At 43.1% G+C, this 555624-nt stretch overlaps 9 protein-coding genes and 1 pseudogene across 11 annotated transcripts; 5 read left to right on the top strand and 5 right to left on the bottom strand.

Annotated features, from left to right (window-relative positions):
* The first annotated feature begins 84415 nt into the window (after window positions 1-84415).
* Window positions 84416-250920, top strand: SYN3 (synapsin III). Of its 2 annotated transcripts, XM_062491287.1 has the most exons (14): window positions 84416-84732; window positions 96617-96674; window positions 106385-106476; window positions 106534-106536; window positions 118053-118209; window positions 124231-124320; window positions 216796-216858; window positions 226299-226441; window positions 231733-231807; window positions 235148-235250; window positions 241518-241652; window positions 246609-246693; window positions 248171-248465; window positions 249930-250920. In XM_062491287.1, exons 1-14 carry the CDS (start codon window positions 84416-84418, stop codon window positions 250060-250062), a joined length of 1749 nt encoding a protein of 582 aa, XP_062347271.1. In that variant the 3' UTR covers window positions 250063-250920. The 2 variants fall into 2 exon arrangements, with proteins under 2 accessions (XP_062347271.1, XP_062347272.1); XM_062491288.1 differs by lacking the exon at window positions 106534-106536.
* On the bottom strand, window positions 127181-164624 carry TIMP3 (TIMP metallopeptidase inhibitor 3). The gene is made up of 6 exons (XM_062492127.1): window positions 164606-164624; window positions 163947-164247; window positions 139024-139106; window positions 132972-133083; window positions 132167-132288; window positions 127181-131520 (listed from the first exon to the last, which is right to left on the bottom strand). Exons 2-6 carry the CDS (start codon window positions 164068-164070, stop codon window positions 131323-131325), a joined length of 639 nt encoding a protein of 212 aa, XP_062348111.1. The 5' UTR covers window positions 164071-164247; window positions 164606-164624; the 3' UTR covers window positions 127181-131322.
* Window positions 250921-254590: 3670 nt separating the features above from the next.
* FBXO7 (F-box protein 7) lies at window positions 254591-264754 on the bottom strand. Its single transcript, XM_062492126.1, has 9 exons — window positions 264510-264754; window positions 262952-263252; window positions 261786-262013; window positions 260305-260446; window positions 259736-259819; window positions 258572-258664; window positions 257449-257625; window positions 256767-256804; window positions 254591-256410 (listed from the first exon to the last, which is right to left on the bottom strand). Exons 1-9 carry the CDS (start codon window positions 264629-264631, stop codon window positions 256006-256008), a joined length of 1590 nt encoding a protein of 529 aa, XP_062348110.1. The 5' UTR covers window positions 264632-264754; the 3' UTR covers window positions 254591-256005.
* An 8426-nt stretch (window positions 264755-273180) lies between these two features.
* Window positions 273181-288215, top strand: LOC134043790 (BPI fold-containing family C protein-like; annotated as a pseudogene).
* A 3040-nt stretch (window positions 288216-291255) lies between these two features.
* Window positions 291256-305332, top strand: BPIFC (BPI fold containing family C). Its single transcript, XM_062491286.1, has 15 exons — window positions 291256-291370; window positions 291693-291804; window positions 291935-292063; window positions 292849-293004; window positions 293778-293841; window positions 294698-294758; window positions 295669-295760; window positions 297589-297762; window positions 298462-298515; window positions 299802-299972; window positions 300499-300566; window positions 301850-301892; window positions 302731-302794; window positions 303572-303648; window positions 305275-305332. Exons 1-15 carry the CDS (start codon window positions 291256-291258, stop codon window positions 305314-305316), a joined length of 1422 nt encoding a protein of 473 aa, XP_062347270.1. The 3' UTR covers window positions 305317-305332.
* Window positions 305333-306787: 1455 nt separating this feature from the next.
* On the top strand, window positions 306788-317349 carry RTCB (RNA 2',3'-cyclic phosphate and 5'-OH ligase). The gene is made up of 12 exons (XM_062491285.1): window positions 306788-306882; window positions 306997-307075; window positions 307865-307932; window positions 309084-309183; window positions 310265-310421; window positions 311002-311158; window positions 312236-312395; window positions 312721-312896; window positions 313678-313866; window positions 314349-314459; window positions 315160-315279; window positions 316296-317349. The coding sequence occupies exons 1-12, from the start codon at window positions 306790-306792 to the stop codon at window positions 316401-316403; spliced, it is 1518 nt and encodes a 505-aa protein (XP_062347269.1). The 5' UTR covers window positions 306788-306789; the 3' UTR covers window positions 316404-317349.
* Window positions 317350-330984: 13635 nt separating this feature from the next.
* ASCL4 (achaete-scute family bHLH transcription factor 4) lies at window positions 330985-331826 on the bottom strand. The gene has a single exon (XM_062491284.1). It carries the CDS (start codon window positions 331824-331826, stop codon window positions 331260-331262), a length of 567 nt encoding a protein of 188 aa, XP_062347268.1. The 3' UTR covers window positions 330985-331259.
* A 6307-nt stretch (window positions 331827-338133) lies between these two features.
* PRDM4 (PR/SET domain 4) lies at window positions 338134-354461 on the top strand. The gene is made up of 11 exons (XM_062491283.1): window positions 338134-338144; window positions 339677-339810; window positions 340466-340651; window positions 342658-343452; window positions 346555-346704; window positions 347907-348025; window positions 348767-348852; window positions 350370-350497; window positions 351052-351366; window positions 352551-352719; window positions 353763-354461. Exons 1-11 carry the CDS (start codon window positions 338134-338136, stop codon window positions 354070-354072), a joined length of 2403 nt encoding a protein of 800 aa, XP_062347267.1. The 3' UTR covers window positions 354073-354461.
* Window positions 354462-356591: 2130 nt separating this feature from the next.
* PWP1 (PWP1 homolog, endonuclein) lies at window positions 356592-373036 on the bottom strand. Of its 2 annotated transcripts, XM_062491281.1 has the most exons (15): window positions 372971-373036; window positions 372835-372893; window positions 370524-370681; window positions 370002-370087; window positions 368408-368504; window positions 366757-366867; window positions 365891-366021; window positions 365246-365319; window positions 363068-363164; window positions 362058-362119; window positions 360232-360343; window positions 358865-358955; window positions 358338-358459; window positions 357788-357893; window positions 356592-357120 (listed from the first exon to the last, which is right to left on the bottom strand). In XM_062491281.1, the coding sequence occupies exons 1-15, from the start codon at window positions 373034-373036 to the stop codon at window positions 357005-357007; spliced, it is 1488 nt and encodes a 495-aa protein (XP_062347265.1). In that variant the 3' UTR covers window positions 356592-357004. The 2 variants fall into 2 exon arrangements, with proteins under 2 accessions (XP_062347265.1, XP_062347266.1); XM_062491282.1 differs by lacking the exons at window positions 372835-372893; window positions 372971-373036 and adding an exon at window positions 372446-372469.
* An 18637-nt stretch (window positions 373037-391673) lies between these two features.
* Window positions 391674-554690, bottom strand: ABTB3 (ankyrin repeat and BTB domain containing 3). Its single transcript, XM_062491280.1, has 17 exons — window positions 553733-554690; window positions 461223-461372; window positions 447739-447943; window positions 436788-436940; window positions 424719-424884; window positions 421258-421347; window positions 418023-418124; window positions 416841-416934; window positions 416594-416729; window positions 414732-414952; window positions 413153-413331; window positions 401072-401177; window positions 400210-400312; window positions 398360-398441; window positions 397363-397431; window positions 394287-394400; window positions 391674-391883 (listed from the first exon to the last, which is right to left on the bottom strand). Exons 1-17 carry the CDS (start codon window positions 554688-554690, stop codon window positions 391674-391676), a joined length of 3138 nt encoding a protein of 1045 aa, XP_062347264.1.
* Between the last annotated feature and the right edge of the window lie 934 nt (window positions 554691-555624).

The following is a 555624-nucleotide window of genomic DNA, read 5'->3' as shown; positions in this document are numbered from 1 at the left end:
TTGGGGTCCGGGAGGTGTCTGTGAGTGGGGCCGGCCGGGCGCCCTCCAAGCCACCAAAGGTGGGGACTGAGCAGGGGCTGGGACTGCACTCCGCTCTCTTGACTGCAGAGCACAGACAGACCTTCAGAATATAGGATTTCATGTTGCTATTTAATAATTTGACATGCTTTTTATCTGTAAAGGAAGATCTTCGGGTCGCTGTCCTGTGAATTTCAAATCTGCACTACTCTAAAAGGGAACTTTCACCTGTGAACTTTCACAGGGGCCCTGTTAACATGGATGACCTTGTAAATGCAGGATGAGCCAAAGGTCTGAATTAGCCTTGAAAACACAGGGGACATTTACACAGTACTGCATTCCTGAGAAGGTGTGTTACTGGTTCAGTTGCATACATGATATTGGTTGGTTTTATTTTCTCAAACTAATTGTTTTATCAGGAAAATCCCCTATATCCCATCTTGCCTATGCCTCAGTCCTAAATGCTGCTCCTTTCCTTGCCAGGGAAGTATCTCCCTTGTGTTTCTTTGCCATCTTCAGTTTTGGTGGTCCAGTAAAGAAGTTCAGTAGCTCTGCCAGAAAGTGAAAGAAACTTGTCAGTTTAAGGTTTGTTTTCATCAGAGCAACTTGTTCACATGTGTCTCATGAGATAAAGGGCCCAGTTCTAACCATTTATCTTTCTTAGGCAAGAATTGGATTTTACCTGTAAGGCACATTGTACCAGGGGAATACTGATTTGTAGGTTCATTTCAGTGCTGCCCATCCGTGAAGGCACTGGGCCTCAGGCTTTAAGTGGACTTCTTTGCTGAACAGTGAATATAAACTAGTAAAAAGGCAACTAGTAGCCTTGGTGCTCTCCTGCTGCCTGCTGCAAGGTCTCAGAACTACTTCGTTAAAGGAGTTTATAATTAAAAGGAGCAGAACTGTTAGGAATAAACTCCCCATTGGACGGGGAGAAAAGAATGTGTTAGGAATCTGAGTGAGTGTTTGCTTGAACGTGGACTGGCCAAGTTCACAACATCGGTACACAGGAGTTTGCTGGAGGGCGAACAGGAACCTAACAAGCAAAATGCAGAAAACAAGACACTGGACTTTTTGCCATTTTCTTTATCTTCAGTATTAATGTTGTGTTTACATGGGAGGAAGAGATGAGGTGCACTACCCCTTGCAGGGCTATTTGTAATTTCTGTTGCAATGTTAATAGAGAAAGCAGAAACAACTCAGTGAGAAATGTGTCTGTCTCCCTACCCCAAGCCCCAAACAACCACATGTACCAATACCACTGCCTAAGCTGGGAAATGGATCCACGTTGCGTTCTGCTCACGTTTTAACATTTTGTTTTTCAGCCACTGGACCTTCTACTTTTCTCCCCACTTCATCCCTCTAGAGCTTGGTTTTATTTCTAACCTGACATTTTGTGAGAGATTTCTGTTATGGTGGAAACCACGCAGTTAAACCAGACATTTAAAATACAAATATCAGTTCATCATTCTGTGTATATATAAGAAAAGCCAAAAAAGGCAATATCTTTGACAAGAAATAAAAAGGGGCAGGAGGCTGTGTGTAGTTTTCACTTTGTCCCCTGGGAGTGTTGGCTGCATAAGAATATATATCACTGCATAATTTTCCAAAGAGCTTTTTTTTTCTGTTCTTAATGGTTTTATGTAAAGATTTACATAAAAAGCTGGAGAGAGCTGGGAAGAAGTGAAATTGGTGCTCAGTTCTGGCTAAGATACATTCTTTTAAAAACATCAGTCTGAACTCCCCAAGTCCTGTATTACCATGAAAGGCACAGGTCACTGTGCTGATTGAGAATGAGAAGAACCCTGCAGCACAGAGACTGCTGGTTAGCCAGTGTGCAGAAAGATCCCAAAAGCAGACCTATGAGAGGCTAACACTCATACCTACATTAAATCTCCAGTCAGAGCTTGTGTGGTCACCATTATGTTCCACACGTATTAAAAATCTTCATTTCTGGATGTACATTTCTCCTTGGCTTAACAACGTTGCCCAAGGATGGACTGAATTGCCCTAGAGCAGCATAACCTGTACATTATTTAGCTGTAGCATTATCAGCACTCTTCTCATTTTTCTCTTCTGAATGGTGAAAGATGGAGAAGCAAGGAAGTAATGATTTGCTGCTTGCCTGACTGCACAGTGAGTCTTGGGACCTGCTGGGTAAGCTTAGGTGTGCTGGCTGGTGAAACCAGCTCAGAGATTGGTAGTAGGTACAAAGAGTCCCTTTTTTTGTTTTTTTTTCTTTATAGACATTGTACTGACTTGTATCTGACCTGTCATGTTTGTCTCTGTACTTCATAATTTGACAGATGTAGGTCTTAGGGGGGGTTTAGCATATTTCAAACAATTTACCTGATGGCAAATTAGGATTACATATCTGTCTGTAACTGCCAGGGCTCCTCCAGCACCACAAAAAAATCTACCACCGACAACGAAAAGAATTCTCAACTCAGTTATGACACTGGCTGTCTTCCAGTCCTCTGCTGTAGTAAGTATTTGCTAGGAGCTTTGTTACTTGATTCTCAGTTTTCTCCTGAAATCTTCCAGAAATAGCAGATAAACCTGGTGACTTAATGCCTTTGATTTATTGATTTGTTCCACCAACTTCTCTCTTGAGTCTTCAATCTATGACCTCTCCTTATCTTTGATATTTGGAAAGTGTGAGTCTCATTTAGATACCACTCCAGCACCCTCTCAGTGAAGACTGATGCAAATAAATCATTTAGATTCTTGGCAATGTCCTTATTGTCTTTAATTGTTACTTCTACTTGTTTGGGGTGGCCTGCCCGTTATCCCCACTTTCTGCTTTTGGTGTACTGAGCAAATGTTCATTTTCAATTTTAACTTCCATCTGTTTGCTCTTCAGATTCCCTCTTAGCTTCCTCAAACTCCACCTCAAGTATTACATACCTTCCTTTCAGCTTTACACAGTTGTATTTCCATTCTCTGAAGGTTTCCTGTTTGGCTTGAATAACTACTAAAGTTTCCCATTTAGTCGTATCAACATTTCCTTGTCTTTGTATTCCATTCATCCAGGGGGTACCATACTCCATGGCTGTCTATCAGCCCTTTCTATTTTCCTCTAATACATCCTCTAATCTGAGGATTTCAATTTTTCTAGTCCTTTTATTTAGAGCCATTGACTCTTTAAAAAGAAAAAGAGGTTTTTGTTTTTAAATTTGCCTTGAATGTCACCCTGCTAGGTTTTGAGGGTATTTTCCTCTTTAACCTTTCTAAATGCTCACCTTTTCCTAATTAGGGGATCAGAAATAAAGTACCAGAAATTGGACTCTTATCTTGACACATTTTGTTCTGTGTCTCCCTTTCCCCTCTCCACTACAAAACATTGACATTTAGGAGTCATTGCAAACTTTTCAAGTCCCAAAGCTGGAACTGTGTATTTTCCAGCACCTTTTGACATCCCACCACTTTCAGAAATAATTATTATTCCAAATAATAACCTACTGCCTGGCACCTAGTCCTCCCATGCTTCTCCCTGTGATGTAGCAGGCTGTACAAGTCCAAGTTTTGGGTGAAACACTTGATACCTTATCATACCTCTGATATGTTTCCATGATTTTTCTCTGTTGTCACAGTAGCTATATCTATATATAGAGGTACACACACCACACACACATCCCTTCAAAAGTTTGGCTGTAGTTTTCATCCTATCATTTTCTAGCTGAGGATCATCTACCACTTGCCTATCTGGCAGACATCGAAAATGTCTCTGTTTGTCCGAGATAATTCTTAGTAGCTGTTTTTTCCCCAAGTCGTAGTTGTAGTAATTCCTTCCAACCTTGCTAGTTTCCTATCTAAACAATCTGGTCCCATTTTATAATTTACTATTATTTTTCTATTTCTAATCATTGTCTTGGATGCCATGGCATAAAGGAATTAGCAGCTGTATCTGCTAATACATATTACGTATGTATATATATAACTGTATATATGCAGTTCCATTGCCTTAGTTAGACTGAATATGACACATGCTCCCATTATTCCTAAACTACTGATTTTTTACCTGGTTGGCTTCATGTGGTTTGTTGGTAAATCAGAAGATGCATTTTCCTTTTACTGCAACAAGCAGAGGCACTTCATTTAGTGTTACTTGCAGTAGCTGTTGCAGCAGAGTAAGCCCTGTGTTAGAGGGAAAAGCACAAAAACCTCCTCAGAATCAGAGCTGCTCTTTCTCTCCACGGGGGTAAATAAGGCCCTAGCACAGCTGAGCAGTTTTATAAACACCCTGCACAAAGCACATTGCACATTATTTTCTGGTAGGTATAATCATACATTGTCCAATTAAATATGAAAAATACATTTTTAATGTTCTCATTTTTATGTGCAGTTCTTCCCAGAAGATAATGCATTTCCTTCTCTGTCTTGCCAGTTCCCCCATTACTCCAGCCTGCCTAATAGCCCCATCTGTTTTCAGCTGAGAAAGATTAATGGCCAGAAGCACTGGGAGTCCTGGCAAATCAGCAGAGATATTACTCTTAGGCATTGCTCAGGACATTCCTTCCTGCTCTGGCAGATACTGTGTGGGTGTTCCTCAGGTGTCAGGGCAGCAGCAGCAGAACACAGCAAGCTCAGCAAGTGGGGGTGAGTGTCATTATTTATGAACTTCAACCAGGTCTAACACATTCAGTGGTGGGAGTGCTAGAAAGAGAATGTATCGTCGTTAGCTCTAAACATATTTCAATATTAGGGGAAAAAAAAAAGAAGCTAAGTTTCTGCAACTCCACTAGGTGAGACTGGAATAAATAAGTCACTAGCAGACAATGCCAGCCAATAATTGGGTATTTCCACTGCAGTATTGAAAATGCAGAAGCACTGATAGCTCAATTAAGTCATTTTTACAGTAGTGATTAATAATGTATATTTAGATGGTGTGTCTACCTCCAAAGGCTTAGGTGTATTGGGATTATTTGAGGATTGCTACTTTGTTTCACCATATAAAATTGCTTGGAAAAGCTGCAGGCTGTGCACAGCAAATTATGGCTCATGAAATGCTTACAAACCTGGGTTTAGAAAAATCTTCCTTTTATAAGAGTTTGGTTTTATGAGTAGTTATACATTCCCAAAACAGAACACAAAGTCCTTGAGAATTACAAAAAGGAGCTGTGTATGTCAGTTGGCTGGAACATTTTCCTCCTACCCCTGTGTGGGATTTGGGGTTTGTTTACAGAGTAGAATTACGATGTTGTGTTGAAAATAGTCTGGGAATTAGAAGCCAGATATTTATTTATGTGGTCGGTCATATGAACATATTTGTTCAGACATGTTAGTGGATATTCCAGTGGAAGTGTTAGCTCATTGAGGGTGTTAGGATGCAAACAATCCAAAGCCCAGACTAAGAATTTAGTATCTGTTCAATCATTCTGTGTAGTTTCTCCTCATATGGTAAGAGCAGCTTCCAGGATCCCAGCACATTATTTTTTCTGTAGGGTTAAAATGTCTTTAAGTGTCTGCAACACAAATTTGTGGAAGTCACTGCACAGGTAGCAGAGTCTGCATTTGAGAGCTCCATGGTCCATTGCCACAAGACACAATATTTCATTCCAAAAGAAACAGTTCTGACCTGAAGGTAATTCTCTGACCAGAGATTCAGACACCCTACCCTTACCAGATGTGTTCAACACATTAGGCCAGGTGATTAAAGCCAAGCTTACTCTATTTTTGAGTATTATGGAAACATAATTGTGAGTCAATAGAAGTGTAAATGTTTAGCATTAACCATGGTGTCATGAGGCTTGTGATAAGGCTGCAAATTCAATAACATGGAAGTTAGAGGATCTGAAATTTCAAGTTGCTGAGGGAGTTGGTGATTTGCTCATAAAACTTCTTTCTGTCCCCTCACACAGACAGTCTGTACACAACTCTTCTTTGCAGTTTTTTTGAGGGAGTTCTCTTTCTTTCTCTGCGCAGAGCACATGATATTTGGGTGAATGAAGCAGCTGGGTGTATGATACTTCTTTTTACTTTTTCTTTCATTGAGGTTTTCATAATACGATAGCAGTCTGAATTTTGAACAAAGACAGACCTTTTTGTTTTCCCAGAGGATAGGTATAAACTAATCCCCCATGCTCTCAGGCTTTCAGAGCAGAACACCTGCAGTTCTGTTCTACAGGCTTTTCTCATGTGGAGGGGATCCTATGAAGCTGATGGAAATCACACATTGAGAGGTCTTGTAGCACTCAACTCCCAGCCTACAAATGTTAACAGCTGAACTTGCAAGAGTGATGAATCCCAGCTCTGTCCAAGCACATCTGCTCCATCACTGGGACCACTCTGAAGGCTATCAGCAGTCTGTCAGGTAAGCAAAGAAAAATGGAGTAAATAATTGCAGGTATGATGGGTTTGTTATAAGTAGCCAGATTTCCAGAGGAATGTGTAAGACCATAAGCATTTTGAAGTCCCTCAGAAGATCTGTTTCATAGGATGTGTGGTCTGGACTAATCCTGTTCTGGATTTGTGTCATTTCTTACCAAACACTGGCCAATGTGGCCCACCTGCAGTAAATTCTATGGACTGTAAAATTCTTGAAAGCACCAAGATTAAACCATTCTCAGCTCAAAGATACTCAATTTGTTTCAATTCTTTGGATTTCCACACTGATCCTTTGGTGCTCTTAAGAAAAAAAGGAAAAAAAAAAAAAAAGAGATAATAGCAGCTTGATAACTGTAGGAGTCTTGACTGTCCAGCCTTTCTTAAATTGCCAGGACAGAGGTCAATGGTTGGGGCAAAGATGGATTTCATGAGGTTCATAGAATTTCTTCTTTTGATCTGCCTGTGGAACTCTTGTTCCAGCAGTGCTCTCCAGTGGTGCTGTAAGGGAAGGATTGCAGATTGATCAGTGAACTCTTCATCCAGACAGACCTAACCACCAGCAGCAGGAAAGAAGGGGTACCACGGCTTGTGACTGTTTTTAGATGGCAGAAGTGGGTTCAGTATGAAATCTGTTATTCTGATGATAGACTTTGCTGAACATTTCTGCATTTTAGATGTACACTTGCTGTGAGTGACAGAGGCCCCTTGGGGTGAGGAAGAAATGGGGCTCTGAAGTTTGCTGGTCCAGAATGAGAACAAGACGTGTGTGTATTTTCCCTTTGACACCTTTCTCAGTGTTTACTAATTGTATTAGCATCAATTAATCCTGCTGACCTGAGACTCAGTATTCAGACCAGGCAGTAAGCTTCTGCTGTGTTGATAAGAGAATAGACAGATAAGCAAAATTATGCTTTCTGTCTATAACATCAATTAATATTTCCATATGGGCTGAAATGGCTCACAGAGAGTTTACATCTTGTATTTTTCACTGTTAAGGCTTATTCAAAGAACAGCAAAGGCAATTTAAAAAAAAAAAAAAAGCTGTTGAATACTGTAAGGATCCACAGGGATTAAAATTCACAGAGAGTCATCAATATAAAATATCCACCAAGTTAACCTACCAGCTTCTGTGATAAATGCAGAGAGTACAGGCACTATCATAATCTTTCTGTTTACACTTCATAGAGCAAAACAAAGGCATGCACTAAAAACAGCTCTCTGAATCAGATCACCCCAGACACAAATCTTTTCTAGATTTTATTGCTTTCATTTCCATTCTCACAAGTGAATTAAGAGTTTGCAAAGTATTTTTTTTATTCCTTTTGTTCAATTTAGATATTTATATTCGCAGCGGAACATGAGCCAGCAGTGCCCTGGCAGCCAGCAGAGCCAACGCTGTCCTGGGGTGCATCAGGCACAGCATCACAGCTGGGCAAGGGAGGGATTGTCCTGCTCTGCTCTGCACTGGGGCAGCCTCACCTCCAGTGCTGGGGGCAGCTTTGGGTGCCAATATAAGAAGGATCTAAAGCTCTCAGAGATGCCAAAGGAGGGGAGCAAGGATGGTGCAGGGTCTGGAGGAGAAGCTGTATGAGGAATGGCTGAGGACACTTGGTCTGCTCAGGCTGGGGGAGACTGAGGGGAGAACTCACTGCAGTTACAACTTCCTCATGAGGGGAAGAGAAGGGGCAGGCACTGATCTCTTCTCTGTGGTGACAGTGACAGAACCCAGGGAATGGCCTGAAGTTGTGTCAGGGAAGGTTTGGGCTGGATATCAGGAAGAGGTTCTTCACCCAAAGGGTGTCTGGGCTCTGTAACAGCTCCCCAGGGCAGTGGTCACAGCACCAGGCTGACAGAGTTCAAGAAGCATTTGGACAATGCTCTCAGGCATGTGGTGTGACTCTTGGGCATGGTGCTGTGCAGGGCCAGGAGTTAGACCCAGTGATCCTTGTGGGTTCTTTCCGTCCTGGGGCATTCTGTGATTCTGTTCTATTTATTTTAATATGTTGCAGCTTTCTTCTGCATCTGTCAGACTTGAAAACATTACAGCATTGTGGAGAACAGAACTGAGGAGTCGTTGAGTTGCCCTCCATGTTAGTGCAGGGAAAGCCTTTCCTGTAGCCTGGGGGATTTTTTTGTTAGTTTGTGCTATCACAGGTTTTATTTCTACCTTAGCAGTGTCTCTTCCAGTAAGTATGAAAGTCTACTGGATAATACCAGACCATTGTATGAATTCATTACTGGAGCAATGTTTCTCACATGGCACCTGAGCCTCCACACAAATGTATTCTGCAGGGTTTTTTTCCATTTTAATCTTCAAGCTACACCTGATAAAAAATTCATCATTTTGAAGCTGTAAAAACAGGTTCACTATGTTTTGGTTTATTTTTAACATGCTCATTTTGTTCAAAATTTCTGTCTGCCATATCCATGGACCTTCCAGGAAAATACTGTTTTGAGAGAGTAAATGTAAATAGTCCTGTGGGGCTGGAATCAGCAGCACTTAAGAGGGTTAGTAATATACTCAAGCCAGAAATTTTAGCACAGGTTTCTAACATTTATAAATTTCCCCTTATTTCTGTAGGGTTCAATTTCAGGATCCTACTTCAGCTAGCCCATTGTTGTGTTTTCCACTTTTTCTCCATGTTCCCATCTGCTGCAGCCCTGAATCCATGTTTATATGCACCTTTGGCTGGTGTTGACAGGCACTGTTAAGACAATAGAGACAACTTCCACAGTGCTGAGATCTGGTTATAACTATTATATAGAGAAAAGACACTTCTCCATTGCTGGTTCCCTTAAACTATCAAAACCATGTTGAGTATTTATTAAAAGAGAAAAAAAAATCATTGGGCTGGGAGAGGAGAGGAGAGGAGAGGAGAGGAGAGGAGAGGAGAGGAGAGGAGAGGAGAGGAGAGGAGAGGAGAGGAGAGGAGAGGAGAGGAGAGGAGAGGAGAGGAGAGGAGAGGAGAGGAGAGGAGAGGAGAGGAGAGGGAGACTTAGGTCTTTAATGTCATTAATGCAAAAATATGACTTAATCCACTTCTTCTCCCTAGGATATCCAAAGCCTGATAAAAGGTAACCCCAAAGTGATCTGAATACCAAGTGAATCTCACAGTGCCAGAATCCTTAGTTCTTAGGTTCCCATTCAGCTGGAACCATTCATTCCTGATTCAGCCCATGCAACTTGGCAGCTGTCTGAGACCCCTGTGTGGGAGTTGGTCATAGGGTCATGGAGTCATTTAGGTTGGAAGAGACATCTACAGTCAAGTCCAACCATAAACCTTACGCTGCCAAGTCCACCACTAAGCCATGTCCCTTTTACGTACCTCCAGGGATGGTGACACTTCTTTGGGCAACCTTTTTTTGGTAACTGACATCCCTTTCAGTCCCCTTAGTTTCCTTTGGGAGTCAATGGAGTGAGCAGGGCTTCAGAAGAGGGCACTTCAGTTCACTTCAGCACCACGTCACCCCTTGCTCTGTGAGTAGCAGAAAAGGTTACAGTGCTGGTGGTGAGCATCACTTTTAGAGCTGCCACCTACTCATTTAAGATTGCAGGTGTCAAAATCCCCTGGAAACTAAGCAAAGTGCTACAAGGCCTTCTACTCAGTATTAGCTAAGAAACTTGAGAACAACAATCCATATGACAGAAAAGGTGTGGGTGGATCAGCCACAAGAGGGGCGTGATTTGTGGACTCCAGAGGCTGTGCTGCATGTGCTAACAGCCAGGAAAGCACTCATTTCCAGCCCAAAACCATGGGCTTCATAATGGTGGTTAAAATATTACCCCCAGCATTGGTGGTTGGGGTTGTGCCAGGTTTGTTGCAGCATATCAGCCACCTTATTTCCAGCAGTGCAGGTAAGAAACTGTAAGAAAGGGTTAAAAAACACCAACAATAGCTTTTCATGTGTGTTTCTTCTTAAGACTCAAACCTCATTGTTTTTCTCTTATGACCAAGGTGATTCTACGTTCTCCAGGGGAAAATTGGAATGCCATGACCTTTAGGGTGAGCTATGCATGAAACAAGGCTTGTTATTTTCTTGCAAGGCTTGTGGTACTGAAGTTCTCACTCTCCAACTCAGCACCTTGAATTTCCCAATATACTACTTATATTACAGAAGGACTGTCTGTCCTGCTTCAACTCTTCTGTTTCTCTCCCCATCTTGGGGAAAGATTTTAAAGTAATGTTTCAGGAAAGAGAAAAGAAAAATGTGTCTTCTTTCCTTCTGCTACCCCATCTCCCAACCACCTCCCCCTCCAGACTGAGGCAATTTGCATTTAACACAAGCCACTTAATTTACACATATACTTCAGTCAGTGTGTAAGTTTTCTAGGTGACAGTTTTATTGGGGAAAATGATATTTAGATTGTGTGGGCAAAGTAAATGGCATGTAAATATTTAATAAACAAACAAACAAAAAAAGGTTAATTTTCAATTCTGCAATAAAATTGTGAAATAGTCTTCTCAATTCTTTTCCAGCATCTGACTTGACATGTGCTGATTTTTAGAGCATACTGTTGTTTCTTCAGATGGGAACAGAAAGAGAGAGGTCATGAGCTGTTTTGCTTTCAACTTGAAGCTTTTTGTTACTTTTTAATTTTTGCATTGTCATTCCCTTTAAGTTGGTTTATTCCTCCAACCCTGCTTCATTCAGACACATTAGTACAAGGCTGTTCCCACTGAAGACAGGTGAGTCGTCATCTGCTCAGAGTTAATCACCTTTATCTGCTTTACTTGCCCTTGACCTTCTTCCTGCTGTTGTCTCTCTGTAACCAAAGGCAAACTTTGGCAGATGAGGGCAGTTTATTGAGTTCCTGTGTAAGTATGACAACAAGCAGATGGATGAGAGCTCACCACCACCATGGCAGCAAATCCATCCAACAGGTTAGTATTGCAAAGGCTTTATGTGCTGTGTGGCAGCATAGGTTTTACATTGTACAGGAGTCCTTCTCTTGGTAATAGGAAAAAAAAAAAAAACTAACCAAAAAACAGAAGCCTTCACTTTTGTATTACTTAACCCTTGCTGATGGGTTTTACAGGTGCTCAGAGCTGCAACTGCCCCTCCCCTGATGTAACTCACAGCTGGTGTATCCTCAGGCACTAATAAGCAGAACCATGGGGCTACAGCTCTCTCCCTGCTTCCTTTCTACTTGGTGGCCTACAGCCTCACTGCAGAGCTTCATTATCAAGAGAAGAGATGGGGGCAAGAATGGGAAGAAAGGTTAGCTGCATAATTCTTTGTGGTTTGATTAGGTCTTCTTTTAAACCAGAATTCAAAGTAGATTCAATTATAAACGTGTGTTTGCTGGGGATGACAACATGGCATTTATGTTCATAAGGACATCATAAAAAATTGGATGTCCCCAGATGTAGGATATGGATTCTCTCTCAAAGATTGGATAGAATATGAAGAAAAATTACTGTAAGTGGGGAAGCTAGCTGAATTTTTGGGGTATTTTTGGACAATTGCACAATTAAATGGATTTTTTTTTTGTAGTACATTAATAGGCTGCGAGTCCAACAGGAGTTAGAAAAAGAGGGCTTTGGATTCATTATCAGAAACAAATACTTGGAAAACATGTATACATATAAGTGGGTGGGAAAAGAATTCACAGAAAAGGAAGATGAAGGACTAGAAATGTACAAGTAGTAGTTTTATAAGCTGAACTCTGCAATCATTGCAGAGAAAAAGAAAGCCTGCAGGTGTAACTCCCTTAAATTCCCTGACTTTGCAGCAAGGCAAAGCTGGTTTTCAGTGGGAAATTAATGACTGAGCAGGTGCAGGAAGTGACTGGCATTAACTGTGTAAATAGCAGCCACTTTTCAATAATCAGATTCCCAGAAGGGATCCTCTGCCTATGCCATTTCCATATTACCCACAACCCTTCCAATCCATCCACCTCTGACGAATCAGAAATAAAGCACAGTGCTTCCTTTAGGATTTAATAATATTCCAGGACAGGTGCAGTAGGATGTATTACAGCGTGTTCAGCCTGGGCTCAAAAGTTACATTTCATGAGAAGGGGGAAGTTGAATTCCAAAGATTGAAGTAGTGATGGGGCATTCTGTGCCAGCTCTCCTCCAGGCTCTCTTTCTCTCTGTGTGTTATTTCTGGTGGTCTTTGTGTAACTACATTCATCTTCAAGCTGTTTTAAAAGAGGAGTTAGCTGGTGACTGGGAGGGACAGACAGATGTGGGATGTGTGTGCTTGCTGCCTTAGGGTGTGTTATGCTGCTCAAGAGCCAGGTGTGAGGATGGAGATGTTGATGAGAATTCTGCCACACGTTTAGCCATTAAAGTGGCATGAAAAAGGATTATATATCTCCTTAATTTTCCCCTTGAGTTTTCATCTCAGGTTTCCACAGACCAAATCTGATTACAGTTCCTTCATTTTCCTGCCACAAAACAGCACAGTCTACTATTCCCCTCCTTTCTCCCCCTGCCCAAATTATGCTTCAAGAATAATGTGCATGGTGGTAGTATGAGTCACGTGCTCTACCTTGACCTGTGTGGTAAGGTACCCAGTGCCTGTGTGGAAAATGAAAATCAGAACCTCATTCACATGTCAAAATGTGGATTTCATAACCCAGATGCTGGAATGTCCTGAAAACTTGAGCCTCAGTAATTTTGTGTTGGAGCATTAATAAAAGCATAGCTTATTCACAGCAAAGCCAAAAAGGAGGTGTCAGTTGTACAAACCCAAATACTGCCTGTGGTGGTAAACCACAGGTATCAGCAGGTCACTGAATAGCCTTTGTATACCAGGAGAGAAATAGCATTTTGCTGACATCCTTCCCCCCTGCCCCCCCAGTCTAGTTCCAGAGATGGAAATTTCAGGTGGTAAATGGCTACAACACCTCAGAGTTCTTGTTCCAGGCTTTTGCTGACACAGCACCTTCAGTTACACTGGTTTCTGATTTTGAAGGTTAATTTTGCAATTATAACTGCTGTACACATTTTGCTAAACAAAAGCCACGGTTTTGAAGTGGCCACCAGAGAGAAGATTGAACAACTCTGATGGGTTCAATTCATCCCCTGCTTCGGGGCATAACAACATCTCTTAGAAGCAACTGTTCCTCTTTCCTGAACTGCATAGGCAAGTGCAAGAATCCATATACAGCTGCTTTTCCTTTATCATGACCTTGGATTTTTCTTGCACTGGAGGACTCCCATGTATTTCTTGCTGAGTAGAGCTCTTTCATGTTGTTTTCAGGGAGCAGCCCACCTGCTAAGACCCTGTTAGTCTCATCACTGCTCCTAGAGAGACCCAAGTCCTTGTCCTTTCTTCACCTGGTTACTCTTTCTCGTTTCTGGGGGGCACATGTGCACACCCACACATCTGCTCATTGCCTTCTCAGCTTGGGCAATGTTTGCAACAAGTTGGAACCTTTACTTAGGTTTGTGGTGAACAAACTGGGAGATCTGTACTACTGTTACATCTTACTGGTGTGCTGGTTTGTAGTAATTCAGAGGAAGTTTGTCAAGTCAGGTTCATCTATCAGGAATTCCTGGACAAACCATAAGGGAAACTTAAAGGAACAAAGCAAAATCGAGACACTCACAGACAGACCACTGATTCAGACTGCAGGCTCACCATAGGTGTGTGTCTGTCAGTCCTCAAAGGATCAGCTAAAGGAAACATAGATGAGATACTCCCCTAACACAAATCAGTCAGCTCAGTTCCAAAATAACAGTCATAGTAGTGTATAAGCATCACATTCAGAGGGCTGCTACAGTCCTCCATCAAACAGCAGAGACAGCTTTCAAGGACCAGAAATGTCACTTTGTAGTGACAGCATTTATTTATTAATCTATTAAAAAAAAAAATCTTTGCCTGTTTTCAAGCCTTAAGTAATATTCTTTCTTGGAGCTCATTTCTTGTTTTAGTGATGCTGCCTTCAGCCTTTCTTCACTTCTCTTTGTATTTTCTCATTATGCAGTGGCTCTTCAGGTGGTGAGGCTGTGTGATCTCATATGGGAAAGCTAAAAGCCTGCAAACCACAGGACATTTCAATCTGGGGTCAACTGCCATGGCAAATTCCTCCTTGCTCTGTGTGTTACTGCACTCACAGAGGTGGTTTTTGCCCAATGTCCCTCGGAGGTGTTGCTGGCTGACAGAGTGTGGGAAACCTTGGGTTATTTCAGTGAGGTTCCAAGGTTTCCTTGGGATTACTAGAAAGGGAGAGATCAGGGACACAAACCTGTGTCACTGTGTTCCCATACAGAGAACCCATTAACACAGCAGCCTCATGCTTTTCTCTCCAGCACAGATGGGGATTTGGTACCATACATTGAAGCAGTTCACGGATCAGAACTTCCTTCTGTGTCTGGGAATTGCCTTGCTGTACAAATGTCTGCTGTAAGGGGTTAATTGTATTACTTAATTAGTGACTTGCTTTTATTTTTTTTTCTCTATTTAGAGTTAGAATTAAAACATGAAGGAGATTTTTTTTTTAATTTGGATTTTTGTTGTTTATTAAATTATAGTACAGAGTTTTGTAATACTTCTAGCTATTAGCTAAAAGCAAGCAAAATGGAGGTGAATTTAGCTAGTTACAAGGTTTTTTAAATCTAAACAGTCTAATAAAGAGTTAACACTTTTATTATTTATACTTTTGATCTAATAACGAAACACTTGTGACTTACAGTGCAGCACTAATTATTTAACCAAAAACTACTACTTGAAAGCATGAAGAAGGAAGAAGACAGAAAAAGACAATGCCCAAGAACTTTTATCTTGTCCTGTATCTATTACTGTATTCTAAAAACCCTAAATTTAAAACCCTTCACTATGTGAAATTACACATATTTATTTTAAATATACACTTGTGATTCTAACTCTACTACACAAGGCCTTAGAAAAGGCTTCCAAAATTAAGTCAAAAGTAGTGTTTTCCTGGGGGTCAGTGTCAGAAAACACAGCAAGTTCAAAATTCCAAGGCTTTTGGATTCCAACATCCTGCTTATGTGTGGTGTGGCTTAATTTCATTCTATTACCCCTGCAGTGAGAGTAAGTTTTTAGAAGCCGTTCACATTTCTGTTCATTGCAGCTGAGCATGAGGCATAGGACCTTAACTTCAAACATCCTTTAAAATAACAAGATGCTTAATTTTCAGCTGGAGCCTTTAAAAGTCCTTCTGCTGCAGTGCTTCAGCTACTCCTCTCAGCTACAACACAACACATCAGAGACCCAGCAGTTTATCTGCCCTTTCCCAGCACACTGAGGAGCAGTCACAGCCCTGACCCTGAGCTGGATGACTGCTTTCTTCACATCTCTGGCTGTCAGGAAAGGCAGGAGCTGGAGGCCCCTTTCAACTCAGTGTCTCGAGTTTTGTGGTTATTTATCACACCTGAGTCTTTGTGAAATGCCTGTTTCATGAGAAACAGATTTAAATTGGATGGTTCATTGATTTGATTAAGAAAAGTGATTAGTATGACAGTGAAACTGTATTAGTCAAAGATTTTTTTAACCCAGTTGTTCTGTGGAAAAAAAATTGCATGGGAGTCTACTGCAGATTCCAGCAGTGGAAGTTTGTGTAGTGCAGTTTGCTTTACAAGCTGATGCAAAGCTGAAGGCACAGGAACTGGAGCATTTGGTTATTGACAGGGAAAATACTTCAGCCTGTGTCACATCTCTGCTTGACTTTGACTAGAAGAGAGAGGTGCAGGGCTGTGTATGTTCATGTGTTGTGACAAGTTGAGAAATGCATGACTGGGTCTCTCCTTTTGGGGAAGAGATGCCGTGCCAAATTCTCCAAGAAGCAGTGGTCTGCTGACTGCCAAGATGGAGGTATTGTGGAGGGGGACTTTGTAGGTCCATTCATTCCTGTACCTATCCAAACTGCAGAGTTCAGGAGACAGGATCAAGACAAGAAGGAAATGCTGAAACTCTATGCTAAAGGCTGTAATATTTGGTGTCCTCTGGACATTCATCCTTTGTATAGAGTCTTTGATGTAGGAGAGAGGGTTTAGCCCATTTTAGAGCTGAGTTATCTGAAACAAGTTGAGGTTTTGGCTTGCAAATATCTCAGTAACTAGATAAAAAGTCTAACTAGCTGTTCCTCAGTTATACTAAAAATCCATATTTGACACAAGTGAAGTGTTCCTAGATGTTATCTCCTGGCTGTTCTGTATTCTAGAAAAAGCAGTCTTTGCCAAGGGGTTACTGAGTTTCTTCAGCCTGGTTGCTTTCTCTTCACACTCCAGAGAGGATTGGTGGGAAAGGTGAGGAAATGGGAGGAAGGAAATGGGTAAGGGGCTTGTCCAGCATCCTCACCAGACACCTAATGCAAAGTCCCTGTTCCTGTGGGCAAGCTGTGCTGAGAGGTTGGTGTCCTGAAGTGGTTAATGGATCATACTTCACCTGGAGGCCAGAGACACATGGAGTAGTACAGGGGTCTTTCCTCACACTGTCCTGTTTAAGGGCTTTATCAGTGACGTGGAGGAAGTGACAAGGTGCATATTCATCCTAATTTCAGCCCCCTTGTGTCCAGGAGGAGCTTATAAAGAAGGAGCCAAGCTCTTCCCAGTGGTGCATAGCCTCTCTCAAGGCTATGCAAGCTGTGAGGGTGGCGAGACACTGGAACAGGCTGCACAGAGGAGCTGTGGATGCTTCATCTCTGGGAGTGTTCAGGGACTGTGTGAATGGGACTGTGAGCAACCTGATCTAGTGGAAGGTGTCCCAAACCATGGCATGGGGGTTTGAACTAGATCTAAACACTTTTAAAGCTCCTTTCCAACCCAAACAAGTATTTGATTCATTTAAATTCGTCTGACCAGTAGAGAAATTCCTGCAACTCTCACCTATCACCATCCTGCTCTGCCCAAGCTCCTGCCTAAATTATTTCTCTGTTGGCACCTCAGTCCAAACTCCTCCTGGGAGTCAGCAAGCCCAGGCACTTCCCTGCTCTTTCAAGTGCTCTCCCTGCTCACCAACCCTCCTGCCTTTGTTTCTCTTAGCTGTGCTCTGTTCCCATCACTACCTAAAGCAGTCCATATTGCCATGACCTGAAGCTTCTGGTCATACACAGGAAATATTTTATTACGTAACACCCGAAAACCCTTGCAACAATACAAACCTTGACTGTTTTACTTTGGGGGACAACTGACAGGAGAGGCAGTAACCTGAAAGAATGGCCATGGAGTTCACACCCACCTCTGTTCTGTGCCGTGCTAGCTGGGACTGCAGTTCTGCTTGGCACCTTTCTGGAAGGCATTAAGGATGTCAAGCTGCACAGTCCAGTGCCAAGGGCTCAACCAGGCATACCTTAAAGTAGAGAAATCATGCAGCACAAAACTGCTTATCATTTACCTGCCTGGCAGCTGAAAGGCAGCGGATAACAGCTCAGACCATTGTGCAGAGCAAGTGATTCGGGAAAGCAAATTGTGAGGCTGATGAAAAATCAAAAGGTTTTGTATTGAATGGGCCAGACATGCACTTTCAGGTCCCCGTTTCCCCCTGCCACAGCACACAGAGCTGCTCAGGGCTGCATCAGTAAAAGAGCAAGCACAGTCACTGCTGGAGTGCCACAGGTCTGCAAAAGGGAAATATCTTACTTAATTCACAGTTTTCAGACAGTGTTGGGACACGGGCTGGAGGACAGGGCCACGCTGCTTGCTTTTGGAGCGGTGCATCCATGGGCTGGCATTGCCCTCTGCTGGCTGCCGCCCCGAGTGGGTGAGGATGGGCACAATGCGGGGAGACTTTGCCAGGTTTCTTGTCCTGCTTTTCAGCCTCTCCTTCCCTCTTCATGATGCAGACCCTAACAGCAGTTGTGCTTTCCTGCTCCTCTGGTGGCAGCTGTGCAGGGTGCAACTTCATCCCTTTGTGAATGAGACACCTTTCCCCACCTGCTTTTCTCCTGTGGGGGTAGTTGTGGCCTTGTCTTCCTCTTCTCTCTCTCAACACAGAAGTTATTGCCCCTCTATGTAAGGAACACCATTGGTACTGTGATAGAAACGGTGTGGAAATGCTAGGAAGTGTTTTTAACAAGTCATCTAGCACATTTTAACCACTGCAGTGTAAAATGCTGGATGATCAGGGCAGGAACCCTTTGGAGGGAGAGAATCAGGAAGCTGAAAGATTTTCCTGCTTTACTTACTTACAGTCTACTGGTTAATGACTTCTTCTGCTCTTGCCTAAGTTCTTGGGACACTATTCCCTGATGGGCACAGGCCCATTGCCTTTAGAGGCATCTCATTAAATAAGAACAAAGCTCACATCCCCAGTAACCCTAAGAAGAGTCTTTAATACTCTTTTCATATTGCAATTCAGGCATTGCATTTTGCTGTTTCTGCACTGCTTTCAGCTTAGCTTTCCTTCCACAATTGCCTGTGTGACAGATGCCTGGAGATGGGAGATTCCTCTCATGCTGAGCAGGAATGAGCAGTGTTATTTTGCACTTGAAAAGATGCTTGGCAACAACAAAAATATGGATGGTAAATCGTGTAGAACTTGAGAATCTGCTGCCCTGAAACTTTATTCTGAAGGGTCATCAGTAGAGTGATGCTAATCTAGTCTGAAAACAGCTATTCCTTGGGGAACAGAAAATAATGCTGTTGGGAAAACCATGAGTATGATGTGATGGTTTTGGTTTTATCAGAAACTTTATTTCCTGTTTTACATTTGGGGTTGGTTTTTGTTTTCAGCAGAGACAACTGTTTCATCTGGAGTCACACTTCAGTGCACACTTATGGTATGCATTGCTGCGTGCACTCGGAGAGCAAGAGGCACAAGGAGGAAAAACAAGTTATGGTTAATTATAGCCACTGTTCTGCCACTAGAGACTCTTGCAACCTATCAGTCACCTTCCTGAGTACCTCATAGCAGTTACAACTGGTTTAACAACTCAAACAAGGTGAAAGTCTGTATCAGGTAGCAAAACCTCTGAGGACTCATTGGAAACACTTGGAACAGGGTCAGCAATGTGTCAGACTGGCATTATGGTTGGAGATAAGGTTAACCAAGAGACATCCTTAGCTAAGGACCCAAGGACTGAACATCTGTTCCTCTGGAAGCCCAGCCTGGAGCACAGGGGTGGTGAAATGAATTTCAGAGCTTTTGTGCTTGTGCAGGACATTTCACAGAGCATAATACTTCCTTCACTTCCCCCTTACTCAGGCCCCAGGACAGAAGTCCTGAGGTTAAGGCCCTTGGGGGTTGTACCCACCATGGGGTGGCAGTCCCATACCTGTCACCTTCGGAAAGTTCTGTGCCAGGATAAGGAGGATGTTTCTGGAATGAGGTGACCAGGGGAGTTTGTGCTGCTGCTTCTTGTGGTGGAGCAAAGGGAGAAGGCGAAGTTTTGTCAGCCAAGTCCTATGAGAACCACTAGCCTGGAGCATTTTTTTGTGAGAATAGGGAAGTACTTAGAAATGAGGTTCAGGATGTGCTGACCTGGGCAGACTGCCCTGTCTCAGTTTCTTTTCTCTGAAAAAGAAAAGGGGATCAGGTTCAGTCCCTCTGCCTGTCAGTCTGTCCTGTGTACATGGTGGCACAGGGACAGCACACCTCTCCAGATTAGGGTGTCCCAAGCTCTTTATATCATTTACATCTTGGTTGGCTGGATTATCTGTAGACACCATAAAGCCACAGGTACTTTAAGAGGTGATTGCCATACGTTTTACACGGGTTATTGAGGGAATGCTCTAGGGGAATCTGAGCCGATCAGGATTTTCAACCAGCCAAATAAGCTAATTCCTATCTTCACAACCAGGCCAAATAAAACTGTATATAGCACAGCTGGGTTAGCTTGTACAGAAACTTTATTCGTGATTAAAAGACAAGAGTTCTGCAATGGGCTTGGCTGAAGGGCATATAAAACTGGGAAGGTAAATACGCTTTGTGCTGCTCTCTAGTGACTTGCATGCCTAGAGTAAGTAAGCTGAGGTAAGACAGGCTGTGAATCTAAATTGCAGTTGTTTTTCCTGGATAATTCTGCAGGTGGCCCAGTGTAATCAATGTTTTATTTCGGACCCAGTTTGATTTATCTGCCTGCACAAAAGTCAGTGCTCTTCTCAAAAAAGGAATGTTTCATTCTGTGCGAAAAACCTGATGTTTTTAACTGAGGTTTTGACTTTGTTTATCACAGGGGACTCTCTGTCCCTCTGTCCTGGGCATGCACACCATTTCAGGAAGACAGAAAAAGTTGTTTTAGGAAGGCATGTCCTTTTGCTCCAAATGCTACAGTGAAATGTCACCTCTGGAAACATTGTAATTCATGTTAGTGGGATATATGGGAATAGTTGTGAGAGTTTGATTTGCTTAAATCTGTCTTTGTGCCCATAATCTCATATCCTAGCACTGCCCTTTCAAAATGCCAAATGCAGCAGCTTGGATCATTAGCACACTTTGAATTCTCTTACTTGGGTCGTGCAAATGTGACTCCTGTCCTTTAGACAGACACTTTCATGCTGTAGGGAGAGCAGGGCAGGGAAGAGGGGACAATATTTAAAATACCATAGGACAATTCAGATCTCATGTACAGTGTTGTAACTATGATGAAACCTAATAGACCTATCCCAAGCTTAATTGACATGAAAAATTTGCTTGGGTGTGAGTTTTATCACTAATCCATTTCTCTCTTTGAAATTTCATTTCCCTGCAATATTTCTTATCAAGTTTGCTCACTGCACGCCCGATTTTGAGCTGTATTTCATCCCTAGGAGCCTGATTTTTCCTCTGGGTAATTCCATACAGAAATCTTATTGAGGAAGAAGAAGTGGCAGAGCTCTGGGCAGCCTCCCTGTAATCTGTACAGGCTGCCACAGAGCCATTCAGGCACAACTGCCAGGGCTGCAGGGAGATGCATCACTGAGGTCTGTGGTAATCACAAACCCTCCTGACCTCTATCTGTTGTTTGTTCCTCTCTCAGTTTGGATTTTCTCTCAGTTTCATAATGCAGTTTTTAACCAAAGTAATGCAAATCTGTTGCCTCAGTTCTTGCCAGTAAATTGGTTTTTAACAGATGCTATTGGGCTGTGGAAGTGGAAAGGCATTCATGGGGCTCTTGCAGAGATAACAGTAAGGTAACACAGTAAATATTGAACAAATGCAAGGAAAAGAGAGGAGAAGGGGGTTGTTTTTGAGGAAAAACTGGAAGTATGAGTGAGGAAAAATCAAAGAGAAAAAGGAGAAAGGATAACCAAAAGGGATGAAATTAGTAGATGCAGAAATATAGAGATCAAAAAGCAGCAGTATGGGATGCCACAAACAGGGCAAAAGAAGTGTTCCAATAGAAGGAAAAGCAACATCAGGATGAGGTAATAAAAACCAAACTCTTAACAAAGCTGAATACCAGAATGCTACCAGTCACTGTACATAACACTACTGAATGTTGTGTTGCTTTCCATCTGTGTAACATACACTCTCCAGGGTGGATACTTCTAGTGTAATTTTTTATCACCCACCCTCAAATATTTTATTCTTTGTCCATAGAAAACTTTGGGATTGTGGCTATTCAGGCTTTTGGCCAGCTCTGCTCACGTTCCCATGAGTGAGTCTGTCCCTTTTGTATGTACATGATGGCTCATATGTGTGTGTTGATAGAGGGAGAGCGTTTGCTCTGCTGCTGCCATGTACTGTCCTGAAATGACTTGTCATGTTTGCAAAGTACCTTGTAATGCACTGCTCGAGCCCAGAGAGCTGTGGTGAAGGCACTTAAATGCAGATGGCAGCCAGTGATGAGGAGTGTTCCCCAGGGCTGCTTTGGGGCCAGTCCTTCATACCTTCAGGACGATCCAGACAGGGGATCAAGTGTACCTACAGTCAGTTTGAAGAAGACAGTAGGCTGGGTGAGAGTGTTGACCTGCTGGAGGATGGGAAGGTGTTGCAGAGGGATCTGGACAGATTGGATTGATGGGACGAGGCCACTTGTATGATGTTCATCAAGGTGAAGTGCCAGATCCTGCACTTGGGTCACAACAACCCCAGGCAGTGCTACAAGCTGGGGGAAGAGTGGCTGGAAAGCTGCCCAGGTAGAAAAGGACCTAGGGGTGCTGGTCAGCAGCAGCTGAACATGAGCCAGGTGTGCTCAGGTGGCCAAGAAGGCCAGTGGCATCCTGGCCTGTGTCAGCTGTAGGGTGGCCAGCTGGACCAGGGTAGTGATTGCCCCTCTGTGCTGGGCACTGGTGAGGCCACACCCCCACCACTGCAAGGACATTGAGGTGCTGGAGGGTGTCCGGAGGAGGGCAGTGGAGATGGTGAAGGGTCTGAAGCATGAATCCTGGGAAAAGCAGCTGAGGGAACTGTGGCTGTATATTCTGAAAAAAGGAGACTCAGGAGGACCTGATCACTCTCTAGCCAGGTGGGGGCTGGCCTCTTCTCCCAGGCAAGTAGTGACAGGAAAAGGGGAAGCAGTCTCAAGTTGCACTGGGGAGGTTCAAGTTTAGGAAAATCAGGAAAATTCTGCAGTGAAAGAGTGGTTAAACATTGGAACAGGCTCTCCAGTGAAGTGGTAGGGTCACCATCCGTGGAATTGCTCAAAAAATGAATAGACATGGCACTTCACAGTATGGTTTAGTTGGCTTGGTGTTATTCAGTCAAAGGTTGAACTTCAAGATTTTGGAGGTTTTTTCCTGCACTTGACAATTCTATGACTGTACATGCAAATAGAGAAGTAAACCAAGATTTTAGCTGTAGCTTTAGTTTTGAAAATCTCCAGCTTTCAAATGCTTGAATTTGCAACCTTGGTGTTCTTCAACGTAGTCTTTTCTCTGTGATTGTAAACAATACTTTGCATTTCTCTGATGTGTTATGGCCAAGAATTTGATAGTGTTCTATAAACATTTTTTGTGATTAGTCATGACAGTGACCTTTTGAATTAAGTAACTATTCCCATTATTTCAGCTTTTGAAATGAATACATGTGGAGATCACACTGAGCATCAAACAGAACGTTGGTAGATCAGAACAGAGAGTCTCTTAACTTCTACATCCTGACCTGTGTTTTGACCTTCATCCACACTTCTTTTTCAGCTGAAAAAATGCTTTTTAAGATCACAGCATTGCTTTTGTGACTCTGCCTAAGGCCGTCTCTCACCCACAGTAAGTCTGAACAGGATGTTCATTAACCAGTAGCATCTCAAGTCAGCCTGGGGTTCACTGCAAAGGGCCAGATGAATAGTTTATGAATAATAAAATGGTTTTGAAATGTTCGGATAATTCAAGTGATGTCTTTTGTAAGAGCTATCTGAATTACTAATGACAGCATCATTAAATTCTTGTTATCTGAGTTTAAATTTGATCTCCTTGAAATAATTTCTTATGTGTCCATCAGTAAAGGTCTTCTGTGCATCATGTTGCCTTTTGATAGACCAGTCTCTGCCTGTTGGTAAGCTAATTACTTATGTTTTCATCCTTCCTGGTAAACAGATCTCCCCTTGTTCTTATCACAGTTCACGCCTCACTTGTTTCCTGGTAGACTGCTTTATTTCTGCTGTCAAGCTATAAAGGCCTCTTGCTATAAAGGCAAGAAATAATAAGCATTAAAAACAAGTGCAGACTGAAGCTTTATAGTCCTTTGGCTCTGTGCGGACAAAATACTTCATTAATTCAGAGCAAGCAAATCTTCATTCTGCCTGCACTCTCACACCTTTTCGCTCTGTTCCTCTCCTATGGCCTCACATCTCACTTTTACTGGTTCCAATTTCCACAGAGGTATCTATAGTTTTTCCATCTCTAAATGCCTTCTCAGAGCTTTTTCAGACCACTTTCCTTGGCTGTCTCCCAGCACAGATCTTTCTCCTCTCTAGACCCAGCCAGCTTGGTTGGGTGCCATCCCTGGAACACAGGGCACTCTTTGAACTTGGGGCACGCCTTAGAGGAGCCACTGGTGGCAGCAGCAGCAAAAGGAACAGGGTCCTTTTCCGTGTCCTGTGCTTTTGGCCAGCATGAATAACTGGGGTGTGTGTCACCTCAGCCCCCAACCAACACCAGCCCTGCACCACAGTTACAAACTGCTTTGCCCAAATTACTCCTCCCTCACCCCTCCTCAGAAACAGACCATTCTTGACATCACAATCTCTTCCTCTGCTTTGCATCCTCTGTCATGTGAACTGGACTGATGGATGGGCTGACGGTGCAAAGCAGCCTTTGCTGAAATAAGGGGTACATTGAGGTGTAAAACCTGGTGTGAGGATCATATTTCTACCTGTGAGCTTTGGAGCCTCTGTCTTTTCTCTGCTTGATGATTCATGGCAGTAGGAGGCAATAGGAGGTGTGGGAAGCCCCATTGCTTTCATTAGTGGGAGAATGCTTAGTGTGCAGTACATTTCTCATATTTCCAACTCATTCTGGAGCACATTGGCCAAGATTTAAGAGTTATAGGCCTGTAAGTCAAATACCTTCTGAAATGGGTGCTATTATTCTCCCATTTTTCACCTGAGCTTGTAAGTAGGCCCCCATATATCTTTGGGTCACTGTGCAGCACAGATTTCTTCCGTGTTCTGCTCCTTATGTCAATTAAATTCCAGCAGGGAGGCGATGTATAAATGTTATTCATCAAAATAATCACACCCAGAGCCTGGTGACAGTGCTTCAACAGAAGCTGTGTCACAGATAAAGCCTGCCAGGAGGTTTCATCAGAACCTACTCTGGCTGGACCCAGCCTTTCCTACAGGCAGCCCTACAGCTGCTTCATCACAGCAGAGATCAGCACCTGTCAGGTGAGACACATGGCCCACACCCTGCCACTGCACTAGATCAGTGTTGTAGGTCCCTTCCAAATTCTACTCTACTCTTGTTGTGAGGGTGGTTGGCCACTGGAACAGATTGCCCAGACAGGCTGTAGAGTCTCTACCCCTTGAGATCTTGAAAACCCCATCAAGCATGGCCCTGAGAAACTTTTCTGCTCTGGTCTGGGCAGGAAGGCTGAGCAAAACTGTCTGCAGAAGCACCTTCCAAACTCGGCATCTCTGCCATTCTGTGCCTCTGTGGGTCACACAGAGCTCTTGGGCTGGCATCTGACTGCAGATTTCTTCCATCAAGTGTGAAGCAAACTTAAAACTGCTTTGATTTTCTTAGAAACGGGAGGGAGCAGTGTTGACCTTCAATAGAGACTTCAGTTGCTTTTGGTAGTTCTGGGTTTTTAATGTTAGATGAAAGCTTCTGGCCCAGTGTAGGTACAGATCCACTGATTTTTAGTGAAGGCCCTGAGGGGTTTTTCTGTATTGTTATGGCTGGTGTGGAAATATCCATCTTTACTGTGTGTGCTTCTCTCAGCTTTGTCCCTGACACTAGGTCACATAAAGAGGGAAAATGCTCAGTCAGATGTTCTATGTGCTCACTGGATTTTTTAATCACATTGTGAGCTGAATACCAAGTTAGTTCCTGCTGTAATCTCTGCTACTACCCCAAAACAGCACCACAGGTTTTTTTCTAGGTGCAGTGACTTCTTCAGATGCCTTTTAGCATTTTCCTACTGTACCAACTCTGAGAGATGCTGGACAGGTAAAATGGTTCCATGACTCAGACACTTGAAAGATAAGTGCTTCCATTACCATAGGACTGTATCATCTTGTCTCATCTGATAGCCTTCAGCCAACAAGTAGTACCACTTGATCATCTGGTTAAATTCAAGCCTATACTTTCAAGCCTATGCTACCCAAAGTTGAGTTGTTAAAAGACAGAAGAAATGAGAGACAGGCAGCCTGATGCCTGCTATTTTGGTGGGGGTGTAGGGCTGGGTTTCCTCCCAGCCTGGCTACCACCTGCTTTCCCAAGCAGTGGCCTGTGAGGGTTGATGCCATTGTGCTGTCACTAACTTGGCAATATGATGTTGTATGGACTCCCCAAGGCAATTTCAGGCCAGAATCCAAACTGGGGAAAGGCAGGGACAAGTATATTCCAGGCAGATTCTCCCTTTGCCCTCATCTGCAGATGCTGTGGGTTGTGCCCAGGAGCAACCCTTGCCCACACACACCTTCTGGGGCTTCCTTACTGAAGGGTTAGAGAGCAGGACTGAGAACGTGTCCTGAAATGGGGGCTAATGTTTATTGACATCCAAGGAGAGCCATAGTCATCCCTTAGACATAAGACTCTGAACAGCACTTTTCTAGGGGATGGTATCCAAAAACGGATGTCTAAAGTCAAGATTCTCAGGGTGTGCTTAGGCATCAAAAAGGGTTCTTTTTTAGAAAACAAATGTAGAATACTCAGTTTGATGTCTTCCCAAGCCAGGCATCAGAATGAAAAATAAGTGTTGAAATAACACCATGATTTGTAAAGCTCTCTTGCAGGCTGAGGTGAAAAAATAAATTGAGGTTAACAAGAGAAGTCAGCAAAGGGGCGAGGCAGGAAATTAAACCTTACCATTCTCATCACTTATTTAGAGAAAAAAATTAATAGCATTTCAGTTTTGAAGCAAACATATTTCACAATGGTTCCTATCAACCATCAGCCACAGATATATTGCTTTGTCAGAAAGCTGGCAAGCATCAACACAAGAAGCCCAGATGGGAATGCAGAGATGGAAAAATAAGCAAAATGCATTGTGGCTTGGATCTTAAGTATGTATAAGGTACTCCCCCAGTATCTAATTACAGGCTGTGCAGGAAATAACAGCTATTGTTAAGTTTCTTGACATTCTCATCTGCATGTCTTCTGTTGCTTTCAGCATCAATAGTTTGTTTTAGCTACTGTTTTCCATGGTGGGTACATGCCTGTGAATATACTCCAGACAGAATCAGCCCAACTATTTCAACTCCTTTACAGAAGAGTAGGGAAGGCAGTCCTGAACCTGTACTTTGCTATCTTGAAGAAAACATCCATAGGATTGGTGGGGTGTTTTTCCAGTTTGGGGTTTGGGTTATTTTCAATCTGAATTTAAAGCTATTTATTATTTTTGACATCCACAATTACTGAAGCAGCCCTGCTTTTTACCACAGTTTAATACCAAAAGAAGGCTCCCAGTATAACCATGGTTCAGACACATGATCCTTGCTGGTGTGGAGATGAAAGCCATGTTAGCGCCTGTAACAAGCCAAAGATGGAGTCAAGCTCCTACTCCATAGCCTGTCCTCCTCCTGTCTGGAGTTTGGAGCCAGTCACTGTGCTCAGCTCTCACTCTGGCACCATCCAGAATCTCTGTGCTCGTCCCAGTCTGACTGTGCTCTCATCCTGCTGATCACAGTGGCTGACACTAAGGGCTCCTTGCAGGCTCTGGTAGGGAGGCCAGTCTGACTCGAGACAGGTCAAAGTGTGGCTGTAGTGGACCCTGATAGTTCAATCATTTTGGAAGGTTTCTTGACAAAAGCAAGATGAACTTGGGAGAGTGCCTCTAGTGCAGAATCTGCAGAGAACACTGAAAAGAAATTAAAAATGTGCATGAATTTTTACAGGTGAGGAAATTCTGTTTATATTCTTTCAATAAATGTGTCTACCGGATGAAAATGTCTTTGGAGAGACGGTATAAAAAGTAAAGGAGCTGCTTTCTTTATGTATGGAGAGTAAGGGCCAGAGTACAGTGCTGGTAGTTGACTGTGTAAAATGTCAGTGCCAGAAAAAGTGAAACCACTGAGAGGGGAAAAGTGACAGAGAACTTAGAGATGTAGATACACAAAAACCAGCTCAACTCTGCACTGAGACACAAAGGGAGGCAAATGCCTGCAAGAAAACTCTTCACCCTTTTCTTGGCTCAAGCATTACTGAAAGAAGCTGGGCATTATTGTCCCTGGATGATATGAGAACACCTTATGTCAACAAATACGTGTGAAAACTTTGTTTCCAGTGCTGTGCAGGGTCATGTAATTATAGAGCAGTATGTTTTCTTCAGCTCAAAAAGGTTTGCATGTGAAATACAGCTATAAAACGCAAATGCAACGGGGACTAAAAAGCCTGTTGTGTAGAGTGCTTTGGTTGCAAGGAAAAGGTAACTTGTTTGAGTGCCTATAGCTAAAGACAAATTGAAAATGCCAAGAATTAAGTGAGGTGCAGTTTCGTACCTTCTATCAGTATCTGCTTTTCTGGCTTCTTGAAGACAGATAGAATGAGGAATAGAAGTAGCTGTTTAATGGTAAAACTATAGGAGTCATACGGTCTTCATACTGAGTTCTGCATTAAATGGCCACATTATCAAATGGAGTTGCTCTTTTTGGCAAAACCACCTGGGTTTTGATGTCAGGATCTGGTATGAAAATCCCTCTTTATTTGCAAGCCCTCATCTTGACACTGGAGATCGTGGGTCCAGGAGCACCATTTGTGACTCTGGAGCCAGGCCAGGGTCCAGGAGTAACACCCCTGTGCTGTGCTCCCTCAATTGAACACCCATGAGTCTTTTTATTCAGCTTTTTATGAAGCTTAGTTTAGTCTAGAGCCTGTCTGCGACTCTGGTGAGTAATTGCTTGTCAAACCTCTTTCTGCAGGGCTTCCTGTCTATCCTGTGTTAGGTTTCCTTCCCTGTCTGGAAGGAGGTGGAGGGTGCACGCTTAGCAGATGACACAAATTGTTTCTGTAGGTCTCAGAACCTGCACATAAGTGAGAGACTGCGTTTTCCAGACACCACTAGATGGTGCCTCCGGATCGCTAATCCTGGGAAAACAGTGATGCTAATCCAGGAAAACCAACAGCTGCCAGGTTGAGGGAGGGGATTCTGTCCCTCTGTTCCTTTCTGGTGAGACCCCACCTGTGGTGCTGCACCCAGCTCTGGGGACCCCAACATCAGGAGGGCATGGTCCTGTAGGAGCTGGTCCAGAGGAGAGCAGTGAGGGTTGTCAGAGGGCTGGAGCACTTCTGTGAGTAAAGGCTGAGAGCTGGGATTGTTCAGGCTGCAGAAAAGGAGGATCCAGGGAGCTATTATAGCAGCATTTCAGTACTGACAGGGGTAAAAAAAGATGGAGACAAACGTTTTGGGAGGACCTGTTGCAACAGGAAAATAGACAATAATTTTAAACTAAACGAGGATAAATTTATAAAGGTTTTTTACAATGAAGGTGGTAAACACTGCAGTAGGTTGCTCAGAGAGGTGGATGGATGCCCCATCCCTGAAAATGTCCAAGGCTGGGTTGGATGGGGCTCTGAGCATTCAAGCTTGTTGAAGATGTCCCTGTTCATTGCAGGGCAGGGCTGCACTAGGTCACTTTTGAAGGTCCCTTCCAACCCCGTCTTCCGTGATTCCGTGGAGGTCAGTGGGGTGAATTGCCCAGCTGATGGCAGGAGCAAAGGGCTTGTCCCTGCCCAGGCTGCACGGGCAGCAGTGAGTGTGCACCTGGACAGGCAGAGCTGTCTCTTGGGAAGGCCAGTGGAAATTGCTTTGTTTTCTTCTTCTAAAAATGCTGAAGCATTAAACCTCTGTTATGTGAAGAAAGAAGAAAATATGCTTTAGACAGAACTTTTGATTCTGTGTACATTGTGGGTTTTTTTTCCTTTCAACATAGAAGGAAATTCAGTCACTCAAACTTTCAAGAAGACCATGCAATTTGGTGAAACACAGGTGCAGAGGTGATCCCTGGATACTGTGGCCTGTGATCTGAAAGACTTAAATTATTCCATTAATAAGCCAAGTGTAGGGAGAAGCGTATCCAAAAGGGCTGGGATACAGATATGTTTGTAATAACAATATTACCTAAAATAAATAAATAAATAAAATTAGGAGCATCATCTCCATCAGGAAAAAAAAGTTACTTCTGAGCAACTTAAGCATCACCCTACACACTTTTCAATTTTAAAATAATATTTTTATTTCCAGCACCCATAGTCTTCCGTCATAATATCAGTTTGGTCCTCAAAAAAATTCAAGGCCTAGAATCTTTCTTGGTTGAAATAAATAATAAAATTGAGGTCAGAGTAGCCCAGACTTGTGTCTTGGATGCCCATCAAGTCTGATCTCCTGGCTGTGGGGCCATAACAAATTTACTTTTCTGCAGTGACTGTCCCCTTCTCCTCTGTGGCAGCCCTGGCTGCTCGTGTTGTCTCCAGCAGTGGGGAAAGAAGGGATGTGGGACAGTGTGGAAGTGGAGGAGGGCTCAGGAGGGGAAGAGCTGCATTGCCCTCTGCTTTGCTGTTCATATCAGGTCTGTGCCTGCCTGAGGACTGCTGTGTTGTCAGAAATACCTCTTAAATGCTTAAGGACAGATTCTGGCTTGTGTAAATCCAGGATTACCTACATCAATGGATATGTTGGGAAATAGACTGTGGTCTGTCACCTGTCTGACAAATACATCTGCAAAACAGATATGTATTTGACCGTGTTCTCACTGCACCAGGGCTCAGCTCTACTCTTGATCAAAGGACTTCTTTTCCTTTGCCTCTTTCTCTGGTGCTTACTCTCCTGCTGTTGTAATCATGCTGCTAAAACAAGTGTGTGTTCTGCTGGGGGTTGAAAGTCTCTGTTCCAGACACGTCATGCTCTGCCTCTGCCACTGTGTTTCAGTGCTGTGGTTTGTGCCAAGGCTGGTGGGGAGGAGAAGCCAGGTCTAGAAGACCTTGAGGGAAGGGTGTGCTCTTTCCTGCAGTACACATGCAAAGACAGGATGTTGCTATGTTTAGCTTGGGTTCCTCTTGGCAATAAAACATTTTCCGTAAAATATCTTACACAAACTTCAGGTGGAATGTTGAAAACCTTTCCACAATACTGTGATTCCAATAAAAAACATAGTGAAAGATCAATCTACTGTGTAGCATGCTCGCAACATAGGATGTGAAAATGCATAAAGCTCTGAAAATTAATTGGTTTGGGTAGTGAGTGGCAATCCTGCAATTAAAAAGTCAGTAAAGTGATAACCTGTAAAACAGTAATGCTGTCACCTCTGATTAAGTCCTTGAATGCTTTTATTTCAACAGTCCATGTTTCCTACATTTCCAAAAGGATAATTGGTGGTGGAGGAAGTCTAGAAAGGTTCAGAAAATGTTTGAGATTAATTCAGGAAAATGTATGTAATGTAGTAAAATCCATGCTTAGTATGCTTATATGAAAAATGTGCTATTGAAATCTGCAAAGTGATGAGTCCACTGCTAGATGGCTCTCCAACCCAAGAGAAAGTTATGATGCACAGTGGTTGGCGCCTGAAGTGAGACAAATTCTGTCTAAAAATCAAGTTCCAGCACCCAGCAGTGAAGATAATTGGTTAATGGGGTGACTAATTGCAGGGAAGGCATGAGATCTGTGACTTAAATCTTGATTAAAATCCTGGCTCTCACTCTCAAAGTGCTTTGCATCCCAAAGACTGGGCTTGGGCTGGATGCAGAAATTTCCACAGACATTTTAGATCTGCTCTGCAGAGGGCAAACTTCAAACCTCTGAAATAAAGCAATTCTAGAAGAACAACTTCAGCATTGGGAAGAAGTGTGGTTGTGTAGGAATAAGGGATTGTGTGACATGGATGGGGCTGAGATGGGATAAATGAGCTTTGCACAGTGACACCAGTCACTAAAACGTGCACAGGGATGTTCCCTGGAGATGACTATTGCAGAGGAGGCAGTGCAAGGTTTCTGCTGTGTGCCTTGTTGGCTGTGCACTGGGATTCAATGGCTGCAGGAGAGCAGCTTAAAGTCTCCACTCTGGACTACAGGCCTGCACTATCTCTGGCTCTGTTCTTTCACAGAACATGAAGTACCAAAGAGAGCTGCTCTCATCTGTGGTCTGATGTGTCATTACAGGTTGGCACTATTCTCTCTCTATTGCAGTGGCAAGTAAGATTTTTGTGAGTTCACTGGTTTGGATACCTATTTATGGTAGGACACATATTTCTCAATGTGCCTTGAGGGCTGTGTTGATGCCCAGCCCCACGTGACTGTAGCCAGTGGTCTGTTTTCATCCACATTCCCTTCCTTTCTGAAGTTCAGCTCTCCTTGCTTGCCTCAGATACGTATCTGTGGTTATAAATAAATGGAATGGCATATCCCAGAGAGCCTGTATTTGGCTTGCAAAGAGTGGTGGGATTTACTGATCGGATTTTGTTATATTGCTGTTTTCATCAGACTAGAAACAGAGGCAGGGTTTTTCATGTGGAGTTATGGTGGTGTTTGGAAAAATCAGCTGGAATGAAAAGAAGCCATCTCAGTCTGTGCCACATAGAGGGATGTCATCTGATTTTCCCTGAAAACTGTCTTCTCAGCTCTGCTGACACAACTTTCAAGCATTTGCCTGCAGAGCAGAGCTCAGTCTGGCTTGCTCAGAGTCCTCTTGTGTTTCTCCAGCCTTTTCTCTGTTAACACTCTGTGGCTAAATCAGACAACTTTTGTGGGGAACTTTGAGGTCTAATGAGTGCATCCATGTAGGATGTGACTCTGAAGAACAAGTTCAGAGAGGAATGGAAGCAACGACTGTGACAGGTTCAGGTCCTACTTTGGGTGATGGAGTGATGAAGCCCTCAGGACTGCATGATGCTCCCCTCAACTAGAACCCTGTAATTGTTGCAGGACAGCTCTGCAGCCATGAGCAAGCAATGTGATGCTTCCAGACTTCTTTAAAATTCCCACTGACAAAATAACCTCTGAAGAATTTCCTTTGCAGGTGTACTATGGTGACTGCCCCCTCATGTAATTTTTGGAGACTAAGCAGTTTCTCCAGCTGTTGACAGCTAGAAGAGCTCAGCTGTTAGAATTCCTTGAGACATAGCAAAGACATGCAGCTGTCTGCTGAAGCTGGTCTGAAGGATAGCTGTGGTCTTTGGAGAAACTGAGAACCCCTGGCCCTTCAATTAAGCATAACTGACCACAAAAGACTTGTTTGGATGCTATAACCACTCTGTTAAATGGATTTTTCTCTGGTGTATCCTGCAGAATGAGACACAATGACCAGACACCTGAGGCGTGAACTTCATTGCTTCCTCCTAATGATCCTTGCCAATATTATCCTGGGCTGCATCAGAAGTTGAGGGAGGGGATTCTGCCCCTCTGCTTTACTCTGGTGACACCCCACAGTGAAGCATTCAACTTCAGAAGGACATGGACCTGCTCAAATGATCCCAAAGGTCATGAAGATGGTTGGGGGATGGAACACCTCTCCTATGAGGAAAGGCTGAGAGAATTGCAGTTGTTAGCCTGGAAAAGAGAGGGCTCCAGGGAGAACTTAGAGCACCTTCCAGTATCTAAAGGGAACTGCAAGAGAGCTGAAGAGGAGCTTTTTAGAAGGGCATGTAGTGGTAGGACAAGGGGGAATGGCTTTAAACTGAAAGAGGGTTGTTTTAGATTAGATATTAGGAAGAAATTATTTACTGTGAGAGTGCTGAGGCGCTGGAACAGGTTGTCCAGGGAAGCTGTAGATGCCACATCCCTGGAAGCGTTGGACTAGGTTTTAAGAAATCTGGTCTAGTGTAAGGTGTGCTCATGGCAGGGGGATTGGAACTAGACCAGCTTTAAGGTCCCTTCCAACCCAAACTATTCTGTGATGGTTTGAAATTTGCCTCAATAATGTTTCTAAGCCTCTCTAGCTTTCCAATGATGTAAGCCTTATCTGTTTGCTCCCAGGGGTATTCAGTGATTTTTTTTTTTTGTTATATTTAAATACCACACACACACACCCTCTCCACTGGGTTTATGAGCAAGCTCAGCTTCTGAACCATTTGTAGGCTTCATCCATCTGCAAAAACACCTCATTGCAGAGACTCTGCCCTCTCCATGGTATGAATAATGCAGAATTGCTCTGTTGAAGCTGGCTTCATTGTTAGTTTAAGCTGAACATGAATAATTGAACACATTTTCTTTTCAGGGACAAGAACAGCTGCCATCTAAGCTGTTTAACCCCATTTGCCTTCTCACATTTCTCCTTAAACTTGCTAAAGCCCCTCTTCTTAGCCATGCCGTATAGGAATGCATCAAATTCATCTGGGGCTTTTTACTTGCTTGAGGTTGTGTCACAAATGATCTGCTATGCTCGTTAAGCAGGCCTAAACAAGGGCTAGTTACAATTATTGTGTGTACACTGCTCGTCTCCAGCTTTAACCCTTTGGTTGCTGGCATCCCACAGGACTCTACTTGGACTTCTACAGCAGGGCAGCAGTAAGTGCCTTCAGAAAGCTAAACCTTCAGCAGTCAGCAATATCATTAAGAAGTGTCAACAGATTAAATATTTAAGCAGCTGATGTGGGAAAATATGGAATTAATAGCCTGTCAGTTAAGCCTTCAAAGTTATTACAGACTTCCCCATGGAGCATAGGCACCGTGGTCCCATTAGGTGACGGAAGGAAACCTCTGGTGTCTCTTCCTGTGTATTTTTTTTAAAATGGAACTTGTCCATCTGAAATCATGGGAGCTGGCGTGTCAAACTGAACTTGTCTGTTCTTTGAGAAATTCGGTGTTTGTAGTTATCTGTTCTTAACCAATATTGGCTGTGCAGGGAGAGTGTGATATTCTAATTAGATGGGGAAACCTGAAGGGAGATTTTTTTTCTGAAGCCTAATATGGGAGCATTAGGAAGTCAAAATGGACCTGTAAAATGTTCAACACAAGAGCATTTAGAGTAACTGTGTCATAAAACTTCAGCCTTTCAAAATACTTTGTAACTGCCCAATTATATTCCTTTTGATATAGTAATTTCTTCTACATACTTGCAAATGCTATATATTACAAGTGTCTATAACCCTGGGAGTGTAGTATGCATTATAATAAGGATATATTGAGACATTCCTATTTCTTAACTTTTTCCTCAGAAATCTTTTTCTTCTTGTTTAGTAAATCCCTCTTAACTCATGCTTATGAAGCATTTCTTTCTGTGCAAAATTTCCTCTTTATTTTCTTAAAAGGTCAGCACAATTTTTTTTTCTGCTTCACATTTCACTTCATCATAGAGGCTTTGTCCAGCAAGAAATGTACTATGGTATGAATAAGGAATTAAATTCATAAAACTATGATTTGCATAATAAGTTTTACCTAGTGTTAGTGAGGGAACTATTCTGCATGTTACAGACTAAATTATGCCCTATTTTTCACATACTTTAAGCAATGGAGTTTGATAAGAAAGAAGTTAATTACAGGTATTTAAGGTGTCTCTGAAATACATTTCCTGAAGGAAACCAGGGAAGGTGAGTGTGGGAGGGTCCTCATCCTTAGAGAAATATACTTCTAGAAATTAAATGTCTTGTATTTTAGGTATCATAGGTTGTGTGGATTCTGTGGAACTGCTGGCAGATATCATGGCAGGAGGCAGACTGCTGTGTGGCATTACAGGAAGCAGAAAGAGCTCTGTACAACGGGCTGTGCAGTGGGTGTTGAGGAAAAGTGGACGAAAGCTGTAATGTCTCTCAAACTGCCTGTTCCTTGTGTCTTATAGTGCTCTTCAACACTGCAGAGTCTCTTGGCAAATCTTCCTTTCTCTGCAGCTGTGAAGTTGGCTCTCACCTTCCAGCTTCCAGATTGGATATGTTCGAGTGCTGTCGTGGTTTTGACCCTGTGAAATTATTAGTACAGCATGAGATTTCTGCTTTAAAAAAAATAAAAAAAAAAAAAAGTGAATTGCTGAAGTAATGTGCTTTAGGATAAGAACGAGGAGATGAGAGCAGGGGACCTGGGATGATCTGGGACCAAGTACCTGTTACTGCACCAAAATATCTGGGGACTCATCCTTCTGCATGTGACCTGTGCCTTGCTGGTAGCTTGGCCATGGTGCATGGGGGTACTGCTGACATACCCTGAGTTACCAAGGCTGACTACAACAATGCAGGAAAGATCCTGTGTGTGATGTTTACTTTATACTGAACAGGGCTCTGGTGAGAAGACCCAAGCTCACAGTTCCTTTCCAGGAGGCTCCAAAGAGCTGTAGCTCCAATTAACAACATTTTTAAAGGGGTCTAGAAAAGGCTCCCTTTCCCATTGAAAGATTTTTCTTCTCTCCCAGTGAGGAAGCATCACAAAACCCTTGAAAACTGATCAAACCATTAATTGAACATAGTGGTTTAACAGTTTTTAAAAAACATGTCTGCCCAAAGCCTTTTCTGTGCAGATGCCTTAGCTTTATCCTGACTTCAATTTAAGCTAGTTTCAAGTAGCCCATTTACTGAAAGCAATGAACTAGCTGAGCAAAGGCACTTAGGAATTTAGTGAGAAAGATAAAACTTAAATATGAGGTCTTTAGACCTAACTTCTAAATAGTAAACAGCCCCAGTGAGACCAGGGCAATTTCCCTCTTCAGCAGTGTGCTGGTGAAGCAGAGACAAGTGTAATTCAGCTGGGTTTCTTGCACATCCAAAAGTGATTTGCAGCCCACACTGGCTGATCTGTCTCTCTAACACTTGCTGAAAGGTCCCTCTTATTTATTTTCTTTTATTTTTATTTTTTTAAGCAGTGGTAGACAATACAAAAATATGTTTTTGCTGATCTTCAGAAAGTGCTCAAGATGCTACTTGCTAGTCAGTAAATTGGTGAGAAGTGAATGAAACAGCAGAAGTCATCTCAAGTAATATAAAAAGATGGGCTCCTAAAGCACTAGAGAGACTAGAGTAATTGCCACAAGCCAGGATATGAGTAAAGTTCTTCCCATGGCTGTTTCATTGCTCTCTCTTTAAATGTGAGGCTATGTTTTTTTGATGGATACTGTCTGTTTCTACTCTTCAGCTTCCATTTGTGTTTAACAGGCTCAGTTCAGTTCAGCTGGGGGGAAGACACCTGAAGGCATTGCCATTACTGCAGGCTGGATAAGGCAGGGTGCTCTTCACAGCCCATCTCTTTTCCAATAGATGGGGGAAATATCAGAAAGCCTGGTCTGATAAAAGGGTAACAGCTGGGCTGTTCAGTGTGAGCAGTTTTTGAATTGTGGATGTAGTCTTTCAGACAATGAAGAAGTAAAAATGGCACATTCATTTTTCACAGCCTGCATGTGGCTCAGTGTTTGGTTGTCTGCCCTGGCTGTACAGCAAGATCTGGTGTGACCAGCACTAATACACAGTAGCTTAATTGCAAGAAGATGTCACAACTTGAAAGGATAAATCTCTGAATATTTTGAAGGTGTTTCAAGATCTCTCTAATCTTTTATTGGTTGAGACAATGTTTAACAGCAAGAAAACTTTAAACTTCTTATGACAAACCTTCTGTGTTGAGTTGTGCTCTAGCAGGGAGGCAGCAATATGCAGTGAGACATGTTGATGCTATGTTTGTAGACCAGGTGAAAAACATCTGTTTGCAGCTGAGTTGATTCCTTCAGAAGAAAGTCCTGCTGAGCCTGGTGCAGTGCCAGAATATCTCACTTCACAGTGTCCTCTCAGATACATAATGGGGGCTCCAAGAGTCAAAGCAGAAAGCAAACTGGACAGTTGCATGGGATATGACACAAACAGGCTTTCTGTCTCAGGAGCTGCCTTTTAAAGCTCTCTGTGATGTACTCTGGTATGCTTGGAAGGGGTCACAGAGTGAACAGCATGGCCTCCAGATCTGCTGCACTGAGAGCTGCACTGAACTGCTTGGTACCAGTCTGACAGACTGATCCGACTCTCCCAGGGCAGGCTCAGTCTCAGGAGTGAATGATGATGATGATAATCAGCACTTCACCCTCATGCTGCTTGCACCACCATTTGAAGTGTGGGCATTTGTCCAGGAAGAGTGTAATAAGAGCTCATCTTAAACTCCCAAGGCCAGCAATAATCCTTGCATCACTTAGTCTGAAATCCTTTTCCTTACAGGCTGTCCAGCTTCCCTAAGCTCAGACAACACACTGAATTGCAACCGGTGAAAACAGTTTTTATCTGCTACTTTCAGCTACTCAGCCTCATAAACAATGGGTTTTACACTTGGATTTGGAAACAGGATTATCAGTTTGTCTTATACCTTGCTTTCAGGAGCTGTTCATGAGGCTGATTGTCTTTTCTTTGTAAAGGAAAAGCGTCCAAAGATGAGCATCTTTTTAAAGGCTGTGCCTCCAACATTTCATTTTTTTCCTTCCACCATGCTCTGCGAAATTGATGGAATAATGTCTGCAGATGTATTTAAATATGGGCCCTACTGCAAAGTGCATGAACACTCTGGCAAGAGATGGGCTTTGCTAATGAAGCCTTTCATGCTGGCCCAAGTCCGAGTCAAAGAATTTTTCTTGTGCCCGATTTTTCTCAAAGTTGATAGAAGTCCTATAGAACCAGCAGAAGCAAGCCAGGCTGCTGAAACCAAAATTTGAACATTATCTCTTCCTGACTCATTAGGGGAGGGAGGCACAGAGATTATTTACCTGCACGTCTCCTCGTTCCAGCAAAATGTTGATGTTTTCATGACATTCGGCAGCTCATTCCTCATGGCAGCAGCAAGCTCTGACTCTCATGGTGCTAGAAAGGAGGCAGCTCTGTGATGTCTGCTCATTTAGTGCTAATTTAATGAGGTGCAGCTCAGCAGTGCAGTACAGGCTTTCAATCACAGTGAAAGGCGAGGAATCCCCTGAAGGCAAGCTGGAGGAGTTTGGCTCTGGCAGTGGCATACTTCCAGCAAGGAGATTAATTTTCTCTGATGGGTTCCATGAAGACAAATGAACCAAAATGAGAAAATATATACTGCCTGTTTGGCAACACATTTATCAATAGTTGTGATTTCCACTGCAAACCCAATGAGTGAAAGACTAGAATCTGTCTTCCACCCTGCTGCCCTTTTCCCGTCAGTGGTGCCAGTGTTTTGCCTGGATGGGGAGAGAGAAGAGTTATCAATTTCCTTCTTGTCACGGAAAATTAGGCACAGGTAGACCTTGATAGCAATACTTAAAACAGTTACTCTGAAGTATGGAGGTTGTCCATTTTAGCTGTTCTGTCTGGGTGCATGTGTTGAACACTAATCTCTCCCCCTCTCTCAACTTTTGTAGCATCCCTGGATGCAGGCATGCTCTTTTCTTCCCCTTCCCAGCAAGACCTAGTCCTCCACAGACTCTGTTCCTCCTGGCTAGCTTAACTCTGGTGTACATGACATAGGTAGCAGCTCTGTCTATTCTGCTAATCCTGGCATGTTTGCTGGGCTGTCCCACCAGTGGTCAGCAAAATATACTTTAATTGTAAATAGTGTCCAAAAGTGTGTGACATGTGATATTAATCCCTGTCATTACCAGTTTATATTTGTATTCCCATAGTGCTGAAGTACCACCCAGAATGGGAAACGTGCAGTCAATGTAACAGGGCAGCACAAGCTGGGCAGAAGAGCTGATGCACCTCTGGCCTCCAAGGGGGAAGCTTTAGGTGGCTGCAGAAACCAACAGCCCAAAGCCCATCCCAATTTTGCTGTATCAAACTCCTCAGGCACTCAGCTCTGTGTCCTGCTCTGTTATTGTGCTGAGAGGCTCTCACTGCCTGGACATGTGTACTCCAGGTGAACCTGCTGGAGTTTGATTTCTCCTCCAGGGACTCAGTGTGGGAACCAATGAAGAGGGAAAGGGAAGGACATTGTACCCTGCAAACAAGGAATCAGATTCTCAGAAGCGCAGAGTGACTTGGAAGCATGAGCACAAAAGGAGTCTAACTAAAGTTAGATGATGAAGTTCAGAATTTAGTCAATGTGTCTAATTTGAGAGCCATGAAAATCTTAGTGTCCAATACTTGAAGAGTGAGATGGTTAAGCAACTTTCAAAAATTTGAGAAATATATTTTCCTTTTTTTTTTAACCTGTTCTGTTTATCTGTCACATCTCTTTCAAGGAGCTTGACCTGAAGATTTATAAAAAAGCATGTAAAGCTCAGAGCAGAGAATTACCTGGCATTGAAATGCTCAGTATCTCCCTCTGAAAAGGGAGTTTCTAAACATGTTCTGGGGGAGCTTCAATCTAAGGAAAAGGTACAGCATATTATTTTGATTTATAAAAGCAGCAGTAGGAAAAAAATTTAGTCACAGTCTCAAAATCTTTTACTGCCCTCAGAAACTTTCTACTTTGCTTCATTACAGCAAATTCTGCACTCATATTTAATAGGCTGAGTATAGTTCACATCTAGCTGTTGTATCTTAAGTCAAACTCACCTGGATTTATCTAGCTGATGTGACTGAGTTAGAGTTTCAGGACCTCATGTGAAGATCTCTTTGGTTCAGTATCTTTTAGTCCTTGCTCTTGATTTTAAAGTTTTTATTAATATATCATTTCAGGTAGGACATACTTTAGGTAATGTTTTCTCACTTAACTATGGGAGTTGAGTATGGGAATCTCAGCCTGTTGCACAATTTTGCATCCCCTCTCTAGCAGGACAGAGTAATTAAATTCCTTCTAGTAATTGAATTAGGTCAGGATTTAGTCTTTTAATCAAAATGGTACCCTAACCATGCCCACAGAGTCCATCAGAATGTACTAATGTAGTGTTTCCTTCAGTTTCTTCATCATTAATAACAATATCAAACATACACAATCATGAAGCATTTCTGCCCTCTGTCATCTTTCAGAACAATAAAAAAAATTAGGAAATAGTGCATGAAAATACAGAAATTTTTCCAGCCTTCAGCCTTTGAGAATAATTATCTAGTCTGTGGAATTTATTTTTTTTACTTGAAATTGGAGTGCAGCCAATTTTCCTCAGGCTTTTTGCAATTTAAATTTTTGTGTGTGTGTGTACACCCCCATATAAGCTCTATTTTTCTGTGTTCTGGGCAGCCTTCTAATGATGCTTCTGCAAAGATAACATTAGTCTCTCTGCATATAGCTCTGAAATGGAGCACCAACACATTCTGCTGCGACAGCATCTTTGTTTCCCCTCTTGGGGAAGGCAAAAAATGCACTTGCCTGAACTCAAAACTCAATGTGTATTTTATTAGATCTCCTCCTGACACACAATTCCTTTGGGTTTTTTATGCAACTGTTGCTAATCTTCTGTAAAAGTCTTGCAAAAGAACATATGGATTTTTTTTCTTTTCAAACTCCCTCTGATTGTGGCATAACACTGTTGGGCAAGTGCTGCTCTAAGACTAGAAAAAAAAGAACAAACAAACAAAAAAAAAAAAATCCACAAAAACAGAGACAGAGAGAAAGAAAGGAATCCCTGAGCTGAGCCTTCTTGAAAGACATGCACATTAGCAGCATGAAGTGATTTCCAGGACAAAAATGCCTTCACTGCTGGTGGTCCCACCAGTACATGTAGCTCTTGTCAAGCACCACACAGTTTTTCTGGAAATGCCCTGACTGGTTGTGCTGATGAGACTCAAACCTGCACTCCAGTTAGTGGCTAAGCTCCCTGTATTTCTTGCCAAGTAAGTTATACTAAACTGCTGAACTGCCATGGGATTGAGAGTTTTGTCAGATCTCTCACCCCATTTGCTCAGTTGCACTATTTGACCTTATTGCTTTGCAGGTTAATAGAAAGGTACATAGTCTGAAAGCAATTCTTCAGAAAAGCTACGTCTTTTAGAAGTATTCTGGGCTGAAGTTCTCTACTTCAGTGGATGCCAGTTTATTGTGCCATGTTGTGGGGCATAATGAGGAGGCTAGACTGGTGCCTTCAGTTCAGCAGGCTCCTTTAGAGAATGTTTTTCTGTCCTAATAATTACCTTCATTAATCTATTCAAGAGCTTAAAACATTTGTGTGGTCTAATTTCAGACTGCACATCACTCATTCGATGCAATTTCTTAAGTATATGAATTGGTACTTGTGCTGGAAGGTTAATTGTTCCTCTCTAGTGAATAAGCTGAGGTTTAAAAATAAGGGCCAGACTGTCAAAACAAGTGGGGCTTATTTTTTTTTCCCCTTGAAGAATGCTAGCATAAAAAAAAAAGAGAGAGAGAGACATCTAGGAAATTCAGTGTACCCTTCAGCTATTTTCCTGGGAGTTCATTGGTTTTGAAGGCATTTTATGACTTAGATATCACTGAGTGTATCATAATAGCTGCTTTCCTTTTTTTTTTTTTTTTTATTTTTTTAAGCTCACTTTATCACCATGTGCTATCATGTAGCGGAAGTACTAATTATGACTACCTTAATTATTTTTCCTTTTTATATTGCTTATCTTTGAGTGGACTTAAAACTCTTGCAACTTTTTACAGCTGTGGTGATTAAGAAGTATTCTTCACTTCACTGCCTCTGCATTGTAGTTGTTGAGGTGTCTTACTATCCCTGGCAACTGTGTTCATATTTCATCCACTTTTTCTCTCCGTACTTATTCCCTAATATTCTTATTGCTAGTGTCACAACTGTAGGACTTCTTGCCGTTTTCCCACCCAAAAAACCCTCACAGGTTGCTGTCTTTTAGGAAGAAGCACCACCAGGTTCATGCTCATCTGTGGGAGGGCAGCTGTTTGTCCAGGACCTTTGACTGACTCACCTTTGTTCCCTTGCCCAAAGTGGGGAATATTCTTTTTGGGGTTCTACCTGAAATGAGGCCAAATCCTCACTTCCTTCCATCAAATTCGGGAGTCTCCTGCTCTACTATCCTTTAACATTATCCATGAGTGTTTAAGATACAGAAAAATGGGAATCAAAGGTCTTCATCCAAATTCAAGAATTGCAATTTTCTTTAGCATGCACTTATTTCAGAGCTAATGCAGGTGAATTTGAGGGTTCAGTGCCATAGGTAACTTCACCTAATAGTTTTATAGAGTTTGCTTATTGCTACGGTAAGAAAGATGAGGTAGAGAGTCCCTTTAAGATAAATGCATTTTTATGGTCTTCAACATGAATGAAGCCCTGCCATGTGAAATAATCAGCATGTAAGTTTCAAAGTTGGAGTTAAACATGGAGTAGAGGATTTCAAAGACAACTTCACTAAAAATTATATAAAGCTCCTTTAATGCCTTTTGCTTGACATTTCATCATAGCAATCCTCATGTCCATTGAAAACTTGAACAGGAAAAATTCTTATTCACCCTCAAATTGGTTTTTTAAAAATGGCTATTTAAAAGGAAATCTTTTTCTTTGGAGCTTCTGAACTTATCTGAAATCCAGACATGCCTTATGGGAGCAGCAAAAAGAGGTGTTTCATGGCAACATGCCTCTTGAGTGGATTGAGTGTCTTGGCCAAATTTCTTCAGTGAGGCACACTAAAGAGGTCCTTTCCCTTAAAAAGTGTTGAAATTGTTCCTTTAGACAGGGAATATATAGAGCCTAGATCCTGAATCAATGATCTTGGATGTCTTTATTGGCCATCCTGTCTATACTGTTGGTAGAACTCTTTGCAGTGGTTGATGAGAACTCTAAAGTGATGCCTGTGAGCTGCTTCTGGTCCAGGAAAAGAAAGTACAATATATGTCATGTTAAAACTGACATAATAAATTTTTTTTAGATTTTTCGCTTCTTATCTCAGCCTACAGAATTAGTTAGGCATTTAGCTTCAGTCAAAACGAATTTGCTGTTGAACATATCTGTGTGTTTTAATGACAATTTAAAAAGCATAGCCAAGCTATGCTTTTCATCTTCCCTGAATATTCTGGATAGAGGGGGCGGAGGCAATATCCTTTATTCTTCTAACCAAGCACTTTTGATTTTACAGTTGAGACTGCATCACATATCTTGTGCCAGCTTCATGCTGTGCTAATATAATAGCACACAATGCTAGGGAAGAACAATGCAATCCAGAAGAAAATCAGCTCCTTTCTCATTTCTGCAAAAGAACTTACAAAGCACAGTTTATTTCAAAATAAAATTAAAAGTCATTTGGCTTTGTTCCTTCAAGCAACAAATTAATTATGGGAGAAAGAGGTAATTGCACAACAGGATTACCCTTTGTTTCTGTAGACAGAAGAGCAGCAAATCAGGGTGACAGAAATGCTGTGAGGGAAATGGTAGGCGAGTCAACAGATGACCCGTTTTCCTACTGATGCATTTGCATTAGCGTAATCTCATAATTCTCTTTTTTTGGGTGGAATTCTACCACAAAGAGTGTTGGCCTGGGGTGTGTTCATGCTCCTCTCTGTAAGGGAGGTGAGGAATTGCCTCAGACACGTAACAGAGTAAGAGCTAACCTGCAGGAGCTGTCTCGCCCTCCTTTCTTGGTTACCAGAATTCCTCAAAGATGGGCGTGCAATTTACATTGTTTATTTAATGCCCTGTACTTCAAGGGAAGCTATCTTAGCCTAGTTTTAGGTGGTGCGTGGTTTTTTTAAGTGAAGAATGAAAAATAATAGCTGCTGCAATTTTATCCTTCCTAGTGTTGTAGACTGCCTTGCCAGTGGCAGGGCTTGAACCAAGGCTGTGGGAGCCCTGCAGTCTAGTTTTGTGAGAAGACCTTTAAGGTGTAGCAAGTGACCTATTCAGCCTAACATTTTTCTCACAGCAGGGAACTACACGAGTTTATATGGATTAGGGTTTTAAATTAACTGTAAAACACTCTGGTCGATGAGGTTTTGTTTCAAGTGGGAGCCAGGAGAGCCCACACATCCTACAGGTACAGTACAAATGGCACAGTACAGCTGTTGAGGAATACTTAATTCACCCTATGCCTGGTGCCCAGCTAACACTGAATATTTTCTTCTACTATATTATGGACTGCTTTTCTGTTGCAGTACTTTGGAATTGATATATCCAGATGGCTCAGAACAGTAGGGATCAGCCTCGTGGAGACTTTCTGAGGGTAGGGGCAGGAGAGTTATCTGTACACATGCCCAAACAACAAACAGCCAAGACATTGCTTCCTGAGGGATGTTTTTTCTCCATGGGAGAGGGATCCAGTGACCTATTAAGGGCAGTGCTGCCTTCATGAGGGAACAGGATGGTCAGGGAAGGGACAATTGCTGTTTAGGCAGGCTGCCTTCTCCTGTAGCTCCAACCTGCTCACCAAGCGTTGGAGTGTAGCAGAGCACTTCATCAACAGGGCTGAAATAAGCCTTCACGTCAGACATGGTGATGTGGCTTTGATTTAACATTTAGTAGCCCCTATCCAAACCTATAGACTTCTCTAAGTCCCCCTGCCCACTCTTTTATGAAAGACCTCCTTCACTGCTTCCCCACCTGCAAAGGGGAAAGGGGCAGAAAATTACTGTGCTTCTTTATCATGAGATTGCCCTTCAATCTCCAAACCAAAACGTGTTAAATATTTCAGGCTAATTGAAGTATCCATAGCATTTGTTGTTCAATGTATGTACATATATGCTTACCTCACATCAGTGCATATGTGAGACTGAATCTTGGCTGAACCTCAGCCAAGAAAATTCAGCTAATGGCTAGGCATATTTTATGATTGTTAAAGGTCTGTTAGAAAAATGGCCATGCTGTGGGAATGCCAGCTTGTTCTGTGCACGTCAGCTGCTCCTTCACCTTCCAGCTCTTTCCTGAGCTGTGGATTAGACATTTGGTGTGCAGCAACAGGGACTCTCCGAATAGCTGTCAGAACTGATGACTGCCTGGCAGCCTGCTGCAATTCCTCCTCTGGAAAAATTACCAACTGTTGCACTCTAATGACATGAAAAATACATCCTTTCAGTTTTAACAGTTATAAACTGGGGCTGTCCTTGTGTCAGGCACTTTCAGACTCAAGAACCAGTGACAGGACAGGGTTGATAGAGGTGGTAACCATCTTGCCATCTGTCATTTCTGATGTAAACCCTCTCAGTTTGGTGGCAGCTCTGTGTTATGTCAAGCTCCATGACCAAAGAGCAGAATTAGGCTGTATTTTTAATGTGTATCTGAAAGGTGATTTGAAAGCTCTTTTTTTTTTTTTTCTCACAAAAAGATCAAGTGGCACACAACATGTTCAGTAGAGCTGGTCCAGAAATAACTTCCATCCCTGGAAAGCTTAAATGTTTAAAAATTAGCCTCTCCCTTGGTCCACAGAGGCAGAAATGAACTGAGAGAAAACACTTTCTGAAAGTCTTCAAATTAGATATGCTGGATTCTTCTGATCAGAAATTGCATCTTTCATTCCGACAAAGGAAAATTAAAGGGTAGTCACTTCAAGTCTTCCTATACACAAGATTGAAAAATTGTCCTTTCAAACTCTTCTGAGAATTTTCTGTACTGTTAATGCAAGACTGTTGCTTCTATCGAGGCTTCAACCTAAATTTCAGTTGTTAAAAATTCCCAAGTTCCTAATGTTTTGACACATTGCATGTGAAAATTCAGAAACCATCTAGGATCAAGATTAAGACTGTTGCCAGGAAGAAGCAGAAAGCCTTTAAAGCTCCCTTCCAGCCCAAACTACTATATGATTCCATGGGGTTTTTTTGGTTATACGTGGGGTTTTTTAGGTTCACACTCTCTGAAGTGGATTGGGGGGAGCAAGAGGATTTTTTTAATGTGCTGTAATGATAATTATAGGGAGACAATTAGAGATTAACTGTGGATTAAATTCCAGGTTAACTGTTTCCACAATTTCATTTACAACCACATTGTTCCAGAATTTCTCCTCCTTTGGAACTAATAATATCAGACCAGGAAAAGTTGTTAGATAATTTCAGGGTTTACCATTCTTCTTTTTTCAAGGCTGAAATATGATTTTAGGATTTCATAGAAGCCCCAGATCTAGGATACCAGTAACACACTGGAGATTATCCAACATTCATTAAAATGCTACATTATTTGGGACAGAGAGTAAGGACCGAGATCTCTTCCTGGAATGAGATCAAAAACTGCCAAATCCTATGGTGTATGTCCAAGGAATTTGTGGAAGATGTCAGGAAAGGAAAACGCTACAAAGGTGAAAATCTGACCCTTGTATCCTGGAGAGCCTGAGCTGGTCAGTGTGCTGCAGCCCTCTGCCATGGGAGCAAACCTTGCCACTGTCTCCAGTCTCCACACCAGAAAAGTTGCAGACAAGAATGGCAATGGCAATTGTTCTAACTGCTGTCTGATCTTACCTGTTGGCTTTGCTACAATACTGTACGTTCATAATCCAGAGTAGTACAGACAGGCCACGTTAATACAGTTTTAAAATGTTATACAGAAAACTGTGTGTGAGGGGAGAAGGGTGTGATGAGCTGCCAGAGTCCTCTGGTTCTCTCCAGGAGAAAACAGTGGCTATTTACTCCTCCCTTTTAGCTAGAGGTGCATGGTGTTGATAGCTATCGCTTCCTTAGTCTTGGGCTCCTGTTCATTTATTTTATAATCGTTCCACTTTCATGCTCTCTTTTAATAGTTATTTCTAAAGCTTCTCTTACCTGAACAGCAGGAATTCACACTTCCATAGTAGCCATGTGATGTTCTCTGGGGACTGGGTGCAGGAAAAGCTGAGGAACATCCTGCACTGCCAGTGGCTCTTCACAAGGGAGCCATGCTCTGTGTTTAGCAGAAAATCAGAGGTTGTTGGTCACAGACAGCCACGTGCAGTCATTTGGCTTGTTCTTGCTTGTTCAAGTACTGTCATAGGTCTTGCCTTGTAGTCTTGATGCCCAAACAGTCAGACTCAAGTTACAAAAGCCTTTTGATGTCAAAGCAAGGCAACAGCCCAAGTTCTGCCAGCACTGCATTTCAGCTGTGTTGTTACCTGAAAATGGCTTGCAGGCCAGGAGATACTTAGAGGGGTCTGAACTAAATAAAGTGACCATTGAAGTGTTTGGATTAAAGGAAGTGAATTAGGCAGCCAGAGGATTGAGCTGCTCACCCAGCATGCTGGCACTAATAAAGGTACTGAGTACTGAGTGTTGCAGGCAGCAAAGTGCAGCTGCCATGCTGATGGCAGGAAGGGCAAGAGCAGCAGGGCTATGTTGCTGTTTGGAGCAAAGAGGAACCCTCAGGGGCTCTGCAGTCATCTGTGAGAGTGTCTATACACCAGCAAGGCTCTTTGCTTTCCCTGCTTTGTGTCTAGTTACTTGCACGCTGCAGGACAGGCTGGTGAGTGACAGTGCAGTGACAAGTCCTGCACAGGAGACCTTGTGTGTGCAGGATTAGGGGAGCAGGTCACTGATAGCACAGAGGTGGGAAGGGTGCAAACAACACAACACATACAAAAAACTCTTTGTTACTACTCTAAAGTGAAAATAAGCCAAAGTTAAGTGACAGTCAGTTTACTTGTTGCTAGAACATCCTAAAATGAGCTTACACTGGGACAAGTCCAAACAATTCCTGATACCCTGTACTGTCAGAACAGTGCAAAGTCTCCAGCCTTTAAGTCACAGTAGGAAAATCAAATTTATTGGGTGTTACAACAAATCTTGATGTCATGAGGAGGGGGAAAAATATCCCATGTAATGCAAGTACACTGCTCAGCATCAACATTGCTCTCTAACAGGACCGTCTCTGTAATCTAGTCAAACTGGCTTAGTGTTCCTTTTATATTAACTCAGACAGGCCTCATTATTTCTGCTTATAAAAATCTTTCAAGCTAGAACATAAAAGCATTTTCTGTGTTTGCACACCCCATTTGCAATTGCCTTATTACACCCACTCATCTTTTCGTTTTTTTCTTATACTGGCTGCAATGCAGTTTACATGGCTAGAGAATAAATGTCTTGCAAAAGCCTAGGTTTACGTCAAATTGCTTTTTGAACCACCACAGACCTTCAGTTTTTCCAAATCCCTCTTCTTGTGTGCTGGGAGCACTGCAAATCAAAGGACTAATCCGTTTTCACAAACAGTTCTTACCCTGAATGGCAAAATGACATTGCATGGCAGGAACTGCTAATGAAAGAGCTTTGTGCGACACGAAGAGAAGCAAGTGCTTGGTGTGTTCTGCTAGGCCCAGCCTGGACTGCATCCACACAACAAAGTCAGTCCAGAGACTTGAGGAATAGCAAGATTTGAAGTGCTGTCACCTTCATGCCTGGAAGCTTGGCTGGGGAAACCTTGGCATTTGACATCAGGAAAGAGGTTGGTTGGGTGAACGATGTGAGATGATTCATGAAAAACACAATATCTATTTCATCAACCAATAGTGAGACTTCTAAAGATCCCTGGTCATTGCTGTGAGCCGGGATAAACATTTGGTAGCCTTCAAGTTGTCAGTATTAAGGACACAGTGAGTCAGAGCTGCTGTGGCTGTGCTCAGGGCTGTGCTACCCAAGGACAGTGCACATCACCTAGGGAAGAGAAAATGTTTATTGTGAGAGGTGGGTGGGATGGCAGCACAGTTCCTCAGGAAGACAACTACAGTACTTCAGAAACTGCTTGGAAAAGGAGACTAAACAGAAGCTTGGGCTGCAAGAGCTAGTTTCAGCCATTAACAGGATCAAACATCTGTGTGGGTAACCTGTGTTTAGCCTGCCCTTTCTTCTGTTAGACTCTGCTTTGTTGTGTTTGTTTTTTCTGCCCATCTTAGTGCCTGGGAGAGGCAGGAACTAGAACAATTTCATGTGGTCATTTAAAATGCTTTTGTCATGCTGGGTAAAGGGTGGTGGTATTATTGCTGGCATAGGAAAGATGGTGTTCAGTAAAAATAAATTGAGATTTGGTTCTTTGCCCCTGTCAGTCTGACTTGTTCATGCCTGCTTACCAGCAGACAGACACGTGGAGCCTCAGAGTTGTCAAGAAATTCCCCCACTTGCACATCCTCAGCATATCAATAGAGCCTCAACATAAAGCAATTACAGCAAATTGGAAAAAAACCTCTGATAGTGAGTCAACAACAGCTGGGAGTGGAGGAGGAAATCCAAGTTATAAAAGTATAAGGAGGGGTGGCATGGGGTTGCCTGCTGGTTTTACAAACAGCAAATGCTGATATGACTGGAAAGCTTTGTTTTGGATACTAATGTGATTCAGCTTGAATGCTTGAATAACCCTTTGACAAGTGTTTCATAATGGTTTTCCAAGACCCTGCTCTGTAAACATAACTTGAAACTGCTTAGAGGAGTGTCCTGGTTGACTCTGAAAGCTGTTGATAGTCTTCCATGTCTTTATTGAAGTAAATAGCCAGGCTTGAGGCCAGGTTTTATGTTTACAACAGTCCTACACCAAAAAAAAAAAAAAATTCATTTACCCATGGCTAAATTCCCAATTCAACAAAACAGTTACACTCTGAGGTGTTTGGCCAAGTCTCAACCTAAACTGGGCTGGAAGGGCATGAGTTTAAAGCAATTAAGAAAGTCATCATGCAGCTTTGGGCTCTGGGGATTGGACTCCTCATTGACAGATTGATTGGTTGACCATTGTATGATATATAAAAACATGGCTGAGATGAGTCCATGCGTCCCTGTAGAATTGTGAAGGATTATTCAGTTTGCCTTGCTTATGGTTACTCTCTTTGAGTGCCCTCCCTTGATACTTTCTTCTGTGACAAGGAAATTCGTTGACGGGTTTCATGGCGAAAGCCACATCTCAATCACACATGGCAGGGACCAGTTGAAGAGAAGTTGATAGGTGCATTTGTGGATCCTGTCCAACTTGAGATATGCTACAGTTAGCACCACAATACTCTAAGTTTTGTAGTGCTGAAGAAGCCATCCTAGAAGGGAGCTATATGCGCTGTGTATTACACACGATGAAACCAGAGAATGTTCTAATTCTTCTTATTTGTCATCAAACTGCCAAAGCTTTTGTTTGTGAGACATATAATGCAAACACGTGCCTTAAGTTTCCTTTGTCTGTGTAACCTTGACAGTCTAGCATCATTGATGACAAATGGAAGCAAGAAGGCATTTGCTTTAGTAAGAGATTTAATTACTTTTTTTTTTTTTACGTCTCAAGGTAGTACCTTATAGTGCTTTGTCACATGAAGGTGTTTTTCCCCCTCCTTCCTCTTTAGTGGCTTATTTTCTGTGCTACTTCTCTTGATAAACTCATAAATTCGCTGAATGGAAGTTCATTGGCCCCTGTTACTCATTCTCCTGATATAAAATTGAGTTTTTGCTTTAGTGTGATAAACATCAGGCAGGTTGTCTCTCACAAGCTTTCTCCCACTTAAAACTCAGTAGTTACCTCAATTTAGAGCGTGAGAGAAGCTTTTGAAACTACAGATTAAAATCTGGACTTGGTTGACTTCTCCGTTCTTTCTGAAAAGTTGTTTCAATTGCATATAGTTTTCTGCGAGGTCATTTCAGTTCAGACTTTCTAAAAAAGAGCAAAAACTCTAGAAGTCTGGCAGTACTTGTGTAGCAGTCAAAGACAGCATTGTTGCTTCAGTTAAAAAAGCACAGACCCCAGTGGCCTTTACCAATGACTTCTCTGTCCTGTTCTTGGGGCACCCATGGAATACCACCATAAATCAAAAGGTGACTGCACTTTGTTATTGCTACAGACCCAACCAGGCAAAATTTTGTTTGAAAGACTTCATGTAAAGCACTGGTGTTCTTTATGCATGAGGTAACAATAGCTGCTTTGCTGTTAGGTCCTAGCAGTGGTTTGTCAGCTAGAGCTGATCAGACTGCAAGGGCTGGGAAAGTACATGTGTATTCTCACCAGCATTTTATTTTGGTCATGGTGGTAACTGCAACAGAAGTTTTATCAATGATAATTGCACCTGCATTCCCACGGCAATAATCTGGCATGCTGATGAAAAGGTCACTTGGGCCAGCACACCTGAGACAGCTGTGTAGGTACTTGTAGCACAGTTACATCCATTTTAATAAATTGTCCACGTCCAGGAGTTTCCCTGGGTACTGAGGCAAACAGGCATGGAGTGGCCTAATTCTGACAATAAATACTGCTGGGCTACAAACCAGCATGGCTTGGACAATCTGCCTGTTGGGAACACTCCCAGCAATGCCCTCATCACTGAGGCAGGCACAGGGATGGCTGGTGAGTATCCTAGCACAGTTTGCAGGCAAGCTGGATGTACAAATGTCCTCCCCTCGGGCCAGAAAGGTCCTGTCCATGCCCCACTTACCCCAGTACAACTGACCTGCTCTGATTATGGAACATCCACGCAGATGCTTCCACTGCAGACTTGAAAATGGGGGATCCCAAATTGTGACTGCTGAACTGCAGCTATGTCTTGAGATGAGAAAATCTGTGTTTATTTTGAGAAATGTTGCACTGTGAATTGTCTTCTCAGCTAAATTAAAATTTTAAAACGAGAGGAGGAAAAGGCGTGATGTGATGTCAGTGACATAAATACACACTGACAACTGAATGGTGCTTCCCAAAATATATCATGCTTGAAAGAGAAACAGAGAATAGGGGGATGCTAAGAACCAGGCTCTGGAATATCTTGCATTTTTCTGCAGTTGGTGTTGTTCCCTCTTTGTGTGACAAAGGCTCATGTCTGTATGAGGAGTGAGAGATTCACTCCCCCTGCCATCTGCTCTCCCACGTGAATATTTATAAGGAGGAAACAGGCCCAGCTTGGGGAGAGAGGGAAGCAGAGAGCACGCTAACATAGGGAGAAAAATATCCCATCACAACTAGCAGCAGGCTGGGAGCAGGGAGAAGGGGGAGATGAGTGTCCAGCCTTAGGCAAGTGCAGCCTGCAGTGGATGAGGCTGGTCACAAAACAACCTGCAGCACTTGGAGAAGGAGAGCTGTGAGGGAAGGGAGCAGCACTCCAATTCCAGGAAATGCTGTCCTCACACACGCTTGGGCGAGCACTGCCGAGGATGTTGGGGTTCCTTAGGCTGTCCCTGCAGCTCAGGATTTCTCTGTGTGGTCTTTGAGGTGTCCTGTACTGGCCAAGCAGGAGGAATGAAGACGTGGTCCCCTTCAGAGCAAGCCTGCTCTCAGTATGCCTTGTTTTTACCCTCTGAGATCTCAGTCTTGCATTTAGTTGATTCACTTCCTTTTGCAGTTAACAGTCTCATGTCATCCTTTATTTCTCAGAGCAAGAAATTTGTATTCCACGTGGTCTTGTGGGATATCCAGAACCAAGTTCCAAAGGCATTCTCCACAACGTGACTCTCTGTGTTGACTGTTCACACAGAGTGCAATGTTAGGAGCATTGCAGGACATCTGAGCTTCCACCTGTAGCTCTGCTTTGTGTTCTGTGGGTTCACATCTAAATGATGAATCTTCATCACCCGCATCTCAATGTAAAACCATATTTCTTTTGAGGAAACCTAGAACCACGTAAATGCAAGAAAGAGCACAGATATTCTTCTTGCTTCTAGTGAAAAGATTTGCAGACAATCTTACAGGAAACTAAAGAAGACAATCACTATTCCAGCACTGGATTCTGCAAAATTCTTTGTTGCTAGCTAATCCTGCAAGTATATAGTCAGCAATTTCATAGCCCAAACTCAGTATTATGGCTTGTTCCCAGTAAACCTTTAAATGAAAAGGTGAAAAGTAGCACTGAGTGAGTTCTTCCTGGTCATCAGCCAGGACAGGGCACAGCTACCAAGGCTTGTCAGTGCCCTGTATGTAGTACATCATATATGAGGTTGTCTTGGTTTGAAAGACAGGTGTCTGCTAAGAAAGGCAGGAGCCTCTCTTTGACATGGAGAATGTAAACCCCCTCCCTCCAAATTATTGTAATTTTGAAATTAAGGGGCTCTCAGACAATGATATAGGAAATGGGAATAACAGTTCTTTACTAGGAAAATTAAAATAGAAATACAGTATTACAAAGAGCAATCCAAAACACTGATAGAGTCAGAATACAACCTGATACCCTGTCAGTCAGTCAGGGTGTTGGTAGCTGTCCCATTAAATGGTGGCTGCAGTCCTCCTGCAGTGACAGATGTGGTCCAGTTGAAGTAGTGCTCCTGTAGAAGGGTGCAGTTTTCCTCTGAAGGTCCAGAGATGATGTGGAAAGGTCCAGTTTTCCCCTGGAATCCAGTGGAAAAAAAGGCTGCTTTGGCGTTCCAAATCTCAGTTTTAATCTAGGTAGGAAAGGCTTGGCTCCTCCCCCTGGCTGGAGCATCTCCCAGTGGGATGATGTAATTTTATCAGTCGTGCATAAATGTGAGACTCAGTGGTCCATTAGCAGAAGATATCTCCTGGAGGAAGGATGGGTTCTGGAAAAGATAAACATGACTGCCCCACCTGGTTTTAACAGCTGGCCCATTAGCAGAGAATATCTCTCATGGACTTAAAGGTCACTGCCCGCCTGGTTTCAACAGATGGTGCTAGAATACACACTTTTGGTTACATCCTGTATTGCAACCCAAGACAATGCAGTGTCCTCTGGTCTCAGAGCTGTGGCAACAGGCAGTGAATGCAAGATTGAGGATGCTGGGCTGTGGGCAAGACTGTTGTTCTCTCTTTTCTAAGTGGAGATCTTTGGATTTGCTGAATGCTGGGATGCTTGGATGTGCAGGATGCTGTTCCCTGCTGCTTTGCCTCTAGGAGGTATTCCAGTGCAAGAGAAGAACATCAACTCCACCTGTGCGTGCACGGCAAACAAATACTTGTGTTCACTTTCTATCCTGTAGAAGTCACATTTTCATCACTTCCCTCTGTCGTGTACCTTCTTTATTTAAGCACAAACACACACCTCCTGCCCATGCATGTGCAAACAGTGTTGCAACATACCATTTGAGAGCCTCATTTCAGGGGGAAGAGTTTCACAGGGTTTTTTGGCTTTTATTTTTTAGTTCTTTAATCCCACTCTTGATGGCAAAATTTCCTCCAAGTCTGCATCTGCAGGTGCACTTTTCACTTGTGACATACCTGTCTTGGAACCAGCTGTGCAGTTCTGTATATCCATCCACTCTTGCTAGCCATGGTTGATCTGTCTTTATTTTATTTCCTTTGTGTAAGGTTGGAATAGTTTTATACCAAAAGAAAAGAAGTTATTTTCTTTTCTTTTAAAAATTGTCTCAATATAATTCCTTTTTTCTGCAATAACTGACTCCAGCTGCTTTTCTTATATTTTTGTTTGGTAGTAATGGGGCCCATTTCAGCCATCACCAAAGCAGAATGTGCATATTTTATCTTCTCTCTCACCTTTACCTCACCCTTGTGGTTTCTGCTGATTATTTGAACTTTTATTTCATTCAGTAATTAATGTGCTGTAATAAATTAATTCTTGTCTTTCTTTCTTCCTTCGTTTATGCAGGAAATGCTTTGTAGTTCAAAGAGGTTATGTGTCTGCCAGATTTCACACAACTCATTAAAAAGGAGCTTTAAATACTGCAAACAAATCAACCCTCAACTCACACAACATGGAAGGAATATGGAAAAGTGTGGTGGTTCTACTTTCATATGAATCTCTCCCTTTTGCAGAGGTAAGATTGTATTTTTCCTAACTGATAGTCTCAAGATTTGATTTTTTTCTTTATTTTTTACATGGGATGTATGTATTAAATTCTGAGGGTTTTTTCTTAAGAGGGTAAGGGGCTGTTCTGCCCTCACTTCTATAAAATCTAAAAAAAAAAAAAAAAAAAGGAAGGTCAGAAGGTCATGTGGTTTTTTTTCTCCTTCCTTGAAGCAGAAGGTGTTTTGGTTTGGGTTTTCTCCTTCTTAACAACTGGCAGTGCATAATCTAGAACAGTATCTATCTGTTTAGTGACCACAGTGATCTTCCTTGCCTAGCAATGATTTGAAAGGCTGGAGGACTTAAAGATATGTCAGAAGTCCTTAAAATGTAGAGGCTTCATCCACCCACAGTGGTTCCTGTTGATCTTTTTAACTTTTGCTACAGTAAAGGATCCTTGGGTGTTTTCCTTCTCTCTTTAATAAGAGCAGACAGAAGACTTCTCTGAGGTTCTGTGTCTGTTGAATTTCACACATTGCTTTATTTGAGTAAACACACCCCATGGAAAAGAAGTCTCAGCACAAATAAATTGTTGCAGCTCTTTTCTGAAAATATAACTCTCTGTTTTACTGGTAGTGCTGAGCATGTAGTTGCACTGGGAGGATATTGCAAGGTGTTTCTGAACTTCTGCTCCAAGCCCAACGTTGACTTATAGAGCGGGCAGCCATTCCCCAGCAATATACACAAAGAAAGCACAGGTGCTACAGCTACAGCATTTGGGATTCTCAGTGCTGTCTTTCCTTCTCTGTGGGGCTCCTTGGAACCTACTGACTGGGGAAGAGAAAAGAAGCTTGTGTGGAAAGCAGCATTTGACTGAGATATCTAAAGGCACCTGGGAAAGAGTCCTGGGTCCCGAAGGTGTAGAAATCTTGAGTCTATCCAGATATATTCAATCCAAATGCACAAAGAACTGGAGACAAAAATGCATCTAAGATTTAAACCCCATGAAAATGGAAAGACATCCATTTTTTTGTCCTTGTGTCATATAGGCAGGAAGTCATCTAATCAGCAGAAGTAGAAACAATTAAGAAATAGGACAGACCCCATAGTAGAGATCTGTGCCAAGTCTGACTGAGCTGTAGATACGAAAATGTTCTCCTGTTCAGGAGACAGGATTACTGTGTGATTCTGCTTAAGTGTGTTTGCAGGACAGTACCAGTGAAAACCAGTGAAAATTTATGACTTATCCTTACCCCTCACTCACAAGCTTCACAGGCACCATGTATAACTATCTTTTTTATCTACTGAGTCTGTAGACAATATAAATTTGCACCACAGTTCCTAAAGCCAGAGCTGCTGCCTTATGAGAACATGGAAGTGTATTTGCACAGCCCAGAGCACTGTGCTGCAGACACAGCTGGGGCTGCAGCAGCACCAGAACCAGGAGCACCTGAATTGCACTAGTGTGCACTCCTGTCCAAGGGGACTGGCCCTGCTCCTCACACAGTACCTCAGCTGGAATGACATACAAACCAAACCTGAGCACCCTCACATGGTGCTGGGTGCTTCAAAGACATAGCATAAGAAATGTTAGGGGTGATGGACTTAGTCAATCCCAGACAAATTATCCTTAGTGAAGAACAGGTCATTTCCCAAATAACTGTGAAGTCACACTTTATATACTACCCCGCAGGAGACACCAGAGGTGCTGAGGTCAGTATCTGTGCTGTTCTGCTGTGTTGTTTGGTCCTAGCCATTCTGTCTGCTTATGTAGCACACACCCAGCTCTCTTAAACTCCTTCCAGCCTGCTTCCAATATCTCCTTCTTTAACATGCTCAGAGGAAGGCATTTAACCACCAGCATTAAGAAATGTGTTCATATTTTGACTCTCATTATCATTCAGCAAGCAATTCTAAATTATAACATGACTTTTCTGTTAACGATTTCTATGTTTAATTTGATTCCCATACCCCTGCTAAGTGAGCTGTATTTAAATGCAGTTATTTCTTGCACACTGCAGACTGCTATTTGAAATGCTCCCTTAGGATGTCTGCACTCGTGGAAGAATTTATTCCCTCACCTTTCTTCACTTCAAATGAGGAATCTGCATGGCTACACCAGATTCCTTCCACATCGCCTGCCTGCCACTCCTTGTTCACCATCCCCTCCCTTCACAATTCCCTCCCCTGCCCCCTTGCCCAGCCTGCCCATTGCAACACCCTGGGGTTTGGGACAATGTGAAATGTGTCCCAGCCCAGAGCCCAGCTGGGCCAGCATGGCCAGGCTGCTGCACCAGAGTACATGGTTGGGGTTTTGTATCGTGCAGAAAAATGTGTCCATGCAACCCTGCCTATCCCTTTCTTTTCAGGAAATCCTTTCAAACCTATTTTTTTTTAACTTATTCAAGACATTTCTCTCACCAGCCAGCAAAGGGATAGACCATTTTAAAAAAAAAGTAAGGTTTGCTTGCCAGTAGTCATAATCCCATCTCCACCCTTCTCAGAAAAATAGCAGGGACTTGGAGATTAAAAAGATGAGATGAATACCTAATTAGAACAGCTGGTTTGTTTCCTACTAAATTTGAAAGATTTTTAAAAGGAGGAAAAGGACAACTCAACAATAAAACTTATCCCTAAACCCTAGTTTCCTTTCCTTAGTCATTCTAAACTTCAAATTTCCACTCCAAAAAACTGCAAATGTACCATTCAGATTTTGTCATAGAATACTGCTTTGTATTTCAAACGTCAGCAGAAAAGACAGTGAGCCAAAATTTGAACTTTGGATATGACAGAAAAAAAGCAAAAAACAGTCAGGAAAAAAAATCAGCTATCTCTGTTGGACTGCTAGAGGACTGAAGGAGAAACCTGCTTCTTGTGGCTGATTCAAGGGGTAAACTTGAAGACTGTATAAAGTTGTTTAAGAAAGTTTCAAAGAACAACAGGACCCAGAAGAGGACATTTGCAGTTGTGAAAATATTTCATTGCTAGTAAAACCCAGCCTTGGTTGAGGTGCAGGTGGGGGATGAAGAGCACTTCTTCTTTCCACTGAGTGCAATATGTGAATCTGCTCAGGAATAGACCATGTAGATCAGTAGTCATTAATGTTTGTGTGCTATACAGAAATAGCCCTCAATAGGGTTGGGAGGGAAGAAGGGTTCTGGGGGAAACTCTGAAAATTCCCAAGGTGTTTGGGATATGTGGTTAAGTGGATATGTGAACTGTGACTGTGGAGTCTGTAGTGAATGCTATTAGGTTGAATGACCTCAGGGTACAGGGTTTATCAGTTTAAGCAGCACAGTAGAAAATAGAAAATGGAAAACTGTGCTTAGAAAAGATGGCTTTTCTGGCATGATATATGGAGGTGGGGTATAAACCAGATTTTGGGGTGTCTTAATAAATCTCAAAAATATGGCTGAAATACCAAAAAGCATTGAGAATTCAGTAAATTAAAATGAAAAGTGATACTGAAGTTGGTGAAATATAAAGTTTCTTCTCTTTCTTGCAGGATTCAGTCATACAGTATAAGACTTTACAAATTAAGCTAGTTTTGAAAGTAAAGTCATAGGTGTGTGTGTCTGACCTTCCAGGTATTTTTTTATCTGACTTTATTCCTCTGGTTAGTTCATGCCACCATTTTTTAAACTAAATTACATTTTGAAATATTAATGGTTCCAACCAACAGATCCCAAGGGGCAGTTATTCATATATTTGATATTTTTCCCTCAATTATAAGGAATCTAGATAGACCTGGGAGAATGAGACAGCCTCTCTCACACCAGGTTGGCCAAGGGACTTCTTGGAAACCAGTACAGGTCTTTACATTTCACTTTTGAGTTGCTGATCTCACTTAGTCCTCATCTTAAAGTCTCTGAGCTGTTATGAGTAAGCACATTTGTGGTCAAAAAATGTTGTGTTTCTCTTGCGTTAACCCTACGTGGCACACTGTTTAATAAGTGCTGTGAACATGTGGCTCTGGCCAGCCACAGCAATGATCTCAGCTGTACGGGGTATCTGTTATTGGGAAATCTCCTGCTGCACAGGCTGGCAACTTCTGTGCCTGAGTTCCTTAAACTGTTGTTCTGTGGAATTGATGGAGGGCAGCTGAGCCACAGGGAACTCTCAGAAGCAAGCTTTGAGTCTGTGAAGGCATTTGTTTTGGAAATTGAGGATATACACCACTTGCCCCACGGCCGATGTTCGTGCCAAGCATGGAGATGTTGCCTCCAAAGTTGAGGCCACTTTGCTCTGGAGCATTTTCTAGGAAAGAAAATCCAAACCCACGCAGTGTCCCATAAGGTAAGGTGTTTTCCTCCAGCGTGTTCTCTGATCCTTTTTTGTAGTTGCCTGGCAACCAGAGAAAGGAGGAGGAGGAGAAGGGATCATGGAGGCTTCTGAAGAAGCATATTTTCTGTAGCAACCCAGTCAGCAAACATTATTAGTAAAACATTATTATCTGTGGCAAATCAGCTCTTGGCTCTCGTGAGCTACTCCATTGCAATAGGTTATTGGCCCTCTTCAGATGGCTGTCTGCCAAAGTGAAGACCATGATTCTGCTTTAATTTTACATGAGTTTCCTCCGAGTATGAATCCTTTGGCAGAGCCAGAACTCTTCTTCTCCAGTGGGAATAAGTGAGGTAACAAAAGACCTTTGACCGTGGCCCAGAGCTTCCCTGTGTAAAGTACACTGTGTGACTGAGCAGTGCCTCTTGGCTAAAAGGTACTCAAAGAGGAGCTCACCTCACTTGTCCCTTCTGAATGTGATATTTAACCTCAGATCCTACACATGATGTTTTCCTTAATTGTTGAAAGGACTAGAAACTTGAAAAGGTGAAGTAGGTTTTTCTAATTCAATAAAGTAAAGAGACAGAAAAGCAGAAGTTTCCATCTCCAATTAAATACATCCAGTGTAGGATTTGTTGTTTGGATGAAAATAAGCTTAGATGCAGCAGGAATGTGGGAGAAAAAAAGTCAAACCTGAGCTCAGTGAACTACAAGCTTCTGAAATGAGTGTCATTTTCTGATGAGTGTCTTGGCCATTGGTCATTCATTCTAGAGTTTGGCCCAGTGTTGAAGAGTCTCTAGAGAGTAGAATAATATCTGTAGGAGGGGTGACAACAGTCTCTTCTCTGAATAGCTGACAAAATCTTGATGCAGTTACTTTCTGCCCTGGGCAGAGCCCAGAGGTGAGTCTCCTGTTGGCTTTGTTGAGGTTTGGGCCCTCTGTTTCCTGCATCCTAAATGGGTGCTATAACCTTTGGGATATTGCCTATGCTGACCTTGGAGTTAGGGAAAGTCTCTCTCTTTTCTGGTCTTTGGAAGGGGAAAACCCACACCATCAGTAAACAGGAACACTATTTTTGCCATGGAAAACAGCCTAGAAACAGTGTTTTGCAAAACATGGCACAGGACTTGGCGAAAATGTGATGGATTTTTAAAGTTGATTAAAGCTGTTAAATAGATTCGTACTCAAAAAGCCTCATGGGGAAAAAAGTAAATTTGTGCTTTCTTCTGTAAGAATAGCAGAGTGGGATAAAACATGGCTTTTTAAGGGCTCATTGCTATTTGTCTTTGAGATAGCAAGGAGTCACTGCCATGAATAAGCTAATTCTAGAAAAAATTTACTGAATCACGGAATCATAGGATCATTTGGGTTTGAAAAGGCCTCTAGGGTCAATTCCAACCATTAGCCTAACACTGGTGTCCACCACTGAACTGTCCCTAAGAACCACACAGACATGTATTTTAAATACCTCCAGAGCTGCGACTCAATCGCTTCCTCAGGCAGTGTGTTCCAATGCTTGGCAAGCCTTTCAGTGAGGATTTTTTTTCCCTAACAGCTAATCTAAACCTCCTGTAGTGCATGCAACTTGAGCTAGTTTCCTTTTGTCCTATTGCTTGTCACCTGTAAGAAGTGACCAGCCCCCACCTGGCTGCAACCTCCTTTCAGGTAGTTCTGGATAGTGATAAGGTCTCCCTTGAGCCTCCTTTTCTCCAGGGAAGGCAACCCCAGCTCCTTCAGCTGCTCCTTGCCTTTGCTTACTGAAGTAATGAATAACAGTAGAAAAATAGTTTGCTTTTCTTTCCCTAGATTAAGAGATGATACCTAGAAATTCCTGAAAAGTTTCTTTAAGTCACTATTGCTGAAGAATGAAAAGTTATTTTAATTAAGAACATATTTAGGATATCAAAATATGTTTTCAGTGGGATGGTAATATGCTTTTTACAGAGACCACCACCATACACATATGCAGTAGCACTGAAGCCCCAGAATAATGCCTCAGTCTGATTAGATAAAATAAATTCAACTTGTCCCAAAGGTATCCCACTTCAGGAAATAGCATCCCAGACACTTCTAAGGAGCCCATTCCTCTTCTGCTGTGCATTGGTCCATTCTTTCTAGCACCCTGTTCTTTGTTCTTTAGATTTATTTCTGCAGAACCCGTTCCTTGAATGCCTGTGCTCCTGCCATCCCATGAGCACATTTGCCAAACTGACACATGTTAAAGAGGCTGTCACAATATGAAAAAAAAAAAAAAGAAAAGCTCACTTCAACCTCTTACCTCCGCCAGGAATCATGGGTCCAAAACAAGCCTGCACTGTGTGCAGCCCTGCCTACTCCTGCTGCTACAATGGGGTTACCTAACAAATGTTTTGTGCAAGGCTTTGGCAAAATGGCAGGGAGGGAGCAGGAAAAGGAAGAGCCAGTCTCATTTGCAAGTAGATAATTAATTAAAGCCTTGTTTTCTGGTCAGTTATAATCAATCAGGTGTTGGACACTATTAGCAATTTTTGTGTGTGATACCCAGGCACTGGGAAGAAGACCCCATCAGAAGATCCACACTGACTCAAGGTGTTGAAATATTGGACAACATCCCAAGTAAGGCACACTGACAATCAATTTTGGGGCTCAAAAGATGAACTGGACATCAGGTATGGGAACACTTGTATCTTGAAAATGCACAGTTTTTATTAATGGGGTTATTTTTTTCATCATTTCTTGAACTATTGGATCTCTATAGTTTGTATGCTTTTGCTTGGCAATTATCCTGCTTGGAATGTAGCACTCACTACAATACAATCATTTATCTATCCTTAAATTTCTCAATTGCTTCTAATTTTCATGCTATACACAGTTCTTTATCTGGGGATGAAAAGGGAGGAAGAGAAACTTTTGCAATTTACTCAATTTGTCCACGTGCTTGACTTTCCCTCATTATGGATGTTCTCCCACTTACTGCTGCTACCCTCCAAAAAGGGCTTATGCCCAGTAGGGCACCATTTCAAAGGAGAACAGCAAAACTTCCACTGGCAATAAATTATCTGATCAAAAATAATTATGAGGAAGGAGAGAGCTTCTATGAAAACTGCAAAACTTTCTGGAATTTTTCCAAAGAAATGTACTTTGTTTTCAGCCAAGAATACCTCAGCTAATTGAGAACAAGAAGATTTCACTGAAACATTTCTATTAAAATAGTGATTTTCTTAGAAGGCTTGCAACAGAAAAAAATGTTTAGCTAAAAGAAAAGAAATATTAGACAGAGAGCCAGCTTTGATGGAAAATTCAACAGTCCTACCAAGGATTTAATTCCTTCAAAAGAACCGTTGTGTAGTAGCCTGTCTTCCATTTGTTTAATTTGACAGCTTCTTCTGACACCATTGATCCTGCTATTTTTTTCCTCTTATTTGCTTTAATTCATTTCTTGGGGCTGGCAAAAGACTTTGCTCAGCTTATTTCAACTTCCAGAGGTGGCAAGGACGCTTCTTTCTTCTTCCCCTCTCCCTCTGCCCTGTGGAAGTTGTCCCTTGCTTTTACTGCATCACAGACTCAGGGTCTGTCTCTCTCCTCAGTGAAGCCCCTGCCCCTTCCTCCACCTGCCTCACCTATGCTCCTGTAGCCGTGCTGCCACCTCTGTGATTGCTCTGTGGACCTCTCAGCAGAATGAAATTCCCATCAGTGCTGGGAGAGTTAGTTTGTTCCCTCCTCAGCCAAGCTTTGCTCCCAATTATTAAAGCCTTTGTCAGGGAGGCTTTGATGCTAGGAATTAACTTGAAAGGAATTTGATAACCAAAGGCCATATTCATGATGCAGAGATCTCCACTGAAGGGCTCTCCCCCACTCCCCAGCATCTCCTGAATTTTGAGCAGATTCTCCAGTTGTCATGGCAACAGCCTAATTTGCTCTCTTTTTGTGGTTTAAGTAAGCATCGTGTAAAGGCTCCTCAATAAATGATGCTAAAACATCCTGAGCTTTGGTAGTGACATTGGGCAACTTGCCACATGGCTTAGTTTAATTGCTCTGAAGCTACCACGAAGTGCATAATTCCGGGTTTCCTTTAGCACAAAACCTCTTAGAACTTTGGATGGCTGCAAGGGAAAGAGAAGGAAAAGAGCAGCTGCCATTCTTCAGAAATGAAGCCACTTCAGGAGCAAGAGGGCAGTTTTGTCCCTTTTTGTGACTGAGTCCATGAGAGTCCATGAGTCTTTCTCCAACAGAGAAAGACAGAAACTTCCCTGAGATCCTTACTTTTTCAGCCTTTAGATCACTTTGAAGTAGGTGAGAAGGGCAAAAGCATCCACTGTTCCTGTACTCTATTCTCTCAAGGAAGGCAGCATGGCTCGATTCTACTTTAGGACTGGGATGGAGGTAGATAGCCCAGCAATTCAGGAGGTGACAGTCCCCATGCATTGTCCCAGCTTCCTGCCAGCCTTTCAATGTGAAGGCAGTGCCTAGAGAAAGGCACAGCCGTTAGGAAAGCTTCTGATCTGTCGCCAGTGAGCTGCCTTTGTAGCTTTGCTGGTACTTGGGCTTGACTTCACCCTGGTGTCCCCATTGCCTCTGGAGGCAGAGCTGAGGTTACCCAACCCACCAGGCCTGGGAGAGGAGCCAAACCAAGAGCTGGTGTAGGAGTTGCTGGAAGGTGTTTGGGCTCTAGTGCAAATTTGAACTATCAAACTACAAACATCATTGTGGTAGTAGATATATAGACTCTGCAGAGTAAATATTAGCACATGGGAAGCAGAGTGCAAAGGGTATTCTTGGGCTCTAAGGGAGGAACGGCAGCTTCATCCTGCCTATTTATTTTTCAGTTATGTTGCAATGACACATCTGTTTCTTAATGTTGTTCACATGAGCATGTATTAGCAGTAGCTTTCAATATTGCTGTGAATGGTCATTAAAAATCCCTGTTGGCTGCCTGGTCTGTTCTGAGGTTACCAAAGGGTTCTCCTGCTGAGCTCCTCCATTTCCACTATTTTATGGGGGTTTTTTTATGTGGGGATTCAAACTCCCACAGCAGGCATGTGAAATCACAGTCCCTGGGCAATGCATCTCTGAACCTTCTCTTTCAGGAGCCATGTACTTGCATCCTCTGGGTGTCTGAACTGATGGGATGCACAGTTGCTTTAGAGAGGATACTGTGATACAAGGCAGGCTCTCCCTTTTCCCTGTGATCTACTTGTCTTGTCACTCCCTTCTCCAGAACAGTTTCATTCTTCTCTCACGTACTGCACTCAGGGAAGAGGCAAAGTGCTTGATGTGCTGCAGTATTGCTTTGCCTGGACAGAAATCTCTGCATCCACTGAGAGGGTAATAACCATTCACAAAGGAAATACTGTACTGTGGGCTGAGGATGGAAGTGCAACAATAAAATGGGAATGCCGTGGCTTGGGGGGAGGAGGACAAGAGGGATGGAATGGGAAATACAAGTGGGTAATCTAAGGTCTTTTCAGGAGTGACAGACAGGTTCTGGTTTCTTTACCCGCCTCTCTGATAAAAGCCTGACAGTGGGGGTGAAGTCTGTGACACCAGAGCCTGCACACCCTTGTTGTTTTACTAAATTATTCATTCCTGTTCCTGTGATAATATAGTTATAAGGAGGAGCCTAATTGAATTTACTGCCTGGCATTGGCCAATAGGGTGATAAGGATCCGACAGAATGGGATGACGGTGAATCCTGCTGGTGTGCTGTGAATGTGAAGCAGGACAGACTGGCAGTTTGTGTGCAGAAGGGAAAGAGAATCGGTCCAGGACCCCTGGATTAGCAGAATAAGGAAAGCAAAGAAAAGGAAAGGTAAGGTAAGAGAGAGGGTGAGAATGGGATTTGCCTGATTCATATACTGACCCTGTGCTGAAGGGCTGGATTTGTTCATAGGAAAGCACTCTGCAGGCAATGTTTTCCTGCAGGGTTTGGAGGGAACAGGATTGCGTGTGGAGGCACTTGCTCAGTGCATGTAGCCTGTGCCTTTGTCTTTATATGTGCTGCAGGGCTCTGTAAGGCTGCATGTTCACTGAGCTGTGTCTGCACAGAGATTCCTGTGGTTTGTGTGGCTCCAGCAGCAGCGCATGGAGCCTGAGCAGAATAAATGTAATGGGGGGAGCCTGAAGGGAGGAATTACCTCATGGGCAGAGTGGGGAAAACAGTAATGCCTTCTGGTTTGATTGAAAAGGAAAATGCCAAGGCTCTTAGTGAGCTGTTTGCAAACAGAACAGTGAGTGTGTGTGCATCTGTCTGTGTATGTACTGGATCTGCAGTGAGATGTCAAAATGGGAAAGAGGAGATCAGGCTGGAGCATTAGGTGTCGCAGGTGGAGATAAATTGCAGGCAATCTGTGTAATCAGATTCTCTAACATGGAGAATGCAAGTGAGTATGGAAGTGGATTAATCCTGTCTGCTGAGCTGGCTACACCTGGAAGGCAAGGGGGAGATATGGGCTGGGAATCGGGACAGGTAATGTGACTGGTTAGGGAAAGTGATGCTCAAACCATCCTGCCTGCTGTGCCTGCTGCTGAAGTGGTAGCTTATTGAGTTGCTTCCACAGATTTGTTATTTCGCTTTTAAGGATGCAAAGGTGAGCATCTCTGAGGATGAGGTTAAAGCCCACAAATTAACATTACCTGGAAGAACAGGACCACATCAAGCAGATCAGCCTCTGCCCTTCCTTTTGTTTCACTGCCTTTGCTCTGGTAACAAGTGATGGCTGAAGAGACAGGGCAGGTGGGGGGAGATGGATTACAAACGTGGCAAGTGGCATAAAGCCACGCAGACAGTGCATGTTGCTTGCAGTGATGATGCTATAATCACACTTCTTCAGTTTACATCTTTGCAAGCCTGTACGACAAGGCTGTCCCAAGTTTGGGGTAAGCTTATTACAGTCACTAACTGAAGAAGGGGTCACAGCTCACTGTAAGGCAGTAAAATTTGTAGCTGCTTCTCATAGGGGTTCACCATCTCGTTCTTTTCAAGCTGGGATCCAGAAAAAGGATGTTGCTCACCTGTGGATGTCTCGTCTCTGCTGGAAACTCATTCTTATGATAAATGTGGAGGGAGATACGCTTTTTCTGTTTGTTCAGAGAGCAACACCCAGAGGCTCCCTCCAAAAAGAGAAGTAAGGCAGAACACCCCATAGGAAGGAGATTAAAAAAAAAAAAAGGCTTATCTTGGATTAGCCAAACCCTTTTGGCCAAATAGGTTTCCTTCCTCCCTAACACCAAATTTCTTACATCAGCGGTCAGCTTTCCTCTACCCAAGCTTCTTTCTTTTCTGTGGTTTTGCCACGTGGCCTGAAGATGAAGAAAATGACTGATATCCCCATCAGACAGCACGTCCCTTCTCATGTCTACAGTCTGACCATGACATCTCCCAGAGTTGTGCTCCTCTGAGTGCTGGGCTGAGTCTGACCCCTCTGTCTCACAGCTTATGCATGCACCACAAGTGAGACCAAAGGGGTGCTCACTTGGTAAAAGCATGAAAAGGTTCCACCTTGCAGAGGATATTTGTATTTGGTGATGAGAAAAAAGGAAGCATTGCGGATTCCCATAGGACAGAGGCAGGGTCTTCTTATCTCACCTGGAGTAGCTGACTTAAAAATGAATCTAACACAGGGCATATCATATGGTCATAGTTGAGTTTGACTTCAGCTTCCAAAGCACTCGCAGCCACAGAGTGAGTGAAGAAATGAAAGAGACAAGCCTGGCCATCTGAGAATAAACTCCCCAGTATAATAAAATTCTTTCCCTTTGTCCCAGAAGCAGAGGAATAGTCAAATAACTTGCTTAATCACACACTGCAAAAGGCTGCACGGCTCCCAGGTGGAGGGCAGGAAGTTGTCCCTACTAAAGAGTGGGCAGATTCTCATTGCTCCTGAGAGTCCCTCTCTGCACATCAGAGGAAGTCCTCTGCTCTAGCCGGTTTTGGGAAGTGCGCCTTCCCCGGGAGATGCCTGCCGGGATTTGGCAGGAGAAGCATCCCTGCAGCCCGGTGCTGGCTGCAGCAGTGACTGCCGCCTGGGTGCCTACATTGTTCTCCTGTGCCCTCCGAGTCACCAGCCAGGCTCAGGAAAAAAATGCCGGAGCATTCCCGGGGAAGCTGACATCACCGCCAGTTCGCCGGTGCCAGACGCTGTGCTGGAAACCCGAGGTCGCTTTTTGCCATTAACTGCTCAGATGATTAATTCATGCAATGATATCATTTTCTTGGGTGGAGGTTAGGAGGTTAGGTACTCTAGTAATGAGAGGCGTGATGGGATGTGCTCCTCATGGATGTTAACGCTAAACTGGAACAAACTAGCCACTGCGTGCTCTGCATCATCCTTCCTCCCCCAGAAAGGGTACTGCTTTTTCTTGGGTTTTTTTAGGGGGGATGAGGGGGTGGTGCCAGGGGATGTGTGAGAAAATGTTCTTACGGGATTTGCAGTATTGCAAATTCTGCACCAGGGGACTGAACCATAATGCCCCTTAGCTTTCACAGTTACTCTGCAACAAAGATTTTTGCTTTAACTATTTTCATGTTAACTATTTATGTCCTTTACATTGCACTTCCCAACAAGAAAAAAACCAGTATCATCCTAATTAAAAAGGGAGGGGAAAAAAAAGAAGTGAATTTGTTTCTTGCACAGTGGCTGGTGTCTTCCATTGTGGTGTTCTCCCCTCAAAGGGTCCTCCTCAGTCTGTAGGGGTGTAGGAACAATTTTTAGTTGGTCTGGAAATTGCCCAGAAGTTTTGCAGTAAATACTCTAGGATATTTAATTCTTTTGGGATGTTTTTAGGCTAAAAATCACTTTCCTATCTCTTTAGTAGCTAAGCAAATAAGTCTAGAATTCCCAGGTGAGCATTACAAAGAGCTGTCCTGGCCCAGATATAATTAATAGCTGATAAAGTTGCAGCAACTTGATCTGATAATCTATTGGTAGGTGAAACTGCAAACTCGAAATGTCAGACAAACCACCCAGGGCATTTTCAGAGCTGTTGTAAGAGCATTTTGTGTCAAACAACATCACTGCTCTGCAGACATGTATTTCTCCCCCTTGCTCACTCCAGTGTTCTTCTCACTTCAGGCCTCTGTGATTTCTGCTGATTTGTGTCCCCAGAGGTGTGCAAATCCCTGGATTGTAAGTTTTCAAACAGACTTGGTAAGACTAAATGGAAAATTTCCAATTTCTAGACTGGCCACTTATTTATGGGCTAAAATTGTTTCCTTTCTGTTTAAGCAGGGGAAAGCCATGCCCTCTCTCCATTCTGGATAATTCTTCACTTTTCCCATCCTTCATGATTTGTTGTGGTATTCTCCTGCCTCATTTAGAGAATTGGAAATGTCAAGGAGCTTTTTTAAATGCTGACAAATAACACAGATTTGATTAGCAGCTGTAGCAGATCACTTACCAGTCCAGTACTGTAGACTCATATATATTTATAATACAGTTATCAAGGAAAATGAAGTGATTATGTGGAACTAACAATGTCTGTATTAATGGCTGTCAGGTTCCAGACATTCATCTCTTGTCTGTTTAATGAGGAATAATTCTACTTTTTCTGGGCAGATCAAATGCTAAAGCAAGGGTGCATTTTGGCTCTGCTGCCCTTAGCAAATTACACTGGCCACAAGAAAGGTGGCCCAGGGCATGGGCTTGTAATTTATGCCCTGCTTATAAAGGTGAGAAAAACTAATGAGACAACCTTGGAAAGGCAGGAGGAAGAATCTGTGGTGTGGCCTTTGGGTGGGAATGATCTTTTGTCCTGGTAGCAGCCCTCCACTGCAAAGGGCTGAATTCTGTATTGCCATCAGAGTGACAGGAAGGGGAAGAAAAGATTGTCTGCTTCCCAGGATGGTTTGTGATGGACTGGCATGGGGGAGGGGGGGCGAAAGTGAATTGGATGGAGTAGGAAACACCCTTTTTCTAGGTTTCCTGAAACTGGGAGTATCCCCTTCTTATGACTTCGAGAGAGTAACTACAGTCATTTTTAAAAGCACATTAAATTTTGCTCTGAGCTATCAGACTGGGATAGGAACAAGACAGGGAGCTGCTGTGTTGTTTCATGCTCCAGCCTGAAGAAGGCAAACAGCATTAAGTTCCTGTGTGTCTGAAAAATGAATCAGAGTCCGTGTTAAAAGGAGGAGAAAGGTAGGACAAAGAAGGACTGAAGAGCCATGTGAAAAGCTGGACAAAGTAACTGAGAGGGGTGTGCCTTTTTTTGGAAGAAGGAAATTTTGGTTTCTGCCAAGCTTTATGGGTTTTGGCTGATTTATTTCCCGCTCTCAGCATGAGCCAGAGCCAGCACTCCTTCGCTCTATACTTCAGCTGGGGAAAAAAAATAAAATGCATGGGCTTCCTTGTTTCTTCTCATACACAGGAGCAAACATACACATACCAACTCCTTTAAAAAGATGGCAAACAGTGTCTTCAGCCAGGTCTTCATGATTTGAAATGGCTGTTTGCTGATCTCCCTTGAGTTTAAGAAGGGTGCTACCTTGAGTCCTATGTTTTAATTCACAAATCAGTGTTACATTTAGTTGACAACGGCACAAGAAGGAAATAGTATTTTAACTTGCTGATTCTAGCCCTTTAAAACCACAAAGCCTTTTTTAAAAAAGATATTAATTGACCAGGTCTTAGTAGAAGCCACAGCTAAAGTGGCTAAAGCCACTCACATTACTTGGAGTGGAATAAGAAGTTTACTGGTTCCCATCCAAGTGAATGGAGAAAGTCCCACTCCTCTGCAACTCAGGACTTCCAATCCTGCTGGGAAAAAAAAAAAAAAAAACAAAACCAGCCAGAAATGCTTACATCTTATCTTTAATGTAGCCAATGCAAAATATTTTTAATCTGGAAGAACTGGTAGGCTTTCACCAGCACTAAATTAAGTTTGTAAGCAAACACAAGCATATTTACATAAAGCTATTAGAAAAGAAAAACCAATAGCAGCAGAACAGTCATCTCCAAGATGACTCAGACCCTTAAAATCTGTCGTTTAAAATATAGTAGCACTCCTTTTTTAGATGAAGTGTATTATTTTTAATATAGGGTATTCTGGCCCTAAGTGGTTGTCTTCTTTTGCAAAATACAATGAACATATCTGTTATGCCATCATCTTTCTCCCCCACTTTTAACTGCACTTTGCTGGGTTTAGAGTAGGGCTGAAGAGCCCTGTAGTGCATTGCAGCCCAGGAACATATCAAAGACATTCTTGGCTGCAGAAACACTTTTTCCTGACTCTGCAGAGCAAGCTTATAAACTCCAGAGGACGATGCTAGAAAATACAGATCCTTCTTGGAGAAGGAAAATCAGGAGTTTTCTCATTGAGTTTACCAGCACAGCACAGTAGTTTATAGCCACTGCTGCAGAGCAGTGAACAATAAAATGGAAATTTGCATAAAGAATGATCCCACGGTGCCAGAGGTGTTGGTGCCATGTGTTTCTGTCCCTGAGTCACCACACACACTTCTGATGCACTGTGCCCATCACTGGCAGCTGCCAGGGGCAGTGGATGCAGTGTGTGGGCAGGGAAACACTTGGCACATGGCTGTTTTCTGAAATGGGCTTGACAAAACCAAATGATGTGACAAACTAGGAAGCATTTATTCTTTTTTTAGCCCCAAGTTTTTGTATTGTTTTGTTTGTTTGTTTGTTTGTTTTTAATTTCCTGCTTAAAGATGAGATTCAGTGCCTGTATTTCCTTGAATGTTCACTAAAGCATTGATTGCACTTTGGCAAGATGGGTTGGATGAAACACTGCGCTCCCTCCAGCAGCTCAAGGCTGCTGTATTTAGCTTGATGTTTCTATCTAAAATAGGCCTGTGTGTATTTAGTTAATCTTTTGGGCAGGCTTTCTTACTTCAGCAGCCTTGTGAAGTTTCCTTTAGTAGGAGAGAGAGAGAAGTAGGCGAGGTAGGGGGTTGCTGCTTTATAATAAAACTGAAAGAGGCTGACAGGAATCCACATGAAGGTTACCTGGGTTTACTCTGGGCAACCTTAATAATTCAGCAGAGCTTTTCAGTCAGGGCTTCCCATGCTATTCCCCACAGGGGCAGTTTCACATATGAGAGTTTCTTGAGGCCATTCAAGGCACCAGCTACTGAGAAACACAAGGCATAGGAGAGGATGGTGCCTGTCAAGTGCTGGGAGCTGACAATTCCTATTAATGTGCAGGGAGGCTTTTCCAGGGAAGATTCTTTGATGTCTCTGACTCTTGGTCACAGTTCACATGCCTCTGGCTTAACATGTCTTGCTTCTTTCTTGAAGGAAAGTGCCACCTCTTTCTTTTGCTGAGCCCCACGGTCAGACTGTCCCCTCCTTAGGTGTGACCCTCAGAGCAGGACAGTGCCTTTGGTCACCCAGGGCAAACTCAGACCTTGCAAAGTCACAGCTGGCGTCTCCTGCAAAACCCATGCCAGCTGTGCAAGACCATCTGCCTTCCACCATCATCAGGAGGAGAGGGGTCACTTCTAACTTCCAAAGTTTTTTTCATTTCAGAGAGAACCCCTTAGAAGTTGATGAGAATTTGGCTTGAGCTAGAATGGAAGGAATTGATTTTCTGCTTTCTGAGATATTTTCCAGTTAAATAAGTAGCATTGCTACAGTTTTTCTCTATGCCCTGTTCTGCTAATAGAAGCAATTGCTGATTACCTCACACAATGCTGTAAGACCCATATATTTTCCAAGAACAGAGTAGGTGGTGAAGAATGATTACTCTTTAGTTGTTTGAATTCCTAAGGGCATGTTTTCATGCTTAGTGATAGGGCAACAAAGGCAATGGGCCGGTAAGGAAAACTCTGTTTTTTTAAGGAGAGCACAGCACATGCCTGTTTCATGGTGTGGTCAGGTGTAGCAGCTGATGGGGGAGGTGAAATAAGAGTAGAATCATAGAATGTCTTGAGTTGAAAGAGACCTTAAAGATCACCTAGTTCCAACCCCTCAACCACCACCACGGACAGGGACACCTTACACTAGGTCAAGTTGCTCAGGGCCCAATTCAATAATCTTCTGCCATAACTAGCAAACCAGCTGCCATCTCCTTCATCGCTTGGCAATATTTTTATTCAACTTTCAGGGCAACACAGACCCAAAAAATCAGCTTAGGTAGGACTGCTGCCAGGCACTGCCTAGCCCTGCACTGAGAGCAGCTGCTGCTCAAGATCTAGCTGCCCAGGAGAGAGCTTCTGGTTTACAGCATGAACATCTGAGCTCTCCTGGGATGCTTAAGCAAGTGTCTTTGCATTGGGGTGTCATATGGTCATGCAGTCCTTGCTGAAGCTGGGACAAAACACTGTTTTCTTCACTCAGGCTTTCAGGGAGCTGTTGTTTTGGTCTTGCTGCAGGGACTATGGCTTAGTTACAGGACTGGGCTTGACCAGCTGGTGAGTATTTACAAACTAGCTTTGGAGTTGTTTTTTCAATCAGAAAATATAAACTCATGATGGGAGGAGATAGGAGAAACTACACAAGCTGCAGTAGTGGGAGGACAAGCCCAATGATCCTAGTCTTCAAATTCATTTGATTTTTACAAGTGCTCTGCAGTGCTTTAGTGGTAATTGAAGAGCTCCAAAGCAATTATCCTCTTTCAGAAATGAGATACTAATGATGGAGAGCTGAAGTGAGACAAGAGTAAGTGATTAAGCTGATAATAGTGAAGGACTTCTATATATTTGTCATCGTGCTGTGTGTATTATTTTTGCTCTCAATATGGCCCTTTCTTGTCCTGGTTTTACATTTGTATTCCAATATTAAGTGATTTAACCAGGATCACTCATGCAACTCTTAGGAAACACGTAAAGGTGATTCAATATTTGATGAAGTTCAATGATAATACCAGATTTTATAATCCCATTGCTGGCACATGTTTAGTTACTGTTTTTGCACTGAAGTAGATAAAAAAGGGGACAGAACTCCTTGTGTCTAACCTGTCTTATTTGTAAAAGGTCATTCATACACTAATTTCTTACACATTGTCATCTTCTGTGCATCAGCAACAGTTTTTGCTGTAATTAGCTCTGAAACTGGACTCCAGTGACATTAGCAGTATGTCTGTATGATATGTTACTTCCATGTTAACAAGTAATATGTTTTCCAGTTAGATTTAATTTTAAACAGTTGCTGTACTTACATTGTATATTATTGAACACCTCTGCAATCTGTATGTATATCACTGCACAGATTAGTCTCTCTAAAATGTGACCCAATTTTTAACCTTTCCATGTTTTATTGATATAGTTACTGACTTGCTTAAAGTCCTTTAGAAAAAAAAGAGAAAGGAACAGGTCTTTTGATCCACAAAAACCCAAAGACTGGTTTTCTTTTGTACGCAGTCTTGAAGTAAAGAGCAATGTTTTGTGTGTTTTAGTGAACTGACTGCTGTACTGCAACATGCAGGAATATCAGCTCTGCCCTTCAGCTCAAACCTTTGGCAAACACTGGTTAGGCAAGTGTAAGCACAGGCAGATTTTGGCTTGTCATCTGAACAGGAGGAGGCCAGGGTGAGTGCCTCTGCAAAGCTGCAGGGAATAAACACACTTCCTCAGCCTGCTTTATTTAACACCTGGCCATCCATGCCAGCCACGGAAATCTTGAAGCTAGGAAGTTACGTGCTGGGGTTTGTATTTTGGTTTGGTTTGGATTGGATTGTAGCCAGTTCTGTGCCTTCATAGTGATGATAAGGAGAGGTATTTGTTAACAGGTATTAATGATCCTGAGAGCCCAGGCACTCTGTCTGGGCAAGAGCTGGAAATAAACCCAGCAGAGCAAGGCAGCTCTCCAGCTGTTACTCAGAGCTCTCTGCAGCTTGGTTTGGATTCTTCAGCTGATACTGCAGTCTACTCTTGGGCACATCTTTTTGTTTTGTAAATGCCTATCCAGAGTATAAGTAGCTTTTGTCTGTAAGCTCCAGTCATGTGGGACAGCATTACTTAGCTCTGAAAAATTCAGATTGCCCCAGAGATGAATAGGAATACTTTGCAGCACTGCTTCTATTGTTACCTATATCATTTTTCAGTTGTACACAAGTAGTGACTGCCTACCCATCCTGCTACTCAGGACACAGATGTGGAAAGGGAGGCTCCAGTGTGGCTCTCAGATAACTTTTGTGAGGTTTGCAGGATGTCCCTGTTTCTGTTCTGCCTGCTGCAATGCTCATCTCTCTGTGACCAGTAATTCACACCATGTTTTTGTGTGTACCCAGCAAGAGCTCATATCAAAGTGTGTGGCAGGAGTTCCTCTCACAGTGCCCAGCTGAGGCTGTCCAGCTGCACAGCTGCTGCATGCTCTTCTTCCCTTTCCCCTTCCTTCTCTCCTTTCCTTGAGACAGAACTTCTCAAAGCACAGGAGAACCTAAAATACCTGTGCAGATTCATCCATTGTGTTCCCAGTTGCAAAATGGTTCTAAGTGCTGCTTTCTTCCTCCAAGAAAGCTTTTTTGGTTTTTTTCCCCCATTCATGGTGGCCACATATTCTCCAACTCTTGAAAGGTTTGGTGGTTGGTTTCTTAAATAAGACTGGCCACTTCTGTAACTCTTAAAAGCTTTGTAATTCAGCTATTGATCAGCAGGGAAAGCAGAGCTCCTGAAGTTGCCCGTGTTTGGCTCAGAGGTGCAGCATGGAGGTGTATGAGCTGGGGCTTGCAAGATCTCTGCACACTGCAAAGCAAAGCTTGTCCTCTTAAATGGGGAACCAAGGCACTGACATGGCATGACCTTTACCCAAGGTGGTAGCAGAAGACTCTGTTAAAATCACATTGTGCTTTAGTTCCATCTTTGGGCACAGCCCACTAGCCTGATCTCTCAGAACTTTGTCTGGCTCCAGAATCTAATCCAGTTCCCACACTCATGCATTGTATGTTCTGATGCTTTTTGTCTAAACATAGTATTCCATGTTTGGAGTCAATTGTGGAGGGCTCCTATACCCTCCAGCATGAGTACACACTGGATAGGCAAGCAGGCAGGAACTGGGAGAGAAGACAGCCACATAAAAGAGAGTTAGTGAAATCAGGCAGTGATATAATTTATCACTAGCTTTTTAAAAGGTATTTTCTAATCTTAGCAGTGCACCTCCAGTGATGCAACTCTTCATCAACACAGTATCCCTACAGAGACAACATAAATTCATAAATGGCCTTCAAAAACTCTCCAGATTCTTTATTGCAAGGGAGATAAATGCCTTCCCCCTGACTGTCCTGCAGAGGCTCCTGCTGGTACCACAAATATGTTTGGCTTGCATCTCTCCAACCTGCAGCCATGCTAGAGCAGGGTCTTATGGACAGTGATGAGGTTGCAGCAGAGAAGCAGGCACTGGCAATGTCACAAAGACAGGGGTGCTCAGTCCAGCTCTGGGATAGGGGATTGTGCCTTTGCTGGGATGAGAAGTGTTTGGGTACATGGTGAGAGCAAAAGGGACATATTCCACAAACCTGCCCATCTTTTCCTGTGTCTCCGTGAGATCAATAGTAAAGATGTAAGAAAGTGAAGAACAACATCTCCCACAAATGCTCAGTGTGGTTTGGATTGGCTATCAGAGAGCTTGAGACACCCCCTGCAGTACTCCAGTCAAAGGTCTACCAATCCTCATTTCCTCTGGCTCTTCGGCAGGAATAGTCCAGCCGGTCAATCTCCCACCACTTCTACATCCCATGAAAGAATTGGCATCAAGCTCTCTTTCAGTTGCATTACAAATCTTGTCCAGAATGCAGTAAAACATTCTCTTTCTCTTCCATCGTCAAAATAAATCAGTAAGTGTGCTCCAGTTCTTGGCTTAGCTTTTGTGTTGCTACATGAGATGGGCACATATGGTTAGAAAGCAAATGAGCTGCACAAAGGGAAATGACAGGTTTTACTTCTCCAGGTATCTGCTGTTCACACCATTAGGTGAAGTAAATCTCAAGCATAAGATAAGAGGCTCCTTGCCATACGGGGAAAATCTGGGAAACTGGAATGTGGTGGTGCCTGGAATGATGCAAGGGGAAGAAATTAGGCAGATGCAAATGGCAGCAAGCTTAGATGGAATGTGTTAGTACTACAGATGATTTGGAGGACTTCAAGTGTTTGAAGGAAGACTTTTTAATCCCTAGAGTCATAGAAGATTTGGGAAAGAAATTGAGTTTTTGTGGCACCTTAAAATGAATTACAAGCACAGATGAAAGAATTATGGAGTTGTGTTTGAAGATTTTTTTATTTGGATATATGCAAGAGATTTTTGTCTTATAAACATATCAAAAGTAATACAATTTGTGCTCCAAACAGAAAATCCTTCTTATCATTATTAGTTAACTTACAGTTATCTACTTGATGCATATTGCAATCTCTTAGTTGTTTCTTCCTGTTTCACAGCCTGTAGCACTTTTCCCCCCACAGCATATCTAGTTCACTTTATGGTAATGAAATATTTTTTGAATAACCAGTCTATTGTGGCAAATAGAGTAAAAAGAAAATGGAACTAGAGTAGAAAGAAAATGGCACAGGAATGACAAAGTGTTTGTGATCACACTCAAGACCCATGATGAGCCCCATTAGCACTGGGCAAGCTGCTGCAGTTTCCTCTGAGACCCTGTGAGTTGTCAGTCCCTGAGGCACCTCTTATCTGGATAAGCTCTAATGCATATTGGCAGGCCCTACATATTAAATACACCCAGCTTCTTGATTTTATTCAGATCAACACTCTTCAAAGCAGCAGCCTCTCAGCTGAAGGAAATCCCTGCTCTGTTAATGGCATATCTGGTGCCACTCTCACTCTTATCACCATGAAATCAGGACTTGCACGGTTGCTGCAGGAAACTTGGAGCATGTCTCACAACACACAACATTGAACTGCATCAGATCCAAGATCAGAAAGGAAAAAGACAGAGCCTTCCAAGCCCTGCTTACTTCCTTCTTACAATTTCATCCCCTCAATATGCAGAGCATTTATCTCTACAAATTCTCTGGTTTGTATTGCTGTCTCCTGCTTTCCTTTACTGTCACCAAGAGGAGCCACTTTGGCTTGTGTGTAACTATCAGCCTTAATGGAAGCATTAGTGTCACTATTGCTTGGGGTAGGAATGACCACAGTACTCCTGGGAAATAACAAATGGAGCCAGGATGCAAACTCAACTGACTTTCAGATGGAGATGGCTCTGTGGCATTCAAGGATTAGACACACTGCCTGCTCCAGCTGAGCTGGGTCTGGCTTTGCTGATAAGCAATTATTGATGTTGAACAGAGACAGGCCACAAAAGGCCTCCATAAGCTCATTGACAAGAGGATATTACCACTGAGACAACACTGCAGCCATTAGGTGCCAACAGGATTTCCAAAGTGAGACTAAAATGAGGAAATAATATATTGTTTCCAAGAAGTAGCACATTGTAATTCGATCTTGGGGCATATTGAAGCCAAAGAGTATTATCATAATTTTCAAATTTATTTTTCACCAGAAACTTTTTCACTATTGTTCATAGCTTTAGTCATCTTCCTTTGCAATCTACTTGAAAGTGTGATGATCTTAGAGGCATTTTTTTTCACTTCAGATTGTTTTTCCCCATCTTCTTTTCCTCACTTGCTATTAATAATAGGCAAAAGAGGAAGCTGACTAACTCATTTGCTATGCAAATGAGGGTGTAGCTCTTGGGAAGTGGTTCCACTTGCATTTGGTTTGTTATGCACACCCCCACTATCTGCAGGAGATAAGGCAGCCCCCCTACCAAAACTCCTATGTAGAAAGCTCTGGCAGCTTTGCAAAAGGAAAATGCAGATAAGATTCGTGAAACCCAGACTTCCAGTTAAATAGCCACCCAAGCAAGCAGAGAGGATTTTTTTTTTTAAAGATCTACAGGAATGCAGCAATAAGACAATGGAATCGTTGCACGTTTACATGTTTTAGTGGCTTAGTGAAGCATGTTGAACTTTGTGACTGTGATTTGTGATTCGTCCTGCCAATCTGAGCAGAGAAATGGAAGAGACTGACTTCTTGTGAAAATCCACAGGAGGATGGGTGGAACTCGATGATTCTCGAGATCCCTTCCAGCCCAGGCTGTTCTCTGGTTCTGGTGAGCTGCTGTCTAACACACAGCAGCAGGTTTATTGTCCTGATAAGAGTTTCTGCTCCCCTGCCCTGGCATCCCCTCCAGCTGCAGGGCTCCTGACTTCTTGCAGCTGCCTCAAAAGACACCACATGGCTCTGCTGGTGTCAGTGGAATTGGTGCTGTAGTTTTGCATGCTCTGGAAAATTTAAACCAGTGTCCACATTAGAGCTGTGTTCTGTTGCTGGTGTTTAGCAAAGCTTTCTGCAAACTGAAAACCAGCATGGAAACTCTGTTTCCCTCTATTCTTTGGGCTGGCATGCAGTCTTTCCAATTCTTGTTTTTTGTATATGTTTCAAGTTACAAAATGTGGGGTATTTGCTGGGCTTTCCTTTCCTTTCCTTTCCTTTCCTTTCCTTTCCTTTCCTTTCCTTTCCTTTCCTTTCCTTTCCTTTCCTTTCCTTTCCTTTCCTTTCCTTTCCTTTCCTTTCCTTTCCTTTCCTTTCCTTTCCTTTCCTTTCCTTTCCTTTCCCTTTCCCTTTCCCTTTCCCTTTCCCTTTCCCTTTCCCTTTCCCTTTCCCTTCCCTTCCCCTAACCTATACTGTTGCAATTTCCTGATTTACAGAATTTCAGGTCTTGCTGAAAAATACCAAGAAATGTTAAAGCATTCCTCTTGAACCCAGGACTGTGGCAAATGAAATAAAAATCTGACAAAAATTCTAATTTCGGAACAATATTTTTTTTACTGTGTTTTCAGTTCTTCCCAAGAAATTCCAAGTTATGCCAAGCTTGGGAATGCTGAAAACATCCAGAGTGAAACACTGAAAGCTTGACAATAATAAATAATCTCTTGCTTTCTTCTTTTTGAAATGCACTAGAAATGTTGAAAATACAGTTTTAAAAAAATATACTGCATGTGCAAAGGCATCCAGCTGGATTTTCAGTTTTCTAACACGGCTGTCCCTCTACTGAAGTTGACTCCCACGTTATGTCAGTATGCCTGAAGGCAGAAAGGGATCCATGGGAATGTATTAAAACTTGAGTGTATGCTGAAGACGATCTGCAAAATGGATGTGAGGGGTGTAAATTCATGGTTGCTGCCAGGTGAGGAGCATCCCCTCACTTTGCCACCCACCGTGGGGCAGAAGGAAGTGTACGGTCCTTGCAGTGAGGTGGGTGATAATCCCTCAGCCTTGTTTTCCCATCCTGCTGCCCCCAGCATTGCTCTGCCAAGGGCAGCAATCAGACACAGGTTGGTGTGGTTGTGTCAGCTCATTACCTGGCAGCATGAAAGAACAAGCTCAGGGGAAATCTAAGCATGGGCAGCAGCTATCACCCAGCTGAGCTGGGTTCCCTCTGGACACTCCTGCACATCAGAAAATAACACAAGAGGTTTAAGTGAACATTTTATTCTTGTTTTCTAACACATGTCAACAGGTTTTCTGAGATAGTTTGCATCTCCATGGAGTATATCCTTGAGAGAGAGCAGGTAGGTGCTTGGCTGCTGTCAGTGTGCTGAGTGAGTAGATTACATATCCTCCCTTGCTCTTCCAAAAATATCAGCCAGGAAGTTTAACTGCATGTTAGTAAGGGGCTGACAGCGCCAGCCTCTTGGCTGTTGTTTTCAAGGTCAGCTCTAATTGACCTTCTTGCCTCATTTAGTTGCTCACATTGTTGCCTTTTGATCCTCTGATGGTGCTCACATTGTTGGGATTTCTGTATCTGTTTCTGTTATGTGTTCCTGCATTGTCTCTTGGTTAAATCTATTCCTACTTGCTTCCTCCCTTTCTGCTTGAGCCTTCTCCTCCTCGTCCTCCTCCTCTCCCCATCTCTCTTGCCTGCCCTCTTTCCTCAGGACTCGCTCATTCTCCTGTGCCTCAGTTATTATTTCCCCTCCCTGAAGCATAGTCCAGATCCCCAGCCTGCAGCTCTATGTCCCAGATGCTGTTTCCCCAGCTAGCTTTCAGGAGCAGCTGTTTCACTCAGCAGCAGATTCCTGCTTGGTGAGAAGCAGCTGCTTGTCTTGCAGCTTGAGGAACTGCGCAGGAGCTGTTGCTTTGTCTGGAAGCAGCCCATGGGCTGTATTTCCAGCTGTGCAGGGAACTCCCTTCATGCAGGCAAGTTTGTGCCTGGCACAGCATTAAGTAGGTGATGTGTCTCTGTGAGCCATAGGAAGACTGGTGTACACAGGGAATGTACCACTTGATGGTGTAGTGCCAGCAGCTCTCCTGCCTGTGGCTCTGGAGTGACAAAAAAACACTCAGCAGATCTGTCTTGCTTCTCATGGAGGTGTAGGCTGCTGCATTTGTTAAAATTGAAGCCCTGCTCACTTGCCAGGGTAAGATCTGTACATGCACTGGGTGGATGCTGTGCTGCATGAGAGCTACAGAGACAGATTTGGCCTGACAGACTGAGCCCTCAGGAAGCCCTCAGAGAGTTCCAAGCAGTTGGAAAATGAGGTCCTAACCTACTCAGCCCGTGCCTGGATGAAAACACCTACTTCTGAAAGTTAAATAACAGTAAGTGAGAGCAATGCAAAAGCATACTGTAAGGTTTTCCAGTAATCAAAGCAGTGTAAACTGCTGGCAGAAAAACTCCTGGCAGTTTGCACTGCTCCCATTGCAGAGATCTCCTCTGTGGTGGCATTAATGGCAATTGACAAATCAATACAGTGAAGCCACCAATAGCTTCATTAATTTTTTTAAATCTATTTTAATTGCATTAGCCAGATCATTAGAAAAATGTACGTAATGAGAGGAAGACAGTCTGTGCCATCACTCTGAGATTCCCAAAACTGAGGTTCCTGACAGGAACACCAGAGTGGAGCCAAGCTCTCTGCTGCTGCAGTGTCATCCTGTTTGATTTTAACCTCTGTGTGCTTTACCAGAGGGCAATTTCCTTGTGACATCAGGTTTCCTCTCCTTCCTCCCCAAGCCAACAGCATGCAGCCCAGTCTTAGCAGATAATGGAGGCTGTGCCAACTAGCAGAGGGAAAAGTCAGACTAAGAGAAACATCCCAAACTCTCCAGACAAGAGAATTTTGCCAGCTCCCAGCATCTCCCAGGCAGCATCTCCCCCTATGAAACCCCTGGTGGAAAAAAAAAAAAAAATTACAGGTCACTGCAAACATTCTTGTTTAAAGGGGTCCAGGAGGGTAGTGGTCATGGCCTTGATTTAAGTATGATAAATTGTTCAGTGCAAGCACTGGGCACAATTTGGAATTAGAAAACTGTGTGCCTTCTATGCATGTCGTGGAATACTCTGGCCCTACCCAGCCGTGGGACACCCTAGGTCACGAACTTCCATGCTGTTCTTCCCTCACTGCAGGGTCCAGCAGAGACATTTATTTACTTGCTAATGCTTTGCAAGTTGGCAGTATTCATTTGGAGAATGCAAATCTCTCAGGGGAGGAAGCAGCTGTGCAAACACCTGGCAGTAGGGAAGAAGCACCTTCACAAAAATGCAAGTCCTTATGGACCCTGTCCCACGGATACTGGCTTGTGACAAGACCTGGTCCAGCCTGTATGGCTGGGGGCAGGTTCCCTCCCGTGGCTGAGAGCTGCCACAGCAGGAACCAGCAGCTCTGTGGTGTTGTGCAAATCGTGCAAAGAGAAGGTATCTTGTGCTGCAGGCGCTTCTCCTAAGACCAGTTCCAAATTAATGCCCCACATCCTGCCAGTTAACACCAAGGCCCTAGAAAAGAGCATGCCTAATAGCTGTGCACAGTAATGGGGTACTCATTTGGACCCCTTCTGACAGTGGACAGATCTCTGGGATGCTCCTCTTTAACCAGGACTGCACTTACTCCTGAATGTATTGTCACTGAAGGGAGGGAATTTTTCTTATTTGTGTTATGCAAGGAGAAAACAGGTTCCTGAGGGGAGGACAGCACAGCACATTTTTACCCAGTGTTTGGTATATAAATCCCCCAAAGCCTCTGTGGGCTGTACCACCCAGGTCACCCTGAACAGGTAACAGTGGATGGCTCTGTGCCAGCACTCACCATTCCAGCAGTAGGACAAGTGTCGTGTGGGTGTGTACGTGAGGTGAGTAGCTAGCTCACAATTTAGGGGGCTCCCCATTACCTGCTTTTGGGAACAATTGCTGCAGAGCCAGCCAGTGCTACTAAAGTGCTCCCTGGTGTGTGTCCATGATGTTGTGCAGCCACCGGGTGCACCTGGACCAGGCGGGAAGTCAGCACAATACCCAAGATGCATTATCGACTGTGAATGTGGCAGGAAGTCATTAAAGATTTCCTGAGCCATTCCCTGGGAAAAGACCACCTCCAGCAAAGTCAGAGGACTTGCACTGCCAGGGCTTAGAAATCGAAAGAAAAATGTCAGCAGCTCCAGCAGGGAGCCCTCTGCTCCGGATGGACCCTATGCCTGAGGAGTTGGAGTGGTGATGGATGATGAGATTTGGGGACGTGCCACAGAGCTCTTTGTAGATTGCTTACTTCCAGATAGGCTCATCTGAGCCTCTAAGGGTTTGGGGGCTAGGAGAGGTATGGACATGGACAGGTCTGACTCCTTTGTTTGTAAAGCTTTGTAAATCCCTCTAGGTGAAAATGAGAGCTTGTTTTAAGAAAGCTGTTTGGTTGCTTCATGAGCTCTCATCCACAGCTCCAGGAGGGAGATTCACAATTAGTTCTCTTGGACAACTGGGAAAAGACAATTTTCTGCCATCAGGAAGCAATCAGAATTCGGACAAGAGGGTGAGCAGTACGGACACCATACCAGGTGAAGCCAGGCAGCTCCAGTATTTGTAGGGGGTCATTCAAAGAGACTTGAAGGGGGTTAGGCATAATTTGAACAATGACACCACAGATGCATGAGACTTATCTCCCTTGATGTATGGGATAACTCATATTTTTTTGCTGCAATATATGTCTTGAAAAACCTTTTTATTTTACCAGTAATAATTTTCTTTTGTTTTCCCCCTAAATCTCATCAACCAAGACTGAAAGGCTGTCTTAGCAGATAAAAATTCCTTTGGAAATTACTGTGGAAGTTTGTCTTCTGGGATGTGCCTAGAGGTGATTTTTTTTTTAAACTGAGATTATTTAATTGCTGAAATACTTAGTATTCTGAGTAAAAATGAAGTCATCATACTATGGTCAAGGGAGAAGAGTCAAATACTTACAGTTCACTATGTCTATTTTCTCACTTGAAGAGATGAACAGAATAAATTCTTATTAAAACAAGACAAACAACCAAACAAACCAAAAACACCAACAAGAGGGGAAAAGAATATGTGAAGATTAGACAGCCAAGTTTCTAGTTTTGAGTACCTGCAAAATTCCTACAAGTGAATTTCTAAAATCAGATAGCCTGCTAGTATCTACCAACAGACCACCAGTGAGCAGCTGGCTCAGAGTCTGAGTCCAGAGAGGAGGAGGGGCAGAAAAGAGTAATATCATCACTGAACTTGATAAAATGTGTGTGGGAATTTTTCTGCTATTTGTTGTTTGAATCCTATTTGAATTTTGGACATGTTTTCCTTTCAATCAGAACCTTGCTCACAAGCCTACCAAAGATGATACAACTTCATATCCATTTGGATTATTTGCTGGTTATTCTGTAATTTTTAGCACACGAGATACCAGAAATACGATGCCTCTCTTTTTAAAATTACCATTTATCAGAGTAATTGTTTTCTTTCCCCACAGTGGTAGAATTGTTAGCCCCTAAGCTAGTGCAGACTGGTCTGCACTGAGCAGAAAATGTTTGGGGATGAGAATGGTGACACATATTTTGTCCTGTTTGACTGTAGCAGTGTGGAATACTGCCTAGCAACCAGCAGTCCTTTTTCTCTTGTTGATTAAGGTATCTGTCTAAGAGACCAAAAGGGGGTTACTTATCTCAGTCTCACAGTATGCATCTCAATATACTCTTTGATTCTCTTCCCACAGGAGAGAAAGAAAATATAGCTGACAAAATTAAGCATATACCTCCAGCACAATTTCAAGGGATCGTGCCTGGACTTTGAGGAGGTACCCACACGGACACGGAGACATTGTCCAGGACTGCTAACAGCACTGTCCAGCCTTGCTCTTGCTGAGGAAGTTTCCCCACAACACTGCAGCAATGAATTTCCTCCGGCGGCGTCTCTCAGACAGCAGTTTCGTGGCAAACCTGCCCAATGGCTACATGATGGACTTGCAGCGCCCCGACAGCTCCACGAGCTCTCCGGTTTCTCCTGCCACGGAGAGAAAGCACCTCCAGCCACCCCAGGCCTCCCACTCTTCCTCGACCAGCAGCAGCATCTTCAGCTCCATCTCCAGCGCCATGAAGCAAACCACGCAAGCGGCCGCGGGACTCATGGACCACTCGGCCGGCCCCGCGCCCCCCGTGGCACAGAAACCCAAGATCCTCCTGGTGATCGATGATGCACACACGGACTGGTAAGTCACCCCTGATCCCCCACTGGATTCAGCTCCACGTTCTCAGGGATCTGGGAATCACGGCTAATAATCAACTGGATAATGTGCAGGGTGTGCACCGATGCTTTCACATCTGGGTCACCAGCTCTGGCTTCAGGTTGGCGTCTGTCAGACAACTTGTGTGAATGGCAGAGTGGGATTTTTCATAACTTTCTTGGTATTCATTGACCAACTTCTTCATAGCCTTAATACATGAACACACATAGGGCCTTCTTGGCTCATCAGGCATACCCGAGCTGTCATATCTACAAGTAATCCTAAGAGTGTCACAGCTGAAGGTGTGTTAATGATGTGGCTCAGGACCTTAATCCGCTGTGCTGACTCTAAAAATTAAAAGTGACTCAATCTCTCCAGCTCTCCATCTCTCTTGAGCTTTCCTCTGAATGCAAACTTATACATAAGTTATGAGAAGACAACCACACCTGCCAAGGGCCCTTTGCCTGCTAAGCATAGCAACAACTGCTGGCAAAAGGATCTCAGGCTCAGCGAAGCCTCAGATTTGTCTTGTGCATGCAGGTCTCTTTACAAACAGAACTTTTAGAAGCTTGTTTTCTATGTTATTGGGTGGCACAGTACACTTTCCAAAGTGTTCCCAATTGAAGTCTTCTGAAATGTTAGAGAAATTACTTACTGCCATTTGTATGGTCCTTTTCAAAGTCAGCTGGTTTAGAAAGCTTTAGGCAACCTGTTTGAGAGTCTTATCTGAGGGAAAAAAATCTAGAGAATGTGTTGAGAAGATGCTCTTATTTCATCTGCCAGCTTGTTGCAAGACAAAAGAAGGAAAGAGTAGCCCAGCTAAGGGGGCAGTATTTAAGACTTCAAAATGAAAGAAGTTAGATTACTGGGTCTCGGTCAAGGGGGATTATTTTATTTTTCTGTGTTCATCCCACAACACTTTTCAGTACAGTTTTCACCTTTAGTCTTCTCTGTTTAACTAGAAGAGCGGGGACAAGGTCTCTTCAGTTGCATCTTCACAAATCAAAAGCTTAGCTCTTACCTAAAACGAGACCATGACTGAGTACAACTAGGTCAGACACCTACAACCAGCTTGAAGTAAGAGAAGGAAGACAGTGGGATTTTTGTCAAAGGAAGAAAAACTTCTTAACTGAGTGGGGAAGTCCCTGCTAAGGGTGTCCCCATGGGTGTTTCCCTGGCCTGGTGTCTTTCATCACAGTAGCAGCCCCTCAGTGCCAGCTCCATCAGTGGGCAACACCAGTCTGGCTCAGCCAGACCTGACCCCTCTCTCCTGGGTGCACCACGAGTCTCCCGCAGGCTGACGCTCACTAACCTCTGTCTCTGCGAAGCGTTTTTGCAGTTCCTTGGAGATGCTGCCAGGTGGCAGTCCCTTAACACAGCATCCTCCGTCTGGGAATGGGAGTGCCTTTGATGCGCAGCTCCAGCGTCTGGGGCTTAGCTGGCACTGTGTAGTCCAAACACTGTAATCAGAGAGGAAAGCCCTAGCTCAAAGGCCAAGCTAGTTTTCCCTTGAGATTAATGGTGCTGGAGGTAGTCAGGGCAGGGCAAAAGACAAGCAGGGGTTGGAGCTTGCTGCAATGTCTTCATGTTTTAAAATACACACACTTCATTTGAATCTCTGCCTTTATATCTCCCAGCTGCTGCTCTGTCATGGAGACTCTGTGGTCGGTGAGCTGAGCTTGCTGAGGGAGCAGCAGCTGGGATATATAAAAAGGAAGCACACCTTCCTTTAAGCAAGGCTACCCATGCTGTCCTCACTCCTCCCCTCCTGTAAGCACTCCTCGCATCCTGCTGCCTTGGCTATCCCTCTGCTGTCCATAACTTGGCAGTTTCTAGGAATGATGGGACACCCCTTTCATTTATCCCAGCTCTCTGACTCAACCCACAAGTTTGCTGGTATCAAATGCTTCTTACAAAGGCTCACTGCCTTTACTTTCCCTAAGGCTGTGAGGACACTGGACAAAATTAGTGTATGGATTCATGCTCATACCCTGATGTATGCATGACATGAGAAACAAGGAAAGAACATTACTAACCCTTGCTTGCCATGGCTCTTTGCAGCACGGACAGATAAACATGCCTGGAAGCTTCCCCAGCTTAAAGGCTGGTCCTTTCTTAGAGAGCATGGCAACGCAACTCTTCCAGTGGGCCACGAGTGCTTCTTCCTGGTTGATTTTTCTGTCTCCAGGAAACTCAGTGAGCCCTTGAGAGCAGCACTGAAGAGCAGTGGCTGCCTGGCTCCATGGATGTTTATTTTTGGTAATATACTTCTGAGCAATGCCAGTCACCTTCCTGGTCTCAGCCAGGGTGTTACATGAGCTCAGGCTGAGCAGCCTTAGGAAGCAGAGTTTGCCTTGTGAGAGCCCAGCTGACAAAGATGATTATCCAGGGATTCTGACTATCCACTCTGCATCATGTACAGACTTTGGAAGGTGAACAACAGCATAATGTTACTTCTGTGTTGGTGATTCTGGGCTTGGAAGGAGCATCATGTTTGTAATGCATTTCACCTCTGCCTGCTCTGGTCTTTCTACCTGCAAACCTGTGTATTTGGTTTTCAAGAAACTCTTTCCTTCTCCTTTTGAAATAGCTAACTAGAAAAATCCCCAAGAAATAACTACTGATGTGCTGCCCTTATTTCAAAGGTGAGGGGCTTCCACAGTGCCTCCTCCCCCAGAGCAAGTTGCACAGGGTTTACAACAAGGATCCGCTTGTTCACGGACAGGAAGGGTGAGAGACAGTGCAATCTGCCATTTGGTTTCTCTTCTCTAAATGAAAACACTTTCTCAGAATTGGAGACTGAAGCAATATTGCCAAGGCAGACATTAATTTATCATCACTGTTTATATTGCAGCAAAGGGCTGCAGTTGTGGGTTAGGATGAGGTGTTGCACAAGCACTTGATGAAATTCTTTAACAACCTAAATAGGCAAGTGCATGTTTAATGCACTTTAAAGTGACAAATGACAATCCTTTCTTTTTCTGAGGAGCTACTATGTCTCTGATGGCAGCACCGTACAGCACTCAGTTTCTCTCAGAGGTCTGAAGGAAAGAAAGAGCATCCATGGGAATCAGTGGCCTGTCTTCCACCATAAAATCCTTGCTGTTCTTGACATGCAGTATGCTTTGGTTTATTCCAGAGGCAGAGTACTACAAAAACAATGTGAGTCCCACAGAATATGATCAGCTGCTTTCTGCATTAGCAGCAGTAAAAGAAAGGTACATTCTATTGAGAACAAGGGGAGCCACTCAGCTTCCTCTTAAAGTGGCAAGATTTTGACAAATTTTCCATTCTTCTCAAAGACTCAGCTCTAGACACTGCAAGGAAGCACACAGTGAATTGCCATGTGTAGGATATGCAAGAGAGGAAAATCCAACCTACACAGGTCCCTTGTGCTCTTGGCTTTGACAGGCAGTCCTCAGAGGCACGCACAGCAGTGAATGTACCTGTGCATCGACACACCAGGGAAAAGCTTGGCTTCAATTCTGTCATTATTGGCACATTTCTCAGCTGGGGGGCCTCCACCTGGAGAATGAGGCTCCTTCTGGCAGGCTGGGAGTATCTGTGCCTTGGGAGACTTCCAAAAATGCATCCACAACTCACCTACAGCAGCTGCCAGAGAAAATGGAGCTCAGACACGAATCCACGTGTGTGTGTGTGTGTGTGTGTGTTAAACACACAGGCAGCAAAAGGGAGCAGGACCATGAGGAAGGGGACAGCAAGCAGAACTCCAGGTGGTGGCACATGGGTCAGCTCCAGTAGCCTGACCTCAGCCAGGAGGGAAGCATCCCACCTCTGGCAACCTCCTCACCCACCATGCTATTAAGCAAAATTATGCTCTAGCTGGATTGAATTTCTCAGCAGATCAAACGGGATTTTGCACTCTGAATTATTAACCCCCATCCTCTGTGAAAGTGCTCGGCTTTCCAGCCTAATGCCTCCTGTTTAAACAGCTTATGGGGGAAGTGATCAAGAACAGCTAAGGCTCCTATTAGCCACACATGCTAAAAGCATTGCTTTCTGGACCAGACACCATAACAAAGTTGTTCCTTTTGCATTTGCTGGATATCTGAGTTACATTTGTGAAACAGCTCATGTGGCTTTTCAAAGCCATTGGTGTGTTTTGTCCACGTTTCAGGCTGTTTCCAGAGCTCACAGTGCTCTGTTTGCTGCTTTGCCCAAAGTACACGTGCCCTGTGTGCAGCAGTTACACACCAGTATTGTGAAATGCTTCACAAAAAAAAAAAAAAAAAGCCACAGATTATATTTTAGGAGACACAAAATCGCATTGTTTTCTCTCTCCATTAATTTGCAGCTAAATCTGCCTGAGCATACAGTCTCCAAAATTTTTGAGATCAAGGAAGAGAGAAACTGTGATTAACACTGAATGAAATCTTCTTAAAACATTTGAAATTGTTCTTTGTATTGCAATAACATCATGATTCAGGTCTAATTATGGACTGATTTGACAGGATTACTGTTTTATACTGCTCAAACTTCTTTTAAAAAGAAAATTATTTTTGCTTCTGAGACATGAAAATATTGAGCCCTAAATATGTCATTTGCCCAAAAATTTGATTATGAAACAATAACAGTCTAATACTGAATTTTTAGTAACATTTGAGTTCCTAAATCTTGGGGTTTTTTCAAGGAATTCCTTTTAAAATATTCAATGGGTGTCATGAGTCATTTCATGCTTTCAGTGGGCTGAAGGTGGTATACCAAGGCTCCCATTAACAGGAATATTTCTCTACCTAACTAATTTAAAAATAATGAGAAGTTCTGGAGTTTAAGTTTGAACTTAGGAATTTGCTGGTAAAATTGTAAACTTTTGTCTGTATTTCCTGATAAGAAAGCTTTAAATCATCTAACATGGTGGTCACTGACAATAGATTATTATGAGTAAGGTTTTTTTTGCACAGTGGCGAGCTTTTAAGGTTTCACAAGTTCTATGCAACAATGCAGCAATAATTTGATAAAAACTTACACATAAAATTCATGTTTTCACAAGTCTGGTTAAAAAGCCCTTGTATTTTCATCATTTAGCTTTGTATACCCAGGACCAAATATTTTTGTTCCTGCATTTCTTGCCAAATTCCACTTTTTGAGAAGTGGAAAGCAGAAAGTGGAGGCAAGTTTGTGTAAAATGAGTGTGTGTGTTTGTGCACATATGCACACCTGGGAGCAGCATGGAGAGCTTCTGTATTCCCTAGCATACAGACATAGGGGTGAAAAGGAGGCAAGGCTGTGGAAAGTTTTCAAGAAATTGCATTTATCACATCACATCACTTTCCAATCTGTTTTAGGTGTAGCACCATCATGTCTGTCTGTATTTTTGTCCTGCATATGCAAAGTATCTTGGGATCTAGTCCCCCTAAATGTAAGGTGATACAGAAATGTAAAGGATTAGTATCATTACAAAAATAGACACAAGGAATATGGAAAACATTCCCCACCAGGTTATAACTATGCTATTGCAAGTCAAGTCTGGGTCCTTAATTACTTTACCAGAGTTCCTATAAATGCATAGAATTTAACCTCGCAGTGTCCTGCCTAGTCCTGTACATATCCAAAAAAACCCCACAAACCCAACCCTCAGATGCATTTCTCAAGGTCTGTGAGCCAGATTTCTTCTGCCTGAAGCTCCACAGCCCTACCCCATGGCTGGTCCAAGTTAGGCCAGTTCCACTGCTCCCCAAATTCAAGAACAAATGAAGTAGGCTGGAAAAAAAAATTGCAAAATCCTAAACAAAAAGTGATACTCCTTGCAAACAGCTCCAGGCCATATTATTTAGATGTAGCAACGTGGAAATGTTCCAGTAATGCACTATTCTGATAATACACAAAATCAAATTGCTGCCTCATGTTGTGCTTAATGCAGTACCCCACCTCCACCCCCTACCCTCCTATCCCCAGCTCTTTGTGGGCAGCAGGAATGTGACCACAGTACAGCCTGGGTGGGGGACCAGACCTACAGCAAAGTGTCCTTCCTATTCTGACAGCTTGAAGAAGCACAAAAAGCTGTGCCCAAAAGCAATAGTGCTGCACTAACTAGTGCTTCTTCTCTTGGTGGGGGGGTGGCTTTGATTACCCCTGTTTGATGAGCAGGAGGTGGCACAGGAAGATGCTGGGAGGCCACTATTGTGTGGGACTCCACAATTCCTTGAATGGAACGAGTGGCCTGAATGGTTGTGTCTGTGATCATTAAAGTGCTGGTGGTTTGCCAAGTCCAGGTCTCCCCAGAAAACAAGCCTTCAGAAAGGGAGGACTCACAAAAGAAGGTTTTTAAAAGCCCTTCTCTCTTGCCGCCCCAAAAGTTCCCATTCCATCTGCATTCAAGCCAAGAAAATCCTCCCAGCCTTTTAGGGTGGGACATCAGATCTCATCAAGGACCTCACCAAGAGAACTCCCTTGAGCCCAGCACAGCCCCTTCCCTTGATGTGATCCCATAACTAATTTCAGGGGTGGTTTCACAGGAACCAGAGTAGGCTGGGATTTGTGGTTCTTGCAGAAGGCAACAGAAGAAGTCTGTTCCCACAGCCTGGCCGAGGCCACTGAGGACACACCTGCAGCCCTGAGGAGCTGGATCTCCCTTTGGTGACAGCACCAAGAGCAAGGTGATCTGACCCTGGGGCTGAGCAGGGCTGGTCACAGCACTGCTGTGTCCCAGGGATGGAGCTGAAACTTCCGTGGAGCTCCTGGCAAAGTGTCAGTGTAGTCAGGGTTACCTTTTGACCCACCACAAACCTGAGATTTACTCATTGGTCCTCCCCTGTCAGAATGAGCAATGTGAATACCTTTTCTTTCTTCCTGCACTTGCTTCTGGTCCATTTAACTTTTAATTCAAGCCTTGTTTTCTGAGATGTCAAAGCATGCGTCCATCACTCTTATTCACCATTCTGACACCCTCACCCCTTGTCCCAAGGTACTCTTGCAGAGTAAGTATTAATTACCAACCAGTCCATCTCACAGCTGAACACTGCATAAAGGTCTCTGGGCCAAAGTAGATGTGGACAAAAGCTCCAGCAGTTTGCAGACCTCAGCATTTATGGAGTGATTTTTCCCATCTCTATGCCCTGGGCAGGCAGGAGTTGAACATCTCAAAATTCCTTACTATGTACAGCTGAGAATTTCTCAAGTGGGGAAAAGTGGTGCAGTGGGTGAGAACTGGCTCCTCAAAGGAAAACCTTCCTTATTTTCACCCTTGGAAAAGAAAAAGAAAAAAAGGGCACAAATGTCTCTCTCCTCCCCCTTCCCCTCCCTGCTGCCCTTATAGCATGTAGGGGCTGGAGGGGGTCGGGGCATTCCAGCAGCTGCTGGCCAGTATCCTGGAAACTGCCTCCTTTTTCCCAGTCCCAGCCCCTTTTATGAAGGAGACAATGCAGACATACAGTGAGTGCCTTGTGCATCACTTGGGCCCCCAGGCCCTTTGACACAGGGATTTTGTACATGGCTCACCACCTCCCCACCCTCCCCAAGGTGCCCCCACACCCAAAGCAAGGGGCTTCAGCCTCGCCTTTTCCTGGATTATCCAGAAAGTAATTACATGCCTGATTTTCCCAAGAGCTCAAGAGAAATATGTGTAATGTGATACCAGGGAAATAATTCAGATAATTCCAGAATTTACCCATGGATGCCTTTTCTTTTGTTTTGTTTACCCAAGTCTCTTCTTACCATTTCTCTCCTTCTTTCTTCCACCCACTCCCTTGCCCACCTCTCCCTGAGAGTCCCATGCATTTCTCTCTTCATCGTGTTTTGCTCTGGCCCCTCCACAGCATAGGAAAGGCTGCTTCCTGCCCCAGATAAGAAGTGGCTTTCATGCAAAGTTTGGTTTGGTTTTCTCTGCTTATTGTGTCTTGATCCAGAGGCACAGGCTCAGTCAGAGGATTTGGAGGAATTTGCCATTACAATATCCTAGTGTCCTTCTTTTTCTCAGTGAGTAGAGCCCACTTTTGGGTTGCAGGTACAAGCCAGCTCCTGGGTTTGTAGCTCAAGGCCTCTTTTGAACAGTGATGCAGGTGTGAGTCAGGGTTCACTCACATCACAGGGGATTTGGGCTCAGGCTTATTAGTTCATCTAAAGAATGGCTTCCCAGTTTCCAAGACAGCATTCCAATATTTGCTGTATCAGTTCCACTGAGATCTCTCCTAGGAAGATCTGAAAACCTGTGAATTAGCCTGAGGTAGATATTTATTATTCCTTGTTGCTGTTAAAGGTACACTCCATATCTGACTGAGTATAGTGCAAATTGTTGCATATGCTTCCTCCAGCCATGGTAATTGAGGCAGACTGGGGCTGCTTTACAGAACATCTCTGCAAAATAAACTTCTTTCCAGATTACTTCATAAGAGGAGGCATTGGGTTTATCCCTGTGATCATGTCAGAGCTGAGGCAGAAAGCAAAAGTTACGTTTGTCTGATGCCTTTGCACCCAGAAAATACATCATTTTCCAGAGCATGCAGCTTCTTACTCAGAAAGAGAGAGGGGTTCAAGGCAAGCTTCTTTCCTGCAAGCCAGGGCAGACATTTGGCTGTTTATCACAGTGCTTCCTCCCTCCCAGTCCATGGGGCCACATTTAAATGGATTGCCTAGCTCTACAAATCCCACCCAGGAACTGCTCTTGAGCATGGCCTTGCAGTTTTCTTCAGTCAAAACATGTTTACATGCTAATTCACTGAGATCACAGCAACCGCACCAGCCCATCCGCACCCTGCCTCGCCAAATTCCAGCTCTGTGCTCTGCTGAGCTGAACATCTGACATGCTTTAAAATGAAGGGGTGGCCAGCCAAGCAGTGGTCAGTGCTGCAGACTGCCTGGGACAGGCAGTGGGTCTGTGTGGCAAGTGGCTTGCCCAGTGTCCCAAGCTGGGGACGTTGAGCCCTCCTGGGACTGTGAGCTGCTCCTCTCATCACTGGGAGCTGGCTGTGCTGAAGGTGAGTGGAGACACTTCCGAGGTTCCCAGAAAGTTTTGGGACTGATCTTCTGGGCACAGCTCCTCTGCGGCACTACAAGCTGCCTAGATAACTCTGCAGCAGTCAGGTCCTAGACAGAGGTCTGGAAGAGATTTGCTCAGGTGGTTTTGGGGCAGAGAGCATCCACAAATGTCTTGTACAGCCATGAGTCCACCAGAAACATCCATCTCTCTTTCTCATGCATCCCCACCACAGCAGCGTGGTCTTCCTTTCCTCTGTCTCCTGCCCACTGTGAGGACCACAAGCCATTTCAGACATTGTGCAGAATTGACCAAAAGAGTCTCTCTTTTGCAAGAGGGATGATGCTTCCACAGCATCAGCAATGATTCCAGCTTGCTTAAAATTTGAGGGGCTCCAGGAGGATGCTAAGGCCATTTTTCATTTCAGTGTGATAGCCTCTACTGCCCAGGGGCTCCAAAACTCCAGGTAAGAATTGAAAACATCCCTCCATCCATTTCAGAGATGTTTCAATAAGAAATGTTTTGTTCTTACCCTGGGCTGTGTTAAAATGATGGGCGGATCTAAATATTTGGCTGCAAATTGCTTTAGCACCTGTAGTCTTCAGAGACACTCAGAGTAGGTTAAGCTTCCCAGGGGGCTGTCTTGGAAAGAAAGTGATCTATTGTGCCTTTTCTTGGAAAGAAAGTGATCTATTGTGCCTTTAAAGGAAAGTTCTAGGGACATGGGTTGAGACAACCTGTGTGAAAAGCAGGATAGGACAGAGAGGTCACTCGGTGTCTAAGCTGAGGTCCCTTGCACTACTCCAACAACTCCTAACACTGGATGCACCCTCTGTGTGACCATCCATAAGCCCAGCCAGCACTGCAGAGAGGAGAAGGATGACTTTGTGACCGTGTGGAGGATCATTTCATGGACCAGCCAGTGGAAGCCTCTTTGCTGCATCTGAACCAGGCTGAGGACTGTGGTCAATCACACTTCATTACAAGCTGAAGCAAAGCATCACTGGAGTTTGCAACCAGCTGGTCAACAAAGAGGAGAGGCCATAGGGGGAGGAAGTGTGTTTCATGAATGTGGGTAAGGAATATGTATTATGAGCATGCTGGGAATATAAACAAACTTGTACCAGGGAATAGTTCGCCTCAAATTTCAGACCAGCCAGTTCCTGTGAGCCCTCTGAAAGGTTATTGCAGTTTTTAAGAGGTCACTGGTTCCAGCAATATCCTCTATGTCTAGGAGTGAGGTATGTTGCCAGACCCTCTTGAGCCATGCCTCCAGAAATTTAATGGAATTATTAATTGCATTTAGATTTCCTGTTTCTTGGTAGAGGAGTGATGTCTTAGCTTGTCTGCTGAGTTGTTTTTTTTTTTTTTCCATGCAATGATCGTAAATTCAAACAAAGAAGGAAAAATGCCCAGAGATCTGCTTTTTATACCAAACAGGAGTTGTTCAAGTCACCTGGTCTTGGTTACACCTGGTTACATTGTCCCTCACCTATGCAAAAGTCTTATTTGCACCATGCTGATGGATGGGCTCTCTGGGAAGGGAAGGGTGATACAGCATTCAGATGGCCTTGTTAGAATTAAGCAGAAAGCTTTTGACATTTTTAATGTATTTTTCTATTACAATGAAAAATTTTGACTTCTTTTCTAGCCAGAATGACATAACAACGTTTTCAACCATTTTATTTACATGTTGCATTTCTGGGGGAGGGGAGCATTCAGCTATAAACTAAACCAGTGTGTTTCAGCCATGGGGAAAATTGCCTTCCTACTGTCTCTTCTTTTTTATTAGAACAAATAGACACATAGTAAAAATGTGAGACAGCTTTTTGCTTTTTTTTTTTCTCCCTTATACTATAAAATAGGGAGCAAAGCAGGCTTCCCCTCATTTTCCTTTACTTCTTTATTCTGTCCTGTCTTTGCCAATTGGAAACAGAACTCAGAGTTACTTTTTCTCTGGAAACAGCTCTTGCAGGACTAAACTGTTTTCAATGCTTTCCAAACTGAAGAGCCCTTTGGAGCCTACATGGCCTTCTGAAAGTTTATAGAGGAGGAGGACTGACAAAATAAATTCATGTTTTCTTCTGTCAAGCTTGTTTGGTGAGAGGAAGAACTGGGGAGAAATATTCACAGGGAAATTTATATTGGAAATTTCCCTACTGACCAGTCAATATAAAGGGCATTATACACAAATATGAATACAAAAAGCTAAAATTGCCTGTTCTTTTCCTCTGTTTTCTTCCCCAGCACTACTGTCAGCCTTCTCCTCAAATGAACAACCTTCTAGAAGTGCTTTGTTGTCTGCACAGTGTGGGGGAGATAGTAACAGAGGTGGTGGAAGGTGTATGTTCTTCTCACAGCAGTGTTCAACCTCAAAGCAAACACAATTTCTCAGTTCAGGAGAAGAGATCCTTCATCACTGACCCTGCAGAGATGCAGATGCAGTTCCCCTAAATAAATAGCAAAAAGAAACAGAAGTGGAAATCAGCTTTGGAGTGAGAGAGCATGAGAACAGGCTTCACAATTACTTCAGCTGGGATGATAAAGCTCCTTGCTCAACATCAGAAGAAGTTCCCAATGCTGTGCCATATGTTGCTCTCCTTCTACAGAATAAAGATTGAGTATTAAACGAGATACAGTAAAGAATCACTGATTAGAGTTGTTCCCTGGAAAAGATTAGGAGAACATTTGGTTTTCAGTTTGAAAATTAAATGAAAATGTAACAAGCCTTGAAGGAACTTTCCAGTGCAGTTTTCATCTGGTTTGGCAGGTTTCTCCTGGAGAACAGAAAGCTAAAAGAAGATATGAATTAGAAAAACATGCTGCAACCCAGATAGAAATTCTTCAGCAAAAAGGGAAATGCAGAAACAAAACAGTTTGTAACAAAAGCCATCAAATCTTATTTAACCATGTTTGTCTCTCTCGATTCTTCTGCAGGGCCAAATATTTCCAGGGGAAGAAGGTGAATGGAGAATTTGATATCCGAGTGGAACAGGTCAGTGACAAGTGAATTTCTCTCTAAGGAATGTACGTGGACACAGCTAGGGAGATGTTATCTGTCCCAGGAACAGTAATGAGGTTCACAGCCTGTTTTTATGTGCTCCACTGGGCACTGGACACGTTCTGTTTCCCTGTTAGCCTTGGCACCAGACATTCATTTCAGTTCAAGCCTCTCCATGCTGGGGTCTGTCCCCTGTGTTGGTGCTGTGTCTGTCAAAAAAAGTCCCATATTGACTGACACTGGGTGCTGTCGCCAAAAGAGAAATTATTATTAATAATCCTGCAGGCACACAACTTGAAAGCAGGCATAAGAAGAGAGAGATGCAGAGATAAGATGGTGATCCTGAAGGACTCATATGCTTGTTTTATGTTCGTTAGGACTATAAAAATGTTTGAGTGGATAAAGAAAGTTGTTTGAATGATCTGATATTTTCTGGTTTTGTAAGAATGTGGATTCTGCATCGTGTGCATATACAGATTATTAATGCAGTGGTTTTGAAGACTTTCTCAGGACCCATTGCCCTTGAAAAGGTGCTTTTTCTCTTTTCAAAGGGGTCCTGTCCTCTTGTCTATGACTGTTCATGAGCACATATGTTCTGATCAAATTGTGTCTGGGACATATTTTTCTTTTTTATTCATATCACACACACATAGGTCTGGGCGGTATTAGCAAGAATAATTCTTCCTGGCACTTCCTTATCAAAGTCTTTCTTTTGCTGGCTGCTTTAGCAATTATCCTAAAAGAGAATAGGAAAAATTTTAAAATTTTAAAATCATGCTACTCACTTAGAAGCATGAAATCAAATAATTTAGGTTTTCCCTTCACACCTCTGATCCAATCCCCTCCATCACTCAAAGTAGGTTCAGCTTCAAAGCTAGACCTGGTACTCTCCAAAACAGCCTAATAATTCTTTCCTAAACCTCCAGTCTCTGCCTTTCCCTTCATAATCATTCTCCTCAAATGTTACTGCACTTGAGGTCCTTATAAAGGAGCTGCCTTCAAATGGTTGGTGAGTGCAGAAGGTCAGGAGTGGACTCCTGATCCCTGCTGGGGGATCAAGCTGTGACCCTTGTCACAAGACAGCTTATCACATTTCCCCACCGACTCATGTGGGAGGCTTTCCTAATTTACACCTTGAAATCCTTCACGTAGGCTCAACACCCATGTTCTAGACGAGGCAACAAATTGCTCCAAGCAAAGATCCTAATGCAATTTCACTGGTGAGGACCATGACCAGGCCCCTGCAGCTTTCATTAAATGCCCACACAGTGACTGCAGCACTGCCCAAGGGAACAAAGCCCCCAGTGGGTAGGAGAGTTGAGGAATGGAAAACAAGGATCCTGCCTGTTACCACTTTTCCCCTCCCTGCCACTCAGATCAGGCAGCCCAGCCTCCATTTAGTGGGCAGGGAGCTGCTCTTGACTCCTCCAGATCTTGGAGGGAGAAGGGATGATGACTTTTCCCATCTGGATCACTATCTCTCCAGGGAAACACAGAAGCTGCATTGTCAAGGGCAGTCCTTGAATCTGACCCCAGGCCCCTCTTGTGTATTGTTAAGGTCAAGAGAGAGGCACTGCTTCCTTCAGACCCCAGCTTTGTGTTCCCTTCTTATTTTGTCCATCCATCCTTGCTCAATATTTCTTGATATTTAATTTTCATGCATTGCTCCTAGGCTATTTATTTGGAGCCTTCTTAACTTCTTCACCTCTTCCTCAAGCAGTCCAGAAGCCTTAAGTGCTGTGGGAAGAGGTCCCCTGAAGCTGAATGCTGACCCTCTCTACCTGAAAAATGAATGTTCTTCCACAATTTTCTTATGAAAGGGTAAGAAAAAAAAAAAGAAGGGAGTAACTGTGTTCATCAACATGGTCCACATCTTTCTTTGTGAGTTCCCAGTCTTCAGCCCTATACCTCTCCCCTGAATGGCACAGACTATGCCATGCTGCACAAGCCTTAACCTGGCTGTTCAGTTCTGAATAAAGTCTCCATCAGAGAGTTTGACTCTTAGGCACCTCTTGAACCATTTGGTCTGCTCAGTAAGTTAATTTAGTTTTCCGTTTTTTCCATTTGATCCTGTTTCATATAACCACACATTATTAACTCAGCCAGAAATACAGTCTGCCTTAGGAACTTTTTTTTTAGATTTTATAGGAGAAAAACCACTTTTGATCTGAAAAGCTAAATAACAAAGAAGTTTGAATGGTTGAAAGCAATGAAAGGAAATATCCAAATGTTAAATACTCTTGAAAAACCACACTGGGAAAAAGCCACTGCCTTATTTTTACTGACCATGCTAACTCTTTTGCCATTCTTTCAGGATGTTTAGCAGTTGGTTTCAACCTTTTCTCCTCCTCTTTCATATCCATCTCTGTTACATCTTACTTCTTTCTAAGCATGCCAGTTTAGCAATCTGGGGGGGAGCAGAACAGGACAGCAGGCGATGCTTTTTGGAAGTCGCTGTATCACTGATTTGTCAAGGAGCAGGAGTGCTGCAAGCAGCAGTGTCTCTCCCTCTCTCAGCAGTGGGCAGTCAGTTCCCTAATCTGGTTGTACACCCCTAGCAGCTCTCCAAGCTGCCTCCCTGCTCTGAGGAACGCAGGAGATATGTGACCATGCTGTCCTGCTCTGTCTGTCCCCCACACCCAGCTCTGGCTCACTTCAGCTGAATTCGGGAAACAGGCAGATGTTTCAAAGTATGAAGTTTCTGCAAGAGGTGAATCCAGTTCATATTAGACACTGGGTAATACACAGGAGAGAGTCTGTTCAATGCCATCCTGCTGCTCAGGGAGCTGCTGCTGCAAGCCTCAGCTTGTATGAAAATAGGTTTCATGGATTCTCAAATTAGGTTTTCTGGTTCTTTAGCACTGAGTCATGAATCGCATGACCTTGATAGCAGCTCCAGGCCCTGGTTCTTCATATCAGTTATCCCCAGGAAGAGACAGGGGTTGCTGTGGGCATCACCCGGTGCCAGTGGATGAGAGGAGAGCTGGCAGGGACACTGTGGTGTGTACACCAATCTCCTGGCATTCATTAACACGAACGTGAAGCCTGACTTTGTTTCCACCTTTGTTTCTTCTCTTCTGATCTCCAGTGTAACACTGAACCCATAATTATAACATGTTTTAAAGGCTGCAGGATTTATTATTGTCCACCATTTAGTGAAAGCAGGCGTGCATTGCCATTGCCTTCTTGCTGCTGGCTGCAGGGAGAGAGGTGAAAGGCTTTGATGGTGTAAAGCCCTTCCATCCTCCTGAGTCATGGCCCCTTTTTCTCTGGAGGCAGTTTGGACTACATTTTCCTTATTTGGGTGTTTTTCCACTTCTGTAGCAATGATAGTTGTTCATGAGACTGATTGAAAAACTGATCCAAAAGTTAAAATCTATTTGACCTATTCTGATTAAAACCCTGATGGTTTTTAAGTTTTACTCAGTGTGAGTAAAGCTCTAAGCTTTAAGAGAACAGCTGAATCTAAAAATACTATCTCTATTTTATACTAAAAATAAGCTGCTTAGATTTTGATCCACATTGTTGCTTTTACTTGCCTGGTGATTTCTAGCTTTCAGAACTGCATGTGTATGCATCTCCAGTTCTTTGCTCTAGAAAGACAAATAGTAAAAATGTTCTTTTAGAAATGAAAAGCGTTAAGTTTGAATAAATGGTTCCAAGGCTAAATTGAACTTAAAGAAGAATCTTAAAATGCCATGGGAGTGGACCACACTGCTTTTAGTCTCTCACAAAAAAAAATTTTGCTTTTATCTCCTCAGTTCTTCATTGGCCAGAGGACAGGAGGCCTTAGGAACTGAGGAAGTATACTGAGGAAGAGGAGGAATTATGCCATAGGCCTTGTGCTTTGTCAGATGTTTTCCTTTATTAGAGAGAAACTAATTCAGCACCTCTTTCCCCATCCTCTCTGTCCAGTCCCAGAGGAAACCAAACCTTGTGTGCTCTAAGGATCTGTGGGGTTTTCCATTTCTATCATAATACACCTTGTGTGGGGTCTCCTTGGGCATTAGACATTCCCATGCCCCAGGGGAATGCCTTGTGGCCATATATCCCCAGCACACCCACAGAGAAGCAGAGGAGGGCGAGAGAGGTGAGGCTGAGACCTGGACAGCCACAGACCCATCAGACAGACCATGACCCTGAGGGTTTGGGGCAGATGAGGAGCACACTTGGCACCTGTCTGGAAGAGTGATGGCTACAAAGCAGGAGATGTGCAGAGCAGGGTCACTGGAATGGCCATGGAGATCTGGCTTATGAGAGGAGACTGGAAGAGTTGAGTTTATTTCTTCTGCCATAGCAGAGGATAAGGGAGACATGAGCGCTTTTAGAAAATACCTTGGTGCAGGTGAGGGTGTCATGACACAGTGCCACGTGCAGCAAGGGGTTAAACCCTTCGGCTCTGGTGGGCTTTTCCATTCCTGTGCCCTGCATGGACCAATGAGGGGTACAGTAGGCAAGAGCAAGCAGCACCTCTTAGAAAGAGTTCAGCCTTCAGGGTACCTGTCCTGCATGTATTTCCCAAAGGAATTTTAGTGTGTTCACAGACATCTTTCCTGGCATTGGCTAACTGATGGTGGAGTGGGGTGAAAAGTGTGAAAAGGGAGTCATGAAGCCAAAAGGTCCATCTACATTTTTATTCCTGTTATTTGTTCACCCGTCTCCTTCCCACCATTTCCTGCTGTGACGAGGTGGGTCCGTCTGTCCGTCCGACACGCATTTTTCTTGCACAGCTCATTCACTTGTTCCCACTGTTCAGTTTATTTTCAGGGAATGACTATTCAGTGAACTCCTATGTACATGTTTCTGGAAAAGTCTTGTGGTATAGATTATGACTCCATTGGCAGCCTTGTCAGGAAAAAAGTTGTACTTGGCAGTCACAGAAGATAATTGTAATACAAATCATGAATTCCAGCTCCATTGTACTTCCCGCCCTAAAGAGGTATTTTCATGTGTGGTGGAAAATGGTCCTTTCAAAAGGTAGAGTATGACAGGTCTCTGTGTGATGAAAGGAAAACTAGCTCTTGTCAAGCAACGGTATAATTTTTATTCATTATATGTTTAGGGTTTGGGTTTTTCTCCAACTAAATGCCAGAAAGCAGTTCAAGTTCAGCAACAGAGTTCTCATAGCTTGCCACATGCATTCAGAAACCATGAATAAAGGGACCTGAAGAACTAACAATAATTACTCTAAAATCATTACTTTCTTAAATTATACTATCTTTTTTTTTTAAAAAAATTTCATTGGCTTTTGGAAGTTTACAGAGTTCATGGTTTTGAGCCATTTCCTGGGATCAAGATATTTAGAAATGTGCTTTTTCTAAACCTTGAATTTTCAGGCAGTCACATAACTTCTGAAATGAAAACTCAAGAGACAATGAATGCCATCAGAGCTGATGCACCAAAAGGTTCACACAGGTGAGGGCATGTTGACCTTCAGCACCAGCATTGTCTCTAGCTAGGAGAATGCATCCTAGCTTCAAGACTTGTGAAGACCACTTGTGGAAGCTGCTCTTGGAGCCACAAAGCAATATTCACATCACAGATGGACTCTCTCCATCCTTTTCTCCCAGACAGCAATCCTGGTACTGGGGGCAGGTGGGGAGCAGGGTGCCTGCCCAAGAAAAAATGTCTCAGGAAGAGACATGGGGAATCAGGATGTGTAATCTCTAATTCTGCATGCATGCATGGCTTCAACCTTCATCCCCTAGGCATCCAAAATATCTGCCCACCTTCCTACCTGTGCAGGATTTAGGGATTGCTTACTTTCCCCTTGAGATGCTTGTAAGGGTTGTAGTGAAATGTGCTGCTTTAGGAATGCAGTCCGATCTGGGCCTTTCCTTGTACATATTGGAAGATTCACCAGAAAACAAGGCATAAAATCCACAGAGGAACATATGAGATTTGATTATACAGTAGCAATTCCTTATCCCAAGTGCCTAAGCCATGGCATGGACCAGGCTAGTCAGTAGCCTAGACAAAACCATGCAAGGATTACAGTGGATCTCATCCAAAATATGAGTTAAAAAATAGTCACGCTGCTGCATGTATGACAAATCCATAGTCAAGCATATGGTTGGCAGTATTACAAATGGAGGGAGTTGTGGACCTGCCAGAGAGAATCCCTGTGACAGCAACAACTCTGATCAATTCACTGAAAAACATCATCTGCAAGAAAATCTTACAAGACTGGGACTAGTTTTGTCTAGAGAACAAGAAAAAAAAAAGAAAAAAAAGAAGGAAGAGCAAATCTTTGAGGAATAAGTCTTCAGGTTCTGCAGAGAGAGGTAATGGACACAAAAAATTGCTGTCTTAAAAGGTAAGGTTGGGCTTTGGGAAAATTTTCCATTGTTCTTAAGGTACAGACTGCCTAAGGAGACTCCTCACCTTTGTAAGAAGGAAGAAGGTAATGTAGTGTCTGCACACAATGGCAGAGGCAGATCTTAGGAAAGAGAGAAAGACCGTGTGACGTCTTGAAGTCCTTCCAACAAAACTTTCTGTTGTTCTATGAAAAATGCTTAAAATGCACCTTGAACATGTGTTTCCCTTAAATCACTAAGAGGCATAGCTACTAAGCCAGACATTTCTACTATTGCATGATTGAAAATGACAAAATCTTCCTTTTTTTTTAATATCAGGAAACATAAACAGACTCTCTAAAATAGCTCACCAAAAAATATCTCCAGCACACAGGGGACACTGATGGAAACTGAGAGTACTTTAAGGTTTAGTCCAAATGATTTGGAGAGTCTTCTGATTCTTAATACCTGAAGGAGGCATTTTTGACAAAATTATGATCAAAGTAGCTGTGGGCATCATGTCATAGCTGAGCCTCACAGAGGTAGGAAGTATTTCCACTCCCACAGTCTTACTGCATTATTATTCTTCAAGACAGATTGTGTCACGTTTGTCACACACGGTTTTCTCCTGCCCTGAATGCTTTTGCAGCCACTGGCACTGCTGCAAAGCAAGTATAAAACACCATCAGGCTAATGCAATGCGTTCTTCTGTTCCATGATTCCTAATGCAAATGACTCTGCAAGGCTCTCCTGTTTTATGCATAGTTACCTGTCACTCTATCTGCATGGGCTGCCTTCAAAGACCTCTTTGTCTGCAAGGTAAACTCAGGCTGGAGATGATCTCAGAACTGAAATCCCAGCCAAGGGAAGTCATTGGGCTACAAAACCCACAAAGTTAAAAATACAGGGAGCACTGGAAAATCAACAGGAAACGATTTTCTGCTGACTGAAGGTTTTAACCTTCTTCCAAACGCCAGCTAGCAGCGGCCTGTTGGATGGAACAAAGCAGCAGGATGAAAGCAGCAACATTCCTTAACTTTGTCTGTTAAAACAGAAGTGAATGCCAGGCAAAGGTCAGGGTTGTCCCTCGGCTCTGATTGTAGATCTGGACAAGTTTTGGGAGTGAGATAGCTGAATCCCCCAGACCCTTTCTACACTTCAGTCTTCTTGCCAATGTTCCCTGGACAATGCTTGCCAAAGGGGATCTCTCCTTTTCTTGTGTCTCTTGACATTAGCAGGGCCTGAAATTGGTCCTGGCAGTTTGGCATGAGGTACTCACCAGCTCAGGGGTTCTCAGGCCTGTTTGCAGGTCAGGTGTCTGAGCCCAGCTTTGTTTGGGAATCTGCCTCAGAGAAACGCCTGTCAGACCAACTTAGTCAGACTGCAAGTGCCCCTCATCGAATGAAGATTGCCCATTTTCACCCCCAGCAAGAGGAGTGTAAAGCTCTTTACTACAAACCATCGTGGAAGAAAAAAAAATGTGGAAGAGTTGCATAAAAAAACAAGAAAACACAGACCTAAAACTTGCCTTTCTTGCACTGGTATTCACATCAGATGATGCATTCCTCAGCAACAAAAGCTGGAGATCCAGCTCAACAACACCTTGCATTCAGAGTGGGACATCTCTGAGGCACGTGGAGACACAGAGGTGGGAAAAACATCATTTCATCTCCCCAGTCCACAGAGCCCCTGGAGCTAATGTGTAAAATAGCAGTCTTGCCATGACCCATAGGGGAGATCACTGATGGTGCCCAAAGCACCTGATCTTACTGAATTTGTCCAAGGTGGACTCCTGTCTCCCTAGGTCCCCTGAGATCTTTCAAATGTGTGGAAGGCAGGTGCCTTTGAGGGGTTCATGTTTTCTTCTCTCTGATCTGATAGGGTCACTGCAGAAGCGTGGCTGTGGCCAAGGCAACAAACACAGTGCAATCTCCCACGAGTTAAACCCAGGCAGTCACCTGAACCACTGCCAATCCCTCCCTGTGAGCATGCCTCTGTGTGTGTGTGTGTGTGTTTGTGTTTGAAGCAGAATTTATTTCTTGGCAATAGGAATTTTCCCCCTCTTTTCATTGTAATTGGGAGTTACAGTGATGTAAGATCGTGTAAGGGTGTTGCTTTAAAAAGTTTATGCAGGGCCACAGACATGAAATCTCATTACATCATCAGGTCTCCAGTCCAGAGCCATTGCTTTAAAATGATGTGGATTTTAAAAGGAAAGTTGGAAAATATTTTTTCATTTGTCATCTGGCCTTTGAGCCTTTACAGGTGCACTCCATTGGCAAGTTTTTTCCATGAGTTCATGAGGACAAACATGCTTGTGTTTTTTTTTTTTCTTTTTTACTTTTATGTATAAAAATTGTTTCTGGTACTCTCTTTTGGTTCCAACTAATATAATTAGCAGAAGAACATTAAACAGTACAAGGATCTCAATAAAGTTGTAAGTATTGACAGCACCATCTGAGTGTTCTGGGATTAGCTAGCTACTGGTTAGAAGATGATTTTACTGCTGCCCAGTCTTCATCATAGTAAGTCTGAAAAGGTGCCTTAAAAGGAAAGGGAAAAAACTGCTCAAAGGGAGAAGACTAAATTTTCTGCCTCAAAAAATTAAACTTGTTTATTTATATTTATCATTATCACCCCGTGTCTTTTGCTCCCCACAGCTGAAATATCCCTTGCCAACCTTTCCAGCCTTGCAAGTTGTGCCTCTTTTAAAATACAAAGCGTTTTAATGATTGAGCAGCTCTGTTAATAACTTACCCAGCTTTGCTAACTCTTTAATAGTAAAAATCTTAATAAGCAAATCGCATCAGGTGATCTCTTCTTATCACCTTCCTGCAACATAATGAGGTTTAAAAAGGTTTCAATCATTTGTATTAGGTTTATGGCTGGCCAGTGGCATGGCAGCCAACTCAGACATAATTCTGGATGTCTCCAAGTGGAAACTTTGAATCTGAATTCAAATGACCTCATGTCTTATTATTATTATTATTATTATTATTGTTATTATTATTATTATTATTATTATTATTATTATTATTATTATTATTTTATATTTTTTAATTTTAATTTTTATTTTTATTTTTATTTTTATTTTTATTTTTATTCTTTCTTGTGTGCATTTTTCAGCCTGCTCATTCTTAATTCCTTCAGTACTTATTATTGCAATAAACCTTATCCTGTGTACTTTTACACCCCAAGCGTGGGAGCCATACATACTTCTGCAGTCTCTCAGGGCAAACCAGCTATAACTGGATCTCCAGTTCCCTCACAGAAAAAAAAAAAATAAATATTTTTTTTTAAAAAAGAAGGAAAGGCACATTCTAGAAGAAAAAAAATTCTGCGTCTGTGTCTGTGTGTTTGTGTCCCTGCTGCCCTCGAGTAACTCTTTGTCCTTTTGCTCCACTCCAGGCTGAATTCTCCGAGTTGAACCTGGCTGCTTATGTCATGGGAGGCTGCATGGTGGACATGCAGGTCATGAGGAATGGCACCAAGGTGGTCAGGTGAGGAGCACCAGCTGGTCTGGAAAACTGGGCTTTGTGCATCAGTGTGGGGGCAAGCAGGTTGGCCTCAGGGGGTGACAAATATCTCAGTCAGGGCAGCACAGTCCTGGTAGCTTCTAGGAATCTTGGAAGTGGTGAAAAGACTGGCCTGACTCTGGGGGGTTTGTATCAGATCTCAGGCACACTTTATGCCATACAGGCATTGTTTCCAGTTCAGACCCTTCATGCAACAGCAAATGCCTCCTTCTGGGGTTCTTTTTGGCATCCAGACTCCCAGTAAAATGGACAACAGATCTTCTCCCTTGATTTTTCTCTCCTTCCCTGTCAATTAACCCTCATTTTAAATAGTGGCTATAATTCATCAGCCTGCCTGTCTTAGGCCCTGATCCCAGAGCCCTACCCTTGCAATAGCCACTGAGCCCAGATGACCAGGTCAAGAGCAGCCCTGAGAAGAAGGACTTGGGGGTGTTGGAGGACACGAAGCTTGACATAAGGCAGCAGTATGCTGTCACAGCTCTGAAAGCCAACCACATCCTGGGCTGCCTCCAAAGAAGCTTGGCCAGCAGGGCAAGGGAGGGGATTCTGCCCATCTGCTCTGTGCTGGTGACAGCCCCCCTGGAGCACTGAACCCAGCTCTGGGGCAGCCAAGGTAGGAAGGACTTGGATCTGTTAGAGCAAGCCCAGAGGAGGCCCATGATAACCATCAGGGGGCTGGGACACCTCTCCTGTGAAGACAGCCTGAGAGTTGGGGTTGTTCAAGCCTAGAGATGGGAAGGCTCCAGGGAGACCTTACAGGACCTTCCAGTACCTAAAGGGAGCTATCACTAGAGTTTTACAAGGACATTTGGTGATAGGACAAGAGGGTTTAAACTGGATGGGGGTAGATTTAGGCTATATACCAGGAAAACATCCTTTGTTTGCACAGCCTGCCCAGAGAAGGTGTGGATGCCCGTGCCTGGCAGTGTTCAGTGTTGGATGGTGCTTTGATCAGCCTGGTGGAGTGGAAGGTGTCCCTGCTCATGACAAGGAGGTTGGAACTAGATGACCTTTAAGGTTGCTTCCAATGCAAGCCATTCTCTGATTCTATGATCCTGATGCTTGTAGCCTGATTTGCTCCTGAAACACCACTCTTTTCTTCTCTTTTTCTCTTTTCTGAGAGATTCCCAGTGCTCTGGCCTTGCCCTGTGGTATATCTCAGAGGTAATACCTATCTCTGTTTGATGGGGATTTCTGTACTACAAGCATTACTTCATAACTGCAGTCCTTGTAAGCAGACTCTTTTCCAAAGTAACATTTCTCCAATCACACATCCAATTTCCTTCCCAAAAGTGTTTCTCCCCTTCTTTCAAGCAAGCACCAGTGTGACAGCAATTTGGAGCCAATGTTGGGTGCATTTTTACAAGTTCTGTGCAAAGAATAGGGTACATTGGCACATTTGTGTATGGTGCCTCTGTTTATCTTCACCAGTATTACCTTCCACCCAAACCTTCATTCCCTTATTATCCATTACCTTATTCCCAAACCTTCATCTTCATCTGTATCTCCTGTCATTACCACTCTACATTTCATCTTTGATACAATAGTGTTTCTCTGCTTGTGTTTAAATCTCTTTGCTGTTCCAAATTATTTTTTCTAGCCACCTTGCTGCTTTTTGCACAGTTCCTTTGCACTTTCTGGTGTATTCAGCATCTTTTGGGTTTAATACTGTTGACACATTTAATCAATGCTTTTGTCTGTTTGCAACTAGTTCAAAATTAGAGGTAGAGTCACATAATGTACCATGCAGTGATTTTTTTGAAAGGGGTTATTAGAACAGCTGAAAAACTGTGAATTTGAGCATGCTGCCCTCTGTTTAATTTCTCAAAATCTCATTTCCAGTCCAAATAGTGTGAAGCAAAACCTATCACTGTCAATTAGCTATGACTGTGGTCCATCAATTCATCTCAGGTCTTGACATCTCTCTTAGTACATCCACAAGTCTCCATTTGTTCTTTGGTAAAATTTCACGAGCCTCTGCTAAAAGCCTTTAAATTTGTGTCTGTTACATGCATTTTCTTTCTCCTGCCCCACAAATGTCTGTTTCTGAGTGAAACAAAGCATTATGTCCCATGAACCAGCAACTGGAGCACTCATCAGACAGTGTGCAGGGCTAATGCACTCCTGTGTTCGCTTGCTCATGATGCTGGAAGGTTTCCCAAATACCATTTCCTAGGTTGATCACATCTTCATTTTCCTTCCTGTGTCTTTCCTCCCAAAGCCATTCATACATCTGGCAGAAAGATCTTGAGCTATTAAACTGAAACTGAAGACAAAATTTATTTCACAAAACTGTCTGGGGGCATGGTGTTCATGTTTCTGCTCACAGTGAACACACAGGTATTCCAGCTACCATATTTGCATGGATATTTATATGTGAAATATGTGATTTTTCTTAATGGCATTAGCTCTGGGGTTTTTTGTTTTGTTTTGTTTTTGTTTGGTTGGGGTTTTTTTTTTGTTTTCATTCCTGCTTATTTAAGGACACATTTGCATTGTGAGAAGTGGATTAGGTAAAAACATACTTGCATTTATAGGCTATGCTACATGCCATAGTCCTTGCAACCAGCAAATATTTGTTTACAACCTGTGCTGTTGTACACCTGTTGTGCCCAGCTCAGTGAGTTTAAGAGCTCAGGTCAGCCAATTTCCACAGCCACTCCTAGCAGTACTCTGGAAGGTATAGAAATTAAAACTCTTCCTCACTATAGAAAGCCAATTGTGCATCTGAGCTGCGTAGAGGCACCTTGACCCATCCACATGGGTGCAGCTTCTTCCCAGTCCCTTCCAGTTCCACCATCTCATTCACAGCCATGTCCTGCTTGGCCACAGAGTGCCCACTTGTCCCTTCAGAGTGCCCAGCCACAGGGAGACACCTTCAGCCCTGCAGCTGCTATAGTATTTTTTTCCATCGCTTATTAGGTCTCTGTTAATTATTGAGCAAAATACTCAGTCAAAAGTCAGAATGTTTCTAGATGATGAAATATAATACTCATCCTATTTTTTGAATGCCCAGAGTCATGGGAATCCCACTGACAATTTATAAGAAGGTAAATATAACACCATCTTGCTTAACAAGCACATTTGGGATTCCTCCCTGCAGAAGCCCGGCCTGCTTCACATTCCTCTTCAAAGGGAGAGTAATAGAATGTAGCAGTTTAGTGGGAAGACAGTGAACATACTACAGACCAGTAGATTTAAGTCACTAAAATAATAGGTTTCTTAAAAGTAACAATTAATATTAATACTAATATTCATGTTCTTATTAAGCAATCACTGGGCTGTCCTCTCCAATTTGACATTATGTTTACTGATAAGCTATCTAGCAATTTATTAGCCTATTAAATTCCATCATTTTGGAGCAGGTCTCCTAGTTCTTTCTTTAAATGGGAAATACCATATGGCACATGTAAAGCAAAGTTTAAACCAAAGTCTTTTTTTGCTGATCACTTGGTATTTTCTGACACCTTGGAGTTAAGGCATTCTTTCACATCCCTTGTCAACTGATTTGAACTGCACCAGGAAAAAATTGTGGTTCTTTTGCCTGGAAGATAAATCCCCTAATAAAAAGGTGTAACAGTCCTTTAAGGATTCCATGTATCACTTGCCTTAGGAAAATTTGAAAAAAAGAAAAAAGGATGCTTTAGAAATATTTTTTGGCAATTACAGAAAGCAAAGACATGGACGTATACATGACTCTTAGCCTGTGTATCTTGAAATAAGTAGCTACAAGTAAGTTACCAAACAATCTAACTGAAGCCAGGCATTACTTTGCTTGCCTGTCTTTTAAAACAAGCAAGACTCCAAGAGTTTAATTTTACAGCAACAATGTTCTGGGTCCCCAGCTTCTCTTTTTTAGCTACTACATTCTGCACATCTGTAGGAGGGGGTGGAGGATTTGTGGTAGTGTCAGCAAAATGTGCTACTGGAGACAGAGGCTATCATCTAACAAATCTAAAAAACTGCATCTAACAGATCTAAAAAACTGCATCTGTGTTTTCTGTGCCAGTGCCACCCTGGTTTGTGAAGGGTCCCTCAGCCTGTTCAGCACATTTCCTTCAGACAGAGAGCTGGCCATGGGGTATCTTGTGCAGCCTCTAGCAAGCATTTTTCTATGTCAGTGCCCTGTAACCCTTGCCCTGGCTGAGGACACTGCTGGGATGAGCTGGACACCTGGAGCAGTGTTGGGCTCAGCCAGGACTGGTGGGGTGGGGAATCTCCCACACACTGCTCCTTGTTACCCCAGCACTTATTTGGAAAAAACTGGCAGCGGACCTTCCCTATTGAAAAGTTAAATATGAGGAGCAGGAGATAGTGTTTATTCATGCCAAAGTATCCCTCACCAACTTAGGCACAGCAACTCTTGCAACAGAGAAATTGAATAATTTCTGGGTGCAAGAGCTGGAGTTCTAAAGAGTGTGTAAAAACAAGTGTGGATTTATCCCTACTTTTAAAACACCTGGTTGGATTCTCTGTCCTCCTCCCTCTGCATACACAACTTACTTTTGGACAGGTCTACACAAACAAACAGAAAGAGACAGTGAACCATCTGGAATCTAATTTACTCTAGAAAGCTCTTGGACTGTTTCACTTTTACTGGGGTAAGATGTGAGAAATGATATTTTTATTTTCAGATTCCTCTGAAGGGCCCTTCATATCAATATTTTGGCAGTGTAAAGAGGCTGTCAGTGTAAGCACTGCACCCACTCTGAGGTGCATTTATGCTTTCAGGATATTATAATAGTGTCTAAATAGAAATGAAAATTTGGGCTGTGTCTGCACAACAACATTTAGACTCCCAAACTATGATCTCAGATTGTGTATTTGATTAAATGCTTGACTGTTGAGCTCCACAAGACTTCTACTATTAATTCCAGTAGATATAAGGCAGGGATACATTGAAAATCTGGATAGCTCTTTTACTTGGGGAATACTAATGTCTTTGGGAGCATTTCAGACGTTTAAGGATATAGATTAATCATGCAGCAGACTGCTCTCATCTCCTGTCTCCCTGTAGAGCTTCCTCTTTTGCCACTGGGGCCAATCATGCAGGAAAGAAAGCACATTTTCCTGCTTGCACGGGACCTGTCTAGTGGTGGCCATACCACTTAGAGTGTGGTCTGCAGGCTCCCTGCCACCCCACAGCACAGACAATAGCTGGTGGACCAGGACATGCCCAGGGTCTGAAATGGGGAGGACCCTGCCAGGACAAATGGCCCTGGAAAATGTAGAGGGGTGTCCAAAACGACAGCAAAGGGAAGAGGAGCAGCACCAAGGACAAAGCCTTGCTGTGGGGAAGGATCTCTGTCATGCAATGATGTTTAGCCCTGCAAGCCCTGCCTGAATGTGGCCTGTCTGTATAAGGTGTGTCTGCCCCTCTCACCCTGGATATGTGCCCTTGCTGCTCACAGCCCTGGCAGGGTCAGAATTCTCCAGTTTGTCCACACAAGCCCACCCATTCCTGTAGTTAACGCTGGCATTCCTGTTGCTTCCAGCTGATTCAGTGCTTCTACAGTGCTCTGTGCAGTGACAACAGGACAGCAGCCTGTTGAATCACCATCCCCAACATCCTTGAAAGTGCTGTTTCCCTTAAGCGTATTTTTATACTGCGAGCTGCAGTATGGCCACAGCACGAGGAGGCAAATCCTTTGACATGGGAGAGGTAGAGAAGAAACTGGCCAACCCACAGGTGTTTGCCTGCTATTCAGAGCTTGCAGGATGTGTAGTCTGACTAAAAAAGACCTGTCTGCTCCAGGATGAAAGACTCTTTAAAGCCCAGTGAGGGCACAGAGTAGTCCTCTGCCCACTGCATTTTCCCCATCCCAGTAGGTTCACTCACCCCAAAGGTCCAGCTGACTGAAAAGGGCCTGGAGATTTTCTGTCCCACAGAGGCTATGCTTGCTCACCGTCCAGTAGTTCCATGTTGCTAGAAGGATGTTTTCTTGCCTCTCCAGGACTATTTGTTCACAAGAGTTGATGGTTTCTTGTAGTTCTTCTACAGGGACAATGTCCAGAAAGGTCGTGGGAGTAGCTACTGCTCCTGGACACTGATGTAGGAAGTATTGGTAGGCAGTAGGTCATTTTCCAGCTTCTCATGTTCCAAGAAGCTTGTGCCAAAGATGAACTCCAGCCATTGTCTAATCCCTGTCTTTCTAAATTTAAGTCTTCACCTAATTAGGGCATTTTTTTGGAATGTCTTTTTTTGTTATCATTGTTGTTTCGGGGGTTGGGCATGGGGTGGTATTGTGTTGGTTGGTTGGTTGTTTTGCTGTTCTAAATCCAATTCCTGCTATTTTCTGTGAAGTTGAAAGCAGGAGGAAAAAATGGCAGAAACTGATAGGGCAAGTTTAGGTTTCTAACAGCCAGATGGAAAAATATGTTGAGCCCGTAGTTCTCCCAAGTTTTGCAGAAAGTGCCACATGGTGGAGTACAATATGTGCTGTGTATTTAACACTGAGAAACATTTGGGCCATATTTTTTCTATCAATGGCATGGCAATCCATAAATGTAATGGAGAAGTGTGTGTAACAGCCTGTAAGCTTTTGAAAATTCAGTTTAGGCAAGGGACCAATGTGCCAAATGACCACTTTCCTCTCTGAAGTACCCTGCAGAGACAATGAACTGGGGTGAGGTGTCTAACAGGGTGCTCCCTGGCAAGCTGCAGTTACATACGAAGCAATTTAACACCTCTAGTAAGCATTTATAAACTGAGAAATTATTTCCATATGGGGGATTATCTAACATTGTTTTTCACCAATATCTCCCCCCTCTTCACCTGCCTGTCCCTTCTCTCTTTTTTGTTGTTGTTGTTGGGGTTTTATTTGTTTGGTTTTTTTGTTGTTTTTTTGAGCAGGAAGTACGAAAGAGAAGAGACAGTGGGGTGTGATTATTTATGTATTTAATCTCAGTTACTTCCATCTCAGCTCCTGCTGCTAAACAGCTGCTTGGAGGCCTGCTTCTCCCTTTGGGGTTTGCTGATGTCCCAGATGAATAATGTCCCCCTTCACCTCCCTGGCAGCTGGCATCCAGCCGACATGCAGGCAGGATGCTGACAGTTATTGGGAAAACATTTGGCATGCAGGCAGCTGCCAGAAAGCAAAAGTCACTCTGAGCAGACCAGGGTGGGGAGCATTTCAGATACTAAACTACTCCCTGACCCTGTTTGCATTTACAGTAATTCTTTCCAATAAGGAATGAGCTGCCAGGATCTAGAGCACTCAATTGTTAGTTCATCCAGGATTAAATACAAGAATGTTTCAAAACTTTTGTTTGTAAATTTTTGTTTACATTGTTTCAGTCTTGGTCAGCTATTTTTTTTTATCATTGGCGACATAATTTGTCTCCTTTCCACATGGGTTTTTACTAAGGCTTCTTCCAGGGAATGGCAATCATCCTAATGTCACTTCAAAGTTAGCCCTTCAGTGAGCATGGTGTTGGGCCAGATGGTTTCCAAAGATCTTCTCCAACCTAAATTACTCTGTGGCTTTATTCTGTGATGTTGGCAAGTATTTAGATCACCTTCTGTAAAAGCTTTTTGAAGGCAAGCTGATGCTGGCAGGTGTGGCTATTACTACTTTCAGGCTTTGTTTGAGTCCACATGCTTTTCCTTGTCAACGTCAATCAGTTTAGAAGTAAAATACATGGCAGACTTTCAAGACTGCCAGAGTACAGTTCAGAGATTGTGTGACATGATTTAATGGTTAGCTGAGCATTGATCTGTGGCTGAGAAGCAAATCAGACAATCTTCCAGGGTGTCCTCATCTGCCTACAGTGGTATTGGTCCTACTGCAACTCCAATTCCTGGCTCCTGCTGCTTTTGCTGCACTGATGTCCCACACCTCCCATGTTTTTTACTCAGCCATTCTCTATTGCAATGTTCAAAAAAAAAGAAACCCTGCTTCTCTCCTCCAGCTTAGTAAAGAGAGGTTATTCTTTATGTTACTTTCTTTTTTCTCTAAAACCAGCTCTATGTTATCTTATTTATATAAGCAATCACATTTGCTCTTTGTTTGAATAACTTCAGCAGGGTTTGTTTCATGAGGTTTTGACTGAAATGACATTTTTGTCTTAGCAAATTTTCCACTTTACTAAAGCATCAAACAGAATGTTAAATCTAACACTGGGATAGGGGAAAAGGTAATCAATTTCATACTAATTTTCCGTAATGTAATAACAATGCTGTTAACACCCAAGCAAAGCACAAAGAGAAAATTTTCTTATTTGTAAATGCCATTTTCTATTAGGTGTCAGACACCTAAGGTACTGCATATTTGGAGAGATTTGTTGCACTTCTTGGGCAAAAGTTGCAGCCTCTTATGGGTTGGACTTGTGCCTCAGATGCTTCCCTGAAGTATTCATTAATTGCCAATAATGCAAAACTTGTTGTATCATATTGCTAAATTATGCAGTTCTCTTCTTCTCTGTATCATGCCAGATAGGAAAAGCTTTGGAAGGGAACTTGGTCAGAATGTCTTGATCACTAGGAAGTATCTGAAATCTGAATGAAGTCTCCTTGCATAATGGAGGGTAGCCAGAACTTGAAGTGAGGATGTCTTCTTCAGTGTCCTGGGAAGATCTTTTTTATTGACACTAAGGGCAAAGTGTCTTTTAAGATTGTCAGTCTTCTAAAAAGACAGCAGGAGAACCCATCCTTCTCCAGAAACACCAGGAAAAATCTCTCTCACCCATCATGGTGCTGAAGTATAAAGCACCCTTTGGCTGCAAATGATTATGCACAGTGGAAGGGGTCATTAGGAAGTATTTTGACTATCTCAGAACTTGTTGGGAAAGACCTGTAAGAGCATTGGTCCAACCATTAATGAGCACTGCCATTTTCACCACTAAATCACACCCCTAAGTGTCATATCCACACATCCCTGGGCAGACTGATTCAATGCTTGATAATCCTTTCCATGAAGAAATTTTTCCTGCTATCTACTAAACCTCTCCTGGCACAACCTGAGGCCATTCCCTCTAATCCTATACCTTGTTACCTGGGAGAAGAGGCCAATCCCCACCTCACTACAACACCTTCCAGCAACTCAATGTCTTTCTTTCAGCGAGGGAGCCTGCAAGAACACTGAACACAGGATTTGAGGTGTGGCCTCACCAGTGCTCAGCACAGAGGGACAATCTAATGTGTTGATCACACCGTTTCTGATGCAAGTAGTGTATTCTTCTGTGTTCTTTCTTCATGCCTTTAAATCTCTTTGTGCTTCAGTGAAAAAAGCTGAAGGACCAGGAAGCAAGCCAGAGTTATGGCTGTATGCAGAAATAAGAAATAGGAGATCTCTTTAAGGCATGACACCTCCCAGCAGGATTTGCTGTCATCATCTTCCCTACCACAAAGGAGGCTGGGGACCTGTTTTCTGCACAGAAATGTTATTAATTGTTATTTATTTTGCCGCTGATCTCCATTTCTCTGTTCAGACTCTGGTGCTCTTCAGCTGATGTTTATTTGCAGCTAGTCCCAGGCCTGGCACTCCACTGCCTTGTTCTCAGTATCCATGGGAACATTCACATTGTTCCACGGCTCAAAACAGGGATTCAGTGTCCACCTTCACTTTAGAGATTCTCTCCTCATCTGCTGCATGAGAGAGTACCCTGCCTTCCTACAAGACACAGAGTTTCAGAACAGGCCTTTCTACATCAATTCCGTATTCTTGTGTCCATCATCGAAATGGAGAAACTCTCTGTCTTTGCCAGGATCTGAAAAGATGAGAAATTTTTTCCGGAGCTTTTGGCTGGCAAAAGTAAAGCCAATGAAGGCAGTTTCCCAGCCTCTCTGTCCTCCCCCTCTCAGAAAGCTGGATGAGGAGAGTACACACCCAGGGCTCCTGCCTCTCCAGGCACCACAACTGTGCAGTAACTCAGCACAGATACGGAGCCCTGGTCCTAAGTAGCGGGTTCATCCTTCTTGAGGACCCGTGCCCACCTCCAAGGTACTTTCTACATAGCAAGTCCAGCAGAATGGAGCAGCTCAGACTTTCCAAGATCTGTATTCACTTGCTGTTTCTCAGTGGGGGTCACCACTTGCATCACCCCCACTGACACCAGGGAGGTCCATAAATCAGCTGCACAGCAATAGCACAGCCCACATGATGCCCACTTATGTATCTCACTGCTGGAGGAAAGCACCACCTTTTGGTGCCAAGTACATTAGGGAGCATGCCTAGGTTTAAAAAACTCCATGGGAGGGAATCACAACATTTCTAAAGCTTGGCCTCTTGCATCACAAAAGCTGGGCATGTTCCTCACCATGTCCCAGGCAGGCGATAACAGAAGTCGAGGGCCAGCAAACAAAATGAGCAGCTTTAGAACAACAAAGCTGTGCTGGGATTTGTGTAGAGTGTTTGTTGCCACAGTCTGGCCCGGAGTCACCATCTCACATTTTCTTGCCAGAATGATGGAAATATAAATAGGGACTATAAACCCAAAGTATTTCCACCTCATACATCCAAAGGATAGAAATTATAGTCTCTCAGCAAGGAAAATGTTCGAGGGTAGTGAGGTAATGAGACCTGGTTACAGAGCTCATTTCTCTGAAAATCTTTAGTACAGCATGGAAATTTTTCAATGTCCTTGATGCAACCTCTGCTAACTTATAAAATAATCCCTTCTTTCAGTGGAAAAGCCCCTTCCTTTGAGAATGAACTGCTGAGCTCTGTTTTGGGAACCATTTCTTTCCAGCTGCTGTTTCCAGATATTTTTGAATGGCTCCAAAGACAGAGCATCAGCAAGGAATGAAATCTGGCCACTTGAAAGATAATCCATTGCCTTTGGCTCACCTAGAAAGGGCCTCACTTGTCTGTGCATTAGCTGAGAGCTGCTGCTGTTGAACCACAGGAGTCCAAGCTCCAGTCTTGCTAAATAATATTCTGGAAGTCCACGCCGTGAGTCACAGCAGCGTATGAGAGGCTCTGGTCATTTGATTAATTACATTACCATGCCTGCCCTTCGCTTGTTGACTCACAGCCATAAGAGCCTGGGATGTGCTGCGTATGTAGTGCACTGATTAAAGGGGGAATGTGTGTCAGTGTATGGATGTGTATGAGAGCTTTTTGAAATCCCTTATGATCTTCCCACCCACTGGGCATTGCTTCAACACGGAGCTCAATCGTCAGGAAACAAACTCGCTCCCTCATCTGCGTCGCACATTGCGATGAGTTTGCCAAGTAGGGCCAAGCTTTTAGAAAGAAAAGAGAATCCCCCCACCATAGAATTTATAACCCTTGGCTCTGCTTGTGGCTCGTTCCTGTGCATGCCTGAGTGACATGGAAACTGCAGAAAATCTGTTTGGCCTGTTTCTGTGCTCTCACACTTGCAGCTACATTGGATTTTTCCATTTTATAATGACTAGGGAGGTTTGTTTGGTTTGTTACATTAGAACACAATACAATAGCAATACACCGTAAGAGGCCCAGAGAAGAGCAACACGTGTTAGCGAGAAGAAAGGGGAAGGATGGAAAAGAAACAGGGAGGGGTAAGAAGTGCTTCTGGAGCATTTGAAAGCAAAATACCACTCTCCTCCTGTCTTCCAGGTCCTTCAAGCCGGATTTTGTCCTGATCCGCCAGCACGCCTACAGCATGGCGCTGGGGGAAGACTTCCGCAGCCTCATCATCGGCCTCCAGTACGGTGGGATCCACACGGTCAACTCCCTCTACTCCATCTACAACTTCTGCAGCAAGCCCTGGGTGGTAAGTGATGCTCCAGCTCTGCTGCACACCAGCACTGCCAAGGAGATCTCTGGTGCCCACGGAACACCAAGCTCGCCCTCCAGGAGTTTCAAGGGAGTTGGTCTCTTTAGGTTGAAATCTAAACAACCTTAGGAATCCAGGTGGGAGTTCTTGGGGGGGAAACTCCTACCAACACTACTTCTTTATCAGCCCATGGTTGCATCGAGGTGTTATTTCTTCACCCTGAGCAGGACAGTTCCCTTGCCCCACACTCTAAAGGATCACCGGTAGCTGACAGTGCTACAACACCTTACACCAAATTTTGTGTAAGGCATGGGAAGGGCCCACAATGGAGAGTTCATGGAGGACTGTCTCCCCTGGGAGGGATCCCATGCTGGAGCAGGGGAAGAGTGTGAGGAGTCCTCCCCCTGAGAAAGAAGGAAGGAAGGATCAGTAGAGACAACAAGTGATGAACAGACCAAAACCACCATTCCCAATTCTCCTGCACCACTGGATGGGAGGAGGTAGAGAAAAGCAGTCTAATCAGGGTCAAACCACCACACATGTAGAGTTTTTCAACAGAACAAAATGAAGTATTATCATAAAGTGTTGGTTCATTAAACCTGAAATACTGCACCTTGCAAAGACCTAGGCTGAGTCAGCTCCTGATGAGGATATTTTCCAGTGTTTTAATATTTTGCACTAGAAGTTCCCTTCACCCATTCTTTAAATGTTGTCAAGTTCAGAATCTCATAAAACCATGAAAGATATTAGCACTGGCTTTTCTAAGCCCCAAATAAAAGTCTGTAATAATTCCCCAGACCATTTCTCTGAGCAGCTCCAAGGCAGCTGAAGCTGCAGAAGCCAGAGAGCTGGAGAGATAAGTTGGCCATGAGCCACAAGAGTAAGGCTGGCCACGGCAGTACCTGCAGGAGGAAGCCAGATCCTGATACCATTTTGGAGCTGACATAGGGTTTTCCAAGCAGTTTCATCCCAAAATATGTTCTCTGATCACTGATGCTTCCAGAATGGAAATTTCCCTGCACTCTTCTAGGTTCAAAGCAGGAAATTACAGCTATATGGATGTGAGAAGGAGATGGGACTCTCCAATATGACACCATGGAAAACTTTTAGATGCATTTTCAAGAATTCCCTTACTCACTGCACAAATTGAGGCTGGGATGAGAAGGAGTGTTTATAGCAAATGAAAACTATCTTCCTCATCACCTCATTAAGTGGGGTTTTATTGTTGTTCTTTTCCTTGGAATAAATATCCTAGTGGTTCTCAGTGTGTTGGTTGGTAGCTCAAGTCCAAATGAGGTCTGTAGGGACTCAGACTTTTATTTCCATAGTTGGGCAGTGTTGGATTTAAGTAATTTCTTATTAAAGTGGTACTAGTGTAATAAACAGAGTTGTTTTAGTTTTCCCTTTTACAACATTTGTGGGGTTTGTTGAAACCAAGAGAAAGATACTGTCTTTTCCAAAAATGTTGTCATGCAATAATCAGGGTAGAAAGGACAATCTCACTTTGCCATCACTGTGTAGGTGGTTAATGTACATTTGACCTCAGTTTCCATTTGATTTCTCAATTCCAGGCTCAGTAGCACACCTTCACATTGTTTCTGACAAGTTGATCCTACCACAATGCACTGGCCCTGGTGACCAGACAAAAATCCTCCACATTTACACTGCCTTGTGCTGACAGTCATGTGGTCCATTCCATCTGATTTTGGGGTCAAGTCAGTCAGGGCTTAGTTGACACTTTGCAACTCATGCCCTGCAATTACATTTCTGATGGTGTGAAAGGGCCTCAAGATGTGAAAGACCTATTTTTAGGCATCTAAAATAAAAGAAAACAAATAAACATAGCACATTTAAAAAAAAAAAAAAAAGCAGTGCTGGAAAGGCAGTGTGGGAGAACTTAGCTCTGGAACATCTTGGCTCTAGGGTCTGGTTGTGCCATGCTTTCCTCACAGGGAATACAGCTGGCACAGACATCCTTCCCAGAGGAGTCAAGGAAACCCCTGGCAAACAATTTAAACAGGTTTGCAGAATGCTTCCTTCCCTTGCTGTCACATCACCCCCAAACCAGTGATTGTAATGTGCCCAGCAGTCTGTAAGATTATATAGAATGAGCAGAAATGCTCAGATGGTATTTAAGCTCATGTAGAGATTGCCGAGGGGCATTTGAGGGCAAAAGGTTTCACTGGCAGCAGAATCAGAAAATTTTGTTTTACTGATAGCTGAGAAGTGAGAGATAGGGACACTTTGGTGCACGTTCCACTTTGATTGCAAAACAGGCATCTTGAAATAAGGGATCGGCATAACAAAGATTACTGGAAACTTTTTGGATCTAGAAAACAGTTGAGATGCATGAAGAAATTAAATTATATACCCCTGGGAAATGTGCTTTACACTCTCATTTTTTCTTTTCTCCAAAAATGGTTCCATTTCATAGAAATGTTTATGATTTTGTGGAAGGGGATGAAATTGAGGCTCTTTTTCCTTGGCAGTTTGCAACCATGTTTTATTCTCAGCAACTCTAATTACAATCAGCTGAGTTTGGGTTTGAGTTTACTCAAACATGCAGCCCCATTTTTAATGACATTTGCCAGCTTTCCAGTTCTGCAATACAAAAACTTCTTTAAAGATTAAAACAGGCACAGTTTGAATTAGATGTTTCTGAGAGAAAATGAAAAAATATTCAGGGGTCTCACACACTGAGAGAAATATTTAAGAAATCTAAGTTTTAAGATGATCCCAGAAGTATTGAGAAATAATACTAAAAGCACACTAAGCACAATGCTTCAACCACCAATAATAATTTCTGGGCTAGAATTCTAAGTTGCAGTCCAAAATACAGTGGTAAGAATGCTCAGAGCAGTACTCACACTGCATGCAGTAATTGCAAAGCAACTTTTGCATCTGTAAGGAAGCTGAAAACATGACATTTTTCTGACAGTCACCTCCTGAGTCCAGGGACTCCTAGCCAAACTGTTATTGACTGTCAAGGGATATAGGCTCCCTGATGACCTAGCACTTTCAAAATATGCAAAAGGCCTTAAGGTCCTCCGAATGGATCTTTTTATTTCTCTGTAAAGACTTCCTGCATGTAGCTCTGATCTCCAAATAGTCAGGCCAAGGCACTTCCCTTGAGTTCCTATGTGTTCCAGGCACCTAAAACCAGGCTGTGCCACACTGCCTTGCCCCATGTGTTATCTGTGGTCTGGATGCAATCCCACTAAAATCAGTGGAACAACAGAAAACAAGAACTGCTTCCAGCATGTGGAAGGTGTGGTTATATGTAGCAGAGCTGCTGACAACAATGTTCCTACCCATCTGCATGGAGATGTTACTTGAGCCCTGTTATCAGGTATCTCAGAGGCTGCTGCACCACGTAACTGTGGGAGTCTCTGTCAACATCCTGTCCCTAACAGCTGATTAAGAAAACAAAAAAGAAAAAAAAAAAAAAGAAAAAAAAAGAAACTGCGAGGGAACTGTCCCATGAGGGGCAATAACAAAATCAGACCTTTTTGCGGGCTTGGCCCAGTGACGAGGCTCCCAGATGTCTGAATCTGTCATCTGAAACTCTCTCTATTTCAGCAACAGCCAAGAGCCGTGTGCTTCAAAAGGAGCAAGTCAGAACATTGTCTATCAGCTGCCCAGTTGTTCCAGTTATTTTGTTATTTTGTTTGACCTGTTTTCCCAGGATAAATGTACATTGCCTCAATATCACGGTGTCCAAGGTTCACCAGGGCTGCATTCATACACAGAAAGGGGCACGGACTGTTCTCAGCCAGAGTGTTTTTCCTTCTCTCCCTGTCTCTGGCTCATTGTGTTTAACTTTTAAGCCCTGTTTGCTCACCTTGCTAGTCAAAACAGGGTTTTATTTTTCTTTTCTAGAATGTGCAGGGCTAGTGCAAGTAGTTAAGAGAAGCAAGCTGTCCTCCTTCCACAACATCAATACCCCCCTTGCCAACAATAATTATTCTACATTGGGAGTTTTTCCTCTTATCTGCTGATGCATGTGAGGGTGGTGGTGGTGGTGTTAGTGATGGGGTATGCCGCCTCTTGGTGTTTCCTGGATTTTCTTTAAATATTGTTCTGAACTATGAGATTAGGAAAAGGATTCCTTGCATTTGTCTGCAAATCTGCTGGCAGCTGTTCCTTCAGCATTTGGTCTGGCACACACCTTGCAGTCTAATTTTTTGCACAGTGACTGCATGCCAAGATTTAACTCTCAAAGGGGTATTTCTTCTCCACCAGCAAATGAAGTTTCAACTTCTCATGCAGCAATTCCTTTGCTTAGACTAGCCCAGTAACCAGGAGGGGAGCCTCAACAGGGCTATTCAGCAGAAAACATCCTCAGTAGCTCTCTCTATCTGCAATGAAATGTAACCTTGGTGTTGTGATTTGATGCATTTACTGGCTCCAGCTGTTGCCCAGAAGTGCTCAGAACAAGCAAGATTAAGCAGCTAATGATGTTGGGAAGAAAGGGAGCTTGCTTTTCTTTCCCTTCTTCCCTAGATGTCTATTTCCTTTCCTTAACCTGTGTGTTACCTCCCTCAGGTGACACAGGGATCTTCTTCAAGATTAATACATCCCTACCTTTGATGGGCAACTTGAGAAACTCATGCAAAGGACTTAAAATCTGTCCTTACTTGTCCTGGGGTGGAGACTTTTATTAATTAACTTGATTTTACCAAATTCTGGGGGGCTTGGAAACTGAATTCAAGCTATAAACTACTTTGTGAGTAGGACTCAATGGGGAACTCAGTCCTATCTACCACCTCAGCAGGTGGTACCTGGGATACCGCCCCAAATATTTTATTCTCTTACACGGCTGCCAGTCCAACCACTTCACCAACAGTCTTTCCAGTTCAGCTCTCTGTGGTAACAGGGCTGTGTCTAAGCTTCTCCTGAGATTCTGAGACATGCATCACTTCTTACTCACTTTGGTATATAAACCCTGCTTCAGAGATATTTTTCTATCATGGTTATTAGGTTTCTCTCTTATAGTTTTGATTTTTTTCTCCACGTGACGAATGATGGATCAAACAGGGAGGCTGCAGACAACATACAGAATAGTCTGCTTGCTTCACAGGTGCTGAAGCAGAGCAGGAATTTACTGTGATGTGTTACCCTTCTGTTGGGGTTTTGGAACCTGAACAGAAATCAAAACTCAGTCCTACCATGGGGAGCTTTTTGTCTGGTTGGGCACAACCCTAAATGATAAAAGGGTTTTATAATGGTGATGATAGTGATGATGATGGTGAAGCTCATGCTTGATGGGTAGGGACAATGACAAATGATCCTCCTTGAATGTGAAATACCAGAGCGGTCGCTGTCCCCACTGATGTTACAAACTGCTCTCTAGACACCAGCCTCACAGACCGGTGCCTCCCTCAGACCTCATGGTAGATGGGACAGGGACAGGCAGATGAACCCCCCTCTCTCTCCTGTCATTCATGAAGGGCTGTTGGGAGGCCCTTGGTTCACAATAAGTGTCAGTTATGTTTAGCATGGGCTCCTACTCCCTTGGTCTGGCACTCAAACCCTCTAGTAATTGCTGTCCCTTAGCAATTCTCCAGCACAAAGTGCCTTGCTTGGATTTGGCTGTGGGGAAGAGATCCAAGGGACAGCTTTGGTTTATTTGGTCTCTGATGGGAGTGGTGGCACTGATTTCCTGGCGCTGTCCTCTACTAAGAAAGGCTCCCCTCCCCAGCTGCATTTGGAATGCAAATCTTGTTCATGGTAGATCTCTAAGTAAATGCAAACTGATTCCCTTCTGGCTCTTGAATGCCTTCTATGCTCCCTTAGTCCAAGGTTTGTGTACATAGGCTGGCTTGGCCATGGATAAATACAGCAGCTTCATATTTTCTTGCTGCTCCCAGGTCAAGAAAACAAGGTGGGAAAGACACGATAACATTTCCCTCACCTCCTTCACCACTATCAGAACATTTTTGCAAGTATTTGCCTGTTGCGCAATAAGTCACTGACATCCACTGTGTCTGTTTTTTGTTCCCCCTCCCTCACCCCAAGTTCTCTCAGCTCATTAAAATCTTCAACTCGCTGGGCCCTGAGAAGTTCCCCTTGGTGGAGCAAACGTTCTTCCCAAGCCATAAGCAGATGGTGAGTAGCTTTGCTTTCTTCTGATGGTACTATGGATGGGATGGTAACAACAGATGCAAATTGGGCAGAGGAAACAGTGGCAGGAATGGTGGGAAAAGTCTAAGTTTTACTTACAGAAAAGTACTAGCTAAAAAGTGTGATGCAAAAGGCACTGCTGGGGAACCTCTTCCCTTTTTTGCCCAGCCCTCCCCTAGGTCCTGTAAGGACCCTGAAAAAATGTACAAAGAGGCTCAAAGGCTCAAAACTGAAGCAGCACTCCATTGTAAAACATAGTCCACAAAAAGCTCATCCCTTAGAGCAAAGAATCACTCTATTCAAATAAAGTGGATTTTCCCTACTCCTGGAATTGTTTAAAATATGCTGGCAATTTGGGACTTAGGTCCTAAGAAATGTTTGTTTCACAATGTTAGTTTGCTTGGTCTGTCACGTGCTCACCATCCAGGAAACATTTATCAGCCTGAAGGTACTCAGGGTAACACGGAGTTCTTAAAAGAGTTTGTTTCAGCTTCTCATGTTTTCTTTGCACAGTGCTCTGGGGTCTGGTATTTCTGTCAACAGCTACACACTCAGTGGCCTGTGTGGCTGCTGGGCACTGTACCAAACTCTTAGAGCACCTTCCACAGAAGTCTGGGTAGGTGCCTTCAGTCCTGGAGAACATGGCAAAGAGAGGGGCTTTGTTTAAAACTGGTCATGGCTCTTGTTTTCCCTGCATTAAAAGAAAGACTAGTCCTTTGAGAGTTTCTCTCCCAACTTACACCCACAAATTAATGGCTCTTCCTACATGGCTGAGGCTTTGATGAAACCCTGTATGAACCATGACCCCCTGTGTGAACACTGGCTGGCTGAGCTAATTTCCCAGGCTTGACTGTGAACCCAAACAGCACTGCCAGCCTGAACATGAGGGTTGTTGAGATGTCAAACTAAGACTCAAAATCTATTCAAACCCGTCTTTTCTCACACATGTGTTGCAACACTTTGGGCCAGCCCCAACAGAAAACGAGGGTAGGTATATGATCATCTAGTTTCTTGTGAAAAATCCCACTGCTGCCTGCTAGGTACTCAAATATTTTGAAATGCCAGCCCTTCACCTCCCTGTTCCAATACTCTGCTCTCTACCTGTGCTGTACAGACTACAGCACTTCCATGCTTCACTGGCACATCATGAAGGTAAGTAGTCAGGAAGTTGTATTATCATTTAGGACATAAAGAAATGGATAGTATTTAACCAATGCGGCAGTTTATTTCACATGCATAAGATTAAGTGTATACCTGTTGCATTTAGTTCTTAATGACTCATGGAGAAGGCTTTGTGACATGAGTAATGCTTCAGGACAGTTGTGACAGTCGTGACTTGGACCACCATTTCAGGAATGGTATTTTTGGAATACTTGATAAAGGTTATCATTGCAAATAAGTTTGCATTCCTAGCACGATTTTCTTGTCTGGCTATCTGATTCTTGGTTCTTGAGGTATAGATGTATTTGGTACCAGCAAAGTAGTTTGGTTTAGCACTGATCTTAATTTCACTTATTTTCCATCTTTATAACTAATCACCTACTTGAAGATGCTATTACTTAACTTCCAAAAGGGTACAGGAAGCCTTTTAAACTGTAGGTAATCTCATATGAAGACAAACCCTACTGCTGACACGCAAGGCTGAGTAATCTGGTTTAAATCAGATACTTTCCAACAATTTACAGAAGCAACAATCCACTTAGGCAAGTTTAGGTCAGTCCTTCCTAGGTGAAGGGGGGTGATCTGCCTCACAGAATGAATCTACACTACTTACAGATATCTTTTCTGGGAGCATCTTCACAGCATCCTGGGCTGTGAGAGTCTGAGAGGTCAAGTGCTTACACCAAGCAAGCTGCATTGCAGTCATCACCAAACACCTGTGGAAGTTGCTTGCCCACTGTGCATCAGCTTCTCCATCTGTCCCTTTTACCAGTCTCTCTTCCCTCTCCTGAAGGCTTTCCAAGCTCTGCCAGTGAGCACTCATAAAATTCATCATGGTCCTTTGATGGGTGACCCTCTGGAAATGTTTATAATGAACACTATGATTTTACCTCTCTGCAGTGTGACACACTTTAAGCACTTAAGTTCTCACATAGAACACCCTCATCCTTCTATATCCAGAATTTTCCAGAGTCTACTTTCTACTTTCTTTTGGATTAAACGGAGAACAGATTCAAAGATCTTTCTTTCATCTCTGTAGAGATTTTCCAAGAGTAAAAAGTGAGATATAGGACATTTCTAACAGTAGATCCATTTTTGTGATCATTTCAGCTTAGCTGAAAACACTTTTACTGAAGCTTCTTCCTCCTGAGAACAGGGTACTTTTTAATCAGCCTTAAACAATAAGCCAAAAGAGGGGACACAAGATTCTGACAAGACAAGACTCACAGCAGAAAAGAAAACAGAACCTTTCCTCTCTTTGCCATGGACATGCACTTTCAGACCTCCCCACAATGATCAGTTTTCTGGAAATAAGAGCTATCTGACAAGTGTTCTTCCAAGGACCTACTGGTGCTACAGCCAGCCCTAATGACTGCCTTGCTCTGTACTGACCTCCTATGGCCAATTAACAACTGGGAGCCATTAACTTCAAAGCAGATTTTTCGCCTCTCCTGGGCTTATGACCACAGTAAAAATTCTTAGAGAGAACACGCTCTTAAAAAGAGGGGGGGAATCCTGAAGGGATTTTTGCCAAAGTGCAAGAATTGTCAGAGGTGGAATATCTTCTTTGGTACCAATAAAAGGGTATCAGGAAGGGGAAGGAAATTAATAAATCCAGTTGCAAATCCATTTGTATACATTTGAAGTCGACATAAACTAATATAAGTGAAGCAGAGACAGAATGTCTGTGATAGAAATAAAACCACTTTACTGTTTAGAATAAAAGGACACTATAAAAAGTGAACATTATGCAACATTACCTTAAAAGACAATATACATTCACTGAATATAAAATTTATAAATAACATGGAGGAAAACTGTAAACAGTGCTAGAAAATTTAGCAACAAATACATTCCTTCTGGACAAGATTTTTCACATGGGTTTGGTTCTCTCCCCAAGTTTCCATGACTATCAGGAACAGCAGGGTGGCTTTATGAAGGAAGGACAGAGAGAAGAAGCCAGTAAAAGCAAAACAGCAGCAAATGTTTAGTGGGTTTTTTACATTTTTTTTCCTCAAGACTGGTAGCCCCAAAAGTCACTTATTCTAAAAAAGACAAACTTTTTGCAGTTCCCTAAATTCTGTTCTGTCCTTCCAAGCTATAAAGTACATTTTGAGTGAGCAGTATTTTCAGAGACATCTGCAAGGATGGAAGCTTGTTCTCATGGAGGCCTTTATTTCCAACAGTCTTTACTGTTAAAACACAACAGTGTGTTTCCCATCACTGTGAGGTAGAATTTCACTCTGACAAGTATGAATAGGATACAATAGATTTAGGTTTTAGAGTAGTCCTACCTAATGGGCCATGTAACTCTTCAAAATATGGGAAATTTAGACTTTAAAATGTCTCATTTTCTTCCCCATACAGGGTAGGTAAGCCTCCCACAAGAGGACTTTATTTAAGGAACTCCATGCACAGATCTCCTCCTACTTTCTACCTCCTCCATTTTGGAAAAGGCAGATAGAATCTAACCTTTCCCAAACCTTCAAGATATACTTTTGTCATTTTAAAGGGGAAAACACTCTCCAGCAAGTAAAGAAAAAATATGCATAAATAAGAAACCAAACAGCTTTCTAGTCTAGAAATTAGCTGTGCACTCTTAAAAGTATTTTTAATAATGCTGGTGTGTCTAAAGCGTGGTGGCAGGGAGCGTGTGTGTAATCCTGGACACGTCCATTGGCAGGCAGAAGTGACTTAGCAAGGCAGAAGAAAGGAGAGCTGACAGAAAGGAAGAAGTTTGAGTCTGATTTAGAGCCTGTTCAATCCATGTAATGGCTTTCACTTCAGGAGTGCCTTCAGGCAGGTCCTTAATGCAAGCACAAGCCCAAGCAATGCATGTCCCTGATAGCATCCACAGAAACAACATAAAAAAGCTTCCCAAAAGAAATGTATTTTCACTGGATTGTTCCCCCTCCTTTCGGCTCCACATTTTGAAAAGCCTTAACAACCGTTTCTTTACAAGGCAAGGGCAAAGATTTGCTACCAAACCTCCACCCCTGCCAGTCTAGCTGTTTGCATCTCAGAAATATTTTACTATCTGCAAAACAAAATGGGAATATGCTTCACTTTCTAGAAATGCGTCTGCTGTTTTGTTGTTTACAAAGCACATGCTACATTACATCCTATGTAGGGACACAAGTCCTGATAGTATTAGAACGCAAATATTTTCACAATAATTCAAGTGCAATACTGTGATGTCTCAGCTAGCTAAATGAATCAGTGACAGGTAAAATACACAGAGCTGCAGTTCAATGAAAATTCAAATCAACACTTTACTGCATCAAGGGGCATTTTTGTTTAGCCTTCCAAAGCTGTGAGAAGTGGCTACAGCTTACAAAGATGCCAGCTTTGCCAAGTCACCTTGAGCTTGAGGAGGGCCACATCCTGCAATACCGACTCCAAACAATGCAAGCACTGAGGGTGGCTTCATTCTGGCCCTCAGTGACCCTCACAGATTTTGTCAGCCATGCACAAATCAGAGATTGTTCCACTGGGCCCAAAGTCCAAACCCATATTTTGCCAAAAGGAACAACTTTCTGAACCACCACCTGATCCTGTGATGGGTGTCATGAAGCACCCTACTCTCCCTCTCATCTCCAACCCATAATTTAGGAGTAGTCACAGGGAAGAGGACTTCTCAGAGGTGTTTCAAGCTTAAATCACAGGAAAATCCAATAGACTTTCAATGTGTTTTGTGCTGCATTGCCACTCAAAGCTGCTGGGGAAAAAAAAAATACATGCAGCAGACCTAGGCATCTCTTACGGCAACTTTGTGAAAATGCCCTTTAAAGTTCATGCTAAAAAAATGAAGCTTTTTGCTGCAACAAGTCATCCAGCAAATGGGGCATTTCAGAGGGTGTACATCTGGCAGAGCTCTGGAAGCATGTAAGGAACATAAAAACACATCAGGGCCCATCTCAGACACCCTTTCTTTTCCATTTGGCAAAAAAAGTTCTAAACAACTCTCTAGTAACTGAGGTCACTGATGGTAAAATGCTGTACTACCCCAAGCTGGAATCACTGCAACAACTTTTTCCTGCTGGTGGCAGCTCTGCTTTCTAAGTGGAATGAACGGAAGATATATGGAAACTTAAGATAAATAATCATAATAATACAAAAATGAAGTTAAGCACAATCTTCTCCCTGCCCAAGCCCTCCCCATCCAAAACTTAAGTCACCCCTTTTGTCAGCACTCCTTCTTCACCATCATTAAAACTTAAAATACTTTTATTTGATAAGAAAAATTATATTATAGTTTTCTTAATAATAAAAAACAAAATAGAATGAAAAAAAAAAACTTCTCCAGTCAACAGCAAAGCACAAGACAGTAAGGCTTCTCCTCCCACATGACTGCAGGACATGGTATGAGCACATGCACAGGGCTATGCTTAACAGTGCCTAGAGGGAAACACAGCACTTGACACAGGAGGAATCCTCCAGGCAGCTGAAAATTTTATGATCCCAGACAACACTTATTAGGAGACCACTTTTCCTTGCCTAGCCCACACACACACTTCCTTTCACCATATAAACAAATGCAGCTATTGTAGCTGCAGGGGAGGAACCGTGGTGCAAGGAGTTACAGAGGAAACAATGACTGTAGCCTCTACTGCAGATACACTGGAGCTTCAATACCATAAAAGCAACTCACCAACTCGGAATGTCAATATTTCTGTCTTTAAAACACAACCAAACCATTATTTTGTTTATAACACCAAAAAAATTCCACATCCTGTCAAAAATAGCTTATGTCATTATGTGTATATACATCTTAGTTCAGCAAAACACTATTTTGGCAATACTTTTTTTTTTAAATAATAAGAGTTCTAGCATTCTCCCCTTTCCCTCTTGCACATGATTGATTTACAGTTGTTTTTGCATCTGTTTGGTTTAAGGTGTTCACAAGCTGGTTTTGCTGTTGAAGCTAAGCTGCAAAAATTTCAGGGGCCAATGCTGCTCAAAACAGGATGAGACAACCCTTCATATGCTCTGCTATAGTTGCATTTACCTCCCTGAAAATAGGGGATGGGGTTTTTGTTTTTGAAACAACAACAAGAATACAAAATACTCTATTTTGTTCTGGGAAAGCCAGAACTTCAAATGTGCTGTTGCATTCACACTGTGACTGAATTAGCAAGGACAGTCAATCAACAATGCTTTTACCAGATGATGTGGTCAGACACACCAGGTAAAGTCTCCTACTGCTGGGGCCAATCACATTGCCAATCTCTCCTAGAGAGGAGGATTTCTTTTGGATGTCACCTTGTCCAGAGTTTAGGCTGGGTTTCTTTTCATTTTGCTTCATTTGCCTGATTAATCTGATAAATGAAATCAGTTTCCCTTAAAATAGATTTTTCTATGTATTTTCAGCACTTAGTGCATGAGGAGGGGTGATGGGAAGCCAGCTCATAGAAGAATACAGTGCCTAATTGGCATAGTTTTTAGATTTTTGTTTTCCTAAAAAAATAGAGATTATATTGCTACAGCTAATGATACATGTAAGAGAGCAAGAGCTCCATCTTTTTTTGTTTTTTCCTTTTTCCCCTTCCCATTTTTCCCTCTGGTGTGCAAAAGTAAGCTCCCAAATGTTGTCTGATCAAAATGAGTGGTATCAAAAATGGAAAAGGTGATTACAAATTCAGTATGGTAGCACAAACTTTTTCCTTTCCTTTTTTTTTTCCTTTTCTTTAAGTGTTCGAAGTGCTAGAATTTGCATGAAAATAGGCACTAATTTCATTGTCATCATCACGATCTGGTAAGAGTTAGTGTCCAAAGGAAGATCAGCCACAAGTAAGGGAGAGGGGAGATAAGGAAAGGGTGAGCTGCTCAGGGATCTGTGGCATTGATTATCGTTTTGTCTGGAGGTGCCCATCCTCTATACCAGCTGCAGTAGCCTTCCACCCTCTGGATGCAGGCATAGTGCTTTGCTTGATATCCCGAGTGGCCAAAGTTGGAGAGCATGTCTGTCCAAATGCACTCATTCTTGGAGGTGGCAAAGCAGGGCAAATAGTAGCAGGGCCTAATCTGTAATTGGAAAGAGAAATCACATAAGGCTACACATAAAAACAACATTCTATAAAATGTCTTCCTAACAGAGGAAAGTGATTCAAAATTCCACTACCTCAAACCTTGCTTACTAATCCAAAATTCAGCCTCAGTTCTGTAAGCACGTAAGCATGTGCTTAGCTTCACACACACAGCTAATTCCATAGTCAAAAGGGCTTTTCAGGTGCAGAAAAGTTGAGCTTATGTCTATGTTTTTGCAGGCCTGATGCCATGTGCAAAAGTCTTAGTTCCAGTGCCAGACTGTGGGGTTTTAAGTACTCAAAATGTTTACGCAGGAAAAAAGCTGGACATATCTTGCCAAGTATTTGGTGCCTGATTTCATTCACCTGTAAATGATTCTGCATAGATTCTGAAAGGTTTCCCCAAACCCAATTAACTAGGACAGGATATTAAAGGCATAGACTCTGCAATTTTATTTGATTGTCTCTTCTCTGGTCTCAACACTAAAAATGAACGTTATTTCTTCTCTGTAAAAACTGTTGCCCTCCTGGCAACAATTTTTTTCTCTCCCTGGCCATTCTCCGGCATCACTGAGCATTACCAGCCAGGAGAGACAGAGCTCTTGGGTTTGAATGTCTGAATGCCACCTTAGAGAGACACATACCTTGCAGCCACAGCCCAGGTGGTAACGGTGGTTCAGTCCTTTGCGCTGGGACAGAGTCAGCCGGTCCCATTTCTCATACCAGTTGCACAGGCCAGTGTAAACCTTCCCCTCATACACCCGGCCTTGAAAACAGACACATGGTCACAAGTTAGCACTTCTCAGCTCAAACACTTCTCTCGTTTCCTGACATTGCTAATGCTCTCAATGTGTTTGGCTTCAGCCATTGCTCACCAAATGCTTTGTTTTTACTAACTGGTTGAGGAACCTCTGGCCAGCAAGATAACAGCACTTCTGAAAGTCAGGAGGATTGTTCTGGCTGAGAGCACCACCAACACCATGCAGGTTAGTAAGGAGCAGCTGTCCAGGTCCTCTGAACAGAGCAAGTTATCTGACACCTTCCCGAGAAACAAGACTTGGCAACTGGCCACATGTCCATCCCTCTGCATCCCCCCATCTCAGCAGTCTGCATTTCTCCAGCTCATTCCAAAAATGACCTTCCATTTCTGACACAGACTAGTAACACCCTGTGACAGACATGCCAGCTAAGGTATACATTGTGAGCCATGGACTGTCATATGACATACTTGTCACAGCATGCCTGGGTATAAGATACACTTTAGGAAAGAGAGGGACATCTAGAGAGTGACTCTGAGTCACTCAGAGTAGAGTACTGAACACCAGAATACTGTTGGCCATCTTAACAGGAAATTGTGTACAGAACTGTCTGCACCACTGCCCATGTCCTTAGCAGGTGTATGTACAAAACAGAAGAGTTTTGCTTAGGGAGAAGTACAAGGTCCTTTACCTGTAATCAGATACTGGTACTTGTTGACCTCCAGCTTGACTCCACAAAGACTCTCAGAGGCTTCTGTGTAGATGTACTGAACATGTGGCATTATCTGGAAGCCCCTGTACATCTAGAGAGAGAATACAAATGCTTTAAGTCATCCTAAGAGGACAAATTTCACTTAAGGTTCTTTACAATCTATATTCTTAGTTTTTGGTGGAAAGCAACAAATTTTCTGGTTTTTACATGAGTGAAGGAACAATGACACTGGGCTGGACTCATGGAAGTCTCCCTACTGGATCTGCTGGTAAAGCAGAAAAACCACCTGCTAATAAGCCATTGCAATTCAGCACAGGGACCAGTTTTTCCCATTCATATTAGTTCCAGTGGCACTGCCTAAACAAAGCGCCAACGCTGCAGGCTCTGCCAACATCCTGAAATTTTTTTCCCCTTATAAAAGTCATAATTAGGGAGAAATAAAATTAGTTCAAGCTTGGAATCTTTCTCCTCTATGTGACTGAAACTATTTCTTCCAAACTGAGGGGTTTTTCTTTTAAACAATTACCCTATTTTCCAGTGCTCCTACTGCAAGAGGTTCAAACCTTTGGCGCTTGATCTAAGTCATCAAGCCAGACACCTCCTCCTCAAACACGCAGCACACACAACTCCTGCTGACCTCAGCAAGCACTTAATGTTTCTCTAACTCAATGAATGCAGACACTGAATTCTACACCATCTTCTAAAATTAGTCCAGTACTGATGGGTGCCATAAAGAAAATATCATATATACATCGTTCCTCTGCACTCCTCCTCCTTCTCCATAATCTTTCTTCCAGCTCAGTTTAATCGAAACATGAGCTCACAGATACACTGGCAGTTGGATTCAGTCAGAAATTAGCACGTGTCCCTATCTGACCTGGCCTTACTGCTGCAATTTAGAGAAACTCATGCCCACCTGTTAGCAGCACAATCAAGTCTTGGCATAGCAATGAAACAACCACTACATGTGTACATTGGACCCATTAAACATATCTTATTTTTGAAACACAGGATTATTTTCCTGAGAATTTAATTTTTACAATTTGTCTTTTCAAAGCATTCAATCACTCTTTTTGTCTGCCAACTCCACGAATGGCCAATATTTAGAAGTTAAATAAGAAACAATACAAGTCGGAGGGAATCAGTTTCTTGGGATTTCCCAGCCTATCCTTTCCTCTCTCATCTTTAATGATAAACAGCACATTCACATTCAGTTTAGTAGTAAATATTAATTCTTTAGGCAAAAGAGGATCAAAAAATTCCAAACAATCCCAGAGCTATAGACCCTTGCTGCTGTGTCACCTAACTTGCAGTATTCCTCTCCAGGCTGCATCCCAATCCCTAAAGTCCCCTGTTACCAAAGGGTATTTCACCATTCCCCCATCTCCTTAAAAAACAACAAAAATCTTTTTTCTTTCTGAAAGAACATCTGTTGATTTAACAGACTTCATGCTAGGCCTAAATACTTGATATAAAACCATAAAAAATTACTACTAATTTTGCTATGCTGAGAGGCTAAATTATCTTTGGAGCATCTACAGAATGCCAGTCCGGTGAGTTTTTTTATCCTTAGATAGATTCCCCTAATCAGCATGATCTTGTAACAGTGTCACAACTCAGTAACAGCACTGCTGGGCACAGTAAAAGACACACTAAAGAGTTTGCATTTTCCAGCCTTTCTTCTATACCCAGCTAACATGCAAGGAAAGTTTTTTGGTTTTTTTTTTAATTAATCCTACTGTATCAACAAAAACTCATAGATCATGCTTGAAATATGACACTGTATCCATAAGTGGCCAAAAATCTTTCAACGGGTATGGAAGAAGCAAACTTTACCTAATCTCTGCTTTATCCCTGCAAATTTCTTGGTATTGGATGACCTACACAGATTTTCCAATCCAGTTAACATAGCTGGAGATCAAGATTCTGGCACAAGCATCCTGTTTGTCCTTGGATGAGTTATTTATCCCTCAGCACACTTCTGTTTCTTGTTTCCCAAGGGTACCGTGAAGAAAGGCACTTTCCTTGTCCAGGCCCCATTCTAGTGGGTGTCATACCAAGAACAGTATCTAAGAGATAAAACTAGCTAAGATAACAGCTGGGGCTGCCCAGTCCCTGCAGGCAGTGCATTATCAACACTGCAGAGAGCTGCACACTGTGCATGGCAGTGCAAGGGATCTGTCACTCACAGTGCTGAGGCCCCAGTCATGTTGGGCTAATTAAGTAACTCTGTTATAAGGTCTGCAGGCAAGTGGGCAGGCACACTTGGAGCCCTTTTTTTCCTCTTGCCCACAGGGCTGTGAGCTATACTAATCATTCCCCAGAGAACCTGCTCAGGTCCTTCCTACAAGACTGTTAGTCACCACTTTTCACATCATCTGAGCCATCAAGCCCAATGTGGCTGTCTAGGAAGTAGCCAGTGATGCTGAACTGGGGCTTGTTTTTCAGCTCCTGGACCTAATTTCCTGTTCACATTACCATCAGGGCCACCACTGTCAGGTCTGCTAAAGAAAGCATGCTCAGCCTCCCAAAAAGCACTTCCACTCAGCCCTCAGTGACCCACATCAATGGCAGCCACTGTCACACTGACTGAGCCCATGCTGGGGCAGAAAAGGCCTGCCTCCCACACCCTTTGATAACTGAATTCACCAGGAGGACCTTGGCTCTCAGGAAAGGAAAAAGGGAGTTTGGCAAGGGGGACTCTTCTACAGATGCCCACTGTTAAAACAAATAAAACAATACTTTGAGCATTATTTTGGATATACAAAGTATCATGGAAGTGCTGTTAGACCAGTCAGAAGAAACTCATCCATAAAGCTAGCTTCTCTCCTAATTGCTACCCTCAGAGTTCTCCTGACCCCATACATTTTTGTGTATTTTTGAAAACATAATAACAGGGAATAAAGTATTAGCAAGTATGACATGGTGATGTCTGCTAGTGCTGCTCTAATTCCATCTGTGTCAGCATTCCCCTTAGCAGCCCCCATACTACACAGGCAAAATGCACAGGCAAATCCTGTGGTAGTTCCTGCTGCTTAAACGACTTCACCCTGTAAAACTGTTCATCATGTTCCTCCATTTCTCCCATGTGAGGTTGCACTAGATACCAAGAGCTGGGAGTCACACGTTGGATAACCTTCAGCTACCTAAAATATAGGTAATTCACAGGAATTAAGCATCCGCTCTAGTCAAACACCAAGAACAGACACCTCCAAAACAACTCAGCCCATCCTAAAATAGCTGCCTACAACTTGTGGACTCAATTACACTTTGGTGGTTCCTCTCTCTACCCATTGACAATCAAGAGAGCTGGAAAGACTCAACACCTCATTTTAGTCTGTCTAAAATTAAACTAAATTAATCCTACCCCACCTCTTTCCTCTTGGGACTATCACATTTCCCCCCATAGACTCATTTTACAGATAAGCAGCAAACCAAGGAAAGCCTCCTTGCTTCTGGCAGCCTGTGCAGGGTGCTGCCATGGTCAACCAGGACTGTTTGTGCTCATGAAGGAGAAATATCTTATCTCCTTGTTTCCTTTGCAGTTTCCTGAAATAGGCTTGGGCCATTCTCAGAATGCACTTGTAAGATCACAGAACACATAGGAGTTAGATCAGTCCTGTGCAGATTTATGACATGTGATCTCAAAGTATTCTTATATTATTTGAGAAAGCAGTGGGGAGAGGTTGCTTGGGAAAGCACAGGGCCTCTTCAGACAACAAACCTGAACTCTAGAAAGCCTGGCACTGTTCTGTCCTTGTGGGCTGACCTTGTGCTCCAGTCCAGGCCTCAAGCTGGTTTAGTTGTGAAATGCAGCAACGAGTTCAGGAATGTTAGTGAGATCAAGAATCTAACCCAGCAAGCTTCAAGAAACCCATGAAAGAACTACGGAGATGGTTTCTTTCCTTTTAAAGCTTTCAATGCTTTCTACAGGCAATTCAGCAGACAGTGATAGACTAAATGGCTTGTTTATTTTTCACCTGCAGGTGCAGCAGGGTCTAAGCAGACTGGCATTTTAGTTTTATCCTCAGAGCTGGTCCCACACAGCTGTGCAGAGCCATAGGCCCCCTTAGCTCTCTTTTCAGCAGCAGGACAGTCAGCTTTCATTGGAGTAAACAAGGGAGAAATTTGCTGCGTCACTCTGAATTCCCCACTGTATGGGCCTAAATCCCTCTTTATACTGAAGTCTCTAAGCCCAGCAGAAGGACAGGAGGGTTTCCAAAGAAGACACTCTGTTTGTTTGTTTATGAAGAGCTATGTCCTCCGGACATTCCAGTCCTACTACTGAGCACTTTGCTTCAGGTTCCTTCCTGCCAAAGGTCACAGCCAAATGTCCAGTGCAACATCCCACCAGCCCACCATCTAAACAGCAGACACAAGGGCAGTTTGACCAACACACAATTTCCTCTTTAAAATCCCTCTTGCTTTTGTTGGACACATAACTTCCTAACAAAACACTGTGGAAATGCTTCTGCAGAAAGGCCCTGTGCTGCAGAATAACCCAATGAAAACAGCCAGGACAGGCTCAGGTGTCTTAGTTCGAGGAGGGTCAGTGTTCTGAGTGGTAAAGGGTAGTAGTTCATTTCAGGGACTGCCATTATTCTAGCTCACTTGTGGTCATATGTCAGACAGGAAGCACCAAACTCTTGGCACTGAGAAGGAGGAAAAGTAGTGGTACTGGACAGACCAGGATGAAATCAGAAAGAGCTGTTGATGAAGCCACTGCAGCATGTGGACACTAAGTAGTTTTGGGAAGCAGGGTACACTTGCTGAGCTGGAGAGTGACAAAACTGGAGAAAAACCACACAGAGTGCTCCAAGCCTGATGAGGTCAACAACAGACATTAAAAAAAAAAGTGGCAGTGTTGTCTCATTATTGCAAATACAACTAGTTGCCCTTTTTTGTTGTTTTTTTACAAATATATATTTCCTTTGGAATCTTGTAGAGAAAATTTTAAGGTTAAGGAAATCAACAAGCCCAGCAACCTCATGCCCTCTTATTCAAAGTGCAGGCATTCCACTCTTGTGGAAGAGGCACGCCAGGACCAGATTTGGCTACGTGCATGGTTTTGCTACAGCTTATGAAACAGGCTTTGCCTCTCCTCCTCCCCGCTTTTGTGCTTGGCTATAAACTGCCTTATAAAGAGAGTTACTGTTACAAGGCAGGCAAGTGACTGGTTTTTTCTGAACCTTTACTTTGTCTAATATGTTTCAGATTTATGCAGTCTCTGCCAAGCTTTTCCATTCCCTTCCTTTTTTTTTTTTTTTCCTAAAGACATAAACCAGTCTTATGACTGGAATGGCATTGCCAAGTAAAACAATCTAGGGCTGATTTTTTAGCATTACATAACAAGGGGGCAGTTTCAGAAAAATCCCAAGTCCAAAGCAACAGGTTGAGTGCAGTTTGTGCAGCAAAGAATTAAAGCTGTGAAGAAAGAAACTAAAGAAATCAAGCAACTGGTGCTGTTCTAGCTCTTTTCATCTCTCAGTCAATACTTCCTAGCTCTTCTAAGCTGACAATATTTAAAAGCTATAATGCTCTGTTTAGCTTTATATAAAGACTTCACCATATAATTTTCATTTGTTTTGTACATGGAAAAAATGCTGTAACCCCAACTGGTGGTCACAACGAAAGCAAGGAAAGAAGAGAAATGAGCACTCTCCCAAGGCTGGCAGACCCCCCTGCCATAATTTCCTTCTTGGATTTAATGAAAGTGCTGTATGGAAAAGTTGGCATTTCTGTGCATGCTGAACACAAAACAAGTCTTCAGTTCCTAAAGAAGACCATCTGGCATCTTTTACTACCAGAAATCGTAAAATAATGGAAGAATTCAGGTATTCAGTACTGTATGACAGGAATGATCTCCTGCTCCTTTTCCCTTCTTCAGGCAAATGTCTACTAATTGCTGGCTGCCTTCCACTCTGTAGGGCCAGTACAAAAAGTGGAGGTGCTGTTAAGTATGCAAAGTGTTATGTGTTAATTCGATTCCTTATCATATCTACTAGCCCGTGGGAAATGTCTGCAAACGTACCTTCATCTGCTTGACCGTGTATCGCATCGTTCCAAAGGGTCCATCTTTCATGAGCTTCTTCCCCACCACTTTAGCTCGGATCACTGTCAGAAGGGAGGAAAAAATACAGCCAATTATAGACAACTTTAAACAGCAGTTATACTATGCCTTCCCCTTAAAAAAACCCTACAAAACTGTTTAGATAAATTAGCCTGTAAAATAAACAAAACTCTAGGCCAAACTTGCTCTCAATTTATTCTAAATCTCACACACAGTGAAGGCATGTAAAATGGGGAAAGCAGGTGTTTATTTAGAGGAAATCCAGTTCTGTGTCAAGAACAAGAACAAGCATTATTTGTGGTTAAGTCTCACTGAAATCTGCAGAGCAGGCTGTAACTGGGAGCAAGGCAGATTAAAATCTTTGCACCAAGCCAAGTTTGTAATGTCTTCACTCTCAACATAGAGGACAATACTATTTTTTAATTGTTCTTTGTGTGCCCAATGCAGCTTCTGCTTCCCAATAAATGTAGCAACTCAGTACAGGGCACTGCAATATCCCATATCTGGGATTTCACTACAGCTTTGAGGTGCCACCTTTGAGGTACCACAAAACAAATACTCCCTTGAACATACAGCTGCTGTGCCAAACCAGATGATTCAGCAACCATCAAGCGCCCAGGCCAACCAGAAGTCACCTGGAAGACAAACTAAAGCTGAGCCATCAGATCTTATGTACACTGCACTGCATTTCCTCATGGATACCAAGGGGCAGAGTGTGCTCTGTGGCACAGGTACCACCACACATGCACCACAGCAATGTCAACTGAGCCCAAGCCACCATAGATACAGATTTTGAGTTCCCATAGATAAGGATTTTTTTTTTTTTTTATCTAGTGGGAAGTTCATACTCAGTGCTTAATAAAGGGTTCTCTTGCTCATCCATTTTTGGGGCATTCCACATGCATTCAAAAGAAAATTTTAAAAACTGTTCTATTGATCTTCTTTGAAAAAGTTCTGCAACCTACTGCTCATCTCAGCAGAGGAGCAAGGCTCAGGGACAGGGCAGGCATTATCCATTTGAGTCTATCACAGAAAACCAAAAAAATTTCAGGGAGGTATAAAAAGAGGACAAGGAGGTGGAAACAGGAAAACACAGTGAGTTATGTGCATTACAGCACTATCTAACAGCAGCAACAAAGTTCAGGGATATGTTTTGCTGAATATAAAGGACAAACAAGCATCTTGTTGCATCTTAGCTTATTTAGGTTTCAAATCTGTAGAAGCCCACTGAGAGGAATGGGGGAAAGACTAAGGTCATTTTCACTACCTAGGTCCAACTAAGGAGGCAAAAAGCTTGTCCCAGCTTTTGTAATAATCAGAAGAACAAATTGGTCTGGTTTTACACACCAGTTCCTGGACCTTGTTCCACAAGGGTGGTGTGAAATGAAGACAAATCTACTCTGCTCTGATTTATATCCTGGGCTTCAGCCAGACTTGTCATAGAAATTTTAAACCAGGTAAGACAGTCATGACTTTGATTCAAAGAACCAACAAAACCTTCATTCATTGAGTGCAAAGCTTCAATTTTTTTTAGAAATGATATTTCCTAATGGCAGTACAAGCAATTTTATTGATTCCTCTATTTAACAAGCTGTTCCAACTTCAATTTACTCTCATCTTCAAACATTAGTAACTATATTGAACCACGTGCTTGAGGACTACAAATACCTTTAAAGAACTAGCTTCTTCCACTTGCTGCCCCCAACCACCACAAACACCAGAAAAGCTACAGAAACTGTCCAAGGGTCAGTGAGAAGGAACACAATTCCTTAAGGCTTTGTGTATTCCAGGACAGCTCACTAACACTGGAGTCTGTAGCAGAGAGTGTCAAAAGCCTTATCTTCATCTGTTGATAAACAGAAATTGAAAAGAACTGGTGTTTTCCCAACACATCTAAAACCAACAAAAAAATCTTATACCTTACTGACAATGATAAGGAATATACTAAAAGGCAGTAGAGTCTCCAAACCAGAACACAGTTAGCATATAAGATCACAAGCACATCCTCACTTGCTGACAAAATACCTAAAAAACATTTTCTTTATGTATTTCACTCCTAGCTTGTCATTCCTTTGACTTCTAGTTGGGGTGCTACAGCCATTTCAGAGAGAAGCTTTGATTTATGGACTAATCAACAGCTTCAACAAATACTCAAAATGCGTTATCTCCACTAGGACATAAGAGCATTCCTATTTCAACTAATAACAACCTTGCAAACAAGTAGAAGGATCTGCATTTTCTTATTATTGTTCCCTAATAAAGTTGGAGAAGAACAACCATCCTAGCAAATTCACCTAAAAAAAGCCATGACAAACCTTAGTGTGAGTAGTCACTTCGAGCCTTTTGTAAGGAGGGTCAAGCCCACTGTTTTTCAGAGAAATTGCCTTTATCATTCCAATGGTAACATTTCTAGCTAAGTTCTTTTCTTTACTGAAGAGTTAGAAATGAAGAACCCACCCTGCATAGTTTTTCCCATATTAAAGGGAAAAAAACAAGCTGTTAGCCAAGTAGCAGAGGATATTCCAAGTTGCCTATCACCTGCAATTTGGGAGGTTAAATTCCCATCCCTGAGGATGAGATGCCTCTGAGCCACTGGAGAGAAATGCTGGATGGACAGAACTGCTCAGAGGTTGCTCTTGCATGTGTAGCTTCAACCCCCCCCACATGTGAGAGCCACTTGTACACCTTGCTCAGAGCAGAGCTCCAAGCTGCACATCTGCAGCCACGTTTCTCAGCCCCTATCTTTGCTCCCTCAAACTACCACTCCTCAGTTATATGGCTGGGCCACTTCACACCTGGCCAGAAAATAAAGAACATTGCTCTTGACTGTGCAGGGGCCATGCATACTTGCCAGACGAACTTTTCACCCTCTGTGAATAATCTGAAATTTACAGCATTTCTGTTGCAAATTCAGTCCACTTTAAGTTAATGAAGTCAACTGTTTACTGCTGCAGACTCCTACTTCTTGAGCAGAATGAGGCAAAAGGTGCTGTGACTGCTCTCCTGAGCTCCTCCCTTCTCCTCGAAGCTCTATTACAGTCCTGTTATTACTGATGGGAAACTTTATCCCACACAAAAGTGGTCACCAAAATAGCTGCATATTTTTAAACCACAATTCCTTTGAAGCACTGCCTATGAAAATACTCCAAGATGAATGTTTCTCAGTACTTTGGGGTTTCAGGTCAGGTCACTTTGTGGGACTGGAGCAGTTGGCAAGGTCTCATGAGTGATTCATAATTATTTATGAAAAGCTATATTAGACAAGGATATAAATCTTAGTAAGATAAGCATGGCAGCCATGCCATGATACAAGGAAGAGAAAACATATGTAACTGCTTCTCAAGGTTTGACATGATTAAAAAATTGAGTGAGGAAACATCCCTCACAAAAGGAAGGAAACCAGGCTTTTAGTTGATACTCTAAACAAAAATAATGAAAATAATAACCTGCTGTGTTTGAGTATTCAAGAAATGCATCTAAGGATGTATCACAAATTATTAGTGTACTTATCTCTTTTCCCTGCCTTTTTTGTTTCTTTTTTTAATATAAACTAGCTTGGTAGTTAGGAAAACAGAGATGGCTCAGATTTGCCAGGACTAGTATAGTGCCAGCAGCTACTGGTTTGTGTTTGCCTGGCATGTCTAGTGTGGTACAAACTGTCTGCAGATACAAGAATGCACATAAATACAGGCAAAAATCACCTACATCTTTTCCAAATGTCACTGGATGAGACCAGATGAGGTCCTATAAAGGCAAACAAATCAGAAAGGGCATACAAGAGAAAGTGATTTTTTTAGTTGCCCATTTGCATACACATCTAACTCAAGTACTCTAACTTATCACTTACTCTGCAGCCATTTACTCAAGGATTCAAGGGAGAATAGGCCTAAAGGCAAGGTATGAAGCAGAAGAGGACATTGACTTTACATCTGAGATGGCAGAAGGCATTCTTTTCACGAGTCCAGGAGCAGAAAAACAGGCAATGAGAGATTAAGATATGCACTTGCCAAGCTGAGGAAACAACATGGTGAAAAGACTTGTAGCTACCAAGTAATTCCATCCAGGCACATAGTAATTACTACATGTGTGGTAGCTTTTTTCCCCCCAACTAACATGCAACATCATATGTCCAGGTTCAATCTAACCCATGTCCTTTATCGGGACCAGCCACTAGATGGTGACCCCGTCCCAAATCTTACCTTCTCCTGATGACAGGGCAGCTGTAGAGACACAGGCTAACACCACCAATCCCAGCTGCTTGCTCAACTGCACCATGAGAACCAGATGCTTTCATGCAAGTGGGCTGGTTGTCATCCATAAACAGCATTTGAAATGGAGGCACACCCTTCAGAGACCAGGATTCGCTCCAAACCCATTTCCCTTGTGACCAATTACCATGAACAGCTCAGGAGGGTAACAACTGCTACACTTCTCATTATTGTTTCAAGGATTTATTTTATTGGTATGCAATATGAGTAATTTTAAGTGAGAGTTTTGGCTGAAATGCACGCTCGCTGCATTGAAGTGAGTGAAGGACGTGGAGGATTCGTTGTTTACTAATGGAAACACACGGGACAAGTTATTCTCCCAGGCCATTCTCTGACATCCAAAGAATGGCTAAATAAAATATATAGGGAGCAGCAACACAACTGGGAGGCTTCTGTCCTGAGGCCACTGACTACACCAACACTTAAAAACAGTGCTTTCACACCAGACACATGGCATGCCAAGGAGGATGGTTGCCATTTTATTCGTCCAAAGACTATACAAGGATTCACTTCCAAGAGCAATTTACTGAGACCTTTTTATCAGCTTTACTAGCAGCTCTCTCATTTGATATGACTCACAAGAACTTTTGATGCTGGTACATGCTGGAGGGCTAACAACACACAGGGCTACAGCAGCTGGTATGTTTTAGACTCCTGAGTATACCTAGCACACTACTGAAAATATTAGTGTCATTTATGGAGGTGTCCCATAATGTGGTCGGGGCAGAATGCTTTTAAACACAGATTTCCTAGTACTGGTGCTGATGGTGCTGCTAAAATAGAATTGCTCTCTCCCTTGGTCACTCTCACTTTCTTTTTCCCACTCCCCCGGCTGATCTGTTAGCAATTACTATGAACACTCCTGGCTGCCCTGAAACCAGAGGGCCATAACTAAAGGTGGATTGTGTCCTTTGAACTGGAAGTATGGCCCAACAGTATGCAGCCTCTTGGGAGGCTCTATTAAACTGCCTGGCAGCTACAGACTCGTATGAACAGCAAGTAGCTGGTGCCTGCTTTAGGAAGGGAAGGAAATAGCAGCCCTTCACCCATTCCCCCACTTCCACAGGAAAGCAGAGCAGAGAGGGAAACACTGATTACAGCAGGGGATTTATGAAGAGGGGGGAAAACTAGAAGCCTCCAGCCAGTTTGATGATCTGTTAGTACTGAAAGTCACCTCCTCCTCCATAAACAAAACAGAATTCTTTTACAAATCAGTGTTGAATTTGAAAGCTTCTTGCAAAGCACAAGAAGGCTGAAAAAAATACCATGGAGGAGCTTTCTTCTGCCTCATGCCATCATGACCTTCATCCAGAGCCAAAAAAGGCAAACAAACCCATTCTGCTTTGTCTTTGAAGAAGTCAAATCCAGCTGTGCAGGTACACAGCATCACCAAAGAACATCAAGGAAGAAAAAAAAAGTGAAGAGGTTCACTGCTGGTTGCCTCCTTCTCATACCTTGACCAACAAACTAGTTCTCATTATTGGCACTCCAAATCCTAACTCCTCATCTTTTCAAAGTGCTCTCAGCACAAAGAGCATCTCTGCCAGTCAGTTGCCACATAAATATCACATTGTAAAGGACATGTGTTTACATTAGCAAGTGTGTTGGTTACTAACAATGAAAGTCTAAATAAAAACAGGAAAGCAAGACAGATAACTTTCCTTCCCCTGCTCTAAACAGAATTATGACATTTACTTTTGGCCTTTGTTTTACAGATCCAAAAAAACTTCTCTTGTGTGTGGCACAGCAAACCTGTTTGAAGGCCACCCCAAAAAAAGTAGAAGGCAATTAAATGGGTTTGCTCAGGCCTAAGCTCCATATAAAACACCTGATCACAATTACACTTGCTAAATATTGATCACATTTCCCATTCCTGCAGATTTCCTTGCCACTGAGAGTCTGTTTGCACAACATTCTGTGCTGCTTGACTTTAACACTGCATAATAAGGAATTACACAACTTTTTCATACAAGACTTTGATTGTGTCAGACCTTCCATCACCTCAAAAAGTATAAACTGCTCCAGAAGGGCTTTACCTGGGAGAAAGTTAATCCTTCTTCCAACAGGACAATAAATTAAAGAAACAAGGCTGCATAAAACAACCAAGCAAAACGTGCTTATTGCTTGGCATTTTACTTGCAGCTTATTAACTGGATACAAGCTTTGTGATAGCAGCAGTATCAAGCATTTTTCTCCCTCCCTATATAGTGCATCTGATCCTATGGAAGTCCAAGCACCCTTTGAAATACAGTAGAATCAGAGAGAATCAAGAGATCCCTATTAAATGAGAACCTGCAAATTCTCTCCTAGACATTTATTTCAAGTTTCTATATGCAACTTGGTCAAAGACTCTTCAACTGCCCAGCGCTGTCTCTGCATTTAATTCCTCATGTTAGCTCCCCTGCTCCCCCATCATACACACTGTTCAGAAGACAGAGGGAAGGCTGAATGGAGAAGGAAGAATGGATGGACCTAAAATGCATTTATATCCATTTAGAAGATCCAAGTAGAATCTCTTAGAGCCATATGTAGATGTTAGTACATGTAAAAACTAGCTTCAAGAAATACGTCATGAAAAACACAGAGAAGCAAAAGAAAGAAAAGAAGAAAGAACCCACTGTCTGTTGTTACCAGCTATTACACCTAAACTCAGTGAAGCCAGGTAGACACAAGAGATTAGCTAGATCAGGCACAGAGTTGAGTTACTGGAGTTACATGCATTGCTGGGTTAGTCTCACAGCTTACATCAACAAAACATTCCAGGTTTGCTATAGATCTAAGCAGAGACACTGCAGACTATGTAATGAGCATGCCTACAGCACTGAGAACTCTCTGTAAAAATAAAGAGAGGAAACAATGTTATTCCTGCCAATGAGACATTTCTCTGTCTCCCTTTTGGCAGGCTTTTTTTTTTTTACTTACCACCTGTATTTTATATCTCATCACTGCAAGCTGAATTCAGGCTAAAGGCAAAAGACAGTAAGCAAGGATCAGAAAAGGAAGAAAAAATTATACAAGTGGAGGGAGAAGGGAGTGCCTCACGTACAGAGCACAGTAGAGGCATCTCGCATCTCCCTCCAAGGAGTGCTTTCAGCAGAGTGCATTTTGCCTCATTCTGTGTCTCTGACAACTGCCAAAGGCAGAAATGCTTTCAGCCAAGGTTAGCAGTGTTGGAAAGATGGTTGTCAAAACCAACACACAAAAGCACTCCCAAAGCCAGCTTACAACAGTGGATAAAAATAACAAGCATATGACTCGGAGCAATACTCAGCTCAAAACACCTTTTCCGTTTCCTTTTGTCTACATACAATTGGTGCAATAGAATAAGATTTAGTTCAGCCCTCCCTTGCAGATCAAGTACTTCTCGACACAGTAGAGGAGCAGGGGAAGCCAGGCTGAGACAAGGCTCTGGTTTCCCACAGCTCTTTGGAACTGTTCAAAGGAGCCACAGGTCTAAGCTTTCCACTCAGAGAATATGGCAGAGCTGACATGAGACCAATTAGGGGCAAATGGAAACCATATGCGATTTTAATGAAACAAGAAGCTGGTGCACATAACTTACTGCTGCAGGAGCATTTACTGCCTGAAAGGAATGTGCATCTGGCATTGATCGTTTCCCAACCCATCAAGTGAGTAGTAACATGGAAAGCAAATTGGAGCATATGATGAGAGATGAATTGCCTAAAGAGTACAGTTAGGGGAGCAGCCTCTGCAAGGAGAAAACATGCCCTTTGCCTGTGATTTAGTGATACAGCTATAAGTGAGGCTGATCTTCCATTTCCACAGAACATGATGATAAACTGCAAGAATGGGTGCTAAAGTGATTAAAATGGATCAAGTGATATTTTCAAGAACCTACTACAACCACAGAAATCCCATTCTGATACACATGGGGCAGACTTTTTCTCTCTTGGGGTCATGGGCACTTCTTAAAGAACAAAGTATTGTTGAAACTAAACATGGGTAATACAGCCCTCAAGTGACATTGCTTTCTGGTGTACATCAAAATGGGTACACAATGAGATTTCAGGTTGAAGAAGCAGTGTAGACACACCCTTTTGATTTTTTTTTAATTAATTCACTATAAATTACCCAGGAAGTTTCAGTTCTGCTGAGAAAGGCAAGTCCCCAGCCAGCCAAGTCATAGATAAGTTGCTTTACCGTGCTATGGCCATTTATTCCGTAGGCTCTTGTATTGCAGCTTGATATCAAGTTTCAGAACAAACTCACTGTCTCCACTAAGCAGCCAAGAGATGGCTCACATACATCAAAGAGGAGGTGAGGAAGATGCTCTGATCCAGCACTTGACCAGTGAATGCCCAGGGCTTGAACCTGGCAGATGTTACTTGGCATTTCAAGTAATAATGAGACTTCTGCAAAACCAGACACATAGAATGGCATGTCTTTGCTCCTTAGTGATAGATTTCCCTTGGGGCATAACCAGAGTTAAGAAGCATCATAAATTCATCACTGTATTTTTAAGGATGCAGTAGGAGAAAAAAAAATGAGCCAAATCTGCCAGTTTATTAGTCTTTCTTAACCCACTGTGCAATCCACAAACCCACTGGGCAGCAGATCCAAACAGCTCAACAGGAGGAAGAGGAGGAGGAAAGACCGTTCTGCTAAAGAGAACATCTGAAGGCAGTTTTCATCTATGCATTAGAAATAGGGCATCTCAGACAGCCCATGTAAACCCTTCAAAAGTGGGATTATCAAAAGGCACAGGCCCGGTCACTCCCTGCTTCATCAACTTACTTGAGAGGACTCTCCTTGCTTCAGCACCTTGCCCATCTGGGATGGGTGCCAGTGTTCTGCAGGGAGGCTGCACTCCACTGATCACATGTTTTATGTTCAATTTTGCACGTAGGAGCTAGAGAGGAAGAACTGTTTGGGAACATGTATAGATTTCAAGGGTACTGGGTGGGCCTACAAATTCCTTCCTGCATTTCAAAACTTGCACTAAACTGACAGGCTAAGCACCTGTCCACACCAGAGAGGTATACATATTTAACCAGGTCAGGCCCACATGCACTCCTCTGCTGCTCCTATTCACACTGGGCCTGACAGGACCTAGTATTTGGTCTGCCAGACCCTGGAATTAAACCTACATTCAAACCATTTCCCCAGTGGAAAGAGTATCTTTGCCCACCATTCTTGAGACATCATCAACTGTTCCAAAGAGGCCAGCATCGGCAGATTGTTCACATACACTGGACACATCCATGACACAGTTCTGGTTATATCACAAGGCTTAAGGAAATTACTAATTGCCCATTTCATTAATGCCTGTTGTGTAATCAGAGTAATTACTACGATATAACTGATCTTAGGTACATGAAGGCTTTTACCCTGGAGTCTGAGCACCAGTAAAGCCTTAGGTATAGCACTTAGATCCTGATTTACTGTTCATTAAGGCATGTAGGACACCTCCCTGAGTCTTGAGTGAGCCTCACATACCACAGTTTCCAGCAGCCTACAGGTCAAGGTTAGGACAATACCGGGGCAATTTGACTAATTTGCCTGCCTATTCAGAATTTTCCAGAAGTCCATGTAGTGCCCTGTCATAACTGCATTCCAAAGCATCATCCTTCATTTTTGACCTCAGAAGGCCTGAAGAACTCAGTGTTGATTTGCTGTGGAAATCTATTTAAAAAAAAAAAAAGACAAAATAAAACCACCAATTCGTCAATTTGTCACATGAGCAGCATAAATACTGCACACTCTGGCTCTGAAGACAGGATTCTCTCTGTGCAATGACACAGAGCACTGACAGCAGAAAAGATAGATAGCCAATGGTCAGTCACCTTCCTTCTTCAAACAGTTTGCTCAAACTCCCTGACTTTTCTAGTGACAGACTATCTTAAGGCATTCCATGGAAACAGCATCTCATTCTTCTACTACCCGAACTTTCTTCACATACACTTTTCATCAGAATTTCACGTCCACAAACAACCCAGTAGACCATAATCAAAATGGATTTCCAGAAGCAATGTAGCATTACTTGGATGCTTATACACATCCTTGGTGCTCCCAATTAGATATTAATGAGTTATGATTCCTAACCAGACTTGTGTAAGCACAGAGAACACACTGAATGGTTAACAGCACCTGTCTACCACCAATTGTTGACTTTCTTTTTTGGCACAATACTTATACAAATTAAAGACTAACCCATGTTGTTTTATTCTTAGACAGTGCTGATAATAAATGGGTTTTAAATGGAAATGCTCAAGTCTGACCATATGAATTTCATGGAGATTCACTCCGAAGTGAATACACCAGTCACTTAGCTCATCTGTACCACTGGAGTTTCTGAAAGAATTCTTACTGAAAACTTCCATAAATTTCCAGTTCGACAGAGGCAAGCTTGCATTCCCACATCACTTCTTAGGTGTCCTTGTAACTTTTTAGAAAAAAAACCCTAAAGGTCACAAGATACAGTTGGATAATCATTTCACAGCTGCCCTGGCACAGTGATGGCTATTTTTGAATGCTCTAAGGCCCATTAACTGTTTGGGAGGCAGAAGTTCTCTGGATACTGCAGTGCTGACTGTTTACAGAGAAGGGTAATAATTTCCAGGGTATCCACTGAGCCTGTTTCCTGCCTGCCTCGGTCTCTTCAGACATTGCTGTAACAGGACTATTTTGGCAAAGTAATGAAGCACGCTCCCAAGAGCCAGCTTTTCAGGGCTGGAGTTAAGCTCCCACCTGGAACACAGGTGTAAGCTTGTTTAAACATTGACAGGGAGAGAACTAACAGAAATACAAGGGGAAATACCTCGTCTCAGTCCACTGGCAGCAACACAATCACAAAGCAAACTTGTTTGTTCATTAATGCAGCAAACCCAAGAACAGCCCATTGACAAGGACTGGAGCAAGCAAAGGGAGCCTAGGTTTGTGTTGTAAAGGGAATTCTCAGCATTCAGAAAAAGCTAACTATAAGCCTAGAAGGACTAATGAACTGAAATCTCTCCCAGCTTGAGAGGTAGCATGTAGCCTGATCAAAATCATCACTTCCAGAAGGGGAGGTTGTTACTGTTAAGCCATCAGGGATGTTTTCGGAAAGGTTTTTTTCCTGCCAGGGATCATTGCTTTACTTAAGTCACAAATTTCTAAAGTATCAACTTCCACCATTTCAAAATTCTCTACGAAGCAGAAATTCTGACCCTCCTCAGCAAGTTTCTAGCCTTCCCTTTCGCTGTATAAATCAGGTGACAACAACAATCTCTAAGAACAGAAGCAGAAACAATTCCATTTTTCTCCTCATTTTTCAGACACTGCAAGTAAATTCACACCCATGAGAGCTGCAGGTGCTGAAAACTTGAATAATTTCAAAAAGTAAGCCATTATCGCCTACGGTCTCAGAGTATCTAAACTAAAATCAGCATTCAGCATCAAAGTTCAGTCCTGTAATTCGCTGTGCCAATAAAAGTCTGTTAATGCTGCAGACTGTAAATGAACCTAGACCTACAACAGCTATTTTTTTAAAGCAACTTAGGATACCACAAACTGCTCCTCTGTACTGTTCCTCAAGTAAAACATCGACCTGCTGAGTGCTTGTACTTTGAGCCTGCAGCAAGTCAGAAAGTCAACTCAGTGACAAATGCCTTCCCACTCTCTTTTTTTCTTTCTGGCTGTTTCCAACATTTTGAAGAAGTATTGTTTGATTGCAGGCTGCTTCCTGAAGCTGCTTCCTTCAACTCCCTGCTGAACCCAGTTGGAAACTTTCTACTGATTTTAACTGGAGTGGTATCAGGCCCTAAATAAGCAGGAATCCCTAGACTTACAAACTGAACGGCTGTCTCTGGCTTTCCAAAAGAAAAGTTACTCCTGCAGCTGTTTTCCCCCAAGTGCCGTATCGCTCCAAATTGTTACAGGACTGGAGGGAGGGGGAGAAGGTGGAATCTTAATAACCCATTAAAAAGGCGTATGGGCCATTGCTCAGCAGCTCTTTCAGTTCCACTCAGGCAGGGTCATTGCTGCCAGGCTCAGACAGCCCTAAGGGCACGGGAAAAGTCGTCTTCTTGTTTTCACATCTCCTTCACAAAATGGATAACGAGGGGGAGGGAGGAATCAGATTTTGGGTTAATTAGCACCATGAACAGACAGCTGCATTGTCATTAAAAGTTCAACAAGTCACCGGGGTCATCACCGAACTGCAAGATGTACACACACACGCACACGAGGCACACGTCTAAGCCTGGGCTTCGGCAGCCTTGCTCGGGCTCTGATTTTCCCCCACCCCAAGGATACACTTGGAGTCAAGAACACTGAACTGTAGTAGCGCTCCGGAGAAGACAGAAGCATAAAGGTACTCCCTCTGAATAGCAGTTTTTCATCCCCTTAGAACTGCTTCATTTCACATGTAATATACCAACTAAGAATAGTTACAGAGCTTTTTTCCCCTGAGAAAAATCAGAGGTGTGGCTTACTAATGTATAATTTCACATTCACTTCTAATACTCTGTGGGATAAGCAGAACCCCAGTTAACAAAAACATGCTGTTGGTGCAGTTTCCTTCCACAGCTTCCTTCCACAAGCAAGGAAGCTGAGGAAGCGCAAGTGCACATCAGCAAATTCAGAAATGAGCATGTGTGAATAATAGTGAAAAGATAAAACCTCTAAAATATCAAGGACTGCTATTAATAAGATTTGGAATAGTGTTAGCCTCTGAGAGTCACAAGTTGGCTTAAAAACAAAAACAACAAATTATCCAACTATGCAAAACAGCCACAGATTGCATTCTCCTTGCCTCAGATTGCAGTAACATTTTCTGTTAAGGGATTTTAAGGAAAACACAACAAGACCGTTAAGGAATCCCCTGCCACCTTCCAAATAGGGCAGAGAAGAAATCTTGAATAGCTGAAACATCACTGCTTCTGCAGAAGGCAGACTGGCATTGCCTGTTTCTGTCAGATTTAGCTTTGGTGCCTGTATATTCTAAAACCAAAATGGATCTGAAACCACTATTATTATAGTGAAATCTCACCAGAACAGAGTTTTGTTTTTCTGGGTAAAAGCATTACAGATCTTGCTCACTCTTCCTATTAAATTGGCAGGCAAACATGTAGCTAGCTCATGAGTGTATAGTTCCCTTCAGCGCCTGGTCTTTAGCAAGGGAAAATACCCTGCAAATACAAAAACAAGATTTACTTTATTTTATTCACCACCTGTTGATCCTGGTGTACAATGATTGTCCACATTACTGCATTTTAGTATGCATATGACAGTACTGTATATTGCAGCAACTCTAACAGAGATGTTCACAAGAGGAAAAAAAGTAGAATAAAGAGATACAGTCCAAAATTCAGTGGGGAAATGACATACATCAGCATTTTGGTTCTAATTGCCCAAGTTAAGATGGGGTACAGCAAGATCTGGTGGCTTTCATCAGAGAAGGGAACCAAGTGGGCTAAACCACTCCTCTTAGAAAACCTCTCTAAATTCTTTCCCTCCCATTCAGGACCTGGATATTTTTTTGAACCAAAACTGGTTTTCCCATGTTTTTCAACAGTGTAACTTAGTGATGCTTCCTCAAAGCACTACCACAGTATTTCAGTAACAACTTTGGTCGACCTTTCCTTGTTGGTTCACATATATTGAGGAGTATGTACTGGAAGAACCCTGCCACATGCTGACCTTACAACAGTTTGATGAACAAACACTGAACCTGCACAAAAATGTGGATCTCCAGGTGTGCCAAGACAACTACCACCCTAGAATCCTGTTCTGTCCTCTCTCCATCTTTCTGTCAAAACAGCAATCAGGATGTGAGTAGGCAATGTCAAATTCAGAAGAGGAGAGCTTTGAACAGCACAAAGAACAAAGCTTACGTCAATAACCCAAGCTGCCATACTGCATAAAGGACAAACAGGAAAGCAGTTTCTGAGACAGGAGGAAAGGAAAACCCAGTGCTTTCCTTTACCCAGCTCTTCCAACAGCCATTAGTACTAGAGGAAATCAGGGAAAGAGAAGGGCATGCAGAAATAAACACAAAATCTTGCACTGACAGGAAGGAACCTATTGGCTTGAAAACTTTCCGGTACTAGTGAAAGCTTTGTTCCCCACATACCCAAATACACCAGACAGGTGTGGGCTGATGCTCACAATCCACACCATTTCTTCAGTCAATTTAAACATGCCATTGGAATAAAGGCTGGCAAGGACCTGCTTCCCACTCTGCTGGTCTCCCAGCCAAACAGAAAAAGAGGAAAACAGAATACACTGGCAAACTCAAGAGATAGCTACAGTTTAGAACGCATGTGGGAGGTAGATTAGACACTCATCCTGATACAGAAAAAAAAAGACTCCTCAGTTGAAGTAAGACTCTAAAGAGTTTTGGAAGGAACTTAAAATTCCATGGATTGAATCAACCTCCTATAACAAGGAATTAAGATGACAGCCTGAGAAGGGAGCTTTGGGAAAGTCAGAGTATCCCACATCACCCATCTGTGGGGTATATTTTATCAGTATCAGGACTCCAGCCTGGCTGGATGATGCAAGTGACTCACTATCACAGGTTCTGCTGCAGCATGTTTGTTCCAAAGTAAAGGTGTTAAACGCAAAATACTGATAAGGTTCACTGACTATTTGCCACCTGATCTAGTTGAGCTTCTCTCTGAATGCCTTAAAACCTTCCTATGATAACTTGGAGTGTCCTAAAGTACACCTGGAAGTTCTATCTGATATAAAGTCTCTTTCTCTGCTTCTCTGTAAAGCTGCAAACTGTTACACAGTAGGGGAAAGCAGGACAGCTGCTTAATTCTATTGAAAATATACTGTCTGTAGAGAAGATGGAAAAAGACTTATTGAAGTCTCTTTTTTTATCTTGATCCTCTAAGGAAATAACCAACTAAATCCTTAATCCCCAGCCCCTCAGGGAACAAAAAAAAAAAACCAAAAAACCAACAACAACAAAAAAAAAAAAAAAAAAAAAAAAAAAAAAAAAAAAAAAAAAAAAAAGGGGACAGGTGCTACTCTTCATATTTAAAAAAGTAAAACAAAGGGCTTAAGAACTCATACTGCCCCCATCCCAGCACAACCCTTTGCAATACTGAAGTTTTTGCACAGGAACTGCAGCTCTTGTCTTCCCACGCTTCTCTGGGTTTGTGATTTTTGCCCTGCAGGATGCTAAGGGAGGGCTGGGTATTTTGTGGCTATTGAAGCACTGTACATGATGGCTATTTAAGTGCCCCAGGGAGCACTTTGCTCTTTTATTTCCTCTTAGACTGATCCACCTCACCAAAGCATTTAAGATATTCATTTAAGTATTGCAAGTGCTATACTTCTGCATGCAGTGTGGTCTCTCAACTAGTTCCATCTTTTCCCCACCCTACGTTCTCCCAAATACCAGAATTCTTTCAGCTTTCAGTTCTGTGCCTCATGTAGCACATATTTATTGGAGGAAATAATTTCCTTATAAATACAGCCATGCATCCTAATCCAGAGGTGAGCATGTTAAACAAGAAGGATGTTTCACTCTCCAAGGAATTTAAAGTAGGGGACTCACCAACCTCACATTTCACAAGATAAAGGAGAGGACCCAAGAGTCACTCACTTCACAAGAGCTAGTCTAAAAGCTCTTTCACATTGTCACCTCAGATCCATTTTATCTGCAATGTGTATTTCTCTGGACCTATGAAAGGCAGGCAGGATATTTACAGCAGTGTCAGAGGAGGCAGGAAGTAGAGACCTGGGGTGGGTGCTTGGAAAGTATATAAAGGGTTTGGAGCACAGGGGTCAGCCTGGAACTCCATTCTCCAAAAGAACACAGAGCTGAAGGAGAAGTGCCTGGGGAATAGCTGTTTTCCACAGTTATCCCCTGGCTCACTCCTCCTCTACCTGTTCCCTTTCCAACACCAGCCATTTCCTATCTTTCAAAGTTAAGCGGAAGTTTTCCATTCTGTGGTTTTCCTGTCTTGGTACAAGCAAGAACATTTTTTCTCTTATATTTTAACTGTTTAGGGACCAACAAAACCTGCTCACTGGAAGGAGAGCTTCCTATTTACAGCTGATCCATGAAATTTGAGAGGGCTGATTAAACATCAGAGGAACAAGATCTTTGCATGTTCATGTATTCACTGAGCATGAGAGATTGAACTTGTTGCCTGAACAAATGCTCCAGTGCTCCTCTATAGCAAATTAACAGACAAACATAATGCCAGCAGGCCTCCCTGCTGACCCCATTGCAGTAACACCCAACACTGAGGGAAACATGGGGAAAAAAAGGAAACAGATGTTGAAGTCTCCATACTGTAATTACAATGCAGTATGAGGGAGGTAAAATTCAAGTCCTTCATTCTAGGCGAGCAGGAGTTGGGTCATTTTGAATATAGCCCTGTGAAATAGAAGCACTCCTGTTTCCTATGGGCTGTTGTGTGACACTTTTTTCATGAATCTGTAGGGAGCCAGAAGTAATAATGTGTTACCTTCGTGCTGTTGCACCTGGGGTAGGCATTGCTACCCCCTCAAGCTTTGTGCAAATTTGGTGCGATTTATAGCAGCTTTGCTGAAGTACCAGTGATCACTCAGGCCAGCAGAAATCTGGTCTCTTTCATGTCAAAATTGAAGAATTAAGAACAGAAAAATCTATGAGGTTTTTTTTCCCTCCTTGGGCCCTTTAACATGCCTTTCTTTACCTCCCCAATAAACTGGTTCTAAATTCTTATGAACCACCAGGATTGCAGAGCTCTAACACTTCTGAAACAGGTGGGTAGCTAAGGAAGATTGTAGATTTTTTTTATTAGTGTGCATTTTTTGCCCAGGATCAGTAACAATGTGTTGAACAAATGGCTCTGCCACTTGCACACTCTCCTTTTATCTCCTGGCTGTAGTGGGGCAGGTTACTACATCTTGTATCTCAGAAGTTCCTTTAGACAACATGTTATATATGGCTTCATTTCATTTGCTTCTCCTGCTGCTCAGTGTGAATCATTTTCCAGCTAAGCAGTATTTTCCTTATAACTCACCTGGCAAAAATAAAAGACCAAGCCCTGCACACACACCCATACAACCTGCATTTCTTGGAAGGGCTATTTGAAGGAACTTTGCATCCATCTGAATGGAGGAAGGCAACAGCTTGGCTGGAGTCCAGATAAAGGGCTCTGCGCTCTGTCCATAGCCAGTCCACACAGCCAGGTGTTTTCAAAGCCTAAGCCTTGACTGCCAGTCAGAAATTACCATGCTACAGACTCTTAGGTATCAATCAAAAGAGCACAAGATTGTTTTATGGGGGTTCTCCTTCTTAAGTATTCCCTGAAGTCCAAGTTCATTCTGACTCTCTTGGACAGCTAAGATCCACCTCTGGCATGCCCCCACATAGTTCCCACAGCTCCAGGTGGGGTGGCCTGCCACGTGTCACAGCTAGTGACTCCTCCTGGCTTCACCAGCCTGTGTTAGTTCTTCACTGGGGCTTCCACACTGCACTTCTGCCTTCCATAGGAGTCCTCTCCTCCTATACTCTGAGACAGTCTCTGGAGGGCCTTTGCCACTCCTGCAGATCCTAAATACTTCCACCTGTTCCAGCTTTCCCACTGAGCCTATTCTGTGGCAATTCTCTTCCAACCTGTAATAAAGACAGAAGTTTTCAAAACTGAGCCCATTGACATAGACCTCTAGCTCTTCACCAGCACAGCCCAAAACCACATCCTTAAGCTGACAATTGCCTCCCTACTCTCCAAGCATTGCTCTCTGCTGATTCTTGGCACGTTTCTGTACAAGGAAGGACACCCCAAACCACCTCCTTTCTTCCTGAAGTAAAAATGAGATACTACATTGCAGGCAAACCACAGCTGATTTTTATGAGGTTTGATATGATTTTTTGTATATGCACCTCTGCTACTTAGCTAGAGTTTTATTGTCTGTATACTGTTTCTAAGGGCTCAAATTGCCCTCCAGAAAGGTCTTATATAAACACTAGCAGGAATTTGGACTATTCCTAGTCAACATTAATTTTAGCACCAAGCAACTCAAGAGACTTCTGCCTTGTTTCCAGAAGGCTCCCAGTATCTTTTCTAGCTGGCAGAAGTTTTGAGCAAATAAAGTATTCAGGGTTATGTGAAATTACTTGCATTTTTATGTTATTAGACACTGTCAGTTAATGCATTTCACTCTGGTCACTCAAGAGAACTACTTCACATTACAGTAGAATGTTAACTTTGTTTTTGACAACACCATTTAAGGTGTCTAGTGTTTGTAACATTCCTCTTAGAAACCTGAAAGAAACCAATCAAGTCAAATCCAACCCTGATACATGGTGGTGAAATACTGGTGAGACAAGTGGCAATGCACCTGCCTTACCCAGATCATGAGGCTTATCAGGCAGGTTCAGTATTTCCTCTCCATATTCATAACTAGGACAAATTTTAGATCTTATAAGAGGGTGCAAGTCAATTTAACCCACCTTGGTCACATTTTCCTCAGGTCCAGCACCAGACTAATACTTTAAAATAGCAGGAATTTGAAATTCACAGTGATTAGCATTCTTTTTTCAAGATATTACAAAGCAGCCCCAGTTTTAAATAAGTCTCCATTCTACTATAGGCAAATAGCACAGGTAATTGTGTCACTGGTGGGCAGAGAAGTGATAAAGCCCCAGCAGCATGCATTCCTCCCATGAGCCCTGAGCAGTTCTACACAGAGGGTTAAAATAGGTTAAACTTCAGCTCAGCAATTTGCAAAGAGTGTTCAGTGCCACAAAGCTGTGGAAAAGTTGAAACAGTCTTGGATAGTTTCAAATATAGTCAGCTGCTCTGATCAGCCTTGTCTCAGAGAAGTCTATGTAAGGGATAGTTAGCTTAAAGAGTAGTAAGAGTCCAATAAAGTTCAGCTAGTAAAATTTCAAGTGTCACATGTGGACTTCAGAAGTTTAGATAAGCTACAGTAGGCCTTTAATGAACTCTTCATTTATTTCACTAATTGGTGCTTGAAGGCACAATTTTCCTCTCATCTTCTACAATACTATCATTTTACCAGTATAATTTGCTTCCAATTTATATTATCATGTGAAAGACAGAATCATACCCTGAAAGTCTACAGCAATAAGCAGCACATTAAAGCGAAAGCCTCTTCCTTTTTAAATTTTAAAAATTACAAAAAACAAACAAAAAAACACACATAAAGAAAACCCCAACATAATTATAGGGAAACTCAAACACAGGCACTGCTGACTTTATGAAGACTGAAAATAAGTTCCTTAGCTTAGTCTGGTTCTGAGCTTGCAAACACAGCATGCCTGGTCTTGCCTGTTGACTTGAACCAAGCTCTCAGGTTTACCAGCTCCTACAAACTCCCAGAGATCATCTGGTGGAAGTTTCGTTTAATTCCAAGACCTCCTGTCCAGACCAAATAGGCTCCCTCCTTTAGTGATGCACATTCCGTTGGGCTACCTAAGAGCACCACAGGGTACTGGAGTTGGGAAGAAAAAGTTGACCTTAGACAACATTGTTACATCATAAAACTAAGTTTCCATCTTAGTAATTCTAACATCCAAGGTAGGGCAAGGTGACTCAATGAATGCGCCTACTAAAAAAATGATTGGCCCCACCCACCCTGGCTGGGATTGCACTTGAGTTCCTCAGATCCAGTTCCTCAGATGCAACTCAGTTGCCATATCCAAGAGAAGTGAAGTCCACTGAGAGCTAAGAGTTAATTTGTCACCTTGTGTCACTTCTCCTATGGTCAAACAATCAAATCTGCTCATCCTGATAAAGAGTCATGAATAAGGTCCTTAAAAACTCAGATGAAAAACACTAGTACTGTGTATGGCTGTACATAACTATGTTCCCACCAGCCCACTTCTTTCCAGAAACATCAAGAGGCAGGTCAAGAGTTCTAAAGAACATGTGGGAAATCAGTGAAAATAAGTAGAAGAGAAATGTCTGCATAAAGCAGGAGCTCCAAGGCTTAAGGTTGGAACATCTGGCTCTCTGCTGGCTCAGAGGCCTTGCTGAAGATACTTCCTGCAGGAAATCTGGAGTAAGCATACACAATAATAAAAAAAAAAAAAATAATATTCTGCACTGCATCTTCCAAACAGTAATTTCTACCACTTTTATTTTTTAATATATACATTTGGAGAAGTGATTAACTCCAGATCTCACTACTCTTATAAGGACTAAAAACTGCAAATAATCACACAAAAAACCCCAAAAAACCAAAGTAGTAACTTCTATTTCCACTCCTACCAATAGGACAGTTCAGCTGCAAGTGGCCATCTTTCTGTCAGGAGACACGACCAGTTACAAGCAACACCCTCTTTCAACAAAGTTTTTACCATGGGCATTGGAATTCCATAGAAGTTCAACAAATCTCCATTTCTTCCCATGTAAAATGAAATTCGCAGTACTTATTTTTATTCTTTTTTGAAGCGTTATGGGATGCTTCTCAGATTTCCTGTTTCTAAAATGCCTCCAAGGGAAGTCCAGTCTAAAAATAAAATCACATCATTACTTCCTCAACAAGTCTGATTCCAAAGTGGATACAGTTTTGCAACCATTACTACAACATGTAACCAAAAAAATTAGTTTTAAATTCATCTCAACTGTAAACATTGGTATAATTAATTGGAGATGGGTTACTGTTACTTTTAAATCAGTCTGGCAGACTCTGTCTGCTTTAGAGGCTAAGATAGGACATTTGATATCACTACAACAAAATAAAGAAACCATGTTCAAAATCTAATGTACATGCCTTAACTTATTAGTGAGCAAGTGGAATGATCAACTCAGGGAAACCAGTGAAAGGGCAGGTTTTCAGTTAGACTCCAGGCCAAACAAATTCACCCAGTTTCCTCCTTGCTCTTCTCTCAAATTCTCAGTTCAAAGGATGGGAGCCACTGCAGGTGTTGAGTGCTATGGGTATAGGAGGATGGAATAAAGAATAGCTTCCACAACACCAAGGGCCCCTTAAGAACTTACCTTCACCTCCCCAGAGCTTGCCACCTCCATCTCACCAAGAGTGAGGTTACTTAGAACAGAGGAGCACTACCCACTGGCATCCTTGCTGATACAGGTATTTCTTCCCCCAACACAAACCATACAAAGGAACATTATTTTGAGCTCCTCTGAACTTAGGTAAGAGACATCTAATAGTGCCATAACTCCTCTCTAAAGTATATGCACAAGATAGAAATAAGACAGCTGTGGAGTGAATAAAGTACTTTATCGCTTGCAGACCAGTTTGTCAAAATGCAGTCTGCAATTTCACGTATTTCCCCCCCACACACCTTTTTTTTGTTTGTTTTTAGAGAGGAGATGTGGGGCAAAGGGGGCCAAACAGGTTTGTTTTCCAAACCTATGAATTCAACATCCAGCAGCCAAGCTCAAAAATTCCTGCTGTTCGTGCAAAAAAAAGGAAAAAAAAAAAAAAAAAAAAAAAGACAAGTCCCTTTCATGTCAGCTATGTCCAGCTGGAAATGTCACAGCTTTGTCACAAAAGAACAAAGCATGCCTGGTGTCTGTTCTTTCACAGGGTCTCTTAATTCAAACAAAAGAAAAATATTCACATCTGGAAGGGGTCGTAGGCAGAGGGCAGGAGTGGAGGAAGCAAAGTTCAGATGGCAAATCATAGCAGTTGCTGTTTGTCCAATTATGGTACTGCCTCTTCTGGCACTTACTGATCTCATTAAAGAAAGAAACCCAAGAGTTAAAACAGCAATTTTATTATTGATTGACCCCACAGGGCCAGATAAGACACACCTCTTCACTTTTGCTCCATTCATCATGATGGAACAGTCAGGCTGAGTGAAAAGATCCCCTGTGACCAGTCTAGCAGTAGCACCTCTTTTCTCCCCACCTCCTTTTTTAAATTAAAAAAGTGCATATGTATTGTTATTTATGAAGTTCAAGACCCCTTCCAAGACCACAGCCTTCAGTTTCAAACGATGTACATATTGAAATCCTACCCTTTCCAATGGGTTTATTTGACCATCTGTTTCTGTAAAGATTAAAACTTTCTAGTGACTGCTGGGTTGGGAGGCTGTATCAGAACTGAGCCACTGGAAAATGAAAAATTAAATGTCCAGTGAGATCAGATTAAAGGAGAATAAACTTGAGAGTAGAACTTCACCAGTTAAGCAGGAAATATCAACAGCAGAAGTTTGCATTACAGTCCTCAACTAAAAGTTTTCTCCTTCTTCAAAATGCAGTGCTTCTGAAGATGCAAAGCCTCTCCTAGGCTGCCACCTAGCTAGTTAATTTCTTACATTGTTTTAGGAGCTATTTTAAAAGCCTCTTTTGCTCCAGCCCTTACAGCACTGACTCCTCCCTACAGAGCTGGTATTTTTGTCAGAAGTTTCAAGAGCGATAAAAACTTGCTGCCAAGTCCCTTTCTTCCCCACAATGTGTTTTATAACCCAGCGTGTAGTTTAGTCTGTCTAAACACTGCACTAGTACACTGCCATCAGTTTCCATGGAGATGATTAACTCCTCCAAAGCCAGAAAGCTTTAGTGCGCTTTTTGTCTTTTCCACAGATGAAGAACGTGACAGCATTTACTAAAATCAGGCTACAGAAATATCACATCTTCCAGACAGTTCTAGCAAATGCAAGGGTTTACTTTTGTTTCAACCCGTCAGAGACCTGAAGTCTTAACCAAACTTGCATCCGAGTCATTTACTAGCACGGGTTGCTCTTTCCCCTCAAGCTGCTCTTCTTTTACATTGCTATGATGTCTGAAGGCATGACGGCCCCAGAGATGTCAACTTTTTGAACTACTTTCTCTCAGAGCAAAGACAAAGCTTAAGATACAATAAAGAGCCCAGAAGAAAAAAAGGAAAAATGAAGGGAAGATTTTGAACTCAACCAGAAACCAGAGCAGTACACAGAAAGACTTTGTGCCCTACAGTTTAGAAGCACTGTTATATGAAACTTCAACATTGACTCCTAGTCACTTATGTGTCTAAAGTAAAAATATACTGTCAGTGTACATTCATTACAAAAATGTATTTAATACCTTTTTCTGACACTACCCCTCATCTACTACAGCATGACCTAACCAGAGCAAGAAAGCAGTCCTTCTCCCAAAATGCAGCTAATGAAGGCCACATGCTGCCATCAGCTTTTGCTGTGGAAAACTGTTTCCCAGTCTCACTTTCACAGAAAGGACAATCTCCCTGGCAGTTGCCACTTAGGTAGCACACTTGTTGATCCAAACTATGAAAATAGCAACAGAAGTTTGAATAATTTTGTTTCCTAAATGAATTTCCCAGTATAAAACTATTTTATAAATTTTTTTCCAGGCTATTGTCACTGAAGCAAAATGTAACCTTCCCACCACTTTTAACATGGAATGCGGTTTTTGGCATTCAGGAGCAGATACACTATATAAACTAAACATGAATAACCAGGCACAACTGAAGTTTCTGTCCAACTCAAGGCAAGAGAGAGATCTTTTGCCACTAACCTTGGCTAACTTGAAAAGGCTACTGGCAGCATTCATAGCAATGGATGTTCTGCTGCAGTGAAAATTACTATTTGACTTCCACAGCAGTTGCCAGGAGGATTTCTTTGCAGACTCTGCTCTGAGTCAGTACCATGTGGGTACCAGCAGTGCAAAATCCCCAGCCCCTTTTATGCTGTGCTACTAAGACAACCTACAGAGAAGGCAGGAGACTTGTCAGACTTGTGCCATCCTCTCACCGCTGCTGAAGGGACAGCCTGTATCTACCATTACATGGACATGTGTCCAGTAGTAGCTCAAAGGACACCACTAATTGATTTCATATACTTTGTCATGGAAGAGCAACCAAGAAACAACCATATTTTGTTACCCACCTTTAGCTACAAGCAAGCAAAAAAATTTGGGAACAGAGTCTCTATTACCTCCTCCTCAGATTTTTGGTGCTGTCCTTATCCCCTACCTAAACTTAGCGTAATGAAGAAACCTAGGGATGCTGAAACCCATAGTGGAGAAAACATCAGTCAGGATCCAATGAAAGCACTTCAACTTTCCCAAATGAGAGCAGGTATACTTAGCTCCCACAGGTGCAAAGAGCACAGTGCAGCATGCAGAAAGCCTGGAGACACCTGGTACCTGCTCCTCCAGGTACACCTATCCCCCACAGCTGCAGAGAGCACAACGCAGAGAGCCTGGGGACACTCGGTACTGCTCCTCCAGCCCATCCCAGCGGTACAAGCACAGCCCCACAAGCCTGTGTGAGCCGCACCTCCAACCACCAGCCACGGCCGGTTTCTTGGCTTGGGAGAACCCATCCTAATCCTGCCTCCTACTTCTTGTCACCAAGTTGAGGAGGAAACTTTGGCAGCCTACAACTCCAGCCGTGTTTTCTGTCCTGCTGTAGGAAACACGCCACTCTAACAATTACTGATTTCTTTAAGGTACTTCTGGGAGAGGCTGCTGCCGCGGGACAGGGCTCGGGAGGGCTGGGCGAGGGTCCGCCAGCACACTCCTCTCCCCTTGCCAGCCCAGGCGTCTGCGGCAGCAGCGAAGCCAAACCCGCTCCTGGAAAGTCAGGTCCCGCTCTGCGGCGTGCCCCGCCCGCGGCCCCTCTGCCCTCACGGCGTGCCCGGCGGTGACGGCCGCGCTGTGCCCGCACCCCTCGGGGTCCCGGCAGCTTTCCGGCTCCCCCGAGCCCTCCCGGACGGCCGGCGGCACTTACCGATGTCGGAGTTGCAGAAAGCGTCCTGCGGATGGATGGGGACGCAAGTGCAAGCCTCCACCACCAAGTCCCGCAGGCTCCAGCTGCACAGGAACACGACGAGAAAGCTCAGCCACGCCGTCATGTTGCCCTCGAGGTGCCTCCTCACTTCTGCGGAGCGGGAGGCGGCCGCTGCAGCGCTCGCCCGACTTTATTCTTGCCCCCTAACAGCCGGTGCGCCGCGAGCGCCTGCTGTGCCGCTGCCTTAGCGTCTGCGGCCGGCTCGCTAAGGGGAGGCTGAGAGGAGCCGAGGCGCGGAGCGCTGCGGGCGGAGCGGAGCCGGCGCGCCGAGTTATACCCGGCTCGCGCCGCTCGCGCTCCGGGGGCGCCGCCGCGCGCGGCCAATGGCAGCGCCGCATTACCTCATCGGCGCGAGCGCGGGGCGGGGCCCGCGCCCGCCGCGCCTTATAGGGAATAGAGCGGGCGCGCGGCGGGCGGGGGCGCGGCCCCGGCTCTGGCCCTTATCTCCATTCCCTATTCCCCCATTCCCTATTCCCCCATTCCCTATTCCCCCATTCCCTATTCCCCCATTCCCTATTCCCCCATTCCCTATTCCCCCATTCCCCCATTCCCCCATTCCCTATTCCCCCATTCCCTATTCCCCCATTCCCTCCCGGTACCTCGCTCCGTACCGCCGAGTGTCCGCCCGAGCCTGTCCCAGCCTCCCCCGGGCCGCTCCTCGGGGCACCGGGAGAACGTACGCGGGGTTTGCGGTCCGCTTGGAAAGCTGGCGCTGTTTCCCTTCAGTCCGACTGGGCTGTCTGCAAACTGACTTTAAACCGGAGTTTAAACTCCACGCTATTCAGGCTGTTCCAGAGAGCTTTCAGACAGCGATCAGATAACGCGCAAGTGCAGCGTGCCGCTGCTTCTCTTCCAACAGGCAGTAGAAAGAGGATGGGGGGAAAGAAGGACAAGACCTGTCTGAACTGTAAACTAGGATTTTGCCCTGAATGTTTTTAATCCTGCTTGGATGCTCCTTGTCCAGCGCCCAGCAATTCCCCATCTCTGGCCTTTCAGTCGGGAAGGGGTCACAAACTGCTAAAACCAAGCTGGAAAAAGCAGTGTTGTATCTACCCGGGCACTCCCAACATTTAATTTCAAAGTATATTTTAGCAGAGCAGCTTTAGTGGAATTTAGAGAAATGTCCTGTTTGTTTTGTTTTCCTTTATCCCCTTTTGGAGCCATAAATTTCTATCAGCTGTAGAAATGTAAATGTTATAGAAGAGCTGGGACCGTAAGGAAGGAGGTTGCCAGCTGCATGATACAAACCGTCTTATTATCCTCCAAAGGGGACTGAGGAGTGATTAATCACAGTATCAAACCAGTGTATATAATGTCAGAGTACTTTCCACAGGGTTTACAAGACTTAAGCGCGTCTAGTTATAAATTATGCTGGTATTAAAGGCCATGGACCAGCTGTCCTAAATTTCTATATAGTCAGCTAAGTCTTTAGATTTACAATTCTGCTCCATCTGGGTGAAGCACAGCCTACCTACAACTTTTCTTTAATCATACTCTCCATATGAAATTCAAATCTCCTGTCTTATGGAAGCACAGACTTTTATTTAGAGCATCCCTAGGAAAAGCTTTAAGATGGGTGTTGTCAGTAGGGATCAAGGTTGCAATGCCAACAGTGGAAAACACAAGTTCCTATCCTTGCTGTGACACAGACAACCTGTGTGGCAGCTTTGCCTCACTGTGCTTCAAATCCCTGTGTCATGGGATAATAGTGATAGGAGCTGCTCAGGAATGGGCATTAGTGAACACACTGAAAAAATCAGATGGTGCTGAGGCACTAACGCGTCCTGTAAGTATGTATGAGTTGGATTGTTCCATTTAGACACATCAGAGTCTGCATTATTGGGCCCAAATGGCAATACGAGAAGCCCTACGCAGAAAATACTTTAGATACTTGGACTACTTATTCAAGGCACTACAAGTGAAGCTGGATCCATCAGATTGGGTGGATTGTCATTTCAGTCTCACTGGGTGTAAACAAGGAACAACTCCACCGACCTCAGCAGAGCAACACGGAAGAAAAATGAGGTGTGTCTGACACTCTCATTTTTCCTTTGTTGTACAAAGTTTGATATCCACCAACATCATGATACACTTGGCCCATCAACATCCCAGATCAATATCTGACAGAAGTGGAATTCTGCCAGAACCTGACACTGGTGTAAATAAGGGAGAGTTTGGCCCACACACAACCAGATTATAATCACAGCTCCTGCACCACCTCCCTTCGCTCTCTGCCCAAGTAACTCTCCTGAGTATGTTTCTTCATTCCTATAATAATACCTTTGCCGTGTGTCCTGAACACGAACATGCTAAATGCTTTGTAATAAGCTTTTAAGTTGTTGGGTGCTGTGTAAATGGTGAGTGTCTATGATACACAGATGCAGGACACATTCAGAGGAGACTGAAAAACAAACCCTTTAGTCACCTTCTTGATTTCTGAAACAGGAGAGGAAGGGGCCTAGAAATTGCTGAAGTTCTACAGGGCCCTCCAAGGCATGGAAGTAACTTGTTTTCAGTGAGGCTGACCAAGCTAGTTAAAGTGGCACCAAGTTTGTGCTGATTGCAGGAACTAGCTCACTTTTCGGATATAATCCAGAGAGGCAGTCAGATCACAGAAGAGGAGTGACATGGCTTGACCCAAGGGCTGGGTATATCTCTTTGGAAGGGATGGGGTGCAGGCTGTCAGTATGGCAAGGTTTTCCAGTGGTATATATTCTATACCACTCTCTGGGAGATGATCCAGAATTTTTTTATGCTTGTATTACCATTGCCTGGAGTAGTAGTACCTGTGTTTGGTCAGGGCTTAGCTGATTCACCAGCTATTTTTTACATTTAGATATTCTTTTTCAAAGAGATTAATTTCTCTACAGTAGTAGGGATGTAGTTTTTTCAACCAGGACTGGATACTGTACAATAAGAACAATATTTATTTGCCTCTTGAAGAGTACACTTCACACAGAGAAACCAGAGTGTGTTATTTTTGTAAAGTATAGGTAAATCATACTCAGGAAAGTTCAGTCTGGCCAGTGGCCTGCTTAAAGCCTTTGTTAAACAGTTTAATCTGCCTGTACACTCATTTTATCATCTGCAAATAGAGATATTCTATGTTGTCCTCTGATAATATCCATTAGATATCCAATATTAGTCTCTCCCCTTTAAGACCTACCAGCAAAGTGAACTCTGAAAAAGCCAGGCAAGGATTCAGAGTGTTTATTTATATGAGAAAATATTGACAATGGTGTCAGAGTAACAGAGAAAGTCAATGAAGGAACAGAAAGGAGAATTCTCTCTGAATCCCTCTTCTATGCCTTGTCTGCATGGGAAAAAACTGCAAAGGGAAAAAATAAAATAAACTCTATCATTCTGCTTCTTTGCTCAGAAAAAGCTTTAAGTCTTATATGGCCATAAAGAAGGTAGCATTGAAAGAAGGAGAAAATAGAGACCTTGATCTTCATATGAGAAAATTCAAGTTCATGTTTGGTTAATATCTCCAAATAAAGAAATCTATGTCATTCCAGTCTTCCATCAAGAACACACTGCTGAACACAATTAAGGATCTCTGCCTTACCGAGCAGCCACACAGCTTCATTCTCTGGTCCTGTCGGATCCCGCAAGCCAAACATGACTGGGCTGAGTCAATAGCTGGTGTGGAAATTCCCTGGGAAAGCCATGTCCCGCAGGTGCTGTTGACCGAGCGCAGTGTCCTTCTCCCCTCCGTCCTGCAGGAATGTGCTAGGGGGCAGTGCACTGCAAGAGATGGTTCCGACCTTCGCGGATGGAGCCAGCTCCTCCGCAATTCCTAAGGAACCGATTCTTTGGAAAAGGAAACATATTGAGCTGGGTGTCTTAAACTTCAGGAAGGATAATTACCTTCTAATACTCAAGGAGAATTACCACAGATACTCAGTTTTTATCGGGAGCATGTTAACATCATCATTTTCATTCCACAAGACCATCCTGGAACCAGGGAGAGAGACTGAGATATGAACTAAAGGCATGTTCACTTGCTTCTGCTTCTGACCATATTCCATTGTAAGGGATGCTGGCTTGCTGGCTGCTTCGGTACAGAAGGGCTTCGTCAAACTACAGCAACTGCTGGCAAAAAAAACCCCACAAAAACAACAACAAAACAAACAAAAAAAAACCAAAAACAAACAAAAATAAGTACCTGGAGGGTTGAGAGAAAGAGAGAGAGAGAGGGAGCCTGCTATCACCGGAGAAAAATATCCTGACAAATGTCACGGGTAGTGGTTGGTAACACTCAGTTCCTCACCAGACCTTAGCAGTTTAAGCTGAGCTCATAGGGAATGAAATCAAGAGAATTCAAACTGCAGTTCAGCCCTACCACTTCCTTAACAATATATTAACTTGAAAAGCTTCTGAAGTAAGGACCCTTTTCTATTTTAATTCTTTGACAGAAAATTGACTTGATTCATGAGTGTGGAGTCTTGCCATTAGCATTCTAAATTGTTCAGCTGACAAGTTGCTCCAAAGCATCCTCTTGTCCTAAAAATTTTTCTTGAAGTTGATGATCTTCATGTCTTTTACACCAGCTCAGCATCATGCCCATCTAAGAAGTCTCATTGTTTTTCTGCTGTTATGCAGCATGAGGGGAAGGGTAGGTGTTTTCAGAGTTATCTGATGCCCTTTTTGCAGCACAATCCTGCCATCTCATAGGACAGCAGAGAATGGTCATACATCACATTAGAAAGAGGTTCTTATATTTTTTTATTATCTGCTTATTTTTCAGTAAATTGTTTCTTATTAACACTGCCTTCTGAGAAGACTCTTTGTTTAAAATATTTGCATTTGCTATGATTTATATGCATGAAACAAGTTGAAAACAGTCCTATTAATTCCACCATTGTATCAGTGAACTTTATATGCTATTTAAATGAGAAGACTCCTTCTTCAAAAATATCTTTGATTCTATAAATACATACCAAGAAAATTCATTTGATCTCTTTCTCTGAGGTTGCAAAGGAACTATGTCACCTTCCTGTCTGCAAGCCAGACATAGGTAACACTCCATCCCATTCCCAAGCTTTTCATTGGAGCTAGGCTATTAAATTTTCATCAGCTCTAACAGTTCTATGCTGTGTTCAGTCTTCAAGGATCCTTTAGAGATTGTGCCCACTGAGAGCACCCAGCCTGGAAGCAGAATGTAGGCACCATGTGTTTCCAGGAATATTACATTATAAAGGGTTGTGGAATATGAAATCACCCTCTCAGTAGTGTGGGGATCCTCCAGTCAGGCTGTGATGTGGCATCAGCTGCAGAAGAGCAACCAGGAAATATCTTTTAACAGCCTTATCAAGCTGAAAATGTTTCCTGCACATGACCATGCTCTTTGGCCCAAATCCAGCAAAACATTAAGGCACATGTTCAATTTTAAGCACACAAGATGCTCTACTGAAGTCAACAGAACCACTGACATACACAAAGTTAAATATAAGCTTAAGTGCATTTCTGGACCAGGGCCAAAGGGTTCAGTACCATGCAGGGTTCAAGCCAGAAGGCTGTGATTAGATGGTCTGACAGAATCCGGGAGGGAAGGACACGAGGTGATTTGCTTGGTTCTACCTGCCTATGCCTCATTCCAAGCAATTCATTTTCTCTGATTTTTGTTTATAGTAAGTCTTTCCATTTATCTTGTTTTGTTTTCCTGCTGATGTAGCCATTTCCAAACTGAAGTTTTTATTTTTTTTAAGCCCTTCTAAACTGCATCAATAGCTTTAAGTGACTGAACAAAGAGATTTCAAATAGATGGAGTGCTTGAAATGGTAATAAGAGCTGGTGTTCCCAGAGCTTTGGAGGCTGCACTAAATACAGAAGAGAGTGAGAGCAATTGAAAATCACTTTTCTGTTGTTCCTTTGTATGAACTGGTTTCTGGCTTATGCAATGCACAGTAATTAAAATGACTGGAATGCCTTACATTTTTAAGAGAGCTTTAAGGCAGCTCTGTGGCATTGCAGCCAGCAGAGTTCATGAGCAGATTCATGGCTGCAATCGAGGTTTGACATTTCTATCCACGTAACTTGAAGAAGACAATATCTCTGCAGATGCCTTTGAGGGGAGTTTGAGGAAGAAGGGACAGACACAGAAAAGCAGTAACATCTGCTCCCTGCATCAGCTCAATGAGCAGCTATGGGGCAAATCTTCCTTTTGATGAGACGAGAGCAAAAAGATTGGGGTGGTTGTCAGAGATTTCACTGCCTTCTCTCACTGTAGCCTTAATGTCCTGCTCAAATTCAAGTGTGGGACAGCACTTAGAGATTATCTCTCACTTTAATATCAGAATCTCATAGTGCCTCCTCCTAGGTACTGTACAGGAAATGTCTCTGTCTGTGAGAGAGGGTTCGCATTTGACTACTGGCCACTGTGGTTTCTGTGTGCATTTGTGGGGTCCCAAGCAGCTCCCTGATGTTTAGCAGAGAGCCTGGCAGACTGGCATGTCCCTCACAACTGGTTGCCCTCCCTTTGATGAGGTTTGCTCTGCTTGGCAGTGGTGAGGGATTATCTTGGTGCTTTTGGATCCCCCTGGCACAGCCCAGGATTTCGTTTTCATCTTTTCTGTTTTTATGTTTTCAATGAAGACAGCTGACCATTGCATCCCTGGTTTTCTCTCAACAGCTGGGCTGGCTTTTCACAGTGATCACTGGCCACAGAGGAGCAGGAGAGCTGAATACAGCCTCCCTTGGGAGGAGAGCTCACTGACCTGAAGGCATAGCTTTTTTGGCATGTTGAGCAACTAGATCCTTCTTCCCTTGTCTCTCTGCCTCTCACCAGCCTTCTGAAGGCATGGACTGAGCCTTCCTCATCTCTCAGCATGATCATTCTCTCCTTCTCATCAGCAGGCACTGTCAGGACACAGGTGCTTCCACAGCCCCGTGTGAGTGTAGGGAGGTAGAGAAAGACCCCATGCAGGAGGCAGTAATCCTGTATCTCTTAGACTATCCTCAGGCTATTAGAGCTGCAGTCCCTCCATATGCCAGTCCCTAGGATGTGTCACTGGTTTTAAAGCATGTTGAAATCCCTAAAAATCACCGTACTTGTGAAAAGCAGAAAGAGCAGCCTCACGGGGCTTGCATCACTCTTTCTGTTTCTTTAATGAGCCTAGAAATAGTGTTGGGCTGTCAGGTGTGAAGGAAGGGTGTTTTCTTTACCTGTAGAACAGATGTGAGTGCAGGAAAAGTTGCTGTCTTGAGTTGCTTCTCCCTGAGCTACCTTCAGAGACTTACTGTAAGAAACCAGTCTCTTCATCCCCATAGCACAGGTGTTCCCAGACTCTCACCTGAAACTGCAAATTAAGGCATTAGTTACAAGGACAGTCTCTAATGACAAAGGATAGTGGCCCAGCAGGGAATGTACTCAGTGATTTCTGTCATGCATGCCACCACATGATGTCAAAAGTGAGAAGCAGTTCCTCTGTGTGGAAATCCCAGCAGAGATTGCTGCTCCAGTACAGGATTCTTCCTATAAATGCAAACTTTTTCAACGCTTTCTTCCTGTGTTCCCAAATCAATGCTGTATTCTAAACAGTAGCTGTCTGCTCACTGACATCAGGCCCTTCCCTCAGACTCAGTCCCAGCCAGGAGAAGCTGGGGAATTTCCGATGAGAGATTTCAAGGACGGATCTCTTTCTTCTCTAGAGCAAAAGGCAGTGCTTTGGTTCCCTCACTCTTTTGGAATTTTTCTCCATAAATCTTGGCATTCGGTGTGAGACAAAAGATGAGGAGATGGTAGGTCTGCAGTCTAAAATGAGGACTCTTATTTGTTTATTGTCTTGCTCTTCCCAAGTGAAGAGTAATGCATTCCTCAAAAGAACTTTTCAGGTCAGCAGTGTGAGTTCCATACCTAATATATTAATGTCAGGAGTGAAAAAATTAGTGCTTGATTTAGCACAGATGTGCAAAAATAGTATTCTTTCTCCACTGGAGACAGAGGTAACAATCCACAGCCCCTCTTCCACTTTCCTTTAATCTGACAACCTCTATCCCCTCGTTGTGCCTTTCTGAGGTGTGTTTCAGTGAGAACTACCCAGAGCTGGCAGGAACCAGGAAGGTGTAGTGTGTATGTACAGATTACATACCAGGAGTTGAACTCTGAAGGTACCAAAGCTTGACCATGTGCTCTGAGCAAGCAAACACCTCTCTGTAGCTTTGCTTAGTAGCTGTGCCACCGAATCTCTCACAGAGTATTGACCAGGCGTTCAGCACTATCCCAAGTGCCTTGCAGTGGGATCCTGGACTGCTCCAAAGCACTGGTTCATCTCAACTGCTAAGAGGTTGGAGAGCTACTGAACATTTCTAGCAGTAGCAGGGGTCCAATAGCAGCTTAGCACAGTACATTCTCTCTTCTCCCTCTCCTCTTTCTCTCCCTCTGCCTCTGCCTGCCTCTCCTCTCCAAGGTAACTGCAAGAAGAGATTGAACTCTCACCACACAGGCCAGGGAGGCAGAAGGATTCTCCCAAGACACCTAGCTGAGGAAAGTGCTCTCAGAGCAAAAGTTATGCAATGCATGGGAGGAATCTACAGTTTTAGTCATGGGATAATTAATGTAAAATAATAAACAAAGGGCTGAGCAACAGCAGTTTCTACCAACAGAGATATGATTCTCCAGCAGACTTTCCCCAGCACCTGACAGTACATAGATAGTAGATAGACAAGTACATAGACAGTAGATAGACAAGCATTTTATATGTTTTCATTTTAGCTGTATCTTTACGTTCCTTGCATAACCCAGCATTTTTTAACCAAAACCTTGCTTCTTTTTCCCTCAGTTCAAGTTCAGCAGAACTACCACAAGACCATTGTGTGGAATGGGAAGGCAGGGGTAGGTGCAGCTAGGATATAAGGCACTCATCTGATCTCCCTTTCCTCACAGGACAACTGGGGATGTACCTACTGAAGGCATTTCAATTCTTCCCAGTGCTGAGATTGAATGAGCAATTGCTGGAGAAAACCTCCCACTGATATTCACATAAAGTCTTTTCTATGCTAAAGAACCAGGATAATCAAGAAGAGCACCGTCTGCCTCTGAAAAACAAGGAGCTAGCTAGGAAGGGAATCTTTTACTTCATTTGAAATAGATTTCCCCATTCAGAATAAAACTTCACCTTTGAACACCATACATAATGGCCTGGAGAGGCTAATATAGCCTAATATGTGTATGGATGTAAGCAATAGCTCTACAGAGAGCTGGCTCACTCCTAGTGAATACAAGAGCATTTCCTTCTCCTCCTTCTCCTCCAGAACATACCTCCTTAGTTTAGACAATGTCTCCAAGTCCCCTAAGGTGTTTCCACAAGTATAAATGTGGTAAGTATCACTTTTAACAATCTTTTTATTCTTTTTTTCCCTGAAATCATCATCTGAAGGATTAGGCAGTCATAGTCATTTGGTTTTATTTTGAGAAAAGGTTTTTAAAAATAGGAAGGAGCAAATAGGAGAGCCTGGTGCTGCCAAAAAACCCCAACTTATTCCATCAGGCATTTCTGTGAAGAAGGAGGGAGGGCAGCTTTTAAAGTCATGCCTGTGGCTGCATGTAAGGGATAGTTCTCAAAGGATTCCCTTAACCAGATTCTGAAGAAGATGGGCTGTCTCTTTCTAATTCACTCCATGTCTTATTCTAAGGCCATATGCTCTGGTCACGTGAAGATTTACAGTCTCAATTTTAGTGGCCTCAGAGAATCTAAAAGAATTATGCAAGAAATCATGTTCTGTCATAACTGAAGCCTCACACAGCCATGCTTCCTAAAGACTGCTTCCAATTCGATATATGGCCCCTCTAGGGCTTTGTAAGCCCTTCTGGGGCAGAGGGAAAGGGAGGAAAAAGGGGAGCTGCTGATCGTTGCCATATGTGAGAAGCATCCCTGTCTGCACGTGGGTGTGACGTCCGTGTTGTCACAGAGGCTGAGCTCTGCAGAGCCCCCCTGTTTCCTGTCTGCAGTCAGAATCTTGCTGCCAGAGCAGGAATCCCATATCACTCCGTACTGCACTGACAAAAGAGGAAAATTATGGCCAATGGAGGGGGAAGGGGCGGGGGAAATCCTCTTAAATAGCCATGTAGGCTGTCTGGGCAGGGTTATGAGCCAGGAGTCCTCAGAGGCAGTAGAATAAGTGGGAGTTCAGCAAACAACCATTTTCTTCCTTTGACTAGTGGTCCTCAGAGACCTCAGCACTCCAGTTCTCATAGCTAATTTTAGCTATTTGTGGTTGGCCTGTTCCTAATGTTCCTTTCCTATCTCTCTCACACACACTGAACCTTGGGATACTCTCTGTGGGCTGAGATGACGTGAAAACCTCTAATCTGCAGGTCAAATATCAAAAAATGAAGTGGGATCATGAAACTGGAAGCATTATTTGCTTTTTTTTTTCCAAATAAGGGGGATATATTCATATTAGAAGTTCTTAGCATACCAAGTTTATGAGGTTTTTTTGAAATATATGAGGAGAATGACTTATTCTTTAAAATTTTATGGTAACCACCAAAGATGTTACCATCTCGTGGACACTGCCTTTCCTATGAAGGCTATGACTGATATGCTTTCATTATTTTTTTGGCACTGCTCTTTGTTAGAAAAACCAAAACCACATTGTCCCAAACACTGTACTCACACATAACAGGCAGGATGAGTCCCTGCCAAAGGGCATCAAGTACGTGTTAGCGAGGATTTAGAATTAACATAGTGGCAATAAATGTGCCATGCCAGGAGGGAAGGAGCTTGCAGCATGTGGCGTTTGTACTGCAGTTACCACATTCTTGGAACTCTGAGTCTTACCTGCTTTACTCTCCTGTGGTGGATTGATGTCAATGCTTTATCTGCCATGAAATTTGCTCTACAGTATGTGAGAAGTCTGATGTCCAGAGGTACCACAGGGTACAAAAGAAAGGTAAAAGTGTAGGGATGACTCCTCCTGTCTTGACCGAATTTTCCCAGCAACACAAACAACAGGTGGCTCCTTTATTTCCCCTAAATTTCTCCTGGATTCCCTGATTGCCCCTCCTCTCCACATACAAATCTGCAGAGGATGCTTTGCAGGTGCAAAGTGTATGTTCTAAGTGATGGATGTGTAGAACTGTGGAGAATAAAAGGGCATATGGGCCCTTAGATGCTGAGTCTGCTCTGTAAGAAAGTTTAGTTCAGGGCCTGGAAATCAGGTCACTAACCTTATTTTCAGTTGATTGATTTAAAAAGTCTTACAGTCAGGTGAGGAATCCTGAGAAACTGATTAGGAGGAAAAGGTAGTTATTATGTTTCTCAAGGGAGGAAAAGCAGTATTCCTTGAGCTTTCAGAGGCCAGATTTACATTATTAATTAGGCAGACACCTCTGGTTTTGTGTTGGACCAGAAATAAAAGAGTCACTAGGGTATCTTGGACAAGACAGCCTGTAGCACCCTGTTCTGGCTGGCAGGAAGCAGTCAGTCTGAACATAAAACAGATCTCTGTTATGTGAGCTACTTTCCTGGGAGCTCTGCTGGTTACTGAAGGTCCCTTATTTTTTAAGAAGTGTTGGCAGCTTGTTTCACTTTCAGACAGAGATAAATTCTGCCTAAACTGAATGGGGGGAATCTCCCACACACACCCCCCACACCCCATCTACAGGTTGTCCTAATAATCCCTGAACAGATGGATGTGGTCATGTGAGCCCTTGAAACTCTATCTGTTTTGGAGGAGTAGTGGGTGTGGTGCTGTGGACATGGATAGATACATGTGTTGCTTTTCACAGAGAAGCTCACTGTTCTCCAAAGACTGAATATCAACAAAATCCTTCCTGTGGGGACTTCCAGTTCTGCCCGAGCCAGCTGTAAATTCCTTTGAGGCTGAGACTAAGAAAACTGGAATCCTGGGAGGGCTTTGGTACAATCCCAAAACCATTTCCACTGAACCTTCCCAAAAATATGGTTTCTCTGACCCAGGAATGTGAGCTCAGTAACAATGCAAAGCTGAAGTCCTGGACCACTGGAATTAACCAGTATTAGCTCATTGCATCTTTGCTCTCCGTCTGTGTCAGCTAATGTGAAAATAATTTTCCCTCTGGGACACAGACTTGGTTCCATTTTAGTGTAGCACCTGGCACGATGGGGATGTTGGTATTTGAGTGAGGTTCTACCTCTATAGAAACAAATTTCATATATTGTGGGACCCCTAGCTTCTTCTTTGCTGCTTTTGAGTTGATTATTTAGGAATAAATAATCATGAAATGTCTGAGTGAGCACAGCAGAGCTGATGGCAGCTTCAGCCAGGAAATGCCTGAGGAGCAGGGAAAACAGAGACTGGAGTATAAATTACTGTAGTACAGTGGAACAGAAGGCATGAGCTGGTACAGACTGGCTGAAGCAGGAGATACCAGAAAAGTAGTTATGTACACAGAGAGCTCCTCTACTGGTCCCAACAAAGCTGGAACAAAACTACATTTGCTCTACAGCAGGTGAAGGTCCAGTCGTCCAAACCCAGGACAGCTGGCCATGCTGACCACTGGACCTACCAGCTGCCTCCTCACTTGCCAGACTTTCTGCTTTTGCCTTCTGTCCCTCACCATCTGTTTGTCCTTTTTATGGGAGAGGTCCCTTCCAGTTGTCACCCTCTGCATGAACCTGTTGAAATATTTGTCTCCCCTACTGGGACAAGTTTCCACTACATTTTTTGTGCTTCCTCGCATGAAACAAATTGTTTTCTGAACATTTGCAGTCTTCCCCTTTTAGACACAAGTTCTAGAGTGACGTAACATCTCTTGGAGAAAATGCATTCCCTAGAAGCCTTCCCCATGCTGTTGAGACCCCAAATGTCAACACTCTTTCTTCCAAGGACAGAGAATGTAATCCAGGCCTCCCTCCTTTGCCTGTGGTTTCCCTGTTGCAGTAAAGTCTCCAGTGAGCAGACAGCCAGAATAGCCACCAGCATGCCAGGAAGGGCATGTCAAGGGTGGGAAGGAAGAGTGGCTGCACCACATTGTGTTGCAGGCATGTTTAGCTGGCAGATGGTCCCTAAGGGAGGCTGGAGTATATTTAGGGCAGCTTTTGGGCTACTTGAGCTCACACTGAGAGAGGTAAGGCAAAATCATGCAGCTGCATGCAGCGCCTAGGGACTGTCTTCCTTCCCACTTCTTGTGAGAAAAGTCTGAGCAGAGCAGACAGAACTTAAACTCACATCACACCACTACACACACCAACTTCTCTGCTTCTTCCTACCTGCCAAAGAAGGAGGGTGGGAGTTCCAGTGAAAACTTTCTTCTGGAGTGGGGAAAAATACAGATAAAGAATAGCCAGGTGGTTTGGTGTGCTCGCGCTCTTCTTTGCATCCTAAAGTAGCCCCAGAGATTGACATGAATGATCTTATTAACTTGTGCTCACATGAAATACACACAAACACAGAAGGGGGAATACTGTCAGGGCTGTTCCCAGATCTGAACAAGCCCTTTGTCAGGACTAGACTGGTTAGTTTTTTCTCCCCGGATGAGAGGTTGGTCAACACCACCCCTAAACTCACCTCCACCCCCAAACAGTTGTTTTGCCAAAGGGTGGAGAAGCAGACCTCCTGACTGAGGGTGGAGCAGTTTGAAGGGGAGGAAAGCAGTGACTTCACTTTTTATTAAGTAATAGCAGAGCAGGGTGTGCGTCACTCTGAAAAACAAGATTTTGGGTGGGGGCAAAGGCTCTCTGAAGCATCTTATGCATGGAACTTTCTCCTCTGTGGGAAATGAACAGAATACACCATTTTGAAGAGTGAATTTAGAAAGTAGAAGATGTTTAAGCACCTCATAATCTTCTTTAAGGGGATCCAAGAAGAGCATCAAGATGAAAGGGCTCATAATGGTGAAAGTTCTTTTTGGCCAGACTTTAGGAAACAGTTTCCTCCAGTGAGAATAAATACAGGAATAGATCAGGTCCCTGTGAAAAAAGCAGCACATGGGGGTCAGCTTTCATGGGGGGCAGATGGCACTGGGGTCTATGTACTAATACCAGAGGGGTGATGGCAGAACAGACAAAAGTGTCTTTGTGATCACAGAGTTAGCTGCAGAGGGACTGTTCACAGCCTCTTCTCGCCCTGTGTAACAGAGCAAGTATCACAAGATCTGGATCTATCTCCCCAATTTATGCTTTCCCTGCAGCTGATTCCTTCAGGGCTGTATGAACTGCCTCAGGCCAGTCTGTTGCATTCTCTCTGCCTGATTCAATTGGCTTGTGCCAGTCCTGACTACTGCTGAAAGTCCCTCAGGCTTGAGAGCAGTCTGGTATGTTAGACATCATTCCAGGCTGTTCTGAGCAGCACAAGAGTAAAAAGCAGTCTTGGACTCCAAAGGCTTCAAATGTAACAAGTATTTTCATACTACTGATGCTGTTCATACTGCTCTGAAAGTGCAGTCACCAGAATGGCCATCAGAACAGAAGCTGTTTCACGGATGGCTGTAAAATCCTTTCCAAAGGCTCTGTGCAATGCTTGTGGCATCATCAGAGTGTACCTCTGGCCCCATTTAGAGTGGGGACATAACCAAAGGCACTTATTTCCTCTCCTAGGCCTCCCAGGTGAAACTTAGAATACCTTGGCAGTGTCCTAGAGAGACATGGCAGTGTGGGAGCACACCTACCTGATTTCTCTGGCTAGCACAGGGAACTGCAGTGCAGTGCATCAGTGCTGGCAAGTGCTTCACTTGTTGGGCATTTACCCAGCATTTTGCCTGGGCGTGTTTGACCTTAGAAATTCAGGCTGTTGGGTTTAGACCCGTGCTACCACTCATATGAGTTGTTTTACATCCAGCTTCTACACACCAACCACACATGGTGAGCATGCCTCAGATGCAGTCAGGAATTCAGGCTCTGCTTAGGAGAGGTATAAAAGCTGCCAGGCTATCAAGCGGTCAGGCCCTTTATATTTTTCCTGTATATAAACTGAAAACCCAATTTTGTGATACCAACCTCGCAATGGCTCCTCATGCAGACTTTCACTAATGACAAATCAAGTCTGCAAAGAGCTCAAACACTGGAAATAAGCAGCTTTCCTCACCCTTGTGTCAAGTATATGAGAAGGGAAAGATAAAAAATAAAGGAAGGAATAAATGTACCCTTCCTGCCAGTCTGACTGACAAGAGCAAGGGCACTTCAAAATCATTAATAAACAGAATTTTGTGTTTCAACTTCCAACCTGAGAAAAACAAATTAACTGAGTGTTCAGAGAGTCCTACTGCCTTGCTCACAAATCATAAATGGCTTAGCAGAACAGCACTGTTTTGGAAATAAAGAAGGACAAAAGAACATAAACAAAATAACAGGCGTCCACTGGCTTCCAAAATGATACTTGCCAAAGCCCTTTGTCAGTGCCTGCTGGTACACCTGCTAGAGCAGACCATTGCTCCCCTGGTCTGGAAATCCTCCACTCACAGCTGACAGTTCAGGGAGTCTGCCACACACCTGCTGGGTAGCAAAGGCTTCCTCAAGCTGGAGCTGAGATAGAGTAGGAACCCCTGACCAGATCCTCTGGCTTGCTCTTCTTGCAGCTATTTTAACTCCTTTAGCAGCTCCTCTTTAGTAGATCCAACTAAGCATCTCCTATCACCTGCAGTTCCTTTTAAGCACTCCTAGTCCTCACTAGGTCCTGGATTTTTGTTGCTCAAAGATAACTCCTTCAACAGACTTTTCTGGTCCTTTAGTTTGCTGTATTTTTATCAGCCAAGACTGCAAACCATTACGTGAAGCTAAGGGTGGTCATCTACTGTGGCACAGCTAGTCCCAGCTTTTCACACTTGATCATCCTCATTATCTTCATTTTGATGATGATGATGTTGTTGTTTTCTTAGATAAATCCTTCCATATGTGCCAGCATATGTTGATCAGTATCAGGCCCACCTCTAGGCCTTTTCAGCTCTTTACTCTCCAGCTGAGACCAGTAGAGCAATTCTTTCTCTATAGCTCTCCATCTCTCTGGACCTCCTTGCTGGTCAGCCAACAAAACAGAAAGGAAAACACAGTGTCCAGTAGCTCCTTGTATATTGCAGTCAGCCTGAGCCTCTCATCAGGATTCACTAAAAAATAGTAATTGTCCTATATAAGCCTCAGGACAATCCTCTAACAATTTAAGATCCTACTGTCATATCTGTGCTGCAGACAAATGAACTCAGAAGGGCTAAGCCATGCTTAAGCGAGTTTGAGTCCCAGTGCTTCTCCACCCCTTCCCTGTTTTCTTGGAGCAGGCACTATTCCCTTCTCAAACCAGGGAATTTGTAACACCAGTGGGGGAATGTGTCACCTCTGCATGCTGAGCATGACTCACAAAGTCAATAGGGCCTTAGCAGCTGATAGGAACAATGAGTTGTGTTCTCAGTTACGCTTTTTTTGGCTACACCATCACTGGAGCCCAGAACAACGGCAGTGATGTCATGGCCACAGGCTTAAAGTGTAAGTATCATATACAACACCACAAGCTCTCTGTGGTCTGTTACTTCCACATTAACGTAACTTAGGGCATATATACACACAAATAATTGCCAGAGCCAAGAGTAAGTCATTTGGAACAGATTATTTTATTTCAGTCTTTTAACAAGAATACTTGTCAGTCCCAACAGGCTCATTCTGGAGATGTAGTACCTAGCTCAGTACTGAGCTATATGATTTGGTCAAGACCTCAGCTATAAAGACAGAAGTTTGGAATGTAGAAATGGGCAGACAAGAATCCTGCTAAAAAATAGCTTACATTTTTCTGACAATTAGCCATTGTTGCAAGTATTTATATAAATAAAGAGTAAAAAAAAGTTCTGAGGCAAAGAAGGAAATTACTCCTAGCCATGTTCAAGAAAATTACTTTGAAGCATTTCATGCTCTTTTATTTGAACAAGACTTTTCTCCATTAGCCTCTGAGTGGAGCGGGGAATTGTTTCTTCCTTTCAGAAATGTGCTGTGTGTATTAAGTGGTCTGTCAGAGGAGTGCAAGAGGGGGTATAGAGCTAAGCATACAGTGACATGGTAATCAGAGGCCAGCCCCTGGGTCAGACAGGCAAGCTGGAGCTCGCTGTAACCTGCCTGGATTGTGTGCTGATAACTGAGGCTGTGGAGTTCACAGGCGAGCTGTGAGCAAATGTCCTCACCCTGGGAACTGCACAGGGCTGGAGCCTGCACTGGGCTCTGAGCAGCCCAAAATGCTATTTAAACCCAGCTCAGGTCATCTGAGCTGCACATGGATGGGGCTGCAGGAGCTACTCTGCTTTCTGCAGGGACAGCTGTGCAAGAGCGACAGCTCCCTGCTTTATAAAACTCTTTCCTTATTGCCAGGTGCCTTAGGTGACAAGGCCCACCTGTGTCCCATGTTATGGGCTCCTTTCATCATTTGCTGGGTTAAGCCAGGGTTCCTCTGCCCCGAAAAACAGGGGAAGCCCTGAGAATTCATAACATCAAATCCTATCTCGAGGGAAAAAAACAGAGGCATGTGTGCAGAGGCTTGTTGCACCACGCATTCCTCTAATATTTTCCCAACGCTGAGTACCAGTGGGACTGTCACACACTTTGCTGCATGTTCCCAACAGGCTGGAGCCTTTATCTGCTGGGCAGGCTGGTGCTGGAGCCCTGCCAGTGTCCCTGGAGAGCAGCTGTGGCCCCCTCCATCCCTGTGCCTCTGCACTGGGCAGCAGATTGGCAGAAGCTGGTGCAAAGCTGCCTGTCCGATTAAATTTGTTATTTTGCAAAAGGATTTAGCTTTGCTTGTTGGTTATTACTTAAGAAAAATCCTAAGCTGGTGATTTAACCTGTTTTAAACATTTCACAGGGTGAAAGAATCTGGTTCCTTTGCTTCCGAGTTGTAAACAAGGAGCAGAAAGCTAAGAGGGGACAGAGAAAACAAAAAAGTTTTTAAATACTATTTTTGTCACATTCTTTTTATTTTCCAATCAAAAATTATGCTAAAACTTCCTGTACTAAAAGGCTGCCACATCAGAAGGGTTGCTGAACTTTGCTTCTGAAAAAACTCTGACAACAGGTCATCAGCCACCATCTCAGATATGCTCCAGCTCCCACACATACCTGCTGTCTCTCCAGGGATATGCTAGTAAGCCCATCCAGAAGGGTTTGTAGATTATAAAGATGATGAGAAATGTTCACATGTTTCATATTTTTCCCTGTATGGAAAAAAAAAAAAGGAAGCCAAATCAAATAATCAAATAAACCACTTATTCCAAGAAAAGCTGTCTATATACAAGATTCACTCTGGCTTAATTGAGCTTGTAGCTGACTATTAGTTAAGACAAAACATTTTCGGTTGAGAAGGTTTCAGGTCAGCAGGGACTGGTGGTAGGCTACAAGTGAAGATGATTGTAAATGTATTGTCTGAGTACAAAAACTACATCCAAATACTATTGTAGTTGCAAAGCCAGGAATTGCCCATGGGAAGTGCCTGTACAAGGGCTGACACTGAAGTTTTAATTTCCATTCTCTGAGCCATGAAATGTAGATAATTTCTTTGACAGGATTCCGTCACAGGATTTCTGCAATTTAAAAAATAAACATTTCAGACTTAGCTTTGTTCTTCTTCTCAGTGGATGAACTTAGATCATCTTTAGTTCATAGGGTTTAAACAAAGTTATGAGAGCAGAATGACTAAAACCCCTTTTGAGTTCATGGCATTGGGCAAGATATCATATCTAACTGTTTCAGGAACATCAACAAATTTGTTTTCACAGCAGGACAGTAAATATTATGTATTTTGTAAATGAGAAGCTGCCTGCTGAAAGTGCAAAGTCAGAAGATTTGTGTACTTCATATAGAATGACAAGGACTCGGATTTTCAGTTTCTGTCATGCTGCAGCACTTTATATTCAAAGCACAAAGTCCAGTTGCAGTTGCAAATGTTCATTCCCTTTTTCAAGTCAGCTGTGGCTCAACCATTCAGGGGCTCTGGCTGCAATGCCAGCTTCAACCAGGAGCTTCCACCCTGGTCAGCAGAGCCCATGCCTTCACACCCTGGCTCTACACTGAATCTCACAACACACACACACTCTTTCGGTTCTGGGCCTGTTCTACAAATAGGTTCAGGGAGTCATTTCATAATAAAAATAACCTTCTTGGCCTCAGAGCACAGTCTGGGACTGGAGGCTATGTCAGGCACACACAAAGCTATGGTTGGCCTTGTCACAATCACCTATGGGGTATCTGGCTAACTTGCCCAGCATCACACTGGGTGATAGGAGCACAGGCCAGCTCTTCAGGGCAGCAGTCCATCCCTTTCAGTCCCATGATGACTCTTGCTCCTTCTGCATTCCCTTTTCCTCTGCTGACCACTGCCATCTATGCCCCACGATGCATGAGGCAGGGGTAGTGCAGAGAGCCCTTGTGAGTATGGCCATGAGCAGCCATCAGGTGATGCTCAGGTGTTGCCCAGGTAACTTGCATCCTGGATTTCCTAGGTTTCAAAGCACTTAACTCCACAGCCATTACAAATATTTTATGTGCGTTTTGTGTGCAATACACAGCACATGTAGATGTTCTTAGGGACTTGGTTTACTGATGGGTTTGGCAGTGTTAGCTTAATGTCTGGACTTGATCTTAGAGGTCTTCCCCCACCTAAAAAATAAGATGATTCTGTATGTCCTAATTTAAAGTAACCTGACGTAGAAGAAGAATGAGTAAAGGAGATGTGTGTCTGAACAATGCTGAGGACCAGAACCAATGCTTTGTCCTTGCCCTTTATGCCATATTTCTTGGAGATAGAGGAGTTTGGAGGGATTACCAGCAAAGATTCCCCACTCTCAGAACCTTGTTGTTGCTGTAAACTGCAGAGGTGAACTACTCGTTGGTTCCTTGCAGAAAAGCTGCCCACGTGCATAGTGGTATTTTCTATTGGAGGCAAGATGGTTACTGTGATGTTCGGCACAGGCTCCTTCCTAACCCAGGACCACTGCAAATGTGGTCAGTTGGACACACAGAGCATGCATGACAGGCTTTGCTTCATGTCACTGCCTAGCAAAATCCTTTTTTCTTTTTTTGATCTCTCATAAGGAGAAATACAGAAAATAAGTGACAACTCCTCTGCAAGTATTGCCATCACTAGGATGATCTGTCTAGCTCCTCTCTAGTAGGATCCACTCCCAGACATAAGCTGGAGAAGTCTCAAGGCCTTTCTGACATCTTCATGACACACGGGACATCCTCGTATCCTCTGTTTCCTTTCCTTTTACCATTTCAGCAGAGGATGGGACAACAATGTGAGCCACTTCACTTATACTCTTCTGCATAATCCACTACTCCCCCAGATCATGATATCAGCTTTAGTGACTATCTGTGTAACTAAAATGGCACAGAGACAACTACTCCAACTACTGAAGGGCTAAAACCTGGCACAGGACTAGCTGTTGTGAAGTTCACTAGAATAACAAACAAACTTCAGCTGGATCATCCTTAAAATAATCTCTTTTGTTTCTTTTATTGCACCTGATTCAAGCTCCTCATTCTCAGCATTTAGACTCAGAATATCTGTGCCTTCCTGCTCCCAGTACTACCCCAGTCTGCTATTATTTTCTTAGAAGTACCTTCTGATGCTTACCCTTTTCTCCTTGTGGTGTGCTGCTTTCTTCTCTCCCACTCCAGAGTCTGTGGGACAGACTCAGACACAGCCAACCTAACTACCCTAAGGGTCTCGTTGCAGAAAGTCATTGTGGGGCACACTGTACTGAGGCAAAGTGACAGCAAACCACTTCGCACTTTCTGGAAGATTATCAGCAGTTCACAGAGAGGATGCACAACTAAAATAATTTAACAGCATGCCAATCCCATTTATTCATTTCTTCAAAAAATAATCGTATTAGGTGGCAACTGCATCATTAAAGGTGTATTATCATGCAGGAAAGATTTCTCATACTTTTTGTACCTGAAACAGGCAGCTCTTATTTCCCATACAATTGCAGCCTTCTCATTCTCTTTCCAGAGGCTCCTTAAAAGCTCTGATCAACAGTTTTCCACAGTTTGATGTGCCTCAGCTCACATTTTCTTGTTATTATATCTGTCATTACAGTCTGCAAGATATTGAAAGGCAAGGCTGATACTTGCATTTTCTGTAATGACCTCCCCATATATATATTTCTGTGTTAATAACCATAAAGAGAATACTGCAAATAGCAGGAATAATGACAACTATAAGGTGAGTGGTAAAACTACTCTTGAAATCAGCCTTAAATTTGAACAAAATGTAGTAATAACCCTTCTAGAGAAGCCAGAAGCACTCTCCTCTTGCAGGATGAAAGGAGCTAAGGAATGTGTTGGCTGGCATTGAATCCCTCTCCTCTTGGGCCTTTGATGGGTTTCCTGCTCCTGAAGGTCCAAAGAGCAATTACAGTCTCCGGCAAAATACAGCAAATGGAAAACAGATTCTCTGGCTTTCACTAAAATGCCAAGAAAATAAGTAACCGAAAGATGGAGGACTCAAACTCACCACATTGTAGCAGTTGATGGAGCTGAAGGGAAGTTTCCCTCTGTTCATCCCCAAGGCCAGAGGTTGTCCCTGCCATGTGTAGTGGGTTGTGGGAACCCAGTTTGCTGACCCATCTCCCTGAGGAGGTTCATGTTAGTGGAGAGAGATGATATCAGACAGCTGGAAACAGCCTCTGGGCTTCAGCTCCTTCACTTCTTTGTTGGGGGTTTGGTTTTGTGTCTTTGAATTGGCTTTTGGAGAGGAACAAAAGCAAAGTCAGGACAGCTTCCCTCACTGCAGCAAGTCGTCATATATATGGAGAGAGCCTTTTCCCTGACTTTGCTTGGTATTCAATAAACTCTGCCATGCAGGGCAAGCTGAATAAGCCTTTCTGAAGTGAAAAGCCCTCCAAGTTGCTTTGCATCATGTTTCACTGCCACCTCATATTACTTGAGATTAAATCCTGTCAGGGGTGGCAGGGAGAAATAGCTAAGTCGTCTGAGCATCAGCAATAATACCGACTTTGTGCTCAAACAAGGATGCTCAGTATCCCGTGACAGTACAAGTAGGTCACCCAGCCAGCTTAGCAACTGGAGGAACTTCTCCATTAGGATTTAATTCTGGCACAGTTCGATGGTACCACACTCATCTGGGATGTAGCTCAGCCCTGCAGTTCCTCAGGTGTAGAGAGGAAACCGTATCCTCATAATTAGACAGTTGTGATTAAATAATTGCTGAGGATTTCTTTGGTTGTCTTATATTACAAATTGATGCTTCCTCTAGTTTTCCTTACTGTCTACAGAGAAAGAAGGAATCCATTCTCTCCTATCCATATGGATTCCCCTTAACCTAACAGGAACCAAAGAGAAATTGAATGCTAAAGAGGATGGGTAAGGAAAAATTGAATGAATAAAAGGCCCCCTTATAAGAGCTCTGACCTTGCTTCATGAGGTGCTCTTAATCCCTGACCTCCTGCTAGCAAATACGGACTACAGGCAGGGAGTTTGGATATGAAATATCCAAATCCAGAGCCAGGCTCATTTGGAAAGTGAATAGATTTTTGGTCCCATCTTTTCACAATGGGAAGAAGGACTTGCAGTCAAAACAAAATTAAAAATTGATTTAATTTGTTCACCTTTTGAAACTATTTCAGTTTATCTGGGGTGGGGAAATAAGTATGTTGTAAATAAATGTTATGACAGAATGCCAGGTAATTTTTTCCTAGAATAAGATGTTTTGAGTTTTCATGTTTGGACAACATAAGGTGAAAGTGGTCTTTTCTCACTGCAGTTTGTTGGGTCTCTAGACATTAGCTGGCAGTATCAGCTCACCCCAGGTCTCATCCCTTTTCCTTAAACTGCACAACCAATCTAAATTTCAATTTTTGTAGGTAAGGAAAGATGCAATAGCAGAATAAAATGGGAAAAGCAACCATTTTTAAACTTTCAGTATGAAAGAGTCATGCTATCTTCCATACATGCCTAATTTCAGTTTGAACAAGGTCTTCCCTTTATCAACTCCCTACTGTTGCAGACAGTCTTTTTGGAGAATCTCTATGAATGACTTTAGAAAAAATTGCCCCCTTGTGCTGATTTTGAAATGCCTAGAAATGGTAAAGCTCTGCTATCTTCTAGGCTGTCTAATGCCAAGGTTAGAACAAAGGACTTCTAGGTGGGTTAAAAATCAGCTGGACAGCAAGGCTTAGAAGGTAGTGATGATCAACGTCTTGGTGTCTGCTCACGCCTGGCAATAAGTGGTGTGCACAAGAGATTGATCCTCTGGTCCATATACTTCAACAACAACCTGGATAACAGATGTGCACCCTCAGCATGTCGTTGCAAGATACAAAATTTTGACAACTGACCCAACAAATGACATCTTCAAGCAAGAGGCACCTCAAAGACTTAAGGATTGTAGCAATAGAAACCTCATGAAATCCAGTAGAGAGAAATGCAAAGTTCTTCACCTGAGCTGGAAGGACTCCCTGCATCCCTACATGCTGGGAGGGAGCTGGCTGAGATACTGAAAATAATTTCTGAGATACTGAAAGTGGATTGCAGGCTGAATGAGCTGACCATGCACTGACACTATAAAGTACTGTGTTCTGCACTACATTAGGAGCAGCAATGGCTGGCAGATCTAGGAAAGTTATTTTCCCTGGTGCCTGACACTGATGAGGCTGCATAGGACATGCTGTCCAGTCTGGAACCTGGACACTGCAGAGGGATGGGAGGAAATTGGAGTGTTCAGCAGAATTCTACCACTCTGACCAGAAGTGCTCCGGGGCCTGGAGCCCACAATTGGCAAGAGTGTGTTGAGGCATGTTGAGGCAGGTGAAAGGAAAGCTAATCAAACAGCCTGCTACTGCCTGAAGGGGAATTACAAGCACAACACATTTTCCCCAGCAGCATCAGATGATACAATATTGAACAGGAGCTACAGGAGCTGGACATGAAGAAGGAAATTCCTATAAAGGTAGTGCAACATGGGAACAGACAGGCCACAGAGGTCATAGAATATCCAATTTAGGCAGTTTTCAGGATGCAGCTATTCAGAGTTAGGGCTGCAGAGCTATTCAGGTGGCAATAATACTTCTGTGAATAATTCTGTGGGTGGAGTAGATGACTTCTACAGCTGTTCCAATCACAATATCTATTGTTCTGTGATTCTTCACAGTCACTAGTCAGTGAATTTGACAAGGGGATTTCCCAAAGTTCCCTGTACAGATAGAGTTCTTTCCTAGCAGACTTAGATCATTGCATGCCTGACAGCTATTTTTTTTCCTCTAAAATTTGGTGAGCAGCATTATAGTTAGATTTCCTCCTGCTAAGGAACATGAGTCCCATTTATTATTCTAAGTCAGCCACGGATCATATGTACATAGAACTTGAATTTAAGATGGATGCTCTGTGGGCCTAACATTGGCATCAGCTGCACAATCAGCCTCTTCTCTAATCAGTCCTTGTTCAGAGAAGACCTCACCAGGCAGTAACAAGGTATTTAAAAATATTACACTTAAGTGAGGTTTTGAGAGCAAGCTCAGACCATCCTTGATGGTTAGAGACACTTTTTGGATTTTCTCTTTGGTTCTGAGAAACTACAAAGACATTTTCAGAGGTATTCGGCCACAACAGAGATGCTGCCACAAAAATCCTGAAGCAGAATCGATTGGCTCCAAATAACTTACTGTCATATAAAAATACTCTGAAGGCCCATGCCTGTGTCCGAGATATAAATGCACCTTCTCTATGCAAGAAAAGGCACTTCTTCAGGTGGCAGCAATCATTCCTTTCTGTGACAGCTAAAATGTGAATGCTAGGTCCTCTTTTTACCAATGTAGTCTCTTTGTCACAGAGTAGTATCCTGGGTGAGTCCTGGCTACAGACACACAACAATGACAAACAGCCAAAGTCTAAATCTGGTAACTGCAGCCCACATTTCAGTCAATGACCCTTTACTTTAGAAGGCTGACTAGTAGCAAGGCAAACCCAAACTCCAAGTATTGCATTTTTACAAGGAATGCACTATTTATGACTAATGTATCAGAAGGGCTCAGAGCTGCTAGTTAATTTGTAATATTTGTAGTATTTGTGAATCAGAAGAGGGACAGTCTTGTGGTTACGGCTGGACTGACATTCAGGATGTCTGGGTCCAATTCCTAGTCTAGCAGAGATTTTCCTTTGTAAACTTTGGCAGGCTGCTTAATCTCTCATCCTCAATTCCTTGCCTACAAATATTTTCCTCCCCTTGGCTTTTTGGCTGTCTGATCAGTTTTAGTTGTGAAGTATTTCTGTAGTTTCTGACATCCAGGAAAGTACAGAGTAACATGTATGATGTAACAAATTATGCTTTGAGCTGCAAATATCTCTAAAAGAGCCTAAAGGCTGGTGGTGCTTGCTTCAAAAATTATCAAACATACAGTTGAAGAAACCAGCCTGGACAAGTGAATGCTGTGGTGGCAGCAGAAGAAACTACATTAAAAAGTAATTGTTTGTAATGAATTCAGTTAAATACCTGCTGCTACTATTACTTTTGAAACCAGTATCAGCACAGACATAATTATTACCATTTCATGCCAAGCCATTTTAAGTGATGGTACAGGTTCCCATTGGTATTTCTATCACTTTTGCTATATTTAAAAAACAAGTATTGGAGTATTTTCTGGTCATCAAATGTGAAGCAAGAATTAGATGTCTGACATTCTAAAATATTCTTTACAAATTGCAACATTCAAGTGCTTATCAGTGGTGTCTTCCAGGGATGATACCTCTATCTTTCAACATAGAAAATAGTTTTAAAATTGAACCTACTGCTGATTAGGTTGCTTTGCAGCCTGACATTTTCTTGAAATATCAAGAAAATACAAAAACAGATGTGGACATCATTATTTCTATCTTATTGTCTCTTTTCAGAACTCTTTTGGCACCAGGAGTTCTAGATTTAAAGAAATAAGATCAAGAATAAGCAAATCACATTTTCTTCACTTGATTCTTTGGTCCTCAGAAAGGAAAGACATTGATCTCAGGGTGTTAGAACTAAAATCTATTTTTTTATTCTACCAGCAGAACTCTGTACCCTTACAGACATATCAAAAGCTATCCCCCCAAAAGAATACAAATCAAATATAAATACAGAATGGGGATTTAATTCAAAAACAATGGCATACTAATATATGTGCCTAGAATCAAAGGGAGAGGGTAGATATCTACAGAATTAGATATAGAGATACCAAGAGAAAAATACTGACAAAGAAAAGCTTCTCGTTTCCTATCAGAAATGCAGTAATCAGGGTAAAATCTGTGTACAGGCCATATGAGTTTTTAGTACTAAGCAAGAAAAGACAGAATCCACAAAGTCCAGCAATGCAGTCAGGTGGAGCCTCATTGAAAACCAGCTCTGTGCATGCCAGGCATCTTTTACTCTGAATTGGGGGAAGCCATAGGTTGCAGTCAGGGGGACAGTGGCTGTTCTAGGAAACAGCATGAGCTGGAAAGTTCTCCAAGGGTACTAAAGGGTAGCAAAAAACAGAGAATGCACTGGGGGCTTGACCTCTACAGAAGATAATGTGACCTGAGTAGAAAACAGCTGTATATGCATTAGCTCTGCCTGCAACTCCGAGAAAGATCCCAACAGGGGTCATTGTGCCCAGCAAATTGCAGCTCTTCATTATATACAGCTCTGAATGCAGTACTACTACCAAATTCACATGGCTCTGCCCCTGTATAAACCACATTGTATAAACCACAAAGCCTGAGGGAAAAAGGAGGAAGTCCCTGGGGCAGCTGTACAAAATTCGAGGTAGGAGGTGATGGACTCAATGAGTTTCCCAAGACTTGCTCTTGCTGTACTATGGTGAGAAAGGCTTACAGAGATTTTGGACAAGCATGCTGAACTCTTAAAAAGCATTACAAGCCTCTACAATTTTCCACAATTTATCAGAATCTGAGGTCCTATCAGTTGGCCAGTCTTCTACACCTTATGAGCTGATGAGGACCCTTTCCCCTGAAGCCTTTGAATGCCATTAAGAAAGTAAATATTCCTTGAAAGTACCATTCTCCCCTTTCTTTAGTTATGTTTAGAAATAAAGCAGATTCTCATGGCAAAAAAAAAAAAAGTTTGGAGAGAAGCTAAGGTTGTATAATGCTCCTGCATGATCCTAGACTAGCAGCAGAAGGGTACAGCTCAATTTTGAGGCTCTAACAAACACCAGCTGAATCTGCCACCTCAAAATATGGGAAAACAAGAACTGATGTGCTCATCTGAGGGCTCAGCCTCCCTGCTGCCATATGGTGCACCCAACAGCTTACCGAAACATCACATAGCTGAGCAAAGGGAAGACAGTAAAAATAAACAAAATAATGTACTGTAAGAAAAAGGAGGTGGAAAGGCTAGACTAATCAATTAGACCTTTCCAATAACACAGCCATCATTTCAAGCCCTATCAGTTCTTGGTGAAGCAGCAGCCAGTGCTGTTTCAGAGACAGGATTTGCAGTTTCTGCTGGCCTGGCCCCAGACTGTCACAGCTGGATAACAAGGCTTGAGCCCTGCTTCACCAGGCCACTAAAACCAGTCCCTCTTAGCCCATTAATCATCCCTACAGGTTACTTCAGCTGACCATCTCCACTGACTTTGACAGCCATTTCTGGTCATCAGTAACACCTTTGTTTTAACAAGGACATGCACAGTTTAGACACACACACATACACAGAGACTCACTCCATTCTGTCTGAAGAGAGGGGTTTTTAAAACAACATATTCTAACCCATCCTTTAGGCTGTACTGGCACTTCCCTAATGGACAGCTATTCCCTAAAATGAGGATGCTCAGGCTCTTCCTGTGCATCTTTAGGTACCACTGGTTTGCCCAGCTTATAATTAAAAGGCACATAATTAAAAGGCACAATATCCCTCCCCCATTATATGAAACTTTTTTTTTAAACTTTCACTACTGTCATGATAAAACCTAAAACGCCAACTGAACAGACTCAAGGCCACCCATGAATCCCTTTCTGTCACTTCCCAAGATGGTGAGAGGGTACACTGTCCTCGCCAGACCATGCATTTTTCTCAGCAGAGGGATCTCCAACCCCTTCAAACTTGAGATGTTCAACTCACAAGGGAAAACCTGCTTCAGTAGTTAGAAGCTGTACAGAGTTGGCATTGCATCTGTAAACCGAAGTAAACTCCTTCCTGTTAATCTCTGTCATGGACACACAAGGTAACCACAAGGGTGGTTACATTACATGATATTTACTTGCAGACAGGCAGAGGACACGCACAGATAAGCTTTTCACAGAGCTTATACACAGCTTCTGTGCTTGTGCCAGCTTTTGGAAACCACTCACCAAGGCTGGCTTCGAGCATGAGACCTTACTTCCGTCATTCCCAGGATGAACATTTTTGTCCCACACTTGATTTCTCACATATAGTAATGCCATAGAAGATAAATAGATACAGCAGAGGACCACAATAGGAAACAGCCTCACCCAGCTCTTGAGGACAGTCAGAAACCAGGCTCTGTCAGAGCAGCATTGTTTCGACTCAGTGTCTGGTCAGGGCCAGCCCTTCATCCTGCCTTGAATGTAAACATGCACGAGGCTTCTCTTACCACATGTTTTGGGAAGCATCAGCAGCTCTTGGCAAGCAATAGGAAAGGGATGACTGAGGCTGCTGGCATGCTGCTCAAGCTGATGTCATCTTACTGTCAGTCTAGGGCTCTGGGTGCATGCACTTAGTCACACATACACACAGCTACCAGCCACCAAACTTTTGTTATGGCTAAGAAATTAAATTAGTTATGTTTGGCTGGAGAGTTCTCCCTCCCTGTCAGAACTGTTGCATTACTTTCTTGCTCCAAATGGCAAGGCAGCTGCTCCCTCAGAGCACCCAGCACCCAAACACCAGGATATATCTGCCAGGGGCAGCAAGAGCAGGGCTGCTCCTTTAAGGAAGGTGAGCCAGGAGCCAAGAGGGAGCCTTACTAGCCAGGTCTCAGCCCCACATTGCCAGAGAGAGGTGAGCCAGATAAATCCAGAGGTGATGGTCAGGTCCAACCAAAAACTCAGGTCAAAATGCTGTGTAATTGTGATGGGACAGGTTCTGAGGCCAAGCCACAAAGTCAGGGAAAAGGATCAGATCCAGTGGCCACCAGGCAGGCCCACAGTGACAAAAACCAAGCCATGAAGCTAATCCATAGGTTTAGATGCAGCTCAACAGGTTTCATAAGCAGACAGGAGCAGGGCCATGGCTGGACAGGAGACCAGCACTCATCCAATACAGATCAAGCAAGCAATGAATGCCCAGGGCTGAGCTTAGGCAGAGCTCCTGCGCCCATGGATGTGAGCTCCAGGTGGGGGTCTCGGTCATTAGGCCCATTAGTGAGCTCAGGGCTCTGAAAAAAACAAGCTTCATTTCCTTTTGTGTGCCAGATAATAAACTGAGGACCATAATCAGGCTAGGAATTGTAAGTATCTTAGGAAATTCCGCTATCTGGGTTGATTGTAACAACTTTCTTTGCTTCCCCTATGCTTTTCATCTGTGCTCCAGTCCTTGATTACTGGATCACATACTGACTTTTTTTCCACAAATTTTCTGCATCATTTAACACACAGTTCTGACTGAATGATTTGTTTCCTCCTCATAAATTTTTGTCCACTATTCTGACACTATTCAAATGCTGTCCTGAGGAGAGAATTATTCTTTAACCTGTGGGCATTTCAGTGGTTCTCATTGCTGAAGTTTCATAAATAATAAACAGTGCACATTCAAAACATCCCTTCCAGCTAAAAGGAGATTATAAGACCCATCACACAGATGTAAATTTGAGCTAGTAAGGGATTATGTTCAAAAGTACTGTATTTCAATATCTTAAGTGAGATATCTGAGATTTGGGGATGGGGGGAAGGTTTCTGTCTGTGTAGCATTATTTAGAATTTTATGTAATCTTAGAGAAGTTTCAACTGACTTCAGATGCAGCAATGACTACCTGGCATTTGGATTAGTAAAGATAAGGGTTGTTAGGTCACAGAGTCTGACTTCCTCTATTTTACAGACCTATATATAATTTAATTAAATTATCCCTGTAATTATAAAAATTACTTCAAGATTATCCAAGGAATAAAGCAAGTAGCTAGGAAGGCAGTTAGTCTAGTTTTGAAGACCTAAAGATATAAAGAGCTGATGATTTGCTTGGGTTGATTTTGGGGAGATGATTAATTACTTTCACTGTTAAAGCTTTGTGCCAAATTCCTCATATGAATCTGCCTAGCTTAATCTCACAGATACAGGTGCTTACTTTACTTTTCTCCACCAGATTATAGATTCTTTTTACATCTGGTATTTATTCCTCAGGAAGATATTTGTAACCTGTTTTCCTGTCACCTTTTAGAAAGTTTGGTAGGCAGCTCACTAAAGGACATGTTGTTCAGCTCTTAAATAATGTCAGTTCTTCCTTTCCACAACAATTTTTAAGACTTTCTTTTTTATATATATGTAAACCTGAGTCCAAGATGTCACTCTCTGGAGTTCATTACAGCAGGATTGAAAAATTTGCAAGTTAGTTTACCATGTACAAAACTAAGAAAACCAAAAATTGAGAGACAGAACATTAATTCCTACAGAACTGTGATTTAAGGGATTTTCTCAGAATTTCATTGGGACTTTTTGGTACACTCAGGGACAGAATTCAACTCCCTAAGATGTCTTTCAGCTATGTAAATCATCGGAGTTCACTTTCTTATTCTGCTACTCCCTGACACATAATTTATGCATTTTCAGACTTCTGGAAGAAATGGAGCAGGGATCCTGCAAACAACCTCTTTCCTTAAGTCCAGATTTAGCCTCAGAACAGGTCTACCTGGTGAACCCTTCTGAAGGGGACCTGTGGAAAAAGTAGCTCACAGTCATGTAATTAAATGCTGATTCATAAAGCTTCTGTACAAGGAAGGAAAACGAAGTTTGTGTTTCCTAAAGTTTGGGTGCTTAACTTTTTGACCTCAGTAAGGTTCTTTTCACATGATATATGGGCATGGCAATCCCTAGGCTTACCACAAATCACACTGGGGAAAAAAAAAATCCCTCTGGCAGCTGTATATTGGTACATTCATGACTCACCAAGGTTGGCACTTTGACCTGCACTTCATGAAGAGCAGGCATGTGTTTGCATTCATCACCTGTGGCCATAAGGACATCTTGGCAAATATTTTCTGTTAGGAGAAAACTGGTAACAATCAGGACATTTGATATCTACTCTGGACTCAGAAGGGAAAAGGTCACAATGGAGGCAGGCTTTTCTTCCCCGTTCCCTCGAGTTCAACTGTATCTAGATTCTGGGTCTGTGTGGTCCTGGCTCCTTAGGCAAGCCCCATTCTCCTCATGTGGTTGGTTTTAATGTCTGTCCTATTCTTCCCTGTCATAAACATCGTGCCCACTAAGTCCCCATATCTGTCACTGGTGTCACTGGCCTTGGCTGACCCATCCAGTGCCTTTATCCCTGATTCTCTATCCGTACTCTCTCCCTCTCTGACTTAGTTTGTTTCTTCACTCAAACACCCTTCCCAGGTGTCTGTCCATTCACAGTGCACCCTTTTGTTTCAGACTCCTTCTCCAGCCCATCCCAGTTTTGCCCCTTTATCCCTGTGAGATACCTGCCTTCCATAAGATCCTTGTCAACACCTTGCTCTCCTTTGGTCCATAGTTCCTTGCCCAGCTGCTCCTTGTCTTCCCCATCACAGCACATCAGATCACATCTCTGCTGTCTTTCCTCAGAGACTCTTTGTCCCATTGGTCCCTGTATACTCTGCTCTTGTCTCCCATCCTCATTCTCACCTGGCCAGATTTTACTTCTAGTTTCCTCCTTCATAGTAGTTTTCAATCCCAGTATCATCAGCTGAGTTTCCACTGCTCCCTGGACAAATCCACTCCTTCCCAGAGCTGATTCTTGTTTTTCCTGTGTTTAAACCATGGCTTTCCTGGTGGTCCTGATGTTAGCCCAGCACGGGGAGTGTGGCATGCACAAAGAAAAGGACAGAGATGCAGGAATGTCACCGTGCACTAGCACATCCCATCAGCTCCTCTTGACCTCACACTGGCGTCTGTCTGCGTGACAGCTCTCATCAGGCTGTAAATGTAGGGCAGTTTACTTGCCTATTATTGAAAGGTGAATTGCTGTGAATTACCCCATTTTACGCAGAGCAAGAATGAGCAGGGATAATTGCTATGTATCAATTCACACAAAGTAATATGCTTCCTTACATTTGTTTGTTCATGTTTCCACACCCACAGACTGCCTTGCTTCAGTTCAGTTCCTGTAGCACCTGAGACTTGCAGCTGCAGGGGAAGATCTCAGTGAACCTCTGTACTTCAGAGTACTGCCTAGCACAGGGAGATGTTTTGATACATTTGGGGTAAATCTTGGGCAGGACTGTGTTTAGCAGGTGCTAACTGCAGGTACCAGAACTTTGAAACTTGACCAAAGTTAGCCACATTTTCATGATTAAAAAATTCAGAGACTGCTACCTTTCATTGGCTCTTTTCATAGCTGAAGTTGTCAGATTCACAAGGAAGCAGTCACAGATATTCTTCACTCTGCACAAACCAACTCTTCTTTTGCTTGTGTGTCAGAGTTTATGTCTACTATGCTTTCTGGTTTCCTTGAAATATTCCATATATTCTTCTTAAGGGAAGCACTCAGATTGGAATATTCAATCCTGAATGGTCACCAGAAGGAAAGATTTTTCAAAAGGTAAACCAGTATTTTTTAGTAAGTTATGATGAGCCACAGAGGCATCGGATGATGGCATGCCTGCATGGAACATGCTTGTAGAGGACAGTGTTAAACATACATACCATCCACAGTGTATAGATTGACACAGTGCAGTCTGACATAAACAAAGAACAAATTGTAGTTCCATCCGTGCATCTTCAACAAAAAACACGTGTGATGATGATGCTAATAATAATAGTAGTAATAATAATAATACACTGACCACCTCTATGCAAGCTCAGGACTGTTTTCAAGCAAGAGAGATTATTATGTATTGGTCTAGCATAAAGCTGGGCTGAGTGATGGGAAACATATGTTTCTTGGTACTTGTGCTTGCACAGTGATATAAAAAGAGTCCTGACATTCTATAGGTCTCTGGGCAATTCTGCTATTGATGTGTTGTGAGTCACTGCAAACAGACCATCGTATGTTTCTGAATCACTTCCTGCTCAAGGGGTTCCTCCACTTCTTCCAGGATTGTGTGCCGGGGAGGAATTCAGTGAGCTAAAGCCCTGGAGACCCATTTGAAATGCTTTCCCTTTCCCTTCCCTTCTGTACAGCTGAATGATTCAGACAGGGGATGACACCTTGAACCAATGTCACTATTCCCTTTTTGGGATGGGAGAGCCTTATGAGGAGTACAGAAGGAAATTTAATTTTGTATTTTATTTTAAGGACATCCCTCCTGTTTTGCTTTATTTTTGTTGTTGGAATTTTATGGTTTATGAGAGGTTTTTTGGGGGGAATGGGTTTAGAAGTTAGAAAATGGTGCTGTGATAAAACAAAGGTTGTTTCAGCTTTTTCCAATACCGTTTCAGTGCTTTTCCTCTCTGTCCCAAAAGTATTCAGGCCCAGACCACAGAAATGGTCTTTAGATATCTAAGTACCTCAGAGGTCCAATTAACTTTCCAGTTGTTTATAGTTGTAACTAGTGTCACTCAGATTCCCAGGACATTCACAGGTGATTCTCTTAGATCTGTGGTGTTGATTTGTCATTTTTCTGATAACACAAGAGGCTGTAAGCCTGGCAGAAGATAGCAGATAGACCATAAGAGAATTTCAAGTTTTGTGTGATTTTCAATGTCCCAAAAGTCCTGCTTTGCATAAAAAGTATTGTTGATTGACTGTTTTAATGTGTTTTAATAAAGAAAAAAATCTGTGCTTAAGGGAAATTCTTCTCTTGGTGTTTAAAATGCTCCTGCTTTCTTTTGACATTTCCACTAGAAAATACTGTCTTGATGACATTTTTTCACTAAGAGATAAGCCATTGTGAAGTGCTGAAACCTTGCATTTCAAGTGCTTTTTAGTTTGCTTTTCCCAAGTTATACTGGACTGATATGTGATCTTTTGGCAAATCAGTATTGTGATGAAAGTACAGTCAGTTTCTAAGTAATTGCAAAATTATTATGACTTCAAGAGATGCTTATCCTGAGTGCCAGCTAATACAGTGCTTCCTCACTAAATGGCAGTAAACAGTAGCCCTGCATGAGCTGTGCCTGTTGTTCAGAAATTATTTAGAGCTATCATATCTGAAGGAGGTGCATTTTACTGGGGTCTGATTTTCAGTCCATCAGTGCATAACACAGGTCTGTCATCAAAGAGGTTGCTGCTTACAAGATCCAGTTCTCCCTATGCACCTTCACCAACAAAAAAAATAGAATGCCAGATACTTTTTTTAATAGATCATCTTTTTTGCTTTCATGAAGGAGTGGATGGTTCCAGAACCTCAGTTCTTAAATGTTTGTTCTACCTCATCTGTTTCTTTGAAGGTGTGCCAGGCTTTAGTTTGATCACTTTCTAACACTTTAGGCATTCTTATCTCTTCAGATTTTTGCTGAAGGACATCTGTGTAGCTGGCAAACCACTCATCTTCTGCAAAATCCTATAATTTAGCAATGCTAAATGCAGGTCACTATTAACTTCCTTACATCCTTACCCTTTTCCACTGGGTGATTTCTCATTTTGATAACACTTCCTACCAACTGTTGTACTGAGTGTAAAAAACTAATAAAATGTTTCATAATGTCTCATCACAGACTCAGATCTGCTAAAACTGCTGTGCTGTGTTAGCACCTAGCTATGCCACGTGAGTAGATCCAGCAAAAATGGGTAAGATGACCTTTATGGCTATCTAGTAAGGCTGCCTGTGAAATAAATACCTCGTTTCTCCAACATAAAGGAATTTATGCCAGACTGCATCAGCTGACCAATTGTTCCCATGCCATGGGAGTTTTCAGTTGACTGGCCTGTGATTTCAGTAATTGTGACAAGCCTTAACAGGTTCCCTTTCCCTTGGAAGATATCCTCGAATTCTTTTTCAATTGTTTTGATCTTCTGCCTGTTTGGTGACTTACCTCTTTAATGAAATTAAGGGAGTGGCATGTTTTTATTCGTGGATAATTTTTTTCTCTTGGTGTTATTATAAATTGTACTTCTTCCAATTTGCTAATTGCCCATGAGTTTAGTCACAACTCTTATAGGAATTAGCTCCCACACTAAGTCCTGAGCTTCATTTATTTATGGTCCATTGCTTACAGTTTTACTTTCTATGCTAACATGCCCATTCCTGGCAATATTTCAGCTTGCACCAGCATCATGTTCAAGACACAGGAATTTCCTTTGCTTATGGGAAGGCAGTGCTTTAATCCTCTGCAGCACTGCTCACTGCTCACCCATGAAGTGATGCCTGCAAACATGCTGCTATTGTCCTCTTTGTCCATGCTGGCAGTGATAGAAATTACAGTGGTCCTTGAAGGTTTTTCCAAATACAAGTCCTTGTCCTGACTTGTGGTGTTCATAGATCTGTGTGCAGTTCTGTGAGGCAGCTCCATGCTCAATATTCCATTCTGCTGCCACTCTCCTGTCTTGTAATGGCATCCTCTGTGGCATGACAGCACTGCCTGTCTTGTATAGCTTTGAGTATGAATTAGGTAATTTCCTTTGGCTGGCAAATTTTAATGGCATTTCCAAAAAATAACTCTGGCTCATCCCGTAGATTCTGACTGCTTTTTCTCAGGTTCCAGCTAGGTTTGCTGTCTTCCTAAAGAGTCAGCTTCTCAAAAGCAGGGAGTTTGTCTTTTCAAACCCCTGACAATCCAAAACTCTGCTTCCCTTACCCCTGGTTATCTTACTGCTTAATGACATATGGTTCACATGTTTCATTTTTACATGGAAGCCAGTACTCTTCAAATTCCTGTATTGCAGCATCCTGGTGAGCCACAGATGTCAGACTTAATTCAAAACTATTAGAAGTATCCAGTAAACCAGAACCAGCTATTGTCAAAAATAAAGCCACCTCTGAGTAATGTAGAAGCATTCACCTGAAGAGTCACCTAAGCATAATTTTCTGTAATCACTGAGCATTTGAGGCCAAAAGGATGCAGAGTGTCCACACTTCCACACACAGTCACTCCAGTAACCACTCCCCAGCATCTTAGAACAAACCAGGCTCCTCCTTTTCCATGGCCCCCAGTGTCTGCTGGCAGACAACAAGCCCTGTTTAAATTTTTCAAGTTACCCTCCATATGCCCAGAGAGCACTATCCCCAATAAGGTGAGGGTTTCTCTTCCATTTAGAGAACTTTATTAGTGGTTTTTTTTTCACCTGTGGGCACCAGGGCATTAGTCAAAATCAATTTCATTCAACCAAATCCACACATGTATCCTGTAAATGTATGTATTTGACCTGGTCACCAGCACTGTCATCAGTGGGGAGGAATACAGGAATTGCTGTGGAACAGCTGTTCTCAGCCTGAGGTATGTACCTCAGATAGTTTGGACAAAACAGGCTCTGAAACCGCCAGCTGATATCTATTGATATTAAATTTTGTCCAGACTGGCTGCTGAAGATACAAAAATGAGATTCACGGGTGTCTTATGCTGGGTGACAAGTAACAGATTGGAGGAGTGTGACTGAAAACTGCTTTATTCAGTTTCTGACTCCCAACCCTTAAGCTTAAGTAATAAAAACCTGGGCACAAGAAAGGGATCTATCTATAACCCTCAAATGTCTTCAAGCTTTCACCATGGAAGAGGTGCAAGAGGGGAAGTTTCTCCTGGAAGGGATGTGGTGGCTGGAAGGATGAATCCACCAGGTTCCAGTTTGCCAAATTTCTACTTCAAAGTGCAATCTTAGACATAATGTTGGGTGCATCAAATATTATTCACATTTTCCTGACATTCCTTGCAAACAAAAAAAAATTGTGTAAAATCACCCCAGTGAAAATCAAAGCAGGGTTTGTGTCATATTGGCAGCCATGTCACAAGGAAGAGAGGGTTGTGCCTTTTCAGCTCTGTAGACAAAAGCCAGAGGTCTGCCAAATTTTCTAGTTTCACTTTAACTGTGGGAAAAAGGAGTTGCAGAATAGAGCCCAAGTTAGTGAAGGCTGAGCTACGTACAAAACATGGGTTGGGCAGACTTGCAGCTGTTCAGCGTGTGCTCCCGGCCAGCGAGGAGGGACATTGTCCATGTAGCCCAGCAGCAGGCTCCAGCTGATCCAACGCCATCCGCAGGGCTGTGAGCCTCAGGGGCGGTGATGTGGCTGTGCTCTGGCAGGGATGGAGCTGCACACACGGGCTGTTCTTGCATCACGCATTGCAAGAGTGGTTACCACAGGAGCTGCTCTGGACCCTCCAGGTGAATCTGTGCTGGCCAGGGCTATGATAGGCAGCCCCTGCAAAATGCTCTCTTGTTTGCCTGGGAATGCCATCCCCATTGATCACTTTCCAGATGGCTTGTATTGATTTAGCTTAATTCAATGCAAGTGTTTTGCATGTAGAAAAAGCTCCGTGAATGTTCCCATGAGATCTAAATCGGTTCTTCTGTCTCTCTTGCTCCTTAAATCCTATTGTCACTCACGTGTAGCTTTCCTGCACTCAGTACTTGCCTATTCCTGAGGGGAGCAATTGCCGGGGGCTTAATTTTAGAGAGGAATGCTCACCCTGCTGTCTGGGAATGAAGCCTGCTCTAGCCAACTTCAAAGACTAGACAGATTTGTTGCTGAGTTTAAAAGACATCTTTCCCTTGACTGGGATTTGCTATTGTATCCCTTTTTGCTCTTATCTTCCCTTTCAGCATAGGGGAGGGCTCAGGAGCTTTCCAGACTCTTTCCATCTTTGGACCCTTTCAAATGCACTTGCTAAGGTGCTAGCAAATTCTCAGTTCTGCTTCTTGCCCTCTGCAGTTTGCTGAGAGGACTGAGGATGTGGATTTGATGGAATCTGTGCTTAAAGAATTCACCGTTTAATTCCCTGTTTACACAGAGCCCTGGCACTCAGTACAGACCTAAAACAAGGATTATTTTTAATTTTAATGAACTAGCACAGAAGGAGAGAGTTCTTTGCCTTCTTCCTTCACATAACAATTCTAGTCCTAATGAAGGACTCCACACCAAATATAATAGAAGGAAGAATTATTTTTCCTGTGTGCCTGTTGTTTTCCTAACAAACATATGTGTTTGTTTATTTTTAGATTATAAAATGCAATTATTGTGTTCTCTGAAGTGCACAAGTAAAATTAAAAACATGTTGAGTCAACTTGCTGCTTAATTTATGTTAATTAAACTATTCAATGAGAAGGATGTTCCTAGTTAGGTTGCTCCAGTGGGATCTGGATTTTATTCTTGGATCTGCCATGGATTGCCTGTTTGATTCATGGCAAGTCATTTAATCTCCCAGTGTTTCAGTTCTTCATTCCTCAAATTAAGATAATTCCCCTTCATCATCTCTGTTTTGAGAATAAATGCTTGAATTGGGGTGTGTTTTGCACAGTATTCATCATAACACACTCTAATTTATAATCATATATATTGATAGTAGGTCATCTTGTCTCCAAGAAAAAAACATCTCTACAAGTTCTTCCCAATGCATGGATTTGAAAACAGCTATACTTTCCACCACACCCAGACAGGCAATGTCAGAGCTCTGTCAGATCATGCTCAAAACTGAGTTTTCATCAGTGGAAATATGCTGATCTCAGGTTTCCAAATCCTAGGCTTTTATTCTGGAAGTTAAGAACTCAAATTCAAGAAGAGCTTAGTTCTTTCATTGCATCCTTAGACTTATCTAAGCTAAGGAGTGTATGAAATCTCATCAGAAGTGTTACTACAGATCAGGTCCAGGCCTGTGGGTTAGGTAAGACAGAAACTCTGGCTTGAGCACACTTGGCCAGCATGCCTGGGAAAACTCAGTGTCGTGTGAATGGCTGAAGGACCTGCTTCACTCTGATTCTTTCTCACATCTCCACCTGTCAAATAATTAATCTCAGAATAGCTTACACTGGGAGGATCTACTCCTAGACTTCCTCAGGATCTACCTCTGACTTGCCAGGTAAGAGTTTAGGAGCAGTGGCAATTTTCTGTCACAATGTGGTGTATACTCATTTGGATTGGCCATCTTCCCACTGCACCTGCACTCATCTGCTTTCCTGTTTTTTCACCAATTGTGTTTTGCCTGGGTGTTTGCATTCTGGTTTTGCACAATGCCTACTGCATTGAAGACCTCAGCCATAAGCTGGCAGCACTGAAGCATCAGTTACCAGAGGAGCTGCCCTCTGTTTTCAGTCAGTGCTGACTTTAGTTGAATCATTTTCTCAAGCTGATTGAGTCCATTGAATCCTAGTTCTAAGCCCTCATTTCTCCAAATCTGGGAACGTGGGCTGTATTTGCAGCAAAGAGGGTGAGCAGGAGCTAATGCATGATGGGATTATGCTTTTCTTTTATCACCTGGCAGCACTCTGACAGACTGCATTTCACTGTCATCTGCAGTCACTTCAAACCTCCAAAAAAGGCCATGGTGTCTATGGGGCTTCTTCCCTTCTTGCTGCCTGTCTCCCTGTGCAGTGTAAAGGGCCAGCCCTATGATCTTTTCACCTGCAAAAAGTGTCAGTGCTGGCACACTTCTACAGACTAAAACTCCTTTCTTCACTTGACATTTATTGTACTATCTTTTGCAAATGTGAGACACATCTGAGATTCACAATGTGAGCTCAGAGTGACAGTGCTTTGACTGCCTGGCCTGTGCTTGTGCTGCTATCTCACAGGAAAAGAGGAGTCCCAGCCTTGCACTACTACCAGAACACATGCTGGGTTTTGGCCCCCCACCCCAAATGGATTTCCACTAAATGACACACTTCCCATAGCCAACCTGGCAAGCAAAGCCCCTCCCAAGCATGACCCAAAGGGCTACAGTACCCGTTCTCTGCTGGTTTTTGTGGCCATGTTCACAGAGAGGAACTAGTGAGGAATAGCAGGAACACTAATAATTTTTAATGTCATCTGAAGTCACTATAAACCCCATTTCCTTACAAAAGTTACCCTCTTTATTGCTGTATATATTTGCCTAACTGTATTTTAAGGTGCATCATGCAACTCACCATGCTCATGAACAACACAGACCTCTCTGGCTGGCTATTGCTTAGGGGAAAAGTCCTGGCCACCAGCTGGCACTCCCAGGACAGATAGAACTAAAGAGGCTGAAGTAGAGGTCACTGAGTTTCAGAGCTGGTTCAGTTTGCACCTGGGTATTTAATTCTTCATGTCGCTGGTTCCTTGCTACAAGCAAAGGAGGGCGGTAGGAACCAAGGATCAGGGTGTCCATGGGCATCTGCCTCCTGCAACACTTACACTGAATTAAAGCAAATAGCCCCTTCTTCATCCCATTTAGGCAGCTCCCTAATAATTCACACCTATTCCATACAGCCATTTCTGTCTTCCTACTGATTCACTGAAAAGTTCCTGCTCACTCTTTCCGTAAACTCAGCATCCTGTCTTCTGTTGAACTTACAAGCCAGATGTTAGCTTAGCCAGTGATTAATACTTTAAAAAGGTCAGCTTTGAATTTTGCTGCCAAGTTCACCCACCTCTTAGGGCAACTCCTTATACATCTTCTCTTCCCTTCATAAGATATATGCAGTTGAAAAATATTAAAACTGATATACTACTTTATGTCTTGAAAGCACATTAAAAATAATCTTGGGTGTTGGGAAATATTTTAAGGCTGTGCTTGGAGAAGAAGGACCTGTTTAATCCTCTTCTCACATGGATTCCTTGTAGCTCTGAAAATCTAATCTCTGGCTCTCTATGCAGTACTGTGTACCACCTAATCACCTCTCAACCAGCCCAGTGGATCTAAAGAAGTGAATTAAATATAATTAATGTCATCTTTCTGTGGGGACACAGAAGGTTTACATCAAATTTTACAAATGAAGGGTCCTAATTCTCCCTCAGTCCCAATCCAGACTTTGTAATCTTGAACAAGTAGTCTCACCACATTAACACTCTCTGTCACATACTGCACAGCTTAGCTTGTTCCAGTTCTGTTTGGGCTTCTGTGTGTGCAGCATCACCAAAGCAGCTCTGCTCTTCATCAACAAATGCAGAGTAACCGTTTTGATAGGTAATATTTCAGAGAATTTGATGTTGGATCCTCTCACATCGAGAAGTACAGTTAGGAGCAGGCAGATTTTGCCTGAGAGTGTTTTGTTTTCTTGTTTCTTTTGAAGTAAAAGAGGAAATGTGGGAATCATTTCTAAATTGCCCATGCTCCAGAGTGACAGAAGAAACCCAGAAACAGATAAAAAAACAACAGCTGGAACATATTGTGGTACAAGGAAGCAATTAGCTTATGGCATAAAAGAATGAAATCACATATAGAAGTAATTTCTGTCTCCTGGCATTACTTGGCAACCTGGAAACTTTGGGGCGAATGAGGTCCGTGGTCCCAGGACAGTGCTGGTGTGGCATGGAGATGTGCCACCCTAGAAGGAAGAGTCCCAGCCTGTCCTTAATGACCTCATCTGAGACCTCACAGATGTGTGGGAAGAGACGAGAGAGAGGAAGGGGTCAGTGGCTTCCCCCTCTCTCTGAGCTTTCCCAGCACTGCTCCAAATTCCTGACAAAGCTGGCTTCTCCCTGCAGTGGGGGCACTTCGAGGCAGCTTTGGTCCATGTTCCCCTGGGACCTTGCATCATAAGCTGTGTGAGTGGCTGCAGTCTCTCAGCTGTCCTTCTACTCTCAGTCGGCCTCAGCTTTGGGCATGAAAGGCCATCTCCATATGGATTGCTTAAAAGTTACATCACTGAGCAATAAAACGGTGAAAATACCTCAGGGCAGGAGAGGAATTTGAGATAAACATTCAGACGTTGCAAAAGCAAGCATGGCCTCATCAGAATGAATGAGCTGACTCCCATTGCTCTGATGTGGCCAGGGCTCCAACCCTTCGGTGCGCGATGCCGATGCCGCGCTGCCGCAGTGATGAGCTCAGGACAGCGTCAGCCATGTGAAGTCAGACAGCTGGTTTGATGGATGCAATCACATTTCCTGCCCCAGTTACAGTTTTACCATCCAAAGCCTCGATTTAATCAGCGGCTGTATCCGTAGTGGGATTTGTTTCAGGAGGGATCCCATTTACCACTCCCGGTTTCGGAGAGCTGGTTAATCCTTCCGTGGGGCAGGGTTCACATACCATGCCTCATAAACTCCCTGTGTGAGGATTTAGGAAGAAAGGACAGGACTTGTCATTATCACCCTGTGAGCAGGCATAGAGATACCCAACCATTAACTCCAACTCCATCAACTTCTCACAGGTGGAGACCGAGGTCAAAAAATACACAACAGCAGCCAGATCCATGTAGGCCAACCTCATGCTCCCTCCCCAGAAGGGTCTGGGAGCATAAAAACCCAAACTGTCCCTGCATAGGCCATCTATGTGTGGCTTTTTTGACATATTCATCCAGGCCTACATTTTCCAGCTCCAGACTAGTACATCGTGATGTGCTTCATGAGTCTATCAGCCCAGAGAATCTCCACACAGTGTCCCACTGAGGTTATGGAAAAATTTGCTGTGTACAAAGGATCAGAGCAGCGTTTGTGCTTTTGGGAACCCTTTCCACCAAGGACTATCATTATCCCTGTGTGGTGCAGGATCATTTTAAAATAATTTCACTTAGAGCACTCCATGGAAATCCCCTGCCAGTCACCCTCCTCACATGCTTTTTGTTCTGAGAATCAACAGGCCTCAAAGGTCAGTCTCAGAAGAGGCCACATCTGTACAGAGTTTGCTTTTATCCCCACAAGGGTTCCCAAACAATGCTGGTGCCAGCCGGAGGTTTGCTGAATAGTATGAGAACCAAAGGCTTTCTTTGCCTTCTGTTCATCCATTAAAACCCCGTGAGTCAAAATTTAGAGGACAGGAGTGGGAGCTTTAGGAGGCTGTGGTTTCTCACAAATGCCTAAAGCTAAGTAGTGATGAGAAAGTTAAAAAAAAAAAAGTCTGCAACCCATCACCAGAGCAATGCCACAATTAGAGACAAATCCAACATGCGCTGCTTTACATTTATGTTGCAGACAAGCTAATTTAACTAATTAGGGCTGTCTACAAAATGCATATAAAATAGCACTCTGTCCTCAAGGCCCAGTATCTGAGATTCTTGCTACTGAAGTCCAAAACTGCACAGATACATAGTGTGGACACCTGCTACATTCCGAGGATGGAATTAGCCAAGCCACTTCTGCATGGGAAGTTTTGAATATTTTCTTGATTGTCCCACCCACAACTGATGGATGAAAACCAAAGAGTTGAGAAGTCTGCAAGGATAAGTGTACACAAAACTCCCTTTGATTTCACATTTAAAGAAACAAAACCAAGAAAAAAAATGAAAAATCCAGTTGGCTTCTCCCATTTGAACCTAATTTTTTACACATTAATTTAACTTTAAAGCTTTTATGTAAGCCTGAACAGTTAAGGTATGATTTATCTTCTTTGAGAAAGCAAATTATTTTCTTGTCTGTGCAAAGATTTGTTGTTTAAAAGGTACTCCTGCTCCCCTGAAATTTGGTCTGTGTATTTTGATAGCAACATTTTGGGCAGCACAGAAACTCTGCAGAGTTCAGCTACTGCATTACTGAGGTGTTGGCACTACCTCCATGAGAATGAAAGCCATGACCACAATAGAAGACTTCAGCAACTAGTTATGAAAAATAATTTAATGGCATGAAATTTGTTGGGAAGAAAATAGGTAGAATTGTATTAAAGAAACAAGTTTTTAAAGAAACCCATCTTTCCAGACTAGTTTTAGGCTTTGACTGTCCCTGGTTCTACCTCCAACCAGACTGCCTGGCATGAGCTCCTCTGCTGAACCCAGTGTCCTTCTTTTGGGCACATCCTCAGTTACATCCATGTGGGTTTCTGCCTACATTCCAAAATCCAACCTGGATCCTGCGACAGCCTCAGTACTGTGCCTGGGAAAAAAACAAATGCCTTCCTGTACTGGGCGTGGACCAACTCACTCACATTTGTCTCATTTATCCCTGAGAAGTGGAGATATTGCCTCAGAGATGAAATCAGCCCAGGTCTCCACCTCTTTTTCCAGTAAAGGGTGAACTCTTTCTCTCTAGACAAACAGAAGGAGTGGGCTCACAGAGACCACAGCATCCTTTGCCACTCCAGGCTGGCCCAAGGTAAAGAAGAGGGTCTATGTGTTACTCCAAAAGGAATTTCTCTGCTTCCTGCTTCTCACCATTCCTGGCTGTTGCAGCCTGTGGTACATCAATGTGTGCTCAGCAGGGGAAAATTGCTGCTGGCCGAGGTGGTGGTTGTGAGATGAAAAAGGCTGGTCCGCACAGTGTTTTTTTTCTGTCTTCGTCTGAATGCTTTCACTTCAGGAACCCCTTCCTTGTTACAGCTGGGAAAGATGTAAACAGAAGCCAGTCCCAGCTGAAAATAACTCTGCCTGTGTCTTGTGTAGAGCCTGCTTGATCTCCCTTTTGCTTTTTGGTCCTAATATCAAACTAGGTTCTCTCTCAGCACTGAGTTTGCAGACGTTTAGGAGCACAGGTCGCTCACAGTTTCTTCCACTTCATTGGGAGCTCTTGTGGCTTTAGCAAACAGGTGCAGCAGGATTGTGTCTTTTCTCATGGAAGGGGACACAAGAGGGAGACAAATACCCAAGTGGTGCCAGTGTGGAACCATGCCCTTGAAGACTAGGCAGGAAAAATGTATTTCTCAGCTCTTGAGAGGTTTCAAGGTTTTGGATATCTCGAAAATCCTCAAGAATTAAACATGGAGAAATTAAATGCATGTCAGAAAAACTTCCCTTTTGCAGTCTGAAAGTGTTCCATGTCCCATTTGGACTGGGGTGGGGGCTGGGGGAAGAAATTAATTAGTGCTCATTCACTGAATCATTGAAACATGATACTTCCACCTTTCAAAATATAACATTTGCCCCCTGGGACCTCATTCTCTTTCCCAAGCAATTGCTGAATTCAGAGAGATTGTGAAATACAGCCCTTCCTACAGTTTTTGGCTCCTACTGAAAACATGTAATTTGAAAGTTCCCAAGAAATCTCAAAAAACACAGAGCTAATTCAGACATGGGATACAATGGCTGCCTTTCATGTCCTTAATGTCTCTGACATGAGCCAAAAATTAGTCTGGATAAACACAGAAGATTTTTATCTGGAGAAAGAAGCTCGAAATTGTGAAGCACAAGAATGAGGATGTAGGAAGAATAGAGCTCATACCTGGCCCCCACCTGCTCTAGGTGCCAAAAAAACACACCACAACAAATTCAGTGTTAAGAAGAGCTGTTGCCAGTGTTTAACTCCATGTGCAGCCCAAGTAGGAGGTAAATCCATGGAATAGTATTTACTCCCCAGAGCACAAAAAGCAGGGGATGTGTATTCCACTCCAGACCACATTAGCAAAGTATTTGAATTCCTGCATGATCCTAAGGGCTCAAAAAGCTGAAAATATGATCTAGCTGTGAAACAGAACAAACTGAGCCCATAGTTCAAACATTTCTCTTGTGAGGCAATACCTGACTTTCCAGGTCAGCGGGCAAAAGAAATGTGGTGTAAATATCTGTGGCTGTAAGCCAAAAAAAGATCCACTGTGAATTCAGTCTTAAAAAGGTAGTCAGTGGGAATTGTCATATGGGAATGGTATGACATCTGGTTGCATGAGATAGACCATTTGTGTATGCAACCAAAATGAAACACCAATATGGGAGCAGATGAAGATAATACATAATGCAAGATAAGAACTACCCTCCTGCTCAACCCAGTGAGGCAGACAGAGGCTATATTAACAGCAGCAAACCACAGAGTGCCAGGCTCATTCTCCAGCAGCTGTCATGGCCCAGCCACAGCTGTGCTATCAAGCTCTTCTAGCCTCCAGTGTTGTGTGGGGCATGCCTGCAGACTTATGGTGGTTCCCTGTTGTGCTTGGGAATTGCTTGGGAGAAGCTTATTCATCTTGAGACACAATATGCATGCCAGAGATTGGTCTAACCATTTAAAGTACAGGCAAATCAGGGCCAGTGTCCTTGCTATGTCATTGTTCTATTTACTTGTATAGATGTGGCATGAGATGCCAGCTGCAGGGTGATACTTCCCATAATCCTCATTCTTCTTTATGTCCAAAGTCCCTCCTGAGGCACTAATCAAGATTATTAACTGTGCTTTTAAAAAAGTATAAAGAATGGATGTTTCAAAGAAGTCCTGCTGTGACTGCCTGGTCCTCTGTGCTGCTATTTCTATAGCTTTCAATTCTGAAGATTGGCAAGAAGGAAGGAGGCAGTGATTCATTGGCCAAGAGCTTTCAGGAGCCCAGAGAGTGTTTCAAATGTCCCAGTACCCCATTGCCTGTACAAAGGAGCACCCATGGCTCATTGCTCATGCCAGCATCTGGCATGGCAGTGCCAGTCAATGCACGTGGGCATTGGCACTTACAAGGGCATGAGGTTTAAAAGAAAACTTCAGAGCCATTTCTGTGGCAGGCAGGTATTTCTCAATGAATGTACTAATAAGCCCAAGACCTGCTTCTCTCTTTACACTGACATAACTTCACCACTCTCAGATGTGCTACAGAAGTTTGTGGAATCACAGCTAAACCCTTGGAGTCATGTGGGGGCCTCCCAGCTTTGCAGCTGGGGCACACAGCTTCACTGTGTGTAAAAGTCGGGGTGAGAACCACATACACTTTGTCCTTTGGTGACAGAAAATACCTGCAGCAGACTGTGTGGTGAGATTAGATACCAGCAGTAACTGGGGCACGATTTGCTTCAGTGAGACTTATTGCAAAAGGTTGTTTCCCTCTGTGAAGTTTAGGGAACTTTGTTCTCTCCAAAGAAACACCGTGCTGCCCATTTTGAAACTAGTGAGAATTCGGAATTTTCCCCCAAAAAAAAAAAAAAAGGGACAGTCAAGCCTGCCAAGTGAAGAGAGGTTTGTTGGTCAGTATTTTGTGAACCTCAGGGATTCTTAGAAGAGCAATGGCTTTGAAGACTCCAGCATAAATTCACAAAGAATTTTCCCATCTGTCTCCTTCTTATATCTTTTACCGCAGCTTAGATGCTACAGTTAACAACTGGTTTTCACCATCTCTTCCTTTGCGATGTGTTTACATGTGGGATGGAATTTTCCAATTAGAGAAAAATACAGCAAAAGGCACACAGTTCGGGTCAGGGGGAAAAGAAAACTCAAGAGTTTCTTCTTCATTTTCACTGCATCCCACAAAAAATATTTGGAAAATTTCCTAACACCAAGAGTTGGGAAGAAAGCAAAAAAAGGAAAGATGAGAAGCTTCCTTAAAGGCACCACTGCAAAATAGCTAAGTCAATGTCATGAATTAAGGAATTATAGAAATTTTCTATGTAGTCATAGAACCTGTAAAAAACCTGCTTGTGATTTGATATGTGTTAATGGGGATTTATTGACCAGGACTGCTAGATATATATGTGAATACGAGCACACACATACTGCATTTTGGGGGTTTTTGCTGAGCACCTGCTTGTCTGGATATGTTCATATAATTGAAGCTCCAAAGGAATGAGAATAATATCAAATGCTCACACTCCTATTCTCCACTAGAGGAACCCAAATACATCCTGTCTCAAATAAAGGAATTATGTAACATTAGAGGTGGAATCAATGACAAAATGTTCCAGTTTGTTCTTACCCTTTTTATTCACTTCCATGACCCATTCTAACCGCAGCAAGTGTTAGGAGCCCTGAAACATTGGTCTGTGGTTTGTTTACTCGAGGATGTGGGAATTAAGTCATGCTGCTGTTGGGCTTGGTGGTTTTTTTGTTGGGTTTGTTGTTGTTGTTGTTTGTTTGGTTTTGTTTTTTTTTCTTTTGTTGTACTTTTTTAAAACAATTGGAGAAGCAAAGGTTATTTTCTGACCACTCTGCTGCCACCTCATCCATCCACTGCCTTACTGCTTCAGATCCCACCTGTATAATGCTGTCATGATCCAGCTGACATTGAACCCCTCCTGTCACAAGTATCTCATTGCTCTTCTCATCACACCCCCTATCTCCTCCTTCCTCCTGAGGCCTTTGCAGATACCTACTCCTCCTCAGGATTTACTTCCGCTGTCTTGAGGCCCTCTTTCCCCAAATAATGATTTTTTTTCTTCATTGTGCTCTAATTACAATAGAGTAATCAACACACAGGTGTGTGTCCTACAGGAAACCATATCACGTGCAGCCCTGATCTTGCCATGCCTGCAAGGCTGGCAGGCAACTGATGCTGATCTTCAGCTCAGTTTTCTTTTTTTCAGCTCAAGATTTTCGTAAGATAGTTCCATAAACACAGTGACATCATGTCATGACATCATTCTTTTCCTGTAGGTTTGAATCAGCTCACTTGCTTTTACAGGAAATTATATGTTCACAGCTCCTTCAACTTAATGGACACCAGGGAAGTGCCACACACATTCCTTCCAACATTTGGGTCTCAAGTGCACAAACAACATTCCCATCATCCATTAGGTACCCACCCAAAACAGACTTTGTCATCATACAAGTGAAAGCAGCTAAATAAACATAAAAATCAGGTTTAGAGAATAAAAATAAAAATATTGCTTCTGAGGGAAGGGTGAAGGCAAAATTACAATACCTTGTGCAATGGGGCCTTCTGGCCTTGTTGAAAACACTAGATAATAGTGTTTTAGGTAATACAATACCAATGCCAAGAGACCAAAGTTTTAATGACCCCCTCTCCTACCACCCCAAAACCCTCCTAATATTAACCACGATGCAATTGCAGCCTGTAATATTCATTTTAGCATTGATTAGAAGAGTTTTGCAGAAGAAAGAATAGTACTAGAAACTGAAATTTCATTATATAAAATGAGCTAGATAATGTGAACTAATGCACAAAACTACACATAACAGAAGGAGATCAAAAGAGATATTCTACTTTGTTCATGGACTACAGGATAGTACAAAAAATCACAAATTTAAAATAAGCATCTCTCATGAGGGTCTCAGTGAAATAGAAGAGTCAAAAGCATTGTATTTAAGGGTTAGATGAGGTTTTATAGAATCATCAAATGTTAAGGGGTTGGAAGGGACCTCAAAGATCATCTATCATCCCTGCTGCCATGTGCAGGGACATCTCCCTCTAGACCAAGTTGCTCAAGGCCTTGTCCAGCCTGGCTTTGAACACTGCCTGAGATTCCTTCCTTCAGATCAATTTAGATCCAACTCTGTTCTACTGCTCCACCAGTAAAGAACAGAGAAAATATTCATAAATGTACAAGAGGTACTGAAGCCCTCATTATTTCTTGGAAAGGAGGGGCAGAAGGTAAAGGGGAAAGTGTCACAGTTGACAGCCACATGTTTTCAAATAAAGGCTAATGTGTGCATACCAGCATTCATTTTACACAACACTGCCAAAACTAATAAACCTCAAAGTCATTTTTGCAGTGACACTACAGGCAGAGCAGAGCCCTGAAAATCAGGGGCTGAAATGGTACTCTTTGGGCCATTGGTGTTCTAAATTGGAAATAACTTCCATGATTCTCCCTTCACTAGTACCAAAGGCATGGATGAGTTCCTAGCTCAGGTTTCAAACTGCTGTTTGACTCCTAACAGGCCTCTACGTACACCAAGCTCCAGACATTTATGTAATCCTTGGCACCTCAAGGCTTTATCACAACCTCTGGGAATATATTTGTAAGATTTTAATTCAAAGGGTTGAGTTATGCATACGAACTAGCACCCTGCGTGTGATCACTGAGCTAGCTGTAGCACTACAGGCACATCCCAAAACCTGCCAACCTCATCTATGACAGTTCTGTCAACAGTTTATGTACATTTTTAAATGATCAAAGTGTTTTTCACTATTTTTCCGAGAAAAGAACTCTTGCAACACATAGCAAGACACAGATATATGTCTTCACATGATTTCAGCGAAAACATGCTTTTTTTATTAAAATGTGGTGCTATTCTGTGATTATATCTTCTTTCCTAGGAAATTTGTGACTCAGTATGTGTAAATACTCATCTCAGGGGTCTGCCTTCCTGGTGGCTCTGGCCACCGCAGAACTTCTCATCGTGTTTGTGTGTGAATTGCATCAGAGTTGTGTGTATAATAGATTCTCCCTACTTTTGCCTTCCCTGTTCATCTGGGTACTTGCCAAGTATGTTGGCCACCTTAATAGCAACTAAAAATGGACTTGAGTCCCAGCAAGGCTCTGATGGAAGCTGGAGGTCTCCCTGCTGACTGCAGTGGCATTCAAGCACTTCCACCACTTTAGCAAGGGCTTTCCAGGGGGTTCTTGTGGACTCTGCTTTAGTCCTGTGGACTGTGGGGAGCTTTTGATACACTTCACTTCAGCACAGGCTAAGGGCACTCCACTGTCACTAGGATAAACTCATTCTATAATGCAGCTCTGTGCATGTGCCATGCTCTCTCTCCATAAGGCAGGTTCATGTACGTGGAAATCTGATGAGCCTTCAGTGCCAGAGGCAGATCCCTGGCTAACCATGCACAAGCATTTCTCTGGAGCCACAGCTTTCCCAGCAAGGCTACCACGTGTTCACAGTCTGTATCCATCTCACGTCAAGCCCCAAGTGCTATGCCTAGGCCAAGCCACGTGTCACCCCAAAATGCCCCTACATGGGATGAGACAAAGCCTCAGTAAGAAAGCTGAGCTCATATTTCCAAGAAGCAAAGAGGAAGAAGTTTGAGCAGCAAGTTGTCACTACCGATGGTGTTTTCCAGACTAACAGTAAACTTGGGTTGTTTACTGGATCCCAAACTTTCTTTGCATGTATACAGGAAAACAGATGCTTCCCACTCCCGGGCCCCATGCCCAAGCGGGCTCCCTCAGCAACATCATAGGCAGGGGACAAAAAACAGGGCAGCAGAGACATTGCTTCCTGCCTCTGTCTGCTTTGAGTGGTGAGAGAGCATTATCTATCTCACACACTTCTCTGGCCTCCTTGCCAGGGTCTCAGGCGGGTTCACAGCGTGCAGTTTACTTTTCCTGCTCTGTAGGAACAGCTGCTGCCTCTGCTCCCAAACAGGGAACAGAGGCCAGGGCTTGCAAGCACTTTGGCTCACACAGGGTGCATGGGGCAGGGATGAGAGAGCTGGGAAGCGAGCCACATCTCCTAGAGCCTGAGCAGGTGGATGGCCCAACTACTAGGTTACCTTTCATCTTCCAGCATTAAAGGCCTGGCGTGATCCATCCAGAGCCCTATCTGCAGTAAGCCTCAGGTGCAGTCCTCCAATAGATTCATTTATGCCAGCATAAGTTAAATTTCAGGCTCTTACAATGAATTAAAGAGGCAAAGGTGAAATAGAGTACAAACTCCTGTGCCTAGACATAAACTTAACCATTTGACTTCAGGATGGTCACTTATCAGGCTCTTGCCTCTTCTTCTGAAGCAGTGATGCTGGTCCCTGCCTGTGCCAGGACTGTGATTTATTGTGCCCTTCTGTGGTCTAAAGAAATCTTTCTTCAGCTTTCTGTCTGAAGAAAATGACACAGGCTGCTTGAGGACGTGATGCACTCACTGCCCCCCTCTCCTGTGACATTTCTTTATATAAGCAGCTGAACAGCAAAATATATCAGTGTTCATTACTAATTTTGTTATTTATAGTGAGCTGCCACAGATGGAGACTGCAGCACCATTCTATCTTTAGGGCGTAGTGCCTGCTTGTCGGTACAGACAATTGGTAATTAACACAAGAAGAAGTTGTTTATCTATTCTCAAAGTTAAACAAATAGGAGACCCATTTATCCATCAAAATTCAACTGCCTCCCTTAGCCAGATCTCCAGGCTAACTGCTTAATGAATAGAGCTCATCATTTTGGGCACTTAGGCAAAGATAAAAATGTCTTTAAAGGAAATTAAATATGCAATAAAAAGTAACCAGCTATATACTCAACAAATAGCATTTAGATCAGAAGAATCATGAGCACAAGACAAGATGAAGGTCATAGGGATGCCAAGTAGAGGTGTAGAAATGTACAACCAGTACACAGGGGAAATGTGGTACATATATCCTACTTACTCCTGACATGCTCACTTCCTACCAGTGCAGCCACCCAGGTCTGAGCTGATCACTGCAAGTGAATCCTTGCATGAGCATGAAACTGGAGAAGAAAAGGCAGAGAGGGTACTTGCAGTTCTTCAAGTAAAATCCCACATGTGCTCTAAGATGACCTTATATGCCTTGGCTGGTGGGACCCTTCCCAATAGAAACACCACACAAGCCAGGGAGAACATATGACTTTTTTTTCTTCTATTTTTATTGCTGATTCCAATCCTTCTTTGTTTTCTTTTATTCACTATACCCACCCATGAAGGTAGAGAAGAACAGGCTTTATGAATAGATGGACTCTGTGAGTTGCACCTAAGGGTTGGCTCCACTTCTCTCCTTGTCCCCCCACCTTCCCTGTGGATGGGAGGAGTGCACTCACTATTAAGGCCAAAGCAGTCAGTGTGCAAAGGAACAAACAACCCTTGTCTTTCTCACCATGAAGATGTTTTCAGCATCTGAAAGTGTTCACTTACTCAAGATTGCAAGTGCAACAATGTTTTACATACATAGGGATGCACACAAATCCTTATGTACAGGGTGGGAAAACTGCTATCACGCAGCAGAAGTGGGTCAGATCTGAGGAATTCTGGCAGGCCTCTATTTTCAATCATATGGAATCCAGTAAAGCACAATTTGCTCACTGCCCCACCATCCAGACAAACTTTATTTGACCTTTTTGTTATCCAGTTTACAGCATCCAGGAAGGGGGTAAAAGCTACTAAATAAAAGAAAATTATTCCTAATACAATGGCTGGAAAAAAATGACTAATGAAAGGGTCTTTCTTTTGTCTTTCAGCTCACAACTCCAAATTTTCCTGTAGTGGTCAAGCTGGGACATGCTCATGCTGGAATGGGGAAGGTAAGTAAAAGAAGAAAAAAAGAAAAAAAAAAATATATATATATATCTGGAAACAGATACATATGTGGCACAGCATTCCTGTGATTACACATGGCATGTGACCAGCCAGCCAAGGGGTTAAACCTCCCCACAACCTATCTGGGTTGCACTGGCTGTTCCTGTGGGAGAAAAGGCCTTTTTCTGCTGTCACACACTTGGAGACAGGCAGTGGGATTGGGTTGGAGGCTGTCTGGGATGTGGGAAGGGGGGTTGGTGAACCGTGGGGGAAAAGCTGGCTGAGCTGAAGTCATTAGGCTTGTCTTTTATACATTTTCTCTTCTCCTGAAAGTGGAAGTGCTGTTCATTCAAGCACCTGAGAAGTGCAGCTACACCCCATAGCACTCACAATGAGGAGCTGTGGCGCTGGGCTTCTTGAGTGCATTATGATGACCTTATTCAAAAAATGGGAGCCCTTCAGTTATTTTTTTTTCCTCCTTGCAAGGAAGAACAAGACCTTACAAAGCAGAGTGGCTGGTTGACTGCCAAGGAATCCTGAAAAACAGTTCACTACCCAGAAGGACCTGTTTGTTTTTCCCTGGCTCTCTGGGATCTTTATTCCCCCAGTGAATTAGCAGCCCCTGTTTCTTGGGGTGACTGGGCTCCCCACTGAGGCATCACCAGCACTGTCCTGCTGCACTTGAGTCTCCTCTTTCTTGCATATATCTTTTCAAAAGGCATCCCCTATCTGTATAAAACTTGATTTGTTCAGAAGTACAAAATTGAGGCATCATTTCTGAATCCAAGTGAGTGGTAGATGAACTTAGTAACTGATACGCCTGTCGCAGTGCCTCCCTAGAGCAGACAGACCTTCTCCTGGCCTCACGCTTTGCCTAAAAAATATATATAGTTACACCAAATTTAAACTTGGTACAGTTTGTTTGCTTGTGCTCTGGAAACAGAAGCCCTTTCTGGCTTGCTGCATTGCACATGGAAGGTATAATAATCTTTCTTGCTTTGGTTGCAATATTCCCCTGTCTAGATGGTAGCTGCTGGGGAGGAAGTGGGCACAGATCCCTGTACCAGTGGAACAAGGATCCTTCAGCATCAAGGAACAAGCATGTAAATAAGCAGGAAATGTTGGTTAATATATTGGTGCTCCCTATGTTAAGCAGGCAGAGGTGTCATTGAATTAGAGTGTGTTCAGACAGCCTAATGGTGCACGTAGGGAGCCACTAACTTGTTCCAAGGAAGAATTTCATTAGCAAAAACCAACCAGGACAAACAAGGAGAAAAACCTTTCCCTTGAGACCCTACAAGCCTGCATGTATCTGTCTGCTCTGTCATTTCATTTAGTGTGTCTCATGCACCAAAGATCCTTAGTGGCTACAGAAATGAGGGCAGAATCAGAGAAAAATACTCCAGTCTTAACAGCATTTCCAGATAAAACTCTCAGCAGAGCATTTAGTTATTGTCTTCTGCACCACACACCAGATCTTCTTCCACCTCATACTCTCCCTCCCATTTTATTCTTTAATTACGTTGATTTTTGCTGTCACAAGTTATGGAGGAAGAGAGTTTCTATTCAGACTCCTGGCACAATTGTACTCAGAGGTACAAGGAGGGTATGTAGGAAGTCGTTCCAGATAAAGATAGGCTAACAGCCAGCATCTTAGAAGAAAGAATTGGTCTGAGGCCAAGTTTACTTTAATCCATTATGAAATTAGTGACTACTAGCAAAGTCTGGATGTGCATTTGGGCAAAGAGTTTCAACACTGCTCTGTTCAGTATATGGGGAAGGCACAGGAAGCAAGGGTTGTTGACCTTATGGTTTTAGTTTGGGACCTTCTCCAGCCACAAGCAGCCTGAAGGAAAGTTGAGACTGATTAAATTTTCTCTCTTCAGTCTCACTGCATTTCATTGCACAGGACAAAAAGAGAAGAGAGAAAGATAAAATAAAGAATAAATCAGTTGGTTTAAAACACAAGCAACAAGAATTTATTTCATGGTTGTTTTTTTTTTTGAAACAGTAGGGTTCAAGCCCAAGTGGGACTGACAAAAGAAACCACAGAAAATACCATGAGAAATACAGAGAAGTGGAATTATGGGTATACTAGAAAAGTAACACCTACAGATTAAAATAAACCAAACTTTACTGTAGTAAAGTACTGAAGAAGAGGGAGTTCCGAGGAGACACTATGGTGTTTTTAACCATCATAATGCAAAAGCAATAACCAGTGAGATTAGAGAGAGCTGGATTATTTCTTTGCACTGGTCTTCAGAAGTAGAGATGATAGCAGGAAATAGAAGGTCTTTAGCTCTAAAATATATATAATATGAAAATAGTTTTGCTTTTGGTTTGATATGTGCAACAAAGTAAATGTTAATAAAGCACCTGCATCAGGTCATGTTTTGTATTAAACCAGTAACTGGAAAAACAAAGGATAGAATAACCAATGTATTAGCCAAAGTACACATGTGAGTATTAAAGTAGTACTTACTGCAATAAATGATGCCAAGATAGTGAGCCATGTATTTGTACCTGTAACTGGTGCTTCAAAGGATGTGATCATTCAGGTTACAATGCTATTACCAACAGAAATTGTCAAGGAAGTTCTTACCTTTTTTGTTGTTGTTGTTGTTAATGGTAAAATCACTTGTAATGGCACCAACACGTAGAAGAATGGGCAAAGATGGGAAGTCCAAACAGCGTTATTCTTTATTTGTCTGAGGCAGTGCCCAGGAGCCAGAAGAATTCTGGATGCAGAAAATGCCTCTCTCCCAAAGAGCTCCATCATTTGCTTTCAGGAAAATTTGTGTCATTTCAGAGTTTTCTTCAGTTTCTCTGTGTTACAGACCAGGGGAATTATAATGATTACCTGATACTTATTGCTAATTCATGTTCATAATGTTCTTGGCAGTGTAAGTGCTGAGTGTTTATTATTTTGCAGTAATTGGTAGAAGGAGCAAAATTATAATAGACTTTAATTTTCGCATATTGTTTGTTTTGACATAATTTTCACAAAATTCACTCACCACATTTTTTAATCAGAGGGCTGAACAAAGAATCCACAAAGCTAAAATGAAAAATAACCACATTAGGACTTGTACAAAATAGGCTCTATTAACTGCCTTCCCCTTCAGGGAGGGTCACCACAACTGTCTTTAGCTTGGGAAAGGAACAGCTATTATTCAGGATCAGAACCAAAAGGGGTGACAGTGTACCATTCGTGAAAGAAATGCTCTTGCCAAGTGATGTGTGCGTGTGAGGTGCACACAGAGATGGGGAAAACAAATTCGCAATAAAAGGCATCTTTTGAAATTTCCATTGGGAAGTGCAGAAACAACAGCCCCTCTATTGACTTGAACAGAGACACTAGTAATAGTCTTCACACAGGAACAGACAATCTTCTAATCTAAAAACAGAACACATGCCCCTCAACCCCTCCCATGATCAACGTTATCCTCCTTCTGAAATTTGGAGTCACTTCATATTTCAGTGGCACTGGAAGATCATAACAAGTGCTCTCTGTGCTGCTGGCCCTGTGCAGTATCCATACAAGTAAAATATGTATAGAGATACTGCTTAGACAACTGTTTACAATGGAGTTAGCAGAGAAGGACCTTTCTCACATTGTACTTAAGTTGCCCAGACTCACAGGATCAACAGCGCTCAAGGAATCTTCCAGGGAAACCATGGATGGACACTGAGAGGAGATGTCTTTCCATGTGCAGAACAGAACTGTTGCTTACCCAGAAGCTCCTTAGAGGTCAAGGCATTTTTAAGCATTGTGCAGTTTGAGCATACCCACCCCAGAAGTGATTGGGGGTCTCTGTTGAATAGGGAGAGCACTGCAGTGAGAGAGGAATAACACTTCCTCCTGACTCCAGATCTCATAATGCCACAGCCCATGGAAAGGAATAAACCTCTGAGTGTGTTAGTATTTGCCATTTGTGTATTAACATGACCCTAAAGTGCCCTAGGAACAGAGCCCAGTACTGCAAATTCACTCAAAGAGCCTCTTCATCTCTTCCTGATCAGATCATGAGAAGGAGGCAACAGCCAGATCCACAAAGAGAAGAAAACCAGTATCTGTTCATGTGACTTTAAATACATTTATATCAATTTTATATATATATATATATATATATATATATATATATATGTATATTTTGCTACTCCTACTTTATTTTTAGACCTCTCTAATTAGGTCAGTTTAAGAGTCACCTCCTATCCCCTCCTGCTCCATAATTATGAAAATACCTTCCCAGCACAAATCCTGACTCAGATTAATTTATTACATTGTAGAAGAAAAACTTGTTGTTCATAATAATCTGGTCAGAGTTATTTTCTCTCTTACTGGATGGGAAAGACTTCTCTGCTTCTTTTTTTTTGGCTGGTATAAATATAGCACAAACTAAACAGAGCCACTCTGTAATGTAAAAATACTGCAAGGTTTTTATCAGGAAGGACAGCTCGTCACCTTGTCTCTCTCGGGACTGGAAATAGAATGTTCCAAAAGTGAGAGCTTTGAAAATCCAGTGTGCTAAAGAGGAAAGGAAAGGAAAGGGCTGCCTCAGTTTGTCAAGGAACAAATATTTTCTTTAAGAGAAGACAAATAATGACTTGACATGTAACATTCATTCACAACAGAGCAGCCCAATCACTGCATTCCCACTGACTCATGAGTGAGGATGTTCCAAATGTCTTCAAAATAGCAAAAACATCCCCATTTTTTGCACATCAGTCTGAAAGCTTTTGCTGGACACAGGAAACAGCAACTGACCCAAGGCACCAAGGACCACAGCAGACAAGACCTGGGCTCTGTATTAGGAAGGTTCAATCCATGAAAGGCAGCAGAAAAGGAACTTCAGTGCGAGGATAAAATTTAAATGCAGACACCCCTGTGTCTTCACTATTTTGGGGTAGGTCTAATTTAGGCCTAAACTAATTGTGTGTCAATTGGATTCTGAGATTTTCTGAGATTTTCAGAAAATCTCAGATTTTCTGAGAATAAGAGCATAATTTGGGGTAGAGGAAAGGAGAGATTCAGGAAACCATCTGCACAGAACTGCTCCTGAAGGCCCACTATCCCAAGATGGTAGAGTCCTACAGAAAGGCTGAGAGCAAGTTGAGATGGACAAAAAATCACAAGCTTTGTGTGGCTGTGCCAGTTCCTCTGGAGGAAAACACTCAGACCATGCATTTTCACAAGCCTACCAAGACTCAGTTAAACACCATGTTGCCAAGTCCAGCCCTGGCTCAGCCTTGGACACTCACCTTCCAGCTGAACCTGGCTCTAACGTCATTTTGGACACAGAAGGTGCTTCTGCAAGTTATCTCCAAAGTGATGTGTGTTGAGCCTGTAGGGCAGATTTAACCTCAAAGGCAGAGTTCACACTGGATGACACTCAAGAAAGGAAAGGCTAGGGCAAGTCCTAGCAGACTAAGATAATTATGGCGCTTCAGCTAACCGATTGTTTTTTCATGTGGCCACATAATGAAATCAAAAGGGGACTGCAAAGCAATACCTTGCAGCACTTAGGCTAAAGATGAGGGAGGAGAGCCATAGCCCTGGGACCCTGGTGTCCAGGAACATCTGGATTAGGGAACTGACAGAGGCAGCAGAAGTTTCTACCCAGATAGATCTCTCACTGAAAGAACGTGTGCTCACACAGATCTCAGGTGCGGCTCAGACTGCCCAGGAAATTGCCACAGTGGAGTGTCAACTCTGCCAGAACCAATCCAAAATCCCACTTAGCAAGAAAAGCTTCAAAACAAGGTCTGCAACAGGGATGGAGCAGAATGTTTCTTCATGACCTGCCCCTTGGACTGCTCTCCAGCCAAAGGCAGAAAGATCAGTGCTTCTTGGGCAGGCTCAGGATGACAACAGGTACCAGATGCAGGTCATGTAATATCAGGCTCTGAGATGCCACCACAGGGCAAAGGGATGGCCACATCTGTGTGAGCATGTCCCCAGTGATCCCGCCAGGCTCCCCTTTCCAACAGGGGGCATGCTAGGGTATCACTGGTACCTGGGTTAGAGAAGAGAGCCAGAAGGGAAGGAGGAGCTTTCTTACTCAGAAAAGGCATTTGTCAACACACTGGCCCAAACCCTTCTTAACAGGTCACTAAAATGCCACAGCAAACAGCAACTTAGGGCTTCAGAATGAGTCTATTGCTGCTCAAACACCCAGCACAGCTAAGCAAATAGGCTGCCAGGGCCAGGGTTGTGTTTGTACTCACTGTTTGCACTCCTCTATTCAGTTAATGGGATATAGCATTTATCCTAAGAAGGTTGCAAAATAAAAGAGAGAGAGGGGGGAAATGGCTTCCTATTGGTTTCTTTTCAACTTCTTTTATCAGTTTTTATTGGTCAACCTGCCATTTTAGAAGACTGATTTGTCTCTTGTTAGGTAAATTGGTAACTTTGCTCTGGATTGGTTTTGAATAGTACCTTCTTAAATAATGCCCTCTGGTGTCACACTGCATCTACCCTGGCTTGGTTATGTCTGGGATTTTTTTCTTCTGTTAGGAGAATGGATATCTTATTGACATCTAAAAGGGTTACAAGGCAGGAGGCAATGATTTATACAAAATTTAAAAGTAGAAAGCTAATAAAATGGGGAGACCCAATAGATAAGGCAGGAAAATAAATCTAATTTGACTGTAACTTGAGTGCTTCCTGTTTATGAAGTAATAACCGTACCCTGGGATAAACCAGCATTAACCCAGAACACGGCTGTTATTTTGTCAAATTTGGCTGGCTCTAACAATTAACAAATGGTGGCTCGGATTTCAGCCTTAGTGTGGTGATTATTTTGATGCCTGGTGGGAAATAAGGCTGTGATCTCCTACAAGGGGACTTCTGTGAGTTGCTCTCTCTGAAAAGTCCATGGGAAGTACCCTGGCACAGGCCAGGGAAGATGCCATAGCTGTTTCCTGAGGACTGTGCAGTGGTGTAGCACTGCAGGAGTAATCTTTATTTTTCATTTCTTACTTTGAGTCCCCAGCAAGTGCCCCCTCTTTATTATCCCAGCCAAAATTCCTCAGGCCCCTTTTCAATTGCTTTCCTTCTCTCCCCATAGGGAAGGAGTGGTGGAGAGGAGGAAGAAATGGACCCTTCCTTTCCATACCATGCTGTATTTTTGAGGAAACATAACATTTAACAGTATGAGCTCCGATACAGTCTAATTCCAATCTGGAGGGGGAAGCTGCATCCTTTCCTCAGCTCTGGGTCAAATGTTCCTGGGCTGAGGATGCAAACATTTCAATTTGGGCCCAAAAACATCTGTTGCACAAGCACAGCACTTTGTTTCAAATCCCACAAACATCGTTGTTCCAAGTAGGTCATTATATAATGGCTTTTGTATTTTCTCACTCCCAAAAGGGTCCGGGAGAATGTGTTGTAACACCGTGTCAGTGTTGCCTGCCCTTGCAGTCCCTCCTGTGATCATCTCATCTGGGTGGGACTCTCTTGCTTGATGTCATTCAGCCCAGGGCAGCTCTTATCAGTGCAACAGAAATACCCAGCTCCAACACAGCCTGCATTGTTCCCTCTGGTATTTTGCAAGTCCAGGCTCTGGGTTCCCTCTCCCATTCTCTCCACTGCCTCCAGGGCATTCCTACCGCCTCACCCTGTCCCGAACATCCCAATTGGGATAGAGAAGGAAACAACACAGCCTAGAGCAAGTTTGCTCCTCCTGGATGCTGTGCAATAGCCAATGGCTGCCTTTACATATCCCCTTTATAGTTGTTATTTCATTTTTTTTTTCTGGTACCCTCCCTTCCAACAGATGACTGTTGTCCCCTTCTGCTCCTTTCCTCAGCAGTTCCTGGATAGTGAGAGCACAGCCCTCACCACAGCAAAAGGTGAAAGGGCTATGGGTATTCTGTGGTCAGTAACAGGAGAAGCAAAGACAAGTTCTTCTTCCTATTCAGGCATCTAGAAATGGTCACGGGTCAAACCGGTTGCACTTTTCACCTTCCCCACAACTATTCAGTTTTTGAGAGCTTTTCTTCAACAGGATGTGGTTGAATCTCTGGCCTATGTGTAAGCTGGCACTTACACAAAACAATATAAACAGGGCAAAACAGGTTAGCAACAAGCTTGTCCTCTGTTCCCTAGTGAAGATGGCTCCCACCTTCCCATGGCTGAAAGCAGATACATAAAACTACTTGTTTGTTCTTTGCAAAGAAACACCAAATACCATTGAATGTGCTTCTTTCAGAGGCTCCACAGAGTCTGACAGCACCTCCTCTAACACACAGTGATGCAGCTGAGAAACTTCTGGAGAAGAGACCGATGGATTGTCACCTGTCGGTGCACACTTAGCAAAGCAGGGTTGCAACCCCCAGCTGTGGTCTCAAAGCATTACCAAAATACAAAGTGAGAGTAATAATGTAAAGAAAGTCACTTGCTTGCTCATCCTTCTCATACAGTCGTGGTCCTTTTTCCACAAATTAATCCCCCCTTCCTGCATTTGTCCAGCCCTAAGGAACAAGACCTGTACAGGTTTCTCTGATGCATCAAACAAGTGTTGGCCAATACATTGAAGGCCATGGTAAGAGGTTATGAGTGAGGTGAAGTTGTCCAGTATGTTCTTTTTACCTGCTTGTTCAGTTTTGCTTTCCCAAATCAATGAGCTTTTGTAGAGGTTTGATTATATCATTAGAACTTCCACTGTTTTGGTCATTCCTCATTTCATCTTTTCTTTACTGAGATACAGAGCATTTCCCATAACTGAATACAGATCTGTGAAAAGCCATCTTCTCAGAAAAACTGTAGCTCATAGGTCTCAACTGCTCTTTCATATTTCCAAGTGCAACTCAAGTCTAACATTCAACCCACATGCCCATTGCCTCACACTCACACAAGTCTAACCAAGAGACACAAATTCCCCCAGAGACATCCTTTTCCTTCAGAGTTTGTGTCCAGTCAAGAGACCTGCACAACTCCTCAAAGTCTAGAGGGGATTAATCTGAAATGCTGGGGAGCTGCAACCTAGAGGGGGCAGACAACCAGCTCTCATGTTGATTTCCTGGAATTGGTCTGTATTTCCTGACCATCCAAAATACCCTGTTTTCATCCGTCCCAACATGGGAAATAGCAGTTGCAAGGTTTGAATGAAGTAATACCTCTTAAGAGGTTGAATATTTTTCTGAAGCATCCTAAAAGCAAAGGACGTTAGCAAGATCCACTTAGGCAATGGTCTAGCTGCCTCTCTGGTGCCAGGATTACTAGGGCTGGTACATGAGGAAGGAGAATGGGATAGATTTGCTCTGGGTTGGTTTGCCCTGGGAAACTTCTCTCTGAGTCACAGAAACCCTGCTCGGTCTTCAGCTGTGTCTGTGTGGGATTTAACTGACATTGTGCTATTCAGGTGCAGAGATGACTTCTACTCACAAAGTATTCATGTTCTTTTTGCTCTTGTCTCTTTTTCACTGGATTTTGATAATCAAGGTCAAAGTTGAGAACCAGCACAACTTCCGGGACATGGCCAGCATAGTAGCCATGGCAAAAACCTATGCCACCACCGAGCCATTCATTGACTCCAAATATGACATCCGAATCCAGAAAATTGGCAACAACTACAAGGCTTACATGTGAGTGCATGGCTATGCCAGAGCGAGACGGGGGAGGAGATAGTGCTGTGGATGTGATTGACTCGGTGTCTGCTCTGGGCTGGAGTCGGTAGCTGACTTAATTTCCTTGAAGAATAACTCTGCTGTTCTGCCCCCACATCTGAACCCAGATCCCTCATCCATCAAACATCTTCTCCATTAGTCACTGTCAGGTCATTGTTTCTGGAACGTAAATCTCAGTCTGTTTCTGAGATTCAGTCCCCACTATAACGACTGTGCTCTGCCATCACCTCTCCATCCTGCTGTTGAAGGACTCATCTTTCCCAGCAAAATCCTCCAGCTCCAAGTACCCTCTAGTGGGAACTGAACCCACGCGCTTTCCACCTGGAGAAAAAAGTTAAAAACACTGAACTTGCTGCATCTCCTGGATTCCTACCGTCCAGGCCATAGCAGCACCCCATCCTTTAGCCCACAGCAGCATCCTATCCTCTCCCCAACTGCAGACCACAGCACCACATCACACGTGGGGCACAGAGCACAGGGTATGAACAGCCTCAGCTGGAGCAGCACATGGAGTTTCTGTGGGCATTTTGTATGTGTGCTCCTTAACACATACAAAAGAGGGAGAGGAGGAGTGACATTTCTGTGGGTTCCCCAAAGCTCCTCCCTGCTCTGTGGGTTAATGAGCGAGGTGGCATGACAGCAATCTTCAACACTGGTATGTTTAAAAGTGTTAAACAGCATTCAACCAAACTTCAGTAGTCACCATGCTCAATTAGAGATGTAACCAAATGAGTCAGTAAGACACCTGTTTCTTACTACAAACCAATAAACGAAAAAAGCCACACAGCACATCTTCTCCAGAAGCTTCTTATCCAACCACAGAATTCTGGACAAGTAGTCAGCTCCAGCAGTACATTCTTCAGGACACCAGATAAATTACGTATGTTTCCCAACACCCACAGCACTGTGACTTTTGGGTCCATTTCTGCAAACCTCTAGGCCATAGCTCTGCTGAAACATAGTTAAACAAGATAAATAAATGTACACAATCACATATTTTTCAGTTATAACTGCCTAAAACTCTCAGTTGGATTCCTAGCACAGTGATGTCTTCATGGGAGGGAAGGACATGGGGGACACTTGCCTACTTCATGTGATCTCAATGAAAGAAAATTTATTTTTAATTGAATCAGGTCAACAATAGCACAGTTGCCTAATACTACATTAACATCTCAGAGAGTCTGACTCAAATTGGCCAAAGGAAAGAAGGTTTAAAATATCAATTAAAATTCCCTATTCCTGCCAACACACCCAATCTTGGCTCTGGAGCCTGCTCCCCATCTAACTGGAACAAAGGCCAAGTTAGCCTGACCATACTCTCTGCTCACTTATTATTCACACACACCATGCACTCATCCAGAACAGGGATCAGAAATAATACCAGATGATTGAGGAAAGAAAGCAGTCATACTAAGACCTAATCTCACTTGAGAGTATAGCCGCACAAACAATTGTTTGCTAAACAAAAAATGTTTTCGTATGAACACAGTCATGAAAAGAGAACACCTTAATGAGAAATGAAGCTCATTATCAAAGAAAGCAAACAGCAGGATTCACCCAGTGGCTTGCTAACCCAGGAGGTTGATTTAGATTGAGATATCCATTTATGGATGTGAGCTTGGGAGAGTGGTATAATCAGTCCCACCAGGGACTGTTCCTTCCGCCACAGCATTAGACAAAAGAGGTTATTTCTGTGGTATAAGTTCCTATTATGTCCAAGGACAGAGGTAAAAGCACCCAAAATATCAGAGCTCTCACTGGTATCCCAAATAGGAGACTCAAAACCATTAGTCATGCTAGCAAATCTCAGCCTTAAAGGCAATTCCAGCATCTGCAGGAGCGTCATACTGTGTGATTTGCTTTGATCTGTGAGCCATGGAATCTCTCCAGCAATTTTATACCTTCACCCCCACATATAGACTTTAAAAGACCCTTTTCTTTTGAGAAAAGATTGCACTGAAATTCTCCAGAATATGTTTACTTTGCACCAAGCATCTGCCAGAGGGAGGATGCTGCAGGGTGAGTCATGCATTCCTCCCTGCCCCAGATGTTCAATGCACTTCCTTCCAGACCATGACCCAAGGCTTCAGTTCAGTTTCCCATTGGCTTCAGTGCAGTGACTCCAGATTTACACTGCTAACAAACTCCTACTTAGCCCATGCCTTGAGCCAGTCTGAAAGCGGCAGATAAGCAGCATATGATACATGCCTAAAATTTCACCAAGTGTATTTGACTGCCATTGTAATACTGGTGAAGAGAAAACATGAAAACGGCTTACAGGGGAAATTGGGCAGAAATTATGCTTCCACACTGACCTCAACTGGAGGCAAACAGGGCGATCATTTCCATTCAAGACTCATTAAATGTTGTTCACTTTGAATTAAGCCAGCAGCTACTGAGTTTCAGGCATGGGATAGCCTTGCCACCAGCTCTTAGTAAGAGGGTAATACCTTTCCTTTGTAGTTTCATGAGTGGGATTTCTGACCTTGTCACTTCCAATGCACTTCCATGTGCTCTGTAGGGGATACCACATCAACTGTGTCTAAACTAGAGCTACTTATAGACTGAGCTAGGACACCAATAGCTCTTGATCTGCTCTTTTATCCACTTCTCCTAAACAATGCTGAAGGTGGTGTGGTCACAAATCTGTTTGAGGAACTGATCTCTGAAAGTCTGAGGTCCTTCTCTTTAAGATACTGACTGTATGCACAATGTGTGCCCCCCTGATGTTTAGGATAGGTAGAAGCACTTCAACTTTCAGTCCTTAAGAGAAATAGGGTTTGAAGCAGGACATCCTTATGAATTTTTTTTTGTCTTCAGTCTCCTTTTTCACTTCACACAATACAAAAAAGAAAACTGACAAGAAGCTGTATGAGGAGCAGTTGGGGTCACTTGGTCTATTTAGCTTGGATAACAGGAGACTGAGGCAAGACCTCATCACAGTCTAGAACTTCCTTGCAAGGGGAAAAGGAAGGGCAGGCACTGATCTCTTCCCTCTGGGAACCAGTGACAGAAATCAAGGGAATGGCATGAAGTTGTGTCAGGGAGGGTTTAGGTTAGGTATTAAGAAAAGGTTGTTCTCCGGAGGGTGTCTGGGCACTGGAACAGCTCCCTGAGGAAGTGTCACAGCACCAGCCTGGCAGAGTTCAAGAAGCATTTGGACAATGCTCTCAGGCACATGCTGTGACTCTTGGGGATGGTGCTGTGCAGGGCCAGAAGTTGGGCTCAGTGATCCTTTCGAGCCCCTTCCAACTGAGAATATGCAGTGATTCTGTGATTCCCTAAGTTTGGGGGCACAGTTCATACCTGAACTGCTCAGACATGCTTGAAAGGGAGTGATCTTGACAGAGGCTGTAGTATAGGGTTTGGTGTCTGATCCGGTGGGCTTCAAATAAAACTCTTCTGTTTCAAAACAGCAAGGTTCCCTAACAGGAAAGTTAGGATTATAGCAGAGAGGTATATTTTAAATTTTATGCCCAAAACTGGCTCGAGATGGATAGGCATAAACAAGTCCAAAAAATCAGCCCAATGGCTTGAGCAGAGTTCTTATTTTGGGAGCTTTCCCATGTCACATTTCCTTGTAAAACTGTCAAGCTGTGGGTTCATTTTCTTAGGGACAGCACAGCTGCTTATATTTGGTATGCCAGGTACATTTTCTAAACACTGATGTCAAAACATTTTGTCACTAATGAGATTCCAGGAGTTCCCACCAGTACTCATGGGATTTTGGATGTCCTCTGCCACTTCAGGGAAACTTTCTGTTAAAAGTAAATGTTAGCAAAGAGTGGTTCTTCCCACTGCAGAACTGAAAAACATAATCCTAAGAATCCCATAACAAAAGAGGAAGAATGGCTGAGGACTGAACACCGACCTTATAGGCCATCAAAGGACTCATAACAGTCCAAACTTGAGGAAGATTATTTTACTTAGGAAGTCAGGCAGCAAAATGGATGCTGGGTGAAGGCAACAAGCCAAAAAGTCAACTATGTGAAAACACAGTCATTGGACACAGTAATCATGCTCCTTTGCTCCCCCACCCCTCCACTCCTTTAAACATGGTTACAAAGACAGCTTAAATTTCACAGCAACTAAACATAACAGCTTAGAGGAGAATAGAAAAAAGCACTCCAGGTGTCTGCTTTACACTCATGAGAGTAAAGGAGAACCTTAGGTATATAATGATAATGATAATGGTAATGGTAATGGTAATGGTAATGGTAATGGTCCTATGATGATCCAAGTTTGTAGTCTAGCAGGACATGAGTATTACCACTGCTGAACTTCATTTTGCAAATTCAGTGTCTTTTGCACACATTGCTGAAAATGTGAGAGAACTGGCAGCAAGGGCTCCCACAACCTCATATTGAAGTGTTGGATCACACCTCATACTCCCATCATAAATCTCTACCTAAATTTTCTTCAGCGTGGAGAGGCTTCCTGGATGTATCCTGTCAGCTTGTTGACTTGTCCTGGCTTGTACACTACGGAAGGGTTATCTGGAGTGTTGTCAGAGCAGGCTGTCCTTTGTCTGCCTTGGGCCTAAAGTCAAGAAAAAGAAAATTTTCACCCCTGACAGTGATGGTGAAACCCCGAATTTTCTAGCAACAGCACCTTTTTCGGAAATCAACTATCAGCTGCAGCTAATGAAAATCCAAAGATTTTGAAATAAGAAATTCTCCAAGTCTGAATACAGTGAGCCACTGGCAGGTCAATGAAAAGTCAGTGAAAAGACAGTATGATAACATATTCTGTGACATCAGTACCACTGAAATCAAATTGAAGTGGACACAGAAGTACAATTGAAATCAAATTTAGGTAGACCCAGAATGTCAGAACTGATATTTTGTGAAGCTGCTCAGCAAATACTTGCTTGGAGAACTTCTGTTCCATGGATGGAGGATGCTACCCATTGCGGAACACAAGGGTGATTATCCTAGAGATCTTTTACACACATTTCAGCTCCCCTAGGTCTAATGTATAAAGAAAGTACTCACAGAGCCTGATGTGTGCTCAAGACTCCTTGGAAGTTTCTCTGCCTAAAGTCCTCGGTCAGTTTTTCATGAGTCTGAACAATATATCCTGTATGGAGGGTTGTTCAGGAAGGATTTGGAAAGGCTTCTGGGAGGAAGAACCTTACCTCATACCCTCCTGTACAAGCACAGGGTCAAGAATGAGGACTACAGTATGCAGGAGGATGGGTCAGGAGTCTATTTTCATGTTCAGGTTATGTTTTTGGTTTGTTTTTCTAGGAGGACTTCCATCTCTGGAAACTGGAAGGCAAACACAGGTTCTGCAATGCTAGAACAGATTGCAATGACAGAGAGGTAAGGAAGAGTGTTTCAAGACAGTATTAGCTATTCTTGGGTTAGAAGGGAGGAATTGTATTTCTGACTTTGGTTAATTGAGAGAACTGGTAAGTGAGGTCTCCTGGGAGGCTGGATAAAGACTTTAAAAGACTGAGTGTTTTCTTAAAAAAACACTAAGGACACAAAGGCAAACTGTCCTATATTGAAGAACAGACTGAAAGTACAGCTAGAAACCAACATTGCTAAATCATTAGATCTTTAGTGAATGCAACCACAGGGAAAAGGACCAGCATGCTAGGTCAAGCATACCAGTACAAACATGTAGGGATAAAATCAGAAAGGTCAAAGCACAAAACACAAAGTAACATGAGGTTATTCTAAGTACATTACCAATGAGAGGCAGACACAGAAAAGAGTTTTTCCTCTGCTTAACAGAGGAAAAAAACTGTCAGCTGAAGTGCTGAAAGCACTTTTTTGCTTTAGGCTCACAAATGTGGTCACTGTCTAAGCTAAGGTCCTCTCACTGTTGGAAAGAGCAGAAAGAATTCCCTCATGCATCTTACAGACTAAAATTTGCAGATGCTACTTCCAAGTATTCAAATCACTGTGATATTTGCTAATACTGCAACTGCCTGACACTGTGGACTCATGGTAACATGCTTTGCTGTAGCTCCTATGTTGCAGAACTAACACTTGCCCTCATGACTTTTCTCCATCCCATCAAAGTAGATTATTCATAGATTTATAGAAGCCATAGATTACATGTAAGCATTCATCCTTAGTGAATTTAAGATTTTTTCAGATTATACCTCCAGTTTGTCAGAGTCAGTTAATTTTGACTATATCCAGTTTTGGGCACCACAATTGAAGAGAAATAGCAAGGAGCTGGAGAAAGTCCAAAGGATAATAAAAGGAACATTCAGAGAAAACCTAACGAGCTGTTGAGAAAAACATGCAACAATTCTATGTAGTTCTATATAATTTTATGTTGTTTTCCACCTTCTTCAATTAGCAGACCACTGATATTTTTCCAGTAGAAGTGTAGACTAAAGCACAATGAATCCCTGCCTGCAGTGCAGAGGTTCACTCTCCTTCATTAACTGTTACAGACCTGGAAGAAGTTGCCCACAAGCTGAGAACCACTTCATCCTAAAGATGAAAAAAAAAAAAAAACAAAGGAGCATAGGATCATTTAATATATAAAAGCTTGCTAATAGGCATTTCTCACTATTTACATTACAAGTATAATATTGTAAGAAATAAATTACAGCTTAAAAGGTTCCTTTGAACACCTCCTATGTTTTCTCAAGGTAAGGATAGCATAATACAGAAATAAATTCTCTGAAAGGGATGCAGGCAGATCTCTGTCCTCTTTCAGATCAGATTAAAGAAATGTCTCCTCTTGGGACCACAAGAGTTGTGCAGGCAATAATCTAAGGCCTCTTCTGCACCTTTAGTTCTGCAGAACAGGGAAGCCAAGCCCCAAATCAGATGAAGGTGACTCTGCAAGACCCCAATAGTACTGTGGGAAGTGGACACGATGATGCATCCTGGCTGTTTGTAACACAGCTGAAGCTAGACACATGAAGGGCAGACATTACCTTTTTGTAGCATTGTAGAACTAAAACCCAGATTCCTGCCAGCCTGCAACACTGTGTTTTGAAGGTTTGTTAATTGTACCACAATTAACCACTCCAGCTTTATTCAGTCATAAATGCAACAAACCCTGTTGAAATCTGTGAGTTGTCAGTGCATTAAACAAGGCAGGAATGTGCTCAAACAATCTGATGAGTGGGAGCAACCTGAAGTACCTACTGTATTGAACAGTAAGTACAAAGGATTGAAATGTTCAGGTAATGCAGAAATGACAGTAAGTCCTCCAAAAATGCAACACCTAGTGCATGTGCATAAACATGCTTTTCACTCTATAATGCTCCTATTACACCCTGATGATGCCAGTGCTCTCCTATGGCAACAAATGTTGAGGATGTATAGCCATCGGGGTCTCTGGCATGAACAACAATTCCCTGAGCCTGACTGCTGAGCCCAGACACCTAGAGATGTCCCTCAGGAACAGAGGTGGTTCCCACAATGGTGCCCCAGATGCTGGGCCACAGCAGTGCATGAAGGGTGCTCTCTGTGCCTCCTGCCTGACTCATCTAGTCAATAATTCTCTTCCTCTTTATGCTACTGACTTCTCCTCATACACTGTCTTCCTTGAGGGTCCTTGGGTGAATACACTTGGTCTCCTCATTAGGGATAAAAGATCACCAATAGTCATATAAGTCATAATTTTTCTTCTTCTCAGAGGCTTCATGTTCACACAAATTGATCATTATATTTCCAAGCTATGGGGACTCTGTCTGACTTCAAGGATATAAATTTGTTCTTTAGCCAGAACAGCTCTTCCCCCAGTCCCTGTACGGTCTGCAAAATGTCAGTGTTTTCATGAGACTGTGGCCTTCCCTCCCCTCTCTGCATCTTGTCATAGTCCTGCTTATAGATCTGCTGTTCCGAGATTATTATTTTTATTTAAATGTCCAGGACCACGGCACAGCTGCACAGGAAATAGGACTGGGCTGCCTCATTCCCTCCTCATTTGCACTGTGGGGGGATGTGGTCCTCCCATAATATGCCTCTTGTCATTCTCTCTCCTCCTCTGACTCCAGGATAGCTAAGGGACCACCAGCTCACATTCCCATCCTGCAATGGCTAGGGAAAAGTGCTGCAGCCTGAAGGCTTCCCTCCAACAAATAGTGCCTGGTCCATGTGATGAGACTGCCTGACTAGGAACAATGCCCAAGGGACAGAAGGAATCAGGAAACTGTAAACGGATAAAATTGAAATCAAATTGTAAAATGCAGGCGCCACTGTGTTACAGATCAGAGAGGGGATGACTACTCCTTGCTAAATTCAACATTCACTTTCTGATCCTATTCCAGTCCTAATATCCAGGACATCTTATCAGGAGAAAACTGCTGCATAATGGAGGGCTTTCAGGCAAAGCCAATACAAACGCTGAGGGGCCAACACTACTGGGAGATTAAATGAGCTAAATATTTATAGCTTGGCTGAATGACAACCAACTGGACATCTGATGTAAATACCAAGGAGGGAAAGAAATGTTTTAAGGTGGCTTTGAGGGCAGGATTGAATCAATCTGAAATGAAGGGAAACCTTAGGCAAGATTCTTTTTTTCGTTCCATCTCCTGCACGAGAGAGGGAGTCAAGGGGCCAGCAAAACACATGAAGAGCTCCCAGATTGCTTTGTGTTCTTACGGGCAGCAGGTGGGTGGCTGGTTTTGGTGGACTACCCAAGGACAGCTAATCCTAGGCCATGCTCTTGTGGTTTCTGCAGGTACAGACTCTGGGCAGATGCCTGCGCAGAAATGTTTGGAGGTCTTGATATCTGCGCTGTCAAAGCTGTCCACAGCAAAGATGGAAAAGACTATATCATTGAGGTGAGAGCATGGGCAACCTGAATGTGAGTCTCCTTTGGGTAGTGTATCTGCAAGCACTCTGCCTTGGAGTTCACATGCACCAGCATGCTCACTTACCCCTGCACGCTCCTGCAGTCTCTGCTCCTCTGTGGCCACCTGCATCCTCAGGCCATGGCCCACTGATATATTAGGAACTGATTCAGAGCCCCAGCCAAACCAGCAGATACACAGCAAAGTGTCAGGGTTGAAATGCCTCCCTTTCTCAGTGTGGACTGTGAAAAGAAATGGAGAGCCACAGAGTGCTTGGCCACCTCAGTTTCCGGCAGATGATTCAGTTCACTAAAAATTTCAGTTTCTCTCTGAATGGACCTGTCTTTCTTCAATCACTTTAAAGGGGACTTCCAAACAAAAATCCTAGCTGCACCTAGTTTAAAAGAGGAAAATAAATTGTGAGAGTGTAGCAAAAGTTTCACAAGCAACAGGAGCAACTTGATTGAACAAAAAAGTAAAGGTGTATTTTCTAAAATCTTTTGCCCAGGCAGCATTCACTACAGTAGGAGGCCATCAAGACAAACCACAGCAAAGTTACTATGGGAAATGCATACTACAACATTTTGTATTCAGGGCTGGACAGACTGTGGCTCTGAGAGCTAAAGTTCAATATGCTCCTTCCCAGGCCAGGAGGCAGATATGGAAGTGGGTTAAATGGCACACTCAGATCATCCTAACAGGGCAGAGGAGGAAAAGCTGGCCAGAAAATCAAGGTGGAAGCTGAAGAGATGCCCTGGAGGAGAGACAATCTAACAAGTAAGCAAGGGCCTCTGTCAGTATGTGACTTGAGGAGACACAACATCTGACCTGCTGTAAACTCCACCAACACAGGCCAGCTGAGGAAGACGAGCAGAGCCAGCCTACTGGCTTCATGCAGGGGTGCTGACACACTGGAAAGCTATGTGTGGGAGAGCAGTCCCACCCGCTGAGGGTTGGGATGCTGATGAGAACCACATGAGCCCTCCGGTGACTGCGCATTCCTGCATTATGTATCTGCTCTCCCCAGGGAGGGGAGCAGTGACCTGTCAAAGGCCATGTGATAGAAGCGTGCTGCCAGCAACCAAACTCTGGCAAGCCTCTGTCTTTTCCTGAATTGATGGGGCCAGGGCTAATGGGTCTGCTCCTGTATGCAATTCATCAGCACCTAGAGGAGCATCCCCTAGAGCAGACTGTTTCCCTGCTGTGTGCTTTTAAGTGTCTATGCCCCTGCAGATGGGAAAGAAAGAGCCAGAAAGCAGCATTGCTAGAGGCAACAGTAAGGACGTTTGGATTGTGTCCACACATGGCTAGACGTGATATGTGGTTTTCATATCCCTGCATATATTCTTGCACATAAGCCTATGTACGTGCACACATGGCTAGTTCTGGGCTTAAACATTATATGCCTCTGTCTGGGTATGCCTCTGGGTTTCACATCTGCCACTGTGTGTGACTGACTGGTGAAAAACACATCCATGCCCTAACAGCCATCATCAGCTTGCACACAGAGAAATGCACACCCATGCTCCTCTCTCTGTGACCAAAGTCAGCAGCAGTGCATCTAATATGACACAAATCAGAAGAAACACAGTATTGTTTCAGATGGGTCACGCTGAGTTGTCCCAGTGGAGAACCTGATTGAGCAGGCCTGGTATACCAACATCTAGCAGGCACTCAGATGCCAGGCTGATGGAAAAGAGTAGAATTGTGCAATATAAGGAGCAGAAAAAAGCCAGACAGGCACCTTTTTATGCAGATCTGAGGGACATGTTGACAAGTAATTAATTGCCTCCACCCAACTTTCTGGGGTACTTTTCTTGGTCTGAAACTGACCCCTTGTTTTGCTTTTTTCTCTTTTGATAGCGGGGAAAAAAAAGTTATTTGACAGAGTGACAGTTGTATTTTCTTGGTAAGAAGGAACAGTGTGCTGTGACATTTTACAAGAAAGCATGCCTAAATGGGCTGAACAAACAAGGAATTTGCACAATGCAATTGCAGGCAGTAATTAATTTTCACAGTGCAAAGTAGTTCTCCAGGAAAGATTCATAGAGATAGTGATGGGCAGTTCTATGAACGGAGATTTATCACAGTGGTTTGTTGCAAACAAAATCAGATTAAGACAGATGAGTGATCAACAGCACAAGAGTAATCTTGCACACATGGTATTTGCTCTTACTTGAACTTTACCTTCTTTTCTTTTCCCATGACAAACAGCAGTATCTGTTACATTTCTGCCTTCAAAGTATTAGGACACTTATGTACCATCTTCATCACTCATATTGAAACAGACTGTGAATTTAACAGTAAATTCTGGTAATTCTTTTTTCCTCTGCTTTAAAGAACTTTATCATTTTGAGGGAATATTCAACATAAGCAGTCATCCCTCAGTCAGAATTCCTCAAAATAATGCAAATTTTCTGGTGGTGTCAGGAGCCAGATTCTCAAAAGAGCTCAGCATCATGTATGGTTTAATAATATTCTGTTGCCCTCTGTTTTCTTTTTTTTTTTTTGGGGGGGGGGGGGTTGGTTTTTTTGTAATCTAGCCCATTTCCACACCTCTGCTAAGCTGAAAAATATGAAACAAGTAGAGGGCAAGCAAAATGGTTCATGTGATTTATTCTTCCTCCTGGAAGAATAAGATACACCCTGACTGCACAGAGCTAAGATGTTACTAGACATGCTCCTTGCCCCCTGCAAGAAGTTCTGCTCATCCTTTCAGCAGTGCCTATCATTTGTTTTGACACATCAAATCTATCTATCTTCCTTCCTTCCTTCCTTCAAATCACCTAACACTCCACACTCACACACCAGAGTGTGAAAAAACAACCCCAGGCTCCAGCATCAGATAGGCACAGAGGGAGAACCAGGATGGTCTCTTCCTGAGCCTGCCTGGGCATTTTTCCTTCACCCCTCACACACCTCATCGGGCAACAGCAGCTGCACCAGGAGCAGCCACTGACCTTGGGCAGCTACAAAGGCTGCGTCCATATGTGCTGACATCTTCTTGCCTTGCCCAGCTGTTCTGTGATTCCCTGGGAAGGGATGAGTCCAATCTATCTGTAATTCACATATTCCTCTCAGCCAGCTGGCTTATTCAGCATTAGCATTTGTATCTGCCCAGTTCCAGACCAGTTCACCCTTCCTGCAGGACAGGCAAGGTGATGGCTCATGATTTTTTTCAGTTCAGTGGCAACCACCTGTGCCATTTTACCCACAGAAATCACTGCCATTTTCAAAAGCCTTCCCCTGTGCATGTGCTTGTTCACTCCTGTATTTGCTGTCTCCCACGTCTCACATTTCCCTGTCAGATACTACACATCAGGACAGCAGATAGCCTCATCCCAGGCACACCTTCACTGGTACAGGTGGAAGCTGTTCCAGGGTTCACTCCCCCTGGTGCCTTTGGTTTACAAAGCACCATCTTTCTCTGCAGCCACAGAAACAGGAAAAAGCAGTTCCTGAAATCTGCTCTGAAAAAAGAATCTGAAAATCAGCTCTGGGGTTCTCAGCACAGGAAAAAAAGGGACCTGTTGGAGCAGATTCAGAGGAGGGTTGTGAAGATGATTAAAGTGCTGGAGCACCTCTCCTATGAAGACAGCTCCTAAAAGAGCTGTGGTTGTTCTGCCTGGAGAAGAGAAGGATCTGGGCAGGTCTTGCAGAACCTTCTAGTATGTAAAGGGGGCCCGTAAGAAAGGGACAAACCTTTTAGCTGGGTCTGTTGCAACAAGACAGATGATAATGATTTTAAACTAAGAGAGGGTACATTCCAATTATAGATAAGGAGGACATTTTTTACAGTGCACATAGTAGTGGATGCCCCATCTGTGGAGACATTCAAGGTCAGGTTGGACGGGGCTCGAGAGGAACCTGATCTAGTTGAAGATGTCTTTGCTAACAGCAGGGGTATTGGACTGGGTGGTCTTTAAAGCTTCCTTCCAGCCCAAACCATACTACAAGTCTATGAAAAGTGGGGTTCGGGGTGTTCTGAGCAGAGCCGTGTCTCAGTGACTCCAGGGCAGGAGCCAGGAGCCCTCCCGAGAGCCTGACTCTCGGCAGGGTGAGGGAATCACCCAGTGGTCACAGGGCGGCACCCAGTGGTCACAGGGTATCACCCAGTGGTCATAGAGCATCACCCAGCGGTCATAGAGCAGCACCCAGCGGTCATAGAGCAGCACCCAGCGGTCACAGGGCAGCACCCAGCGGTCACAGGGCAGCACCTAGGGGTCACAGGGCAGCACCTAGGGGTCCCAGGGTATCACCCAGTGGTCTTTATAAAGCATCACCCAGTGGTCATAGAGCATCACCCAGCGGTCATAGAGCAGCACCCAGCGGTCATAGAGCAGCACCCAGCGGTCACAGGGCAGCACCCAGCGGTCACAGGGCAGCACCTAGGGGTCACAGGGCAGCACCTAGGGGTCCCAGGGTATCACCCAGTGGTCTTTATAAAGCATCACCCAGTGGTCATAGAGCATCACCCAGCGGTCACAGGGCAGCACCCAGTGGTCATAGAGCAGCACCCAGCAGTCACAGAGCAGCACCCAGCGGTCACAGAGCAGCACCCAGCAGTCACAGAGCAGCACCCAGCGGTCACAGAGCAGCACCCAGTGGTCATAGGGCAGCACCCAATGGTCACAGGGCAGCACCCAGTGGTCACAGGGCAGCACCTAAGGGTCACACAGGACCCTCGCACCGCGCCATGCGGGACACAGGAGTCCGCATCTCTCTCGGGAGCTGTAATAGCCCCATTTGCTTTTAAGATAGGAGCGGAGAGCAGGGAAATCTGCTGGAGGGGCCCCAGGAATCCCTGGCTAGTGAGACCCAGATGGGAATTGGCCATTCCCTGGCACTGTTAGGAAGCATCACATTCCACACCTCATTTCTCAACAGCAGAACAGCTAAGCAGATAGTGGAAGGAAAAGCCACCTTTGTAATTTGCCAAACACTGACATATATTTTTCCAACCTTCTCCTTTTGCCCCCTGGGCCAAGAAGGCCATGGATATAAACATCAACCCCCTTTCCATGTGTATCATAGTTAAAACTTTCTAGGTAGCTTTTCTAGTTTTCATAGAAGACACCTATAGAAATTAAAGCAAACCATTATTCTGCAAGAAAAGAGCAGAATACAAACTCAGTGAACTCACCTCATTGATTTCCTCTATTTTAAATCTAAAAAAGAGGGTGCAAAATTTTCCATTTGTCTCTAAGAGCGTACTCTTGCAGCCTTGCCAGGGTGGAGTGCACTTCTGATAGTTATCCAGGCATGAGTCAGTGCCTTTCTTGAGCAATTCAACCTTTAACTTTGCATTTCCAGGGATTTTAATGTTTGCTTTAAAAATAAAAGCAAAATAAAATAAACTCTTCCAACCCTGATATTTTGGTACTATTATATTTACTCCAGCTGAATCTTAACTTCATCAGAGTACAGTTCTTCCTGTGGGATTTAGCTAATGTTTGCAAAACACTTGATTTATGATGAACTGTTGAAAATCATGTTCAGGGCTGCTATACAGCTGGGGGTCTGCTGTTCTTTCAGTATTATTGTTGTGAGGTTATTTCTTACCTCAAAGACCCATTGACAGTTTTCCTTGCCCCATCCCCACAGTCTTACTTCCCAGTTTTCCCCAGTAGATTTGTAGAACTTGCTTGGGAAGCAGTTGTATCACAGCATTATCAAGAAGACAAGCAGAGATCAAGTTTATTTTCCTGCACTTGATGCTGGTTTGGTGACATCCTATTCATTACACATCTGTGGTGTTTATTTTCCCCTCTCAGGCTGCAGTGCTTTGTGTTCATTAATCCCAAATGTTTCCTGGTTTCCTCCAGTCCCTGTTGCTCTCGTCTCCTCAGGCTTCAGTACGTGTTGTTTCTCTTCTCCTGTGGCCGTTTAAGTTACAGTGTCATCCTCAAATACTGTGGGACAATACTAGAGAGACCTTATCCATCAGAGGCATCTCCTCAGGACATGTGAAGGAGAAAAATTGTATTAAATTGATTTAGAAAGCTTCTGGCCACCATAAGTCTTGGCTTGGCTCCATTGTGAAGGGAAGGAAGATGGAGAGTTGGGGGATGTATGTTTCCAAAAAAACCCTAAGCAAAATCCCACATCTGGAAAAGTCAAGCATGTTTCAGCATGAGGAGAGTGGTGACTATAGATATTGGCAAGGATGTTGGAGACACAAAACAGGTTAATGTAAGAGGTGAGTTCAAACAGGCAGGAAACTACCTTACTAACTGTTGTTTTTGCCTCCTGTGGCAGGTGATGGACAGCTCAATGCCCCTGATTGGGGAGCACATAGAAGAGGACAGACAACTTATAGCTGATCTGGTTGTCTCCAAAATGACTCAGCTTGTCATCACTGCTGGATCTACACCATCACCACTGAGGCCTTGGGTATGAGTGAATGGAGACCTTGTGACCAAGTTATTTCCCTGAACTTCTTCCTTTCTCACTCCTCACTGAATGTGTCAGGCAGTCGGACATCTCAGAGGGTTGAACAGTCCCATATGGGAGTGTATTGGACAGACTGACTGCTGCTCTTCCAAAGGAGACTCTCACAGGCTCTTTAAAATGAGCAGCCCTAAGGAGCACACCTCTCTCCCTTACTCTCCTTCCAGATATGTATGACATCACACCAGTAGCATGTCCATTCATCTAGACATTCAGACTTGCTAAACTCATTGATTCACATTGAACACAGGCATTTTTAGAGGTACTTCTAATACCCAGTTTCATTTCCATCTAACACCATCTGTCAGGATAGGTTTCATTCCAGTTTTTGCATCCCTGCTCTTCTTTCAAGAATGGAAAGTGGGAATCTCCAGCAAGAGTTGTTCTATTCCTTACTGCAGTTTCTTCAGAGATGTCCTGTGCTGCCTTCATCAGCGGGAGTCTTTACTAAAGCTGAACTCATATAAGAATCTGTTACTTTTGCATTTAAACTGACCCCTCAGTTCTTCTTGTGTACATCCATTTTGAATATCAAATGCATCTAATTTTACTCCCACGTTTCCCAGGAGCAGCTATATATAAATGAAACACCCCAGAACATAACCGAAGTATCCAGGTGTACTTGCTACACCTCTTTCAGTATCTAACAGAGAGCAAAGTGTGAAGGTTTGAGGACAACAAATCTGTACAACAGAAGAGATGAGAGAGCAAAAAGGTTGAGGGACAAAACTGATTGCAACACACTGGTACAATTTTCATTTCCACTCAAGACAAAAAAAAAAAAAAAAGGCAGAAGGCACTTTATGGTGCTCTGCCTTTGTTATATGACAGTCCACTCTGCTATACTGGGTCCCAGCATGAAGGATATTGAGGGTAACTCCAAGTTTTAGCTAGACTGAAGGAGTAAACATTTAATAGACACTGAAAATACTTTGAGGCAGGGAAAGTGGTACAGAAGAGATAGCACTTACAAAGTGGAATCAAGAACTACCATTTGAAAAACCAAGATATAGAATGTATGAACTAAGAGCAAAGGGGCAAACCAACAAAAACTGAGAACATGGACAGATGCATTTGTTTTCCATGTCCATAATATACTGGTACAGGATTGGATTGGATTGAATTACAGCAGACCTAAATTAAGGCCAAAACAAGAACAAAACAAATCTTGAAAGGATAGGGTGTCAAATGGAAGAGTCAAATAAGAAAAGGGTTTTCATCAGGAATAAAACCTAGAAACACCTGTATATATAATCAAGAAAACCAATCCCACAAACAGGTTAATTGGAGTGTTTTACTATAGACAAAGATCTTGGTGCCACAAGCATCACAAAAATTGCACATGCTACATTACTAACATAATGTTATAACAGTTACAAGTGTCCAGAGAGAAATAATTAAATAGGAGGCTAGTGAGATGCAAACTAGAGCTACAGATGAAGACTTCCACAAAAGGAATACAAAGAGCAATTCTGAATATAAAGACAGAAGATCCGAATACTTAGAAATATGAATCCTTGGATATCTATGGGTATGAATAGAATACCTATGCATAATATTGTACCTCTCTATACTAGTCTCTGGGCTGAGAAAACCTGAGTGCACAAAATTGACAGAGATGGAAAAGTAACAAGTCACAACAATGTGAGACTTTAGCTATCAAGAAGCAAGTCAAATATCACTGTAGGACAGCAATTCAGAGGGAGGTAAGAACACTGTGACTTTGCCATAAGAAATATCAAAGTACAAATTCAGAGAGTGAGTGTGCACCATTAGATTTAATGTCCAAGGGACAAAGGTGATATCAAAAAAGTAAGGGTATGACAAAAGCTTGAGCAAAGAAAATTAATCAACTCCCAGCAGTAAAACTGTACAGATGATATTTGAGAGACCACTGTTTTCCAGAATGCATATATACATTTCTGGTCTGCTCATGAACCAAGAATGTGAGAAATAAACTTATAGAATTAAATGGCAAAAAGGACATTAAAGACAAACAGGGGGAAAATATTCAAATTTGGAAATCTGACATTTAAGAAGACCTTTATGTGGCATCATGCAGTAATAAAAGGAAATTTAAATAGGACAGAAATTAATTTTGATTGAGGAAAGAATGAAACAAAAAACTTTCTTTGAGTTCATCAGAAAATGGAACTCTACCAAGCAATTTGTGGGCTCTATGGATCATCCAAAGTTAAGAGAGGAAAAGAAGAGTTCCAGGTCTAGAACTGGCATGTGTTCCCAGTCACAACAGGGACAGTCTTTTGACTCTAGTACAGGTAATTGCTTAAAGTGGGGAACTTCTTTACCTCTTTACAGTTTTTTCCTGATTAGAATGACTCAGAAAAGAAGAAAAACAGTTATTAAATCAGTGATGACTGATATTTTTGAAAAATTATTAAGCCCCCAAATTCCAGATGGCCACATCCAATGAAATGAATTTGGGAAGTGACTAAGCTGCCAAAAAATTGTGCAATATCATTAGGAATAGTTACTGCTTCAGAGGACTGGTGTACAAGAAATATAAAATATGTGGTTTGAAACCTGTAAGAGTAATGTAGAAAAATTTAGACAAATAAGTAATAGACTATGAATTATCTCAAATGATAATTTAAAGAAGAATACAGAAAATAAATAAATCAGCAGAACCCACAGCTTAGGGTGTTTACCATGTGATTTTTTTGTGCAGAAGAAAAAATGTCCCGTTAATTTCCTTTCAATTATTTTCCTTTAATTTCTTTGGGAATTCTTACATGAAGTGGTAGAAAGCAGGCAATCAGTCAGAATTATGTAGCTTGTCAAAAAGCCTTGGGCAAGGAAACAGACAAGCCATAAAAGAAAGCATGGAGGGTAAAGTTTTATTGTGTAGCAGAAGCTGACCTCAGATACAGATGTTAGAGATTTTAATTCTTGCAAACAGCTAGCAGAAGGGATACTTCAAGGATACTGTGCCTGGCCATGTTGATAAATGGGTTGGTTGAGCCCAAGACAGGATAAGATGTTGATGACAAATTTGCTTTCAACATGAAACCCAGTCTCATGGCTACACTGTGGTTCTGTCCTCACCTCTCTGACCCACCACCAGACTTTCCCTTCACTGTTTCTCTCTCAAAGGCAGAAGACCTTGGGCTGCCCCTCACCCCTTCATCTCCCAGCCTCAAAAACCAGTTTTGCCTTTATCTCTGAGATGCCTTGGTTGATTGTAGGGAGAGGCTGTAGAGGTGAATATGAGATCAAATTCCTTTTCTTTGCCTGGTCTAATCAATACATCTTACAGCATTAGAACAGTTAATTTCCATCAACACCAAAGCAAGGTTAAGTTCCCAAGCTACGTAGGGCTGGAAGTCATGAAGAAAATTCCCAGATTTGCCTTCCCCATCCATTTGCAAGTCCCAGATAAATAGTGCAAAAGATGGGCTGGCAACTTCATCACATTTATGTTAGTCAGTTGAAACTAATTTCAGTGTTTCCAACTATGAAACATTTCTTCCCATTTCCAGAATCACTTAGCTCATTCTCCTAACCTTTCAGGAGCCTTGAAGACCCTTTTATCATGATGCTCTGCATGTAAATAATCCAGCATGTACCAGCCTATCTGACTACAGCTTCCCTGGTTTTCATAAACAATTTTGTGCAATAGGCTTACTCAGACTTTTGTTAACTTTGGACCAGCCCTTTGTGCAGCAGCTCTGCATTGCTTAATCTGTTTATTAAAATATCTGTCAAAAAGACTAAATAGCAAGAGAAGAAGAAAGAGCAGATGGCACCAAATTATTTGCATTAGTCAGGACCAGGGATGGCAGTGAAGAAGATCTGACAGAGTTATGTATGTTCAGTCACCACAACAGCACATGAAACTCCGTATGGAAGACTGGAGGGTAAACTAAGCTGGGGGTAGAGAGAGGGAGAGCATAAACAATGTGCAGAACTTTCAAGTGGCACCAGCCATTCCCTTGAGAAATACTTTGTCACATACAGGCTAATGAAAACCATTGCTCAGCCTATGGTTGTGTTGACAAGGGAAAAGCAGGAAATTAGGATGCAGGAAAAATGAACTGGCAACGTATACAGAGAACCCAGATATTGCTTCATCTGGAAAAATATAAGCAGACCCATCTCTGGCATCTGCAGGAGAAATTACAAAGCTGGGAAAGAGAAGTTGGTGATGAAAACAATTAGGGGCTTGGAAATATTCCCATGGAGGGACTGGAGGGATTCTAAAGTCTCTTGGCTTTAGAAAGGAGGTTGAATGAGAGAGAGAGAGCAGTTAAAATTTGCAAAATAATGAATGGCCTAGCATGGGCAGGTTGTGAGAACCAGTCTTAAAACTCAGAACAAAGCAACAGAGGTAAGGAATGGGAAAGACAGTGAGGCTGAAAGTTGAGCAAGACTCAAAGGGTTTGGATATAAATATCAAAACAAAATATCTGAAACTGTTGCAAAGATTTTGCGGAGGAGATAATAAGCTTCATGTTTCTGGGCTGAAGCTAGCCCATGCTTATTAGTAATCAAGAAGAGACCCCTTAGGGTACAGAGATGATTACTCCATAGGTATTTCCATGGTTTATCCCTCCTTCCCTCAGAACATCTGGTGCTGGCAACTGTCCAAAATGGGAGATGGGACTAAGAGAACCCCTCGGGCCAGATGCATTCGGTAATTCCTGATTGCCTAAAAAAACATTCTAATTTGTAACTTCATTGTTATTCCCTGTGAGCAAACAACTTCCATGCTCTTTTTTACTCACCTCTCCATTTTAGTCCCATGAGATTTTACCAGCCAGATGCTGCATGTGTGTGAGTGTGCATTTAAGGAACACTTCATGACTCTACAGTTCCTGTATTACCTCAGGACTTCTCTTTGGGGACTGTATTAACTGGACTGGCTTTTTTCCCCTCTAGCCTCCTCAAGTTCAGCCTGTGTCAATGAAATCTCAGACTGGACCTCTGCTTGGACAACTGTCACAACCACGGCCTCCTCCACAAGGTACGGTTCTCTGATTCCTATGACAATGATGACTCTGAGTCCTATCAGTTTTGCCTTCTAAATGAAAGGTTATCAGGATATAGATCTCACTCCTTTTCCAATTCACTGCCAAGCAGGCAGCAAATTCAGTGTACCATTAAAGCAGATACTGTCACGTTCCACAGCAGGTCAGAAAGTGGGATGAAAGTTTGATACAGATCCAGTTGATACCATTGGTAGGACTTGGCTCAGTAAAACAAGGCCACTTGAACTGGCACTGGAGCAGGATTCTGGGCACAGAGTATATTGTGTTCACACAAAGCTGTGCAGTTACAAGTGTTAACAAGTGATGGGAAGATGCTAGTGTTGATGTCTGTTCCAAGCCTGACAGTGTTGCAATGCCAGGATCCTTGATCCATCTGTCCAGGAGTTCCCAGGTCAGCCAGAGCACACCCCAAGCTCCTCCTGACAGCAGAAGCAATTTTGACTTATGTGGCTTAGTCAGAACAACAGGTTTGTCTTATTGTCCTGATGTACACAGAGGTGATAAAGCACACAGCTGGCCCGTGGGTAGCCAGATCTCACCAACCACTCAATTCACATAACTGATTAGTCCCTCCTTCTTGCCACTTTCCCTTCCTTTCTCCATTTCAACCTTCTACCAAATTAACACCCTCCTCTAATTATCTTTTCCTCATTGGTCACAATTTTGCTGCATCCAAAACTGAGCATTTCTGACACCAAACATGTGTATGTAATCTTGGCATTCCATACTATAACCACTATGAGCTCTTGGCCTTGCAGGATACTACTCCCCATCTGTCTCCAGTACCCCAATTCTCTGTAAAACTTTTTCTCATTTAACTCTCCTGACCACCTGTGAAATCCAGCCAGACCTCACAACACTATCAGAAACTTTTGTCAGGCTTTCACACTATTATCTGTCGTGTCCAGCAATTTCTCACGTCACGTCCAATTGTTTTCCACATCCTCTTCTGCTCTGAGAGTCTTCTACCAAAGCAACTGAAGGCACCTGGTGATGGCTCTGGAACAGAGGTATGGATAGTGATAGGATGGAATGTCTCACATCAAACTGCTGGGTCCATGAAGGGACTGATGACCCAAACCAGCAGGGTCAGCTTACATTTCCCACAGAGTTGATTCTCCAGTCTCTTTTCCTTCCCCAAGCAGGAAGTGCTCACCAAGGATAAGAAATATCAGATACATGAAGGGCAAGGCAGGTTGAAGTGACTCCCTTTGGGGAGAGCGGAGAGATTTCTTTAGTGCTGAAGAAGGTAGAGACATGGACAACTCTAAAGAGGAGAGCATGATGTCAGTTTTAGGCAATCCTATAGGAGAAGATTTGCCATACTCTTCTCCATGAAGCTACTCTGAAGAGTCTCTCCTCTTAGCAAAACCCGCCCTTCCATAGAGACGTTCCATGCTTGTTGCCCGCCACCTGCGTTTCCTCACGTTTATGTCTACGTGTCCCTTTCAGGTGGGCCACGCCAGCCACAAGGATCTCAGCCTCCACGGACAAACGCGCCCCCCCAGCAGCGGCTGTCTCCTCAAGGACAACAGCCCCAGAGTCCCCAGTCCACTTCTCCTCAGCAGAGGTCACCTGGATCTCCACAGCAAGCCCGATCAGCAGCTGGCTCCTCTCCAGTCCAGGCCTCCAAGGCAGGCGCTTTCCCTCCACAGCAGCCGAGGCCTCCTGCCCAAGGCCGGGCTCCCGGCCAGCCCAGCCCCATGGAAATGTCCAAGCAGCAAACCACCCCACACCCACACCTGAAGTAAGTCTCTGACAAACTCCTAGTATCTGTAGATGTTAGAATAAGGCTGTCCAAAATACCCTGAGCTGACATGAAGAACGTATCACCTGTTGTCAGGCAGGGACAAAGGCCTGCACAACTGTGAGTGACTTCAGAGGTGAATCCCTTGGCGTAACAGCACAGCAGTGATCTCTTGTCAGGAGGAACAGGTTGTGTTTGACATCACTAAGATTTCACATTCTTCTTCTTGTTCATGTACTCGCTGTTAATCCCGTGCTCTACCCCGGCCCTATCAACACATCCCCTGCCTTCACAGCAGGGTATATAATCCTTACAGGCAGCACAATATTGGCCTCAGCAGGAATTATTCCTTCACTGTTTCCTAAGTGCAGCAGCCACAAAGGCTCTTTTTGCATTTGGTAGCAAAAAGGCAGGGGAGACAGGGGGAAGTGGCCCTATTCAAGTGTATAAAATGCCAGATGGTGACTGCATGGGGAAGTACTTTTCTGGAGCTGAGCACACTGCTGAATTATCTTTGGATCTTTAGTAGCAGCTTTTGCTGTCACCCTTTGTGGAGCATATCTAGCTGGCACAATGGCAGGAAAACTGGCCAAAAAGAAGCCTGATTCTGACTAGAAGTTAACACAAGGAAATTGGTATGAACAGGCCAGAACAAAATACAGGCTAGCAATAAGAAGACAATTTCTGAGAAGCAGAGGAATGATGTTCTAGAACAGTCTTTCAGTGATGATGTTTACATTAGCAAGGCAAACTAAAAGAAGTGAACTTAAGGATCAAAGTGTTGGTGCTAAGGATGCAGTCACCACACTACACATATTTCAGGTGCTTCTTCCAGTCTGGTTTTGTGCTGGATACCAATTACTGATCAGAAGAAACTAAGCATGGTAGCAGGGAAAACTGGGACATTTTACTTCACAAGCATTATCCTGATATGAACTTGACCACTATCAGATACATGGACAGCAGGAGCAGTGTGGTCAACCCAAAGACCTGCATTGGAGAGGTGACAGTCAGAGAAGACAGGCCAAGGAAGGCAGGAAACAGCACACATTGCAGGGGATCTGGACACCAACTTATCCAACCTCTGGTGCTCTCACAGCTGAAAGACCAAGACCACCATTCCTTGTAAGGCTGATGAGAGACAGGTGACCCCAACACTAATCCATTCTTCTGTATTAGTAGTGAAATTACTTAAGGGTTTCTCAAAACAGCCCCACCAAATGGCAACTGCACATTTCTAGTCTGATGTTTTCATCAACATTTACCAGTTTGGGCTGAGCCACTTACCCATGCCCCCTCTGTCTCACGTCCCTCCTTCCTGGATGTCTTAGCACATGGACATTTTCTGTGCCAATCTCTCCTTTTATCCTTGCATTTGTCTGTGTGGTGAAACACAAAGCATGAGTAACTGGCTTTGAATTCTCACCTTTTCCTGCTGAGACTGAACTCTGTTTTCCCTTTCAGCAAATCACAGTCCCTGACAAACAGCTTCAGCATATCTGAGTCATCTCAGCGAGGAAATGCCACTGAAGATGAAGCAAAAGCTGAGACCATCCGCAACCTGAGGAAATCATTTGCTAGCCTGTTTTCTGATTAATAGTCCTGCAGCTGGATCTGTGCTTTTGTCAGCCCTCACTCTACATTATGTCATACCTGATGTCATCCTGGAATACACTCAGTGAACCCAGCAATTTACAACTAACACCTGGTAAAGGGAATTTAGAAAACTGTAGTTGTTTTAATACAAAGAAAATATCTGAATAACAGTCTGAAAAGTGACTGTATAAAAGTGTCACTATTTCATTGGGTTTTGTGCATAATCAGAATCACATCTGTTCAAATGACTGAGTCGTAAAGCAAATTTTACTCTTGCTAACCCCTGTGGAGTCAACACAGTTACGACAGTGAAAATTGGGTTTTATTTTGATATGTATATAGTCAATACAATTGTTAATTTCCAATTACTGAATTCTTGTTAAGTTCAAGCTAAAAAAAAAAAAAATCAGGCTTCTTCCAGAAACACAAGTGCTAAGACAGAGTCAAGAATATGACTGACAAAGGAAGCATGCTTGAGCATCCAGTGAACTGCAGAATTTCATTACAGGAACTTCATAAAAGGTCACTTTCCAGAGCAAAACTATGTTCAAGATAAATGCAGTTCCAGGCATCAGTAAGCACCAAAGATCACACAAGCAGGTCAGCCAGATGGACTGCTGCTTTGTTCCAGATCACTCTGCTCATAGCAGATAAAACATCTCTGTCTCATGCCTTGCATTTATGTCCCCTGTGTGTGATTCCCAAGTTCTGGGAGAAAAATGTCATGTTCTAACCCCGTAGCCTTAGTTCAAAAATAACCTAAGAAATGGGTCTTCCACACAAAAAACAACTTCTTCCCCTGCCCCTGAAAACACCAGAGTTCACATTCACAGTTCACACAAATTCCAGACAAAACCCAGCTAAACTCCAAGCACTTTGGTGACTTGGTCACATCTGGCTGTGTATGTCCCTCAGGAACATGCTTAATTAATAGCAGAGCTGATGAAGTGCACATAGTTGTGTGCTGAGTGTTCCATAATACTGAATGGACAGAGAGATGGAGTGAAATCCTGTCTCCTGCCTTGAATTCCCACTGACTTTGCTAGGGTGAATGCAAAATGATTGCAAGGTGACAAATTTGCCACAGATCTGGAAAATTATTTCACAAATAAAATGACCTGTGTCCTTCCTGAGACACCAAGCCACATGAGGGCATGTATGGGATTGTCCCAAGCAGGTAACAATCAGTATTAGCTCTCCCTGATCACCCCCAAGAATTATTCTTCCAGAGAAGACAGAGATGGTGTGCTTTTCCTCTAAGTCTGCAACACTGAACAAAGCTGTGTCTGTGCACATATGCTGGAACTGGGACATGACAAACCCCACACAAGCTGTGTTCATGACTGAAAAAACTCACCCCATAATATGTGGGTAAATCCATATCTTTACAGCTATTTATATCAGCTGAGAGCCTACCCTCTTGCACCCTGGGAGGTCTGTTTGGAACACACCTAATGCAGGTGCCAGTCCTCATCCTGCCTCCTCAACATGCAGCTCTGAGGCCAGACTAGGCTTTGTGCTTCCTTTGGCAACTGCACCATGACAATACTTAGGAATGCCCAGGGAGGTCAGTAAGTTAAAAAAATATTTGAGCCAATGGCCCAGATCCTTTGCTGTCACTTAAACAAGGAGAACCCCAAAGCAGCAAAAGCAACAGCTGCATTTGCCATCTTGGATCTTATGATTCACTGGTGGGAAAAAAGCCAAACAAGGAAATCCTTCCTGCATAGCACCTGTAATGAACGTCTAAATCCAATGAAGTCATCTGGACCTTGTATGACCTACCCCTGAGCAGGCCTTTGCACATAAAATGGCAAGTAACAGCACAGCTTTTCCAGATTGGAAGTCCCTCAAGAGACTCATCTGGATCAATGTCTTATACCTCAAATTCAGTATTACAGAACCACCTTATTCTCTGATGGTTTGTCTTCTGTTTTTCTCTGTGCTGCCTTTCAGGGTTTAATAAGCAGTTTACAATGTAGCATCATCATCTGAGGGGGGGGAAAAAAAAAAACAGTCCCTGCTGTTTTCTAGTCTCCAGGAGCAATAAAAAAAAGTGAGAAATGGCCTGGAGCAAGTGGTGTCCCACTGGCAAGAGAAGCAGATTAACAGGCTTCACTATATGGAGAAGAGGTAAAACAATCGTAGCAGGAGAGGATTTCCTTCTGTAACACTTCCCTCAGCATGGTTTATGCCTTTCCCTACCAAATGCTCACCAGAAATGCAGAGACACAACTGAAAGCTTACTTCAGGAATCCTAAAAGGCTTTATCCCCTGAAACTCCATGATTCCTTCACCAACACAGCATATGTAAAAAAGGAATGGTGACTAGTATGACACAGCCCCATAAATCAACAGCAGCTCATTGCTAAAAGTGCAACAGCCAGGTCATTTGCTAAGGATGCATTTGAACACAGCAGGGCTATCCTCTGACAGACCACAGGAACATGATAGCACTGCCAGCTTTGATACCCAGCAGTGACTCAATCTCTTCAACCTACAGCTCCCAGCTGTCACCTTTCAAGAGAAAGGCAAACAGAATTGGATCTTACCACCTAGCTTTAAGTTGCAACATCAAGTACAAACAATAAGCACTCTTAGCTTAATTTAGTCCATAGTTCCTGAACATGCACCTTCAGTTCTAGTCACAAAAGTGCTTTAAAACACTGAGTTGATTTCCAAAGTTAGAATTATGAAAATCTGTTGTGTCCTGTAACTGTTCCAACAGTATACTTCCAGTCTGCAGCTATGATGCTCACATGCTAGAAGTGGCTAGCAGAAGATTCACAAATGCATCATCCTGTCTTCAAGTTGTCACCAATGATGCTGGCTTTCTACTCCAAAATCCCTACACTCTAGAAAAAGAGAAGAGAGTACAAGGGGTATTCTCCTTTTATATGAATGGGAAACAAAGGTATACCCAAGAGGCCTATAGGTACCTAAATATAACAGCAGGGGCAGTAAGAAAACAACAGAAAAACTGGTAAAGAGAAGCTACATTTAAGTCACAGGGCACACAAGCCCCACAGCATACCTTGAGATCTCTCTCACACAGATGTGAAAACTGAGCACCTGGTCAAAGCTTCTTTTGTCCTATTTGCTTTAATTTTCTTCACATGGAAGCCAGAACACATGAGGTTTGTGTGTTTGGGTCCAGCCCAAGCAGCTGGGACATAGCTGTGACACCCAACCCTATCCATCACCTGGAAAATTAGTTTATATTTTGCTGTTTAGCTACAAACTGAAGAACACCTTGACTTTCTTGTCATATGAAATACCATAGGTGTGGTATTTCAAGAGGAATGGAACACACGTTCCTAGGCAAGCTAAGGTCCAGAAGAACAGCAGTCCTACTTCGTAAATGCAGTATTCTAGTCTTCCACTAATGCCAAGCAGGTACCCAAGACCTTACACCTGTATGGCTCAGTTGCTTCATCTGGTTGGCTTAAAGTTTCATTAATGAGATAAAACAATACACAAAAAACCCAACAGTTGCTTATTTCCAAGTGACTCAGTAGCAAACTTTACAGTGATAGATACTGATGAATAGTACAGGTAAGGAATGCTCATCTTAAGGCATTTCACCTTTTGTGATTTCTCTTTTATCATTTGCAACAGCAATGACATACACACTTGAACTTAGGAGCTGGCAAATAAAGCAAGCAGCTAGTTTTCAAGTATTTCCTCTATTTTGTCTTCTAATTTTGTACTGTTGGTCCTGAGATAATAATTTTCTATTTTATAGCCTGTTTTATGAATAACAGAAACTCCTCTTTAAGGAACTTTACAGTTCCAGCTAAGTCAGGTTTACTAATCTTTGGCTCACAACACCTTTACTAGAGTGTGAGGGACGACAACAACAACAACAACAACAACAACAACAACAACAAAAAGAAGGAATATCTTCAGGTCACTTAATGGTGTATGTGTAAAAGGGCTGAGTTCACTACTCAAAAACAAACATTTCAATGACAAAATCCAGGATAAACTGAACCTGTGGCATCAGCCTAGCAGAAGTATGACTTCATGGTTATCTTCACAGTAAAGAGGGCCCAATTCCAGAGCAGCACACAGCTTGCCAGCAGGGCAAACCATATGACTGTCATCAAGGCATTGGCAATGTGAGTACCACTGAAACCACAAAATTAACTTCTTACACGCATTATGTGATCACTGTTCCCAGAAATAGCTTGGAAAAAAGGGAAAAGGGCAAGTTATTAATTATTTTATCAGTTAAAGCTCTGTAACCTTATCCGACTATTATTTATGGATTGCTGAAGCATTCATCGCAAGGACAAAATGGTGGAACACCAATACAGTGTAGATTTTGCTTTTCCTTTTTATAGTCAGAGGAATATAAAGAATTGCTGCATACTCTAAAAGATCTAACCATATATTTCACTGGTGAAAACGCTTTTGGAACAAGGCAATTCAACCACTGAAGGCAAATGTTAAAAGTTAAGGCCAATCTTGGTAGTGAAAGAAAAATATCTCTGTGAAGTAGAAAAGGAAGAAAGAAGCAATACAACTTTTGACAGCAAAATAAAGTATTATATTTTACTTCCACTGGCAAAACTCCCTGACCTTACTGAAGTCAGCTGGTTTTATACAAAACAAGATGAACCACTGAAATCTCACCTGAAAAAGCACATAAGTATTACTGATTAAATAGCTTGTATTTAACAGGAAATGTCATTCAATTTCCACAGCTGGAATTTCATAAAAGTTTTAGAAAATAATATCAGTTGTCACAACAGTCATTAGTACCTTTCACATTTATAGAAACACTGAGATCAATCATCTTAAAAAATACATAAGAAATTAAAAATTCTAGCAAAGTTTAGTCATTCCTGTCTTCCTTTAATTGAGCTCCAGCATCAGCTTGCAGATCTTATCAGGAAACTTTTAACAGTGTTCTTGTTAGCTGCTCATTAGTTAATAAGACAACACTTGAAAGGTGCTCTTAACATGCTATGACACATTTCCTTTTGGCAAGATACCATGTGGTACTTAAGTAATGGAATTAAATGGAATTTACTGAAGCCAGAATTCATTCTGCTTCTCATGTTGTGATCCCATTCCCACTGCAACCAGGTCAGCCTATTTAATTCTTTAAGTACATCAGATAGGAAGAAAAAAATGCATTTTCATAACCACTTTTAGTTCAAACACAGTAAATGCAGTCACGTCCTACAGATCCTCATTTGTAAAGTCAAGGAAAAAGTCAAAACTTTTGCTGCTGATTCTTCGTAAAATTGCTCTGCTTCTGCTTAAGACTTCTGAGTTGCACTGTAGCATGACTTTAGTCAATTGTTTGTAAAATTAATTAATTTGTGTTCTAATATTTCCATTGTAAAGAAAATTCCCTCACTGTATTCTTTGTGCATTAAGTAACAAAATAAAAAATGCTTTTTACCTAATAAAATAGTAAGGAAAAAGGAAACAACACCTTTAAAAATTTCCATGAACACACATCTACCATAACAGTAGCAGTATCCTGTACTATGTGGTGGTAACTTTTCTGTTAATAAAGATTATTAATTAGCCAGGTAGATCTTAAACAAAACCTTTCATCCTGGGAACTCAGTAAAACTGTTCAAATAAGACAGACAAGTAGAGGGCTTGTATTTAAAGTGCTCTTTATCTGATGCAGTAAGGATTTGGCTGGTATTCTGGTCTCTAAGTAGCACTTCACAGACGATTAGGGGCAAGGATGGGGGGCAGCAGAACAAACTGCTCTAAGTCTTAGCTCTTTGAGGAAAAGACCTTAAGTGCCAGGTGGTACAACACTACCAGAGCACAAAACAAACCCAGCCCCTGCGGCTGGGACATCACCATGCACGCATGTTCTTGAAGGCAGATGTTAGTGCCTGGGATTTGCCATCTCCTGCAGTTAGAAAGCAAGCTCAGCAACTACAAAACTCGCTGCAGGAAAAAGCAGCAATCAGATGAATGCACGGCGAATGTCCATGGGCCGGCCCCGGCTGGGTCGAGGTGGAAACCTGTCACTGGGACCAACTCGTCCTGGAAGCGTAGGGTTTGCTCCAGGCAGGGAGCCAATCGGGTCAAAGTGTGGTCTGAATGGAGGGAAACGACCTGGTGCTTCTCCCTGGCCAGGAATGAGTGAGTTAATTGGGTCTCCAACATATGGAAGTGTTGGTCTCTCATCATATTCTCCCCCAATGATCATTGGGGGATAGATTGGATTTGATGGGAACGGGTTGGGTGGAAAGGGATTAGGATAGAATGGGTTGGGATGAAAGGGGATTGGATGAGGTATAGGGGGCAGAAGCATCATGTGCCTCCATCTCAGGGCCTCCTTCTTCTGTTTCAACTTTTTCTTGTATAGCTGCAGACAGAAAAAAAAAAAGGCATTTTAAATCTCTCTGAATGTTTCAGCTTCAGCAACTGCATTCAGTTGTACAGCACTTCTCAAAAAAGTGCTCCTCACCAGTCAGAAAACCACAACAGCAACTCCTCTACCCACCAAAGACCAAGCACAGAACCCTTGGAAGACCTCTGACCCCCAGTCGGAGCATGTACCATGTAACTTGTTGATAGTCCTTTCTGCTAATCTGACCAACGTGCATACACAGAACACCACTTTTAAGCCAAACTTCAACTCAAAGTTACTGCCTCCCAAAGTCTATACTTAATTCTCAAACTAAGATTGATCTCAGAGAGATTATATAAAAAGCCACCTACCTCTTTCCAGTCTGTATCACGAGGCCTTGCAACAGGATCTACAAAAAGAAGCAAATAATTAAGAAAAGCAACAGATCTTGCACCACAGATACCTGCAGTGTGTAAGAATTCAAAGAATAATCAGGATACTAAACTTTTTCTAAAGATAATGCATCTTAAAAAATATAAAGCTACAGGTCCATTTGACAGGTAATCTACTTGCATACCTATTCCATGCAAAGCATAATTTCCAAATGTTAATAAATACAGAAAGCCCAGAAACATTGTTTCTGCTTTTGCATTCTGACAGCACTTTACCTGACTACCTTTGTTTCTTTACTCTCTTGTGAGAAATTGAAGCAGGAATATATCCTCCCTCCACTTCCTAATATCTGTAGTAGCCAATAGACTAAGGTAGCAAAGGAAACAGAGGAAAACAAGGAAAGCCTGCACCACACAGTGGGAAGAACCATGTGGAACACCAGTAACAGGTCAGAAGATTGCCAACTATTCTTGGCAGAAAACTCTGCATCCACCTGAATCCCACCTGACCAACCGTACTGATTAATATCACAAACAACTGCACTCACAGTGTTTCACTATCACTACTCATTGCCTGAGGAGCCTCTTATCAAAACTTGTCAGAAGCAATCCCTCTGTTAACATGAGAATGTAATTGGAAAGAGATGTGCCTCGACATTACCTCGGAAATCCCGCAGATACATAAACCTCCAGAGAAGCTGGTCATTGGAAGCTGTGTAGAGATCATGGCAAACAGCGGAGAGAGAGATGAGGGAACGGACATCCAGAAGTCTGAAAATCCGAAGCTTGAGCTCAAGAGGAAGGACCACTAACCCAAACACATCTGGCAAGTTCAAAGCTACAGAAAAGAGAAAGAAAGTAAAGAAAAAAAATAATCTCGACATCACTTAGGTAGTGCTTCTATCTCTAAAGACACTAAAAGAAAGAGAGAACATTATAATCTTTCCCTTACAGCCTCTCCCTTTGATGCCTGAGTTAGATCATTTTTCTGAGCAACTACTGTGACGTGACTCCTTGCAAAACAGATCTCTTGCAACTCTAACTACACTTAAGAGGTGCACAAAATAGGGCAAATGACACTTTATACTGAGCACGACGCCTGAAAAACATTGCACTCACCAAATTATGCTTATAGGCTACAGAGCTAAGGAATAACAAGAAAAACAAGACCTGCCCAATTTCATGAGCCTGCAAAAAACACAAATATAGGGCACAAGCTTCACATAAAATCTTCATGCACTGAAGTCTAGAGGGAATTCCATTGTCTTCAGAATACAAAGCTGAGACCTTTTAAGGCAGTTATTATGCAGAGAAAGCCTGGCTTCCTACTGCTTCACAAACACCAGCCTGGGTTACTTCCTACCATCCTTGCCAAGCCCTCAATGACCAGTTCCTAACAAGATCATTCCTGAGGTCATACTTCCAAACATGATGCTAAATAACCTTTGCTGTTTTGACAAAAAAAAAAAAAAAAAATAGATCAAAACTACAGAACTACTGCTACAAAATTATTGTGGTAGGATTTCCTCATCATTATGCATGGAAAACAGCTACTCCATTTCCATCTCTGAAGTGAGACTAGAGCAATCAAAAATTAAAACCAAAATTATATTAACATTTTTCTGAATTACAAAGATTAATATGATTTCTTTAGCATGTATATTTTACTTTATGCTGTTTATACACCTATCATTGTTTCTAACACTCTTTCTTCAAGACTTTAGATTGACTCCCTTCCTTCCATCCTCAAAAATTAAGTACTAACTATAAATATTTTCTCTCACCTTGTCGGGCAGCAGCCAGGAGAGAGTAAACCAGCTGGTCTTTAAAGAGACGGGATAATTTCTGAAGGTCTTTGTAAACACCTGCAACCTTCTCTATCAAAGAAGAGAGAGAAAAAGCTTAACTTCCAAAGGTTATAATGAAAAAGTTATATAAGAATTACAGTTTTATTATTAGCATAACTTTAAAAAGGCATAACTACTTGCTTGTGATCTTGATAGGAGCAGCTCTGCAGCTAGAGTGTAATTATCCTGCAATAAGTCAGTCATTGATAAACTAGAAACCAGTTCCATGACTGGGCTAAGCTTTCCCTTCAGACTTAAAAGGCACAGTTAAGGGAAAGACTTTTCTCTGGAAACAAACTGACTCTCAAACTGTTGGAGCTTCCTTTTTCAGATTTCAAGGTTCCCGCCTAACATACATCTATGTTCTAAAAGCCTGCAACCTTCATTTCTCTGACAGAAGTATTCTTCCATTCTATTCTCTGAAGAAACAGGAGCAAGAAGACTTGACTGTTACACTGGACACCTTGCAGCACTCAGTTCTTCTACAACCTTTTAATTAAAGGGTCTACACAGAACATAGCAAACTGAATCAGCCTGGACTGCCAATAAAGCAACTCATCCTTCAGAGAATATAAGGATGGTCAGATCTATGCTCACAAGGATCATGCATCTGCCCTTCTCTCCTCTTCCACTGTAGTCTTCTATGTAATTCTGGCACTCTGGAGAAACCTATGTGGTCAACACATGTTTTCTGACAACAGGAGTTTAACAACTACAGTGCCACAAGAAGACTGTAGGTACCACCAGCCTCTGAAGTCCTGAGCTGCCAGGCAGAAAGGGGATACCACCCAGCAGTGCCATCCCAGAGTGCCTAGGACCTCATAAATAACAGGCAGACAGGCCAAAAGACAAACTGAGCTTTGCATTTGCATTCTTTACATTGTTAATCCAAGAAATACAAGAATTTGTGCTAACAACAATGTATGAGTAAATGGCTACACTCTAAATTTCTTTTACCACAAAGTTATGACTAATCTAAATTGTAACCACTTTTTTTGGTTATTCTGTATCTATTTGGTGCTCTGCTAAAGCATATTTGGACCCACTGTGTCCCTGCTTCATTTTTCAATTTACCACCATGAGATCACAGCTCAGGCATACCTGGGTCCTGAAAGCAAACAAAGGATGATGGCAATAGCTGGATTCTCTTAACACTTTTAATCTCTTCGTTGATTTTTAATGTTGCTACAAATATAAGAAAGAAAGACATTTCAAAATTTAACACACAGAGAGACAACAAAGACCACTTCATTACTGAAGTAATACTTCAGTATATATAATACTTCAGACTATAATAGTCTAGAAGTCATAAGTCTTGCAAAAAAACATATAAAGAAGCTAAAACGTATCTGAAGCAACTACTTCTTCATGTCTGGCAATGTGTACCAAAATTCCTATGAAGTGAGACAACGAACATATTTCTACAATATTGCAATGGAAAGGCCAGATGAATTCCCCTAAGGATTAATCTGTTAAAACAGGAGGGAAAGAAACAGTTAACACAGAGACTGGAAATACCAAAAGTATTCTGCATCAGGAAGTGGCATCACCTGCACCTCAGCAACCCAAGTGATAAGGCTGCAGTTCAAAACATACAAAAAAACACTTTTCTCTTCCCAAACAATGGTGATACTTAATGTCCATCCAGGATGAAAACGTGACTGACTTACCATTAATAGCAATAAGATCTCCAAGAGGCACACAGGTCAAACCAGCAGAACCTTCTCCACAAAGGGGATGTGTGTACTGCAGCTTATAAACACCATTCCCTCTCCATTTCTTGGGCATAGAGACTGCCTTGGCTTCTATCCCCTACAAACGTAAAGAGATAACAAACACAATGCCATACTTTTGCCATGTACCAATGCTGAGGGGTGAGAAAAGGATATGAAGTTAGGAAATGGCAGAATGATGCCTGCAATTTGACTCTTAGGTCAGTCCTAATAACACAGTGATTATGCATATGTATGATTATACACGTTTTGCCCAAAACTAACAGTGAATTTAAGTGAAGTTCAGTAATTTTTGTCCTGATAGGAACAGATGTTCAGTGAGCACTCACACCTATTTCTTTGAGACACACCCTTCATTCTGTCATCCATTTGAGCATTCTGATTACTCCTGCACATAATTAATTTTCTGCACAAAAAAAAATAAGTTTTTGCACCTTTTCTGCAAACTTACACTATCTGACAGGACTTCAAGAATCACAGTTTGAAATTATTTAGAAAACCTGAGTCAACAAACAGTTTTGCTTTCAATTTCAGCATGAAAAGGCTCAGATGGAATATCAGAGATATTGTTACAGATACAGTGTAACCACAAGTAAAAGTATATTCTTTCTTTCCTGTTAAATCTGCAGGGCAATCATCTTCCCTACCTCCAAGCCTGCTCACTGCCATAAACAAACTTTAGTCCCAGTGGCAAATGTATTCTTTGCACAGTATTTTAAATTATGGGGATACAATGAACTTAGTAGATGTATTGCATTGGCATTGGTCAACCAGACACCCACATGTGCTTAGTCCACCTCACTGCAAGAAAAAAGATGAGAATTTAAACACCTGCCTGAGACCAAGTCTTCTTCTCCAGGTTCAGCCACATACTAGTAAACATAAAATGCAAATATAAAGGGGAAAAGTTAACCTATGCATTGTACAGATGTAGTGTTATAGGTGCTCAAGTATGATATCTCTGTAGATTAGGAAAACCAAAGCCAAACTTTACACTTAGCTGAATATGGAATTAAGAGACAGTTTTTTTGGCAGACCTAGGCCTCATTAAGCACCACTTGACAGGGTATCAGGATGACATTGACACTTAAGGCAGTACTTTGGGAAGTGCTACAACCTAAGCACATCTTCACATGCTCTACAGTACAAGGCAGAAGCAGGAGGTTCAGATGGGTCCCAGTGAGGCTGAGGACCAAAAGAAACACAAGGACAGGCCTCTTCTTCCACACCTAAAAGCTGCTCCAGTCTTTAGCCTGAAGACTTTCTGGTCAGGGAATTTCAAGAAGCTGGTCCATCAGCAGCCCCTGCAGCCAACTGACATACACAAAGGTAGAAGCACATCCTCAGATGCACCTTGTATATTCCACAGCTTCTCCACACTAGCCCAGAAATCTCTGTTTGGTGGTGCCCCTACCCACCTGAGGTACATAGCCTGTCTCCATCATGAGAAGATGAACCAGAACGATCAAGGCATCAGTGGCACTGGTACACTCAGCAGAAAGGTAGAGCATCTCCAAGGAATGGGGTGTTTCACCATCAGCAGCTTCGCTGCACAGCATGGGCTCAGAGGGATAGGAACCTGTACCTTCTTCCAGCTCAGCATCTTCTGGGACTAATCCAGAAGGAAATTCTAAGCTTGATCCTGCCTTCAGAGGAAAGCAAAGCATTTATTTGTTCAGAAAATTACACTTCTATATCCATCAACATTATACAGCTGCTTATTCCAGCCTGATTCCTCATACAAGTTGTATGGATTCGCTGTACCTCCATTTTCTAGCATTCCAGATGGAAATTGGGATTATATATGTAGCCTTTGTATTTTTTAATCTTTATAATGCAAACCCTTCATGAAAGGGTCTGTCATTTTATTGCATATACTAACTGAAGACAAAGTAGTCATAATATATTAAACCTTCATCAGATTTTTTGCAACATACACAGGAATAATTTAATCACTATGGATAGCAAGTAACCAAAATGGCAACTTGGGCTGCCAACAACACAAAATGCCTAAACAGCAAGGGAGGAAAAACAAATTTTCAGTGGAGTGCACCTGTTGTCACTTGAGGACTGTGGCTTCGTTGTAGCTTCCTTTCTTCTAAACCATAGCAATTAACTGACAAAACTACATACAGACACATTATTAAAAAAAAAGTAGACTGAAAACTGTAAACAGATTTACCTAAAGAAAGGGTCAGGAAAGGGGACGAGGGGGAAGAGCTTTTCTTTGATCCTCAGATGCGTCTGCATCTGTCAGATGTGTGCTGCATCTGCTCAGATCTAGAATCAATTCCTCAACAGGACAGGACTGAGGCAGGTAAGAAACATAATCCTTACTTCCTTTAGTGCATGTTCCAGCAAAAACATTCACTCCTGTAAACCTGAAACTCTTAGGGCTCTCTAAATGAGCTTCTGTGCCACAGTAATATATAATGAATAGAGACAAATTTCCATTCAAATAACTAAATACTTACCAGAAACAAAATATTCTCAAGAAATTCACTCCTATGTAGTGACAGCAAGTGACACAACAAGATACCTTCCTTTTTGCCTTGTGCTGTATAGGAAAATTCTGTGTACTTACCCTCTCATCACTCTCCTGAACTTCCATCTGAGCCTTCTCATTGCTAGGTTGCTCATTCTGCCCTTCTTCTCTTGGACTGCTGGCCTGACTGTTGTTTGGGGTCAAGGTGGATGGCTTATGACCATTCTGAAGTGGGGCAGAAGCAGCAGGAGGAGAAGGAGGTAGGCTCGGTTGTCCATCTGGCTCTTCTAGCAACAAGCATATCAAATCACCAGAAACAATCCCATATGAAGCCAAGGTCTTCTGATCCTCTGTGAGAGCATCTTTTCTGTTCAATGTTATTGAAAACGTTGCATCAGAACTGCAAAATAGTTTTAAAAAAACAGTAAGGAAACATGATTGGCTGCACCTGGATAGCCACACACTCAACATGACAACCGGTGCCATGGCATAGTTCACCTGGTGATGACTGGTCAAAGATTGGACTTGATGATCTTGTCCAACCTTAATGATTCTATGATTCTACAATTAAAAATGCATACTGCATATTACAATTGCATTGTGCCTCGGGGCTTTATCCATTATTAATTACCCATATGTTAAAGAAATAATGAGGGGGGAAAAAGGATTATATGGAATTATTTCTCCCATGTTTCTCATCAAGTACATTTTAAGCTGCTATAACTGCTAGTAAATGAAACTTCATTTACAGAAATTGCTTACAAAACAGTTATGAAGGAAAGCAAACAAGCGCCCTTCAATATAGAAGATAAGATATCCCAGCTAAGAAAACAAGATCGAAATAAACTACTGCCTCGGATTATTTAAAAATATTTAGCATTGAAGACTCAAGCAATGTGCTTTCTCACCAAGCTAAACATTCATTTCAATGATCAGCAGGTGTCCCATACAATGCTAGCTACAAATGAGCGTAATAAGATGCTTCAGGCCAAAAAAAAAAAAAAAGCCAGAAATGAAACTGGCGAGCAGGAAAGCAGCTACCCAGTAAATCCATCCACTGCGGCAAAACAAGCAGTAAGTTCGGATTCCTCCTGCCACACCGCCGGGTGAATCACAGTGAAACACCAGCACGTCGCACCTAATTAAAGGTTAGTGACACAAGCCCTCCAGCCAGCATCACAAAACTCTCTCCTTTTACAGGCAATTCATCTTCCTACGGACGATGCCGTGAGTTCTTCACAGATAAAACACTTATGACACTTAAACCGAGATTCTCCAGGAAGCCTGAGAGAAGTGTAAAACTAAGACCCTACAGCACCCTGGAACTTCAGCGCCGCGCAGAAGACCCAGCCAGCTCCGACCGTGCTGCAATCCGCATTTCGCAGCTGAGCACTCCCGAGGTTTTGCCGCCCCGCCCCGCAGTGTCCAGTCGGGGAGCGGCGCCCGTCCCAGGCCCGGCAGAGCCGGGGTAAAGCGGTCACTGCCCGCCATGCGCCCCGGCCCGCAGGGGGCAGCACCGCGGCCCCGGGGCCCGGGGCAGATCCCTCCCCCCGCACCGCGTGGTACGGCCCCGCCGGCCCGGGCCGCGCACGGGCGGCATCGCCTCCCGCGCCCCCACCCCCGACAGCCCTCGCGAATGGTTCGCTCCTCTCGCTACCTGTACCCCCAGGCGGGCAGCAGGGCCAGCCGCAGCTGCGCGCGCAGCTCCCCCAGCGTTGGCTCCGCCCCCTGCACCTCCAGGGCCGCCGTTCGCTTTTGCAGCCGTACGCGGAGCTTCATGGCGGCGACAGCGGGACGGGGGAGTGCCTCCGCGCCCACCTCGCGCCCCGAGCGGGCCCCGCCGAGCAGCGGAGACGGGGAAGGTGGCGGCAGGGCGCGGGCGCAAGGGCTGTCGGGCCGGGCCGTTGTTTTGGTTGTCGCGGCACCGCCTCAGCCCGGCCCCGGCCCCGCCTCCGGGGCTCGCGGCACGCCCCCGATCGCTGTCTCTGCGTGCCGCGCTGTGGCCCGGCCGCGATCGATGATTGGGCGCTCGGCTGCGCGCGGGGAGGAGCCGCCCCCGCGCGCCGCCCCCGCAGGCGGTGCGGGAGCCGCCATTGCTGCGGGTGTGACTGCGCGGCAGCTCCCGCGCCTCACGAATGCCGCATTCCGCCTCACGACTGCTCCGTTCTTCCTCAGCCTCTGCCATGGATAAGCCACTGGCGGGAGTGATTCCTGCCCCCGGGCGGCCTGACGCTGCGTGGCGAGGGTGGTTGGGCCGCTTCCCTCCTCCTCAGTGTAACACCGGGCCAGGCGATGTTCTGTAGCCAAGACTGCCAGGTGGAAATTCACAAAAGGAAAGGTTGAAGGAGGATCCTGCCCCCGAGTCTGTTTAGGTTTATGAAGGAACGTAATTTTTCTAGACCAGGCTGCTCAGTTGTCACCTCAGAGGTTGTGCTACAGCACCTGTGAGCAAATAATCTCGACAGAAGTGTCAAGTGGTACAAACAAGTTCACTGGTTTTAGTTCCCTTTCACCTGACATACTTGGAAAAAAGCCCTTCCCCCTATCTTTTATCTAGAAACACACACTTGGCTGGAGTATAATGTTGTCTGGGGGATTAATGTAAAAGTAATTTTTTTTTCAAGTTTTCACTTTGTTTAATGAATTCCATAGAATTTTTTCAAAAGTGCTAAGTTCAGAGGTAATTTAGAACAATGCATAGTCTCGGATCATCTTTCTAACAATAAAACGTGGCTTGTATCACGTTTCTCCATAGAAAGAATAAGGCAAGAAAACGGGTACTTTCTAGGAGTACTAAAATAGTAAGTGAAATCACAAGACCTGGCTTACAAGCACAAGTGCTTATTAGGACTGTATTCACATTGCTTAATCCTGTAGGAACATCCCTGCTGTCTTCTTTCAGCACCTAGGGGCCCAACAGGAAAAAGACTTGAAACTTCAAAAAACTTTATTCTGGGCTGCAGGTGAAATCTTAAAGCATCTAAACATGGCCATCCAAATCATCCAATTCTTTTTAGGCTTGGCTGTCAGAGATGTCTCAAACTGAAGGGCAGCCATCCTCTGTTTTCAACATGCCAATAATCTCCCCAGTGGAGAGGCTTGTACTGAAGGTGATGGAAAGAGGCTGCTGAGCTGGAACACCACTTGCTGAACAAGGGAAGAGCTGGTGCTTATTGCAGTCAGCTTGGTGTAACTTATCAGCTCTACCACGACAAACAATAAAACAAGTTATTTCCTGAGAAGCTGAACCCTTTGCCACTGCCCTTTTTGAAGGAGTGTTTTATGCAGTCATCATCAAATGGGTGCACATCCTGGATAAACCCAGAATAGTGGGCTGCTGCAGTGGCGGGGTGTGAGAGCAGAAGTGGCAGAGAAGTAGAAAGGAAAATATGTAAGGAGCACTGTGTCTCTCAGAAATTCTTTGCTCTCTCTTGAAGAGCACTGAATCCAAAGTATGTCCTGCTGCTGCCTCAACATCATTACCATTTTCCTTTGGCCATGGATGTCCTTCTCTGTTTCATTCTTTAGAGTTAATCCCTGTCACAGCCATCTCCTGTTATTCCATTGGCTCTATGGCATCTTAGTCCGTGCTCTTTTGGAAGGGTGGAGGATGCTTCCCTAGTAAGAGGAATGTCCATGGCTGCAGACATGCTGCTAACAGCAGAACCATCTTTTTTTTTTGTAGCTTGCACAAGCTGAAGTGATTATGTGATACAAAGTGGTTCAGTTTCTCAGGAGCTGACTAGTCATTATGAGGTAAGCAGCTAAGCCAGTTACAAGTGAGCATTTTTACTGCTATTCTGTGAATTTTTCCTTTGAACTTTATGAGTCATGCTATAATGTAAGGTTTAGACATGTTTTCCACTCAATGTAAGGTTTAGACACATTTTCCACACAGCAGGAAAACCTCCTAAAAAACAATTAAGAGGAAAGGCTAAAACATTTTCCTCAGCTTTCAAGTCTGGCAAATTTAAAATTACTCAACACCACCATTATTTTTTCCTTCACATATCATTCCTGAAGAAAAGGCTGTTATTTGATGAGTTGCAGGTTTTTTCCACCATTTTAATTTTGTCTTAGTCTGCAGGCAGGAGACTTTCAATGGCCATATATGAAGCTGACCTCTGGCTGGGAAAGACACTTGTCAAAAGAGTACAGGAAACCTGTGTGCTTAGAGGCTTGAAAAAATGGTTGTGTACAGAGGAATTTTGACTTTTCACTGTAGTTCAGTCTTACCAGAAAGAGTGAATTACTTTGAAGTCTCATTCGTTAAGATAATACACAGTATGGTGACAGAAGAAAGCTTTGTCAGTAGCTTGGAATGGTTGTTGAAGACAATGTGGTTTCTCTACTCAAACTACTTTATTGAGGATGTTTCTTTCTCTCATGGTCAGTGTGAAACACAAGCAATAGAACCTGTTTCACTGAAGCTGTAAAACCCTACTGATAGCCCTGGCTCTTGAATAATTTGAAATTTAAAGCTGTAGTCTTGTTGACCAAGTCCCATGGCGGAGGAGAACTCTAAAATGTAAGGGTCTCTTTGGTTCAGTTACATACCTCATGGAAATTTTTTTTTTCCTGAAAGATGAGTGTAGTAATAAAGCTGTGAGCCAGTGGACCTTTTCTGTTATTTCTCTTCATGTATTTGCCACTACAAATAATGTATTTTATAATATGTATAAATAAATATATGTGTGTGTATATATTAACTTACGATGCTCATATTTTGGATGACAAGAGTAACACTGAAATAAAAAAGTGTGGGATGAGGAGATGGGTATAAAGGCTGCAGTATCATCAGGAGATGAAATACCCAAGTCTGAAGTGCCATTGAAATGTGCCCGTGGAGGAGGAGATTCAAATGAAAGCCAGTGGAGAGAATGTCCTAAATTCTTGCAGCTTGCTGGTGGTCAGCTTTACTGCTAGAAGGTATTTTGGAGCCCTTTATGTTAATGCTTTATACAGTGAGTGGAACTTGCATTACACCATCTCAGGCTGGCTGTCTACACATGACCCTTAAATGGTGTCTGAGTTTGTTCATGTGGCTCTTAACTTCTCTGTTTCTGATTAAAGGCTTGACTGTATGGAGCAAAAGACCTTCCAGCAGTTTTCCTGGAGTTTGCCAGATTGCTTCAGACGCTTCTGGTGTTTTTTCTTGGATTTGCATATTTTTAACAATATCAGATTGCTGGGAGTTGTGTGCTGAGCAAAAGTACAAATGGCACACTGAAGTCAGAATTTGATATCTTTAAATTAGCAGGCTAAAATCACATTTCTCTGGGTAGTAAAAAGAGGCTCATGTTTTTTTGTTTTTTTTTCTTGGGGAGATCACTGGATCTACCTCTGACAGGACTGCAATTTGTGTGAACCCAGAGAAGTGGCTGCCTAGGCTGAGTGCCTCATGCTTCTCTCAGCTCCCTGAAAGGAAAGTAACGGTAAGTGAGCGAAACAAAGGGGAGAAAAGCAGAGAAGAAAGCTTAGAATAGACCTATGCAAATGATGGACTGAAGTCTGGGCAGCTTCCAGACAAATAATGCCTGCTGCATTCCTGTTCAGCGTCTCAGTGTTTCTCACTCTTTCCCTGTTTCTTGGGAACCACCTCTCAGTTCTTAGCTGTGAGGGCAGCATGCAGGGCAGAGCCAGAACAAAAAGGCTGATTTTTTGTTTTGCTAAATTAATTTAGATAAGAATGAGCCTCATAGTCCTGGCTCAGGTGCTAGGATAGGGCAGTTACAGAGCTCAGCAACATTGACTCAATGGATCCTAACAGTGACAATGTTTTTTTCCATCAGCTCATGAGACAACCGCCTCCCAACATTGTTATCCATTGTTAACAGATTCCGTGTAGGCATTGCAGCTATGCTATTTATTTTGCAGCCTGGCATAGATTAATAGTTCTCTGTCAGCCCTGCTCCAAGGCCTTGAATGCCTTTATGAAGGTCATCGGTAGTAAAGCCACACTTGGGAGAAGCTGTGGTAACACAAAGCTTTTGCAAAGCTGCTGAAAATTTGGGGAGTGTCCCAGACATACTCACAGATACAACCTGTGAGGTAGGGGCAGCCATTTCCTCAAGCGGATTCTGTGAGAAGATTTCACTGAGCAAGATCGATGGCTGGCTGCCTCATGATCTGGGAAGTGGATAGCATTACTTTCTACACAGAATGCAGGAAACCATGAACAGGAACTTACAGGAGTTTTTCTCATTCTGTGGATATTTCCAGTAGCTGTGAAGAGGGATCATCTGCTTTTATGTCATTTAGCGAACTCCTGTCTGTGTCATTTGCTGTTTTATTTAAGCATTCCTGCCATATATCTCTTCTGTCAATCATATAAACTTTGTATTTATTTTCACTCAAGAAATTATTTTCCATATGGAGTATCAGTGTGTAGAAAAGGTTTTAAGACCCTGAGGCTATTGATCCTTTTTGATTTGATGTTGTTTAGTGAGCTGCAGAAACCCTATGGGTTCTTGAGTGTACTGTAGAGTAACTAGAAACAATGTAGCAAAGAAGAAACTGCAAAATCCAGTCCCAGTTCTGTGATAACACCAGAGCTGTTTGGGAAACTAAAGTGCTCTTTCTGGACTGCAGGTCAGGAAGGCTCTATATTTGCTATCATGTTTGAGAACTGTTTGTCTTGTGTTTGTTAACTAGTGAGGTTTATAAATGTTTGAAAGTGAAATAAATTATTCTGTGTCTTGTAGACTGGAGAATCTTGTACAGGATGAAGGCAAGACAATGACAAAACTCTTTTTCAGATGTACTCTGTTCTGAGGATGGTCAGTTTAAGATAGTGTGTTTTTATGTCTGTGTTAAACCTGTACAAGACAAGTATGGTGACTTTTTCTACATTAGAAGCTTGCTGAGGCTTAGGCAAATTTGCTTAGGCAAATTTCAGCTGTAATCTTTATTGTTATTATCTTTTTTATTAAAAGTTTTTTGCAGACTGTTCACAAAGGAGAAACCAGACATGGTTTCTACAGTCTGGTAAGAAGAGTACTTCATTAGGGTGAGACAGGTATACAAACTGAAACAAAGGAGTCTTTAATCTTTTTCTCTACTTCAAGAACTTGAACTACTTTAATCAAGAGAATTATTTACATACAGAAATGGTCCATGCCTGCTCAGTTACTGAAGATAAAAATCAGAGCAATTTGTCTGACATCTATTGTCCTCAGCAGTGCAATTGGCAGCTCTCATTTAGACTATCAGGCAGCTGACACGTTCCTTGTGCTTAGCTCTGTCTGCCTCAGTCATCTGATTGACTTTGTGCAATGGATCCTAGCAGTCTGAGAGGGGCTCAGGAATGAAACCAAGAGTATCAGCTTTGGAGTGCAGAAGTAAAGTTTGTTGGTGTGAGGAAGCAGTATGAAATGATAGCATCTTTTATTCATGGCAGTTCAGTTTGTTCTTTTGGCTTCTTACCCAACATACATTTAAGATCCAAACAAGAAATAATTAACTCCAAAGCACAGTAATGACCAAGATTGCTGTTTTCTGTTCTTCAGTGTGAATGAAATGCTATGGGAATGAGGTATCTCATCTGTATCAATGTTTCTAGCAATCCTGCTAGATAAGTATCTACTAAGCATCCATGTCCTTTAATAATATAGAAATCTGTCTTTCTGGTTTTGCATTGATTTTTAATTGACCCTTATTAATCAAGATTAAAAGTGTCATGTTTACAGGAAAAATTAGACACTTCTTTGGAAAATGTTTAGGGTATGTGACTTCAGCAGGCTGTTGTACATAATACAGCATTGCTACCTTAAGGTATTTATTTTGAGTTGCTTAAAGTAGAGAAAACCAAAAAGGCATAAGAACTAGAGATGGACCAATTAAAGGGTACATTTTCCAAATTTGTCACAATGTGGATTATATTTTCAAAATGTTTTTCCCTGAGACTACTTTTTCTTGCATAGTGTCCTGGGATAACTGTGTAAGGATTCTTCAAAGAACCAATATCAGGGCAACATTGGTAATGCGTTTTGTCTGTCTTATAGTGGGAAATCTACCGAAGACAAGTTTTTTATGAGGTGCTGGGTAGAACATAGATTTGAAACCATGTAGGGTCTGACCTGATAATACTGAGTTCAGTACAGAAGTAGGACTAACAAAGGGTGGTGGGGTGTGGGGTTTTCTGGTGGAGGGTAGGGTTTGTGCTTGTTTTAAGTGCATTTATGTGTTTTCTAGCAGATTATGGAATAGGTTGTCCAAGACAATATGATGCTTGTTAGAAATCCAGGAATGAATTTATAGACTCCAAATTACTGGGAAACTAGCAAAACCTGTTATTCCTGATTAATTAGCATGGTTTCTATACATAGGCAGGTATCATGACCACAATCTAATGTGTTAGAAATGGATGTGCCACTCCCCTCTATGGTAAGCCCAGTGTCAAGTTATTGTAGGTCCCTAATAAACAATTTTCTAATGCAGCTGGGAAACAGTATTGTTATTTCAAGGAAATTTATCAGTAGCTGTCACTGGTAGTGAAAATCAGGATAAATACAAGAATTTTGAACAAGGAAACCTTACTTCTGTAGTAGGAATGTGTCACAGAAAGAAACAATTTGTCTCAGCTTTTGTGAATCTGTGTTGTGTGGTTATGTCCCACCATGTAGTGGCTCAGAGCCTGCTTTGCACTCAACCACACCACTGCATTATCATGCTAGGAAACCCTTCTCTACTCCTTTGTGATCACCATGTAATTCTCACATCTGCTTTGAATTTACCCTTGCATTCCCTTCTCATGTAATCTCATTTAGTCAATCTCATGTAGCAGTGTCTGACATACCTTATTTTATTAGAACATCAGATGCAGCTGAAAAACTTTGGAACTCCCAAATCCAATGTATCCTAGGGATGCTCCATGTATAAAAAGAAGCTGGTGTTATAGAGGAAGACAGACCTGCTTCTGCAGGAGGTAGGACAGATGGTAAAACAAAATAGCCAAGAAATGGGTGTGGGGAAAGGATAGAGTAGTGGAACAGAACCATTCAGTCTCACCAACAGCTAGTGCCTGCCAAAGGATCAGAAGGAATGATCCAAGGAATCAGAATCTGTGCCTGCTCCCACAATGATGGCTTTATGTAATAAAATCTTTTACTGAAGTTCTCTTGCCTATCCACCCTTGTCCAAATTTCATTGAGAGAAGTCATGGATACAGATTTTTTGCAACTCATGGTGTGTATAATTTATGAAAGCATTTGTATCATACATGTTGTTAACAGATCTGTGACAAAGGTGAGAAGCTGCTAAAGACATGGCATTTTTTTCCTGCTGTGTTGGCTGTCCTTGAGGCTAATCCTGGTCTTAAAGTGAGGATTACTCAGAAGGGGCTGGACTGTGGTATGTCTAATATTGCCAGAAGTTAATTTATCGTAAGTATTCTATGTACAGAATATTATTTCTTAATAGGGGTGCAATGAAACTTCTTAAATATTGAAATAGTATATATTTTGTCACCTCACACTAGGAACACTCTTTGTCTCTTCCCTCATTTATTTCCTTTATTTTGCGTGCATCCCAGGTGTGAATTTATCCTTTTTTTCATGACTGCATTCTCCTACAGTCCAGTAGTTTCTACTACATTCTTCATACCTATATGCTTTTTTGGAACCAGGACTAGATGGTCATACAATTGCTCCTTTTTATATGTGTCAAAAACCTGACTTAATGTGCAATATTTAGCTGAAGATAACCAAACACAACTGGGTAAAAGAAGCTTACAATTTTTGAACAGCCACATAGCTGCACACCTTTACTCTCACTCCTGCATTTGGCATGGGACAGTACTTGCATGTGCTGTTCTTTAAAAAAAAATCAGTGACTGCCATAATTCTGCCCCTTAACAGACTATTTCCACAGTACATTTTCCATACTCTTTCTATTCATGCTAACTTTCACCATCTCTTACCTAGGGCTTATTCCATGGATGTGGAGGGCATGTAATATAATTTCAGTTGTTTACAGAATTAATATTAGTAATAAAGGTTAACAAGACACAAATTCAACAAAGACTGGGTTGTGCTAAGGATTAATCATCATTTATACTGAATGTGCTGACAGGTAAACAATGGACTTGAAGGGTGAAAAGAATAAAAGGGTTTATGCCACTGAGATGAAAGCACGGATGAGGTCTATTTATTTTGCTGTATCAGCATTGTTTTAAAGGCTTCTGAGGAGTTGAAAAGTGCAGGGCAAACATCAGTCACCCAAAAGAGTATTGATGTCCCTTTCTTCCTAGGGATCTCTGATGTCTTTAGAAATGAGAATTCAGCCTGATATTTCTTAGTGTGAGCACAGGAGTTCTTGTGACAGTCAGCATGGCCATCCAAGCGCTGAATGAACAGACTAAATTGGCACACCTCTGCATTAGTAGTAAGAGCAGACTAACAGTGCCCCTCCCAAAGGTAGTTCTCATATCTTAAGAGTTTGGTCCCTGACATCCTTTCCCTTAATGTCAAATTTGAAAGCTGAGCCAATAGATCCTGCCTTCGTGCTTCTTGCCTGCTACAAGAGCTTTGAGAGAAATCCCACCTGAGATCACTGGCTGCTTTCACTGACAGTCATAAGAGAGCTGTAAGTTATTTCTGTGAGAGCCCATGTTTTGCTTTGGAGACGGGAATTCCCAGGGAATCATAACTTACTCCCCCTCCATAAAAGATGCATTTTAAAAAAAGATACTCCAGTGTTGAGTTGCCACAAATTTCAGTTCTTTGCTTTTCTAATACTATGGAGCCCAACAATGGAAAAAACCCAGGTGTTTTGTATTCAGCAATTCTGAGGTCAAAAACTAAAGACACTTGTGGTACGAACATCTGAAAGCAGGACATCATGCAGTATTAAAGTTTTAGTTATATCTTAATCAAAGGTGAGCAAAAAGAAGGAAGGCATGAGGCATTTGGAATTAAAAGATGCTCTGTTTGTTGATAATAGGGTCTGTATATATTATCAATGCACAAATAGCATTGAAACATTCAAGAAAATAGAAATTCCTTAAAGCAAGGAAAGAAGGTATGGAAATAAGTCAGACATCTGCACCAGGCTGTAAAGTTTAAGGTGCAGTGGCAAAACATATGTACTATGAAAGAAACAGGGAGAAATAATTTTAGAAGATTATCTTTAAGACTCAAACAACTTCCTGTACACAAGCAACAATTCCAATAGTTCTGCATTTTGCATACCAGCACTTCAGATACATATATCACACTTTTTTCCATAAGTAACCACTACATAGAGAAGTTTCCTTGCTACTTCACAACTCGCTTTATCATCCATCAGATATGAAGCAATCTGGGGTAAAGGTGATGATCAAGTGTTTCCCAAGGTCACCCACATTATGAGTGAAGGGAGTATAAGAGTTTCAGAAACCTGACATGAAGTCTAGAATATGAAATACAGCTCAGGGACAAATGATCCTAACAGATTATCTTGATCTTAGATTAAATGTCTTATATGTGAGGCTAGGAGAAGTTATAGATGGGAATATTTGTAGTTGGAAGGAGATCTAAGTAAGGATCATAGAATCAGAGTGCTGCAAGAACTATGTCATAAATTAGGATTAAATAATTCAGCAGTATATCTGGGCTTTCAGGTGCCTGAATCCAGTCCTCAAGGCATGTGCTTTCCTATGTCCCCTTGTAGGCGGGAGGACTGGCATGGAGCTCGTGAAGCAAGCAGCATTGAGACTTTCCCAAGCTGCAGTGGGCATCAGAGTTTCTCAGTTGTTAAGGTGAACTATGTCATTTCAAGGTAAATAAAGGAAATCAATTTCAAAGTTTTGGGATGAAACAGCTTTTTATTACCATATTGCAATAATTACGCAGCCACTGTTTTGTTCAGGGTAAAGTTCTAGTGGTTCATCTAACTCTGCTTCTGATTGGTTTTAAAAGTACTTGTTCTGCTACACTCAGAGATGAGGTTCATAAAGCTTCTGAACAAGCACCCTGGCTGGTTTTATCCAGTTGGTTTGTATCAGAGTTTGGGGCAAGACAGGTGTAAGCATGGCTATGATACAGCACAGGAAATGACTGGGAAAGAGGGCAGAATTGGTGATATTAACAATCTGCTACTATGAAGGACCTGTAGCACTGAAAATTATCTGTTTGTGTTTGATGAAAAAAAGTCAAAAAAGGGAATAAGATGAAAATGAGTGCAGGGGATGCTGTATCTTGGCTGATGTGGCAGGGAGATGCTTTTTACAGAATATTTTTTTTTGCATTCACATGAAAAATTACCATTTTAACTGGATAAGGCTCAACAAGTGTTTACTGGTGAGGAAAATCTATGTACCAGGAACAGGCAGTAAAAAAACATGTTATGGAGTTTCCTACAAGTTCTCGGAGACTAATATAAATACGGAGACTAATATAAAAGCAGATCTTTCTACAGCCTTCAATCCTGCCTTCCAGTAGGCTATAAACAAAAAGCCAAGAGAGCATGGAGCCAGATTCTTCCAAGTGTACACACTGAATGATGAGCAAAAGGCATAAGTCACATCAAGAAAAGTACCACAGTTAGGAAAAAATTCTAGGGAGCACCAGAACAAGGGCTGAAAATGCTAGGGAGTCTGCATTCTTGGATGAGTTCAAGACTCAGGTGGGCAGAGTTTCTGAGTTGTTTCATCTTTGAGTAAGAGGTTGAACCAGAAGAATCTCCCGAGGTCTTGTTTCAATCTAAATTATTGCATGATTTTCAAAACCCCGATTCATTCCCCCAACCACAGTCCTTGAAATTGGCAATCTTCCCAGTGCATAATCTGATTTTAGCTCACAGCAAGCAGGATACCTAAAGGCAGTCTTACTGCCTGAGATGTTATTGGAAAGTTATGGTCATTTTAACTGAAAGTAGCTGGTGCCTTCTGCCCCAGGGAAAGCAATTAAAGGCAATTGTTTCAGAGATCTCTGCCAGATAGTAGGGAACAATGAGGAATATATACTGCATGATAAAATGACATGTGATGTCTTTACAATGTTCAGCTCAGATCAACACACCCATTTGCAAGACAATATCCTTGGATATCAGAAATATTTGTTTTGGCAGGGAAGTATTCAAGTAAGATTTAATTTAGAAAAATGGATCCTCTCCAGAGCCCTTTGCTTAGGCAAGGAAGCAGAATGGAGAAACAAAAATTTGGATGGTCTTCAGCAAATGCTAGCATTCAGACAACCTGGATTTATTTATAGTTGTAGCATCTGCGATTAAGCATGGGTTTATTCTTTCCCTGGCAAGAAGATTTCTCTTTAAAGAGTTAATTCTTTTCCCATGGAAGGGTTTTTCTGTTACAGAAAAGCCCAAACAAACAAAAACCCCCCAAAAACAAACAAACAAAAAATCAACAATCAAACAAACAAAAAAAACAACCAACTAAAAATACCCACCCAAAAAACTCTGGCCTAATATTAAGGATTATTTTTCCAAGGATGCTACAAGGTATAATGGAAAGTGTCTTTTGTTCCTAAAGTACACATGGGTCAGTCATTTCTAAGACATTCTTTTACTGAAGTATAGACTTTGCCTTTTATAGCAGAAGGGTTTTCAGTGATCAGAGGTGCTTCTTAGTCTTTTGACACGCAGTCTAATAATCCCCCTTTCTGTATTCTGTAGGCTCAGAACTATGCTCTAGATTTCCCAGAAACTTCTGCCTCCTTTATTCCTGTCATTTATCTGTCAGTCAGACTGGAGAATACATACATGGCTACTGTAAGAATTGTACAGAATGCAGGTACAAGGGCTCTGGGAGAAGGATTGCAAATGAAATTAAGAAATATACTGGGAAATTATTTTTCAGGTGAGATATGCTTTATCATTTAACTACAGTCCAACAGCAATTTCTTTGAATAAACTTCTTAAGAATGAAACATCCCCTGACTACCAGTGTTGTTTTGTGGGGTTTTTTAAATTATTTTACCCTACGGGTCTCTTTGGGAAGTATCAGTTCAGACATCTGTTAGCATGCTCAGTTTGTCCAGACATTGTATGAATATTCATGACCACAGAGTTTATGGTGGCCACATTTGTTACTTTCTTTGTATAGTATAGCTGGAAGGTCGACTCTTTAGCTAGTTATCTATGTGCTGGTACAGTGTGTATTGCCTTCCAAAGAGCTCTTACTAAAGGAAGAGCACTGTCACAATGTCAAACATTCAGAACTTCAGAAACTCCAGAATTTGGGTTGCTATGGAAAACTGACTTAACTTCATAAGCCTGTGCAGTGTAAGATTGTCTGTAATGACATGATTACACACTGATTTTTCCACTTATCTCAGCATTTTTTCAATAGGATTTTAATACAGTGGTATTGAATAGTATAGCTTCTCTTGGCAGAGGGGAAGGGTAAAACTTCTGGGATACCAGAAAAGTTTGCAAGGTGCTAATCTCTACAATTTGGGTTAATGGAGCAGCTGGTAACAGCAGTAGGCATTGCTCTATTGTAAGCCAGATAAAACAGCAGGATGGATCACCAGGCTGCAAAATTGCAGGGCAAGTCCTGGTCCCAAAGGAGCATGGACATGCGGTTCTGCTTTCTGTCTCAGTGAGACTGGTAGCTGGAAACTGCTGTCACTGCTGAAACTGTGCCCCCAGCCTCTCTGATTTTTCTTGTTATATCACTATTGTGAAGAAAAAGGTATATGAGCTGAAAAGGGAAGGTTTAAAATAGTAATGCTGTTAGGAGGGACTTTGTGACTGGCAGTGCTAGACACTGGTTTGGTCAGGGGCAATCTAGGGTAAAAATTAATCTTTTAGGATTACCACTTCTTTTTCCAGGAATTTTGCTTTGCCTAAAAGAAAATTAAGAGGCAAGTGTAGAGACTCATGGTTTGAACTTCCTCTTGGACAGGGCTCTTTCTCTGGAGTATAGTGCCACCACTGTAGAAATGCCTGGAAAAAGAAAACCCAAGTAATCAAGATGAAAGGATGAAAAGTGATGCTTTCAGTGTCAGTGCTATTATGGTAAAGGAGGCTTTTATAAGGCTATTCTAACAACCATTCGACTCTCTATCCTACTTGGTTGGTCTACAGCTTTTGCAATTCCTAATCATAGTCCTAATAGCTAAATTTGCTGAAATTTAGGTTGAAAGAGATTTTTGTTGATATCTTAGTAGGGATTTTTACAGAAAGGAGAATGAATGGGTTTGTGGCTGGACAAAAAAAAATGGAGTAATATAAAGATCTAAAGGAGTTATTGAGAACTTTCTTACAGGAAAGAGAAAAGTGGACCAATTGCAACATTGATAAAACTTATATATTTATGAGCTAACTCACTTCTGCTGTTGCAGTCCCAGAGACCTTCAGGTTGATCTGTCATGAAAAAACTGGAATGTCTTGTGTTTCTGTGAAATTGTGACATTTTTGTAAACTTGTCAAATCCTGCGCCACACTGAAAATTCATGCCCTGCAGACGTTTGCATATAATCTGTTTTTGAATACCAGGCATGTCCCTAAAATACTTTAAACCCTAGAAAACCCATTTTTCATTCTAGATAATAGAAGCAAGAAATCCTTTCAAACTTGATTTACTTGATTTACATTTATTAAATTGTTCCCTTACAGCAGACGTTTTCTTGACTGAGTTTGGCCTTTTTTTTCCCCTAGCAGCAAAGACTGAGGAGAAATTGCTGTGTCCATCTCAGGACTGTTTATTGCAGTTTTCTTGGAAGTGTCAGGGGATAGCACAGGCTACTTGTCCACATTGCTACACAGTTGGCAGCTGAGCTTTGATACTAGGTGTGTGCAGCAAACTTTCTAATTATTCTGTTGGAAGTAGCACAGTTTGTACCATATAGGGACACGTTTCAAATTTTGATTTCTAAAGACCCAGCTACAGGATATGATTAACTACTGAAGGCTCTGAAAAGAGAGTTTTAATTATCTGTTTTCAAAACCAGACTCCTTTGCTGAGTGTGTGAAGTGTAGTTAACTTATACATTTCTTCCTGCATGTGCCAGCAAATGAGCTGACTAGACTACTGCACACAAAAGCTTTGACATTTGGCTGTATTAGAGAGTAAAAGGTTGTAAATGGAAGGTTACAGGTATAAAGGGGATAGAGATTGGTGAAGCTTTTTGACAAGCTGACCTACAATTTACAAATAAAGCTTTCAAAAGAGAATATGAAACAATGCATACAGTTCTTACTGTGATTTTCTAGATTTTTTTTCTTACTCTTAGACAAAATGTGGCTAATTGAGCATCATTTATAAACTAACATTCACAACTTTGCAGATTACCTTCTATATAGCTCTTCTGAGACTCAGATCCCCTAGATTTGTCTGAGACTTTCAAATTAATAAAAACAGTCAACTGTTCAGTCTACCATATTGATATATTTGCTTCTTGTTAATATAAATTACATTGATGTCACAGTCTGCCAGATTTTATATTTCAAATATTTCGATCCATGGTAAGAAAGCCACTGTGTCCATTTCCTTTCCTCCAGCTGGATCTACAGCTTTCTGTCTGGTTATCTTCAGAAGCCCATTCATACCAAATTGTCATTAAAATGTCAGTTTGCAAATATGGTTTCAGTTAGCGAAGGGAGGAGTTAAAACACAGGCCTTACATTTCTGATTTGTCTCTCTTTTCATATAGCTCTGCCTAAATATCAAATACAAAATCCATTTGATGGATGTGCTGCTTAGAAAGCATAAAGGTGAATTGGTGATAGTAGTTTTTTATTAAGTAATTTTCATAGTGCTCAAATTGTAGCCATTTTTATTAGATGTCAGACTACTCCCCTGTTCATGTTACAATGAAAAGGGAAGAAAGAAGAATACAGCCACTGTTCTGTACCTTAACATATTCCATACTGCACCCTAGAAATCTCTTGCACGCATCTTATATACAATATTCAGATTTCTTTACTCATAGCAAGTCATCTGCAATCTTTCAGTTTATTGTAATTGACCTGTGTTATTTCTTTAGATTTTGGAGATGAGTGTTTTCCTGCTGATCCTTTATGTTCTTGATGTGTGGACATAAGACTTACGTTCAGTGAGGTAACAAGATGTTGCAGGCAGACCATGTCACACAGAGCTTGTTTCTTTTCCACCACTAACAATTCCTGTGTCATTCTTGCAGAGATATGAATACAATAGTTATCTATATTCAAAAAATATATAAGATTTTCACTATTATAATCAATGCCACAGCTTTTTATTACTGTTCTTGTTAGAGTTTTTCCCTCAATATTGAGAATATTTGGGGTTTTTTTTCCTCAACTCAAATTAGTTCAATTCCTGTAAGTAATATAATTCAAGTCATAGAGTTTGTTCTCATTCTTCACTTTTAATTGTGGATATTTCTGTTATCTGCTCTGTTATTCATAAGCAGAGTAAGTAGACATTTATTTTTCCTAAAATGACCTATACCTTCCATGTGCCGAGCAGTGGCAAATATTACTGAAAATCATGGTGATTGAGATCATTTTCTTATGCAGCACATAATTAAACACTTCATGTTCAAGAGCAGTCCAAGCTGTGCTGTCACATTCATATTCATAAATTCATAATCTCTGTGTGAATTTACCATTTCTCTTTGAACTCATCTGATTTTTATAGAGTGTAAACAGACAAATCAGAAATAACAATCAGACTGAGGCTGCATCCGGTGCCTTTCAGAAAATGTCTTCCATCATATTGATAATGAAGCACTCTATGTGAAAAAACATCCCTTTTCTTCAGCACTGATAGGCAGAAAAATGTGCTAACATCATCTTCTAAAGGATTTAGTCCTATTTAGCAGTATTTCACTAATCGTATAGGAGAGTTTAGTTCTCTTATGCAAACACATACAAAATTGGTGACTCAGCCCTAGATTTTTCACTACGTGGGAGAAACTTCTGCTAAGTGTATTCAGTTGTGACCAGCAGGAGAACAAGGCTTTTCCAATGGGAATACTCTCACCCTTTCCCTTGTAATAATTTCTGTCTTTTTCTTCTTCCATCTCCCAGTATTCTTCTTCAGATTCATCATTCTAAAATGCCTTTGCTTTAACTAAGCAATAACTGTTTGTGATATGGTTTTGTAATTAACATCTGTTTTGATTTTGTCCACCTTTCTTCTAGTTTCAAGACAGCTTGACACCTTTGCACAAGTAGACTGTTCCCTAGTTAGTTCTCCAGCAGTTTTCAAATCACACATTAACTTGGATTTGAAGGTAATTTGTTTTTAATATCAGTGTGCTTTCTAACACTTTTCTGATTATCTTTTGAGTTGATAAAGTTTCTTTCACTGCAGTCTTACTCAGCCTCTCCAATATTTACTTAGAAAAGCAGTAAGACTTTTTGGGAATTTTGGTAAAGAGTTATTTTGGAAACCAGCATTTGTTAGTTAACCAAAGCTATTATTTATAATTGAATTATTTCAGAGTTGAAACCCTTCAAAGGTGCTTTACAAACAGCTTAAAAATATTTAGACACACAGCTCTTGCACTGCTGCTTGGTCTTCACCTGTTAGCAGTGATACATAATCTGCATGGTTCCCAATGTGATTGTAGTCCAAAGATGTTTGTTTTGAGATGATTCAGCATCTTGCATAAGTACAGGTGGAACCCAAAAAGAAGGCTCCTCTCAGACCTTGAGCAGCACATAGCAGTTATCTACTTTTCACCCTTGTTGCAGGAGTTATCTCAGCAACACCCAGTTTTCCAGGTAGTTTCAACAGTCCTTGTAACTCAGAGCATTCCCATGGCTCTCAGAATAGACTTCAGTTACGAAAGATGCGCCAGAGCTGATTTTGTTCAAGCAGCTCTTACCACACACAAAAAGCTTTGCAAGCAGGATGCACAGCTTAAAAGAACAAAAGAACAAAGTAATTACTTATCAGCTACAGCCTGATAAGAATTCACAGGCTAAGCTTTACCACATGGACATCCCAATGGGACACAGGATGACTTTTCCAAGTCAGTCAAGGAAGTTGTTCAGTGCTCCTTGGAACAGGCTGGTTCTTGATGGTTAGTTGTCTTCTTCCAACTCCCAGCTTTTTTTCTTAGGGTTTTATAACTTTCCATGCCAGTGTTTTTCCTGTTGAATCTTCCAGCTACTAACCAGCGTCAGTAACTGCACTATTTACTGCATGTATTACTCTTCTTTAATTTCACGACTCCATACCCTCTCACATTTTAGTAGTTATTTTCTTAGCATACTTGAACCAAGGTCCCTATCTGTGCAGCACCCAAAATAGATCTTAGAGGACTGGAAACTGGGACAGGGCTAAATGTTAGGTGATATAAAATGCTCTTTTGTGTCCCTCTCCTAAGCAACTTCCAGTGCTTTTCAAGAGTACCTGAAGATTTTCCTGAAATGTCACCCTCAGCATTAAATTTGAAAAGGTGTCTTTGCTACAAAAGAAAGAAAATTGTCATCCAGAGAATTATTTTTGAGCGTGTCTTGTAGCTGCTGTTCAGAATACTCACTTGAATGCTCAAACTCAAACTTTTAAGGCATGGCACCCAGATTTTCTTTGATTCTTACTTTTTTTTTCAAAAGAGCTGTAATTTGCTGATTTTTAGGGCATAACAAATTTATTTGCTTAGTTCAAGGTTTCTTTAATGTCAAGCTTTTCTTCAGACTAGGACTAGGAAAAATTCTTTCTGTTCAACCACTGCTAATGCATTCTGACAGATAAAAATGTTTCAACTAGAAATATTTGATAATTACTTTTTGCAGGGCACAGTCTATCCAGTAGGAAATCACACAGACCCTCCCTTTGTGGCAGCTCCATTTGCTGTCCCAAACCAGAGTGATTCCAGATCATATATCTGGGAGTCTCCAATTATTTTCTTAAGTCTGCTTCACTGGCTCACTACAGAGCAGGCAGAGGGGCCTTTAACATCACTATCTCCAAAGATGTGAATATGATTTGCTTGTAATAGAATCACAAATATTAGTAAGATGGATAGTCAGCAAAGAAGGCTAACACCTTATGTTTGCCATTTCACATAGATTTGTGTCACACTGCTTGTAAGAGGGATTCATGACATTCAGTTTGTTATAATTTAAAAGAGTCAAAGTCCCTCTCAAACTTCAGTATGAACTTCTCAGCAGCTCTAGGCAAACAATGACAGAATGAACATCATAGAGTTGATGTGCCAGGAGTGGCAAAAGGAATCTAAAAAAGCTTTTCTCAGCATGGATTCCACATAGAAAAGCGCAAGACAAGAAAAAGTGTACTGAAGCCCCAGCCTGCTGCACAGTGCCCCATGATAAATGTATTGGCTATGTTGAGAACTAGAATAAATCCTCATACTTAACAGAGCAGCAGAATGACAAAAGCAGCAGGTACAAGCAAACTAAGCTTTCAACCACCTCTCCAAAATGCCAGTTTCCACAATGGTATTTAGAGTCAGAATTTCCAATAAATTTTGCTAACAATGCTAAGAGGGTCTTTATGAAAACTGGTGACAAAAATGGTACTGGTAAACATCATCCCAGTGGTTAGAAGTAAAAAGACAAATTAAATTTTTGAGTCCTTGCCTCTGACATATTCAGTATTTTTCATCTGAGAAGGTCTCAAAGGCAGAAATCATGTCTGTTATTTCAAAGAATAATGCTTGTTTACTGGTACATGCTCCTGAATCAAGTCCATGAGAAATCGCTCTCTTCTGTCCCAAAGAGCACTGTGGGTTCCTTAGAAATCGTTTTGGGGCAAGAAAATACTAAATCAAAACATGGATTATCTAAAACTAAAATAAACACGATGTATTGGGAAGTTTTTCCCAAGGAAAACTTAATTTTCAAGCTGATAAAATTACCTAATTTATTTTGTTTACAGCTTGATAGTACTTTTAATCTAAACACTTCCCTTGATAGTACTTTTAATCTAAACACTTCCCTACTCAGGAGTTTTATTTCTGAGGTGAGTGCTTTTATTTTTACAGACCTTTTAAGAAAAAGCAGTATCTAATGTTTTCTATGGATATTATTTGTGTGCTAGCTCATTTGCAAAAGCCTGGAGGAGACAAAGAACTGATTTATTTTTAGTGCAAGATTCAAACTTACATGTCTGCCCCATGATAACTCTTGCGAACTATATCATACTACTCTGTGCTCCTCTGAGTCTAGATTTACTCTCAGTCTTTGAAACATTTATAAAGAGTAAGTGGTAGTCATCTGTCAGATCAGTCTCCTTTCATTCCTCTTCAAGGTAATGGTATCTCTGCTCACTGAAATGTGAGCAGTCTTTTCTTAGTTTTGGTCACTGGACTTTTTAACAGGGAAAGAGGACTTAGAATGATCAGAGCCTGTCAGTATAAATTTAAGAAGTAATGGTGCTGCACACTTAGAGCTCTTGACACAGTAATGTGTTCTCCTGTTCTTCAAAACTTTGCTTTTCCCCAGGATTATATTTACAGTGAACCAAGGATTCTTTAAGGCATCAGTGGGAAAAGTTAGGAAATCATAATGGTTAGAAATAGATATGAGTTTATTCAAATCATAATGAACATTTGATGAAGGTGTAGTTCAGTCATTCCAGGAAATGACAATTCCAGAAAAATTTGATTTCCCCAGACTCCACATGACCGTAGGAGGAGATTAGTACCAGAAAGAGCCTGGTGATTCTGGAACTCATTTGTGCCAAGTTTAATTAAATTCTGTTGGAAATTGAAGAGCCTTTGACAAAGTTAAATGTGTGAATCAGCATGAAATCAGTATGAATTTCCACAAATGAATCTTCAAGAAGTGTGCATAACTCATGCCTTCAGTCTTTCCAGTGAATCCTCTTTTTATTGTTTTTTTACTTCAGGTTCCAGTTCTCCCTACTGCACTCCAGCCTTGGCTTCCCTGACATAAGTTGATAGTTTCAGTGTCTAGGAAAGGTAGCTGAGCCCTTTGGAGATAAAATAAATTCTTCTGAACTTACTGTGGAGAATTATTGGTCTATCTTGGGGATATCATCTGCCACTGCTCTTTCTGTTTTGAAACTCTATATTCTCTGCTTTTCTTTTTCTTTTCAGTAAGAAGAGATACCTCTAAGTGTTGGGGATTTTTCCTCATCACTGGCTCAAAAATGTTGTATAGTCTGCCTGGGTTCAGACAATTCACAGCTGGATTGAGTATGTGTAGTAATTGGTGTGAATACAAAATCAGTCTTAAGCTCCATTTCAGGAATTATCTTAAATTGCTTCAACCAAATACAATAAAAACAGGAGTTTAAAAGGGGAATAAAAGAAACACAATGCCACTATTTAGATCACTCACTGTAGACTTGGAAATGCTCAGTGAGACTCTGCAGCAGCTCAGTCCAGCCCACATCTTTAAGTAAAGGGAGGACACTAATCACAGTGGCATTGAGACAGAGGATAAGCACAGGACAGTTCTTCCATCCAGGGAATAGTTCACTTGTGAGAACTGAGTCCTGCTGGCTGAAATGACGTTTAGCATATTTTATTCCTAAAGTTAAGGTTCACCTCAGGTACTTAACATACAGAAAAAAAAAAGCCCTTTAATTTAGTTCATTTCAAGAAACGAGGACACCTCTTTGCCATGTATACTTTGCATTGTTCAGCTGCAACTTAAACCAAAAAATAATTTTTTTTTGCCTGAGATTTTCTCTGTCAAGCTCTGCTCTGATCATTTTGCTTGTCAATTCAGTCCTAATGCTCCATCTGCCCCATCAATGCATAGGCATCAGGCACTAATTGCCAAATGTACTTTTTCACTCACAGCAAAAGTCACTGGTGGAGAATTTTCTGTCTTAAGCTTTACAGAGATAGTGATTCCAGTAATCAATGGTGAGGACTGTAGCCAGTTCCTGAGCACACCTGGTGGGAAAGCAAGACTGAAACCACAAAAGGGAGTGCTCAGCTTTGAAGACTGGGAGGTGACATCCCTTCTGTTATGGGAGGTTTTCTTTCCGTTTGGTGGCAGCTGCACAGGTTTACTCTGTGCTGGACTTCTATCCTGGTCATTCAGCCATATGGATCAGGGGCTGGCATAGAGCAAATGTTTGCTCCCTTTTTAAACACTGGGTTTGGGTTCCATTTTCACTGAATGCAATGTGGTAGCAGAGCTGAGACAGGCTTGAGTCCTGTCATGACCAGAGAATGGCCCAAACTGAGGAAGTGCAGAGCACACTTGCATCTTTGGGCTTCAGGGTAACATCTCTAACACCTCCCTCTGCCTTTGTGCTTCACCTGCTGCCACAAGCAGAGCAGAGTAGAAAATCAGTTCTGTGGGATGTAGGGAGGAAGGGACAAGCAACAAGGAGGTAATAGCAGAAAGAAGCAGGTGGGAGGGTAAAGAAGGTGCCTCTGAGGTGAACAGAGGTGAGAAGACTGCTGAGGAAAAAGGTGAGCTATCAATGAGAAGCAAAGAAAGAGAATGAAAGGGTGGGAATCAAATGTCAGATGTTTAGAAAAGCAGATAAGAATAAAGCTGGGGTTTGATCCTGGAAAATAGGGATCAATGAGAATAAGAAGAACCCACAGGCTGAGAGGATCAAGTAGAGAAGAAAGTAAAGATGGAAAGTAAGTCAGAATGTAAAATAGCAGAAACCAGATTTAGAGGGGGAGATACCAGAAGAGGAACAAAGGCAGGCAGATCCCAGTGTCAGACAGCTGAGAGATTGTAAGAGGTTTATATGCAACTTTTTTGCAGGGTTTTTTGCTTTTTAGTACATATAAATAATAGCTCCCTTGAGAGACACAACAACTAATTAAAGGAAAATTGCAAACAAACTGAGTTCCTTGAGAAAGATGCTTCTGAAGTGCATTTTAAGATTAGTTTCAAATCTATTTATATTTGTTCTTTTTGAAGATAAACTAGGGAAAGGATTTCCTCTTCTTAATTTGGCCCACACTAGCTTGACTGGACATGTAATAAAAATTAATCAGGTGAGAAGCCAAATTTCTTCTTACAGAATATTACTTCTGTTTCAAATCTGTGAATCTGTGCATTTTCCAGTGGTGGGTAGATCTAAATGTTGTCAGTAGTAAAGCTTTCACTATACATTAGATATAACATGCAATCTCTGAACCCAAAATAAATAAAAAATAAAGAATAAAACCTAGAAATTGTAGGTTGTAAAGGGTCCACCAACTGTTTGGGGTGCCAGCATGGGGACATGACAAGGACAGCACTGCTATCCCCAGCAGGACTTAGGAGCATTGAGAGCCTGAGTCCTCATTACTCTGACCATTCTCTAAGAAGGTTCATGGGCAGAGTGTCTCTGGGGTAAGTGTTGCTCAGTCTTTTGGAGAGTTGTATTAACCTACATCAGAGCCCATTCCTACCCTGAAGTTCACTAAAGTTCAGGAGGCACAAAGCCACTCTTGCCTCCTGCCCTGCTGAGGGTCTTACCACAGGAACAAGTCCTGGAGTACTGTATCTGAACATACCCATCTGAATTTAATGTAATTTTATATGTTTTTCTTTCCTCAGGGCCATCTGGTTGTTTGCACTGATGTTAACTATCAACTGGAGGATGAGAAAGACCTTCACAGCCACTGCTGCTTTACTTTTAAAGAACAATAAGAGAAAAATGCAGTCTTCCTTCTGTAGTCTTATAGGGACTAGGTGCTATTACATTAGAAGCATGGCTTTTCGTCTCTATTTTTAATGTTTTAGTAAAATCTCTCAAAATCTCTCAACTTCTCACAAAGCAAAACTGTTGTTTTTAAGTACTGTGAGCGTAGCTAATTGTTATTGATGTTTTGGAAAACTTGCTGCAGTCTGATGAAAGGGAGTGACTGGTTCTTTTCACTAGAGTTATAGACAATTAATTTTCTTAATTTTAAAAGCCAGTTCTTGCATTGTTCATCTCCATTAGTGTTACCAAAACTTTGTGATGGAGACCTTTTCCTTTGTAAGAATTTCACTATTTGTCCCTTTTTAACTGGACACCAAGTGTGGAAACGGATCTACCATGCTCAGTGAATTGCCATGTAATTATAGAATCATATAATCTAGTCCAGACACTGGCTCAAAACAGGACTAATTAGATGAGGTTATTGAGCATGGTGTCCAGTCAAGTCTTGAACCCTTCCAAGGATGAAGGTTCCACAATCTCTCAGGACAATCTGTTTCATAATTTAACTACCTTTAGAATAAAATCTTTCTCGTAGTATCTAATCAGTATTTCCCATGTTTCAGTATGTTCTGTGGCCTTTTGTATTTTCACCATACACTTCTAAGAAGTGGCTGGCTCCGTTTTCTCTGTAGTCTCTTTGCAAACTTTGTAGGCAACAAAATGGCCTTTCAAGCCTTTTCCAAGGTGAAGAGCGTAATCTCTCAGATTGTCCTTGTAGTTCATGTTCTCCAGTCCCCTTGGTGGCACCTGCTGGTGCAGGCCAGGGGACAAGCCTTGCTAGTAAAAGTGGCCTTTTCTATGTCTTTTGTCACTAGTCCCCCATCCTACTGAGCAATAAGCCCACATTCATCTTCTGCTGTCAATGTTCTTACAGAAACCTTTCCTGTTGTCTTTCAGCTCCAGCTGAACTGTGGCTTTCCTGATTTCATTCCTATGTGTGCAAACAAGATGCTGGTGTTCTTTCCAAGTAGCTGGTCTCGGTTTCCATCTTCTGTATGCTTCCTTTTTGTGTTTAGGTACACTCAGGAGCTCCATGTTCTCCATGCTGGCTTTCTGCCACACATGCTCAACTGTCTGAACATTCTAATGGCAGTTCTTATGCTCTGAGGCAGCTGCCCTTGAAGATGAGCCAGCTCTTCTGGGCCTCTGCTCTCCAGGGCAACTTCCCACAGATCCTGCCAAGCAAGTCTCATCTGAAGTCTAAGGCTGTAATTCTGTTCTTTGTCTTGTTGCTTCTCCCAGGATCTGAAACCCAGCAGTCTCATGCTCACTGCAGCCAAGGCTGTCCTTGGCCTCTATATCATACAGAATTTGTTCTTTGATTGTGAGTAGCTGCAGCTCTTCAAGGGTATCATTCTCCAAATAATTCCATACATCTAATATTTGTAAAATGGAAGCTGTATTTTTTTTCTTTTATCGTTGGTCAACACAGACATTCAACCAGAAGACATTAAAAGTGTATGGAAAGGAAAACTACTCTACAAATGCCACGCTACAGGAAGTTCAGTTCAGGATAGAAACGTGGCTTGTGTAGTTTGAACTGAATCAGTTTATTTATCCAAATGTCTGATAGAATACTATAAAAAGGCATCCTGCAAACAAATACCAATAAATCATAGCAGGGCTACCAATTTTTTATATTATTTGGTAGGTGAAGAGTGACTAGAAAAAGAATGGAAGAATAAGAGCTCCAAGGAAGTGGAAATTTTCAGTTAGATTGGTGTCCCTCACTGATACCAGAAAATGTATAAAGGTTTATGTAACTGAGAGTGTGAGTTATGTTCATCATCAGTAGCCAGAGATATGAATAATGAAATTATTTTGCATGTGACTCCCTGCAGTGAATGTTAAATCTGTGTGAAGTATGAGCATTTGTTGACTGACTGGCAAGTGTCTCTACCTTTTTTATTCATGGATTGCACAATGAAGTGACCCATTGTCCAGCAAAGTGCCCAATGCCTGGGGGAATTTGCTTGGTACTTGCAAACTCATTGATTAAATCACCTCCTTGACAAGCCAAGTTGTACTGGTCAGCTGAACTACTGGTTAACTGGATAAGAAAACAGAAGAAATAGAAAATATTGACTGCAACGACTCAATACTCTATATTTGTACCAGATATCTACACTGTAGTGTCTGTGTGCATTTATATATATATGTGTATGTTATAATAGAAATACTATATTGTTTATGGTTTCCTGTATCCTGAGCAATTTCAGACAGATGGGACTTATTTCCCATCTGTTTTTCATACCAATGGCACATTAATTTACTTCTTTTACAATACAAACATGGCTATGAATATCTGTCCTGTGGAAATACTGGAATTCTCACTGGGGTTTCCTCCTCATCTGAAAAACCATTGTTGAAACCATCTGCCACAAAGGCAGCATGCCACCCCAAATTGCATTCTGGCACCTGAACACCCCCAGCCGACAGTTTACATTGTCTTCTCCTTATCCCTAAAGGAAATTTGATAGATTTTACCTGGGAGACCCAAAATAGCTTGGGATGTGGTTATCAGAGGCCACTCCCTGGGTGATACCACTGAAGATGATAGCAATTGGCTCTCTTCAGGCCCACAGCTCTTTCCTTAAAAGACAGGCTCGTGGCTGCAGAAGGTTTTCCCTGCAAAATCATCAGCCCTGTGGTCTGCTGCAGCCTTCAGAGGAGAGGTATGGAAAAAAATACATGGTGATAACTCTTTGTCAAGGAGTGTCTTTGTTGGAAAGTGATAGATGTAGCTAAATCTGGTTAAATTTTGATATTTTAAAGTTTGAGAACTATGTGTATGTCAAAAACACATTTCCTTCCAGTCCTGTGTTTTTGTTCTACATACGAAGTGTGTTTCTTTCATCTGTCAATATCTGCCAGTTAAAATTTAAAAAGAAAATCCTAGTTATACAAAAAGGCAAAGGATTGTTCTGCAGGATTGCTTGAAACTGTTAAAAAAATTAAGTCAATGTTCTCCTATAATTTTGCAGATTGTGTATATTGTGATCGTGACTGAAAATATTCTAGTGCTTTGAGGTATATTGTTACCTCTGGTAATGAAGCAGCTAGTGAAAGATGCAGCTATATCAAAACAATTTATTGGGTATTAGGAAAGAGGCAATTGTCTGCTTATAGATGGTTTCATTACAGCTCTTCCATAGCCCCGTGCTAACTAAAGAAATTTTATCTGCAAAAATAATGCTAGAAAAGACACTCTCCTGTACTTTCACCTGCTCATAATCCAGTGTAGTAGCTGGAAATGAGGAAAACCATATTAACGTGACCTGTTTGCCAGGTCAGTCCCACGTGACAAATAACTCCATAGAAGGCTGCTCCCTGCTCTGGGGAAAAAACAAAACTATTCTCTGATTTTGTCCAGTTTGATTAAAAAATTCTCCATCAGGGTGGCTTCTCTCGCTCTCCCTGGGAAACCTTGCTGAAAGCAAGACCTTCTGGATTTCATACTACATGCAGTCTGTAATTTATACAGATAGCTCCATCTTGGTTTAAATCCTGTCACAGAAGCCCCTGGGATGGGCATTTGTTTCACTCATTCACTGCCCCTGTGGTGAATCCTGTAGAGCCACCAAATTACAGCCTAAAAATTCAATGTTTGTCCTGATGGATGTATCCCAAGCACTTTCCCCAGTCTCTATGGCAGTGAACGGGCCAACTTTTCTCCTCTATTACAGGGAGCTCACTTTTTGTAAGTCTGTGAAGAATGGGTCTTCTCTTTTGGGGTTACTGGGATTTCCAGTTTCTTCATTCTGGCGGGAAATCTGGTGTCCAGGGTAGGGGGAAGGGAATACAACCACCAAGTGACACAGCATGAATTTCTGCTATCATTATAAATAATTATTAACAGGTCCTGTAAAAAATGAGGAAGATGCTGAAGATTTGCTGTTCTGTCCTCCTCTTAAATTTGCTCAGTGGGCAACTGAGTGCCAGCCCTGGACTCAAAGTGAGGATCACCCAGAAGGGACTGGACTATGGTATGTGTGATGTTCTCAGGAGCTGCTAGTGGAGTAAATGACCCCATGACAGACTATAACGGAAAGTTTAAGAGCATGATAGAGCAAAGTCAGTAAACTGCTTTGTACATCATATCAAGATTAATCTGATCTCAGATTGAATCAGTTAGTTCAGCTCTTGCCATGACTAGGAGTGAGACCTGAAATAGCACTGCTGGGTCTCAAGTGAGATACCACCTTCTTGCTGATTCTGTGTCCATCACATTTCCTAAGCCAGAAACACATGACTCTAAACTCCCAGACACTATCAAAGGCAACTGAATTGATCATTGTTTTCCTGTAGCCAAGGAGGTTGGGCTGGAAATCCTGAAGCAGAATATGCAGAAGGAGCGTTTCCCTGATTTGACTGGCCATGAGAAATTTGGGCTTGGTAATGTCAAATATAACATCTCAAGGTAAGTATTCTCTCTGGGGGCAGTTTGTGTTTGACTGAAATTTGAATCTTGTTTTGTGTTTGTTCTTACTCATTAAACCCATGTTATTAATCTTCTCTCTCTCTTTTCTCTCTCATCTCTCATGCTCTAGGATACACGTTACTGCTGTTGAATTACCCAGTGCTTCCATCTCCCTCTTACCAGGGTCTGGGATTAAACTGGTGATTGGAAATGCTTCTCTAACCATCGACATGAACTGGAGCATAAGGACCTGGATGTTGTATGTACATCTGTGCATGTCCTGGGATTTTTTTTCTTGATGGATAATACAAAAATGCAAATTTTGGTTTATTCTTGTGATGCCTTCATTTTAAAGGTGCTCTTTATCAGCTGGCAGCAGTAACCCAGGAGCACAGACCGGTGCTTCTCAACAGGTCTGTTGGTGGGAGACAGCCCCTGCCCCCTCAGACATCAGCACTGATAAAGAGCCCATGGCTGAGAACTGCAAATAGTACAGGGCTGCTGCTCTAGCTGAATGCTGTCATTGTCCAGCCTGCCAGCTAATGACACATTTAGAAAAACTGTAGTGTGGTGGATCATAGTCTAGTATAATAAACCCTCATAGTGAAGTCACACTATTAGAAACCCTCTGCTATGCCACCAAGAGATGCAGTTCAAAGGCTGATGGAAAATGGATGAGCAAATGGCAATATCCTTAGAGCAGTCTCCACACCTTCCTATTCCCATGTTGTTTCAGAGGAAAGAAATCCCTCTTCCCTTCCCTACAACCCACATTACCTATATTGCTAAACTGACTGAATTGCAGCAGTCTCTGATCTGCACTTCTGCCAGGGACAGCAGGGCTGCCTGCAGGGGGAGGGGACCTGGGAGCTGAGGGGGGTGACACAGCAGCAGTCACAGTGCTCACTGGCAAGCTCCCAACACAGGCAAGCAAAGCAGAATAGTGGCAGTGACCAGGACCAGCCATGGGTCCACACCACCAGGCAATTCCATTGTGAAGAGGTGGGGTTTTTTTCAGTTTTTATTTATTTTCACTTGATGCAGCAAAGACAGTGGAAGAGGCACAGTGCACATTTCAAAGGTGCTTGTTACTGCAATCTTTTCAACACCCCTGGATAATACAGGCCCTACATCAATATCCCTCACCAACTGCCGGACAACTTCTGGTGATGTAGATATCAAGCTGAATGGGAAAACGGGGTAAGTGGAAGAGATCTGTATAAACTCTCTCACAAAATAACTGTCAGTGAATGGCACAGAGACAACTTCACAATTTAGGGCACGTACATTTGCTTTTAGGCATCATAAGGCACCACAGGTGAGAACTGGGGCCCTAATACAGCATTAAAATGGCCAACATTGATATTTATCCTTGTATTTATACACAGTAGAAGATAATGACAGAATCAAATAAAACCTTGTTCTTTTTCAGAACCCACTTCTTTCAAACTTCAGCCCTAGGTAGTTTCAATCTTCAACTCTAGGTAGAAGTTACAAGCTTGTACTATGCTTCACTCCTCCTACTCACAGTGCTATCAAAATTGAACAGAATCAGACTGTCTGTTAAGCCTCTGGGTACAGCCCCATAAAACAGTATCTCATTATTTTCCTGTATTTCTCTCACTGTCTGAATACCACTCTTGTCACCTGTTTGCAGGGTTGTTTTTGTTTGTTTGTTTGTTTTTACTTGTTTTGGAAGCTCCTAGTGCAGAGACTATTTTGGACATATATGATGGTGGTGATATGAAGAAATCCCTTTTCCATAAATACTAATTAATCCAGGCTGAGATGCATAGTACTGAAATTATATTTTAAATGCTGGCTCTCTGACAATTTTACATTTCAAAAAGCTCCCATGTGTATTAGACTATCACACTAAGAGTCCATTAAATTCATGTTCTGCAGAGACATTTGCTCTCCTCTTAATGACCGTAGTGACTTGACCCATTAATTGCCTTCTTCCTTCCCTCTAGCTTCCTGCATAACTTCTTTATCAAGTATCTGAAGAAACCCATTCACAGGAGCTTGGTCACAAATGTAAGTCTTTCACATTGTGTAGGGGAGGGGTGTAAGGAGGACATCATCCACAAGTCAGTGCTGTGAACTTGGCAAAGGAAGAATTAGAAAAATAATCCTGTAGTAATCCCATTCTGGTCTGATCAGCACAGTCATCATTTTGCCAGCCAGAAATGATTCCAGATAAAGTGACAGGTTCATAGCCAAGATACTGACACAGCTCCTTTCAACGAAGGCAGCAGTAGGGATGGAAAATGTAGTTATTTTTTCCATTCCAATGCAGAATAAGTCCCTGCCTGTGTACCTATGGGCATCCTGGGGCTGGGGTCATTTTTATGCTTGGCAGAAAAAAACATATACTGGGCCACACATAGAGAAATTACAGCATATCAAGTGATTGTATGACATTTCAACTTCATCGTATCAAAGGGGTGAGTAGTTCTGGTGACAACCTCCCCAGGACCACTGAGAGGAAACAGAGCTTGAGGTGGCTGTCATTCTGTTCAGGGATTTACAGTTGGACTCGCTAATCTTAAGTGTCTTTTCCAACCTAAATGATTCCTTGATTGTAAGATCTCTCCTCTGACGCCAGTATGAGATCTGTCCTCGCACTATCTAAGGCTGTGGTTTTGTCACCCCCACCAGGCTGCCTCTGGAAACTTCTCTCTTTTTTGCAGGTCTGACATAAAACATGCTTACATAGCACCAAGCAGAAACCTTGGTGATCCAGTTAGCTGAAGAGAAGCCAGATTAGTTGCTTTGACAAACAATTGCTGCAATGTGTGTCATCCAGCAGAAAGATCTGCTAGCACACATGTAAGAGGTGCTTATACACCCATGCTAACCAGGCCATAACTTGAGTGTGCTTTTGTTGTAGTCATGTCCCAATATCAGAGCTGGGATCCAGTTGATAGATGAAGACCTCCGATCGCCGAATGGTGAGTCATTAGTGATACCTTTTCCTTCTGTTTTCTCTCTTCTGATCAGTGAAATTCTGCTGCTTCCTTAACAGTGGCTGCTTAGCAATGCCTCCAGGAGTGGTATCAGTCCCTCTGCTCCATCTGCTCCCTTGTTTTCAGAACCACAGTTAAATAAAGGCTGGGCTACTTGAGCAAGAAATATGTGTTTCTAAGAACCAAGGACTTGGTAGCAATTCTCAATTTGCAAGTGTGGCAGTGTACACTTCTGTTGTGAGAAATGCCACTTAGAGGCCACACAGTACTGATGCTGAGACAGCTTTCCTTTACCATGCTCCAAGTCCTCCTGCACACACAGCACAAGCTGAAGCCTGCTCTTCTTAATTTCCTGCCCAGAAATTAAGTTTTACTTGCCTGTTTATCAGACTTGCCAGACACAAAATTAAAAAGCTCCTTTGCAAAAACCTTCTCACCTGAAACACTTTGGGTTAGATTTGCAGGCATTTAAGACATCCCAAGTGTTAGTCAGATACCACATGTAAAACACAGGTATCTAAACAGAGCAGGCGCCCTCCTTCTGGGAAAGTATTTGCAAGTTACAGGCACTTGGGATGCTCTTAGAACTTCTTGACAAGAAATCCCAATACCTCCTTATGCCCTGAAGCACTGATATGGCCATCTCCTTTTTTGGGTTAGACCAAACTTACTTTCCACAATGAGAAAACAGTAGACAAGGTGATTTACAGAAAGTCTCAGTAGAAACATCAAATCTGAGATCAGAATGCATGTCAGGAGGTCCCTGGTTGTGTTTTACCCTACTCTCTGGAACAATTTGTATAATTCTCTTTCAGAAACTTAGTTTTAAGTATACACAAAATTATTTCTGTGTTTTTTTTTGTAATATTCTGTGTCTTATCTGCCACCCTTACAGCTGTAATGCAGATTGATGATTTGGCTGAAGTAGACTACTCCTTAAGTAGCTCACCAGCAGTATTCCAACCATTCATTGACCTGGACTTAAAGGTAGTTGCCTGTAGTGCTATTTGCCTACATTGCTGTGGGTTCCATTATTCTATAAGACACTTTCTAAGATGACCATGATTGTTGTTCTGAACATAAAGGCTCAATGAGAAGACAGACATTTCAAAGCATTACTGCATTAGTTACAGTAATAATTTGTAACAATCCTGTTGTGAAATGAATTATTTAAAAACCACATCCTTTTCTTTAAACTGCTATTGAGTTGGTTGTGGAAAATGGAGAGCAGTTAAAGTTGACTAAGCAAGACAGAAGAAAAGAGAAAGGGAAAGGAACAAAAAGAGTTATTCAACCTCATCTTTCTCTCACTGTTGATTAACAGCTGGGACTTCATTGTTCAGTCAGTCAGGTACTATGTCTATTCATGGGACTAACTAGATGTATCTGCTGTCAGATGAGAGAGGAGAAGAAAGCAAGACTATCAGAGCAAGAATTAAGCCCCTAGCTTCTCGAATGGGAAGACAGAAGATCCTTTCAAAACCATGGCAGCCTAAGGAATGCGGCTGAGTCTGAGGACTTGAAAGTTTATTTCAAATTAAGGAAAAAGTCTCCTTATGTACTGAAACTAAAATCTGACTAGTTCCTAATTCTGAAATTACTTCACTGTCAGGATAGTTGTCATTATTATAGTATCTGAGATCCTTAATTAAGTTTAAGCTGCCTTGTGCTTGGTGCTCTACAAAGGCTGAATGAAAAGACAGTCTCGTCACAAAGATTCTATAAATTAAGTATTTAAAAAAAGGACAACAGGGAAATAAGAGAGGTGGAAACAAAAAGGAACAAAAACTTAGTATCTGCTTGTGTGGTAGATACTGGCTCAGCACACCAGTTCGGCAGCTGCTGTCAAACTCTTCTGAGTATTGCAGCAAATAGATTTTAAGCAGGGATTGAGTCAAATAAAAGATGTAAAACCATGGCTATTCCAAGAGCTACTCTACCACATAAGTGGGGAAATATACAAAGACTGGTAAATCCAGCAAGTGAGGGTTGACTGAAGAGGTCACCAACTGTGATTCATTCAGCACTTTGAAAGCATTTTGATAGTCCTTAAAAGGCGAAAGGAACTTTAGAGCTAGATGAAAAAATAAAGACAGGCAAAATGCAATTGAGATGAAACAGAAACAGGAGAACTAATAAAATGGACATAAAAAGATTTGACCTTTAAATGTCTGCATCACTTTCAATCAGTTTTACTTTTTTGCTTCATCTGGATGCGTTTGGAAGTATTAGTTCTGCAAGGCTTGGCCACTATGATGGGTAATGCAGAAGACAATATTTTAGGTTTGTCTGACACAACTTTCCTCTCTCATAAGCCTTTTGTTTGCACAAGTTACCAACTTGATTCTGGGCAGAATACAGTGCTGATTTTGACCAAGAAAGACCTCTGGTTTTAGAGATTGATTTTATAATTGAGACCATTGAATAGCTCTTAAGGAGCAGTTCTCAGATTTAAATCCCTGGAGATGAGGAAAGGAGAAAGTAAGGCTTTTCAAAAAGGAGGACCACTAGGCATGTGTTTTATGCAATATTTAGACCCTTAATTTAGAGGGTGATCTGAGGTGGTAGATTGTCCTCAGTAGGTGACCAGTATCCCAAAAGACAGATCTTGGGCCTCATCTGTGAAGATGTCCAAATGCTGGAACCTGCCTTCACCACCTGCTTGAAAGCACCAAGCCTTCAGGGTGTACTACAAAGCCTGCATACTACCAAAGGAAAAGGCTGGGCAAAATCAAGGAAAGTAGCATTCATTCTCGGCAGTCATGGTAATGTTAAATTTTGACTCTGTTTTTTTATCTCTGACAATAACTTTTAGGGTGTAGTCTTCCCTGCTGGAAACTATACTGACTCTCCCTACACGGCAGCTTCCATCACAATCCCAGACCAAAGTGACTCCATGCTGTACCTTGCCTTCTCTGAGTATTTCTTTCAGACCTCCTCATTTGCTTACTACACCGCGGGGGCCTTCAACGTGACCATTGCAGAGGAGGTGAGCAGGACACAGAGCAATGGGGTTGGAGTGGCTCAGATAGGGCTTTGACCTGCCAGATGTCAATATGTAGCCATATACAGCTCTCAGCTGGTCTGTAGAGTCTTGAGACAGTAGATTATAAATATTAGGGTATTGTTATTGTCTTCTACTTATGCTCTATATAGATGCCTCAGGCCACAGACAGGCATGCCAAGTTCCACTGAGCCAAGTACCAAATACTGCCAACTTTGTAACAAAAATTAAGAGGTCTAGGGACCTAAGGCACAGACTTGTCTAACAGGGACAATGGATCAACTCTGGAGAATTTTGTAGCTTCAGTGGCTGTTATCTGAGGGATCTTCATAGAATGGAAGTACTACAGGGCCTTGTAAGCAAAGCATATGTCAAAGCACAGCATCTGTGGCTTGGAGGCTGCCTGATTTGGCTAACCCAACTGCAGGAGGTTCAGTAAGTCCCAAAACCTATAGACTGCAGCCCAAACTATAATTTCATTAAACATTTGCTTTCTGAGGGATTATTTTGGCATGTGTTATTGGGAAGCTGCTTTAAGTATACTGAGTCTCTTAGGAATATTTCTGAGAGGCACAAAATCAAAGATTCATTGAAATGACCAGAATAATGCATTTAGAGAAAAGCTGACTGTGAAGGCAAAATCTGGTAACTCATTTGTTTTCTCTCTTTTATTTTTTCCTTCAGACTTGCAGCTATTTTAATATAAACACAGAGATATTTGGCAGTATCATCCCTGAGGTGAGTATCATTACTTTCAAAGTCTCAGGGAAGACACCCAGTGTGGGTGTCAAGACACCTCACTACTGGTGTATCCCAAAGGCTTATAGGGTCAGCAGGGCTTCTGCACTGGAGAAGTGGGCACGTGTGTGCCTTGTAATGGCAGAGCAGATGGGCCTTATCACTTCCCACACCATGATGAGTTGAATGACTTACACTGTTACCAAACATAGTCTTGGCCCATAACCTTGCACATCAGTCTTTTCTCTGGGCACTGTGCCCAAGCCACAGCTGTTCCCACCTAAAACCATCTCTATGCAGGAAAAAGCTTCCAGTCATGAGTCCTGCTTTCAGAGACATCCAAGAGGGCCTCAGCTGAGAAAAACCGCCTTTCTCCTCCCCAAACCTACATATTTCTCTTTACTTTGCTGCTGGCCTGTGACTGATGAGCAGAAAACCTGGGAAGGGACCATGTGCAGGAAAATGAGCTAACAGATGGACAGGAAACGTTGCATCCTATGGAACAGACAAGGCAGATGCACAACACTTCCATTTATTTTAGGTGAAGGAGATGAATATAACAGGACAGAGAATATGAACATGCTTGACTTCCACCAGCCTTCTGAGACAGAATGAGAAACCAAAAATTAGCATAAGAACCCCTAGGCTATAAATGCCGAGGATGGGTGAAATCAGACTAATAGTTCAAAGTACTTCACATTCTTGTTTGCTTCCCAGATGTTATTAAGTTCCTTCCTCAGAAATATAAGAATTCTCCAAGGGCAGTCATGTATGATGTTCTCCATAAAATGCCAAGAGCATTGATGTGAATATTCCACCCCCTTTGTTTTGAATATTGAACTTTGTGAGCCTATTCACTCTTTAGGCAGTGAACAAAGTGAGGCTCCTCTGAGGATAGTCTAGAGGAGGAGCCCATGTCCTGAGATGGGTGAATTTCAAAATTAATGACTCCTGAGCTCTTTTATTGTGTGACTAAATACCACATTCGTGGTCCATTTATCTGCTTTTTCACAAGCAAGTATTTAATTTCTCTTGAAATAATATAGAAAAATTTGTATTCCTCAAGTGGAAGGAACTTTCCACTTCATTCCTGAGTGGCCAATATTGTTAATTTAGCACCACAGAAAACCTTTACTTCCGGCTTACCCATAAGAATCGTATGTTAGCAGCTATCCTTAGCCTCATTGTAAGGAACTACTTCAAAATTATTGCTTCAAAAGTGAGAAAATGCAGTATTCTGATCCATTCTATGAGAAATCTCTCTTTTTTATCTTTGCATCTTACAGGTAGCTAAATATTCAGTTACACCCTACCCAGTGATGTTGAAGCTAATGCCTACTGAAATCCCTATCATCAGCTTACAGCAGGATTCCTTCATGGTACAGATTCAGGGCTCCATGGAGGTGTTGGCCATTCTGCCAGACTCAACCATCCAGTCTCTGTTCACACTGAACATAGTAAGTACAACAAACAAGGTGACACTTATCTCAGGGTTAAATATGTTTGCTCCTTCCTTCTTTTAAAACTCTTTATGAGAAACAAAGAAAATGCTACATTTCTTGTACTTAAACATTCAGATTCCCCTTAGTCACAGGTGTAGGCATGACCCCACCTAACCTATAGGACATTTCTATGGCAAAGAACATTTTCCTACAGATGGACAAAAATCCCAGCATATAGTGACTCTGATTAAGCAAGCTTTTATTCTCTGGAATGACAGTTCTGCAAGTGTGAGTCATGCCTCTTGGCATCTTTTTCATGGCTTTGATTAATGACATCTCATTACCCCCATTTCAGCTCTTATCACTACCCTTCAAATAAAGACATTTACTGTGTGCAGCCTTGCAATGAGAAAGCTGCATTTACCTAAAACAGCTTCCATGCATAACTGGAAAGATGGTATTTATGTATCTGTGACTAATCCACAGGAAGGGTCCTGGGTTTTTTTTATGTCTGGTAACCAAAGACTTCTTTATTCTGCAGGTGGCCAACACCAGCATTTCTCTGAACATATTTGATCAGAAATTGATGGGCTCACTATGTTTGAACAGGTAATCCAACCTGGGATGAAAAAGATTTCCTTTGGAAAACAATGTTAGCAATCCCAACATTAGTAGATTAAACATATGATCAGATAACTGTGAATATGTTTTGCTGGTAAATTCACCTGCATTAGATTCTCTAAATCTGGCAGCACTCGTACAGTTTAGAGGAGGCAGGAAGCTTCTCTCTGACAAGTGCCATGGCCCCAAGGGACTTCCCACCAGTGGATAGCTGCAGGGAAGTGGTCTTACTGGACTTCCCTGCTTTTTATATCTACTCTCCCCTCTGAGCTAGACAAACTAAGCAGGCAGGGCAGTTTTGATGACCATAAATCATCTGAGAGTTTCCCTTATCACTTTCCAGCTGGCAAGATGTCATGGCTTTCTAGACAACCTGTGCCACTAAGGAATGTCAGAGCAGTCCAGGGCACAGTCAAAAATCTGGGCCCCTGCAGGTCCCCTATGCAGATATTCTTATAGCAGACATTTACCAACTGAAATCCTGCAACTTCCAAGGTTCAGAAAGCTGGAGGCCAAAGGCTAGGTCATTTAACAGATTTACATGTCACATTTCACAGAGAAAAAGCTCTGTATATCAGGACCTCACAACTGGGAATTTGGACTACAGTTTCATAAAAGTCCCTATGAAAGCCACAGGGCTAAGAACACGCAGTTTGTCAGGGCAGAGGGATGTTAGGAATTTAAGGAGGACAGTGCTGTTTGCATTTCCTACAGTAATTTTCAGAGAGGAAAATCTAGAGTGTGCTGGAAGCTGGCCTTGAGAACTTGGGTACTGGTGCTGAGGAAACCGAGAAATTTTTTGTTGGATGCAAGAGTAACATGGGGAGTAAGTATTTCAATTTGGAAACAGAGGCAGTAGCAACAAAGCCAGCAGCAGCAGTGCCCCACAGTGAACAGATCCTTTCTTCCGGTAAGACTCACATGAAAGCATTATGCAAATGTATCAACATCTTTGGAAAATACTTGACACCCTACAAGTCCTTGGTAAAAATCAATTGTCAGTAGGATTTCCAGAACAGCACAGAGGGAGAAGCACACTCACATTGCTGGCAACAGCCCTTCTAGCACACTCTTGCATGGATGCTCAGAAATGCTCCAAGAAAGTCACACCTTTCTCTATGCAGCAGTATGCAGTGTGCAGAAGTGCTTCAAAAATTTCTTTACACATGCTTCTTAAGCTTCTGGAGCTCTACGGCAGTGACTGCTCTTGATTAGAATAACTGTGTTTATCCTTTCTTAGTGACTCATCTTGTTTCCCTTCTTTCTCTCAGGATCCAGTTCTCCCTAGCTCACTCCAATGTTGGCTCTTTTGAGGTAAGTGGGTAGTTGGAGCATATAGCAAATGCAAACTAAGAATATCAGTGATATAAAGGCTAAAGAGTAAGGAGCTAAATTTTATCTGTATTTCTAAATCATTTGGCTTCATTCCCAAGTGGCTCTTTTTCTGTCTTCTGGCAGCCACCTCTCTGTTCTGGAATTAAAAATAAACTCTTAAAGGCAAGCTAGTGCTGTGCAAACGAGACATTCTGTAGTTGCCCCGGCTGCAGTAAGCACAGATCTCTGGAATCAGCACGGTGAAACAGAGCGGACCTGACCTGTAGCAGCAGAGCAGAGCAGAGAAGAGCAGAGCAGAGCGCTGGCCAATGGTCACAGGGATGGCACAGGCACAGGCACTCCGGGTGATCATCAAGGTGCTTAGAATCATGGCAAGGAGGGGGGAAGAAGAAGATAACTTCCCTCAGGTGCTGAAACAGTGCAGTTGTAGCCTTGCAGGGGAAAGTCCTGCCCCTGCAGAGAGTCATTTCACTCTCAGTATAATCAATCACTTCCAAGTAGCTGAGGAGAAAGGATTAAAACTGTTCTGGTCCTGCTTTGCTATTGGTGATAAATTATCTCACAAATAAAGCAAATAGACTGTTTTAAATTAAAATGTCAGCCAAGCATAATGAAATCCATTTGCATTCTGCATCTCACTTCCTTTGCATCATTCCAAAACCTTAACATCCAAAGTTCACTGGCGCTTATGACTCTTTGAGGCCAAAAGAGAACTGGAAGTTGACTAAGAGCCTACTAACTCCACCCAGGATTAGGGCATAACAGTTCTACCACTATCAGGAAATGATGGCTAACTCAGTTTTCTTGTCTGTGGCAGGTCTTGCTTCTGGAGAACATCCTATCTTACATTTTACAGGCTGAAGTAATTCCATCAGCTAATGGTAAGGCTGTATTTCAAAGCATCAACTAAAAAGCTTCAAGTAGAATTGGTTATTCTAGGAATTTCTACTGACTTTCTGATTAAGTTTTCAGCTCCCATTAACTTGTAGTGGAAAATGACCATCAGCCAGTAAGCAGTGGAAGGCAGAGATTGATCTGTAGGAGTATAAGTGCTCCCTCTCACTGTTCTACAAAAAGGGCAAAAATTAGTAGGAAAGTAAAAAATTAATCTGCCTTCATCTCAGTTTAGGTGGTCCTGATGGATGCATCAGGGAGAAAAGCAAAATCTCATCTGCACACCTGCCTGAGGCTACAATATGTGAAATGTATTCCTTTTTATTAGACCAGAACAGAGATTTTTGCCTCTCATAAATCTTATTTAAGGCCCTGGAGGGAGATACAGCTTTGTGTCAGCTCTCTATACTGGGATGATCACCTTCTTTAGTAAACAGATACAAATAGGAACAGGTTCTAATGATGGTAGAGCTGTATTAACAATCTCTCAGGGATCATTAGTGACAAATCACTCAGTATGTAATGTGTTGAACATGAAATGCCTTGGCTTGGGTGCAACACTCTGCCAAGAGAGAAGCACCTGTAATTCTTTTTTCCCATTGGTAACTGAGCATCTTAGCGACCTCCCAGGCTTGCTTGTGAAGACTAAGAAGCTAATTGTTATAAATGATCTACAAGTCTCTGGATAAACAGTGTTGTTCAAGGGCAGATGTTTATTATCTTTCTAATGCATACCTAAATCATCAGTTGTCTCTTTTCTTAAGCTAAACTGTCAAAAGGATTCCCTCTTCCCAGTCTGGCCAATGTTACCTTGACAAGACCTCACATTACAATTGAACAGGTGAGATTTTGATACTTATGAAATATTCTCCTTTATGAAAGGTTATCCCTCTTTTTCCTTTTTTTTTCCCCTAGGCATTTATTCACTTTCTATAGTGCCAGAAATTTTCTGTATTTGAGCTACTTATGTAGTAAAAATGGGTAGAAGATAAGACCTGTAATAATGGTAAAATTCTATTAGGAACAAATGTATCTTTCTTTGAGAGGAAAAGTTAGAACTGAATATATTACCATGGAGTGATCAAATGCACAACTTGCTCAGCCTTTCAAGTTGCAATTCAGTGTAAAAATGGGTTTAACACATTGTTCAAGTCTGACCAATCACATCAAATTAGAGTTACTGCTATCTCACAGCCTTGTTGAATAATTGGAATATCAGAGGGAGGCAAATTCAATTTTGTGCACCTAGGATGCCCAGATTTTGTTAATAATTGATGATAATGACTGAGGCTAGTAGCCAAAAGCAGTTAGTGAGCTCTCAAAAATATTTTTGGCTTCTGGTTATCCTTCTCCAAATCTAGTCCTTAGTTTGAGTGTACAGAATGTTGCTAGATAACCAGTCAGTACGAGGGCATTGATGACAAAGGAATGCCCAGAAAATTAGTAAGCCTGCTGCATTTTTCCACTTGTTTACCAACTTCTCAAAGTAATTTTCAGTTTTTCTGAAGTTTTTCTTCACAGAGATTGCTAAATCTTTGCAGTTAAGCACAAAACACAACTCAGGAAAGGAGATGTAGAGGTTGTTTTTAATTGTTTTTTGCCTCCCACATACCTGGTTCCCTACAAAATATAATTGCTCAGAGACTGCTTTCAGTGGCACTCATTGCCAACAGTCTGATAGACTAATTGTGAATGAAGGATTTTAGTGATTCTGTAGTGCTCATTCCTCCTCACGTTGTCTAACCAGTCTCCTTATCAGTAAAAAGGAATGAGGGACAACACAATTGCTATGCCCTACCAAAGTGAATGAGATTCCCACTTAAAAGCTAAAGTTTAGGCTCTAGTTCTAGAATTTCTACTTCTGTCCAGTCTGATGGCTATGTTCAATAGGAAGAACAAATCTCAGTTTTCATAGACAGGTTGGATGGTGCTTTGAGCTACCTGATCTAGTGGAAGGTGTCCCTGCCCATGGCAGGGGAGTTGGAACTGGATGGTCTTTAAGGTCACTTCCAACCCCACCCATTCTGTGATTCTGTGATTCTGTGACTGTGATGAACTGCTCTATGCAGGCTCACTGCTCTGTATGTGCTGACAGTGGGGGAAGCTTTAAGGACAAATTCATATTAAATGGCTAATGTTTAAGTGGTGCAAATTAGGTAAAAAATAATCCCACCTTGTGATGCTTGCCTAGTTGCCTCAAGGCTCAGATAAACCTTCCTGAGTAGGCTGTATGATTTTTAGATTCCCTTCTGTCACTAACATGGTGCAAAGAGTTTGCACCCGGGGAAGATGGAGCCCTTTTGCAAAGTTCAAAGAACAGAGTGGAATAAAACTTATTACTTCCAAGGCTCAGCTCTTCTTAGTACATTTTTGGACTTTAAATGCCAAGAGCAATTTGAAATTAAGAAACCCCAAAATAGCGTGTTCATTTTAATTCATAGTATGTCCATGACTGTTCTCCCCACAGGGATATGTGTTGATTTCAACTGATGTCCACTACAAACACTAAAGGAGAAGAGAGACCACTTGTTAAACATGAACTTCAAATCAAGTCAATAATGTGACTCTGAAGACTAAACACTGTCCAGTTTTGCTGAAATGTTTAACTTGAGCTCTGACAACCCCCATCCTGGTTGGGGGCAAGATGGGGTGCTGGAAATCAAAAAAAAGCTGATGGAATGGGTAGCTGGTATAATGGTGGTAACAAGCAGAGCCAAGGGAGAACATGTAACACATGCTTGACATTTATTTATTCTACAGTTTCACTGATGCAAAAATGTTTTTAAGATTAATGACTCTTTTGAAATACAATTTTGTCTATACACTTTCAGAAGGATGCTGCAATCTCTTAAAATTAGGAAAAGTACATTGTCAAAATGCTGCTAGGGCAGCTACACCTGCTAACGTGTTTCTGCTGTAACGATCTTGAACATTTCCTTTCTGCACACCATGCATGAAGTAGGGAGTGAGCCCACTCCAGAACTGTAGAATTGCCAGACTGGGAACTGTCCCAGTTACAATGGGAACTAAAATCTTTGCAGTGTCTTAGTATAAATCTTAAGATGCAGAAGCAGGAGGATGTGAGCCAGTGGCACTACTACTCTCCATCTCTCCCTGTGACTCTTCAAATCCTTGTCCCCGTCATGTGCCCTTTTTAGTGCTGTTCAGCCAGGTTAGATGCATTTAACTCCTTCAGTGTAAGTCCTCTAAATCTAATTCTCCGGAATTTTGTCTTTGTCTGAATTAAAGGTTAGATACTTTCCTTCCTTCGTTTGGGTATGTTATCTTACCCTCTTTCTTTCTTTCTTTCTCCATTTTTTTTTCAGTACTTTATTAGCGTGCAAATATGAACACAGTTTGGCAGAGAGCCATGCCTGCCCTGCAATGCGTAGGTGCTTGTGCTTTGGCCAAACCTGGGAGGGAAACCGACTCTGCCCTCCCAAACACCTGTTTCGTCCCTCCTGCTCAGAAATGCAAGCAGGGATGGGCTGCAGGCAGCTTTTGCCTGTCCGGAGCTGAGCGAGCTCATCCCACCTGCTCCAGGGCGGTACCTGAATACCCCACGGGCCAAAGCTGCCCTTCCCCGGAGGGGGAGCCAGCACGCACAGACACTTGAAAAAAATACTTGGGGTTTTTCCCCATACAAACCAGCCCAGAATCTGTACGTGGTGTGAGGGAGGAGGCAGCCAGGTACAACCCTGCGCTCACGGTCACAGCCCGGCCCGCGGGTACCGCGTCCCACCACGGTGGGAGAAGGGCCTGGCCTGCGCTTCGCTGGAGGCGGGCCAGCCCTCGGCGCGGGTCGGGGACAGACGGACCTACGGACGGACAGATGGATGGAGTGAGGCAGCAGGAGGCAGGGCTGAGGGAGGAGGTTTGAGCCTCGGCGGCTCCTGTCCGCTCCTGCCGCGGGCTCGCGTCAGTTCCTGCCGCCGGCCGGCGCTGCCTTCGGGATCCGCCGAGCGGGAGCGCCGCCGCCGCCATGAGCCGCAGCTACAACGATGAGCTGCAGTACCTGGACAAGATCGACAAGAACTGCTGGCGGATCAAGAAGGGCTTCGTGCCGAACATGCGTGTGCGTGGGAGGGGCCCGGGTGTCCGGGGCGGGGGTCGGGGAAAGGGGCGCGGAGTGGCGGTCGGTGCGGCCCGACCGGGGCCGGGGCCGGGCTGCTGACGGCTCTCCCCGCAGGTGGAGGGCGTTTTCTACGTGAACGACCCGCTGGAGAAGCTGATGTTTGAGGAGCTGCGCAATGCCTGCCGCGGAGGAGGTGGGTCCGGCGGGGAGCGGACCCCTTGACCCGGGGGGGTGACACACAATCAGTCGGTTTGGAAAAGATCTCCGCGATCTCGAGTCCAGCCTCTGGTGACCGAACACCACCGTGCCAGCTAAACCGTGGCACAGGGACGGTGACTCCACCGCCTCCATAGGCAGCCCATTCCAGTGTGTGTTCGCCCTTTCCGTGAAGAAATTCCTCCTAATGTCCAACCTGAATCTCTCCTGGCACAACTTAAGGCAGTCCTCTTGTGTCACCGGTTGCCTGGGCCGCGGCGTGCAGCGGGGCGGTCTGGAGAGCAGGCGAACAGCAGCGGGTTCTCCCTCGGTGTGTGCCGTGCCGTGCCGTGCCGCTGCAGCCCGGGCAGGAGCAGCCCCGGCGTGGCTGTGCCCAGCTCTGGCGGGCGGCCCCGGCGCTGCTGCGCTCGGCAGTGCTCCCTGAGTGCCGCTCTCGGAGTTTGCCCTGGGGAAACTGCCTGGGTCTGCTCTCTGAGTGCAGGGCTGGATCCCAGGTGCCCGCTGGGCAGGAGAGAGCACACTGCTGCTCTTAGCCCAGACCCCACGCTGTTGGTACAAACACAGCAGAAGTTGGTTATCAGTGAAGTACACACCGCATTGAATGAAACTGCAAATCATGCACAATGCCACGCTCTTTGTACCAGATTAGAAGTCTTGTCGTGGCCACCTTCTTTTTTGCCAGTGTTTTAAACAGCCTCTTTAGAAAGTGTTTCATCATGATTATCATGGTAATTGTCAGTTGACTTTAAAAAAAAATCTTTTTCAGGTGCGGGTGGCTTCTTGCCTGCTATGAAACAGATTGGGAATGTGGCTGCATTGCCTGGCATTGTTCATGTGAGTATCTGCTCTGAAAATATGCTCTTTTTCTGTTCCCATTTGCCTGAGATTATTGCATTCCAAATGGGAACTCTCTCATGGGAAGAGGTGTGGACCGAAGTTCTTCTCAAGGCAGTCTGTGTGTTAGGAGCCTGTGTCTGAGTAAGCAGTGCTTGCTAGGGCAAGACTGCAAAACAAAGCTGTCACAGAAGTAGCCACTTACTTCATTGCTTTTCTTTTGATATGCAACTTTTCATGCTGTTTCAGCTTCTTGAGCCACCTTTCCCCACTATGAATACTAACTGCTTGTTGGTTTTGAATTGCCTCTGCTCTGGAATTCCTGGAGAAGTGTGAAGGGAGCAGGAGGTGGTACTGTTGTCTGTATTATTGTTACTGGCCTCATGTGAGCAGTGAGCCTTCACATGCATTCAACACTGCCTTCCCTCATCCTGTGGCTTTTTGGAAGCAAAGCATCGGATAAAATGATGCAGGAGGAAAATACTTACCTGTGACTCTTTTCAAGAAGCGCAAACTACGATGTGGAAATTACCCTTTTCACATTCAATATTGCATATATTAATAAGTAACAAATAACAGCTTTTTCATTGTCTCTTTTGGCAGAAGTTTTGAATTTATGGATGTAGTAAAAGGCCGACCAACATGCTGTTAAATGCCTTAGGGGTCAGGCCAAAATGGAGTAAGGTAGAATAGTAACAACCTGCTAAAATGGCAGTTTTGGCTGGTAGTTTGTAGAAGAGATGCTGCAATCATCTGCATATTCAAATCTTAACGTTTTAGTTCCAAAACAAGGATTTCTTGGTGATGGCAAGGAGGGTCAAAAGCAGCAAATAATCCCATTCAAAAGTAGTGTTTACTTCAGTGTGTGGTAGCACTTTAATAGATATTGAGAAGCTCCAGTTTCTGATAATGTTCTGGGTGTCACAGGGTGTTTGCTTCAGAGATCTGCTCTCTGCTTTTTCTGACTGTCCTGTAAGTACAGGAGATTAGATCCTCACCTGAGTTGGTGTGTTCACTCCGCCTACATCTGAACATCCCTTCTCTTTTTGATACATTTGTTTGCAAATGTGGCAAGCACTGCCGCAAGGCAAAGTATAACCAAGGCAACTCTTCAGCATGGAGTTTCATAAAGCTTTAAAATTGTCTTTCAGAGATCAATAGGCCTTCCAGATGTCCATTCTGGCTATGGATTTGCTATTGGCAACATGGCTGCCTTTGATATGAGTGATCCTGAAGCAGTGGTTTCACCAGGTAAGGATGACTGACTTAACGTGCTCTGAGAAATATCTGGGATGGCATAAAAATACTTTTCAAAATGACAGGACTTTGCAGTACTTTACATTCAGGAACAAAGCAAAAAATATGAGCATTATAGGGAATTAAGGGTTGCTTAATTCTTACATTTAGAATCTTCATTCCTTATGGAGCAGGTAGTTACACTGAGAACAGCTAAACACTACAGGGAGAATTGCCCTTGTGTTTGCAGCTTGGACTTGTGGTATCCCTCAGTTTTGAAGTCTTTGACCTTGGGGTTTCACCAGATTGATCAAGAACTGACTAGTTTCTTTGAGTAGTTTGAAAACGTATTTTGAGGGTGTTTCTACACTTAAAACATGACCTTACAGTATGTCTGTCTTTTTAGCAAACACCCAGATCTTTAGTTACTGACAGTCTGAAGCTTGTGTGGTTGTCATGAAACATGATACTCATGTTTCAATTTTGCTTTGATCAGTTCAAGTGTTCCTGATTGACTCAGACCCAAGGTCTCTTAGTTTGGCATCTCCTCTCTAACAGAACTTCCATACTAAAGGTGGCATGATTATCTTTCACATTTGGCATTGCCTTATAGAATTTATTATTATAAACAGTAAGAGTGAAGCAAAACACCAAGAACTGAAGTTTCATATTCTTTGTAAGTATTTATTACTTCTTGCAACTATTTATTATTTAGTCCCGTGAAGATTCAAAAAAAGAACTTATTTTTGGGGATTGCTTTCAAGAACTTTTTATGTCAGGGCACCATTCTAAGATCTGTCACTTTTCTTCTGACCTTAGGCAGCAGAACAAGAATGTTCTCTCTACTTTCTATGGGCAGTGCATTTTATAATTGTGTCCAGTTCTCTTTGTCAACTTGCTGGAGTAACTTTGTAAACAGAGAGCTCTGTAGGCAATCCTACAGCTATGTCTTGAAGTCTGAGGCTTCATGTAAATCTGTTAAAACCAAGCTTAATGCAGTTCTGCTTTTTTTCCCCTTGTATTGTGTCACAAGAAAAGGAGTGAGATCACAGCCTTCAGTACATGCTCCCTGACGTGGCTTTTTTTCCACTCGTAGGTGGCGTCGGCTTTGACATCAACTGTGGTGTCCGCTTGCTGCGGACAAATTTGGATGAAAGTGATGTGCAGCCTGTGAAAGAGCAGCTCGCCCAGGCTATGTTTGACCACATTCCTGTTGGTGTTGGCTCCAAAGGTGTCATCCCCATGAATGCCAAGTAAGAGAATGTGCATACATCACTAGAGGGGACGTCCCTGTTGTTTGGTTTGATGCAAGATTAATCAGTGGGAATCTTAAGAAAGGAAAAGTAATTCTAAAATATTTTCTGTTCTTTCTGCGTATGTGTTTTACCAGGACTGACATAATCATCAGTGCAGTCAACTCTTTCTTCCCCCATTGAAAACCCATAAAAGTTCTTGCGGGTTCTCACTTCTTCTCAAAGAAAACTTTTCTGAAAGTCATGATAGATAGGATAGAAAATAAGGTATTCCCCACCCAGCAAAGAAGAAGAGGTGATGGCCTATCAGAAGTTAACATATTTGTAGAGTTTGATTTTCATAAAGTATTAAGAAGCTGGACTTTTTGTTAGGACAGTTGGGGGCTGACCATAACATAGTAGAATAATTTAGGTTGGATGAGTTCTTTTAAGGTCATCTCATCCAACTCCTTTCAGGAAGGATCTAAATCTAAAGGTAGGTCTAAGAAAAAAATTGTGTCAAGTTGCTCAAGGCCATATGCACTGGAGTTTTGAGTATATCTAAGGATAATTATCTTATGTAGGTGTTTGATAATTGCAGGGATTTGGAAGAGGCCCTGGAGATGGGTGTGGACTGGTCTCTCCGGGAGGGCTATGCCTGGGCAGAGGACAAGGAGCACTGTGAGGAATATGGAAGAATGCTACAGGCTGACCCCAACAAAGTCTCTTCAAGGGCAAAGAAAAGGGGCCTGCCTCAGGTAATGTTATGTTTCAGGGGGGCTGTGCATGCACCCAGGGTTCAAATGTAAAGGTCAGAGACTAGTTCTCTAATTCTGTGTTTTTTCTTGAAACTCTGTCTTGCATTTCTGGGCAGGGGGAAAGGTGAGATGGTGAGGTCAGTTCTGAATGATTCTTGACAGGGCTGCAACAGAGCAGAGTAATACTGGGCATATCTAAGGTCCCTGGGGCCATCAGGTTTTCACCTGTTAACTCCTGGTACTGGAAGTTATATTGGCTGGCATTTCCATGTCTAGATGTATTTTGTTTTGAAGAGATAGGCTACTTAATGTTCAACTTTCATCCATGTTTGCTCAGCAAGTTAATAGCAGGGCAAGAAAAGATTTAATAATAAATGGAACTAGCTCATAACTGAATGACAGTTTAAGAGTTGGATTTCACGTCTATATATTATGTCTTGCTGCTCTGTGTGCAACAAATTGAGATGGCTGTACTAATGGTACATTTGTAAAGCTTTGTGTATTCTTGATATTAATTGATACTATTTTTTATTCATTGGGGTGCTGCAAAATAACTGCCTTTTAACCTCAAAATAATGTTATGTTCCAAATTTTCACATTTGCCTTGCAAATAAGTGATCATCTGTTACAGAGTTGAAAAAATCTGGCCTTGGAAATGGAATATCTTGTTTTAATCCACTGAAAAGTTTTAAGTACCTAATTAACAAGATGTAACTTCTTTGTGGAGTTATAACCAAGTATAAGACTGTCTGCTTTGTCTGTACAAACTGCAGATGAAGTCTTGATACTCTGTACTCTTCCCATCCAGGCCAAAGTAAGTTGAAGAAAAGTGGCAGCAGTCTCTATGTTCCTGGTCCTTTTGTTTAATCACGGTCTTGTTCCAACTGCACAGGTAGTTACAAATTTGAACAGAAAGGAAAGTGGTGATGCTAGTGGTTCTGCTTCCTTGGAGATTACATGGGGATATTTTTTCCCCAAAAAAACCTTTTCTAAACCTAAAACCTTGCTGTAGCTCTGCCCTGTGCTCCCCGAGGCTGCTTTCTCTGCCCTGTCTGATAAGTTTGTTGTGATTGGCAGCTGGGAACCCTAGGAGCTGGAAATCATTACGCTGAGATCCAGGTGGTGGATGAGATTTACAACGAATATGCTGCTAAGAAAATGGGCATCGACCACAAAGGGCAGGTGTGCGTGATGATCCACAGTGGAAGCAGAGGGCTGGGCCACCAGGTTGCCACAGGTATGATCTGACTGGTGTAGCTACATGGAGAGAGGCAAATTCATCAGCATGGTCTTGTCACTGGCAGCAAACTCCAGCACCGAAGAGGATTTCTTACAGTGCAGTTTATGAGAGCATCCTGAATTGCCTGGTCAGGTGTTATCTGTTTGCAAACAATTGATAACGTTGTGCCACAGATTTGCTTTTTTATTTAAGAAGTAGCCTTGGACTTGACCATTGGACAGATGAATTCAGTTGTAGAATATAAATTACAGACACCCATGTTAACCTCAAAAATTGCAGCTAAATGAAGAAGTCACTTAGACTTCCTGTGTTTATTTCCCAGATGCACTGGTGGCTATGGAAAAAGCCATGAAACGGGACAAAATCATAGTGAATGATCGCCAGCTGGCCTGTGCCAGGATTGCCTCTGCAGAGGGACAGGATTACCTGAAGGGAATGGCAGCTGCTGGCAACTATGCCTGGGTTAACCGCTCTTCCATGACTTTCCTAACACGACAGGTAGGAGCAGAGTTGTCTCTGATGCAGATATTTTTGCTGCACATCTGCTTCATCCCAGACATAAGAGAACAAAGAGTAGTTGCACTTATTGTAGTGGTTTTGGTTCACCAATTTTCAGATTTCCCGGCCAACGCACCAATTTGTGTGGTGGCCAAATTGCCAGTGCACCCACTAGAATTGGTTACTCGTTTCCTGCTGTGAGATAGGATTAGAAGGAAGGGAAAACAGGCTCAAACTTGAAAGGGTATAAAGAAGAACTTTGGTTTTTGTCAGGTCTAAAGGAAGCCGCCAAGGTCTTCACAGGGATTTTTTTCTATAATTGGTTCCTTTCCTTCCTTACCAAAAAATAAAATTAATACAAAACCAGCACAACTATTGAACTTAATTTCATTTTTATGTTTCTTAAACTGTTTCTTTCTGGAGACACTGGTACAAAATTGCAGTCACAGCAACCTATCCAAAATCTCTCAACATTACTGGATTGTCCTTGGCAGAAGCCACTTAAGCAGTGTTTTTGAAAATGGCTTGAGCTGGGAGAAGAGGGTACAAGAAAACTGGGGGTTTTGTTGCCAAAATTGAGGGATTTTGTTGCTCAGGCCAGCTTTTTGGAGTTTCACAGATTTGCCTGATATCTGACAATTGTAGGAGGAAGCTTCCAGTGGGCAGAGAAAAACAATCTGTGCAGTCCAGTTCTGTCATTCTCAGCACTATTGTATTCAGTTCCACTGTGGCCGAATTATGATGATCTTGTATCTCACATCCTGATTTGCTCTCTCTTTAGGCCTTTGCCAAAGTCTTCAACACAACCCCAGATGACCTTGACATGCACGTTATCTATGATGTGTCTCACAACATTGCCAAAGTGGAACAGCATGTAGTGGATGGAAAGGAGAGGACTCTGCTGGTGCACAGAAAGGGATCAACCAGGGCCTTCCCTCCTCACCATCCTCTCATTGCTGTTGATTATCAAGTAAGTGTAGCTTTGGGAGAAGGAAATAGAGAATTCTGGATTAATCAGACAATTTTAGGGTCCATGATGGATACCTGAATGCTGTGAGTTTGTTTTTTAAGGTAACAGCACTAGAACTCTGGTGGGGTGGCAGTATTTTGCTTTTGTGTGTGATAGATCTTTGGGACACTGAGCTCCTGCTTCTGCTCCACACCCGAAGTGGTTGGAATAATATAAAAGGAAAGAAGTCCTTTATGCCAGGGGCAGGATACAATGGTTTACCTTGTCTCTGTGTTGGACACAAGGCTTTTGATCTACTGGTCTGCCTCCTGCAGTGCAGTTAGTTTTCTAGAATCCTTGATTGCAGGCACCTGAGACAACCAGGGATACTCTCAAGGAATGTTAATCTGACCTCCTTTTCTGGAGATAAGGTTCCTCTCAGACTTCTATTAAGAATGAGGTTTTTCAGCTTTTTCTTACGAATGAATGCTTTGCATCCACAGCTGACTGGACAGCCTGTTTTGATTGGTGGCACAATGGGCACCTGTAGCTATGTCCTCACTGGCACAGAGCAAGGCATGACTGAGACCTTTGGAACTACGTGCCATGGAGCTGTAAGTCAAGAAGTTATTTCAGGGAGGGATTGGGATGAGACTGTCATCCAGAGAATAAAGTTGTTGAGGGTCATCCAATGTGTAATTCATCTGTTGGCCATACAAGCAGAGAGGAGCTTTGCCAGTAGTCTCTGCCCAGGAGACCTGCAAGATAGAAATCTTTGTCCCTTATGGAGTAGCTGTGACTACTTCTGCAGAAAATCTAGGGGATACTGCTTTTTATAAGGTAGATGTTAGGATGAAGATGTGGAGAATAAGCTCCTTTTACAAAATTCTCATATCTCTGAGATAACAGGAGGGATTAACTGTGCTGAGGCTGTCTATATAAAACATCTCAGTAGTTAGAAGGTATTTCCTCCTCTGTTATTCATAGTGTGAGACTATCAATGAGGAAAAGAATTATCTTCCAGTAAATTTCAAGATCTGAGCACTTTTTGGTTTGGGTAAAAAAGACACTTGGAGATGAGTGTGTTAGACAAATGAAACTTTCCTAGCCATCACACCAGAGGTGTGATTTTGCAGGAGCCTGTGACCTGAAGGCTAAATTAATTTCCTGCATTAAGGTTTACTGTGGTCTGTGCTCTCAGTCATTCTGTGTTTGCTTATAATGCAGCAATGGAGGGTTTTTTTTTTGAATAAGAAAGAGTATTGTTTTTCCAAACTGCTACAAAGAATAAAACTAACACAACTGTTGGCCTAGGGTCGTGCACTGTCTCGAGCCAAATCTCGACGTAACTTGGACTTCCAGGATGTACTGGACAAGCTGGCTGACATGGGCATTGCCATCCGTGTTGCTTCTCCCAAACTGGTTATGGAAGAAGTGAGTTTAGTACTTCATTTTCTTAGAAGGAAAAGGGGGTCTTGCTCCCTGCCTGAATGACTCTCCCTGACCTGATTTTTTGCAGTGCTAAGCGATTGCCAGTACTCTAAATATGCAGCTTGTGTGATTTCTGATAGAGCTGTCAGATTTTTTGGAAAATGGAAAGTGCTCTCTATCCTAAAAGCATGCTGAAGGGGGAGATGCCTGATTGACAGGTTTTGGGGGATATGTTTTTTCCTCTTCTGCCTGGTGATAGGGATAATTGCTATCTTTGTGTGAGCATCTACAAAAGTAGCTGTGTTTTATGGATTTCCTTCTTGAATTATGTTCTCCCTGCTTTAAATTTACCTTACACTGCAGCTTTCATGTAGATTAGTTCTGCTTTAAAGATCCTCCTTTAAGATGAGCTCATATTTGCATAAGAAGAGAACTCTGAATGGTCAGAAAACTTTGAATATTATGACTTCCAGTTCCTCTGCATTAGCATGAGTATGCCTTTTCTGTACACAACCTCACTCATAAAAGTGTTAATTGTTTGGCGCTCTGCTTTTCTGGGTGTTGGTGACATGTTGACCACATTGAAGTCTCTACTTAAGAGCAGCTTCCTTGTCAGAATAGGGGTCAGAGAGGGAAACTCTAGAGTTAAACCTTGACTGCTGTCACTGTGGGGCAGTGAAGATAAAACTTAAAGGCTTCCTGTAGAGAAGAAGCTGGAGTCACTTCCTACTAGATGATGAGGCTTGCCATTCTCACATGCTGGGGCACTGATTATCTGAAAAACTGGATTAAAACAGCTAATGTTTTATCTGAAATGTGATGAGAGCTTCTTTGGAAAGCTAAGTGTCTTACAGATTTCTTAGACACGTAAGGTGGACAGATTCTCAATATGTTCACCTACTTCTGCACCCTCCATTTCTATGGTTATTTTTGTGAAGAGTGGATTTCAAAAGCCTACAGCTGACTTCCTGTGACTATGGATTGTTTATGGTTTTGTCTTTTTTTTTTTTCCCCTCCAGGCACCAGAGTCTTACAAGAATGTGACTGATGTGGTTAACACCTGCCACGAAGCTGGCATCAGCAAGAAAGCCATTAAACTGAGACCTATTGCTGTTATAAAAGGCTAGGAGCCAACAAGGCACCAATGTCTCCAGGCCTTACACAGAACTGACTAGAATTACCATCTTCCCATACCTCTTGGACTCTCTAGGATGCTCAAATATCACATTCCTGTTCTGGAAACACAACAGCTGAGGATACACCCATTTTTTAACCACTCCTAGCCATAATTAATGCCCCTCTTCCTTGTTATATGGCTTTCTTTTCTTGTGAGGACAGGGCAAACAAAATAAGTAAGTAAGTATTGGTTTTTATATGCAGTCCTTCATCCATTTCCCTGCTCAGGCAGGACTTCAGACTTGCCCAAGTTGTCACTAAGTGCTGTGCTGTAAGACCACCTCCATAAGTGAAGGTGGTGTACAAAGCAAACCTTCTGTCACCACACCTGAGTGCCTGGAGCTCTTTCTGCATATGGTAGTACTCTGATAGACAGGGTATTGCACATGTGGGCAGGGAAAGTCCTGTGTGCAGGTACCTTTATGCATAGTCTGTACTGTTGCATGTTTTGTGGCAGCTGGGTAAGTAATATGGAGTTGGGAGGAGTCTCCAGCTCGGGTTGAGAGGGGGCTAGCTAAGCTTGAGACACAGTCTTACCCCAGCCTCTCCCATTTTACACAGCACCTGGTGAACTTGGCTCAGGACAAGTAGGCATTCCACAGTCTTTTGGAAAAGCTGAACAGAATCAAGTATGTTGCCTTGAGAGGTTTTGTTAGCCTAGTAAAAGTTGTAACTTGATTTAGAGATGTGCTAATCCAACATTTTAAAAAGCTCTGAGCATGTGAAAGTTGGGTTGGGTAATGCTGCTCACTGTGTCCCCACAGCTCTGATTTAAGAGAGCCAAATTTCAGGGTCAGGCCCAATGTGATGGGACTTAGAGTGTTTCTTTCCACATTCATTAACCAAGGCTGGAGGGGAAGCTGACCATCCCCACTGCACCATTTTGGGGGATTACAATAAAATGGGAAGATGGATGTGGCAGTGTATGTGTCATGTTTATTGTGTGTTATTCCGAGCAGACAACAGACATTTTAGCCACATACGAGCTTGAAACACGTTGTGTTTTGATACCTTGGATCATTCAGAGACATCCATTCGGATGACGGATCTTGCAAAGAATGTGCAGATGGCAGAATTTTTGCAGGACACAAGGAAGGGCAGTGCCGTGCTGTTTTCCCAGCTCGGTTATGACAGGAGTGTGGTGGCTGTGACTTGTCCTTTCCGGGGCCATGCTATTTCCCACCTCGTTGGAAGCCTGCCTGCAAGGCTGGATGCCGGCACAAGAGGGCGGCTGGAGGGAAGTAATACCCCAAAGCAAAAGTGGAGTCCTGCCAAGCACTCGTGTAAGGGGAGCAGATGGTGATTGATGGACTGTAGTGCCTTTTGATGAAACATCCCTTTAAGTGCAGGATCTTAGAAGGCATAATGGTATTTCACTGTTGTAATCACTTTGTTCTTAGTGGTTTCTTAGGTTCAAGTGCTGTGTTTGTGCAGGCTCAGAAGCAGCACGTGTAGTTATAGGCACTGCTGTGAGTTCTTGTGGGTCTGAACCTAAAACTTCTTGTTTCCCCCTCCTTTCTTCAGTGGAACAGCTCCAGATTGCCGTTTCAGAGGTCCGAGACATACTTGCTGAATTTAAAACAAAAATCATTTCAACTAGAAATGTGAGTTAGCCTCCAGTGACTGAAGGAAAAATTTGTCTCAAATCTGCAGAAGTCTGTGTTCCTTGCAGAAGTCTCTGTCTATAAATACTTCTTCTTTGATGTGGAATGTAAGGGAACCTTTAAAACATTCACATTTAAAAATAACCATTTCACAAACACAGTTCCCCTTTCAACTTCTACTTAGCCTTACCATTAAGGGACAAATTCAAGTTTTTTACAAGCAGAAGTCATGAGTACCATGGACATGCTGTCATATGGATGGGATGTATGTCTTAAGTTCTCTGATCATCAGTGTTTATGCATTAGCATTCAAGACTGCAGGAGTTAGCTGTCAATTTTGGTTTCCTGTTTCAAAGCTGGTATTAGTTTTTGTTGTATGTTGTACTATATGAAGTGCTGTTTTTTCAACCACCTAAAAAAGTAAGGAAAAATGTAAGATGTCTCCCAGTTCTTTGTTTGAACCAGGATTTTTTTCCAATTCAAGTCTGTCTTTTTTTCTGCCAATAGGGTTGTCCAACAACATTTTTTATTTTGCATTTTAAAAAATACAAGAAGTGTTAGGTAGAGAAAGCATACAGTATTAAAATTCATGTGCTGAAATACAGGTGGATCTGTAGGAGCATTTTGGCAACACCAAAGAACCAGTGTGATTACTGAACCATCTCTGCTTCCATGGAAGATTACTGAGAACTCTGAAATACCTGTTGATGCACTTTCCTTCCCAAAAGACCGAAAAAGCCTTGGTGAATGAGTGTTTGGCCTTTTTCTTTTGGGTTACCACAGTTAGGAGATCTGGTCTACATCTGCCCTTGGAACTGCTGCACAGTTCTGTCCAACCACAGGCACTCACCTGTTGCCTGCCCAAACTCACTTGGTTCACTCATCTGTGGCCTGCAGCAGGTTTGTTGGCTTGCGCAGGGTGTCTGCATTAAGTCTGCACTTCAGGGTTTGGTTGCCTTTGGGTGACTCTCAGAAAGCCCTGGGTTTGCAGACCAAGCTGGGACTGCTGTTTGTGGGGTGCATACCAGGTCAAAGAGGCAGCACTCAGCCCGTGGGCTGTGTGAGACCCCCAGGACAGCAGTTCCTCACAGCAGCGTTCCAAACGGGGACCTTGTGTTTCGTTTGTCATCGCAGATGGCAAAGCTGGGGTGCAGCTGATGGCCTACCTTGACTTGGTGACACTTTGTGTTCTCCAGGCGCCTAAGTCCCCTAATTCAGCCTCTCCCAAGGGAAACCAGACCCCAGCAAGGTAAGCTGCTGTGGTTTATTTGCACCATACTGCACACCTAACGGGTTGGGAACCTGGTGACGCTTTGTCACCACCCTAGGTCTCCTGGGATTTCTCTTCCCTCTGCTCTGACTTTCCCTGCTTTAAACGCAGCTCTGCAGCACACGCTGCTTCCTCCTACGCTGGTGGTCCCAGGCTGGTGTTCTGGCCCAGGAGGAACAAGTGATCTCTGACACATCTCTGGCACAGGCACCCCCACGCTCTCCTCTGCTCTCCTTTGTTCCTCTCAAACATAAACACACTTAACTGGCCTCTCCTCCCTCTACCGCCCCAGCCTTCCCAGTGATCAGACAGCAATATCCCTGCTGCAGCGTGTGCCAGCACGCTCCCTGCTTGCAGGAAAGCTTCAGTGGAGCTGCAGGCCCTGCCTGTACCTGGCATTTATTTGCTTTGCTCTCTTGAGCTCTGTCCTAGCCTGAATAGTTTTGATCACCAGTGCTTCTGGTTTTCTGTCTGGAAAGGTGGCAGTGGGAGGTGTACAGTGGAAAAGTAGGAGCTCTGCAGTCCCTGGACAGGGAGATACTGGGTAACAGGAGCTTTGTCCCCTGTATCATGGGAGGAAGAAGAGGATGATAACCTCCTGGCATTCACAAACACCAATAATGATGTGGTTTCTGGTGGGGTTTTTGTTTGCAGGAGGGTGGGGGTCATGCTGAGTGATGTGTGAGGTGGGAAAGCAGAAGGTACAGAAATTCCTCTGGTCTCCCATGGCAGATGTGCAGCTTCTTCTCCCTCTCCATCCCCTGCCTGAGCTGTTGCTGCTGGCTTTCATAGCACTGACCACATCCCCATCTTGCTGCACCCTTGCTCCCAAACCCCAGGAGACTGCTTTAGGTCATGTTGTATATATAAATTCAGAAACCAAAATAATCACTAGTCTGAATTGCAGAGATTATGACCAGGAAAGGGAAATTGAATCATCTGCCAGCACTTAATTTAACATTTACTAGCTTAGTAAAGGACACGCAGGGGCTGGGCTGCCCTGACATGCTGAGGTGTCTGAGTCAGCCTTGTATTGGAGCCAATTCCAAGAAATCATCTGGTTACCCAGCTCTCAGCTCTTAGTAACTGTAACCTGTTTGTGCTTTTAATTTAAAAAAACAAATGAACAAACCAAAACCACAGTTGTTTTATTTTTAACTAATGCTTGCTATTGTGGTGCTTCAAATTTGTGTCATTCACTAACAAGTTAACAACCTTTAAAACCATAGGTAGGTTGATGAGTTCCTCCACTGTTTCCCTGCCAAATGTTTAACCACTTCTTGGATGAGGACTAAAAAGGTGTCATTGTAAGTTATTCTTTCCCTCGAAGGTATTTATACTGTAGCTGTTGCTAAAGGGATTTTTGCCACCTTTTATAGCAGTGCTTTTGTCAGGGGATACACAAAGTGCTTGTCCTGAGGCTTTCTCCTCCATTTTGAGTACTTTGAGTATCTGTATATTCTGAATCTAGCCCAAAAAAGGACTTTGTCCAGCCCTGCAGGCACAAGCTGTGTGTATCTGCAGGGCTGGAGGCCTTTCATGGTGGAAGAACTGAGCCTTGCAGAGGAGGAGAAAACTCTCCATCCAGGGACCCCTCTTTGCCCAGCCCAAGACATGCAGCTCTGCTGGCAGGAGGCTGCCTTTGGGTGCAGGCAGTGCTGGGTGTTCTCCTACCCCAGCAGCCCCAGTTGGGCACCTCCATGACACAGAATCCCTCCCCAGGGAAGGGATCCCAGGGGGACTGCAGTGCCCATGGGGCAGCTGTCAGGCCACAGAGGGGAGAGCAGGGAGGGAGAACCCTGCTCACAGGCATGGTGTGCTAGGAGCTATGCACTGCTCCTGTCCCACACCTCAGTCCCAGGGCTGTGAGGTCACCTGGCCTTCACAAATCCCATTAGGAAGTTCAGATGTGCAGGCTGCTGGCTGCTCTTCTGCCAGACCACACGAGCTCTTCCATTAATGGTCAGCAGATGAAGCATAAATTTTATCCTGATAGAGAACCCCAAATCCCTGTTTGTGCCAATATTCCTTTCCTTGTCTCTCAGGCAGAAATTCCAAAAATTTGATGATTTATCAATAGCAGCCAAGAGCACCATTGCTGTCTCCTTTCCCCCTGCTTCTCTGACAGAAAGTGAATCCTCCATCACAGACTGGTCCTGGAAAGAAAAGTTCCACTTAAGGCTCAGACATTCAAGTCCATCATGGACTTTTCCAGCCTGTACCAAGTCACTCCATCTTCCTATGCCTTGGTGCCCTTTTTGCAAATAGGAATAAAAATCACTTCCTTTAATCTCACTTTTTATTGGTCTTTCCTATTTAAATACAAATCTGTGATTCAGGGACCAGATCCTTCTGCTCTGCCACTGCTGAGTGCTGCTGATCACAGTGGTGATGAGTGCTGATCACTTGCTCTCTGTGGAGCATGGCCTAAGTTGTGCCGTGCTCAGTGCATGCTGTCTTCTCCTGAGGCTTCAGTGCTGCTGGAGGGATGGGTTTATTCCTGTCACAGTCTAAACTGCAAGTAGGAGAGGGTGTAAGCTGTTCAGAGTTTCAAGAGTCATGACAAAATTTAGAGTAACTTTTTCATAGTCTTCTGGCTAGAGCACAGAGCCACTGAGCCAGACCCTCATCTTAAGTTCAGTGTTAGTGAGTACCTAAATTCCTCTGTGCTCATGTGAAATGCTGAACCTGCCCCTTTGCTTTGGCCATCTTTGTGTGCTAAGGGACAGAAGCTGAGAGAGCAACAGGTTGCTCTCTCAGGGTGGACTAAGGACAGGGACAGAGCTAGATGGATGCTTTCAGTCAGGAAACATTCAACAATGGATGGCAGCATGTAAGGTTTCATTTCACTTTACTTCACACTGAACAGTCCCACCTGAAGAACCTCGAAAATCTTAAGATCAAATTAAAATGCTGCATGTCAGGGAATAAAACATTTATTTGAAGGGAGGCCTTTGGTTTCAAGCAAAACCCTTATGCATCAACCAGAAATTGTTTTGTTCTTCAGCTGCTCGTGTTTGCCATGGGAACAAGCTCTTAGTGTTGTGCCATAAGAAGTGAAGAGTCCTGAGCCCCCAGCCCTGAGTGAGTGCCAGAGTCCATCTTCACAAAGGGCCCCTCATGACAGTGTCCCCTCAGCTCTGCCTTTGCCACCTGCATCTGCCATTCTCCCCAGCCTCCACGGCACCACCAGGAAAGAAAGGCTGGATTCACTTTGGTTTGTGTTCAACCCACCTTTCACAGCGCCTGGTGCACCCATCTCCCCCCCTCCCCATCTCTGGTGATTCAGCCAAAGAATTTTAATCTCCATAGTCTGTCTGTAGTTGTAAAATATAATACCAATGGAGCTGGGCTTTTTTATCCCGAAGCCATGAAACTGTTGTCAGAAGAAATAGATACGCACTAGTGAGGGGAACAAAGTGCTGCTGGGGAGGATTTGACTCAAGCCAGCACTTCAAATGGAAATTTCCCTGTTTGAAGTGGATATGTCCTTCATCCCTACACCTTTCCTCTCTGTTAAACTGCAGGAGCGAGGGCTCATAGGGTCTGATCACAGGGGGAAGGGGGTCGACTCCTGCTCTGGCTCTTGTCCACAGAAAGTTCCCATCACCTGGCTGTGGGTGTCCTCACTGCTCAAGGGAGCCCTGCAGGAATGGTTTTTGGTGTGAAGGGGCTCCTGCAGACCAGCTTGGGAAGCACCTCAGCCAAAGATACAATAATAAAAGGAACTAGCTCATAACTGAATGACAGTTTAAGAGTTGGATTTCATGTCTATATATTGTGTCTTGCTGCTCTGTGTGCAGCAAATTAAAATGGCTGTACTAATGGTACCTTTGTAAAGCTTTGTATATTTTTTTATATTAATTGATGCTATTTTTTATTGATTGGGGTGCTGCAAAATTACTGCATTTTAACCTTAAAATAATGTTATGTTCCAAATTTTGCAGCCCCAGGGCTGCAAGCTGGGAGCTCTCCACACCTGACCAGCTCTGGGCATGGGGGTCTGTCCATGTAAACACTGAGCCTATCCCAGGCACTTCAGATCACATCACAAAGGTCTTCCCCTTCCTTCAAACACATTTGAAGCCTAAAGGAAATAGATCAAACATATAAATTTGAACTGAGATTAATTATACATTTGCAACTGGAGGGGGAAGGGGAAAAAAAAGCCATTAATGTTTGTCTGCATTAACTATGCCTGTGGCGGTGTTTCTTTGTCTTTGCGTGTGATGATACTCCATGAGATGCTGGGTCTGGTTCCACCAGATCTCTGGAAAAGCCTCAGAGGCTTCAGGAGACTGCAAATGTGTTTCAGCAGGAGGCAGACAAGGAGAAGGGAAGAGCATTGGAGGAGCCTTTGTTGGGTAGCTGGAGGCTACTTCTCAGCTCCCCGATTTCAAACAAGTGTAATTATCAGTTGGATAGGGTTCAGGACACCGAGGGAGCTGCCAGATCTTTCATGAGGAGGTGAGTTTATCCCACTGAATCTAGGATAAAAAAAAAGTCAGGAAAGAGGGATATAATTTAACCATGTAAGTGTTGTCTTACACTCATAATGTACCAGGTGGAATATACTCTTGATAGCTTGGTTTATACACCTTTTCCCTTTGGAGCACTTGTGTAATATTTTTATATAAAACCTGGCTGAAATGAAAAAGCACTTGAAATTTCTCGATAAAACCTATTCTCTTAAGAGCTCCATCCCAGTGAGTCTCATTAAAAATTAGGACCTGATCTTCCAGGAATCTCAACAACTCTTCAAACCTTTTGAACATTTTTTACTCTGCCCTACAAACTGCCTTTTCTTAAACCTCTCAAAGTAAACTTTAAGTAAGTCTAATGAATTTCCATTCACACATTTCATGGTGTGGAAGCCTTAAGCCTTCAGATCTGTCAAGTCACTTTCCTAATTGTTACAGTGAAGTTACTGTCAATATTTGAGCATACACTTGTGAACTTTGTTCTCAGTATTATCTCAGTTAGGGCTAGCTGAAAAAAGGAAATGGTTGCAGAAAACAAAAACCCATAACTGCCTCTGTTTTGTGGGCATGGGTCAATACAAATACATTTTAAACATAATTTCTAATTATGTTCTTCCAAACTGAAAACAGCCTCATTTACAAATTGATGGAATAAAACTTTTCTTATCTGCAGAACTTCAGGTATAAAACACAACACATCATCCTGATGATTTCTGGGCACAAATTGCTGCTGCCATTGTAACACCTGAGTCCCAGCTTATACCAGATGACACCTGCCCAACAGGAGCTCCAAGCCCCTGCTCTCCAGACCCTGGTGCCTGCTCTCGTAGCTGCTCTGTGGTGCTTGCCCCACACATTTCTGTGCCTACATCTGCACCCAGGCTTCATTGCTGCATTCTTATTTTATCTCTTGTAATCAAGAACATTGTAGGAAACTCACCAGTGGCTTTCTCAGGGGTGCTCTTTTTACCCCCTGCTTCAGCCATGGAAAGCCTGGCCAGAGACCCCATAGACTTCATTCTTGGGAAAAAAATAATCCTGAGTCTGTAAATGTGTTCCTTAAGACAGTGACCTCAGTGAAATCCCAGCAAAGTTGGCAGAAACTAGCCAATGCTCAAAGTGTTTTGTCAGTTGCAAAAGTAAATTTAAAAATGTTTAAATGCAATATGTTTTTCAATAACAGAGCCAACTAATTTCATTCACCTCTGAAGGCATTGACCACTCGTATTACAGAGCAATTCAACTATTTCATGGTGGTGGCATCGGAGGCTGTTTTGTTTTGTCAAAGCAAGCTCCCCCAACACATGCAGCTCCAACTCAGCAGCCTCTTGAAACTTGCTTTTAGTAAAAATCAAACCAGCTGGTAATGAGATTCTCAGACAGGATAAGACAAACACCACTTAACAACCTTATGCTTTATGGGCTCGTTAATGTAAATGGAAATTTTAAAGCTTTCATAGTGCTGCAAAATACAAAGCTATGGAGCATGCTGCACATAAACAGAGGCATTCGTACTGCTTGTCATGCTAGCAGCTTTGATCTGTCCTAACAGGGCCCTGGGGATCTGCACCACTGCTTGCAATGGGGCATTGCCCCTGTGAACCAGGGCTACAGCATTACCCAGCTGTGTTGGGGGCAGACTGCTGGGGTTGGGGGGCTGAGGGAGGCAAGAGGGAAAAGGGCTTCTCATGGCTTTTTGCCTGGCTTCAGCAGTGGTCTGCATTAGTCAGCAGTGAAATGCTCATGGCAAGCAGGATGCCAGTGGCATCGTTGTCCTGACAGCCTGGTAGAGAGATTTATCTGTACCTACCACCCTCACTGTAACTGGAATGGAATGGAATGGAATGGAATGGAATGGAATGGAATGGAATGGAATGGAATGGAATGGAAGTAGCTGCAGCTGCCGGCTCTGCAATACCAGAGCAAGGTATTATTTACACCTTAAATAATACCTTTAAGATATAATTTATACTTTGCAAAGTATAAACCTTGCAAGGGCAGGTTTATCTACAAGCACAGGGGCCCTGGGTGCTTTCACTCACACAGGGGATAAGAAACCCATGCAACCAGCTCCTGGTAAAACATTACAGGGGCAGTCTGGTAATGTTTTCCAGTAGGGCAGGATTTACTGGTGTTCCCAGCACAGAGGCAGGAGGTAGACCATGCTGTTGTTGAAACAGAGGAATAGCTCAGAGCTGAAGTCATCTGGGTTTATCACTTTGCTCCTGACAGCAGGTGGGCTGAGCACTGTAATCTTCTCCTCGCTGATAGAGCACAGCCTGCTCACAACTGCTCAGCACTTTGATAAAACATATACTTGGAGGTATTTTGCAATGATGAACAAGAAAAGGTGAATAAGAAGTGATGGTAGGTAAATAAATGTGATGTGTCTGAGGTGCAGGAAAACATATTAAATTGGGGGGGAGAGGAGGGGGGTGGTTTGGCTTTTTCCCCCATAATTAATCCTCTCCAAAGATGTCATATCTGATTTGTTCCCGTTTCCCTTGTTTCAGCCATGCAGCTGATATGGTATCAATCAGTGTGCTGCACCTCAAAACCACTTTCTTGTCTCCCTCCCCTGTTCCACACTTCCTCCTTTTCCCATGCACAAACACCACAACACACACTCCTGTGTTTGTACCTCTGGCTTATTTCATTTATGCTTTACATAGTTTATTATCAGTTCCACTGGTGAAGCCCCAGTGTGCTTTAACCTCTGCATGAGTGATCCCTTCGGATAAGCTGTCTGCAGCTGAGGCTGGAACTTCTTCAGTGCTTTTCACATTTAAAAAGCTACATCAAGAGAGCAGCCCCACATAGCAAAGTGCTGCAGTAAAGCGCATACATGAAAAGATGTGAAAATTCTGTTTATTTGTAACTACTTGTTCTCTTTGTGATCTCAGTGCAGATGGAAGAGATTGGTTAGGGTTCAGTGGTGACATCTTATAGCCCTGGAACACAAAAACCTGTTTTATATGCCCAGAACCACACCACATCAAACCAAAATCATGGGGACAATCAAGCTGCTTTGTGAGCAGCATAGTAAATGCAGCTTGCCTCAGCTTTGTGCTATATAAGCCCCAAAGCGTCACTGCTCACTACCTTCCCACAGTTTCAACTTTTCAGCCTCTCACAGATCATTTGTGTAGCCTTCCCCTCCCCCCCAAAAAAACCCACAAAAAACAAAAAATCACCTTCAAAACATTTAATTTTTCTAACTAGCCCCAGTAGAACAGGCAAGAGGTGACACAAAGCACATGTGCCTGCTCACAGCTGGCTGGTGCCTGTGGGCTGGCTGACCAGCACATGAGCCAATGTTAGCTTTCCCCTCTTCAAGGACTTTGCAGTAGCATATTTTTCTACTCTGGTGCCACCAGTGCTCATGGACCAGGTAGGAATTTCATGTATTTGACACCTCTAGCTCCAGTTGTATCAGAATTGAGCAGAGGGGTCTTCAAAATTTTCAAGGGAGGGTCTTCACTGCTCTAACTTGTCCTCTCAGCAAAGGCAACTTGAAGAACTTTTCCACTGCCCTGGTAGAGGATAGTAAGTGCACAGTAAGGTAGAAAAGAATTGTATAAGAATCATGTGGGAAATACTTGAGTGAGCATTCACACTGGATTTTAATTTACAAGCACACCTTCAGGCTGATGGAGAATGGTGCTCATCTTGCATTTTCAGAGCTTCTAGATGTGTAGCAAGACAGCCCCATGAAAGATCTGAGTGCAGCTGCAGTCTTGCTATTTTGCTGCTCCCCATTTACCTAGAATTATTTCTACCCTATAGCCATCTCTTTATATTCTGAAGGTTACTGGTGAGAAGCACCTGCTGAAGTTATATTTGCTTAGGCTATTCTGGAAAGGCTTACTAAGACCTTACTCAGATATGGCACATACCTCAGCTTACTTCAGCAGTGATCTCCTGTTGGTACCTCTTCAGAGGCTCTCTTAGAAATGTTTTGGATCTTGTTTTCATTCTTGCCTAATTATGCTGGAGACAAATGTTTTCAAAGGTACTGTGTGTGTGTGTGTGTGTGTGTGTGTGGACATTCCCTGTCCGTTTATTCCAGTGAGATAAATTGGCCCTGATTGCTTTACTGTCTGAACATGACTTTTCTATAGTGCCTTCTGGTTTTCTTTTCTTTGGCCACATTACTGACTCTGGGTAATATAACATGAAAGGATTGTGGATGGGCTTTTACAAACAAATCAGCTAAATAGCTATTAGAGGATTAACAGCAATACCATGACCGGGAAACACATCTTTAAAATGCTGATAATATCAAGAAGCAAATGGATTTGTAATTTAACAGCAGTAGAGGGAAGACTTCAGATGTCTGTTTTTTTCAAGATTCAATAGAAAGATTAAAGTGTCTGCTTTTGGTGTGCAAGAGTTAGATAAAGCTGTAGTATGGTTACCTACAGATAGCAACATTCACCTTTCTTGTAAATAGTAATTGTCCCATGTGGAGAGAATTCCTCTGGTCAACACTTTTGTTAAAACTTTAATTTTCATGGTGACAAGTTGGATCATTTTCTGCTTTAAAGTTTGATAATGATACACTTTAGAAGCTTTGAAAAAAACCTTTGCATAGACAGAAACAGCTTAATAAAGCTTTTGAAACATGGCATTCACTTTAAACCTTTGCTGATACCTGGACAAAAGCACCAATGCATATTTAGGAAATCTTGTTTTCTACTTGCATGTGCTAAGATTGCACAAGAGGTTTGCATAACAACATGAACTGTGGGAAATAAAAATGTACCACTTTCCTCAAGAGAGGGGTTCAATCTGTGACAGATTTTCCCCACAGAAAGCATTTCCTTTTCATCCAGAAATTACTTTTTTAATATAAAATTAAATTAAAATGCATGTGCCATTCTGGTTTTTGCATCCTCAGCACTGAGGTTGGATTGGGAGGTATTTTAAAGATATCTCCAGAGTTGTTAAAGATGTATAGTCTATAAAAAAGACAGCCTTATGCAATGATGGCCCAGGGTGGGATAATTTCCCCTCCATTAGATGGGAGCACTGAGGAACATTCCACCTGAGAGATGAAATAGGCAGAGTCACAACCTAGTCCCCTTCTCCTGCCAGCTGCTCATGGAGAAGGTGGCACAGTGCACCATGTCTCTGAGGTTTGGGAATTAACGATTGAGGCTCCTGGATCTTTATCTGTCAGGGTCAGACATCTGTGGTAGCAATCTGACCTAAAAATTCATCTGTGGACTTATCTGACATGTCCTGCCCAGGAAATAATGGTCACTCTGGCAATTTTTATTTTTAATGGTTTGGTTTGATTTGGCTATTTATTGTCAGTATATCATGAAGATGCTTTTCATCTTCAGAGTGCTTTCCAAAGAAGTATATTTCACAGAATTTGCCTCTGATACTCTGAGGGAGGGCATGTTTTTAATAGATGACAAAGATTTAATCTCTGCTTTGAGGGAGAAATGCAATTCAGGCTTACTCACAGAACTGCCAGCATCAGTTCCACATTTCCAGAAATCTCAAAACTGAGTCAGAGAGAGAGACAGGTTGAATATCTTGCCAGAGAAACACAAAGGAAAGAAGAAAATCCAAGAAACAATGGAACCCAATGAGACCTTTGGACCTCTACATTACTGTCCTTTCTTGGGTAAGAAATACAAACTCTGCACAGCCAGAAATGAGTACATTGGCTCTGGATTTGAACTGTCCAGGTAACTAAACCTCAGTTTTTGTGTCTGGCAAACAGCCTCTGCAAAAGTAATAGCCCTCAGAGAAACAAAATAGTCACTGGAAAATGGAGCTGTCTCCCATGTAAAGGGTAAAGAACAGCACCTGTGACTGCCATGGACACAGGAGCTAAAAGTGTACAGATGTTGAGAATAGTCTTTTAGAAGCAGAAGAGTATTTTTATACCAAATAATTTTTATAAGATGCCCAAAACACAAACCTGCTCCTTTATCTAAATTTTAAAATCTAGATGAAAAATTTAGTTTTATAGGTGGCAGTTTGTATTTATTCCCTTTCAGTTTTCTCTATTTTTTCCTGAAAAGTTATTATCCCTGCAACCACAGCTGTCCTGGTTTTTACTGATTAAAAGTGAAAAAGACACAGGCAGGATTTATCACATTTTTTTATTTAAAGGAAATTTATGGACACATTTTGAGGTATTTGATCAGTATTTGTTCTTATTTATACATGAGTATTTTTTCAGGTGTTCAGTCAACATGACAGAAAGGAAAGAAAAAAAAGATACAAAAACATTTCATCAACACAAGACCAAAAAACCAAAAGTTTGAAAAGTGTGTGGAAAGTGGAGGGCAAGAAGTTTACTCCATATTCAGAATGGGATTTAAGCCTTGGAGAAAGGCAGATTTTAAAATGAATTGGAGAGAAGTTCTCATTTTAAGTGGATGCAATCCAAATTAAAGGTATTCCATAGATTTTGAAGTATTAATTTTAAAAGCTGTGTCCTTAGAAAAAGTAATACATTATTCTGAACAAAAGAAGAAATACCTACATTTTCATGCCGATGTAAACCGATATATTCAATGCTTCCCTTTTTTGTACACATCACTGTCAAACCATTACAGGTTATATTTCTAAGCATATAATTTCTGAACTGCCAAAGGCACAATCAAGACTATTTTGTCCATGAACTCAGATTTCAGAAAAGTAGGAAAAAGGCTTTAATTTTTTCAGTTTCTTGAGTGAAGCTTTGCTTTTGAAGGTGCAGTTTTACGGAACTCTGTTTCCCTCTTCCTAGCACTGACTGGAATGAGTGTCCAGCTCTATCCTCCTGAAAATTATCCTTAGAATAATCACCAAAGAGACAGTGTCCACAGTATGAGCTGTTTCTTTCACTTCAAAAGATGCTTTAAAAGAAATTAATTTCCAAGTATAGCCCTTTTTTATTTGAAAAATTGTTGTTTCATAAATAGAAGCATTTCTGTGAGTTTTCTGAAATATTTAGGGAAATATATTTTAACTAAATCTTACCTTCCCCAGTCCAAGTGTTTGCAGTGCAGTGCAGTGCATCTCAGGTTAGCAGTCAGGAAAAACAGACAGTAAAACTCACTGGACAAAGCAGGAGAAAGGGGAGGGGAATTTTCTGAAATGGATTTATCTGGTTTTACTGTCTCAAGTGAAAGGCAGAAGAAAATAGAACAGAATAAAAGCTGAATGAAAAGTCAAATGCAAATATTGCTCCAGTTTAACAAACAATCCAAAGGAAGCTTAGTAACACAGCTGAAGCAACCTGAGAGATATCTGTTTGTTTACAAATCACGTTTAAGTTTTATACAGGGAACATTCAGAGTCCTTTTTTTCTGGTTGTTTTTTTTTTTTTCCCCTCCCTATCTGTTTCTCCTTTCCCTGACATTAATTTTCATCAGTAGAAAATTCCCCAGGGTTTGAAATAGTTTTTCAGCCAAACTTGAAGCTGTCTGTGTCCAGAGAGGAGACCTAGCTGCCCGTCTCCTCAAATTCGCTGTAGGGGGATGATGCTGCAGAAGTTTTGGACTCTCCATCGCTGTTGCACTCCCGGGGGGAAGCCTGGCTGGGAGCTCCCGGGCGCTCCTGGGCAGAGAGCGTTTCCTTAGTGTCAGAGCCTAAGGGATGGCAGTCCAGCAAGCTCTGCAGGTGTTTGATGTAGCTTATGGCAGCTCTCAGGGTCTCCACTTTGCTGAGGCGTTTGTCGGAGAATTCCTTGGGCAGGTGCTCCCGCAGGCGCGTGTAGCCTTCGTTCACGCAGCGCACCCGCTGCCGCTCCCTCTCGTTCCTCTTCCGAATGAAGGCAGGCTCCAAGGAATAGTCATAGATGCCCATGTAGCCGGGAAACGGGACGTAGGAGATGCGGCCTGTGTGCCCACTATAGGCTTGCTCCCAGTAAGATGGGTCCAGGTGGAAGGGAACCCCAAAGGGCTCTCTCAGGGGTACCCCAAGGGGGTGCATGTGGCTGTTAGCCAGGGACACAGCTCCTGGAAATGCAATCCTCTTCAAGAGTCTATCATCCTCTTTAGTGCTGCCCATGCTTCTTTGTTTTCCTCACCAGTGAGAGGTTAGCCCGTGAATTTGGCTTCCAATGTATTAATCCAACATTTGTATAGGTAGCCTGCCCCACAGGCTGCAGCTTCCTCCTGTGGTGTATTAAAACTCGGATCTCAAAGCAAGGCTAACAACTCAGGAGGTCCACACTGTGCCTGGAAAGCCTTGTTGCTTCTATAGGTGTAGGATGCCAGTTAATGGAAGCTTTGAGGACCATCGCTTCACAATTTAAACCCTTCTTTTCCTGTGATCTTCATATTTCAAAAGATAATAAGAGGGTTCCTGTGTATTCCTTTTCTCTCCACTTGAAATTATGACCATAAGAGTTAATGCCAAACATAAATAATCTTCCAGGCTCTAAACACTTCTCATGTATTGTAATCCATTATATCGTTTGATATAATTGTCTCCAAAAGATGGGTAATTTGCAAAGTTTACAGGGATCTTCAAAGTTTTGGCAGAACTCCTCGCTCTCAGGAACCAAGGATCTTCTGTCATCTAAAAAACTACCCAAAGGCTTTTCACAATGAAATCCAAAAGACAACTGCAAGCTTTGTTGTTTCGGCTGCTCTGGTCTAACTGAACCAGCTCACAAGCAGTTTGCAAAACTTATATGGCATATCTGTAGCTTTCTGGGGAAGATGAGACATCTTCAAAGGAAAGAGTGCTCTCTTGTGGTTGCAAGTCTTGTCAGATCAAGAATGTACTACGTGCAAACAAAAGAAGAAAACTGCCTTCTTTGCCCTTAGAGAGGTTTTATCAAGAAGTGTGAGTTTCACAAATTGAACGTGAGCGTTTTGGCATTTTCAAACAGTTTTCAATGTTTTGTGTGTTTCTGCTCATTGTAGGAATGTTCTGGTGATCCCTATGACAACTTGCCTCAGATAAACAAACACAAAGGTGATGTCCTGATAGCCCCATGTGTACCTATTACCAGATGTTTATGTGGATTTTGGCTTACCTGATGGACCCTACACACTGCTTTAATGGGAGAGATGAAAGTCCCTCTTGACCCTGCCAGGTCTGTGCTGTGCCCTCCAGTTTGCCTGCAGCTTGCCAAAGCAAACAGGTAGACAAAAGACAAGGACTTCTGGCAGTATAAAGTCCTGATGTCCTTGTCCGTGCCTTTCCTCTGAGATACCCTGCTGTGTAAGGATCTTCCTCTGCAGCAACTTGATGGTCTTTGACTTTTCCCATGTTGTTCAAGAGCTCCATGGTTAAAGATTTTTGTTGAAAATGCATTTTCACAGTTAATTGAATCTCCTTTTTTGGCCATCATCAATTTGGGGAATTGAATGTTTGGTCTGGGAGAGCTGTGGGAAGCGACAGATATGAAAATGTACAGGTATGTAGGTAGGCTCTTTAAAATTTAAAATTGTTCTTTTGCTCAAAGTGAAAGTTGCCGCCCTGTTCAGGGTTTCATGCGAAACTGCCTCAGAAGTGTCAGCAACTGAAACAACATTCTCCACTCTGAAACACATCTATGCCTCTGCTGAGTTAGAAACTGGAAGCAATGATGTGAGTAGCATGCATTTTTGAGTCAGCCTTTGTATCTCTGCTGGCCTATTCTGCAGCTTCAAAAAATCCAGTGGTAATCTTCAAAGTACGATGAACGTACAGGCAGACCACTGCAGACAGACGTGAGTGAGAACAGTCCTGCACTCTGGCTAATATCAGAGGTAGAATCAGCACCAAAACGTCTCAAAACCCTGAGCAAAACTTACTGGGGAATGCCCCATGGTATGTACAGCTCATTTCAGATCAAATAAGTGAGAGTCATTCTGCCTTTTAAAAAATCTTTGGGAACAGTTGATCAGGATGGACTTTTCAATATTACTTGCACTCCAAACTCCATTGTCCAGAAATGCTTTCAGAAATTAATAGTTCCTTCACTATAGCACTAGGCTAGGCCAGGACTTCTATTTTTCTTAAAGAGAATGTTGACCTCTAAGCAAATACCTGAAGTAGGCAAAGGCCATTTGATCTGTGCTACCATTAGATTTAAAACACTGCTCTCTGGCAGGATTCCTGTAAGGAAATGGATGCATGCCTCTTGGGGGGGTCAGCTGCCAGATCATTTCACAGCTCTCCGTGACCTTGCCAGCAGCCTGGCCATGTTCAAAAGGCAGGGTTATGTTTCAGTTCTGTCATGCAAATACACTGTGCCCTGCTACCAGACCTCTTTTCTATGTTTACTGTAAATGCAGGCCACCAGCACTTTCCAGAGTGTCAGAATTGCACCTGTGCGAAAGACATCTGACAGAAAAACCCACGTTGCTAATCCTTTCGAGAAATACATGAAGAAAGATAACAGGTAAATGTTAGTTGTTGGCCTGAATTATTGAAGCTGATCTCATATCAAACCGACTCTGAAGTCTGAATTTGTTTGTGTGCAACAGAAATGAGAAAATATGCCATGGGTTTTTGATGAATGTGGTATCTTGTTGACAATCTAATGTCACTTGCTCGGAAAGGGATTTGCCCTTGGGCAGAGAGCCAGAGCAAGGCCAACACATCTTACATCCCACTGCAGGTCCTTGTTGAGAGCGTGAGCAGGATTAAAGCAATTTATCATTCCTGTACTGACTTCTGCACAAAGTCTCAAGTCTGCACATGCAGACACAGTGAAAGTAGCAGCACTGGACCACCAAAGGGAAAGGCTAATACTACATGAATAATGTTCCTGTTTTAAGACAAGCTTTTGATCTTCTTTCTTACACTGTTTCACCAACTAAATCCTCTTCACACCTTTGTCTGGATGAAGCTTTGACTCCAGAATGCAGTATCTGCCACGCTGATACAAAGCAGAAAGGCCTGGTTTGCTTTTCAGGCAGTACAAATCAGGTGTTCACTGCTCTACAGTGGCAGAGCCAGTGCTCTTTACACACATATTGTATGTTTAGCTTTTACTTAGGTTTTGGGGTTTTGGTTTCATTGTTGCTTTGTTTTTTTTTGTTTTGTTTGTAAATACAAAGCGTAAGCGGACTGCTGGGAGATTCCTTACGCGCTCCATCATCTATGGTATTCAAACAGATTCTTTTCCTTTTCTTATACTTCACTATAAGCACTTAATTACCCAGCCAAAATTAATAGAAAATACTGTTGACATACCCAAAAATAAAACATTTAGGCATCTTCTTTCCAGATACAACTTAATTGTGTTTTTAATTGCATATATCCTAACACAGTATCTGAAAGTATGTAATTTTTGTACCAAAGAACCCTCAACATGTTCCCCCTCCCACATGAACCATAACCATGAATTACACAACTGACATTACACAGTTATTTGAATTACTTTGAATTATTCAAAGAAACAATTCCTCTTTGACCCTGTGTCCCACTGTGTATGAAAAGAAAGTAATTGGTGGAAATATTGTTGTAGAAACACAAGAGTCAGCTGAACATATGCAAGTCCACTAACTTCCCAGTAACCAACATAACAGACCTGCTAGCTGTTTTATCTGTGAACATATTGCTGAGAAGGAAGAAGAAAATACACTGGGAATTTAAGATTAAACTCTCACAACACATATGCATTTCTTGTATTGAAACTCTCATAATATTGTGTGTTTCTTATACAGTACTGTGCTGTAGTTATGCCAAATTCTAGTATCTATTATACATACCAGAGGTCGTCTAGGCTGCTGCAATTTATTAACAGGTAAAAAAATATGTAATTAATAGATTCTCTTGTTAACTGCTCTCACAGAATCATAGCAATAACTTTGCTTGAGACTGAGGTGCAGAAATACAGGATTGTGTAGGTGTCTGTCTTCTCCTGTTTTATCTTTAAGCATGGGTCATCATTTCCAACCCTACACCTAGAAGTGAAAGCTGCACATAGACTACCTAGGATTCATACTGTGATTATCACCAAAATATTGGCCTGCAAAGTGCTGGCAAGCCAATAAAAGGTGATGAGAAATTTGGATTTTTGATGGTTAAAATGTCCTTTGGGCATAATCTTCATTCCAGTGTTATTTTGCTTGGTGTGAGAAAGAACCCAAGGGCAGGTTTGCAATAGCAGAAGAGAACTAATTGTACCAAGACATGGGCATGGCCCAGAAGGGACTTTGGCTCACACTGCAGGGAAGGACTGAAGCATGTTTACTGCATCTCTTTCCCCTGTGGTTTCAGGGTCTCCCTTATTTTTCTGTATGTCTCCAGGATCTGAAGATAACTTGAAAAATTGCTCAGCAATTTGTTCCTCATGCAGCAAGTACCGCTGTAAATGTCAATAAACCAGGCTTTCAGGAGACACAGTGCAGTTGTCTTATCAAAACACTTCACATATAATAAAAGTGTTTGGTATATAAAAAAATACCTTCCCTTGCAGAAGAAACAGTTCCCAAATGTGTTTTATCACAATACCTTGGGCATGCACATACATCTCTGTAGACAGAGATTAATTTCCCATTCAGTGACACCTCACATTATCACTGGCTTCCTTTGATACTTCTGCTTGAAACTGGTAGTTAAGATATCACTAGTTCAAGGGAGTAAAGTGACTACAGAAAAAGCAGGAATCTCAGAGGGCTCAGTCTTGAAAGTAGGAAAAAATACTCTTATCTACATATGACTACATCCAATCTGGCTCATAGGCTCCAAGTATCACTTTCAGCTCAGATAGCTGAAATAGTGCAAAGATTTCATTGCCAGGGCACTTCTGCTGTAGAATTACAGTATCATAATTGGAATTAAGACAAATGAGGGCATGGGATAACCTAGCATTGGAGGACAGAACTGAGATGTACTGAGTGTGACCTTGGAGTTTTAAGGATGAGGACTGAAAATGGAAGGTCTCCTGTCACCTCCTATTAGGGGATGCAAAGTGAGGAGACAGACTTCTGGGCTTGTAGTCATTCACTGTAGGTACTAAGAAAGATGTGAAGCTTTAGTACCAACATATCGAAATGTGGGACTACACACACAAAAATGAAACAGACCTAAAGCCCCCATCACAGGATTAGCAGTCCGTAAAAACCTGAGGACTTGGTGAGTTCTTTTCTGACTTGCTGAGATAATGTTTGTGGGCCAGTTGGGACAGTTAGTCATGATTAGGGTAAGGATTGTTTGGTTTGGTGGAGGAGAGGTTGTGGGACATACGGTAAATTACATAAAGTCATTCTTTAGGTCATGAATGACAGAGACCTGGACTTACTTTGCCTAAATGTACTCCTTTAGATGTCAGATATTTAGACTAAATCCATTATGCAGGTCCCAGTCTCAGGCCATAGACACAGAAAGGCACCTCTAAAGGGAATTCTTCTCACACATCTTGGACACCTACGTCAGGATGGGATGAAGCACTCTCTGCAGCAAACTATTTCCCTCCTTCAGCTACAGAGAGACCTTGAGAAACAAGTGTATAAACGGTGTTTAACTTTCTGACAAAGCCAAAGGAGGAGAGTACGTTTGCACCACCAGAAGAATAGACAGCTTTGTACTGAACTAAAACGACCTCTACACATTTAGGCTCTTCAGATCATGGAATGATCCTTACAGATCCTACATTTAGGTTCTTTAGATCAAAACAGAGAAGACAGAAAAACACTTTGAACTTCCTCCTGTGAAGACCTCCTATCGAGGGACGGCTCATTTAACGAGGCATCACTTAAGCGTCGGGCACAAGCAAATTACGGAACCCCATCACAGTGTTCCAGGGAGCAGCCGCTCGCCCCTGCTCCCTTTGAGCAGCGTACAGGACGACTATCCACGTGTCGCAGGCGAAAGCGAACTACAGAACTGCTCGCACACATCCGGACACCCCTTTGCCTTGCCACCTTAGCCAGAACTGCACGTATGATCAACCACAACTGAACGACGATGTCCAGAACGCAGCTGGGCACCTACGGGCTGATGGTACCGGAGGACACAAAAAGCTGACGGTAAGAGATACGAGGATGTAATGAGAGCGCAGTGAGAGAGCGGGGCATACTGGGCGGGTATACTGAGCGGAAAACCGGAGCACCGCGCCCTTGTGCAGGAGGCGGCGCGGGAAGCCTCGGACAGCGTTCCCAGCCGGGCGGGGAGCGGCCGAGCCCCGGGGCGGTGCCGCCGCTTCCTGGCTCCGGCTCTCGGCGGCGGAAGCGGCCCCTGCCCCGGCTCCCTCCCTCCGCCGTCCCCGCCTCCCTCCGCCGTCCCCGCCCGCGCCGGGCCCGCGCCGCCCGGGTCCCGCCCATGAGGCGGCGGCGGTGGTGGGGGTTGCGGCCGGGCCGTGGCTGGGGCCGGAGCCGGGGCCGGGGCGCAGGGCCCTGATGCGGCTGCGGGTGCTCCGCCGGCCGGCCCCATGCACCCCAGGTGAGCGCCGCGGGGCACCGGGCTAGGCGGGCGGGGCCGCGGGGACGACCCGGCCGAGGGGGCGAGCGGCGGAGGGGTCCCTCGAGCGCCCGGCGCCTCCCGCAGGCCCCGAGGTTCGGCCCCGGGGCGAGGGTGGTGGTTCCCTCTCTCGGGCATCGCCATCTCGCTGGGCCGGGGGGGTAAATGCCCTGCCCCGGGGGTAGCCGGAGCCCTCGGCCCCGTGCCTGTTCCTGCAGAGCCGTCCCTGGCGGCGGGCGGGCGGGAGTGCGTGCTGCCCAAGGCGGGCAGAGCCGGGTGGAAGTCGGCGGCTCCGTTTGTGGCTCAGCCCTCCGGGTGGCAGGTGGTCTGCGAGTGGACTCGATGTTCCTCACGGGCCCCTTCCAAGCGGAGATCTTGTGCTGCGAACTTGAGTGAGTTCGGTGGATTCGCCGTTTTTCCTGGATGAGCGGTACCTTTCTTTCCTTACCGGAGTGGCAGCCCGAGCTCCAGCTCTCCATCAGTACTGCAGCGCTCGGGCCTGCTGCTGGCAAAGGCCGTGTGGGGGGCCTGGGTCAGCCTGGACTGGAGGGTGTTGTGCATGCCTGGTGTGGGGACAGCTCTGAGAGCTGCTGCTCTGAGAGCTGCACACCTGGTGTGTGGGTACGAGGCCCGGGGTGGGCACAGCGTAGGTCAAGCACGGCTTGCAGAGTTGTGACGAGTGTGAGTAGACCGTGTCTCCTTGGTGTCCCCTTCCCCGTGGACTGGTTTGGGCTGCGTGTGCAGCTTGAGACCCCAAAGGACTTATGTGCTCCAAGTTGACGTGGTTTCTACCAAGGCTGAGGTTTGGGGTGTTGGGCCGTTCCTGCAGCTGCTGGTGCGGTGCGTGCCCACTCGAGCGGTGAGGTTGATGGCTGAAATAACGTGGCAGCCATGGTGCCAGTTGTTAATGGGATGGGAGCGTGTAGAACCAGACTGAGGCACTCTCTTAAACTGTGCTGTGGCTGTTTTGCCGTGGTTAACTCTTGTCACTATTGGCCTGGTTCGAACTGATGGGGAATTAGAGCTTGTGTGTCTCTTACCAGTTTGAAGTGATCTTTACCCCGGAGTGTGGATTTTGAATGTGGATGTGGTGTCCAGAAGTCATGAAATACAGATCGGGTGCTGTTGTCTGAGTATTTCTGACGTTCAGCTTGTAAATGGATCTCTATTCACAATAGTTTAATAACAGTGGCTTTTACTACTTTGTTTGACTTTGTAAGACTTTGTTTTCTGGGTGGCAAGGTGGAAGCTATGGTCTGATTTGTCTTTATGAACTGTTTTTTAATCCTGATTATTTTTTTCTGATATGGTCAATATGTGTTGCTCCTGATGTGATGACCGTGTGAGTGGCTGATGTGTTTTATGCATTGCTTTTTAAGGCAGAGTTTTAATATGCCAATATCAGATTTTGAGTTTGTTTGCTCAACCTTTCCTTACTACAGTACAGTCAGTAATCAGGAATGCTTTTGTATCTGTGTCTTTTTCCTGCTCCCCTCTCTGTCCCCTGTCTCCAGAATGAATGAAATGAACTTGAGTCCTGTAGGGATGGACCAGCTGACCTCCTCCTCTGTGAGCAATGCCCTGCCAGTCTCAGGAAGTCACTTGGGCTTGGCAGCATCACCCACTCACAACGCCATACCAGCACCAGGTAATAAGGGAGGGTCCCACAAGGGGCATTGCAGCACCTGCTCTGTGTTCTGCTGTTACAGCAATGGTCATAACTGGGCAGCAGTGCCTGCTCTGATAGCAAGTCGCTAGCAAGTTCGTAGGTAGTGAAATGATGCAGAGTTGGGGAAGGGGAAACCATAAATCACTGCTTACATGGGCAAAGCAAAAGCCATGAGTGCTTGTTACACTTATGCTTTAGTGGGAGCCTCGTTTTGTTTAATGGGGTACTTTGCACTGTGGGTGGGTAGTAGCAGAACCCTTTGAAATTAGAGCTGTAGCTGGAAATCTGTCTTCATCTATGTCTAATTTTTTCTCAGGTGAAAAATCACTTGTAGAGCAAAACTGTTTTCATAGCTCCTCTTTCCAGGGGACTGCACAGACAAAAGTCCATTACAGTTCTCAAATAGAAGCAAGCCCTACAAAATGTACCAAAAAAGATCTAGCCGTATTCAGGCATGCCTCTCAGTGCTGTGATAACTGGTCCTTTCTTTCATGCCTGGCACCTTATTTCGACACGCCCATACTCTATTTCCTTAGGGCAAGAGCTCCTGGGGAATTAGTAATCTCTTTGTTAGCTCATGTATTCTTAAACTCAAGGAGTTCTGTTGAATTCAAATTGGCATTTTCTCTTGCAGGCTTGCCTGTTGCAATTCCAAACCTGGGTCCCTCCTTGAGTTCTTTGCCCTCTGCTCTGTCTCTGATGCTCCCAATGGGTATTGGGGATCGAGGAGTGATGTGTGGTATACCAGAGAGAAACTACACTCTACCTCCACCACCATACCCTCACCTGGAGAGCAGCTATTTCAGACACATTCTACCTGGTAAGTGCTATGGTGCTGATGGATTGGAACAGAAAGAGAAACTGTTTTAAGAGCCGTCGGTTTCTGTCCTGAAGCAGGCATGACTGACAGTTTGGCAGAGCTGTTGTTTCCCTGAATTTGTCTGGAGACTGTTGTGTCATTTGCACACCTGTATTTTCAGGTATCTGTTTATATATTTGTGTATGAAAAGAATTGCAGGGCATTTTTTATTTAAACCTAACCTTAGATTGATTCTCCTGCTTTGATTTTAGTGTTAGCAGAAAACAAAGCATGCCTGGTTTATATCTCCAATGGCCTGTAGCTTGGAAGTTGCTTCTATCTTTCTTCTCCTGTAGTCTGAAGCAATATTAAATATGTGCGTAATGGGAGGTCACAGTAGTTCAAAGCTCAGAGAGAGCAAGACATCAGATGTGGTGTTGGGCCCTTTCCCACCCATTTAGCTCATGGCACATTTTTTTCTTCATTTTTCTTCAAGGTTGATTTCCAAAGGCCTAACACACTTCTATCTTGAGTTCTTTCTCGCATGTGCTTTGGAGTATAAATGTAAAATTTTACGTGCTAGTGTATGAAAACACAGAAATTGGAACTGTAAATGCAGCCCTGGTTTTGTTTGGTAGCTAAGATTGACAGGGTGGAAGGGGTAGTTAAATTTCTTCAACGTGACTTATTGAATGTTGTTGGTTCAGCCTGCATTAGGAATAAACTGTAACACCCCAAGTCTCGTGCAGCTACCTATTGACTGATGGCTGAACTTTCCAGCTGCTCAGGAGTAACCTTTCCTACTGCATTGCATGCCTGCCTGTTTAGTGGCCAAGGAGTAGACAAGGAGGCTGTGCACTAGGACCAAAAGTATTTGCCCTTCTGAGCTGGAATGATCTTCCTGTGACGTTTTATAAGGTTCTTCTGTCAGTTATCTTGCTGCCATGAAGGATCCTCTGTGTTCCAGCCACAAGGCAGCATTACGTGCTGAAATAGTTGAGGCAGCTGATTAAATTAAACTGTTCATTTCTTGGCTTGTTGAGAAAGAGTATCTGTGCCTGCATCATTGTAATAACAGATGTATTTGAATGGAAAACTCTTATGGAACAAGTGGCTCGTAGGGTTGAAGGCTAAAAAGAAACATGCTGAATCAGATCTTGCAGAATCTGCAAAATCTGCTTCCGTGTCTGCTGGAAATAATGTTTACTTGAATGTGCTGTTGTATTTAATCCAAAGATTTTTTTGTTTGTTTGTTTTTAGTATGTAAACACAGTTTAGTGTTTCTTCATGTCTTAAGTTTCAAGGTTGCTTGATGCTGAGAAGCTTCCCAGAACTACCAGAAAAGACTATGGGGTTTCTGATTCAAATGTAACCAGACTTTTGTTTTAGGAGAAACAACATGCTTCCATGTGAGCAAAGAGAACAGATGGCTCATGAAATCTGTGAGAGAACTTGTCTTTGTCCTTCAGAATTGCAGTTCATGGCCTCTGAGATGGACAGTTATGCCACTTAGTATTAGAAGAAGGAAGTAGTCATTGTTAAAACTTGAATACCTAAGCAAAAAATATGTATCCTGGAAAATTGTTTCTGCTTCTAGCAAAGATGAACCAGGAATTACCAAATTATAGATTCCACTAGCAGTCCTTCATCCTTTGAGCTATTTCTTGGGAATGAAATATTAAACCTAATATGTGAAGAACCTCTTTCTCATTTAATCTTTGTACTCGGCAGCCTAGGTGGAATTCTGCCATTAACTTGGCTGTTCCGAGCTTGAGAAATAACTAGGGACTTTCTCTGTTGGTTGGGAAATCTGAATTACTTGCCACGTGGTACTTTGACAAGAGTGTTAGGCTGGCATATGTTTGTGAGCCATGTTTTAGAGTTAGTGGATTTTAATTGGAAATAGTGTAGAGAACACGTCTTCAGGGATCTGGGTCTCAGTGTACTGTGCTTCGACTGATTTTTATTCAAGATTTGAAAACTGATGTAATCTCACTCCCTTCTTTTTCTGCCTCTCTTCCTATCAGGTATTTTATCTTACTTGGCTGACAGACCACCACCTCAGTACATCCATCCCAACACTATAAATGTTGACAGCAATCCAGCACTGTCAGTCTCCAGCAATCCCTCAGCCCTGGATCCCTACCAGCCCAGTGGGACCGTGGGGCTGGAACCGGGGATTGTCTCCATGGACTCCCGCACAGTGAATGCACACGGCCCCCAAAACCTGCACCCTAGCGACAGCCACGAGGTAGCACTGGATACTACAATCAGCATGGAGAGCGTTTCGAGGGTAACCAGCCCCATCTCCACAGATGGGATGACAGAGGAGCTTACGATGGATGACGTAGCCGGGGATCACACGCAGATCCCGAATGGCTCCCGGAGCCACGAACCTTTAGCCGTAGACACAGTGGGGAGTAACTTGACATCAGACGCCGTGGGACACGGCGGTGTCATTCCCATTCACGGTAGCACTTTGGAACTCCCTGTTGTCATGGAGCCCGAGCACATGGCCGGGCGGGTGACAGGGATATCGGACAGCACACTAAATGACTCCATTCATACTGTGGCCATGAGCACCAACTCCGTGAGCGTGGCGCTCCCTACCTCACACAACCTCGCTTCCCTGGACTCAGTAGCCTTGCATGAAGTGGGCCTCAGCCTGGAGCCCGTGGCCGTGTCTTCCATAAGTCAGGAAGTAGCCATGGGGCCGAGCCATGTCGATGTGTCTGCAGACAATCTTGCCTTTGTACCATCATCTCTGCAAATGGAAGACTCCAATTCCAACAAGGAGAACATGGCAACCTTGTTTACCATATGTGAGTGGACATTTCCTGCTTTTTTGGGGTAGGGTTTGTCATGTAGCTGTTGTCCGGTGTGGCAGGACTCTGGTTGCTAGTCTTGCACATTTATGATGAAAAGAACAGTTATTTAACAAGTCCAAAATTTGAAACATCTGCAGTGCCATATTAAGTGTTCCAAAATGACATTAGATGGAAGCAGTAGAAGATGGAGTAGGATGTTTTAGCATAATTCTCTTTGTATCCATTTCCCATGTTGCCATGAGGTTGGAAGCTGAATCTTGATGAAGCTCTTGATTTGGTGGATATGCTTGATATCCTTTCCAGTGAGACTTCTGTTTTTGTAAAGTGACTTTTCTTCTCCCTTAAAAATACACAACAAACACCATCACAAGCCATACTTTTCATCAAATGGGTGTAATTGTTGAGTATCACGTGATTTTGCAAAATTTATATTAAACCATGAGCAATCATCATGAAAGTGTTGTTCTAAACAGGAAAAAAAGAGCAGAGAGGGAAGGAACTTTATAATATTTCTCATTATTCTTATTGAAGGACTTTAGTCCAGAGGTTAGTTGATCTCGTAGAAGAGAGGAGCACTGGCTATTGTATTGCCAGTCCTGTTACCATTCAAGGAGTGGTGTTTGAAAACAGAGATGTTCTTACTTGCTGGGAGAGATACTTGAACTTCGACCTGCAGGATGTCTGGCTTCCTGCCACTGAAACGTAAGGCCAGCTTTTATATTAATTTTTATTATCTGGTAGCGCTGCTGAGTGCTGCTCTTCATCCAGAACAACTACCTGAACCTAATGGCTTGCTTTGCCTGCAGAATGTATTTTAAGAAATTGAAAGATACAGTGCCTTGGTTAGCAAGAGAAGAGGTGCAGTTTAGTGTAAAGTGTCTAGTCAGTCAGACATTTAGATTAATTTATTAAGATTTCATTCTGTTGGATAAAAGACAACTTCAAATCAGATGGGCATAGAACTATGCTGAATTTACAACTCCTAGGGGAAGAGTTTTACAGTCTATGCACTCAGAGGTTCCTACAAGCATCTGTTCCATGTTGAACAAATAAAGATCTGAATACTCTGATGTCCAACATGATTGTGGTGAAATCACTTCTCTTACTGTCTTAAAAGTGAGATTTGATGTGCCAGCTTTTTGATGTTATACTTAACATAGCCCTAAGCTGTTTCCAGACGATGCTCCCCTTTGGTAGGACATTAAAATGGCTGCTGCATGCCTTGTGCTTGCATGTGATTTGCAGAACAGATTCTTGACTCAGGGAGGTTTACATTTTAACTTTTTGTTGATGTTTTTAAACTTCATCTGAATAAACAGGAATTTCTGTCCAGACAGGTGACAGCTAAGGACAAGGAGTTGTTTTAGAGCCCCTTAGTGGTTTTTCCTCACTGAGATAGCAGGAATCTTTTTCAGAGAACTTTTTTTACTGTTCTGAGTAGGAAATAAAAAGGCTACCTTTGATACAGTCCTGCATATTTGCAAAACTTTAAGAAGTGGGGTTTTTTGGTCAACTTTGTTGATAGTTCTGGGTATCCAAATGAGAGAAGTAATCACTGTTTTTCTTTTTTTAATGATTTGGCAAGGACAGTAATGGAAAAATATATTTCACTTTCTGCAGAATGTGAGATTTTTTTGTTTTCCAGCATCTTAACAATGTATGAATGGTTGAACTTCTCCAGGTGGAAATGCCCCATGCCTAGAACTTTTCTTCCTCTGCCTCTCCTTGGAGCTGGTCCACAGACCCATAGCATGTGTGTGCCAGGCAATGCTTAAAAGCAGCTGTTCCACACAGTGGTTGTCATTACTTAGGTCTGGCTTTTGTTGTTGCTTTACTCCTACGTGTCACCTGTGCCCATGAAATAATGCTTACACAGGCTCTACCTAATAATTTTTGGAGTACTTTCCTATCTGTTAATGTGTAGTTGCATAAACTGTACTTTATATGATGTCAGGTTCTGGTACCCTGGTATATCATGGAGGTATCTGGAAAATATCTTTAAGCATGTAAGGATGGAGCTGCTGTTCAGTAGTAGCTGAAGGCTTCTTCTGTGATAGGTCTTCTATACTGGAGCTGGGACATCAAGAGGCCAAAGAAGATCTTTGTGGAGACCCTGAATAATCAGCTGAACATGTTTCTTCTTCAGAAGAACAATTATTTATCTGTCAGGAGAATGGTTGCTGAGTAGGTGTGGGTTGCTCCATCCACAGAGAATTAAAATGACATCGTTTTTCTAGATGAAATTGTAATGCTTTAGAGAGCATTTTTTTCTGTACTTTCCCTCAGATTTATTAGATTGAAGACTTTCACTGGTTTCTTTTATAACAGTTTTTCTGCTGAATGACAGGTTGGGAAATTGATGCTACTGATTATTCTTGGGCTTTTGTTTCATTCAGTGGCATACTCACACTGCAGGAGTTTACTGCAGTGAGACCTTCAAAAGCAGCAGTGAGGTCAGGTTTTTGCTGCTGTGATTTACACATTGTCTGAATTTAAATGGAGATAAGGGGATTTGTGGTTCACATTAAAAGAATTTTAGAAGGATGACCTTACTAGTCCATTTGCATGGATATATCTGAGGTTTGACATGCAAGAAGTGTTTCTGGTTAATTCCAAAAATGTTTCAACCAGTTGGTTGTTTGGTTTTGTTTGTCTTAGATTTTTCTGTCAGTAGAATTCATTTCAGTTGTGATCAGAGTGAGATTGGCTTTCCCATCCCCAGCATTACCACCAGCACTGGGGAGGCTATCACCTATTTTGCAGTAGCTTTGATGAAGAATGGGCTCTGTCCCATTGCTAGAGAACTGTAGGGATAGTCTGGAGTCTATGTCATCAATGTCATTAGGTCATCAGGTCATCAATACCATTAGGAAGGTAGGTGGAGGTCCTCGCATTTGATCCGAATTGGGTAGAAACTGACACGTATGTCAGTGCCCACCTGACTGTAACAACACGGTCCAAATTCTTAGGAGTAAAAGCTGAGAAGTGGGTAAGCTGAACGTGACAGAAGCAGCCTTTGGCAGGAGCTGAGCTGAAGCACACCGGTAGGGAGCTGTCATACATTTTTAATGCTGCTGTCCCCTCCTGTGTCTGCAGGGTGCACGCTGTGTGACAAGGCGTATCCATCAGACTGCCCGGACCACGGGCCCGTCACCTTTGTCCCCGATAGCCCAATCGAGAGCCGGGCCAGGCTGTCCCTCCCGAAGCAGCTGCTCCTCCGGCAGTCTATCATGGGAGCTGAGGCGGGTAAGGATCATGTTACTGTGTACTTCCCTGCAGCACTTCTAAATACACTCACTGCCTGAAATCCAAAACCCTAGGGAGATTAATGTGGGAAACAAACAGCGCAAGAGAGATGCTTCCCTCTTCTGTAATCACCCCGACTTGTATTATCCAAGAGCTCTTTGTGGCCTGGTTACTGCTTAGACTTCAGCAATATCATAGGGCTGCTGCCACACAGTGTGGTGCTTCTTAAGGTCAAGCAAGGTATGGTGCTTTTGTTATCATGCTAAACGGCCCAGACACAGCTTTGATAAGAAACCAATGCAGCAGTTGGAGTTTGGGGGAAGGTGACAATTAGAAGAAATAGAGGAGAATTCTGTGTGCTTGTTCATCTTCTTGGTTTGCAACCCTCTGGGTGCTCTCATTGGAGTCCTGATCACAAGTGCCTCTGTTTTCTTCCCTCCTTCATTTGCATTTGGCATGTAGACTGTGACCTTGTCACTGGATGTGGACCTTGTTACTGTATTTCACGTCACTGTCACCTGGAAATCGAAGAGGACAGTGCAGTATCCTAAGGATCTGAAGGCTAGAGAAGAATGTGATTATTGGCTTGCTTAGTGATGCTTCTTGTTTGAGACTAGATGACATCTGTTCTCTCCAAGCTGCACTTATTTCCAGTTTATTCCTAAGAGCTATTCAGTGTACTCATGTAGACCTATACATATATATATATATAAATGTTTAATAATAAATAATATACATGCAGGAATCCCTCTGCCCATGACAGAAATACAGCTGCCTCTGGGGAGAAATGCAGAAGCTGCTTAACAATGCCCAGCAACAGTTCTGGAAATTCCTGGGGATTAGGTAGGCAAAATGTAGTTACTGAAACTAGTGTTTTCTGCTTCTGCAGAAAGTGCCATGAGAACTTTAATTGGTACAAATGGCTAAGATGTTAGTTTTATAGCTTACTGAAAAGTAAATTACTTGCTTTTGACCAAAGAAATATTTGTAATGACACCAAAGCGGCTCCCATTAGTGTCATGTGGTGGTGGTGGTTCTTGTCTCTGCCATAGGTGTGTTCCACACGTGAAGTAGAAGCTTTGATGATCTTATGCATAGCTATTACCTCTGGAGCATTATCTCATAAGCCTCCTACTTCTTTATTATGCATGATTAGTTGTTTAAATAATTGATTTCTTCAGATTTTGGTTTTCTAATGATAGGTGTGTGGACACGAGAAACCATTCCTGTGAGGACTTGTTTTGGACCTTTGATTGGGCAGCAGAGCCATTCTCTGGAGGTGGCTGACTGGACAGACAAAGCAGCCAGTCACATCTGGAAGGTCAGTGGTGTTATAGCTCACAGAGCCTGCCAGCATGCCTTTAGCTGGTTAAAGCTACCACATGACAGCAACTTTAACATCATCATCCTTGCCAAAAGTCAGAAGTAATGCAGTTTGCAGTTTTAATTCTTAGTATCAGTGCAGCAGAGCTGTATACCTTGCACTGTGCTGGTAGTCAGTCCTGAAATACAAAAAGCTTCTTTAATGCCTTCTCTTTTAAAGGGCTATATGTGGTTTCAGTATTTATGTGGAGTTGCAGCACAGATTGTATATGAACTACTAGGCAGCAGTTGTTTGTTTGCTTTGTATCTCTGTTCATTGGAAGTTCCCCCAGGTGATGAATGATTTGTTTTAGGAAAGCCAATTTAAAGCTTTCTTTTCCCATCATTTCATTTTCAGAAAGTAAATCTGACCTATATAAATAAAACATGTACTGTTTGCCCAGATTTTTGTTATTCACAAGACTTGGTTTGTAAGAAAAGCAGCCAAATGCATTTCTGCTGGGAGGTAAAGGTGAAAAAGATGCCAACATACAGGTTTTCTGGCCTCCTGGGTAGCAGAGGTCAAGGTGCCTGTGTGAAGAGGAATGGAAGGAGTGAAAACAGGGCTGTGGTGCTGGCACTGGCAGTGGAGACTTCCTGGTTTGTTCTAGGTAAACACATCCTCAAAAAGAGAGAGGCTGGCTTTCACTGCATTTACTGCTGTGTTTTGTCCTAAGGTTGCATTTGTGTTTCTTGGTAGATCTATCACAACGGTGTCCTGGAGTTCTGCATCATCACAACTGATGAAAATGAATGTAACTGGATGATGTTTGTACACAAAGCCAGGTGAGAGCCACCTGTAGCTTTGAGTCTGATCTGCGGGCTCATAGGAAGCTGTACTGGAAAAGGAAGGTTGACCTTCATTCAGCTGAGGTTGACCTTGATTGTCCTTTTGCTTTTAATACCTTATTAACAAAGTGTCCCTAAGTTCTTTTGGCCAAGTTCCAAGCCCATACAGCTTGTGAGACCTTTCCTTTTCAGTCTTTCTGAAGTCTGTGATGAAAACCATCGAGGCTGGCCTAAGTATTGCTCCATCCATGGTCCACTGAAAAGGCTGAACTTCTCTTATTGCTCTGTGACACAAAGTAGGTTTCTCCTGCAGTTCATTTCATCGTTCTCATAGGAGGAGTTAAGAAGTGTAATGCATAATCTCCCACTGCAGTGGGCCAGAGCTTTTGCTGGTTTCAGATACTGGGAACAAACATATACAAGATACGCTTCAAAAGGTGAATGACCACATCTTGGAAATGGTCCTCAAGAGAACTTTTAAAAGATAATTTTGCTTTAACACATTACTGATATTTTTTCTGTCATGCACTCTCTATTTCTTAAGGGATATATCTATATAAATGGATCTATGTATATGAATAATCTATGTGTATGAAAATACATAGATTTTTGTAGTTTCTTAGGAGATCATAAACTCACTTCTCTCAGCCCACTTGAATGTCTATTAATAATTTTATCAGAAGTGGTGTGAGAAATGCATCATTTGGTGGAGGAGATTGGCTCTCAAGGTCTAGTTCTTCTTTCCTTTAATAAAGAAGGACAGAAGTGACAGACATTAAAGTTTTTATAATATGCTGACAAGTGCTGAGGTTCTTATTACCTTATTATAGGAATTTTTCCCCCTTTTTTTTCCCTTTCCCCCTTTTTTTTCCCTTTCCCCCTTTTTTTTTCCCTTTCCTCCTTTTTTTCCCTTTCCTCCTTTTTTTTCCCTTTCCCCCCTTTTTTTCCCTTTCCCCCCTTTTTTTCCCTTTCCCCCCTTTTTTTTCCCTTTCCCCCCTTTTTTTTCCCTTTCCCCCCTTTTTTTTCCCTTTCCCCCTTTTTTTTCCCTTTCCCCCTTTTTTTTCCCTTTCCCCCTTTTTTTTCCCTTTCCCCTTTTTTTTCCCTTTCCCCCTTTTTTTTTCCCTTTCCCCCTTTTTTTTCCCTTTCCCCCTTTTTTTCCCCTTTCCCCCTTTTTTTTCCCTTTCCCCCTTTTTTTTTTTCCCTTTCCCCCTTTTTTTTTTCCCTTTCCCCCTTTTTTTTTCCCCTTTCCCCCTTTTTTTTTCCCTTTCCCCCTTTTTTTTCCCTTTCCCCCTTTTTTTCCCTTTCTTTCTCCCTTTCTTTTTTTTTCCCTTCCCCCTTTTTTTTTCCCTTCCCCCTTTTTTTTCCCTTCCCCCTTTTTTTTTCCCTTTCTCCCTTTTTTTTTTTTTCCCCTTTCCCCCTTTTTTTTTTTTTCTCTCTCTCTCCTCTCTTCTCCCTCTCTCTAAAAGTCATGGCTTCCAAAGAGCTTTTATTCTTAACTGCTGTTGTTACTGTAGGAACCGGGAAGAGCAGAACCTGGTTGCTTATCCTCATGATGGAAAAATTTACTTCTGCACCTCTCGGGACATCCCCCCTGAGCACGAGCTTCTCTTCTATTACAGTCGGGACTATGCACGACAGCTTGGTAAGTAAGAGCTCATTTTTGCTGGCTTTGCAGGGACTACCCAGCTTGAATTCCCTTTCAGTGCCTTCTCTGGGCTCTGTGACTTGGGAGTCCATTATGTTCCTTCTCAGCTCCCATTGGTGCATGTCATAATTTCCTTTTACGTTTCATGACTACAGAGTACCATCATTTAAAAGAAACATCTCCCTACTTAATTCCACTGATCAGGAATAAAAGATCACAGTTTTTGAAGAAAAATTGTTTTAGTTCTGTTCATGTAGGGCTAAGGGAATTTTGGAGCTGAAGATGTTCCTTCCAGTCCTCTTCCAGCTTGGATTGTGATAATTTAGGTTTGCTGGAGCTGTGCTCAAAACTGTTCCAAAGTTCCCCTCAAAACATTTCAAATTACCTACCTGAAACAGCTAGAAAGCAGCACCAGAGCTGAAGATAGCAAAGGTGAAAATCTCTGCGCCTGGCTATGCTACCACAGACTAAATGTTCATGTAGTCCTTGTTCAGGCTCTGTTAGGCCTTACTGTGTGTGCCTCATCACAAGTGTTGCTTTTATGCCCAAAGGTGTCCCTGAGCATCCAGATGTGCACATCTGCCACTGCGGGAAGGAATGCGCTTCCTATGCGGACTTCAAGGCCCATTTGAGCAGCCATCTTCACAACCACCTCCCCAGTCAGGCCCACAGCAGCAACCACGGGCCAGGCCATGGCAAGGAAAGGAAGTGGAAGTGCTCCATGTGCCCCCAGGCTTTCATCTCCCCTTCCAAGCTGCACGTGCACTTCATGGGGCACATGGGCATGAAGCCACACAAGTGCGATTTCTGTAGCAAAGCTTTCAGTGATCCAAGCAACTTACGGACACACCTCAAGATCCACACAGGTGAGCACTGAGGGCTTTATACAGATGCCTGTATAAATGTGAGGACAGGGGAGAGGGTGAAGGCCAGCAGTAGACAGTGTGGGTATTTTTGCCTCTCTTTATTTCAGTATTCCTTATTGGAAAATCACAAAATTCGAATTGCTAAGTTGGAAAGGAATAAAACTTGGAGTTCAGTGCTCTCAAGTCAAGCACAGGAAGCTGTAGGCTCAGTAATCAGGAGTTTTAATGGACTAATCAAATACTAATGTGGTATACACAGCCACAGAATGTGGGGTGGGATTCAAATGGTATTCAGACTTAGTCTGAACTCAGTAGCATGCTGGGTTTTGAACTATTTCTGGCAAGGAATAACAGAAGTGCTGGTAAGTTGAAAAATGGTATAAAACATAGAAGTTATCAAAGGGCCTGTGAGGTTTCTACCTGTGTGTTTGTTAGATAATAACTTGTTTTTGCAGACAAAGGCACTGCAGAGCATCAAATGTGGTTGGGCTCCAGTAAGGCATCAGATACAACTCCTGTGGGAAATTCATGAGGATAGGGATGTACTAATGTACAGTAACTAGATGGTTACCATGGTTACTGTTACAGAGGGAGCTACTGTTGTTTTTACTGAAGAATTCATCTTGGATAAGACTAGTCTTTTTAAGTGTTTGCCTGAATCTGTTGGTGGAAAAATGTACAGAGCTGCTGGGGGTGTTTTGGTGTCCAGAGCAGGGAGAGAAAACTGGTGTGGACAAGGAGCACAAACTCTGCCTCACAAGAAAGGCTGGCTGACCACGAACACTGGGGAAACAAAGAGCAGCGGTGTTTAGAATGATGAAGTACAGAAAGGTGCAGCACACTAGGGCATCAGTGGTTTGAAACAGTATCACAACATTGTTGTTTTGTTTTTGTTTTTGTTTTTTTTTTTTTTTTTTGCTTGGGGGCTTGGAGTATGGGATGAGAAGTTTTGGGAATGATGAGGTCAGCTGCCTGTTCTTTTTGCATAGCTAAAGATAGACTGGAACTAAGTAGGCCTTTATGCTGAGTCTGAAGGAACTGCTGGAGAAAACAAGTCCTGTTCACAAAGAATCTGCCTTTCTTCATGGTAAAACTTAATTTTTCAGCAGTGGTCAGGCTTGTTTGCTTATTGCATTTCCTGGGACACCGAGTGCTAATCCGTGGGTGTCCCTGTGTGCTCGTAGGTCAGAAGAATTACCGCTGCACCCTCTGTGACAAATCGTTCACGCAGAAGGCTCACCTGGAGTCGCACATGGTCATCCACACCGGGGAGAAGAACCTCAAGTGTGATTACTGTGAGAAGCTCTTCATGCGCAGACAGGACCTCAAGCAGCACGTCCTCACTCACACACAGTAAGTGACCTCACAGGAGCTGTTGGACTGGCCAGTGCAAGAAATAATGAAGACAAACAGCCCGAGACAAAAATCTCCAGTTTGCAAATAGTTTGCCCTAGGGGAGCATAGGTGGGTTCATGCTCTGAAATGACAAGAGAAGTCACTCTGGACAAAGTCCTTGTTTTACTGGCTGCAGTTGTGGAGTTCTAGCGTTTGCAATATTTCAGTGATACAGTAAATTCCAGGCGTGCTCCTTGTGTTGTGAAATGGCAGTCCAGAGTGTTCATAATTTTGAAGAGAAAGGGGGTTGTTTGATTTACATTTCATTCTTTGCTGAGAACTGTTTCCAAGTCCCAAGGTGACCACAAAAGACAAACTCCTCAGTGCTACTGTCACCGAGTACCTCGTTAGTGAACTCTGCCTGTTTGCTGCAGGGGTGTGGTGCAGCCACTCCCAGCCCTTTTCCTCCCCTCAAGTCTCACTCAAGGGCTTGCTGTTCTGCTCCTCCTGTAGGCAGATTCCTACCCACAGCCCTCTGCCAGGACACATCTTTTGCTGGGAGAATCTCTCCATCCCAGACATTTACTCCCGGTCCAAGGTCCTCCTTAAAAGCTGCTTGCCCAAAGCTAGTCCCGTATTTCATTTTCAGCATCTGTTTTTTGTACTCACTTGGAATCCATTGCTGCTTCTGTCACGCTGCCTAGGAGCCAGTGTAGAGCATGAGAGAGAGGCAGATAGAAACATAGACTCGCTTTGCTGCTTGTTCCTACAGCCTGAGCCAGGAGTACTCCTGCTGGGAGGTATTTTGCAGTGTCATTACAGAATTTGTTGCAGTCTGGTAAGCTCCTCTGCTTAGCATTTACAGACTGAGGGTTGTTAATATGCAGCAGCCTTGTTTCCTTACTTGTTCTTCCCTGCCTCCTCCCCACCCCCCTTTATGCAGGTTGGGGAGGAAACTGACCTTTTCATCAAGGGCAGTATCTCTGTCCTTGGTAGAACATGGACCTTAATCAGCATTTTAATACCAGCTGTGAGCAAACTCACTTTTTTGTGTCTTGCAGAGAACGGCAAATCAAGTGCCCCAAGTGTGACAAGCTCTTTCTGAGGACAAATCACCTGAAGAAGCATCTCAATTCACATGAAGGAAAGAGGGACTATGTCTGTGAAAAATGCTCCAAGGCTTATCTAACCAAATATCACCTCACTCGACACTTAAAAATCTGTAAAGGCCCCACATCCAGTCTGTCAGCCCCAGAGGAGGAAGAGGAGGAAGATTCAGAAGAGGAATTAATAGACTCTGTGAGGACTGAAGACTGTAGGATTAACAATGGAGTCTATTCAACAGGTGATGTTCTCTCTGGACACAAATGAAGAAGAGAGGAAAACTTCCATGGCTATTATAAGCAGGGAAGTAAAACCCTCTTCCTTGTTTCCCCAGTCACCAGTGTATGTCAGGTGAGGAGTTTTCCTTCTGTTTTTGTCTCCACACTACCACCACTTAATATAATCTGTAGCCAGAACACTGAACAAGACTGGATCATGCACATAGAAGTGAAGAGTTGCTAAGAAGGAAATGTGAGGCAAGATTCCTTTCACACACGCTGTGCATACTTCTCCAAATCACTCTGATTAATCCATCCAGTGCCAGGACACATGACACACCTCACACAGCCCTTCGAGCAAAGAGCCACAAACGAGGAATGTAGCTGAGGGATTGCAGTGACCTGTAAGCCAACTGTCCTTAACTGCCCAGGATGTGACACAAAGAGAGACAAGGAAAAAATGGTGGTGGCCACTGATGTATTTTAAAACTTTTAACTGAAGGATGTGGTTTGGCACAAAGCAAAGACTTCTCCATGCTCAGGTTTCCTTCTTAAAACCTTTTGGTTTATAAAAAAGGCCAGTGAAATCAGCACTTGCATACAAAGTAATGACAGAAAGTCAAACATTGATTTTTTTGGAAAAACAGGTATCTGCTCTTCTCCCTCAAGTTCACAGCCCATGGAAGCAGGTGAAGAGATAAAGACTGTATGGACTCTGTAAGGAAGGGGCTTACAGATGATCAGGCAGTGTTTACAGTATATGTTACTCCTTGTGCTGTAAACCTTTTACCACCTAGAATGATGGGAGGGTTTGCTGCTAATATTATTTATGGAATGAAGATTATTACATTTGGTTGTTTTCTTTTGAAATAATTAAAAATGTGGCTCTTCCTTAATGTTCTTTTTTTAAATATTTACGTATGCTGAAAAGGAATGTTTCTATTTTTGATAATGATGCTAAGAGAAATAATACCACTTCTTAATCATCTGCCTCTCCCAAGCTTTCCTGGGACCTGGTACGTCTAGGAGTGCATCCATAAACTGGGGCAGCTAAGGAACTCTAGATTTGCTGTGTCACTCCTCTGGCTTATTGCAAAAGAAGATTCAGCTGTGCTCTGTTCTCTGACAAGGTAATGGGAAAGAGGCTCTGCTTCTGGCCCTAAACGGCCTGAGCTTAGCTGTACCTCTCCCTGCACACTGCAGTTCCTAGAGAGCTCCCAGGGTTCTTAAAACCTGAAAGCACTTGCCTCAGATCAGTATATGACCATAAAGCTCCAGAGACACAGCTGCTGGGATCTTGGTAAGTCCATGCAAATATGTGTTGCTTCCAGTAATGCAATTTCTTCTAAAAAGAACAAAAAACAACGTTGAGAGCTATCATGCCACTTCTATTAGTAGGGGGAGAGGTAAGAGAAATCACCCTCCACCATCTTAACACAGAGCATTTATTTAAAATTAAAGCTTTAAAAAACTTGGAACTTTTCAATGGAGAGCAGTTGAACAGAGGTGGTTCTGGTACTTACACCTTCTTAAGCTTCACAAAAGCAGTTGTTCATTTGTTGTCCACACATCATTCACTACTACTTGGCAGAGACAGGATGGAGGCAGGAATCCCAACACATCCAGAGTATTCTTGGTTCCTGCAGAGCCATGCTGACTGCCACCTTCACCAGACTAGAAACAGCTGAAGTAGCTTTGGAAGCAGCCAGTTACTCTCAAGGGAGGGCGAGGAAAAGTTACAGATCTGCCTTTTCCCCATCTGCAGTTTGTAGGGACACAATTTACCTGCTTTACCTCACCAGACTGAACTGCAGTGAGTTAAGGTGGGAAGCAGTGGGAAGAACTTGGCAGCTATGAGTATGATCCTACAGCTCCTTTGGCATCAGTGGATTTAGTACCCAGGGCATTTTTGCATCAGGAATATTCTACAGGCACCTCCAGTGTGTGCAGAGGGCAGATGCTCAAAGGAGGGTAAGAACTTAATTTAAGTTCCTGAGGTAAAGCAGCTGGGTGTTACATTATAAATGCAAGGAAATTCTTTTGAGTCACATCCCTCAATTAGGTTCCTGATTCTGCAGCAAGAGGCTGAAGTTGGTGGTTAAACTGTTAATTAAAACTTTCCGTGCCTTTACGTTTCAGGCAGCAATGCCTGGGCAGAGTTAAGAACATAGCACAGAGAGCTTTTCACAAGTAACAGTAATCAGCTGGGATCCCAACCCCTACTCATCCTCCCAGAGCAGCAGCTCCTTATTTCTGTTCAAATTCTCTTGAAAGACAGCTGGAGAGTGAAGAAAAATCCAATACTATGTGCAACATAACATCCCTAAGCTACAGGTGCTATGGAACCTGGAAAAAGAAACGCCCAGTCTGAGTGTGATAGAGCTGGTCATTTCTGGTTTAACATTGGTGATATCAGTGTTAGAAATACATTCTAGAATTCTGCTTGGAGACTCAACTTACTGGCTGACAACTACTCTTAACATTTAAAAAGTTACATGGAAGATCTGTTAAAATCTGCAAACCCAGTGTCAAAATAAGGATAAACTATCTACACTTGTAATTTAATTCAGTTCAGCTTTTGTTTATTTATTACTCAACTGTTGTGTGAAGTATTTTTCCTTATGTCCTTGGAAGATAAAACTGTCTCTGCAGTCTTCAACAAACTTCTGTAGTCAGAGAATGCTTATCTAGTGGCTGTTCCATTTTATGTAGCAGCTTCACATAGGGTAGCCCCTGTTTCAGGGATCATGATTTCAGGCTGAAGTGAGGGATTCAGTCTTTCAGAGCTGGTAACAGAGGCAGGAGCTTTGAGATTAACCACATCACCCACCACCTTTCTTTGTCTGAGATGAAGAAGCCTGCATATTGCAAGACATTGGACAGCAGAGTCATTTCCATGAGCTCTCACTGAACAGGGGCATTTGCAGAACACACATTAGTTATAGTCCCATTATTAGTTTGATCCTTTGATGTTTGGTCCATCATGATTCCATCGCTGTCTCCAAATCATTGCTGCTACTGCTGGCCGTGGAGCTGGATGCCACAGAGTTGGCACTAGCCAGGATGAGCCTCTCTCTGTTTCCAAAAACTTCATTCACTGCAACACAAACAGGGAATTGCTTACATGTTCCTGTCCCAGAGGAAAGAGTACAGCAGGGACAGCCTGGTGAGCACCATGGAATGGAAATGCTAACCTGCTGTGGTTTCAGAGCTCTTCCCTTACCCCAAGTACAGGAGTTGAAGCTAAAGGTCAGAACAATTGCCTGAATATGATACTTCAATTACAAGTCCTGTTACTTTTTCCTCCAGAGCAGCTAGAGATTTCCTCTGCATAATTCCTATACCTAAGTACTGTAAAACTGATGAGGTTTGAAGAGCACATCATTAAGTTTAAATAATTTATTTCTGGTTATAGCCTCTGTTTCCCAACAGGCTCTTAAATGCCTTCCCTAAAAAAAAAATCATGTTGTATAGTTACAGGTAGTTACAAGTGATCAAAACCAGTCCTCACTTTTCTTCCCATAAGTACTCAAAAATGTGATGCCAAATCACTGCAAGAAAATAAATAAGTGTAAAGCTGTTCTCCAATTTAGGAAAAAGAAAACAACTTGTTTTTTGAAGCTGAAAATGTGACCACACATGCAGTCTTGGAATATTTAAAAATACTAACCTACAGTCTTCTGTCAGTCACATTACTGAATACAAATACACCCTGCACGCAAGGGCAGAACCACAGCAGTCAAAGACATGAGAACATTCATTACCTGCAGAGATCTTGCTGACATCCCAAACACGCAGCCCATCCCGCTCTCCTCCAAAGGCAAAGACAAAGGGGAAGTCAGGGCAGCAAGCTGCACAGAACAGAACTCCCTGGCAGGGTGGGAGAAAAAGATTTTTTTTTTTTAATCTTAAAATTCATTTCTCATCTGAAAATACTTTTGCCAAGCGAGTTTTAACAAATGTAATTAAGTTTCTGAAACCTCTTTTGTAAAGACATTAAAATGAAAGTCGAGAGCTGCTAATTATAAACAGTTAATCACATCTTTGTCTTGAACGTAGCAGACGCAAGCTGGAGCACCCATAGTTCTAACTCAGAACATTTTATCTGGAATTTGGGTCTGAGGCTTTCAAGCAGTCTGCCAATTCCATGTGGAACACTGCACTGTGATGACAATGATTTACCCAGAATACGTTACTATTTTTTCCCTCCAAGACCTTTAAGGTAAAACAAGATTCAAACTAGACAGAAAAAGAAAAAGCAGACAGAGTTTACATATAAAACTAACTAGAATCAAGAAATAAATATTACTATACCATTTTCATATCCCTGGAATGGACTAAACTTGGTCTGTCTCCCAGGATATCCCAAATTTTCACGTATTTGTCAGCAGATGATGTCACAAGGCACCCTTTGACCTGACTACTTAGTTGCAGCCCTGGAAGATGAAGGGTGAAGCAGTATGACAGTAACAGGCAATCCCCATTTCACAGAGATGAGGATACATTTTGAAGTGAAGACATGAGAACAGCCCCAATATTCTTCTCACACTCAACTTCCATTCCAGAACAAAGGAGCAGAACAGTAATGAAAGTTCCATGCTGCCACTGGTCCCTGCAGTGAGAGCCAAAGGAACCACACAGGTCTATTTTACCTCCCAATTCCCTCGGCAGAGATTTGTTTCACATGCCAGCTACCATGTAGCACATTAGCACAGCTTATTTAACTTACTTGTTAAACAAAGAATCACTGCCACCTCAGTGCTATGGATTAAAGGCATCTTCTGGATGTGCCTTGCCCACAAGGGATGAACAGGACACAAAAGGACACACAGGCAATTTACCTGACACCTCTTCATCGTGAGCTTTCAGAGTAAACAGGGGCTTTTCAGCACGAGCATCCAGACAGTACACAAAGCCATCCTCTGTGCTTGCCTAAGGAAACCACAGCAGTTAAAAAACAAACAGCCACAGTCACTCATCTGGGAAAAAAAAACCTCCACTGAAGTAGCACCCACCCTCTGGTAAACCCCTCTGATCTGAGGCAGACACTACTTCTCCCTAGGACATGTTACACTGCTCCCAGGCCTGCACCCCAGACTCAGGCACCCAGATGGTGCCTGAGCTGTTCTATGAACCTCAGTTATGCTGCACTGATGACATGGAAGTCTTAATCCCATGCAAACTTCTTAAAGTGTATTTTGAAGAGAGTTGCTCCACTAAGTTTGGCCCTCAGGTCAGACAATGAATGCAGAGCCTTCAGTCTCTTGACTGCCAGATCAAAGCTTTTGGAACTTGGTGGCTGCATAGCAGTCCTGTGCAAAACTAAGTGTGATTACACCAGGAGAGATCCACATCATAATCCCAAAAGAGCTTCTTCTGTTTGCTGTATACACAAAGCAACAGAGAACTAGACAGCCACTGAGATAACAGGGAAGATTTGGTTTTAAATTCTGTTGCAAAGTTTTGTTATAAAAAACTCAACAATACCAAGATACTTCTCCTTTATACTCTAGGTAGCTGTTCGTCTCTTCTCTCAGGTAATAAGCAACAGAACAGAAAATGGCCTCAAGTTGCATCAGGGGTGGTTTAGATTGGACAGCAGCAAAAATGTCTTTACTGAAAGGGTTGTCAAGCACTGGCACAGGCTGCCCAGGGAAGTGGTGGAATCATCACCCCTGTAGGTATTTAAAAGCCACGTCGATGACGCACTTATGGACACGGCAGTGCTGAGTTAACATTTAAACTCGATCTCAGAGGACTTTCTCCAGTCCTTTTCCAACCTGAAGGAGTGTCCTCCATACCAGCCAGGAGGACAGTGCCCTCTAGCGCTGACTTGGAACACTGAAACGATATTCAGGATCTTGGCTCCAATTAGCCATTTCTCAGCTGCAGTTGTTTCACTGCATGAAACACAACAGCAGCTGTGCAAAGGGAAATGCATCCCAGCCACTGAACACTGCAACGTGACCAAGACTGTCACCAGCAAAGCACCAGCATCAACAGCTTTTCTACTCTCACAGTGAAGATACCAAAACTTACTGAAAAAACTACTTTAAAACATCCTCCCCCCAGACTGCATTTTTATAGTAAGCAGCACAAACCATCCAAATGGCCATCAGCTCCACTCTGATTCAGAAACATGATGAACACTAAATACAGGTTAAATGACATGGCAACAACGAAGCAGAATAGAAAAGCTTGTACTCACCAAGAAATGGCAAGGTGAAAAATGATTCCAAATTACTCTCTCAACCTGACCACTAAACCGCCACACTCGATGGCTGTCCTGGGGGTTTCTGCAGTCGTACAGCACTGCTGACCTAGGGGACAAAGGGACAGGAAATAAAATTAAAAAAATAAATATCCGGGCAGAATGCTTCATGACGTAGTTTGCTTTACCACTGACACCTACAGAAGCTCCATGTAAACTATAATTGAAAAATTCAATGGAAATAACTTCACTGCTTATCTTCTAATACAGTAACAGATTAAAATCTTGAAGATAAGCATGAGATTTTTCCATGTGCTTCAAAGTTTCATCCTGGTTACCAACAGCCACTCTACTGAAACTAAGCAGAGCCTGAATTTACTCAATACATATGATACTTATCACATAGCAGACCATAATTATGCAAATATATCACTTAATTACAAACAGACTTCAGTAAAGTCAAGTAATGATGCACTAATTAGGAAATCATTTTGTCATACACATGCATGCACTTTTAAATACGCTTAAAAATAATTTCTAAAAATCCAACAATCTTAACAAAAAATTGTTAGAAACACTACTCCACAAAGGAGAAAGAGTGGATGGCAATTAGCAGGTCCCCTTGGATTCTTTACAGGCACGTGCTCAGCTGAGTGACTGCAGAATCTGTCCCAGCTCAAAAAGCTCCTGGCTTCAAATGCAAGGGAGGAGTGGTCATGTCACTCCAGCATCACCTCACCACTATCAACATCCTCAGCGTAACCCACTCCCACTCTACCACATAATTAAACAAGTGTGATGTAGGTTTCCCAGATCTTTTACCAGGCACTTTACAGTTTAACAGTCTGATTTTCAGGCTATGAAGGCATCTCCCAATGCTCACTGAACTGCCTGTGGCCTGCAAGGCCTTGCAGGAAAAATCCCAAGGGCAGTCTGTTTGTGAATGGCACAGTGGTTTAGAAGTGTACCAGCTAAAAAGAGATCAGCAGCTGGCCACTGCTTGGACTTAATGCTTCCTTTTATCAAAGGAAGTTGAGAGGGAGGGAAAAGACAGAAGCAGCTTCCTAACCACTGTAAAAGGTTCTCCTCCAGTACTTCAGCAGATGCAGCAAGAACATAACAGAAGCCAGAGAACTTGAAGGCTTGGCTAAAGATTGTGAAATCTATAAATTATTTTAATGTAAGGACAAAGTCTTAAAAGCAGACTAAGAAAGTCAATGTAAGAAAATCATAGTGATAAAAAAAAAAATTAAAAGTTACCCCATCGAGATGGGAGAACAGGGAGGGAGTTTTTTGGCTGGCAGGACTTAAAAGAACTGGCAGCTACAGAGTAGTCCAAGTGTGCAGACACAAACCATTTCCCAGCATCTCCAGGCTGCAATCACAGGAGACAGCCCATTACACTTTGGCTGTGCCTCCTCTGCCTGGAGGGACAGAAATGGGATCTTAAAAGTCCCTCGTGTCTCCACCCTGGCCTTATTGGCTGGTAAAACCCTGGGCAAATTTTCACAGGAATAAACAGTAACACGTTCCCAATGAAAAAAGTGCCATAAGGCCAAATTAAGAAATAAAATTGGTTTGAAGCAGGCAGACAACTGGCACAGAAAATGTCAGTCCAGATGGTTAAAGCATTTGCTACCCCTGAAAAAGAAGTAAGGAAAACTGCATTCTGGCCACATGCAAACCTGGATTCCTTGATGGAAAAAAGTAACAGCATTATTCAAATTGGCACAGTTATAAAACAAATGAAAGAAAACACAAAGCTTAATTGAATAGGAATCCCCTCCCCAGGTGCAACATGTGAGAACATTACCCTGACATACTTATCAAATGATCCAGAAACGAGGGTCTGAGTTTCAAATGGATGAAACTGCAATGTCTGCACCTAGATAATGGAAGATTTTATGTAACACACATATACAGGAACTTTCTTAGAACAAAGCACAACCATCCCAAGCCCAAGCCAGCACACAGTCCTCCCCAAAAAACCAAAAAAATAAGCTTATTGATACCCAGATTGCTCAAAAAACACTGCAAGAGAGGCGCATTACTTCAAATACCCCCACCTACTGAAAACAAGATATTTTCCAATATAATTTGACTGAACAGAATCCCATGCCCCCTTTCTGCCCTAGATGTTAATTTAAGAAAAACAAAACAAAACAAAAACAACGACAGCAAAACAACAAAAAACCCCCCAAAAAACAAACAAAATAACTAACAAAAAAAACCCTGGAGGTAAAAGAATATCTGCTTCCAGTTTGGGGGAAAAAAAAGCAGACGCTAGCAAAAAGTGAAAATCAGGAGTTTGTCAAGGGCAGTGACTTTGTTAACAGCAAAATAAGGTTACAGCTATTAATAACTAACTTTCACATTTTAATTACTATGAGATTAATTCATTTCTCAAATACCCATCACTATGGTATTTTAGCATCATTTATTTTAAACCTTTTCACCTAGAACAAACTGTAACTGACACTCTTGTTCCCTTAAGAGAGTTACAGTTTCACCTATGTTCAGATATCTATTTTTGTAGCTTATAGCAGCACTATTATATCCCCCACCATTAGGTCAATTCACAAAAGGTATTTTAAAAACTGTTACAAGTCTTTAGTAACTTTGTAAAAGGTAAGTTAAGTAACATTTTAAAAAGCAAATACAGTGCTGTTTGCAAAAGCAACTAATTCATAAATTTAAACAATTCTGCACAAATGTTAGAAAATTAGAGAATAGTTGTTCTGAGGGTTCACTACAAGCAGTAAATGAAAAACTGCAGTTACATTTTTCTCTGTATTCTACAGTGGAAAGAACACAGCAAGCAATTATTCCATACCTTGTCTGTGTGTAGCACGAGGCTGGCTGCTGGCTTACCCACAGCCATGTCCCACAAAATCACAGTGTTGTCAGCAGAGGCACTTGCTAAAACATTCCTGATAATGGATCAAAAATCAGTTTTAAAGCTCTTCATAAAAAGAAATAATGGTAAAAATCCAGAATACACACAATTCTGAGAACAATTACACTGTGGTCTACAGATTATTCCTCTCAAGCCTGAGGGATAACTCCCTGAAGGCAATTAAGTTATAAGTAAAAATTATAAATAGGCTATATTACATTACATTAGCAGAACACTTACAGCAATGACAGCTCTGCTTCTGTTTCCCCTGCTGACGTTACCTGAAATACCATTTACTCAAAGACTTCTTGACCAAAAAAACAAAGGTTCTGAAGCACATTCTTTCCTTTGCCATTGAACAGTATCTTTAAACATTACCTATGCTACATCACTCTGTTTGCATATGCATGCAGCCAAGAGCCTGACAAACCTGTTTGTGAAATATTTTGCTCTCTAACATCTGTATACACCTACTGAATGAAGACACAGCACTATACCCTTTGTAGACTGCTGAAAGTAACCACTAAAATTTCAGTTAGCTTACAGACCCCACATTTCAACTTAAATTTGATCAAATGTGTTAAGAGCAACCAACACAGCTTAAAAGTTTCATCAGAAAAAACAAATCAGAACACTCCCAAATGCCTGTCAAATACACACAATTCCTGTAACTGCTTCACTGCTCTTAAGATCAGATTTATTACCTCAACATGTTGTTTCTGATTGAAACTGCTCCCTCTCCCCTTTCTATATTAATTAAGTGTTTCTGACTGAAAGAGTTAACATTCTCCTGGAAATTCTGTTTTCCCAAGCAATGTTACAAGGGAAAGTTAAGAAAATGCACAGTGAAGGATATAAGAACATTTTACAGTAACACCACTATGACCTACAGGCAGAAAGTTATTTGTGGAGAGCTGTCACAACATGCCTTGCTTAAAAGAAAGAAACAACAATAAAACATTTTATAGATGATGCTCCAAGGAGTTCCTTGTTTTGTCCATAAGCTGCCCACTTCAGGGCTGGTTTTATTTCCTGAAAGACCTACCAGTATTAATCAATCTGTAACTCAGCACATTACAAAATTATGCATTTCAGACTTAACTACTGAAGCCATATTTTTTTATCCTTGTCTGTATTATCACCGGACCATTCCTAGATACACAAAAGTTCCTCTTTTGTAAGACTGATGGACTGATCATTGTCACACTGTACATATGTGTGTAATTTAAGAACAGACTGCAAATTAAGAGTGCAGTCTATATACATTTACTGAGGTCTGTGTGGGTGTTTTCTTAATCAGTATCTAGATAAGAAAGCAGTACAAGTGAAGGCTCACACCTGCTCATCAGAATATGCAGAGTTGTCTGTGTACATCTCAAAGGCAGAGGCATTTAGACAGCATAAAAATAAAATTTAAAAAAAATCAGCCTGTGTCTGACTGAAGCAGTTTCAAGACCCCTGCTCAGGATCCTCTGACAGATGAACTGTTAACAACCACCTAAGTGATAAAAAACCAGCAACATCTTTACTTCAGTCAGCACATTGTGCTTGACCTCTGCCCCAAGATGGGCCAGCTTTATGTTGTTTCAATAGCAGCAGCACTTCATTTCTAGCTTATGCAGGCAACAGGGAATTTTCTCTGCCTAGAGGCCAGAGACATTTCTATAACTGAGCAATTAAGGCTTTTACACTCTCTTTCCTGTTCACAGCCTTGGGGCAAAAGCCAGAAGGAAAAAAAGCCAAACAGAATAGCAAGGACTTTCTTCCATAAATCTACTTGTCTCTGTTGAAATGGTGGTTTAGGCCACTGGCAGATCAGCATAGCTCAGGGCAGCCCTTCTCCAGTCTGAACAAGAGAAACGTAGACAATTTATCAAATGGCTCACACCCATCTTTGCCCTGCCCTCATCTGGACAACCTGCAAATCAAAACTGACCTGCAGCAATACACAAGTATTTTTTAAAATCTAAAAATCAAGAGTGCTAGTTAAAAAAAAAAAAAAGGTGTGCATTTTTAAGAATGCATGAATTTCAGCAGTGCTTTCAAGCTTTTGGATTTTGTGTGAATTAAGACTGCAATTTTCTAAAATCCATTGTTATTTAAGTATTTTTTTACCTGCTTTGTTTATTCCATGAAAGATCCAGCACAGCATCAGTATGTCCTTCCACAGTCCCTTCTGAAGATAAACCCTGTGTACACACACAACATAAACAGATTTTTGAAAATTACAGCTTCTATGCAAATCAAGCATTACTCCACATTAGTATGAATTCCCTAAAGCCTTCACAAACAACTTCATATTAAATTACTCTCACTTGCAGCTACACAGCTTTTGAGAGAACTGTCTCTGTACCACCTGCATCCTGCCTCCTACCCCAGACTGCAGATTGCTCCAGCTGCTGGGATTACAGAAGTGGTTATTCCCTTCAGGCTTCCCTCATTATTTCCAGCTAATGTGTAACTTCTTCAGCTTCCTTCTAAACACTCCTGGCAGTTCCCTCTCTCTCCTCCCAATTAACTGAGCTTTTGGGTCCTTGCAACTGCCAGGTCCTGCAACTTCTAATTTTAAATAGAGAAGATTCAAAGTTTACTGGGACACCACCTGCTCTTCCTGCCCTGCTCTTAATCCCAGGCACTAGTTATTTAGAGAATCAGCATTTCAGATATTGTACAGAGGAAAAAAGAAGGCATTATCCCTGCTCTGTCCTGCATTATCCTTATTCCTCCATCCAACAAGGTAAACCATTTTGCAACACTTACTTTCTTTCCTTTCTTTTTCTTCTTTTTCTCTTTCTTGCCTCCAAGAGAAAAGACTGGTTCCAAAGATTCCACTACATCAAGGTCCCAGATGTCAATGACTGGGGTCATGTTACCCACTGCAACATAATTTCCTACAGACAAAAAATCAAATGCAACCACATTTATTTAGTTATGAAACAGCATATTTGGTAATCCAGCTGTTCCGTATTTCTTTGGTTAAGTGCCACAATCTTCTATTTGAACATATTTATGTTTATAACTGGCAAGAAGCAATTTAAAAATATCAGCTCACAGCAGATGTTGCTAGAAAAAAAATTATTTGCTTTCCTTCTCCTTCAGTACAAGTAACTGTTCAAACAAACTGTATGAAGTTGCATGTTTTGTTAGTTTTCAAAAGAAAAAACAAACCAAAATGAAACCACATCCCCTCTACTATGGAAGAATAAAAATCTGTGAAACACAGGAAAAATGTTACTAAATACATAAATACATACAAATTTTGCTGTGGTTTACATTTAATTAATTGCATTGGACATAGAGATTGAACAAAAGCAACCGCTCATTTGCAAACAGAAAATAAAGCAGATTTTAGAGATTGCTCTGGTCTGCTGACAATAATTGTTTGCAATAAAATCAGTATGTTAGTAAAATCATGTTACAGCAGCATCACTAAGATGACTGTATCACCAAGCAAAAATACCTGATATTCACATCTTGGTTATCTCAAGTCAGTATTATCTTAATATTAACACTAATTTCATTTCTTTGTACTGCAGGAATAAATTATTTAGTGGCAACATTACACTTACATGCTTTTCAAGCAAAAAATCTTGAACTGGACACTGACAGTATCCTTTGTAATTTACCTGTTGATTCATCTGGACTAGGATCAAAATTCAACCACTCCAGACTCAGAGGGTAAGCAGGCAAGATAATGTCATGATGTACATAAAATGAGTCCTCTTCATGATTATAAACTGAAAAATAATTAAAGTTATGCAAGACATCAGTGAAGAGGGAAAGCAAACAACAATGAACAGGTCACCTCTACAAAAGGCAGATGTGGCAAAAACTAAATTCTCAAGGAGATGTAGAAGGCAAATTTACAGAGTCTTCAGAGTTTTACTGTAGAAGCCACACCCTCTATAAATGTTGTACCTCACAGAATTACACAAAATAAACATTCTCCTGTGTACTTTAGATGAAGAACTGACAAGTTCAGTCAAGATTTGATACTTCTACTTTGCAAGATCTCTTCATAATATATGCTCCATATCCAGCACGTTTTACATCTGGCTACATTCATTTTACAGGGTTAGCAATTAAAAGAAAACTATTCCAGATGAAATTGAAAGGGAAACGAAGGTAAAGAGACAAACCAGAGGAAGGTGAAGATGTCAGGAATTACTTTTAGCAGATGGTAACTGAGATACAGGAAAAGTTTTGGTAAAGCAGCCATACACTAAATATAAATCCCCTATAGCCAGCTATTTTTCTCCTTATAATAACTTACCAATTGGACAGCAGAGAAAACCCATTAATTATTTTAATAACATCTTATCACACACACAGTATCACAGTGCCACTTTTAAGTGCATGTGACATGTTCAGATATTAAGTTATAAGACTTCAGTTAGTAAGATAACTACTAAGTTATCTTAGTAGTTAACCAAGGCAAGGTTACCTAATTTTAGAAACTGCAGAAGCCTTTGCTATTGTTTTAAGTTTATACTGGGTATAAACTTATAGTTAATAAAATTTGTAAACACCTCCAGACACAGAAAATGCCACATGCTGGTAACTGAAGAGATGCTTTCACACATTTTGGTCATGTGGACTGCTTAAAATGAAATACTTTGCCTACAGAAACATGGACCACAGCACAATTGGCCAGAAACATTCCCAAAAAGAACCACAGTAACCAAAGATGATAATTTCAGCATGTTCAGTAGTATTCATTGGCTGCATCAAAAAAATCTTCTACACAGAAAAATTAAACCTATTTTTAGAACAAACAGTATTCAGGGCCTACTAAGGATTATCACCTCTAATATAAAGGTGATGATGATAAAGTGCTGGTTCTTCTAATCCCGGCAGTGGAAAGCCCACTTAAAGAAGCAAGGAGAAAGCTAAAGGAAAAAAAAATAAACAAAACAAAACAACAAACCACTAGAAGATGCTTGCAGGATATGGAAAGTAAGACTAGAATGAAGAGCATATGTTCAGAGAATAAAAATACCACAGTATTTTCTAAAAGTTTTAAGAAATTAATTAAGGAATTGCAATACAGCCTGAAAGAAGGAAGTTATCCTTTAAATAACAATAGCTCCACAGGAAATACTCTAGTCCTGAAAAGTAGCTAAAGCACCATGACATGGAAAAGGACAAAACACAAGACAGAAGGGGAGAAAACTCCTTCCCAAAACCAACCCACTGCTCTTCAACATAGCCACATGGCACATGGTAGGCAAGACATTCCCTATGTTCACTGTAAAGAACAAACTCTGTTTTACTCACCATGGACCTCCAAACTACAGCAGTCTTTATCAACTTTGCCACAAAGGACAAGATTGTCACTGGGTTTAATCAAAAAGTCCTCCTGTTCATATTGCTCCTAAATAGCAAAAAGGAGAGGACAAGGGGCATTGAGCAAAGCACATAAAAACATGAAACTACACATGTTCAAAAGCTGGAATCAGCAATTTTGAACCACAACTGAAAATACTCAAAATCCAACACCCTAATGCCCATCTACCTGAAACAATGTTATGGTGCTAAGCAAAGAAAAGCAAGAACCAGACTCGATCCTGGGAGAGAGAACAGTCATTAAATTAGATTGAAGGACTGCTATGTGAACCTAGGTGGGTTTGTAGAGGTGTTTAATTATCAAATATGAAACCATATTTCAAGGCTATCCTGATGCAGCTGATTGCTGAAAAGAAAATCACCACCAGGAGTGCACAAACAAAGGTGATTTTCCCTGTGTTCCTGTGCCTTGACCACTTATATAATGTAACAGCATTTTACCCAGTAACAATGCTGCAGCTGCTCCCTCACATCCAGGAAATAATTCCACTGTCTACTTCCTGGAAAATATTTCCCAAAAAGCCTACAGCACTACCAGGCATTCAGCTGTAACCAGAAGAGACGTAACCTCTCATCCGATTTTCATTGTTACTGAGGAATGGAAAGAATTTGGGAATTTCTGTTATGAAAAATTAAGAACTGCACAGAAGTCAATCATCTTACACAGAGTACCATCCTTCCCATCTTCAACACATACAAGACTTTTTGGACTTCCCATTGCAAGCTTTTAATTTTTTTTTTCTTCAAGCATACTTCAATATTTGAATTCTATCAAGTCCTGCAATTCTTTGAATCAACTTAAGGTTACACAATACTTAGTCTTCAACAGTTCCAGTAGTAAATACCAAATGACAACAGAAAATGCACACTGAAGAGCTTTCAGAAACTGGGGAAAGAACTTGAGCACAGGAAGAAGAGCTTGAGGAAAAGGTGTTCATTTTCTGTATGAACAGAAGTATTTCTACAAAATATTCTACAGAATATTTCTACAAACCCAGCTTCTGCAAAGATACTTCCCATCTGACAGTTGAAGCTAATACAGGCAGAAGCAGCCAATGACACAGTATTATTTATATATGTGTGTATACACATACACACAGAACATTGATATATTTATATATCAGACATTGCCTGAGTCCACCTCAGCCTGATTCCTTACACAAACTGATGGAAGGTGCAAAAGTCTTGCAATGTTCAAAATTTTCTTATTTTGGTTACTAGTGGCCAGAGACTTGTTATTTCAAGTGCTTTCTGTGTCCTACTATGCAGGTGGAAAACCACTCCACGTACAAAATTGCGTGGTTTAAGTAAGGAGCCAGTTCACCTTAACCTCCTACTTAAATGCAAAAGGCACAGAAAGAAGGGACTGCACAAAGCAACCTTAAAAGAGCACCATCCAATCAAAAATCTGCCACACCTCTGAAAAAGGACTGCAAGCACTTAAATGCCCCAAAGCAGAGTGGGAAATTTAACTGATTTTGAAGATAATGCTGTTTAAGATATTTAACATTCTTTAAGTACTCACACTGGTTTTTAGAGTGATGTAAGGATCATTTTCATTGCTTCCATATACTGCCAGAGTAGCCAAAGAGTCTCCAAGTTTTAAATCACCTAAATGGGAATTTCAGAACACTTTTCATACATGTCTGTAACAGGCAAAGTTAGAAATTCCTGTAGCAATACCTGTATTACCTATACAGCAAAATATCAGGAGTGGGCTAAATGAACTTGCCAGCTCTGGACATAAGTACCTTGGTAAGATAAACTGCTAAGTGCTTCCAGGGACTTCTGCTGCTCTGCTCCAGTACTACAGCAGCCAGAGTGACAATCTTTCCAACACGGTCCTAGTGTCAGCAAGGGCAACACTGAACTGTTTCCTTCCCTAAATGACTTCCCAAGATGGGACAAGCAAATCATTAAAACTGTGAATTTCCAGCATCTGAAACTTAACAAAGTGTAGCCTTACAATATTAAAGTCTTAAGTACAACAAGAAGTGGAAAGGTTCTTCACTTACTCTGCGCATCTGACACACACTATTTTTCTTACCTGTGTATCCCTCTTCATCATAATTGTCCAAATCATATTCATCCAGTTCATGATCAGACAGCTCTTCATTGTTTTGGGAAGAGTTAGTACTGCTGCCAGGCATGGGTGCATTTGTGTCACCTGCTGTCTGGCCTTCATCACTGCCACCAGCACCATCCCTGTGGAAAAAATACACAGCCCTGAGAAACTGTAGCAGACACACAGAACACTTCCAGGGGGCTGCTGGAGAGATTTCAGCACAAAGTCCCAGCTGCTCACATGGCTTTCAAGTCTTTATGCCATTAATTTCAAAATCTATTCACTCCTTCTAGAGCCTTTCCTAAATTACAAGGCATCTGTAATTCTCAGGCTTTCAGAGAAAGTTTTTCCTTGAAAGTTTTCATGACAAAACGTGGCATAACTTGTCCTCAGCAAACTGTTTCCAAGTCCCATTCTCTTAAACGTTTTTTGTGGATACAATGCTCTCAGCCTCATTTCTGTGCATTTACATGTGTCCATGCCATTCCTTCTTTTCATTTTTCTTTTATTTTATCTTTTCTTTTATCTTTTCTTTTCCTCACTCAGAGGGATGGTCATGAGTGAGAATTCCCACATTTCTTCAAGCTTTTTAAGACTTCATTTCCTCATACTTCCCATACTTAAGCAAAGTAAAAATAACAGAATTCATTAGGTAAGGTCACACTGTGGATTCTTCTTATGGGGTAAACTATGCATCATCTAGAAAATTCAGAACTTTGTGGGATCAATTCTGCATGCAAGGAATTCAGGAGAAGGAAATGCACCTTAAACACTGGCTGAGAAGGTAACAGATACCAAAGGTGTCCAGTGGAGCAAAGTTTCCAGAGAAACTCATCCCTGCTCAACACCCTGTCCTTCTGCATGCAAAATTCCCAAGCAACAATGAGTCAAGGCAGTTCACAGATAAAATTTCTAAATTAAATATCAGCCTAATTTTCCTAATTTCTTCAGTAAAATAAATACTTCACATTAACAAGATAATTAAATAAAGTAACTAAATCCAAGTTTGATTCCTGATCTTTGTACAGGGAAAAAAATGAGGTGTTGCAACACACTCTACAAAGTACAACAAACTATAAATAGACTAATTGTTCCAGATGGTCTTCATACTTCCATCCTGAAATTGTACAGGATGCATAAAAACCAGCACCTCAAATCTTTCCATGCTTTTGAAATTACAAGAGAAAGGAAATCCCTCAGAAAACCGAAAGTTTACACACAGAAAGCGGAAACAACTCCACGTGAAAATCTTCCAAACGTTTAAGATTATTTTGGAACCATTAAGTAACCAAAACCAGAAAAAACAAAATAAAATACATCCTGGGGTGATACACTCTGTTCAGCAGCAGTGTCACTGATACATCCAACAGAAACAGGGTGGATAATATCGATCCAACTATAAAAACTTATTCTGCTGCCTGCTGCATCTGTTCAGCCACACACACTGTGGCACAACCACACACCCTACACAGCTGAAACACTCAGAAGCCTAAATCTATCAACAGATCTAACAGAAAAAGATCAGAGAATGGAATAAGCCATCAGTACCCTTCCAGACAAAGAGAGACATTTCTTTCTTGTCTTCTACCGATTGTGTCTCCTAAATACATCACTTCTGTTATAATTTTTGTAAATACGTTTTCTCTAAAAGCAGACTGACAAAACACAACTCTGTAACTACAGGCTCTCAGTGCTGAAGGGAGAGTTGTGATGTCTCCAGTTTCACTGCGAACCACAAATACACCCCTGAGTGACGTTTTGCCTTTTTTATCCCATCAGTCTGATCTCCACTGTGCTCTCCAGACCTAGACTGTCCTGTCCCTCCCTCGGCACCATTCTTCCCCAGTTACTCTGGGACTCCCGTCTCGGTTTGCCGTATGCCCAAAGCACTCAGAGTTACAAACCCAGCGCGTTAATTTTCTCTGCAGGCGGTAACAGGAGCTCCAGGGAGCGCCAGGCCCCGCAATGCCGGTCCAGCCTGACAGGCCTCAGTGACAGCCGAGGAACCACGCGGGAACGCAGCCGCCGGTCACGTCCACGACGGTAGCAGGATCTACTCCACACCACGGTCCTCCGTTCGCCCTCCGGACCGCCGGCCCTCCCGGCCGCCGGGCTGCCTTGGCACCGTGTATCCAGGAGGAATTCGCGCTGGCCGCTCCCGCTCCTCGCTGCTGCTCCCCGGGCCCGGGACGCCCCTCCCCGGCTCTCTGAGCGGCCGGGCCCGGCGGGCTGTAGCAGCGTACCGAGCAGAGCCCGGCATTCGCGGCGAGTCCCTCCCGCTGCCCCGGCTCACCCCAGCCTGTCCTGCGCCTCCTCGATGAGACCCTTCAGCTCCTCCTCGCTTAGCTGCACCTGCGGGGCGGACAGAGGTGTGAGGGCGGCGGTGGCGGGAGAGGGGTCCCTCAGCGCGATCCCAGCCCCGGCCCCACCTTGTCGGGCGTCTCCTTGGCCACGCCGCGCCGCACCCAGGCGGCGCAGGGCACGGGACAGCTCATGGCGGCACCGCCACTGCCGGGACCGCCGCACGTGCGAGCGGCCGGCGCGCCCCAGTGACGTCACGAGAAGAGGGCTCGTCCGCGACGGCGAGGGGGCGGGGACCGGCTAGTGACGTCATCACCACGCGCGGGTGGTGGGCGTGCCCCGAGGGAGGGGCCGGGCGCTGTCGCCTCAGGGCGGCACGGCCGCTGGGAGTGCCGCTTTTCGGGGGCTTGTGCTGAATCCAGGGATCAATTAATGGCATAAACCCTCTGAGGTCACCGAGCCCAACCTTCAAGTGCTCCGCTCCCCACACTGGGTCACGGCCTTCCTCACGCGCTGGGAGAGTCCTGCCCTGCCGCTGAAATATCCCGGCGGCAATCTGCCCAAATGAGAAGTTTACAAAAGCCTTTTTTGTTATTGGTTACTGCATTTTATCCAAGGAAACAAACCAGTGCACAGAGTCGATGGCAGCAAGAAGGTGCAGGGAGTTGTGAGGGTCTGGCGTCTCCCCAGCAGCGGCTGCTTTCTGCCCTCCTATGCGAGCTAATTCATTAAATCCGAGGAAATGGATTAAATGCCAGCTGCGATGTACAGGAAGGTACTCTCTTACCAACGTGCAGAAATCACTGCTGTTCCCATCACTGGAATCTTAATTCAGTGCAAAGTACAGGGATGGGAAGCTGAGGAAGGAGAACAAATGTTTTATCAGCTTTGCAGATAAAATGGCCTCGTTATTCCATCCATACCACTTTTTAATCCTGCTTCTTCTGTGGTTCTGGCGCGAGAGAGAAATAAAAATCTACAAAATATCACTACCACTTCACTTCCCCCTTCGTTTCACCAATTCGCTGTATTTTGTCTTAATGTAGACATAAATATATCAAGGCAGAAGTTGGATCCTTCTGTGACATGGATATCCTAGACCTACCTGTAATCCTGCATTTTGGAATGCTTGCCTTTTTGCTGTGCTGTATTTGCTTTGCTGGCCATCTTGACAGTGTTCAAGAAATCCCTCTTGTCTTCCCATGCATAAATCAGCCACAGTTTGACTTTCAGCCTTCCTCCATATTCCAAGGGAAGTTTTGTGAAAGTGGCTGCTATTCTCAAAGGACAGGCAGAGGGGAGTGTTAGACAGCCAAGAGGAAGAAAGCCAGGTTACTTTCCAGTAGCTCTGGTTCCTGGATATTGGGGCGTTGGTGGTGTTTTTTTTTTTTTTTTTTTTTTTGTTTTGTTTTTTTTTAATATGTATACATTTACAGTGTAGAGGTTTGCAGAACAAAGTGGAGCCAGAATTGTTTTTACTGAAGCCATACTCGGGGGGGAGGGGGGAACACAAGTTCTACCTTCTGTATCACCATGTACATAATCATAAGACAGCACTGTGAGAGCCCTGTGGGGAGGCTCAACAGCAGAAGTACCCAAGAAAATACAGCTGGAAAAGAAGGAAGGAAGGAAAGGAAGTAGCAATTGTGCACAATGGATATTATAGCTTAGAGAACTACAGTTAGTAATAATGATTTTTCTTCTGAAACCCATTCCATAAATGCTGGGTGATTCTAATACCTCTCTCTGTCATACACTTGCTGGGGATGTGCAACTGTTTTAGTTTTTCTTTCAAAAGAAAGGCTATCCTGTTAAATGTATTAGTGTTCCACAGTGCCTTGATGTTCACAGAAATATGTCTGAAAGAGTGGTGCCCCAGGCAGCAAGCTCCCTGCAGATGGAAGATGCACACCCATACCAAGGAATCTCCCAGGATGACTTATGGGATATAACAGACCAATAAAAAATGGTCTTCTTGGAATTCAATGTCCAAAGCTGGCTCAGCCACAGAGATGGGAAGATTACCAAATAAAGCAGATGTTAATTTCTTAATTTGGATGGAATTCTACCACCATTGAAGGAATTTTGGGATGAGGTCAAAGAGCTGTCCTTATTGGGAATGAGGCTGTATAGCTCTGAATCTTTGCTAGATGGAAAAAATGGCCGTGAAGAAAGGTATGTGCAGTAGCAGACAGGGGCTCAAAATGGCTGTCCCAGAAAGGGTGTGAGGACCAAGCCTAGATCCTGTGGAAATAAAAGAATTGTCATCAGATGTTTTCATGACACAGCCTGTTCTGGACTGGCCTTGGGCCTTTCCTAAAAACGATCTGAAAGGATTCAGCTCCACTCCCCTGGCCCCAGTCAGAGGTCGGACACAGCAGGGCCTGAATCTCTTAGACCCATTTCTTAACCTCTGATGAGGAGAGCTGAGATTCTTTTTATCCCCATAAACATCCATAAAGGAAGGCAAGATTTGACAATAGCAATTTTCATTTTCAGTTTAGTCACTGATTCTGGTGTCAGAAACTTCTGCCTGTCTGAAGTGAAAAGTGAAACTAAAACATTGTCCCTGTTTCTGGATCTCTATTTGACCTATCCCTACTGCTTTTCACCTGAGGATGCAAGTGCTGGATAAAAGCAAACTTCTGTTCTGGAGTGCATATACCAGGCAAAGAAAGGGAATCAGTGGGGAAAAAAAATCAGTGACTCCTTGAAAGGGAAGGTTCAGCATCTTTTTAGGGGACATATCAAGGTGCCCAGAGAGCACCCAGAGTATTCTTCTTCAAATGAACTCAGCTGGAAGAGAGGAGAGCTGGCTGTTGAAGTAGTTGGTTCCAGCAGGCTGTCCAATAACTACTGGAAAACTTAAAGAGTTTCAGTGTCCAAGGCTCTGCGGAGACCCTGATATACCTTGAGTCATGAAACTCTCAGAGACACTATAAACATCTCTAGTATGACAGCTGGAAGGAATTACAAGGCCAGGAAAAGATTCACTGTGCAAATCATACAGGCTGCAGGCAAGAAAAGAAAGGGGATTTTATGTGTTTCAGATGTTATGCTGTAGGTTTACAGCTATGGTTAAGCTGACCTCTTCGGATGAAAAAAGGGGAAAGTGATTGATACATTGGCATCTCAGATTATTTTTTTCTATTTATCAAATGATCTACAAAAAAAAAAACAAAAACAGTGTTGCAGTCCTGGGGATGCTAAACCACCAAAAACAGTCTCATAATCAAGAAATCCTCTAACTTAGGGACGCAAGAAAGAAAGGAGTTCTTAAGAGTGACTTTGAAACACCAAGAGCAGCCATCTAAGTCCTCAAGGTTACCTTTTGATTTTCTGTTTGCATTCCCTGTGTGTTTCTGTGAAACACAGGGCACGAACAGTGTCAGGAAACCAAAGAAGTATCAGTTCTCAGTAGGGCAGCACCTCCTCAAGGGAGATGACATGCCCTGTTTGCACACTGCTGCATAGCCTGGGGGGAAGAACTCTTGAACTGATAGCTAGGCAGAAAGTTAAGTTTTCAGGTAGTTAAAACAAGGCTGCTTTGGTTTTCTTTCATCCAGGATCCCCTTAAGGAGTTCTCTGGGAAAGCACAAACCTCCTCACATTGAATGATAAAAACATCCTACTGCTAATGCTTATTCGTCCAGATCTTACTTATTGCTTTTGGTAGTCATTGTTTTAACTTTATGGAATAAATTAGATATTTCAGCTCCATCTAATAAGTGTGATCTCATTATGAACCAGATACCTGTGAAAGACATTAAAAAATCACTGGGACACAGGAACTGCATTATCAGAGATGAAAGCTTATGCAGCAGCTGTTTACCAAAATGTCTGCTGGAGAGTTTGGGAATGAGAATCCCATCACCTCTGCAACAAGTACCATCAGTTGGATAACTCAAAATGCCTGAGGAATTCTTTCCTTTCAGGAAAGGGAATGAAATCTTGAAATTCGAGGACAAAGTGTAACAAACCCTCTGGAAAGGAGATATGATGAAATAAAATGCAATGGCAAAAATCCAGGAAATTTGCAAATGCAGGGACTACAAAGAAATGGACTGAGATGACAAGAGGGCCAGTGAAATGGACCAAAACTTGCTAAAATTACTCCAAATATTATCCTGAATTAATGGAAGAAAGGAAAGAAAAGGAGAGTAGAGAAGATGCCAAAGAAATGAAATGGTTAGAAAATTAAAGGGAAAATTGTGAATCCAAGTGAGAGCATTAAAAGAGAATGGGATAAAAAGGAGTGCAGGGAAATGGACCAAAACTTGTTAAAATTACTCCAAATTAAATGCTGAAATCAAGGAAAAAAGGGAAAAAATTGCGTTTTGAAGATGGTAAGGAAATGAAAGGCTAAAGAAAAATAAAGGGGAAATTACGAAACCGAGCAAAAACACAAAAAGTGAATGGGATGACAAGAAGTGCAGGGAAATGGACCAAAGGTTGCCAAAATAATCCTCATTGAAATCGCTAGATTTCATTCCCTTTCCCGAAAGGCCTTCCACCTCTCCACCCCCACAGGCACAATGGTGGACATCAGGGCCAGTGTTTGTCTCAGAGGTGTCACATCTTTATTTGCTCCGTGTCTAAGTGTGTTGCTCAGTTCTTCTTACACGAGCCTCTGGCTTGTAGAGCCGAGGGGCTAAGAAGCTCCTAGGTAGCCAGGCCTCAGGGTTGTGCTGGGAATGGTGACCTCCAAGTATGCAAGGGTATGAGCACAGGTTCTCAAGACATCCTCTACTTTGCAGTTTTACATCTTCACAGCAAAGCTTAGAGACAACCAACCCACACACTTACTCTGGAACGTTTTCCACAAAAGACTCATTGGACAAAATAAAAGCCACTGAGTAAATGTTCATTAAAATATAAGACTCTTGTCAACATGGAATATTTTAGCTGATACCACTACACACCTAGAAATGTATATAAATCTGTATAAACCATTTTGCAGATCTAGCAAAAAAATATTTCCAAGTGGTTTAAATGTTACTTCTATGTAGTCAAACACACAATGACCTTTATGTTCTACACATGCTTCTGCTGCTTATTCCATCAACAGATCTACATCAAGCACTTCTGGCAGTGCTTTAGCCTCAGGACAAAACCTGGGCTCCCCTAGGTGAGCTCTACTTTGTAGCAGGGTGGGTTTAGACATCACTGTCCATTTTTGCCCTGTGGAAGAGAAAATACAGCAGTGGGCAAGATTGTCCTAAACCTCAGTTAGCTCAGTGAATGTGTGAAACAGCCTTCAGTCTGTATAGAAAACCTCAAGAACACAAATGTGAACGGAATGTAGAAAATATATGGATAAGTTTACAGAGAACCCAGAAGAATGGTGTGAACATTTCTGGCTGAAATGTTCTATTTTTCTCAATGAAGCATTAACTCAAATGCCCAGAAAGAACGGTTTTATAATTGTTTAGGTATCCACATTTGGGAAAGGGAGACAAATCATTACAGTTTGCTACATGTGAAGGCTTGCGTTGTTTTCTTCCAGATCCTGGGGAGGCAGTCAAGATGGGGCTACATCTCCTGCAGAATTTGGACAGCTGCAGGGTTCCCTGTGAGCTGCTTTTCAAAGTCTGGTCCTGGACAGCTGAATTTGCAAAACCTAAAGGCACCTGAGAGAGCCACCACTGCTCTGAGTGGTCACTGAGTCTGGTGTGAGTGGTGTCTTACTCCCACAACTTATGTACAAGACATGAAAGGATGTCACTCTCATTTGCTTCCTGAACCAACCTGTTCTTTAATAATCTGGAGAAAAATTCTAGTTTCAAAGAAAGAACTGGACTCCAAATCCACTAAAACACACAAGACAGAATACACTGCAAATTAATTTAAGGAGTAAAAAAGTAAAAAAAAAAAAAAGCTAAACAAAAAATATTTTTAAAACCTGATTTTCACACTCATGACAAGGTTAGTCAAGTCCCTCTCTTTATACCTGACTTCCCTTTATGATACCCATTTCCAACTTATTTGTACGCACTTGCTGTAATGCTGTATAATGGAGCAAGTGTCCAGCCTTTTGGATTTTCCTGCATCCAAACTCTCTGGCTATGATGCACTTGCAGATGCTTAATTTTAAGCACCGTGGAGCTCCATTCCCAGGTCTTATGTGCCCATTTTATGGCAGACCAGCACTCGGAGAAAGGTTTTTGGGAACCAACTCCATATCACTTCTTCACGTGCACAGCAAACATGCTGACAGTAGTGTGTGTGGGAAAACAGCACCAGGACTTCTAGATGTAAAATCCTGAACACATATGGTTTCTGGGAGATGGTTCTTGGGAGAAGCCCAGTCCTGCTGCTGTCTGAAATACATCAAGAAACACCTTAAGGGGAGAAGAAACAACAAAAACACTCACAGCAGCCATTTCCTAGGCTAGAAAACAATGGAATTTTTATTGAACAGAGATGGCTCATAAACACACTCAAAGGAGTTCCACCTGCTGTTCAGCAATATTCATTGCTATCCGATAATAACCTATGGGGCAGCTGTATAAAACAGGAATAAAATACCAAATTGCTATATTCATTAATAACTCTGCCTTCCAAATACAGAACCGTAAGTATTTCAAGTCTGAAAATAGACCACAATTGTTAGCATTTAAACCAAACCTTTATGATAACAAATATACAAAAAAAGGCAGTCAATATATTAAACATTTAAATCAATAGCATACATTTCTCAGAGGTAAACATTGAGCAAACAAAGCCACTGATGATGTTCAGGAATCAGGTAAAAGTTTCAAGGTCAAGCTCCAAACACAGTAGCTTTTCTAAAGCCCTACTGGTATTACACTTTAATCTAGCCCCTAGATTGAAAACTATGTAGCATGAACATTTGAAAATATAACATTGGCTATCCAGCAGGGAACCTGGAGTTTCCTAACTCCACCTTGTGTTTATTATATTGGAGCACCTGCGGGGACAGAGGGCAGTAGGAGTCAAGCACTTTGTTTTGCAACGTTGGGGTTTGAGTTCTGTTCTAGATGAGCGCGACAGGGTCCTCATACCAAACACAAATTCCAACACTGACAAGAGAGTATTTGCCTGACAACCTGCATGAACAATCAGCCTTGCAACTTGCATTAAACAGAATGGGACTTGCACACCTGCCTATTTACTGAAAGCTTGTGCTATTTCTACTGCACAGAAAAAGTCTCCTTCAGTAGCTGATCTAATGCCTGAGGTTGAAAGCTTGGGATACGTACATACGCTCAAAAAGAATGTGACAAACCTACTATTGACAACTAATGAAAGTTTGTATTGCAGTATTGCTCACGACATAAATGTACAATTTGCACAAAACAAGGCTCTTCAACATGAATATTTTGCAAGCTACAATACATATATGTATATATAATATGTATAATTTCTTTTCTTAAAGAATTATATGTCAGAGTGCATGCAAAGAATTTCAAAGCAGAAGCACAACAGGAGCAATCACTTGTTTACAGGTTACTGAGACCATTCAATACAGAAACAGTGGGATATTAGATAACTGACAGACAGGTAGGTAGATGTATGTACACACTGCTTCTTCAGGGACCTTCCCATCTGACACCTGGATCTCAGACCCCTTTGAAAGACCAAACAGGGCTCTGAAGGTTCCCACACTCTGACCATAAATCACTTCTGTTGGAGATGACAGCACAGGAGGCACTTGTCCTTTAGCCAGGAGTAGAGGCAAGCGATCTTCTCCATAGCCAACATCTGTCCCAAATCCTGCTCTTGCATTTCTAAGCAGTGAATGGTGAGCATTTATCCATCCAATGTTTTAGCTGGTCCTAAGCAGCCTTTACAGCTGGAAATCCAGGACTGAGAAGCTGGATCCCCTAAACAGCAGTGCACAGCACTGCCACCATTCTAGTCAGATATGTACAAGGAATGACATGTATCTTCTGGTTTAAAATTTACATAGAATATATACAAATAAAGCTATTCTATCAAGGTGCAATTTATTATTCTCTGGTGGGTTCCAATGAAGATTTCTTAAAAAAACCTTCATACAGACCCACCAGGATAGTTTACACAAAGTTGACATTTTCTCAAGTTCATTATGTAGGCTTCCTTCTACAAACTCCATAATGGAAACTCCTGTTACTTTTCCTTGGAGTTCTGCCTACACACAGGGCTGGATTTGATAGACTCAGCCATGTCTCATATAATTTCCTTGATTTCAATACATTTTTATCTTGGATGAAGTGGCACAACGTGTTGTGTTTTTGTTGTTTTGTTGGGTTTTTTTGTTTGTTTTTCTTTTTTTTTTTTTTTCAGGATGTCATCCATCTCTATGAAATGAGGCAGGACATGTAACTGGATGTCAGGGGGATTGCACTTCATGTGCCCAGTCCAGCCTTCCTTGCTTTTGATGGAACTGTGGTGTGTGAAGCTGGCACAGTTTGGCCCTATGAGTATGTCTGGAAGTCCTTGGTGCTATTTTACTCTGGCTGACAGGCGATGCCCTCAAAAGAAATTAAAAAAAAAAAAAAGCCCAAATGCAATTTACTAAACAGTAAACATCCGACTGATGCACTGAACAGATGGATATAGAATGCAACTTGTTTAAAATTAGAACAGTTGTTTTCTTAAGCAGGTCTAAATTCATAAAAATCTTTCCCATCCCATGCAGGGCTCATTCTGCAGCATGTAAATATATGATGCTTCTAGTAAAAGTCAATGGGAATGCAAAGCCTGTGATCAAGGAGCAGAAGGAAGGCCTGCCCTCTCCCATTTTTCTTCAGTAAAAACCTCAAGTAACATAAGTATGTTTATGATCCCTGCTGAAGCAGAGGGGCTGTGTGCAATGACAGCAGGATCTGGCCTTCAGCCTTTATGGTGTACCAACCACAACTGTGCAGATGACTGGATGGGAAATTACATCTGCTACTGCATTAAAAAAACATACAGCTTTGCAGTAACTCCCATTAAGAATTCCCACTGACTTCAGGAGAGATACAGAGCAAGACAGCAGTCTTTAGCAAGTGCACGTTCTGCTCCACTGGAGTTATGTTCCTCAAAAATCTTTCTGTAATACCATTTTCTTCCATTTTGTAACCTGATTATATCAAGGCATTCACAGAAGAGGTTTTGCACGTGTTCTCTCAAGCTACGGGGAGCATTTCACACTAGAAACAAAGATCTAATTTTTTTTTTTTCTTTTTCAGAGTAATGCAATAATAAAAATCAACTTGCTGGTTTCACATGCTACAGTGCCTTTATACAGCCTTAACAAAATATGATTTTTTTAAAGGATGTTACGATTCATTTGTCATCTAGCAATGACAAATGACTCGTAATCTCATTGGAGATTTTAAAAGGGTCACCATCAGACGGACATTGAATGGGGTTTAAGATGACCTAAGGTGCACTTGGAGAAGATGCTGCGAGAGTGCTGCAGCAATTAAAAAAATTATTCCCAAGAAATTAAATAGAAACACACCCTTTAAATTAATGATCAAGTTGTGGACACAGTGGACAAAAGCAAGAAAAGCTGCCACCTCGAATTATGGCTGAGCTCCTCTATTTTTCATACATTCCCTTCTGCCTTGGTTCTGAGAATCCTCAGTCTCTCAAGTGGAAGGGCTCTGCTGGATCATTAATGGCACAAAACAGGCAATTTTCAAAAGCATCTAACACACCCAAGAGAATGACATCTTTGAATGAGCAACAGATGTGTATCTGTCCTTTTGAGAAAAAAATATTTGGTTCCAGAAACATTTGTATTTCTTGACTATAATCCTTCTCCATTGAAAAACATCTGCTATCCTATTGTCTATACTCTGACTCTGTTATTTTGTTTTTATTCACCGTAAATGGGTAAGCAAAGGGGAAGAAAGTTTCACCTGTGTTCTTAATTACAGATGACCTCAAACATGCCTGTGAAGCCACAAACCAGTACTTAAGCCACATCTCTGGGATGCAGGACAGGATCTCTGTGTTTGTTAATGACGGCTGTTGGGTAATGTGATCCTTCATTTCCTTCTCAATAAAAAGTGAAACAAAACCTTGACATAAAACCCCAACAAAAGATGGCAGCAAACAAAACCACTTTGCTAGGAAAAAAAAACCCAAACCCAAATTCATAACAACTATAACAAATGCAAAACAATCATAACCATTCCTGGGTATGTATTAACACAAATTAGGAGTTTGCCTAAAACCTGCAAAAAATCAAGATAAGCACAATGGTTTTGTGCATGTTGTTTCTGGCACATCCCTTCCTCTTGTTTTCACTTTTCTTTCCTAGCTTTCAGTTCCAAGACATCTCAGGAACAGTTGGGAGTGGAAGTGAAGAGGGAGAAAGGAAGCAAAGAGCAGTCCCACAGACGGTGCTAGCTCTTCTGTCTTTTCTGGATGCTCACACAGGGATTTCCTGATTTAGGTGTTGCATTCAGTGATAAAGACATAAACCCAGCCCTTCAGAAGTGGATCATTCTCCATTTACAGACTGTGCTTTCTAATTACAGCTATGTATTTGGCCTGCAAAGACTTCAAAGGTGACACGGTATGAAAGAGAGATGGAAAACAGACCTAATCCACAGACTAGAGAAATCAATGAAAAGGCTTCCAGCCATTTTAATGGAGCAAATTTCATCACGCTTTCATGTTTTGGTTTGTGAATGATGTTATAGTAGAATCTTAACTTGTATTTTTTCATAGAACATTCATATATTTTTAACATGCAAATTACTTCTTGAACCCCGTATCAAATATTTATGAATGCTGAACTAGGTACAAAGTGAAACCCATTTGGGAAAGTGGAGCAGAGGGAGGTTTAGCTGCACTAATGGATATTGCATTAATGCTTAGCATTAAGGAAGGCTGACTGCCATTAACAAGAAATCTCATTACAAACATGATTTCATGCCTCATAACATATGTGTAGATCTATTTACTGTCCATCTCTCTCTCTTGAACAGACACACAATGATAACTATAGACACAAAATCCAAAGCATTGCACATGCTTCATCTTTTCTTCCCAATGAAAAAATAACCAAACCAAACAAAAACAAAATAAGCAAAACATCACCCCAGTATTCCCCCAAAACCAGCCAACCAACACAATACCAAAAAACACAAAGAAAAAGAAAGTTCTCAGCATGGATGACTGGAATTCAATATTTTACAATCTCACTTCTGCTTTGAATGACTTAAGACACTTTCCAGACTTTAACCTAATGAGAGACTTGCTCTGAGGATAACTAATGTACAAATCACATTACAAGAAGCTTTCAGAGGAGTGGGACTGAAGGATGCTCCAGCAGCCCACCTGCTACTGGGGGGAGTGGGGAGGGCAGGTGGAGAGAATGTGGTATTTCCTGTGGATTTTTCTTTTCCCTCCATGGTAGATGGCAGAGCCAAGAGAGAGTGGGGGGGAAGAAGAGCACTGACCCTAACTTGAGGCTGTAAACAGCAGAGATCCATTATTCAACCTTCCCCATAATGCCAAAGAGATCAGTAGGAGGAATGTCCTGCACTTCAAAAAGTGGGATTTACTTATTTTGTGTCTGCATTATTCTCAGGCACCTCTGTTCCCCACTGGCACAGCACAACAGCTGCAAGGCTCCAGAGAAACAGGGACAGGAAGCAACCTACTGGTCAAAATGCACTGATGGGACTTAGATAGGTCAAGTTTTTCTAGTACTCATTGGAGTTTAGCCAGGAACATGAGGTCAAAAAGCTCTGAGATATATTCCTATAGTCCATGTATTCTTCAATGGATAAGCATAACTCATAACTGAAGTAAGACTGCACATTTTACTGCATCCCCAAATGGCACAATTACTCACTGGCTTAATAGCTGCAAAGCAAAAATCAGTTCCCAAGGTATTGAACTGACTGGGTTAAGCAGGGTATTTGACCAAGAGACTGCCTGGATGCTGGGGAAGCAGCTTTCACTCTGATGAGGTTCCAGAAGCTTCCTGTGCTCCTTCCTACTTTCTGCCCCAGTAAGGAACAACAAGCACTGGGGCACAGGAGGTTTTCAACTGTGCTGAGGGGCAAATCCCAGCCTGCAGATGTGCTCGTGAGCTCTTCAAAAGCTATGCAGAACAGAGAGAACCTGACTTTGGAAAGGCTCATCTGAAAGCCTCTCACACAGTAAGCTACAGGATATTCAATTTATCCACTGCTGGGAAGGAGAAAGGGTAAGGCTGGACTCTTGAAGCTGTTAACAAGTCCAGATGTTTTGAAACATGTTAATCTGTCCCTGCTAGAGTAAGGTTCTGAACTTAATTAATTAAAATGACCTCCAAACACACTGGATTTTCCAAAAGTGGCAGTCTCTGTTTTTGTTTCCAAGCATCTCCCTTTTCTTTTGTGGCTTATTGTAAACCATAAATGATTTTCGATTGGGTATTTCAGTGAGGCTTTTTCCCTGTCTTAGTTTGCTTTAGAAAGGCAGTAAGAAACAAGATTGTCTCTCACTGTGCTGGGCAAAGCTGAATAATGGAAGTTTTAATGATAACACAGCAGCAGAGATGATGGGGAGTGGAAAGACCAAAGTTAACCATCAGCAGCAGCAGTAGAGATATTTGTAAGGACAAGAAAGTGCCATCAATTGATTCAACTCCACGGCCGTATCTGAGCACCGGACCAAACCAACCCTCTGTGTGAGCACTGAAGAGACTGGAGCCAACTGGGCTGGTTGGGAATGCCAAGCAAGTGGTGGGAGATGGGACTGCTCCCCCTCTTCCTGCTCTCCCCTTCCCTTTGATTTCATGGAAACCCTAGTTGGGGAACAAATGGATTAGGCAACAGTGAACACTATACCTCGGGAATCAGAGGCAAAGATCTGAGGTTATACATTCAAATTCTTGTACCTAATCTTCTTTCCTTACTAAGGAAGGGAACACATCCTTATCAGTGTGCCGTCCAGCATGTGCCATCCAGAAACCTGTGCCTAAGCTAAGCACACCCGTTCACAGGGTGTCACCACCTCTACAGGATGAAAGAACAAAACTGCCAGCCCAAAAAAAGGTGAAAAATGCCTCTTCAAAGGAAAAGAAACAACAAAGTCGCTGTTCTGGTACAATCAAGTGGGCAGATTCAGCCAAATAAACACACAAAGCACAAGGTGTTCGTAGAATTTAACCTATCCAGCCAACACAACCTCTCTTGTAAGTTGCTGCCACGTCTCCTGGGTGTTTTAGTGACAAGCAGTCCAAGCAAAGCACAAAACCCATCATTTAACGAGACACTCGACTTTGAGGTGGTGAGATGCCACACTTTAACTGGATGTGCAGCATCCAAGATAAACACACTCTAGGCCATCCATGGCTGTTCCATGCCAGAAGCCTCTTGCATTCTTGCAAGAGCTGAAAGAATGACAGCTTAAGGTCAACAAAAAGAAACTGAATGTCCTCCTCTTACCCACACTGAAGTTGCTTCCCTAGATCAAAGGTTCACTTAAGGCAGCTGACAAATTCCCATTAGTCCTTCTGCAGGTTTCCAGATTTTCCTTCTGCTTTGAGCACCACATGCATAACATTCTCTGCAGTGAAGTCATGAAGCATTGAGCCACAGCTGAAGACTTGACTTTGCTGTTTATTGTACTTGAGGGCCAGTTACAAATAGCAGGTCATATGCAATTGTACTGAAATGTGAAAATCTGGTCAGAGTGGGCAGCCTCTGTTTTCACCTACTGAAGATAACAGGCCTAACCTCAAAATAAATACCAAGTTAAAGAATAACATAGTAATTTTGCTATAAATGTATGGAAGTGCTGCAGGTTTGTTTGCTTACAGGTTGACATCTAAAATTAGTAATGTTCTCATCTGTGGGGTTTCAGATATTATCTTAGGGCCATTTCAAGACTAACATCCTTTAAAATAGTTTATTAAATGCTAGAACAAATCCTACGCAGCTTTTTTAATTCTTATAAATCTCAACATCTTTGTACCAGAGGATGAAAGCAACATCAGGCCCTTCACTTCTGTAAAGCACTTGCAGAGCCTCACATGAAAGACACTTTATCAAATAAACTAACTTAAAGACTTTGGCTTTAGGCAATCTCATTCACAAAAAAAAAAAAAATCCCAAAAAACCAACCAATCAATCAAACAAAACAAAACAAAAAACCCCAAGCCAGTGGCTTCAGAGACAACTTCAGTGAATGCTGAAGGTTTCAGACTGTCATCTTTCAGCAGTATTTTTAAGACAGAGCCAGCTCCTGAGGGACCTGAATATGTGCAACTGACTTCAACTAGCTCTGTAGTTTCCCAGCTGCTCCCAGGATCTCACCCACAGACATGAGCACTAGGAATGGCTGCTTTTTCTAGGATGGCCTATTCCTCATCTTGACTATGTGAATGTGTTAACTTTAAAGACCCCACTTAAACAGGGTCCTGCATGCATGGTCTCCACAGACCAGGTGGCATTCCACGTCCTAACAGAACACTCCTCTGATTTTACACAGGCACAGCTGGGTAGAAGAGATGCCCCTTCTTTCACATCCCTGCACCACTTCAGAGCAGTTTATTTCAATGCAAACTGACCATTTCCCTTTTTAACCTTTGAAGAGCAGCATGTGTTGCTGTGCTTTGAAACAAAACTAGAATTTACGAAAGCCCCCAGCACGTCCCACACCCTACAGCCCATCCAGGATTTGTACAATGTTTGGTAGGAAGCCAGTGGATATTCAGTGTAAAAAGGCTCAGTGTCCAAAGCAGCATGTGGAGGATTCAGCAAGCAACTCTCATTAGTGCCAACAGGAGCCTGGCTACTAAACCTTCACACCTTTTCAAAATGTTTCCTCTGTCTTTAATAGACATTTGCACGAATAGACTCCGGAGCTGAAACCAAGCAGGCAGAAGTTTTAGCTGGGGAAAAAATAGTCTCAGGCATTAGAAAGCTGGCCCTGTTCCAGAACAGAGAGCATCTGGCCACCAGCTATGTTTAGAGGACAGCAGGCCTAAGGAACAGATCAGGGGAAAATTGGAGAAATAAGTAGACAGTGCTAAAATTTGCAATGAAAAGAATGCCAGCATTCCCCTGTGATGTCCAAAACCTCTGCCCTCCTACATTAACCATCCTTTTCTCTTCCCAGCTCCTGAGCCAATTACTGGAAAGTCAACTGTTCAGGACAACACAGATACCACTGCGCTCGGGAAGGAATCCAGCAGGGCTCTACAGTAAAAAAAACGGGAAGTGTGGAAACTGGCAGCACGTGAAGCAAAGCAGGAATGTGAGGAAATTCTGGAAACTAAGGAGGACCGTGTAGGGATATAAGGAAAGATCTGCCATGAGGCAGGGACAGGATGTCTGTAAGTCCTCAAATACCACAGCAGTGGATTAGTATAGAAATGACAGATGGAAAGGCACCTTTACTCATTACAGACCGGAACATTATGATTAAAAGAGAAAATTCTATGTTTTTCTAAGGATGTTGTATTTTTTTCCATATTACCAGGACTGGCGGCAATATCTGGCCTCAAAATTTGTAAATTATTGCAACTCATGCAAAGACTAAAGGAAGAGAAAGCTTTTTATTTTCTAAGATGATGACACCATGTCTCAAAAAAATGCTAATAAAATGCTCTGTTGGAAAGAGCCTTATCTGATAGGGATGGTATTCATGGGCACCCACTGAAACTCACGTTGCTTTTTAGATTAAATTGACAAGAGCCCTTCCCCCCAGCCCCAGATTAATGGAATGAAGAATCCATGCATGAAGCCACATATAATAAAGGTTGGAGATTATGAAACAGGCTAGAAGACACGATCAGAATTGCAACTGATCTTGATGAAGTGGGGAAATTGCCCTGATTAGAACAGAACAAATTTAATAAGAGAAATTGAAAGTGTTATACTTTGAAAGGTGTAGTAAACAAATGCACAAATAAAGATGGAGCTCCTGGGAAGACAGCAGTGAATCCCTCAGAAATTACAAAACAGACTAGATCAAAGTCAGCCACGGGGTGTTCTTGTAGAAAATATCTGGGGATGTATTTTCTGATATGCTTTACATGAACCACAACAACAGTTTCTCTGCTTTGCTTGTTAATGTATAAAACTCCTGCTGAAGTATGGACATTTGGGGAAAATGGGAAGCCATGAGGAGAATGACAGCAAAAATCAGAGACCTAGAAAACACTAACAATGGAACTAGGAAAGACTATACTAGTGATGCAAGGAGGATAATTCCTTTCATACATAGAATAACTTTCTAAAAAGATCTTGTAAGATCATTTGGTTTTTTTTCTGTCAATCAGGACTTGAAGGAAAAGTGGCTTGATTTGAAATTAAGAAATTCTGAAGTCTCTTAGGAAAACATTCTGATTATGAGAGTGGTGAAGATCACAGACCCCTGTGACTGGATTTTTGAAGAGCGTGCAAGCTGCACATTGTCTGGCATGGTTCAGCTGGTCCTCACCCAGCATCACATCAGGTGAGGCAGACTAAAATCACCATTTCCAAATTCTGGTTTGTGGATCCACAAAGGTTTGCTGGCTGCTTCCCAGGAGAAATGAATGCCAGGTTTATCACAGGCTGGCTCTTCTGCTGGTATAAGTCCTGGGGACCACTGGTCAAAAAAAAATTTGAAAGTTATTACTTTTTTCTTAAGGTTTCCTTCAGCTCAGCTATACATCTGTGATGTTTGGATTACCAGCATTTCCAAAGGCAAAAGTTATTCCTGTATAAATCCTTAGCTGCAGTCCCTTCCTGTAACAGCTCAGGGTGCCCAGACACAGTGACCATCCCATGTACAGCCACCAAAGGCCCTATAAAGTCCTTTATTGCTGAAAGAAACCTAGTGAACTTTACCACAGATACTCTCAACTCAGAAGGACTAGCATGGAGTTACCAGTGTTTCTCTCCCATTTAATAGATAATGATTATTGTTTGAAAAACTTTGCTATTTTAAACCATAAGGCTGCAGGGTGAGGCCTGCTCTTAGCGAGTTATTTTTGTCATAGAAGGATGGGTTTCCATGGATGAGAAGGCACACCAAGTGACAACAAGCACCCCTGTGTGTTGCTGTTGTATTAACTATGGTCTTGCTTCTCTATGATCACAACATTCACACAGAAGTAGCCATTACTTAAAAGTTCCAGACAACATCTTGTGTGAAGGTCTACTGTGCAGAAAACAAGATCTAATTGACTGACACACCAGTCTGCGACATTAGTGGCAGTTTAGACATTTTTTCATTTGTTGCAGAAACTGTAGAGGATTTAGAAGACCAAGCACAAAGGAGGATTTATACCTCAGAGTCATAAAACAGCTTCCTACTGTGTTGATAGCTAAAGCCAAAACTGTGTTCTCTGAGCACATCAAAAGCTGGAACATGGAAGGGCACCTGATGCAGATGCTTCAACAAAAGGAAAAGAGGTGAACACGCAAACTTCTAAATTTCCCAGAATGGCACGCTAGAAAATAAATATATTGATGGAGAATATATTGCCATGGAGAAGGCAACATCTTTGCCTACTTCTTACTGTGGTTTTCAGAGAGAGGGCATCCAGAATGTTGTGGCACACAGCAGATTTGTCTTGCTAACAATATGCTGCAAAATAAACACAGCTTTGACATTTAAATTACACCCCTCACCCCACCCAAGCCCTGCATTGTAGATTACCTATACATTCTCAGGATACAGTGAGAAATCATTCTATCGTACATATTTAATTATAATTTTAAAAAATCTAACTCAGACACAATTCTTGCCAGTAGCAAAATATCCACACATCACTAAAGTAAAGATCTGTTATTATCTCTTCACTGCAACAAACAGAAATCAGCATCTCAGGAAGGAGTCCAGGGGTATCATACTGCAGCCAATCACACCAGATAAAAAAATAAGCTGATTTCACAAATGAAGTTTGACAAGAAGTAACATTGCATTTGTCTTGGCAAAACAAGCACGAACGTAACATTTCACAGGTACAATTACCATGCAAAAGCATGTTTGTTGAATTTGTCATTGATTTCAACCCCAAATCACAAGTAGCATGCAGTTCTGCCCCCCCAACTACTGTATTAGAGACAGTCTGGGTAATGTGCCTCTTCGGTGTAACCACAGCCTCTTAGGCAAGATTATACCACCCTAGGAAAGAATACAAGCAAAACTTGATCATATGTGTGTTTACACAATGTACATTTTACCATTTAAAAAACCAAAACATGTTACATAGATTCTCAAACACAGCTCTGTTGAAAATGAAATTTTAAGCTTAAGAAATAGGTTTTAAACTACAAGGCCACCCCGTTATTTTTTATGGACAGTTTAAAAAGTTCCCACCCCTAAAAATCTGCCAGTATTATTTCCTCAACTACAACAGTCTTACCCACTCTCTAATACAGCTGATCTTTGCTGGACAGCAATAACAGTTCTTACATTTCTTAAATGCATGAGATAGTGGACTCTGGGATTGATACAGTTCTTAACTGTGTGACACTGGAACAAATCTGATTTAAATGATTAATTGGTCAATTCAGGTGTTCCCCAGCACTACCCTTCAGGCAGGGACTTCTGCTGTTCACTGATGTGAGTTCTGGCTTTTGTTGGCATCAAGCTCCACGAACAGGCTCCTGTTCAGAATGTGAGTACAAGGGCAATTCACCAGATACTCTGGTACCCCCAGCTTGCTCAAAACCAGGAAGGAAGTTGGTTTTCTGTATTCTCTCATCCAAGTGGGGACACAGCCCCAGCACAGCACCTTTGGCCAAAACAGAACTATTTGGATGCGATGCAGAATTTTTTACAATTTATTTTTTTGTAGTCATTTAAGCAACTGCAACAGGTTTGAGCAACTGCAACAGCAGACTTGAACTTGCAGGGTCTTTGATTAGAGGGTTACCATCTTCCTCAGCTTTAGACAACGGAGCCCTTTGAAGAAGACAAATGAATTGACTGAATCCTTGTGGCCAACGTCCTCTGTAAGTCCTCTAGTACATTCTGACCAGATGTTTCTCCATTCTTGTCATACAACAACTGTTTGAAAGCTTCGTTTTCAATGAGGACCATCATATTTTTTAGAAAGTAGCCTTCACAATAGGCAGATAGTTCTGTGACGCCGAGGAACTACAAGAAGTGAAATTAGAGAAAGATAACTATTCTGATAAAACCCAGGCAGCAATCACAGTGCATAAGAGCTGCACACAAACAAATACACACAAGTTAAGCCTTTTAGACAGGCACAATCTAAAATGTGCTTACTTACAGATATGAATGTGTGGAGAGGAAGGAGTGAATAAAACAGCATTTTATGCTGATGATTCTCATAAAAATTCTGTGTTAAAAGACCCTGGCTGTTGGGGAAACCAAATTGCACAGGCTTCCTTGGAAATTGATGGGAGCTTTACCACAGAGTTTACCAGATCCATGATTTCACGCTAGAAGTTACACCCTAAAACTACAGGTTTGGGAAAACATTACAGACCATGCTTCAAGAATGTTGTCCTTAGCAAGGACAGGACATATCACTGCAGAAAGCTGTCATGCAAAATTTCATGCTTTGAGGAGAAATGGAAATAATTAGCCATTGAAAAAAATCTTCCCAGGACAGAGGCAGATTTCCCAGCATTGGACACTTCAAGATTCAGCTAGGCAGGGTGCTGGGGCATCTTGTATTTTTGCAAGGAAAGGTTGAACCAGATGATCCTTAAAATCCCTTCCAAACTGGTATGCTACAATTCTGTTGTTGTAATTTAAAAAATGGAAAGCCTATAGGGATATTAATGATATCAGTACTCTCCAGTCAACTTTTATTTGTAAATATGACCAAATCCACATTACAGAATCACAGAATACGCTGAATTGGAAGGGACCCACAAGGATCACTGAGTCCAACTCCTGGCCCTGCAAGGGACCCTCCACCAAAACAGTGTATTTTTCTCAATCTTGATTACAAAGGCTGTGCTCCACAGGTCTCTGCTCACACATGCCCTTCTGGGAAGGTAGGGGAGGTCCTGCAGGTGCAGATGAGCTTGCAAAGCAGCAAAGTCAAGAAAGGTGTCCCTGACCATGACTCTAACTAGATGATCCTTTTAAGGGTCTCTTCTAACCCAGCTAATTCCAGAAGTGAAAGATTCATGCACAGCCAGGTTGGCTATTGCTGCAATGCCCTACCCACAGCAGTACCAACATGACTCTGGCTGTAAAACCTGCCCAGGTACCCCATTTCCACTGCTTCCATTGGGAGGTGCAGGCACAAGTAACTTGCAGGCTGGGGCTCTTACAGGCAAACCAGGAGTTGCATTTAGCCACTGGCTTTGTTAAGTCACAGCATGTAAGAATCTTCTTCAATCAGGATGTAAATAATAGCCCCATTTCACAATTCAAAGAAAGCATAATTTTAAAGCAAAATTATTATTTTTACTGACAGCAATACAAATTGAGAAGTTTGCACAAGCTAGAAGATGAATCAAGTATTTTTCAAACAATTCCTGCACTGTAATTTTTTCCCTCTCACATTAAATGGACCTACAGATATTGCTTATTTTTATAGGTTGACCTTTGTGCTATTTCAAACATTGATTGCATGTTATCTGTACATGAAGACCTAACATTACTATTCTCTGTAGGAAATACATGATGATGGGAATGGAGGTCAGATCTGCAGGAGTTTGGAGAAATCTGCAGGATTACTCTGTTCAATCAAACCTCCATGTCACAATGCATCAGTTTATCTTTTGTATAAACCATGCAAGTTAGAGAAAAAATCTCTTAAGAAATGCTTGAAGAATATTTCACTGCACTTATTTGTGTGTCATTTCCATCTTCCAAGTGAAAATCTAGCTACTAGACATGAGGAGGGAAAAAACTGAAACTAATCAATGTGGTAACCACCTCCATCAATGCGTGAAAATGGGTTTTCCAGGACAAGGAATGCCATGCTTTTGTGTCTAATGACTTAAGCAACCTCACAACCTAAGTATATAATTTGATTCCAACAAGAAACTCTCCAAGACATAAAATTCTCATTACCATCCTTGCAGGGCTCTGAGCCATTGTACTTCGGCAATGTGGCTTTTTATATATTGACAAGGTGTCACCAGCATTGAGTGTATCACCCCACTGGGCTTCAGGCAGGAAGAAACAGGTAATAGAAATGGGAAAATGCATCTTGGAAGGTAAAAGCAGAGATGCCTACTTCACTTAGTGATTCCTGTAGAATCAGCTCAGCAGTTTGTGGTGCCATGAATAAAGGGATAGATCTCCCACACAGTGGTACACTCAAATTGAGTTTGAACCACAGAGGGAAGGGACTGAGAAGCTGCCACCTTGGACTTAGACTACATAATTTTGGATTGTCACTATACCAGGTGCCTACTGATCAGTCAGTCCCAGTAAATGAATGACAAATCTTAAACATGCAACAAATGTACTAAGCATATGAAATATACATATAGCTACTTATTATAAAGCTGACCTATGAGGATGATTACAAACACACAACATGCAAGCATATGCAGTTATTTTTACCTTGGCATGATTATAAATATCCACACAGTTTTCTGTATTAATGCTTTTTGCACAAATGATCTCACAGTGTCGTTGTAAAGCTTCAAGCTGGAAAAATTTAGCAGCAGAGAGAAGCTAAAAGAATCAAAAGGAAAAAATAGTCAAAAACTGCTGAGTGATACAGAATCAGAGCTTGCTTCTTTACTGTTTCATTATATTTTTTCTCTGCCTCTTCTTCAGTTAGCATGAAAGTACTGACAAAAAGTCAGAATGAGAAGACTGCTTGGTTGCTTTAACCCTCTGCAGTCCCTTCTAAATCACAGATGGGAATCTATACACCGAGAGAACACCAAAGGCTGCTGAGGTCCACATGCTGACTTTGGAATGGGACAAGGAGAAAAAGGAAACAGTGGCTTGAAGAATATTCTGTCACTTTGCAAACACGACTCTGAAATAAGGGACCTGCAAATAGATCCCCAAAACTGAAAGTTCTGGTTCTGCTTTCAACTGCTAACTAAGTTCTTACTGAAACAGAGCACCTGGGCTGGATGGGGGAAAGTCAGCAGAAAAGTCAGGATCAAAAGCATAGAGGAATTCAAAACCTCTATATTCAAAACCAAACGATGATGACCATCCGGGGCAGTCTTAATCTAGAGAGACAATAGACCTCAAATCTGCCACTTCAGCAGGCTCAAGGGAATAGAATCAGATCTCCATATGCTCCTTGTCCTAACTTGTGAGCAGCTGGAAGGGGATGTCCAGGCCAGGAGCACTGGAACACTCTCTGGGGTCCATATCACTCCAAGGAATGAGTGCATGGAGGTGGGAACCAGTTTTGTGAGGCAATGCCTAGCTAGCATTCATGTGAGTGTCATGGGTCTACCACAGCACTCCTGACACCAGCATCAACCTCCCTCTTTGGCCCTGCATCACCCCTATGGCTATACTGCCTACCCTGGCACTGTCTTGGCATCTCTGCCTGCTTGTGGGTGAAAATGGCTTGAATTTTGAGTTCTCCAAACTCAAAATGAGTTTGATTTCAGCAGTGCTAAGATTTCCTCTATTGCCCTTTTTCTGTCCTTTTACAGCAGGGAAAAGTAATTTCATCTTCTGTCTTTCCATGGTAGGTCATTGTCTCTGGCTCTCTGCTCTGCCTTAGAAAGCAGGTTGGAGTTCTTCATCGCTTGACACCTTGCTGTAACCCAGCCTGTTCATTTATGTTCATGTAAGCTGTTCATGTATTTGAATAGCACTTATTCAGGTATTCAGGCTTTTACACAGCCCTTATTATTTGGGAGTCATAACAAAAAGCTAACCTGTGCATCCCAAAGGGGCTTTCATGCTGTACTGGAGAGCAAACAAAACCCTGAAACTTCCATGACATTATTCTGACTTCTCCTATGCAGTCTGCTCAAGATCTACTTTAATCCCATAAATAAATCCAAGTGCTGTAAATCTGCAGTGCTGATGTGATAGCAGCCAGCTGGCCCCAATTATGAATTGCAGCAAAGATTTCTGTGGAGTATTTCTGGTGCTTCTTGTTATCATATTTGTAATAAGGCAAGTTACTAAAAGCAGTTTTGAAAGATAAAACCAAATCCTATTCCAGCTGTCTCTGTGGCTCAAGCAGTCACGTGCTGGTTTGTAATTACTTTAAACTGTGAGCAACCATGGCCAGATCTGTTATCAAGAGATCAATCAATCAGTCATACATTCTGGAGTCTCAGAAGTTTTGAGATGTCACAAAAGTAGAGCAAGCTTCCAGCTGAAATGCAGCACAAGCTTTTTAACAGCCTAGGTGATAACACACACATCTCTATAAAGCCACTGCACTGCCTAGTCTAAGATTCTCTATTTCAGAAAAAGTTAGAAAATCAGGAGGTCTTTCAAAACTCTTCAGTGAAATAGAGAATTAGTGAACTTTTCCTATATAGCTCAGCAAGTCGATGTGGGTATGCTTACTTAAAAATCCACTGCCTGCACTAGAGAGGGGTAATTTCAGTCCTGACCAGTTACATCCTCTGGCTGCCAGTGTTATAGGGACAGAAAAATACAGGCAATGGTGGAACAGTGACAGGCCATGAGGAAATGGAAAGTAGCTGCCCCAGGGGAAGTGCAGATTGGCTATAAGGAACAGGTTCTCACTGGCAGGGTGGTCAGTCACTGAACAGGCTCCCCGGGTCAGTGCTCATGGCACTGAGCCTGCCAGAGCTCAAGGCACATCTGCACAACACTGAGTGATGTGGTTTAGCTTTACATAGTCCTGCAAAGAGCACGGAGTTGGGCTTGATGATCCTTATGGGTCTCTTCCAACTTGAGATATTCTATGACCCTGTGATTCTAGTGGCAGACATTGATGATTACCAGCTGTTTAAGGAGCTCTGAATTTAGTATTACTGACCTGCATTCTTTTTGGCTGCCTGAAAACTCCCTGAATGACTCTCAAGAATTTGCTCAGTGTATCTTAGTTCTGTATATATGGTTTTGCTGATCATAGCTGACAATGATGGCACACACTATTTGGAAGGGGATGACTTAACATCCATAAGGTTATGGCTGTGTGGCTACACTGAAAGTTCAATCAGCTCCAGCTGGCTTGGTTTGGCTTTTGCAAAAGGCCACACCAGCACCTGGATGGTTTACATCCAGTGAGAAAGGGGCAAAAAAAGCCTCTCTATCTCAGGGAGCAGATTATTGTTTTATTCATAAAATGTGAGAGTCACATGCTTGAAATTGAACTGAACTGTGTCTCCAGTGAACTTCTCCCATGGTTAAAGCCCAGCACATGCCCAAGACTCCTCCCTCCCATGTGAGGAACCAAACTGGATGTTTTTAATGCTGCTGAGAGAGGACGGATGGAACACTAAGTTGCTGGAAATTGGTTCCAGATTTTGGTAACACCAGCTTTGCCTCTAAGTAGGTATTTGCAAAGTCTCCCAGTCTCTTGCAGGACTGCAGAGAGCCTGGGTACTCTGGGAAAGGCACTGCTGGCTCTTACAGGAGTGCTCAGGTCTTGCCCAATGGCTGCATGCCCTCGGGTCAATGTACACAGATCAGTCAGCATCGCTCCCACTGCAATTAAATAAATGTCTCTTACCTCCATAATTTCATTATTTTTAATCAGGAGTGACTCTGCACCTCCATAATAAAGATACTGCATAACCAGCTGCAATAAAACAAAGGGAGTGTTTATAAAAACCAATCCAAGACATAGAGGAACAGGGGACAATGCAAGCAATACCCGAGGCTTTCCTAACACCACCACGGACTTGTAGGTAAAAATGGCCCAAGCCTCCTGATTTCAAAGATATACTTGGTTATTCTCTCTCTGCAAAATTCAGTGTTTCCATCTCACAGGTAGTCTAATATCTCAGCCCTCACCCTCAAATTATCTGGATTTCCTGGCAAGCTCCCAACAGTTTGCAGGAAACCGACTAACCCATTTTGAATTTTCAGTGTATTTCTCAGCCTGTTAAGTACATCACTAATTCAGCCAAACACAGCATATATAATGGCTATTCCCTTTTTCCTTCCCTGGCGAAGGCCACATTCATCCAGCTGTGTGTGGGCATGCATGGATGACAAAGAGGTGGAGGAGCTTTGCACTGCAACACAAGCCAGCTACGATCCCTCTGTGGGGAGCCCAGTCATTGTAGGCAGCTGGGAATTACGTGCAGCAGTAACAGTTGATAGATAGAGCTCCCTGAGCTCCAGTTCCAAGCAAGGGAAGCATATCCATGTACATGCTACAGGTACAGAGAGCAAGCTCTGCCTTTTCATGGCAAAAAACTGATTGGAGCACACTGCTAAGGAAGGGAATTAAATGTGTCTCTTCCAAACCTGCCCATTAAACACAGAACGAGCCAACTACAGAAAGCAATGCCTTGAGCTGACAGGCAGCGCTTTGTGTGCACAGCCCATGTCAGTGAAATGCACGTTGCTGTATTTGCAATCAATAGCACTCTGCTGGAACAGAGATGAAGCCTGTGCTTGTGAAACCACTGCTCTGGTTTATCAAATAGATAGGTATTAATTTGACAAGGCATGCATGTTCCTCTTACAAGTTCCATTCAAATTCAGAGTGAGGACTGTACCTGAAAGATGGGGTACTTCACATAGTTGATCTCAATACAAGTACTATCAGATGAGGGCTTGCTAGACAGCAATGCTTTAAACCTAAATAAAAAGAAGCAAAATTGAAATACTAGCCCAATCATCTCTGTGGAAAAATGTAGTAAAAACAGTACAGAAGTGCAGTGGAATGACAGCATCAACTCTTGCAAAAACAGTATACTGAAACGAACGTATTTGTCACCAAAAAGCATCAAGATTTAGACACTAAGATAAAGTTCAAGCCAAAAGGAAAAAGCTTCTCTATAGAAGATTTTAATTTGAAATGTTTGAAAAATACATCTATTCTATCTATAATGATAGAATAAAATGCACATCTAAAATTCAGATTCTGTAATGATGCATATTACAGAACCAAATTTTTTTTCTTGAACGCAACATGATCTTTTCTGAAGATTTAAAAAATGAACATTTTCTTTTTTTTTTAAGGCAATAAATTTTGGCTTATGTCCATTACACTGGTTTAAAAACTTTTTTGGAACTAAATAGTAAAAAAATGACACCAAGACTTTTAATGCTCCTATGCACACTCAGTATGATTGTGGAAGAAGAGGCAGAACAGAAAACTGGGTAGGTTGCTGTTCTCTGACTATCAAAACCCGAAATTCAGACATGAGTTTCAGGACAAAAAACCCACATATTTTTAGTTAATATTGGCAGACTTATGTGAGATGTACACATACATAACAATCTACTTCTCAAAATCAGGTGTTCCCATGGATCAGAAGGTGAAAATGGGAAATGTGCTGCAAGAAACACCCACCCTTGTACTTCCTCTCTTTGATAATTCAACTGACCTTCCAGCAGTAGTTCAAAGCCTGGTTTATCTATCAAGACCAGCATTTGCTGGATGGTAACCTTTCCCATATCATGACTGTATCTTGTTAATTAAAATACAGATCACAATTTACTTGTTTTCACTAGTGCCAAACTTCATTATTATGAACACAATTTAGTAGTCTTAAAGCTGGAGTATGGAACATATTTGTACATCTACCAAGAAGCTCTAAACCCCAGTATCCATTTCTTGATTGAAGGCAGGGTTAGGTACTGCAGTTACTTTATGCAAATCTCTTTACTCTGTGCTGTGGATTGGCAGCACGACTATCATCAATTCCCATACTGCTTAAATTATCCAAACTCAGTGCTTTGTCTTTGCTACACCTTGAAATAAGCTGTTATGGAGACCTATCCAGATTTGTTTAAAAGCACACCCTGAATGATACAGCTGCATATAAACAACATTTGTGAACAACTATTGGGTTGAGTTGAGCTGGGTAACCCACATTCAGCTTTCTCAGCACAGGAAACAGACTATAAATACTGCCTCTGGGTACATTATGGTATATTTCACAGCTATTTTATTTTATTTAAAAGTCGTCAAATGCTGTCAATTAATTGTGTGTTAGTAGGTTGTTTTTCCTGGGGACTGATGAAACTGATGCAAGGCAGGATTTAACCACTCACAAGATGAATTATTAAGAATCAAAATATCATGACTACTGTACAGTTGAGAACTGGGTGCAGTAACGAGCACCATGCCAATGTGCCTCAGTGGAATGAAGTCAGACACATGGCCAGAAGCATGGATCATTCACTGGATGAACATCTATTGACAGGAGCACTTGTTAAATGTCTGGCAGATCGACCAGGAGCAAGCTGTGGGATGTTCTGATTAAGAAAAATTTGGAGATTGGGCCACTAGCCCTCAAAGAACTGGAATATCAAAACAAATAAACAAAAAAAAAACCTGACAAATCCACACAATCAAATTCAATTTTTTTTAAAAACCAGAGATGTATCTCTATTTTACCTTGGTGATGCAGTAAATAGCAACACTCGATGTGCATAAAAAGGTCTTCCTTCCACCAGAAATGTGACATCTGACATCTCTTTATTGTTAAGAAAATGAGGATCTAGAATCACAAAAAGAAGGAAACAAAGAAGCCAATGACTTTAATTAGGAAGCAGTCAGGGACATACTGAACATTTCCCTGTTTTGACAAAAGAAAGCAACAGAATAGAAGAATATTGTTTTTAGTGAGTAAAGCCCATAAAGGTACTTTGGACAGCCTGAGACAACCACGTGGAGTTCAGAGGAGGCAAATTCAAAGCTCTGAATGCTGTGATGACCTTTGCTGAAATGACAGCCGTGTGCTGTCCCTGCCCTGTGATGCTGGCACAGCCTCCTCCCAGCTCTGCTACCCAGAGCAAACTGCAGCTCAGCACATCCTGGAGAGCCCTGTGCTCATTTAAACTCTATTAGGCCACTTCTCCCTGTGTGAGGAAGTCTCTGTCAAGGGGAAGAGGGTCCTGGAAAATTTCTTGGGTCCCTTCTCAGTCCCCTGGGCTCTGCTGACCAAGTTGGGAGGGCTGTGCTGGTGCAGCATCACCTGCAGCCAGTCAGGGTGTTTGAGATGGAGACAGACACTTGGCTCCAACCCCACGGCTTGGATCCCAGCCTAATTAGCAACACAGACAAATCTCTGCAGGTTTACAGCCCCGCTCCAGCACACCTCATGACCCTCCTGATGTCAGTGGGAGTTTTAGGTCAGGCTAAATTTGGGGCCCTTCCTTCTTCTAATTCTGTCTTTCAAATTGAGATTTTTCTGATTTGTGTCCCTCTCAAGCACCTGGCCAGCAGCAGCCAAAGAGGATTTTCCAGTCACACTTACCCAGGCGGGAGGTCTGCTTGCGCTTAATTTCCACGAGCTTTGGAATTGGGTAGGGTCCATAGCAATGAGTGAAAATGACAGAGAGCTGCTGGCTGATCACCTCGTTCTGTGCAAAAGAAAACAAGTATATACAATGTAAGATCAGTATGCAAAGGACATGTTAAGTTGTTCTCCACGGCTGCCTGTTTTGAAGGTGAAAAATGTGATTGCTGAAGCTTTATTAGAAATAAGAGCTCACAATTATTAGTGTTTTTTTAGAAACTGCAGCTTTCATTTATTTGATTGCTATGGCTCCTGTACAAATTATTTTAAATGAAGAAGTCTTCTCCTTAGATGACAAGTCTTCTTTGCCTAAAAAATTCCATAGCCCAGTTCCTCTCTGCAAAAACAAAGTTCCTTTACAACAGTGATTTCATTTTATTTGCAGACTTACTGTACTGGAAAATGACTTTTTTTTGCTCTTTAGAAAATGGTCACTGGTCACATCTTAGAAAACCCAAGCTACAGACAGATGCAGCTGCACAGCCTGCACACATTTTTAACTGCAGCAGGCTCACAAACAGACCCTTCCCCTACAGAGTGACTGAGGCACCAGAGCAAGACACTCATTTAATCCCAAATGTTTCATTAACATGCTCTTACACCTCTGGCACCAGTGTGGGCACCACTGTGCTGTGGAAGTCACCAGACCCTCATAGAACCAGGCATGTCCCTGGCCTTATCCCCTTCTGCCCCAACTCTGGGGGCAAGGCACCCACAGGATGCTTTCTAAGCAGCTTGAATACTTGTATGCCTAGGATAGGCAAGGGTAATGAAATGGATTTAATGCTTAACTACCTAAGTCCCAGATGAAAGCAGGATTTAAAAGTTTTGGCAAATTTAATCCCAAACTTTGCTGCTAACCAGAGCCAAGTCTGGACAAGTTCAGCAGTACCACGCTGTTAATTCATGGTGACATCTTTTAACTACCCTGTTGGTGGTGAGTCTCTCCACACCAGGAAACTGTGAAATGGCAAGACACTAAGACATAAGAGGGTCAAAGGCCAAGGAGATAAGCAGGTGAGGTGAGGGACAAAAAAACCCAAATCCACAGTATAAAAATTTGAGGAGCATAGTTGTTATACTAAAAATATCTCCAGGCTTTAGAAGCAGAAATCTAAGTTTTCCTTGCTCTGAGCGCGTTTTAGAAGTGCTCCTTAAATCCCACAAGCGACAAGGAGGAGTGGCAGAGATGCTGTAATGACTCCCTTAGTGAATCTAATCAAACAGGGCGGGAAGGGGTAGAGCTGCTCCCTCACAGCACATGCTGATGTCAAAGGAAATGACACACACTGGCCCGCAGGCAGGAGTTGGCTCCCATTACTATGTCAGATGTAGCACTCAAAGAAACGCCAAGATAAGAGAAATACTCATACTGAGAGACACCTTTTAGCAGGCACAGAGCCCAGCCCTCAGAGAGGGGCTCACTGCTGTGGCTCAAAGACAAGGAGGGCGTCTCACCCAGGAGCATCTCCCTGCCCAGCATCCTCCCATAGGAGCTCTGACAAAGGGAGTGAATCATGGGCCAAAGAGAAAAGGAAGATTTAAGACCAGATTCAAAGAAGGAAGTGACTCAGCTGCCAGGAGGGCTGGGAGGGAGAGCTTTAGACAGCAGGGCAGAAAGAGCAATTTCTTCTCTGCTCGGAAGTGCTGTGCCTAAGCACCAGGGCTGACTGAGTCAGCCAGGGAGGACCGCACCCGGGGGATGCTGATTACCAGCAGGGCAGCTCCTGGCTGGATCTGGCAGATGCTGGAAGTCAGAAAATACAACAGAAGATGGGGACAATTCCATGGTTAGAACGGAGGGAAGCTTCTGGAGGAGGAGAAACAATGCTCACCTGCAATGCATGAAAGCAAAGTGCACTGAAGAGGAGAGCTCCTGGCAGCCCCCTCCCCGATCTGCCGGGCTGCACAGGTCCTGTCTGTGTCACTGAGGTTCCAGTGGGTTCCATGAACTCACCAGTCCCAGTCACAGCTGTGCCTAGGCAATAGCTTTTTAAAAACACACACATGCGTCAATAAAGACAATGAATCTCCTCATTCCAAGGTGTCTGTGGGAACAAGCCGATGGAAAATCTGGCTTCACGGTGCCTTGTTAGGAGCTGGAGGCTCAACTCACCAGACTGAACCACAGCACCATGGACCAGGACTTCCAGCTGCACCCAGACCAGGGAAGGACAGACAAACTCAGCCACCCAAGTAGGAGAAGGGGATGCCTACTAACTAAGTCCAACCAACACAAAGAACCAGTCATGTGTGCTGACAATCCCACAGGAGCCTGCCTACATGGGTGAGGTGCTGCCAGCTCCCTGGGTCACCAACTCTGTGGTGTGCAGATATAAGCCCATTAAAAAAAACACTTTACCCACAAGCCTGTGGAAAAAATGGTGTAAACTAAGCTCTAATTAGCTCAACATGTGATACATTCATATGAGAGATGCTTAAAAACCCCAAGACGTGGAACAGAGATGGGACAAAGAGAAAGGAGACCTTAGGATGGACACATCAAAGAAAGCAGGGCTTCAGACCTCCAATGCAGAACACTGACCTCATTTGGCAGACAGGAGGCTGGAGACCTTTGGCTTCTATTGAGAACATTAAATACTTACATATCATGCCATCCAAAGGCCAAAAAATGTGCTCAGCAAGAAAGCTGAAGCATGTGCTTATTTAGAGTCCTTGCTAACAAACAGCAGCAAGGGAGAGGATTGGTAAGTTATTACAGCACACCAAGTTTGCTTCCCACATCCCCAGCACGGAGCCAAGCTCACAGGGCTGTGGCCCTGGATGTGCTCCCCACAGTGCCTCTGCTGACTTTTACCAATAGACCAGGCAGAAACAGGAGAGGGAAAAGGGATACTTTATCTGCAACTGGATGACTGGAGGGAAAAGTGGCTTTTTAAAGCCAAATCCTACTCTTGGAGGACTTGGGCTGCCTGTGAAGTCACTGGGAACAGCTGCAGAAGACCATTACCTGGGGTGCAAGCATTGCTCTGGAAGACAAGAGGACACGTTCAGCCTATTCAAGCTTCACCTTCCCACAGGCCCCAGGTACTCAGAAGCTCCCATTTAAGCCCTAAGATGGGTAATTCTTGCCTGTTTATCCTTTCATCCTATCACCCTAACTGTGAAAGCCCAGCTGTAAGACCTCACTGCAGCAGTTGTGGGCGGCAAGATTAACCCTGGAGGAGTAAACCAAAGTTTGTTTTCTTGCTACAGTTAAATGTTGGAAAACATTGTGCCAGGGTGTGTGAGGCTGACATCTGGAGCGAGGCCAGCCTCCTTTTAGACACAGGCATTCATTTGCACTCAAAGGGAGCCGATGCACATCTTCTGTGGGAGGGGGGGAAAAAGCTTGGCACAGGATGTAACAAAAATATTTACCTAGCCATGGGGTAGTTTGCAGATAGGCAAGAGGGAACAGGGAATAACAGCAAGTCTTCTGGGCAAGATGGTGCTTCCAGCAGAGAGCTGGTTGGTGAGCAAGCAACTTTGCTTTGTAGATACCAGCGGTCCCCTGACTTAAAAGCATTCTTCAGCAGAGATCTAAAGGAATTCCCCAGTCCTGCTGAATGCACTTGAACTGTGAGGGGAATTCATAAATTCTTTTGAAGCAAAGCTGGAGGCTTTCAAGTTGTTGGACCAGAGATGCCTCGTTGTGGATTGATGTGAGAAGAGGTGAAGACCTGGGTGGGAAGTGCAGGGGTATTTTTTCTGAATGTCCACCTGAGAGAGGTCTGTGGCAGGATTCAGGGAAGTCTCCTCTAGGCTTCAGCACATACCCCAGGAGAGCTTGTTGCATTTCAGGTTACCTGGATCAATGCAGCATAGCCATTCTAGGATGTGCTCCTACAAGGTACTGGTTACAACTGGGAAATACATAACCAATATTCTCCAGTACCTGTGCAAGACACATGTCCATGCCCCAAACTCTGCAGGGTAAAATATGTCTTGCAGACTGCTCAAACCCCACTGCTTAGCTCCTACCAACCTACAGACACCCTACCACCTCCAGGTGGCTGCCCTCTACAGTGGTAACAAGTCAGCCTTCCTTTCTTTACCTCTGAAATCCAAGCACTATTTTGGGGTTTTCTTCTACTGAAAACCAACCAGCTCAGCTCCATTAATGCTGTTTTAACCTAAGTCTGCCAGGCCCTCAAATTCCTCTACCACATAGCCCAAAAACCAAAAACTCACCACATTAAGAAAGAAAAAGTAACACTTATTCTTCTGGTCTTGGTGTCTGCCTGTTAATACACATCTCCCCAGCAAGCTGAGAAACTACACTGCTCAGAGAACAAGGGCATTGGCAAAGATATCTTCTCTCTCTGGTCCCGAGAATGCTCAGGGGACCCATTTCTCTGCTCAGTGCAGAGTGGAAGAAGTGCTGTTTCCAATCACCCATCTCACACACAGTCCCAAGCAGCTCTTCCAGCAGTGGTAGTCTCAGGATACCCCAAGCCCATTGAGGAGGCATCCATGACATGCTGGGACACCCTTGTATTAGTCCCCTATTTATGCTTCCCTTTCCCAGAAAAAGATGATAAACAGTGAAATAACAGAAAGGGCTTTCTGCTGTCCCCCATCCCTGAACACTCAAACTCTGAGACCTTCTTTGCCATCTGAGAGAGATGTTGTCTCCACCATTGCACAGGTGCTCTTGATACCATCCTCTTGCATAATTCACTTTAACCAAATGCCTCTAAACTAAATAAATGCCACTTCAGATGGTCACTCCTAGATGGTTAGGCAGCATACACATAATTAATATAAGTCAACAGCTGGAAAGGGAGGGAAGCCCCAGAGGTTGGAGCTACAGTTAGAGGCACTGAACTGTGCAACAAAATGGGTTTTGTTAGTGCTGGACTCAAGCCTCTCCACTGCAAGCTCAAACGGAAAAGAATTAATCACAGGTAAGGCACAAATGGACCCTTCCGTTGCTTCTGGGAAAGCTGCCAAGCCTCCTCTTCAAAAGGCTCTTTATATCACAGCTGTGCATTGTATGTAAAAAGCTCAGATCCATGGGCACATGGACTCTAATCCCTGGGTGAGAGCCCAGAAAAGGGCAGGTGTCACATCCACGGCATTTATTTATTGTAAATGAAGAAACGGCTCCTGCCTCTGGCAGGGGAACATTTTAGAAGGTAGCAGAGAGTAGGAACAAAATGAAACCTGTGTTAGTAAGTACCAAGCTGCATGTGTTATGAAAGCACAGGATGGAGTTAAGAGTGTGTTATTAACATGCCACTCGGTACCTGGCGCTCGCGTCTCACGCGCAGAATGCAGGATGTACATGTGTGGATAACCTGGGTCCGGCTTACTCGGAACTGTGCAGACACAGAAGTGCTACAAGTGACAATGGGCAGTGCTACAGATCACTGCAGCTGCTTGAGAACAGTGAAACCTGACTAACAAAATCACAGCAAGTCCCAGCCAAAAGACTGATCACTGCGTGCTGGCTGGGCACTGGATGACATACACAAGGACATTAGCCACTCCATGGAATCCATAAGCAGACCCTTTGGCATCCTAGGATGTCTTCAGGGTTATTTTTAGTGCAGGTTTTGGTGTGTCTGTCTCTTTTTCTTCAGCTCAAGTATTTAATTTGTCAGCCAAAATATTCCATTTTCACGCGTTAATTTTTTCAAGAAAGGTAAAATATTATGTGGGAAACAAATACCATAGTAAAACCTTTCATTACAATAAAACCTCAGTTTTCTATTGAAAAGCAGTTCAACAAAACAAAGAGGAGTCTTTCCTGATGGTCTCCAGGTAAGAGAAACATGCCCAGCACTCTCCCAGGGGAAGACTTCCCCTTGGGACATGATTCTGACAGAAAGCCTGCCCCAGTGCCAGGTAGGGTTCACCTGTTCTCTCTACCCTTAGCCCTTCCTGCAGAACAGGGCAGTCTGGCTTCACATAACAAAATACAGCTTCACTCAAGCTCATCTGAAACATTCATTTCAGCCCACCATGAAGCAATGGAAAAAAGTGGAATTTTCTAGCTCCTTTGTCTTCCAGTGCCACTTTCTAGGTCACATGTAGACCCTGGGGAAATACTGATTTTTGCTGACCACCATGCCTGAACTTAGTAGAACAGACACATGAGCTAGGTCTGTTGATATTCTTCGATTAACCTTTCCAAACATTTGTTTTAGAAGAATCAAATCCAGAAAAACACCAGCAACAGTGAAACAGAATGCTCAGCTCAAGCTTCAGCTTCTGCAAGTTTTCTTGGAAGACAACAGGCAGATATTTCAGCCTTTTCCACTGCCTTCTGTTTCGTGGAGACATGAAAATACTTTTTCAGTAGTTACTGCATCTGTGACACAAGCTATTTCTGAAAAGATATATTTAGAAAAACACCCAAAAACTTTCCTTTTAAGAGATTCTGGTTTCTGAATGGAGAAGTTACTGCTGAAAGAGTACTTTAGTTTTTAAACCATATAGGCTAGATTTCTCAAACTAGCCTGAATCTTTTTGGAATTTTAAAACTGGTTATTGCTCTGAATTGCTATTTGTTCTCAATAACTGTCAACACCAGACTGATGGCTGTTATTCAAACAGCTCAGCCTTCCAAAAGAGCCTGTGCACTCCTGCCCGTTTCTTCAGCTGCCTGTAGGTGCATTTGTAAAAGCTGGAAAGCTGCAGGAATTTTAAATCCTGAGGAAACATCTTTGCAAAGTAGTTTCCTGAATCTTTCAACAAGCCTGGCTGCCCAACACCCCACTAATGGGCTAAATATTAAAATAAACTAAATAAAATAAATACGTTGTCACTGACAGAAATGGAAGGGAAGGATGAAGACAGAGCTGCAGAATGCAATGAAGCTATGGCAGTGAAGGATTGCTCCTCTGACTTCTCAAGCTGATTTAGTCTTAGACAATACACTAGCAGGAACACTTACAGTCCTAAGCCAAGTTTTCCCAGTGTGAAACACCCTTAGGAGCTTCAGACAGTGCTTCAGCATATGGGCTCAGTGCAAGTGTGGACTCACACATGCACTTCAGCAATGCATGGCCACACAGGATCTAAGGAAATGGCAAAGTTCTTTACCTATCCTATGGGAGAAAGAGAGAAAGCTATAAGAGAGATTATTTGGAATTAAAAGAGTGTGTGTTTTCTCCGAAAAATAGGCCAAGGACAAACTGACGTAGGCAGAAAAAGGAGTGGATGGAACTGGCTCATGACCTCATACAACTGGCAATGGTGCTGGCTCAGCTACATGGATGGAGATGGGTGATTTAACTGGGTGATTGACAGTTCAATCTTATGCAGAGCCCTGAAGTGGAAACCTAAACCCAACCTCCTCCAAAGGCCAGATGCATTTAACTTTCAAGGCTGTGGGTTTCAGTCTCTCTTTTCAGGTTGTGGAAATGTCAAGATCAAACTGAACAGCTCCAGGATTTTCCTAAGCAGAGGGCACAGAAACATCTCTGCACATTCAGTGTGTTATCCTTAAGAGAATCTCTGCAAAAACAGAAGAGCTGACCTGCAAGCTTCACCTCAGGACCTACAAGTCCATGGACCTGGATGCAGCCCCCACATAGCTCTTTTAAAAGCCTTCATTTGGAGGGGAGGGCACTCCTCAGGTAAATATGGTCCTCTGACATGGGCAGGTGGGCAATCCAGGTCAGAGTCAAGCTCAGGCAATGAAAACATCAACCTCAGCTGGAGGGAAAGGAAAGCTTTCAGTCCGGAGTTTGGGGAAGTTTTCCCAGGCCATGAAGAGCACAACACAGATACCAACAGTCAGGAATTCAGCTGTATCTTCCTAGCATTCTTCCATAACAAAATCTCCAGCATAATTTTAATTTTGAGGGATTTGACTCTGCTCTACAAAGTAGCTAAAGCTTAGCTGGGGGCTACTCACTCCCAGAAGTGACTCTCTGGCTTCTGCCTCACACAGCCCTGTCCAAATGTCCTAGGTTACAATGTAAAGATGTGCCCAAAAGCCTGTATTCTATCACCATCTGTTAAAACCAGGTGGGGCAGTGTTCTTTATCTTTTCCATGATCCATCCTTCCTCCAGGAAAATATCTTCTGTTAATGGACCATTGAATCCCACTGCATGGCTGATAAAATTACATTATCCATTGGGAGATGCTCCATCCAGGAGGAGGAGCCAAACATTTCCTACCTAGATAAAAACTGAGATTTGGAACATCAAGGAACCCTTACCCACTGGTTTCCAGAGGACAAGAGCTACCAGACCTTTCTACAAGATCACTACTTCAACAAGACCACTTCATCTGGACTGCTACCACCACTCTAACTAGTAGGATGTCAGGTTGTATTCTGACTGTCAGTGGTCTTTGTTTGTACTATTGCATGTATTTTATTTTTTCTCTTTTTTCCTATTAAATTGTATTTCTGACTTGGAGTCTCTCACTGGTTTTGCTTTCAAACCATTACACCAAAGTACTTCTAGCAGGTTATGTTTGCGTGCTTGTCATCCAAGAAGACTGAATCCATCCCTAAATGGCAGTGCCTTTCCTACCCATGCAGTGTCTCAAAACCATCATGTGTCATCAACACTTCTAGTATCAGAGTTTTCCCAGTTTGAGTTTTGCTTGCTCTTAGGAAAGGTGCCTTAAACGAGCTCTCCATGTCTTTGCCACAGACATTGCTTCTTCCAGAGTACCTTGACTCTGGTCTTTAATTTGGTAATGACCCAAAGTCACTGCAGGACAGCAGGAGCCATGGAGGGAGGAACTGCAGAGTGATTCTCTGTTCTCACAGCAGCATGGAAATACTGCTACTTCCCCACTCCCCATGCAATTCTCAATGGTGCAGCTGATGTAAGACATTTAAAGGGATGAAAGGAAATGAAAGAGCTCCATCCCACTGGAAGCCACCAGGAGCTGGGTATCAAACCTTCATCTATGCTTTTGGCAGACTTCCTCCAGGACTTCAGTACAGTAGTGAACAACCCATGTGCAACATATACACTGTTCTCCCCCACTTACTTCACAGCTTGAAGAAAGGCAATAAGCCCAGGGACTTCAGCTCATCAAGTTTTGCCTGACTCACCGATTTCTGCTGCTGTTCTGTGTTACAGCATCAGGACTTCTGCAAATTTTATTTTTGTTTCTACTGTCAGCATCCTGGCATGCAGATGGGAATGGAGTACCACCCTGCCACCCTACAGGTCAGCAGCACCAGTGCTGGCAGAGCCCCCACATAAACCCTCACATCTGTATCCTCTAGGAACAGGCATTTTATAAACTATCTGTAAGACAAAAGGGATTCCTCATATCTGACACTGTTCTTGTAGGTATCGGTTACATTTTCTTTAATCTTTTCATACTGTAGCATTTGGCCTTTCTTTTGCATGGCCTGGGAACCTGCAAGAACATTTTGTGCAAAGTAGAAAGTGGAGGCAGAAAGTTGGCTTCCTACCCTGAGACCTGCCCTTATATTTCCATGTGATTTTTGGGGAGCTTCTCTGGCCAAATTACTCAAAACTACGAATTGCTGTCTAGCTTTTCCAGGTTATCACAGCCTCTGAGACTGGGACTGTCACTCCATGAGACACTGAAAATCTGCCTGTTTAATTACCTCAGTTTCCTTGTTAGTAAAGATAAGATCTTCTTTCATGTCTCAACTCATTAATATTAGTAAATTGTTCTGAGATTATGGGATAGCTGGAACTATTTATAGGAACACAAAATGCCATTTCTACTAGGTGCAAGTTGCCATGCAATTAAAATATACCGAGCATCACAATATGTAGCAAATGGGACATCTTGTTTTACATCAGCCAAGAGCTGCTAAGTGGCTCTCTGCTTCCTAGCTGCTTATTTTATACTTTTTGCTCTGAAAAACTCATTAAGGAAATGTACTGGGCCAGACTGTGATGTTTAGCAAGACTCATAATCTCTCTCAAAGTTTCCAGCCCACAGGGAAAAGGATGTCCGTGTGGGCAAATCAAGCTCCTCTCTCCACAGCTCTACAAAATGCAGAGCATTACAGTTTGCTGTCAAGAGAGAGGGATGTGAAGGGCCACAGTTATGGCCCTTCTGTACCTCTTAAAGGAGATTTCCATTCTATGGGTATACACACAAATGTCTACTCTCAGCCCTTCCAGAGAAGAGGAACAGAAGATCCTTTAAATCTCAGCTTTCCTCAGCTGCCTTCTATGGAGTGACCAGGGAGAACTTTTATTGGCTCATTCTCCTACAAATGAATTTATGTAGATTCCTTCCAAAGGGTTGCATAGTTCCTTTCCCCTCGTTTCTGTCTGGGAGAGCTTTGTATGAGGCCATTTGGACAAGACTACCACAATAATTCATAACATTTGCAGACAATTTGTAAAGCCTTACAGGGTCCCAGAATGATTAATTACTTTTTGTAAGACTCTGAAACACTGTCTGAGTGTGTGTTTGTGAATATGCATGAAGAAAGGCAATTCCCCCAGGGTCAGGCATAAATATCAGCACAGATTTCATCCTTGTTGTGTAGGGGTTTTTGTGATACTTCAGTTGTTTTGCCCCTCCGTATTTTAGGTTTCTAAGTGAATCCAAAGCAGAAGGTAGAAGCCTTATTTTTTCCCCAGGTCTCCTACAATAGACTAGATGTACCAAAGGTATAATTCTATGTAAATGATTTATTCTAACGATGATTGCTGGCCTTGGCTTCAGCCACCCAGGAGAAAAGCAATTAAAGTCACCCCTCATACTAGATTACCAGGCCTAAACGTATTCTCTGTTAAGTTTTCAAAATTATTAGTTTCATATCAACTTTCAAACCAAACAGCAGTTTGCTGGTAGTTTCTGGCTGAAAGTGCATTAACCCAAGTAAGTACGGAATGAGGAATCTACAAATCCTAGGATTTGGAACAATTTCCTAAAACCTATCTCAAAATATTCTACATAAATACCCATCCAATACAAACTAATTGCAAAAGCTAGGCTCATGGGAGCAAAAATCAGAACAATGCTGGAACAAATATGCAGGATTTGCTCAGGACTCTAGTCCAAGCCTGCTTTTAAAGCAAGATACAAATCCATGCATGCCATCATTAGCTATACCAAGTCTGGAATATTTAGTAGTGAGTTCCTATACCAGAACCTTTCTCCTTTTCACATGATTTAGGCTATTGCTAAAAATTATTTGCTGCTTGCTGTTACACATAGAGTTGGGTTATAAAAGTTAGTTACTTTCAGTTTAACAATTAGAAGGCCATACCAACATGTATTGTGGAGCATGAGGAAAAAGAACACCAATCAAACACTTCTGATGCTTTTCATCATCACAATGATTTTCTGGTAACAGTAGATAGTGACTGGGAATTTCCTGGGAGTGACTGACTCTCAGGGGGATCATTAGAGAAGAGACTATTGGTTATAACAAGTTTTAAATTCTTCACTAGGTTTGATAGTTTCCTCTCCTTGAAAGCCCCATGGTCATCCCTTTTGCCATTATACTTGCATACCCAGTGGTACCTCCTTGGAAAGGTTTTGTTAGTCTGATTTGCTTGGCTAAAAAAATGTCAGCTCAAATAATAAATCTGGGGAAGCTGCAAGTATAAACATGCACATAGAAAAACTGAAAAAAATTATCCTGGTTCTTTGTTTGTAGAAACCAGTCTCCTCACAAGGTTGAGTCCAAATCTCATATGAAGGGAAGAGAAAGTCATGACAGGCTAAAGAAATCCAAAGTAAATGTGAATATTAGCTTTGTTGTATGGTCCTATAAAACAAACTGGGTGAAATTACTCCTTGGGTTGGTTTGGTTATCAACATCTCTTGCCACAGTGCCATGACCCTTGTGACTTTAATTTCACCACTATGTACCAGCTTCTGTTGTCTCTCCAGCATATTGTTAGCACCTGTTCTAGCAGGAGCAGTGATTAGCATGTTTATAACCCATGCTTCCACAGTGAAAAAAACAGAGATACATAATACAGATAATAATAATAATAATCCTGTGCAGTCTAAACAACCTCTGGGAGAGCTGTTCAAAAATAATCTTGCAAGCTTTTGTGTCTTACAGGATGGGAATAAGACTGATTTATTTAAAACACATAATTTATCCTACCTTGCTGGCCTTCAGTATCTCGAACATGAGAGGCAACCCCTGTGTGATAAGCTCCTCAGTGTACTCCTCTTCCTGGATGGACTTGAACTCCTTCAGCAAGCACTGGATGAGGGGCCGTCGGTGCTGCTGGAAGGACGTGCGCAGAGACTCCAGCCACGTGTGCAGTGTCCAGGGAACACCTGCAGACAGAGGACACAGCTCATTCTCAGCTCCAGGGAAACACGTGCTCTTCTGCTTTTTTACCTTTACTGGTGTTAATGTTTTAAGCAAAAGCTGCCGAATCATTCAAGAAATCAAATTTCTGTTTGTCCCTAACTGAGAAGGCTGATGGTTATCAGTACATCCCAGAGCTAATGCACAGAAAATTTCCTCCAGCTGGTAAGAGAAGACTGTGGTCTCTCTGCTCATCTTGCCCTCAGCTTCTCTTCTGAGACCTGTGGTGTTCTGCGTTGCAAAAGCCTTTTGGACACTAGATTTACACTAGCTCATTTGTTTGAATGTGGCCCTGGAGAGCCATTAAATGGTGAAAAAACCTGATTTTGGTCACTACCTACCTGGATTCAAATTGGTGGTCTTCAGATTAAAACCTGCTTTAAGTGATACCCCATGTCCTCTCCTGATCATTAGTATTTTCCCTGAAGAGCACTGGGTGAATTTAAGCGGATCAGCCCTTTCAAGCAGCTTGTCATGGCAGAACCACTCTCCAGGAAGTTAAAGGGAACTGCTCCCATGCACTGAGCAAGAAAGCACATACAGCTAATGTACCTCGGCAGGCATGAGGCTGGATGTGACCTACTTTCTGCTCTTACAGAATGGAATGGAAGGAAATACAAGCCTGGTGTTCGGCAAGTGAAGGTTTTTCCTTCCATGTCAGAAAATGTTCAATGCCTGGAGAGCACCCCTGCCACTCTCCTCTCATTCATCTCCAGACCTTTGCTTGCACAGCCCACTGCACACTCTGATCCATACCCCATGTCCCCAGGGCTGGAGCACTGCCCCAGGCAGAGGCAGACCAGGCACTTGGGTCTCTCTTTCTCTGTGAACAGATGAATGGGGATGGTAAATACACAGATCCAGATCAATTTCCATCTGCACCACACAACCACCCTGCCCACAGGCAGAAGCAGCTTCATGGCGGGTTGGTCTGATGTTCAACTCCCTCACTGGCAGAGCTGGTGTACCGAAGAGCCTGTTCCCCGCTCCTGCCTTTGGAGTCTTGGAAAATAAAGTTTTAATGGTGGACTGCTTTATAGCAGAGTGCAAAAGAAAAGCAGCTGGAGGTGGCCCATGACAGCTGAACGCTGCCCCAGAGCCTTACCTACACTCTGCCGGGCAGCAGTGCAGATGGCTCCCAGAGGAAACCACTGTATCCTGCAGAAAAAAGCCACTGGCCCCTGAACAGGGTGTGCCGTGGAGCTGGAATAGGCTGGGAACCTGTCAGATCTCCCACCACCTTTTATTCCAAAAGAGCTGAGGAAGATGTGACCGTGGTCGGTTTAAGCAACGGCCCATCAAGAGGGACGTGTTTCTCACAGTGGTCCTTCCCTAGACGAAGAGGAGGAAGCAGCCCAGGACTGACCTATGCTCCGGATGTCGATGGTGACATCCACGTAGCCGTGCTCGGCGCTGTGGTACATGGCCTCCTTCAGGGCCTTCAGCTTGGCCTTGCTGTTGCGGCTGGCGCAGAGCGGAGCTGCTGCCGAGTCGGGCAAGTCTGTGCCCTCGGCCAGGATCTCCTCCAGCGACAGGATATCGCTCTTCTCCTTCTCCGGCTGAGCAAGCAGCTTGCGGAAAACATTCCTGTCAATCACAGCGCGACAGAGAGAGGGAGAGGGCAGGAGAGGAGAGGGAAGGGAGAGCAGTCAGTGGCCAGGCTTTCACGGCACTGGGCTTACTTGCTGTGATGTGGCAAGTTAGGACACCACCTACCCAAGAAATTACTCCAGCTAATGGCAGAACCAGCTGAGAGCAGAGCCAAGGCAAGCACAGCTCCTGCTAGCCCACCTGCACTGCCTGGGACACGCCTGCAAGTCACTGCTGTCGTGACAAGAACTGCACAGTTGTCGCACGAGCGGCGGCATCTTGTGGGAACAAAAACTCATGAGCTAAACATGACTCGAGACTTCTTCAGCAACCAGGGAAGGCCAAGGTGCCTCTGGACAAGCTCTTGGGACTCCCACCGTGGCAGCCACCTGAGAAGGGGGCTGCCTGGAGCTACTGAAAGCACCACCACTCGATTGACACTGAAAGCAGTCTGGGGAAGCTAGAGCAGCTAGACATTCAACAAGGCCAGTCAGGGCAGGTTCAAGCACAGCAGGGACTACTCTACAAAGCCACTGATCCAGCTGGGCCATCAAGTAACAAAGCCCAAACTCAAGAGACTTTGTGCCTCAGATTCACACCAGCATAACCTCATCAAGTTCAGTAGTTTCCCTTGGTTTTGCAGCTGTGAGAAGAGATACCAGGCTGGCTCCCAGCTCACCCTCCTTGTATGCCAGTGTCCCCCCTGGTCCCACTTAGACCGCAGCACGGCGTGTCCCAAACAAATTTAGGGCAGAGAGGGAAGGAAGAAGGTGTGTGTGAGTGTTACACAGATAGGAACACAAGAGTTGGAGTCTGGGACATGGACAGACAGCAGCCAAGCCATGGAGAGCCCCAGGGTCTCCTTGGGCTTGTGGCTCCTATTCACAGTGGGTGAATGTGAGACTTCAACACCCAAAGTGTCCTGTCTGTGCCAGGGATCCTTCACAGACTCCAGATGGGCAGAGCTGTTGAACCCGCCCTGACGTGCCGTGAGCGTGTTGTTAGACTGGCAGCTCATCTCTAAGCAAACACACAGTAGGTGCTGTCTCTAACCTGTATCTATGCTCCTCTGGATGGCTACAATCAGAAAAGTAGGAATGTGAAGATCATGATACTAATTCATTACACTGCAGTCAGCTCCTGAGTGTTGCAAGGTCATGCATGCCAGGTGCTCATTTCAGTAGTTCTTTTTTTCTTTTTAAATTTGCAGCATACAAACAACATTAAGACACACAGGACTTTACAGTAAACATAGATGCAGCAGAAACTCTATTCAACAAAATTAAGGCTGCAGCAGTACAGACACAATTCACTCAAACCTGAGAAAAATATCATGAAATTCAGAAGGAATGTTTCTTTCTGACATTCCCTTCTGCTGTCACATCAGCTGCCATTTAACAACCACTGCACTGAACACACCACAAGAAGTCTCCTTTTTTTTTTTTTACATCAGAAATCAGAAGGGAGCTTGTACCACCAACTGGTTGAATTCACATGCTAGCAGAAAGCCTTACATCTCTGCTCAGTTGGTGGCATGTTCAATTGCTCATGCAGAAATTTCACCCATCTGCTCAAATTGAATGCCCAGGCAAAAAAAGTAGCACTTGAAGGATGCCACTAGACTTCTTCCCACTCTACCTGTGTCCATGTGCAGCAGCCTGACTGAAAGAGTTCATGTCACCTTGTGGAGTCATGGAAATGCCATTCCTGTACATTGTTCCTATCATGGGGTCAGCTCCTCGCTCCAACAGCAAACTAACCAGTTCAAAATTTCCTGCAAGACAAGAGATGCATTTTTACTCCTTTTAAAATACAGTATTTGCTCACCTAAACCACATATCCCAGCTGAGGAATTGTTACAGTGGGAAGAGAAAAAAGTCCTTACCAGCAGCTGCTGCCAGCTGTAAAGGAGTTTCAGAGTAATTTTCCTCTCCATGCTCTAAGGAACCTTCTACCTTTGCTCCAGCATCCAGCAATAGCTAGAAAGAAAATTCACCATTTAGAGCAACTGGGGGTATCACAGTCTTCAGAGTTCATGAACAGTGACAAATGAGAATCTAATGCTTCTTGTTATCTGCAAACCAGATACAATGGAGACACGTGACATGCAAATTCTGCCCATTGTTTCACAGAGGCAAATTCATTCCTTTTTTCGCTCATTTTACGCTGCCAAACACCAGAAGCACCAGCGTCCAACTTCAGAGCCAAAAAAGTGTAACCCAGTGTTTTTGAATGGGAAATGGGGTAAGGTCTGTGTTAGGAAGTAATGCACTGGAGATGGAAGAAAATCAGCCCAATAAGCATCCTTCCTTCATGGTCTTCTAGAAGCCCAGCACCATCCAAAAATTGATCAGATTTCAATTGTCTCCGTCTTTTATATGAAGACACGGCCAAAAGAAAGGCAATTCTTAAGAATTGCAGCAATGAGTCCAAAAGCTGTGGTCTCCATCGGGGACACTTCCACATAAGTAGCAACAATGCTGAAAACAAAAGTGGCCAAGGAGAGTAGGATGGATCCTGTGCTCCAGCCCCCTCCTGGCCATTTCTGTCTTAAGGCCTTCAGAGTTTTGGTGCTTGAGTGTGTCACACACAGAGCTGTTTTGAAGACTAAACCTCAGTTTCTGAGATGCCAAAGCACAGAACCAGCACATCCCACGTGACACCTGGATGGGGTAAGGAGAGTGAGGGATTCTCCCCCTCTGGAGCAGCACGAGGGCTGTTGTCCATCTCTCTCCCACCAAGGCAGTGGTTTTGTGTTTGCTATAATATTACAGCGTACAAAAGTGCAATGAATGAATAAACAAACATATAAAACAAGTGGTCAGGAAGGAGCACAAGGAGTTGTCAGACTTTCTTTGGTGTGACTTTGCTTTAAAATTGTCCTGTTTAAGCCTCATATTGGTTAAGGTACTCACTTTGTAAGTCTATCATGTATCAGTACACTCTTGAAGAAGCAGAAGTAACCAATATGAGTATGACAAGAGGATGCTGGTTTGAGATGGATGTAATTAGAACTGAAGAGGAGAAAAAAAAAGAATGAGATGCAGGTAGGGAAATACAATAATACCTGAACTACAGGAATATGTCCATGCAACACAGCAAATGTCAGAGCTGTCCAATGGCGGGTCTCAGGGTGGACGGATGGGTATTTATGAGCAGTACTGACAACCTATAAACAAATTAAAGTTATTTTTTTAAAGAGCTATATGTAACAAAATTCAACCTGCCTGAAAGCCAGGCATGTGAGGGAGTAAGCAAAATAGAAAACCTGGGAAAGGTGCTTTATAAAATGATTTGCTTCATTTTTTTCCTGCAAAATTTTTCTCAATATTATAACTGTTCATGCTGATTTGACAGCTTGATTTGAGTTCTTACCAAATGAAGTCTTTTACCAACTACTGTAGCTCCATCTAAACCACTGGCCACCAGATTCTTTTGCACAAGGGCAAAACATCCACAGCTGGTTACAACAGTACACACTGGGGAAGTAAGGATGGATCAGGACACTTACAGCTAAGGACCACTGACTTCACCAGGCCATGTACCAACAACCCTGGGTCTTGAAATTGTTCCAGGCCCAGCCAAATTTCTTTGTACTTAAATCAGTACTTTTGTCACTGCTGTCATGAAAGACACATCACAAGCCCTACCCTGGAGTTTGCAGGCATTCTTCCAGGCTCCTCCTCTCTCACCAGAGGGAAAAAAAATGTCTGAGAAATGATGGGGCAGAGTGACACTTCAGAAAAGTTTAAGGAAATCTCCTTTTTACTGCTTCTTCCTGTCTGAGTTGAGCTAAAAGTGCTGGGTGGTGACAGTCAAAAGAGATGCAAACTATTCTATTTCCTTAAAAAACAAAATGCTATTCTTCAGATTACTCTTTCCGTTTTCCACGCCTTAGTGCCTGGTGCCTCTAATGTAGACATTGGGGAAGATTAATAACCATTTTTTCCTTCAGTTTCCCTGTCTTAAAGATGGGGGTATTAATATTGATGAGGTTCACAGATCTGGTAGAATCTAATGAACATCCGCAATCCAAGGCTGCACACTCAGATGGGAGTGTGACACTAAAATTCAAAATCTTGTTATTGATCTTCAGAGAAGGACTAAAATCAGAGTAAAAGATGCACCATCTCTCTGTCTCACCAGCCAGCTCTGCTTTCACTACCTTGTCTGAAGTACTTTTCTCCATACAGGGGAGCAGGGCCACTCATTAAATATTCAGTTCCACGAGCAGATCGCATTTCCAAGCACCACATGCAGTGTTTTGCTAGAAGCAAGCCCTCAGTCCCAAGGACAGGGATGAGGGCAAAATCTGAAGACCCTGTGCAGATCCCACAGCTCGCCAGATCTGCACCAGCCCCTGGCTGTTATTGCCCAGATTTGCCAAAGAGAGAGCTCAAAAGGCACCACGAGGAGTGTGCTGGCCTCTGAACAAGGACACAGGGCTCCTTAGGGGCTGAGTTTGGTCAGAAGAAAGAGGATTGAGCAGCTCAAGCCTTGGGGTTTGGGATGTGGAGCCAGAGCAGCAGAGGGTAAGGATGGGCAGGACCATGGCTCAGTGAATGCATCCAGCTCCTCCTCAAGCATGGCTCCCACCACTGTTCAGGGCAGTCCATGGAAAGCAGCAAAGAAAATAAAGTCATTTTAACTCCTTTGCTCCTTTTTGTTTTGTTGTTTTTCCTTTTTTTTTTTTTTTTTTTTTTAAGTCAGAGCTCTCTCCAACACACTGCAAAAGTCCTGTGGCTGGAGAAACTTTTAAGGATGAGACTGGCTGAGCAGCTACAGGTCCCACTGAGTACAGAGCAAACTGTAGCTTCTCAGCACATCTGGAAATGAGTCCATTTTCAACTAAGGATGGGCAATCAAAAAGGGAGGTGCCCAGCATTTGAGGCTACTTTTGGAAACATTTGCAAAGTGAAAGGGAGAAAATTATGCAGGCACCTGACAGAGTATTTATTTTTGTTCATGGTTGATTTGCCTTTTTTTTGCCGTAATTGCCCAATTTGCACAGTTGGTTGTGGTGTGCACAAATCATCGTATAATTACACACCATAATTATTCACAGTTCTTGTCCAAAAGTGTTTTCATTTGATTTTAGAGCAAACACTCTACAGCAATGAACTGGGGAGGTTCACATTCCTCACTGGAGCTGTTCTCTCATATGTCAGCAGTTTCAGGAAGACAAAACTGTTTAAATTTGCATTTGATTCAAGCCTGGAAGATTACTGGAGAAATCGGGAGGAATTGCTCCTAATGGAAACTCATCCTAGGAACCAAATAATGCCACCCCACATCTGAGCCACAAGGCAGGGTTAAGGAAGAGATCAGCCTCCCTGCCCACCCAGTCTTTGGTTTGACCAGGGGTTCCAGAATTCAGCTACTGCCAGCTTTGAGGGTGTGCTTGACTGTGGAGAGCTGAAATCACCAGCTGATTTCACAATGTGGTATAACACTGTCAATCTCCTATGTGTGACATCCATTTCTACTTTTTAAATTAGACTTTTTAAAAGTGCAAAACGTCTGTCTGAAGCAGTGACTCCAATTTATCAGCTTGCTCAAGTCCAAACAGAACAGATGGAACACAGATAAGTGAAGCAGACAGCTTAATTTACTCGTGACCTCAACAAATTGAAACTGGGATCATTAACAAATAACTCTTCCACGGATTTTCAAATGGCTCTTTTAAAAATGTACGTACCTGCATTGCACTGAGTTGGACAACAATCTGTTTGGTGGACAGATTGTCTGAGTTTGTGATGTGCATTCACCAATGAGACATTTATATTCTGGAAGCTTCAAGCTCCTCATCCAACAGTTTTTAGCCCAAGGCATTTTGTAAAACAAAACAATGGAACCTATACGGCACTTGTGTGCTGGGGATGCTTACTTGGAACATCCATATGCATAAAAACGCTGAGCTTTGGCAGTTTACCAGATGGGTGTTTTTTTTACCTTCTTCATTTAAAGTCAGCTGAGATTCAGTGAGTCCTTCCAATAGCATTAGAGCTGTGCTCAGGGCTTGTGCTAATTAATGCCTCTTTTCATTTGCAGTGTGCAAATGCAACTAAATCACTGTTACCTGTGGGTTACATCTCATGACTGGACTCGTTCTGTGCAGTAAACCCCAGTGTTAGCCTAATGCCATTTGATTTCACTGTTCAGTTCAAGTGGTCCCAATCCCGGGTAAAACAGATTTGTTTTCCTTTTAATTCTTGTGATTTTTGCTCCGCTACAGTTTCAGGGGGTAGTTTAAGATGTAAACAAACAACAGAAGAAAGATACAACCAACAAAAAGTCCTCACCTCAGCATTCAGATCTGCTCCAGCATCTAGCAGCATCTGCACCATAGCCTCATCACCCCTGACACAAGCATACATCAGTGGAGTCATGCCCTAGTCATTTTTTGGAGTTAAAAAACAAAGGAATTGACAAATTTAACACAGAATTCTCTTTGATTTTTAAAAACAATTATTTAAGTATATATCATCAAGACTAACAGCATGTATTTAATGAAAGCCATTACCTCTGTTACAAACATGCCCCTCAGAGTATAAAAAGTCAAACATTTTTGTAAAAATCTCCATTTTTGTTGTCATTTGTGCTTACTGCCGGTATTTTTCATGTTGTCTTCAGCATGGTGAGTGAAACTAGGCTTGCCAGCCTCACCACCATCGTGTACTAAACTGAGCACCTTTGTCTTTGGGGCCCCAGCAGAGACACTTTTTCACCAAAGCAACCATTATTTCCACTGGTATTTTTAAAAGACAAGAATTCTATTCAGTTTTCTATAATCAGAGTGTTTTAAAACCTAACTTTTCAATTACTGAAAGAACCTTTAAAACATCTCAAGCTCCTTTTAAGATCAGTCAAATCTGAGTACAGCTTTTTCAACATAGATACTGTAAGGGGCTGGAAATGTCAAGGCTTTGTATAGCACTCCCTAGCAAACATGGACTTAACTTTAAATGAAATGCCAGACAGCTTTGTTGCAAGTTGCTGGCTCTAGGAAAACATGACCCTGCTTGGAGAAAAAGTAGATTAAGTGACCCTTCAATACAGAATCACCACAATGCAATTTGTATTAATCTGAAATACCTGTTATGCCTGATCACCATTTCCCTTAAGGGAAAGTACTGCTGTGGCTGTGGTAACGAGTCCAGAAGAAACCATGAACAAAATTATTAAATCTACTGCAAATTATAACAGCAAAAGTTGCTTATAAAATACAGTAGGGTGTGTTGACCAACAGCCACCAGCTGCTTTGCAGGAAATCTCCTGAAGCATGCAGCTACCTCTGATGCATGTTTACAGCCTGTCTCGAGGTCCCCCAGTAAATCTGCTGTCAGACAGACCACAGTCCAATTGCTCTTTAACCCAAGTGCTGCTGTGAAGGGAAGTTATTTTCAGAGAAACTGGAGGTACCTGTCCTGGCCAGACACTGAGCTGCGACGCCGCTCTTCTTAGCAAGAGCCCAGCACCACTGTTTTTGCTGAACTACCCCAGTTTTCTTGTTTGTACGAAGGGCTAAAGATAGTGGGTGCTTATGTATGGAAGGGCTACTCCTGTAGAAACAATATAAATTAAGGTTTGTCCCTGCAAGATGCTTAGATCCTCCTGAAAGACACTGTGCATTTCACAGGATCCAATCTGCAGCGTACTCGTGGAATAGGCACTTGGGGCCTCATGCCATTATTGAGCAAAAACAAGTTCACCCTAGGCAAGGAGAGTTCTTGGGTGACTTGAAACTATTTTCAAAGAGAATTTGAAAAGACTTCAGCCACAGCCAGTGGCAACACATTTCCTTTGGCAGCCAATAAACACTATGGGAACAAACAGGACCATGCAAATTACAAAAAAGTAGTACTTGTGTCTTAGAACTCGAGGATGGGGTAGTGACTTAAAATTAAATATATGTTCCTTCACCTGGTTCTTCAGGCTCTGTAAGTGGCATCACTGGATAATTAAGTCAAGTCATTGAACACAAGGGGTCTAATCAGATCTGTAGAAAAGAATCTGAAAACCCAGTGCAGGGGCTCCCCTGCAAGATACAGAACGTGGGCAGCCACAGTGAGGAATCCTGTGGCAACATCTGGAGCAAAAGCTCAGTCTGGGAACCACACGAGATGTCCTGACCCTGATGCAGCTGAAGGAGGACTTAACACTGACTAAAGGGGCCGAGAATGTCATGCGTCAGGGTTTTGAAGAGTTAATGAGGATTTTAACCTCCCCTTCGCTTGCACTGCTGTCCCTGTTGCTTTTGCCTCTGCCAATCCCCCCAGGTTCACCCCTCAGCTCAGCCTTGGGCTGCAGCACCACTCACCCTCCTTTCTGCTCGTGGGAGGAATGGATTTTTAATGAGCCCGTCATTAGTGTTCCAAGCACACACAGGAACACAGTAATAATGTGTACAACCAACACAAAGGGCATTTGACTTTTGGCAAAATATAAAATTACTGTCTTGCAGCTTTGCATGACTTAGGGCTCTGTCCTGCAACATGTGGGATCCTGCAAGATGTGGGACATTTGATCCAGCAAAATATTTAAGCACAGGCTTAACTTTCACTCAAATAGGATGCAAAAGCATGTGTTCAGAGTTAAGTGTATGATTAGGTACTTTGATGAATCAAGCCAGAGTGTTCCTGGTTTTCAGCCTCGAGGACAGAGGAAATATGCTGTGAGAAGTTTCCAGGTTCAGACTAACTTAAAATAACAGTAATTTTAAAAAGTATAACGTATGGACCTTGGAATGAACAGTCTGATACTCAATTTTTTGCAGGAAGTACTGCCCTCTTCTAAAGCTTTTCTAGGATGAATCCACAACACTGACTCAAACTGAAACTACTGAACAGCAATATAACTCACAATACTGAAAGACCTTTCATCTCAGAAGACCCAAACCTGTGAACAGTCCAGCTCTTGTCCCACATGATCACCTCAGAGGTGGCAGCCACCTGGCTCCTGTCAAAAATGATGCCACAGCTCTGGGAACACACAGCAACAAACTTTCATCGGGGGCACCAGAAAGGTCAGGGAACTCTATTTCAAATGGAAAGGTTAATATTCATAGCCATCATTTCCCTCTGGGAAGGGGAAACCACCTCAGGGAGCATCACAGTCCTGCAGACAGCTGACAGTAGGTAGCTGCAGAGGGCAACTTTATCCCCAGGCACAACCACCAGCCTCACGGAGCTGTAACTCCAAGGAAATTCAGGTTCTTCAGCTGGTGAATGTTGGCCACAATGACCAGCAGAGGGGTAACTGCAGAGATACTTCCACGTCTGCAAGGTCCATTCAAACTGGAATGAAATCCATTAAAAAGCACCAGCAATTAACCATTTCCTGACAGGCAGGGTGGTGCACATGAAGTGGTGAAAGATCCCAGAGCTGGGTGCAGTGGAAGGCTGCTCACCTCACAAAGCCCTGTCTCACAGCACTGCGCAGGGCACTGAAACAGTTTTAAGCATTCAGCTCAACACTAAACTCTCTTGGGATCTTCCTCTGCCTTCACTTGACTCAGTTCACTGTTAAGAAGATTTCAGGGGATGCAGTCACCCTCACACTGAGCTACTCAGCACTGGAGAATCAATACAACTCAAAATGACTTCACTTAACCTAGACGTTCACCTGGCAGTGCTTTAACTCACTGCAGGGGAAGCATTAAGGTCCTGTCTACGTAGAGCTGAAAGCTGGGGCTCATTTCCTGTGACAAGCAGACAAAATTTTCCCATTCCACAGCTGCTTCTCTAAATGTCTATCCCATTACCTGCTCGCTCATGCTGTTGATCCCATCTGGCCCCAGCAAGGATATGGCTTGCTTAACCAGATCTGTCCGGCCGCAGTTGAGCATCCGAAAACCCAGGTCCTGCTTGAACTTGGCCTCGGTGGCAACTGCATCCAGCTTCCGAGAGGCACAGAAACAGTCGTCGATCCTGCAGGGGTGAGAAATGAATTCCCTCAGAGCACAACCAGAGGACAGACCTCCCTAGGAAAATAATACTGTGCCCTGGTTTTGATGGATTTAGGTCACGCACGCATCCATTCTCCTTTGACCTGCATGTGCAAGGGAAATGCTGAACAGGAAACGATAACGGGAGATTGCCCTTGGTCTATCTTTCATGGGACAAGTTATACATTTCAACAAAAACTGGGGGAAAAAAGCACAGCTTTCGTTTGATTTTGTTTCCCTGTGTAAGCAATGCACAGTACATTCTCACCACAAGTTTTTGCTCTTCATGGCAAGGTTATCCAGCTCCCCCGATCCCTGAAAACTTTCGGTGACTTCAGTAAGCTTTGAACTTGCATCAAATGGATGTATAATCGTTGACAATACACCAAAGAGAAAATAATGTCACTCCAAACACCTTCTAGAATCTTGCCAGCATAGCCCCAATAACAGGGAAGCCTTTTTGGAGCAGAAAGTGCAAATCACAGAATCCCAGGCTGGCTGAGGTTGAGAGGAACCTCTGGAGGGCACCTGGTCCAAGCAGGGCCAGATGTACATAGGACCACCATGCAACTGGGGAGCAGGCAATCTTGCCAGGTAGTCATGGCAAACACCACAAACACTTGCTGGCTGTGCCTAACAGATGAGATGCATTCCTTTAAGGTCTTATTCTAAAGATTTTCAAACTGTGAACTGATATCCATTTCAAATGAAAGAAGGGCTAGGAGTTACTTAGCCAAGATGTGAATCTACAGCTCCAGAGAGAGACAGGCAATTCAAATCTAATGTTTATCCAAGTTGTTTTCATCTTGTTAAAAGACAGATTTGCTTTTCTTTCATGCTGAGGAGTGTCTGGGGCAGAGGGTGGAGTCCAAATCTACAGCGCTCTTGGTGTGAACTTGGATAAAGGACTGTTTGGAAAAGCACCACTTTAAAACTGCAAAAATGCTAGGTCAGAAAACAAGGGGCTACTTATGAAGGAAAAACCAACTAGAGATCAAAAGTGAAAAAGTCAAGCATACATAAAATATTTGTTTTCTATTTCATATGTAAAAAGCTGCAGTAAATAAAAAAAATTGGAACAGCATATCACTATCATTTAAATTTCTTCTTCAAAGTGCTTTATCAGACCTTTATAAAATATATAACACTGCTTAATATTTAACAGCACTATGCAACAAATATGCTGTTTATATAGAAGCAGTGGTATGTAGCAATAGCTGCTGCTCTTCCTCTTTCAACAGAGGAAGGAAAGTGAAACGCAAAATACAAAGTGTTTTGATCAAAGCTTCTACAGGTTTGAAACTGGCATCTGATCTCAGACTTGCTCTCTGCTGTGCTGGGCCACAACCAGTCTGGAGGACACCAGATATTTTGGTGATGTTCATTCCACTGCTTAGTTTGGGTTTTGACTGACAAAAAAGTTCATGTCCTAAAAATGAAAAAAGAGGTATGCTTGAAGTATTACCACTCAGGGGAACAAGGATGACGTTCCATCACCACAGGATGCTGCAAGATTAATGCACAACACTCGGTCACAATAAATACACTGCAACAGCAGTAAGAGATCCTGCCCCAGCCAACGTGCCCACAGCAGAGAGGGAGAAGGCAACACAGCAAGGGTGGGCTTTCTGCAGTAGTTTCTGACTGAGTTTAAGTAAAAAGGCAAAGCCAGCATAGATATATGCAGGGCTGAGCTCACTGAGATCCACAGGAGCAATCGAGGCTAAATACATTCACACCACATGGCACATTTCTGACACAAGAGCTACAGCAACATTTGGTGCTTGTTACCTCCATATCATGAGATGCCAGAGATCATCTGTGCCCTCCTTTACGGCATTGCAAAGACAAAGCATGCTCAGCAGTTAGGAGGTGGGGATTTTGGTGCATGGAGGACAGATCTCCCAGCTGCAGATGGCATTCCCAGATGATTCTGAGCTGGAAACAAGGTGGTTCCTCAGCTATGGAAAGATCGAGACATCCTCTGCAGAGGTGTCTGTTGCTATGAATCACTGCCTGCATTAATTCACTGCTTCATCATTTGTACTGAGGTATGTAGCATACACTAAATAAAATGGGTCAAACTCTGACAGAGCTCCACTGACGTCAGCCCAGCGCAGTGCATGCAAAATGATAGTTGATCATCTCCTCCTTAAAAAGAGCCAGACTTTGACCCAGGCTTCGTACCCACGGAAGGGAGGAAAAAGGAACAAGGACCTATCTCACCTAGCCTGCATGGGCTCCCCAGATCTCTACTCTGGCATGGGTTCAAAAATCATCAGGACCTCCTCCATGAAGTGGCTCTGGTCTCCTGAAAGTGCCTCAGTTCACCTGTTTACTATAGTCAAGGAAGGAGAGCCATAAATTCCTGCTGATATTTCGTATCTGCAAATCAGTACTCCTCCATCAGCTGGGGGCATCAGTGTCTGGGTCCAAGGGCTCCAGGGTGCTACAGCTGTAAAAACAGTGCAATAATAACATGGATGCAGAGGAGTGCCTGGGCTGCACAGCCGGTAGGACACCAGTGCTGACAAAGCCTGAGCCAGACCAAGTTCCACAAAACAAGAAACCACAACTTAGTACCACTACCAGTGGCCCACTGCCTTTTCTATACCCTAAATAGGACCATTGTATTGCCATATGTTGACTAATAAACTGGACAGTGATCAAACTGATGAGTTTATTAGAACACAAAGGAAAGGAGCAGAGCATGAGGAGAGAAAGCAACATCTTGAAAAGCCAGAGAGATGAATGAGTTAAGGAAAATGAGATTTAACGTGTACTGATAAAAAGCAGTGAAGAGACATGAAAAAATGATCAGGATCTACAGGTACAAATAGAAGAGCACAGCATCACTTTTAACACTGGAGAAGGCCAGCTGGGAAGATGGCATGGCAGACAGACCGAGCTGTCACATTTCAAAATGAAAACTGGAAAATTAAAAAAAACACAAACCCATCAAAAGTCAAACCAAAGCCAACACAGCACTGTATTTTCTCCCAAGTTCTCCTTCTTACCATTCACTGCATAATACTGATTCCAAAAAGAAGCAGAGGGTGTCTGCTCCATATTACACCGTACAAAGGGACACCGCTCCATTGTGGATACCATCTACAAACATTAAAGAATGGAAGATAAAAAAAGAGGAAAGGAATAGATTCCCAGGCTTGACTCGCTTGAGACTCTAACTTTGGATTGATGCAAACATACTGACAAGCTCTGAAGAGGTGGGAAAGGGATGGGGAAAAGCTTGAAATGTAAGGCTGACGGGGAACAACTTAAGTCAGCTGAATACACAGGGTCACTTTCTAGAACTGTGAAACTGTAAGAAACACTCTAAGCAGGGAAGAGAGTATACGTGCACACAGAGCTGGATCCCTCTGCAGCTGCACTGTCAGAGCAGGGCCCTTTTGGCAGAAAGTCTTTGTGATCTGTCCAAGTGCACAGGAGGCTGACAGCAGCCCAACAGCAGGATGTTCCCTCCAAGGCCACCTCAGTTTGTTGCCAGTCTGGCAGCCATCAGCATTTACACAGGTCATCCTTTCCCCAAGACCTTGCCCCTGCAGGAAAGGTGCATTTTCATCAAAGGGGCTGGGAAGGACAGAAGATCATGGACAGTCAATGCTCTTCTGCTCCTCTTCTACCTAGGGACAGTCTCAGGATGGCAGGACATCACCACACCAGATTCTGGCTGGGTCAGGCAAACTCTGAAGTCTCCCAGAGGTGATACAGGGACAAAGGTAGGACTGACCAACATCCTCTGAGACTGACAACCCCTCCCTAAATAGAGAGTCCATTCTCAACTTCCCTATTTAGCAACCTGTGGGGCTGGGCAGGCTGCTTGGCACCACCACCACAACTGCATAATGCTCCCAATTCCCAGAACTGAGAAATAACACACACTGATCATAGTCCTTGTGCTCAACAGCAAATTCACCCCTTTAATTCAGGGGTTCAATCACACAGCCTGTCAACTCCCTCCCTTCCCTAGTGTGAATCAAGCCCCACAATTGCCTTTATAAATAAAAGGAAAATTAGAAACAAGTGAAATAATCTCAATTTTACATTTTTAGTAAAATTGTGACCACATTTTTAAACTTACAATGCAATACAATTTTCTCCAAGTCCTCTTTTAATTCCTGACAGATACTGCCTCTACAGCTGTTATCTTAAAGATCATTACACTGTTGCCACTGCACATAATTAAATGGACTGTGGCTTTATATGGGGAATGCCATGGTAACATTAATTATTTGCTAATGGTCACTGTCAAACACTGCACGGTGACCATGACACTCCATCATACTCTGAGGTACTCAAACCTCCGTGAGGAGTCAAAGATAACTGTCATTTGTAATGGGTCCTAGCAATGCAGCAAATTGTTTTTCCTTTCCCAAATTCACATTATAAAAACATAATGCAGCACTTCTACAGCAGTGCTTTAAACACAAGGGATGTTGGTTTTTTTCATTTTCACTCCGACTGCTAAGAGAGAGTCTGTGCATATCTTTAACAAGTTACTCATGGGTTGAATACATTGGGGAAAACTGATGATTCAAAGGCAAAGTGTTTCCATTGTGACTGGTACACGCAGCTGATTCAAAAGAAATGGAGTGCAGTCTGTGATGAGCAGCAGGACAAATGTTCCCTTTGGCTCAAATGAACAGATCACTGCACTGATAGCCAAGCATCAGAAACTTGTTTGTCCACCTGGGATTCCATCACCAGCCCTTTCAACTGAAAGAATGATAATCCACTAATTAAGTCTATCTATCTTTTAAGCTTCATAGAATTTATCCAGTTTGTCCTAAATATGAATGAGGTCTTGAGTCAGAAATTATAGTTCAGCTGTTTGGAAGCCTGGAAGGAGTCACATTTTAGCCAGCAATATAGATGCATTTGCAATGCTGAATTTCTTGGGGTCATGGATCACCATTCTGATCTGGGCTGCACAGCCCATGGCACAAAAGGGTCTTGTTCCTTGCCTGGGGCTCTTCAGTGAGACTACAGACACAAACAGCAAGAGTGGGAGCAGCAGACAATTCTATTTAAATTTGTGAGCGTTCTTTTTTCCAACGTGATGCTTTAAAAAGGACTATGATGCTGATATTAATAGAACTGCAATAAAAATACTATACTGAGACAATTATTTGCATTTTCAGCTTTGGAGAGAGGAAAATGTAAGCACAAACATGTTGATCAAAGTGATGAAGAGCACTACTTTTTAATTGCAGAAATACAATATCTCCATTTACTTTAATCAGGAGCTAAATTAAGACAAGAAAAAAAAATACTCCAGATGTTTATTATCCAGTCTCTTATTCTTGTCAAAGGTCTGAGAATAAACTGGTTAGAAATACTGGAAGATACATTAAAAAAGTGATGTGACTATCAAACCAAGGCCCAAGTCTGTATTTCAAAACAATCTTAATACTCCAGTTCTGTGTCTATGGGTCAGGAACCACGTTGAAAATTAAATCTGAGTTCAGATTTTGAACAAGATCACAGTGCCATAAGAAAGTTTCAGTACAGACTCATCTTTCATATACATAGATAGCACAAGTCTTCACTAATTAGTGGAAAACGGTGTGTTATCTGTATCCTGATTATTGTAATCAGGAATGCAATACAGGGACATGTAATATATTCACAAATGTAATAAAAGGGACAGAGCATTTGAGATAGCAGTAAATTATGTCACTTGCAATGAGAAAAAGAAGGCTGGGTCCTAAAGCCCATAAAAATGCAAGTGTATTCTGCCCTAAAAGTGAAGGAGAACATGAGGCCCAGGTCCTCATCTTCAACATTTTTTTTTATTATTGCTGTCTTCAAGCAGACTGTTGGCAGGAGAGGTTGAGATTCACCTCAGAAACCTGTGCTCTAACTCTAAGTAATGAAATATCCTTCATCTGCTGGCACCATCTGCCCCAAGGGACTGCTGGATTTTGTCAAGTAGCTTGCTTGCTACTGCTCACATTTTTGTATCTAATTACAGCAATAGCCATGGCTGGTGTTAAAAGATTAGGGAAAATTTGTGGGAAGAACAAGGACATTCAAGAAACTAGGCAAACACCAACCATTCCTACTTGAAGCTGGCTGTATCTTATTAAATAGCAGAATTTCTTGGCAATTTTATACCCTCTCCAGAAACTCAGCCCCTTTACCCAACAGATTTTAAGAGAGAAGGAAATATTTAAGAGAGAAGGAAATATTTTTTTCTGCTTTCTAAAATCTATTTATTAAAGTCCATTTATATTTCTGTGCTCTAGTACAAGCACAAGATTTCCATAAATAAAACATTAAATGCAACTCTTCTGCTTTCACTTTTCAAGTTAGAATTGCACACATGGTATAGCAGTAGGATGACACAGCAAATAGTAGGGACTGCTCTGAAACAAAAAAAAATAACACATCTTCCCTTCTTTTCCTTTCCATAGTTTTAGGAAAGCTCTGCAGAATGAGCCAAGAATGCTCAAATAATATTTGCTTTTGAGCTTGATAATCCAATTTTCCTAGAGAGCTTTCATTAAGAGGGATGGTCCCAGACAGAAAAGCAGACTTAGGTATTCCCAGGACAAGGCTAATTGGAAATCAGGACTGATTTTCAATTAAAGACAGATTTTCCAAGGCACTCAGACCCTGCATTTGCCCAGAGATCTTTCTGGATCACAAGTCCGAGTGCTGGGTGAGCCTGTGAACGGCAGCAGCCGAGGGAGCACACGGGGCTGGAGGTAAACAAACCTGGTCCTGTGCTGCAGCAAGGCTTGGGTACATCTCCACCTTCAACCTGAACTTACTCACCACTTGCTAATGCTCACATACTCCCATGTCCATGCTGACCTTTAAATAGTGTATTTTTCCTGCCAAAGTGTTTACTCCTGATGTATTTCTGGAGAACAGCCACAGGTTCCCTCAGCACACACTTTGCTCAGCTGAATTAGCCCCTTTCTTCATGTTTGCCTCCGCGAGAACATTTTGTTAAAAGACCAACATCACCCCAGCCCATTTCTTTCTACCTGGTCCAAAGAAAATATTTTTTTGACCAGAACACAGGATTTGTGCTTCTACATCACTTCCTACCACTTTCTTGTGGCACCAATACTTTTCTGTTTCTACTGGAAATAACTCTCCCAGTGCAGCCTCATAATGCATTTGCTTTTTTCATGGCTGAGGAAAAATCCACTTTCGTGGTTTACAATAATTCTGAGATTAAAAACTGCTCTACAGCCTTTGCCACCACCTGTCCAACACTCTGCTCTCAACATAGTATTTATTAGGATGCATATATAGTGTATATGTTGCATATACACTGCAGTTTGTATATTTTTATTTTAAAAACACATTTGCTTTCAATTCGGGGAGAACTGCATTTCTATTTGAAGAAACTGCATTTCATTCCATTTATTTTGTCCCAGCCCTCAAGGTCATCCACTTTTTCCTGGATGATTTCCCGAACTTCCTCTGTCAGGACAATGCCTCTCAGCATCATGGCATCAGCAAATTTTAACTTCATGAGCACATTGCTAAGATTTGTGCCAAAAGCCTTTCTGAAAATTAAAAAATACCATTTTTTTAAGAACAAGGGCTGAAGGTCCCTGCTTGCAACCCCCATCTCAGCCAACCCAGCCCTTGCCACCTCTCTCAAAGCCAGCCTATGCTCACTTTCCAATTTCCTTAGTAACCCCCATCTTCTTGTCTTAATAGATCCCTGCATGGAGTGTATCAAATTTTCACTCAAGTCCAAAGAGATGAAATTCTACTGAATTTCCTTGGGGTAGAAAACCAGTTATCTTATCAAAAAAAGTTATTAGATTAGCCTGGAAAGATCTATCTTTAGAAAATCTGTGTCACATTTTATCCCATTTTTCCTTCAACAACATGTCTTTAATCAGTCTTTGCTTGCAAAAACATTCAGAGGCCTTGCACTAACAGCCTGGAATTTTCCCTGGATCATTTCTCATCCTTTTCAAATGTTGGGCATTACTGTTATTAATCCTTAGAGTTATGGCATCACTCCAGGCTTTGTTAAAAATATTTCCCTCTGACCCCCTGATTTTGTGAGGCAGATTTTTCCCATCGTTGGGATAGAGGTTATCTGGTCATCCTGATTAGAGTGCATTAAGCTGCATAATTTTCTCTTCTTTTATTACTGTTTTTCCATTTTCATAACCTTGTTGGTATTATTTGTTTTTCCTTTTCCAACAGAATTTTCTTCCCCCAAAGCGGAGGCAAAGTATTCACTTAAGTCCTTGGGTGATGGCCTCTGTTGGCACTGATGCACACCTCTCCCAAGGTGTTCCAGCATCTTTGCATCCTCCAGGATTGCCACAACATCCTGCCACCAGAAATTAAGCCCCTGACACCTATAAAAGGCACAGCAGCCCTTGAGCTGAGCAACACAGGATGCTCCTCCCTTTCTCTGTTTCTCTGCCATCAGCCTCCAGCCCCCAGATGCAGTCATGCACCAGTGATCCTCCCCAGCACACGTCTAACACACTGGGGTTTGCTTTAAACAAACATCCCACAGAATGGAGGAAGGAAAAGACGTGCAAAGATCTTCTTGTGTCTAGCTGGAGCAAGGGGAAAGGTACTCCTTGCAGATGTGATGATGAGGAGAAGCCAACATCTGTTTGCGCCAGAGAGTGCCTGTGCAGGCTGAACAGTGATGCTACCATATTACAACAGAAAGACAGGTCAACATAGCTTTTACCACCAGGCCCCTTTCTGCTAACAAATTACCTTCATCCCTGATGCCTTCATTATAAGAGGTCTGGAATAGGTAGCAGAGTACTCTCTTCATGATTCATGCCAGCAGAGAGCCACCTCAACTGACTACATCCAGCTGCCCCAGGTGGCCCAACGGGCCTGGGTATAGGTGAGGCTTTATTTAAGTGTTCCACTATGACAATATCCTGGACACAACCTAGGTTTCCATCTCAGTGAGCTGCTGTGCATGCAGAACTCAACCCATCTGTGAAACCTGTCTCCTTACAACCCGTGGAAACAACTGGTCTGTTTAAAGCTTTCACTCCTGGGGGAAGGGGAACACTTTCATCCCTGCTCATCTCCCAAAGCTGGAAAGAGGAAAGAAACTTTCTGGCACATTTGTTGCTGGAAAATGAAAAGAGACCAGGAAGGAGATAGGCAGCTCCTGACTGATTCCAGCTTCCCTCACTCCACTACACAGAGCAAGTGCAGCTCCTCTTTCATGAGGAAAACGTTGCAAGAAATTAAGGTGATGGGACTTTACAAGGCTCAGAAAAAGGGCAAAAGAGAGGAATAAAAGGCAGGAAGAAAGCAGGGATGATTTACAGAATGGGAACCTCAATGCTGGAGTATGTGATTGTGTTGGGAAGTGTCACATGGCTTTGTGGGGAGACCTCTATGCTGTAGTTCAGATAAGGAGCTGACCATCTGGGTTTTATCTGAATTGACCCTGAACTTCATAGCCTTTGAGATCCTGCCAATCTCTCCCTCTCCCCATATGCATGTTTTTCCAGCGTGGAAGCTGATTTTGCTTTATGCACTTGCAGTGACAGTTTGTGAATCAACACCACAGAATGATGCAGTATCACCTGGGACCATGGGAACTTTTGGGTTTGGGTCTCTGTGTTTTAGAGACTAAAGAAGACTGCTACAAAGAGCCTAGAAATTGAACCATTTTCAAAGTTCTACTTAATAAACCTTCCCACAGAAGTCACAAAATTTATCAAGCTAACTGTACTTAAAATCCTCCAACTTCCATCCATCATGCAGCTTTACTTGAAAAGCCATCCCCTGCAAAGTTGTTATATTCCCTCCTCCAGTGTTAAAGTTTATGGAATTAATGCTCCTTGAGGAGTTAACAGCTGGCAAGGCACCCTCCCTAATGGGGAGGAGTGAAGAGCTGGTGTTTGGTTTATGAAATTTAGGAGTGCTGAGGGTCTGCTGAATACAAATAAAACCTACAGGCTGCGAAGTTCCAAATTAACATCCTGATGACTCACATTATTCTTCAGAAAAGCTCAGTCTTCCCTTTGATCTCCAGATTACAGGCAGCCAGGGTCTTATTTGCAGCTACACAAAGAACCTGCTGCACTAGAGCAGCAGTAGGCACAGACCTCAAAATACAACCCAAGGTACACAAACAATCATCTGCCAGCACAGCAGAGAGACTGTCATTTTGGGACACCAGTGGATGAATCCAGCCCCTGCAGTCAAATACAGGCACACTGCAAAGGCTGGTCTCTAAAATCTAGAATTTGTCTCAGGAATGGTTTTCCCTTTTCATTCTCATCTGATTAATCTCAGGCCATGCTCCTCACGCTCATTCCCACTTTTAAGACAAGCAGGACAACAGCAATCATTTGTATTATTTATGAAATTAATTCTTGATGGCAACTTTGAACTAAGTGCTGATATGTTCCCCATAATTAATACATTCTTCTGCAGTATAATACTACTCTCCACAAGTTCAAATTATTCTGAAGCTTCCTTCAGAAAATTGTGTAACAGTTGACAAGATTTTATATATGTGTATGTGTATACATACATTCTCACACACACACACTGTCAAAATAAAACTTTGGGTCATATATTGGGGAGGGGGGGTTTAATCCACAGGTATTTTACTGTATCTACCTTATTTTTTAAGACTAAGCATATGGAATAAAAACATTATTACTGCCTTATTTGCAATCCTACCTAATACTTGGAGAGGTATTAAATTAATCGGGCCTTTTCATTAGCAAGTACCAGACAGTATGAGGTACCTGTATCTGTAATTCCTGACATTTCAGTAGGGACACAGAATGCAGCACTTTTGGAAACGAGGGCCATGGTGGGCACACCAAAGGGAAGCAATTACAGCCAAGGTTTGAAATCTGAAATGCTCATGATTTGGCTTTTGAAACTCCATATATTTCTTCAATTAAATATTGAATACCTGTGACTATAAAAAGCCTATGTAGATCTGGAAGCGAAGTATTATACTTTCTGGTGGAAGAGCACATCAAGGCCAGAGTCAACAGAAGGCAGCTGCTCTCATGCAGGTTATCACAGCTAATCATGTAAATCAGACCTCTGCTTTGTGTGTTGCAGGAAAGAATGCATCTATATCTGTATTGAGAGGCAGACTGCTGAAAATCAGGGTTTTGGTACAAATCTGTGAAGCAATAGCAGTGAATCATTTCTGCTTTGACAGATTCAGAATGCCTTTTCATATGAACATCAAAACCAAACGTATTCTGGGCTCCAAAACAGTCCTAATATGTACTTTTATCCAAGTACATAATAATAAGGCAAAACAGACACCAAAAACATATCCTGGCAATAAATACTTTAAGACTTCATTAGAAAACCAAAAGGTCATATTTGATACACGAAAAAGTCAAATTATCTATGCTGACATTTACAAGTCATTTGAACCGACATTAGCATGAAAAATACAATTTTATTGTAAGAAGTAGTCTTACCTCTAAGTTTAAATATGCCCTTTAAGCATTAATGCCGAAAACAAAGCCCTGAAAAATATCTGCAGCCCTGCCAAATACACTTCAGTATTTTACAGCACAGCAACGTGAATCAGACAATTAGCAGAAGGTTTCAGCCCCTCATTAGCAAGCAGAACCTAATAGGAAGAGGGGAAAAAAAAAACAAAAAACAAACCAACCACCACCATGAAAGCTCTGATGAGCAGATCAGGGGCTCGATCCAGCTGTGAGATAGTCAGGCACCCATTACCACACAACCGGCTGGGTACCGGGAGCCGATCCTGCAACACACACGGCAGAGCCGGAGCATCCCTGCGCCTCCCCAGGCAACCGCAGAGCCCCGTGCCCGCCCGCTGCTCCCCAGGAACGAGACACAGCGTGCACCGAGCAGCCGATCTGCATTCCCTGGACTTACTTCAGCTGTCGGGGCTCGCAGTCAACTCCCGGCAGCAGGAGCCGGGCCGCCTGCCGCACGTCATCGCTGTCCACCGAGAAACTGCGCCGGTGCCCGGCGTGAGCCACCGCCACCCGAATCCACTCCATCAGCGGGGGCAGCACGATGAACGGCCTGCGGGAACACACACATCAGTGCCAGGGCACCTAGCAGCACAGCAACAGGTACAGACGAGCACAGGGCAGGGGGTGCGGGTGCGGGCGGGCGCACAGATGCGTGAGAATATGAGTATGTACGGAGAGAAGGGAGCAAGGGTAACGAAGGAATGGGAGAGCAAACCAGCTCAGCGATTTTCAAATAGGTTTAAATCAAGATGTCTCATCCTATCTCCAGGGCCAGGACAATTTGGAGAGTGGGCTTTAAGAGCCGTGCTCATCCATGGGGCTCTGCGAGTGCACCCGACCGGCCAGCTCTGCTCCCCATCCTTCACACAGTGTAATCCCAAAAACAGGACAGCAGTCTGGCACAGGTCCATGTCCCACTCTGGCTGACACACTGGCCCGGGTTCGCTCCCTGTCTCTTTGCAATAGGGACAGGAGAACGGACCTGGGCAGAGAGAGGGGATGCCCCAAAACTGAGACGCCAAGGATGGAGAGGGAACGCCCCAGGATGCTCCAGCATCTCCTGCTGATGCAATGGGTGCCTTGTGCTCAGTGCTGGAAGTGGGGGACTTTGTGACCAATGTGAAGATTAGCTGTGAGTGAGGTCAGAAATCAGAAACCAGACTGCTCGGTCTCACTTTCAGCAGTATCAAACTGCTACACCTTCAGATGCCAGCTGTTTTGCCAACTGTGCAAAAGCATACACAACTGCCCCCAAAAGTGAATGCTGGGATTCTGGGCCACACCCCCACAAAGTCTGGGCACTATCAGAGACGTGGTCCTTCACTCCACAATAGCTGGACAGCCCCATGTCCCAGCAAGAGCTGCCCAAGCTGCAGATGAAGCATGCCGCACACAGGTCACTCTATCTATGCCAAGAATTATTTGGGAATCAAGAGAAAGATGCCAAGCCATAAGCGAAAACCATAGCTTCAAGTCCTGTTTTGGAGGAAAACTAATAAAATAACTGCAGCTGAACACCTTGAAGGTCACTACAAGAATCCTTCTTCCCTTTCTTTCTGGGGTCCCTTTTCATGGAGGAAGGGAAAAAAACTCTGCATTAGGTGCACAGTAGGCAAATATTTTACATTTTAAATGTACAACTTTACCTCAAAAGGATCTACCCTGAGAAAAATTATTGAAGAAGGCGTTGATTCTGGAACATCCTTTTCCTATTTATAGCTCTTCATGCATTTATTTCCCTTTTTGAGGACTTGGCTTTACATAGCTCTGATATTAATATTCTTGAGGGGGAATGAGATACTTAGAAGTGCCGAAGGACAGAGAAGCCCTGAGGCCACTAACTCTCCCTAGAACGCTGGGTTCCAAAATCTCACAGGCACGTAAATGAACAACCTCTTTTTGAAATATGACATCTTTGGCTGAGTTGCCACTTCCATCATTTTTCTATTCCAACACATCACCGTCACCTCAAGATCAGGCTGCGTTTGTTTCCAAGGCTTTTGCTCTCCCCAGACCTGCCATGGCCACATAAGGAGGCAGATAAGGACAGAAGATCATTTCCCACAGCTCACACCAAACAATTTCCTAACCCAGCTCATTTGTCATGAGGGTAGTGGGAACCAGAGGAGGAAAAGGGGGGAAGCAGGGGTCTATTTGTTCCTGGAAGGTGACTACTTCCCAGGTCATCTTCTGAGAATAAGGGACCCTCTTTTGAGGCATGAAATACCTAGGAACAAGTTTTATCAGTGGGAGTTTTTTCATCACTTGCTGAGCAAACAGCAGAAAGGGAGCTGCAAATCATACTGTAAAGCTGCTTGTAGTTACAGATATAACTTGGTTCTAGGGATACAATTAAAGGAAAACTCAATTCGAGGTTATGTTTTGCATGAGTGAACACAGTTTGGATCAGAGAAATGAAGACAGGCTTCACAGGGCCTTCCTGTAACATCTGCTGGGCAAACAGAAAAGCAGAGAGCTGTGGCTGAACATGGGGCTCACAGGTTCACATTTTTCCTCTTCTTGTGCAGGACAGAAAACTCACCCAGCACAAAATCTGCCCCACCACAGTAAGGAGCAGAGAAAATAAAAATATTTACAGGAACTCAGATAACTGAACTATGAAATTGTCTTTTTTATTTTTTTCCAGTCTTGCAAATTTCAACAGAGAAATAGAAATCAACATGGCTATTTAGTGCAATAAATCCCAAGAGTGAAGAGAATCAGCATTCTGCAGAAGCAGGGAAATTTCCTATGAAGTCAAATTTCAGTCCCTAGATGAGGTACATTCCTTTTTCCAAGGGAAAAAAAAAATCATCACTGCTTATCTCAGCATGTCAGGAAATTTGTATTTTGAGAAGAGAACCAAATATGGCTGAGTGCAATAGGTTAAAAATACCCTTCAAGAATCTGTGCACCATGTGAAGGGCTGGGTTTTTTCTTTTAAATACTGCTCGTGTGCCAAAGAGGAAAGAGGAACACAGAATTATAAGGGTGTGATAATCCACAAGACAATGTGACATCAGCAAGAAATATTTCACTTTTCAAACAGTACTGTGTGAAAATGGGTTAGCCAAATGCATCACATCGCTGGCATATACACTGATTTATCTCCGGTACAAAGGCAGGTACCAACCAGGAGAATTCAGGAATTTTGTGTTCCAGAGCAGACACAGAGCAGGTAAGTCACCTAGTTACACGTTGTGGAAGCACATGCCTTAATTAAACTAATCTCACCATGGTGCTGGGCTTGATTCTGCCTGAAGGATATGGGAAATCAGGAGCAGCTTGGCTGCTGCACGAGCACCTGACCTGGACTGCAGGAGTGGTCTGACCCCCTTCTCCTGCCCTTCTCTGTACCTGTGCTTAACTTTAAATGCATGCTTCCATCCTCTAATTCCATGCAGTTTAAAGTGCAGTATGAACTTAAGTTAAAAAAAAAAAAAGAAAAAGAAAAAAAAAAGGCATTTAAGCATTTTTTGGCACAGACTTGTATTTTCCTGAGCTCACATCTAAATGGAAAAATATGCCAGATCAGGATGCAGGGAGAGGTCTCTGCACAGAGCAACTCCCATCCCACACACAAGAGCTAGGAGCTGGGGGAGGGCTGGGAGAGGCCAACACAAAGCAGATCTTCAAAGGATTGGACTCTTGTGGGCCCTGTCCCCCTGCCCTTGGCAAGGGGGTATCTGGCTCCTCTTGGGATATCCTCCTTCTCCTACTTCATCAGAAAAGGAAACTATGAGCGCCCCACCAACCCTCACATCTCTGGTTCCTCCTTCCAGGCAGCATCCTTCCCTGCTCTGTCCTACCACCCAGCAATCCTCTGACATCTATTTTTGGACAGCTCAAGGTCCCATAAGCTCTTATGCCCTGAAGACATCTGCAGGTAGCAACACCTGGCTGGCACTGCCCCACAAGGGACAATCCTCACTGTCCTGGCTCTCCGAGGTCCTCCTCCCCACCACCTTCACACCCTGCAGCTCCCTGCCAGCACCCTCCCTCTACAGCGAGGCAAACAACCCCTCCCTACCCCATCAGACCTCAGACTTATCTCTGCTTTGTGGGGCTGATCTCTCTGGAGCGCTCTGAATGACAGAATGACTCATCAGAAAAGCAGATGTTATGGGGGGGAACCTACATGTGACCACATGAGGGGTTCCCTAAAGCCTGCACTCCCTCCAGAGGCACAGGCTGCCTTCCTGGGCTGCCCACCACTCCCCCTCCCTTGCTCACTGGCACACAGAGATATTAAAAATCCTGTCATGAATATGCAATAACTCAGGCTTTTCCATTATTATTAGCAGTAGTAGTTGTACTGTTACTGTTAGTGTTGTTATGGTAGCAGTCTACCTGTATACAACAGGAGAAATTGTCAGGTGGAAGACCATGAGAAATTGTGCACCATTAAATGGAATAGGATGCTTCATTATTTTTGCATGGGTCTGTAAGAAGATGGATGAAGCTCCTGTCTGGACACCACCTGCTGCAATGCCAGATTTGCAAAGCACTAGGGCCAGCACTCTGACAAATTCCAGCTCCAAATAATCCCTGGCCCCTGTTTTTCACAGTTCCTACCATCTTTGCAGGGTGCAGAATCCCTGCTGGCTGCTGACCAGCTTCACAGTCCATCTTCCTGCCCAGAGCAGGGCCAATACACACAACCACTCTCTCCTTGAGAGGAGCAGTTCCTCCCCTCGCCAGCCGCTCCCTCTCCCCCTACAGAGAATAAGAACACTCATCACCTTTGAATGCTCCTCACACAGGCTCACAAATCCTGGATGAGCCACCAGCACCTTGCTCCCAGCAGAGCCCACAGCGTGCTCCAGATCCCAGAGCTCATCAGTGCACATGAGAGACTCCCAGACAATCACAGTGCTCCAAGGAAAAAAATCATCAATTCAAGTGCAGCGCAACAGCCTCTTTATTTCCAGGGGCACTTCACACTGCTCTTCTCCAGATACCTATGGAGCCCTTGCCCCACCATATGCACTCATTCACTGCCTGTATTAAATCAAACTTTAGGGAGAGGACTGGCTTGATAGTCACAGTGGGAAGAGAGGAATTCCCAAGGCATAATCCTACTGGGATGTGAATTCCCACAGCTATCTCCTGTTGTCCCTCCCCCAGCTTCCCCAGCTGTGAAGTAGACACAGCTGAAAGACCTGACCTTGCTTTAAACTTGGTTCAACTGCTAGGAGTGCTTCAGATGATGTGGTTGCAGGATCCTTTGGCTACTGAGGAGGGTGGTGGTGGTGTAGGTGTGGAGTTTGTTCTCTCATTCCAGCCAAGGATTGCTGACTGCCAACCTTTGTGTCAACAACAGGCAAACTGGTACACAGAGGTAGCTGCTGCTTAAATTTGCAAAAGCTACCAAAGTAAGAGCTAAAGGTGCTTCTCAGAAGCATAAGGCTGCACTTTTACATGAAAAAGCCTTTCTAGATGAAGGTAGGGAGATGTTTTTTCTTGCAGATGTGAGTCAGCAACTTTAACATTGCAAAAAGCTCTTTGTATTTGTCTGGTTTGTTTATGTTATCTTGGCTGGTTTTTAAAGAAAATCCCAATATATGAATGAAAAAGTATCCTAAGTTCTGACAAGTTTTCACTTGGAACATACGATGAAAATATATATGCAATGCTAGTCCATTTTTAGCATTACTGAAAGATAGAAAAGCATTGGCTTTTCCAATGTAGAGCAGGCATTTCAGATGGGTTTCTGGACTGCAAAACTCATTTATATTTACAACATAAGCCACTTGTCTTCAGAGTGAGCAAATACTTTTTGATGCCCTCAAAAAGCTGCCAGTCCCAGTCCTTCCCAGAAACTCAGCAGTGCCAGCTGATGCTCCATGTGAGCTCATGCAGCTACTCTATGCTGTGCAGCTGCTCTGCCACCCCAGAAGCCCAGCTAAGGGTGACCCGAGTAGCAAGTTCTGCATTTTGCTCAGGCTGAAGGATCAAACCTCCCTACTCTCACAAGAGCCTCATGAGACCTGCCTAGGCAGAAGAAGGATTTACCCCTAGGCTTCTGTGCACCAGGATGTTGGTGCTCCGGAGTCCACAAATGTGTGTCTGCAAATCATGGGTTTTGAATCCACATCCAGGGCTGGAATGAGCTGTCCCTGCTGCCTCTCCTGCATTAAAAACATTAATGGCCGAGATTTGAAACACAACTGAGTCAAAGTGATGACTCAGCCAGCAACCACAACAGGCAAATATTTCACTGGAAGTTTTCATATTAGATTTGACACAACTAGCAGTGGCATAAATCCCTGAGGACACACAGCATTCAGAGTGCAGCACAGAACAGCCTGGATACCATGCAGTTCTCACAGGGCTGCATGCAGTTTCCTCTATTTAAAAAACCCTATAGCCATCCCATGGACAGCAGAAGTTCCAGCTTGATAAATTACATACAGAATACAGATGCAGTCCAGCAAGGACATTGCCATGTAACAGCTGAGCTACAAAGAATGTCTGAACTATTTCATGCAACGTGTGCCATCTCACACGCTGCAGGAAGCTCCAATAATATTGCTGAAGGGATTTCTAGAAAGTGGGAAGTTTGATATTTAGCGCGCAAATCTAGAGCATTTAGGTAAGGATGCATTGGGATTTCTTTTCAGTGGTTCCAATCAAATCAACTCTGCTCTCAGTTTTGACTTCACACAGTAAAGCTGTAGCCTTGCTGAAGTTTCCAATCAAACACTGGATAAAAATAGATAGGGTTACATGGGGCTATGGCATACTGGCACATCAAGCATGTGCAATCCCTTCTGCATATACAGGTTCATTCAGGTTTCTCTGCAGGACTCCCGTATTCCCAGTGCTTTACCTGTTTTTCATTAGCATTCCTCATCACTCTTTCCATTCTCTTCTGGTCTTTGCTGGAGACTGCCCTAGCCAGGCAGTTTGTACCACATAATAATTTAAATCAGGGACACTTTTCCCTAGTTCTCTTACTGATTTTTTTCTATAGGTGTAATCTGTACGGCACGCATGGCTGTAGTAGTTACAAAAATGCTCTGAAATAGTTCAAATTATTTTAAAAATTATTCTAATAGCATGGAACACTCCTCTCACTAGAGGGGCTGCAACACATAAATTAGCCAGCTACACCGATAGCTACCCAAAGCTTGAAACAAAACTGAGGTTACCCTAACCCTTCCCATTAATCATGAATGACCACAGTGTGTAATTTGCAGGTCTATGCACGTGCAGGGAACATACATATTTTTGTATGTGTGTCCATGGGAGCGTGCAAGGCAGGTAGAAAGATAAAAAGCAAGCAGTAACAGCCCATAGGAGTTTCCCATGGATTGTTTTGCAATCCTAAAGGATTGCTCCACATACAGGGAATAATAGTTAAAGAAAAGAGAAAAGAAGGTTAAAACCAGACACATGTCCATCAACTCAATTAAGACTCAAGGAGAAAAGCTAATGGCTGCCAGGCGGTACAAGGAGCTAATGCTCCTCCAAGGTGGAGCAGCAGAGGAAGCACTGGAGAAGGGACTTGGCTTGCCTGTGAGCAGAATTAATGGGTGGTTCTGGACTGGCTGGGTTGCTGAGCCACAGCTTCTCAATGAGTTGTCAATGGGGAACATGGCAAGTTAGGAAGTAATGAGGACTTTGTCAATACAGCTGTGGATAAAAGTGGGTAAGGAACCACTTAAGGAGAAAAAACATCACACAAATCTGCAACTACAGATTCTGCACTTTCCGGTGCTTAAGAAATTACTTGCAATAATTTTGGAAGCATTATAGGGTCTGACAAGCCAAACACAACCACAGGACAGATATTTTTATTAAGGAAGAAGTAGCAAGCAAGAAAGAAATCTTGACAACAGTGCCTTCACCTACAGTTCTTTCCCCTTTTTTTTAATTCCCAGGAAAGCAAAATAATTACAAACGTAAATAATCCACAGCCTCCTGCAGGTGGAAGCACTGGAGGAGCACTGCTTTTGTAGGCAACACCCAGCCTAAGATAAATGGCTCTAGCATATCCCAGCTGAGTGCAATAGGGAAAGGGGATCCCATAAAGAGGTCCACCCTCTGGCTGTACCTCCACGCCCGCCAAAATAGCCATCTACATGGCATCCAGGGTCAGCAGAACTGGCTTGTGTTGGTGCCAAAAAATCAGAGTCTCTGCCAAAGTGGCCAGATAGAAGGAATATGATTTTGGGGTGGGAGGGGATCACACATCCATCTTATGGTTGGGTTTGTCAGCATTTAGGAAGTGGGGAATATTTACAGGTTTTCTAAGCAGTTCTGGCAACCCTCCACTCCTCCCCCCCCCATGAAAGCAGCCCCCCATGCAACAGGAGTTTCACTATACATTCATTTTTCCCTTTTATTTTCTGTGAAGATAAACACTATTAAAACATACTGCATTCTCATTGCTTCACCTCCATGAAGAGCAAACACAGAAAAATGCTCCCTGGAAACAAAGTGCCAGATTTATTCAAAGGTAAAAATCCCTTTTTATGTGTCCCCCAAGGCTCTGAGGGAGGTACTGCTTTCTGAGCTGGAAAGTGCTAAGCCAGGCAGCAATGCCACCATACTGGAGTCCCCTCTCACATCCAGCCTCTGCAGGAGGACATGTACAGCCTTTGCAGCTCAGCCTGGTTCTGAGCCAAAATCCAGGTGGGCTGGAGATGAGTGGGAAGAATGGGATGGTCTCACGGTGCCATCAAGCCCTGCAAGTGCTGAGAGAATTCTTTGGTTGCATCACACAATCCTCTCTAGCCTGGGCTTGCATTGTCAGGGAGGAGGGGGCCAAGACAGTAGCCAATTTGGCTTCACAAAGAGCCAAGGACAACCCCTATTTCATTAAATTACTGCCTACTTCCAGATCCACCCCATCCTGGCTTCTCTGTACCAGCAGGGAAACAGAGAGGCCAAGGATGGGGAAAGATTCCTGGACCTTCTCACTTCCTTCTGGGCTTCTTACAAAATAAAAGCAATTGCTACAGCTGGAGAGTGAATACAGCAACAGATACAACACAAATCTTGTGAATATGTTGCATGTTAAAGTGTCACATTTAACAAACTCATCTCCCTGCAACTCACAAAACCCCATCACAGAAACCCAAACCCTCAGAGATAAGTCATGGACCACAAAGCATGACTGCCTGTAAAAAACAAAACACAGGAAATGGGTATGAAGGCTCCTCAGCACAACAGAGAAGTCAGCCTCACTGCTCTCCTTTCTGAGCAGTACAGGGTGGTTACATCCAGCTGGTGAAACTCCAGAGCTCAGCTCCATGGAAATATCCAGGCTCCCACTCCAGCACTAAGTACTAATGCATGTTTGATTAGGCAGCAGCAGATGTATCTGCTCCTTCCAGAAGTGACCACAGGCTCTTGGCAATAACACTGAGTACTTGCTCTGGCCCTGCAGTCGTTCACTGCCCTGCCAAGGGAAGGCGTCCTGCCAGACAGAGCACTCCAAATAAAGTGCAGAACAATTGTTTTTAATAACCAGTGTTTCAAGTGCTCTAACGAAGAGGATATGTATTAAGGCAACCTCAGAGAAAGGAAAACCTATTAAAACAAACGTTGAAAAGTGATTTTTCAAATATCCCTGCCCTTTTCACTTCTGCACAGGGAAGTCTGAAGAAATGTTACAAAACCAGAGGCTCAGCTTTATTCACCCCTATTTTCCTCTGGTTCCAGTGGCATGATTCCCACAGACAGGAAATAAAGATCAGGTGAGGGTATATTCTAATTTTTTAAGATTTTTTTTTTTTTTTGTACACATTAACCACTCTTGGATATGAGGTAGGCCTTCCACAATAGGGAGAGGAGAGGAGAGGAGAGGAGAGGAGAGGAGAGGAGAGGAGAGGAGAGGAGAGGAGAGGAGAGGAGAGGAGAGGAGAGGAGAGGAGAGGAGAGGAGAGGAGAGGAGAGGAGAGGAGAGGAGAGGAGAGGAGAGGAGAGGAGAGGAGAGGAGAGGAGAGGAGAGGAGAGGAGAGGAGAGGAGAGAAGAGAAGAGAAGAGAAGAGAAGAGAAGAGAAGAGAAGAGAAGAGAAGAGAAGAGAAGAGAAGAGAAGAGAAGAGAAGAGAAGAGAAGAGAAGAGAGAAGAATCTGGATTCTTGTCATTTCTTTTCTGGCTTTTTTTTTTTGTTAATACTTTGAAAATAACAGAACAAAAAGTGACAAACATGCTCACAGAGCGACCCAAACTTGAAAAGAAACAAAATGCCATCCAAAGGCAAATGGCAAAAATCCCAGTAACATCATTAATGCCAGAATTTCATCTTGTATGCTCTTCTGCAACTAATAAAAAAAACCTTTTTCAATTAAGATATCATATTATATACCATTTACAACTACACACAATGAGACCCTAAAATGCTGCTTTTGAGATGCAGACCTCATCCTGCAAAAATAGCTGAGTCCCACACCTGCAGATTAGAGTTTGGCTCACAGGTACACTGCAATACATACTCTGGGGTGTAAATGTGGAGCTCAGCCTGACAAACCAGCTTACGTTTGCATCACCACAATACCCATCCTAAAAATTCATATCCGTCACTTTCTAAGCACCAGCCACTCATCTCTGTACTGGGGATGCCTGGTTTAGGGCTGGTGAGAGTGTGGCAGGGTTAGCAGCAGAGTGTGCCCCAACACACAGCTGGGGACGTATTTTAAAAGAGGGTTTTGCTGGGCTTTTGATGGGAGATGGATTTGTTTTCTTGGTCAGCAATCTGTCCTCTGTACTGGGCACCCTGCCTGCCAGCTTCAGAGGCATCTCCTTCTCACCTGAGCCAGGACAGAGCCACAGGTGCACCTCCCTGGCCCTGCCCATCCCTGGAGCAGGGACAAGAGCAGCACAGCTGACATTTGCCACATCCCTGGCCAGGGCAGCCCCGAGGTCACTCTTGTGCCCCGTTACTCAGTGCAGCTGGAGCCCAGCATCTTTAATGACTTCTCCTTTCTACACACTACTCTATTCATTTTCCACTTCCCCAATCACAGCTGTTGAGCCCTATTAACACATAGGGGAAAAAAAACACATTTAAACCCAAACCTGCTAGGCCAGAAATAGAAGTTCTCATTTTCTTTTTCAAAACACAGAATAGCTGAGCAACAACGAAAGGAAAAGGAAATCTCTCCCAAGTGCACATCTGGAACCAATTTGCTGTCTGTAGCCACTGGGTGTCACTTTTGATATATATTGGTTCAGCCACGCAGCAGTTCAGGGAGAGAAGTGGATTTCAAGGAGGTGATCCTAAACCGAACCGGGCAGCCTCTCACACGCAGGCTGTAATTAGCAATTAGCCAGCCAGGCTGATTGATTAACAAAACATTCTCACCACGACAGCCAGCACCGTGCAGAGCCTCTCACCTCTCAGTCTGCAGCGTGACTTTCGAGGGCTCCACGTTGGGGTTTTCCCACTCCATCTGTGGGCAGTGCATGAAGTAGCAAAGGGTGTAGAGAGCCTCTGGCTCCCAGTAGAAGGATCCCTGCTTCTGGTGCATCGGTGTCCCGTTCCCGTGCTGCTTGGCATTGAGGGGCTGCAGGTGGTGCATCGCTCGAGACACCAGGTCACCTGGAAAAAAACAAGAGCCAGGTGAATGCCAGGCTTCTCAGCTGCCTGTCCTGAGCTGGCAAACTGAAAGGCACTTCCCTTTCAGTTTGGTCTTCCCTTCCATTTAACCTCACAAATGCAAAGAGCAGAGGGTAGGACAGGATCCTGGGTGGTACTCATCACCAGGCTGAACTTTTCCTTGTGGTTCACGTGGTGTGGTGTGAGATACCCAGGCTGCAGACAAGCCCACAAAGGCCTGCAGGAGATGTGTTTCTGCAAAGATGGTGTTGTGGGCAGCATCAGCCTGGCCCATCTCAGCACCATCACGAGAGCTGGCACACTGAGGCCAGGACCACAGTTACCTACTTAGCAGCTTTGGGAGGGTGCTAAAACCCCACAGCCCCAAAAAATGACCATGCAGGATTGCACCAAAAGCTGCGTGCTCCTGGTCAGAGGGGCAGTGAAATCCAACTCCTTGGAATGAGGAAGGAGGCAGTCATGTAATACACAAAGCACTGTAGAAGGATGTGAATGAGCATGTGGGTGAAGAAAAAAGGGGAGAAATATTGCTAAAAGGCAATATAAAGAAATGTGCAACCAAAAAATTTTTTTTAAGTCCGAGCTTGGCCTGGAAAACTTCATGTTAGCAGAAAAACAAAACCTATGAAGTAGGCTCACCCAGTCCCCCAGGTTTCCAGAGCACAGAAAATGAACAAAGAGGAAGGTGCTCATCACTCCCCCTGCACCGATTTGGGGCAGTTTGGGGCATTCCCTCACAAGGAATCCACCCACAACATGTGGACTGGGATCAGCAAAGCCAGCAAGTGAGATTACCAGGCAAATACATGGGCAAGCAGCAGTGCAGTCTCTAAGCACAACACTGATTGTAACTAATTAACTAAAGCATCTCTCTCCAAGGCAGTAAATTTTATGTCTATTGACTAGTGACCACTCTATCAAAGGCAGGGAAACAACTGTGGCTTAAACTGCCTTTTTTCACATGTTCAATTCACTCTGAGAGTGCTTTTGGGGGAAATAATGATCTCGAATCAAATCAGTTGGTTTGTTTTAAATGAAAATCTGAGCAAGAGCCCTTTGGGTCATTCTTAAGCTATACAAAAGCAAGTGATGAGAAAAAGAGGACATCATTTTCCATTGTTAAGAAGAAGTCATGCACTTTCTCTTACTTGCTTTTCCCAAGTGACCACTGAGCACTGAAACTTGAAAGGAAAAGTTTAAGATATACTCCAAGGTAGGAGCATAAAACCAATTGTGGGAGGATAAATAATGAACTCCTGGGAAAACTTAAAGGAGAACCACTCTGATCATGTGCATGGCTGAACTACAGGTTTTTGCAAAGTCCCACCCCTTTGAATATCTCTACAGCCTGACTCACACAGAAAATGCTGCTGCTGCAGTGATAGTGTGTACCAGGGAGAACAGAAATGCCTCACTTGAAAATCTCAGCCCAGTCCTCCAAAAATGTAGCCTTAAAACCATGAAGAGAACCAAACCACTGGCATGAGGAAACTGCAGAGTCCATGATTTCAGGGTTTTGACACAAATTTTTGCTTCACTATGCAATATTCTTCTGATTCAAAGCTCTCATTTAAAAATAGCTTCTGTCTTTTCCCTCTGCCAGGAAACTGCCATGATGGGATCAATCTTGCAGCATTGCATGCTCATAATTTCCAAGAGAAATTATGCATTTGGAAAGTATGCAGGATCAGGTCTGCAGAAGAAGCAGATGTGCCTCTGAGATGACTCCCCAGTCCTGCACAAGGCTATCTGCAGGCAAACAGAGGCAGCAGGAAAGTTTGGGACCTCCTTCACTCAGGCCATTCTAGTCACAGCAGATGTGCACTGCCAAGACTAGCACAGGCCAATTTAACTGCTAGCAGCCTTGTTGATAGTAAATGCCTCTCTTTTTCTCCAGAAGGAAAAAAAAAAAAAATTAAAAAAAAAAAAGCATATAAATGCTGGCTGCAACACCCAGCTTTAACCATAATAGCAAAGACAGAGAAAAGGCAAACACATTAAATTCAGCCTTTTCAGATCCAAGCCAATACAGCACTGAAGAACGTGGGTGAAGTTTAGCACAGCCAGTCTTGTTTTAGAGGACTGAGACAGCAGGCACTAGAGAATGCCTCTGACTTCTGTCATGAATGATGAATAAAAATTAAGATGCAATTTTGGCCCAGATTCTGGTAGCAGCATTACTTCATCCCACTCCTCCCTGAGCGCTGGGGTGATGTCACCTCAATGACATGCACAGGACCAGAGGAAGCTGCATGGTGAATAAGAAGGTAAAGCAGCCATAAGAACAATGTGGGCAGGACAGGCAGCTAAGCATCACTGCTGATGCAAGGCTGGAGGAACTCGAGCCTTGCTGAAAGGCAAAGCTCAAATTCATATCAATATCACCATAAGTTAATCCTTTATGCTGTATTTCCTCTACTGCTTCCTAAAAAACCCAAAGCAATTCATGGCATTAAAACAGAATTAATGCTTTTTATATTTAAGCCTCATTTAATTACATTATACCAAGAACTGATTGCTTAGATCTTTCTTTTGCCTCTGCTATGCTTTCTTTGGTCACATTTGAAATAATTTCTGTATTAACAATTATTGTAACATTTCTTTATCAATAAGTTGACTTATTTCTTTGGGTCAACTCGAAGCCTAAATAATCAATACCTGTAAAACACTGAGCTTCACAGAGAACAGCAAACAAGCATAAAAAGCCCCATGATATTGGTACCCGACAGGCAGAGTTGTGGAGGCAGGACAGAAATCACTGCTCTGTTTCATTCCACAGCGTAACCTCGAGCAATCTGATATATGCCCTAGTGCCCCTTGCCTCCTTCAGCCACATCCAGCTGATTACAGCAACAGCTCTCCAGGGCAGAGACCGTGCCTTAGCGTATCTGTTCTCCAGGATCAGTGCCAAGAAGGCACAGGGAAGCTGAGAGGCACATGCACACACTGCATGGCACTTAGGTAAACTGTAAAATGTAGCACAGTGCAACATCTGGTTCTAGGAGCGTGTGTGCCGTCTTGAATCCCTACTAGGTTTTGCTACTTCTATTGCTCCTTGCTAATATCCTTTTGCTTCTCTATTTCCTTCCTAAGAATGTACCTAAGAGAGTTGGAACTCCCTTTGATTCCAAGGCACCCCAAAGCCCACGGATATGAAATTAGCTTCATGATGGGACCCACTGGTCTGCTCTCCAGCAATCAGCCAACTCCAGTCTCATCTGGGAAACCCAAATGACACATGCTCTCCTTGCCAGCTGTAAAAGCTGTGTTATATCTGAACAGTGAGGGCAACCTTGAATTTATGGCCAGAGAGAGATAAGCCCCCTTCATAAGCCTGTGCTATCCCTTCATCAGTGTCAGCTACCTCTGCTCTTCAGGGCTGTGCTCAGCACAGAAAGGCTCTACAAGAGCAGGTGCTCACAGGAGTGCTGGCTTTTCTGCTTCTGGTTTGGCCCTGAAAATATGTCTCAGCTGTATTAGCTAACACATCTGAAAGGCCAATAAATTCCTCAGTGCATCATTTCCAGAAAGAATGTATCTAAAATAAAATTCCCAGCAGCTGCATTGACCTTGTAACTCCATGAATGAGGTTCCTGATGGCTGTGGCATCATGACCCAAGGGGCTTGGCAGGGATCCCAACCTTGCCCTCCACTGATCAAATTCTCACGCTGTACCACCACCTGAAGAACAGACTGGGGAACTGATCTGCCTGACAGGACAGCTTGCCAACTTTATTTTGTTTTAAAATTCAACTCAATGAAAACTTCCATAATTTATGCAACATAAGCCAAGTGAGCCAACGCACAAACTGCTTTGCAGGCACAGCCAGGGAGACCAAAACATCATATTGCACAGGGTAAACACAAGGAAAAAGAAAAAGAACAGCGAAGTGGGGGGACATTTCAGGACATTTTTGTTGCCAAAGTTGGGAAGCCACAACTAGAGGAGAGGCTCCCAGAGGGCAGTAAATGCAGCGGTAAGCCCCAGGCTGACACTGCCTTGCAGCCCTGATTCCGGATGGGGAAGGGCTCCAGGAATGCAGCTCCACACTGAAGCCTGTCAGCCCAGAGGAGAAAGGCTGTGCCTCGCACACCAGACACCAAAAACCCACAAAACCACCTCTGCACCGCAGTGTGTGCAGAGCTGCCACTGCAGCTGCCAGCCTTTCACCCTTCTCATAACTAAAGTTAAAGTGGGGCTCGCCCATTGCTGCTGCTGTCAGCTCAGCACGGCTGATGAATGCAAGGTCCACATACATCTGATTTAAAGATTGAAAATATTATGTAATGTGCATGTTGAGACACGGGCCTGGTTTAAGGCAACACTGAATATTTAAGGAACAGCTTCACTGACTTCAAGCCACAGATATGATGTGACAGGCAAAGTAAAGCTGGTCCCATCTGCATGGGGGTGCAATACAATATACAACGACATAAAACACTCAAGTGGGCAGCTTCAGCCTGAGCCCTCTCTGCAGTGACCAGTGAAGCTTTTTTTTTAACTGTGTTTGGCTTCAGTAAAAGCTATTATCACTATGTTAGAGCCTGGTGTTTAAAGAATAACCCATCTGTTTCCAACTTTGTCCGGGGGTGGGGGAAGGCAAAAAAGAAGAGAAAGAAAATGACAGATACCCAGTGCCCATGTCTGAGAAGCTTCCTGTGGGATTTTCTGATCTATCATGATGGACCTAATGATGCTATCCTGCCTGCCTAGGAGCAGCGTAACTCTTTTCAGACTGAAAAACTGGCAGAGCCAAAACCACTGAGCTGAGTGCACACCTGCAGAGCCACAGCCCTGACATGAATGAAACGGGCAGATCCTTATTGCAGCCACTCCCTATGACACCTACCTCATGTTCTTCTTGTTCCAAAAGCATGTTCTAAAACCACCAGAAAAAACGTAGCAATGATGCATTTACACACTGAAAATGAGGCACTCAGTTCTTTGACCTGTGTCTTTCCTTCAAAACCCAGGGGAGAGAGAGGAGCATCTGTTCCCACTGCAGCTGTCTTCCCACCTGGTGCCCTGCTGGGGCACTGTGTGAAGCAGCAGGAGAGATCACGTTTTTAGCACAACACCATTGTGCAGACAGTACCCATCAGTTTGAAATCGTTGGTCTGGTCATCCTTCCAGCTGTCCTTGACTCCTGTGTGTGTAGTCTGCACTTGGGAATCATGCCCTGCAGTAGGGCATGTTAACAGCAGTAGCATTACTGCTATGTTGTGCTTCCAGCATGAATATTTCCTCCTGCAAAGAGCAGGCCAGAGCCATAGGCAGGAGTTGTGTCTGTCTTTCAGAGCCCTTAACAGCCTCCTGTGTCCTGTCCAGACCATGAAAAAGAGGAGGAAGCATCAGGGAGCTGCATTCTAGATGCCAACTTCATGTCATGCTCAGTAGATTCCCCCCTTACAAGCATGTGAGCCAGGTGCAAAACTCATTTTCTTGACCTAGATTCATTTCACACTTCAGTACAAAAGTCTTGGATCTATGGTTTTGCTCACAACCAGCTCTGAGGAGACTGTATTGAAAACATGAATTTATAACCTTGACAGTAAACCATGGTCTATTTAATCAGACTGCTAGCTGGTAGCCACAGCCGTTCTGCATCTTTCCCAAAGTGTAGCTAAGTCTCTTTCCCTTTCTACCTCCTGTTGCCTCTAGTTTCTACACCAAAGTGACACATTGGTACAGTCTGCCCCAGCACACACCAGTGATGTCAGCACATCACTGCACGTGAAAATGAGCAGTTGAGAGCTGTGTCTCCCATACCAGGTCACCCTCAGCCACCTGAGCTATCTATCCCTACACTCTTGATTCTGATGTGCTGTTCCTCCACATTCCTCTGCCTCCAGTGGTACATCAATCTCCATGTTTCAAAAGTTAGCTGAGCCAAAACTGCTTGGGCAAAATCTGTCCTCAAATTACTTATTGTGAGATTTTCTACTATTAACACTACTCATCTATAGTAGGAAAGGAGTGTGCACAAAGATAGGGTGGCTGCACACTAGAAAGCATGCAGAATTGTGTAAATGTTCTTAGCACAAAGTATCTTCAAACATTAAAAAAGTTAAATTGTTCTTGGCACAGTATATTCCAGTTTAACTCCAGCTGCCTCAGGCCGTGGGTGTGCTTGAGGTGCCATAAACTCCAGTCAGTGGAGCATCCAGTGTGCAACAAACTCATTGTCGAGCTCACCTTGCAGAAACCTCCCCAGCTCTGCCATCTCTGCTGTCCCACAACGTGTCCCTATCTGCTACCACAGACAACCTTTTCTTCTCCTAAAAGCCATTAATCTCTCCCACGTGAGAGCAAAAGAAGGAACCGTGGTCCCAGATTCAGAATTGAGAAGACAGGACCAGCAAGCAGCCCATTTCCTGGCAGTGGCTTCCCTGTGGCCTCCCACAGATCATTTAATCTTTTTATCTTCACCTACCCCACCATCACAAGAACCTTCTATTTATATTACAGAGTAAGTGTTTGCATCCAATTTAGTGTTTGCAAAGCCTTTGAAGACTGATAAATTAGGGATTGGATATATCCCATAAAAAAGCCACAATAATAATTAAACCCTCTCAAGTTCACATACCTATTATAACAACACTTACACGTTTAGACTCTCCAATCCAACATGGCAAGCGTGATGTTTGTGTCTGATTCCCCTTAAGCCACAACAACTTCAAACAAAACAAGCTTTGAATCAGATGAGCTATTCAAGTGCCAACATAATGCAGAGCCTTCACTCTGTGGAACACTGCTGCCTTATGGACCACCATTCTTGGATTTTCTTTTGCCTGACATAGACCCATGTCCTCAAACAGATTTTAAGAGCACCCACAGCTGAGCAGGCCAGCTAGGAATGCTCAGCCTGACCTGACCAATAGCCTGTGCTCTGCACAGGAGGGACCAGGAGGACTGCAAGGAAAGGAAAATTCCATTTGAATCCCGAGTGTGTTATGATGCAGGGGATCAGAGGGAAAAGGAGTCTGTACCTCAAATGTGGTGTGCAGTGGGGAGTTCTGAGTTCTGCAGGAGTTCACATTGGTGTACTGGGGAAGATTGGTGGAAGGTTGGAGCTCCAGCACTCCCCAACCACCACAGCGTTGCCTTTTGCCTCTAAGCATCAAACCTGAGTGGGCTTAAACAGACGCCCTGGAGGAACAAGACCACCCTGAGCTTGTCCCCAGGAAAGGCAAAGGTGGCTGAGTCTCACCCATGGAAGCAGCCAGGGAGCTCCCAGAGGAGCACTGAGGACCCAGACAAGCAACAAGACAAGCTGCCCTTGTTACCCAAGACAGAAATCTACCCCCTTGGTCAACAGGGCAGACAAAGGGAAGATAAAGCCTGAGCAGGGTGTAACCTGGTATTTTCAAATGATCCTCCATCACACCTCATCTCACCTGATGTACAAATGTATTGTTTTACGGCTGATGACAGCGAGTACCTCAGGGGGAAGTGAAGAAAAGCAAGATGCTGTTTGGGACTCTTAAGTAACCCACACCCTTCCTATGCACAGATGCAGACATTGAATGAGGACCACAGTGCATTACTGGAGACGGCAGCACGGAGAATGGGGTAGCAGGGTTCTAGGGAACCCTGCAACCAGGCAGCCTTCAACAGAAGCAAAAAAAACACCTACCATTTAAGGCCTCCATTCATCTGCCTTCTGTTCTCTGCTGGGGGCTGAGCTCTCTCTGTTGAGGAGCATCTCAACAGCTTCTAACTTTTACACACAGACTGGCTGATGTGTGGATATCAGCAAGGAGGAGGTCCAAATTAGAAACCCAGAAAGTGGGTGAGTGAGGATTTAGAGACCTTGGGCAATAACCCAGAGGAGGGCCCTTGAAAACTGTGAGAAGCACCATGGTATCTGGAGAGGTGATACACAGCCTATGGCCAAACACTATGCTGAATGGAGCATTTCCATCTGAATGGCAGGTTTTGGCTAGTACCTCTGCTCAGCTCAGCACTGTGCTCCATGAACCAAACTGTTCACAAGGAATAAGCTTGGTCTTACTCTATGGTGCTGCTTAGTCTGAGAAATACATCTAACAAACAAGGCTTTTGTTCTGGCAGTAAATTAGCAGAGCACTTACAACACAACTACTTCAGATGCCACTCTTCTAGCAAGCACCTTTACCTTGGCACTTGCTTCTAAGCCTAGGTTTAACCTCTTATTTAGAACACATTAATCAATTTGTACAGCTCCTGCTGCCCTCCTTCCTGTTGGCTGCAGATGATTGAGACTACATGAAAAGGCAAGGGAGGAGATGCAGACTTTCATCATCTCCTCAGCTGGGGCTGTGAGGAGAAATGAAAAAGAGTATCAGTATGTGCAATCACATTCCTACTCATACTTGAGGAGTAACCCTTCCTTTCATCCCTAAAAGGGTGCCAAGATCCACTGGGAGGCTTTTATTTTGGAAATATATACATTCAGCACTGTGGATGCAAAGAGAGGATGATGTGTAATGAAAAGAAGGGATGGAGGGTGGCATTTTTCCAATGGCAAAAAGGAAAACCTTGCTGAGACCTGAGTGGTGACAGGAAGGAAATTCCACCCTGAACATCACATCTGGGGACTGCTCTAAGTTAAACACCACTCAAAAGCAAAAATCCTCTGGTATCAGCAGTGTTAAACCACACCTTCAGATTATCACAGTTTAAAATAAAAATGATTATTCATTGCAGTTAACACTCAAGAGTGATACCAGCACCAGTCACTGCAGTTTGCACAAATCTGGGTGGCAAACTTCTCACCCAGGAAAGCCATAGGAGACTGGCCATCTTTGCACCCAACAAAAGCCCCAAGCAGTTTTTTGCTCTAACCTGAAGACATACACTTTGGATGACATCCTCAGCCATGGTTTGTCTCCCTGTGCTGCTTGAGACACACAGCCTTCTGCAGCCCTGTGAACACACATCAGCACAGGGTGGTTGTCCCATGTCAGACACTAACACCTGACCTGCCTTTACCCCAAGGGAGTAAGGGACGAGTATTTCTTGGTGCCAGGATTAGTGCCCAGTGCACCTACAGGCTCTGCTCTGCCTTCTCACCACCTACATGCACACTCAAGAGAAACAGGGTCCTCCTTCACTCCAAAAAACAGCAACGACCTTCAGTTATGAGCTTCATTCCTTCTGCATTTGGTCTCCAAGCCAGCAGTGGTATTTTTAGATGGATGATGAATAGGCGCCGTCTTGGAGCATTATGCAGTCAAATATAACATAAATGTTTGTGGATTGCAAACATGCATATAAAGAAGTTAGGAAAAATATTCAAAGGTCAAAACACAGTATCACGGGATCTCTCCACAGCAAAAGCTCTCCCTAGTGTTCCTGTCTTTTTCTATTCAGTCTACTTATTTTTTCCCATCTGAAAGGGGAAGAAATTAAAGAGAAGAACTAGAAATCCAGGAGAATCCCATAAATTTTCTGAAAAAAACCCCAAAGAGGTCTACTCCCTTTCTCCTCTATGTCTGGTCTAGAAATACAGGAAACTTCAAGGAAAAAAACTGGGGGGGGAGGGGAAGGAAAAAAAAAAAGTCCTGTGAAATATTTTCTTTAAGACTCAACAGTGAAATACTGTCAGGCTACTGTTTAAAATCCTATTATTTTTGCTGTGCTTCAGTTCTTCCCAGTGTTCTCTATATAAGAAGCATTTTGAATGAAATTATATTATTTTAAAACACACTGTAGTAGGCAATTACAACTGCTGAATACTAAATGCCAATATAACATACACCAGATTTATTGTTGCTCCTTAACTTTCCGCCATGTTCATTATATTTTAATGAATAAGGTTTCACATTAACTTTTTAAGCCTTTGCCTTGGAATCAGGCATTACTGCTGTAATTGTGGTGCAGAATTAGGTGTCTATTTACATTCTCCTCCTAGGTCCTGGAGACAAAACCTCCCTTTTTTATTTCCTCCCCCCTAAGTCAGCAACATCACCTCTTCTTCCTATTTTCTGGAGAGCATCCATGGCCAGTGTCACTACCTCACCAGGCCACTGCCAGCCAGACTGTGTCCCAGCAAGGCCCACTGCCTGCTGAGCCTGGAGACGAGAGCAGAAGCACCAGGCAAGCAGGATTTGGTAGGACCAGAGCAGCATCCATGGGTCCAGTTGTACCCGTCTGACTAGGAGAACTCCTCAATGGTACCATCACCAGACGGTGCTGCCCTCCCCTTCTGGTTGTGTCTGCCATCCCACCTTTCCCCAGTTTTCTCTTACCTTCTGTCACACCCAGGGAGACCCAGCTTCCCCAGACAGTCTTTTCTAATACACTGACAACACATAAAAAACCCAAAGGGTGCAGACACACGAGGGCCAGCATGGTTAGGGCAAGGTAAAGGTACCACAACACAAGGCTTTTTACAAGGCTATGAATCTCTTCTTCCCCTAGGACAGACTGTAAAGAAATCAGGAAGATGTGAGCTGAAATACAGGTGCTGTGCAGAACACAGGTCTCATTTGCAAGCTGTTGTCTTCCACGGGATGGATTTGATTCCCTGGTCTCAAAGCCTCCAGCAGCTCAGCAGCTGGTCACACTGCTCCATGCAAGGATGCTGGGTAGACCTGAGAGCAGGGGAAGCCTTTCCTCTGCACGCAGACACTTGTTAATTCCAGTTATTCTGTGTACTTACAATGCTTTAATTATTCATGTCAATAAACTATAGGAAATCTCATTCAATTAGAATTCATTTTTTTATATATTTCTTTTTCCTGAGATAAAATTAAATTGCTTTATTGCAAGATCAGTCTTTGCCCTTGTTTCTGTGTTCTTTTGAAGAGAACAGAAATGAAATCCTGGCTCCTGGGATACTGCAAGCTGATGGGACAATGCAGACATATGCTTGGGGACTGCTCACACTGCTGGTCCACAAGCCGAGCTTCTGCCCTTGTCATCCACTTCTGGTTGCCATCTCCTCCTCCTCATGATCCTCTTCTCAATTGTTATCCTCTTAATTCCTTTCTATCCAGTCTCCCTCATCACCTTTATTCACCCCCCCCCCCCCCCAAAGGGCACGCACTTTCCCCTGTTCAATCCTTCCCTCCTATCTCATCTTCTCCATGGCAATGCTTGCCGTATCCTGTTTCTTCTCCACAATGTCTGTCCCCCTCACACCACCAGGGCAACAATAATTCCTCCTCTGCCTTCATGCCTTTATGATCCCCAGGTGTTTCCCCCCACCTTCTCCCCACTGCTCTGCATTTCTGCCCCACGCTGTGGTTCCCCACCCACCCTCCATGGCAGAGGTTCTGCTGTGACCTCTAGCCCACAGCCACTGTTGATGCCAGAGACAGACACACAAGCACGGAACAAAGTACAAACCTACTCATATCCCCTCACTACTCCATTTTCCTCCCACTTCATGATTTTTCCTCCCAACTCAGAGGGTTTTGCCCACCAACATACTGCGACTCCCTCCACATTTCACAGCTCAGTTTTGAACTCTGTGGTGGCACTGCTCCACAGCACGCATTTCTACCCAACTGAGCACATCAAGCCTTGCAAGCTTTGCCAGTTACTGCTCCTCCCACTGCTGCTTCCCTGACATGCATCAGCTTGCAGCAGCCAGGGAGGATCCCTCGGGTTGGCCACAGGGCTTTTTGGAGGGCTACCAGCCTGCTGGATGTGCCAGCCTCTCCGACAGTTGCATCCAACTCCCACTGATGTGCTCTGTTCTTCCAAATGGCCACCCTGAAGAGTGTTTTGCCTGTGTTTGCAGTCAAGAGATGTACAGAAAGCAAACCCTACCAACCAAGCATTTGAATTTAAGTTAGGACACTTAGAGGTGATAGAGTTCAAACTGTAAAATGGGATGCGTTGCTCCATCTAATAAGCTTGGCTTTTCGGGTTGAGTACAAAGGTCCAAAAAAAAAAAATCCAGAATAAAAACCCCACCCATCCTGAAATACCCACAAATTACTTATATATTAAACACCAACCATATGAACTGTAAGAAAGAGAGCCGTATCATGCATAATTTAGTTGGCACACAGACAGAACTGTTGTGTTTCATGCGAAATAAATGAGCATAAATTACTTCATTTGAATAACACCAAACACCTGATTCCAGAGATGGAGCAACACATCACACTAAGGCTCTTGGCTTGTTGATGCTGCACCAGAAAAAATTAAAATTAGCAAGCTGAAAACAGAAATTAATCTTGTGTCTTGTAGACAAATATCCTTGGTGCACCCACATGGTTCATGAACAGGAGGAAACTGAACCATGGTGATAGGATGGAGCTACAGAGGAGAATCCCACTGCTGCAAGAAGTGCTGAAAAACGAACAAGAGTTCTTTATGATGCTGGTAACACACAATTAATTAATAAGAACAGCAGTAGGTTAAGATATAGTAAGCCTGTATCTTAATGGATTTGAGTATTTTTAATTTCTCCCCAAAATTTCATAACAGACCTCAGGAAAAGAAGATTTGATAGTATTTCTCAAAAACCTCAGAAAAAAAACCCCACTTTTTTTGTCTGAATTAGTCTGTTTTCCCACACATAGCTTCCTGTATCTAACTAGACCACAAACATGTGATTAGAATGCTTCTCTCTTAAGAAAAAAGGAGTTTAAATAAAGTACTTCTGGTAACTTTACGTCACGTAAGGACGCATATGGCCTTTGCCTTCTGAAAAGCAAGTTTTCAGATTTTGACAAATAACAGAGATTCCCACATTTCTCAAAATGTGCTTTGATTAACAGCAAACAATTTATCTTTCAGGAGTTAACTCCTCTGGTGCAGGTTTGAGTTGCAGGGTTGGAGAAGGAAAGGCAGGTAAAGGATCTTCTCTAACAGAGGACAAAGTAGCTCTGCCGTAAATGTGTGACAGTATTTCCTTTACTTATCGCAGCCTTCAGCTTGCTGCCTGCCCACCATAAAACAAATCCCAATGAAATGAAACAGGACACCAATACAACAGAAACCCGCAAATCTGGCCAGGCTGAGAGGTGCTCTCAAATACAACACAGGGAAGATGGAATAAAGTATCTTTCATCTTTAACACTGAGAGCAATACATGCAAACAAGCCATAGGCATTGCTACGAGTCTGCACAACACTTCTTCCTTCCTACAGCTTCAGCTTCTGAACTAACAAGGGAGCATGAACAGAGCAGGATTTGCCCAACATCTCCTTCAACATCACACAGCCCCCTCATCTCTCCTCAGCAGAACCAGGCAATGCACTTAGCTTTGCTTTGCCTCAAGGAAAGAAATCCAAACACTCTCACCAGCCTGGTACTTACTGAGTTCAGCGATGCTCCCCACGCGCGTGGCAAGCAGAGACTGCTCGATGGTCCTCAGCTCTGACTGGCTGAACATCTGCACCTCCCCGGGCTTGCCTGACCTTTGCTGATCCTTGTGAAGGTTCAAGCTGTCCGGCAGGCAGAGAACACCTACAGTGGATAAAAAGAAAGGAGAAGTCCAATGTAATTTCAGCCAGTATGGTAACTTTGGTGCCACCACCACATCGTTTTGGGGATGTTCCAAGACAGAGCTTGTGTGTGCAAAGTTAAAAGACAACAAACATCTGCAACACAATGCCACAAATGACTCACGCTGGAGTGGCCCTTGTTAGCCCTTCTGAGTATCTTCTCAAGCTGATTATGATGTCACCTCGGGATAATTCTTACAGAAAAACCTAGGAGGACTGCTCAAGCAGTTCAAGAGGGTTTCCAAGAAGCCCCCAAGAAACTACTCCAAACTATACAAAATTATTAGAAAATGGTATCTAATGTTATCTCACAATTCCTAAAGATTGACATTAAAATTACATATCAGACAGACAACACATCTACAGGTTTTTCCTGCAAGGGGATTTCATTGTCAATTGCCAAAATAAGGGACAGCATCAAGATGCTGTAAGTGTCATTGATGGCTGATTGAATGTCTTTTGTAAATACAGCTCCCAGCAATTGAACTGCTTGGGCTCCAAAAGCCCATTATTCAGAAGCCCTCAGAGCAGTGAATTTTTATGATGCAGGGAAAAAGTAAAGCTACTGACATAAAATGATTTGCATACACATTCATCCAGGCACAAAAGTCACTTTCTGCCATGACATGCAAACCCTCAGGAATAGATGGAGGGCATCTATTTATTCAGCAAAATCATTGTCATGCTAAAAATCAGAACATATTTACAAGAGCAAACACTGCACTACCAGCCTTGAGCAACAGCTGCATTGGTCCAACTTGGAGAGCAAGCTGTCCTCCCTTCCCAGGCTCTGTGTGCAGTCAGCTATGGCTATGCTTTTCATAGCATCACCTTCCCAATCCCTCTGGGACAGGCACAGGTGGAAAGCCACCGAAGGCAGTGCAACTGTACCTCTTTATGATGACTAATATCATCTTATCTCCAAATATTACCTTTTTGAAAAGAAGCCAGAGTAGAAAACACATTTTTTTCCATTAATTTTTACTACTCCTTCCTTTAAATTAGTTTTAAACTCCTTCCTTACTAGTCCTTCCTACACAGAGTTTCGGCTCTGCCCTTATAGGCGAAGCAGACTTTGCAAAATCCATTAAGGAAGAGGTACATATTTAAAGCTTTTCTTCATGGGAAGAACTTGCTTAGTTTTCCAGCTCAGTAAATATATGACATCTAACTCTACCGGCCAATAATTCTGCCTGTAGATTGATAGAACTAACTGCTTTGGAGCACTGCAAGACCAGGAACTGCATTTGAATGGAGATGCTTCTCAGTCACCTTGTCAGCTTCACCAAACTGCCTTGGATTCCCCTCCTCACCTCCATCTCCTCCCTGCAACCAATTGAATCTGCAAGTTATATTTGTAGCACAGACCTAAAAACATCCATCCTGGGAGGAGAGAGGCTCATTGGACACAGGTCCAATGAGCCCATTCCAAAGGAAAATGCAGGGAGGAAACCGGGAAAATGAAGACCCACAGCATGAGACAGCAATCTAAACTAGGATCATCCTCTGCACGCAGCAGCAGCACCAGAACAAAACCCCCAATAGCCTGCTTGAATCTTGGAGATGGAGGAGCAGGAACAGATGTAATTCTCAGCTCCTGGCTCTGGTCCCAGGCTTGTAACAAGCCCATGAATGTGCAGAAGGTCATGAGGGAGTAACAAAATTCATAAGAGTAAGTGTCCTGGATAGAAAGAGCAGGACACCTGACACAGCACTGGGGAGGGAAGAATTCAAAGCTGAGAGGTACAGCATGAAAAGCGACAACAGCTTATCAAACAAGCTCTTCAAATTTTCCTGCCATCACTCGCTGGCTGTCTGTCTCTCATAAACACTTGGTGCACTGATCAACATTTATATTCTGTGGATGTACAGAGCTTGGGAAGTACAACACCTGCATTCAAAATGCAGGCTTGCCCACTTATTTTAGTAAATATTCTCTCTCGGTTTTTTAGATCCTTCTGTATCACTTTAATGGATAAAAATTATGACAAAATTAGAGGAGTCTTTCCTGAAGAAAAGAGATGTAAAAATGATCTAATAACCTAAGAGATTTCAAAAGCAAGAAATAGAGCATAAGAAGATTTATGGCATCTTTAAAATATAAATTGGATAATTTTTCTATGAAAACACACCTTAAGTGTGGAGGAAAAAAAATACTGTTTTAAGATAACTTTACAAATAAAATTCAAATGTTTTAAAATGATAATTATGTACAAAAGATATTTCTCCAAGTGATTTATGCAGTGGGATATAAAAATTTTATTCTCTACTTTGCCTATAATTCTGTTCCCACAGCCAGGCCTTTTCCTTACAAACAGCCCTGATGATTAATTACTCTGGCCTTTAGTGAGGGGAGCATATTCTTAGGCTCTTGGAGAGAAAAGTGCCAATGAAATGCAAAATGAGCCATTGTTAGAAAACTTAACAAATTATAGGATGTGTCATGCCAAAGGGTTACACTCGGGTTGGAGATTAGCAGAGACACACAATAGCCTAACATCTGATTCTTGTATCAGCTTCAGAACTATAATTGACCACAGCGAGTGACCAGTGACGTGATGGAAGATTTGTTTGTAACTCATAATTTTGCTGGATCGAGTCTGGTTTTCACAAGCATGGAGAAAAGGAATTTTACGGCCTGGGCATGCAACTCAGTCAAGCCAATCTTCTAGCTTCAAATGTTTCCCCCAAAAATACTCAAGCAACTAAAATGCTTTTTAGAAGAAAAACCCACTCTCTTTTTATCAGTGTTTGATGTAAAGCTCAAATTTTCTGATGAAAAGCAAAGGCGACAGCACACCAAACTGAAGGGGAGGGAGAAAATACAAACATTTTGTGATTATAAATATATTTTTCATAGATAGAAACATCTAAGAAGGCACCATCACCTTTCACTGGTTTGGCTACAACTTCCTTCTTTTAATTCTCTGCCAGTTGCTATTATCCACTTGCTTTTCAGCCTTTTTGTGTTGCACTTGAGAAAGAGGTGAGAACCTCAAGTTTCCAGAGGCCTGAAAACCAGGAGGTTTTACCCCATTCCTTTTCTGGCTGTCACCGCCAATTCTATCCATCATTCCACAAGGAAGATTTCTGTGCAGTATCTTCAAAAAGGAACAGTGATACCTGTCTGTTCTCTCAGCTGGCACTGTTCAATGTCCTTCCCTTCTGCATGGTTACTCAACCCTGTGCGCTTCTTTGCCCATTATTTTATCCCTCTCCTCCCCTGAGATTCACTGGAGTGGAAATTAAGCAGCCAGCTGTTGCCCAATGAATCCCAGGACAGACTCCATCAGCACATCCCTGTCTGCTCTGTACCATCCATAAAGTGCAGCAGCCACACAGCAACTGCTGTGAAGTGCTGGAGCAAGACAGGACAACCAAAGCAGTCCTGTGCATTTGGATTCTGTCACCTCTTCTGGTGCTTCCCCTTGTCTCTGCACCCTCTTTGGAGCATGGATCTGCCTGGGACTTGATTACATGGACACATCCAGAACGGGCCATACCCAACACTGCTGTATTCACTTTGTTCTTGGTCTCAGAGTACCTTGCAATCTATAGGTAAAAGAATGAAGAGAAATCCACACATTTCAAAAATCATCAGGATGCCAAAAGAAAAAAAAAAAAATCACAGTGATAAGTTCCTAATGCTCTTCCCACCAAATCTCTGGAGAATAAGCAACATCATAGAGGCACAATTAATACATTTCACATTTTCCTGCCTTCTGGGCTCAGCTAAAGCACAAGCCAGAGCTCAATCCCTAAACACTTGAAAATCCCAAACCGAAGTATTGCACAAAACGACAAAGTGAAGGCGCCTGAACTTATAAAAGCAGCACTTATTTTAAACCATCATGCAAATTCATCCAGAGACTGGGGTACCTAGTCTTTTTTCTTCCAGCTTCCCTGTGCACATTCCCACATCTTGAGCTTAGCTGAACCACCACCCTGCGCTGCAAAGCAGATTTTGGCACAAAATTACATGCTTTCTTGCACACTTCTTTCAGAGCTTGCCACAGAGCTGACCAATGCTGTCCTTGCAGCATGACAAGTGTGAGTGCATCACACAAATATCCCAAATTCAGTGCCCAGCAGCAGTCCCAGCAGAGCTCCTCAGTGCCTCCTTAGCAAAACAGCCTGGAGGACCTCAGAGTCAAGTGCAGCTCCAATACAAGACACAGCAGCCACTATGTGTTATCTTACAGCTTTTCAGAACAGGAAAATACAGGGTTTGCAGACCAAATTTCACCTAAATACAGAGGAGTTATTAAAAATATATATTTTTAAAAATCTAAGCTTTTTTTCACTGCTTCTTAATTTAGACAGACACCTGCACTTATGTACCAGCTCTTGCCCAAACACTTAATTCCTGAAGTGGTGGCACCTATGGTGCCCATACTCATACCTCGTGCCTATGCCTCAACTATTCCTGAATTTTTGTGTATATATATATATGTGTGTGTGTGTGTGTGTGTGTATACATATACACACACACATGTATATCTGTATATAAAGTGATAAACCAAGGCAAGTAAGAAGTGTGCACTGCCTATACTCATGGGTCTGCAACATCTCATGTCACCCACATTTCAAATTCTTAGCCTCCTTTAGTATTCAAATCCCATGCTCCACACAAAACAAATTTCCAAAGACATTAAATTAATGAAAATGCCTACTGAACAATGTCATTCAAATTGACCCACAGCTGAGGGATCTAGCAATCTAATACAAATGTGTTTGCTTTCACTAAAGATATAAGTGCTGTAAACACCATAAAATACTTTTTTTCACAAGTGTGTTTTCTTTCACCATTCATTCCTTTGGAAAGATTACCAGACTTCTTTATACCAATTTAGAGTTTGAATAGAAGCATGAATGATTTGCTGGTTATTTTTCTTTAAGTGTTCCTACTTTCAAGAGAAAGTAATTCAAATAATCTTTGACCTCCCTCTTTATCTATTACATCTTAAGCCAATGTATGTATCTGGAAAAGAGTTTATATTCTCAGTGCAAGGAATAGCTGAATCCTACTAAGAGTTTATAGAATTTAAGTGTGCAGGATAGATATAAGGCAAATTGCAGTACAAAATGAGCCTGAAAATGGTAGTTAACCCTGAGCTGTCCCCAGTACGTGGTGTTGCATATTACATTGCTCAAGTAAATGCCTTATCCATGAGGACTACCTTCAGGAGTAGGAAATCCCCTCAGCCATCACAGTCTGTAAATTTTATTATATGGGGAAACAGGACCAGGAAGTCTTAAGAGTCCAGTCTTCTGCTCTCATAAATAATCATGTGAAGTTCAAGAGCTCACAAAACATCCAATAAAAGAAAACAAAAACTCATTTCTTCCACAAGTTCATGTACTAAAATACTTTCCAGCACTAGAGCATCCTTGAGATCTACAATATAAAGGTCTACGGGGGAAAAAAAAGGTATTGCCAGCTGCCTTTGTAAGCAGCAAAACACTTCACTAGGTGCAAACCTCTCATGGTTGGTATTTCAACACACAGAAAAACTCTGCTCACCCCACACTCTGCAGTCTTGGCAACCATGAGTACATGAGAAAGATACCATCCAGGTGCCCAGCAGCTTTTGAGGGATGATATGGGATCAGCAGCACCCTGAGCTCAGCACCCTGACACCAGAGCTGGTGAATGCAAAGTGACACAAACTGCTACAGTCAAAGCTCACACCTGGAAAGAAACCCTTTTTGGTTTATGGTTTATTTAAAACAATGGTGATCTCCATTGCTTTAAACAACCTGTGCCATCATTCCCAGGCTCAGCCTGCCCACCTGATGGGCAAGGCAGATGGAAAACACTCTCCTCACAGAAATGAGACCACGGGGAAAACTTTAAAGCTAATCATATCAGCCACTGCTTTCAGCTAACAGACGGACCTGGAAACCATTCAAGGCAAGAAGAGCTAAGTGTCTTCTTTCCACACATTCCAACCCGGTTAAATAACAAGGAGTGGCTCTGCATGGAGAAAATGCAAAGCGCTTGGGAAAGCTAGGTGGTGAGATCAAGTTTCCAGAATTGGAGTCTTACAGTAGGCAGAGCAGCCCAAACGAGGAAGGGTGGAGCAGGCACAGGAATCAGGAGACTAAAGGGACACTGCCTTCCTGTGTCTTTAATGGCCAGTACCCAAAGACATGAAAAGGCATTACAAAGCTCTATACTCCACCTCAAGACACTGGCATTATGCAAGTAAGGTAATACTCACGCATAAAACATAGAGAAAGTGAAAGTAAAGCATAGGAGAGTTTAGTAACTGTTTCAAAGTGAAATAAAAAGTGTCAGAGAAAATCAGGAAAAGATCATGAGGCCTCTAGTTAGGCATTTTAACCACAGGAGATCATCCTTTCTCTCTTGGGAAAACCAGGAGAACAAATGAATAATGCTTAAAAATTACAGAAAATAATGCTTAAAAATTACGGAACTGAGAGCCTAACTATATCATCCAAAGCAGAAAGCACCTCTCTGAGATACCAGAGCAGATGCTACAGGAAGACAAGATAATAGAATTATATTACAAACTGCGACTGTGGCATCTTTCCTTGTAACAAAGTTTCTTGGCACAGCACCTTCTACTTAACTGGGATGTCCTCCCTGTTAGGATTCCTCTAAAGGCAATAGTTTTCACCTAATGATAATGAGTGGCAATCACTGCTGCTTAAAATGGCATACAAGTAACAACAATTCAACTAAATTAGGATATATTCTGCTAGCACCAAGCAGTTAAGTGGTGCACAACCAAGCGGAACGCAGGATGGATTTGATTGTTCTGGCTATATATTACACAATAAAGAAGAATCAGAAAATTAAATCCCCTTAAACATTGAAGCTGAGCTCCCATCACATCAGCTACAGCTTTACATTTATTTTTACTAGGATATAGAAAAAAGAAAACCTTCAGTCTTGCCAAAATGAATTGCTGAACTTCAAAATCCTCAAAACCACCACAGAAACAACTACAAAAGCAGTGAACATGGAGCAAGCCAGTCCACCAGGGAAAACATAGAGATCCATCTCCTCATGCTTATCCCCAAAGTTCTGCCCCAGTTTCCTAAAGTGGTCTTTGTGGTACTGCTGAAGATGCTCTCTTCCAGCATGCATCCATGGGCTGGACAGGCCACATGTGGGAGGACAGCACAGTGAGAGGCAGCTGATGCCACAGTGAGGGCACTGATGTGCACCCTCTGCCTTCACCTCCCTGTGATTTTCACTACTGCTCCCTCCCTGTTGGCCACAAAGGGGCATTTTATCAGCTCTGCAACAGGGAAATTGCATGACAGCACACTCTGCTCAGTCACGCTGTTCCACTGTCACAGTGACCACAAAACTTTCAGTGAGAGTTGTGATTTTTTTGGCAGGGAGATGTTAGAGTTGACATAGTGCATTAATTTCATGTTGAGCACCCATCATCTTGAGATTATCCTGATCTAAGCTATGCTGTCCTAGAACTCACGATGTATGGGAAAAAGGTTTTGTCTTACTCTTTGGCAGGAGGCATTCAGATACAAAAAAAGGGGAAAAAGAATTAAAAATGCCAGTACCATCTTCCTTCTCTGCTGCATGTAAATAAATATAACACATAATAACAGCCCTCAGTGTGGCAACCCAAGAAGAAGCTGAGAGGCCACAGGGAATCTGATGGAAGAAAAGATCATGATGAATGTGTTGGCAGTACCAGCAAGTGAGAAAATTTAGAGAAATGCAGATTTGATGGCACCCAGACAAACCATTACAGTGCCTCTTGCAGCAAGACCTAAGATACATACTCAAGGAGGAAAGGATGTGCACTGGTAGAAATTTGACTCTGGGCATGCACAGGAGTACCGACTCATGTAAAAATGGGTTTGGCTAAAAACAAGCACAAGTTCCTCTTAGACTGAGAGTTCAAAGAAGGTCTATGCCTTTGAGTCACCAAAAATGACTAAGAATGCATTAATGGGTTTTATTTTACAGAAAAAGACCTGTCAGCTGATAACAGCAGAATGAGAGAGGACTCAGTGATTCATAGCTCATAATACACTTTCCCAGAGCCTGTAATTTCCTTCATTCATTACCTGGCCCTCTGAAATGCCCAGCCCAGACTGAAGCCTCCCCCTTCAGAACCGTGATGTGGGCACAGCCCGAAAGCCTCAGTACTGATACAGCACCTCTCCTGACCCAGCCCTGTCTCCCCCAGTGTTTGACACACCAGGCACCAGGAGCTCTTTGGGCACTGTCATGTATAAGCAGTGAGCTCCTTGGAACAATGCTGGTTTGGGCTTCTTGAGAAGAGAGACTGAGTATCAAACTGCAAATGAGGAACTCCACGCGAGGATGGCACCTTCTGTTTTTGTGAGACCTACAGTCCAAGAAGGCTTGTGTTCCAGGTATTGCAGCTATAGTAAAGCAGCAGAAAATGCCTTGTCCAAAAGAGCATATTTTCCATTGTTTCTCTGAATGCTACCATCCTTTTGGCACAGGCACCGTGCATCAGATGCCTTCAAGAGTCAGACATATAATTTCAAAAACACCCATGTGCTTCCATTTCTGAGCAGTTGCACTAATACTCTACAATACACTTGGCAAGAATACTTTGGAAACCCTAAAAAACACCTCCTCCATTTGCTTCAATATTTGCAAAGATTAGCATGCTTTTTACAGGAGAAGGAGTTGTTTGCCAAAAATCCCTCCTTTCTCTTCAGATATACAAAACTCTGTAAATAATACACAGAGCAGACACACAGTGCTGAGAGGGAGCACAGGGCATTCCCATTGTAGGTCCCAACTGCACCCTTCCCACTGCCCAGGTGGAGGCAGCTGGGATTGAGGGGAATGTGACAAAGCACCTGTGGTCTGTGGAGCAATCATTTGCCCTTGGGAGCCAGTTACCCGTGCAAAAGCTGATGCAAACCTGACACATTAAACAGGAACAAGGATGGTTTGCAACTCAAACTGGTGAAAAGACCTGACCATACAAGGGTGAGGTGATGATGGGAGAATGACACCACTTCCTGCAGAGCTGGGGGCCTGCTCTTTGCTTTTTAAGTCACCTTCCACATATGCCAAAACCTTGGACTTCGGCTCAGGCAATGCTACCAATAATAGCACAAAGCTACCAAAATCATCACCTTCCCTCAAATGGAACAACTAAACCATCAGCCCTAAAGGTTTCTGAGAAGGCACTGGGTATGTGTTTTAGTCTGCAGCTGGTAAGACATCAAACCTGAAAACACATGACATATAGGGGCTCCAAGGAAACCCCTGAGCCTATGAATGCATGTGAACAAAACTGTACTGCTGCTGCATGTTGCCATGCCTCAGCAAGAAAATGCAGGCAGCTCTGACAGAACTCAGTCACTGACATGGGGTCAGGATGTCAGCCCCCCAAGGAGTAAGTTTCGGGTAAATTGGAGTATGTGGAGCCCAGAGAAAAGGGGAAGTAATTAGGATTTCCTTTCACCTTCTTGCATAGATGACTATCAGATTAGCCACTCCACCCCCACCATGAAAGCCCATGCTTAATGAAAGTAAGGAATGATAAGATGGTTTAGAAACACAAGCTGCTATTTACTGGCTTTAGGGCAGCTTCCCATCACTCCAAGAATTGACTATACTCCCTCCTACCCTGCTAAGGATGCACTAAGCAAACAGATTATCACAGCAGGATAAAAACTACCTACCCATGAAGTTTATGGTACAGGATTATGGCAATCTCCTGAACTGCCTACAAGCCCTCAGCAGGACGTCTCTGTGTGGTTTGGTACATCACTTGGGGTATCCCTGGCAGGTGAGATGCCCCCACTTGTGAACACCTGAGCTCAGAGACTGATAGCCATGACCCACATGGGACCAAGGTGCCCATCCTCCCCCAGAAAGGAGAAACCTTCAGCATGTGCTTCAGTGGGGTTTTGCCACGTATTTAAAGCCAAATGCTCACCTAAAACTTGCACTGACTGGAAACCCTGGATGCCAGCCAGATGACAGTCCTTTCTACAAGTAACCTTTACATTCTTCCAAAATTCCTCTTGGCTTACTAAATAGAAATTGCCTATTAATAGCACATATTTTACCATTCAGACCTTTGATATATAGACACTCACAACAATAAATCAGTTCTGACCAGTAAAGGTTAACCTATATACATATATATATGGCAAAATCATTACAGACAATGAAAAAAATTTACAGGAAGAGGGGTTAGCCTATGCTTCTAGCACACATTTATGACTGCTTGCCCTACAGATTGCCTGGCTGAACCCATTTCAAGTAATTCAGCTTTTATAGAGCTGATAGACATAGTCTTCCCTACCCAGCTATAATACAAATTAACTGTGATCATGTGCATGTGCTGATTAAATGGCTACCTGTTTATCCAAAAAAAAGACTTAAGTTTATTTTATCTTTTTTAATTCATGCAGAGTATGCATTCATACATTCTGGATTTTACACAGTATGTATCTTATGAAGATACACAGTTTTATTCCTAAAATATCTAATACATTTTTTAAAATTATGCCCTCTATTACTTTTCCCAGAGAGAAATGGCTGCACATTTATCCTCAGAGTGGTTAAAGGTCAAACACAGCTTTCATTTACGCATAATCTGAAGATTTGAACCTTTGCATTGTTTATCTTCACCTCTGCTTCACCTAGGAACGCACAGATCAACAGAGACCAACAAACACCAAAAACCCTGTAGTACAGGCATATGACCATTTCTATGTCAGACCCTTCTCCAGAGCACTGAACAGACAGTAGTTAACGAATGAACACGCTCACTGTTTTATCTTTGTGGTTCAATGAGTTTTCCAGCATGACTTGGATGTGACCACATCTTATCCATCCTCTGCTTTGAATAAATGCCATTACATGTGGGCTCCCATCTTCCCACTAGTGCCCTTGCAGGGACTGAGACAAATCCTCAGCAGTGTCTTGGCCACCCTGTGGAGCTGCTTCACCTCCAAGCACAGCTCCACTAAATACTCAGGCACCAAAACCAGGCTGAGGAACAAACCACAGAGCAGTTATGACCCCACAGCCTTGGTTTTAGTAACAGCTGAGACAACTCTGCTGAAACAAAAAAGAAAAAACAACAACAAAAACAACAACAACAACAACAACAAAATAAATCATTTTTGGGGAACTGACTGCCCTAGAAAAAGCTAAATACTGCTGGACCAGATGAGAAACAACTGAAATCAGGGACATATAATAATACAGCAGGTAGCTTAAACTGCCTTGCCAGCTACATCACATCTGCTGGTTTTATTTAGCCTTTTCACTTTTAAGCAGACTGAAAGAAACCAAACGGTGTTTGGAAACTTCCAGGCAGGGCTTCAGTGGGTCAGCATTACATAACTGATTGGCTGACTTAAGCAGCACTGTATGCAATGAAGGACACAGAAATTTAATGTTCTTCATGCACAGCAATCTTCCAAACTGATTCAAGTCAAAAGCTTAGACAGGAAAGACCCCAAAATAATAAAGCAGTAACAATAAACTCCATTTCCTTCACTCAGGTACAGTTCCCAAACAGATGTGTGTTTGTGGCATCATGGTTACAGCTCCTAAACTCACTGAAGTTGTACCTGTTCCAGTCACATTCTCTATGGATAAACATAACAAAATGGTCCCTGATTTAGATTTCTTAATACTAACAACAGGGAATTACAAGAGAATGATGAAGTCGATTTCATTTGGGAAAGGAATGGATTCAATGAGAACTACTATTTTGCAGCATAAAAGCACACCATGAAATTTAATTGCAACGCACAACAAGACTTACAAGCAAGTTTTCATTGCCTCAGCTGCACGTCAGAAAGAAAAGGCACAAAAATAGACTAAATTTCCAGTCTGAAAATAAAACAATTTTGTAATTAATTATTTTAATTCCATTCTAGTGAAAAGGCAGAACTCTGCAGTTTAAATAGTTTGCAGATTTGTGGTCTCCAGCCATGAGAAGACAACACACTACCATTGACCCTAGCCACAAGGACTGCTACACAAGGCCAAGAGTGATCTATGAGCTTCATTAAGAGATTTAAATATACAGATAGATATATATACACACACATACAACGTGAAATTAAAGCAGGCATTTGTATCCACCAGACTTCCCAGAGAGTACCCACTGTTGAAAAATTGCGACTTACTTTGAGCTCATCTGCCCAGAAATATGCAACCAGGGAAGTAATTCTTGCTGCTAAGAGCTGGAATAAGAGTTAGACTTGGCTGTGCAGAGAGATGCTTGGAGGGCCTCCACATACACCCCTCTTGGTGGGTCTTTGTTGGAGCCAACAGACAACAAGCAAACAAGGAGCTACCACACCCTGTCTCCTGTTCATCTGGGCTTCCATTCCACCTCAAAAAATTAAGAGGCAGTAGGACCTGATTCTTTTCCTCAAAGCATTCTGAGCCAGGGCTAAGCCACTCAGGCACAATGCCAAGGATGCTGCCACACAGGCATCTGACAGCTTCTGAATATAGTGCCCAGAGCACCAACCCATCAGCAAGAAGATACCATATTAAGTACATCAATGCAATTTCTCTTACCGTGTGGTCTTTTAAATGAAGTTTTAATGCACTCAGAGACAAAAATTTACTAACTAGTCTATGCACAGGCAAAGCTAAACAGTTCATTTTAAAAGGGAAACTATAGTTTTCTCTTGCACCATTACAGATATAAGTTACACAGATGCACCATGTGAAAGATAAGTTGCACATGGGTCATCTTGTCTGATGCAAGGTTTGCATAATGAGAAAGTTCTTTTGTCCAAATTCTTCATGTTAATCATGTCCCTAAATGACTAATGATGGATTTAGTGGACACTCAAAATGGTTTGCTGTGTAAAAAAGTTGCTTCTAACCCTTGCACACGTGGAAGCAACCTCCCTCCTCCCCAGTTCCACCAGTGGAAGGGTATGGTACTTTACTGGTAATATTCCAAAATATGCAGGTCACCCCGAGTATGACTGCTGTGGGCAAAGCCTTCATTACGAGAACTGAAAGACTGAATTCAATTCAGAGGAATTTTGACAAAAAAGGTGAGCATCTTTTCTCTTTCCACATAGAAATTGTTCTTGGCATTTCCATAGCATAGGGAAGCAGTGAAACTTTTTCAATTCATACGTCTAAAGCTCCTTCCTTGGGCAGTTTCCCCTTTGTTCAGCACTCAGGTGGTATGCTTTGTCCACCAAGCTCAGCTATGGAATTTGACACATTTCTATTTGGTTTCTGAAATCAGTTGTGTGAACACACCACCCGTACTGACTTATGACCATGGGTTCTCTCCCCACTCTGCTTTGGCCGCCACTACTTGGAACTTGGAATTCAGAATAAACTTTGTGGCTAAGGGACAGGAAAAAACCTCCAACTCAAGTGATTTAAAGCAATGAGCCTAACAAGCATGGCAAAAGCAATGACAATGTAACAATTCGAAAGCCTTCAAAACCAGAGCTCAAAATCACAAAGGCTGGAAAACAGATTTTACCCTCCAACTGAACCCCATAAAGATTAAAAATTCTACCAGTTCACCTTAAAGGATACCCAAGTAATTTGGGCTTTACTTTGCCCTGACAACAATGGGAACAACTGGAAATTCTGAGACAAGTTTTTCTTCTTCAGAGAGAGCTGGGAAGAGGAACTAAGGAACTGTCCTCTGTGTTTGGCTATGGATTCATTTTAAAGTAGCCCCCTGGAAATTCCACCACTGGAGTTCTTAAGCTAAAAAAATGTTTCAGAAGACAACTGACTCAGAAAGGGCAAGTCCAGCAGCATGGCTTTTCCCAGCACACTCTGAGATAGGGAAACAAGATGCAGATGTAGACACCAACTGTCCTGAACTCATTTCTCATGATCTTCACAATCTGAATTGTTCATACAACAAACAATACATTCCAGGGTTGGCGCATCATGACAGGGCATGAAATAAAATGCGACTGCTACAGAAAGTGCTTGAAAATCTCAGAAGAAAATAAGCAAAATATTCTTGTGAGGACTTCAGAATCATGGGAAATGGGCAGGACGAAGCAATGGCTTTCCTGTGCCATAAAAGTATGATTAAAATGTCCTTAGGCACATAACTCAAGAGTCAGCACAGACCAATATGATGCAGAAAAGAGAGATAAGGAGCTCATGAACTGTGGTTTACTGATAGGACATACAAGATTAATGCAAGCAGCAGTAGAGAAGGAAAACAATAAAACCATAAATTATGGGAAATAATCCTTACACTAAGCCACTCTGCATGCTTTTGGGGAACGAACTGACAGCTGAGTGTGAGATAACATTCATGTGATCTAGCATCCTCTCACCTTTCCTGAGTTAACAGCACCTTACTGGGTTGTGTGGCAGCAACACGTAAGGATAGCCCTGTAGAAGCAAAAGCCAGTTTGTACTTCATTTTAACAGTGCAGCATGCCTTAATTTAGGTACTTCAAAAGCAGACTGACCAGGAAACCACTCTGAAGCAAGCAAGGAGAGAGATTCGAAATATGTAATGCTACCACAGAGACAGATTACGCATCCTGGGGACAGCCAGAACATGCAGATCTTCTTTGGATGAAGGCAACATTCAGGACAACAACTGAGGAAATGTCTTATCTAAAGAAATATATGAACAGAGATGTACTGTATCCAGCTCTGGGGTCCTCAACACACGAAAGACATGGACCTGTAGAAACAGGTCCAGAGGAGGTCACAGCTGATAAGAGGAGCAGAGCACTTCTCCTAAGAAAACAGAGAGCTGGCATTGTACAACCTGCAGAAGAGAAGGCTCTGATGAGACATGGAGAGTTCATCTAGGTTAGATGTAAGGATAAAACTCGTTTATAAGGGGGGAAGTGGAACACTGGCACAGGTTTCCCAGAGAGATGGTGGACGTCCCATCCTTGGAAACACTCAGGGTCAGACTGGATGGGGCTCAAAGGATTCTGATCAAGTCGAAGACATCTGCTCATTGCAGGGGACATGAAGATATGGCCTTTAAAGGCCCCTTCCAGCCCAAACCACCCTGTGATTCTATGAATCTCGATTGGGTGGAAACATACTTCTGTCAACTTTCAGCTGGATAATGGCAATTCAGCTACTGACCATGAAGCCTTCAGGCCCTGCCAAGCCCCAGCTTGTGCAGCCCATCATCTCAGCCACACAATCCCCTGCAAGCACCTAAGCCACCACATTTCCCCCTGAACTAAGAGCCCACCTTGCAGTCCAGGTGCAAGATACTTGACCAGGTTAATACCCTGTTTTGATACTGAATGCAGATTCATGCAGGACACTCTGGGAAAGCTGCCACTAAGCTGGGCAGACCCCAGAGTTTTGGATGTGGAAGGTGACTCCCACAGGCATGCAAGCTGCCTGCCATGCCGGATCTCATCTGGTGACAAACACCAGTCAACTGGCTGCCCATGGAAATGCTGCTCCAGCAACAGCTCCCCACCGGTGCAGCTGTGCCTGTGCCAACACCCGCTCTTCATTCAATCCTCTCCGTTATCGTTTTTGGCCGCTGACCAAATCTCCACATGCCACAGCCTACAGCCAGGAATCCGTGAGGGTGGCCAGGGAACAGCAGGGAGGCCGATGACACAGCTGCCAGCCCAAGGGAAGGGAAAGCAGCAGTGGCCTGAGCTGGGCTGGCTCCTGACTGCTGCAGGAGGGTTCCACAGCCAGCCCAACCCGTGAGAACGAGCTGTCCCCCGAGGATGTCCGGGACATCCCCAGGTGCCGCCCGGTTTGCGGGCTGCAGCTGCAGGCAGGTACGGAAACGGGCTGGGCTGGCTGTTCGTACAGCTGCAGGTGTGGGTGAGCATCCTCTGCCTTAGGGGAGCCAGCAGCACAAGGCAGCCCTCGAGTTCCCCCAGCACACGGACGGGTTTGCCTTAGCACCAGGAACTGAGTGCTGCTGCTAATGACTCCCATAAAGTGAGATACATGGCTGCAATAAAGGAAACAATACTTACCAGGATACTTGGAACTCTTATTTTCAATATATATCTTCAAAGCAATTAACTGATATTAGAGCATTCATTCATAGACTCCGCTGGGTATGGTTAGACCCCTCAAGTTTACACAATTAAGGTGCACTACATTTCAAATCTGCTGCCCTGAATAGGAGCAAAGGTATCTGTACCTGCAACAAAACCAGAGCTCGGAGGTCTTAATCCTGCCTGGCCTCCAAAAATACCAATGCACACTCCTGTTTATCCCTATGCAAAACCAGAAATGCCATAGAAGCTTGTTTCAGTGACATTTAGAAAGCACCTTGAGAAGCACTATGCCACACAAGCAGCTCCTTCAGTAGGTTTTATCAACAAACCAGTTCTCAAAAGAAACCCTGAAAATGGAAAATGGGAGCTTCATGGTGGCTCATTTAAACGTGGGCAGATGACTTGGCCTCAGTAGCTGAAGGGCACAGGCTCTGCTCCTCAGGGGCGTTTCAAAGATTACCCGGCTATCCAGAGGTGAAAATTAAGTGCTCTTAAAATAAAATGCTCCCCTCACCCAGCACTGTGACTTTAATAAATCCAGATGTCTAATAATTCATTTCTTAAAACTGCACCTTGTTAAAAAAAAAACCTCAAAAGAAAAATGCAAGGACGATAGCACACTTTATATTCATTGAAGTGCTCACCAAACTGTACAGTTTACCCAGGAGAGTGAAAGGAAAGGGGGAAAAACCCCAAAACCAAAGTACAGACATTTCAAATCATGCACAGCAAATATTCAAGGGCAGTAAAATATTATGAAGTAGCTTAGTTGAACTGTTTAACAGTCTCAAAGATACTATGAAACATTTCATTACTGGGAAAACCAAATGTCAAAAAGCCCCAAAATTGGCTCAAAAAATAAATTATTTTTTTATGAGTAAAACTGGAGTCCTTTCATTTGCTGCTTTATTTCCACAGCTTTCAGCACATGCTCTGCTCTAGTCACGTTGTCAAATTTACCTCTTCAAACAAGAAAAACATAAATTCCATTCTCCTGTATGTGAGAGCTAAAGTTCTCAAAAAAACCCCAGGAATCCGAGAGCTGGAGCTTTAGGAAAACCATCAAACAGGCAGAGAACTTTATTGACCACATCAGACATGGTTCTTAACTGGATCCTCACTGATATCTCAGCCATTTAGTCTGAGATTTTTAGTAGCACCTTTCATAGATTTACAGGTAATAAATCTATCAAAGCCTTCTGCTTTTCTTTCATCTTTTCTCGGGGTGGGGAGGGGAAGATAAAGAAGAATGCCAAAGAAAAGCTTGTGCTGTCTGCTAAGGAAAGAGAAGAGTGAAAATAATTCATTGCTACAGAAGGGAATCTATATTGACAGAGTTTATAAAAATATGGAGTAATACACATATAGCTCATGCAAAAGTCCCAAAACAAGAGATCATTTCTTGCAAGTTGTTTAACTATTTAATCATTATTTCTTAAACCACTCCAACACTTTGAGGTTTAGAGACATGTAAAAAGAAGAGAGCCCTGCAGGTCTGGGGAGAGAGGCAGAAGCCAGGGGCCAAGTGCCAGGGCAGGGTCCCATCACCCCTCACTGCTGGAGCTTCTTGCTGGGACTGGAGAACCCAAGTGCTTTGCAGTGCCCCATCTATGTCATGCTTTGAATGCAAACATGGCACAAATGACTTAAGAGAAATTAATAACTGTATAAACCATGGTGATTTTAAATATAATACAACTGGAAAATGTTGTCTTGGATGTCACAGCATTTCCTTGCCTTCAGTTCTTCCTAAAAACATCAACACATCATCACTCTTTTGTTCTTAAGAGAAATTTAATAAAAATGCCAATAGACAGTGATAAATGACTTTAACACAACCACAGATTCAGCAGAATATTCTAAACCAGATGAAGCCCACAGGAAACAGCTTTCAGACAAGGCAAAACAAATACTGATTTTATCATCAGCACAATAAAGATTAGCAATGGCAGGACATTTTTATTTGTCAACTCACCTGCTCTTGGCTTTTTAAAATCCTACCAGAGAAATACTATAGCAGTTCAAGTTTGCCATCACTACAGTGAATAATGAGAAGTAACAGCAACAGAGTCACTGAGATGACCACCGTGCAAAACACTTGGGAAAATCTGGTCCCCTCTTTCTTTTTTGGGTGTAACTAGATCTCATCAGCAGCTTGCTAATCATTTACTTCCAAAATCCCAGTGGAAAGCAGTGGATGCCAAGGGAGACATCCAGAAGGTGTGCAACCCATCCAAACAAGAGGAAGAACAACTTATCTTTGCAAAGCCTTTGTTTAACCACCTCAGCTGAAAACACATGTAAAAGACATGTATTTACAAGTAATTTAACCTAAAATTCATCTGGGGTTTGTCAGTCTTTGCTGGAAACAACATTTGGCAGCCATACCCAGACTCTGTGATGGGTACTCACAAAAGGCTGGCAAGATTTAACGTAAATTTGCTGGTATTTTTTTCAAAAATGCTTTTCTCTGTCATTTTATGTAAACTTTGCATCAAGTTTCGTACACTTTCATTTAGTGAGCTCAACTGATTTTAACAAAAAACATGAAAGAACAATATCCATGAAAACCTGAAAGAGGAAGTGAACAGTTTGACCTGAAAGCTCACATGTTGACCAGATTTACACTGTAAGGCTAATCACTGAGGAAAACACCAAATGGCAAAATTCACTCATCATAAACTTCAGAGATTTCAAGAAAGCACTTGACAGACTCCATCACTATTCACTCTGGAACATCTTGAAGTGTTAGGCTTGCCAGCAAAAATAATTACATCATCAAGCCTTTATACCAAGCTGCAGCTTGAAAACTTGGAGATTTAAGTACAGGGTTCAACATAAAGGCTGGTGTCAGATCAGCAAGAAATCACACACTTCTACAGGTGGGCACTGCAACTGACTGTATTAGGAAAACAAACATATATGTAACAATATAAGGTTTAACAACAGTCCTCTTTAAAATCTGGCCATTGCAGCTGTCCCCAAGTCCCCCAAGTGTACCCTACCCAACACACAATACTGATGAAGGCCAACAGCTGGGTCCAGCACTGGAGGATGGTGAAGTTAGCAGGCTGCTTCAGAGAGAAAAGTATAATCAGAACACAACTTCCACTTTAGAAGTAATCCCAGTAATGATTATATGTAATGATCCAGTAATTTATACAGTAATTGTGCATGATTCACAGTCAACTGGGAAAATTTCACCAACTAAGAAGTGGGCATTTCTGCATAGCATCTTAAATGGGATTCACTCATTTGAAAAAAAATTATCTGTGCCTCAAACTCTTGAAGACTACAAGTCTTCAATTCAAAATGTCATTCCTGCCTTATTTAACAGGCAAGAAAGCTGTAAATCTGTGAATGGTACAGACAGACCAATGCTGTTAGAAGCAAATGTATCAGAAAAACATGGGTACAGCATAAAATGGATTGATAAAGAGGTACAAGGATTTACTCCAAAGGCTGTCTCTTATCTGTAGAGTAACCCAGAAAAGAGGGTGGAAACATTTGGCAAGTGCAGTGGGGATTAAGCAGAAGGAGGCAGAGGGAACCTGGAAAAAGTGGAAATTACACTGGAACTTTGCAAGCCCAGGTGGCTTTTTGAAGCAGTTCCTTCTAATCCTCAGCTACACAAGCAGATAAAGAGCTGCACCATTAGATCCTGGCCACAGCAATACAGAAATACTAAAAAGCTGCAATTTTGCTCATGTAATGGAATCTGTCCTTGGGGCTTTATGCTGGTCAGGCTTTGCCAGCTGACAGCAACACCAGCAGGACTTGGCAACACCAGCACAGACCCAGCCTGCCTAGAGCCTGTTCCCAGCAACTGCAGGCGGCCACTGCGCCATCACACCTGTGAAAATACAATGGAAACAACGCTCATAAAAAACTGCCCACCATCAAATACGTGGGGGAATGGCAATAAATCCGTCCCCCCCATGGAACTGATCTTCACTCAAAGGTTTTATAGAGCTGCAGAAGAGATGAGGCACTTACCAACTAGAAATGAATTGTGACGTGAAGGGATTCCTTCTTTGCTGCTCTTGCAATTTTTATGTTTCTACAGATACTTTGCATGCACATACTATCTGTCTTTATCGTAAGGCTGTAAGATATAAAGGCTTATTTTAAAAAATAAGCCTTTTTTGTTTTTTTGAAGCAATGTACATCCCCCTAAATGACAAAAGAAGCCTATACCTTATAATATACTGCATCTACCAACAATCCACTAGTGTTTAACTGACCAGCGTGAGCATGACTTGGACTAAAATTAAACTTCACAGCCCAATATTACGTGGCTGACAAAAATTGCATATACTTTAAGATATGCACTAAATACAAACCAAAGAATCCTAAAAACTTGGAAAAAGCCACACACACGCAGGAAAATGACAGTACTCATCAATATATAGGTAACAAACTAAAGAAACAAATAAATGCTTCTGTGTGGATAATTTACAAAAGTTACAGGAAATTCCACACACAGCTCAATCAGAAACCGTAACATAGAAACAAGTTAGTTACTGTATGCCCAAACCACACCAAAGGAAAATTGAAGTCTCAAAGTCATGTATTGCAAAATTAAGAATTGCCAGATTAAATTTACTACTGCAATCATCATTTTGTTCTCTTGTGCATGCACCCTTCCACACATGGTTTTATTCCACTGCCAGGTTTTGGTTTTGTTGATTTTGGGGCTTTTCCACAAAACTGAGAGAGACCTGCAAAAACTACTGTAAAGTTGGAAGAAAAGCAGAAATAACAGGAGATTACAGTGATTAGTACCTCATTCTAGAGAAAAACAATAACAAAGGAAGAAAAAGTAACCAAAACACCCGCTGTATTTCTTTTTCCTCCTGTCACCAAGATAGATGGCTTCACATGGATGTGTCTGCAATGTACACTTTCTCTGGCTTAACAGCTACAGAGTGGTACCTTCTCCTGGGACAAATAATAAAAAATCATAACAGATTTTCCATCTGTAACAGGTAATATTCCAGGCAATCTGGAAACACAGGACAAATCTGCTTTTGTGCAATACTGCTTTGCAATGCCAGAGTTTTTGTTCACCTTATTTTTTTCCTGTTTGACTGTAGGACAGTCAAACACACAGTAAAACCCAAAAAAGGAAGCATCTGAAACTACACCTCACACTTTATTTGCTCAGCTTTAAAACGATATCCCCTCATTAGAGAACCATCTCATTAAGCAGCCCATCTGGGTCATTGCACAGGTTCTCTGCTCTAGCAGGCAGCACAAAACCCCAGAGAATTCAGGGTCTGCTGATGTCCAAGAGCTTTTTCTTTGCTGCACTGAGCAAAGATTTGTCTGCTGTCTCTAAGGACCCAGACACCAAGAGGTTGGGAACCTTCAGTTTGTTCTCTCCATCATTAAATTGCCAAGGAGAAGCACTGTCTTTCACTATCAGCATCATTAGCACTTCCTGGTGACTATGAATTCAGTTCCTTGAATCACGTCTCACAGCTTACTGTTAAAATACACTGAAGGAGCTTGCTGGCTCCTTCTAATGCCAGGTAAAAATGTTTGTATTACTAAGTTATTAAGAGGACCTTTACATAGCACAGAGAGCATGTGTTTCAAGGTTGAGGTTCACGAGCAGGACAGGATGATGAGCATTACAGCAGTGTAGCCATCATTTTTTTAACACCTCAAGAACCACTGTGTGTCCATACACCCCAAATCTCATGTTCATTTGAGGTCAGAAGCAGAGGTGACTGAATCTAGACCGACATTTGTGCTCTCAATGGCAATTCTTCAGTCATTTAATGATCCTCTCTGGCCTTCCCACATGAGTCTCACTTTGCTAAAACACAGCTACTGAATAAATCGAGAAAATTTGAGAAGGTGCAAGACAAGAAAACAAAACATCCTAATGGTATTTCTCTCCCTGAACACCACTAACACAGAAAACAGGACCTTACTTGTAGCTCCAAAGGCAGCAGACATTAAAGCACCCTTCTGATCACCTTCCATAGATTTCCCTGTATAGTTCCAAGCTCAGGAACTCTCAGCTAATTTTGACAGCAGACCAAGTGAACATTTAGGGCTTCGTAACCTTCAGAAGGTAAATGCTTCCAGACCAAAAGGAGGTTTGAAGACTGCTTACAGCACAATAAACCTTTATGGATGTATCTAGAGCATGCACATAGTAAACAAACAGCCTCAAATGTCAGACAAACTGTTGATATAAGTTCTGAAATAAAGAGGAGATCCTGGAGTTCAGAGTTCCCCAGTGAAACAGCAGCTGGATGCTGCCACAGTGCTGGCACACGTGCTTCAGGACATCAAAAAAAACCAAAACAAACCTGACAGCAACAGCTTTGAAAGCAGGAACAAAACAACACCTTGCTTAAGTAAACAAAGAAGCCCAACTTAAAAACTCCAGCCTGAGATTCAAAGCATCTTAATAAAGCAGTATTCACAAATGTAAAAAAAGCAAGATGTTCTAAACCTTAGAAAACACCCCTTTCAAAACTCTTTGTTTTCTAGAACATGCACTTTGACCCTTATGTCTTATGCCACCCTACTTCGTTTTGCTGTTTTCTATTTCATCCAGAACAAAAGGAACATGAATGGCTCAGACTTGGAGAGAACTACCCACACCAATTGTCTTTTTGCACCTAAGCTGTGAGCAAGAGGGAACATATCCCAGATGGTCTCCATCCCTCCCTCCTTCCTAGACCATGTCCTCTCCTGGCTCCAGATGTGTCCTCAGCAATCCAACCAGCATTTCTCCATCTGTTCATGCTGGTTCCTGGATGGGGATGGAGACAGCCTCCCATCCATGCAAACAGCCAAGTTGTGGAATCATCATGGGCTGGGGAGCGGGCAGGCCAGCTGGGCCATCGACAGCTCTGCAGGGGGCTGGCATTTTTGGGAAGGTGCTATGGAAGTACCAGGGCAGCTGGCACAGGGAAGGGACTCCTACCTGTGGCTTGAACCTCCTAGCAAGTAGCCACCATGTCAGCTGAGACCACCTGCATTCAGGGGTCCAAGGTTATTTTCTCCTGACTGGACCTGGTATGACCCCAGGGGAACAGCAGACCCATGGTACCTGTGCTTGGTATGCTACCCACAAGTGCAAAATTTTGCAAGTCAGGCCAATCTTCCAAGTTGAGTGGTGTTTTCCTCAGCTCACAGAATACTGAGGAGGCCATTCATTAGCTTCAGCCTTCACCCATTAGCTTTGTAATCTGCAAAGGCAAAATACTGCTGAGCACTCACAATAGCAGGAAGTCTTAATGAGAGTAAATGCTGGGAGCATGCCTCAAGAAAACCAATTTCCTAGCTTAATTTGGACAAGGTGAACCTGACAAGAAGATATGGCAGTTATACTTAGTCTTCAAACCTGGGGCTGCTACTTTTACAAGGAGTCTACTCCAATAGACCACGCTCATCTTCCAGCAGATTAGGTTTACTCATCCCTCAGAAGGAGGTCAGGGAAAAGTAAGATACACTGCAGAGCACAATCCCACACCCGACACACTCCTAGAATGGGTATGCAACAAGGGCATCTTCCTAGTACACAGCTTACAGAAATGGGCTTTTCCTAACACCTGTAAAATTTCCATCAACTAGAGAACTATTCTACATTTCAACCTCTCTGTTTTCCTCTCGTACACGGAAACCAAAATAATACATCTGATAACAGACATAATTTGCCTTTTTGTCTGCAGTTGGGCATGGGGCTTCTACTGGCACAGGTATCTCAGCTGGAAGTAACACAAAATTTAAGGATCTGGTAATTTTATGAGAAAAATGCAGCTGATGCAAGACTAAGAAATTATGGTGCAGGCTTTTAAGGAACATTGTCCTGAATTCCTAAACACTACCTGTCACACATATTTCCATCATTCTTTCTTTCTTTCTTCTTCATGTACAGAAAAGTAACTTGAATTATCAGGAAACCTGTTTTTAATGCAAGCACAAGACAGATTCACTCATTTAACAAAGAATGGCTTTCGGAGTCTTCTGCCTATCAAGAGACATGGACTCTATTCTCAACTTGAATAAACCCCGAACTTCCAAAATTAACCTCACGAGGAGCACAGAGGCCCCCATCCTGAAAACACATGCATATGTATATCTTCACTTAATTGAACTGTTATTCATACATATAGATGTTTGCAGAGCTAGGGCCTCTACCTCTTTGTATTCAAGTTGCTTGACAAGTAAAATGCAAATGAGGTGATGTGCTGCAAATGCAAACAACGAATTATTGATAAAAAGTTACCATTCAGCACCAGGATATAAAGAGAAAATACTGAGGCCTATACACAAAGAAAAGAGTTTGGAAATTAGGGAATTTTTTTTAATCTTTTACATTTTCTATTTATTTCAGTCTCTTAAACATTTTTCTCTTTGTTATCCCTCAAAATGGAGCACCTTGCCTTGTTTGCCAACTTCAGACTGCAGTCAGATGCTGAGACACTATACTGCCTATCAAGATGTGCTTCTCTCTACATTACATTAAAAAATTCCCACAGAAGGCACCGAAACAGGGTGAAGGTAAAGAGGTGGGAGAGGCAGGAGAGGCTGCTGTGCTCAAAAGCTCTGTTGTGTTCGGCCACATAATTTTCTCATTTGTTTAGTCTGGAATTCCTCCTTCAGCAACTCTGGATTTGTTACTTTTTCAGAAGGCATCAAGAACATCTGGACTCCATATGGCTCACACCTACTCTTTGCCAAATGAAGCTATATTTTGTTTTCTAAACCTTTTATTTCTCCCAGCATTGCCACTGACGGGGTTTTAAATATCCCCACGATGGACTGCAACGTAACCTCAGAATCACTCAGCTTGTTGACACAAATTCCAGGGTACTGCATTAACTGTGTGTGGGTATGCCAGTATGTTTTGCCTTATCTTCTTCACTTTTTTCAAGATTATGATAATACAAAGAAACACAAACGGAGAAGGCAGTTCAGCAGCTATGCCACCTGCACTCAAAAAGCCACCTCACCAAGATAAGAGGGGGAGACAGCTCATCCTGATGGCCCTTGCAGAAAAAAAAAAATTGCACTTCTAGATAGAGTTAACTTTTTGCTTTGGTCTTTTCTCTTCCAGCTCTTCACGGAACTACCTTGAGTTTTCCTTCAATAGGTTAATGATTTTCTGAAACTCAGATACTGGGGAGCATGTCACAACCTCGTAAAAGTACTTCCAGCTCCCTTGGCTATAAAAACCAAGAAATGCAGCTCTTTTTCCCCCCTTCCTACTGGACATTTCTGCAGCACTTTACAGGCCTTTCTCAATATCCAGTGCTCCTGGGATGGCAGCTGGGGCTCAACTCAGGCTTCTGCCAGTCAAATCCACTGATTCAGGTTTGTACCACCTTGAACCTTGACAAGGGGCTTATTTGCTATTCCTTGCACTTCAGGGACACAGAAACGCCCCACTGATTATTTGGATGCTGTTCCAAATCCAAATAGGATTTGAAATATTGTCTCCATTCTAGAATAATTATCTGTATCTTTTTCCTGCTGTACACCAAGTTGATTCAGAGGTGTTAATCTCAGCAAATATAATTGGCAATCTGTTTCTCTTCCTGCTGTCCACAGGTTTGATTCAGAGGTGTTAATCTCAGCAAGGAATCCACTCAGGTTCTTTATAGTGAAGGAAATACCTAGCCCTGGATCCCAACAACTACCACAATGCATCTGTCAGTGTTAGAGATGTTGTGCTTTTCCCCGAGCTATTACATTTTACTTTGGCATTAACAAGTGTCACCTCCTTATCCAGGCATTAGCCTGAAATGGGAAAGACTGGGGTCCACTTCTACCAGCTCCTCAAGGGGCCTGAGACAAAGCAGCTGTGAGAATGTCCAACCTCCACATCTTCCACAGGACATTTGGCTTGCAAGGAAAGGAGACAACCTTTCTGAATGCAAGAGATGCCCCTACCATAATGCAACCAGCAGCAGCAGGACCTTCTGGATAATATAATAAAATCAGTGACAGTCACACAACCCCCAAGGCCTAGTTGGTATACAGGCTATTTTCAGTGTTATTAGTGAGACACTGGAACAGTCTGCCCAGAGGAAATGTGCATGGCTCAATCCCTGAATGTGTTCAAGGCCAAGCTGGATGGGGCTCTGAGCAGCCTGGTCTAGTGGAAGGTATCCCATGGCAGGTGTGTTGGAACTAGATGATCTTTAAGGTCCCTTCCAATCCAAACCATTCTGTGACTCCCCAGTTACTGGTCAAAACCCCAGCTATTTAACTCAGCATCCCAAACATGCACGGTTCAAGTAAAACCAACTTGTGCTTCTGGTGTGAATTTTCTAAGGCAAATGATAATCCTCACAAATATCTCTCTGCCACTAAAGACATATTTAAATTCTAAAGTAATTTTGGCATGAATTTACTGATGTACGGAAGATTGCACCTTCCTTTTCTTCCAGGCCAAGCATCAGTGCTGTTAACCTCCATGCTGATTAAGATAACAGTGCTTCAAGAGGTGTTTGCAGACAAGATTATGTATTTTTAGTAAGTTGTCTGCACAGAGGTGTAGCTGGTTCCACTGCACAGCACAAGCACTCGTATCTCCCCGGGCGCTGTGCAGCCCTTCACGTGGCAATAGCAATGGCAGTGCAGCCTTCACAGTGTCACAGAGAGGTCACCTCGGAGATGAACCAGGAGGATAATGCATGCTGTCACTGTCACATCAACATTCCTACATGCCACCAGAGCAAAATCTGGGATGGTTTCAGCAGCTTTTCTCTTCCCAACTCTGTCACACACCAAATGTGGGACTCATAACTGCATGGCCAGGTGCACAGGCAAGTGGGGCTGTGCTCCACCCTCCACTGCAGATGATTCCTCTTGCTCTGGTCCCATCCAGTGAGCAGCCCAACAGGCTCCAGCAGGGCTGCCCACAGCATTAAACTTATACAGAATGGAACCCTTGCTCCAAATGTCTGCTGACTCTTTGTCACACATACTGGATTTCCAGATGCTGCACAAGCAACTTTCAGCACCCACAATCTCCTCATCTGTGCTCCTGGGGCTCAGACCAAATAGGTGCTGAGTAATCAGGCTGTCATCCAGGGAGAGGCTTAAGGTGCCTCCTCGAACCTCCCCGTTGCTGTTCACACCATGTGAGTTTGAAGTCCTTGCCAGGTCAAGGCTGCAGCTCTGACACCTAGTGTACCTCTTTACGACCAGCCACATGCACACAGGTGATGTGCACTTCTCTCTCACTCACAGGCACACACTCATCCCCATCCCTCCAAAGCACAAAGCAAAACACAGAGCTGTCCATACACAAATATCCCCGAGAGGAAGAACTACATGTGGCAGATGCTGCTGCACTGCTTAATGCATCATTTAAAGCCTTTTGGGGACTGTACCGTCGTGATGAGTAATTTGGCCAAAATATTGTCCAGAGACCATACTGTGTGGATTAGGGCACTCTGAAGGTCACTAGCTGGGTTAAAAGCAAGAAAACTCTGCAAAAAGACAGTGCTTATCATCAGCATTTTCATAAGCAGTGAAAATGAGAGCAGAAATCAGCTGTGTAATCCAGAAACCTTTCTTTCTTTCTTTCACTGCTGAATTTCCCTGTGTATAGCCTGTGTATAAAACATGCTGCAGATCTGTAGGAAAGCAGAGGCTGGCAGAACGCTGCCTGTTAGCACCCACACTCAACCCCAGCTCCAACTGCTCTGCCCCTTGAGCTGGGTACAAATTCAAACCCAAAGAGATGAGCAATCACAAACCACATCTCCACCACAAGCACCTTTTCCTGCCCCACAGCAATGCTAACACCACATCTGCAAAAGAGATGAGACAATTTTAACTTGTCTTTATCAAAAGGAGTCTCAGGTCAATAGGGATCGCAACTGCTCAAGTGCCACCTTGATTTAAACAGCTGTAAACTCTGGCCACTTATGAACCCAGGCAGAAAGGCAAGTCCATGAATTATGAACAAATACAGTGTGCCAAAACACATCAGTCATCATCAGTCGTGGACAAGCAAAGCGAAATGTTGACATTTGCACAAAACTTATACAAACAATCAATTGGATTCCATGGCTGACTGCAAAAGGAGAAGTCTGGTTTGTATTACTTAATATAATACTTCTCATTGAATGAGAAATGCTGAAAGACTTTAAAATAAAACCGATGGAGAGTCAGAGCTCTAGTCAAAAGTCAGATAAATGGTTTCTGACCACTAGAGAAAATAGATTGATTCACCAGCTAATTCTTTTCTTCAAAGCCTGAACTGTCCTCCCAAGGAAATGCAAAGAAAAAGCTGTAAACACAAATGTAGGTAACAAATGTTTTAAATGGATACAACAACACTGTACAAATTACACAAGTAGCCAGAAGGTCCAAGCTGTCATATCTAAAAGTAGCAGGACTAACAATATTTAATGAGCTTAATTAGTTTGATGAAAAACTTGCTTATTGGCATGTCTTCTTTAAATTACTATTGTCAGCTACTTGGCACTATTCAGCCTTATTTTAGGACTACTGAAGGTTGCATTAAGATAGCTTGCAAAATGATCTAGCCTCATGTGCTTTGTGCTACAAACTGCAGAGCTTCCCGCACTCTCTCAGGCAGGAACAAGCATTTCCCGAAAGCGTGCTTTGGGCAGAGTACATTGAAAGAAGAGGAAACTTCTGTGGTTCTCTTTCTCAACTGACACACAAAAAGGACTTCCTTGTGTTTGAGATGAAAAGGGAAGACACACTTTCCAGATAGCCAAGCAGCCTTAGCTGTAAGCACAAGGTGAATGTGGCTCTTGTTCTAGAGGCTGTACCGTTACCGATAACAGTTTTTCTTGAAGGCTTTTTAAAAGAAGCTGCCATTTATTCTCTGGAATAGTTTTACGAGGTACAATAGATCTGTCACCACCAGCATGGGCCAATGCAAAAGCAAATGCAAACCAGTTCTTCAAGCAACCATCTTGGCGAGGTGCATGGTCCCCACCAGCCAGCAGAGCATCCCCAAAGCCCCTGGTCCTCAGCAGGGTCCTGTGCTGCTGTCAGAGCCACCCGACTGCATGATGTAAAGCTGTGTGAGCACACAGATGAGATAAGAGAGCATCTGCAATATTTGCTCTTCAGCCAGCAGTGCTCTTCCCTTCCACTGCATACATAAAAAACTGGGCACTGAGTCAGCCAAGCACAGAAGTATGCACTTACATTTCACATAGTAAACACTGATAATAGTTACAACACAAGAATTGCTGTTGAAATTGCCAAGGGGAGGCACAGGATTAAATGCTAGTGCTTTACTGGATTGATGTTTTGATCTCTTTTTACTTGTATCTAATCCTGTGTGTGAGCCAGACCATAAGACCCTAAACATGGAGAGAAAAAACAGCCCTCTGTCACTTGAAGATATACCACACACAAAAACAGGCATGTGAGAGAGGGGTTAACTATTTATGTAACACTGGATACAACTTCAGGTTTCACTTCACAGTTGTGCGAGATTAAGAGCAACTCCAAAATAAATAAAACCCAAACTGTCAGACAGTCTCTCTCTCCCTGTGAAAAACTAAAAAGGTGGAGTGGGGGAAAAGCAAGGGTTGTGCATGTGCTGGCCAGAGCTGAAGAACTGGCTGGTGTTTCTGAGGTCGGGATGAGGCTCAGGGAACCCTGCAATTTCCCAGTTCCTCTTTGTGGCAGCTGTGGGACCAGTCGGGTCCCGCTCACCAGAGCCTGCCCTGGCTCTGGGCTCCGCCAGGACTCTCCTCTTGGGGGCTACAAGATGCCAACAGCATCTCCCAGACTTTTCCCTGGGATGTGGGACCCATTCACGTCAATGCCTGTGAAAACAGCAACTACCCTTTTTCACAACGCCGACTGCCAAAAGAAAAGCTCTGAGTCAAAATCTTTCATCTGAAGGGGCAGGAAAACTCTGGTTGAGCAGTTAAACCACAGATATCCATCGCTGCTGTAAAGAAGCAAGTTCTGTGGGACACAGAGAGTAACTTTTCACTAGACCCAGCTCAAGACAGAAAGTAATTAGTGCATTTCAAGGTCAATACACTGCAATTGATTTTCCTCTCTCTTACCAAAATAAACTGGGAATAATTCTGTCACAGTTGATGCAAACATTAGTATAAAACTGGATTAAGTTGGAAAAGCACTAGGTTGAATGTGTTACTCTACTGAAAAGCTGATTTCAGAAGAACAGTCCTTATTTCCTTGTAGCTGTGTCTACCATAAATACAATTTCAATTATTACCTTTGTTTGTTCTAATATCACTGCTCAGACTCAGACTGTAATAGAAAGCACTTTCAAGTCAAAATTCAAAGGCCCATAAAAATCCACAAGCCTCCTTCTCATGTGCCACAAGTTCTACTTCTGCAGAACACCCAGGCTGAAGGCACATCCAGCATACTGAGTGATCTTCAAATATGAACACCATCATCCTCACTACCTGCATGCTGCTCCCTCAACAGAAATGGAAGTGCTTCTCCTGTTTTCTCTAAGGATAGCCACAGAAACTCTTCTGTACATGGAAGAGGATTTTTTTCTGATTAAGGCACAGTCTCACCAACATTGACATCCCATAAAGCAAGAGCAGATGTTCCCTACTAACCATAAGAAAAGTGAAGGTCCTATGCCACACCCCCCAAAAATTGGTGGCTTAAATTTTATGTATAAAAGGAAAGTCCCCAACCAGGACCCAGTGCTTGCCTTTTGCTGTGTGCTCATGAAGGGTGATGCCCTACACTACATTCTGATATGCTCAGAGCTACCCTGGGGTCCTGCAGCAAGGGGTGTGGAAAAGGACTGCAACAGTGACTTGTCCTGCACGACTGACAAAGCCTGTCAGCCCACCTCCAAAGCAGCAGAGGACTTTTCTAAACCACCCCTGAATAAAATGAGAAAAACCTCTTGATGTACTTTTAAAAGGAGATGGCAGATTTTCCTGACTGCTGCTGAGTGGAGCTGGGGCATCTCTGCTGTCTGATGCCCAAAGCAAGGGGCTGTCTGCTCTGTGCCAACAACATCCTGCCTCTCACAGCCTGGATTTATCCCACTGGAAATTTACACAGAAATGCTGCTGTCAAAAGTTTAAGCCCACAGTTGCCATGAGAGAGATTTCTTCTCCAGAGGTTTCTAATGCTAGTTGCTATTTTCTCCAAGCATACAGACAACAGATGATCACAATACTTCTTGCTATGATCACTTTATCATTAATGTTTAAGTAGACCTAACCAATGAGTCCTGAAGAAGACAGAACACAAAGCTTGAGCTCTCTATTTGGGTCAAGTTTCTCTGAGTTTAAACTAAGTACGTAAAAGCATAACAATGCTATCAAACACAGATCCAAAGCTTAGCAAAACATTTGATTCTCACACCATTATTATCTCTCAGTAAGCTGACATCTGTGAGATCACTCCTGGGCCTTTTAATTTAGCATGTCTTCTAATTAAAGAAAGATTAACTATACTTCCAATAATTGCTCTTCCTACCTCTGCCAGGCTCAAGCTTCTATCTTCCTCCCAAGCTCTGAGGGAGGGGAGCAACCTGACAACACATCCACCACAGTCCCTCTGCCATCTGCAGGGCAGAGCCCAAGGCATCTGCTCCACCGTAGCCATGGTTCCCCTGGAGAGAATCTTCTTGGGAAGAGACATCTTCTGTGGCAGGATAAAGGCTGGATAAAGCCATCTCCAGATACAGGCTTGAACTCTGCTGCTTCTCACAGAGCTGGTGATAAAAAATCCACTTCCTCCTTCCAAAGCTGTGACCAAGTGCCTGAACTTAAATGGGACGAATCCTGAGGATTGAACGAGCAGCCTTGGATCACCCCACAACCATCTACTCAAGCTCAACCCTACCATTGCTCAAAGGGACATGTCATTGGACTCTGCTCACCACCCACGGTGCTTTCCTGTGACTCCCTGGAGGTTTCCCCAGCTCAGTTTCCACAGCTCAGTTTCCACACAGATATTTCAGGCACCATCTTCCCATTAAAAATGCTGGGGGGTTACACACCTGTGACCTGAACAGATCGGAACAATCCACTGAAAACCCGTCCCTCATGCCCCCAAACCCAGCCATGCTGGCAGATGGTCACCAAACCACAGGCACGCAAACACAGACCTGCAGCTGCTCAAGGATAATAATGAGGCTTCCATAAGCAAAAAATAGAGCTAGGAAAGATACATCTAGATCTCATTAATCTCAACAAGGGAAGGCACATGGTGTTAAATGAGTTTCAAGAGTGGTTAAAAAAAAAGTCCAGCCATTCTCTGACCCTGGCATAAATCCCACCCCTGCTAACTTCCCACTCTACTGGTTTTTCTGTCCCCTCCCCAGCCCAGCATCCCTTGAAGATTATGGTAAGGGGACAGCTAGAACCAACAGAGACCAGCCATGAGAGGGGTCTGCCAAAATTCCCTTCAAAGAGCAATCCTTTCGATACACACCTTGGGGGACACACACAAACTTTCCAGACCAGTCTCTCCCACGGACTGCAAATACTCAAGATTTATCTGCCTGCCAGTTTAATCTCTCACAGGTGGTGCACAAAGAGAGAAGTGCTGCACCTGAGGGATGAGGGTTCACTGTCCATCTATCTGCCTGCAGCACAGAGATGACAGACAGACAGACAGGCAGCACAGGCACCCCAATATGCAACAGCCTCAGTGCCTGCAGATGACACCGACCCTCCTGCTCCTGATGGATCACCAGGCTTTTCCCCACACTGCCAAAGGACCACCAACACGTCTGCTGGGCTCAGCCTGCACCCATGCAGCTTTTTGCAGCTCTCTATCCTGCTCTGCTCCGCTACAAGGCTGTTCCTCAGTTTTCTGGGAAGGTTATAATCTCACCAAGAAGCGCACAGAGCTGGGAAGAACCCAGCAAGGGGATGTTGGGGAACCTTCTAATTACAAACAAGGAGCTGGAGCCTGCACGCTGGGAGCAGCTGTGTGCCTAGACAGGCTTTCAAGCTGAGGTGGTGTGAGTGCAGCAGCTCCCAGTGTGGGATTTTAACAGGCTCACTCCACCCAAACCTGCTGCATTCTAATCCACAGGACACTGGGCTTAGCCTGTGCTGTGCTTGGTCCTACCCCTGGCATCCCCTCACTGTGGGGACACCAGGCTTCCTTGGACCCAAGGTGTGAGCTGGTCCTCAACTCCATCCCTGTCAGCAGAGGTTCCCCAGGCACAACCTAATTCCACCACCACCAAACTCTGTAGAGCTTGTTCTGAGACAAGCAATAATAAGCTAAAATCAAAACATATTCAGAACTGTTTCCACATATAGCTTACTATGAGAACAGTGGCTAGACAGCCCAGGTACAGTAGTTGCCTCAAAAGGCATGTGAACAGGTCACTCCACCCTGTGCCACATGAAGTTGGAGATCAGTACTCCACCAACAGCAATAGACCTCTCTCCCATGAAAGCACATCAAAATGAGTGACACATCCATTCCACTCAAGAGAATTTGGTATCAGACAATTTTTAAATTTCTCTATAAAAGACTCTTCCTCACTCTCATTTAAAATCAAAGAGCCACTCCATCAAGCATTGCTTCTCCTCCACAGGTAGATTTTGCAGGAAGCAGAGGGGGTCTCATGTCAGATCTGCTGCAGACTTTGGTACTCTCACTGGTCACAGGTCTCACATCTGCAATACCATGAAATAGCATCTTCCCCTCACCACCCACCTCTCTCTTTCCCTTCCCATTGTATCTGATGCTCAGATGCAGTGACTTCACTGTCACATTCCTCCTGGGCCAGGCAAAGACTCAGTCACAAAGGTGGGCTATGACTCACTCCTGTCCCGTGTGGAACAAGACTTCATTCCTGCTCTTTTTCCCTCTCCACCCTACATTTCAAAAAGCCTCTCCATGTAATACACGAGGCTCAGTGCAGCCCTGCTGCTGGCAGAGCCAGTCCTGAAGCACAGATTACCTTGGCTCACAGACTGCTCTGTGAAGACGAGTTTCTCCACGACACTTCAAAATCCATCTTTCTGGGTGGTTCCCTGAAAACTCAAGTATGAGCTTTTCTTTATGTGGGAAAACGGGGCTGCTTCTATGCACACAGCCCCTAACTAGAGCATTTTAATTAAGGACTCAAGCGTGTTCCAGCTTGTGCAGTAAAAGCTTGTAAAATAATCCTGTATAACACCCACTCACGTACCTATCCCAGTGCAACAATGGGACAGTGACAAGGAGGTTCTGCACCACTGCAGCTCCCCACCAAGCACTTCTCCTGCATCACCCTGCCAGAATGGAGGGGGTGGGGGACAGAACTGGGAGTGGGCCAGCCCTGTCCCCAAAGTTGCTTCATCCCAGGGACTGTCCTGTGCCCACCTGAGAAGAGGGGAGACCCTGGGAACCCACTCCTCTTCCTTCACCTCTGCCACAGCTCTCCAGCACCCTCAGTCCTGCTTTGCACATGGTGATGGGTTAGGAGAGGGACATCCCCACTTAAGACTTCTGCACAGAGCCACCTTGCTCCTGGCAGAAAGGGAAGGCAGTCAGGATGCTTCCAGGATCACCAGCAACACCACACCATTCCCATGATCCAGGATATCCAGGTGCCTAAAAGGCCTGTGTTTGTAACAACCATCTCAGCACCCAATTCTGCAGGGACTAATGAACTCCTCCTTCATCTTTAAAAAAAAAAAAAAACATACAGAAAGATTTTATCAAGGAATACAACTTCTCTTACTTTTTTTTTTAACAAACAAACAAACCAAACCCCAAAACACTATGTAATGACAGGTTTAAGTATCACATTTAACGTTTCAGAAATCTCAGACTGTCACCCTACAGGCACAGAATTTGGAAGGGTAGGCAAGCCAGCTTTAATCTACACCCAAGTACTGCTGCAAACAGCATCACCCATCACCTGCACCAGTGCTGGCCAATACTGAGGGCAGTTACTCTACTTATGTTTTGGAAAGAAGGGAAGAGCAGTAAGGGGAAAAAAAGAAAGTCACATCTTACCTTGTGACTACTGGCACAGAACTTGAGACCTTCATCACACACATGTTAAAGTCAATGAATTCATATTTACAGGACAATTTTCATCTTCTCAGTCTGCTCAAAGCAGAATGACTCCTCCTTTCTATCCCTTAGCAACTCCTACTCCTCAAGACCTAAATCGATCTGTCTGATTTTAATTTTTCTTTTCTTTTTTTAACTTTTTCTTTTCCCTGGTCTTGGAAGTTTGAACAGAAAGACAAAAGGAGAGAGTTGACAGAAGAACTAAATATGGAAACATGCAACCTTGCTAATCAACACGAAGAGCTCTCAGACATGAAGAAGTTCTGACAAGGGGACTTGTACAGACTCCAGTATATTGCTTCAGACATCCTGTGCATTTGTGTACCTGCCTGAGTGGTCTCAGGGCCCCACACTCCCCGTGAACACCCAGGTAGCACTCCTCCCATGCCTCCTGCATTCCCTCTTCTCCCACAGCTGGACCTCCCTGACAGCACATCTTCCCTGGTACTGCAGCACCAGGACAAAATGTGGCAACCCCAGTCACTGCCTATTTCTCTACATGGCCTTTTTGACCTGTTTGAATTTTCAGTCCAGGAGAAAAATCACAGCTTTGAAAGCTTTACAGTGGAAATGTATCCTTTAATTGTGGTAATCTCCCTCTGCTCTGCCTTACTTGCTCTTACCCATAGCCCGACCAAAACACAACCATATAAAGATCCAAAATCCTAAACCACGACAAGTGCAAAGGCCACTGCAGTTGCTTTGGTGAAGCAACACAACCTTTTATTGACTGTTATGACATTGCTTTGTCATTCACCAGTGGCTAGCAATGATGCTGCTGCTTCACTCAGAAACTTGTCCCAGACTAAAAATTGTGAAATTGCAAAATCCTGTCTGTTCTAAACTGCCTGAATATAGCCATGTTTCACTGTGAGGCTCAATCCATTAGCTGATTAAAAGCTATAGATCACACTGTCTTGGACACATTGAGGCCATTATGAATAAGACCTGCCAGAAAAGCTTCTGCCATAACTGGTATCTTTGAAATTGCTAGGGCTCCAGTTAATAAAACGTCACGTTCAATCCTCCTTCAATCCTACAATACCAACAGACAAAGAAATTCATGGTATTCTTTGAAATTACACATTTGGAAGTGAGTTACAGGTACAGAAACTTTAATTCCCAAACAACATCAAAAATATCATCCTAAAAGAATACCCAAGCTATTCTTGCATGCCAGAGACAATCTAATTTTAATTAAAAAAAAATAAAAAGAAATCACTTATCAATTCCAGTATCAACTTTTAAATTTGCTTCTGACAAAGGAAAACTTTGAAGTTTCTCTACAGACAGCTTTCTTCATATCCATCTATTTCTCCCCATCACACCTAAAAAACATCAAACACCCCTCTAACCAATGCATCTAACTATTATTGACTGCTCTTGAAAGCCATCAGCTTCCCAAAGCAGGATTTTAAATTAAAAAAAACAAAACAAAACAAAAAAAAAACAACAAAACCACAGGATAAATAGCAGAGTTTTTCAAGGTTTGCAAATAAATGCTGACTGCCAATCAGCAGCATCTGGTTTAGAGTGTCACTACATGTGTAGAGCTCCTTCTAACTCACCCCCACCCCCTATACAAGGAGAGCCAGGCCCTGGGACTTCCATCATGCTCAAAATTCAGCTGTAGCCCCAAGGATGGGGTGGGAACCTGCACTTGTCTGGAAGGCCCCATCTCTCCTGGGCTAGCACCAAAATACCACTACCTGTAGCCAAATTAGGCAAGCAAATGCAGAGAATGCAAAGGGCTTACTGTGTTGTTGCTTGGGACATCACTTCTGTCTTGACAGGGAGACAAGACCAATGTGCATCATCTGCCCAGGTAAATTCCCCCTCACTTCTGCCAAGAGAGAACTCATTCCCTACAAAAGCACTCCATAAATGCACCTGGACACACTGCTGTCTTTTGTAAATGTTGAGGCAAGCCCCCTATTACAGGAGATTTACATGACTTCCTAAAGGCTCAGCAAACCTTCTCAGTTATTTTAAAATTTGTATGACAAATAAGTCAAGATTTTTCATCTGCACATTTCAAGGCCACTTAAGCACTTGCCTCTTAGAGCAGCAAGTCTAAATCTTGTCCAATTGCTGGCTGCACATTATTTACCTAAATATTTACCCTTATATGCTTCATATGATCTTCAAAGAGGCTCTACAGGTATCCAATGGCTTCAGCACTCATGGCCATGAAACAAATCATTTATGCAAATATTTTTAGCTCAGTTTGTATTTGCCAGGTAGCTGCTGTGTCCCAATCCCAAACTCACCAAGGCAAAGAAAAGACCCTGTAATTATTTATTACTCCTTCTTCACCTGCCATTCTGTATGAATGGTACCCTGCGAGCATTTGCAAGTGTTCTGCAACCTTGTGAATAATTTTACTGTAGAATGTAGAAAAGCAGCTTTTCAGAGTGACAGGGAGTAATTTATAACCTGCATAGCCTGGTAAATGATTTAAGTGCAACTCCATGCACAAATCAGCGTTCTTCACACAGTGTTATTTTTGAATGTATGCTTATTGTTAAAACATCCTCCACTTTCAAAAGGGAAAAAAATACAGGGGAAAAAATTGTAATTATGGCTACGTTCCCTTCAGAAAAAAATTCTTATCCCACAAAATAATCTGGGCTTTACTATCTCATTTAATGAATAGCTAACAACAAAGTTATCAGATGTTGTCTGTTTTTAACATCGAAGAATTTAAATAATAGTAGTCACCCCACCTGGCATATCACAATCAAAATATCTAAAACTGGCTTTTTTTCTGATGAAACTCTGAGGATGAACAGAAGTTTCTCTCCAGGAAAGGGGCTTAGAGCTACAGAATATGAACAGCATCTATTTACTTTAGAAAAGGGAAGGATTTTTGGAGCAGTGGGAATGGTGGGTTTAAACTCTTCACTTCCTAAAAGCTTTTTAGCTGCACCACAGATTCACAGTTCAGGTGATGACAAGGAGCATTTGCAGAGACCTTGCAGGTAATACACTATAAGGTGCCAGAGGTCAGAAATTACTGTGCAAATGGGCTGGGAAGCAAAGCAGCCATTCCAGTAAATACTACAGGGAACAGGTCAGGTAATATCTGACAACCATAAACCTCCAAGGAGAATCCAGAGTTTACTGGATGAGGTGATGTTTTATTATTTAGACTGTTTGGCCCCCACACCTGCCCGTGATTTTTATGCATGAATACTGTGATGCACTTGCTAATAAACTGCTGTCGTCTGTAAATGGAAAGGAAACACAGCATTTATCTCAAAAGGAAACAAGTAATCAGAATATTCCTGGAAGCCTTGACCTTCAAAAGTAAGAGCTTGATTTCTTAGGGCAGCAAGACTGTGAAATAAGGACATAAGTAATTAATAGAATGGCAACTTGACTGATAGCACCGAGTCTATAAAAGACAGTTTTCAAGACTCAAGAGCTACTTCAGCCAACCAAATAGAACTCATATATCTCTAAAAAACTAGTGTTACCAAGAAAAAAACCCAAATCTGTGCCACCTGCACTTGGAACAAAAGATCAGCTAACGAAAGGAAACACTTTGTCAAGAAGAAGAATCGAAGGTCTAGACCTGTGAGAGATGGGTGCAGTGATCAGATTTGTTCTGAGGTCAGCAAACACATCAAAGATTGCCACAAATAGAAACAAACTGATTTGTTCTCCACAATGACAGTGTGCAGAAAAGGAACTTATGGATTCAAACTGCAGCAAGGAAGATCTAATTTAGGCATTATGGAAGGCTTTTTTTTTCCAATGGTAAAGATAACTCTGGGCAGGTTTGCTGAGGGTGCCTGGGGAATTTCCCATGTTAGACTTTTACAAACTGAATACGCAAAATCTGCCAAACATGGCAAAGATAGTCTAGCAGTGCAAGGAGGAAGACTCCTGAAATAATTCCTCAAGCTGTTCTTATGAGTGTATGACAGATTCCTGGATTGAGAAATGGCAAATGTCACTATCAAGAACAGAAAAGTTCCACCCGTTCGTGCGTGAGGACAGGAAAGAAGGACGATGGTGATGGAAGGTTGGAAGGAACGAGATTTGCCTTCAAGAATCTCACTGTCTGGTATTGCTTAAGCTCAAAATGGCAAACTAATGACTGTTATCACATAAATGGTTAAAGCATAATATATATGCACTGCTGGTTTAGTGCTAAACACAGACACATAGCCGGTGAAAGAATACAAAAAAGGTTTTAACAAATACACCAACAACAGCTCGTAGATCCTCATGCCACAGGACCCAAAGCACATCAACCAGGCTCCCACTCAGGGCAGTGACATCCCCACTTTACACAGAGCGGTAAGACAGACAGAGCTTGGTTTTCCAGCTCCAGTCAGACACCCCAAAGTGCTCACAATTTTCCCATCCTCCCAGCAATGTTTTAAGTGCCATGAGATTTCCAGCTCATATAAACCCACTGACTTCTTAATGACTACCTGAGGTCACAGAGCATCTTGCCTAAACTGAAAAACAGCAGGGACTCCAGAGGACTGAGAAGTAACTCATTGGGTGAAAGCATGGGTCTGAAATTACCTGACAGAGGTGGCTGCTGGGAGCTCAGCAGGCTCTGGAACTGCATTAGCTTCCAGATCCACATGTCTGTGTCTTTGTTTTTTCCACTAAATGCTTAGAAGACTAGAAAGCTATCACTGATGAACATGGAAACTGAGGATATTTCTTTCTGACTATGAGATAATATGATCAATTTTCAGCTACCTCTCTCTACCCTCTGTTTCATATTAAAAGGACATTAAAAAAAAATTGGCACGTAGGTGTATTTATAAAGACCAAGTAACATTTCACCCAAATGTAATCCTGAAATCACAAGTACACTTCCAGGTGAAAGAAATGACAGCACAGTTACCTTTGCAGTAGCATCTGCTCTGCTTGCATTGTTTGCTGTCCCAGGGGAACAAGACAATGCTGCTTCAGTACAAACGGAGGCTTGGGAAAGGAGATAATGTCCCAAACCATCATTTCTCAGGTCCTCTGAAGAGCTGGTACAGATATGATAAACAAACTACTGAAACTCCTTGACAGCGGTCAAAAAGAAATTTGTTCTTGGAGTGTCATTTCCAAATTTAAGAAATATGTTGGACTAAAAAAAGCAAAAAATCACTCATTGCATACTAGCAAAACCTAAGAAAAGACCTTTTGAAAGCCCACCATCATAAGCACCCAAGGACACTCACTGTCATATGTGACTTCCTGCTTATGAGGACTTTTCAGATGATCCAAGGCAGGAGCCTTGTCATGAGAAGTTTTATGTACACTGTGCTGAAGGAACAGAACCAGTGCATTAGGTTTGTTAAAGGGAGAAGGACTTGGCAGCATGCCTTGTGCAATGATGCTCAGCTCAGGGCTTTTTCTGGGAGACATCACTGACCGGGTACCACTTGCCTGTACGGTGCTGAACACAGGCTTTGGCAGGTTCCCAGTTTTGGGGTCCTGCCACCTACCAACAAACTCTCATTCAGCCAACCCATCCAAGTCCCTGCATGCAACATGAGCACCATTCTTCAAGGCAACCAGCTTTCAAGGTTGGCATTTCACTCCTTGGCACCACCTCTCAGCAGTAGGCTCTCAAATGAGGACAGATTTCTGCCCCATTTTTAATCCCTAAAGGCTTAACCGCTGACATCTTTATTTATAAGCATGCCCATTAGATCTTCAGATTAGCTATCTGAGGACATCTTCAATACATTTCAACTGCTAGATGGCTCACAGAGATGTTATTTTCCCATCTGTTTTAGCTGCTGGAATTATTTGACAACATATTTATCTAAAACCTCCTCCGATCTAGTAAGATTCTACTATGTGCTGCATTTAGTATGATGGAGCCACAAAATAAGGATTTCTCTTAGATTTCTTCTTCCCACCCAAGGGATCACTCCAGCACACATGGTAAAAGACATTTTCCTGTCAAACCACTGAATATGGATACGCCAATATTATCCTTCAGGGCAGGTCCCAAAGTTTCCAAGCTGCCTAAGAAGGAGCAGCTGCTCATTAGACTTTTTTTTTTCCCCAGGAAAAATACTTTCTCAAGTTGAGAATTAGATTTAGTTTACCTCTTTGGGATCTCTCTGCGCCTGCTAAGTTGGAAGCTTTACAGGCACAACTAGCAGCAGGGAAACAACATAGGACACCACAAACTGTACAGAACAGGTTTTCTATTTCTCTCCCCTTTCCCTTCCTTACCCCAATACATCTCTTACCACCTCCTTAGAAGTGATGGGGTGGTACATGATGAGGGAGGCATCATGAATCTCAGAATTTAATATAATGCTCCTGAGACAAAACCATCTCAGCAAAATGGCTCAGCTTAAGCACGTTAATTATTTAGGGAAGTGATAAAAATATTCCAATTAGACTCAGTCCTTTTATCCTCTTGCTGCTGCCTTTGCTAAGGAATTTCCAGAGCTCTGTACTCCATGTAACTGAAATCTTAAAACTTTTCTACAGGAAAATGAATAACAAAAAAACACCTAAGATCCTGTCTGAATACTGAAGCTCTGGACCACCTACAAAGATGTGGCCCTCTGTGCCCTGTGCCTTTTCACTTCCTCCCAGTTGTGTGCATACACTGAATCAAAGAAATTCAGGTGCAAGTTTGTGTTTTCCATCTTTCTTGCTCATTTTCTTAAGGATACTGCTGTTATATGTGCCGGTTTTAGATATCCACCCAACATTAAAAAGAGAAAATATGCTGACAGCTAATTTCAGTTTTCATCATCCATTCTGGTGGAGTGCATCAGATCTTCAAGTCTGACCTGCAGTACAGAATGTGGTGACACCCAAACTTATTCCTACACCCACGTAAAGGCTGTATTTTAAATATGGCAGCACTAATACTAAGCCCAGTGCTGCCTATTGAAAACTAAAGGCAATATACTGAAGAAAGCATCTCTGAACTACAGGATATTATATAATCACCATAGCATTTTTCTGCATGACAATTAAATTGTCTCTATCCTAGAGAGACACAAGCTTTGCTCAGGTCAATCAATTTGTTATCAAACATAATACTGCTATTTGGAGTACCAGTTAGCAATGAAGATTAGGTGAGTAGTTTAGCTTTTATATGTATTTACATATAATTAATTTTCATGCAAAACATTACTAGATAAAAAGATAGTCTTTATGTATGCCTCCTTTTTATTGTCTTGCAAGGCACTGCACCTTGCCTTTCACTCATCTAACACAGATTTACTGAGTGCTCAGGCAAGACTTTGCTTATTTTGAATGCAACTATTTATGTTCAACATTCATTTGAAGACGCCTCCTTCCAAACTTACAGACCCAAAGAAGGTCAACTAACATACAGGCTAGAACCAGACGACACCAGTTTTTCATGGGCTTTTCTCAGTGATTTTCTTGGCTACCCTCTTAAAACAGAAAATACCATCTATACAGACAACAAGATCCCAAACCCTAACAGAACACAGCAATGCAATGGGTCTTACACCAAGAAGCTGTAAAGCTAAGAACAGACCAAAAGAGAACAATTAATTTATTAAATCAACAGCATAAGCCACTTGGAGAAGGTCTGTTGAGTATTGCACTTACACTGAATGTTGTAAAATTGCACCTCAACTTTAACAGGATTTCTCTGCAATGTCAAACACTAAACCACTACCACCAAGGGACTGGCAACACAACCCACGGTACATCTTACTGCTAATCTGCAGTCTAGAGAGTATTACCCACCCCAAAAACTTTAACTGTAGTAAGGTAATGCCAGGTAGTTCAACAGTAGCTAAATTCTCAAAAAGCACAGCCTAACATCACCATTCTCTAAAGCTCTTCCCTTCAGACATCATCTATTTATACACACTTGGGGATCAGCTCTAGAAAGTAAATTACCAGCTTCTGCTTGCCACAGTGGGGGGCAAAAAAAAAAGATGAGTGAAAGTACAGTGTGATTTAAAAACCTGTATTTTCCTGTCCTGACACAGGAAATTGAAGGAGAAAACCACACAGCCATCAGCACATCCATCCTGCCCCTGTTCCCACATTCCACAGCTGGCACACCCCAGCTCCTGCCCCACAGGGTGCCCAGGCAGGATGGCCATCAGCACATCCATCCTGCCCCTGTTCCCACATTCCACAGCTGGCACACCCCAGCTCCTGCCCCACAGGGTGCCCAGGCAGGGTGGCTCTGCTCCCTGCATGGCTCTTGCAAACAGGACCTTCCCGAGACGACAGCGTCATCCCTGGCCAGCTCTCCCCTGGTCTGCTCCTGGGCTATCAATGTCCTCTTGAGAGAAAATGCCTTTACAAGCTCCTCCAGCCAGTTTAATGCCTTTGGGACCAGTTCTTTGGCTACAGACCACAGCAGCTCCCCTTTGCACCTCAATCCTGCCACCTGTGCCAGAAAAGCTGTCCCCACAGACTCTCTAATAAGAACAAGCAATGACTCACTGAATTAAAGCACCCTTACTCCTGGTGGTTACACATTTAGCACACAACTTCTAAGTTTTTGGCTGAGCTTCAGCCTGCCCCTGATTTTAAACCAGTCTCACAAAGAAGCATGCCAACCTGAAGGGGAAGGATGCTTCACCCCATATCATCCTTGTGGGTGAGTGGAGGGAGAGGCAATAGGAGGAGGATGCACACAGCCCCCACGGCTCAGTGCAAAGGCTGGCCAGGCTGCTGGGGGAAGGAAAGGAAAGGAAAAAAAAAACAAAACACCCCCTCACCTCATTCACCAGCTGGGTCCCCAGGGCTGCGTGCAGCCACGAAAATCACTGCTCTGCCCCCACAGCCTCAGCCCTGTGACATGGGTACAACTGCCCCAAAGCCCTGCGCCCCACGGATCAAGGCACTACCCTCTGGCAGGGTCTCTGGCTCCCATGCCACAGTGCTCAGCTGCTCTTCTCCTCCAGGCAAACATTTCCATTTCCTCTTCACACCCAAATCTCCCCCGCAGTCACTTCCCCAGCAAATGTGATTAGAGCTACACATTTTCTCACATCCTCTAAATAAAGAGTGGGGTTTTCACATCCACAATCACTCTCCTATATGTTTGTTTATCCAACTATTTACATTGGCAAGCAATCATCTTTGTAACCATTGCAAACTAACCACTGGCGAGACCGAACCAGCGTGTTGTCCTGCAAAGGGCCATGGACCACTAGTCCTGCTGCAATAACTGGCTTTTTACACATTCTCATTTAAGCTGACATTTCTCCCCAGCAGTTTCATTATCCCGGCTGTCAGCCAGCAAGTCCGACCCCCCTTGGGAAAAGTCTGCCTTCTTGATTGCCTCGTTTCTTTGACCCTTGGCCGGTCTGGTCATGTTTGCATTCAGCCTTCCCCAGGTCATGTAAAACCAAGGGGGGAAGCAGGGAGGTAGAGGGGAACCCTGCAAGAGGTGTAGGGCTTCTAACATGGGACAAACAAGTCCCACATTAATGCTTGATGTCTGATGGGGTCAGGCAGCACTGCTGGAGGGGCAGGCTTTGGGCAGAAGCAGGTGCGTGGGGCTGAGAGGCATCTGTGCTCCTCACTCATGCTCTTCAGGCAGGACATTCCAGCACCTCCAAGGTGACCCATTAAGGAGTGGCAGGATGCAGTAATGAATACAGAACAAAGAAAACCACACATGCCCAATAAGGCACGCTATCAAAGGGAAACCTCAGAAATTAGACATTTGCTGGCTTAACAGTATTGGGACCAGTATGTAAATGTCCTTTTTTATACATTTATAGACGTTTTCCTCACTGCTACCATTGGCTGGTACACGTGCCTGAATTTCCCTGACTAAATGCCAGAAACTGCCACGGCTGTTGGAAGCCTATGAGAAACTGAACGTTTGCTGGGTTTTAAATAACACCCAGTTTGTGCTATCTATTAAATTACCAGGATGCTTTTTCACAGACCCATTTTGCCAGTCTTGCTCTTTGTTTCAGCAATGCTCCAATCAGTTGAGAAATCAAGAAAGTTGACTCTGGGATCGAGGAATTACTTAGGCACATGGAAAACTGGAATACGACCTGAAAATCAACCTGGAAAAGGACCTGAAATTCTCCTTTAATCATTCTTTTGATACTATGATGCTAAGAGGCTTATCTGTACCTTGGAAGGTTGAATTTTCTCATTCCTTTTGAGAAGCAAAGCATAAGCAGCAAAGCAAAGAGTCTCAAAACCAGGTATGAAATGTCACCAGGAAAACATGGCACAGTTATACACAGATAAGCAAAAAGAAAATACCAGTGATAACAGGTGTGTTTGGCAGGGAGGGCACAGATCTCAAACTGCAGAGAAGAGCAATTAGAACTATCTAATATTCCCACTATTTTCAAAGGGCTAGTCTGTTTGATTTTCCCCCCCTCTTCTTTTGAAATGAGGGAAAATTTTGCCAAAGTTCAAAACAAATTTTTGTGATGCTTGTAACGATTTCCTACTGCAAACACAGGGCAGGCTGCTCTCCATCAGCATGTACCCAATGGGTTTCTACTGATGCATGCAGCACCCATGATGCATCTTGCTCTCACCTAGAGAAGAGGCGACAGTTTTTTCCCTAGATAATCTGAGGCTCACTGGGGAAGCCCATGTATTATTCACTAAAAACTTTTAACATCTGTTGAATTATTACTTAATGTCAACGTTTAATATTCCGCACAAGAACTGATCTGTTTTGCTGCCCTTCAGAATAAATGCTTGCAGTAAAATCTCTCTAAGCACAGGTCCCCCTACATGAAGAGGAAGAGTGAGCCAGCTGGGCAGCGACCTGACCCCCCCCCTCCCCCCGCTGTTTTCCACCATCAGCTTTAATTTTACTTTTTTAACTCATCCCTCAGTGCCTGCAGTCATAAATAATGTCCTTGACACGACATAGCAATAGTGAGACTGGCCGGGGCACTCAGGGTTTAACTTTTCTTCAGAGAGGAAGGAGGACACTTCTTAAATACCAAAGAAAGGTTGGGGAACCCCATCTTCCAGCCTGAATTACCAGCTGGAGTGAGTCATCTCCCCAGTTTCACATCCACCATCACAGCCCTGAGGTCAGCAATGTCGTGGGTTTTACACACAGTGATGAGAAACACCTCGGGGCTGGAATTTCCTGGGGCACTGAGCCTGTTCCTGCTATACACACTAAAGGGGCAGCAGCTATGGCACCCTCTGGAAGGGAAGAACAGCCCAGTCCTCAGCAATTTCTGCTCCCCGCAGCTATGATTACAGGAGACATGTCCAAGCAGTTGGGCACAAACATCCCCCTACTTTCTTTTTTAACTCCTCATGCCACCAAACTGAAGACTTTCAGCTATGTGATGGTTCTTAGGATCTCTGCTCCTTTTCTTATTTTGGGGAGAACATGGAGATATAGCACCCTTGCCTTAAGCCCTCCTTTCAAAGAAGCAGCAGAAAAAATACCTCTTATCTCCAAGGGAGGGACTTAACTGAGCTTCTCACTGCAAGCATCCTACAAGGTGATGCTGACAATGGTGTCTGCAGTTAATGTAGCTGCAAAAGCTTGTATATATCAGACAGGTACCCAGCTGGAAACGGCCAAAAGGCATCAATACCAAATTCCCCAATGCTGGCACTAAAATTTATGGCTGGACTACCTCCTGATTATCAGCATGTACATGTTGCCTGAGATGGGAGTATTTGCCATCACCTCCCAGACAACAACTCTTGCTCCTGCAAAAGTAGTCCACTTAGAGTGGGACCTATGCATAAAATTTTCACTATCTATTCCACCCTTGATAGTGTCTATAAATTACTTGGAGAAACCAACTGTAAAATTGCTAAATTGCTGGTGACATGAAACTGAAGGGAGTAGTAAATACAAAGCAAGTACAAGAGACATCCAGAGGGAATCGGTTCACTTACGTAACTAGGCGAATATACTGAAAATTAAATTTATTGCAGAGCAAATGTAAACTATTGCTCAGTTATTGAAAAAGTGCAGAAGCAAAATAACTGTACTTCTGAACTGAAGCACAAGAGAACAAGACAGTGAAATAGCGACACACACCTATCAAAAATCTCTCTTGAAGGAAGAAAGTCAATCCAGCAGAGCCTCTGCTCTGTTGGAATCTGCAATAACTGGGAACAGCACAGCCCTGGCAAGGGGTTAAGCAATTTGCTGATCACACCCTCTCAGAGACTATAGGGCAGCTATGAGAGCAGGCTGCACAAGGAGGCTGCAAATAGAAAACATCCTTTCTTAGCAGGCAGAACTGCTGTTTGATTGTGAGCCCAGCCAAGGGCAAAGCGAGCTGCTCGGGACGGGGATGAGACCTGCTGGCCATGACTGCAACAGCCAGCAGGGAACCCCAGGCACCTGAGCCCAGTAACAGCTCTGAACTGAGAAATGCACTGAGGCCAGGAAATGCATGAAGGGGTTGTGGATATAAATTATGGCTTTCCCAGATTATCCAAGCAAGGACTCATTTGTCTCAAAGAGGCATGCAAAAATCTGTTTGTTACTTCTCACATCTCTTAAACCCAGGAAAGTTCGGGGAGAACAGGAGCACCATGTAGCAGCCAGGTAATGCCATGAGGGGCAGTTCTATCACATCTGTGACAGCACTTGGGCAATGCTGTGACAGGGACATCAGGAGCTGAGGGAGCAAGGCAAGGGCACCTGCCCGCCCCAGGAACCAGGAGTCCAGCAGCAAGGGCTGCCCTGGCAGGGATGGCCACTACCCAGCAGGATGGAGGGAAGGGAGAAGCTAGCAGCCAAACCTGGTCTAATCCCAGCACAACATTTTCCCAAGGCTCTGCACTCCACCTCCTCTGTGCAGATCCTTGGGAGGAGGCGTGCATGCCACCAGGCAGCTTCTCTGCCAGACTCCAAATCCTTATTCCCATAATATCTCACCTGGACCAGGCAACTTGTTTCCTCTTAATCTCACTCTTGGAAATATCTAGGCCATTTTGGATGTAATTTCCTCCCATTCCAAAATAAATAGAAAATGCAAAAACATCGCTTTGGCTGACCTTCTTGGGAGATTTCAGCACAGAGATTTACAATTTGGCAACTTGCAAACAGACTACAAAGTCCCCAAGTGCAAGAAAGTCAGTCAAAGGACTTTGCAGAGTTTGCTACCTGCATTGCACGCTCCATTTTAAAATGACAGAGGCAGAGAGAGGATCCCCATTATGGAATATGTAAGAAGTGTCTAGTAGATAAAGAGAAGTTTGTGCTTCACTTTAACACAGCAGATCATTGGGTTGGTATTAATGCCTCCAGCAGTGAGCAATACCTGGCACTTACAGCAAAAGGGGACAGTCTCAGGCTCCTGGGCTTCCAGGACCTGAGCAATCCTGCAAAAATGCTGCCAGACTTCACAGGGCACCCAAGGATGTTCAGCTTTCCTTGGCCATTTGCAGGGCCAAGGCACCCAGGCCACTGTGCAATGTGACAAACCATCTCTCCTCATCCCCAGACAAGCAGCTATGTCCCGAAGGATAAAACTTGTTTAGTTCTATTTTCATATGAATAACAGAGTATCTGACATAAAATTACATAAGCTCTATAAATACATACATAAATAAATAAATAAGTAGCTTTGATGCTTGGCTCAACAGCACCTAGTAAACATGAAAGGAGAGAGGAAACTTAAGGAAAAGATTAATTTTTAACTGGAATTCACAGAATGGTCTCAAAAAGTAAAACCATTATGATAAAGAACAATACTGAAAAAGTAATTAAAATGTTGTTAGGCATAAGTTTCAGGAGAATAGAAAATGAAAAGATTAACGGCACTGACAAGTCAAATCTCCCACCTAAAGTGAAACATTGTTTATAAATCTGTACCACATTTCACCCTACATTATTTCCTCCAGAAAAGCTCATGTTTTAAATTTTCCACTTTTTTTTTCTCATAAATATAATATAGTTAGCTGACCGCGTTAGCTCAATCATTGCCTCTCCACCCACACAGAAATTTCCCTCCGTGTTCTTCCACTGTGCCCCTCAAGAGCAGGGAGTCTCATGCCTCCTGGCTCCCCTGGGGTCCCTTCTGAACCCATGACCACTCTCGCTCCCCCTGTCCGAGAGAGAGAGAGAACAAGGTTTCCAAAATGCAGAGGCTCTCCAAAACGAATGAAAATTGACAATGAGACACAGGGTCAGAAGGAGCCAGCGGTCTCGCTGCCTCTCGTCTGCCTGCAGCACGGGGGGCGGGAGAGGGCTGGATGGAGCCTGGGGGCACCACGGGCAAATGGGGGACATGGGGGGCTTGTCAAGGACACATTCAGGATTTCTGTGCTTGGGTAGCACAGGCATGCACAAATTCATTGAGAAAGCTGTTTTCAAGAGCTAATAAAAAATTACTCATTTTCCGTCTGAGGCTCTGCTGGGTTTTTTTTCCCTTCTCTGCCTGATTTTAGCTCATAATTCCACCACGCACCAAGGCTTCTTCTCTAGGATCTTGATGAATCACAGTGCTAAATTGGGAAGTGTCCCAAAATGTGTTTTCCCTTACAATGCCTATTGCAGGATTTCTACCAGCAGCAACCAGTGGTGAAAAACAACCCAGTAAGAAAATAAAGAAACAGATGGGTATGGCTTTTTTTTCCTTCTCCTCCCATCCTGATGAGATTTCAAAACAGACATCAGTTCATGAATAAAGAAAGGTTGTTTTGTTTTTGTTTCCAAGACAGTGAAGTATTGTATATTTTTAGTGCCAAGGAAAATAGATGCAGAAGAAAAGGAATTAAAGCAGCATGGGTGCTATAATTTCCATTTCCCTGAGCTCCATCATCTCCAGACTATGCCTCACAAAAGGAAGGACTGGGTCTTCCTGGGAGTTAAAACATGTGATTTTGTGTTATACTGAAGTAAATGGGACAAAGGCACATACTTAATTTGAACAGCCTCTGAAAGACCTTCACTCAGTCCAGGGCTTCCTTTTGATGGGAAAAAATTCAAAACCGAAGAACTACCATAGGACCATGGGCCGCAGCAACAGATGGGGTTTTAAAAGCTCTGCAGAGAAGGAATAATAAGATGGTAGGAGAGGGTTAACACCTATAGCAAGGCTTGAAAAGTAGCAATCAGAATAACTGCATTTGGATGAGAAATGTTAAAGATTAAGAGCTTGCCTTCTACAGCAGTGATCGGGTAATTGAGTCTTGGTTCTTTGCAGCTTACAATGAAAGCTAAGAGAAAGGGGAGATGGATGGTAATTGCCACAGGTATGAAGTCTGTGCAGCTGTGAGCACACCGGGTCAATAGTGATAAACTCACCAATCTATATGGTTTCTGACACGAGGTGCTCTCCTCTTATGTTTGCTGAAGCTGAATTACTGCCATCTCTCACCCATTTGTTCCCCTCCCAGGAGAAGCAGCATGCAGAGGAACACCTTTGTCTAAACAGGGCTGGTTTGTTCAAACTCTCACGGCTACACATACCTAAAGACATGCTCCTCAGGAAAACCCAACTGACCCCACAGCACTGGGCAAACTCACAACTCTTCCACAACCAAACTGGGCTTTCAGAGTGGCAGGTACCAACAAAATCAAGTCTATCCCAGCAAGCAAATGCATATTTAGGGTAACAGCAACAGAACAACTTCTCAAGTCAGATGTCTACTCAAAAACTATCCTTACCGAAGGCCTGATCTTACACCTAGCTTCAAGTGAACAACATCTGGTCCCAGGCCCATAGGAGACCTCTTTAGCTCATTCAGATGATGGCATGTGTGTGGAGCTACACTTAGAGAAAAAGAAGAAATGCTCAAGAAAGTTTAAATGGAACCATTAATTTCTATCTATCACTAGCAATTTTCTCACCATCGACCAAATTAACATCTCAGTATCTATTTATATCCATGGCACCCAAAGATTAATTCCAGAGACATCAGAAATAACTTCCACCTCTTGCAAACAACTCGCACTCCTCTACTGACTACCAGGTCATTCCAGCTTGAAGGGTTTTAAATACACAGTTCCTGACCTGGAACCAATGCCCCAGGCTCCAGCTGCCACTGGAAACATTTCCTTCAGTGGTCTGGGTTAATTTTACCATTTAGAAACTCACTTTGAAATTATCTCAATTTATGAAAACTGAAGAGTTACATTTCTGTGCAAATGTCACTTGGGCCATGACTCAGGAAAGCAGGTACTGAGCTCCTGCTGCCACTGGCAGGACTACAGCAGACACTTCAAATCCTGCAGGTGCTCAAGTGTTTCCTAAATACCAGGATCTGGGTTTAAAACAATTTCTAGCTCCTGGGCCACCCATGGTGGTACCCACTGGCTGTGCCCCACAACAGGCAATCCCTGCCTCCAAGAGCCTGCAGCATCTACAGTGGAGGCTCTGTGCCCTCTCCTGAAGCAATCTTCATCTTTTTCCCATTCATTCCACCTATTTTTTTCCCCTGCTGCTTCATTCATCACTATTTATATCCCAACTGACTGGAAATAATTGATCCCTGCCTGCTCTGAAACTATTCTTTATGTACTTGTAGATATTGTGTCTCCTCAGCCAAATCTTTGCACAGAGCTCATCCTCAGCCTTTTTTATTGCATGTTTTCTGCTTCCAAATATTTTTACGGTTTCTTTTGTTGATCCCCTCTGACTATTTTCTAGAATATTCATTTAGATTAACAATGGTACCCAAAAGTTAATACAGCACAGGAAGCAGCACTGGAAGCAAAGCACAATAAATTACCCTGCTTTGTATCAGACATGCCTGCCATTCACTAGAGCCCAGAGACTTTGGATGCCAGTTCCAAAGGAACTGGGAGAGGTTTGGCTTTCAAAAAGCACAATTTGTCACCTCCCAGAAGTACAGGGTGTTTTTTACTCAAAAAAAAGTTCCCAGTATCAAGGATCACTTCTGAAATAAAAGCAGAAAAAAAAAAATCTGCTTGTTTTAATAGACTTCTCACAGCTGGAGATGGAGGTTCAAGCCTCAGTCCTCTTCCTGAGGACCAAGACATGGTTTTGTACAGCACGTTGTTAGTCTTAAAATAATAAATGTATTTCATATTTTGATCACCAGCTACTGCTGCTTCTCACTTAATAAGGATTTGTGAGAAAAAGGGAGTCAGTAACAAATGCAACTGTACACATCAAGAAGGTCAAGCTGTGTTTTAGTATTTCAAGTAAGAGTTTAAACAGCACATGAATCCTTCTGTCAGCTGTGTCCACCTGCATGAATTTAGCACTCACATACGGGAAAAAAATGGGTCCATGGATACCCACATCTTTGGGCAATGTGGTAAAAAAAGCTTCTGCAGAGGGTCTGGTCCTGAGCACACCCAAGACAGCCAGGTCTTGACAGCCTCTCCAGGCTGAGACCAATGTAAAAAACACACAGAACTTACAGCATGGGCAGAAAAGTCCTGTAATATCCCCCCATGTATTTTCTCTATGACCTGGAGGACCCACTCAATTAATCAGATGACATTCCAGTTTATCTTGGATCATTACTCTTTGGGCAAAGCTTATGTTTTAGACAAAGCAGTGGCAACAGCATTAGGATGCTAAGGTTAATTATTTAAATAAAAGACCCTTTAAACTTAATTTACAACAAAATGTGAAATGCATTCACATTTAACATATTCTCCAACACTTTTCCCAATGTGCTGTGCTTGCCTGGCTAAAGCTTCTTTGACATGCATGACCAGTACATGGGGTCAGGGGCTCAGATCAGCCAACCACAAAGTTTTTTATTTCATATGCCAACCACCCTCTTCCCCCATATTATGTGATTGGCTGAAAAAGTCGAGTCTATGTATTTTCAAACCATAATTCTTTTTATTTGCTGTCAGCTTTCTGAACCTCTGGAGCACACATGCTTCATACTTTTGTGATCTTTTGCACAGCCACAGCATGTTAAAAACTGATGTGTGTGGTGGGGGTGGATTTTTAGAAAAGGAAGAAAATTAAATGAGCACAGGAATTCTTCTGAAATCTCCAGGCAGTAGCTGGGACTTTAGAGGGAATAAGGAAACAGCCCCCAAAACACTAGCAATAAAATCACAGAAGCTGGAAATAGTGTCACTATTCAAGATGGTCACAAGAACAATCTCAGTGAACAGTGGTCTACAACTGTCATCATCAAACACCACTGAAAAAGAAAAAACCCTGTAGGTTATATACCAACAGCAACACATTTTTTGTGCTTCTTCTGCCAAAAAAAAGGAAGCAGGTTTAAAATCCACAGTCAAAGACAGACTTTGTGGTCACATTTTCAATCAAACCAGTCCCCAGCACCATTCACGCTGATGTGAAACAGAACAATGTCAATCTCTTCCATCTGTTTACTTTTTTCTTCTTACTCTGAATTTCCAAGTTCTCTCTTGAGAGGCCAGGAATAACTGGTTAATCAAAAACACCCTGTGGTTTGGGATAAAAAAAAAAAAATACATTAACTGATTTTTTCTTTGGAGTCTGGTATTCCTGCTTGCAATCCACACTAACCCCAACTTTAGTTACATGATGGTATCACCCTGCTTTGGGTGGCTGAAGAACTTGGATTTTCTTGTTTATACGCAAGTTACCAGCTGATATTCTAGAAATAATAATAAAGTATTTAAATCGTTCCTACACGATGCTTTTAAACTATCACTGTATTAAAAGTTACATCATTAAATAAACAGTTCCCATGGTCCCAACTAACCAATGCTTTCCACTGAAAAATTCTGCTTTTTGTTTTGGTTTGGTTTTGCAGGGTAGTATTTAACTAATAGCTCCTTGGTTTACCCTTGCTTTTAAGAAAAGTTGTTTTAAGTAATCAGATTAATAATGTTGCGACTCGAATTTTAATTTTCATGGGAAAATGATTTACATGCTTCCATTGTTGAAAACTGAAGGAAGATATGAACCAGTGTCTCTTTCAGAGCTGCTGAATATGCAGAACCCCAACAGAACTGGTCTATTTGATTATATATCAATTTATGTTTATGCAAAACTTAATGTGAATGCATCTTTACCTTGAAGGCAATAATCTATTCCTTGCATACACACTTCATTCTGTTACTGAATGCCTTGCCTAATGAATAATCGCAATAATTAATTTTTACAAAAATGTTCAAGAAAACTCTCAGGCTATTTTTAAACCAGACTATTTTACCACATAAAAATGCTGCAAAGAGGACTGTTCAGCTTTACAAATCGCTATTAAATGCCTTGTAAAGCAATGAACAGCTAACTCCCTGCCCACCCTTTTGGGCAATCTATTTCTGTAACCTCCACATCCCTCATGCAAAAGAAAGCAACCTATTACTACAGGAGGAAAAGGAGAGAGTTCTGTAAGGGCTTCCCCATACTTCAAGAGTCTCTATCCATTCAAGATCCATGAAAACCTTATTATTTATGTTTTTTCCTTCAAGGAAGGGATGTCTCTGGAAATATAATATCTGAAGTACTGTTTTAGAGGAAAAACGACCAATAGACTACTCAGGATCACTAAACTCACTTTTTTTTATTAAATTACAATACAAGGAAATTCTTGTGTTGGGGAAGAACCCAACAACCATACAAATACTACTGAAAGCCAGATGTGCAAATGCTAGTTCTTTGAAAAGATCAGATCATCTAGAAGTAGCAGCATGAAAAAATAAAGTATGGGAAATCCTTTCATAAGGGAAGAGAAAAAAATAAAAAATTGACAGACAGATGCAAAGCCGAATCTAGTCGTTTTTCATAATGTACTGTTTTAAATTGTTTTTCAGATTGTAAGCAAAATACACATGTACTTGAAAACATAAATTGAATCAAAATGACATTTTTAAAGATAGCAAAAGCCAATTATTAGATTTTAAAAAAGTTAGATGCATAAATGGAAATTTCTACACGCTACAAATGTTCTAGCCCAAACTTTTAAAATGTGCTTTTTAAATTTTTTTACACCAACAAATTCTCTTTCTCCCCATCAGGCCATGCTTTTCCTTCTACCTTCTTACTTAAGACTCCCCTCACAGAGCTAATGTGCAAGTGGCAGCCAACATCCTGCCGCATGGGTTTATAAGGGTGACTCTGACATAAATGAGCAAAAAGCCATTCAGGCCTGCACCATCATTCCCTGGTCCTTTTTGCCTTCCCTTGGCTGACTCCTCATCCCCCTTTTCTGTGCTCCAGACTTCTCCTTTGGTTAAGTCTTCAGTGTAGCACCTATAACTCCATCATCATACCTCGAAAGGCGACAGCCACACGGGACAGACTCAAGTTATCACTCAGTTTGCTGTCTCTCAACAGAGCCCAAGGACAAATGGAGATAGGAAGATGAGCCCAGCATGCAGACACATTGGATTAGCTTCAAGCACTGCCCACCTGCAGGTTTTTCCACGCAATTCCTGATGGACTGGCTGGTGCCTGAGCTCTGCACCTTCTTAACAACACCTCCCTCCTTCAAAGGGTTGCTTTACAGCTGAGAATAACACCTTCTGTGATGAAAAGCACTAAATGCTTGATGAAGGTCAATGTCACCGTGCCCATGGTGAGCAAGCTATTTGCATGACCTTTCTCCAAAGCACCAGAAAACATAGTGACTTCTTGGGGTCTTGCAGGTGTTACAGCCAAACTCCAGCACTACTGCACAGGCACTACTTTTCCTGGGCTCCAAAATCCAGACTGAGCACTAGTTTGGCACACACACCATTCCTGAACCCATTCTTGGTGCCTACAACCCATTAGAAGGCCATCACAGGCAGAGAAGCAACTTGAGTGAGCCGAGCTGTGTTTGCATCTGCAAGGCCAGTAATAGGTGTGGAAAACGGGGCACATGCTTATTTTGAAGTGGCACAAACTATTCTGTACGTGCTACAAACATTAGTGGGACTGCAGTTTTGCCATAGCTGGCTCAAGTCATCCTCCCCTGTGCACATGCAAAGCAAACACCATCTGTCACCCTGCAACACCACCAGCACATACATTCATTCCTCTTCAAAGCGTTGCCCAAACACTCACCCATTAATCCTGCCAGCACTTCTGAGAAGCAGACACCTCTGTTATCCCCACATTACTGACTGGGACGCCAAGGGATGGAGCTGCAGGCTGGAATATTTAAGGGGACTGAAAGGCACTGAGGGCAGCATTCAGCTACCCCTAATTTCCAGGCACCTGTGTATTCAGACACAGGGATCCAAGGACCACACTTCTGAATGAGCAGCCCCCAGCCTAAGCCTTGTGCTCGTGACCAAACAGCTGTCCCCCCTCCACAACACCAAGCTGCAAAGAATAACACAAACCCAGGCCTCTGCTGGACAGACACAACAAGGCACCAAGATCAAACAACCAGGTGAGCAGACACCTGTCTGAACTCATACCAGTAAATACAGGTTGTACATCTTGAGAATTTTAACCGAAGCAAAAATATGAAAGCTCTTCCCATGGCCTGAACAATTCACCTACGCTGGCCAAAACAGTTAAATTACATATTTATTTGCAGAGCAGGAACACAGGTTCTTTTTCTTGCTCCTTCAATTTAACATACTTGACTGGACAGCCCTTGAGCAAAGTGACCTAAATTTGAAGTTGGTATTCTCTCGAGCCAGGTGTTGGACTAGATGCTCTGCAGTAGTCTGCTCAAGCCCCAGTCCTTCTCTGGCTCTCGCCACCATGGCACTGGAGCACTTTTGGCACTGGTGATTTGCAAGGCTCAGAGTGCAGTGCTACAAACCATGCAAATGTCCACAGCCCACACCTCCCTTCCGGCTCCTTTCTAGTCCTGAACCCCCTTTAACCTACCATGGGGAACCACTCATGCAGGTGCCTCTGCATGGGGGGAAACCACATTTGAAGCCAATCCAGCCCTTTTGAAGTTTGTCTTAAACCACCACCAGGTAAAAAGCTAGTAAAATGCTGTATTTTGGAGAACAACAGGACAGAGGCCACAAACACAGGAAGCTGGAATAGCTTCAGGCAAAATGGAGGCAGCAAATTGAAGAGCATTCAGCTAGAAGGAAGGCAAACAGAACCAGTGCTGAGAAGGGGGAACAACAAGAAGACAGGAGAGAGAAGGGAAAGGAATGAAGGAGGCTGTGGAGAAGAGCAAGGATTTTCCCTGGTCACTCAACAGAATAAGCCAGATTGGCAACTGGTACAAACTGGTCAGACATGTCTCCATCTGCAGAGCTGGCCGTGGTGGGGATGGTTGAAACTCCATTCCTGGTGATGCGGCTGTAGGAAGGAAAGCTGCTGGGGCACCTGCTGTCTTGCCAGCACACACATCCAGATGCTGACAATGCTGACTGTGGAACATCCAGTGACATTTTCTCCCCTTTCTTATTTAACAGTTTCTACAAGTATTTAAGTGCCTGCATTCAGAAGCCTGTGATGAGCACAATACGTGAGTTTTTACAGGAAAGAAAGTAGAAAGAAATTACATGGATGATCTTTTCTGATCTAACCTGTCCTTGGGCTGTGCTCCTCACTGCTGGTACACACAAATCCCATGCACCCGAAGCTGGAAGATTACTGCAACAAACTTTCTCTAGTCCTGAACTAGTTCAGTATTTCCAGTCTCTGTGCCCAGTGACACACAGAGTACTTGTCTTCTCGTATGGCACTTAACACTGCAGGCAGCCTCTCCTTAAACCACTGTACTTAAATACAACTGATGTGGAACAACTACTATCCTGTAAAATGTTTTAATGAAAGAACTACCAGAGCCTTTTATACAATTCCAGAAATTATAGAGTTCCTTCTTCCTTCATACACTAATTGCACTGAAATTGCATCCAATGAGTCCATGCATATTTAATCAGGTCTGGGGCTGCTGAACACACTGCTATTGCATGGGGTGCTATCAGCCAGAGCCATAAATTATTAACTTTGCCAACTAAAGTTCTGCTGAATAATTTTAGGTCGGCGGTGTGTTGTTTGACTGAGGCAAAGCTTGCTTTGTGTATCCCCTTATCATTAATATTCTTCCAGTGTTTCCTACGGCACCAAAGTGCTGGGAAGGGTCACTGCTCAGCTCGAGACAAGGCCCCCAGGGAGGATGTGGTGCCTCAGACAGACTGTATTATATGCCATCACTGAATATTTTCCTAAGCAAAGCACCTCCTCTCGGGTCATGTCTAATCTCATCACTAATTATACCTCTTTGTTAAGGCCAAAGAACATATCTGGTAGTCATCTTTATTAGGCTGAGATTAATAAATAGACATGATCCTGCTTTTCAGCCTTCCAAGTAACACGTAAAGCACGGCTAAGCGCTAGGAAAAAAAACACAGGGAACAGATCCAATAAAAGAATCCTTGCTTTCACAAGGCTTTGCTCATTAAATAAAATGAGGCTGTTGAGAGCTCTGCTCTGGGTACTCTCCACAAGCTCACAACCCACAGCCTGTGGCAGGAAGGAGCACATCAGCTTTGTCCCTACTTTGGCACCACCTCCACTGTCCCCTTCCACCATCGTCCCCCACCTGCTCCCACCCCACCAAAGAGCACCAGAGTTCCTTGGGTGCCAGCACTGGCTGCTGCCAGGGGTGCACACCAGGGTAGCCTCAAGCTGCTGCTGGGGAGTGAGGCTGCCCGGGGCAGCAAGTACGTCCCACCTGAGCTGTGCTCCACGGGAATAGCAATGGGTCTCTGCTGACCCATGCAAGAGCTACTATAATAGGTACTAAAGAAGATCCACAACAAGCAGTCTCGTGTGGGCAGAAGGGGTGCTATCCATAACTTGCTGTTGCCGAGAAGCACAATTGCCAAGATTTTATTTCCAGCTTTCACACACCTTTTATTAGGGAGCAGTGGGGTTAAAGCCATCAACACCAGCTGAATCAAGATTTATTCCAGGTTGCTAGCCCACAACTACATGCATTTTGAGACTCTCAAAATAAATGCTTTGTAGACGTATAAACTATCTTTATCCAACTTTAATTTTTATTAACACTAATTATTCCCTAACATGAAGTGCTCCCCATGGAAGATGCAAAACATAGCCTTAGCTGTCAGTCTGCACAACAGCTGGTGGAGCTGAGAGAAGCAGGCATCTGCTTAACAGGGCTTTTTCCTGACAGGGAGGCAGCTTACAGTAAGGGTCACACCTCACATTAAAAATCAGTGAACCCCCTAGAAAAAATGGAAATTTTGAACCAAGAAACAAAGCACAGATTGTATGCGGACCAGTATTTACTATTCATCAAGCTATATGTACCAGCTCACAGTTGCTATACCTCCCTCTAAATAGGCACTCCTTCCCAAAAAGTGAGAGCAATCAGTGCTATCAGCTCTGTTAAGTATCACACAAAAGCCATGCCCAACCTACTGCTCAGTGAACTGAACTCCATGGAAGTCCCATGGAAATTTGCCATAGTCTGCCATGTGTGTTACCATCACTAGATTTACACATAATTTGTGTCCCAATTCAGTGAAACCAGCAAAAGGAACCACCCTAGCTCAGCTGATGCAAATCTCCTGGCCCAGTCAGCCCAGCAATACTTACATGAAAATTTAACTGGTTTGAAGTCACACCTTTGGTTAATCAGACATAACCTGGGTTAGGAACCAGCTCCCACCTAGGCACCCAAACAATCCCACTGACCTTTGTGGAAATCAGAAGCCCAGCAGCCAAACCCTGGCCCTGGGTAAGTCCCACATATGGGACCGCCTCCAGCCAAGTTACTGCTACCCCATCTGCAGGTAACAGCAGAGGTGTGCCATGCAAGAAGAGCACTAATCCACACTTCTGGCACCTAGCAGCCAAAGAAAGGGATACTATTGATTAGAGCTGTCGTGCAAGCCCATGCCATGATCTCTTTCTCTCAATGGCAGCAATTCATTGGCTCTCCCCCAAGAGTCAAAGAAGAAAACTAATCTTATTTGTCGCTCACAAGATCAAAGTGTCAAAGGATGCTGGCAGAGCAATTTGGGGGGTAGAATGGTGGAAATGCTCACACCAGCAGTAGCTTGAGACCCAAGTGTCCTGAGCATGGGAAGAGGGCTCTTTCCCTTCTGGCCCTCTCTGCGGCAATTTGAGAAGGAAGTGAGGTCTTGGGGTTGGAGGAGGAGGATAGGTGGGTGGGAGGAATAGCTACTGAAGGAAGGGACATGAAGCTGCAAACTGCTGCAGGTGTCACTGACCAACCCCACTGTTGTCCTGTAGAGATGAAGACCTCCAGTTTAAGCTGCAGTGTTTCTCCAGCTGTTTCCTGCATCTGAGACTTCACCCGGTTTTGAGCTGCAATGGCACCTCAACAACTGCTCTGAAACAAAGGGATTTCCCTGCAACAGGATCCAGTGACAGCCCTGCATCCTTACAGGCAGCTGCTGCTCACAGCCTCCCCTCTGTGTACAGCACCAAGAGCAGCCCGTCCCCAGTGTGCCATGACATAAGATCATGAATGCACAAGTACTGCTGCACCAGAGGCTAGGTTTTGCAAAGTCATCACTGAACACAGATTGGGCAATGTTCACCACTAGGTAGTACCATATTTTGCACAAGTATGTTCACAAATGCCCAGTCAGAACTAAAATCAGCATTTTCAGTTCTGAAGGCAGGAGCTGCCAGAAGGGGTGAGCAGTGGAAAGACGTTTGACTGGAAGCACTGGGACACCAGACAGGGGCTTGGTGAGGAAGCCAAGAGGAGCCATCATGACAGAAAAGACAATAGTTGAAGATCCACACTATACTGATACTGAAATACAGCACACTTTCAAATCACACTTGGATGGAAGAAGGGGAGGGTTTGAGACAGTTGCAAGTAAGAAGCACAGAACTGAAGCAGTTGAAATACTGTTGGTGTAATTTTTCTAATACAACTGTGTAATTGAAGCACCTCCCATCTGAGGGATGTAGTGAGAAGTCAGCCCAAGCCCACTCATGTGGTTCATGAGGTCACCAGAAGCAGCAGCACAATTACATCTTTCTGTTGGAGCTAATTATTACTGAAGCACACCACATCATGTTTTCTCTTGGCTCACAAGTACCAGCATTTAAAAAGCCCTACAAACATGCTGCTACTTGAGCAACTTTTCAGGAAAAAAAAAAGAAAAAAAAGAAAAAAAAAACAGGAGAAAGAGAAGAATCATTTCTCCCACCTTATAAGCCTGTCTCCAAAACACAGACCTCAGTTTCTGAGGTCTTACACTGATTTCTTTGGAGTGCCATGGGGTGTAAGTACATCATAGCATTACAGTTTCACAGCTGTGCTCCTTTCAGTTTTTTAACGGAAGAATCTGCTGCTTCAGTAGCCAAAGGCTAGGCCTGATGAATGCAATGATTTTAGTCCTGAAATAAAGACACCAGACAGATAGGACATGAAGTACCATGGTGGACACCAAGACAGACAGACCCTTATGGTCCCATACAGGAACAGCAGTCAGGATCCATTCAGAAGCCTTTGAAACAGGAAAAAGAAAACACTAGAAGGCAAGGACAAACACCTAGACACAGAGGTTTCAGGGAAAGGGTGCAGCTACAGCTACCTGCCCAGCACAACAGGCACATCTCTGTGACTACCCTACTTTCCAAGGCGCCGTGGCACAATAGATATGAGGCTCTGCAAGCAGAACCAAACAAAGACAGTGGTTCATGCAGCACAGAACTATGGCTAAGGTTCCAGGCACCCTCAGTTGTGCAGGAGTGCTGATCTGCTGGAGGGCAGGAAGGTGGCACAGAAAGCAAGCTGGAGAGGTGGGACAAAACCATGCTTGGAAGAACATGAGAGCGCATCATACAATCCACAGCAGAATGACATGACTTCTCCTAAGCTGCTGCTTTGTTTTGAAATAGGTATTTACCTCCACTAAGCACAGCATGATGGCATTTGCACCCCTCAAAAAGAGTAAGGGGGAGGATGGGGGAGCACAGAAGTGGATGTATTCATAACAGCTTAGAAAGGGGAGAGAGGGAAGTTAGGTTGGCAGTGACAACATAAAATGCTGCACAAACATATACAAATAGCTCTTTTCTAAAATTAAAGAAATTTATGCTTTGCTCATGGCCACAAAAAGCATTGCACTAAGCATATTTATGGTCTCTGTGTTAGTTTTCTACATTAAGATGACTGCCAGTGCCTTCCAGGGTTCTGAAAACTTAAACTCTCACTGGAACCTAGCTTCTGCTGATTTATGTTTGCATCATCTAACCTCTATGAACCTACACTGGTATAAATGACTAAAATGCTCAGAAATAGGATTATATCACTTCTAGCACGAGCAGTGTGTGTAAATACTGGACTTAAGTTTCCAGAGCAGTCTAGCCAGAAAAATATAAACCCGTGTTTAGCCAGCTGGAAGTGGAAACAACATGGGCTTTTTTTTTCTTTTTAATAATGCAAAGAATTTACTGTCACAATGTGCTAAATTGGCATAAATACACGTGTTTCTACTCACATTTTAATGCATGCATGTGTATGTACTGTATTTTTATATAAGAACTTTAGGGACGCTTATGACCACCCATACCTGCATATTCAGAACCCTCGCAATGCCCCCAGTCATTTAATACAAAAACCAACTTCTGCTAAACAGGGGGGGGGAAAAAAGAAAAGAAAACCATATCACAACAATTTCATCTTTCAATGCAAAAAATTTTGTTTGCAATCAAATTCCAAGTGTATCGGCCTGTTGAATGCAAGTCCGTATAAAATCCATTTTTTGAAACTCAAAGTATTATCTGCTCCTGCAGTAGTTCTTGATTTCTCAGTCCTTGGTTCTGCAAGGAGAAGGAGTTTGCCAATGCCCACAGAATGCTCCTCGGAGATTAGACCTCTGGGGTTCATCTGATTCATTGCCTGACTTCTGCCAAGCCACATCCTCTCCATGCGTCCATCAAAAACCACTTCACTGGCCCAGAGGCAATTCCTGCAGAGCTGCAGCACAGCATACATTCTCAGCTCTCCATACCTGGGTCCTCCTCTCTTGACCTCTAATTGACTTTTCCAGCTGGCCATGGCTGCAATCATCTCCAAAACCATCACATTCCACACTGGGATGGAGAGAGCAGTTGGTTGCGTACCTTCCACTCCTGCACTATTTTGGTAAGCTTGCTGGGACACTCATGTATCAAGCAGAGAGCACACTATAAATGGGAGCATCTACCAATGCATTCAAGTCTTCTAACCCATAAAGAGCAATTTGATCCTATCCCACAGCATCAACAGCCAGTAATTGTAACTTCTGTCACAACAGCTGACAGACTAAAGCCCAAGTAACAGCACACCAGGCAATGGGATCCCCCAGCAGGTGCTTTTCCCTGCCAGTTGTTGCAGGAAGGGCAGGAATGTTTCCCCGGCCCCAGAGCACTACCGGTGAGAGAACACTTCCCATCACCCTCAGGAATGAAGCGTGCAGCACAGCGTTGGATGTCAAGCTAAAATAGTTCATTTCAGAGTGGAGAGCTAGGTTCCATCCCTCCCCACACACAAGTAACCCTGCAGCATCCTGAAGTGCGGGGCCTGAGCCAGCTCCAAATTAAGTCAACAAGAACTTTTCCACTGACACACCTGGAAGCTGGCTCGGACCACAAGTGACCACAAATGCCATCCCTAGAGGATAGAAGAGTAGATGGACATTTTGTAGGTCAGTGATGACCATCCAGGATCAAGCATTAACTCAACACCCAGAGACCCCCTTCCATGTGTATCCAAAACACAGTCTGTTTTGACAACTGAATTCAGTTTCCGATAATGAGGAGGCAAATGCAATACAGCACATTAGGTAAAAAAAAAAAAAAAAAAAAAAAAAAAAAAAAAAAAAAAAAAAAAAAAGAAACTATCTTCAGATCAGCTCTTGGTAATTTTTTTCCCGTGAAGTGGAAGGAGGCTAATTTTCACTTCTAAAAATTAAAAAGGAAATTAAAAAGGTATTACATACTAACACTTTCATTCTATTTTCTTGCCAAAGCTGCCATTTCTCATAAGCTGTATTAAATCCTAGGCTCCAAGTCTGAGAAGATGGTGCTGCTCAGTGCTGTGAAAACAGTAAGACTATGCGTGTGGCTGAGCTCCTGCCCTGCTGGAGCTAAGTAAATTATAACCTTCACTACTTTCAGAGGAACAGTCCCAGCTACAGAGAAATGATTCTTTCAAATGACAATATAAAATGATACAGTCAAGCTGCCCAATTTCATTCCCAAAGAGATTTTCTCTTGGGATGCAATCTGGCTCAAAGTAGAGGGAGTTATCTGAACACTGCATCAGAATACAGAGGATAGAGCTGTCAGCAGTGGTTTCAGCCTCTTGCAGAGAGCATTCCTCAATAAACGTGAAAACACTCACACGTAATTACTCTAAAGGAAGGGAGTCACCTCAAATGTTTTTCTATGTCTCTGAAAGGCTCCCTGAATGAATAAATATTCTTTCATTATGTTTCAGCTGTTGCCACTGCAGTAGGCTCCAAGGGCAGGATTTAAACTCAGGAGGAAGGAGGGGAGCACCCCACCACAAGGAAAATAAAATGTAATTTCCAGTGGACACTGCTTGAGCCCTGAGGAACTCAAGGTGGGTGCTCCATCACTGCAATGTCCTGCAAGATGCACTCACCAAGCCTGCTCTCTATGGCTTAAAACATTAAGAGTGCTCTGTGACTGCCATCAGGCCTAGGTATCCCAGGAAAATCTTCAAGCTGTCCTACAAAAACCTTCAGTCTAACTGGGATGGCAGTCCTATGCTTTGCTTGAAGATAAGATCAAGGAGCTTAGAAAGATGGTAACAGAAATATTCAAGGCAATTGCAGAAAATGTTGGAAAGCAGTATGACGTGGAGACTGGCTGAAGGAGCCAGTCCCAAGCACCAGGTCATCCTAAAAGAGTCTCAAGGCACAGGACAAAAGCTGCCCAGCAGAAAGTCTACCTTGCAGCAGAAGAAAAACCTGCAGCTGATTTGAAGAACTTTGGGTGCTGTTGATGGGGGCTTCTGTTTATTTGTTTTTTGGGGGAGTGGGAGTGTTAAAAGAGACTAAACAAAAAGTCAGTCTCACAGTAGCTGGTTGCCTCACACAGTTGAAGATTACCTCATGGTACTACCAGGGAGAAAGCAATGGTCCCTGTTGGGTGTGACACCAGGGAATTTGCTGGTGCACAGGAACAAGAGGGACCATTGCTCACAGAGAGCAATTCTGGCAAAATGGGCTGATAACAGAAAAGGATACAAACCACATCTGACTGAGATCTCACTCCCTTGTTTACACATTCATCAAACTGCTTTTTGAGTCAAAAACCTCCTTACAGTCATATAGTCATATAGTGGATTTGCTGGAATAATTAGATAACTGCAAACCAACCAATCAACAGTGTTACAGATATTTACTAATGCCTTCAATGATATTTCATACTTAACATTTTGCAGTATCATAGATAAATATGGAAGAAAAGCCTCACACTATCAACCTGCATTTACACTAGCCTCTCAGAAGCACCACTGGCTTTTCATTTCCAGCATAAGACAAACCAAGGGTCTGGGCTGCTGTGTATGGTGAACAAAACCACACTAATTCGGATTCAGTTCAGGATCCTACTAACTCAGTTAATTCATGCTTATCTTGAGTTACCCTGTTGGAAATGACTACATGGGCTTGTGATGACTTTTCCAAGAAGTCATCCAAAATCACTTAATTTTCACCAGCTCTGAACACCCAGGAACAGGAAATATGACCTTTACAGGATCCAAGCACACAGGAATAACTGGGGGGGCCATAAGGCACACGCTGTCAGCAAATGCACCTGACATACAATGTAATTTGGAAAGAGAATAGCAAGTCTTTGCTGGCACCCTTGAAACCCTCAAAAGCCCTACCTTGTGGGCTTAGCACTTGTCTCTCCATGCCATGGGTGAGTAGATAAGAGGACCTTTTATCTTTCTTGTCTTGTGAGCGTAGCAGGGGAAAACAAAAAAGCAACAAAGCTTCAGTCAAGGTCATTCATGGAATGCAGGCAGCAACAATTAACCCATCCATGACAGCAGTGGGAAGGGGTTCAGAAGGGTCTGTTAAAGCTGGGAATGCACCCAAGCACCAAAACAATGGATCAGCAGGGTGACCCCTCAGCCAAGAAACAAGATATTGAACATCACTTCCTATTCTGCCTTCCCAGGTGCTTTGAAACACAGCAGATAATTAAGAAAAATACCACTGCCAAACTGATTTTAGTTTTAAGCTGCTTCCATGACAGAAGAACCTACAATAAGTTTAAATGAGACTTCCAGCCAAAGCTTGTTCCCACTGGCATAACTAACATCAAGAAAGAAATTCAGGTCCTTTCTCATGCTGCCTCAAGTACAAACCATCTTATTTTACCCCAGCGCATAGGAATGCTAAGCAGGTCCACTTAAGAATGCATTATTTGCTCTTGGTCATATTCTCTTGTAGTCCTGGAAGGCAAATAACATTTGCTTTCTGCAGCACATCAAACTGAATACTCACATTTGATTAGCTAGTTATGGGAGGTATCCTCAGGCTTTCTCTGCTCCTCTGCATTTTAATAATCTCTTTTTAATTTCTGTCTGATAGTTATTTTCACCCCAAGTGTATTAGTGTCTCCACACACCTATGTTAATTCCAGCACTGCAAGGAGCTGCCCATTCTTCTTTGCTGTCCTGGTCTTCCGTCTCACAGCTGCTGCTGCCATGTGAAAAGCATGCCCAGTTTGCCATCTTCAGAAAACTGGGTATTATAGACCTTACTCTTGCTTCACCCAGGCTGCTTGTTAATGCACAGAAAACTCCACAGAGACGCTGTCAATATTCTTCCACACAGCACAGTCACATCTCAAGATTTTTCACAGCTTGAGCACAGATCTGCTCAAATTATGTAACCAATCCATTAGTGCCATACAAAAAGCAATTTTTTAATCTTAATTTTCTGCAGAATGAAAAATATAATGCTAACCTTGAAATAAAGTTATAATTTGTACTTTATTTTTTTAAGCATGCATTTTTTCAGATTTTGCTTTAAGTCCCTGCTAGTACATGCACTTACTTGAAGCATTCTTATGTTAGACCAGAGGAAAGTAAACTGCACTTATCCCCTGCAGAGTTAATTCTGCACACCAACAATAAACACCCTAAGCCTGCTTCTTTTAATATGCAAAACCCTGACCTCAGATGTATATGCAATGTTGTTTGCTGGCTTCAATGAAGACAGAAGCATATTGAAGGGCAAAATCTGGAACAGAGTCTGGTTTTCCTCAGTATTTCATATAACCAGTCCACCAGATTCCTAAGAGCCTTTTTTTACCCAGGTTTCTGTAATGAGCTCTTGTGAGCTACACCTTCCAGTAAACCCTTTTCCCGCCTGACTCCAAATTTCAGAAACCTTAATTTAACTCTGCATATAAGAAGCAACTCCAGAGGCCATTTCAAATCCCACATATTCTTGTGATGCTGCTTCATAGCATGTTGCTTTTTCACAGACTTTGCTCATCCATTTGCTGCAGCATGCTGAAACAATCCCAGCCAGATGTTCAGCTCCCCAAGAGTCAGGCACATAGGAAGCTGTAGGGCACATACCAAAATCAGGGGTAAAGCAGGGATTTGGGGAAGCAGCACATGACACTGCTCTTAGAAAACAACAGGAAACCCTGGCTTAGGTGATGCAGCCATCTCACAGGTCCTGCTTACCTAGAGGGGTAACACCACACTAGGACCTTGCCACCAACCAGCAGACACATAGTATAGTCCCCAGTGCATGCAAGAAACTTCACAGATGCTGAGTTTTGGGAAATAAAAAACCAAACAAACTAAACCAGTCTGATGTAATGAATTCTCTTTCCAAAAAGAGGCTCCTCCAAAAGCAGCACTGTTGGATTTATGCTCCTTCATGAACCAAATCCACACTCAGCCTTATCAAGCCCAATTCTACACCTATGCCAAATACCCCATTCAAACAATAGAGCTGAGCACAAACCAAGGATAATTAATACAACATGAAGTTTCCTCTTGAATGCAGTAAGCCCAGGCAGGATGGAGGCAGGAACCACTGCTATAGGATGGCAGCACTCCCAGCAAGGTCCTCCTCCCTGCCAGCACCCAGGGGTGATGAGACTATGGCTGCTCAGGGGAGACAGCAGTGCATCCTCACCTCTCCTTGCTTGGGTCTGTGGCACAAAATCTTGAAGTTCACCAGCTCCCTGCCTTCTGCTTCCTCCCTTGCTGGCTGCAGCCACCCAGAGCCTGGGCAGGGCTCCAGGCAGTTCTCCCAGGCAGCACAGCAGTTTCAGCCCCTCTCCCAAGCTCACAGTGAGCACAGTCTCCCAGGGCATCTGCCAATGTTCTACTCCCCCAGATTCCCAGGAACATTGCCCTTGTTCTAAAGCACAGGAACAACAAAGCTTCACCCTCTTGCAGATGGCAAGAAGGCAAGACAGGTTTCCCCCAGCAGCAGGGACCACGGGGAAGCCTTTGGACATGTCTCAGGCATACACATAGGTCTAGCTCCCAGGCACGGGAGCAATGCTCATTTTGGGAGGGATTTGGGGTCTTGCAGATGCCTGCTGAGAATGCATTTCTATTGTGCAGAGGGTGGGACAGTGAGTAAAAGCCCTTCATCACCCAGCACAGCTTTGCACTACTTCCCTGTTTTCTGGGTGGAAGGCCAACAAGGGATAAACTGGGTTGCATGACATTATAAGTTATGACAGTAGCATTGCAGAGCAAGAAAGGTGGGTTGTTTTTTATTCCTCCAGCTTCCTGCTGTAGTTTCCATTAGGCACAGAAAAATTCAGCTAGCACGACCATTTCCAATTCAAATGATCCTGCTATACCCTCACCAGGATGACTCCCCAAGGAGAAGTTTCACTATCACTGTTGCTGGAGATTGATAACAAGAGGGTAAACACTGTATTATCCCGCTTTTAGGTGCTCAGCCAGATGCTTACCTGAAATTGAAAAGCAACCAACATTCAAAACTCCACCATCTTTTTCCAAAGTGCTTTTGACCTCTGCATCTGATTCTACATATGCTTCTTGAGATGAAGGTCGTTTGAAAGACAGACATTCCAGAAATGGTTGCAAGTGTACAGGTTACCTACAGGTCTGCTTGCAGAGGTTAAAAAGAGCAGCTGACAACACAATGTAACACTCCTGTCCAGTTCTCACAAAGCAAAACTCACAGGCAAGTTAAGAAAATATTTTAAAAGTGATACTGGACAACACGTTTTATTTCATTATACAGACCAAATCCATGAGACTGGGACATGCACCCCTCCATATGGGTGAAGTGGACAAGATGACAAAAGAAAGTCAGTACTCAACTATTTTTTTTTTCCCAGGAGGGTGAAGCCTCCAACAACAACCTAAGTGATTGCATTTCAAGTCCAAGAGTGGCCACTTATAGAAAATGGTGCTGGAGCTCCCTGCACTGAAACCAGACGGACATCCTCAGTGCAGCCACAACACAAATGTGCTTGTTTTCAACACCAAAAAATGTGGATAGAAAATAAACTTCTAGCGCCAAGCACTTCTTCTGGCTTCAGGGTGATGACAAATGCAAGCCATGCAAAGGGCAAGCTTTGAAAATAATAATTTTAACTCGTAAATAAATCAGCACACCAGAGACTATTTGAAACCATACAAAAGGTATCAAGCAGCTGGATCTCAGGAAACATCTCACCTGGCATTCAGCAGCCTGCTGTACTGAACACTGGCCTTCCCAGGACAGTTCTTGGTCCTCAAATCTCATCCCACCCACCACTAACAACATTTTGTGCTGGCCTCTGGTGTGTCACTTAGTTTACTTTCTTGAGTTTATCCATCTATAAAGTGGGAATAATTACTTTTAATTTCCTTGCAGAGCAGTTATTAGGGTTAATTAGCTAATGTCTGTACACTGCTTTGAAAAATGCAGGAGTACTCTCTCTCTCCTCTCTCACTTTGTCTATATATAAATATATGTCCTATTATCATAACCATCTGTGCCAGTGGGAAATTTTAATTGCTGAGCTAGCTCTTGGGAAAGACCTGCCATTCTGTAATATATAGGTCAGAGAACTTTGTGAACTGTGAAGCAACGATAACACATTTCAATGGGAAATGCAATGAGACATGAGGTAATGCTAAATTTGTTTCTAGAAGGAAAGTGTTTACCAAAAATCTAGAAGAAAAATTTTGGTGACCCTTCTGCGTGAACCAAGTACTAAGGAAAGGACTTGCAATCCCTCTTCAGGAAAACAGATTTATCTTCAACTAAAAAAAACTGAGAAAGCAGTGACCTGCATTTCAAAACAGAGAGGATGGGATAGCCTGAATGCTAACCTGAAGAAATACATGTGAAGGCAATTCCATTGCTAGAGAGAAACAAGTAGGTCAAAAAAAATGGCTTCCCTGGCTCTTGGCATGAAGCAAGCTCATTTCTCAAATGAGAAAATAAATGAGAGAGGAAAGGAAAGAAGTTAAAAGTCTGAATGTATGCTGGAGGTAAAACATTATAAGGTATAATGTTAAGGGAACAAACAGTAGGGGTTTTGTTTTGCTTTTAGCTTGAAAGAGTAATGGGAAACAGGTATATGTTTTCATAAATATAACCAAAGAAAATATAGGCGAGAGAATGGGTCTATTGTTCAACAAGGCAGGGGGATCACATAGCAAGAATCCAGATGGATGAAGCACTCAATAGTTATTTCCCTATGTGTTCTGTATGAAGGACACAAATGTATTTAACAAGAGATAAAACTTATGATTTAGAGAAGCCTGGAAAAAAAATAAAAATAAGAAGAAATTTGGAAGCATATCCATTTAATCAATGTGCCAAATTACTTCTATAGCAAACATCTACTGCAGTCAATGGACTTCAGGGATAAATTTAGCCTACCACTTTACAACTCAGTAAGACCAAACAACATGCACAGAAGGGATCTAAATAAACCAAATATACACCAAGACTATAAAACTGCTGTTGAGCAGTCTTGGAGCTCATATGGAACCAGCAAGATACAAGCAGTCTGGAGACAGTTTGTAGAAAAGAGGTATATGACATAGGGATGGGCTAAGACAATGAGTTAGGAGATTCCAATCAACTGCTATATTAAGAGAAATAAAATTCACAACATAAACCAGCACAATGACTAAAAGAAAAGTTCAATAAAGAAAGATTCTGCCCAGAAAAACCCGAATGTCTTCCAAATATGAATATGTCTTGGAGGAAAAGAATCCTAGATTAATTAAGCAATCTTTACTACTATTCTTATGGGATTGGAAACATACATGGAAGAATAGATAGATTTCAACAATAACCCCACAAGAACAGAGGGAATGGGGAAGTCTCTGCTCAACTATGCTAGTATAAACCTGGAAAACATTCCCCTGCTGCCATGGATTTAGCTCAGTGGAGCTGAAAGCCAAGGCTGACACGTACACCTCCCAAAAGCAAAATTTTGTGTCAAAGGCTGCAGGCTTAAGGGGACTGGGGGGATGAGAGTAGGAAGACAGGCACAACTGGGGAGATGTCACCAAGAGGATCAGCAAGTTCAGGAAGCACAGGGACTTCAGGGAAATCTGTTTATAGTACAGGGAGAGAAGAGGAAGTGAAGACAATTCATGCATAATTGAAAAAGAGCAGTATTTAGCAACAAGGCGGGGAGGGGGAGATAAAACACAATAAATGAAAAATCCTAACCAGAAATAAAGATTTCGAAGGTTATGGCAAAATTATATCAGACCACGCTGCCAGGGTGCAAACTTCCTGGTACTTAACCAAACAGCTCCTCTGTTGGCACCCTACCTCAAAATTGCTTTTTATTTGACATCATCTGCACTGCCTGCAGAGGTACTTTGTAAATAAACCATCCCTAATAACACACCAGAAAGCAAGAGCTCCCTGCAACATCATTATTATTATTCCTGCCCATGGCAGGGCAGTCAAAATAGACGTTCTTTAAGGACCTTTCTAACCCATACCATCCTATAATTCTGTAATTAAGAACTGTTCACTTCAGAGAACGCCCCATCGTGCCCAGCACATCCCTGTGCCTCACAAGTGGGACTTAACACACCCAGGAGGGGACTGGTCCTCCACAGCACCCTGCCCTTGGCTTTGAAGGGACACACGGACAGCAAGACCAACGCCCGGCATTTCCCAGAGCTAATGCATGACCCGCTCAATAGCTCTGGCAAGTTCCAGGGCATTACAAAGCCAGGCCAGGGCTGCCACAGCAGCTGCTGATCAAAGACCCACAACACGGTCATTTCTGTTTCTCAGAGAAGTAACTGCAAGTGCCTGTCGTGTACTTTGTGTTTTTAAAAGGTAGCTGTTACCTTGTCTAGGCAGGATCAGGAAAACAAGTTTATTCAGGCTCACCCGTTCTTTACAGAGTTCATGGCCCTCATGAAAATACCTCCATCCTTCATCCCAGTGTTTGGAGGTGACAGGCATCCCCACAGTGACAGCTGGGGTGGAGGGTATCTGCAGCACATCTACCCTATAATGTGACTTCTTGGGAAGTCCCCGGCCTTCCTGAGAGGCTATTCCCAACTGTTGTATCAGCAGCTCAGGGGATCAGCCTGGTGCCAAGTGGCTTATCAGGGATTATCAAAAGCTGGGTTGTTCCCCACGTCTCTTCTTAGCTGCCTTTCTCCACTCTCAGTGAAGTCCCTGGAAATCCTGCTTCCCCAAGAGCAACTACCAAGGGTCCTTCCCAGGATGCTGGACAATGCAGGCCTAGAAACAATTCCAGGTTATGAGCTGGGAGACATGGTCACATGCTGGTAAGAAATCCCTGCACCATGATGCCAAAATCCAGGTCCTTTGGTGGCAGGGAGCCTCAGCACCAACTGTCCTACCAGTCACACTGCCGAAGGAGCTGCAGGAGGAGGGTACCCCAGCCCATCAATCTTGACATCCTACATCATTGCAAATTTCCATGGCTCTGGTTAACACCAGGGGCTCTTGCAGGTCACAGGGCTGGGAAATCAGAGCACTAAGAGGAAGGGAAAATGTTTGGGAAATACACAAAGCCTGTATCAGCATGTATCTTCCAGTGACAGTACACGGACTTTCAAGATGGTCAGTGTGCTCTTTTAACCAGCTGCATGTTATTAGGAGGTTCTGGAGGTAACTCCATCACAACACATATTCAGCAACCATTTTTGAAGCACATAAGTAAGTAAAAGTGGAGCCAAAACCCACTTACCCTATTTTCACCCCCTCCACTGGTGCTACAGGGGTGATCTACTTCTTCCTTTCCCATCCCAAGCCTAGTTAGATGTTAGACATGTTAAAAGTTTATGTCTAACCCATAAGATCAGCAGAAGCAACTAACCAGAAGTTTTGTGGCCACAGTTAGGAATGAACTTTTGTGGCTCCCCCCTGTCCCTGCAGACTTCAAGTTCCATCCTATTTGAAGGATGAGATAGAAAGGATATCAAGAGAAAATTAAGGCAACTCAACCATCAGAAGCCAAACTGCAAAAGTTAAAAATTACTAAATGCCATGGACACATTTTGTGTCATCCCAAAGCAGCAGAAGCAAGAGCATCTAAAGAAAAAGCTATTTTCAGCAGCACTGATATGAATTCTGGAAAACCAGACTATGGAGTGCATCCACTTGGTTTGCAGGCCCACATGGCTACAGCAATTATCTCCACTCAGCTCACCTCTCCACACACTGGATAAAGGATGGATTTGGAAAGGATGGGAAAATACCGCTCAGAAAGAGCAACACTTTTCCCCAATTTCTAAAACCACTTCTACAAATATTATCTCCAAAGGCTATGAAATATCATTATCATAGCCCACGCTAAGCTGTGCCACCTCATAATACACTATCACCACTACACAGGACCTGTCTGGGGTAGATCAATCACCCAGCAGGGTACCAGGGACATCAGGGCATCCCAGGACACTGCAGCACAGTGGGGACAGCCCACTGCTGCTGCTTCCGACAGCTTCAGAGGTTTAAAGAAATAAATTAAGTACATGGCTAAGTTCTCCCTTTCCTGTTGCTGTTTGCACATTGTTAATGGGAGAACTCCATTTTTACAGCACTTGATGGGTCACACTGAAGAACTCACCATTTAAACCCACACTTGCTTCCATTTTTCAAAACCTCTTTTAATTCTTCATAAGATTGTACTGCACTGCCTGGCATTCCCAGCTTTGCAGTAAGTCATGATCCACAGCAATACTGGCTGCCTGTAACTCTTCATGGCTATGCCTGTAGGCATTTCACACTGAAGCCAGGGAAGTCTGAAACTTTGGGGAAATTGCAGGGAGGGTGGGGGGAGATGGCTGTTTAGATCTTCTTTGGGAAAAACATCACCTTCTGGCAGATGTTTACCCTATGGACAACACACAGGGAACACCAGAGACCATCAGCAGTACAGTAATTCCTAATTAGTAACAAATGCAAGTCAGAATATACGGAATGTACAATGTACAATAATTAGTAACACACTGCACCACACACCCTACATGACACTGTCACTAGGGCAACCTCCTGTTTGGGGAAACAGGCACAAAGTCGGACTTCCCAACACAACACAAAATTTCACTTTAAGAAATTTATTTGAAGGATACATCACAGTGAAAGTCAAAGAACATCCAGGCTGGATGTTGTGCCTCAGGCAAAAATCCCAAATCAGCCCCACTACTTTCCATGGCCTGTAGATTTTAAATGAAACCACACAATCAAAAATCAGAAGTGAAGCAGAAACCTTGTGAAGAGACTGCTCCCTGGGACAGCTTGGGAGTGCTGCCTTGGACTTCACTAGGAAGATGTGCTGCAGGCACAAGGCCGTGTCACAGAGTGCCTTGGAGGAACACGACTGCAGAAGGGACATGGCCACGGGAGCACCGGGAGAGACAGCTGCCGCTACCGCTTCCAGCCAAAAGCACGGCAGCTCCCGTTCCCGCCAAGTACAGCGGGAAGCACCCCGACATGTTTTCTGCACCCACTCACAGCTTTTTTGACACTGCTCTTGCCTCCACTGTGTGCACTTGGAAGCAAGAGAGAGGCGCTGGGAAGGCAATTCGCCTGTAGAAATGCCTGCCTTTCAGAAGCCAACCTTTTTGCTGTCCTGCAGTAAATACATGGGTAAAATAAGCAGTTGGCCTCGAAAACCGCAGAAACTCTCAAACACTGAATGGATCTGCTGCAACGTTCCTGGGCACCACACAAAGCTGGTCCTTCCCTCCAGGTGGCCTTAAAGGAGTGGGAGGAGAGACATGCAGCAGATAAACTGTGGGGTTTGACTACACTGCTCCCCAGATACATTACATTACATATGGGTGGAAGGGTTTTATCCCCCTGTTCTGTGTTTCAATCTCAAATTCATCCTGGCCCTGACTTACAGATGAGGAAAGGGAGGAGTGAAGGTGGCAGAGGGCAGCACCTAATGTCATAATACCTGCTCTAACTGCAACTGCAGAGACCAGTCCAGCACCATCCTATCAAGAAACATGGGATAATCTGACTCAAGATGCAGCCCCTACTTGAGGAAGAACAAGACAGAGGGGGGAAATCATTCCCATGGAGTTCAGCTGGTGCAGGGTGACAGAAGGGAAGGACTGGAAGGAGCCTCCAGAACTCACTCCACACACAGAAATTCAGCCACTGTTTTTGTCACAGGAACATTACTCATTCCTTCCTGCTTCCCTTGTCTTTTGTTACAGATCACAAACCCAACATCTACAACAACTAAAGAAGCAATTATGGGCACGTCACTGAAATACTGCAAGGACAGAACTACTCCAAATTCACAGTGCACCCTCACTGCTTGCTGACAATTGTACTTGCTGCAGGCCTGACTCTGTACCAGCTCACACCCTGCAAGGGGGTGGAGCAGCATTGGCTCAGGTACCATCAACACCTTGCAAACAAACCATGGAGGCGGATGCTGAGCCAGGTTTTCAAATGCGGGCAGCACAATATCATTTGCCAAACCCATGCAATGAACAACTGCGTATTTTCCTTTGAGGCACATCAACAGCTGGCCCCACAGAAGAAGTGATCTAAGACATCTGCTACCCACATTTTGGGGGGGGGGGGGGGGCGGCGCTGAGTCAATATGAAAGCCACTCACACCAGTGTTCCTGAGCAACCAAAACTGAAATTTCATTTAGTTGGTCAAACAGATCTCTTAATTTCCACAGTGCTGCTGGCTAGCAGACAGCAAGCAACCAAATAAAAATGCGGACATTTAAATTTCAGTCAAATTTGATCCTTGCAATGCAGACATATGCACCCTTCATCCAGGCACATGCATTTTCCAGAGGAATAATGATACATTGCAAGGGAGGAGTCTGCCTGTCTGTGTTGCTTCAGGTATTGATCCTGACTCCCAAATAGCATCGTCTCAGGAAAGCAAGGTTATTCCCCTTCTCCAGGTATTTTTTTTTCTGGATAGATGTCTTGGCCTGAAATGTTGTTCCGATTCCAGGCGTCTTTCGAGGTTCAGTGCACGTGTGCAAGAACAGAAGGGGCAGTGTCCCTTGTTACCACAGTATGGTAATTGCAATTCCTGCAGGGATCCACCCTTCTTTGCCACTTCCCTTAACTCTTACCTTCTCTCAAGGAATCACTCACATGCCTGGAGGACAACACACCATGCATAAATCTCCCCTCAGTTTCCTCCAAGTTTAGTCATTCACTTCACACAAGTCAGAAAACATATTTGGCCTTTTATTACCTTTATTTAAAGACCATAAATCCCTCCTTCCTTCTCTGGAGGAGCCAACAGGACTTGTTAAGCCTTCTAGTTCCCTCTGCTGCCATAAAAAGATGCAGAGTTTCCGAATGTGACCAGCTGCTGCACAGAGGCCCTGCTACAGTCTTGGAAAACATCCAGAGTTCACGGACCTCCCGAAAACCTCCCCCGGGACGGTGCCAGCCTCACGGACTGCTGGGATGGGGGACATGGTGCTGGCAGCAAAGGTCACCTCTGAGCAGAGAGGCTTCCAAAGACCCTCCTCTTGGCCCCAGGTCTTTGGAAGCAGCTAGGCTTCAGAGGCGACTGTCCACACAGTGCACAGGGCTGAAAGGAGTGGTCTGGCTCTGCAATGGAGATCAAGAAGTCAAAGCACTTAAGCTTTTGGTTTTGACTAGGCTTCCATGATACCATCTTTGAAAAGACCAAAGCCAGGCATCCTGCTCACAGAGACAGAGAGACCCCATCTCCCCAGAAACCCTACATGGTTTCCACCTGGCAGAGCCCAGCGTTGGTGCAGGGCACTGAGCCAGGTTGGGCATGTCAGGAGATGTACCATTTCCATATGCAAAGGCAGTACCTACCCTTATTTTACATCCCTTCCAGCTTCCCAAGAGTCAGGGAACAAGCTCCCACAGTTAGGCAGCTCTTGCTGCACCAAAATGAGAGGCATCAAACTCCCTCCCTTAGATAGATACAGCTGCACTTGCCACTGGTGCTCTCCTTCGTGAGAGCAGTGAGGTGACAGCAAGCCTCAACATCCCCAGACTGAAATCGCTGCACAAGTACAAGGTTGGTTCCTACATGCTCGAGGGAGGTGGTGTTTCCCAACACTACATTTACACATGTAAAACAGAGGCAAATTGGCACTAGCTGACAGCTTATCCAGCACCCTGAGGCAGCAGGACTGCCTCAAATGACTCCCTGTCAGAAAATTGCTTGCATTCACTGGGAGAAGGCATTTGGTAACCTGATGGCAACAGACTGAGAGCATTTGCTGTATGTGGAGACCATCCTTAAGCTGCCCTCAAAAATGAGTGGCACACCAAAGCAGTGACATACTATGTGCTAATGTCCCCACCAGTCACTCATTTCAAGTGTGTGTATTATAGACAGCTTCCATCAACAGCTTCTACCAACAGCAGTGCTTCAGAAACAAAGCCTGGTATCACTGACAATTGTCTAAGGAGGGAAGTACTGTACAAAAGTTCAAATATAAAATGTTTTTCTCCAACAAGCACACTTCAGGAGCAGAAACTGCAGTAAAACACAGTGATTAACACAAGTACGTACATCTAGGTCAGTTCTCAATAACTCGAGCAGAGACCAGGTCACAGACTCATTTGGTGGATGAGTTCTTTCTCTTATCTTTTTTTTTTTTAACACAGTTATATTGACTTCAGTGGATCTTTCCCACTCTTCAACCACTAGATCTGCCTGGTGATATATTTACCTACATGAAACTGAAGACACTTTCCCTCACACTAATGATAAGACTAAGAAAGATCATTGTAGCACACCACCAGATCTTAGAGGCAGAAATGTCAGGAAGGTTTACAGTAATACTCGAGGTCATGAAACTAAATTGTGCTTTCATTACCAGCTGTGGAGTTTTGGGCTTGGACCTGCTGCTCAAAGTCTACAGACAGGGTAAGGGAAAAATCAGCCAGTATTTCCATCCTTCTCTGTAATTTGAAACCACTGAGACATATCTCAGGGTATAAATCACACAGCTCTATAAATAAAATAAATTACAATTTTGTGCTCTTTGGAAGAAAGCTGACACCAAATTCATGTAGCAAATCCAAGAAAAAAATAAGCCTGGCCCATGGCCCAAGCACGTAAGAAGCTCCCCCTTGTTCCCAGGGAGGAAGCTTCACCACCACCATTAGTTTGCCATTCCCCTGAGGACTTATATCTACAGGTAGTGTACAGTACACTAAAGGTCTGTCTGTACATAGCACCTCCAGGTAGAGCCAAGTATTTATTACCAGAAAGTGCTACCAGCAAAAATCCTGCAAATCCCCATGAAAGGCTGAGCTCTTCTTTTCAGGTAGATAAATGAGAAATCTTCCCAGTTAAGTCCCAAGATCACATCACATGGATACCTACAACTATTTCTCTCAGATACTTGCAGTATCCCATCTTTTAAACACTTGCTGCCAGTTGTATGAACTGATGTATGACCTCTCCCTGGCAGTTTTTTTTTTTTTAAAGAAAAGCTGCTACATACATATTTAAAAGCAAGTAACCCACTACCAGAAAAAAATACTTACTTTTGTATAAGCCAATTATCCTTTGTGGTAAAAAGATCAGATAAACACAGTTTTGAAAGTGTGTGGTTAGAGAATGATTAAATGTATCATTTTAGCTCTTTTATAACAAATTAAAAGATGAGACCGAAGAATTCTTTCATTTCATATCACTAAATAGATCTCCCAACAGAAAATTGTCACTTAAAATCTCTTCATAAGCATCCTTTTCAGTTTCAAAGTGGGGGACAAAAGTGCATTATAAAGTCCTTAAGAGAATTTTATTGCCTCTATTCTCTATCCCCCCTCCCACCCACAGTACATAGCAAAGAAAGCAGGAAAACACCTTGGAATCCACCAGAACAAAACCAGCCAGAGCTCTGCCTGCCAAAGACACCAGGATCCTTGGCAGTGCCTATAACCCACCCTGTCAGGAGCCAGAGCTGCAGTTCCTGTAAGCCTCTGCCTTCTCTACTTGATGCAAGTGTGACTGTTCAGGGACTTCACATGAAACATGAATGAGCACGTGGGGACGCATTTATCAAAATCCTAGCAGAATGGGAAGCTGCGTTTATCACTTTGTTTTTAAGAAAATGAGTTTTACATGGTGGCACACGCCTGCCGGTTCCTCCACCATATTTCAGCAGCCTTCCAGCTCAGGGGCAGATTTCCACGCCCTCTGGACAACAACAGCACAAGGGATAGCCACAGTTATGGACCCTGGGAAAACTCCAAGTGCTATGGAAACCAGAGATTTAGGAGAGACTACATCATTTTCCCCCATGGACAGGAAGGCTGGCAGCAAGCTGAGCTTCTGTCAAGCACTGGAGAAGCAACGCAGGAGGGTGCTGAATGACAAAAAGACAGAAACAGAATTCATCAACCCAACCCAAACACATAGCCACTCTCCACCCCCGGGTTTTGGTCACAATTGAATAAAAGACAGAGACTACTCACTGTCTGAGCAGCCCACCCTGCCTCATGGCTTACTCTGTCTTTCCCCAGGGTCTCCTCCCCACACCATACCTGGATATCACCAAAGGGGCCACCAGCTCCTTTTCTCAGTGAGATCAAACCTTTCCCTGAGGGTACAGCACTCAGTCAAGCACCACATCTCAGACAAATCCAGTGATGTTACCTCCACCCAGACCTCAGACCTGCTATCCACAATCCCATGGGGAAACACATCCAGGCAAAGCCTTGAAGCCCACAGCCCCTTCACAGCACTTTTCCCCCAGGTCAACTCCCACGGTTGTCACAAAACTTGGGTGTAAGAGAGCAGAGCAGCAGCCTCTGGCACACTACTACATGTTGAACAGGGATACCCACTCCCATCATGAGACACATTTTTATTATTTTCCTGCAGAAAACCCAAAAAGAGCGGGGACAAACTCCTTGGATGGAGGAAGTTGAGCTCAAATGCCCTGCATCCACTTCTAATAGAAATTGTTTGCAGCACTTAATTGCAAGAAAGCCACAATTAATTGTGCTACAGTATCAGTAAACACACTGGTCACATCATTAGAGCCCATTATTCTTCCCTCCAAGAAATTACATTATTACATTATTGATGCAGCAATCCAGTGTAATGAAGTGCTTTGCATCCTTCTTTCTGCTTTACACCAAGTTCACAGTACTATAGCCCTGATACCAAATTTAGTGAGGGTTGTTTTGTTTTTTTCCAGTAGGTCAAAAATTCCAGTTAACAACCTAAAAACAGCTGCACAAGAAGTTAAAACACCTGTGCCTAATCAACTGCAAAGGCTTGGGTTTCTACTTGATACAACTCAAAATTACAGCTATTTCTAAATACTCTGCTTCAACAGTGAGTATTTTTACCTCATATTTTTACTTGGACAGACTATTTTCAGAAAGGCATTTGAGAGAGATTATGCCAGAAAGCAGTAAAATAGCAAGCAAGCTGCTTATGTAAATACAGAACTTCTCTAAACTTAGGGGGAAAGAAAAGGAGCAGTATCCAGAAGGTCACCACTCCTAACGAGGAGAGCACATACGAAACTCTGGGAAGGAAGAGTTGCCCATGTCAAAATGGCAAAAGAAAACCTAGAGAAGTGATCATGAAAGGAGCTCAGAACACCAGAACATTCGGTCCTGAGGCTCTTACTCATTCACAGGAGTCCTGAAAGCAATAAAGGTTTATTCGTGTCAGTTTGCAGTGCCCATCAGCACCCAGTGGCTCTGCTGCACAAACGACAGTAACACCCACCACATCTTGTGCAATGCCTGCAAAGCCTGGCCAAGCAAAGCTTTGGCTAAAACACAAACCAGTAGTTCCTCTGCAATTATTAATACAGGATTAATATAATCTTTAGAACCAGTCTCCATGTGCATAACCCCAGCATGTTGTTTCCCAGCCACTCCTTTGCAATTATGCAGTTCCACAAACCCTCACCAAGCTGGGAAAAGGAGAGGGCTCCTTAGAGTAACTTTAAATTTACTCTTTCAGTGTTGCATCTTGGCTCTCTGCAAAAAATTCAGAAGTTGCTCAAGTTCCTACTTTACCACTCAGTCCCTTGCATGGTGCAATCACAGAATCCCCAGGTGCCTTCTTTCTGGACCAAATGCCACCACTGTGATTGACTATCACTGCAGAGAAACAATTCCCAACCCCCAAATTTCATTATCTTTTCTGCTGTTCTGTTCTTTCTGAAAATCAGGCTACGAAACTGAACTAATTAATCCAGGCTGTGAGAATGTTTTACGTGGGTGCTGAATTGTTTTAGTTTTTCCTTACGCCATGGTCAACATTTGTGTTTAAATATCAACAGCTTTTTCTGTGTATCAGTGCAATACCAACAACACTGCAAACCTCTAAAGGAAGAAAGATCAGAACTCACCCGATGATGCTTCTCAAGTCACAGTCAAGGGGAAAATTAAACTTAGAAGTCCTCATTTTCTTAACACCTCTTCCTTCTAAGTGCTGTCTTTGTCCCCAAAAAAGGATGTTTCCCAGGGACTCACCCAACTCAGACCCTACCAGACCAGAAAATGTGTAAATCCCAACCCTAAAGACACTAGTGTCTGCACTCCACCCTCTCACTCCAGACAGGAATGTCTTACCAGCACCTTCAGAAGTATGCAACATGGATTGCACAAGCAGACAATGGTACAGGTTCAAATCTGCTCAGCAGCCAGCTTTGCAGCCAATTTTGCAGTTGGGGTGTGTTTGCACTTTTTGCATGACAAGCACCTATTAAGCAGGCAGCAGCCTGGTTCCAGGTAAACTTCCAGGGAGTCTCAAAACGTAGTTCTAGGTTGGGCAAATCAGAGCCATCTAATCTCAGGCTGACAGAGGGGGTGGACAGGGTCCCATCCAAAGGAAAACCTTGCCTTGTGTCCTCACTCAGTGAAAGAAGTCACCTGCAATAGTGGCTGACACCTGAGCATCCAGCCCCAAACCTTAGAAAACGCTTTGTGACTCATCAGCTCCTGCTTCACACAGCCTGTAATTAGAAGCTCAACAGCTCTGATAAGGCAATGTTCTCCCACCCATCTGGTAACTCGAGTCCCTCCACAACTCAAGCTCCATCTTGTGCCTTTTTCTCCCCATGACATCCCTGGTCAGAGGAGGCAGAGTGGGCAGACATCAGCATCCCCATCTGCTCTGGTGGTTTGAGGGCTCTCATCATCACAGGTCTCCTTATAAAACCTGCCAATTATCCCACGCATAGGCAGTTTCTGTGTGCTGAACAGAGGTGACAGCCCATACATCCTTCCTGAAGATCAGTTAGACTATCTGTACAGTAAGGAGGAATGAGTTTTGGCTAGGGTGTTTTTCTCCTGTTGTATTTAATCTTGCCTTAGAACCCTTCAGCGACCACAGTCTAACTGCTGATGTGCATCAGACAGACAGCACCACCAACTTACTTATCTTGGCTTCCAGCACTCTGCTGCAAGAACATTGATACCTAAATTCAGCATCCCTTGAGTTACATAGGTGTTTGTGTCATTCCTGCACTCAAACCTGTAAAATATTTCGAACTAATCCTTGTCTTACCCATCATCTACCACACACACTCTCTAAGATGGAAGCAAGGCATCGTATGCATTCCCATAGGCAGGTATTTTTCATTTAAAAAGTCTGCACATTGCTGGTGTCTGTTCCTGCACCCAGCCAGCTTGCAAAGCTGTCTTCATTCTCCAGAAACAGAAGGCAATTCTTTTGTGAGCACACTGGTATAATGAAGAACTAGTTAATAGGTAAAGCACAACAGCAAAGCAAGAGCAGGTCCTAACTGCTGAGGGACAGCTGTGCTTGGAGCTGGGGTTTTTTCCCTGTTAAAGGACTGCATACTTGGAAACTCTTCCTCCTCCTCCTTACTGAGAGCATGCCAGATAATTAAACTGAACCTCTTATTTTTAAAATCTAATTTACTTTAGAAAACCTACACTGCTGGACTATTTTTAGAATTTTTCTTATGTGGGCCAGTGGAAATAGGCTAGAGCCAGGTAGCATAAGGCCTTACAGGCTGTGCTGTGCAATCTTTAAGCTGAACACCATTAATCAGTGAAACAATGGGGAAAAAAAATCCTTTCAAATTAGGAGCAAGTATCTGCAGTGAGGTACTGATACTCATCTTCAGTTTTGGAAAAGCTTATCTTAAGCAAACCTGCATCTGGGCCTACAGCTTTGACTCATTTGAAAATTTCTTTAATTTTTAATTCTTTAATTCGTTATCAAATGTAAGAGCTTTTCTTGGTGTTTGACAGGCTGTCCTTACCACCAAAATAAGTGGTAATGTTGCCCAAACAAGGACTACAGGATTGGATTTAGCACTACCTTTGGAACAGCTTGTATCACACAGCACCCTGCACAAGACATGCATTAGAGAAGTTAAATAACACAAGTAGCACAGGGATACTTTTTCCAAAGTACGGTGTTCTGTGACCCTTATTTTATAAGCATCTAGGGAAATAACAGCATCAGAGGTACCTGCACCTAGCCTCTAGCAGTTGTCTTTGGTATTTGGCAATCCAGAGCAAAATAATCTACCTACCCAGACTTCCAGTGAATGATTCAGTGAAACTACTTTCTGTGATATGCTGGCATGCAAAGAAATGCCCCTGTATTGCAGGGCGAAAAGAATCTTCTTAGCCTTCTCCACAAAAAAAAGCATCTCAGTGGGTAGCCAAAATGACTCTGACCTCTGAAATCTCTCTCATTTCTGCTGGCAGCACTTCCCACTGAAAGTCTGGGAGTCCAGCACGCATCCCCAGGCATCTGGCCCACCTCCCCAGTGGCAGCTTGCCTTGCTGCCGGCCACATTCACTGCTTAGAGGTGACAGAGAACTGAAGATGCTCCAACTGGGGTGAAGGACCTGCAGTCTGGGCAGTACATATGGCCCACAGCACCACAACCTCTATTTTTCCAAATCCCTGGTGGATAACATCCCAGAGACAGGCTTGCAAGACTTGCTTAGCTCTTTGCAAGAAAAAGCCAATCTTCCCTGATTGTAGCAACTCAATCGCAGCCAAACACAACACATAAGCAAAGGCACTACAGCCCAGCAGTGTTTATCCAAAACTAGCACAGGGCCAGAGAAACTGCAAAACACTGCAGGATGCAGTTTCCTTCAATTATTTGACTGCCTCAAAAATGCAAATACATTCAACATACCTCTGCTGCAACCCCAGCCCTGCTCACTTCCCCCACCTGGGAGCAATATTTCATAGCAGCGCAATTTAAAAACAGGGTGATTTTATGAATTTTAAAGCCTCAGAGTCTTGCAGGTCCAGGTGCTACTCCACATCACTTGAGGACAGAAATCCAGTCCTCGAAGAGGCCTCTCCTCTAATCTTTTCAGGGGTTCGTGTTCACCAGCTCACTCACCAGCCCATCCCAAGACCTTTATGGCTGTGTGAAGTTCATGTACTGCTCACATGAGCAAGGTCTATGCATAAGAGCTCTGGAAAAGCCACGTAAGGCTGTGAATTTGCTGACCCAGAAGTCTTACCAGTCCCTCACAGCTCAGCTGCAACACCTCCATGTGCTCCTGTCTCCTGGCGAGCATCCCAACCCCTCTCACACATCCTGCAGCACTGATCCCTTCCCGCACTTTGGCTTTCAGCTGCCTTCAACCACCACAGAAAGAGCTTTATCTGCCTCCTGTGCTTCCATGCAGCTTTTTTATCAACATCCATTACCACCTGAAGCACTGTGGCAGGAAGAGCTCAGTCCCCAAGTGTCACGCCAGCCGAGTTCCCACCAAGGAGATCAACATTGCACCAAGCGCCAACATCAGTCAGCCACACACCACTGCCCACAGGGATTCACACCACGCTTTTAAATGGCCTGGAACCAACTGGGGTGAACAAGTCCTTCTTCCCTTATCCACCTCTGCCAGCTTGATTCATCAGGCACACAATCACCTGTCCTGAGGTCTCTTGGTACAGGGAATATGATTTTCTTTCTATTCCATATTACTAATCCAGTATTGTTTAAAACAAGTGAAAGACTATTTCTTTTCCTTATCAGTGATGAGCCAAGAGAGTCCCTGTGGGAAACTTCAAGTCTCTTGGCCACCTTTTCAGCCTCCAAGCTGGTCCACGTATTTACCACCAGATATCCTCTTACCATACTATAAAACCTCTTGGGTTGTTTTCAGGAACAATTACACCAAAAAACGGTACTCCTTACTATGAACTCAACCTAGGAATCAAGGAAGGGGATAAAATACCTCAAGATGCCAGGCACCTCTTCAGTGGAGCCCAAGAAAATAGTCATGTCCCATAAGCCATGCTGTAGAACTTTCTCCTTAGCCACAAACTGCCAGAGTAAGGAAGTGTGACGACTCAAAAGCATCAGCACATCATGTTAAACTAATTAAAGTAACTGAGACAAGTCTCAGCAAGGTGTCAGCATGCCTGTGCTCCATCCTTGCTGCTGAACTGATCCATGCCAGCGGTGGCTCCTTCTTCTTCAGCTGCTCCCAGGAACATGCCCCTCATTCCCTGCTGTCAAAACAAGTCAACAGCTGCCTTCTCACTGACTCATTTCACCTGCCCAGTGCCCTCCTCTCTTCTGTTTTTGAGAGAGAGAAATGCAGCCCTATGGAAAGCAAAAGGAGTGACCAGACATCAGATTATATCTCCTTACATACTTCAACAGCAGGATAACTATGTTACCTTCTGGGAAAATAGGAAGCTTATGCGCTGCCAGACAAATGTGGCCACTGATACTCTTTATTGTAGGAAACCCCTGAAAGCAAGGGCAGACCAAGAACCAACCACATGTGACCATTTGACTGGCACAGTCCTTCATCACGTCTGTGTTTTTTTCAGGCTGTCTAATTGAACTCTTCTGGCAAAGTAGCCAGAGGTTAATAAGCTGGCTGTGCAAGCTCTGGGGTAATTTTCACTTTATGTCTTTTAAAATCTTTAAAATACTTATCAGGTACGTAACAACTGTAATTATAGATTTATACAGAGATGGTGCAGTGTGTTGCTTTCAGCCAGCAAGCAAACAAGGACAAGAGCAAAGAAAGAAAATAGTCCTTACTTCTTTCTTATGCCTTGCAAAAGCCTCCTACGTCCTGAGAAAATAGCTTGCAGACAGAGCAAAGGGACTGGCAGGATGGCACCACTGTCAGAGCTGGACATGATGGCCCAGCCTGGCAGACTGAGGCAGCAGGAATCTTGAGCCTGGGCAAGTGAACAGGCACTGGTGTGATCCACCATCCACCAAGCATCCACTTCAGCCCTCACAAGTACACAGTACGCCAACCTGCTCAGGGACATGAATGGTGGCAGTGCTGCTGCTCATCACACTCATGGCCAGAAAACACAGCCTGCTGATGAACTCCCTCATCCATCCTCTCCTTGTTTTTCCTGTATATCCTTTGCTGGGCCAGCAACAGAAATATTTTGCATGGAAGTTGCTAATTTCAGCAAACCACCTGAAAGGAAGCCCCTCCACTCTTTCTGCAGTACACATTGGCCAGAGGAAATTTCTCCAGGCAGAGGACTTAACTCCTAACACCCATGTGCTACAGGAAACAGCTCTCTCCTCCTCTGGTGTCATCTCACTGAGCAGGGCTTTCTTCTTTCACACCTGTAGTAGGGGAAAGGTGAGGAGAAGACCAAAAAGCTTTGTTTCTAACTTCTGAGATAGGAGAACTCAACCCCTAACCAGGACAGGGGAGAAAGGACCCAGGCTGCAGATGTTCCCAGCCACTGCACTATTGGGTATTTACACTGGACAATGTGGAACGTTTGTGACTGACAACCAACTGCTTGGTATGACACACACTGCAGAAACACCAACACACCAAGAGTGGTGTCTTTCTCATTTTTATTAACTTTGAGCAGCAGAAGAGAAAGCATTTGCAGCAGCATTAGGAAAAGGCACAAAGTTGTCCCTCATGCTCACCTGCACCTTATGTCATCAGCTCACAGGATGGCTGAAAAACTACATGAAGCCTGTCAGCACTCAGCAGAAAAGCCAGGAACCCAATATACTGCTAAAAATATGCTGTTATTCCCTTAACATACTCCTTGTATACACAATTCCATTACCCAATCATCATTTCAAAGTCTCATTTACATCAGAAACTAAGTAATGTAGATGCAGCATGAAAACTCCCTAGCGTGGCCAAGGTTATAAATGCTATTAAGGTACTTTCCAACATGACAAAAGGAATAATCATATTGGCAAACATAAGCTTTATGATTATCCTGGGTGCTTCTGGTATAACTATTTCTGGGATTTTTTTTTTCTTAATGTTAGACTCATAACTGAAACAAATTACATGAATCAAAACATCCAGAGGGGAAACAAATGTTCACCAGCGAGTCAGTCAATCTCACAATGGATCCCCACTTCCCATTCCCAAAATTGCTCCCTTCTCAAGGTGTCCTCTGAAGGCAACAGAGGTCTTTGACAAGCACACACAGGCTGATTATCCTTCTGTCCCACTCCTGCCAGCACCACGTGTCAAAGCAACCCACCCCACTACAGAGAAGGAGCACGGCTTCCCCACTGCCATCCCAGCTCCCACCAGCATCGCTGGCCAGAAACCACAAACAGGCAAAATCTTCTGCCCTTTGGGAATTCGTCCCCTTCTCCCTCCCATATGGAGAGGGGACAAATTCACAACTTGTTCAAAGAAAGTGTAGAAGTTTGCTTAGGAGGTTGTCAGGTAAGAGAATCAAGCAAAAATACACATCATGTCACCACCCATGTCAACCTCTTGGCATGGGACTCAAGTGCCCTGGAATAGATGGGAAAAACAAAATAGCAAATGTGTCGAAGCATAAAGCACTTATAAGAAACTTCAACTATACTATTATTTTTAACAAGCAAAAATACAATGGAAATGTAACAGGGGGGTGGGGGGAAGGATACCCTTGAAATTACAGTTTAAAATAAGGCCAAGAAAATAGCATAAAATTCCATTTTGTGCCCAAATATACCCCTATCGTCTTAGCTGAAATAAGTTTTACATTGATTTTTGCACTGCCCCTAAGGCCATAATGGCATCCTGAATGGTTCAATTACAGCAAAAAGCAGAGAAATAACAAGTAACAGTATGCCTGCCAGTAAAAGAAGGGTATGGTCTCTGCACACATGTATGTATACATATGTATTGAAATTTAAAAGCATTTATTGATTTGGTTAAGATGTGCTAGTATATTGGTACTCTCATTTGCTTAGAGTCCCCCTAGTTCTCCTGAATTAGAAGAGGCCGAGGTTAAACTGAGGTTAAACATGTCAGCCAAGCCTGACCTAAGCCCGGGTTTCTAACTAGTTTGATTTCCTTCACTAAATAATATTAAGAGGAGGAAGAAACCACAGGGACGTAGTTGGGTTCCAAATCACTATTTTTAGAACCTGTATATAAACAGACAAGGCAGAGCTGTGCATGCTGACTCCTCCACAGAAAACTCCACCCTGTGATCCCCCAGCTCCCCGGCTGTGTCCCTCCAACCACAAGTCCTGACACAAAGACATGGAAACCCCTGAAGACGGAAACAGGAAAAAACAATTTTCTTAACTCTGCATTAATTCAAGTGTTGTCTAATATCATCTCTCCTCCCAGTGAAAGAGGACCTCCATAAAACCAAGTATTTAAGCTATTTGGACCTGCCATTCGAGCCCCCTGGTAAAACAACATACATGGATTTACTCCAGTGATCTGCACTGATCCAAGACCTGGGGAAACTTCCCATTCATCTCAAATCACTTCTCAGATTTTTCCTAAAAGTAATGGTTTTATAAGCAATAAAGAAACTAAAATAATACTGCTTAAACCACAGAGGTGCCAGCATACTGCCTTTCATTGAGCATGCAGTATTTTTCTCCCACTGTTCCAAGGAAAATAACACTCCATGCAACTGTTACAGGATGTAAAACGTGCAATGTGCTGTTCAGACCGAGCTCGTAATTGAAACATTTAAGCATCAGTGAAATCCCAAACGTAAAGTTTTTAATTTTCATTCAGCCATTATGTTAAAATTCTGGGGGGAGTGGAAATTACTACCTCAGAGTGCTTTTAAGGTCTGTTCTTTCTGATATAGCAATCAGAAAGATAAGCTCAGTCAATATGCCAGCCATCCTCCAGCAGCTCGCTGCCAGTGGCATCGCCTGCTTTGCCTTTGTCATCAGTGCCCTGTCCCACAGAAGAGGTTACCAAGGGGCTTATCAAGAACTCATGGCCTGCTGCCTGCAACAGGAAAGACTGCCACTACCTTCATCCACAGGCTTTCGACTCTGCAAGAGCAATGAGCAGGCTCCTGTTGGAGAGTGGGGCTCCCAACAAGGCAGCTGTCCAAGCTCAGACCAAACACACCCAAAAGAAGCCCAGCAAGCTCAAGGGCCACAGAAAGAACCAGCTCAAACATCTCTGTCTGAAGGCACATGACCATCATTTATAGGAAGGAGAAGATTATCTTGCAATACTGATCTTATTCAGTAGCTTCCAAGATGACTGAGTATGACATCACGCTAAAAAACCTCAGATGAAACCACTAAACATTCTGCAGAACTTACAGAGAAACCCTGAAAGCCTGTTTTGTGTCTTGCAGATGCTCAGGTCATCTTCCCCAATGCTCATGTTCACAAACTCTGTTAGAGCAATCTTGGACTGCATCAGGCACAAACTCATGTTCCTCACATAATTGTATCCCATGATCTTCACAGGTTGCCTGTTTCACAGTCTGGATGAATTTTACGGTGTTGAATTTTGCCTGTAAATTGTTTAAAGGTTTGACTTTTGCCTCCCTAAGAGAGGCACCTCCCCCCACAAAAACCTGCCTGCAGATAAGGTACTGCTAGAGAGTTTGCTTTTGCACTGCTTTCCATCCCCCACCTTCACTCATATCACACTGGACATGGTACATCCAGAAAGGACTCCACCACCTCTTCTTGTCCACACCTGATGGACCAAATCCACCGATTCCAGTGTGTGTTCACAAGCAACCCAGCTGGGAAATAACACCCCAATTTATTGAACCTCAAGAGTACAAGATCTGTATCTTCTGGAGAGGTGCGAAGAGATGTGAGAAGTCTGCTACCTGTTAAGTTGTGCTATCATGGTGTTTCAAGTACTGAGGACAGAGGAAGGATGAGCTTGTGGTTAGGTCACTAAATAGAGATGCAGCTTCCAGCAGCCCAAGCCTCCAACCACAGACCACCCTAACAGTTTCAAGCCAGTCAAATAATCTCTCACATCAGATTTACCCACCTGTTTTGAGTGCCTGAGAAGGAAACATTTGCAACCAAACATGGAGCACTCAAGACATCGAAATGGTGAGGTCTATATAAACAGATACATACCTCACTGGTGAAGAAACAGACCGATGTGTTTAATGGTTTATAATGCCTAGCTTAGATGCCTTTAAAAGTACTTAAAAGCAGGCAACACACCCTTGAATTTAATCTAAATAAACATTAACAGCAGTAAAAAAATGGCTTTTACTGTAAGGAGGCCTGGCTCTTGCTTGCACCTATAACTCTAAATATACTTAACAGGATCCCAAACTATGCATTATAAGATGTTAAAAAGCAAAACAACATTATAGACATTTGCACAGAAAGCAGGGAGACATAGAGAGAGAGGCAAAACAAAATGGACAACTTGCTAGGGTCTGATTCAAGCATCTTAGAAAAATGCTATTTGCTCAACTCAGGACTGAGCTACCAAGGAGGTTTGTGACCGCTAAACATACAATAAAATGGAGATTAAAACTGTTTTGTGTCCCTAGAAGGGAGATAAATGAGGGTCAGAATGAAGTTCATTTAAATCCACTGAGCTGATACAGAGGGAGTTAGAGAGAGCCGCAAAACAAAATGAAAGGCTCAGTAGGAGCCTGCACAGCCAGTGCTGCAATGTCAGAAACACAACACAGTGGCATCTGAAACCTACAGGCACTGTAGCAGGACTCAAGGAAAAAAACAACGGTGGCACTCCAGGGGAAGCCATGCCTGCCTGCACCAGCACTGGAATAACACACCAGGGTCCTACAACACAAGCCCCCGAGAGCAGATGCATTTTGAGGGGTGGCTCAGCGAAGCCTCTGGGGAGGACATCCGCTGCTGGAGTAAAACCACCAGAGGAACAGAACTAAGCAGCATCTATTTACAGCAGGGAGCAGTATCTGCCCCTTTTGCTCCCACCTGGCATCCTCCTTTGGGTCTCCTATGGGATAGAAGGTGCCTTAAGACAATAGATAATTAGCAGTAATGCATCCTCTGTGGCTATAACAACTTAACAAGGCTTATCTGGAGACATGATCTAGGCTTCCAGTTAACCTTGTTCTCCCAGTTCTCTTCCTCTTCCATACCCCCCCTCCCCAAATATTTGCATCTCAGCTTGTCGGGTATTTTAAATTTAAGCTTAATAAAAGTGTTTGCATGTGTCTGTGCACGCTTAGGAGAAGGTATGAAAAAACCACCCTATTTTAACTCTGCCTCTCCATATCACGTCTCGTTCCATTTTCCCTTCCCTGACAAACAGAGGGAGCTGAATTAAGGAACATCAACTTTGGAATGCCGCTCTACCGAAGGATAACTTAACAAAAATATCAGATTCATCGTTTAAAAAACGAAGTGAAAAAATGCCCAGGAAGATGATGCATCACGGTGTTGCATTTGTGTCAAGCTCCGGGTAAACGTGCACCAACACGAATGAAATCTGTCCAGAAAGACTGCATTTCAGCGCCAACCACGCAATCGCTGGCCAAACCACTACGTATGTAACAAAAGTTTGATCTCGCCTGCAAGCGCTCAGCTGCGCTTCTGCCATTTCCTGTGGAAAACTGAAGCTCTGAACCACTGTCTCTCAGCCAGCTGCCCCTCAATTCACGCCCATCACGCCGCGGCGGGCGGGCGGGCAGCCCCGGCAGAGCCGCGCGGGGGATGCTCGGCATCTCCCCTGCATCCCTCCCGGGGCCCGGCACCGCCGTGCAGGGGCAGTCGCGCCGCTCCTCCCTCCCCGGCCCCCCGGCCCCGGCGGCAGGTGCGGCGGCCCACCCAGCGCCCGGGGGGGCGGACGGGGACCCGCCCGGCGCAACAGGTGGTCGGTGGCGCCCGGTCCCGCCCGGCGGCCGCACTTACCGCTGGCGTTCTTTCCGCAGATGAGGTGCTGGTAGGGTTGCAGTAAGCCCCAGAGCTCGGGGTCGTTGTTGACCGTCTGCTCCAGAGCCTCCAGGGTGAAGCGGGGCGCCTCGCCGCTCTCCTTCTCCTTCTCGGCCGGGGCTGCGGCGGCGGCCGGGGGGCGGCCGGGCGGTGGGAGCGGGGCGGCGGGGCCGGCCAGCACCCGCGCGTGGATGTCACGGAAGAGGCTCTCGGTGCCGGCGGTGAGGTAGATGGCGGCGTGCTCGTGGATGCGCAGGGCCACGCGGCTGTCCACCATCCAGCGGTAGAACTTGCCCACGGAGAAGGCCAGTCCGCACCGCGCCGACTTGCCGCGACTGAAGCGGTCGCCGCCGCTGCTGCTCATGTTGTAGAGGGAGAGGGCGCCGAGGGCGGCTGCCGTGCAGCGGGCAGCCAGCGTCCAGCCCAGGACGATCTCCATGGCGCTCCGCACCTCGTGCTTGGTGCACTTGGCGAAGCGGAGGCTCAGTCGCTGCGCCTCCCGAGCGATGCGCACCAGCGCCCGGCTCACCAGCGTCGAGAGCCGCGCCGCCGCATCCCGGCTCCCGGGGCTGGCGGCGCCCGGCGCCCGCGGCTCCCGGCGCGGCGGCGACGGCAGCAGCAGTGCCTCCACCTCCTCCAGGCTCCAGGGGACCTCCTCAAGGTCGGGCAGGAGCCGGGAGCACTGCTGCCCCGCGCAGTCCAGCACCTCGGAGTCTTCCGCTAGGACGGTGTTGACGGTGTCGAAGCTGTTGTGCCGACTGTGCATGGAGTCAGTTATGTGCGGCCAGCAGCTTCCTCCATAGGGGTACGCGGGGTGCGAATCCGAGCAACACAGCGACAAGTTGGAGGAGCGCACCGAGTCCGCCGCACCACCATACCCGGAGTCCAGCGTCAGGTCTTCCAGCGTCCTCACCGCCGTCTTACCTCTCCGGGCCATCGCCGCACTTCATGCTGCACCCGCGGGACCCGGGCGGGGAGCGGCTCAGGGGAACGCGGTGGGAGAGAGCAGCGAGGGGGCGCGGCGTGACCCGCCGGCCGCTTCCCTTCGCCCCGCTCCAGCTCCGCCAGACGGCAGCGAAGCGGCGGTGCTGCGTGCGCCCTGCTGCTGCCGCTGCTGCCGCCGCCGCCGCCGGCCAAGCCCCGCTGCCGGCCCGGCCCCGGCTCCTGCACTGCGCCGCGCCGCCGGCCCGACACCGCACCGCAGCGCAGCGCCGGCCAGCGGGCGCGGGGGGCGGGGCCATGCAAAACGGCGCCGGCTCGCAGCCAATGGGGAGGCCGGGGGGCGGGGACATGCAAAGCTGTGCGCCCGGCGGCCAATGGCACGGCGCCCTGCGGCAGCCGCGCCTCCCTTCGCTCCGCGAGGCCGCTCCGCTCAGCTCCGCTCAGCTCCGCTCCGCTCCGCGGGGCGCGGGCCGGGAGGGGGCGCGGCCCGTCCGGCCCCGCCGTGTCCCGGGCCCGCCCGCGGAGCCGCCGGTGCGCGGAGCCCGCGGGGCTGCGACCTCCAGGGCTGGCACTCTGCGCTGCGAGGCGAAGGTGTCTTAACGCGGTCCCGGCCCCGCCGGCAGCCGGGGGACCGTGGCCAGCCGTGTCCTCTGTTTCCGCGGCTGGGAACAGCTACGTCCATCTACGCCATTCCCCAGGCGTACGAACTGAGTCCCGCTCCAGCCCGTACTGGGTTTTCACACCAGCAGTTCCCTGACGTTGCTATAAACAAATGACAGGGAGCGCAGGCACTCATACATCTCATCAGACAGACAAGACGTTTTGAAATCGAGCAGAAACTGCCACGTAAGACTCTCAGCCGTCACTCGAGTCAGGAAGAGCAATTTCCAAATAATTAAAACAAGTACAGTAAAACCCTTTGACATTCT

This window comes from Cinclus cinclus, chromosome 4 (genome assembly GCF_963662255.1).
Source record: "Cinclus cinclus chromosome 4, bCinCin1.1, whole genome shotgun sequence".
NCBI classification, from domain to species: Eukaryota; Metazoa; Chordata; class Aves; order Passeriformes; family Cinclidae; genus Cinclus; species Cinclus cinclus.
The sequence above is the reverse complement of the archived record's forward strand: the minus strand, read 5'-3'. Positions and strand labels throughout refer to the sequence as shown.

Coding starts and splice junctions, on each gene's coding strand:
- PRDM4 (XM_062491283.1), top strand. Junction 350,498..351,051: donor GGACTATGCACGACAGCTTG/GTAAGTAAGAGC, acceptor TTATGCCCAAAG/GTGTCCCTGAGCATCCAGAT. Junction 352,720..353,762: donor CACGTCCTCACTCACACACA/GTAAGTGACCTC, acceptor TGTGTCTTGCAG/AGAACGGCAAATCAAGTGCC.
- FBXO7 (XM_062492126.1), bottom strand. CDS start 264,631: ATGAAGCTCCGCGTACGGCTGCAAAAGCGAACGGCGGCCCTGGAGGTG. Junction 262,014..262,951: donor TTCAGGAGAGTGATGAGAGG/GTAAGTACACAG, acceptor TTTCCTCTGAAG/GCAGGATCAAGCTTAGAATT. Junction 256,411..256,766: donor GTGATACAGACTGGAAAGAG/GTAGGTGGCTTT, acceptor TTCTGTCTGCAG/CTATACAAGAAAAAGTTGAA.
- ABTB3 (XM_062491280.1), bottom strand. CDS start 554,690: ATGGCCCGGAGAGGTAAGACGGCGGTGAGGACGCTGGAAGACCTGACG. Junction 461,373..553,732: donor CTGCGGAAAGAACGCCAGCG/GTAAGTGCGGCC, acceptor TATCCACTGTAG/GTGTTCTCTGCCTGCCGGAC. Junction 394,401..397,362: donor AAAATAATGAAATTATGGAG/GTAAGAGACATT, acceptor TGATTCTTTTAG/CTTCTCTCTGCTGCTAAATT.
- TIMP3 (XM_062492127.1), bottom strand. CDS start 164,070: ATGACGGCGTGGCTGAGCTTTCTCGTCGTGTTCCTGTGCAGCTGGAGC. Junction 133,084..139,023: donor ACACGGTCAAGCAGATGAAG/GTACGTTTGCAG, acceptor TTCTCTCTCTAG/ATGTACAGGGGCTTCCAGAT. Junction 132,289..132,971: donor GTACCAGTATCTGATTACAG/GTAAAGGACCTT, acceptor TCTGTTTTCAAG/GCCGGGTGTATGAGGGGAAG.
- ASCL4 (XM_062491284.1), bottom strand. CDS start 331,826: ATGGGCAGCACTAAAGAGGATGATAGACTCTTGAAGAGGATTGCATTT.
- SYN3 (XM_062491287.1), top strand. CDS start 84,416: ATGAATTTCCTCCGGCGGCGTCTCTCAGACAGCAGTTTCGTGGCAAAC. Junction 246,694..248,170: donor ACCACGGCCTCCTCCACAAG/GTACGGTTCTCT, acceptor TGTCCCTTTCAG/GTGGGCCACGCCAGCCACAA. Junction 248,466..249,929: donor ACCCCACACCCACACCTGAA/GTAAGTCTCTGA, acceptor TTTCCCTTTCAG/CAAATCACAGTCCCTGACAA.
- PWP1 (XM_062491281.1), bottom strand. CDS start 373,036: ATGAGCTGTCCCGTGCCCTGCGCCGCCTGGGTGCGGCGCGGCGTGGCC. Junction 362,120..363,067: donor TCGTGCTACACACAGACAAG/GTATGGAATAAT, acceptor TCCATTATCTAG/GTGCAGACATTGCAGTTTCA. Junction 358,956..360,231: donor TTTCACCTTGCCATTTCTTG/GTGAGTACAAGC, acceptor TGGTTTCCTTAG/GCAAGCACAGAGGATGGCTT.
- BPIFC (XM_062491286.1), top strand. CDS start 291,256: ATGAGGAAGATGCTGAAGATTTGCTGTTCTGTCCTCCTCTTAAATTTG. Junction 292,064..292,848: donor AGCATAAGGACCTGGATGTT/GTATGTACATCT, acceptor CACTTGATGCAG/CAAAGACAGTGGAAGAGGCA. Junction 298,516..299,801: donor TTGGCAGTATCATCCCTGAG/GTGAGTATCATT, acceptor TGCATCTTACAG/GTAGCTAAATATTCAGTTAC.
- RTCB (XM_062491285.1), top strand. CDS start 306,790: ATGAGCCGCAGCTACAACGATGAGCTGCAGTACCTGGACAAGATCGAC. Junction 311,159..312,235: donor AGAAAAGGGGCCTGCCTCAG/GTAATGTTATGT, acceptor TGTGATTGGCAG/CTGGGAACCCTAGGAGCTGG. Junction 315,280..316,295: donor CCAAACTGGTTATGGAAGAA/GTGAGTTTAGTA, acceptor TTTCCCCTCCAG/GCACCAGAGTCTTACAAGAA.